At 37.2% G+C, this 576,716-nt stretch overlaps 2 protein-coding genes across 9 annotated transcripts; one reads left to right on the top strand and one right to left on the bottom strand.

Annotated features, from left to right (window-relative positions):
• The first annotated feature begins 174,433 nt into the window (after positions 1-174,433).
• On the top strand, positions 174,434-345,914 carry FAM13C (family with sequence similarity 13 member C). 3 transcript variants are annotated; one of them, XM_007095805.3, is made up of 15 exons: positions 174,434-174,513; positions 174,652-174,690; positions 181,316-181,372; positions 184,703-184,904; positions 238,623-238,741; positions 257,094-257,157; positions 287,958-288,042; positions 310,091-310,301; positions 311,390-311,528; positions 330,753-330,834; positions 332,478-332,689; positions 338,646-338,741; positions 340,250-340,449; positions 342,052-342,153; positions 345,360-345,914. In XM_007095805.3, exons 4-15 carry the CDS (start codon positions 184,830-184,832, stop codon positions 345,481-345,483), a joined length of 1,509 nt encoding a protein of 502 aa, XP_007095867.1. In that variant the 5' UTR covers positions 174,434-174,513; positions 174,652-174,690; positions 181,316-181,372; positions 184,703-184,829; the 3' UTR covers positions 345,484-345,914. The 3 variants fall into 3 exon arrangements, with proteins under 3 accessions (XP_007095867.1, XP_007095866.1, XP_007095865.1); XM_007095804.3 differs by lacking the exon at positions 174,434-174,513 and having other exon boundaries at positions 174,523-174,690; positions 340,253-340,449; XM_007095803.3 differs by lacking the exon at positions 174,434-174,513 and having other exon boundaries at positions 174,523-174,690.
• Positions 345,915-347,566: 1,652 nt separating this feature from the next.
• PHYHIPL (phytanoyl-CoA 2-hydroxylase interacting protein like) lies at positions 347,567-434,655 on the bottom strand. 6 transcript variants are annotated; one of them, XM_042961028.1, is made up of 6 exons: positions 434,304-434,388; positions 427,460-427,557; positions 369,365-369,561; positions 367,295-367,469; positions 363,591-363,708; positions 347,567-348,235 (listed from the first exon to the last, which is right to left on the bottom strand). In XM_042961028.1, exons 3-6 carry the CDS (start codon positions 369,527-369,529, stop codon positions 347,701-347,703), a joined length of 993 nt encoding a protein of 330 aa, XP_042816962.1. In that variant the 5' UTR covers positions 369,530-369,561; positions 427,460-427,557; positions 434,304-434,388; the 3' UTR covers positions 347,567-347,700. The 6 variants fall into 6 exon arrangements, with proteins under 6 accessions (XP_042816962.1, XP_042816961.1, XP_042816960.1 ...); XM_042961027.1 differs by lacking the exon at positions 434,304-434,388 and adding an exon at positions 427,963-428,177; XM_042961026.1 differs by lacking the exon at positions 434,304-434,388 and adding an exon at positions 428,018-428,177.
• Positions 434,656-576,716: the final 142,061 nt, after the last annotated feature.

Here is a 576,716-nt window from a genome sequence, read left to right as displayed (position 1 = left end):
GTGAATCTCTTTTAGGCAACATATAGATGGGTCCTGTTTTTTCCTTTTTTTTTTTTTTTTAAATCAATTCAGTCAATGTCTTTTGATTGGAGCATTTAGTCCATTTGCATTTAAAGTAATTATTGATAGGTATGAACTTATTGACATTTTGTTAACTGTTTTATGGTTGTTTCTGTAGTTTTTCTTTGTTCCTTTTTCTCTTGATTTCTTCCTTGTGGCTTAATGTTAGCTTACGTTCCTTTTCCTTTATTTTTTTGCGTTATAAGTTTTTGATTTGTGTTTACCATTGGGTTCATATATAACATCTTACGTGTATAACAGTCTATATTAAGTTGATGGTCACTTAAGTTCAAACACACTCTGAAGGCACTAAATATTTATATCCCTCCACATTGTATGTATATGATATTATATTTTATATCATTTTATTTTGTGTATCCCTTAACTAATTTTTGAAGAAATAATTGATATTTTATAGAAATACCAAAATAAATTTTGTAGAAATAATATTACTGCTTGTGATTTTTGGCCTCCATACTGGCTTTATAAGTGTTTATATCTTTACTGTATGTTTCCTTTTACCTGTGAAATTTTTCCCTTTTATATTTTTCTTCTAGTTTTGACTTTTTCTTTCCACTTAATGAATTCCCTTTAACATTTCCTGTAAGACTGGTTTAGTGGTGATACACTCCTTTAACTTCCCTTTCTTTGGAAGATTCTTTCTCTTTCTTATTCTGAATAATAACTTTGCTGAGTAGAGTATTTTTGGTTCCAGTTTTTTTTTTCCTTTCATCAAAGCTACATTTTAAGTAATAGTTTGTTTTTAGAATTGTTCTAGAATTAGGTCTATAGTTGAGTTTTCAATTAAGTAGGTTTTTTAAAAAAATAAGAATTTGGCTTTTATCAGAAAAAATCTGGACAGAAGCAGAGAGGTATCTATCAAGTGCTCTGGGAGAACCAAAAAAGGAGCGTTTGTGTAAACAGATGGAACAAATGGAGCATTCTGCACAAAGACACAGAGGACTAGTATGTCAGTGAGAACCGCTAAGGTGTCTTTCTGGCTGAAAAAAAAATAGGTAGTGGGGATTCATGGGTGATGTGGCTGGTAAGGTTAGAAATTCAGTTAAAGTAAATATAAACAAACAAACTTTCTTTTGGTGCAAAGTACAAAAGTGATAACTTTGCCTCTTGTGGGTGGGGAATTTTCTGTTAAAAACACATCTTAAAACATTACTGAAATTTACTTCCAAATTCACATTTATCCACCCACATTTGATTTTTGATGGGTACAAATTGACTAAGAAATAGGTTTGGCAGGAGTGAAAGAGCTATGATTATAGAAATCCATCACTATAATAAAGCAAAGGAGAGGTCAGAGGGAAGATGGCGGCGTAGGAGGACCTGGGCTCACCGCGCGTCCTGCTGATCACTTAGATTCCACCTACACCTGCCTAAATAACCCAGAAAACCACCAGAGGATTAGCAGAACGGAGTCTCCGGAGCCAAGCGCAGACGAGAGGCCCACGGAAGAGGGTAGGAAGGGCGGCGAGGTGGTGCGTGCTCCACGGACTGGCGGGAGGGAGCCGGGGCGGAGGGGCGGCTCGCCGGCCAAGCAGAGCCCCTGAGTCTGGCTGGCAAAAGCCGAGGGGCCTGACGGACTGTGTTCCGACAGCAAGCACGACTTAGCGTCTGGGAGGTCATAAGTTAACAGCTCTACTCGGAAAGCGGGAAGGCTGGAGGACAAAGGGAGGGAGAGCTGCTGAGCCCCCGGACGACAGAGCTCAGCTTGGCGGGGAACAAAGGCGCTCGCCAGCGCCATCTTCCCCGCCCATCCCCCAGCCAAAATCCCAAAGGGAACCAGTTCCTGCCAGGGAACTTGCTCACTCAGCGCAAACACCCAACTCTGTGCTTCTGCGGAGCCAAACCTCCGGCAACGGATCTGACTCCCTCCCGCTGCCACAGGGCCCCTCCTGAAGTGGATCATCTAAGGAGAAGCGAGCTAAGCCTGCCCCTCCTGCCCCCGTGCACCTTGCCTACCCACCCCAGCTAATACGACAGATCCCCAGCACCACAAACATGGCAGTGTGCAAGTAGCCCAGAGGGCCACGCCACCCCATGGTGAATCCCGCCCCTAGGAGAGGGGAAGAGAAGGCACACACCAGTCTGACTGTGGCCCCAGCGGTGGGCTGGGGGCAGACATCAGGTCGGACTGCGGCCCCGCCCACCAATTCCAGTTATACACCACAGCACAGGGGAAGTGCCCTGCAGGTCCTCACCACTCCAGGGACTATCCAAAATGACCAAACGGAAGAATTCCCCTCAGAAGAATCTCCAGGAAAGAACAACAGCTAATGAACTGATCAAAAAGGATTTAAATAATATAACAGAAAGTGAATTTAGAATAATAGTCATAAAATTAATCACTGGGCTTGAAAACAGTATACAGGACAGCAGAGAATCTCTTGCCACAGAGATCAAGGGACTAAAGAACAGTCACGAGGAGCTGAAAAGCGCTTTAAACGAAATGCAAAACAAAGTGGAAACGACGACAGCTCGGATTGAAGAGGCAGAGGAGAGAATAGGTGAACTAAAAGATAAAGTTATGGAAAAAGAGGAAGCTGAGAGAAAGAGAGATAAAAAAAATCCAGGAGTATGAGGGGAAAATTAGAGAACCAAGTGATACACTAAAAAGAAATAATATACGCATAATTGGTATCCCAGAGGAGGAAGAGACAGGGAAAGGTGCTGAAGGGGTACTTGAAGAAATAATAGCTGAGAACTTCCCTGAACTGGGGAAGGAAAAAGGCATTGAAATCCAAGAGGCACAGAGAACTCCCTTCAGACGTAACTTGAATCGATCTTCTGCACGACATATCATAGTGAAACTGGCAAAATACAAGGATAAAGAGAAAATTCTGAAAGCAGCAAGGGATAAACGTGCCCTCACATATAAAGGGAGACCTATAAGACTCGTGACTGATCTCTCTTTTGAAACTTGGCAGGCCAGAAAGGATTGGCACGATATCTTCAGTGTGCTAAACAGAAAAAATATGCAGCCGAGAATCCTTTATCCAGCAAGTCTGTCATTTAGAATAGAAGGAGAGATAAAGGTCTTCCCAAACAAACAAAAACGGAAGGAATTTGTCACCACTAAACCAGCCCTACAAGAGATCCTAAGGGGGATCCTGTGAGACAAAGTACCAGAGACATCGCTACAAGCATAAAACATACAGACATCGCAATAACTCTAAACCTGTATCTTTCTATAATAACACTGAACGTAAATGGATTAAATGTGCCAACCAAAAGACATAGGGTATCAGAATGGATAAAAAAACAAGACCCATCTATTTGCTGTCTACAAGAGACTCATTTTAGACCTGAGGACACCTTCAGATTGAGAGTGAGGGGATGGAGAACTATTTATCATGCTACTGGAAGCCAAAAGAAAGCTGGAGTAGCCATACTTATATCAGAAAAACTAGACTTTCAATTAAGGGCTGTAACAAGAGATGAAGAAGGGCATTATATAATAATTACAGGGTCTATCCATCAGGAAGAGCTAACAATTATAAATGTCTATGCGCCGAATACCGGAGCCCCCAAATATATAAAACAATCACTCATAAACATAAGCAACCTTATTGATAAGAATGTGGTCATTGCAGGGGACTTTAACACCCCACTTACAGAAATGGATAGATCATCTAGACACACAGTCAATAAAGAAACAAGGGCCATGAATGATACATTGGATCAGATGGACTTGACAGATATATTTAGAACTCTGCATCCCAAAGCAACAGAATATACTTTCTTCTCGAGTGCACATGGAACATTCTCCAAGATAGATCATATACTGGGTCACAAAACAGCCCTTCATAAGTTTACAAGAATTGAAATTATACCATGCATACTTTCAGACCACAATGCTATGAAGCTTGAAATCAACCACAGGAAAAAGTCTGGAAAACCTCCAAAAGCATGGAGGTTGAAGAACACCCTACTAAAGAATGAGTGGGTCAACCAGGCAATTAGAGAAGAAATTAACAAATATATGGAAACAAACGAAAATGAAAATACAACAATCCAAACGCTTTGGGACCAGCGAAGACAGTCCTGAGAGGAAAATACATTGCAATCCAGGCCTATCTCAAGAAACAAGAAAAATCCCAAATACAAAATCTAACAGCACACCTAAAGGAAATAGAAGCAGAACAGCAAAGGCAGCCTAAACCCAGCAGAAGAAGAGAAATCATAAAGATCAGAGCAGAAATAAACAATATAGAATCTAAAAAAACTGTAGAGCAGATCAACGAAACCAAGAGTTGGTTTTTTGAAAAAATAAACAAAATTGACAAACCTCTAGCCAGGCTTCTCAAAAAGAAAAGGGAGATGACCCAAATAGGTAATATCATGAATGAAAATGGAATTATTACAACCAATCCCTCAGAGATACAAACAATTATCAGGGAATACTATGAAAAATTATATGCCAACAAATTAGACAACCTGGAAGAAATGGACAAATTCCTAAACACCCACACTCTTCCAAAACTCAATCAGGAGGAAATAGAAAGCTTGAACAGACCCATAACCAGCGAAGAAATTGAATCAGTTATCAAAAATCTCCCAACAAATAAGAGTCCAGGACCAGATGGCTTCCCAGGGGAGTTCTACCAGACGTTTAAAGCAGAGATAATACCTATCCTTCTCAAGCTATTCCAAGAAATAGAAAGGGAAGGAAAACTTCCAGACTCATTCTATGAAGCCAGTATTTGATTCCTAAACCAGACAGAGACCCAGTAAAAAAAGAGAACTACAGGCCAATATCCCTGATGAATATGGATGCAAAAATTCTCAATAAGATACTAGCAAATCGAATTCAACGGCATATAAAAAGAATTATTCACCATGATCAAGTGGGATTCATTCGTGGGATGCAGGGCTGGTTCAACATTCGCAAATCAATCAACGTGATACATCACATTAATAAAAGAAAAGAGAAGAACCATATGATCCTGTCAATCGATGCAGAAAAGGCCTTTGACAAAATTCAGCACCCTTTCTTAATAAAAACCCTTGAGAAAGTCGGGATAGAAGGAACATACTTAAACATCATCAAAGCCATTTATGAAAAGCCCACAGCTAACATCATCCTCAATGGGGAAAAACTGAGAGCTTTTTCCCTGAGATCAGGAACACGACAGGGATGCCCACTCTCACCGCTGTTATTTAACATAGTGTTGGAGGTTCTAGCATCAGCAATCAGACAACAAAAGGAAATCAAAGGCATCCAAATTGGCAAAGATGAAGTCAAGCTTTCGCTTTTTGCAGATGACATGATATTATACATGGAAAATCCGATAGACTCCACCCAAAGTCTGCTAGAACTGATACATGAATTCAGCAAAGTTGCAGGATACAAAATCAATGTACAGAAATCAGTTACATTCTTATACACTAACAATGAAGCAACAGAAAGACAAATAAAGAAACTGATCCCATTCACAATTGCTCCAAGAAGCATAAAATACCTAGGAATAAATCTAACCAAAGATGTAAAAGATCTGTATGCTGAAAACTATAGAAAGCTTATGAAGGTAATTGAAGAAGATATAAAGAAATGGAAAGGCATTCCCTGCTCATGGATTGGAAGAATAAATATTGTCAAAATGTCCATACTACCCAAAGCTATCTACACATTCAATGCAATCCCAATCAAAATTGCACCAGCATTCTCCTCGAAACTAGAACAAGCCATCCTAAAATTCATATGGAACCACAAAAGGCCCCGAATAGCCAAAGTAATTTTGAAGAAGACCAAAGCAGGAGGCATCACAATCCCAGACTTTAGCCTCTACTACAAAGCTGTCATCATCAAGACAGCATGGTATTGGCACAAAAACAGACACATAGACCAATGGAATAGAATAGAAACCCCAGAACTAGACCTACAAACGTATGGGCAAGTCATCTTTGACAAAGCAGGAAAGAACATCCAATGGAAAAAAGACAGTCTCTTTAACAAATGGTGCTGGGAGAACTGGACAGCAACATGCAGAAGGTTGAAACTAGACCACTTTCTCACACCATTCACAAAAATAAACTCAAAATGGATAAAGGATCTGAATGTGAGACAGGAAACCATCAAAACCCTAGAGGAGAAAGCAGGAAAAGACCTCTCTGACCTCAGCCGTAGCAATCTCTTACTTGACACATCCCCAAAGGCAAGGGAATTAAAAGCAAAAGTGAATTACTGGGACCTTATGAAGATAAAAAGCTTCTGCACAGCAAAGGAAACAACGAACAAAACTAAAAGGCAACCAACGGAATGGGAAAAGATATTTGCAAATGACATATCGGACAAAGGGCTAGTATCCAAAATCTATAAAGAGCTCACCAAACTCCACACCCAAAAAACAAATAACCCAGTGAAGAAATGGGCAGAAAACATGATTAGACACTTCTCTAAAGAAGACATCCGGATGGCCAACAGGCACATGAAAAGATGTTCAACGTCGCTCCTTATCAGGGAAATACAAATCAAAACCACACTCAGATATCACCTCACGCCAGTCAGAGTGGCTAAAATGAACAAATCAGGAGACTATAGATGCTGGAGAGGATGTGGAGAAACGGGAACCCTCTTGCACTGTTGGTGGGAATGCAAATTGGTGCAGCCGCTCTGGAAAGCAGTGTGGAGGTTCCTCAGAAAATTAAAAATAGACCTACCCTATGACCCAGCAATAACACTGCTAGGAATTTACCCAAGGGATACAGGAGTACTGATGCATAGGGGTATTTGTACCCCAATGTTTATAGCAGCACTCTCAACAATAGCCAAATTATGGAAAGAGCCTAAATGTCCATCAACTGATGAATGGATAAAGAAATTGTGGTTTATATACACAATAGAATACTACGTGGCAATGAGAAAAAATGAAATATGGCCTTTTGTAGCAACGTGGATGGAACTGAAGAGTGTGATGCTAAGTGAAATAAGCCATACAGAGAAAGACAGATACCATATGGTTTCACTCTTATGTGGATCCTGAGAAACTTAACAGAAACCCATGGGGGAGGGGAAGGGAAAAAAAAAAGTGGTTAGAGTGGGCGAGAGCCAAAGCATAAGAGACTGTTAAAAACTGAGAACAAACTGAGGGTTGATGGGGGGTGGGAGGGAGGGGAGGGTGGGTGATGGGTATTGAGGAGGGCACCTTTTCGGATGAGCACTGGGTGTTGTATGGAAACCAATTTAACAGTAAATTTCATATATTAAAAAATAAATAAATAAATAAATAAATAAATAAAAAATAAAGCAAAGGAATATATATATATATTTTTTTTTTTCAGTACATGTAGCTTTTATATTACAGTCTTCTACTTAAACAAAGAAGCCTTCAGCCTTCAGTGGAACTCAGGATAAGTACATATTGCAAAGAAAATAAACATGAAGGACATGCTGAGGGTGTCTAGAGGTCTCATCTTTTAACATCTGTTGGTTATGGAAGGATCTACTGATATTCTCCCATATCTCATTCTGAGTGTCAGAGAGCTGCTAGCTATCCTTTTGGACTTGTATGATTTACTTACTGGCTTTTCTTCTGCTTTTGTTTACCTCTGCATCTTGAGAAGGCTTGAGACTGATCTTTTGCATCCTAATCAGAACTTTGTTAAATTGGTCTCCTGGATTCATTTCTGTCTGTTGTATTGTGAGTATGAATCTCAGTCCACAAACTCAGCTTTGAAGGAAATTTTAAACCAACATTGGTTAATTCTGAACCTATTGGCCTGCAGTCAGCGGGGAATTAAACTTCAGTCCCTGCTGGGGTGCTCCCCGCAAGGAATTGTCCACTGACCCTGGGCCCTCTCCTGCGACTTGCTGCTTACATTTGGGGAAATGGTAACTATTCTCTGCTGAGAGGCCCAGGGCGCTGCTAAGAAAGAACTCCAATGCTTCCCCAAACGAGAGCTTCTTTCTCTACTTTGACTTCCTCATCTGTAGAATCAAGAATTACCTTCCTCTTTCATAGACTTGAGGCTCTTGCTTACTTCTCTCCCTCTTAGTTACATAACATATGCTGATAAATGAGTTTAGGCTTTTGAAAACAATGAGTGGGAAAGGAAAGGATGTTAGAGAACATTTTTGCATTTCTCTATGCCGTAAACCTCTTCTGGGCAGACAGCACAGACATCTTACTAGTTTATGGTGGCTCCCCTTTCCCTAATCTGATCTCTCAAGGCAGCAGTGAAACAACTGGGGAGGGGACAACATGAAGCCACAAACTCTTGCTTCATTTTCTTTCTTTTTTTTTAAATTTTTTAAATGTTTATTTTTATTTTTGAGATAGAGACAGAGTGTGAACAGGGAAGGGGCAGAGAGAGAGGGAGACACAGAGTCTGAAGCAGGCTCCAGGCTCCGAGCTGTCAGCACAGAGCCTGATGAGGGGCTTGAACTCACGGACTGTGAGATCATGACCTGAGCTGAAGTTGGATGCTTAACCAACTGAGCCACCCAGACGTGTCCCCTTTTGCTTCACTTTCAAAAGGTGGAAACAACTCAAATGTCCATCAACTAATGAATGGATGAAGACCATATTGTACATCAATATAATGTGAATAGTATAGTCATCCATGAAAAGAAATGAAGTACAGACACATGCCACAGCATGAATGACCCCTGAAAATCTTATGCTAAGTGCAAGGAGCCATTCACAAAAGATCTTCTGTTGTATGATTACATTTAAGTGAAATGTCCACATTAAGCTTATTATTTATTTATTTACTTGTTATTTATTTATTTTTAATATAATTTATTGTCAAATTGGCTAACATAAAGTGTGTAAAGTGTGCTCTTGGCTTTTGGGGTAGATTCTTGTGGTTCGTCCCTTACATACAACACCCAGTGCTCATCCCAACAAGTGCCCTCCTCAATACCCATCATCCATTTTCCCCTCTCCCCCGCCCCCATCAACCCTCAGATTCTTCACTGTATTTGAGTTTCTTGTGGTTTAGGCTGATTTACTTAGATGGAAAGTAGGTTAATGGTTGCCTAGAACTGAGGGGATTGACCTGACTGATGGGAAAGTAAGGGGTTTCTTTTGGGGATGACAAAATATTCTAAAAAAGATTGTGGTAATTGTTTTATAACTCTTTAAATATGCTAAAAATTATTAAACTGTATACTTTAAATAGGTAAACTGTATGATGTGTGAATTATATCTCAATAAAACTGTTACAAAAAAAAGGAATCAGACTGTAATTTGCTGACTCTTGCTTTGTGCAATATCTTCAAAGTAGTGAATATCTTTTGGTCACATGTTTCATTAATATTAATGTCTCTTTGTCAGGAATTCCTGATAACTGGCTATTCTTCCAAGTAAATGACTTTTCTAGGATGCAAAGCAATCTTCCTTCCAAATATTTCTCAGAACAAATTAAGCTGATAACTTTCTCCCTGGGCTCTTGAAAGAAAGGAGGGAGAAACCTTTCCAACCTACATCCATAGAGCTTACTTTGAATGCTGAAGAGCCAGCTTTAATCTGCTGAAGTGACTTTGATAATATCTAGGTCATGGATCTATGAATCTTCCAGTTGGAAAATATTTTAGAAACATTCCAGCACATGGTTTTCAAATGTGTTCAGTAGAATGTAGAGCTGCTGAACAGAGGCCTCAGGGGCAACCATGCGAGGGAATTGGGGGTTCTAATTTGGGCAGAGTGGGCTTCCACCTGTGTTTTAATCAGAGCAGCTCTGATTTCATCTAATGTATACATTGGGCTTCACCTCTGTGAAGTTTCATACCCTAGTCTGTCTTGACTGAAAATCAAAATTGGTTTCACATGGCCTGTTGTTTCACATGGCCTGTCTCTCCTATTCTGTACTTCCATTTGAACTAACTGTAAGATTTTTCATTTGTTTCAGTTTGATTTCACCTATCATTTTGGATCACTTACCTCAGACTGTTGTTATTTTCCAATCCCAAATGGAAATACCATGACCAAATCCTTCTGACAGCTTGGTCTCATTAGGAATCCACACCCAGTCCTGGAGTTTCTGTTGGGGATGGCACTACATAACTTCTTTGTTTTGTTCATACATCAAACTGTGGCTTGCTGCTTATCTTTTTTTTTTTTTTTCATTTCTCTCGTGCTTTGCTCCTCAAAACAAAAAAAAAAATTGAGACCCAATTTCAAGTACTTTCCTTCTCTTTCTGCTTTATTTTCTAGATAAGTTCTCCCTTCCCCCACCAACATGTGGCCATCTTGCTATAGACCCCTTCTAAGCTTGACTCCCTTTAAGCTCAACACCTATGAACTTCCCCAGTAAAGCATAAGCAACACCACCTGACCTTATCTGCTGGTCACAGATTCTGTTCAGTAACTCTAAATACAAGTTTACTTAACTCTCTGTGCAGGACTTTGTTTGTAATGTTGAAAGTAAGCCATTGATCTACTAAAGTGTGTCTACCATTTCTCATCGTTGAGAACTCTTTAGTGCTAATATCCAAAAATATTTTGACTTATAAGATAGCACATCTACCTTTGTGAAAATAAAAAAAAATAATCTATTTCAACAAGACAAACGTATGGCCAGAGTTGTAATGCAAATTCCATGCACTCATTGGATTTGCATTGTATTTTATTCACACACACAGGATTCAATTGAGCTTTTTAAAATAAAAATGCAGTTGAATTAATCTTTACCCACTCTGCTAACAATTTCTTTTTAATTCTGTGTGCCAAAGAAAATGTGTTCATTAAGTGACTTTAATGAATTGTTATTTTAAAGGGCATTCATTGATTTCCTTAGCATCCTGATTATTGAATTCATTAGCTTTACAGAAAGTTAGCTTTGGAATAATCATAAAGGGAAGGTCATTTACTTCCCTTATTTTACAGATGGGAAAAGCAACATTCAGATAATGTAAAACTGAGCCAAGAGCACACAGCATTAAGCCCCCAGGCTGGGACCAAGACTTCTGTGTCTCAATCAAGTCCCCTATCTGGCCTATGGACTGGCTATATCGTAGTCACCTAGGAAGATGTTTAAAGACAACAACAACCAGCCACCCAAACAAACAAATGGTCTGGCAAACTTGACAGTTTGAGTTACAGTAGGTCTGGGTTAGGGAATCTGTACTTTAGAATATCTCCCTAGACAACTTGGATGCATTCTCAGGTTTAGGAACAATCATTCAGGAATGCTATCTAGAGCAGTCCAAGCTCTAGAGATAGAGCTTTCTAGAACTCAGTCTAAGTATTGGACACAAACTTAAGAAAGACATGGAATATACTGAAGTTCTCCACTACAATTTTCATGAAAAGAGAAAAGGTATGGCTCTAAATCACTTTACCCAAATTCCGCCCATCTCCCTAAATTGGATGGCCAAGAAAAATACTTGATTTATATGAATATTAAAAAAAGATAGAAAAGAATAGACCATAAGAATTTTGGCCAGACCTGTCCAAGAACTCAGTGTAGAAAACTGCACAGTAGGCTTGCAAAAGCATTGGTTTTACTTGCAGTGAGTACTGCACACATTAGTGTCTGTGGTCCAGTAACAAACACAGTAAAGGTATTTGAAGTTTGCCCTGCTTCCCCTGCCATGAGTTGAAGGTGCTGATTTATTTACCTCTGCCCTTTTCCTTCACTTTGTCTTTCTATTATCAATTCTTTCAAGTGAAGTGAGCCCCAAAAGAGAATGAGTGTTCTGTTACTGCTCAATCTTCGAGCTCAATAACAAGCTCTTTTCAAAACACATTAACCCAGAATATACCTTAGAAATTATACATCATGTTACAAATGCTGGGTAGCATTATGTTTCACTGTCATCCATCTCATTTCTGACCAGGGTCAAATATTGTCAGTTACTGCAATTGCAAATTATTGCCATCAATCCTGCAGAGCATAGTATCTAAATATATAGAGGAAATTGAAAGGTACCTGTTGAAATGAGTGATCCCTGAAACACTGAAAAGATATTGAGGTTGTTCCACCATCTTTATGAGAGTCACTTAAAAGAAACAGAAGAGCATGTGAGAGGAATTTGGGAGTTGTCTTAGTTTGTTCAGGCTGCTATAACAAATTGGCATAGACTAGGTGACTTATAAACAACAGAAATTTATTTCTCATACTTCTAGAGGCTGAAAGACCATGGTCAAGGTGTAGTAGATTTGATGTCCAATGAGCCATCTTCCTGGTTCATAGACAGCCATCTTTTGCTATGTCTTCATATGGAAAAATAAGGGAACTCTCTAGGATCTCTTTTATAAGGACACTAAACTCACTCATGAGGGCTCTAACCTCATGACTTAATCACATCCCCAAAGGCCCACCTCCAAATGCCATCACATTGGAGATTTGGTTTCAACATATGAAACTTAGAGGGGACACAAACATTCAGTCTACAGTAGGAATATTCAGTGTTTTTAAAAAAAAAGTAGTCACTAGATTAAATCCCCAAATAAGAAGTGGATTTTTCCTTTATATTTCTGCCTCTTAAATGTAATTACATTAACATGTGACTATCCTTGCAACAGAAAAGTGAAGGCATGTCACAATTAAACTCTGCATTTACTGATATTAAAGCATTTTTTTCAATGGTTGAAAAACTTTATTTTGTCCCTTTATTATTAAAACTGGAAGTAACTTGGAAAAATTTAACCAGTCCCTAATTTTATAATTCAAGAAAGAAAACTGAGCCCCTGAGAAGTTAAGTGTCTCATGAAAGGAGAACGAATTTCTGGCTTACTAACTCCTGATTCAGCATTTGCTCTCCTCTATTGTCTCTGTAGGAAAAAGAAAAGGACTTCAAGTTTTTGAAATTCAATCAAAGTTTGCTTGTTTGTCTGCTTTTCAAATGTTTATTTTGAGAGAGAGAGTAAGCATGAGAGACAGGGGGCAGAGAGAGAGGGAGAGAGAGAATCCCAAGCAGTCTCTATGCTGAGCATGGAGCCTAACTCTGGGCTCAATTTTATGACCTTGAGATCACAACCCCGAGATCATGACCACAAGATCACAACATGAGTCCATATCAAGAGTCAGATGCTTAACCTACTGAGCCATCCAGGCACCCCTCAAATGTTTGTTTACAAGACAGTGAGGAATTTTTTTAACAGCACCTGCAAGTTATTTTTTCTAATTTTATTTTTTAAGTAACATATTACATTTCTTTATTTTGCAACTGGGTCAGCTAATGCTTAGAATGAACAGATATTTTTTTAGTCTTTAGCATATTTTAATATAGTTTCTAGCTTTGAAGGTGAGACTTGGTTTCATTATTTTTCTTCATGGAGATATTCAAATGACAGATTATGAATAATTAGAATTGGTGTAGAACGATCACCTTTAATAGAGACTTAGAGTATAAAATTCACAGTGACTACCTATTATTCCTTCTGAAGAAAATGGCATATGCCTCAAGTTAAAAGTGATGTCATTTGAGTTTGATATGCATTGACACACAAAAGAATGAGGTTGCTGAGAGAAAACTGATCCATCCAGGACTCAAGGTATCAATTTCTATCCATTTCAAGTAAATCACTATAGGGAGAAAGCATAGGTATTTGGGACCATATTTAATCTGAATGTTCTATAGAGGTCAACTTACATATTGTGCATCTTTGGCTGGGTATGAAATCAGATGCATCCTGGTTTTTGGGTCATGCTATCAAAGGCTTTTAGTCACTTCCCCTTCCTCACTTTTGCCTTATACAATAATGACTGTTTATTGGATTCTTAAGTTCCCTGGAGAAGAAAACAGACATTATTTTCTCTCCTATAAACAACTCTGTGGTCTTAAGTCTAGCTATAGGTTTGTCAATTTTGTTTATTTTTCCAAAAAAACAGCTCTTAGTTTCACTGATCTTTTCTATTCTATTCTTTTTCATCTTTATTTAATTTTGTCTGCTGTGATCTTTGTTTTTTCCCTTTTTCTACTAACTTTGGCCTTTGTGTTTTTCTAATTGCTCGAGGTATAAACTTAGGTGGTGTTTTTTGAGAACTTCACTTTTTCCCCCCAAGGAAGCTGGTTGACTTAGTTTGTTTAATTCTTGCTGCAGTGGCTTTACACCCACAACAGTAACCTTCTGGATCATACTTGTACACCTAAGGGCTTTATAAGTCATTATACCAATTGAAATTACACAAAAACCAAGATGTCTTATTTCAGCATTCTGTATATAGACCTAAGAAATATCAGCAATTCTTTTTACACAGCATTTCCACAGAAAATCTCATGGCCAGCCATACTTTTGTTTCCAATTAGCTGCCTTATAGCATGCCCTCTGTACCTGGGTTCTGTAATCAGCTGTCCTTCCTGTCATTACAAAGCCAATATTTTCAGTTATCTTGAATAAGGGAGTCATTGTGCTGGAATCAAAAAATTTGTCAGATATTTTCTTCGGTGTGACAATTACTGGGGGAATATCTACATTGAGTGCTTGCATGTCCACTAAGAACTGCCTCTTTTTTTGCTACAATCTCATGATTCTTGTGAATGCAAGCCTTGCTGGCTTTCAGAGATCATTGTTTTGGGGGCCTGTCTCTTGGATGGGAGTCTTAAAAAATGGGGCATACGTGTGGTCAAAACTCTTTGCTCCTCAGCAGGAAGCTGGAAGCTGGGGATCCCCCCTGCCCCTCCCCCATTGTATGGCATTGTGCCGGGGCTGGGGTTTAAGGCAAGCATATATCTCAGCCTTTCTTACCCCTTTCTTTTTTTTTTTTAAATGTTTATTTATTTTTGAGACAGAGAGAGACAGAGCATGAATGGAGGAGGGGCAGAGAGAGAGGGAGACACAGAATCCGAAGCAGGCTCCAGGCTCTGAGCTGTCAGCACAGAGCCTGACGGGGGGGCTGGAACCCACAAACTGTGAGATCATGACCTGAGCTGAAGTCAGACGCTCAACCTACTGAGCCATCCAGGCTCCCCTTACCCCTTTTCAATGTAAGTATTCAATGTAAGTATTGCCGAGTAAATAATAGGTAATTTCTAGTTTTCTTTCGGAGGTTATTTCTCCATGTGTAGCAGTAAATTCAGTGTATCCATTGGGGGATAGAAGTTCAGGAGCCTTCTGTATTGCCTTCTTGGTTAATTCACAAAAATTAACCAAGAATTGGTTAATTCTTTGGTATGTCTTATCTAAACCTTCCTTTATATGCTACAAGTCCTTTTTTTCTGATTTCTGGGTAGATATGATGAAGGCTACTCTAAAACTTATAAATAACATATGGCAAGCTTATTTCATTATCCATTTTTTAGGGGAAAGGGGAATTATTATAGCAAAGCTCATGTTACATGATTTATTGTATAATGATTTTTAACTGAATTTTTCAAGTGATGGGTTAAATTGTGGTTAAGACACGGTTAACCTCCTTCCACCCCTGTGGGTCGTGAGAGCCACTGTAAGACTTGGCATATGACACCCAAGACACTCCCAGCTGGGAGGAATCATGTGCAGTGAGGGTACCTGCCCTGCACCAGAAGAAAAGTGAGCCTTCCACATTTAAAGGGTTGTCTATGATTGCCTGTAAGCAAGTCACACAACAGTCACAAGTTAAATGTGGTGATATAACCCAGGCATTTGGTTATGTGTTAAGCTCCTTGGTAACATTCGTAGAATTTGGGGCACTTTAGGCATGGAAGCAAGCCTCATGGCCCACTTATGCAATGGTTTCACAGTTTCTAGTGGAAAAGGAAGTTGATGATAATAAAAAGGCCAAAAGATACATACATGAATTGCTTATAAGAGAGAAACTTTACCTTTAACAAAGAATTTTATTTTTAAAAACACTGCCTTTCAATTTTGTAGAATCTACAATAACTTAAAATGTGTATAATTTAAGACTCAGGCATTCTGCTTCTTATTCATACTCAAACACCAGGAGGCAGTTGCAAAGATGCTCACTGCAACATTGTTCATAGCAGTTACAAATGACAAATAAATGTCTGTCAATAGAAGGATGATTATATAAATTGTGGCATAGAAATACAATGCATCAAAAAATGAAATAGATCTGCATATAATCACACAAAAATATCCTCAAGGTATACTGTTGAGTGAAAATAGCACACTGTAAAACTGTATAATAACTATAAAACAGTATCATAATCTTCTTAAAATATGACACCACATGTTTTACACATACATATATATGTATGTTAAATCCATAGTAAAAGATTTGGAAGGGTAAATGTCAAGTTGATAAAGTAGATACCTCTGGTAGTTGTGACTAGTGGTCAGTTATAACTGTAGTCCTTTCCGGAATACAAACATTGTGATAGGCAGAATTCTAAGATGGCTCCTGAGATCCCTGCTCCCTTGTGTATACATCTTGCACTCTTCTTGTCAGGTTCGCTTTGGGCCTCAGCTCCACCCTCAGGACAACCTGAGTGCTCTTATTATATTAGATGGTCCTTGAAACACTCTAAGACCTCACTCATATCTCCTATGAACACTTTCATATGGTCTCCTTATCCCTTCATGTAAAAGAACAAAATGAAACACCCCAAATCTTACATCTGTAGAGTTCTTACTCTCTTTGGACAAGTGGCCCTAATTTATAAGTCGAATATTAACTTCTCAGGGTCATCCCTCATTGGAGAGCCACAATTCCCAAGTGTTTAGGAAAGCTGAACGTCAAAGTCATTGTGTGGCTGAAAGATTTATGAGTCATTGATGATGATGATGCACTTTTGGTGCTATCAGAATAGAAGAAAGCAAAGTTTTCGAAAATAGATAAGAATAAGATGTTTTTGCTGTACTTAACAAACGTTTTACATTTTGACTGCTTACACAGTGATTTTGTGGCCACAGCCACAGCATAGAAAAGAATCAAAGTATCTTGGAAACAAAAGAAACTAGAAACTTCCATAATCCAATTATTTCCCAATACTTTAATTTTTTTTAAAACCTCAGCTTTTACTTGGATACATCTAGTGACAGGGAACTCACTACTAGATGAGGCATCAAGGTCTAATTTTAAATTCTTTTCTCACAGTTAGAAATATTTTTATATTGATTTGGAATCTGTGTTCTTTTAGCTTTTTAAAATTTATGATGCCAATTCTGGCCTCTGAATCTAAACATAGATCTGTCTAATCCATCTTCCTTTCAGATACTTAAAGCCAACTGTCACATCTCCTTAAGTCTCCTGCTCTCTAGCTAAATATCTCTGATTCCTTTACATTTAATTAAAGGAGCCTAGGTGATAGGAGGTCTTGTGTGTATGTGTGAATGTGTGTGTATGTGTGGCCATTTTCACATTGTCTCTTACAAACTTGTAATGAGTAAAGGACCCTGGTCCTTTACATTTTATCAGATAATAGGACATGGCTGAGTACTCTAGGCCATGTGGCTTGCTGCAGGAGGCAGTGAGAGCTATATGGTGCATGGTGTTAACAGTGTATCAACCAATCCAAAGGCATTTAAATGATAATCATTTCATTTTCTTCCCATTGTGTGTGGACCTCAGGGTCTACCTCAGTTAATCTTCAGAACCTAGAGTTCTAGTATCTAGAAATTCTAGAAGTTTCTAGTCCATGCTGCAAAACTTGCTTTCAATACTATGTATCTAAATATTAATTTCTAAATATAATTTAATATTTAATTATATTAATATATTCAATATATAAATAAATATTTAAGCATAAATGGTAGGACTTTATACACATTGTTCTACAAATTTGCTTTTATTTCATTTAACTGTTTATTCTAAAGATCTTAATGTCAGAACATATAAAGCTGCTTTGTTCTTTTTAATGTCTGTGTAGTATTCTATTACATAGGTATCTCCTGATCATTAACTGCATTCTATTTGAGGGACCTTTAGGCTATTCCCTTTTTTTCTTTTACTTTGCAATTATAAACAATATTTGTATTCATGTCTTCTCAGATGGGAACAGGCTATGTCTAGAACAGTAGGTCTCTAACTTTACATGTATAGAGTCACCCGGAAGGCTTGTGAAAACAGATTGCTGAGCCCCATTCCCTGACTTTCTGATTTGGTGGGTCTGGTGCATGACCTAAGAAATTACTTTCCTCCCAAGAGTCCAGGTGATGCTAGAACTACTGGTCCTCGGAACATGCTTTGAGAACCACTGCTCTAGGATCCTCAAGTGAAAGTGCTCCATCAAAGCTATATGGTGTTATATCTCTTCATCTCTGTCTCCTAGTACTTAGGTTAAATGTAAACTATGTGCATCAGGTAGTTCCAGGAAAGTTAGGACTTGCCTCTGCCCTGCCCCTTGGTGGGGAAGGAGGGTGGAGTAGAATAACAGAAGCACAGGACTTGCATCCTGGTTACCAAATCTAGAGGCTTAATTATCTTTCAAAGTTTTCAACCTGGCATCTGTGATGGTATATATGGTACCATTGCATGAAAGGTGTTGAAAACTTTCATTAGGTCTTTTATTATCTCTGTGTCTACAAATATGGGTTAGGAAAACAACACTGGGCATCTCTGTGTATTCTGGCTTGGTGGCTTCCTGCACAGCCAATAGACCAAGACACCTGTAAATACTTTTATAGTGCAGATCTGCATTAGGGTAGAAAGGATGGTTTCATTGCTGTAAAGACAGGGTGTTTATCTGCATGCTGTCCTTACTTTTACCATGACTTCATGTGTTACCACGTTCCAGAACACATTTATTGCTGTCTTTTTTCCTAACCTAGTCTTGGGTGTAGGGGTAATACTTTGCTGAATAACTACTGAGTGCTGGGCATACAATAATATAACAGAATAGCTGTGTGCTAATACTTCCATTTTATAGATGAGGAATCCAAGGCTGGGAGTGAGAAGTTAGGAAGTGGCAGAGACAAGATTCAAATCCAGATCCATTCCACTCTAGAGCCTACAATGTGCCATCTTTTCTCCACCTCCTTTAACATTGCAGTGGTAAATGTCAAAGAGAATGGTTTGATTTTGGTATCCTAAGTATAACATTTGTGATTAGTGAGTTTGCAATATCAATTGGGCTTGGCATAGTCCAGGCTGTCTCACTGAGTACTTGCCATAGTGACTAGTATCCCACACACTGGAAAAGAATTTCAGATCAAGAAGGACCCTCTATTTCAGTGCTTATGCTTCTGTGTCCTAAAGAAAAGGAATCAAGGGTGTTGGAAAGGGCAGAGTAGACTCAAGTTGCCTTCCAACACAGACAGTTTGTCCTTGGATCAAATACCAGCCCTGCTGTGTATTAGTTCTGAGACCTTGGCCCTTAGCAGCCATATTACATCTCTTGAAACTATAAAATGGTTGCCAAAGTATGAGGCAGTGTCCCCTAATGCAGAGTTTCAAAAATTGCCTGATAAGATTGGTTAACATGTGGATTTTTAGGTCCTTTCCCTGGAGATTTTTGATCAGGAGATTGAAGGTTGGACCCAGAAATGAAACTGACGAAGATATATCTTAGAGACCATCTCAATGAGCCAGGAGCACCCCATTCACCTTGGAGTAATGCAGTCTGATTGAAGACTAGGTCTTACTCATTGTGACTCACTCAGATAGAGAGACAGTCATTACTGAAGGTGCTCAACACCCTCCTATCCTCAGTTCCCAGGTAGGTTAACAGTTGTTCAAGGCCAAGTATTTTCCTGATCATCCTGCAGAGTCCAACCATCTTTGGGAAATATGTGAACAGACTTATAGATCAGGAATTGTTCCTGTCCAGCTGGCATATAATGAGAAGTTTGAGACATGGATCACAATGGAGAAGGGAGCCTGGGTGGTGGCCCTGAATAGGACAAAGTGCTACCAAGCACTAAAGATAAACTTTTATTTCATGACATTATCTAGCCCCTAAATATTTAAAGCAAGAAAAGCAGAGTTTCCTACTGTTGGCAAGAAATTATAATAATAAAAATAATTTCTAACATTAATTGAGCTTAATCATTGCTGATGTTGATTTCCACAAGAGATAGAAATTTTTCTACAGTCAGAATTAACTGCTTATCTCTCATTTTTACCCGTGATGCTTCCAATAGCAAATGTCCTTCTGCGCCAGTAGAAAGAACTGACCTTGGTCTTACTCTTCCAGCATCAGCCTGGCCTTTAATTTTCTGTACATGGTTTGATGTACTCTCTGGCTTGTTAGCAAAGGCTTCAAGAAGGAATCTCTCCAGGGCATGACCTATGCATCATCTGTTCATTCTCAGAAAACAAAATACCACTAGCACAACAAAAAGATCCAAACGTAATCATTCTATTTCATAGGAGATGCAAAGTGAACAGCACTTGACAGTAGATCATGGTTTAGGGGAAAGAATTACCGAATTAGAAAATAACTTGTCTGACCCATGGTTCTCATTATAACCTAAGGAATGGAAATGGAAATAAATCACAAAAATACTAACACCCTTGGGGTAATAAGTTTTGTCCTGAGTCTGCCTCACATTGGCGCTGCATTGTATTTGCCTCATGGAGGTGGGAGGTGGCTCCACTTGGATATAGATGGCAGCTTCAAGCTGAGTATGTATTTGAAAATCTGTACTTGGGTGTTAAGCATAAGAAATTTACTTTAAAATGAAATGTGAGTTATAAATAAATTATAAAGTGGAATAGAATTTTAAATAATAAAAAATAAAAGAAAAATCATTTCTAAAATACTATGGAAATGGATGGCTCCTATCCCAAGGAGGGCAGACAGAATGTTCCCGGGAAGATGATTATTTCTCAAACTATTTTCCTGTGGTTGGTTGCAGCTGAATAAAAAAGAATCGTAGTGATAGTCAAGTTTCTTTTTTTTTAATTTTTTTTCAACGTTTATTTATTTTTAAGAGACAGAGAGATGAGCAGGGGAGGGGCAGAGAGAGAGGGAGACACAGAACCTGAAGCAGGCTCCAGGCTCTGAGCTGTCAGCACAGAGCCCGACGTGGCTTGAACCCATGAACTGTGAGATCATGACCTGAGCCGAAGTCAGACGTTTAATGGACTGAGCCACCAAGGCACGCCTCAAGTTTCTTAATGAAATGTAAAAGCAGTTAAGAGAATAAAAATGAAAAGAATTCCAAATAGTGGTAAGTGTGATGTCAGAGGTCTGAAGATGAAGCAAAAAGTACACGAATTCTACTTGAGTTACATTCTGAAGAATGATAAAAAGGCCAAGACCAGGTCAGTGCAACATGACTGAAAGTCCAGTTAGAGATGATTTCTATTGAATATTCTTCTGCTGTATGGTTAAATTGAAGTCTCCTGATCTCAAGAGATGACCCATTAAAGCACAAAGATAACTTGGTGGCAAGAAGCATTTTCTGTGCTCTATAAGGAAACCTATAGACCAGATGACATATGAGAAGGCTGTGTCTCAGTTCATTTGGGCTGCTACAACAAAATATCATAGACTAAGTGACTTATACATAGAAGAAATTTATTACTCATAGTTCTAGGGATGGAAAGTCTGATATCAAAGTGCCAGCATGATCAGGTCGTTCATTGGAGGCTTCTTTTCTCCGTATCTTTACATGATGGAAGGGGCTAGGGATCTTTCTGGAACTTCTTTTATAAGGCACTATTCCTATTGATGAGGTTTCCACCCTCATGACTTGAGCACCTCCCAAAGATCCCACCTATGAATATCATCATCTGTAGGGGTTATAATTTCAACATAATGAATTGTAGGGGAACACAAACATTCAGAACATAGCAGACTGGAAAGAAAAAATAGATTATTATTATTTTTAGAAGAAAGAAGATATTTCTGTTTAGTGAGCTTGAAATCACTCTTGTGAAATAATAAGAAAAAATATGTATTGGTCTCTGCCCTTGGCTCTAGACACAGAGCTACTAAAACCCTTGTGATTTTCTAAGTGATAAGAGCACTAAAAGCATCTTTTCTTCTAATATTTGGTCTTTGACCCTAGGTTTCTGACACAGGGCTCCTGAACTCTTGTATTTTCTGGGTGATAAGAGTATCTTTTGTTCTTTTTTTTTTTTAAGTTTTAGAGACAGAGCTAGCAGGGGAGAGGGGCAGTGAGAGAGAGAGAGAGAGAGAGAGAGGGAGAGAGAGAGAGAGAGAAAATTCCAAGCAGGCTCCATGCTAAGTGTGGAGTCTGATGTGGGGCTCAATACCATGACCCTGGGATCATGAACTGAACAGAAATCAAGAGTCAGACACTCAGCTGACTGAGCCACCCAGGTGCCCCTTTTGTTCTAATGAGGTGTCTCTGATGGGCTCCTGGGTGGCTTCTGAATGGGGACTGGTAACCAGAAAGACCAAGCCATGATTATTATTAGAAGCTTGGAATTTTCATCCCTGTATTCCATTTTCTTGAGAAGGGAGAAGGGCTGAAAATGAATTGATCATGCCTACACAATAAAGCCTCCACTAATATCCCAAAGTATGGGGTTCAGAAAGATTCCATGCTGGGGAACACATCCAAGAATCTGGAGGTACTGTACCTCTAATCCTCTTGGACCTCGCTCTATGTATGTCTTCATCTGGCTATTCATCTGTATCCTTTATCAGACCCTTTAGTAAACCGGTAAATGCACATAAATGTTTCCCTGAGTTCTATGAGGTGCCCTAGCAAATTAATGGAATCAAGGGAGAGGATGTATTGGGAGCCTCTGGTTTGTATCCAAGTCAGACAGAACTCATGGGCAAACTGGAGATCTCCTACTCGTGATTGGCTTCTCAAATGAGTAGTAGTCTCGTGAGATTAAGTGGTTAACCTGTGAGATCTGATGCTATCTCCAGGTAGACAGTGTCAGAACTGAGTTGAATTCTGGGACACCTAACTGGTGTCACAGAGATATGCTTAGTGTGGGAAACACCCACACTGGTGGTATCAGAAGTGTTGTGAGTACTTTAGAAGTATGAGAGAAAAGGAGAAACATAGTAGGGAACACAGGGCATTTTCCTATTCCCCTCCAAAACAAAACTATGGAATGAAATATCAAACAAATGAATGAAGAAATAAGGTGATCACTTAGAATGGATTCAGCAAAAATGAAGTGTGCTCCACTAAACCAATAGGTTCTTTAGAGCAATAGATTCAGAGATACTTCTAGTATGTCTGTCAGAGGAGTATGTCTGGAAGTTAATGAGGTTACTGATGATGGCTTTCTTGCTCTCCTTGTAGGGGCTACATTATAGTTATGTGAAATTTGTTGTTGGGTAACCAAGATGAATTAACTTGCAAATAAATTTCTGGTAATCTGCCATAGGATTGTGCTCTCATTCTTGCCTGAATCCTCATGTTATTAATCATTCAGCAAAATATATTAATGGAAGGCCAGTCAAGTTTCACTGGGATAAGAAACTGGAAGGATATTTATTTATTTATTTTTAACATTTATTTATTTTTGAGACAGAGAGAGACACAGCATGAATGGGGGAGGGGCAGAGAGAGAGGGGAACACAGAATCGGAAGCAGGCTCCAGGCTCTGAGTCATCAGCCCAGAGCCTGACGCGGGGCTCGAACTCACAGACCGCGAGATCGTGACCTGGCTGAAGTCGGACGCTTAACCGACTGCGCCACCCAGGCACCCCAAGGAAGGATATTTAATAGAGACTGAGGTAAACGAATATCTGAAAGTTCTTGATGGATTTAAATGATAAACTGAAATCTAACAAGATAAAACTGAAGAGAAATAAATAGAAAATTCCAGCTTGGTTTTAAAGGTCAGTGGAAATGCAGCTAGAGACATAAATAGAGCACAGACTCTGGAGCTCTGCCTAACACAGATCCCTGCTCTGCCACTTACAGCTGTGTGACCTTGGAAAAGTTACTTAACTTCTCCACGCCTTACTTTCCTCAGATGTAAATTGGAGATCATAAAAGTAATTGTCTCTTAGGTGTGTTGTGAGGATTAAACAAATTAATGTCTATATAGTATCTATTATAACCTAGCACAAAACAAACACTGTGTGCCAGTGCTAATCATTATTGTTGTTGTTATAGCAAAGAAACAGATTTCAGAGTTTTAGATGAGTTAATTTTCAATGTGAATTAGTAGTGTGATAAGGTTGACAAGAAAGCACATGTGTCTTAGATTGCATTTATATACATATTGTTTTAGTTTAGGTTCCCCGGAAAGCAGAGGCTAACACAAAAGCTTTTATACTACTGTTTTATCAGGGAAGTGGGGACGGCAAGAATGAGGAGTGACTCTGTGAAGGGCAGAAAGTTAGTATGAGGGTGCTCTACAAATCTGGCCACTGCTTGATAACAAGAAGGACTGAAAACTCCATCTTGTGGTATTTAGTGGGATGTCTTCCTATAGGCCATTTGGACAACAGATAGCGTCACAGGCTGGTCTGTCTTGGGGGAAGAAGTGGGAGAATTTAAGTGCTAGCTCTGATCTCATGTTCGTGAAATGCTGGTCCTGTGTTTGTTATGCAGGTGGGTATCAAGCAGGTCTGCATTATCTTCAAACCTCAGTATCGCAAACCATGGTGAGGGAAGCAAGAGATGAATTGTGGGCACAGAGCAAGGTGCTGAACTTGGCCATGAGCCCACAGAACACTGGAATAAGTGGCTGGAAACTGACAAGACAGAAGATAGGTAAAGCCAAGATTAACTTAAAATGCTCATCAGAGGTGTCAGATGCAATTTTAAAGTCCAGAATGAGGGGGAATTGCTATTCCACTAAGAGCTGGTTAATCCATCTGAAGAACCATATCAGAGTGTGGGAACTCATAACAGAGAAAAATAAGAAACTGGAATATGTCCACTACAATAATGACAGGGGCCAAAATCATATACCTATATAATTGGAGTTAGCCTGGAAAAACAGACTGTGTGGTCCAGGAAATATTTTCATTCATCTTAAAATTCTGTTGAATATTTTGTCTGAAATCAATGGGTAGAGGTTACAGAGAGGTAGATATTAATTCAATGTAAATAAAAAATATGAATAGCCCAGAAATATAAATGTACCCTGATGGACTGTTTTGGCAGATAGTGAAGTCTCTTACCTGGTTGGGGAAGTTGTGAAGAGTATCTAAGCCTTGGGGGATATCAATCAGATGAGCTCTGGACTCCATTGCAACACTGTATAAACAAGCCATCAAGAACACTAGGAAATCAAGCGTTTTTGAAAAAGTTTTTAGCAAGACAGGTGTTCTACTTTTTTGCTTAACAGGAATCTACCTATGGGAATCACAAAGACACTTAGAAAATAAGACAAAGTCCTGAGAGATAACATCTGGCAGGCAGGACTAGAAAAGCCCAAGGGTTTTGATAAAGTCTATTTTAACTGGATATTTCTTAATTAAATATTCATTTGGTAATGAAAGTCCAAAGTGAATAAAATGTATAAATCAACATTTTTCAAAGTATTTACTTTGACTATACTTCCATATAGCTCTGGAGCAAGCTTTTTTTCTCAAGGAATGATATGTTTAATTTTTTGTTCCCTTCAAACCTGTATCATAGCTTAGAACATGAAGAAATTGGAAATGTACAGCTACTTAATTTAAAATTCAGAGATAGTGGGGACCCTATATATAGAATGTCATGGACCACTGGCCCTACACATATCATGAAATGACAGCTCACACAATAGGCATCTTTTATTTCTTTATTCCTTTTGTCTAAGGTCAGAAATGTGGTAAATAACTGTTTTGTCAAAGAGTGGTGGTATTCAGTTGCAGAATCTCTGAGTCAGAAGGAACTTTATATAATCCTAAAATTTATCTGGTACATGATTCCCCCTTAACAAAACCCCTGGGTTATTGTTCTGCTTCTGCTTGAATACTTCCAGCAACAGGGACTCACCATTCAATATATCAGTAATTCTATTACAAGACTGCTCCTCTCAGAAAGTGACGATGGTGAAATGTAACCAGAGATGTAAAGTATAATGAGAAGGAAAATAGGTAAAGAATAAGGGGTTAAACACTTAATTAAAGAAAAGAGGACTAATCAGAAGTCCCTCACGGAAAGAATGATTAGCCATGGGATGTATTGGTGAATGAGTAGGGATTATGGTTTTCTGAACTAGAGGCTATTTTGTGGAATAAAATAGAGCAGTGTTTCTCACAATGTTTGTGGTGAAGCACCAATTTTTAAAAGCCCCTATCCAAGGGCGCCTGGGTGGCTCAGTTAGTTGTCTCTGACTCTTGATTTTGGCTCAGGTCATGATCCCAAGATTGTGGGATGGAACCCTGTGTGGGGCTCTGCTCTGAGCATGGAGCCTGTTTAAGCTTCTCTCTCTCTCTCTCTCTCTCCCCCCGCCCCCTCTGCTCCTTCCCTGCCTCGTGCTGTCTCTGTCTCAAAAAAAAAAAGTCCAATCCATCATAGAACAACCATTGTCCTCCTACCAAACATACACAGTACACAGCTTGTTGGCTTACAAGTTCAACACCCTTCCAAATAAGTCTATATCTCACTCAATGAGTTGACTTCACTGAACATACACTTGAATGTTTCAACAATGCAAAATTGATACAGAAGTTACTTGCTTTACATACTTTAAATATTTGTTTTTATCTTTTCTCAGACTAGAAACAAATAATTTTTAGGTTAAGTCATTCTCAAATCTTACTTTAAGTGGCACTGAATGGGAATATACATTGCTGGTCTTAGTGCTTATTTTCTGAGATTCTGACATTACTTAGCTCTATGGGAAAACAAGAGCCATAAATCAAAGAATTCCCATATTAAATTGTTCCTTTCTACTTATCACTGTCGATTGTGCTGGTCCAACAGGTCAGTGTGGTTTTTTAAAAAATAACATCTGTAATTAATTAATTAATTAATTAATTTTATGTAAGCTCTACTCCCAACATGGGGCTTGAACTTACAACCCCAAAATCAAGAGTTGCATGCTCTGCTGACTGAGCCAGCTAGGGGTCCCAGGTCATTGTGGTTTTTGATAAAAAATTATTGCTATTTAATATCTTATAATACAATATACATACACAAAATAATTATAAATTAAAATTCTAATTTTATAAAAAATGAAAGATGTCAAAATGGTAATAAATTGATGTTAGAGAACCGGGCAGATGACCCCTGTCAGGTGACTGACAAAGAGGACCTGGCCGTGTTCGAGCAGACAGTAATGGTGATGAGAGCTACCTTGGACCAATGGTAATCCCTGGATAAGCATTGCCCTCTTTTCTCCCTTAAGGAAAAATTATGTGATGACAGGAGAGGAACTTCAAAAGGAAAGTCTTTGGCTATCAAAGTATTAAGGGAAACCCTTTGGAAAACTGATGAACCCCTCAAGTATTTTTACAGAAATGATTTTCTTTAGAATCATGTTTCTTTTTTTTTTTTTTTTAACATTTATTTATTTTTGAGACAGAGAGAGACAGAGCATGAACAGGGGAGGGACAGAGAGAGAGGGAGACACAGAATCGGAAGCAGGCTCCAGGCCCTGAGCCATCAGCCCAGAGCCCAACACAGGGCTCGAACTCACAGACTGTGAGATTGTGACCTGAGCTGAAGTCGGACGCTTAACCGACTGAGCCACACAGGCGCCCCTAGAATCATGTTTCAACAGTCAAATGTATGGTGAAGATGTGCTGAATATTTGTATTCCCCTCCAAATTCAGTTCTTGAAATTCAGATGCCCAATGTGATGGTGTTAGGAGGTGGGCCTCTGGGAGGTGATGGTATAGCTTTCATGAATGGAATTAGTGCCCTTAGAAAAGAGGTGCATGGAGCTTCCTGCTCCTTTCACCATGTGAGATGCAACAAGTCTGTGACCCAGAAGAGGGCCCTCACCTGGCCATGCTGCCACCCTAATCTCAGACTTCCAGCCTCCAGAACTGAGAGGGATATAGATTTATGTTGTTTATAAGCCACCCAGTCTGTGGAATTTTATTATAGCAGCACAAATGGACTAAGGCAATAGACTATGCAATCAGTTTAGTCAGAAAATTAAGCTGTCAATGCTTAATTTATTCTGTGTCTCTTCTAACAACTAGAGTCTATTTTGTCCAATGTGGCCAAATAAGAAATAAAAAAAAATTACTTTCACAAATTTAAAAATAAAGTTTTGCCTTTTTTTTTTTTAATTGTGAAAATGTGGCCCCTGTTGTAAATTTACTCTAAGTAGGTTTTCTGGTACCAGATAGTTTCAAGGAATGCGGATCTTCAAACAGCATTTAGAAACAACATAACACAGCGGTGCCTGTGTGGCTCACTTGGTTAAGTGTCCAACTTCAACCGAGGTCATGATCTCATGGTTCGTAGGTTCGAACCCCATGTCAGGCTCTGTGCTGACAGCTCATAGCCTGGACCCTGCTTCAGATTCTGTGTCTCCCTTTCTATCTGCCCCTATCCTGTTTGCACTCTGTCTCTCTCTCTCTCTCCCAAAAATAAATAGTGGAATAACTCTCATGTGATATCGCCTCAACTTGTGGCTCCACTTGGTTCATCAGGTAGTGTATCCATCTTTGTCAGACCAGCAGTCGTCTCTCTTTCCAGAAGGAATGCTAGTGCAGAATAGATACCTTCTTTGATTATCAGAAATCGTTTCCTGTGTCTTAAAAGTGGAAGCTGAAAATGTTTCTTTAAAGCACTGGATCTACTAGCATCTGAATTCCACAAACATGTTTAGACAAAGAGGAATTTCTCATATAGAACATATAAATCTTTTCTTTAGACTCATGCTAAAGAAATGCTATCTCGTTGAAGGTAGAGATGCGAAGATTCTCTGTATTAAGTTTCTTTTCTGGTGTCGGGTCTATTAGGTTCGTATTTGTCTAGAGTGTGCAATGTGTATGAAAAGAGAAAGCTATATGCATGAAATAATTCATAGAGCAAGGTCAGGAGTGATTAAGAGGGGACATGAATGGTACAAACATTTTATTTGCTTCATTCACCATCCCCCCACCCCAAATTGTTTTAGAAAAAGAATGATTCAGACTGAGCTTAGCCAGGTTTCAGAAAAGGCATGGATCAGTTAAGGCTGAAGTGGTTAAGGAAGGCTTCTGGGAGGAGATGGAATGGGAGGGGCATCCTCTTGGTTGGATAGGATTTCCATGGAGATGTGTGTGAAGAATGAGAAGAGTAACCCAGAGAGAAGCAACAGTGTGGCCCAGGGTAAGGTGGTACAAATGACTCTCTGGGATTTGTAGGAAGGAAACATGTGTGGGACTAGAGCTTCACAGTGGGGAGTAAAGGCATATCCAATTGCATTTGGAAGAATGGAGACATATTATGAAACATCTTCAGTGTCTGCTACTTTAGTGTTTGTCCCTGGAGTCATAAGCCACGTGGAACACCTGAAGTTTTCTCTGCTTTGTTAAAAATGGATTGAACCACCCTGGTTTAGTAACATACCATGGTGACATTTGTCCTGTGTGGGAGCAAATTCTCACCATATATTCTCTTCCAGTCTTATAGGCAGCTACTTGAATGCTTTTGTGATTTTAAGTTTGTCCCACTCCCACTAAATATATACTCTCTTTCCTCCAGCCTGTTCCTTCCTCTCCTGTCTCCCTTCATTCCCCTACACCTGTTTTCTCCCTCTTCTTCTCATCTTGTCCCTTCACTCCACTCCCACTCCACCATTTCCCTCCTCTGTCTTAATTCCTATTCTTCAGAGCCGATGGTGATCTTGTTCCAGCAAGGGCTGCATATCCTGCTCTAGCTGACAGTTTATTTCACACTCTTTATATCACAGCAGGAATCTTTGTTGCTTTCTTTATTTCTTTACAGAGTGTGCAGTGCCTGCAAATACATTCCGTATTTAAGGGGAAAAAAGCAATAAAAGTGTAAGTAAGGTAATAGGGAGAGCTAGCTTCAGGACTCCTAAGGGTATTTCTCTTCTGACCCCGTCTTGCTACCTTCTGAAGATACATAAATTTCATTTGCTGCTCTATTTTTATCCATAAAGCTTAGGACATAAATTCTTAAGATTACAGAATTTTTCTTCCAGGTTCGGTACTATAAATTGCCAGTAGTAGGAAATCCAGGAGAGAAGACATGAGTTTAAAGAAATTGTTTGATATCACAAAGCATTGGCTTGGTAAAAGTCAACTAGGTAAATTCCAAGTTCTTTATTCAATTGTCTTCAGTCAGTGTTCTGATTTAGACTCAGGGTGGCAGAGGAAAAATGTTGCACACTAAGTTGTAGTCCCACCAGCAGGGGGAATGGGTGGCACTGATATTTGGGGGCTGGCAAAAATAGCAACAATAATGAGAAGACCTTTATGCAAATATGTATGATTTTTAAAAATAAGGTTTTCATAATGCTTGAGAATTCATGAACCTTCTTGAAACACTTGGTGGTTAATGATTATCTATCATTAAAAAAAACAACTTCTGATGTCCTCATGTCTTATCCAGTAAAACTTCATTTAAGTTTCTTGGTAATCCTGGTAATGGTAATCTTGAAATAAAATATACAAGTAAAATTCTTTTCCTGATAACTAAAATTGCCTTATTTTTTATTATAACCATGTTTGGTAAAAAAGACTTTTAAAACTTGCTAAGTGACTTAAATTTTAAGTGAAATACATTAGTGAGAATGTATATGTATGAAAGACATGGAAAACCCATATTGGCTCAAAAAGTAATAGGAATTTGTTGATTATTATTACTGAAAAGTCTAGAGTATGGGTGTATCAGACAGGCACTGACCCAATGGCTCAATGATATCACTGAGCACCCAGTGCTCTCCTGGGTCCCTACTTTGTTCTCTATAGTGTTGACTTGAGGCCAGCTTGCCTCATGAACATGGGATGGCTGCTGGTAACTTGCAGGGATGAATGCTGTCTTGTTTATTCCAACAGGAAAAAGAAAGTTGCTTTCCACAACTATCTGGCAAAATGCTGAGCTCTACCCTGAATGGACTAATAGATCAAGTTTTCTCATCCCCCCAACCAAATGCTGTGGCCTGAGGCCTGGGGCTATGGATTGAGGAGGATGGGAGTTGGGAGAGAAAACCATGCCCTGACTGAGGCCTCCACTGTACAATAGTCCTTAATCCAATCTGTGTGACAAGGGGATAGCAGCAGTTACAATTCTAGAAGGTTAGAATTTTTCTGATTGCTATGACACACACGTACTTTTATGCTAATGGTTTATAGGTAGTCATAATAATCAGAGCATCTCAATATTTATCAGTAAACAAGGTACTCTTATTTTTTTCAAATATAATTTATTGTCAATTTGGCTAACATACAGTGTATACAGTGTGCTCTTGGCTTTGGGGGTAGATTCCCATGATTCATTGCTTACATACAATATCCCATGCTCATCCCAGCAAGTGCCCTCCTTAATGCCCATCACCCATTTTCCCCTCTCCTCAGCCCTCTACATCAACCCTCAGTTTGTTCTCTGTATTTAAGAGTCTCTTATTGTTTCCTTCCCTCTCTGTTTGAAACTATTTTTTCCCTTCTCCTCCCCCATGGTCTTCTGTTAAGTTTCTCAAGATTCATATATGATTGGAAACATATGATATCTTTCTTTCTCTGAATGACTTACTTCACTTCACACAATACCTTCCGGTTCCATCCACGTTATTGCAAAGGGCAGGATTTCATTCTTTCTCATTGCCAAGTAGTATTCCATTGTATATATAAACTACATCTGGGGCCCCTGGGTGGCTCAGTCATGATCTCACTTCAGCTCAGGTCATGATCTCACAGTCCGTGAGTTCAAGCCCCGCGTCGGGCTCTGTGCTGACAGCTTGGAGTCTGGAGCCTGCTTCAGATTCTGTGTCTCCCTCTCTCTTTCTCCTGCTCATACTCTCTCTCTGTCTCAAAAATAAATAAAAACATTAAAAAATAAAAAAAAATATTTATCCATTCATCAGTTGATGGACATTGGGCTCTTTCTATAATTTGGCTATTGTTTAAAGCACTGCTATAAACATTGAGGTACAAGTGTCCCTATGCATCAGCACTCCTGTATCCTTAGGATACATTCCTAGTAGTGCTATTGCTCAGTTGTAGGGTAGTTTTATTTTTAGAACCTCCACACTGTTTCCAGAGCACTTCACCAGTTTGCATTCCCACCAACAGTGCAAGAGGGTTGCCATTTCTCCACATCCTCACCAGCATCTGTTGTATCCTGAGTTGCTAATTTTAGCCACTCTGACCAGCGTGAGGTGGTATCTCAGTGTGTCATTGATTTGTATTTCCCGGATGATGAGTGATGTTGAGCATTGTTTCATGTGTCTGTTGACCATCTGGATGTCTTCTTTGGAAAAGTGTCCATTCATGTCTTCTGCCCATTTCTTCATTGGATTATTTGTTTTTCGGGTGTGGAGTTTGGTGAGTTCTTTATAGATTTTGTATACTAACCCTTCATCCGACATGTCATTTGCAAATATCTTTTCCCATTCTGTCAGTTGCCTTTTTGTTTTGTTGATTGCTTCCCTTGCAGTGCAGAAGCTTTTTATATTGATGAGGTCCCAATAGTTCATTTTTGCTTTAAATTCCCTTGCGTTTGGAGATGTGTCGAGTAAGAAATTGCTGCAGCTGAGGTCAAAGAGGTTGTTGCCTGTTTTCTCCTCTAGGGTTCTCCTCCTCCTTCTCCACCTCCTTCTCCTCCTCCTCCTCCTCCTCCTCCTCTTCCTTCTTCTTCTTCTGGAACTCCTGTGATATGGATATTATTGCATTTCATTGAATCAGCTAGTTTTCCAATTATCCACTCATGGTCTAGTATTTTTTATTTCTCTTTTTTCTAGACTTCATCATTTTCCATAATTTTATCTTCTATATCACTTATTCTTTCCTCTGCCTCTTCCATCCTCACTGTCACTGCACTAGTTTATTTTGCACCTCTTTTACAACATTTCTTAATTTGTCATGACTATTTTTTAGTTCCTTGATCTCTGCAGCAATAGATTCTTTGCTGTCTTCTATGCTTTTTTCAAGCTCAGCAATTAATCTTCTGACTAGGTATTCTAAATTGATCAAATATGTTGTTTATATCTGTTTTCAGAAATTCTTTAGCTGTCATTTCCTCCTGGAATTTCTTTTGAGGAGAATTCTTCCATTTCATCATTTTGGCTAATTTTCTGTCCCTTATATGTTTTAAAAGCTTCTTACATGTCCTGCACTTGTAGGAACTACTATATTAAAAAGGGGGAAAACACTGTCCAGGGTCTGGCCCTTTAGGAGGTGTTTTTGGAATGTGTTATGTGTTCTCTGTTGTGACTATGGTTGCTCTATCTTTATGGTGCTTTTACTGGTGGTTTGGATCCTCCACCAGGTGTGCTTTGATGTGTTCAATGAAGTAACTCTGGGGAAAAAAGAATTAAAAAAAAAAGGGGGGGGGTGTGGTGGTGGTGGAAGAAGCTTTATCCCATACAAAGAGAGAAATGACAGGGACAGGGAAAAAGAACAGAAAATAAAATTGACCAGGCAGAGAAACTATATGGCTTAATCTAGAGAGAGAGAGGAAAATAAAGAAGGAGATACAGAAGAGGTGTAAAGAGACTAGATTAAATATGTGTGCCTAATCAAACTAACAACCAGAATAACCAGACTAGAGAGGGAAGGAATAAGAGGAAGAAAAGGAAGAAAAAATATATATATAAATATAAGAATTGTCCAAGAATTGTCCAAGAATTGGGGTGCCTGGGTGGCTCACTTGGTTAAGCGTCCAACTTCGGCTCAGGTCATGATCTCACCCTTCCTGAGTTCCAGCCCCAAGTCAGGCTCTGTCCTGACAGCTGGGAGCTTAGAGCCTGCTTCAGATTCTGTGTCTCCCTCTCTCTGCTCCTCCTCCACTCATACTCGCTCTCTTTCTCTCCCAAAAATAAATAAAGCTTAAAAAAATAAAAAAAAGAATTGTCCAAGAATTAAATCAGAAAATGCAACACTGCTGGGTGCCTTGGAACCAGTGGCAGCGCTGGTCTGGGGGAGGGGTTGTCTGGTTGTTCAGCATCAATCTTGCTTCAGTAGATACACAGTTATCAAACATGGAGGGGCATGGTTTGGTGTAGGTGGGTCCTGTCTCCACTGTGGGCCCCTGTCCAGTCCCTGAAGTCCCATCTTGTTGGTGATGGGGAGAAAAATGGTGACACCCCAGTCTCTCCTCCCCGTACTGGGTGTCACAAACCCAGTCCTCAGAGTGCTGCCGGGTGTGAGTGGGCTCGTTTTTTTTTGTTTGTTTGTTTTTGTTTGTTTTTTGTTTTTTGTTTTTTTTCTCCGCTCCACAGTCTCCCAGGCTTCCTAGGGCACTGGCTGGGATTCAAATCTTGATGTCCTAAAGGATCCCGTTCTGCGCTGCCGGGTTCTGGGATGTGCCGCTCCACCCCTCCTGATAAAGGGCCTTTGGCTCCTCCCAGTGCCACCTATCGTGAGCGAGGTGGTTTGTCCCACTCCACAGTCTCCTGTATCTTCTAGGCGCTCTTGAAGGATCCCACTTCATGCACTCTGGTTTCTGGGGTAGAGCCACTCTGCCCAGCCGATAAAGGGCCTCTGGCTGGCAGGCAGGCACAAGCAAGGTCCTTTGTCCTTGGAATGGCTATATACTTTTTTTCCCACAGCACTCAACGGTGGGGATTGCTTTCTCTGACCGTGGACTCCATCTCTGAGCTAGTTATGGAGCCGGGAGCTGGCTCCCCTCCTCCCCAGGCTCGCAAACAGGGCAGCTGGCCCCAGTCCAGAGAAATCCCCGCAGTTAGAAATTGGATCTTTCTCCGTTTTTTTTCTGATCCTTGATCCATGTTTCTTCTCTTTTCCAAATACAATCCTATACTTCCACAGCCTTCCTTTTCCTTTTGTCTGTCCACAGAAGGGGATCCCTCCACTCCATGCCTGTTCTGCCTATTTTATCTCTCCCAGTTCACAATCATACACCTATGGCCTTCCAAGTTGTCCCTATGGGCCCCTGGAGAAGTCTCTGTCACTTTGCAGCCTGTACTCTTGGAATTCCAAGTCCTGTGGCCTCAACACTGCTGTGTTGAAGGACAGGGAACTTTGGACCCCCCTACTTCTCAGCCATGTTGACCAATCCTGCTTGATCTTGACCACTCCTGCTTGATCAATTATTTCTCAGTAAACCCAATGGAAGAATCTCAAGTTCAAGCCGATCTCCTGATCGGCAGAGTGCAGGCAATATCTGGATATTGGTCAACACTTTACAGACTGTTCTCAATGGATTTTCCTTCTTGGCTGAGCTTGCAAGATCAAAGCAGAGGGAGGGAGTGCAGGGCAAGAGCAGTGCCTGGGCATGTGCCCACTGGGGTGGGCCACCTAAGGGACCCAGTAACAGCAACATGGTACTCTTTAAAAGTACTCTTTAAAAGTCTGCTGGTAAGAGGGCAGTGTTTATCCAAGGACTTCTATTGGTTCACCGTAGCTCATACTTCCAGGTGTGTACCTACATAATACCTGAGAAAGTTCCATTGCAACTGAGCAAGGTGCCATCAAGTTGCATCTATGCATAGCTCCTTGCCACAGCAAAAGCTGGAATAAAAGGGGCAGGCAACAAGGCACATGAGATGTCTGGTACAACTGGTGTGGTCTGAAACACTTGGCTTTATGTTTACAGGTGTTCTGCTTCTGAATCTCCCCTAAGAATAGAGAAGTGAAATCAGTCATCTCTTCCCTGATACTCAGTTAAGGGATTTTTATCCATAATGAAATTTTTCTCAGAACATAGAAAAATTGGATGTAGGGTTTTTTTTGTTGTTGTTTTGTTTTTACCCAAGAACTTTTACAAATTACTTTATTAATTCCTTATAGAGTCACGTTGGGAGGCCATGCGGCATAATGGTTACACATATAAGCTCCAGGAATATATATGTAGTATTTATTAGACTACTATCTTCCTTCTCCTCCCACTATCTTGGCCAAGTTCACCTTTTAAGTTTTGCGTAAAGACACATGGTGATGTGCAAAATGGTGCAGCCATGATGCTTTGCCTTCAAGGGAGACAGACGGATGAGTTGCTGCTACTTAAGACAAATGTCACATCCTAACTGGATGTTTACCAAACATTAGAACTGACACCTAGAAACCACAGGCAATAGGTCTCACAATTATTCTATTGTTTTCCTGCTTCTTCTATTGTTTTCCTCTGAAGTATATGAATGACAAATGAAATGGTTTTAATTATTTGGTAAGAGAAAAGGATAGAAAAAAAGTATCTTGAGGTGGTACTGTTTCTGCACACTGATTATATTTTGGGATGTGGGGGTGTATGCTAGTATGTAACTGGATTATTTTGGACCTTTTATTTAACTCCTCTGCCTGTGTCGGTGGGTTGGGATTCCAACCTCATATCAGTTCTTCTATCAGGCTCTAACTATTAGGGAACAGACCCAAAGAGTCACTGGGTCACCCAAAGAAACACATTAGTTCCATGAATGGTGGCCCAATGGTCCCGCAAATACAGGGCTTCTTGGAAAAGCAGAACTGGAGAAAGTGGGGTCCAAGTAGGAGCATCCTATTAACATGTGCTCTTGCTTAGACTTTGTAAGTCACTGGTGAGAAGATTGGAACAAAAATACACCCTGAGTTTACTCACCTAAAAGTGGAGGATCATAGCCTCTTCACATATGGGGTTTCTAGCAGATTCAGATACTGTAAGGAACAGAAGCCTTCAGCATTTTGTCTAGACACAGACCACACCCAGGGGGGCCTTCTGTTTGGGAACAGGAAAGAGAGGAAGGCCACTGCAACACAGAGCAGGTGGAAGAAGGTCCCCCATTGCCTCTTCAACATGTTGACTCTGGTAAAAACAACAAAAGCAACAGCAAAAATCAACAAATAAACAGAAAATAAGGTGCCAGAAAAACGCCTCCATAGATACCAAGCTTTCATTAGTCAAGTGAATGTTCTCTGTTCCCTTGGCAAGGAATAAGTGAAAACAAGAAGAGAGATGGGAAATGCTGACTTGTCTGTCTGTCTCCCTAGGGAATGGAGTTAAGTTTCTGACAAAGCAACTGGAAGGTGCAGAAACATAGGAAGGGAGAACAACACAATTCCCCTTTGATGTGTGATTCTGGGGCCTACAGGTACCTCCTAATAAGTCAAATTTCATTTTCTAGTTCACAGTGGGATTATATAATAACAGTTGATGGTTCTTGTACCAGATCATAGATTTGTTGTCCTTCCCAGCATTGCCATTATGGCTCTGTCTCACCCCAAAATCCTTAACAAGCAGATCAGAATCCACAGTTAGACCTGAAGTGAGCAGCGTGAGGTTCATCTCGAAGGCAATCACTGCACTGACACTCCTCTCCTGACTCTTTGCTGAACCTCCCAGGTCAAGATGACACAGCTGACAGAGATGACCCCCCAGCGCCTTCCGCTGTTCATTCATTCCAGCACATTTTGTCAGCCCTCAGCTTCCTGGAAATCTCAAGCATGTGAAGCATATAAATAGCACATCATTTTTAATAAAAAAAAGTTGGGGACCGGACCTTATATAGTCACGGAGAAGTGGGTTATGGCCTCATAATTCATGGTAATGGGGCTTTAGGTGATTGGGTGCCCAATCCCTGAAGCCTTTGAATTTACTATCAGAAATGGGCTCCTTTCCTACATAACAGGGTCTGCATACTTTTTTGTAGTCTGTGGCAGAAAGGAATTGTTGGCTATCGCCTTCTGTTCCAATCAGTGCCCATGTTTATGGATTCCAGCAAACAGCTTTTACACTTGCTCTTTGGGTTTTCTTTTGCTATTTTAATTAATCCACAGGTGTGAACTAGCAGAGATGGAAGGAATTTGGTTACATATTTATTCTTTCTATCTTCTCTGGCTGGGGATTTTCATGTATATGAGAACAAGTCAGATTGTTCGGCAGAGATGGTTACTCATCCACCAAGGATGCATGTTCTGTTTCCAGTGGTGTGGACTAATGGCTGGAACGGGCTGCCCTGCCAGAGATGACATTTTCCATCCTGCCCATGTATCACCACCAATCTACTTGTGACCATGTGACTAGTTCTCACTAGTACAATGTGAGCAGAAGTGACATATCAGTTGTAAACTGACATGATGATGAAGCTGATCTGTCCTCTCTTTCCCATCTGCCATGAGGAAGGGAAGAGATTTGAGGCCCTAAAGGAAGGCAGAGGCACAAGCTCAAGGTTGCCTGGCTCCTGTATATCTTCCCGTGCAGCATGAGCATTTGAGTAAGTTAAATGAGTGAGAACAAAGCTAGGCCATGAAGATTTTGCAGTTTATTTTCTCTAGCATAGAACATTACTTTATTATTGTTTTATTTATATTTTAATTTTTAATTTTTCTTATTTAAGTTTTTATTTCAACTCAAGTTAGTTAATTATAATGTAATATTAGTTTCAGTAGTAGTATTTTGTGATACATCACTTACATAAAACACCCAGTCCTCATCACAAGTGCCCTCCTTAATACCCATCATCCATTTAGCCCACTCTGCCCACCTCTCCTCCAGCAGTCCTAAGTTTGTTCTCTATAGTTAAGAGTCTGTTTCCTTGTTTGCCTCTCTTTTTTCTTCTATGTTCATCTGTTTTGTTTCTTAAATTCCACATATGAGTGAAATCATGTTGTCTTTCTCTGACTGACTTATTTTGCTTAGCATAATATATGCTAGCTCCATCTATGTTGTTGCAAATGGCAAGATTTCATTGTATCATTTGCAAAATGAGTAATATTCCATTGTATATATGTATACTACATCTTCCTCATCCCTTTATCAAGTGATGGGCACTTGGACTCTTTCCCTAGTTTGGCTATTGTTGATACTGCTGCTATAAACACTGAGGTGCATGTACCCCTTCAAATCAGCATTTTTGTATCCTTTGGGTAAATACCTAGTAGTGCAATTTCTGGTTTGCAGGGAAGTTCTACTTTTAACTTTTTGAGGAACCTCCATAGTTCTGACCATAGCCATCTAAGTTTGTTCCTGGAACAATATAGTAGGTGTTCAATCAATGTTTTTGAACAAATGAGTGAACAAACTTTCTTCCTTTTGGAAATTTGTTTAATGAAACTGCACATAAGGGAGAAGAAAATGGTTGACTAAAACCACAGATGTTGCAGAGAAAGATTTTGTTGGAAAAGCGACCCAGGAATTAAGCACAGGAAATAACTTCTGAATATTAAGAGACAATGTTTCCAGATGGCACCCAGATCAGAAGTTGTCATTTATTTGACAATAATAATGGAACTCAGAGTTTCTCTCCTCCCACAGAAAAGAGAGAATGCAAGGCAGCTGCAGCACAGCCATTTTATAATAGTGGGGAGGGAGTTGCATTTGTTGCACGTGTATAACTCTAGGAAGCAAAAAAAGTCCTAAAAAAGGCAAAAATAGAGCTTTAGGGAAGGTATTCACCTGCACTGCAAAAGACAGATTGAGAAGTCTCTGCAGTTGGTTGCCTTAGTAAGAGAGGGAAACCAGGCTGATCAGGTTGGTGCAAGCCACTCCATGAGATGGTCACGTCCTTATGCCATCACAATACAGGTTTCCCAGAAAGTTGCTCCCACAGGCAGCAGGGTCTTTGCACACATTGTTTTCTGTGCCCAAACAACTGATAGGTAGAGAGCATTCCAGTCCTAGTGAGGTCTATGTATTGTCACTCAGGTTTGCAGGCTCAGGTGAAGTGTCACCTCCTCCGTGAAGACTCTTCTGTCCTTTGTCTCTTCCTCTTCTGTGTGTCCATAGCACAATAATCCTGCTGTTACAAATCTGCCAATTTAGTTGCAGTTTTATGTTTATACTTGATTTCCCCCATGAGACTGAGCCCCTTGAGTTTGTATGCTGAATTTGATTTATTGTTATAGCCCAAGAAATGGTACAGTGTTAAATTTATAGGAGTTAAATTATCTCCCCAAATGAAGTGATGAATAAATAAGAGTTTGGAGGACATATCTGAGAATATCTCAGTTTATCTTAGTGTCCACTAGAAGGTGTTTTCTTAAGCTAAAGTTGAATTTTTTGCAAAGTTTCAGTAAAGTTTAGTTTGTCTTGTAAAACCATACAGTGTTTCTTCAAACTGGAACACTTTCTCTTCTTGTTAACTCCTAACTCAGGAATTTCCAAATAGTAATAATAATAACAACAATAATTACATGAGTAATTTATCTTTCCTATTGTTCTCAATATGTCAATATTTGTTTTTAAAAAATAATACTTTTAGAAGTTTTAGATTTACAGAATAATTGAGAAGAGAGTAGTACGGTGAGTTAGTTGCCTTATACCCCCACCCCCAGTTCCCCTATTATCAACATCTTGCATTACTATTATACATTTGTTACAGCTAATGAACCAACACTGATGTGATTAACTAAAGACTATAGTTTATTCAGATTTCATTAGTTTTCACTTAATATCCCTATTCTGTTTCAGAATCCCATCCAGGATATAACATTACATATAGCTGTCGTGTCTCCTTGCTCTTCTTGGCTGTAAGTTTTCCTGAGTTTCCTTGTTTTTCATTACCTTGATAATTCTGAGGAATATTGGTAAGGTATTTTGTAGGATGCCCCTCTGCTTTAATTTGTCTGATGTTTGTCTCATGAATAGACTTGTATCATGGATTTTAGGGAGAAAGACCACAGAGGTAAAATACCATTTTGTCATGTGTTATCAAGAGTATTTACCATCAACCCAATATATCATGTTGATATTGACCTTGATCACCTGGCTGAGGTAGTGTTTGTCAGGTTTATCCACTGTAAACTTAATCTTTTTCTTCCTTTCCATACTTTCCTTTTTGGAAGGAGCTCACTATGTGCAATTCACATATAAAGAATAAGGATTTGTGGTCTGCTTCCTTGAGGGTGGAGTATCTATCCCTATGGGATAAATTATTTGAAGTTCTTTCACATGGGAGACATGTATATGTCCTTACCTATTTATTTACAAAATCATTCTATTTATATCAATATGTACTCATGTATATTCATGTATACTTTGGGTTATATCACAATACTACATTATTTATTTTATTGCTCTATTATTTAAGCTTTGGCCACTGGGATCTCTTGTAGTTAGTTGGCTCCTGTGTCCCTTTGATATAATCTATCAGTGTATAGTTCTGTTTTGGTATTTGTTTTTGAGCACTTCTTTACTTTCTGGTACTACAAAATACTTGTGTCCTCTTTTATATTTCCTGTCCCAGTTTTAGAATCAGACATTTCTTCAAGTAGCCCTGGTTCTTTTAATTGGAGAATGGTATTTATTAAAAACAAGGATTTGGGTACTGGGAGTGCTAATTTCTAATGGCGTGTAATTGACTGTAGGCCCTCTCAGCTGACCTAGCAAGGTAATATATGTGTGAATGTTATGTAATATCTATATGTATATGTATATCTATATCATCTATCTATATCTAATCATCTATATCTATCTGTATCTATATCTATGTCCATCTATATCTTTTTTTTTAAGTTTATTTATTTTTGACAGAGACAGAGACAGAATGTGAGGGGGTTAGGGGCAGAGAGAGAGGGAGACACAGAAGCAGAAGCAGGCTCCAGGCTCTGAGCTGTCAGCACAGAGCCTGACGCGGGGCTCGAACTCACGAGCTGTGAGATCATGACCTGAGCCGAAGTCGGATGCTCAACCGACTGAGCCACTCAGGCACCCCTATATCCATCTATATCTAATCTATATCAGTATCTACATCTGTATCTGTAATCTATATCATCTGTCTATATTAATTAAACTTGAGTTATTGCTGATATCTCTAGAGTTAGCTCATTACCACATAGATCATTCTACCTCCTTTCCTTGCTTATTTTTTAGTTTCTGCTCCATCAGTGAGAAACCTGTTACCATCCATAAGATATTTACTTAATTGTTCCAGTATACTTGTATAGCAGTGTCAAAACCCATACTCTTTTTAAAATTTTTTTCTTTTTTTAATTTTTTAATGTTTGTTTATTTTTAAGAGAGAGAGAGTGAGCAGGGAGGTGCAGAGAGAGAAGGAGACACAGAATCTGAAGCAGGCTCCAAGCTCTGATCTGTCAGCAGAGAGCCTGAAGCGGGGCTGGAACCCACGAACCATGAGATCATGACTTGAGCTGGAGTTGGATGCTTAACCTGCTGAGCTGCCCAGGCGCCCCAGAACCCATACTCTTGTGGGAAGTAACTTTATTAACTAGAGCACAGTACTTATGTGTAATTCCTTTTGTCTGTAGACTCACAGACTCCACTCATTTCCAAAAATATCTAGGTCAGCACATTTCCCCCATCTCTTTTAGTGAAATTGTTTCATACTTTTTAATGTAATTAGATTTTTTTGGTCATAGTCTGCATTCTATCCTGGATTCTCCTACCTCCTATATGATTTTTTAATTTGTAAACGCTAATCTTCATTCTTTGTGTTATAAAGTTCCATTAGTTTTGACAAACTCATAATGCCATGAATCCACTATTTTCAGTATCATGCAGAAAGTTTTACTGCCCAAAAGTATCCCCTATGTTGAACCTATTTAAACTTCCCTTGTATTCCCAAACCCCTGACAATCACCAATCTTTTTACTATCTTTATAGTTTTCCCTTTTAAAAAATGTCATATAATTGGAATAATACATTATGTAGACTATACAGACTGCCTTCTTCCACTTATCAATTTTCATTTTAGATTTCTCCATGTCTTTTTGTGGCTTGATAGCTCATTTCATTTTTTCCCACCCTTGACAAATGTTTATTGCACATTTACTATGTCATACATGTTGTGGTAAAACACACATAACATAAAATTTACTATTTTAATCATTTTAAGTATACAACTCAGTGACATTAGGCACATTCATATTGTTCCATGACTATCATCACTATCTATTTCCAGAACTTTTTCACCATCCCCAACTGAAACTCTGTACACATTGCCCAATAGCTCCGCATTCTTCTTTCCCTCAGCCCATGGTTACCTCTATTCTACTTTCTGTCTCTATGCATTTGTCTGTTCTAGGAGACTCATAAGTGAAATCATTCAATATTTGTCATTTTATATCTACCTTTTTTCACTTAGCATAACGTTTTCAAGGATTGCTTATGTTGTAGCATGTTATCAGAATTTCATTCCTTTTTTTAAAAAAAATTCTTTTGACAGAAACAGAGAGAGCACACATGCATGTGGTCAGGGGAGGAGCAGAGAGAAAGGGAAAGAGAATCTTAAGCAGGCTCCACGCCCAGTGCATAGCCTGACATGGGGCTAATCTCACAACCATGAGATCACGACCTGAGCTGAAATCAAGAGTCAGATGCTTAACTGATTGAGCCACGTAGGTGCCCCTCATTCCTTTTTAAGGCTGAATAATATTCTATTGTATGTATATTCCACATTTTGTTTATTCACTCCTCTGTTGATGGACTTTGGGTTGCTTTTACCTTTTTGGCTTTTGTGAGTAATGCTATTGTGAATATTAGTGCTCAATTACTGAATAATATCTCATTGTGTGATTGTACCACATTTCATCCATTAACTTATTGAAGGGCATTTGGTTGTTTCCAGGGCTTGGCAATTATGAATAAAGCTGCAATAGACATTTGTATGTGTTTTTTTTGTGTGTGTGTGTAAACATAAGTTTTCAAATCCATTAGTTGAATACCTAGGACCTTCAGTTGTTGTGTTATATAGTAAGAATATGTTTAACTTTGTAAAAATTGCCAGTCTTCCAAAGTGGCTGTACCATATGCATTTCCACGAGCAATAAAGATTTCTGTTGCTTCATGTTCTCATCAGTATTGAATGTTGTGAATATTTTGGATTTTAGCTTTTCAAATAAATATATAGTGGTATCTTATTGTTTTAATTTGCAATTCCTTAAGAATATGTGATTTCAACATCTTTCATATGCTTATTTGTCATCTGTATATTTTCTTTAATGAGGTGTCCGTTCAGATCTTTTGCCCATTTAAAAGTTAGGTTGTTTGTTTTCTTATTGTTAAGTTTTAAGAGTTCTTTGTATCTTTTGTATATAATTTCTGTATCAGATAAGTTTGTAAATATTTCCCCCACTCTGTGCCTTGTGTTTTCATTCTCTTTCACAGAGTAGATTTTTTCTAATTTTAATAAGGTCTGATATCAATTTTTTCTTTCATGATCAGGTTTTGATGTATTTAAAAACTGATTGTCAAATCTAAGGTCAACTGATTTTCTCCTATGTTTTTTTTTTCTAGAAGTTTTATAGTTTTGCAATTTACTTTTAGATCTATGATACATTTTGAGTTAATTTTTGTGAAGGGTGTAAAATGTATGTCTAAATTAGTTTTTCTTTTGTATATGGATGTCCAGCTGTTCCAGCATCATTTGTTGAAAAAGTATTCTTTCTCCACTGAATTGCCTTTTCTTCTTTGTCAAAATTCAGTTTACTTTATTTGTGTGAGTCTATTTCTGGGCTGTCTTTCAGTCCCACTGATTTATGTGTCTATTATTTTAACAATATTATGCTACCTGGATTGCTATGGCTTTACAGTAAGTCTTGATGTTGAGTATTCAGTCCTCTAATCTCCTCCTCCCCCTCTCCTCACCTTCTCTTACCTTTACCCTTTCTTCTTCTTCCATACTGTTTGCTATCCTCAGTCTTCCACCTTTCATATAAACCTTAGAATCAGTTTGTCCATAGCTATAGAACAGTTTGCTGTGAGTTTGATTGGAATTTCATTGAATCTGTATATCAAATTGGGAAAAACTGATGTTTTAACAGTATTGAGACTTCCAATCCATAAACATGGTATAACTCTCCATTTAGTTAGGTCTTCTTTGATTTATTTGTCCCTTATATGTTTCTTTGTTCTGAAGTCTCCTTGTCTGAAATTAATATAGCTTTTCCAATTTTCTTTTGATTAGTATTAGCATTAGTGTTAGTATATCTTTATCCACCCCTTAACTTTTAACCTATCCACGTCTTTATATTTAAAGTAGATTTCTTGTAGACCACTTTATAGTTGAGTCTGGTTGTATCTACTCTGAAAACCTCTGACTTTTAATTGTAGTATTTAGAGCATTAATTTTTCCCATTTCACCCATTTCCCTATCCAGCTCCCTTCTAGCAACCATCAGTTTGCTCTCTGCATATGAATCTGTTTTGTTTGTTCATTTACCTTCTTTTTTTAGATTGCACATATATGTGAAATCATATGGTATTTATCTTTCTCTGTCTGACTTATTTCATTTAGCTTAATACCCTCTAGATCCATCTATGTTGTCAATGGCAATATTTCTTTTTTTTATAATCACATTAAAAATGGTTATTGACAGTTTGAATAATGTGTACTGTGTTGAAACTGTTTTCTGTTTTTTTCACTTGTTCTCTCCCCCACCCCTTTCTTTTTATGCCTTCTATGGATTTAATGAGCATTTTATATAATTTCATTTTGTCTCCTCTCTTAGCATATTGATTATACTTTTTAAAAATGTTTTAGTGGCTGCCTTAGAGTTTGCAGCACACCTTTATAATTAATCTACTTTAAAACAACACTGTAATGCCTCTCAGGGCAGGTACCTTATGACAGACCATTCTCAATTCCTTCCTCCTGTCCTTTACAGATTGTTATAGTTTATTTCACTTATTCACGTGTTTAATCACAGAGTATGTTCTTGCTATTATTACTTTGAATAAATATCCATTTTTTCAATTAATAATAGAAATGATAAATAATTTTAATTCATATAAATTTATTTTTGGTACTTTATTTTTTAAAATGTAGATCTGAATTTCTGACTGTATCATATTATTTTCTCTGAAGAACTTCTGATGATAAATTCTGTCAGTTTTTTAATGGAAGAATTTTTTTTAGCTTTATTGAAGTATAATTAACAAATTAAATTGCAAGGTATTTAAAGTGTACAATGTTATGACTTTATATATGTATACACTGTGTAAGGATTCCTCTATTGAGTTAACTAACACATCCATCCCCTCACATATTTACCCTCCACTTTTTAAAATCTCAATCTCTCTCTCTCTCTTTCTTTCTTTCTCTCTCTCTTTTTTTATGAGAACATTTAAGTTCTACTCTCTTAGCAAATTCTACTTGTATAATGCAGAGTTATCAACTCTGGTCACCATGTTATACATTACATCCTCAGACCTTATTCATATTGTAACTCAAAGTTTGTATCCTTTTACTGATATCTCCCTATTCTCCCACTCCCTAGCTCCTGGTAACCACCATTCTAATTTCATTTTTGAGGTCATTTTCTTAAGAATCCACATGTAAGTGATATCATACAGTATTTGCCTCTGTCGGATTTATTTCATTTACCATATTATCTTCAAGGTTTATCCATGTTGTCACAAATAGCAAGATTTCCATCCTTTTTATGGCTAAACAATTCTTTTTTTATGGCTAAACAATCCTTTTTGTGGCTAAATAATGACATTTTCTTTATCCATTCAACTGTTGACCGATATTAAGATTGTCTCCATATCTTGGCTCTTGTGAATAATGCTGCCATGAACATGGATGTGCAGATATCTCTTTGAGATCTATTCCCATTTCTTCTAGATATAGACCCAGATGTGAGATTGCTGTATCATATAGTAGTTCTATTTTTAATTTTCAAAGGAGCCTTCATACTGTTTCCATTACTTAATTTACATTACTATCAATAGTACACAAGGATACCTTTTTTCCCCACATCCTTACTGACATTTGTTATTCCTTGTCTTTTTGATGATAGCCATTCTAACGTGTGTAAGGTTATATCTCATTGGGGTTTTGATTTGCATTTAGCTTATGGTTAATGATGTTGAGCACTTTTCATATACCTGTTAGCCATCTATATGTCTTTGGAAAAATGGGTTTATTTTTGGGCTCTATTCTGTTCTATTCTGTTTTTGGTGGGGAAGATTTTATTTGTTTTCATTTTTGTTTTTTCCTAATACCATACTGCTTTGAACACTAGAGCTTTGTAATATAATTTGAAATCAGGAACTGTGATGCCTCCAGCTTTGTTCTATCTCAACTGTGCTTTGGCTATTTGGGGTCTTTTGTGATTCCATACAAATTTTAGGATTAATTTTTGTGAAAAATGTCATTAGAATTTTGATAGGAATTGTATTGAATCTGTAGACTGTATTAGGTAGTTTGTACATTTTAACAATATTAAAATTTCCAATCCATGAAAATAGGATATCTTTTCATTTATTTGTGTATTCTTTAATTTCATTTATCAACATCATATAATTTTTGGTGTGTAGGTCTTTTATCCCCTTGGTTAAATTTATATCTAAGTATTTTATTTATTTATTTTTTTGGTGATATTGTAAATAAGATAATTTCCTTAATTTCTCTTTCTGATCATTCATTGTTATATGAAAATGCAACTGATTATTGTATATTGGTTTTCCATCTTAAAACTTTACTGAATTTGTTTATTAGTTCGAACAGTTCTTTTGTGTGAAGTATTTAGGGTTACCTATATAGTATTATATCATATGCAAATAGAGACACTTTTATCTACACATTTCTGTTTTGGATGCTTTGTATTTCCTCCTTGCTTAATGGCTCTGCTAGGACTTCAGTACTATGATGAATAAAAAAGGTTAAAGTGGAGAGCCTTATTTTGTTCCTGATCTTAGAGGGAATATTTTCAGCTTTTCACCATTGAGTATGATGTTAGCTGTAGGCTTATCATATATGGGCTTTATTATGTTGAGGTATGTTCCTTCTCTACTCAGTTTGTAGAGACTTTTTATCATGCAAGGATGTTGAATTTTGTTAATTAATTTTTTGCATCTATTGAGATGATCATACAATTTTTATTCTTCATTTTTTAATGTGGTTCATCATATTGACTGATTTGAAGATATTAAATCATCCCTGCATCTCTTGAATAAATCCCACTTGATCATGGAGTATGATACTTTAAAGTACCATTGAATTTGGTTTGCTAATATTCTGTTGAGAATTTTTGCATCTATGTCCATCAGAAATATTGACCTATAATTTTCTTTTCTTGTAGTGTTCTTGTCTGGCTTTGGTATCAGGGTAATGCTAGCCTAATGAAATTAGTGTAAAGAGTTTCCTCTTCTTTTATTTTTTGGAAAACTTTGAGAATTCTTGATATCAATTCTTCATTAAATGTTTGGTTGAATTCACCAATGAAGCCATCTTGTCTTGGATTTTTCTTTGTTGGGAGGTTTTTGATTAGTGATGTAATCTTACTAGTAATAGGTCGGTTCAAATTTTCTATATTATCATGATTCATTCTCAGTCGGTTGTATGATTTGAGAAATTTATTTCTTCTCATTTGTTCAATTTGTTGCATTATAATTGTTCAATAGTAGTCTATTGTGATCTTTGTTATTTGTGTCGTATCACTTGTAATGCCTCCTCTTTCATTTCTAATTTTATTTATTAGAGTCCTCTTTTTTTCTATAGGTTTAGCTAAAGATTTGTCTATTTTGTTTGTATTTTCAAAGCCCAGCTCTTAGTTTCACTGATCTTTTTATATTGTCTTTGTATCTATCTCATTTATTTTTACTGATATTTGTTATTTCTTTCTTCTACTAACTTCAAACTTAGTTTATTTTTTATAGTTTCTTGAAGTATATAGTTATGTTATTTATTCAAGATTTCTTTTTTCTCAATGTAGGTGTTCATCTCTATAAATTTCCCTCTTAACATTGCTTTTGCTGCACTTTATAAGTTTTGGTGTGTTGTATTTCCATTTTAATTTGTCTCAAGATATTTTTTTATTTCTCTTTTATTTTTTGATCTAGTAGTTGTTCAGGAGGATGCTGTTTGGTTTCCACTTATTTCTGAATTTCTCATTTTTCTTTTTGTGATTGATTCTTAGTTTCACACCATTGTAGTAGCAAAAGATACTTGAAATGATTTAAATTTCTTAAATTTATTAAAACTTTTTATTTTACCCTAATATATGAGCTATCCTGTAGAATGTTCCATGTTTGCTTGAGAAGAATGCTTATTCTATTGCTATTGGATCAAGTGTTCTACATATGTCTGTTACGTCAATCTGGTCTAACATATAGTTGAAGTCCTATGTTTCCTTATTGATTTTTTGTCTGCATGATCTATCCATTGTTGAAAGTGGGTATTATAGTTTCTTACTATTATTGTATTGTTGTCCATTTGTCCCTTCAGATCTGTTAATATTTGCATTATACATTTAGATGCTCCTATGTTGGGTGGCTATTTACTAATGTTATACCTTTTGATAAATTGACCTCTGTACCATTATATAACAACCAGTCTCTAGATGTATGCTACATTAGAAATCTGACCCTAAGACAGCAGCTTTTGAAGTATGCAGATAGATCCCTTTCAGAGAACAATTGTGAGACAAGCATTTTTGCCCACTCCTTCTGCATGGAGTCCTGAGCAGTAGCCAGTTATGAACTCTTTATTTTGCAGCAATTTTTGGAACTTGTGAATGGAATACCATTAGCTATCAGAGCCAGAAAATCTAAGGATCCATACCTTGGTGGGCAGTGCAAAAGCTGGGGCATAGATGCATGTACAAGCTTCTTCCAGGGAGATACTGACAACCTTGTGTAGACTACAGGGTGATGACAGTGGAGGTGTCCATCGAGTTTCCCAGTCTCTGGGAAGAATTGCAGCCAGCCTTTAGATGTCAGTTACATTAGAATCCTTCAAGCAGCAACTTTTAAAGATTGAACCACCTCAAGGAAAGTTTGGAACATGAGCAATTTTGCCTGCTCCTTCTGAATCCTGGGAGGATAACCATAGCAAGTACTTGTGTTCCAATTAACAATTGTTCCTTTGCTATAATCTTGTGGGTCTCATGTATGTAAGCCTCACTGGCTTTCAGAGCTAGTCTTGGGGGCTAGTCCCTCAAGTAGGAGTCTTAATAGATGAAGCCTTAAATGTGGAGTCAAAACGCTTTGCTCCTCAAGGCGAAGCTGGGACTTAGTGGTTCCCTTCTGAACATGTGGGGCCATGCTGGGAATGGTATTTATGGTGAGAGTGGGTCTCAGCATTTACTTCCCATTTCCATGTGGATATTTTCTCATTTATCCAATGTGCAGGAGTCAGTTGTTTTCTGGACTTCTCTCAGAGGGGATTTTTCCTTGTGTAGCTATATATTCAGTGTGTCCGTGGGAGGAGAGTTTAGAGGCCTCCCATATCACCATGTTGGTTGACCTTTCTTCTAACTTTTTATTTGAGAAAAATCTTTATTTATTCCTCACTTTTGAAGGCTAATTTTGCTGTGTATATCATTCTAGGTTTTTTTTAAATTTTATTTTCATCACTTTAAATATTTCAATTCACTTTCCTCTTGCTCACATAGTTTCTGAAGAAAATTACGCTATAATTCTCATCTTCTTCACTTTAAAGGTAAACTTTTTATTCTCCCCCAAGCTTCCTTCAAGAGTTTTGCTTTGTATTGTTTTTCTGGAGTTTGAATATGATACTCTTTGATGCAGAGTTTTTGATATTTATTCTGTTGATGGTCCCTGAATTTCTGGAACTGTGGTTTGGTATTTTTCATTAAATTTTGAAATCTCTTGGCCATTATTACTTCACGTATTTTTGTTGTTGTTTCTTCTTTTGGTATTCCAATTGTACTATGTCATATCTTTCAAAATCACCTCATAATTCTTGAATAATCTGTTCTCTTTCTCTCTTTTAAAATTTCATTTTGGAAAGTTTATACTAACATATATTTGTATTCACTGATGTTTTTCCTCAGCTGTGTCTAGTCTACTGAAGAATCTATTTTTCATTTTTTACATTATTATTTTTTTTACTTCCAGCATTTCTTTTTGATTCTTTCTGCTTACACTATTCATCTATCTTTCCATGTTGCCTACTTTTTCCACCTTAACATATTAATCAAACTTATTTTAAATTCCCGGTCTGATAATCACAATCTGTGTCATATCTGAGTCTAGTTCTGGTACTTGCTTTGTTTCTTTAGACTTCCTTTTAGCATTCCTTGTGATTATTTTGCTGAAAGCCAGACAAAGCTTATAATAAGAAGTGATATAAACAGACCATTAGTGTGAGATTTTATGTTAATCTGGTTATGAGTTGAGCTGTATTTAATGTTTGTTGTAGCTGTAGGTGCTTGGAATACAAATTCCTCTAGTGCTCTTGATTTTATCCCCATGCTTGTCTTTAGGTTTCCCTAAGGACTTCTTCTCAAACAGTCTGGGCCTTGTAGCTTTTTTAGCTGTAATCCATACTGGAGCTTCTTTAATGTGGTGATAAGGAGTGGGTTAGAAGTAGTGTTCTATAATCTTAAAATTAGATCTCAGTTTTTAGTGGGCCTAAATTCCTGGGATGTAAGTTTTGCAAACATTACTTACCTTTAATTTATTATATTTTAAAATATATATTTATATTATGTTTAATATATTTATATTATATTTAATATATTTATATTATATTTATTTGTTATATCTTACCTCTCCCTGCCCTCCTTGAGTGAGACAGGAGGCTAGAGAGGGCTGGGTTGGGTAGTTGCTCATCTGCCTATGTAAGATAAAGCCTAGCTAAATGTTTTTTTCAGTGGAGAGTAGTCTTTTATTATGGAGAACACACTAAGTATAGTTTAAAATGATTATTTCCCCCCTACCTTTGCCAAAGATACTTGGTAACTTTTCTGGGTTCTTTATCTTGAGAACCTGGTGAGGTTCCTGGAAGAAAAATCCATGAAATTGTGGGGAATCTCCCTAAAACTGCAGGCTGCAGGAGTTTCTCATTATTATGCTAATCTACTCTCAACCTCCAGAAATTCCTCAAGGTAAGTATTTAAGTGTTCCTATCAATTGATACCTCCAGTGGCTTTTGCTCTGTATAAGGTAAACTTGACTGTGTTTCTTTGTATTCTCCTGTGTCTAGATTTCAGACTGGCTGTCTGCCTTGTGACTTCAGTTCTCTGATGGTCCAAAAAACTCATTGATTTTAAGTTTTTTCAATTTTTTTTTATTGTAAGGATGGAAATGACACCTTCTAAATTTTATATGTCAGAGCTAATACCAGAGGTCTGTTAACATTCAACTTTTAGATTTTAAAAACTTTTAAAAAGAGGTTTTGACAAATAGCCCTCTATAAATATAAGGTAAATTATTGTTAAAATTTTGTAAATTCGATATACTGCTGTCATGTTGGAAGAGGAAGAAAGGAATTGCTCTTTGAAAGATACAAACTTTTTCTGCCATCTGGGTCGGCTTGATAAAGATGTGCACTTAGCATAGATCACATTTCAACCTTCCGAATCTGAGGTGAGGCTAAATGGAAAGATGCGATGTTTTATCATAATTAGATTATAAGTTTTACTTCATGGCTCATTTATTCCTCTCTGGAAGCTTGCAAAGAGGGACCATTAAAAATCCTCCGCCTTTGGAAAAATGTACAGCAAATAAGGTAGCATTTCCTCTGGCCCTTCCCTGATCTGTAGGCATCACACAAAAGAAGTGAAAATGGAAAATCATGGCATAACTGGACTGTTAGAAAATATACTCAAGCTTACTGGCTGGAAAATTACCACAAGTGTGCACATGCAGAGACTTTAATGAAAAGCAGGATCACCCTAATTTGTTTCAAAATGTGTCTGCAGTCCTGTCTGTGAGAAATAAAATATATCAACCTGATGAGATGGAGTGATATTCAATGAGTCTGTGAGACAGCCGTGAAATTCCAAACTGAGAAAGACCTGAGGGTAGAGATTTCTTCCGTTAAATTTTATCAGAAGCAGCCAGAGGGCAGCACAGCAGTTTGGTTTTAAATGCCAAGAAAACTCTCTAAATGGACTCTTATGCCAAAGAAATGAACGACAGATGGTGTTTCTTATTCAAGGTTCACAGATGCCTCCCACAAACACCAAAGATATAGTCAAGCATTCAAATGAGAATAAGAATACACATGTAGAATTCAAAGAAGCTGTTTGAAAAAATGACAGTAAAACTGATCAACTGATCACAGCAGGTAGCAAAAGACCAGATATGTAGAAGGCAGGCAGATTTATTCAGCAGCACCTGACTAAATAGAACCTCCAATCGTAAATAGAGCTGAAATCCTTTTAGACCAGTTTAAAAGCAAAATATTTATTGCATGCATATAATTTTTTAAAAGCTCAATGCCCCCAATATCATTTAGAATCTGTTTCGAAGTCAGTCTAGCTGTAGTCCAATGGCCTGTACTATTTGCCAGTCTATTTTCAAAAATAACCCCTGAAAAATTAAAGCATAGAATAATGATCCTGAACCCACAAAAACAGATTTAATTCCATTCACTATTTTTGTACTTATAAGAATGACTCATACATCTCAGAAACTTTATTTTTGCAATATTTTTTTGCTAATCCTCAGATAATCAGCAAATCTGATTAATATAAACATTTCATTATTGTTTAGTATTTTCATAATGTTTTCCTTTATCTATTGTCCTTTAGCCTGGACCATAGTCAAATAGAGGTCAGCTATATTCAAGGGCATTTGGGGATGTAGCATTCAGTCTATAAAACAAAGTGGGTTAATATCCAGATAAATTTTCTTAGTTTATAGCAACATAATAAATTTAAACCCAGCTAACAATGCTATTGCATCACCTTGTAATCATGAGCTGTTTTCCAGGGAAGGATTTTTTTAAGGTTTATTTATTTTTGAGTGAGAGAGAGAGAGAGACAGAGCATGAATGGGGGACAGGCAGAGATAGAGGGAGACACAGAATCTGAAGCAGGCTCCAGGCTCTGAACTGTCAGCACAGAGCCCAACTCTGGGCTTGAAATCACAAACTGCACCTGAGCTGAAGTTGGACGCTTCACTGACTGAACCACCACGTGCTCCTCCAGGAAAGGATTTGATCCATAAATACATAGCCCATATTTTTGGACTCTAAATCAGGGTACATGATAGGTGTGATAGTACCTTTGTGGAGAATGATAGATTATCCAAAGTGTTGGGGTCTCCTATAAAATCCAGGGTGGGAGAATTACTATATCCACCATTACTCTTTTTTTATTGGCTTAGAAAAGCTTGGAACCTCATGAAAAGACTGATAAATTCATTCATTTGTCCATTTAAGGGTCAGCCTTTCCAGAAGTCCAGGCATTCCAATGTAGGTCATCTGGTTTGAATTGCTTGGTTTTTGCTTGACACAGGTGCAAAGCACTTTTCCTAAGTGGAGGATAGGCCTCTTCTTAAATGTCACTGTGATGAAGATGCATGTTTTACTTTTTCTGACAGATACCTCACTCAAGTCTGCGTCGTAGACTTTCTACCAACTGGCCTTGCCCCAAGTGAAATTTTTAACCAGTCCAGAATCTGTAATTAACAAAAGTGAAAAAAAAACCCAAAAAACATTGGTTGCCTCTGATTCATGTTAAGGTCAACCAGTGGAAATAATAGCTCCAGGTCAATTAATGAATGCTTCAGAAGGTCAGTAGTTATCCATTTTCAAAAAGAGCACAGATAAAACAACAAAGATAGAGAAAAATGGTCAATGCTTGGTATTTTGATTTGTTTGTTAGACTTTTTTTTTCCCTTGAGGAAAAGCTGGCATGTCTTGCACTCTTTCAAAACATGAATGTGAAGACAAGAGTGTGCTTAATGTGATGACATATGAAAAACTACATATGAGTATTTAACCATTTGCATTTTAAAGTGGTTATTACTGTTATTATTAATAATATTGCCATTATCATGTCTGGATTCATTTTTCTTTTTACATATTTAATTCTTTCACTCATTAAATATTTTGTAAGCATCTATAAATGCAAAGCATGACTATTCTCTGCTGCCCCTGCTCACCCACATTTCTTTTCAGGTGAACCTTAATAACCACTTGTTATTTTTGGTATTCATTATTGCTTATTAAATAGCAAGTGTTTATTACTGAAGTATAGGTAAGCAAATTTCCATGGCTCACACCAGTCTTGGGCACAAAGCTGGGGTAAAAAAATAATGTGTGTGTGTGTGTGTGTGTGTGTGTGTGTGCGTGCATCAGTATGCCTCTGCTTTCAGCATCTCCAAATATACCCTCTCCTGGTACCCCATTTCTTCTTCCTTCCTCTGCCAAATACCTGCATCCCAGACTTAACTAACCTTTCTAATGTGAGTTAATAGTGGTTTAGCTGCTGTTACCCAAAGGATAGTTTTTCTATTCATGGGAAATATTTGAAGCCTAAAAAATCTTCAAAATCCAAAGAAGTAAGTCTCTACCTTATTTCAAGTTACTTGATGTCTTGGTGAAGATAGATTTCTTCTTAGCCAGTGGACCTCTTGGCACATGTCATTTTACACCAACCAATCCATCATCCATTTTGTCTGTACTTAGGTCACAATTGATCCTCATTGTTTAGAAATTTGACAGTTGAAAATATTTATTTTCAAGGTGGCATGCACACCTTCTGGATGCAGTGTATTCAACTGAGGTGAAATAAGGGAAGAATTAATTAAAACTAGACCTAGGAATCCAACTGTCAATCCTTATGGGGAGCAGACTCTTTGAGGCTTGGATTCTGCATCACTCCACTTGACATCCAGAAGTTACAGACTATATTACCTTAGGAGAAGAGGATGTGTGTTATGAACCTAAGTATTATTCAATACACCATATACAAAATGTGTTCACTAATTTTGTTTTTATTTATTTATTTTTTTTATTTTTTTTTTCAACGTTTATTTTTGAGACAGAGACAGAGCATGAACGGGGGAGGGGCAGAGAGAGAGGGAGACACAGAATCGGAAGCAGGCTCCAGGCTCTGAGCCATCAGCCCAGAGCCCTACGGGGGCTCGAACCCACAGACCGTGAGATCGTGACCTGAGCTGAAGTCGGACGCTTAACTGACTGAGCCACCCAGGCGCCCCAATGTGTTCACTAATTTTTTAACGATTGAGAGTTATGAAGACACTCAGTGGTTTCTCTGTTCATCAAAGAGAAATGTATATGTCCTAATGTTTGTGTCTGTTTGAAACCAAACATCAAGTATCATTAAACCAAAAATGATTACTTCCTTTCAATTTATCATAAACAATGAATAAAATTTTGGGTTTTAACTTAAATACTCAAGATAGAGTATAATAACTCAGAGTTAAAAATCAGTGCATATGAATTACAGTTTGTATGTTTAACCTTTTGATAAAACATAAAAGCAAAAACCTATATAATGAATAGCATTGATGTAATAGGACCTTTTATCCTTCTAATGAGAATCAATTTATTATTTTTCTGATTACACAAATAACACATTTATTGGAGAAAAAATTTAAAATGCAGGAAAATGTTTTTTTAAAAAATGTACCATCTAGAAGTAACCACCATTAGTATTTTGCTATATAGCTTTCCATTTTTTTTAATGCATATCATGGATATCCTTTAAAAATTTTTTACGTAGAAGAAATCATGTTAAACCATACAGTTTCATAACTGAACTTTTTGCCCTACATGTACTTGTCTTTGCATGGTGATAGGTAGCAATCTAATTGACCACATGAAAATTCCATGACACAAATTTACAAACATTGATGGACATTTGTACTGTTATCATAGTTTTACTACTAACACACATTTGTTGAAACTTCTTGCTCTTGACCTGCTCCCAGAATGTGCTTTCAGATGTTTGAAATGAAGATGTCAGTTGAACTTTGTAAATTACTGAGTGATCACCATATAGTCTGGGCCTGGACTACTGATTCTGTTTGAGATATTTGAATTCTCAGGATCCTGCTTTCCTGGGGAAGGAATATGGTGTCCCTTGTAAATGGGGCAGTACTCCTTGAGAAACTGAAATTGGTTTTTCAGTGAGCTTGGCAAAGTATATATCTTGTTTCCCACCTCTGCTTCATATCTGCTTACTCTGAAGGATTTGGAAATCCTATTACATTTATCTACATAGCTCTTACTTTTCATACAGAAACATTTCACTTTTCAGAAATACCAAATAAATATTTGTTTAAATCCATGTCACGATGAATTTTTTGCCTGCTAATAATAATATTATCTTATGTGCAGTAGGAGTGGGACATTTCAAATTTAGGAACAAGGATTTTTCTGCAGGAGGATTTGCCATGTGGGTTCAGCTTGTGGGTTGTTCTTCAATTATCTTTTTTTGGAAATAAATTCATTTGCTGATTTAACTCCAGCTTGCATTACTCCAATTTTGCTGCTGGAGCAGGAGGGAAAACAAGTTTCTCTAAATATTTTTATAAATATTTTATTGGGTTGCATTTTGACCTCACATAATTCTAGCTTCTGAAGCCAGAAGGGATTTAGAATAGAGAGTGCATAGATCTTTAACCTGGGATACTTGAATGAACTTAAAGAGTCAATAACATCCCAAAATAGTTTGCAAAAATGTGTGTGTGTGTGTGTGTGTGTGTATGTATCCATTTTTCTTACAATGTCCAAAGCTTTCATTAGATTCCCAAAGTAATCCACGATTAAAAAAAAAAGTTAAAAATAATTCAATGTACTCATATTAAAAAAGAACAACTTAAATCCAGAAATCCTACCTAAGTTGAGAGAGCTAGTCAGTAGCAAAGAAAAAAGTTATTCCCCCTACTAAATTCTCCTTTTAGGCAAGTGGAGCCCAGGGTTTTGTGTAGTAGGTTGCTGGTCAATGTTTAACAATTAGCACTCAAAAAATGAATAAATGTAGGGGCGCCTGGGTGGCTCAGTCAGTTGAGTGTCCAAATTCGGCTCAGGTCATGATCTCGCGGTTCATGAGTTCGGGCCCCACGTCGGGCTCTGTGCTGAGAGCTTGGAGCCTGGAGTGTGCTTTGGGTTCTGTGTCCCCCTCTCTCTTTTCCCACCCCTACTTGTGCTCTCTGTCTCTCTCTGTCTTTCAAAAATGAATAAACATAAAAAATTTTTAAATGCGTAAATGTACAAATATAACCTTATTATAAATTTTATTGGTATGAAGGATGTATGTAATACTATGTACAAGTAATACAATAATACAACAACTTTATTACAAATTCCATATACCTTTAACTCCAGTATGACTTACCCTTTCTTACAAAATCTGTTATCAGTTTTTACAATTCTATTGCCAACAATAGTGTCACAAAATCAAACTGTGATGATAAAACCTTAAAAAGCATGGTAAAAATGATAATCAAGTATAGTTCCAACATAAATGTTGAATATGCAAAAAGGAAACAACTCATTTGACAGTGAGGTGAGTGACTTTTTGACTGCAACAGATGATAATTTTCAAATACTATGCTATTGACAATGTAATGAATATAGACATCCACACTTTTCAGCTAAATCGATATTTTAACATTTCTTTACCACTTTTAAAATTTAAATTTTTTTTTAAAATTTACATCCAAATTAGTCAGTATATAGTGAAGCAATGATTTCAGGAGCATATTCCCTAATGACCCCTACCCATTTAGTCCATCCCCCCTCTCACAACCCCTCCAGTAACCCTCTGTTTGCTCTCCATATTTAAATGTCTCTTATGTTTTGTCCCCCTCCCTGTTTTTATATCATTTTTGCTTCCCTTCCCTTATGTTCATCTGTTCTGTGTCTTAAAGCCCCCATATGAGTGAAGTCATATGATATTTGTCTTTCTCTGACTTACTAATTTCACTTGGCATAATACCCTCTAGTTCCATCCACATAGTTGCAAATGGCAAGATTTCATTCTTTTTGATTGCCGAGTAATACTCCATTGTGTATATATATATATATACCACATTTTCTTTATCCATTCATCCATCGATGGAAATTTGGGCTCTTTCCATACTTTGGCTATTGTTGATAGTGCTGCTATAAACATAGGGGTGCATGTGACCCTTCGAAATAACATACCTGTATCCCTTCAATAAATACCCAGAAGTGCAATTGCTGGGTCGTAGGGTAATTCTATTTTTAATTTTTTGAGCAACCTCCATACTGTTTTCCAGAGTGGCTGCACCAGCTTGCATTCCCACCAACAATGCAAAAAAGATCCTCTTTCTCCACATCCTTGCCAACATCTGTTGTTGCCTGAGTTGTTAATGCTAGCCATTCTGACAGGTGTAAGGTGGTATCTCAATGCGGTTTTGATTTGTATTTCCCTGATGATGAGTGATGCTGAGCATTTTTTCATGTGTCGGTTGGCCATCTGGATGTCTTCCTTGGAGAAGTGTCTATTCATGTCTTTCGCCCATTTCTTCACTGGGTTATTTGTCTTTTGGGTGTTGAGTTTGATAAGTTCTTTGTAGATTTTGGATACTAACCCTTTATCTGATATGTCATTTGCAACTATCTTCTCCCATTCTGTCGGTTGCCTTTTAGTTTTGCTGATTGTTTCCTTTGCTGTGCAGAAGCTTTTTATTTTGATGAGGCCCCAGTAGTTCATTTTTGCTTTTATTTCCCTTGCCTCCAGAGACGTGTTGAGTAAGAAGTTGCTGTGGCCAAGATCAAAGAGGTTTTTGCCTGCTTTCTCCTCGAGGATTTTGATGGCTTCCTGTCTTACATTTAGGTCTTTCATCCGTCTTGAGTTTATTTTTGTGTATGGTGTAAGAAAGTGGCCCAGGTTCATTCTTCTGCATGTTGCTGTCCAGTTTTCCCAGCACCACTTGCTGAAGAGACTCTCTTTATTCCATTGGATATTCTTTCCTGCTTTGTCAAAGATTAGTTGGCCATACGTTTGTGGGTCCATTTCTGGGTTCTCTATTCTATTCCATTGATCTGAGCGTCTGTTCTTGTGCCAGTACCATACTGTCTTGATGATTACAACTTTCTGGTATAGCTTGAAGTCCGGGATTGTGATGTCTCCTGCTTTGGTTTTCTTTTCCAAGATTGCTTTGGCTATTCGGGGTCTTTTCTGGTTCCATACAAATTTTAGGATTATTTGTTCTAGCTCTGTGAAGAATGCTGGTGTTATTTTGATAGGAATTACATTGAATATGTAGATTGCTTTGGGTGGTATCGACCTTTTTAACAATATTTGTTCTTCCTATCCAGGAGCATGGAATCTTTTTCCATTTCTTTGTGACTTCTTCAATTTCTTTCATAAGCTTTCTATAGTTTTCAGTGTATAGATCTTTCACCTCTTTGGTTAGATTTATTCCTAGGTATTTTATGGTTTTATGGTTACTAATTCGATTTCCTTACTAGTTATGAGTCTGTTCAAGTTTTCTATTTCTTCCTGTTTCAGTTTTGGTAGTGTATATGTTTCTAGGAATTTGTCCATTTCTTCCAGATTGCCCATTTTATTGGCATATAATTACTCATAATATTCTCTTATTATTGTTTTTATTTCTGTTGTGTTGGTTGTGATTTCTCCTCTTTCATTCTTGATTTTATTTATTTAGGTCCTTTCCTTTTTCTTTTTGATCAAACTGGCTAGTGGTTTATCAATTTTGTTAATTCTTTCAAAGAACCAGCTTCTGGTTTCATTTATCTGTTCTACTATTTTTTTTTTTTGTTTCGATAGCATTAATTTCTGCTCTAATCTTTATTATTTCCTGTCTTCTGCCGGTTTTGGGTTTTATTTGTTTTTCTTTTTCCAGCTCCTTAAGGCTGTAAGGTTAGGTTGTGTACCTGAGATCTTCCTTCTTTAGGAAGGCCTGGATTGCTATATACTTTCCTCTTATGACCACCTTTGCTGCATCCCAGAGATTTGGGGTTATGGTGCTATCATTTTCATTGACTTCCATATACCCTTTAATTTCTTCTTTAACTGCTTGGTTAGCCCATTCACTCTTTAGTAGGATGTTCTTCAGTCTCCAAGTATTTGTTGTCTTTCCAAATTTTTTCTTGTGGTTAATTTTGAGTTTCATAGCATTGTGGTCTGAAAATATGCATGGTATGATCTCGATCTTTTTGTACTTACTTAGGGCTGATCTGTGTCCCAGTATATGGTCTATTCTGGAGAATGTTCCATGTGCACTGGAGAAGAATGTATATTCTGCTGCTTTAGGATGAAATGTTCTGAATATATCTGTTAAGTCCATCTGGTCCAATGTGTCATTCAAAGCCATTGTTTCCTTGTTGATTTTTTTATTAGATGATCTGTCCATTGCTGTGAGTGGGGTGCAGAAGTCTCCTGCTATTATGGTATTACTATTGATGAGTTACTTTGTGTTTGTGATTAATTGATTTATATATTTGGGTGCTCTCACATTTGGTGCATAAATGTTTACAATTGTTAGGTCTTCTTGGTCTATAGGCCCCTTGATTATGATATAATGCCCTTCTGCATCTCTTGATACAACCTTTATTTTAAAGTCTAGATTGTCTGATATAAGTATGGTTACTCCAGCTTTCTTTTGTTGACCATTAGCATGATAGATGGTTCTCCATCTCCTTATTTTCAATCTGAAGGTGTCTTTAGGTCTAAAGTGGGTCTCTTGTAAACAGCATATAGATGAGTCTTGTTTTCTTATCCATTATGTTACCCTATGTCTTTTGATTGGACCATTGCGTCCATTGACATTTAGAGTGAGTACTGAAAGATATGAATTAATTGCCATTATGATGCTTGTAGAGTTGGAGTTTCTGGTGGTGTTCTCTGGTCCTTTCTAATTTTTTATTGTTTTTGGTATATATATATATATATATATATATTCATCTTTTCTCCCCTCAGAGAGTCCCCCTTAAAATTTCTTGCATGGCTGGTTTAGTGGTCACAAACTCCTTTAATTTTTGTTTGGGAAACTTTTTATCTCTCCTTCTATTTTGAATGACAGCCTTGCTGGATTAAGAATTCTTGGCTGCATATTTTTCTGATTCAGCACACTGACTATATCCCTCCACTCCTTTCTGGCCTGCCAAGTTTCTGTGGATAGGTCTGCTGCAAACCTGATACATCTTCCCTTGTAGGTTAGGGTCTATGTTTCCCTTGCTGCTTTTATGATTCTCTCCTTGCCTGAGTATTTTGTGAATTTGACTATGATTTGCCTTGTTGATGGTTGGTTTTTGTTGAATCTAATGGGAGTCCTCTGTGTTTCCTGGATTTTGATGTCTGTGTCTTTCCCCAAGTTAGGAAAGTTTTCCGCTATGATTTGCTCACATAACACTTCTACCTCTATTTCTCTCTGTTCCTCCTCTGGAAACCCTATGATTCTGATGTTGTTCCTTTTTAATGAATCACTGATTTCTCTAATTCTTAAATCGTGCTCTTTTACCTTAATCTCCCTCTTTTTTCTGCTTCATTATTCTCTATAAGTTTGTCCTCTATATCGCTGATTCTCTGTTCTGCCTCATCCATCCGTGCCGCTGCTGCATCCATCTGTGATTGCAGCTCAGTTATAGCAATTTTAATTTCATTCTGGCTATTTTTTACTTCTTTTATCTCTGCAGAAAGGGATTCTAATCTATTTTTGACTCCAGCTAGTATTCTTATTATTGTGATTCCAAATTCTGGTTCAGACATCTTGCTTCTGTTTGTGTTGATTAAATCTTTGGCTGTCGTTTCTTTGTGCTCTTTCTTGTGGTGTGAATTCCTTCATCTTGTCATTTTGAAGGGAGAAAAGGAATTAATGATATAGAAAAATTGAAATTAAAAAATTAAAATTAAAAAAATATTAAAATTAAAAATTAAACACACACACAAACAAATTGAATAGATGATGCTAGATCCTACGTGTGTTTTGGTCTGAGTGTAGAAAGTGGTTTGACAGATTAGAGAAACAAAACAAAAACAAAAACAAAAAAGGGGGGGAGAGGAAAAAAAAGGAAATCGTTTGAGAATTTGAAAAAATGAATATACTAAAGTAGACTAAAATACACAAAAAGTAGACAATATAGTAGAAAAAATTATAAAAAAAATATTTTTAATAAAAATTAAAAATACGCTGCAGTAGACTGGAATAAAATGATGGGAGTAAGATAGAATTTGAAAAAGTTTACATAAAAGCAAAAAAATATAGTAATAAAAATTAAATAAAAATATTTTTAAAAGAAATTGAAAGTAAAATGAAGTTTTCTCTTTCTGCATTGAAGAAAAAGAAAAGAAATGAAAAAGAGAAAAAATAAAAAGAAAGAAAAAAAGAAATTGTTTGAAAATTTGAAAAGGTGAGTACACTGAAGTAGACTAAAATAAAATGATGGAAGTAAAGTAGAATTTGAAAAAAACTTACACAAAAGTAAAAAATATAGTAATAAAAATTAAATACAGATATTTTTAATAAAAATTGAAAATAAAAATGAGTTTTTTCTCTTTCTGTATTCAAGTAAAAGAAAAGAATTGTAAAAGAGAAAAAGAAAAAAGAAAGAGAAAAAAATTGAATAGATGAACCTGCTATTCAAGTAGGTTGAACTAGGACTGAAATTGCTTTGTTTTCCCCTAGAGGTCCATCCATGTAGCTCTTTATAGTCCATAAAGCTGGCAGTGAGGTTTGTGTTCTTGAAGAGAGAAGTTGGCCCAGTTGGGCCAGGCTTGGTGTAACAGCTTCACTCTCCACTAGATGGCACTGCTAGCCTACTGGGGTGGATTGTTGTGCTCTTGGTGCGCATGTGCATGCACAGGAGCGGTGAAAAATGGTGCCACCTAGCCACCCAGTCTGTTCTTCCGGATCAGCAATCACTCACCGGTTCTTGGTCTTCAGCTCTCGTCCATTCCCCACTTTTCCACTCTCTGTGACCAGGCACCAGGCAGTAACTGTCTCCCAAGTTTTGTCTCAGATGTGGCTGTTTTCCCTGGCCCCTTAATTCCGAAGGACTGTGGCTTTGACCTGCACCGCCCCTCTGCGGGAGGATCTCACTGAGCAATGGCTGAATGAGCAATGGCCGAATGTCGGCTCCACCCAGGAACACCCACTGGACCCTGATGTTGCTGGTGCCCCAGACTGCGGCCAGGTGCCGGCCCGCCCCAAAAAAAGATTGCGAAACAGTGTAGCCACAGCATTTCAGGGACCATGGAAAATTGCAACACACATTTGGCACCAGGCTTCACCCTCAACAACCTTGCCCCAGCACGAGCAAATGTGGCTGCCTTCCAGAGTCTGCTGGGACCAAGTGGCTTCAACAGTCTCTACCAAATGTCCTTCCAGCCGTGGAACCACATGGCTTTTCCCCATGTGGCCTGAGAACCTCCTGGACCCCACTCTTTTCCTGGGGATTCACCTTTCCCACCAGAGCACCGCCAGGTATCAAGCTGCGGAGTTGCAGCCTTTGCGTTCCCCTTGTTTACAGTCTTAATGGAATTTAAACCCTGTCTTTTCTCCTTTCTCCCTTTTTACTTTAGTCCCTGAGGCTGTTTCCAATTTTCCACTTTCTCTCCAGCTGCCTTTGGGGAAGGGTGCTTTTCCCATATGCTCCCCCCTCTCCTCAGTCTCCATCCTCTCCCCACCTGCAAAAGGGGTTCCCTACCTTTAAGGGCTTCTTGCTCCCCAAGTTCAGCTCTTTGTGTCATGTACCTGCTGAATTCTGTGGTTCAGGTTGTGCAGATTGTTGTGTTAATCTTCCAATCAGTTTTGTAGGTGTGTAGGATGGTTTAGTGTTGGTCTGGCTGTATTTCATGGACGCGAGACACACAAAAAGCTTCCATGTTGTTCCGCCATCTTGGCTTCTCCCTGTTTTCTATAAACTATGCTGACAACCTGGTGCAGGTTGCCCTGATGTATCTTAGTGCCCAGGAATGTGGTCCATTTCATGTAGGTTTAGCTAAGGATAATTATCATAGTTTCAGGCATCCCCAGAGATTAGCACAGTTGAGATTAACCCAGTACTGACCCAGTCTACTCCTTGAGCCGTGGTCAAGCTTCGTAATTATAAATTAGTCATCATCATTTTTCTTTCTGCACTTTTACACCACTTATAAAACAAAAAATATTTCATTCTCTTTGATTGTTGAGTGATACTCCATTGTATAAATATACCACATCTTCTTTACAGGATGAAATGTTCTGCATATATCTGTTAAGTCCATTTGGTCCAGTGTGTCATTCAAAGCCATTGTTTCCTTGTTGGTTTTCTGCTTAGATGATCTGTCCAACTTATTTCTAATCATACACAAGCTGGTCAACTCTTTTACCTCCCTCAACTACTGAATTTGAACTTCATGAAAGGTGTCAACAGTTTAGTTCAGAGCAATAATTGATTACTAGCAAAATCTAATTCTTTCGCTGGTCAGTCTATTTTATCAGAAGAATATCGTGAAGATTTAATTTATCCCCTCAGTTTGCTTGACCATCATATCATATTAGCATTGGACTTTTTCTGATATTAATAAAGTTGACTGAGTTTTGCTTTGGTTAACAGTCACCACATATGAGAACTGCACCATTTTACACTCCCACCAAAGATCCTGTTTTTGTCATACATCCTGTTTTTATTCCCTCATGCTCCACATTCCTGGGACTCGGTTCACTCAGCTATGCTCCTTTTTGATACTCAGCCCAGGGCCTTGGAACCACTGTCCAGGCAAAGCCAATGGTGGTCTAGACTTGACCTTAACTGTCTCATGGGAGACAATTGTTAATATTGTAGGGATTTTGAAAGCTGTTGTTAAACTTAACCATTATTAAAAATTAAATTATACACTTAAAACTAAATAAATTACGTTAAAAATAAAGGTAATACATACTAACAAGTCATCACTGCCTAGCCATTTTATTGCATTTTACTATGTATTGATCTACACTATTGAAGTCATTTATGTCTATTGTTTCTGAATAGTGAAGATATTGCATAATAGTGTGTTACCAGGCATATATTCTCAACATCTGGTCCAGTGAGGTTTCATAGGCAGCTTGAAATCAGCCATTATGAGAATATTTACACTATGGAAATTGATAAACACTACAACTTTGGGCTTGACTTATATGTATTGATTGACTTAAGAAAGTGGTAAAGAATCGGCCAGGAGGAGGTCAAACTTTCACTCTTCGCAGATGACATGATACTTTATATGGAAAACCCAAAAGATTCCACCAAAACACTGCTAGAACTGATTCATGAATTCAGCAAAGTTGCAGGATATAAAATCAATGTCCAGAAATCGGTTGCATTTCTATACACCAACAATGAAACAACAGAAAGGGAAATCAAGGAATCGATCCCATTTACAGTTGCACCAAAAATCATAAAATACCTAGGAATAAATCTAACCAAAGAGGTGAAAGATCTATACACTGAAAACTATAGAAAGCTTATGAAAGAAATTGAAGAAGTCACAAAGAAATGGAAAAAGATTCCATGCTCCTGGATAGGAAGAACAAATATTGTTAAAAAGGTCGATACCACCCAAAGCAATCTACATATTCAATGTAATTCCTATCAAAATAACACCAGCATTCTTCACAGAGCTAGAACAAATAATCCTAAAATTTGTATGGAACCAGAAAAGACCCCGAATAGCCAAAGCAATCTTGGAAAAGAAAACCAAAGCAGGAGACATCACAATCCCGGACTTCAAGCTATACCAGAAAGTTGTAATCATCAAGACAGTATGGTACTGGCACAAGAACAGACGCTCAGATCAATGGAATAGAATAGAGAACCCAGAAATGGACCCACAAACGTATGGCCAACTAATCTTTGACAAAGCAGGAAAGAATATCCAATGGAATAAAGAGAGTCTCTTCAGCAAGTGGTGCTGGGAAAACTGGACAGCAACATGCAGAAGAATGAACCTGGGCCACTTTCTTATACCATACACAAAAATAAACTCAAGACGGATGAAAGACCTAAATGTAAGACAGGAAGCCATCAAAATCCTCGAGGAGAAAGCAGGCAAAAACCTCTTTGATCTTGGCCACAGCAACTTCTTACTCAACACGTCTCTGGAGGCAAGGGAAATAAAAGCAAAAATGAACTACTGGGGCCTCATCAAAATAAAAAGCTTCTGCACAGCAAAGGAAACAATCAGCAAAACTAAAAGGCAACCGACAGAATGGGAGAAGATAGTTGCAAATGACATATCAGATAAAGGGTTAGTATCCAAAATCTACAAAGAACTTATCAAACTCAACACCCAAAAGACAAATAACCCAGTGAAGAAATGGGCGAAAGACATGAATAGACACTTCTCCAAGGAAGACATCCAGATGGCCAACCGACACATGAAAAAATGCTCAGCATCACTCATCATCAGGGAAATACAAATCAAAACCGCATTGAGATACCACCTTACACCTGTCAGAATGGCTAGCATTAACAACTCAGGCAACAACAGATGTTGGCAAGGATGTGGAGAAAGAGGATCTTTTTTGCATTGTTGGTGGGAATGCAAGCTGGTGCAGCCACTCTGGAAAACAGTATGGAGGTTGCTCAAAAAATTAAAAATAGAATTACCCTACGACCCAGCAATTGCACTTCTGGGTATTTATTGAAGGGATACAGGTATGTTATTTCGAAGGGTCACATGCACCCCTATGTTTATAGCAGCACTATCAACAATAGCCAAAGTATGGAAAGAGCCCAAATTTCCATCGATGGATGAATGGATAAAGAAAATGTGGTATATATATATATATACACAATGGAGTATTACTCGGCAATCAAAAAGAATGAAATCTTGCCATTTGCAACTATGTGGATGGAACTAGAGGGTATTATGCCAAGTGAAATTAGTAAGTCAGAGAAAGACAAATATCATATGACTTCACTCATATGGGGGCTTTAAGACACAGAACAGATGAACATAAGGGAAGGGAAGCAAAAATGATATAAAAACAGGGAGGGGGACAAAACATAAGAGTCATTTAAATATGGAGAGCAGAGGGTTACTGGAGGGGTTGTGAGAGGGGGGATGGACTAAATGGGTAGGGGTCATTAGGGAATATGCTCCTGAAATCATTGCTTCACTATATACTGACTAATTTGGATGTAAATTTTAAAAAATAACAAATAAAGTTAAATTATAAAAAAAATAAGCTAAAAAGGAAAGAAAACATAGGTAAGGGATGCCTAGGTGGTTTAGTCAGTTAAGCATCTGACTCTTGAGTTTGGCTCAGGTCATGATGTCGGTTTGTGAGATCTGCTGTCAGCACAAAGCCTGCTTGGGATTCTCTCCCTCTCTCTCTCTCTCTCTCTCTCTCTCTTTCTCTCTCTTTCCCTTCCCAGCTTGCACACATGCTCTCTCTTTCTTCTCTCTCAAAATATATAAATGAACTTAAAGGAAATAGGTAGATTTTTACACTTGGTTATATTTTCTTGATTTTTGCTACTGAATCTGCTCAATGGTCTGTTTTTGGCTTTTTGTGACCGGGGGGGGGGGGGGAACAAAAACCAAAAACCTCTTTATGAAATAGGTGAGTTTTTGTTTTTTTTTTTTGAGACCAAGTTTCTTGCATATATCTTGATGGTTTGGAGTTGAAGACCAAATACATCCATGAAACTGAAAAAGGACATGGGACCCTGTGTTTAGGAATCTCCTTCCTTTACTGGGCTTTATTTCTGCTGCTGTACTGTAATCCCTTACCTTTATTAAAGTCTTTAGGTAGTACCACCTGAAGAATTCATGCATCCTTTCATTTTTTCTGATCATGTGAAATTCCCATACCAGTGTATTAGTTTTTCTGTTATACAGCCAAACAAAGTGACAGAGAAAGATTGGCTGTTAAAGAATTAATAAAGAGGGGCACTGGGGTGGCTCAGTCAGTTCGGCCTCTGATGCTTGACTTCAGCTCAGGTCATGATCATAGGATTTGTGAGCTCATGCCCCACACTGGGCTCTGTACTGACAGTGTGGAGCCTCCTTGGGATTCTGTCTCTCTCTGCGTATCCTTCACTGGTGTACTCGCTTGCACTCTCTCTCTCAAAATAAATAAAACTAAAAATAAAAGAATAGGCATCTGGCAACTGCAAAAACAAGGAAAACAAATATCATACGACTAATATCAGGCAGCCCTCAGTTCATGGGTGAAGGCATTAATGGGACATAAAAATGAGTTTATTAATGAAAAGTAGTACCATTCCAATGACAATATGTGAATCTTTTGGAACAAATAACATCATTATGAGAGCATTAATCAAATCTGACAATTAGAAAGGAGATGGCATATGATACTGGACAAGTAACTCTGTGTCCCTCCTAGCCCTCACACAACTGTGGCACAGTGATTATGTGCTAAGGCTCTGGAACCAGAAAGCCAATGTTCATTCACATACTACCTCTTCCATACTTAGTTATATGATGCTGTTTTAAATCATCTAATCTCTCCAATTTTGTTTTCATGTGGCCAAAATGTGGATGATAACAGTTGTTGAATTACTATGTTGTACACCTAAAATTAATGTAATTATACTTAAATAATAATAAATAAATAAATAAATAAAATAAACAACAAAAACAAAGTGGGCATAATGACAATATTACCTAGCTTATTGGTTCCTCTTTGGGTTTTATGAGATAATACCTATAAAGTGCTAAACATTTAGTAAGAGACAAATAAGTTAGATGTTATTGTTTTAAAAATTGGGGTGTTTGGATGGCTCAGTTGATTCAGCATCCAACTCTTATTTTAGGCTCGGGTCATGATTTCAGTGTCCTTGGGATTGAGATCCATGTCAGGATCTGCACTAACAGTGCAATGCCTGTTTGGGATTCTCTCTCTGCCTCTTTCTCTGCCTCTTCCCCAACTCATGCTCTTTTTGTCTCTCTCAAAATAAATAAATAAACATTAAAAAAATCATTATAACAACCTTGTTTGTATCCTTTTCCCCAAATCTTTCTGGCTATCTTGGCCATTAGGGTGGAAGAAATGAAGATTTACTTATTTATTTAGTTATTTATTTACTTCTTATACTACATGATTTTTTAAAAATTCTAATTCATAAAAGAGGGTTTCCACAAAAAAGCAAATTTTTTTTGATGCATGATTTTAAAAAACAAAGCAAAAAAAAAACTATGTATCTGAGAACTCTAGTTCCCCAAAATAATCTAGTCTATCCTATTTCCATTGAGACAGATTAACAGTAATGTTTTAGTCAAGATGTCTAAATCCATAGTAACTGGATTCCTTTGTCCTTGTTCACTTTATGCAACCTACTTAACAGATAAAACAGATAAAAATCAATTAAGGGTATGTAAAAATTTGACCATTGGTGTTGGAGTCAAGACTGAATGCCAGAAGCCATAATTTAATAGCTAAATTACTGTGTAATCTTATTTGTACCTATTTTATTGAACAAAATTATTTGAACAAAAACATTCTGCTATGAAATTGATATACCATCTTTAAGTGCTTCATTGGGAATAGCATTTAAAAGACTAATGGCAACCATCCTCTTTTACTTTGCACTAATATTTTGAAGTTCCATCTATAAATCATTAATAAATGAATTCATTATCTTTGGAGTACCATATATGTGAATTAAAATACCATAACTCCATTGTGCTACATATAACCTTGTTGACTCTTTCATTTTTATTTTGAGATGTAGTAAGCAAAGTCTTTGGAGGAAAATTTAATTTGAGATAAAGCTTATATTTCCATTGGCAAAAATCCCACACTGGCAATGTCCTAAAGGAAATGGAATCAACTTAAAAGCATAATAATTATTAAGAAAAAAAGGGTCTTAGATTTTTATGAAATTGATTTTCATACTAAAAAATAGTAAGAACTCTTGGGAACTGATACTGGGTAATATTTAGAAATCATCTTACAAACTAGGGTACCATAGTCACATAAATTTAAATATTTGTAAGTTAAAATTTATCCATTGTTCCCTCTTTTCACTCTTAGAAACATATTAGTGAAATAAGAAAACTTAATTTTGCAGTATTGCCATTTGCTTAGAATGATTATTTCAAGAGCATGAAAGGGGCCAATTGTCTTCAATAAAGTGAATAGTTTTTGATCAAAATACAATTCAGTAGAAAGAACATTGCAATCAATGTATGCTGGAAATGAAGGAGAAGGAAGCAGATAGTGGGAGGAAGAAAAATAGTAGATTTAAGGAAGCTTCTAGTATACATAGGGAGATTGGGCAGTTAGAATTATCAAGGTCTTGTAACTGTCAAATGAGTGGTAAAAATAAATAAGGTCACATTACATGTGAATTTGAAATTAAACAAAACAAACTATTAATAACACTCATATTTTTCCAAATTTAAAAAACTGTGTCCAAATTTCACAGCTGGCTGTTTGGGTGAACTATAAACTGTGATTTGACTGTGGCAAAATGTTGGTACCACTTTAGTTTGTAAGTAGAAATGCCCAACATCTTTTGTCAGAGTTGCTTATTATTGTGTATATACACATGTGTGTTTATGTGTATACACATGATTTTGATAACTACTTTGCTATTATTTTAAAATTTCTTCTTTTAATAATTAATTTTTTTTTCTGTAACAAAGTCATCTAAGTATTCATTATGAGATTATGGTCGTAAAAGTGCTGATGCTAATGTTTAAAAAAAAATACCTGGAAACCAAGACTCTGGAAGAAAAATAGATAATGACTAAAACATTTGAAGGAAGGTAAAACAGTCCCCATCCCCCAAGAATTTCTTCTAAAGATTAGAAATAATGTTGAAAACATAAAAAGCAGGATCAAAGCAAATTTAATGGTTATATGTGTACACATTAGAAGCAAGAATTACTAGCGCAGCCATTCTGGAGAACAGTATGGAGATTCTTCAAAAAAACTAAAAATAGAACTACTATATGATCCAGCAATTGGAAACCTAAATACTAGGTATTTACCCAAAGGATAAAAAAATACATATTTGAAGGGGTACATACACCCCAATGTTTATAGCAGCATTGTCAATAATAGCCAAGCTATGGAGAGAGCCCAAATATCCATTCATCAATTGATGAATGGATAAAGAAGATGTGGTATGTGTATACAATGTAATATAACTCAGCCATCAAAAAGAATGAAATCTTGCAACTACATGGATGGAGCTAAAGTGTGTTATGCTAAGTGAAATAAGTTGTAGAAAGACAAACACCACAAAATTTCACTCATGTGTGGAATTTAATAAACAAAACAGATGAACATATGGGAGGGGGAGAAAAGAGAGGGAAACAAACCATGGAAGACTTTACAAAGTTTTTTTTAATGTTTATTCATTTTTGAGAGACAGAGAGAGACAGAGTGCAAGTGGAGGAAGGCCGAGGAAGGCTCCAGGCTCTGAGCTGTCAGGACAGAGCCCGATACAGGGCTCAAACCCATGAACCATGAGATCATGACCTGGGCCAAAGTCAGATGCTCACCTGACTGAGCCACCCAGGCACTCCATGAGAAACTCTTAAAAATAGAGAACAAATAGGGTTGATGGAGCGAGGTGGGTGTGGGATGGGCTAGAAGGATGATGGGCATTAAGGAGGGCACTTGTTGTGGTGAGAACAGCGTGTTGTATGTAAGTGATGAATCACTGAATTCTACTCCTGAAACCAATGTTGCAGTGTATGTTAACTATCTAGGATTTAAACAAAATTTGAAGAAACAAAAAGGAAAAAATGAAAAATAAAAAATAGTAAGCATCTCCTTTCATATTCTTTTATGAGAATATTCACATGAAAATGTATCAGTTTTGAATTATGTAAGGTCATTGATATGTCTTCCTCACATAAAACATGATTGATGGTACTCAAGATTCATAGGAAGGATGATATGTCTAGAAAGGCAAATCTGTGGAGATGGAAAGTAGATTAGTAGTTCCTAGAACTGGGGTTGCAATAGGGATTAACTATAAAAGAGCATGAGGGATTTTAGTGGATTGATGAAATGTCTAAAATGAATCTTATGGGATAAAATGAAGAGCTGTTTCTGCAAGCTCCAGGAATATGTCTGTTCCTTGCTTTTTCAAGTGTCTATAATTTTCTGGCATTCCTTGGCTCCTGGCTACATCACTCCATTCTCTGATTCCACTGCCACATCACCAACTCTCTCACTAACTCTTCTGCATCCCTCTTATAAAGGTCCTTGTCGTTACAGATAGTGCCTACCAGGTAATCCAGGATAATCTCCCTAAATCAAGAACTTTAACTTAATCACATCTGCCAAGACCCTTTTTCCTTATATGGTAACACATTTGTGGGTTCTGTGGATTAAGACATGGGTATATTTGGGAGCCCTTCTTGAGCCTACAACAGTTGGGTAGAGAGGAAGGCAGGGACTTTGATTCACCATCTTTGTTGTCTCCACATTTAGCACTATAATTTAGCACTATAATTGCCCCTGGCAAATACACATGTGCCAAGTTGAGGAGTGGACATGAGGGAAGGCACAAAGGTTGGAAAGAGCAATATGTGTCCTGGGAACTCTGAGTAGACTGTTCAATGTGGACTTAAGGATTATAGTAGTAAGGATGGCAGGAAATGGAGTGGACAATCTGGTTGGGGCCACAGTAGTGAGGGCCCTGAATATCAGGATGTGTTTTTTAGATTTAAACTAATGAGCAACTAATAAACTCTTTTGATTATGGGCAAGAAATTATTATAGGAAACATTGATAAAAGGTTAATTTGGTGAATACTGACAAAATTAGAGAGGAAACACTGGAGGTGTATGCATGTTTGGAGGCTACTTCAGCATTCTGGCCATGGAATAATGAGACCTGGACTTTAGCTGTGACGGTCATAAGAATGACAAGGCATGGGGTGCCTGGGTGGCTCAGTCAGTTGAGCATCCATCTCTTGATTTCAGCTCACATCATGGTCCCTTGGTGGTGGAATCAAGCCCCCATGTGGGGCTCTGCAGTGAGCATGGACCCTGCTTGGGATTTTCTCTCTGTTCCTCTGCACCTCTCTCCCACTCTGTCTCTCTAAAATAAATAAATAAACAAACAAACAAATAAATAAAGTAAATAAATAAAAACAAGTCAGAAGCTGAAGCAATATGAATAATGAATGGTCTGCACTCAATAGCTGAATCACTACAAGGGAATATGTCTGTTAAGATTGATCATATTTGTGCTACAAGGAATAGAAATTCAGTGTAATTAAATAAAAGCTATGTGTTTTCTCCTATAATGTGGAGACTGAAGGTAGGTAGCTATGAATTTACACAAAGTAATTTTTCCTATGATCTTATGCAAAATCCAGATGGGAGTATTGGACTACAGAGTGTCAGACCAACCTTTTAAAATACAGAAGTAGGACTCATAAATACAAAACAAACTATGTTTCCTTTCTGAAAAGGAAGAGGTTGGCAGAATGTCTTCTTTAGGAACTTTCAAGCGTTTCTCAACAATAAGTAATACTTCACTAGGCACTCACCAAGCCAATGACCTTGAAAGAGGGCAAACCGTAAAGTCAGAACTTACATAAACCTCACAGCCTTGGACAACTTCAAATCCTTTGTTGTCTATGGGTTGTATTAGAGTTGGAAGGTGTGAGGAATAGGAAATGCATTTTGTAGTGCCCTGTTAGCATAATGATTTTTGAAAATGACTGTATCTCCTTTCTCTGTAATATCTTAAGAAGAAAGAAAGAAGAGAGCCTATTACGTCATCTTTGGTGGTCACAAATGGGCAGGAAGCAGAGTGAAAAGCCTTTCTATACAATTGTTCTTCCTTTATAATTATACACAGTTGTCTGCAAACCTTTTTTTTTAAGTTCTTTTATAGTAGGAATGACATTGTAATATGGTGAACTCATAAATTCATAGATAAGAAAAGCTTGATGATAAGCATCAAAAAATACAGGGACAAAAACTAATAATCCTGAAATTAACCAAGTCACTTACAGTTTGAAAAAATAAACTAAATTACATTCATGGTATTCTAGGATTATCAATAAGGTTATACTAAACATTAATTTCACTCTTCACTATAGCTTTAAAAAGGAAATTTTCCAAAGCACAAACTTTGTGTGTGGCATTCACCCGTGTCTGAATTTTTCAATCAATCCCTCCCATCACTGGGAGTGTTTTATAATTTTATGAAGGAAGAAGACATGAAAATTTCAGCCACTGTCATATTTTAAGAAAATTTTTAAAAATGTTGGTGGCTTGGGGTGCCTGGTTGGCTCAGTCAGTTAAGTGTCTGACTACTGACTTCTGCTCAGGTCACGATCTCACGGTTCATGAGGTTGAGCCCTATGTTGGGCTCCAAGCTGACAGCGCGGAGCTTGCTTGGGATTCTCTCTCCCTTTCCTGCCCCTCCCCTGCTCATGCTGTCTCTCACAAAATAAATAAATACACTTTAAAAAAAAAAGTTGGTGACGTAACTAACAATGTGATAACAAATTAAAATATCCACAGTCACATGGGGACTCTACCTCACCAGTTTTCCAATATTCTCCCCAACACCCCTAGTGCTCATTCTCCTTGCATGGAGAAGCAAGGTTTTGTTTTGTGTGTTTTTTGTTTTGTTTTGTTTTATCTAACAACCATCAGACCACATTTTCAAAAGATACCATCTTATAGGTTCTCTCTTACTCTTTCTTCTGCTTCATGCAGGTGGGGGTTAGGTGAGTTGAGTTTTTCTCTGCAGTCTTCAACCTCTCTTCCCAGGTCTTGTGGGCTCAGGTAATATCCTACAAACTAGCTCTCTCTACACATGTATCTGAGAGAATTCTGGGTTTAGATTCAGATCTCTCCATCAGTAGTCTTCAGATGCTGTTTTGGAGAGTACTTTAAAAATTTCAATCTCACTTTTGCCCCTTGAGTAGGAACCTTGCAGGCATAGGACAGAGGTGGTGGTTAGCAAAGTACTGTTGCCTCCTTAGCTGTAATATCACTGAATACCTTCACATTTAATTATCCTCCATGTAAATTATAACCAGTTGGAGAGCCATGTGGCTATATTGAGTACAGATAAACATACACATAACTTCTGGCCAGCAATTTCACTCTATATATAGAAGCTTTCACACATAAGGAAAAACCATACAATAAAGTTTGCTGCAGCTTTGTAATAGCACATACAAAAAAGGAAATAACCTAAATGTCTATCAATAAGAGAATGGATACACTGTGCCATATTCATAGAATAAAATATTATTCAGCAGTAAAAAGTGAATGAGCTAGTGGTCCAACAACTCTAATTTATAGAAATGCTATGTATTTCATGAAAATAATACTATATATTCCAATGGAATCATACATATAAATTGAAATTGAACTTGAAAATTGAATAAATTTAAATTTAAATTGAATAAATTGAATTGAAAATGGGAAACACCAAATTCAGGAGGATGATTGATTCTGAGTACCAAGAAATAAAATTGTGGAGAGGTACAAAAGGCTTTAATTGTAATATTTTAATTTTTTAGTCCATGTGTGAGATACATATATGCTCATCACATTGTTCTATATACATTTTCATATGCTTAAAATATTTTGTTCCTAAGAGGTTCCCATATCACATATCAACCATTTACAAAAAGAGAGATATGTTTTAATCAAGGTACAAGGAATAAGTGCTTTCTCCTGAGAAAGAAACTCTTTTGTTTTCTTTTCATTAACCAGGTAAATCACTCAGGAATACTTTCCTTTTCCTTGCCTAGAAACTGAGAACCAAATTTGAGCTTCAACGTTAGTAACCAAGTAAGACCCTGTATATCATTTTTTTTTCCTCTCTGAACTTGATTTTCTTTCAAAATGTGCATTTTCCCTGGTCCTGCATTTGTTTATTCTATTTTATGGTGTTATAAGCCTCTTCCCATTTTTTTGAGGAAGAATAAGAGTTATAAATAAAAGTATAAAAATTATTTTTTATATTATGGTTTTCTTCTTGCTCACATAAACATATATATTTGCACAGAGAAGGGCTGTGTGTCTGCCTTGTCTACCTTTGTACACCTTTGGGTCTAGCATGGGCATAGCATGTCTGGTAGGTAGTGGGCATTTTATCACTAGCTGATTAAATGAGTTAATAAATCCACAAATTCATCCTTAAACAGATCTTGATTTTTTATATTTCAGAAGTGTCTGATTTGTCTTATTATAAGTTTAACTTTAGTAAACATCTTGGTGAATTTAGTTTTGGATTATTTCCTAAGGTTATTTTTCCAGGAGTAAAATTATATGGGTCAAAAGATATGAACACTTAATGGCTATTGCAGTGTTTTTCCAAATTGCTCTCCAAAAAAGCTTTTACCAGTTTCTACAGCAACAGGCAATGTATGAGGGTATCGCTTCCCCATAACATTATCTGTGCTTATGCAGAGTTACGTTTTATTTCATTTTGCAATTTAATAGATGCAAAATTACAGCTTGATGTAGAACCAATAATTTTTTTAATGTTAATTTATCTACCATTTGTATCATCTATTTTACATCACTACTATTTTTATGGTGAATATTTACCCAGACCTCATCATATATTTCGATGTTTAATATAACCCAGAAAAGAAAAATAACCCATGAAAATTATTGAGGCCTCTTAATTCCCAATAACTGCCTTTATGACCATGAATAATAAATCTCTGGGCTTTGAATTCCTCATCTATCAATTGGAGATAAGAATATGTGCCTTGGATGCCTATTATATTACAAGTTTTATATATATATATATATATATATATATATATATATATATATATATAATACTTACCACCACATGGCAAGTGTTCAGTAAATAACTATTGCTATTTTAATTATAACCTGTAAAATTAGGTTAATAACCTAGATGATCAGATGATCATTGAGTTTATTTCCTGGTCTGTGTGCATAAGGAACTTATATATATTAATTATAGATTCCTTTTATGACCCATCTTGAACTACCTAAGCAGAAAGTAAAATTTACCAATAGAAAGATAAAGTAATCAGGAATAGGAGAGAGCAGGGATTCATCAGGGCCTCTAAATACAGGAGTCCCCAACCCTAATGTTGTTAGAACATTTTCTCATCAACTCCTATCTGTGGTTCTCTTTGCACTTGAATGCTATTCTCTTCACAGGTGGACTTTCTCTAGCAAATGCTGAACACCCTCAAGTTTTATATTTTACAACTTCAGTTTCTGAGGAGAGATTGTCTGGACAGTCTCTCAGGTTCCAAGTCCAACTCTTTCGGGGAAGGGGCTTTTTGGCCCAGCTCAGCTCAGATACCCTGAAGTGTGGTCCGGTGCTCTTAACCAGCGTTCTAATCAGTGCTGACTGAGGTAGGGATATGTTTGGGTCATGTGAAAATATGGCAACTTCTGCTGAAACTGTCAGAGAAAAGGGGGAGTGGTATTTCCTGATGAAATGAGGGATGAACAAAACATCCAGTGTTCACCATAAATTTGTCAAGGTCATGTCAAGGTCATGAATCCCTTGATAGGGAGTAATTGATCCTTAGGGGATGGGCATAATCCCTTTGTAGCAGATCTGGAATAAACACAATTCAAACAAAGTATAAGTTTCTAAGTGAAAGACAAGTAGTAGCAAGGTGAAGACGCACTGGTAAAGAGGGTGTCTTGTTATGTATGTATATGTGTCTGAAAGCCTTGCAAGCTACTCTCCCTCGAGATGCTCAGTGAAAAACTATTGATTGTGGAAAAACATTTAATAAATTGCCAAACACAATACTTCGCTCATAATAAGTTCTGTTTGTTGAATTAATGAGGAACTACAAACCTGGGTTTCATTGTGGGTGTAATTCTAAAAATGTGAAATAGTAGCCTGATGGTAACTAGAGAAGAGAATCCAAGAAATTAACACCACAGTAACCAGTAGGATCCATGCAAACAGTCATTGGCCATAAAAAATAACTCTGCTTGGGGCACCTGGGTGGCTCAGTTGGTTAAATGTCTGGCTCTTGATTTTGGCTCAGGTCACCATCTCATGGTTGGTGGGATCGAGCCCCATTTTGGGCTCTTCTCTCCCTCTATCTCTCTCTCTGTTCCTCCCCTACTGGTGCTTGTGCACTCACTCTCTTACAAAATAGATACTAAAAATACTAATAATAACTCTGGTTAAGAGCACTAGACCACATTGAGGTAGTGTATCCAGAGTGGCAGTGGAATCTGGTACAAAACAAGCCAGGAAGGACAGAAAGACAAATTCTCTGAAGTCATATCATTATGTTGTCTTCAGGGACCTGAGGTTCCTGGACCCTGTAACCAGGAGAAACTAACTAGTAATAAGGATTCAGGCAACTATTTGCTTTCATAACTATTAGATATTTCTTTTATCCCAGTGAAGAAATATCAATAACTCTCCCCAAATATATATTTGAGCATTTAATTAATTCCAACTTCCCTAGACTCTTTTCCCAATCTAGACTACATAGACTACAATTTGAACTACCATAGTGCACCACTCAATGACTGTTTTAGTTCCTTTGGTCCTTCTGCCTCTTTGTCCTTATACATGGCTATCCCTGCATAATCCAAGGTATATCTCTTTTATGCTCCTGGAAAACATCAGACAATAAAATTGGGTGCACCAAATGTTAAGAGTTTTCAAATCCATCTGGGCCAGTTTGTCTATTGTACAGCTCCCTTGTCCTCAGTTTTCTTTCCCATTTTCCTTTTTGGTGCTCTTCTAAACTTTAGCCATTCTCCTCAAGCATTTTTCCCATAGCCCAGCCCCCCTGTCTCAACATGTGTCTTACGAAAGTAGTTTCTCCAAGAAAATGGAAGCCTTCTACTGTGAAATATATAAATATCCTGCTTTCCCCATCTTAAACTTATTTCCAGCAGTTTTCAACACTGAGTTCACATTAAAATTACCTGGAGAATTTTTTTTTTTTCAAGTCTGTATCTTTCCCTACAAGATTCTGATTTTATGGCCTGGGACAGACTTTGGGATTTTTAAAAAGCTCCCCAGATGATTCTGTGCTTTACCAAAGTTGAGAACCACTGACCTAAATTCATTCTTCTATCATCTTCTCCAGTCTCTGCAATATGTGTCTTACAAGGTCAAAGCTAATTCTTTAAACAGGGTTTTTCGGTACAGAGGAAAAGGGAAGAGGGCGGCATAGGAGGACGCTGGGCTCACCGCATGTCCTGCTGATCACTTAGATTCCACCTACACCTGCCTAAATAACCCAGAAAACCGCCAGAGGATTAGCAGAACGGAGTCTCCGGAGTCAAGCGCAGACGAGAGGCCCACGGAAGAGGGTAGGAAGGGCGGTGAGGCGGTGCGCCCTCCACGGACTGGAGGGAGGGAGTTGGGGTGGAGGGACAGCTTGCCGGCCAAGCAGAGCCCCCGAGTCTGGCTGGCAAAAGCTGAGGGGCCGGCCGGAGTGTGTTCTGACAGCAAGCGCGACTTAGCGTCTGGGAGGTCAGAAGTTAACAGCTCTGCTCAGAAAGTGGGAAGGCTGCAGGACAAAGGGAGGGAGAGCTGCTGAGCCCCCGGACAACAGAGCTCAGTTTGGCGGGGAACAAAGGGGCTCACCAGCACCATCTCCCTCGCCCATCCTCCAGCCAAAATCACAAAGGGAACCAGTTCCTGCCAGGAAACTTGCTCCCTCCTCCATGCAAACACCCAACTCTGCTTCTGCGGAGCCAAACCTCGGGCAGCGGATCTGAATCCCTCCCGCTGCCACAGGGCCTCTCCTGAAGTGGATCACCTAAGGAGAAGCGAGCTAAGCCTGCCCTTCCTGCCCCCGTGCACCTTGCCTACCCACCCCAGCTAATACGCCAGATCCCCAGCACCACAAGCCTGGCAGTGTGCAAGTAGTCCAGACAGGCCACGCCACCCCACAGTGAATCCTGCCCCTAGGAGAGGGGAAGAGAAGACACACACCAGTCTGATTGTGGCCCCAGCGGTGGGCTGGGGGCAGACATCAAGTCTGACTGCGGTCCGCCCACCAACTCCAGTTATACACCACAGCACAGGGGAAGTGCCCTGCAGGTCCTCAGCACTCCAGGGACTATCCAAAATGACCAAACGGAAGAATTCCCCTCAGAAGAATCTCCAGGAAAGAACAACAGCTAATGAACTGATCAAAAAGGATTTAAATGATGTAACAGAAAGTGAATTTAGAATAATAGTCATAAAATTAATCGCTGGGCTTGAAAACAGTATAGAGGACAGCAGAGAATCTCTTGCTACAGAGATCAAGGGACTCAGGCACAGCCAGGAGGAGCTGAAAAACGCTTTAAACGAAATGCAAAACAAAATGGAAACCACGACGGCTTGGATTGAAGAGGCAGAGGAGAGAATAGGTGAACTAGAAGACAAAGTTATGGAAAGAGAGGAAGCTGAGAAAAAGAGAGATAAAAAAATCCAGGAGTATGAGGGGAAAATTAGAGAACTAAGTGATACACTAAAAAGAAATAATATACGCATAATTGGTATCCCAGAGGAGGAAGAGAGAGGGAAAGGTGCTGAAGGGGTACTTGAAGAAATAATAGTTGAGAACTTCCCTGAACTGGGGAAGGAAAAAGGCATTGAAATCCAAGAGGCACAGAGAACTCCCTTCAGACGTAACTTGAATCGATCTTCTGCATGACATATCATAGTGAAACTGGCAAAATACAAGGACAAAGAGAAAATTCTGAAAGCAGCAAGGAATAAACGTGCCCTCACATATAAAGGGAGACCTATAAGACTCGTGACTGATCTCTCTTCTGAAACTTGGCAGGCCAGAAAGGATTGGCAAGAGATCTTCAATGTGATGAACAGAAAAAATATGCAGCCGAGAATCCTTTATCCAGCAGGTCTGTCATTCAGAATAGAAGGAGAGATAAAGGTCTTCCCAAACAAACAAAAACTAAGGAATTTGTCACCACTAAACCAGCCCTACAAGAGATCCTAAGGGGGATCCTGTGAGACAAAGTACCAGAGACATCTCTACAAACATAAACATACAGACATTACAATGACTCTAAACCCATATCTTTCTATAATAACACTGAATGTAAATGGACTAAATGCACCAACCAAAAGACATAGGGTATCAGAATGGATAAAAAAACAAGACCCATCTATTTGCTGTCTACAAGAGACTCATTTTAGATCTGAGGACACCTTTAGATTGAGAGTAAGGGGATGGAGAACTATTTATCATGCTACTGGAAGCCAAAAGAAAGCTGGAGTAGCCATACTTATATCAGGCAAACTAGCCTTTCAATTAAGGGCTGTAACAAGAGATGAAGAAGGGCATTGTATAATAATTACAGGGTCTATCCATCAGGAAGAGCTAACTATTATAAATGTCTATGCGCCGAATACCGGAGCCCCCAAATATATAAAACAACTACTCATAAGCAACCTTATTGATAAGAATGTGGTAACTGCAGGAGGCTTTAACACTCCACTTACAGAAATGGATAGATCATCTAGACACACGGTCAATAAAGAAACAAGGGCCCTGAATGATACATTGGATCAGATGGACTTGACAGATATATTTAGAACTCTGCATCCCAAAGCAACAGAATATACTTTCTTCTCGAGTGCACATGGAACATTCTCCAAGATAGATCATATACTGGGTCACAAAACAGCCCTTCATAAGTTTACAAGAATTGAAATTATACCATGCATACTTTCAGACCACAATGCTATGAAGCTTGAAATCAACCACAGGAAAAAGTCTGGAAAACCTCCAAAAGCATGGAGGTTAAAGAACACCCTACTAAAGAATGAATGGGTCAACCAGGCAATTAAAGAAGAAATTAAAAAATATATGGAACAAACGAAAATGAAAATACAACAATCCAGACGCTTTGGGATGCAGCGAAGGCAGTCCTGAGAGGAAAATACATCGCAATCCAGGCCTATCTCAAGAAACAAGAAAAATCCCAAATACAAAATCTAACAGCACACCTAAAGGAAATAGAAGCAGAACAGCAAAGGCAGCCTAAACCCAGCAGAAGAAGAGAAATAAAGATCAGAGCAGAAATAAACAATGTCGAATCTAAAAAAAACGGTAGAGCAGATCAACGAAACCAAGAGTTGGTTTTTTAAAAAAATAAACAAAATTGACAAACCTCTAGCCAGGCTTCTCAAAAAGAAAAGGGAGATGACCCAAATAGATAATATCATGAATGAAAATGGAATTATTACAACCAATCCCTCAGAGATACAAACAACTATCAGGGAATACTATGAAAAATTATATGCCAACAAATTGGACAACCTGGAAGAAATGGACAAATTCCTAAACACCCACACTCTTCCAAAACTCAATCAGGAGGAAATAGAAAGCTTGAACAGACCCATAACCAGCGAAGAAATTGAATCGGTTATCAAAAATCTCCCAACAAATAAGAGTCCAGGACCAGATGGCTTCCCAGGGGAGTTCTACCAGACGTTTAAAGCAGAGATAATACCTATCCTTCTCAAGCTATTCCAAGAAATAGAAAGGGAAGGAAAACTTCCAGACTCATTCTATGAAGCCAGTATTACTTTGATTCCCAAACCAGACAGAGACCCAGTAAAAAAAAGAGAACTACAGGCCAATATCCCTGATGAATATGGATGCAAAAATTCTCAATAAGATACTAGCAAATCAAATTCAACAGCATATAAAAAGAATTATTCACCATGATCAAGTGGGATTCATTCGTGGGATGCAGGGCTGGTTCAACATTCGCAAATCGATCAACGTGATACATCACATTAATAAAAGAAAAGAGAAGAACCATATGATCCTGTCAATCGATGCAGAAAAGGCCTTTGACAAAATCCAGCACCCTTTCTTAATAAACACCCTTGAGAAAGTCGGGATAGAAGGAACATACTTCAACATCATCAAAGCCATTTATGAAAAGCCCACAGCTAACATCATCCTCAATGGGGAAAAACTGAGAGCTTTTTCCCTGAGATCAGGAACACGACAGGGATGCCCACTCTCACCGCTGTTGTTTAACATAGTGTTGGAAGTGCTAGCATCAGCAATCAGACAACAAAAGGAAATCAAAGGCATCCAAATTGGCAAAGATGAAGTCAAGCTTTCGCTTTTTGCAGATGACATGATATTATACATGGAAAATCCGATAGACTCCACCCAAAGTCTGCTAGAACTGATACATGAATTCAGCAAAGTTGCAGGATACAAAATCAATGTACAGAAATCAGTTGCATTCTTATACACTAACAATGAAGCAACAGAAGGACAAATAAAGAAACTGATCCCATTCACGATTGCATCAAGAAGCCTAAAATACTGAGGAATAAATCTAACCAAAGATGTAAAAGATCTGTATGCTGAAAACTATAGAAAGCTTATGAAGGAAATTGAAGAAAATATAAAGAAATGGAAAGATATTCCGTGCTCATGGATTGGAAGAATTAATATTGTCAAAATGTCAATACTACCCAGAGCTATCTACACATTCAATGCAATCCCAATCAAAATTGCACCAGCATTCTTCTCGAAACTAGAACAAGCAATCCTAAAATTCATATGGAACCACAAAAGGCCCCGAATAGCCAAAGTAATTTTGAAGAAGAAGACCAAAGCAGGAGGCATCACAATCCCAGACTTTAGCCTCTACTACAAAGCTGTCATCATCAAGACAGCATGGTATTGGCACAAAAACAGACACATAGACCAATGGAATAGAATAGAAACCCCAGAACTAGACCCACAAACGTATGGCCAACTCATCTGTGACAAAACAGGAAAGAACATCCAATGGAAAAAAGACAGTCTCTTTAACAACTGGTGGTGGAAGAACTGGACAGCAACACGCAGAAGGTTGAAACTAGACAACTTTCTCACGCCATTCACAAAAATAAAGTCAAAATGGATAAAGGACCTGAATGTGAGACAGGAAACCATCAAAACCCTAGAGGAGAAAGCAGGAAAAGACCTCTCTGACCTCAGCCGTAGCAATCTCTTACTCGACACATCCCCAAAGGCAAGGGAATTAAAAGCAAAAATGGATTACTGGGACCTTATGAAGATAAAAAGCTTCTGCACAGCAAAGGAAACAACCAACAAAACTAAAAGGCAACCAACGGAATGGGAAAAGATATTTGCAAATGACATATCGGACAAAGGGCTAGTATCCAAAATCTATAAAGAGCTCACCAAACTCCACACCCAAAAAACAAATAACCCAGTGAAGAAATGGGCAGAAAACATGAATAGACACTTCTCTAAAGAAGGCATCCGGATGGCCAACAGGCACATGAAAAGATGTTCAACGTCGCTCCTTATCAGGGAAATACAAATCAAAACCACACTCAGATATCACCTCACGCCAGTCAGAGTGGCCAAAATGAACAAATCAGGAGACTATAGATGCTGGCTAGGATGTGGAGAAACGGGAACCCTCTTGCACTGTTGGTGGGAATGCAAATTGGTGCAGCCACTCTGGAAAGCAGTGTGGAGGTTCCTCAGAAAATTAAAAATAGACCTACCCTATGACCCAGCAATAACACTGCTAGGAATTTACCTAAGGGATACAGGAGGATATCCTGTATGCATAGGGGCACTTGTACCCCAATGTTTATAGCAGCACTCTCAACAATAACCAAATGATGGAAAGAGCCTAAATGTCCATCAACTAATGAATGGATAAAGAAATTGTGGTTTATATACACAATGGAATACTACGTGGCAGTGAGAAAGAATGAAATATGGCCTTTTGTAGCAACGTGGATGGAACTGGAGAGTGTGATGCTAAGTGAAATAAGCCATACAGAGAAAGACAAATACCATATGGTTTCACTCTTATGTGGATCCTGAGAAACTTAACAGAAACCCATGGGGGAGGGGAAGGAAAAAAAAAAAGAGGTTAGAGTGGGAGAGAGCCAACGCATAAGAGACTGTTAAAAACTGAGAACAAACTGAGGGTTGATGGGGGGTGCAAGGGAGGGTGGGTGATGGGTATTGAGGAGGGCACCTTTTGGGATGAGCACTGGGTGTTGTATGGAAACCAATTTGACAATAAACTTCATATATTGAAAAAAAAACAGGGTTTTTCTTCTATCCCATCAAACTTACTGGTTCCTTTTTTTTTTTTTTTTTGTTCCTTGGTGGATAAGGAATTCTGGCAGGGATACTAGACCTACCGGCTTGCACCTAAGTTTTGTCCTGGGAACCACTGAGATGAATTGTTCCTCCCAATTAACTGGAAGAAAATATACCCTGACTGGTAAGGGCACACTGCCTGAACAGCAGTTGAAGCACCCAAACAGTATCTGAGACTCTAGATATCTCATAGAGTTACGAGCACTGGTCTGGAGTCCATTGGATCAGTTCAGTTCCTACTCTGCTACCCATCAGTTATGTGACTTTGGAAAATTCTTAGACATTTGACCTATGTTTTCTCTTACGTAAAATGTACCTACTTTATTGGTGCTGTGCGTATAATTGAGATAATGAATATAATGTTCTTTACCCAGAGCTTGTAGGATTTGGTCAATAAATGGTGACTCTAGACAGATTTGTTTAAGCTAAGTCTCTTTTTTATTTCTTTACTCTATGGGTGATTTCATTTGTTTCTGTGGTTTCTCAAATATAAATCTCCATTCCTCAACTAAATCATGAGCTTTAAATCCATCTCTGCCTAGGTAATTCAATCTAGATTTCTAATCTCTTATCTAGGGCATGTTACCAATCAAAAAGTCACTCATTCACTAATTCATCCAACAATTTCCATTGATAGCCTACTATATACCAGAAATGTTCTAAGTACTGGGGATGCAGAAATGAACAAAACAAAGTCTTTGTCTTCAAGTGTGTATATTTTACTGTTTCCAATTTGATAGCCATTGCATTATACAAGCCCATGGTACTAGTTTCCAAGCCCTGACTCCTAATAGCTTCCTTGCCCCTCTTACTGTTTTCCTTCAACTTGTTCTTCCCAGAGGACTGGAGTAATTATTCTAAACTCTAAATTTTTACAAGCCAATATTCTGATTAAATTCCTTCAAAAATCCCCAATAACTTGCTGGATTAAGTTTAAATCTAGAAAACTCTTGATTCCTTTTCTGTTTCTTTAGCCTCATTTCTTCCTAGGTTCCACCACAAACTTGACACACCAACAGCAGCACTAAAGTTTTGGAGTTCCATAAATATTTCATGTTTCTTTGAATGTCTACACAGACTTCCCTCCCTTTGTACCTGACAAAATCCCATTAGTTCATTGAATATCCTGCTTTCTCTGATTCCTCACCTTTCTCTGATAGAATTAATCATGAATTCCTTTGTATATTGTTGGGTCTTATAAAACTCTCCTATTTTTTATTTCCTATGACACTATATTTATTTATTTACTTGTCTGTCTGGTACTAAGCCAGAAAGTCTTTAAGGCATGAAAAGTGTTTTACTCTTCACCTTGCACAATGCCTATGCATAATAAGTGCACCAATACTGATTGAAATTTATAAATATTTAATTATAATATATAAATAACAGAAGGTTCAAATAAGGTTAATTCTGTCTCCATTTTGGCTGAGGCTCTAAGACAATAGTTAATAAGGACTCCCATATGCATATTCCTGGACCACCAGTGCTGGAATTTGAAGAGAGGTAGCTGAAAGTTAGTTTTGTAACCCCAAGGAACTTATCCCCTTGAGGGTATATGCAAGTTTAACATAAAGGGACCAAGAAATGGGAAATTAAAGATATCTTCAGAGGGAGATGTAGTGTGTTCCCATGAAGGAGAGGAAGATAAACTTCTCTTATCACAAAAGTTTAGAGGATTTCAAGGAGAAGTCCTGAAAAGCTTGACTTGTGATCCATGGAGACTGTAGACTAATACAAAACCTTTGTCAGGAAAAGACTCAAGACTACAAAGTGAAGTTGGCTAGCAAGGAGAGAATATTGTCTTGATAATGGCCTAAAATCCTAAAGTTTGTCAGAGTGAAAGATGCATGGGAAATGAGTCTCTTGATATAGAGAGCAGGCCTGGAGCCATCTAAAAAAAGAATTTGGACATAAAAAGCACTTCAAGGAAAAAGGAAAAATGAAACTCTAACTTCTGCATGTTCTGGTCCAAAAAAAAAAAAACAAAAAAACAAGACTTTGATGGTTAATTTTATGTGTTGCTTGAGTTAGTAAACTTGAGTGAGTTCAGATATTTGTTTAAACATTATTTCTTATGTATCTGTGAGGGTGTTTGTGGAAGAGATTAATATCTGTATTGGTAGACTGAGAAAAACAGATTGCCCTTTCCAATGTGGTGGTGGGGGGTGGGGCAGGGGGCATGATCTAACCTGTTGAATATCTGAGTAGTACCAAAAGGTGGAGGAAGAAAAAAATTTCTGTCTCTGCTTAAAAGCTTCTGCTTTGGGACTGGGATTTATACTATCAGCATTCCCAGTTCTCATCTTTGGACTCAGGTTAGAAGTACCCCACTAACTTTCCTTGGGCCTCCAGGTTCCAAATGGCAGATTGTGAGACTCAAAAATTTCATGAGCCAATTGTTTATGGTAAATATCTTTATTATATATGGTATAATATATATAATAGCAGATATAGTATATAACTATAACTATAAAACTATAGCTGTAACTATGTATATCCTACCCTATATCCAGGGTTTCTCTGGAAAACCCTGACTAATATAGAGTTGTAAGTAGCCAGTTAAAGGGCAGTGTTGCCTCTTATGAAGTATGAGATAACTCCAGAAATGGAGGATTTTATGAAGAATGTGTATATTATCTCTAATTTCTTAGATTTCTAATTTCTAAAATTAGATTTCTAATTTCTAATCATTTAAAATTTTATTTAATTTAATTATTTAAAATTATTAAAAATTTCTAATTTCTAAAATTTCTAAATTTTAAATTTCTAATTTCTAATGTCTTGAAGCATTCAGAAAGCTCAGAGAAAGTTATTTAAGCTGTATGCTACAGCCAGAAGAAACCAGTACTTTGTTACATGCCCTTATCATCTTTTCATTTGGGTTCCCACCAAAGCAGACTCTCAGACATGGATTTGAGTGCAAGTAGTTTATTGGGCAGGTGATCCTAAAAAGGCAAGGTAGTGGGCAGTGAGATAAGGAAAGAAAGCCAGTAACATAAGAAATTGAGTAGGTTACTGCTATGGTAACCAAAGCTCAATCTTCCTACTCTAGTATACAGTAAACGATGTGCCTCAGAGTAATCCAACCAAGGTAGACAAACGTCCATCAATTCTTGTCAGTCATTTATTGAGGGCTGCTCCTAGGAGCATTAATTCCCCCCAGAAGTTCTGGCCTGCCCTGGAAGCACAAAGAGTGGGCTCTAGTGGCCAAAGAAAGTCCTCCAGTGTAGTGTTATGGCACTTGTAGGTGAAAGCCATGGGTAACCTAGACTGAATGTGAGGGGTTATGAGCATAGTAGTGATAGCAGTTGCTAGACTTTTATCTGAGTCCTGGAGGTGTCAGAAGCACTTGACCTGGGTAGTGGAGGGAGAAGTAGAAACACCTTCTTGGGAAATAGAAGAATCCCATCATATGAAGGCTTCCTACCTGTAACAACCCCATGCTAAGGGAGAGGAGAGGCTCTACATTTGAATGGAGTTTTTAGTGTTTACTTTTGCCAGAACTGTCCCTTTTAATGTCTTAACGGAGTACTTTTGGGACTAAAAGTGACCAGATGATGATTAGTTCTCTGTTAGTCACCAAGAAAGTCATAAGACCTGCCCTAGATTTCATGGAGTAGATGGGGGAAAACTCCTCCAAGAGAAGGGCTGAATGGACAGTGGAAAGTGTAAAATATATTGATTTTCTCATTGCATGAGTCCTATTCAGGTGTTTTAGTTGAAGAATCAAAAATTCAGTTAACCAGATTTTTTATCTGTGGAATAACAAATGACTCATACTAATAAAAAAAGCATTTACTGAGAAATTTCATGTGACTAGCCTTGCACTAAGAACTATGAAGGATATTGTACAAGACCAATCCTAGTCCCTAAGTGGTATTCACTACATTTTCATTGGGAGTCTAGAATTCCGTTGGAAAATTTTTTCAACAATGAACAATTATATGAATTTTTCCATCCAATACTTATATATTATTTTTTTATAACCATTATAACTATTAGTATTCTGCAAATAAGGCATTTTCTCCCTGATGATTCCCCTAAATGTTTATTATATGTATTGACTATTGTTGAATTAAAATCTGAGTGAGAAAGAGGTGTAAGTTGAAATAAAATCACAAATTTATGTATAAGCTTATGCCAAATACTAGGCACATAATTTAACTGATTTGAGTTTATGGGTCACCTATATAATTCTACAACTGAGGATTTAAAAAACAATTGAGATGTTTGTTAGCACCAGAAGTATCAGGAAGTCAACACAAACAAAAATAATAGAACATTTTAAATATTTTTTCTAAAATTAATATCAATACAACTTTAATCAAAAACTAAAATAAAGTCATTGAAGTTAATATAATGAGGAATGCAGAATGAGACAATATACTATTTTTCCAACTTATTAGACCAACTGGTATAAAAGTGTTTAGTAGAAAAACAATCCTAGTCACATGTATGAGAGGTCCTTGAGAGAAATATGCTAAATAGTATATCTCTTTTCCTTTGCCTGCTTCAGAGTTTGCTTTGATGGATTTAACACTCTCATGGTAATCTATGGTAGGTGAGGAGGGAGGATTAGGGAGGGGGATAAAATCCCCTGTTGATCTGGGCACAGTTAGTATGGACTTGTCAACCATGTGGGAGTGATAAGATACCTTGGTTTGGGGAAGAGGATCCTATAGTGAAAAAGCAGGGATTTGGCACTATGAGTTTCAGTTCCACCTTTGCCCTTGCTCTTTAACTGCTCTTAGACAATCTATTTAACATTTCTGAGTTTCCATTTCCATACTTGAAAATATAGGCATAGTAATAAAATTGAAAGCAATGCCCAAGATTCTGGTTCATGGACTTTGTATATCTGTCAGACGGGGTTGATAATCAGAGAGTAAATGGATTCCCTGAAAGGAAGAAAAGTAAATCCGCAAGTTGAGAAATGAACGAAAGATCCTGATTATGCATGGTATCTACAGTCTTAGAGATTCTAATTCAGTAGGTTGAAGAGCAAATCCAGGGAATCAGTTACTTTATTGAATGGGGGTTGTATAAAAATCAATCAGATCAACTTTCAAATTAGACCCTTGGTGTTATGTAGACTGTCTATAGGGTTAGTAGATCTATGTTACTAACCTGTCTAACTAGATACTTGAGAAGTAATATTTAAATATCACTATCTTAACTAGAAAAATCAGGCCAACCATATCTATTAGCCATATCTGATTTTGTCATGGATACAATCAAATGTACAATTTGGTTCTACGTCACTTTCAAAGAGAAAATAGGTCCAAAGACGTTCAGCAATTTACTCAGAACTAAGAACTGAAACTATTCCCAGATTTTTTTTAATTTGCCTTGCATTCCTCCAAGACAATTAAATAAATGCTTAAGAATAATAGGTTACGGTTAATGTTTTGGGTGGTTCTAAGAAAATCTTTTTAATATAAATAATAAATGCAACCAAAGACAATCTTATTATAAATGTGCTCTGTGTTGGGGATAGTGATTCATGAGCTTGTTTGCTTCATGACTCATAGGTCTTGGAAAAGAACAAGATTCCAAGGAAATGTTTTTTATTCAGAACTGGTCAGTTGTTTTATTCACTTTCATTTCCTATTTTTTTTTTTTGAAAAACACAACAACAACAACAAAACTACAGCCAGATAGAGTGTTTTAAAAAGCATCAATATGTAAGTCTTTATCATCTAAACCAAATACTAACAGAACTTCTTTGCCATGTGAATACATATGAGAATATTGATAATAGCTATTTCTAGAAAGAATAGCTATAGATGAGAGGCCTTTAGAAAAAAAGAATTAGGGGTATATTATGAACACATCATGATTACTCATTATAAGTTTTTCCATTGCTATGAGTCAGTCATGACCCAGGTGTCAGTCAGCACCTACAATGAATTTTGAAGATTAGATTGTCATAACACAAATTTGGAGAAGATAACTTAAAGTATCAGAATTCATTCAAACTGAGAATGCACTAGATGATGGGATGAGTAATAAAATGTACAGGAGAAAATTCTCTTGAGATAATAATACTCCCCAACAGCTTAAAGGGAAAGAAAAACAACTTGCTGTAAAAAATACATTTTCTGTTGGCTTCCCAAGTAGGAAAGAATTTGAAAGGTACCCATTATTTTATACCAATGCAGAATCTCTTATCCTTTTCACATTTCTTTTTCCCTTTTGTCTGCTCCCTATTGTAATCCAGGGTGAAAATGAAAATAGATAACTTATGTAAATCAGGCTGATTACAAGTAACAAAAAAAATCAACAAAAACTTAGCTCAGACTAGGTAAAAAAGGAATTGATTTATTTGTAACTAACTGAGAAGTTCAAGGGAAATGAGGTATGGTTTGGTTCAAGAACTCAGAGGATGCTAGTATCTTTGTATGTCTATGGCTGTCTGTCATTCAGGTCTACTGTCTCCCATACTGGTCTCATTCTGAGGCAGACTTTCCTAAAAATGAGAAAGATTACTGCACCCAATTTCCAATCTTCCAGTTTAGCAATCTAAAGGAAAATGGGGGGAAATTCTCTTGGATCTTTCACAGTGTATGCAAAGAAGTGCTTGCACTCCCACAGACCAGCGTGGGTTGAATGCTCAACTCTGAGTCAATCACTGAAGCTAAGGGAAGAGATAATGTTAATGTTCAGGTTGGAGGGTCATGTGACTGCCATGATTTGTGAAGAGTTGGGCAAAGAGGTGAGGCCAGCCTCTGTGATCCACATCAACTGAAAGCAGTGGAAGGAGAGGCAAGTTTTCTGTTACTGGAAAAAGACATAGGCAAAAGCAATTGATGTTTACTGCATAGACTGATAGTTACCATTTTTGAATGCAAAATGTTTCCCTTGGGCCCAGAGCAAGTTCTTCTTTTCTCTGACATTGCTCCTGAGGGGCAAAATGGATCCTGGAAGCTCTTTCTCATTCTCTCAGCAGCTTCTGTTCTGCCTCCATTCCAATCAAGTCTTGGGCCTAAATTCCCTCTGATTAGCCTGCCCCTTGCTGGTTTCATCACAGCCCACTCAGTCTACAAAAGATGCATTTTCTCTAACCTGCCTGGGGTGCACTGCTATAAAGCTGGAGAGGAATGAATCTAAGCAGAGAGTAAAGAGAAGAAAATGATTTCTTTCATCCCACATATTGCAGGAATTCATGTTGATTATATTTCCTTTTCTGAGAAAGTCTAATTCCTTCATCAGTTTGGAGCTATTAACACAAGTACTAGAGACAGTAGTAACTAGAGAATTATGTATGGGATGGTAGCGTAATTCATCTTTGTTTATAATCCTGATGCATCAGACTTACCTTTGTCTATTAGATATTGAAATAGTTTTCTTAGATTTAAAAAATAACATTCTTTTTAAGAAATGTCAGAGTCCAAAATCAAATAAGACAGTAAGTAGAAGAACTGATAAAAGTTCTATTTGTGGTTATACTTTTATAGAATATAGGGAGAGAGAATCTATGAGGAATTGAGATTCTCAGACCTGGAAATGGAAAGCAGCTTGATGAATGTCGACATTTATTTAACATCTAGTTCATGTTTTCTGTTCAAACCAGAATTCAGCTCACTGTTCAGCTAAATGTCTGCTTTGTTTCATCCCTGCTGTTTTAAATGTTTGGGAATTGGATTGAATTCACAATGAAGGTGCTAAGGCATTTTGCTCATCTGGAAACTGAATACAAAACTGCAGAGATGACAATTTTTTATTTCTTTTGGCTGTAGCTCCCAAGATTGTCATGTTCTATGCATACAGATGCCAAGTACCTTTTCCTAAACTAAAGGATGAACTGGGCAGATGGCCAGTGGGTTGAGCTGGAAGATTCTTCCTGATTTGGGCTGAGATGAGGCCCCAATCACTGCTATAATGCTGGAACTTGATTTGAGTGATGACTTATAAAGAAACAGCATTAAACAACTGACTCACCAAGTGAGTCACCCTTGCTGAGCTCTGCACTTTTATTATCCTCAGAAAGCTATCAAGAAATTGTCTCATTGCTTGCCTGATGCAAATGGAAAAGTCTAGCATATTGATTCCATTCCCAGTTTACACTCTGGATGGAAACCAATTTACACCTGGGGAATGTGCCAGGATCCTGCTGGGGTGAAATTGTGAAATAGGCAGGAACTGTCTTCCAGCAGCTCTTCCTAAGCCCCCTACTAGTGTATATTTATCCCTAGCTCTCAGAAAACAAATGGTTTCCCTCTACTCTCTTTTTTCTCTCCTCTTCCCCCTTCCCCTTCTCCTCCCCTTCTATTCCTTTTCTCTTCCCTCTCCCCTGCCTGCCTTTCTCCTCCCATCTCCTCTCCTCCTCGTCCCCCTTCTTCTCTTGTTTTCTCTCTCTCCTTACCCCTTACACACACATACTCTCTCTCCTAATCACTTCCTGGATTCTTATGTCAGAACACTGTCTTTCTCTCATCAGATGCCATCTTCTCCTCTGAAAATTTTCCCTTGCCCTTATTCTCTTCCTCTGCACTAAGCTAATCCTCTAAATTTATTTCTCTTGGCCCTTGCTAAGTGGTTGAAATTAATGTGATGAAGATGAACTTGCATATTGGACTAGGTAGTTGATAAGAAGTTCTTACATAATATCAGAAAAAACATAATCTGTGGAAGATGCAAAACTTTTCATTAGGCCAATATATGCACACTTGGCACCTGAATAACTATTTGGAAAGGCATCAGGGTTTGGTAAAGAGTATAGACCAGGAATTAGGCAGATTGTGTTCTCCACCTGGGTAATTTGAGTAACTGTTTTAACTTTTTTAAGATTAGATATCCTTACCTATAAAAGAAGAAGAAGAAGAAGAAGAAGAAGAAGAAGAAGAAGAAGAGGCAGCAGCAGCAGCAATGGCTTCTTTTTTTACTACAGTGGCCATCTGCTGGTTTTGCCTGCTTGGCAGATATTTCCCCTCCTTCCTAATATTCTTTTGTACAAACATCCTTCCCACACTTAGTCTATGTGCTTTGCTTTATGGTATTCAGGACCCCACTGGATCCAGAACAGTTAGGGTTAGCCTTGAGATTCTTGCTACAACTACTAGAAAAGTGGTGAATTCCTTCCTCTGATAACTTAAAATGCCCAGTAGCCATTTTTGCTACCACTTAGGGAGAGCTACAGGCCTAATACACACAGGTTAGCAACACCAGCAAACAAGAGTAGTCATCATCTTTCTTACAGGATCTGCCTATCAGTCACAGGAAAGATCACTAGTTGGACCTGATTAGGTCAGAAACCCACCCTTGAATCTGGTCATTCCTGTTATCAGATCTACTCCTAATCTATATGATTCAGTAAATCCTCCTGTTTGTCATAAACATATTTGAGTTGGGTTTCTATCACCTATAGACAGGAGAGTTCCAACTTATCCAGCTTGAAAGCAGTAAAAAGAATTCCATGAACAATTTGGCCTGTGTTTTATAGTGGGGTTTGGCAAAATTTTTCTGTCAAGGGTCAGAAAATATCTCAGGATTAATGGACGACAGAATCTGTGACAACTCTCCAACTCTGCCATTGTAGTAAAGAAAGCAGTCATAGCCATGCATAGATGAATGAATATGGCTGTGTCACACTCATTCATTTTGATATAGATGAAATAAATATTTCATCCATAAATATTATTTATGGACATTGAAATATAATTTTCACATATCTTGAAATAGTTTTGGATTTTTTAACCATATGAAAAATGTAAAAAACACTCAGTACAAAAACGGGCATGCAGTGATTTTGTCTGTAGGAATAATTGACTGAAAGAATTGTAGCAACTGGCTTTCTGTAGTTTAAAAAAATAAAAAGTTCAACTGACAACACCTATGGCCCTGTGTACAATCACAAAATCAATCATTTTCAGTGACTCTGGGTTTTTTGTTTTTATTTTTGACTATCCTCATAGCTAATGTCTGCCCAATTAGTAGGATTAACCACATACTGAATTTGATTTGAACATTAAATGGCCTAATAATTAGGTTTCCTATGCATTTGTCAAGTCATATTTCCCCCTAAGATTCTATTTAAATTATATAGTCTACTCAGACAGTGAATTGAAGAAATCTACAAGTTAAGGAATTGACTAATAGAGTCAATAAAAAAATATTCACCTATTCAAAAATACATTAAAGAATAGTTATCCATAGGGAGAGATGATGGTCAAGACATGACTAGTAAAGATAGTAGCTAAAAGAGGAAGGTGAAATGTGGTAGAAGAAACTCCAAATACTCAGATGCACTAATGTAAAGTGTTCATTATCTTTAACATTCTCCTATTGTTTGCATGACTAGATGCTAAGAGCTATTTACTTATTTTATATTTATATATATACAAATTAGATGTATTGGATTATTAATTTGATATATATTATATTATATATACACAGAAATTATATATAAATATATATATATATAAATTATATGGACATCTTTGTAAGTTAGTAAATTAAGTAATGTCAATTTATGATGTTCAAGATAGGAAAAAACAAAAATATTAAGATTTTCAAATGATGTGCAAACATGTAGGAGTTTAAATTTTCTCATACATTAAGTAACCTAGCATGCTGTTAGCTCTTTTTTCAAATAGTTCTGAATATAGTGATTATTTTTTAATACTTTTGAATATTGCTCAAAACATTTTATTGCCTGTGCATTACCAAATCAGTCTGAATGGATATAATTGAAAGACATTCCAAATACTGAAGATAACTTAGAAGTAATATCCAAGAGCTAACCCAAGGCCCTCCTTTCATATAGAAGAGTTTCTTAGCTGAAATACACCTTTAGAATGACTTTCTGTGGGGAGAGGCCAAAATGCTTGAATGTTCAATCACCCTGACACCAAAATGAAAGCCAATTCCTTTTAAAAGTGAATTGGGGCTCCTGGCTGGCTCAGTTGGTTAAGTGTCCCATGATCTCATGGTTTGTGGGTTGTTAGAGCACCAAGTCAGGCTCTGTGGTGACAGCTCAGAGTCTGGAGCTTGCTTCAGTTTTTGTGTCTCCCTCTCTCTCTGTCCCTCCCCTGCTTGCTCTGTCTCTCTCTCAAAAATAAACATTAAAAATTTTTTAAAAGAAGCAATTGCACTTTATCTTCTGTGCATCACTTGGATTTTATTGAGATAAATACATTCTGTACACCATTACAGACTCTCTTCCCCAATGTGTGATCTTGGGCACCTTGATTCAGAACATTTGACCATATATGAGAGGGCTTATTTCTGGGTTCTCTATTGTGTTCCATTGGCCAATATATCAGTCTTTATACTCGTACCACACTCTTTTGATTTCTTTAGCTTTATAATATGTTTTGAAATCAGGAAGTATGAGGTCTCCAATTTTGTTCTTCTTGCTCAATATTGTTTTGGCTATTTGGGAACTCTTGAGATTCCATATGAATTTTAGAATTTTTTTCTATTTCTTCAACAAATACCACTGGGGTTTTGATAAGGATTACATTAAATCTATAGATTTCTATGAGAAATATGAATATTTTAACAATATTAAATCTTCCAATCCATGAACACAAGATGTCTTACCATTTACTTGCATTTTCTTTAATTTCTTTCAGTAAAATTTTGTAGTTTTTAATGTATGCCTTTTGATTCTTTAGCTAAATTTATTCCTAATTATTTTATTCTTTTTGATGCTATTTTAAATGGGATTGTTTTAATTTTTTACAGATTGTTTATTGTTAGTGTATAGAAATACAATGGAATTTTGTGTGTGGATTTTATATCCTGCAACTTTATGGAATTTATTTATTAGTTTTAATAGTTTGCTGTGGAATTTTTAAGGCTCTTCACATATAAGATCATGTCATAAGTGAACAGAGATAATTTTATATATTTTTTTCATTTTGGATGTCTTTCTTTTTCCTTGTACCTAATTCTCTAGATAGGACTTCCAGTATTATGTTGAATAGAAGTGTCCAGAGTGAACTTTTTGTATAGAATGAATGTGTCTTCTCCAAAATGCATGGATTGAAACCTAATCCTCAATGTGAGAGTATTTAGAATGGGGCTTTTAGGAGGTAGTTAGGCCAGGAGCCTTCCTGAATGAAATTAGTGCCTTTATAAAAGAGGTCCCAGAGAGATACCTCACCTCTCCTGTCACATGAGGACACCCGTGAAAAGATTGCCATCTATGAACCAGAAGGTGGGATCTTTCCAGACACCAAATTTTCTGGTGCTTTGATCTTGAACTTCTCAGCACACAAAAATATGAGAAATAAATTTCTGTTGTTTACAAATCACCACAGCTATGGTATTTTGTTATAGCAGCCTGAAGAGACTACAACAGCATATTTGCCTGTTCCTGGCCTTACAGGAAAAGCTTTCAGTCTTTCACCACTGAGTATAATATCAGCTGTAGGTTTTCCATATATAGACTTCATTATGTTAAGGTAGTTTCTTTACATATCTAGTCTGTTGGTTTTTCTCTCTCTGTTTTTCACTATGATAAGTGTACTCTTTAATTCTTATCTTATGTTCCCCCCATCCCCTCACCCTCCTTCCTCTGGTAACCATTAGTTTGTTCTCTACAGTTAAGAGTCTGTTTCTTGGTTTCTCTCTTTTTTCCTCTGCTCTTTTGTTTTGTTTCTTTTTTTTTTTTTAATTTTTTTAATGTTTATTTTTGAAACAGAGAGAGAGCATGAACGGGGAGGGTCAGAGAGAGAGGGAGACACAGAATCTGAAACAGTATCCAGCACAGGGCCTGACGTGGGGCTCAAAGTCACAAACTGTGAGATCATGACCTGGGCCGAAGTCAGATGCTTAACTGACTGAGCCACCCAGGCGCCCCTGTTTTGTTTCTTAAATTCTACCTATGAATGAGATCATATGGTCTTTGTCTTTGACTGACTTATTTTGCTTTGCATTATACTCTCTAGGCCCATTCATGTCATTCACTGCAAATGATGAAGTTTCATTCGTTTTTGTGGCTGAATATTATTTCATTGTATATGTATATATCACATCTTTTTATTATCCATTCATCAGTCGATGGACACTTGGACTGCTCTCATGTCTTGACTATTGTAAATAGTGTTGCAATAAACATAGGGGTGCATGTATCCCTTTGAATTAGTGTTTTTGTATTCTTTGGGTAAATACCCAGTAGTATGATTACTGGATCATAGGGTTGTTATATTTTTAATTTTTTGAGGACCCTCCATACTGTTTTCCACAGTGGCTGCAACATTTTACATTCCCACTAACAGTGCGAAAGGGTTTCTTTTTCTCCACATTCTCACCAATACTTATTGTTTCTTGGTTCTTCTTCCTCTTTTCCTTCTCTTTCTTCTTCTTCTTCTTCTTCTTCTTCTTCTTCTTCCTCTTCTGTTTAATCTTTTTAAATTTATTGATACTTCTATGGTCCAACATGTGATCTATTCTGGAGAATGTTTCCTGTGTATTTGTAAAAAATATGTATTCCACTGTTTTGGAATGGAATGTTCTGAACATATCTTAGGTCCATCCAGGCAATTGTGTCATTCAAAGTCACTGTTTCCTGTTGATTTTCTGTCTGGATGATCTATTCATTGATATTAAGTGTGGTGTTAAAATCCCCTACAATTATTACATTACCATCAATTTCTTCCTTTATATCTGTTAATAGTTGATTTATATATTTAGATGCTCCCATGTAAGTACATAGATATTTACAATTGTTACATCCTCTTGTTGGATTTTTTCCTTTATCATCATGTAGTGCCTGCTTTGTCTCTTGTTACTGTTTTTGTTTTAAAGTTTATTTTGTCTGATATAAGTATTGCTTTCCTAGCTTTCTTTTCAATTCCTTATGTGTGGTAAATGTTTTTCCATCCCTTCTCTTTTGATTAGCATGTGTCTTTAGGTCCAAAGTGAGTTTCCTGTAGGCAGCATATAGATAGGTCTTGCTTTCTTATCCATTCAGTCATCCTATGTCTTTTGATAGAGAATTTAGTCCATTTACATTTAAAATAATTATGGATGGGGGGTGCCTGGGTGGCGCAGTCGGTTGAGCGTCCAACTTCAGCCAGGTCATGATCTCGCGGTCCGTGAGTTCGAGCCCCGCGTCAGGCTCTGGGCTGATGGCTAGGAGCCTGGAGCCTGTTTCCGATTCTGTGTCTCCCTCTCTCTCTGCCCCTCCCCCGTTCATGCTCTGTCTCTCTCTGTCCCAAAAATAAATAAAAAACAAAAAAAAAAATAAAAAAATAAAAAATAAAATAATTATGGATGGGATGTATTTAGTGCCATTTTGTTTTGTTTTACAATTGTTTTTGTAGTTCTTTTCTGTTCCTTTCTGTCAGTTCTTTTTATCATGAAAGTTGTTGTGTGTTGTCAAATTTATTTCTGCATTTATTCAGATGAGCATGTGGTTTTTGTCCTTCATTCTGTTAATAAGGTATATTATATAGATAGATATTTTTGCATGTTGAGCTGTCTTTGCATCCCTGGGGTAAATCCTACTTGGTCTTGGTATATAATCCTTTTAATGTCCTGGTCATTTTAGTTCATTAATACGTTGTTGGGGTTTTTGCATCAATATTCATCAGGGATGTTTGTACTTTCTTGTAGTATCTTTGCCTGACTTTAGAATCAGAGTAATGTTGGGGCGCCTGGGTGGCGCAGTCGGTTAAGCGTCTGACTTCAGCCAGGTCACGATCTCGCGGTCTGTGAGTTCGAGCCCCGCGTCAGGCTCTGGGCTGATGGCTCGGAGCCTGGAGCCTGTTTCCGATTCTGTGTCTCCCTCTCTCTCTGCCCCTCCCCCGTTCATGCTCTGTCTCTCTCTGTCCCAAAAATAAAATAAAAACGTTGAAAAAAAAAATTAAAAAAAAAAAAAAGAATCAGAGTAATGTTGGTCTCATAAAATTATTTTGGAAGTTTTCCCCTCCTCAACAATTTTTGGGAAGAATTTGAAAAGAAATCATGTTAACTCTTTTGGTAGAATTTTCCAGTGAAGCCATATGATCCTGAACTTTTCTCTGTTGGGAATTTTTCAAATCACTGATTTAATCTCTTTGCTAGTTATTATTATTTTTTCTTATTTATTTATAATGGTGTCTTGGTAGATTGTATGTTTCATGAATTTGTCCCTTTCTTCCAGGTTATATAATTTGTTGACATATGATTTTTTGTAGCAGTCTCTTATAATCCTTTTTATTTCTGTGGTATCAGTTATAATGTCTCCTTTTTCATTCTAATTTTAGTTATTTGAGTCCTTGCTCTCTTTTTCTTGGTTAATCTAGATAAAAAATTGTTGGGGCACCTGGGTGGCTCAGTCGGTTGAGTGTCCGACTTCAGCTCAGGTCATGATCTCACAGTCTGTGAGTTCGAGCCCCACATCAGGCTCTGTGCTGACAGCTCAGAGCTTGGGGCCTGTTTCAGATTCTGTGTCTCCCTCTCTCTCTGACCCTCCCCTGTTCATGCTGTGTCTCTGTCTCAAAAAAAAATAAACGTTGAAAAAAATTTAAAAAAAGATTTGTCAATTTTGTTGGTGTTTTTATTTATTTTTTTAATTTCTAAAAATTTTTATTTATTTTTGAGGGGGTGGGGAGAAGGGCTGAAGAGAGGGAGACACAGAATCCAAAGCAGGTTCCAGGCACTGAGATGTCACCACAGAGCCCCATGTGGAGCCCAAATTCACAAATGATGAGATCATGACCTGAGCCAAAGTTGGCTGCTCAACCAACTGAGCCATCCAGGTGCCCCTTTGTTGATCTTAAAAAAAAAAAAAAACTAACTCTTTTAATTTTCATTTGTCTGAGAACTAAAGGACTTTGTGACCACTAATCCACTAAAGAAATATTAAAAGGGACATTTTGAGTGCAAGGGAGAAACCAAAAATAACAAACACAAGAAAGGACCAGAAAAAATCTCCAGAAACAATGATGACACAAGTCATAAACTGGTGAGGAAGGAGGGAAGATGGCAGTGTAGGAGGACGCTGGGCTCACCTGCTGATCACTTAGATTCCACCCACATCTGCCTAAATAACCCAGAAAACTTCAAGAAGACTAGAAGAACGGACTCTCCAGAGCTAAGCATAGACAAGAGGCCCATGGAAGAGGGTAGGAAGGGAGGAGAGGCAATGCATGCTACATGGCCTGGTGGGAGGGAGCCAGGGCAGTGGAGGGGCAGCCCACCCGGCAAGGCAGAGCCCCCCGAGTCTGACTTGCAAAAGCGGAGGGGCCAGACTGCGTGAGTTCTGACAGCCAGTGGGACTTAACATCTGGAATGTTATAACTCAATAGCTCTGCTCAGAGAGGGGGAGGGCTAGAGGACAACAGGAGGGAGAGGTGTTGAGCCCTGGAGGACAGAACTCAGCTCCGTGGGGATCAAAGGTGCTGAAGCGCCATCTCCCTTGCCCATACCCCAGCCAAAATCCCAAAGGGAACCAGTTCCTGTCACGGAACTTGCTGGCACTGCACAAACACCCAACGCTGTGCTTCTGTGGATCCATCCCTCCGACGGGTCTGACTCCCTCCAGAGCCACAGGGCTACTCCTGCAATGGACCACCGAAGGCAAAGTGAGCTGAGTCTGCCCCTCCCACCCCTGTGCACCTTGCCTATCCACCCCTGCTAATACACCAGATCCCATAGAAGCAGCACCACAAGGCTGGCAGTGTGCAAGTAGCCCAGACAGGGGCCACACCACTCCACAGTTAGTCCTGCCCCTGGGAGAGGGGAAGATAAGGTACACAGCAGTCTGACTGTGGCCCCAGTGGTGGGCTGGGGACAGACATCAGGTCTGACTGTGGCCCCGCCGACCAACACAAGTTACTCCAGACAGCACAGGGGAAGAGCCCTGCAATTCCGCACCACTCTAGGGACTATCCAAAATGATGAAACGGAAGAATTCTCCTTAAAAGAAACTCCAGGAAGTAGCGACAGCTAACGAACTGATCCAAAATGATTTAAGCAATATAACAGAAAATGAATTTAAAATAATAGTCATAAAAGTAATCACTGGGCTTGAAAAAAGTATAGAGGACAGCAGAGAATCTATTGCTACAGAGATCAGGGGACTAAGAAACAGTCATGAGGAGCTAAAAATGCTCTAAATGAGGTGCAAAATAAAATGGAGAGGACCACAGCTTGGATTGAAGAGGCAGAGGAGAGAATAGGTGAATTAGAAGATAAAATTATGGAAAAAGAGGAAGCTGAGAAAAAGAGAGATAAAAAAATCCAGAAATATGAGGGGAGAATTAGAGAACTAAGTGATGTGATGAAACGCAATAATATACGTATAATTGGGATTCCAGAGGAGGAAGAGAGAGAGAAAGGTGCTGAAGGTGTACTTGAAGAATGCCAGAGTCCAGCTCCAGCAGGTCCAGGGATTCCCGAAGGAAGAACAGCATCGGCGAAAATAAAACAAAACTAAAATAAAAAACTAAAAAACAAAAAACTAAAATAAAAAACTAAAACTAAAATAAAAATGCACACAGAAAACAGTAGTGTGTTGAACTGGCCGATTTATTGTAGTAAACGTGGCATTATATATGATAGTGGTTTTCTTGTAACATATGTCATCTATATTTTTCTAACATTACCTAATTTTGAAAATGTTCCTATGTATAAACAACCTTTAAGAAATAACATGGCAATTTCCCCCTAATATTCCTGCATACTCTTTGATTAGTAATTAATTTCTTACATTATTCCACTATGCATCTGCATTTATCTATAATCTACAAAGCATTTGCTTTGCTGTTCTCATGAAAGGCCCTCCATTTCTCAACACCTCAAGTGGAACAGTTACAGGGACATGACCTCCTAACCTCATGAGGCCAGAAGAACAATGTGTTTGCCTTGGTCCGAGGTGCCAGAAAGGGGCTGAAAAAGTGTTAGAAACCCATGCCTCATAAGTTCTCAGAGAGACAATGCGCCTAGGAACCAATGAACCATTCTGTACCTTAACCGAGTTGGTTCAGTCATCATCTGGAATGCCTCTGGGGGGCCAGGTGGGCCTAGGGGTTGAAGTCACCTGTGCCCGGAGATACACACCTTAGTTGCTGGAGTGAAGCTTTCAAATCCATATGTCTCTCCTTTACAGGCCCTCTTTGCTGGCAAATGTATGAAGCTATCCTTCCTGTAAGTAGAGGAGTCTCCATAGGGGATGTCAAGGGCTAAATATAAGGCCCCACAATTTCTTGTGAAACCTTATTTCCTTCCTAATGGTTCTTTTCCCAGGGGGCCTGCATAGGGAAATTCCCCAACAGACAATACCCCAGGTAGTTTTAAGGCAAAATTACCTAAAAGTGGGAGGACAAGAAACTTCACTTTCGGTGGGGCTGCCTTGCAGTCACCAATCCGTCCACAGCTCATACCTTGCCACTCAGGCAGGGATAGCTTGGCTTCCAGCAGAAGAAATCATAGCTGAGAACTTCCCTGATCTGGGGAAGGAAAAAAGCATTGAAATCCAAGAGGCACAGAGAACTCCCTTCAGACGTAACTTGAATCGATCTTCTGCATGACATACCATAGTGAAACTGGCAAAATACAAGGACAAAGAGAAAATTCTGAAAGCAGCTAGGGATAAACATACTCTAACATATAAAGGGAGACTGATAAGACTATTGATGGATCTATCTACTGAAACTTGGCAGGCCAGAAAGGAATGGCAGGAAATCTTCAAAGTGATGAAGAGAAAAAATATGCAGCCGAGAATCCTTTATCCAGCAAGTCTGTCATTTAAAATAGAAGGAGGGATAAAGGTCTTCCCAAACAAACAAAAACTGAAGGAATTCATCACCACCAAACCAGCCCTACAAGAGATCCTAAGGGGGATTCTGTGAATGAAATGTTGGAAGGCCCACAAAGTACCAGAGACATCACTACAAGCATGAAACCTACAGACATCACAATGACTCTAAACCCATATCTTTCAAAAATAACACTGAATGTAAATGGACTAAATGTTCTAACCAATAGACATAGGGTATCAGAATGCGAAAAAAATAAGACCCATCTATTTGCTGTCTACAAGACTCATTTTAGACCTGAGGACAACTTCAGAATGAAAGTGAGGGGATGGAGAACTATCTATCATGCTACTGGAACTCAAAAGAAATCTGGAGTAGCCATACTTATATCAGGCAAACTAGACGTTAAATTAAAGGCTGTAAAAAGAGATGAAGAAGGACATTATATAATAATTACAGGGTCTATCCAACGGGAAGAGCTAACAATTATAAATGCCCAAGAATGTGGTAATTGCAGGGGACTTTAATACTTCACTTACAACAATGGATAGATCATCTAGACACAGCATCAATAAAGAAACAAGGGCCCTGAATGATACATTGGATCAGATGGACTTGACAGATATATTTAGAACTCTGCATCCCAAAGCAACAGAATATACTTTCTTCTCGAGTGCACATGGAACATTCTCCAAGATAGATCACATACTGGGTCACAAAACAGCCCTACATAAGTATACAAGAATTGAAATCATACCATGCACACTTTCAGACCACAATGCTATGAAACTTGAAATCAACCACAGGAAAAAGTCTGGAAAACCTCCCAAAGCATGGAGGTTAAAGAACACCCTACTAAAGAATGAATGGGTCAACCAGGCAATTAACGAAGAAATTAAAAAATATATGGAAACAAATGAAGATGAAAATACAACAATCCAAATGCTTTGGGACGCAGCGAAGGCAGTCCTGAGAGGAAAATACATTGCAGTCCAGGCCTATCTCCAGAAACAAGAAAAATCCCAAATACAAAATCTAACAGCACACCTAAAGGAAATAGAAGCAGAACAGCAAAGACACCTCAAACCCAGCAGAAGAAGAGAAATAATAACGATCAGAGCAGAAATAAACAATACAGATTCTAAAAAAACTGTAGAGCAGATCAACGAAACCAAGAGTTGGTTTTTTGAAAAAATAAACAAAATTGATAAACCTCTAGCCAGGCTTCTCAAAAAGAAAAGGGAGATGACCCAAATAGATAAAATCATGAATGAAAATGGAATTATTACAACCAATCCCTCAGATACAAGCAATTATCAGGGAATACTACGAAAAATTCTATGCCAACAAACTGGACAACTTGGAAGAAATGGACAAATTCCTAAGTACCCACACACTTCCAAAACTCAAACAGGAAAAAAATAGAAAACCTGAACAGACCCATAACCAGCAAAGAAATTGAATCAGTTATCAAAAATCTCCCAACAAATAAGAGTCCAGGACCAGCTGGCTTCCCTGGGGAATTCTACCAGACGTTTAAAGCAGAGATAATACCTATCCTTCTCAGGCTATTCCAAAAAATAGAAAGGGAAGGAAAACTTCCAGACTCACTCTATGAAGCCAGCATAACTTTGATTCCTAAACCAGACAGAGACCCAGGAAAAAAGAGAACTACAGGCCAATATCCCTGATGAATATGGATGCAAAAATTCTCAATAAGATACTAGCAAATCTAATTCAATAGCATATAAAAGAATTATTCACCATGATCAAGTGGGATTCATTTCTGGGCTGCAGGGCTGGTTCAACATTCGCAAATCAATCAATGTGATACATCAGATTAATAAAAGAAAAGATAAGAACGATATGATCCTGTCAATCAAAGCAGAAAAAGCATTTGACAAAATTCAGCATCCTTTCTTAGTAAAAACCCTCGAGAAAGTTGGGATTGAAGGAACATGCTTAAACATCATAAAGCCATTTATGAAAAGCCCACAGGTAATATCATCCTCAATGGGGAAAAACTGAGAGCTTTCCCCCTGAGATCAGCAACACGACAGGGATGTCCACTCTCACCGCTGTTGTTTAACATAGTGTTGGAAGTGCTAGCATCAGCAATCAGACAACAAAAGGAAGTCAAAGGCATCAAAATTGACAAAGATGAAGTTAAGCTTTCACTTTTTGCAGATGATATGATATTATACATGGAAAACCCGATAGACTCCACCAAAAGTCTGCTGGAACTGATACCTGAATTCAGCAAAGTTGTAGGATACAAAATCAATGTACAGAAACCAGTTGCATTCTTATACACTAACAATGAAGCAACAGAAAGACAAATAAAGAAACTGATCCCATTCACAATTGCACCAAGAAGCATAAAATACTTAGGAATAAATCTAACCAAAGATGTAAAAGATCTGTATGCTGAAAACTATAGAAAGCTTATGAAGGAAATTGAAGAAGATATAAAGAAATGGAAAAACATTCCATGCTCATGGATTGGTCAGTACTACCCAATTACTCAATACTACCCAAAGCTATCTACCCATTCAATGCAATCTCAATCAATATTGCGCCAGCATTCTTCTCGAAGCTAGAAGAAGCAATCCTAAAATTTGTATGGAACCACAAAAGACCCCAAATAGCCAAAGTAATTTTAAAGAAGAAGACCAAAGAAGGAGGCATCACAATCCCAGACTTTAGCCTCTACTACAAAGCTGTCATCATCAAGACAGCATGGTATTGGCACAAAAACAGACACATAGACCAATGGAATAGAATAGAAACCCCAGAACTAGACCCACAAACGTATGGCCAACTCATCTTTGACAAAGCAGGAAAGAACATCCAATGGAAAAAAAGACAGTCTCTTTAACAAATGGTGCTGGGAGAACTGGACAGCAACATGCAGAAGGTTGAAACTAGACCACTTTCCGACACCATTCACAAAAATAAACTCAAAATGGATAAAGGACCTGAATGTGAGACAGGAAACCATCAAAACCCTAGAGGAGAAAGCAGGAAAAGACCTCTCTGACCTCAGCCGTAGCAATCTCTTACTCGACACATCCCCAAAGGCAAGGGAATTAAAAGCAAAAATGAACTATTGGGACCTCATCAAGATAAAAAGCTTCTGCACTGCAAAGGAAACAATCAACAAAACTAAAAGGCAACCAACGGGATGGGAAAAGATATTTGCAAATGACATGTCAGACAAAGGGCTAGTATCCAAAATTTATAAAGAGCTCACCAAACTCCACACCCGAAAAACAAATAACCCAGTGAAGAAATGGGCAGAAAACATGCATAGACACTTCTCTAAAGAAGACATCCGGATGGCCAACAGGCACATGAAAAGATGCTCAACGTCGCTCCTCATCAGGGAAATACAAATCAAAACCATACTCAGATATCACCTCACGCCAGTCAGAGTGGCTAAAATGAACAAATCAGGAGACTATAGATGCTGGCGAGGATGTGGAGAAATGGGAACCTGCTTGCACTCTTGGTGGGAATGCAAACTGGTGCCGCTGCTCTAAAAACAGTGTGGAGGTTCCTCAAATGGGTCACAGGTAGATTGGAAATAGATCTACCTTGTGACCCAGCAATAGCACTGCTAGGAATTTACCCAAGAGATACAGGAGTGCTGATGCATAGGGGCACTTGTACCCCAATGTTTATAGCAGCACTCTCAACAATAGCCAAATTATGGAAAGAGCCTAAATGTCCATCAACTGTTGAATGGATAAAGAAATTGTGGTTTATATACACAATGGAGTACTACGTGGCAATGAGAAAGAATGAAATATGGCCTTTTGTAGCGATGTGGATGGAACTGGAGAGTGTTATGCTAAGTGAAATAAGTCATACAGAGAAAGACAGATACCATATGTTTTCATTCTTATGTGGATCCTGAGAAACTTAACAGAAGACCATGGGGGAGGGGAAAAAATAAGAGGTTAGAGAGGGAGGGAGCCAAAGCATAAGAGACTCTTAAAACTGAGAACAAACTGAGGGTTGATGGGGAGTGGAGGGAGGGGAGGGTGGGTAAGGGGTTTTGAGGAGGGCACCTTTTGGGATGAGCACTGGGTGTTGACAATAAATTTCATATAAAAAAATACATGATTGATTGATCATAAAAAAAAAAAAAGAAACAACACTAAGAATAATATTTTTTTTGGTCAGGAGCAATGCAATCCTCCAAACAATATAGTTATATTTTTAAGGTCCTAAAAGAAAACAAACTTAAAAAAAATTAAGCCACAATTCTATATCCAACCAAACTATCCTTAAAAAATGAAGTCTAGATAAAAATGTTTTCAGGTAAACCAGAAGTGAAAGAACTTAACACCAGTGTACCTGGATTATAAGAAGTGTTCATGGTGGTTCTTCATGAAATGATTACCAGATGGTAATCTGGCTCACATGAAGAAATGAAGAATAAATGCGTGGGTAAATATGAAAGCTATTTTTCTTATTTCTTAATTTCTTTCAAAGACAATTGACTGATCAAAGCAAAACTCATAGTTATGTATTGTGGGATTAATAACATATGTAGAAGTAAGGTGTATAACAAATATGGAAGGATGATAGATTTATTTTGTTATAAGTTTCTTACATTATAGGTGTTACAATGTTAATTCAAGATGCACTGTTAGAAGTCAAAGATTTGTCCTAAAATCCCTACAGCAAGCAGTAAAATCAATACATTGATATACACAGACACCAATTAGAGTAGCTAAAATGAAATACTAAGAAATAATCAGTTCAAAATATGGAAGAAGAGGGAGAGGAAGAACAAATAAATGAGACAAACAGAAATGAAATAGAAACCATTTCAAAAATTACTTAAATACAAATATACTAGACACCCCAATTAAATATTAAAAATTGTGTGCCTGCATAAAAATAACAAGGCCCAGTTATATACTGTATGAAGAAGAAAGAGATAGGGAAAAGGTAAGTTTGGAAAAAGATATAACATGGAAACACTAATTATAGGAAAACTGAATTTACTGTAATAAGACATACATTATTTCAAGACAAGTACTACTACCTAGAGAAAAAACATTTCCTAATGATAATAAGATTAATTCACCAAAAAGGCAGTATAGTTAGAGCTTTTTTAAACAGCAAACTATAAAACACCTGATGTAACAATTGAAAGATATAAAGGGATATATGTAACAACATTCATATGTCAGAAGATAATTATGCTTACTAAAAGAAGTCAGACAAAAATGTGAATATATTCATTGATTCCATTATATAAAATTCTAGAAAATGCAAAATATTCTTTATTAAAAGAAAGCACATCAGTTATTCCCTGGGCATGTCAGAGAGGAAGGGAGGGTTGACAGAGAAAGATTTTATAGGGGACCATGTAACCTCTTGGGAGTGGTAAATATTTTTGTTATTTTGATTCTAGTAATGATTTAATGGACATATACATACAGCAAAATTTAATAAAATGTAGACTTTAGACATGTACAGAGTATTTAATGTCAATTATGCCTCTATAAATCTATTAAATATAACAAAAATAATTCATTTTGAAAAAGTCTTTATTTTTTCTTTATCCTTAAATTGGCCAGAGAATTCTAGGTTTATAGTTATGTTCATTCAGTTTCTTGGAAGCTTTATTTTATCATCTTCTATCTTCCATTGTTTCAGTTTAAATTGTTATAATTGGTCATTCAGAATTAACCTTTCTCTTTTCTTTGGCCTTTGTTTTTGGCAGCTTTATTATGGTGTGCTTTCCATTTGAATGTACTTGGATATATTTGCCTTAGTTGGAGTTAACAATGAACTTTTAAATGGTATTGATGTTCTTTGCATATTTTTGGAAAATTCTCATCATTGTATCTTCAAATACTGTTTTTGTATCATTGCTTTATCTTCTCTTCTGGGATTATGATATATGTATGTTAGACCCTTTCAATTAATCTCCTTTGTCTTCTCATTCTTTTCTGTATTTTTCATCTTTTGGTCTATCTGCAATACCTTAATTCTAAATACCTATTTTCTACTGTTCTATACTTTCACCCAATAGTTCTTTCATCCAAGTCCACCATATTTTCATAGAAATTTTAGGAGCTTCTTCCCAATTCTTATATCCAAAAAGCCTGTTGAGATTTTGTTTGTAATTGTGATTGGAAATCTATCAATCAGTTTGATATATTGAGTATTTCAATCCATGAGTATGATAAATTTTCACTTATTTAGGTCTTTAATTTCAATGATGTTTTACAATTTTCACCAAGATGTCCTAGCCAACTTTTATTAGACTTATTCCTGGAGTTGTTTTGTTTAATGCTGATTTCAGCATAATTTTCACGATTTTCCTTTCCAGTTGTTTGTTAATATATATGTAAGAAAACAATTTTTTTGTATATAATCTTGTGACCTATGTATGAACTTGCTAAATTCATGTTAGTTCTATTAGTTGTTTTGTAAATTCCCTGAGATTTTTCTCTGTAAACAGTCATAATCAACTGCAAATGGGGACAATTTTACTTCTTCCCAGCCAACCTAATACTTTTTTTCTTGCCTTATTACAATGACTAGCACCTCCAATCAATATTGAATACAAGCACTGAAATAGGCATCTTTGTCTTATTTTAGATTTAAGGTAGAAACAACTCAATCTTTCACCAGTAATATTCATATTTTTGAAGTATTATCAATTTGAGGAAGTTTCCTACTATTTCTAGCTTGGTGTGAGTTTTCATTATAAATGAATGTAAACTTTTTCAAATACCTTTTTCTGAATAATAATGATCATTATTGTGTTAATATGATGAATTCCAATTATTGATTTTTAGATAATAAACCAACAATGAATTCCTAGAATAACTCTTGCTTGATTGGGATATATTATGCTTTCTCTGCTTTGTTAGATTTGATTTGTTAATGCTTTGTTAATTCCTTTCTATGTAGTGTCTTTATGAAGATATATTTGTATTTGCCATGTTTTTCTGATGATATATCCCTTTTATCATTATAAAATTTTCTCATTTTATATTTTTATTGTGAATTACATTTTATGTGATTACAGAAATAGCTAACACAACTTTCAGATTAAAACTTTTTTGTATAATTTTTCACCCATTTACTTTTAACCTATCTATGTCTTTATAGTTATTTACTTCTTTGTAGATTTATTGTAATATAATTGACATGTAACACTGTGTAATTTTAAGGTGTATAATGTATTGATTTGGTATACTTATATATTGCAAAATGATTATCAATATAGCATTAGCTATCATCTGTATCACATCACATTATATCATTTCTTTTTTGTGGTGAGAACATTTAAGGTATACTCTCATTAACTTTCAAGTATATAATACAGTAATAATTAATCATAATCACTATGATGTACATTAACTTTTTCTAATGTTTATTTATTTTTGAGAGAGAGATAGAGCACAAGCAGGGGAGGGGCAGAGAGAGAGGGAGACACAGAGTCCGAACCAGGCTCCAGGCTCTGAACTATCAGCACAGAGCCTGATGCAGGGCTTGAACCCACAAACTGTGAGATCATGACCTGAGCTGAAGTTGGATGCTCAAACAACTGAGCCACTCAGGCATCCCTCTACAATGTGCATTAGACCTCTAGAAATTATTAATCTTATAGAAATTTGTAGTCTTTTGACATCTCCTTTGCCCCTATTTTCCAGCACCTGATATCTACCATTCTAGTCTGTTTCTGTGAGTTCATTTTTTTTAATATTTCCCATACAGGTGAGATCTTACAGTATTTGTCTTCTTTGTCTGAGTTATTTCACTTAGTATAATATCCTCAAGGTCATTCATGTTATCCCAAATGGCAGAATGTCCTTCTTTCTCCTGGCTGAACAATACTCTATATGCATTTATATACTACCTTTTCTTTATCATTTCATCCATTCATGGGAACTTAGGTTGCTTCAATATCTTGGCTATTGTGGATAACGCTACAATAAACATGGATGTACAGATATCTCCTCAAGATCCCGTTTTCATTTCCTTTGGATATGTATTACCAGAACTGAGATTACTAAATTATATGGTAGTTCTATTTTAAGTTTTTTGTGGGTCTTCCATACTGTTTTCCACGGTAGCAATTTATATTCTAATCAACAGTGCAGAAGAGTTCCTTTTCCTCTTCATCTTTGCCAACACGTGTGATTTCCTGTCTTTTTGATGATACTCATCTTAAGAAGTGTGAGGTGATACCTCATTGCAGTTTTGACTTTCATTTCCTTCATGATTACTGATGCTGAGCACCATTTAATGAGCACTTGTTAGTCCTTTTATGTCTTCTTTGGAAAAAATGTCTATTCAACTTCTCTGTCCATTTTAAAATAGATTGTTTTTTGTTTTGTATGTTTTTTACTATTGTTTTATTAATTCCTTATATATTTTGAATATTAACCACTTATCAGATATACGATTTGCAAATATTCTCTTCCATTTGATAGATTGCCTTTTAACTTTGTTGATGGTTTTGTTTGCTGTGCAGAAGCTTTTAAATTTTATGCAGTTCCATTTATTTATTTTTTCTCTTGCTGCCATTGTTTTTTATGTCAAATTCAAAAAACTACATGGACAAGGCTGATGTCAAGGAGCTTATCCCCTATGTTTTCTTCTAGGAGTTTCAGGTATTAGGCTCAAGTCTTTTTATTTTATTTTTTTAGTGTTTATTTAATTTTGAGAGACAGAGAGACACAGTGTGAGCAGGGGAAAAGCAGAAACAGTGGGAGATACAGAATCCAAAGCAGGCTCCAGGCTTTGAGCTGTCAGTACAGAGCCTGACATGGGGCTCAAACTCACAAACTGTGAGATCATGACCTGAGCCATAGTCAGATGCTTAACCCATTGAGCCACCCAGGCACCCCTAGGTTCAAGTCTTTAGTTCACTTAGAGTTGAATCTTGCATATATGTAAGAAAAGGATCCAATTTCATTCTTTTGCACATGGCTGCCCAGTTTTCCCAGAACCATTAATTGGAAAGACTATCCTTTCCCCATTGTATATTCTTGGATCCTTTGTCAAAAATTAATTAACCATACATGCATGGATTTATTTCTGAATTTGATATTCTATTCCATTGATCTGTGTGTCTGTCTGTTTTTTATGATGATACCATCCTGTTTTGATGACTATAATTTTATAATATAGTTTGAAGTCAGGAAGTGTGAGTATTCCTCTTTCTAATGGTTGCTTTGTCTACTCAGAGTCTCTTAGTAAGGGTTTTATATAAATTTTAGAATGGCTTCTTCTATTTCTGTAAAAAATGCCATCAAAAATTAATAAGGATTGCATTGAATTTTTAGAACACTTTGGGTAATACAGATATTTTCATAATATTAATTCTTCCAATTCATGACCATGGGATATCTGTCCATTTATTTGGGTCTTTTTAACTTTTCTCATAAACTCCTTGCCCTTTTCAGCATACAGAACTTTCATTTCTTCAGTTAAATTTATTCCTAACTATTCTTTTTGATGCTATTGTAAATGGAATGGTTTCTTAATTTCTCTTCCTGACATTCCTTGTGAGTATTGATTTTTGCATATTGATTTTGTTTCCTTCAAATTTACTGAAATTTTTTGTTATAACAATTTTTTTAGATCATGTCATTTGCAAATAAAGACAGTTTACTTTTTTTTTTTTTCTAGTTAGGACGACTTTTATTTATTTTACTTGACCAATTGTCACTACTGTGTTAAATAGGAGTGGTGGGAATGTGCATATTTGACTTGTTTCTGATCTTAGAGGAAACATTTTCAGCTTTTCACCATTGAATATGGTTAGCTGTGGTATTGTCATTTATGGGCTTTATTACGTTCAAGTATGTTGTTCTATATGAAGTTTGTTGAAGTTTTCATTATGAAAGGATGTTGAATTTTGTCAAATGCTTTTCCTGCATTTGGAAATGGTCACGTGATTTTTATTTTTTGTTTTATTTTATTTTTATTTTAGAGAGAGAGAGAGAGCATGTGAGTGAGGGAGAGGGGTAGAAAGAGAGAGAGAGTATCTTAAGCAGGCTCCACGATAAGCATAGAGCCTGAGACAGGGCTTGATCCCACAACCCTGGGATCATGACCTGAGCTGAAATCATGAGTTGGGTGCTCAACTGACTAAGCCACCCAGGCACCCATATTTTTCATTTTGTTAATGTGGTTTGCTGATGTTGAAACAGCCTTGCCTCCTTGGATATTCAATCATATTTTATGATTCTATTAATGTATTGTTGAATTTGATTTGGTAATACTTTGTTGACGATTTTTGCATCTATGTTCATCAGGGATATTGGCCTGCAATTTTCTTATAGTGTCCTTGTCTGGTATTGCTATCAGGACAATGCTGGCCTTATAAAATGAACTTCCAAAGGTTTCTTCCTCTTCTATTTTTGGAAGACTTTGAGAAGGATTGATATTAGTGCTTCTATAATTTTTTTTGGTAGAACTCACCAGTGAAATCATCTAGTCCTGAACTTTTGTTTGTTTGGAGATTTTTGATTATTGGTACAAATTCCTTAGTAAAAAAATTAGTCTCTTTAAGTTATCTGTTTTTTCATGATTCAGTCTTGGTAAGTTGTATTTTTCTAGAAATTTATGCATTTCTTCTAGATTTTTCAAATTTTGGCCATATAATTTTTTTATAATAGTCTTATTATCTTTTGTATTTTGGTATTTTGGTATCTGTTGTAATGTCTCCTCTTTGATTTCTAATTTTACTTGTTTTAGTTCTTTCCCCTTTTTCTTGGTAAGTCATGCTAAAGATTTGTCTATTTTGTGTATATTTTCAGAAAACCACCTGCTATTTTAATTGATATTTTTAATTTTCTTTTCAGTATCTATTTTATTGATTTCTGCTGTGTTCATTGTTATTTCCTACTTTCTGCTAACTTTGGACTTAGTTTGTTCTTTTCCTAGTTCTTTGAGGATAAAATTAGATTATTTATTTGAGATTTTTAAAAAGTTTTTATTTAAATTCCAGTAGTTAAGGGGCGTCTGGGTGGCTCAGTCAGTTAAGCAACTGACTTCAGCTCAGGTCATGATCTCGCAGTTTGTGGGTTCAAGCCCTGCGTCGGGCTCTGTGCTGACAACTAAGAGCCTGGAGCCTGCTTCAGATGCTGTGTCTCCCTTTCTCTCTGCCTCTCTCCTGCTCGTTCTCTGTCTCTCTTTGTCTCTCAAAAATAAATAAAAGTTAAAAAAATTAAAAATATAAATTCCAGTAGTTAATATACATTATTAAATTAGTTTCAGGTGTACAATATAGTGATTCAGCACTTCCACACATCACATGGTGTTCATCCCAAGTTCACTCCTTAAGCCCCATTACCTATTTCATCTATCCCCCCACCCACTGCCACTCTGGTAATCATCAGTTTGCTCTCTCTAAGGATCTGTTTCATTGTTTGCCTCTCTCTTTCTCTTCCTTCCCCCCACCCCATGACCATTTGTTTCATTTCTTAAATTCCATATATGAATGAAATCATATGGTATTTGTCTTTCTCAGGCTGACTTATTTTGCTTAGTATAATACTATCTAGCTCCATCCACATCATTGCAAATGAGAAGATTTCATTATTTTTCAGGACTGAGTAATATTCCATTATATATGATATTAGTTATATTAGTTATATTATATTATATTATGCTATGTTATATTAATAATGTTATGTATTATATATAATGGAATAAATATAATGGACATGTATACATATATATTATGGAATATACATATTAATGGAATAAATATTTATTCCATTATATAGGTATACTCCATTATATATGTATATTCTGTTTTATTTATACATATATATTCCTCATCCATTTATCATTTGATGGACACTTGGGCTGTTTCCATAATTTGGCTATTATAGATAATGCTGCTATAAACATTTAGGTATGTATATCCCTTTGAATTGGTATTTTGTACCCTTTGGGTAAATACCTAGTAATGTAATGGCTAAATTGTAGGATAGTTTTGTTTTTAACTTTTTGAGGACCTTCATACTGTTTTCCAGAGTGGCTGCACCAGTTTGCATTTCCATATCCTTACCAACACCTGTTGTTTCTTGTGTTGTTGATTTTAGCCATTCTGACAGGTGTCAGGTGATATTGCATTGTAGCTTTTATTTGTAATTCCCTGATGATGAGAGATGTTGAGCATCTTGTGTCTGTTGCAACAGCAACATGAGTCTGTTGGCCATCTGGATGCCTTCTTTCAAAAAATGTTTATTCAAGTCCTCCACTCATTTTAATCAGATTATTTTGGGGAGTTTTTTGGTGTTGAATTGTATGACTTCTTTATATAATTTTAATATTAGCCTCTTATTGGATATATCTTTTGCAAATATCTCCTCCCATTCAACAGGATGCCTTTTTGAAGATTGTTTCCTTCACTGTGCAAAGCTTTTTTTAAATTTGATGTAGTTCCCCTAACATTAGGAACAAGACAAGAATATCCACTGTTGCCAATTTTATTCAACATATGTTTCCAGTACTAGAACATATTATCCTTCCAGCAATAAGGGTCATATCCACAATAATAAAAAAATAATTAATTAATTATTAAATAAGCAAAAAAAATTTAAATTGGGAAGGAGAAAGTAAAACTGCCACTATTTGTAGATGATGTGATACTGTATATAGAAAACCCTAAAGACTCCATTAAAAAACTATTAGAAATAATAAATGAATTCAGTAAAGTTGTAGGATAAAAATTAATATATAGAAATTTGTTGAATTTTCATACATGAATAATGAAGTAGCAGAAAGAGAAATTAAGAAAACAATCCCATCTATAATTACACTAAAAAGAATAAAATACCTAGGAACAGATTTGACTAAGAAAGACCTATACACTGAAAACTATAAGATATTGATGAAAAAGCTTTGAAAATAACACAAATAAAGGGAAAGATATATCATACTCCTGGATTGTAAAAATCAGTATTGTTAAAATGTCAATACTACCCAAAGCAATCTATAGATTCTACAATGTAATCTTTATCAAAATACTAACAAGGGAATAGATTCTTATTGAACTAATACAAGTAATTATAAAATTTTCAATTCTTTTTACAGAAACATACTTTATAAAATTACTCTGAGACATAAGAGAAAAAGGTTTCCTTAACTCCTTGAGAAATAAAACATTAAGGATCAAGCAATGTTTCAAAGAGAAGTTAAAAAAAATATAATCATCCTCATCAATTCATGCAATCCCATATTATTAATTCTTATTTTACTTGAATAGTGTTTCTATTAGTCCTAGAAATTCTTACCAAGATCAGTTTTATGATCTTAAAGTTATCAGAAACCTATATTCTAGAGTACCTTTCAGAATCTTTTCCATGAATTTCTCTAAAGATGAAGAACCTTTGCAAAAGCATCAGTGCACTTGCTGGGTTATAGTGTAGTTCTACTTTTAATTTTTTGAGGAACCTCCATACAGTTTTCCAGAGTTTGCACCAGTTTGCATTCCCATCAGCAGTGCAAATGGTTCCTCATTCTCTATAACCTCACCCAAATCTATTGTTGCCTGAATTGTCAATTTTAGCCATTTTGACATGTGTGAGGTGATGTCTCATTGTGGTTTGTTCCCTGATGATGAGTGATGCTGAGCATTTTTTTCATGTGTCTGTTAACCATCTGAATGTATTCTTTGGAAAATTGTCTATTCATGTATTTTGCCCATTTCTTCACTGGATTATTTATTTTTTGGTTGTTGAGTTTGATAAGTTCTTTATAGATTTTGGATACTAACCCTTTATCTCATATGTCATTTGCAAATATCTTCTCTGATTATCAGCTATTTTTTTAGTTTTGCTGATTGTTTCCTGTGCTGTGTAGAAGATTTTTATCTTGATGAGGTCCCAATAATTCATTTTTGCTTTTGTTTCCCTTGCATCTGGAGACGTGTTGAGTAAGAAGTTACTGTGGCTGAGGTCAAAGAGGTTTTTGCCTGCTTTCTCCTCTAAGATTTTGATGGCTTTCTGTCTTATTTTTAGGTCTTTCATCCATCTTGAGTTTATTTTTGTGCGTGGTGTGAGAAAGTGTCCAAGTTGATTCCTCTGCATGTTGCTGTTCAGCTTTCCCAACACCATTTGCTGAAGAGACTGCCTTGTTTCCATTAAATATTCTTTCTTCCTTTGTCAAAGATTAGTTGGCGATACGTTTGTGGGTCCACTTCTGGGTTCTCTATTGTGTCCCATTGATCTATGTGTCTGTTTTTGTTCCAATACCATACTGTCTTGGTGATTACAGCTTTGTAATGCAACTTGAAGTCTGGAATTGTGATCATCCAGCTTTGGTTTTCTTTTTCAGGATTGCTTTGGCTATTCAAGGCCTTTCTGGTTCCATACAAATTTTAGGATTGTTTTTTCTAGCTCTGTGAAGAATGCTGGTGTTATTTTGATAGGGATTGAATTGAATATGTAGATTGCTTTGGGTAGTATGAACATTTAATAGTATTTGTTCTTCTAATCCATGAGCATGGATGTTTTTCCATTTTTTGGTGTCTTTTTTGATTTCTTTCATAAGATTTCTATAGTTTTCAGGGTATAGAGTTTTCTTCTCTTTGGTTAGGTTTATTCCTAAGTATTTCACGGTTTTTGGTGCAATTGTAAATGGGATAGATTCCTTGATTTCTCTTTCTGCTGCTTCATTATTGGTGTATAGAAATGCAACCGATTTCTGTGCATTGGTTTTATATCCTGTGACTGCTGAATTCATGGATCGGTTCTAGCTTTTTTTTGATGGAATCTTTTGGGTTTTCCACATAGAGTATCATGTCGTCTGCAAAGAGGGAAAGTTTGACGTCCTCGAATTTGGATGCCTTATATTTCTTTGTGTTGTCCGATTGCTGAGGCTAGGACTTGTAATACTATGTTGAATAACACTGGTGAGAGTGGACTTCCCTGTTCTGTTCCTGACCTTAGGGAGAAAGCTCTCAGTTTTTCCCCAATTGAGGATTATATTAGCAGTGGGTCTTTGTATATGTCCTTTATGATCTTGAGATATGATCCTTCTATCCCTACTTTCTTGAGGGTTTTTATTAAGAAAGGAAGCTGTATTTTGTCAAATGCCTTTTCTCCATCGATTTACAGGATCATATGGTTCTTCTCTTTTCTTTTATTAATGTGATGTACCATGTTGATTGATTTGCGAATGTTGAACCAGCCCGGCATCCCACGAATGAATCCCACCTGATCAGGGTGAATGGTTCTTTTTATATGCTGTTGAATTTGATTTACTAGTATCTTATTGAGAATTTTTGCATCCATATTCATCAGGGATATTGGCCTGTAGTTCTCTTTTTTTGCTGGGTCTCTGTCTGGTTTAGGAATCAAAGTAATACTGGCTTCATAGAATGAGTCTGGAAGTTTTTCTTCCCTTTCTATTTCTTGGGATAGCCTGAGAAGGATAGGTATTATCTCTGCTTTCAACGTCTGGTAGAACTCCCCTGGGAAGCCATCTGGTCCTGGACTCTTATTTGTTGGGAGATTTTTGATAACCGATTCAATTTCTTCGCTGGTTATGGGTCTGTTCAATCTTTCTATTTCCTCCTGATTGAGTTTTGGAAGCATGTGGGTGTTTAGGAATTTGTCCATTTCTTCCAGGTTGTCCAGTTTGTTGGCATAGAATTTTTCATAGTATTCCCTGATAACTGTTTGTATCTCTGAGGGATTGGTTGTAATAATTCCATTTTCATTCATGATTTTATCTATTTGGGTCATCTCCCTTTTCTTTTTGAGAAGCCTGGCTAGAGATTTGTCAATTTTGTTTATTTTTTCAAAAAACCAAGTCTTGGTTTCATTGATCTGCTCTACAGTTTTTTTTAGATTCTATATTGTTTATTTCTGCTCTGATCTTTATTAATTATCTTCTTCTGCTGGGTTTAGGCTGTCTTTACTGTTCTGCTTCTATTTCCTTTAGGTGTGCTGTTAGATTTTGTATTTGGGATTTTTCTTGTTTCTGGAGATAGGCCTGGATTGCGATGTATTTTCCTCTCAGGACTGCCTTCGCTGCGTCCCAAAGCGTTTGGATTGTTGTATTTTCATTTTCGTTTGTTTCCATATATTTGTTAATTTCTTCTCGAATTGCCTGGTTGACCCACTCATTCTTTAGTAGGGTGTTCTTCAACCTCCATGCTTTTGGAGGTTTTCCAGACTTTTTCCTGTGGTTGATTTCAAGCTTCATAGCATTGTGGTCTGAAAGTGTACATGGTATGATTTCAATTCTTGTATACTTATGAAGGGCTGTTTTGTGACCCAGTATGTGATCTATCTTGGAGAATGTTCCATGTGCACTCGAGAATAAAGTATATTCTGTTGCTTTGGGATGAGGAGTTCTAAATACATCTGTCAAGTCCATCTGATCCAATGTATCATTCAGGGCCCTTGTTTCTTTATTGACCGTGTGTCTAGATGATCTATCCATTTCTGTAAGTGGAGTGTTAAAGTCCCCTGCAATGACCACATTCTTATCAATAACGTTGCTTAAGTTTGTGAGTAATTGTTTTATATATTTGGGGCCTCCCATATTCGGCGCATAGACATTTATAATTGTTATCTCTTCCTGATGGATAGACCCTGTAATTATTATATAATGCCCTTCTTCATCTCTTATTACAGCCTTTAATTTAAAGTCTAGTTTGTCTGATATAAGTATGGCTACTCCAGCTTTCTTTTGGCTTCCAGTAGCATGATAAATAGTTCTCCATCCCCTCACTCTCAATCTGAAGGAGTCCTCAGGTCTAAAATGAGTCTCTTGTAGACAGCAAATAGATGGGTCTTGTTTTTTTATCCATTCTGATACCCTATGTCTTTTGGTTGGTGCATTTAGTCCATTTACATTCAGTGTTATTATAGAAAGATATGGGTTTAGAGTCATTGTGATGTCTGTATGTTTTATGTTTGTAGAGATGTCTCTGGTACTTTGTCTCACAGGATCCCCCTTAGGATTTCTTGTAGGGCTGGTTTAGTGGTGACAAATTCCTTCAGTTTTTGTTTGTTTGGGAAGACCTTTATCTCTCCTTCTATTCTAAATGACAGACCTGCTGGATAAAGGATTCTCGGCTGCATATTTTTTCTGTTCATCACATTGAAGATCTCTTGCCAATCCTTTCTGGCCTGCCAAGTTTCAGAAGAGAGATCAGTCACAAGTCTTATAGGTCTCCCTTTATATGTTAGGGCATGTTTATCCCTCGCTGCTTTCAGAATTTTCTCTTTATCCTTGTATTTTGCCAGTTTGACTCTGATATGTTGTGCAGAAGATCAATTCAAGTTACGTCTGAAGGGAGTTCTCTGTGTCTCTTGGATTTCAATGCCTTTTTCCTTCCCCAGTTCAGGGAAGTTCTCAGCTATAATTTCTTCAAGTACCCCTTCAGCACCTTTCCCTCTCTCTTCCTCCTCGGGAATACCAATTATGTGTATATTATTTCTTTTTAGTGCATCACTTAGTTCTCTAATTCTCCCCTCCCTCATACTCCTGGATTTTTTTTTATCTCTTTTTCTCAGCTTCCTCTTTTTCCATAATTTTATCTTCTAGTTCACCTATTCTCTCCTCCGCCTCTTCAATCTGAGCTGTGGTTGTTTCCATTTTATTTTGCATCTCGTTGATAGCGTTTTTCAGCTCCTCCTGACTATTACTTTGTCCCTTGATCTCTGTAGCAATAGATTCTCTGCTGTCTTCTATACTGTTTTCAAGTCCAGAGATTAATTTTATCACTATTATTCTAAATTCACTTCCTGTTATATTATTTAAATCTTTTTTTGATCAGTTCATTGGCTGTTGTTATTTCCTGGAGTTTCTTCTGAGGGGAATTCTTCCGTTTGGTCATTTTGGATAGTCCCTGGAGTGGTGAGGACCTGCAGGGCACTTCCCCTGTGCTGTGGTGTATAACTGGAGTTGGTGGGTGGGGCCGCAGTCAGACCTGATGTCTGCCCCCAGCCCACCGCTGGGGCCACAGTCAGACTGGTGTGTGCCTTCTCTTTCCCTCTCCTAGGGGCGGGATTCATTGTGGGGTGGTGTGGCCCGTCTGGGCTACTTGCACACTGCCAAACTTATGGTGCTGGGGATCTGGTGTATTAGCTGGGGTAGATGCACAAGGTGCATGGGGTGGGAAGGGCAGGCTCAGCTCGCTTCTCCTTTTGGTGATCTGCTTCAGGAGGGGCCCTACAGCAGCGGGAGTGAGTCAGACCTGCTACTGGAGGTGTGGATCCGCAGAAGCACAGTGTTGGGTGTTTGGGCAGTGCAAGCAAGTTCCCTGGCAGGAACTGGTTCCCTTTGGGATTTTGGCTGGGGGATGGGCGGGGGAGATGGCGCTGGCGAGTGCCTTTGTTATCCGCCAAACTGAGCTCTGTCGTCCCGGGGCTCAGCAACTCTCCCTCCCGTTGTCTTCCAGCCTTCCCGCTTTCTGAGCAGAGCTGTTAACTTATGACCTTCCAGATGTTAAGTCCGGCTTGCTGTAGGAACACACTCCGTCCGGCCCCTCCGCTTTTGCAAGCCAGACTTGGGGGCTCTGCTCGCCTGGCGGGCCACCCCTCTGCCCTGGCTCCATCCCGCCAGTCCGTCTAGCGTGCACCGCCTCTCTGCCCTTTCTACCCTCTTCCGTGGGCCTCTCGTCTGCGCTTGGCTCTGGAGACTCTGTTCTGCTAGTCTTCTGGTGGTTTTCTGGGTTATTTAGGTAGGTGTAGGTGGAATCTAAGTGATCAGCAGGACGTGCGGTGAGCCCAGTTTCCTCCTATGCCGCCATCTTCTCTCTTGGGAGATTTTTGATTACTAATTCAATTTCTTTACTGGTCTGTTCAAATTTTGTATTTCTTCCTGTTTCAGTTTTGGTAGTTTATATATTTCTAGAAATTTGTCCATTTCTTACAGATTGCCCAATTTGTTGCCATATAATTGCTCATAATATTCTCTTGTTATTATTATTATTTTTTTATTTCTGCAGTGTTGGTTGTGACTTCTCCTCTTTAATTATTGATTTTATTTATTTGGGTCCTTTCCTTGGGTCTGTTCTTTTTGATAAATCTGGCTAGGCAGTTTATCAATTTTGTTAATTCTTTCAAAGAACCAGATCCTGGTTTCATTGATCTGTTATACTTTTTTTTTTAAAAACTTCATTAGCATTGATTTCTGCTCTAATATTTATTATTTTCCATATTCTGCTGTTTTTGTGTTTTATTTGCTCTTCCTTTTCCAGCTCTTTAAGGTGTAAGATTAGGTTGTGTACCTGAGACCCTTCTTCCTTCTTTAGGAAGGCCTGGATTGCTATATACTTCCCTCTTATGACTGCCTTTGCTGCATCCCAGAGTTTTGCACTGTCATGTTATCATTTTCATTGCCTTTTATGTACTTTTTAATGTGCTCTTTAACTTCTTGGTTAAGCCATTCTTTCTTTAGTATGATTTTCTTTAATCTCCAAGTATTCGTGGTGTTTCCAAATTTTCCCTTGTGGTTAATTTCATTTTTCATAGTGTTGTGGTCTGAAAATATGCACAGTATAATCTCCATCTTTTTATACTTGTTGAGGGCGATTTGTGTCCCAATATGTGATCTATTCTGGAGAATGTTCCATGTGCATTCAAGAAGAGTGTGTATTCTGCTGGTTTAGGATGAAATGTTCTGAATATATCTGTTAAGTCCATCCAGTCCAGTGTGTCATTCAAAGCCATTGTTTCCTTGTTGACTTTCTGCTTAGATGATCTGTCCATTGTTTTAAGTAGGGTGTTGAAGTCTCCTACTATTATAGCATTATTATCAATCAGTTACTTTATATTTGTGATTGATTTATTTGGCTGCTCCACGTTGGGGACATAAATGTTTATAATTGTTAGATCTTCTTGGGGGGATAGACCCCTTAATTATGATATAATGCCCTTCTTCATCTTTTATTACAGTTTTTATTTTAAAATCTAGATTGTCTAATATGAGTATGGCTACTCCAGCTTTCTTTTGGCAACCATTAGCATGATAGATGCTTCTCCATCCCCTGAGTTTCTCTCTGAATGTGTCTTTAGGTCTAAAGTGGGTTTCTTGTAAACAGCATATAGATGGATCTTGTTTTCTTACCCATTCTGTTACCCAATGTCTTTTGATTGGAGTGTTTTGGTCCATTGACATAGAGTGAGTATTGAAAGATATTATTTTATTGCCATTGTGTTGCCTGTAGACTTAAGGTTTCTGGTGGTGTTCTCTGGTGCTTTATAGTCTTTGTTGCTTTTGGTCTTTTTTTTTCTTCTTTTTTCCACTCAAAGAGTGCCCCCTTCAAATTTCTTGGAGGAATGTTTTCGTGGTCATGAACTCCTTTAGTTTTTGTTTGTCTGGGAAACTCTATCTCTCCTTCTGTTTTGAACGACAGCCTTGCTGTATAAAGAATTCTTAGCTGCATATTTTTCCAATTCAGCACGTTGAATATATCCTGCCACTTCTTTCTGGCCTGCCAGATTTCTGTGGATAAGTCTGCTGCAACCCTGATCTGTCATCCCTTTAGGTTAAGGACTTTTTCCCCCCTTGCTGCTTTCATAATTCTTTCCTTTTCTGTGTATTTTGTGAATTTAACTATGATATGTCTTGCTGATGGTCGTTTTTGTTGAATCTAATGGGATTTCTCTGTGCTTCTTGGATTTTGATATCTGTATCTTTCCTCAGATTAGGAAAGTTTTCCAGTATAATTTACTCACATAAACCTTCTACCCCTTTTCTCTCTCTTCATCTTGGGACTCTATGATTTGGATATTATTCCTTTTTAATAAGTCACTGAGTTCTGTAATTCTTTTTAATTAAAAAAAATTTAACATTTTTATTTATTTTTGAAAGAGATAGAGACAGAGTGTGAGTGGGTGAGGGACAGAGGGAGAGGGAAACACAAAATCCAAAGCAGGCTCCAGGTTCTGAGCTGTCAGCACAGAGCCCAACATGGGACTCAAACCCATGAACCATGAGATCATGACCTGAGTCTAAGTTAGACGCTTAGATTACTGAACCACCCTGGCGCCCCTCTAATTCTTGTATCATGTTCTTTTGTCTTAGTTTCCCTCCTTTTTCTTCATTATTCGTAATTTGTCTTCTATATCACTGATTCACTGCTCTGCTTCATTCATTCTTGCTGCCATGGCATCCATTCAGGACTGCATCTCAGTTATAACATTTTAAATGTCATCCTGAGTAGATTTTAAATCTTGTATCTCTGCAGAAAGAGATTTTATGCTTTTTCCAACCCCAGTTAATATTCATATTATCGTGATTCTAAATTCTAGTTCAGACATGTTGCTTATATCTGTGTTGATTAAGCGTCTGGCTGTCATTCCTTCCTATTTTTTCTGTTAGGGCAAATTCCTTTGTTTTGTCATTTTGGAGGAAGAAAAAGAATTAGTAAAATAAAAAATTCAAATTAAAAAATTCAAAAGAGCACAAAAAATTGAATAAGGGAGCTAGATCCTAGGTGTGTTTTGGTCTGGTTGTTTAAAAAAGCTTGATAGAATAGGTAAGAAATGGAAAGAGTAGAAAAGAAAAGTAATAAAACCTTTACAAATTAAAAAAAATGTATACAGTAAAATAGAATAAAGTTAAATGATGTAAAATAGCATAAAAATTTACAAAAATATAGTAAAAAATAAAAATTAAAGAATGGAAAATATAAACATTTTTTTCTTTTTCTGTATGCAAGAATAAGAAAAGATAAATGAACAAACAAAAAAAGGAAATGAACAGAATGAAATCTGAATGAAATTACGTACAGTTTCCCCTAGAGTTCTAACCATGAAGCGCTTTATAGTCCATCCACTAAGTAGGCAGAGAGACTTGTGGTGGTCCTGTAGGGCCTGAGCTTGGCTGGCACAGTTTGATGGGGCTTAGTGTAATGACTCCACTAGTTGGCTCTGCTTAGCTTATTGGGGTGGATTGATGTAGTGCCCGTGTATGGCATGCATGGGTGAGGTAAAAATGGCATCACCCAGCTTCCTGGTCTCTAGCATAGAACTCTGCATTCTCACTGACCATCAATCAAGCACCCCTCCTTTGTCTCTGGCTTCTGTCCACTCCCTGCTTCTACACTGTCCACATCCAAGCCTGTGAGGCAGAACCTCCCTCCTGAATTATCTCCAAACCCCTCAATTCTGACAGCCCTATGGCTTGGACCTGCTTGGACCCTCTGGGGGAGTGTCTTGCCAGCTTGCTACCAGAACATTTGTGAGGCTGCGCTGTTGCAGAAATTCAGAGATTGTGGCCTGCACTGTTAAAGAGATTCAGAGATTGTGGCAAAACACAACAGATAGATGGCACCAGGTTTCACTGTACCCTGGTGTCTTTGTTCTAATACCAGCAAATGTAGCTGTCCTCTGGGGTCCTCTGGGGCCTTTGCCTGTGGGGAAGCCATATGGCCTCTACCAAATGCCCCCTAGCAGGGGAACTGCATCTCTCCATGTGGCCTGTGACCCCACAGCCCTCACTGCCTGCTCCTGGGGATTCACCATTCCTCCCCACCAGAGCAATGCCAGGTATTGAGCTCTGGAATGTCTGACTCTGCATTCTCCTATTTATAGAGTCCTAATGGTTTCAAAACCCTCTCTTTTCTCCTTTCTCCCTTTCTTGTTCAGTTCCTTGTGGGTGCTTCCATTCTTTCTCTCTCTCCAGCTACTTTCAGGGGGAGTGCTTTTCCTGCATTCTCCCCCATTTCTCTGTCTTCTCTCTGCAAAACAGGTCCCTATCCTCTGCGGCTTCTCTCTCTCCCAGTTCACCTCTCCACGCCATGTACCTGCCAAGTTCTGTGGTTCAAGTTATGCAGATTGCTGTTAATTAATCCTCAGACTAATTTTCTAGGTGTGCAAAATGATTTGGTGCAAATATAGCTGCATTTCAGGGAGGAGAGAGGCTGAAAACTTACATGCTGTTCTGCCATCTTGGCCACTCCCCAGTGTAAATATCCATTCAAACTAATTCTTGATAGATAAGTATTTATTGTCATTTTATTACTTGTTTTGTGGTTGTTTCTGAAGATTTTCTCTTATCTTTTCTTGCCTTTCTCTCTTTCATGTTTTGTTGGTTTTCTTTAGTGATATGTCTTTAGGGATATTCATTACTGGTTTTTGATTTGTGGCTACCATTATGGTTGTATATAACCTCTTCTGCTTATACCAATCTATATTAAGTTGATGGTCATTTAACGTTGAAGCCATTCCTTACTCCTCCACATATTTTAGGTCTATGATGTCATATTTTATATTCTTTAATTTTGTGAGTTCCTTGACTTATCTTTTACAAAAATAATCATTTTTTACTGCTTTTGTGTTTCCGACCTTCATATTGTCACTTTTGGACTGTGCTTTCTACTCAAAGAGTTCCCTTTAATATTTCTTTCATGGCTGGTGTAGTGGTCATGAACTCCTTAATTTTTTGTTTGTCTGGATAATTCTTTATTTCTCCTTCTATCCTGAATGATAGGCTTGTTAGATAGAATATTTTTGGCTTTAGATTTTTCCTATTCAGCACTTTGAATGTATCATGCCACTCTCTTCTGGCTTGTAGAGATTCTGTTGAAAAGTCCCCTGATAGCTTTATGGGTTTTCCCTTATATGTAACTGTCTTCTTTTTTCTTGCTGCTTTTATTTTTTTATAACTGTATTTTCCCATTTTAATTACAATATGTCTTGGTGTGGATCTGCTTTTGTTGATATAGTTGTGGGCTTTCTGTGCCTCATGGATGTGGAGAATTGTTTTCTTCCTTGGATTAAGGAACTTTTCAGCTATTATCTCTTCAAATAAATTTTCTGTGCCTTTTTTTCTCTTTTTTTTCTGAGACTCCTGTTATGTGAATTTTATCATGTCTGATGTAGTCACTAAATATCCTAAGTCTATTCTTATTGCATAATTCTTTTTTTTTCTCTTTTCTTCTTGATTACTTTCCATCGCTTTGTCGTCTAGATCATTAATGTGTTCCTTGGCTTCTTCCTTGCTGTTCATTACATCAGGTGTATTTCTAATCTCATTTATTGTACTCCTCATCTCTGAGTTGTTCTCTTTTTATCTCACTGTTAAGGGACTCACTGATGTCTTCCACTTTTCTCAAGTCCAGGGAATACCCTTATAATCATTGTTTTAAATACTCTATCAGGCATATTACTTATATATCTCGTTTGGTTAGATCTCTGGCCATGGTCTTTTCCTATTCTTTAATTTGGGACAAATTTCTCTGTCTTCTCATTTTGTTTAAACCTCTGTGCTTATTTCTCTGTGTTAGGAAAGTCAGCTATATCTCCTGTTCTTGAGGGTAATGGTATTATGAATAAGAGGTCCTAGAGTGCCCTGCTATGTAGTGTTTCCTGTTTCCCAGGGCCTCATGCTTGTGGGATTGTCTCCAAACTGTGCAATGTGCTGCTCTGCTGTTTTTCCCTGGCCACTTAATCCTTCAGGCTTGTTGTCTGCAGAGGCTCTCTTTGCCTGTTGTAGGCAGTGTTTGGTCTCTAGCCTGAATGTGTTGCATTTTAACTAGGTGTCATCTGGTCTGCTTGTGAGATGAGACTTGTCAGCATTGCCACTGGAACTAAGCCTCTGCAAAACTCCCAGGTTGGGAGATGTGGTGTTGTCAGCGGTTTGGGCCTGTTTTCTAGGGAAGGGAGCCAACTATGTTGGGACTGAGACTAATGTGACTGGGAAATGTTCCATTGGAGTGCAGGGGGGTGGGCTTGGTGTAACCAAGTTAGGTAGGGAGTGTGGGCACTATGCTGCTTCCTGTGCTTATGCTGATGGGTTGGGAAGGGAATTAGCACTGGCCAGTTCCTTTATTCCTGGAGGGTTCTGTCTGTGAATGGTACCTCTCTGAGACATGCTCTGAGATTAGCAAGTAACCCAACTGCTCCTCAGATCTCTGTTCCTGTGCTGTATGCCTGAGGGTTGTTTGCCCTACCTTCTCTCCAAGAACAGCCCCAATGCTTCTAGGCTGTTCTTGAGCCAAGCCCACTGACCTTTAGAACTATAGGCTTTAGTCCCCACTGCTTGCAAGAACTCATGAAATTTGGGTTCTCTTGCTTTCCAAGCCAATTGCTATGGGGATTCATTTTCCCTGGGCACTCCCCCTGTATGTTAATCTGTCTCTCACCCTTCTCCATGACTCCAGCTCCCTCCCCACCACATTGGCCATGATCTATTTCTCTCTCAAGCTGCATCTACACACTTTCTACCTTCTTTGATGTGGACTCTTCTCTACCTTTAGTTGTGGAATTAGTTCTGCCAGTCTTCAGGTTGATTTCTGGGGCATTTAGGATGACTTGATAGTTATCTAGCTGTCTTCATGGGACAAGAAAATCCTACAGTCCTCTTACTTTGCCACCATCTATCCCACTATCTTGTGATTTATCTTATTTGTCCATTGGTTGTCCAGGAGAATGTTGTTTAATCTCCACATATTTGTGAAGTTTTGAGTTTTCTTCTTGTAATTGATTTTCTGGACAAATAACAAATCCACTTTTTGCTCTCAAAGGAAGCTATCTCAGTCTTCCAATGCTAATGGCTCTACAAAACTCCTTAAAAATATAATCTGTAACAAAGGTAATTTTTCTTAAAATATATGCAAGAATGTGACAGCTATAGAGAATTGCTTCCCAGCAGATAGCTATATGGAAAAAAAATGATCCATATCTTATACCATATACAGATACTAGTTCAGAATGGATCAGGGGTTTAAATGTTAAACCAAAAAGTATAATGTGTCTAGTAGAAAACATAAAACAAATTTTCCGTAGCTATAACACTAATGCAACCCATTAAAATTTTGATTAATTGGACTTCATCAAAATTACAAATGTCTGATCTTGCTAATTCTTGAAAAGCACCAGTAGGATAATTAAATGACATGACACAAACTAGAAGGAAATATTTACATATTATATATCTAGGAATTTATTGACAACTTTTTAAAATGGGCAAAAGATTTGAACTTGCTCTTCACTTTTGAAGATATAAAGACAACAAATGAGCACATGAAAGAGTATTCAACATTAGTAAAATGAAAATTAAATCCACAATAAGATACTACTATATATTCACTAGAATGGCTAAAATTCAAAGGACTGACTATAACAAGTGTTGAGGATGTGGAGAAAACTCTCATACTCTATTGGTAGAAATAAAAAAATGGTATAATTATTTAACAAACGGAAAACAGTTTGTCTACTTCCTCAAAAGTTAAACATACATGCACCATTCCACTTGTATGCATTTTCACAAACATAATACTGAAAAAAAAATTTTAAGTTTATTTAGCTTGAGAGAGAGAGAGGGGGGGAGAGAGAGAGAGAGAGAGAACACATGGGACGGGCAGAGAGAGAGGGAGAGAGAGAGAGAGACTTTCAAGCAGGCTCCCTGCTGTCAGCATAGAGCCTGACATGGTGCTTAAATCCACTAACCATGAGCCAAAATCAAGAGTTGGATGTTTAACCAACTGAGCCACACAGGCACCTTCAAAAATTTTTTTATCTAAACTTTCTTCTACCCAAGGCTTACATGTACCCTTATGGAAATATGACCTCTTCCCTTACTCCCCTGATTTGAGAATTCCTTTGAAGGATTATTATACTAAATATTTTATTATTGAAAATAGAAAATATACAAATGATAGAAATGGATAGACAAAATAGAATATGAGATCAAAACTGTTACTAGGGACAAAGAAGAACATTTTATAAAGCTAAATTTGTCAATACATCAAGAAGATATAACAATTATAAACATATATGTACCTCACAAAAGAGGCTTAAAATGCATGAAATGAAAAGTGACAGAAAGGAAGGGAGAAAAAGGTGAACAGTAGTTGGAGACTTCAGTACCTCACTTTCAATAAGAAATAAGACAAGTAAGCAAAAACTCAACAAAGAATTAGAAGACTTAAAAACACCATGAACCAATTAGACTTACCATATCTATAGAATTCAGCAATAACAAAACATACATTATTTCAAGTACACATAAGTTTTTTTCAGGATAGACCATATGTTATGCTATAAAACAAATTTCAATGAATTTAAAAGAGTTGAAATCATAAAAAATATGTTTTCTGACCACAATGGAATGATATGAGTAATCCATAACAGAAGGAAATTTGGGGATTCACAATGGGTCACAGAAGAAATCACAAGAGAAATTAGAAAATATTTTGAAATGAATGAAAGTGAAAACATAGCATACAAAACTTATGGAATGCAGGTAAAGCAGTTCTTAGAGAGAAATTGATAGCTGTAAACACCTATATCAAAAAAGAAGAAAGATCTTATATCATCTAATGTTATCTTTAGAAAAAATTAGGAAAAGAAGAGAAAAATAAACCCAAATAAAGCAGTGGGGAAAAAAATAACAGAGTATAGCAGAAATAAATAAAATAAAAAATAGAAAACAATAGAAAAAAATAAAAGAAGTAAAAAGTTGGTTCTTTGAAAATATCAATACAATTGACAAACCTTAGACTGACTAAGAAAAAAAGAAGTGATTCAAATTACTAAAATCAGATATGACCGAGGGGACATTTATAGGAATAAATTTATTAATTGGAGAAATGAAACCCATGAATTCATTCCTGCCTTCCATCACCCAAACTTAGCCGAGTCTTGCAATGAACCTTTGAGGCAAATGTAATGACTGAGGTATTACAGGTTAGTGGAGTTAACAGTGATTCACAGGCCAAGCTGAGATAACAGATGTTTTCCAGCTAGCTCATCCAGTTATTTAAAAAAAATTTTTAAATAAGTTGATGATATGTAAAAATCAGGAGTTTTCACAATTAAAAATGTTTTTGACTTCTCCAGAAAGATCCGAAGATCTGGCTGACTACATTTCAATGTGACAAGCACTAGGTATAGCTGAGATGTAGCCTGCACTTTAGAAGAGACACGTATTTCCAGCTGTTCACAGCCCCTATGGTCTTCTGCCTGGTCTTTTCTTTCATTTACTCAACCCTCCAGCTCTCCTAAACATTGTTTTCAAACCCTGTTTATAGACCTAGATTCATAACCCATTACACATTCAGTGTATGACAAAAGCTTATTTTCTTAATTAGCAACCTCAAAATTTAGTTTTAGAAAATAAAAATCATCCTTTTTTTATTGCTCATACAGATGTGTAAGGAAAATAAGGTGCAAGGACATAAAATGCTTTACCCAAGGTCACACAGCTAGCCAGAGGCAGAGCTGGAACTAGATCCTAGGCATATCAACCAATTTTTTGCCACCACACTTTTCTAACTTTTCATATCTTCCAAATCTTTTTGACAAGTATATAAATATTATTTATATCAATTCTCTGAGCTATGAGTCCACATTTGTTAACTTCTGCGTAAAAATCCTTGTAAATGTTCTTAATTTTGTCTCTTTTCAAGGATGGAATGAGGAGATTTGGTTTTTAAAAAATCCATTTTCACCTCTTCTTTATGATTTCCTATTTTATAGGCTTTGGTCATTTTTCCCCTGGCCTTTGTCTTTTGGAACAAAGAACCTTAATTTCTCTGTAGGGCGCTTGCCTTAGAAGTGTCTAGAGGTCAGTCTGCTACAGGTTTCTGTTTTATAGGGAAACTCAAGGAATATGTTTGTAAGATTGCTCTCAAATACTGAGAGGTTGAGAGCAATCCTCTCAGTATCCTACCTGCTTATGAGGGGATGGAGGCTCAGCCCAAGAGTAGATGACGGTTTCTGTATCACCTTCCACTGGGGTCCATTTTCATGCTCTACCACTTGTTTTCAATGATTTCTCTAAAGTTCAACTTTTCTTTTTCAGGTCTTCACACGGTTTGCCCTAATTCTCTTTATAATGATGATTTTTTTCATATACTTTTTCTTTTTGCCCTTTTATCTCCCAATTTCTAATCTTAGTCCTTAATCTTTTATGTTTATATGGGTTTCATCTAATATTTATTTCATGGATTTTTATGCTTTATCTCCTTTGCTTTTAGATTTTTTAATCTTTAAACTCATTGACCCATAGCTTTTTATACTTTATTTTAAAATTCATCTATTTTCTTTTATTATTTTTAACCATTATTATTTTGTCTTTGTTGGGCTTTTTATTCTCTTTTAATCTGTATTTTATTCCTTTTTCTTTTTTTATTCTCAGTGTTTTAATGTTGTTGTTTTCTCATCTTCCATTCTTCCTTTATTATTAAAAATTAGTCATATATTTTTCCTTAAATTTTTTTCATGGCTGACAAGGAGTGTGATCAGAGAGGACCTGTACTAGAAATGGGAATTGGAAGTTTTCCTTTCTGCCTTCCTATCTCACAGGCTCCTCTTAGTAATCTTATTTGCTCATCTTTCTCCTGGACTGTTTATCTTTTTTCTTATGTTTTCAAAAGAGCATTTAACATTTATTCATTTTACATTTCCTAGCAGACTAATATGCCTCTGGGGACCTGAATTTTAGGCTTAGGATGGTCTTATGTGGTCCCACCTTGAATATAGGGATATAAGATTAGTTCCCTATGGAACATTTTTTTTTTAAGAATAAGATGCATTACATGAAATGAAAAATTTCTCACAAATTATACACATGAACTGAGATGATGGTGGTGTATATGAAGGCTTAGGAAAAATTTCAGAGGATTTCGGTCCAGAGCCTCACAATGCAGAACTTCCAGGGTGTGTCATTCACACAAGCTATAATAATGCCTCCTGAGTGTGTGAAACCCAGGAATCTGCATGTCTAATTTTGATGTCAGCACCATGTAGTGTATCAAGTTACCCTCTCTACTAATCATCATCATCAGTATGATTTATTTTTTTCTCAGAAAAAATAAACACAACATTTTAATGTGTAGCCTACATGTCCCAGAGTCCATTAATTCTTTCTCAGACCAGGAGCTAAGAGAGCTGAGAGAAGTAGGATGAACTTTAAAACTTTATTTTGCCCATTGCTATCAAAAGCCTGTTTAAAATTCTGTCCTGATGCTTCAATGGAAATTTTAGCCCTGTCCCTTCTATCATTGTTGTTATTTGAGCTTAAAATAGATCCATCTTCATTGTGTCACAACGAATGTGGTACTCATCCAAGTGCCTGTCTTAAAATAAACCTTGACCTGTTAGTGACCTAAAAAATATTCTTTTTCAAAATTTAGGTATTTCTTTAAATGAAATTCAAGTATTATCAAAAATTTCTTATCACCTTAAAAATCCTCATGTTTAATAAATCTGTGTAGGAAAAATTTGAGTTTGGGTTGCACAGGTGGTTAAGGGGACAGGTACTGAAGCTAAGATCTTGATGGCTACTTGGCAGGAGGGGTTCATCTTCAGTTTCAAACTTAGCAGTAAAAACTTTGAGGATCTGATGCTGCTTGCTAATCAGCTCTTTTATTGCATAGTTAAGCAAACAAACAAGCAGACAAACAGAGAATCCTATAATCCAAACAAAGCCTTTGGAAAGATGTCTTGCCACTGATTTCCCTTTATCAATATAATGGCAGAGTCTCATTTGACTAGACCCAGAATATAGTCCATTTCAGCATTTCTCAAACTATGTCCAGAAACATAATCCAGAAATTTTGTACATTTTCTGTGATAATTTAAAAAAAATGTCTCTTATTTATTTCAATGAAATTTAAAGAAAATACAATTAAATAAGCCCTCAATTTAAGTACAGTATGGATTACCTGGATGACATCCTGATAACCAAGGATATTCATAGGAATTCCATGCACATTGACAATTGTGTTAATTCCCTTGTGGCAAGATGCTGACTTAGAAATTTACACTGAGATATCAAGAGGTGGTAGAATTAGATAAAAAAGAGATAGGGAGACCAACCACCAAGATGCACATTTTCAAATAAAATATTTAAGAATTGGGTATGAATTTTGAATTCTTTTTGTTGTTGTTGTTGTTGTACAATTTTTATTTTATTTTTTTTCAATATATGAAGTTTATTGTCAAATTGGTTTCCATACAACACCCAGTGCTCACCCCAAAAGGTGCCCTCCTCAATACCCATCACCCACCCTACCCTCCCTCCCACCCCCCATCAACCCTCAGTTTGTTCTCAGTTTTTAACAGTCTCTTATGCTTTGGCTGTCTTCCACTCAAACCTCTTTTTTTTTCCCTTCCCCTCCCCCATGGGTTTCTGTTAAGTTTCTCAGGATCCACATAAGAGTGAAACCATATGGTATCTGTCTTTCTCTGTATGGCTTATTTCACTTAGCATCACACTCTCCAGTTCCATCCATGTTGCTACAAAGGGCCATATTTCATTCTTTCTCATTGCCACGTAGTACTCCATTGTGTATATAAACCACAATTTCTTTATCCATTCATCAGTTGATGGACATTTAGGCTCTTTCCATAACTTGGCTATTGTTGAGAGTGTTTCTATAAACATTGGGGTACAAGTGCCCCTATGCATCAGTACTCCTGTATCCCTTAGGTAAATTCCTAGCAGTGCTATTGCTGGGTCATAGGGTAGGTGTATTTTTAATTTTTTGAGGAACCTCCACACTGTTTTCCAGAGTGGCTGCACCAATTTGCATTCCCACCAACAGTGCAAGAGGGTTCCCATTTGAATTCTTTATCCAGATGGAGAATAGCAAAGGCTAGGAAGGATGGAGAATCAATTAGAATATCTTAAAAACTTATTTGAAGCAAGCTGTGAATATCACACACACACACACACATACACACACACGATGGAGGGGTTTCTTTCATTACCACAAACATTGAGAGGGATTGAGGGGGGAGGCTATAATAGCATATATAGTTTAATATGAAAATACGGGTGCAGAGTGGGGCTGGTAAATGACTCACACCCAGAAGTCAACACGAGGGTCTCACTACAGATTTCTTTTCTTTATAAAGAATACATATATTACTAAAGCTGTAGAGTAATAATGCATTTCATTTTTTGAAAAAAAACATCCTTTATCCTGAAAAAAAATGAAAGATTTATTACCTTATTACACAATTCATTTAAAATATATGTTTCTCTATGGGGCGCCTGGGTGGTTCAGTCGGATAAGCATCTGACTTGGGCTCAGGTCATGATCTCACAGTTTATGAGTTCCAGCCCCGTGTCAGGCTCTGTGCTGTTGGCTCAGAGCCTGGAGTCTGCTGGGATTCTGTGTCTCCCTCTCTGTTCCTCCCCTGCTTGCTCTCTTTCTGTCTCTGTCTCTGTCTCTGTCTCTCAAAAATAAAGATATAAAAATCATAAAAAATAAAAAAGTAAAATATATGTTTTTCTCTTGAGTGCAAGTTTGGGGGCTGGGATTCTAATCAAAGAGCAAATAAATGCTGCTTCATTCATCACCACCTGCATAATAATTTTTTTAAAACTAATTGAAACAGGTTCAGTGCTTTTATTCACTTTCCCCCAGCCTTTGATTCTATGCATAAAGATATCGGTTATGGGCTCAGTTGACGAGCTTAACTAAATCCTTTGGGTTTTTTTCTTAATTTTTTAAAACATTTATTCATTTTGGGAGACAGAGAGAAACAGAGCATGAGCAGGGGAGGAGCAGAAAGAGAGGGAGACATAGAATCTGAAGCAGGTTCCAGGCTCTGAGCTGTCAGCACAGAGCATGACGCGGGGCTCAAACTCACTGACTGAGTGATCATGACCTGAGCCAAAGTCGAACACTCAACCAACAGAGCCACCCAGGAGCCCCCTAAATCCTTTGTTTTTGATTCATGTATAAACTTAATATGGCTATATGAGTCAGGGTTGATTGATATGTTCTATTAATTAATCACATAGCAATTTTCACAGAAGTGTGTTCTGTCCACTGTTCCTTTTACTTCAAAGTTTATGTCCTGAAACTACTTTTGTGTTAGAGACCCACTTCTCTTGCATAGAGTATAGAAAAATTAACATTATTTAATATGTAGATATCATGGTTTTATTTTCATGAACAAGCAGTGCCCCTAATAGGTAACCAAACCAGCTGTGATTACTGACACAAAAGAAGGGATACAGATCTAATATTTTGATACCAAAGATATTTTATAATGAAGAGATTTGCCATAACAATTTTCTAGACAATCTTCAATGTGGCAAGTCTTAATTAACTCTTCCATTATGTTTTATAGGAAGACATATTTCTTTTGTTTCTTTTGGAAGATATATCAGAGTGCACAATTTAAATATTCTCTGGCTTTCCTAACAATTATATTTTTAATGGCATAGGTGGGTGTCTGATGCTCCAAATGTTTTCCAAGCTAAAACTATTTTGGCTATAATCTGTGGAGTAGAATTTGGGGGTTCAACTACCTTTTCATGTGTGTACTAAAGAAGAACCAAAGCAATCTCTTGAGGGATTGCTTGGCCAATGTGAAGATCCTTTCTCAGCTAAGAGGTAGAGTGATATATACTTGGCAGTATCCACATTTTTTTTTCAAAATAATATTAGTCCCACTCCATCTTGGTTAGTTGTTAAAATATACATCTCCAAGTTTAACTAGAAGCTTACAGTACTGCAGTCCAGGTCTTGAGACTAAGCATCAGGCCATCTATTGCTTTGTCTGTCAAGCATTGTTCTATTTTGCAAGTATCTTCTTCATTAGAAAATTACTGACCCACCTTGTTATGGACTGAATGTTTGTGTCCCCAGAAAATTTATATGATGATAACCAAACTCCCAGTGTGGCTGTATTTGGATATGCAGCCACTAAGGAAATAATTAAGATTGAGTGAGGCCATGGGATGGGATCTTTATGATCTAATAGTTGTCAAATGTCAGGATTTAGGCCATGCAAAAGAAGCCAGTCTGGGGAATGAAGCTAATATTCTAAGAGAAGCAGAGATGAGAGGGGGAGAGCATTGATTGTGGTCAAACCCTGGGTTCCAATTGTTTCTGAGACCTAATTCCACCTCTTTCCTCTGGCAATTCTTTTTAGCCTGAGCTAGTTTAAATGTGTCTGTGTTGCTTGCAACTTTAAGTCCTCCCTAAATCAGGGACATGATTTAACAAGCCTAATCTAGTTCAAAATTCACAAACATTTGTTGGAACAATTTATTGCCTAATGGATAACCCAGTCCATTCATCCTCCCATAAAACTACTTTCACAAAATTGTACTACAACATCGTTATCAACCTTCTGCATTAATGCAAGGTATTAGAAGCCACCCTATAACACTGTTATAATTATCTTAAGAATCTTAAGGAAATTGTACATGACACAGTGTCCTTTTTCTAAAGATGAGCAAGATAAACATATTTTTAGTTGGAGGCACTAAGACTATTTTTTGAGGAGTAACATCATGCTTTAGTAGAAGTAACACAGGATTGAATTCAAAATAGTAGAGTTTGAATCAGGCTCTACTACATGGAAAAGCTGTGAGTACTTACAAAAAGTAAGTACATTTGTAAAGTAATGATAAATAATGTGTGTCCTACATACCTCACATGTGGCTGTAAGTAAATATATGTACAAAGTGCTTTGTGCATTAGGGACCATAAATCTTAGATGTCATTAATCATTTCCAATTTCACTTTTACCATGGATTTTAAGATGACTTTAATTTTTTTCTTCTTGCTTCACTAAAGCTCTGAATATTGATGCTTAGAAAAATCTTCACCTTGACAAGGGCAGTAGGTTGTGAGAATAAACAAAAACAAAAACAAAAAAATTATCTGCAAGGTAGGTGAGCCTGAGATGATGGAGATTTTTATCTGCCATCTAGCTCCAAGCCCTGGGCTCTGGGTCCTTTGTACAGATAAAAACCAAGATTAGCCAAAGGTTTGAGTGTTTACAGCAGAATCACTTAATTTGGTTCACCCAAGGGTTTACTTGACTATCGGCATGGTGTCTGCTTCTATTTTAAATCTATTTTGATTCAAACTTTGGATTTCTCCCTTCAGCGTTCTGTGTTTGTATGTGTGCATGCATGTGTGTGTGTGTGTGTGTGTGTGTGTGTACGTGTGTGACAGAGAGAGAGAGAGAGTAGAAAAAATAAGGATTTTAATTTAAAAATTTTTTTAAACATTTATTTATTTACTTTTGAAAGAGAGAGAGAACACAAGCGAGGGAGGGACATGGAGAGAGAGGGAGACAGAATCTGAAGCAGGCTTCAGGCTCTGAGCTGTCAGCACAGAGCCTGTCTTGGGGCTCAAACTCACAAACTTTGAGATCATGACCTAAGTCGAAGTTAGATGCTTAACCTACTAAGCTTCCCAGGTGCCCCAAGAAGGGTTTTGATTTTTTTTCCTTCTGATAAATATTCTTTGAAGAAATTATAAAGTATAGAGAAAATATTCATACAAAATAAAATTTGTCCCAGAACTTTCTTACATAGAAATGCTCACTGTTAGCTCTGAATTTTTTTTCTGTGCATAATATATTTATATAGTTAAGCTTATGCATATATGCAATTCTATGGCCTGGCTTTTAAAAATAATATCACATTCTAATAATTTCCCAAAGTCACTAAAGTTCTTAGTAAACATAACTATTGCTATGTTTCATATTCATAATTATACATAGCTTTTATATTTTATCATTACCCCATTTTTAGATATTCAGGAGAATTCTGAAATTTTGCTTTTATAAATAGTTCAGTCATTAATATTTTTATTTATAAAAGCCAGTACTCTTATTTTCCTGGTAAATAATTTTTTTTATTTTTTTAATTTATATTTTAATTAGTTAACATACAATGCAATATTCATTTCAGAAGTAGAATTCAGTGATTCATCACTTACATACAATACCCAGTGCTCATCACAAAGCCAGGACTCTTTAAAAAAGACTTCCTATTTGCAGTCTTTAAAAAGGACTTCCAATTTATTTGCGGCATTTTGTTTACCATATTTGGATACTCTTCTACTTAAAAACAATTTAATACTAAAAATTATGTGTAAGTCCATTTTGTTTTTAGTGTAAAGAGATCAGCGAGATCTAGAGCCATCTGTTGGCAGTAAGCAAAGACCAGGGACCTTTCTCCGAATTGTGGTTTTGTTTATCACTATCGAAGACCTTAGGTTGAACATTCATAAACAGGTGATCTTTGCTAAATTCTCAGATGCTGAGTTTGTTTTTAATCGATTCAATCAGTCTATTCAATTATCCAATTTTATATCTTACTTTTTATTCAAATAACATGTTGTGATTATGTAGATAACATATTTATTGCAAATGGAAAACAAGAAATTCTGAAGTTAAAATGATCTGTAACTGTATCATGCTTAACCTTTTATTATATTTTTATCTCACTGTATGTATTTGTGTATACTTGTATTTTCTTTCACATAGTCAAACTTATGCTATATATGCATTTTGTTTATGGAAGCCACACTATAGCAACCAGTCCTGGTGGTATCCATTCCACATCTGGATGAATGAGTTACTTTGTAGTTTCCTGTGGATCACTTTTTGCACTGTGTCCTTTCACCTTGTCCAGTCTTATTATCGAGGAGTAATAACAATGAAGTAGCTGGTACATGAAGTATATTTTGTGGCCCATGGAAAAGGCATGTGTAAGACTAAGTTTCATATTGTATTTTTTAACTCTGTGACCTTGGGCAAAGTCTAACACCTCAGAGCCTTTGTTTCTAGATCTAGAAAACAGAATCAATAAAAATACCTGCTTTATAGAGTTGGCATGAGGATCAAATGGAATAGTAGATATGAAGAGCAAAATGTGACCTGCTTTATCATTTTTGACTAAGAGGTAACAGTTGATAAATGGAGGAAGGAGCATCTGAAAAAGATGCATCTTGGCTACAAAAGCTTCAAATCCAATACTCAATTACATTTAAGAAAAGAGGTTTGAGTGCTGCAAATGCTTTGCTCATCTTTTAGATCTTGCCACTTTCAGCACTAGGCTAGACTCCTTTGGAAAATTTATCTTTGTAAGCAATAGCAGTGGATTTATATAGATAAATATTTATTCATTCATTAGCTCATTTGTTCACTAGATAAAATATTATGAATATACTACTATGTATCAGGTATTGTGAAGAGCCCTAGGAATGAAATGTAAGTAAGGCATAGAAATTGATCTTAATTACTGCACAGTCTGGTGTGGAAAATAAGTATATAAGCACAATCTCATGTCCACAGTACAAACAAGTTTCCTAAGCAAACAAAGAAAAAGAAGCAGTTAATTCTGAGGGGGGTGGAGGAGAGCTTGAAAGATTATAAAAATGTGACACTTAAATCTAGTAGATGCAAAAAATGAGGAATGGTCCTTCTTGGCTAGGAGGACATCATATACAAAGTACGGAAGTACAGAAGGTATGGTTGGAAAACAAAGAGTCAATAATGGGTAAAGTGAGAACAGTAAAATGGGATTTTGTTGGAAATTGAGGGAATTAATTGGATTATGCTGGATATGTTTTTGTCTGCCTGGCAATTCACTGGAGAACTCTCTCCCATTCTTAGTTCAAGTCATAGAAATAGAGCTGATCCCATCTCCTGCCTTGAGTGGCAGTTCTTGCATCTTTGATTATACAAGTGGGAAATTTTATTATTTAATAAAAATATCTTGTTGAATTAACAAAAACTCCCAAAACACAGGATTTATGGAGAATAAATAATAGAAGGAACTCCTAACCTTGAAGAACTCTGAGAAACACTAACTCACATAATGAGGAACATGCCTCCAACTAGAATATTCAGTTCAGCATCAAAGAGGGAGCAGAAGGTCATATTGACTAGGTGATTAGAACTTTTACTCTCGTATGAAAGAATCTTCAAAACTAATAGGAAAACCAATGGAAACTGCATTCTCAAAGGTTACACATTTGTCAACAGTTTAAATAATTTGAGTTAGACTAATTCTTTTTCTGGGAATATTCATGTTCTGGGACCAACATATATTCCTTTGGTCTTTGTTTAATTTGCAGTGATAGTCAATGGTGAATAATTTATTGATAGTGTAATAAGGAAGGGAGAAACATATTTGCAATGAATATTTCTGTATTCCCTCAGAATGGGGTGGGCTATTCCTATAAACCCTGATTGTAACAACTCTGAAATAGGGAAATTGCAAAATTGAGGTAACTCTTTAGTGTTTTGATGCTATTTTAGAAGCAAATAATACTGAGTGATACTTACTTTATTGATAAGTTCCTAGCTTTTTCACCTACATTAAAATGTAAGGTGAGCCTCCTATTTCACAAGAAAGAACAACAGTGAGAACAATGGCCAAAATAGCATCCGCAGCTCCAGTTAATAGAAGAAAGGGTTTTGAGACACAAAGTGCACCTGGGTGGGAACTCCCAATGAGTTAGAATTAGGAGAAAGGAACATCCAGAATGCTTACTTTTCCCTTAATAATGAAAAGTCTTAATGTCATCATCACCACTGCTCTTACTATGGCTATTAAGGTTTCTCAACCATCTGCTGTTGAAGAAAATAAAAGTGGTTCTTTTTATGTGGAATTGAATATAGGATTTAGTTATAGAAACCATTCCTAATGCCATCCAATTTGAAGTCAGGATGAAAGATTTTCCAAGCATCTCACCCAGCAGCTACATGGCAATAGAAGTGTTTTAGCTGGGAGATGTGTGAAGCTAGAAAAAAGGTATAAGTACAAAAAATACTTTGTTAGAGATTTGGGTGAGGGAAAGAGATTCTCTGTGTTTCTGAGCCACATTATTTTGTTGATTTCTTTTAAAAAGGAAAAAAAAATATGGGACATTCTAGCTTAACACAACTGGGATGAAATCAGCTTGATCCAGCTGTCTGAAGCATCAGAAATGATTACAGCTGGCTAATCTCTAATTATAGAATCTCTATTATTGGTGATGTAAGTGGCTGAATCTGTGGTTTGACTTCTATGATCCTGGCTGTGTGAAAAGCTGGGATTTTTGGATAATGTTTTTTCCCTCTGGATAATCAACTAAACAAATTTAAATTAACTCGGGGCAAATATAATTAAGGAGTTGCAGAGGATATTTTTGTTTCTTTCACTGACCAACTGTGACTTTGGATGAAGCTATTAAATCCTGTTTCTGTGGGATTTAGTCCGGAGCATTCAGCTCTGATGTCCTAAGGTATTTGGGGAGGCCAAGGTCAACATCAACAATTCTGAGTTTCAGAGAAAGTTTATTTCTTTAATGGTTTGTGTTTAGAGAAGATTTCAGACAGAATTATTATATTTCAACAATTATTACATTTCAACCTTATTCTGAACCCTCCATTGATCTTTTCTTTTCTTGCTTTCATCTGTCCACTAAACCTGTCTGTTTTCACAGACTGGTTTAGAGAGAAACAAGTGGCAAGGTTGAATCTAGGTAAGTTACCAGTGTCAATGTATTAGTCCACTTGGGCCGTTATAACAAAATACTGTAGACTGGGCAGCTTAAAGAACAGACTTTAATTTCTCATAGTTGTGGAGGCTTGGAAGTCCAACATCAAAGTGTCAGCTGATTCCTTTCCTGGTGAGAGCCCTCTTCTTGCCTTGCAGATGGCTGTCTTCACACTATGGTGGAAAGAGAGAGAGGGAAAGAGCTCTACTCTTTTAGGTGAATTAATCCCATCATGAGGATCTCCCCTCATGACCTCATCTAATCCCATTTACCTCCAAAGGCCTCACCTCCAAATGCCATCACATTGGAGGTTAGGACTTCAACAGATGAAAAGGGCCTAGGGAGGTGACACAAACATTCATCTCATAATATGAAAACCTTGTTAGCTGGGTCTTATCAGACTTTAATTCTCAACTTTTCACTTTAAGAGATGGGAACAGGTCACAGTTTTATTTGGTAAAGGAATCTCAAGCAGTACCAAGATGGTCATCCACCCAGTTTCAGATATCATCTTTGTGTTTGATACCACACCACTGTGACTGATGGTGGGAATGTTGCTGAAAACATTGAAAAATTTTTAGACACCAGAAAGTCAATGTGTAGTATGTTCTTTATATAAATTTATAAATCTGGACTTCTAAATTACAAAGGTTTTCATTTGTTTTGAAGTGAAAACGTTTTAATTGCAAGCAAGCCAAGAATTTTATATAAATGGCATCCCTCAACTCCTAAACATTTTAGCCAGATATTACCTGGATATTATAAAAATATATAATACAACATCTATTTTGATTTTTCTAATAGACAATTGTTGGACAAATGTAACTATTATTTACTTCTCACACAAATCTGTTACTGAGCAATCATCAATCCTAACTCAGAAAATGTGTTTTTTCCTTGATTCATTGAAAAGCAGAGCCTAAGGCAGGAATTAAAGTGATGACACTTTATTTGAGAGGTATCTGGGGAGGAAAAAGGGAAGTCAGTTAAAGAGATGTAATACTATATAAGGTGATACATTTTCATGTGGCTACCATGTCCCAATGAGCCATGAAGAGAAACTGTAGGTCCTTCAGGAGACATGCTTACTTAGCATGAAGAATCTTCCAGAAGGGCTATGAAGAGGACATGCACCTTGATCTAGAAGTGTACTGTCTAGTTTCTTCCTGTCCCCCATTTCCCACCGGTCAAATTTAACTCTCAGGGCATTAACTCTCCCACACTTTTGGATTGTATTATCAGTCCCTTTGGAAGCTTAGGAAGCTCTGTCATTCATGTCCTGAAAGGCAGGGATAACTTGGCATGAGGGTCATGGAGTCATGACCTGAGAATTTAGCTCATACCTTCCTTCCTGGGGAATTTAGTAAGCTAGTAGCAGCAATGGTATGGTCCATGAGGCGGGCGTTGCCTCAGAAAGCAGGCAGCAGCCAGCCAATTGGAATTGACATACAAGGATCAGTCTGATACAAAATCTTACTGTTCAATTTGAAACTTTATAATGTGAGAAATTTATAAAACGTAAAAAGATAAAAGAGGAAGCATTAAAATGATTATTTTTTTAGGAAACTAGACCCATTCAGAAACATTTAGTCAGTGTCCTCCATAGAAATAGAATAAATAGGAGATATCTATATTTGTCGATATAAATATCTGTATCTGTATACATATATATGTGTAGAGATTTATTAAGACGAATTGGCTTATACAGTCATGGAGGCTGGTAAATTCAAAATCTGCAGGGTGTGCCAGTGATGCAGAAGACCCACAGAAAGTTTGAAGATAGGCAGAAAGAGCCAGTATTGCAAATGAAGTCTGAATGCAATCAGCTAGAAAATTCTCTTACCTGAGGAAGTGTCTGTCTTCTTGTTCTTAGGTTTTCAACTGATTGGGTGAAGCCTACCCACATTATGGAGGGCAATCTGTTTACTCTACTGATAAAATGTTAATTTAATCTAATTTTAAGTCTAGTAATTTGAATGTGAATCTTATCCAAAAATTGTCCTGGAAACACTCAGAATAATGTTTGGCCAAATATCCGTATATCCTGTGGCATAGTAAAGATGACACATATAATTAACCATCACAATGGTCTATTAAATTTACTAAAAAATTTTCTGTGAAACCATAGAAAATTATTAAAGCTAAGGAGTTCTGTATTCAAGCCCAGGCTCTGCCAGTTGTTAACTTTTTGATCCTGGGTAGGTCAACTTATATCTTTGGGTCTTGGGTTACTCATCTATAAAACCTGGGGGGTAGATGTCTAAGGACTTCACAGCTCTAAAATTCACTGATTATGTAATTCTTAGAACTCATCTACCAATGGTGTATTATAAAGTGATGAGAGGCCATACTCTTGAGTTAAAGCCAAGTACAAGAAATCTATATAAATTTATAGCAAGACAGATTTGTATATGGGAGAATCTCTTGATTTACTGAAGAGGATGAGCGAGACTGAAAAATAATTACCTGCAGAAGATGGAGGGGATAATGATACCCCTGCTTTGATTCCATATACTTTTTATTTAAAGTAAAGTCAGTTATTTTGGGCCTCCACTTCAAGATACCACTTTAATTCCTGATAAGTAATTCTGCAAATTATATATTTTGTGTTTAAATGTTTGCTGTCTTAAATATTATTTTACATTTTAAATGCTTTATCTCTTGTAAATACCTGCTTAGAGCAAAGAAATGTAGCTACTACAAGCAATAAAAATGAAGATTTCAGAAAAGAAATTGGGTAAATAGATTTGGAAAGGTCAGCTGTTAGAACACTAAGCAAAATGCAATTTTCCTACCCTGTTCAGTCTTTTGTTATGCTGTAAGACCAATGGCATTTAGTTTGCCAATTCTCTTGCTGGGTTGTTTGTGATGATTCTCGTAGCACCTTTGTCTTCTAGTCCCAGTTACTTTCTATCCCATTGCCTTTGTATAGGAATAAATGTGTTTTCATGCAGAATCTAGCTCCAAATGTACTCAACTCAGCCAGGTACATCTCAGATAATGAATATCAGATTTGAGTACTTGCAACAATTATAATCAGATTAAATATATATGAATTACAATTATTATTAATATTCTAAATTGGCTTTCAGTATTCCACTGTGAGATTGTATGAGGTGATAGGTTTGCTAACTTTGGTATGAAATAGTAACCTTGAAAAATGGGCAACATTTGGTGATTTGGGTGTAAGAGTCCTTTTTTCAAAAAATCCAAATATGCCTTCTCAAAGCAGTTTAATCTTGGATCAGTCAATTTGCCATCATCCTGTGGGGAATAACTTTGGTGCTCAAGTCACATTTTCTAGAAACTCCTCTTCCTGATGATACATAGATATTACTGACAGACTTTTCTCTAGGTAGTTAGTTTTCAGTTGTAACTAAAGCAACAATGGGTGTGACAGCTATATTTCACAACAGGAACAGAAAAATAGAGAAAACAAAGTTGTAGAGAAGCAGAATAGAGAAAAGGGGAGGGAAGGATGGGGAGGGAAGGAAAAGAATAAGAAAAAAAAGAGGAGGAAAAAGAGAAGGAGGAGGAAAGAGAGAAAGAGGAGAAAAGAAACAGCAGTAATGACGACAAATAAGAAATGGCCAAAGCACACAAGGCAAGTGTTGGTTCCTGTCCCTGTTACGTCAGTCTAAAATGATAGTTGTAGGCCGGAGGGAAGATGGCGGCATAGGAGGACAATGGGCTCACCGTGCGTCCTGCTGATCACTTAGATTCCACCTACACCTGCCTAAAGAACCCAGAAAACCGCCAGAGGATTAGCAGAACGGAGTCTCCAGAGCCAAGTGCAGACGAGAGGCCCAGAGAAGAGGGTAGGAAGGGAGGCGAGGCGGGGCGTGATCCACGGACTGGCGGGAGGGAGCCGGGGAGGAGGGGCGGCTCGCCGACCAAGCAGAGCCCCCGAGTCTGGCTGGCAAAAGTGGAGGGGCCGGACGGAGTGTGTTCACACAGCAAGCGGGACTTAGCGACTGGGAGGTCATAAGTTAACAGCTCTGCTCAGAAAGCGGGAAGGCTGGAGGACAAAGGGAAGGAGAGCTGCTGAGCCCCCGGACGGCAGAGCTCAGCTTGGCGAGGAACAAAGGTGCTCACCAGCGCCATCTCCCTCGCCCATCCCCCAGCCAAAATCCCAAAGAGAACCAGTTCCTTCAGGGAACTTGCTCGCTCAGCGCAAACACCCAACTCTGTGCTTCTGCGGAGCCAAACCTCCGGCAGCGGATCTGACTCCCTCCCGCTGCCACAGGGCCCCTCCTGAAGTGGATCACCTAAGGAGAAGTGAGCTAAGCCTGCCCCTCCTGCCCCCGTGCACCTTGCCTACCCACCCCAGCTAATAAGCCAGATCCCCAGCACCACAAGCCTGGCAGTGTGCAAGTAGCCCAGACGGGCCACGCCACCCCACAGTGAATCCCGCCCCTAGGAGAGGGGAAGAGAAGGCACACACCAGTCTGACTGTGGCCCCAGCGGTGGGCTGGGGGCAGACATCAAGTCTGACTGCGGCCCCGCCCACCAACTCCAGTTATACACCACAGCACAGGGGAAGTGCCCTGCAGGTCCTCACCACTCCAGGGACTATCCAAAATGACCAAACGGAAGAATTCCCCTCAGAAGAATCTCCAGGAAAGAACAACAGCTAATGAACTGATCAAAAAGGATTTAAATAATATAACAGAAAGTGAATTTAGAATAATAATCATAAAATTAATCGATGGGCTTGAAAACAGTATACAGGACAGCAGAGAATCTCTTGCCACAGAGATCAAGGGACTAAGGAACAGTCACAAGGAGCTGAAAAGTGCTTTAAACGAAATGCAAAACAAAATGGAAACCACGACGGCTCGGATTGAAGAGGCAGAGGAGAGAATAGGTGAACTAGAAGATAAAGTTATGGAAAAAGAGGAAGCTGAGAGAAAGAGAGATAAAAAAATCCAGGAGTATGAGGGAAAAATTAGAGAACTAAGTGATACACTAAAAAGAAATAATATATGCATAATTGGTATCCCAGAGGAGGAAGAGAGAGGGAAAGGTGCTGAAGGGGTACTTGAAGAAATTATAGCTGAGAACTTCCCTGAACTGGGGAAGGAAAAAGGCATTGAAATCCAAGAGGCACAGAGAACTCCCTTCAGACATAACTTGAATCGATCTTCTGCACGACATATCATAGTGAAACTGGCAAAATACAAGGATAAAGAAAAAATTCTAAAAGCAGCAAGGGATAAACGTGCCCTCACATATAAAGGGAGACCTATAAGACTCGTGACTGATCTCTCCTTTGAAACTTGGCAGACCAAAAAGGCTTGGCACGATATCTTCAGTGTGCTAAACAGAAAAAATATGCAGCCAGGAATCCATTATCCAGCAAGTCTGTCATTTAGAATAGAAGGAGAGATAAAGGTCTTCCCAAACAAACAAAAACTGAAGGAATTTGTCACCACTAAACCAGCCCTACAAGAGATCCTAAGGGGGATCCTGTGAGACAAAGTACCAGAGACATCACTACAAGCATAAAACACACAGACATCACAATGACTCTGAACCCGTATCTTTCTATAATAACACTGAATGTAAATGGATTAAATGCGCCAACCAAAAGACATAGGGTATCACAATGGATAAAAAAACAAGACCCATCTATTTGCTGTCTACAAGAGACTCATTTTAGATCTGAGGACACCTTTAGATTGAGAGTGAGGGGATGGAGAACTATTTATCATGCTACTGGAAACCAAAAGAAAGCTGGAGTAGCCATACTTATATCAGACAAACTAGACTTTAAATTAAAGGCTGTAACAAGAGATGAAGAAGGGCATTATATAATAATTACAGGGTCTATCCATCAGGAAGAGCTAACAATTATAAATGTCTATGCGCCGAATACCGGAGCCCCCAAATATATAAAACGACTACTCATAAACATAAGCAACCTTATTGATAAGAATGTGGTCATTGCAGGGGACTTTAACACCCCACTTACAGAAATGGATAGATCATCTAGACACATGGTCAATAAAGAAACAAGGGCCCTGAATGATACATTGGATCAGATGGACTTGACAGATATATTTAAAACTCTGCATCCCAAAGCAACAGAATATACTTTCTTCTCGAGTGCACATGGAACATTCTCCAAGATAGATCATATACTGGGTCACAAAACAGCCCTTCATAAGTTTACAAGAATTGAAATTATACCATGCATACTTTCAGACCACAATGCTATGAAGCTTGAAATCAACCACAGGAAAAAGTCTGGAAAACCTCCAAAAGCATGGAGGTTAAAGAACACCCTACTAACGAATGAGTGGGTCAACCAGGCAATTCGAGAAGAAATTAAAAAATATATGGAAAGAAAGGAAAATGAAAATACAACAATCCAAACGCTTTGGGACGCAGCGAAGGCAGTCCTGAGAGGAAAATACATTGCAATCCAGGCCTATCTCAAGAAACAAGAAAAATCCCAAATACAAAATCTAACAGCACACCTAAAGGAAATAGAAGCAGAACAGCAAAGGCAGCCTAAACCCAGCAGAAGAAGAGAAATCATAAAGATCAGAGCAGAAATAAACAATATAGAATCTAAAAAAACTGTAGAGCAGATCAATGAAACCAAGAGTTGGTTTTTTAAAAAAATAAACAAAATTGACAAACCTCTAGCCAGGCTTCTCAAAAAGAAAAGGGAGAGGACCCAAATAGATAAAATCATGAATGAAAATGGAATTATTACAACCAATCCCTCAGAGATACAAACAACTATCAGGGAATACTATGAAAAATTATATGCCAACAAATTGGACAACCTGGAAGAAATGGACAAATTCCTAAACACCCACACTCTTCCAAAACTCAATCAGGAGGAAATAGAAAGCTTGAACAGACCCATAACCAGCGAAGAAATTGAATCGGTTATCAAAAATCTCCCAACAAGTAAGAGTCCAGGACCAGATGGCTTCCCAGGGGAGTTCTACCAGATGTTTAAAGCGGAGATAATACCTATCCTTCTCAAGCTATTCCAAGAAATAGAAAGGGAAGGAAAACTTCCAGACTCATTCTATGAAGCCAGTATTACTTTGATTCCTAAACCAGACAGAGACCCAGTAAAAAAAGAGAACTACAGGCCAATATCCCTGATGAATATGGATGCAAAAATTCTCAATAAGATACTAGCAAATCGAATTCAACAGCATATAAAAAGAATTATTCACCATGATCAAGTGGGCTTCCTTCCTGGGATGCAGGGCTGGTTCAACATTCATAAATCGATCAACGTGATACATCACATTAATAAAAAAAAAAAGAGAAGAACCATATGATCCTGTCAATCGATGCAGAAAAGGCCTTTGACAAAATCCAGCACCCTTTCTTAATAAAAACCCTTGAGAAACTCGGGATAGAAGGAACATACTTAAACATCATCAAAGCCATTTATGAAAAGCCCACAGCTAACATCATCCTCAACGGGGAAAAACTGAGAGCTTTTTCCCTGAGATCAGGAACACGACAGGGATGCCCACTCTCACCGCTGTTGTTTAACATAGTGCTGGAAGTTCTAGCATCAGCAATCAGAAAACAAAAGGAAATCAAAGGCATCCAAATTGGCAAAGATGAAGTCAAGCTTTCACTTTTTGCAGATGACATGATATTATACATGGAAAATCCGATAGACTCCACCCAAAGTCTGCTAGAACTGATACATGAATTCAGCAAAGTTGCAGGATACAAAATCAATGTACAGAAATCAGTTGCATTCTTATACACTAACAATGAAGCAACAGAAAGACAAATAAAGAAACTGATCCCATTCACAATTGCACCAAGAAGCATAAAATACCTAGGAATAAATCTAACCAAAGATGTAAAAGATCTGTATGCTGAAAACTATAGAAAGCTTATGCAGGTAATTGAAGAAGATATAAAGAAATGGAAAGACATTCCGTGCTCATGGATTGGAAGAATAAATATTGTCAAAATGTCAATACTACCCAAAGCTATCTACACATTCAATGCAATCCCAATCAAAATTGCACCAGCATTCTTCTCGAAACTAGAACAAGCAATCCTAAAATTCATATGGAACCACAAAAGGCCCCGGATAGCCAAAGTAATTTTGAAGAAGAAGACCAAAGCAGGAGGCATCACAATCCCAGACTTTAGCCTCTACTACAAAGCTGTCATCATCAAGACAGCATGGTATTGGCATAAAAACAGACACATAGACCAATGGAATAGGATAGAAACTCCAGAACTAGACCCACAAACGTATGGCCAACTCATCTTTGACAAAGCAGGAAAGAACATCCAATGGAAAAAAGACAGTCTCTTTAACAAATGGTGCTGGGAGAACTGGACAGCAACATGCAGAAGGTTGCAACTAGACCACTTTCTCACACCATTCACAAAAATAAACTCAAAATGGATAAAGGACCTGAATGTGAGACAGGAAACCATCAAAACCTTAGAGGAGAAAGCAGGAAAAGATCTCTCTGACCTCAGCCGTAGCAATCTCTTACTCGGCACATCCCCAAAGGCAAGGGAATTAAAAGCAAAAGTGAATTACTGGGACCTTATGAAGATAAAAAGCTTCTGCACAGCAAAGGAAACAACCAACAAAACTAAAAGGCAACCAACAGAATGGGAAAAGATATTTGCAAATGACATATCGGACAAAGGGCTAGTATCCAAAATCTATAAAGAGCTCATCAAACTCCACACCCAAAAAACAAGTAACCCAGTGAAGAAATGGGCAGAAAACATGAATAGACACTTCTCTAAAGAAGACATCCGGATGGCCAACAGGCACATGAAAAGATGCTCAATGTCGCTCCTTATCAGGGAAATACAAATCAAAACCACACTCAGATATCACCTCACGCCAGTCAGAGTGACCAAAATGAACAAATCAGGAGACTATAGATGCTGGAGAGGATGTGGAGAAACGGGAACCCTCTTGCACTGTTGGTGGGAATGCAAATTGGTGCAGCCTGTCTGGAAAGCAGTATGGAGGTTCCTCAGAAAATTAAAAATAGACCTACCCTATGACCCAGCAATAGCACTGCTAGGAATTTACCCAAGGGATACAGGAGTGCTGATGCATAGGGGCACTTGTACTCCAATGTTTATAGCAGCACTCTCAACAATAGCCAAATGATGGAAAGAGCCTAAATGTCCATCAACTGATGAATGGATAAAGAAATTGTGGTTTATATACACAGTGGAATACTATGTGGCAATGAGAAAGAATGAAATATGGCCTTTTGTAGCAACGTGGATGGAACTGGAGAGTGTGATGCTAAGTGAAATAAGCCATACAGAGAAAGACAGATACCATATGGTTTCACTCTTATGTGGATCCTGAGAAACGTAACAGAAACCCATGGGGGAGGGGAAGGGGAAAAAAAAAAAAAGAGGTTAGAGTGGGAGAGAGCCAAAGCATAAGAGACTGTTAAAAACTGAGAACAAACTGAGGGTTGATGGGGGGTGGGAGGGAGGGCAGGGTGGGGGATGGGTATTGAGGATGGCACCTTTAGGGATGAGCACTGGGTGTAGTATGGAAACCAATTTGACAGTAAATTTCATATATTAAAAAATAAAAAATAAATAAAAAAAATAAAAAAATAAAATGATAGTTGTAAAGTAGTAATGTATTGTTTAAATAGAGCCCATAGAAACATTTTTCTTGATCTACATAGTTTTTAAAAATTAACTTCTAATTGAGAGATTTTATGTAAAAAATTCCATATTCCTAATTTTTAAAGAAAAGCATAAGATTCGATATTTGACCCTTTGACCCCTTGACATTTCCTAATGGCAGCAATGGCTGTAGCCTGAACAGAGGTGTCTCCTTTAGACAGAACATGAACTCTGTCCACTTAATCACAGTCACCACCACATCCTATTATTTCCTTCCCTCTGCTTCACTGGCTTATGACGCCTGCTGCTGTCTTTGGGTTTTGAGTTAAAGACTTTTGCAGGAACCTCTTCTGTGGTCTAATCACCTTTAAATATTTATTCTCTTTAGTTTGCTTGTCACATATAGGTGCCAATGACTAATTGTTATTAACGAATAAAGATATTGTTGGAAACAGGCCTACTCCTAATATCTGAGGGAACTGGAGCAAGAATACAGATATTTAAAAATAATAAAACAAGTTAACAAACTGTTAAGTAAAATCCATTCTATCCTTCTACTGTGGCAAATATATCTTCAGAATAACAAATCAAGAATATCTTTAAAGCTATAGATTTAATAGAATTAAATCTAGCAAAATGCCAAAGATGACTGAATTCAATGGGCTATTGATGTTTGAAGGACTAGTAAAATAAAGATCTACATAATTTGAAAATGATTTTATATTTATCCAATGTATGTTTCTTGACCAAAACAAATGCTTATGTTGCTATAATCAAGATTTGCAAATAACTTGTGGGCTATTCTCAGAAATGTCATATTTTTGAGTTATTATAGTTCTCAGGTAGTTTTTTATTAATTTCATTTCAGGGAAACTTCATTCACCTAAAACAATAGCAACTGGAATTATTAAAAAGATTCTTACAGCAATATTTCAATTTGAAAATAATCATCAATTTTACACATGATATCAAAGTCATAAGTTTACATATCATGTTCAAACATTGTAACAGGACTGCATATGGAAAAAATGACCATGGAAAATATTATGAAATACTTTAATTTTATTATTCCTTAATTTTCTCCCTATCCAAAAGTAATTGTAGGTCCACACAGTAATATATGGAATTGCTATCATACTTCATCCGTGTATGTATGTCTTTAGATACAAGGGTGTGTATGTGCGCGCACGCGCGCGCGTGCGTGCGTGTGTGTGTATTTGAACCATGCAGGTTAATCTATTCAAAAAGGGACAATTTTATATGCCAGTTTTGTATGATTTAGCCTGATATGTATTTGTTATATGAATGTATCATATTGTAAAATATTCCTTAGCTGCCAATACCTCACTAATCTGCAATTGTCTCTAGAACTACACATAGGAAAGAAGAGAGACAAAGTGGGTGCTCAGCACTATGGGAGACTGTTATGCAGGAGTCATGCATTCAAGCTATCTGACATGAAGGATTGACACGTTAGCTAATTTGTCTTTTCTTCTACGCAAGCTCTTCTGTCATTCAAATCCTGTACTCTGGAGTAGGATCTGTGGAAAAACACACAAACTACCAGGGCTTTGGGGCACACTTTTCTTTTCGAGAATGGAAGGCAAGACATGTGTTGCCCTGAGGCTGAAGCAGTGTTGGAGGCAGAAGTGAATATTTAACTGTTGGTCACACTCAGTCAGTGCTGAGCATTGGGTCCCAAAAGATCCATGTGTCACCAAGTGCTGGCTAACAGTCCTTTAAAGTATGGCCTAGCACACAGCCCCCTCTTAGGCTGAGTTGAAAGGTGACACTGGCTGTCAAATTCATACTCCTGAAGTGTGCTTCCACTCATACCATGATCCCACTCATAAGTGTTCACCAGTGCATAGAATACAGTCAAGCATGACGTCACAGGCCCTACATGATCAGACCACAACTCAACCTGCAGGCCTTGACCCCTATATTTGGCCTTTAACAGTCTCCTCAAGGGCAAAATTGCAATTAAAACACTAAATTCTAGCTGCCATCCACTATATGGAATTATTTCTTACCATCCTTAAAAGTTTGAAAAATTGTTTACAGTAGAATTTGAAACTTAGAAATACTAAGAAATTAGATGTTAAGCAATTTTTTTCAACATTCCCACCCAGATCTGGCTCCAAATATTATCATTTTCCACCAAAGCAGTCTTTCCTCAAAAACCCAGAGGTGGCTTTTCCTTTCTGCACAGTCCCTTCTTGCCTTCCATTTAAAATGTGCTCAATTAGTGTTTGTAGCCTGAATACACTTAAATTTTTACAGAATCTCAATGGAGTAGATGTCCAACACCATGATATGTTTCCTTTAGGCAGTATTTTTCCTTTAGAAGAATGGCTTAATTTACCAAAGAGGAGTTGCCTTTACCCGGCACATTCCCCACAAAGCCCACATTGAATTTATACTTGGGGTTTTCTGCTCTTGTTATCACGGGTTAGACTGGCTATTGGCCCAATGAGGCAATGATTTCTATTTAGAGCTCTTTGAGATTCTGAATAGTCTTTGACATTATTTATTCCAGAGTGTGACAGTGAGTTCTTAGCATCAGAGTTATTTCCTTGACTATCTTGATAAAGCTAAGAATAGAACAATTGAAAAAAATTTTTAAATTGCATCTATATGAGAGATTTTGTTATTCAATATTTTACCTAATTATAGACTGTGTATATGAGTGGGATACCATTTGGCAACTTTAAACAATAAACAATAATTTAAAGTACTATAACCAATAACAACAATACAAGTGAATAGGGGTTGGATGACAGGGAATGCAGAAGACATACACCCACAGAACTTATTGTACATTTACATAACTTTACTATTTGGCTGCTTTACCAATATAACTTTATTATTCCACTGCCTCATCAACTTGATTTCACTATTCCAGGGTACTTTTGCCCATGAAGATAAGAGTTGCAAATACATTTATTATTTGTTTTAGAAACTTCCCCTAAGTCCATTTAAATGAACATCAAATGACTAACTCTTGAGTAGATGGCATCAAACCACTGTTTATAGCCCAAGACTCTTTGAACCCTTTACCTCAAATTTTTACCTTATTGTATCCATGGATCATAAATTATCACATCATGATCCTTAATACTAATCACGTTCCCCTCTTTTTGAGTGATCCACCTTAAACCAGACTCCACAATCTCATAAATATCCCAACTTTGCCATCCTCACCCTAAGAAGATATTGGGACTTTGGTAGTAGTCTCCCCTATCAGGGAGGAATAAACTCAACTTTGTTTCACCAATTGGCTGTTTTGATGATATGGTGGGGGTGACAGCATTTGACAAAAGAATGGCCCAATACTGATAATTGGTAAAGCTTGGTGATAGGCATATGGAGTTTACTAGTCTTTCTACTTTTGTGTATTTTGGAAAAGTAAAAATAAAATAAAATATAAAATAAAATAAAATAAACAAGCTAAAATCCTTGAATTAAATTGTAGCTTGGCTGTAGGCCAAGGAAGGGAGCTGCTGAGTGACTGATGACAGCGGAAGACAAGGTGATAAGCAGACTGGAAAGTGTAGCACTAGTATTAGAACCCTGCAGCCCTGCGACATGGTCTCCCTCAATTTGAAGAGTGTGAATATAAAATTCCCAACCCAGTCCTTGATAATACACAGCACAACAAGGTAACCCTACCCACTCGTGAATGGTACAAGGCAGATCCCAGCTGTAATACTATTCTTATGAGCACATCGATCAGTGGTGTGTTTGCTCCAGAGCTTGGATAGTGTGAAGTGAACCGTCCTTCACTATGTCATTTCTCAAGATGGTAGGAAGAAGGTGGATAACAAGTGGGTAAGGGGATCGTTAGGGTATTAAATAGCACAGGAGCCAGACAGTTGGGAGAATCTCAGGCCTTGATTGGAAATCAGATACCCCTGTTGCTTCTCAGTAGCTACACATAATTTGATAATTTGCCTGTCATTTCTTTCCTCACTTCCTTTGGTACCTCTTATTTATTTTTATCCATCTGATCCTTCTCTGTGACTCCGGTAGCCTCCAAACACTTCCCTTCCACAACATCTACTTCCAGACTTCAGTGATTATAATGGTGGCGGCGGTGCAGGAGGGTGGGGGTGGGGGCTGTGAGACATCATCTTAGTCCCTTCAGCTTTCTCCCATAAGCATAACTTCATGGTGGAGTCATAACCAGACTAGCCCACAGAAGCCAATTTACCCATATAGTAGTATTAAAATACCATATATTCAAATTCTGAACTCCAGCCAGTCCTTTACCACTTCCATTAAGTCATTTATATGTTGATGTGGTCATTGTCTAAGTAGGGTTTTCATTTCAAAGGTTTTGTCCCTCTCTATACACATTTTTTCTTTTCCTTCTCTTCCCTCTTTTCTCTTTCTTCCCTTCCTTCCTCTGCTGCTCCCTCCTTCCTCCCTCCCTTCCTTTCTCTCTTTCCCTTCCTTCTTTCCTTCTTACCTTCTTTCCCTTTCCTTCCTTCTCTTCCCATCCCATCCCTTCCCTTCCATTCCTATAAAAATGCATCATGCAACTTTATTTTTACATTTTCCAAGAATCACCAAATTTTAAAGCCTGCAAAGCCAGTAAAACCCATCAAATTTATCTGCCTTATAATTTAGGACACTGAGGTCCTGAAAAGTTTAGCTATTTACTGTGCAGTAAATGATAGAATTGAAGCAGCTTCTAGGCCCCAGAACTCCCTGTCTGTATTTTTTGCCATGTTATGTTACTATCTGGGCATTTAAGCTTTTAGCATTTTAGTTATTAGATGAAAAGTATCTCTAGTGGGTGATACATTTTTTAAAATTTATCTTTCTTTGTAAGCTGATTCTGGATATTCTATGTTTGTTCACTAGGTTGACCATATCTAATCATTTTTGTGGCATAATCCATTCCTATTAGTTCTAGGACTCAATATTTACTATTTTAGTTGAAAGTCACAACATTACCCATGAATTTTTAATGAGTTTTTGAGGACCATTAAGAAGTTAGTTGAGTTTTTTTGCGAAGTCAAGCCCAATGACAACAGACCCAGCAGTGATCTGAGTTGAATCCTGTGCTGAGGGATTGATACCAAATATAGAAACACAGCAGCCCTGCCTGCTCTAGGGCCCAGGGGAATGTGGCTCTCTCTAGATATGCATAAACCACCTATATATGACAGGCAGCTCATGGAAGACAGAGCTTAGGTCACTGTCTCAAGGAAATGATAAAGGCAAATTTTATTTTATAATAATATGCATTTAGTATTTAGAAATAGTTGTGGAGTGAGACATTATGTTTTTAGAACTATAAATACATCTACTGTTTTCAGTACCAGTAAACAGTATTCCTGCCCAACCGTAGCAAAGTAGGACTTTGAGTTATTTTTCCAGTATGACTGGTAGCTGATACATTTTACTAAATTTCATGAGCCCACATTTATGAGCCCACTAGGGAGAGAGCTGGGAAGAGGAGAGAGGAAAGGAGAAAGGAACAGGGCAAAGAGAAAAGGGAAGATTTTTCTGATAAGATTTTTCTGTATTACTACTGAGAAAAATAAAGGTAAATTGCTTCATATTTGGATTTTATCCAGCTTTTATCTAGCTCGCCAATACTGGCTTCATTAGCAACATGCTTTGAACTACGAGTTCTTAATCTTTTTTTTTTTTTTTTCTCCTCCAAGCCATACAAGATGGATGATGGCTGGGTTGTGGAATTTTCCCATGAGTGTGCCAGAGTTATGATCAGTTCCCAGTGGCAAAGCTGCAAGAAGCCTCACTTCATTTCCAATGAAGAATGAAGTTAGAAATGCATGTAAGAGAGTGATGTTGTAGCAAAAAACTTGGATCAGCTCTAACTTATTATTTAGAAATTGAATTATTCACAAATGTCAATATTAGAAAAATGACTTGCAAGTTGCAACATACCTCACAGTTAATCACATCATTCCAGGGTGTTGAAACAACACTGTCGAGGACTGTGGCTTGAATTAGTTAAATTAAGCAATTACACTTTTTGTTCCTTGAAGATGCCAGAAATCTCACCTCTCTTCTTAATAGCTGTATCTTCCTTTTCTCTCTCTTTATATATAACCATAAATTACAGATTATCCATAAAGTATAGATTCATTGAGATGAAAATTATAACTATCTGATGTCATGACTCTAAGGATAATTATTCCTAGATTCCTAGATGCATTTAGTATGAATGTCTGTGGCAGATTAAAAATGGCTAAAAATTCTTTGACACTCCACCTATTAAGAGGTGTGTATTATTCTGCCCTTGTATCTGCATTAACTTGTATCTGCCTTTGACCAATAGAGTATGGCAAAAGTGATATTATGCCATTTAGGCCAAAACTTTAAGTGGACCAGCAGCTTCTGCCATTGTTTTTTTTTTTTTTTGTTTTTGTTTTTGTTTTGTTTTTTTTAAGTTTATGTATTTATTCTGAGAGAGAGAGAGAGCACGCAGGGAAAGGGCAGCGAGAATCCCAAGGAGGCTCCATGCTGATAGCCCAACGTGGGGCTCAACCCATGAACTACGAGATCATGACCTGAGCTGAAATGAAGAGTCTGATGCTTACATGCCTGAGTCATGTAATGTCATGGTCTTTTGGATGTCACCTGCCATGTAAGGAGATGGATTGCCCTGAGACTGCTGTGCTGTGAGAAGTTCAAGCCACATGAGACCCTGAAGGATAAGATGCCTTGTGGAGAAAGAGGTCAAGAAGCATTGGGTTATTGGCTATGTGAACGAAGAAGCCATTTTGGAAGGCGGTCCTCCAGCCCCACTTGCTTCAGCCTGACAACATATGGATCACAGATGAACTGCCCATAACAACTCTTGTGATATTCCTGACTCTCAAAATCAAGAGCAAAATGAAATGGCTGCTTTAAGTCATTAAAGTAATAGATAACCCAAAAAATGCCCATGGATTGAAAATTTTAGAGATCCAGAATATCATTGTGAATAAAGGTATTTATGAAAGATGATTACTGGCTGAAATGTGGGCAGGTTTACATGGGCCAAAGCTCATAGACCATGTATAAAGAAAGTATACTGTCAAGACTTAAAAACAAGAAAGTAGTCAAATGGAACCACAGGAGGAGAAAGAAAAACTTGAAACCTTTTTGAAGGTGTAGAGGGAATAAAGGAGAGAAAAATACCCTTTCTGCTTCATAGAGCAAAGAAGATATTCATTGCTGAGTAAGGTCCAGATATGTTGGATATGTTTTGCTTATGTGTACCCAAATAAGAATGAGGTTGTCCTTCCCAACTGGATGACTCCTTAAATTGTTCTCTTTGTCTGACCAGATCTTCAGTTATACCAGTTTTCTGGAAGGAGAGTGCTAAAGAGGATAAAAATGTCATTCCCACTTTGAAGTGATTGGTACCTTCAAGCTGTTACCTGGTAATTCTGGGGCCCTCACTGTACTGTCTCTCATCCTAGCAGCCTCCCAAATTTGGCCCAAGTACTTTTTCTCATTTCTTCTTTTCCTACCCTCCTTTCCTAAAGTAAAACAATTTCAAATATTCTAAGTTTTAATATATTAAATAATTATTTAACACACCTTCCCTGATTTATATAATTTTTAAAAATCATGCGTTGAATAAAAGTAAGTCGAGGGAGGAAGGGAAGATGGCAGCGTAGGAGGATGCTGGGCTCACCGCGGGTCCTGCTGATCACTTAGATTCCACCGACACCTGCCTAAATAACCCAGAAAACCACCAGAAGACTAGCAGAATGGAGTCTCCGGAGACAACCACAGACGAGAGGCCCACGGAAGAGGGTAGGAAGGGAGGCGAGGTGGTGTGCGCTCCACGGACTGGCGGGAGGGAGCCGGGGTGGAGGGGCAGCCTGCCGGCCAAGCAGAGACCCCGAGTCTGGCTTGCAAAAGCGGAGGGGCCGGACGGAGTGTGTTCCGACAGCAAGCGCAACTTAGCGTCTGGGAGGTCATAAGTTAACAGCTCTGCTCGGAAAGCGGGAAGGCTGGAGGACAAAGGGAGGGAGAGTTGCTGAGCCCCCAGATGACAGAGCTCAGTTTGGTGGGGAACAAAGGCGCTCATCAGCGTCATCTCCCTCGCCCATCCCCCAGCCAAAATCCCAAAGAGAACCAGTTTCTGCCAGGGAACTTGCTTGCACCGCACAAACACCCAACGCTGTGCTTCTGCGGAGCCACCGGTCTGGCAGCAGGTCTGACTCCCTCCCGCTGTCCCAGGGCCCCTCCTGAAGTGGATCACCTAAAGAGAAGCGAGCTAAGCCTGCCCCTCCTGCCCCGTGCACCTTGCCTACCCACCCCAGCTAATACGCCAGATCCCTAGCACCACAAGCCTGGCAGTGTGCAAGTAGCCCAGATGGGCCACGACACCCCACAGTGAATCCCGCCCCTAGGAGAGGGGAAGAGAAGGCACACACCAGTCTGACTGTGGCCCCAGCGGTGGGCTGGGGGCAGACATCAAGTCTGACTGCGGCCCCGCCCACCAACTCCAGTTATACACCACAGCACAGGGGAAGTGCCCTGCAGGTCCTCACCACTCCAGGGACTATCCAAAATGACCAAACGGAAGAATTCCCCTCAGAAGAATCTCCAGGAAAGAACAACAGCCAATGAACTGATCAAAAAGGATTTAAATAATATAACAAAAAGTGAATTTAGAATAATAGTCATAAAATTAATCGCTGGGCTTGAAAACAGTATAGAGGACAGCAGAGGATCTCTTGCCACAGAGATCAAGGGACTAAGGAACAGTCACGAGGAGCTGAAAAACGCTTTAAACGAAATGCAAAACAAAATGGAAACCACGACGGCTTGGATTGAAGAAGCAGAGGAGAGAATAGGTGAACTAGAAGATAAAGTTATGGAAAGAGAGGAAGCTGAGAAAAAGAGAGATAAAAAAATCCAGGAGTATGAGGGAAAAATTAGAGAACTAAGTGATACACTAAAAAGAAATAATGTATGCATAATTGGTATCCCAGAGGAGGAAGAGAGAGGGAAAGGTGCTGAAGGGGTACTTGAAGAAATTATAGCTGAGAACTTCCCTGAACTGGGGAAGGAAAAAGGCATTGAAATCCAAGAGGCACAGAGAACTCCCTTCAGACATAACTTGAATCGATCTTCTGCACGACATATCATAGTGAAACTGGCAAAATACAAGGATAAAGAGAAAATTCTGAAAACACCGAGGGATAAACGTGCCCTCACATATAAAGGGAGACCTATAAGACTCGAACTGATCTCTCTTTTGAAACTTGGCAGGCCAGAAAGGATTGGCACGATATCTTCAGTGTGCTAAACAGAAAAAATATGCAGCCGAGAATCCTTTATCCAGCAAGTGTGTCATTTAGAATAGAAGGAGAGATAAAGGTCTTCCCAAACAAACAAAAACTGAAGGAATTTGTCACCACTAAACCAGCTCTACAAGAGATCCTAAGGGGGATCCTGTGAGACAAATTACCAGAGACACCGCTACAAACATAAAACATACAACATCACAATGACTCTAAACCCATATCTTTCTATAATAACACTGAATGTAAATGGATTAAATGCACCAACCAAAAGACATAGGGTATCAGAATGGATAAAAAAACAAGACTCATCTATTTGCTGTCTACAAGAGACCCATTTTAGACCTGAGGACACCTTTAGATTGAGAGTGAGGGGATGGAGAACTATTTATCATGCTACTGGAAGCCAAAAGAAAGCTGGAGTAGCCATACTTATATCAGACAAACTAGACTTTAAATTAAAGGCTGTAACAAGAGATGAAGAAGGGCATTATATAATAATTACAGGGTCTATCCATCAGGAAGAGCTAACAATTATAAATGTCTATGCGCCGAATACCGGAGCCCCCAAATATATAAAACGACTACTCATAAACATAAGCAACCTTATTGATAAGAATGTGGTCATTGCAGGGGACTTTAACACCCCACTTACAGAAATGGATAGATCATCTAGACACATGGTCAATAAAGAAACAAGGGCCCTGAATGATACATTGGATCAGATGGACTTGACAGATATATTTAGAACTCTGCATCCCAAAGCAACAGAATATACTTTCTTCTCGAGTGCACATGGAACATTCTCCAAGATAGATCATATACTGGGTCACAAAACAGCCCTTCATAAGTTTACAAGAATTGAAATTATACCATGCATACTTTCAGACCACAATGCTATGAAGCTTGAAATCAACCACAGGAAAAAGTCTGGAAAACCTCCAAAAGCATGGAGGTTGAAGAACACCCTACTAAAGAATGAGTGGGTCAACCAGGCAATTCGAGAAGAAATTAACAAATATATGGAAACAAACGAAAATGAAAATACAACAATCCAGATGCTTTGGGACGCAGCGAAGGCAGTCCTGAGAGGAAAATACATTGCAATCCAAGCCTATCTCAAGAAACAAGAAAAATCCCAAATACAAAATCTAACAGCACACCTAAAGGAAATAGAAGCAGAACAGCAAAGGCAGCCTAAACCCAGCAGAAGAAGAGAAATCATAAAGATCAGAGCAGAAATAAACAATATAGAATCTAAAAAAACCGTAGAGCAGATCAACGAAACCAAGAGTTGGTTTTTTAAAAAAATAAACAAAATTGACAAACCTCTAGCCAGGCTTCTCAAAAACAAAAGGGAGAGGACCCAAATAGATAAAATCATGAATGAAAATGGAATTATTACAACCAATCCCTCAGAGATACAAACAGTTATCAGGGAATACTATGAAAAATTCTATGCCAACAAACTGGACAACCTGGAAGAAATGGACAAATTCCTAAACACCCACATGCTTCCAAAACTCAATCAGGAGGAAATAGAAAGATTGAACAGACCCATAACCAGCGAAGAAATTGAATCGGTTATCAAAAATCTCCCAACAAATAAGAGTCCAGGACCAGATGGCTTCCCAGGGGAGTTCTACCAGACGTTGAAAGCAGAGATAATACCTATCCTTCTCAGGCTATTCCAAGAAATAGAAAGGGAAGGAAAACTTCCAGACTCATTCTATGAAGCCAGTATTACTTTGATTCCTAAACCAGACAGAGACCCAGTAAAAAAAGAGATCTACAGGCCAATATCCCTGATGAATATGGATGCAAAAATTCTCAATAAGATACTAGGAAATCAAATTCAACAGCATATAAAAAGAATTATTCCCTATGATCAAGTGGGCTTCCTTCCTGGGATGCAGGGCTGGTTCAACATTCGCAAATCAATCAACGTGATACATCACATTAATAAAAGAAAAGAGAAGAACCATATGATCCTGTCAATTGATGCAGAAAAGGCCTTTGACAAAATCCAGCACCCTTTCTTAATAAAAACCCTTGAGAAACTCGGGATAGAAGGAACATACTTAAACATCATCAAAGCCATTTATGAAAAGCCCACAGCTAACATCATCCTCAACGGGGAAAAACTGAGAGCTTTTTCCCTGAGATCAGGAACACGACAGGGATGCCCACTCTCACCGCTGTTGTTTAACATAGGGTTGGAAGTTCTAGCATCAGCAATCAGACAACAAAAGGAAATCAAAGGCATCCAAATTGGCAAAGATGAAGTCAAGCTTTCGCTTTTTGCAGATGACATGATATTATACATGGAAAATCCAATAGACTCCACCAAAAGTCTGCTAGAACTGATACATGAATCCAACAAAGTTGTAGGATACAAAATCAATGTACAGAAATCAGTTGCATTCTTATACAGTAACATTGAAGCAACGGAAAGACAAATAAAGAAACTGATCCCATTCACAATTGCACCAAGAAGCATAAAATACCTAGGAATAAATCTAACCAAAGATGTAAAAGATCTGTATGCTGAAAACTATAGAAAGCTTATGAAGGTAATTGAAGAAGATATAAATAATTGGAAAGACATTCCCTGCTCATGGATTGGAAGAATAAATATTGTCAAAATGTCAATACTACCCAAAGCTATCTACACATTCAATGCAATCCCAATCAAAATTTCACCAGCATTCTTCTCGAAACTAGAACAAGCCATCCTAAAATTCATATGGAACCACAAAAGGCCCCGAATAGCCAAAGTAATTTTGAAGAAGAAGACCAAAGCAGGAGGCATCACAATCCCAGACTTTAGCCTCTACTACAAAGCTGTCATCATCAAGACAGCATGGTATTGGCACAAAAACAGACACATAGACCAATGGAATAGGATAGAAACCCCAGAACTAGACCCACAAACGTATGGCCAACTCATCTTTGACAAAGCAGGAAAGAACATCCAATGGAAAAAAGACAGTCTCTTTAACAAATGGTGCTGGGAGAACTGGACAGCAACATGCAGAAGGTTGCAACTAGACCACTTTCTCACACCATTCACAAAAATAAACTCAAAATGGATAAAGGACCTGAATGTGAGACAGGAAACCAACAAAACACTAGAGGAGAAAGCAGGAAAAGACCTCTCTGACCTCAGCCGTAGCAATCTCTTACTCGACACATCCCCAAAGGCAAGGGAATTAAAAGCAAAAATGAACTATTGGGACCTTATGAAGATAAAAAGCTTCTGCACAGCAAAGGAAACAACCAACAAAACTAAAAGGCAACCAGCGGAATGGGAAAAGATATTTGCAAATGACATATCGGACAAAGGGCTAGTATCCAAAATCTATAAAGGGCTCACCAAAGTCCACACCCGAAAAACAAATAACCCAGTGAAGAAATGGGTACAAAACATGAATAGACACTTCTCTAAAGAAGACATCCGGATGGCCAACAGGCACATGAAAAGATGCTCAGCGTCGCTCCTCATCAGGGAAATACAAATCAAAACCACACTCAGGTATCACCTCACGCCAGTCAGAGTGGCCAAAATGAACAAATCAGGAGACTATAGATGCTGGAGAGGATGTGGAGAAACGGGAACCCTCTTGCACTGTTGGTGGGAATGTAAATTGGTGCAGCCGCTCTGGAAAGCAGTGTGGAGGTTCCTCAGAAAATTAGAAATAGACCTACCTTATGACCCAGCAATAGCACTGCTAGGAATTTACCCAAGGGATACAGGAGTACTGATGCATAGGGGCACTTGTATCCCAATGTTTATAGCAGAACTTTCAACAATAGCCAAATTGTGGAAAGAGCCTAAATGTCCATCAACTGATGAATGGATAAAGAAATTGTGGTTTATATACACAATGGAGTACTACATGGCAATGAGAAAGAACGAAATATGGCCTTTTGTAGCAGCGTGGATGGAACTGGAGAGTGTGATGCTAAGTGAAATAAGCCATACAGAGAAAGACAGATACCATATGTTTTCACTCTTATGTGGATCCTGAGAAACGTAACAGAAACCCATGGGGGAGGGGAAGGAAAAAAAAAAGAGGTTAGAGTGGGAGAGAGCCAAAGCATAAGAGACTCTTAAAAGTTGAGGACAAACTGAGGGTTGATGGGGGGTGGGAGGGAGGGGAGGGTGGGTGATGGGTATTGAGGAGGGCACCTTTTGGGATGAGCACTGGGTGTTGTATGGAAACCAATTTGACAATAAATTTCATATATTGAAAGAAAAAAAAAGTAAGTCTGTTGTTTCCTTTAAGTTTTAGAAGGACTGTATCCACAGAGTACTGTTTATATGAAACTGGAAGGGATAACCAACATAATTTTTGCTAAAATGTATATTCTAGAAGACTTGAAAAGTTGTATTTAATAGCATGAAATGTCAGATCAAACAATACAGAATTTCATGGTAATATATGCAAAGCTGGAACATGGTTCAACAAACTAATTGCTCTCCTGGATAGCACAGATGTGAGTCAGGAATAGCAGGTGACTCCAAGAATCTGAGGCTCTGGTGTGATTCCACCACTCAGACCACTCAAAATGATATTGGGCCACATGTGAAGAGTATAATGGTAGGAAGAAGGAGATGCAGACTCAATTTCACCACTCACTTGGAAAACTATACCTGGATTAAGATGGTCAGTGTAGTCACTGCACTTTCAGAGGACATTATCACAGTTTATGTTGAGCTACACAATGAAGAGTGATGGTGAAGGGATTCTAAATCATGCCAAGTGAGAATCTACTGAAGAAAGAGATTCCCTGGTCCCTGACCAGGGGACCAGAAGATAGAGCAGATTAACTTTGAAGCATTCAGCCACTGATGAAAGTAATAACAAGCAAGGGAGAATATAAGTGGCATTTTCCCCCCAAGAATTAGAGGAGTCCAATAAAGGACTTTGTGAGGCGTGAATTTCTCATCCCGGAGGGTTTCAAACAAGAATTGGGGATTGTCCTTGCAGAAGTTTGGTAATTAAAAAACAATTAGACCAGGTAACTTCTGAGACTCCTAAGAATCACATCAACAGGAAGGATGTATTTGGTTATCCGAAAATCAATTCAAGGTAAGGTATTAATAATGAAACGTGTTTTTTTTTCCTCCAAAGTTATGTTATAATAGGGTGTTCTAGGTCAATAATTTGACTACCATGCCCTTTTCCATAGAAAATAGTCAATCCCAGTGCTCTTTCTGGCTGGAATGGGACCACAGCTTAGAAACAATGTTCTGGGCAGCCAGTACCATCAGCCTTGTTGGCATAATGGCACGAAATCTCTTTGTTAACCTGTAAGGCAAAGGAAGGAATGTCCAGTACAGGAAAGCCTCATTACCTGAAGATAACTTGCCTTGGAAAAAGTCTACTTACAATGAATCACTTAAAACAGAAACTAGTACTTCAAAGTAGATAGAAAAAGTAAGGGAGTGAATAGAGATTTATCTTTAAAAATGAAGCTAAATATTCACTAATTCATTTCATTCCACAAATATTTACTGTGTAGCTACCATGGTAGACACCCCTTTTGGCCCTGAGGATAGAGTAGTGAATTAGACCCCCAAATCTTTGTCCTCAAAGAGTCACTATTTTAGTAGGGGAGATAGATAATTATAACACAAATAAACAATTATAACACAAATAAACAATAAAAAAATAAACAAATTATAACACAAATAAACAATATCATGTGGTGATAGGTCCTATGAAGAAAATACAGCAGAATAAAGTGATGGAAGCTACTAATTTAGGGAAGGTGATCAGGGAAGCTTCCCAGAAGGAGCACATTTTAGCAGGTCTGGGGTGTTCCTAGCATAGGAAATAGCAACTGCAAACGTTCTAGGGTAGGATCAAGTTCACTTGTTGTAATAACAGCAGGGAGGCCAAAGTGGTTGGAGATAATTTCAGAGCTGTCTCCAGGGCCAGAATGCATAGGGTAAGTCATGGTAAGCAATAAAGAAATTATGAAAATATTCTTAAATTATATTATGTATATAATTGTAATGCTGAGCTAATTCCTAGAAACAATAAAGAATAAATCATGCCTATTGAAGGAGTTATATATACTTTTTTTCTTAAAAATGTTAACAGTTCAAAAGGATAACCTTTACCTCACATTTGATTCTCATTGTATAATTATAAAAGGTAACATTTACAAAATTAAAAACTTCATAAATTTTTCCAAGGGCCACTCTCAGCCCTTTGATATTAAACTCATTCCCTTTGGAATTGACATGTCACCATCTCTGTCAATTTTATATTTTTTGGTCATTACTGCCAAAATGTCACTTAAATGCAGTTCAAGACATTCTCTGACATCACTTCCACTGACTTCATGAGATCTTGGAATTTCACTTGGAATCAGTTTACAGTGTATCTGTGTTGTGTTGTCAGATGAATCAGAGGGAGATTGTTAGACAACAGTGGACTTGCTATACACTAGCATTAATTAGGGAGAGATGTTTGAATGAAGACCAAGATCATAACCAGTTGGCCAACAGTTTATATTTCTTCTGTCATGGCTTTGCTTGTCTGGGCATCTTTGAATCTTCAGAAGATCAGATGTTGATCACTCAGATAATGAGGGCTGTCTAATCATGGCCTCAGATATTGGAGTTGATAAAAAAAAGGATTAGTGGACACTGAGTCAAGAGAGTTTTCTTTATGGAAAATTATCTCTTCAGGCAAGAGTTTTCTCTTTCCACAGGGAAGCTTGATCATTCCCAAGGGTCCTGACAGGAAACTACAAGTCACAGAGTCCAGGCCAGTAGAGTAGGCAACTTTGTTGACTTCCTGGCATTGTAAAGATTCTGGCTCCCTGCCACAGTGTCTTGCAGAAAGTGATTTCACAGGATTTCATGTTTCTCCAGGGATGTGCAAGTATTTTAAATCAAAAGCCATTATGGATGGAGCTCGTTTCATTTTAAGAGCAGCCCATCTACATTTAGTAAAGTTTTCATTTTTATTGTTCTTAAAAAAAAACCTATTAAAGGGGCGCCTGGGTGGCTCAGTTGGTTGAGTGTCTGACTTCAACTCAGGTCATGATCTCACAGCTCGTGAGCTTGAGCCCTGCATCAGGCTTTGTGCTGACAGCTAGGAGCCTGGAGTCTCCTTCGGATTCTGTGCCTCCCTCTCTCTCTGCCCCAACCCACTTACATTCTGTCTCTGTCTCTTTCAAAAATAAATAAACATTAAAAAAAAATTTTAAAAACCCTATTAAACACTGTGCCACTATGGAAAATAGAAAGAAAATATCATCTGTAAATCTAACTACCCAGGCACAGCAGTTTGTCTATGTTCCAAGATTTAAGTTTATGTATTCTTATTTATAATAACAATAATAATAATAATAATAATGAAACAGTATTTATTAGCCTTTTTCTGTTTTCAGTAATATCTGACTACTACATCATTGCTTTTATATTTTGCATGTAGTCAAGCCAGTACGCTGGAATTAAGTACTTTTTCAATTATAAGGAAAAGACTATTATTATTAAAATCTGAAATTTAGATATCGGTTTTAAGAGCACTGATAAAAAAATAAAACGTTGAACTTCTAATATGTAAATAAATTAGCCATATTTAAGTCTAGCGTCTTCAGTTCCCCATGTACGCCTTAAAAAATAAGGTTGTACATGTAATATATACACTGGATGTTACATATATGTATGCATATATACATACACATTTACTGTAAAACGACTTTGATGACAGGTGTTGTGTCTGTCTTGTTCACAGCTATGGAATAGTGACTGGTAGTATCATTTGTTCATTCATTTATTTGTTCACTGAATAATTATACCAGTTAATCTGTTTTGCAGTTTTTCCCTGATATACTCAGGAGTCTTTTTCTCAAAATTCTTAGTTAAACATTATGTTAATAGATAATATATTTAATAAAAAACTGTTGATTCCTCAGTGAATTTGAAGAACATTGGTTAATGGGGCACCTGGGTGGCTCAGTTGGTTGAACGTCCAACTTCAGCTCAGGTCATGATCTCATTGTTCATGAGTTCAAGCCTCACGTTGGGCTCCGTGCTGACAGTGCAGAGCCTGCTTGGGATTCTCTTGCTCTTTCTCTCTCTCTGTCCCTCCCCTACTTGCTCTCTCTCGCTCTGTCTCTCTCTCGCTCTCTCAAAATAAAAACTTTAAAAAAACTTAAAAAAAAGAAAAACATTGGTTAAAAAATGATGAAATACTTTTTTTTTTTTTTTTTGCAAACTGGTGGAGTCACTCGAAAACAGTATGGAGCTTCCTCAAAAAGTTAAAAATAGAACTACCCTATGATCCAGCAATTGCACTACTAGGTATTTACCTACAGAACACACAAATACTAATTCAAAGGGATATATTCACCCCAATGTTTATAGCACCATTACCTACAATAGCCAAATTATGGACATACCACAAGTGCCCATCAACTGACAAATGAATAAAGAAGATGTGGTAATAGATATACAATGCAATATTATTCAGCCATAAAAAAGAATGAAATCTTGACATTTGCAATGATGTGGATAGAGGTAGAGAGTATTATGCTAAGTGAAATAAGTGAATCAGATTTATTATACCATACGGTTTCACTCATATGTGGAATTTAAGAAACAAAACAAATGAGTAAAGAGAAAAAAAGACAAAGGCTAATCAAGAAACATGCTCTTAACTATAGAGAACGAACTGATGGTTACCACAGGGCAGGTTGGGAGGATGGGTTAAATAGGTGATGTGGATTAAGGACTGCACTTGTGATGAACACTGGGTGATGTGTGGAAGTGTTGAATCACTATATCGTACACCTGAAATTAATATAACACCATATGTTAACTAACTGGAATTTAAATAAAAACTTAAAAAAAACCCACAGGATAAAAAGTAATGAAAAAAAAAAAAAGAAATACTTTTTTTGCTGCCTAACGTGCATTGTGAATTTATAATACACAGTTGACCCTTGAACAATGTGTGGGTTAGGAGCACTGACCTCCACACAGCTGATAATCCACATACAACTTTTGACTTTCCAAAACTTTACTAATAGCCTACTGTTGATTGGAGGCCTTACTGATAAAATAGTCAATTAACATGTATTTTGTATGTTATATGTATTACATACTACATTTCTATAACAAAGCAAGCTAGAAAAAGAGTATGTTATTAAGAAAATCATAAGGAAGAGAAAATACATTTACAATACCGTATTGTATTTATTTAAAAAAAACCTGTACAGGGCACCTGGGTGGCTCAGTTGGTTGAGTGTCCGATGTCAGCTCAGGTCATGATCTCTCAGTTTGTGGGTTCGAGCCCCACATCGGGCTCTGTGCTGACAGCTCAGAGCCTGGAGCCTGCTTCAGATTCTGTATCTCCCTCTCTCTCTGCCCCTCCCCCGCTCATGCTTGCTCGCTCTCTCTCTCTCTCTCTCAAAAATGAATAAACTTTAAAAATTTTTTTAAAAATCTGTACATAAGTGGACCCACACAGTTCAAACCCTTGTTGCTCAAGGGTCAGCTTGTACACCTTTTCAAAAACTTAATTTTGACGATGTAGCTCTCTTTTCCTTTTCTTGGATCATCTGGGAAACTGGAATTCCACTGAGGTCGCTTTGGGAAACACAGGTCTAGAAGTTACCTTTTTCCAGAATGCCAGCATTAGTTTTCTGCTTCTCTTTTTGAACTCATCTTAAACTGCTGTCTTGTCACACAGGGTCTTCAGAATAACCAGATGGTATATGATTATTCATCAGTATTGCTCTATTCCAAGTTGGATAATACAGAATATTAAAACAAAACAAAGCCCCAGGTATTATAAAAATAACTTCTACACCTGACTTAAGGTAAAAACTAGTAAGTTAGAAGAACTGATTCAGAAGTAAAAAATGAGTGATTGATTTTCTTATATAGTCCACATAAGAGGATTTTATTTTTCCTGGGACATTTTTGTTTTTTTAACCATAATCAACTATATCAACAAATTGTTTTCATTGTGTAAGTGTACCACCTAAAATATAATTTTGGTACATTTTATTCATGACCTGATGAGATTTCTGATTTCTTTTCTGTGGACATTATTGAATACTTGAACTTATTTTACACAATTGTTATTTTATGTTATTTGCAAAAGGCTCACATTATTTCATATTGTCCAAGTCCTGTTTCAAAGTTGAAAAGCATAGCGTTTTCTCATTTCAAATGTATCACTGGGAATGCTAAAATGAGAAAAGTATGATCTTTCTCTGCATTAGAACGTTAAGAATCAGCACCATAGACAATGAGTAAAAGGGGTTTCTGAACACTGGCAACCTTTAAATCTTTAGGGCCAAGAATGTGGAATATAGAATTGCCTTTATTGGTCTCAATAGAATGGAAAGAATAGATCTCAGTTTGTGGCAACTAAATAATGAGTATACATGTATATGTATATGTATATGTATATGTATATGTATATGTATATGTATATGTGTGTGTATATATATATAATAGTTCATGTCTAACACTCCTGAACATAGCTCATATGAGGCAGTAGGTGATTAAGGAACATATATATATTGTTTGAGATGAATATTTATAAACTTCTTATAGTCTGTAGAGTTCAGGTCTAAGACCATATTGGGTTTTTATTCAGCTACTTTTTCAAATATTTGAAGTGAGGAAAAGAAAATTGCAAAGGACCTTAATGAAACCTATTTTTCTTGGAAAACTGAATTTTGATTTTTCAAAGTATAATAAAAGTTAAAAACATGACACTTATACAAGTATAGGCACACATCAGAAATCTATTAATTTATTAATAAAGGAACCTGTAAGAGTGTGGTGCCTTTGAAACCAAGAGTATTTGAATATTTACAGGCATGTAGAAGAATATTCTATATGATTGTTAGGTGAGATACAAAAGTGGTTAAAGTTGCACAATGCAATAATACCATAAACATTTAGGTTATCTTTTCCTCTGGACAGATTGGACAAAATGCACAACTTAACAGGAAACTCCAGCATCTGAAATCTAACCAATAGTGAGCAGCAACGTCACACACAAGTACATTTTCCTAGAGAATTAAGTAGTCCTTGGGTGGACCTGTAAAACAAAGTCTCAGTGTGATACTGAAAGGTAAATGCTCTTCCCCCTTATTACCAAATTTTGGGTAATTTTTCTAATTAACCAAAAGTAAAAATTTGAGATGGTTGTTGTGTTATAAATTAACTCATCGCCTGATATCGTTTGAACATACCATAAATACTGTATTTAAAACATACCATCTCAGCTGCTTCTGCGAGTGGAGAGGTTAAAGGGGGGGGGGTGGCTGGGGAATTTACTTAATTCAAAAATCAAAATAAGAATCTTTCACGGATGACTGTTCATTTCATATCAAGGTCAAGTTGGCAGGAGAAAAGAACAATGGAAAGAGGGCAGGACAAATATTCCCAGGGGAATGAAGCAAATGGAGGCCTGACAGCCTTCCCTTCCCCCAACAGGGCTGCCTTTATTTAAAAATGGATGGCATTTGTGGATTCCATCTCTCGCGCTTTGTAAGGGTGCTTGGGAGTGGCACTCAGACCGGCTACTCTGGGCACAGCACACCCCACCCCTTGCACGGCCCTCCAGTCCCCAGTACGGCCTGGAATAAATTCTCCACTGGCCCTGCGTGGGTTCATTCATAGCCCTGTCCTCAAGAAGCTGGGCGCTTCCTCTCTGAGACTGAAATGACAGTGCAGACCAAGCGGGTGTGATGCAGTGAGCCCTCCTTCAAATGCAGGGCAATAAAAAGCAACACACACACACACACACACACACACACACACACAGCAAAAACAACAGCTATGTCCTCTTCTCCATCGTCGTTCCCTCCTGACGGATGAATTTCTGCGAGCCTCCATCCCTAGAGGGGGTAGCTCTGTAAAATTGGCAGGAGACGTCTGGAAGAAAGCAAGTCCCCCAGCGATTTCAGCACCTAGGCAGAAACGGCTGGGCTTTCCCACTGCCAGCCCCGGGGTGGCTGGCACCAAGAGGCCTGGACTAAACGAGTTGCGGGGCCGGCGAGGTTGAGGTCCGGTAACTCTCCAGGCACTCTTTGCGCGGATCCTGGGGGGCCCGGGGCCCAGGGCCAGCTCCGCCACTGCGCCCCGCCCAGCTCTGTCCCCGCAGCCTCGCGGGCTGCTGGGCTTTGTGGTTCGCCCGTGCGGCTGGGCCCCAGCTGGGGGTGTCGTTACGAGCATGTGCAGACAGCAGCCCAAGGTAGAGCAAGCGTGCCGGGCGAGCCCTGAGACTTGCCTTGCAATGCCATGTTTGTGTGTGTGCTCTAACTCCCGGAGAGCAATCAGGGAGACGGCTCCCCCGCCGGACTTGGCTGATGTTTTCTTGTTTCTGTTTCAGCCTTCAGGATAATTCCTTCAGCAGCACCGCTGTAACAGAGTAAGTGATTCTTGCTGTTAAAATAACACTTGCATGCCTTTCTCTGGAAGCAACTATCGTGAAGGTATCTTCCACCGTCCCCCGCCGCTTTTCGTATTAGATGCATTGTCTCTTGTAATCTGGGCTCTGAAGACCGGGAGAGGTGCTGACTGATGATGGGGCCCAGAAATCTTTACAGGTTGAAATCAGCCTTTTAGCAGCTATGGGGGGAGAGATCATAACAAGCTAATTGCTTGCAGGAGCTCAGTGCTCTAAGATATGTATTCTTGGAGCTCAAATTAAAAAAAAAAAATGTATTTGACATGTCAGAAAGGAAGCTTTGTTTTATTTTGCCAACATTGGTGTCAGTTTTCACGGAGCATGCTGTATACATTTACAACAAATGGAAGATAGATGTGAAATGACTTGAGTTGAATTCTAGCATGTGGTAAACAGGTTAAACTTGTTCTTACCCTCTCTTGTCTACAGATTTTTAAGACACAGTGAACTTTTCTTCGTGCCCTTTGTCGTTTTTGTCTTCTGACCTCAAAGATGTGGCTATAGGAGGAATAAACCATCTTGTCCTATGGCTAAAGCTGCTGATCGGGGCAACTAACATAATTTAAACATGGAATGAAGGAGTATAGTATTTTACTCAAGGCCAGCAGTCATAGTATTTTTTATTAGATATAGTTCATGGTTTTAATTCTTGTCATCCCTTCCTAATGGGATGTTTTCCTAATATTATACTATACATATATGTTACAAATTAGTAGGTAGTATGTTATACTAATATATGTAATTTGCATAAAATTTACATATATACATGTATATGAAGTATCTGCACTGCATTTAGCAGTCTTTCTAGGCTAACTCATGATGTTTACTTCTGGGACCTTTTGGTAAAGTCACTCAGCAGCTGTTCAGGAAAAAGGGATGTATACATACATCCCTTTTTTAAACATACTCACCTATGTTTAAAAAATGCTGCAGGTTTGATATAGAAAAGCCCAGTAACTCAGGAACTGTTTGCTAAAATTTCCTAAAAGGCAAATAAATGTGGGAATAGATACATGAGTGTCAAGTTTTACCACAGTCATAATGACTTGGTGATGGAAGGGTAAGATTCTACAGGACTTCCTAGGTCCCATGGTTTCCCACATCTTTTGTTTCTGCGTTTGGATATGCTGCTCTCTTATTGTCAAGCTTTGGGCTCACTTAACTGGAGTTACTTAAAAAAACAACAATCCAGGATTGACTTTACAAGATGCCATATAAAATACTCACTGGGGCCAGCATCTGTTAATGAGATTGCTGCAACTTTGGTTTTCTAAAAGCCGGAGAGAGGAGGAGGGAACGTGTGCTGAGGTATGCACGCCAAAGATAGGCCGTGACTTCCTGGTTCAGGTTCACAGGTGGTGCTCTCCTCCCTTTGCTGTGCTTATAGGCACCAAGTGCTTTCTGTGCCTGATTCTTGGGAGCCCTGTGTGGCTGAATCCCCAGAGTCAGCCTCAGACATAGGGGCTTCAAAATGAGATACTCAGTTCCAGATTTCACATGGACATTTTTTTAAAAAAGGTTTTACACTTAACTGTGGGAAAAGTCTGGTACTTTTTCTTTGGATACTCCTCAAGGAGTTCTGATTGCATAAGATCCTGTTGTTGTTTTCAGAGAGGTGACAGTGATTTATTTTATAAGGCCCTGAGTGACAATTGGAATGCCATCTGGCTAATCTAAAAATGAAAGGAGTATATTTAAAAATACCAAAAGCTTCATAGGTGTCACACAGCACAAAGTAGGGTCACTGAAAACTAGTTATTGTCTAGTGTAACATTTTCTCCTCTCATCAGGAATACAAAACATTTTCCTTGGTTTTTTGGCATTACCCCAAAGCCAACAGGACCAGGATCGCTATCCTGAGAATTAGATGTAGCAGGTGCTCAGTAAATATTTGGGAGTGGTCTTAACATACACAGAGGAGGCACTTGCCTCCTTGTCTGTTCTGGATACATACAAACTTCCTTCCCTCCTGCCCCTATCCCTCCTACTTCCTCCTACCCACACTCACATTTTTTTTTGTATCTAAAATTGCACCCAGAGATGATTTCTTTTGCATGAAGGCCTCTGGTGGTGACCCTTATTAAAATGGAAATTAAAAAGTCTGTGCCCCTGGGAGGTAGATTCAAGTTGTCATTAACACTTTAATATAATTTATGTTATCAGGTAGTCTAGCCTGGTAGGGGTGAGCTTGGCCTCCTGGGGGGTCTCTTAAGAGTCAAAGGGAAGGGAAATTGGGAGGGACTTAAGGACAGATTTTATTCTCTTCTCGGTTTTTTCCCAGGCCTGGCACTGTTTGTGCAGTTCTGAACCAATTCAGTTTCTTTTTATACCCAAATTCTTCCAAGATCAGAATGGCCTTGGACTTCCCTTCTGTATCTGCAGGGTCCTTTTATCTATTTTTCCATGGTCATTTCCTATGTTGCTCTGGCTACGTTGCTATATGAAATGAAGCCTGGCCAGCAAATGCATTCTGCAATGAATTAGTTATCATCTGAAGTAGTGGTTCTCAAAACTGATCATCAGTATGAACTGGGGAAGGACATTGAAACATGTACAAGAGGGGCGCCTGGGTGGCTCAGCCGGTTAAGCAGCCGACTTCAGCTCAGGTCATGATCTCGTGGTCCATGAGTTCGAGCCCCGTGTCGGGCTCTGTGCTGACAGCTCAGAGCCTGGAGCCTGTTTCAATTCTGTGTCTCCCTCTCTCTGACCCTCCCCCATTCATGCTCTGTCTCTTTCTGTCTCAAAAATAAATAAACGTTAAAAAAAATTTTTTAAAAAGAAACATGTACAAGATTCAGTTTCCCAGACTTTATCCCAAAATGGGAACCTACGATTGGCGATTATATTGGAGTCAGCCCAGTGATGGGCTTTGTAAACTTTTAAGTCAGTGTTAGTTATGTTTGTGTGTGTTTGAGAAGGCAGTCTGGTTTGAAAATTCACATTCCTGGGCCTCACCCTCAGGGAGCTAGCCTATCTAGTGACACTGAGGTGCTAGTAGGGCCCAAGCCTGCCCTTTTAATCAGGATCCCAAAGAATGCTAATGCAAATGGTTCTGGAGACACACTGAGAAATCCCATAGGATTTCAGGCTGCACCTCTGCACCTTTGATCTCAGGGAACACAGGACTACTGCGTGAATGGGAGTCTCCTTCTTGGCACAACCACATTTTATCTAATAACCAATGTGAGGCCTCTCTTCTCATTTACCCCAAGTCAATAAAAAGAACCTCTCATGGGCACTTCTTTCCCCACCATTATTCTAAGAAACAAGTCATTCTCCTTCTTTTGCGAGCCTCTGGAATATAAACTAAAGAGACTATTTGGAAGGCTCAGTATGGTGGAGCAGAAATACCACAGGGACCATTGCCTTCCACGTTGGACTTGGGCAATTCCTTCACCTCTTGTGTGAAGGTGGCCCTTACCTGATTGCATTGGCAGGCTTAACCGAGATGCTATGAAAAAGAAGGTAAGCGGTGAAGGTTAAGTCCCACATAAGATTTTCTTGTTTGTGATTGATAGAGGGAATAAAACTCCGAGAGGGAAAAAGGTAACAACCCTGAGCATTTCACAAAGAAGTGATTGCAAGGACAAATTATCCATATATTGTCTGGGTAACAACAAATCAAGAACTCGGGGACTTAGACCCTAGTTGATGAGACTTCAAAGGAAGTCATTTAATAGAGGTGCTGTTCACATTTTTTTTAACTACAAACAGTAGTAAGAAAAACATTTTATTTTATTTTATTTTAAAGAGAAAGACAGAGACAGAGAGAGAGAATGAGCAGTGGAGGGGCAGAGAGAGAGAGAGAGAGAGAGAGAATCTTATGATTCTCATAAGAGAGATCTCATGACCTTGAGATCATGACCTTAGCCAAAATCAAGAATCTGGATGCTCAACTGACTGAGCCATCCAGGCGCCCCAAGAAAAACATTTTATAACGCAATCCAGCACACACATATATACATGACTTATTTAAATAAGTTCTGTGAAATAACACTTAAACCTTATGATACTGCTATGTTGTATTCTATTTCTCTAACAACAATAACAGCATGCTGGTAGCTGCTATCCAATTTCAAGACCTACTAATAGGTCACAGTTTACGTTTTGAAAAGCATTGCATGTAGAAGATGCCAAGTTTTGAATATTTAAGGAGATCATTAAAGAGACTGGTCTTTAAATTCCTGTAGTGGGGCTATAATATAGTAAGAAAATGCCATGCCCAAGACCATTGGGGTACTTAGTCTGAGCTGGTTTTCTTATAGGAATGGGGATATCTGGATATGGGTTCCACTGTGGAATCCAGTTTTACAGTTGGTTCAACATTGTACAGGGGGCTCCTGCTCAAGGAATCATCAGAAGAATCACAAAGGAGATGTTAATTCAATACAACTTAATGGTCTTCATCAAAGCAAATGTAAAATCCAACTGGACTAAAAAGCTTGTATATGTGTTCGTGTAAGCCAGTACACAGATCTATTTCATTGCTGTATCTGTGACCTAGGAATTGTGTTTCCTTGAGGGGCTACTGAAATCATTCAATAGGCCTTAAAATTGGATCAGCTAATCAGGATCTGACCTCATACTTAAAAAAGCATGTGCAACTTTGTATGTTCTGGTGCTGAGTTTCCATTTTTACCTAATTGTACTTTGAAAAGTTAATAAATCAAGTGAGGGGGAGAAAAATATGTTCTTGCCAAATTCCCAAACAATAGGTATTGTTGAGCTCTAGGGTTGAAACTCCGATTGAACCTTAGTTCTTTGGAAGCAAAAATTCTAGGTTTCTGTTTGTCACTGGTTTTTCTACTTTGCAATATTACTTTCATTGGGAAACATTTTTCATTCAAATTACAAAGCTTAGATGATCTATTAAAGTGAATGTCTCTGATGGAGGAGAATAAGGCAATACTTATGAATTCAATTGTTGTTTACATGAGATGGATAGAGTGGCTTACTGACAGTCAAAAACATGAGAAAGCAAGAAAATTTAATTATTTTGTTAAGAAGAGCACTGTATTAAGTCGACCGATTTTTCTTTTTAACTGCCAATAGGAATAAAATATTTCAACAGGCAGAGAGAGTTAGAATCTATGTAGACTTTGTTTTAATTCATTTAAAAAAAACCCCATAATTTAAAAGGGATTGTGAGGGAAGAGGACTGGAGCTTTCATCAATTTGTTCTGTGGACAAGTTATATACCATTGCAAGCAAGGAATATTTAAAAATTATAAATGATTTCATAAAGTATGAATATTATTATTATATTATGGTGATATTACATATGTATGTATTTATTTTTGTCTACTCATTACATTGTGAATCTCTCAGGGCAGGGTGGAGGACTTTTTCAACTTTGTGTCCTTTAGAAGTAGTGCTACTAAAAGTATGGGCCCCAAAATTGTTTGTAACTTGCCTGAGACAAGGAAAGTACAGAAATAGGGAGTAAGAATTTAATAAATTTTATGGGAATTTGGCATCCCTGTGGCATTTTTACCAAACTACCATAGTGGATTGGAAATAGAAAACAAACTGGTCAGTCCTAAATCCCAAAGAGTTTGAGAAGCACACCTCCAATGCCTAATAAGTACCTGAAAGATAGCAAATGTTCCATAAATGCTTGTTAAATTATTTCCAGTCTTGCTGAGGAGCCAGAGCTAATGATTGTATTCAAACATTTATTGGATGCCTACTTTGGGGTACCACTGTGGGCACTGTGGCGGTTTATCTAGAAAAAAATATCATTTCTTCTCAAGGAATTAATAACTAATTAAAAGAGCTCAGAGGTATGAAGGAATTACAGAGCAGTGTGAGGCAAGATACAGTTGGTTACCCAAACCTTAGAATGAAGAGTAAACATTTATGTATCAAGGTTAAAGTAGGAATGTGGCCTGTGGGTGAACTTGGTTCATGGAGCTCATAAGACTTCATTTGGGCAAGTGAAGGATAAGTAGGAGTTGGAGATGGAAAAGCATTCCAGGCTGGAGCAGGATAGGAAGGGGTGAGAACAGGAACAAAGGCTCCCTCCTACACTAGAGTGAGAGAGTGGTCTTGCTCTAGATTCCCTCAGGCAGTGTTGAACACAGAAGACTTTTCATTTAGAGGAGCCACGAATTTTTCACCAGGTTATTCCAGAAGTTTTGTGATAAGGAAGGGGACTGAGAAAGTCTGGAGGCCAATGAAGGAAGCCAAATGGAAGCTGATGTGGTTTATGATTGCCTGAGGCAGAGGAAATTTCAAGAGGCAGACAGTGCATTCGAGCCAAGAATAATCCACCAATCTTGGTGTTAGATGTCCCTCAAGTGCTTTGAACACTTCAGTCCTTGCCAAAATCTTGTTAGTTTAGGTGATTCAGAGCAGTGGATCATAAAGGAGTGTTACCTCTAGTTCTGAGGTATGATCACATATGACAACATTGGTGTCATTACCTGGTACACATGTTGGGAATTGGAGCTAGTTTGAGAGAGAGAGAGTGGTCAGGGTTGTTCTATTTTTTAGTTTACTGAACTAATCGAAGATAATTCAGACTCTTGCTGCTTCTGCTGCTACAGACTGTTGGATCTGATGTGGTTTTGTTCCTTCTCTCCAGGTGTGACGAAGACACAGTCTCCCTACATGAAGATCAGACTGATTGCTCCAGTCTCAGGTATGACCCACAATTGCCTGGTTCTTAATTATGAAGGACAGAAATCATTTGGGTCTAGGCTCCTTTGTTTCCTCTTTGAATTACAGTCACTTGTTCTTGTGTGTAAGTTCTTCTAATAAACTATCAGTTCTTAAAGGAAGTTTTGTCTTGTCCAGTTTTGGGATGCTCCCCTTAGTACCCAGGCAGTGCCTTCATATGGGGAATGCTAATTAAATGTTTACTGAATTAAATATTGATTATACCATCTCAATGTTCCCATCATAGAGCCTGTGGAAGAGATTATAGATTTATTCACCAAACATGTCATCAAATGTTTGGAGTATGGTCCTGGTCATCGAGGGGTTCATGGTATGGCAAAACCTTCACAGTTAACTTTCTTCCATATTTGCTTGTTCAGAGCACTTTCATGTACATTTTATTATTTAATCCAAACAACTGAAAGGAGGCTGATGTTTCTCTCTTTATCTGGTAGTAGGGAAACTGAGGCTCAGAGGGATTATAGCTCATCCAAGCTAACATAGCTACCATGAAGCAGAATTTGGACTCAGGTCTCTCTGACTCTCAAGTCCGTTTGTTAGATAACAAACAATTGTTGAAGGCCTATTTTTTTGTGCCAGAAACCAGTCAATATAGATGATGATGCTACAGTGCATTAAGTACATTTTACTAGCGTGGACAGAGGATTCATTTAGAAGGACCAAATAGCCCAGAGAGGTTTCTGGGATGGATTCCTAAAGAAAATTACAATAGCACATGACGTGTGTGTGTGTGTGTGTGTGTGTGTGTGTGTGTGTATGTGTGTGTGATATAAGGCCAAGAAAAAGAGGATGCCACCAAGCAGAGGGAGCAACTTACTGGAAAACCAACAGAGGGTCGTAGGAATAGCAGGCAGTTCAGGATGGCAGGAGTCTTGAGAGCCTGTGGGAGTGAGGAGGCCAGGAGTGGTAAGAACTGAAGCTCCAGAGATAAACAAACATGGATTTCAAAGGGTTTATGTACCTTGCTAAGGAGTTTGGAATTTATCCTGGAGGTATTGGAGAGACTAAAAAGGGCACTCAGTTTTTTCTTTACAAAAAACCATTTGGCTAAAGCCCTGTGATCATAACAATAGCTCCCATTTATTGGGTTGTGGCCTTGAGCCAGCTTCCTATGGCAGGTATTTCATAGGGACTGTCTTGTCTTTGCAAGGTGGAGAGACATCCATCTTAGGATGAGGACCAGAGAGGTGACATGCTGTGGACCAGGTGACACAACTAATATGTGGGAGGATCTTTCAGACTCTTATTCTTTTCAGAACACCACTTAGTTGTTCATTCTCAGTTATAAATGATTCCAATAAGTAGTGGCATAAATTACATAACTTGTACTTTCCTGTTTTGGAGATTCTGAGGAACCATTAACAGGTTAGAAAGACATTTCTAAAGATGACTTTTGTATTTAGGTTCTAAGTTTGTGTAATGAGAGAAAGATACTTTTAGCTCCCCTTGATCATGTTCCTTGTTTTTCAAGTCAAGGAGGTGAACAAGATGATTTTATAAATTGGGGGCACCTTGAAAATATGTAAAAATGAAGTCCAGGTATTATTTTAGGAATAAGTGTATCAAAAGAGTAATTTTAGATTTGAAAACTGACATTTTCCCACTTATTCTTGAATATTCTAGAATTTTCCTTGAATGAGGACCCATTTTGGTTTACTGTAAAGACAGCCATTCCTTTTGTTTCTCACCGGGGAACACAGAGTGCATGAATGAACATTCTTTGTTTCCAGTGATAGAAATTTCAAATGAACCAGTACAATTCCAACTCATGGTTTCACATCACTTTCCAAATCCATTAGTGAGTTAGAATTTTTTAAATTGTAGCTGATCTTAAGGGAAAATATTAACCAGTGTCACTGGCACTGACTTGTGATTTTTTTTTTCAGTTACTAATACTGAAGAATTGTTTCACTTGTTGGGTTCTCCTTTATCAGGCATTATGAAGTTTGTTCTGAGGCTTAAGATGAACTGTTTCACATAGTTTTATTTCCACGCCTTGCCTGACTACACCCTGATCATGCGCCAGACTTCCTATCCTGATGTTTGCTTTGATCTTTTCCCAGAGGCTAACTGGAGTTCATCCTTTCAATATCAGTTCTGTGAATTTAATCTCTCTTTTACTTGTGAAAAGGCATCTTGAACAGGGGCACAGAAATCCTTTGTTTGCTGGTCTTGTTTTTTGGCTTTAGGTATCCTTGAACCATGAGGAATTGCTTCCTAACTGACCTTGTCAAAATCTCTTTTATGGGTTCTCCAATCAGGGAGCAGGAGAGAAAAACAGCACCTGCGGGAAGTGGTCACTCCTAGAGAATTGCATGATCTAGTACCAAATGATTGCCAGTGGATTGAGGTTGAGGATATTGATTGTATAAAGTGAATGCCCCATTTGGTTATATCCCTGGATTCTTAGCAAAATAAGAATATAAAATGCACCTAGATTTAAGAAGGATTAGTGACTTCAAATAAAAGTGTTATGTCACTCCTTTGGAGGAAATTGAAACAGTGGGGTGATACTGTATGAATTTGCTTGCTTAGTGAAAATTAAAATGCCACCCCGGCACTAAATGTATGGAGGTAACGCCAGCCCATTCAGTCACCTCCAGCAATTCCTCACTGATGAAAGCCTGACAACAGGATCTTCGAGTGTGCACTGAGGGTGTTGTCAGATGGTTTGCTTGGGTAAAATTTGGCCCTTGTTTTATATTTTTTTCAAGTAGCATGTTTCTTATCAAAGTAGACCCTGTTAAACTTCTAGAGGCCTTTGAAAACTGTAGGGAGATGATTACAAACATGCCAGGGAAGAGGAAATAGCATGCCTTAAATCAAAGACATATATGCAGGAGAGTCTGAAGACCTAGCTACCACTCTGGGTCTGGGTGAATTAGCCCTTCTGTTAAGCACTTCATTTAATCTCTGAGGTTTACAGTCTTACTCTATAAAACTGGGATGATGATCTCTAACCTGAATCTCACATTATTATTGTGAGAGAAAAAAATATATACATGAAAGCATCTTGAAGTGAAAAATTAAAAACAGATGTGATCGTATGCACAAAGTCACAACTACAAAAAAAAAGTATGTATTCACCAGCAAAGATTAGAAAGGACTATGGAGTGATCTAAAGAGTGAAATTCACATTTCTTCGGTTCTTGTTCCTGTGAAACTAAGTCTACTCTAAACATTTTGCTAGATACCATATAAATAGAGCAGCTATGAGTATGCCAGCCTCGCTTTCCCGAAGCAGTTTAATACTTTTTTGGGTGCTTTCTAAATTGGGCCTTTCCTGTTTTAGAGATGAAGACAATAAAGAAAATTACCCCGAAGCCGGGGCTCTCCTAGAGGAGCCCGCACCACCCTCTCGGGAGCCACAGCAGCATGTAGAGCAGACCTTGCTGGTGGACGGCGTGCTGCGACCCAACATGGGCAACTTCAAGTCCCGGAAGCCCAAGATCCTGCTCAAGGCAGAGAGCGGGAGGAGCCACGGAGAAAGTCAGGTAGTGGGTTGTACCTCCAGGCCTTTGCCACACTCTGGCAGGCTGTGTGAGCACCTTATTTTTCAGGAGGTGATGAGGCATCTTGAGGTGTCAGTGCGCAAACCACCCAGCACAGTTCTCTGAGCAGGCTGATAATTTAGCGCCCTTTCAAACTGATACTCTTGAATACTGGGCTTTGACATAGGTTCAAAGGAGATGATGCAATCTTTGCAGGGGAGAGTAGAGGAGGATCTCCTACCATCTTCACTTATCCAGGTCATGTAGCTCTTGCCCCGCATTTGGAGATTCTTCTTAGCAAAAGTCCCAAGTTTACTCTGAGCCATTCACTTTAGGCTGCAATTTAGTAGCCTTGGATAAATATTCAAGTGTGCATGCATGTGCCAGTTTGTATGTGTGTATAGCATCTGGTTCTTTGAGGTCAATGTGTTTAAATGAATGAACGAAGCATTTTTTTCACTTGATTTGGGTAATAAATTTACAGTTTCTATTTTTTTTCAAACTTTCTCTAAGTGTAGAGGTATGTAGCAAAGAATGTGATGTTTTTAAATCTTAAAAACTCCACAAATAATTTGTGATGCTTTTAAAAAAAGATGAAATGAATATAATCTACTTTAATCTTACTAGGAAATTAATGAAATTATACTTGTAATGCACTTAATGTAGTTTTGGGGACACAGGTGCTTCATTAATATTAACTTTGCTTTTTTGTTAACATTTAAGTCTTAAAGATAATGTGGGAGGTTCTATGCATATAGATTAATTATATAATAATTTTAAGTCCAGTCCTATATAGCAAATGGGCACTAGGTGATCTTCCTATTAGAACAACTTTAGCTGAACACTTTATTTGACCTTGTTATTTTCTTATTTGTCTTGTGATTTTTATCTAATTTCTTCCTTAGCATTAAGACCTATTAATGCGTCAGTTAAGTTTGCAATAAAATGAAAACACCCTCTGCATTCATAAAGCTGTGTTGTAATTATTTTAAACTGAGTTGACTTTCAGAGAGAAGTGAGTGTGAAATACTATTTGAGTTATCATAAACTTGAGACCCTGTCTATTACTGAATACACCTAATCTTATTAGAAGTGTGGTGTTGGGGAGGATACAGGTACCCAAAGGGCTGCCTGCAGAGTCTGATGGGTTTCAGGGAGGCTCTGATCTTGAATCTCCTACCAAGGGTCACTTGTGACACTTTGGGCTTTGGGTGACCAGCCATTTCTGCTAGAGTGCTCTCTTTCTTGTCATCCTATAATCTGGCTCGCAGAAATTACATAGCTGTCACTTGTAATAAGGTGCTAATGGAGCATGCAATTCCAATCCATTGCTCATACACAGGAAGATATCTGGAGATATACTTGTATTGTCTTTGCTGCTAGTACAGCAGTGGAATCCTGGAGTGCAGGTAGAATTTCCAGTTCATTCCTAACATCTCTACCCACACAAGGAGATTCCCCCCCTCCAGTGACTAAGAGAACTTTTATAATATTAGATTATTCATCTTTGGGAGAAATTTGAAACACATTTCATTCTTCCTATTTTCTTTGGGTACAGAGAATTTACACTGGTTGAGTATTGAGCAAAAACTGAATCTATAAGTAATACTATTAATAAAATCAGCTAACATGTATTTCAGTATTTACTGTGTTCTGGGCATGTACCATGTTTTACCACAATCCCACGGAATGGGTATTATTATCTTTTTCTGTAAAGGAAAAAGTAAGGAGTAGAGGGATTACATAATGTCTCTAAACAGAATTGGAAGAACTCGGGTGGAAGGTCTTTTCCATAAAAGCACAGTGTTGCTAACAAGCGGTACACAGATATTCCCAGATCTAGTGATTTACCTAATCCCTTATCCTACTCACACCTTAATTTTTATATAAAACCTGCGATTTCACTCTGGAATTTTTTTCCTATGCGGATATGTTGTGCTGCGAATCAGTAATTACTTACTTAGAAAAGACTACTTTGGGGAGAATTTTATAAATGTAATTTTTCTTTTCTGCCTTAAAGCTTTGTAATATTGGTCACTGAAGCTAGATAAATGTTGAGTGAATGTTAGCTTGTAGGATGCAAGTTTCTTAAGGTCAGTGATTCAGTCCTTGTCTATCTTTGGATCTATAGCATTCAGTAGTCACTCAGTATTATTTGTTGAATGATTCAAAACTGGTAAGAGAGGTGTATACATGATTGTATCATCTTTTTTTTCGTGAAATGTGTGTTCTCAATCAGTTGTGAAAGTTACATTTTAAAAGAATATAATCATGACTCTCTTACAACTATAAAATAAAGATTATCAAAGATTTTATTTAAATTATTAATTAATAAGGGAATCAGTAAGATATTACAACCAGTTCAAAAGAGAATGCAAAGTATCACACATTTGTAGTCTGACAAGAATACAGAAATAAATTTACAAATGGACACAAAATTAGCAAAACTTATAATATCCATTGGGTAGTAATCAATTACTTTCTCTTGGACATGAGAAATTATTTGCATTATGGTCAATATCTATAAGTTCACTTCTGTGGCTATAGCCTTGTAAAATACCCTATTCATAGACAAAAGCAAAAATTATCCAGATGGATGAGCTAGCCAGGGTATCTACTAAATTTCAAAGTCATTTATAATTTTTATAATCTCAAAGAAAGATTATTCTTAATCACAAAATAAGGCTAGTCTCATTAGGTTTGGCCTGAGTAATTACATAGGCATAGCAAGAGTGTTAATTTACCATATAGGTCTTCTTAAGTATGCTTTGCAAAATCTAAAGCCATTCACTATTGAATAACTACAAAATTAACTTTTCTCTGGGAATTTCATTAATGCCTCTATTATTTGCAATCCCAAGGCAAGGAAGACAAGTTCAAGAAACTCCATCCATTATATTTCAACCGCAATACCTATGCACTTGGATAAATTTCTCTCTTCTTGACTTCCCCAAAATAACATTAGGTTCCTAGCTTTCCAAGAAGTGACCATCATTACCACATGTAAGATTGGACCCTGTAAGCCAGATAACAGGCCAGTTATCCAAGGAAGACTCTGTAGGCACAGGCTTCATAAGTAAAATCACATTTGTTCCTTAAAGTGGCCTTTTTTTTTTTCCTGATTCAATGAAAATTATTCTCAAGACAGCATTCCAGGCAAGATGTTAGTTGAATAACAGATTTTTTTCAATTATATTCAGGTAAAAAGGAAGACAGATTATTACTGAATATATGAAATAACCCTATTGCAATTGAAAGTGAGGATACAGAGTGAGTTTCTGAACTCTCAGGTTCAGTGAAGCTCAGATACCATTTTTAAATATTTTATTCTGGTTTACATAATAGAATGATTTTAAAACATAGTTTGTATTTATTATTATTCAGGTATGGTGAGGCCAATAGATGAGGAGATGACTGCCATTTGAAAAGGTTCCTACTCCTAGTTCTTAAGAGGAGAGGGGGCATGCTATGCTGTGCAGGGCCACAGAGGGAAGGCACCAGTGTTAGTTGGGAAGTAGAAGGGGCAGGTGGAAAGCACGGCAGAGGCCTTTATGTGGTTTCCATGGGAAAAACAAGGCGAGGTAGGGAAAAGCAGTCTTAGAATTGACTAGTTTGAATCATTTCAGTAGAGTGTGAGGTATAGGGGCTCTCTAGTACCTGGTTCATATGATTAGGGCAGAGGAATATTGCCTTCTGGAGTGTGCGAGCCAGATAGAAGAGTTGTTTCCAAGTATGGACTCAGGATTGGCTAGTTTGCATGTGAAAGGCTTGTTCCTGGGCAAGTCATTTCATATGTTCTAAGAAATGGCTAGCCCTAGAAGAGGCATTTACTTCCCATGAGTGAGGGTCTAGATGCCAGTACATCAAAAATACAGAAAATAATAAAATATGGTTAATAAAACAATCTACTAAATTGTAAGGTGAAGTAGAGAAAGGACTTTTTTTTAGATCCAGTAAATAGAACATTAAGATAAAAATATTGTGGGACCCCTGGGTAGCTCAGTCAGTTGAGTGTCTGACTTTAGGTCAGGTTATGATCTCTAGTTCATGACCCCCATCTGTCTCACTGCTGTCAGCCCAGAGCCTGCTGGGCTTCACATGCTCTGTTGCCCTCTCTCTCTGTCCCTCCTCCTGCTCATGCTCTCTTTCAAAAATGAATAAACATTAAAAAAGATAACAATATTCCAAAAATAACTACAATAAAATTTACCTTTTCAATCCATTCAGTTTTATGTAATTAATTTTTGTTCCTATTGATCTTGCGTTAGCAGTAGCATAAAGCTGTCAGCTTCTTGACAAGTTCTGTATATCTTGACTCAGCCCATTGGTGTCATCGGATTCCTGTACCCAAGACCCTGTTCTTGAAAATGTCAGCTGTTTGAAGCGTCTGGTCCTTTACCATGGTAGTATTGAGTATTCTTTGTTGAAGACACAAACTGTGGCTTGGTGCTGATAGTAGAAGCTATAGGCAAGCATCTGAACAAAACAAGCATGTATGGATGACAGAAACTGAAAATAGTTGTGATTATTTTTCTCTGAATCATTTTCAAATGTGAAAAGTCTGATGAGAGCTCATAATAAGAATAATGAATAGATGTGACATGCAAAACAAGATAATAAAATCATTGCCCCCAAATTAGGATGTTTCAAAGGATAATGAGTAAGTCTATTTTTAAAGAAGTCAGGGAGTGTTTACTTATGATTTTACAGAATAGATGAACATAATTTTTACAGAGGGAAAAACCTGGAGATATAATAATCCTGAATGAACATGCCAAGAATGTGAAGTAAAATATTCATTAATCTGGTGTAAATTGTGGATATCTGCACTTTTATTAAACTCTATAGGAGAGTCTAATGTGCACCTCTGAAAACCACTAGCCTGGGGGCACCTGGGTAGTTCAGCTGGTTGAGCTTCTGACTCTTGATTTTGGCTCAGGTCATGACCTCAGAGTCGTGGGATTGAGCCCCACGTTGGGCTCCATGCTAAGCGTGGAGCCTGCTTAAGATTCTCATTCTCTCTTCCCCTTGGCTCCTCCCTCACTTGTTTTCTCTCTCTGTCTCTCTCTGTCTCTCTCTGATTCTCTCTCTCTCTCCCTCCCTCTACAATAAAACAAAACAAAAACCACTAACCTGGATGATGCTAGATTCAAATGAAAGAAGTAAAGCTGTGAACAAGTCAGCATTTTAAATAATAACTACAGTTATCCCTGAGAATACTATAGTGTTCTTGGCTAATATCATCAGGCAAAATGCCGTGCAGACTTGAACAAAGATATAAGGAGTTGATAGAACTATTTCATAAGAGTTTCAATCACAGGATAAATGTAACATTAAGCAGATTTACCATGCACTGAGGTAAAGACAGCTGTTCTGTTTGTAAAGCTGGACTTGTTTGGGGGGAACTGAGGCTTATGCTTCAAATTCTGCCCAATGCTTGTTGCCACCATCAATACACAGTTCTAACTGGTTATGATCACCATTTCCCAAAAACACCTGTGTAGATTCTGTGAGCTCACCCTTCTTGAACTTAAAAACAATGCTCTTTGAAGCTGAAGGGCACCATTTTAAGAGTTTACCTATTGCCATTTTGGGCTCTCTTGTCACAAAGTTTGTATTCAGCACCCCAGAGTGGATCTTCAATCTAATCCTAACCAGGTTGGGAATGGGGGTATGTGGAAGGGAGAAGGGGCCAGAGGGTTGCCATTGGAAATTTTAATCTTTTGTACCTTTCTTATCAATCCCAAAGTCAGATTCAGAAATTTTACTTCTGGAGGATTAGATTCAAATCTCACTATGAGCAACCTTTCTTTAATCCTGGACTTGCCATTTCTCTGAGGAACCCTGGGTAAAATAACAGAATCTGAGGTTTTTTGTGCAGGTATGAATGATTGATTATAGTTTTACACCCACTATATATGAATGATTTAAAAGAAGAATGCTTTAAGTATATTTGCTAGTCCAATAAAAGTCCAGGAATCAGGAAGACAATGCGAGAATGTCCTCAAAGAAGTTAAGATATTTGAAATAAGGAGACTATTTATTTGAACCAGGATCAATTGCAATTTTCCTTCCTGCTTGTTTACCCCTGTCTTCATTAAACAGGGAGCTGTGAAAAAGAATAGGTTGGAAAGGAACCATTTAATGACTTGTCTCCTGGAAGGTCAACTTTTATTGATGCTAATACCAGAGTTCATTGATATGATTCACTTGAGGCTAAAATAGGACTTGTGAGTTTGTGTTAAAGCAGAAACTCCTTATCAAAGTACTTTATTACTCTTTCTAGGGAGGAGAACTGATTGAAGGCAATAGATTACATATACTGTAATATTTTGTGATATATTACATAAAATATGAGGGGGGGGTAGATGAAATGGGTGAAGGTGATCAAAAAGTATAGACTTACAGATAGAAAATACATAAGTCCTAGGGGTATAGTGTATAGCATGGTGACTATGAAAGTTGTGAAGAGAGTAGATCTCAAAAGTTTTCATCACAAGAAAAAAAATTGGTCACCATGTGTGTTGATGGATGTTAACATGACATTGTGGTGATCATTTCACAATATATACATATATTGAATTATTATGTTGTACACTTAAAGCTAATATAATGTTATAGGTCATTTTTATCTCAATAAAAAATGTAGTTGTTCCTTATATCTCATTATGAATAACAGTGATCTCTGAAGGTTTCATCTCTCCCCTTTAGTATATCTGGGTAATTCATCATCTTGGAAAACTTTGGGGTTGATTTATTATCAGCCTCCCTCCACACATACTTTCTGTTTATTGTGTGTGACCACCAGTCTTGATCAGTCTTTCCTGTTCTTGATATAATCTCTACTTTTTTCTGGAACTGTTTGTCTTACATTAATTCCTAGTATTCACATTTCCCTTATTATTCAATAAAAATGTGTAAACCCACTATTTAATAAAAATCCATATTTATTGACATTCTCCTACTGATTAAAATAAACATAGTAATAGATTATTATAATATTTTGTGAAAAATTAAAAAGAATTCCATATTACTATAATATTAATCCCTAACAACCTGATTTGGGGATGATTGGACTTGACTAACAGAACCAACTTCCTGTATTGGACCTCATAACTGTCCAGAGGGCATGTAGATTTAGCATTGGTAGAATAAGTCTTATCATCTTCACTCCCTACCAGCTGGCATCAGGCGATGCACCAACTTTCTGCCCTCCCCGCTGGTGGCTATTTTAGCAGAAGACAAAAACTAGCAGGCTATACAGCAAGCTTTTCTGCAGTGAGCTGTGTACTGCAATCATACTGCTAATCCACTTCCTGGGGAGACCAGCTGTTCCGTCTGGTGTACATCAGCATTAGGTTTCCTCCACTTGGCTCCAGTAGATGTGTTAAGAGGCTGGAAAGGGATCCAGGTCTGATTGTGAAATTTGCATTTTAATGTTTCTGCAGAAATGAAAAACCCCTAAACACTTTTCAGGCAAAATAACTTAACTACGAAGTATTTACTATATTTCTGCTTTTGGAGAGTATAGTTCTAATTCTTTCTGTGTTAGACTCTAAATTAAGAGACAATAGTTAATTCTGAGTCATTTTCCCCCAAAGGAACTAAGATTCTGTTCAAATTATAGCTCTCCTTTATGTACATTTTTCTTAATATATTACTGAAACACTAAGTAAGTGCAAACTGTAAAGCAAGAAAACCAGTACAGCTGATTGACTTTGAAATTGAGAGCACCAGAAAGCTAAAATGAACTTCAACTAGAATTTCACTTGCTTTTTAGTGAAAGGAAGACTTAAGTTCTGAATATGCCTCTGAAGGCTTACTTTTTAGAGTGTGTCAAAAGGATGAATTCATTGTGATCCTAACAATGGGCCTCAGATAGTTGTTTTGACTCATGAGTTTGTGTTGCATTATCTTTCTTGCATGGTATTGCAGCTGCAGCATGGAGGTTTTACTTCAATTCCTGTTATGGATTTTTTGGAATGTCCTTTACTGGTCATAAAGAAAGATAGTCCTCTGGGTTTGTTTTCCAAGTTCTCCTTTACTCCTCTAAGTAAAATTGCTGAGATTCAGGGGAACAGAAATCTGAGAAATTCAGTCCTTCAAAGTGAGACCATCTGAGCTGATGCTTGGATTTTTGGTTTCTCGTAGTGTATTAGAGTCTGATACTCCTCTTTGAATTAACAGATCTGTTGTTAAATGATTGAGTTGATGAAGAAAGATATTTTTAGGAAGGAACCTGGAATGTCTGTAAAATAACTTTTACTTTTTTTTTTTAAATATACAAATATGCTGCTTAAATACTGACATGAAGGAATCTTAGAACTAAGTGATATGACTTGTTTGCCTGGGCATTAAATCTCAAAAGTTTAAAAAAAAAATGTCACTCAGGTGGAGTTTGTGTTCCAAACAATGTAACTAACTGGTTTGAGACAAGTTTACAAGCAATGGAAAATTTGAAACTTTGACATTGTAGAACTCAGGTCTCCTTTAGCTAAATGATATTTCACCTATAATGGACGTTACAAAATTCTCCTTAAAAAATGAAGAAGGTATTGGTGATATTGGTTCTTCTGAGTGTAGCAGCAGAGAATGGCAAGAACTGATCTCTACTTATATGCTGCCTGGAATATTTATGGGTATGCAGATGGCTCCCACATAGAATGGCTCTTAAAATTGTCTCGTTATGCCTCTTCCTCTGTATCTTTTGCATAGATAAATAAATTCTGAATTAAAGAACTTCCAATTTTCATGACATTGTTCCCAAGATGGCTTTTAGCATTATATAGCCTTATAAATTCAGCCCATAGTCAAGACCTACCAATGCATGGAAAGAAGAGTAACATCCATAGGACATCTTTGTCTTTATTGGCATCTGCTGGCCCTCTGTGGAGTTCCAAGTCTTGCTCCCTCTACTATGTAGAAATTTTCTTTAATAAATCCCAGAGCAAAAGAGTTGAGTGGTGGTATAGGGAGGTAGTGAAAAGTATGGTCTATAGGTCCAGATGGATATGGGTTCAAATTCTTTCTCAGCCACTTACTTTCTCTACGACTTTAAGCGTTTACTGATCAGCTCTTTAAGTGTCTGTTTTCCATCTGTAAAGAAGAGATGATATTTTGAACCTACCTTAAGAGTTTGTTGAGTATAAAGAGTGATAATGATTTAAACTTAAACACTCAACAAGTTTTAGGGGGATAAAAAATTGTTTATAAAATGTTTTATATGCACTAAAGCCTCAAAAATTGCATTTCCCCTGAGTTAGACCAGCTATGCTGCAATAACAGCTCAAAACCTTAGCAGTTTAAGCAAAACTAGGTAGTAGTTAAAAAAAAAACATTTTTTGCACATTACATATCCTCATTGGTCACCAGGAAGTGTCTGATCATGGCAGTCAATTAAAGACCCAGACTAATGGAGCAATCACAGTCTTGACCATTGCTGGTTTCAAAGTCAGAGAGAAAAGAGAGTCCTGGAGGGTTCTGCACCAATAATTAGAAGCTTCAGGCCTAAGTCAGCATATAGTATTTACATTCTTTACTAATTGGCCAGAGCTGGTCATGTGCTTCTCCCATAACTACAAACGTATGAGAGAAAGGATTAGGAAGTACAATCCTATAATGTATTCTAATGGGGGGTGAGGAATGAATTATTGGCCAGCAGCACTAATGACTTCCACATCTTCTACTCAAACTAGCATATAACCTCAAGCAAGAAGTTAATTGGTCTTTTTCTCTTCTAGTCCTTCACAGTACTGAGGTATTGTTATTAATGTCAAGTACTAGAAGAAGAAGAAGAACATTAATTAGGTTAATGAAGTATCACCAAAGGACTTACATACTGTTATTGCTTTGAGCAGAAATTGGAATTTTAGACAAGCACCCCTTCAATTAAGCACCTGCTTCATTATTATCAGGAAAAAGATAGGTTTAGTAATTGATTTTTTTTTCTGTATAGCCAAATGAAACTTCAGAGTTTACAATTTTATTATTTTATTTAGGAATAATTATGGTTTTACTCTTGCCATAAGAATGTAGTGACTTTGGCTTATGCCAGCTAAACTTGTGGTTCTGTGATTAAGAGGCATTTTAAAATCTCATCCAAAAATAATACTTCCTATAGAAAGTAGATTTGACGATTTGGATATTGTCAGATGTGGAAGCTGAGTTTCTGCATACACACAGATATGCAAATTCACATCCTTATGTACTTGGTGATATTTATCCAAGAGCAGAGTGTTCTTTAGGCAAAGAACACAGCTTAGCAGGGACTTCGACAGCCTGTTTTGGAGCTTGGAAGCAAAGCTGGGAAGTCTGGATAGCAGAAACATAATGAAGTGACATTTCGGGTAACTAAGAATTGCCAATCCAAACTTTATCAAACATGGTTAAATATCACTTTGGGACTGAGACATAACATATCAACCTCAAGCCTACAATTTTAGGCTCCATATTTTGTAAGACATGTAGCTGCCAGAAAAAATATTGGATGCCCAGCTAAATTTGAATTTCAGATAAACAAGGAATAATTTTGTAGTTTAAGTATGTCCCATGTAGATATTGTTTGGAATAGGAATGGGAGTTTTGTGTAAACAAATATCTACATGGGACATACTTATGCTGCAAAATTATTTATTGTTTGTATGACATTCAAATTTCACTGGACATGCTGTGTTTTTATTTACTAAATTTGGCGACTGTATCAAGAATGAATTACATGCACATCTGACCTCATTTACCTTCACCTGGTAGAATATCTGACCTTGCTTACCTTCAACTTGGTAGAAGTAACCAGTTGTGCCTATGTAGCCTGATGCATTAGGATCTTTCTTTTACTTCAGTCCTTCTAGAGTAGTAAAAGAAGGAATAGGAAGTCAGTGTAGGTGACAAATTGTAGTAATTATTTTATATCTTTTTAGCATCTGAACAGCATGAAACACCCTGGAAAAAGCAGCCTACTCTTTAGGCTTAAAGCCTTAAAGCCTTAAAAATTGGATACAATGGCAAAAATGTTTGAAAATCTGCCCTTTGAAGTCTGCAGACAATTTATCCCACTGACCCCTATTTTCCATGAACAGTTGCTGTTATTAAGTCCACAGAAAGCCTGACATTGATTAGCCAGTTTTGGTGTTAAAATGATCAAAAACAGTGTAACTGATGGAAGACACAGACAACAGTAGTGTTGTATTTTGGGCATTAATTCTACTGGAAATAAGTGGCCTGACAAGGGATTGCTGCCTTGGAAACTGCTGCTCTAGACTGAGGCTAGTGTCACACACAAGGATGGCTTGACTATTTTGAGTATTATTTTATTATGTGATTGCATCCAGACACAGGTAACTGGTGGTCTTTGAGTCATGATGGAACTTTGCTTTCCCACCCAACATCGCCCAGCTTGGTTTTGTTATGAATCTTTTTTTTGTTTTTGTTTTTGTTTTTGTTTTTGTTTTTGTTTTTGTTTTTTATAACTGAGCCCTCTGCGACTTTTACTGCTTAATCAGTTGTAGCCACAATTAGGGGATTTTTTGCAGGAACAAAAATGCTCAGCTCTGCTTCTTTTGTTCATTAACACCCCGAACTATAATATTATGATTGCTTGGCTTAGTAATGTTGCATGCGTCAGGGAAATTTCCAATAGGAAACGCCATTCCAATGTTATATTTTTAGGCTTTTCAGCTGTAACTAAAATTAAATAACCAAAAGAATACCGTCAAACTTTAAAGCTCTTTCAATCAGTACCTCAGTGTGGTGGGGGTGTGGTTGTACTTTAGTGTGTTTTACTCTAGAAAACACTAACTATACTGGAAGTATAAAAACTTCCAGACTTAAAAACACCAGGGAAAATCATTAAATGTTGTGCTTGTGGATCCACAGAAGGATGTGGTTCCCGTCAACCTCTTGCCTCTGTCTGTTTCTCCCTGGGCATTGCCACAGACTGAAACTGACTCTTGATTAGGAACCAGACAGCCTGGTCCCCTGAAGATCTGAATATTGCTCTCTCTGAGGGACAAAAGCACTGAACAAAAGGCTGAGTTAGTTTAGCTCTAAATAAAACACAGGCATATACTAATGATTTAGGTCTCCTTTAAAAATTTTGTTTATTATTTTACTGATTAATAATAAAGACTTTGACAGCTGGAACCTTTTCTGCCTGATGTGAAATGTCAAGGTGGAACTGGACAAGAAAACAAGATACCCTATTAAATCTCTAACTATCCCACTTCTACCTCATGCTAAACAGCAAGATGGGAGCTCAGTGATTGGTTCTTAATGTGATGAAGTGTCAGGAGGAATCAGCATCTGAACGTTAAAGCCTCTCCTGGGCCATGTACAGGGTAGGAATCTGGTGAGCTCTGTTGTAGCCTATGTAACCTGGGGTCTCCTGGATTAGAGACAAGTAAGAAGCCCAGATAGAGTCCCCCACAAGTAATCAACTCTATGCAAAGACTGGGGCAGGCTCGAGGTAGGCATCAGATGAGGGGGCAGCAGGGAGCTCATGCTGGAAAAGAGACAGGGATCTAATCCCTGAGCATAGAAGATAAAACTCTAGTTCATAAAATAATGAAAGTTTTTGCAGATGCTATTTTTAAAGAATTTTTTTAAGTCAGAAAATGCAGTAGATGCAAACATACTTGAGCATTATTTTATTTTCCTGTCAGAGAAAGTTTTATTATTTGGTTAAAATTTCCAAAATGACACATCTAGAATTTGTTAGAGTCTGATTGCAGTGCTGTAACTCTGAGCACATTTTGGCGCTAACTAGGGTACTTTTGAAGTTCGTTTGTTTTGGCTTCCTCTTATTTACTTGTGAGCTAATTGCTAAATGTGATTTATCTCAGAGCCTTTTAATGTTGTATTCTTTAAAGGTGGTTTTTCCATTGCAAATAAAACCAAAGAGTATGTCTTTAACACACATACAAATTATCTTTTGTCTTCCTTATTTCAAAATTGATGATTTGAATGTCAACTTTTCAGCTTTAGCGATTTGGAGACCTATGTTCTATTTCAGAGATGGCCTGTCTTATGCACACTGACCTGGTCTTTTCATTTGCTTCCTAAACTGCTAATATCCATTCCTAGGCAAAACCATTCATCAATTTTGCTTGATTTGCCAAACCAGGCTCAGTCATGTGGTGTCTCATCAGTGTTGCTGGACTGTGTGTCCCCAAGGGGGCCTATATTTCCCCTCTTGCTAATTTGAGGAGCGTACTATGTTGAATAGTGTCTTCTCAAAATTCACGTTCACTTGGAACCTCAGAAAGTGACCTTATTTGGAAATATGGTCTTTGCAGATGTAAGTGAGGTAAAAATTTGGATGAGATCATTGTGGATTTTGGGTGGGCCGTGAATCCAATGATTGGTGTCCTTATGAGAAAAAGAATGGACACAGAGGGACACAGGGAGGAAAGCAATGTGGAGATGGAGGCATAGACTGGAGTCATGCTGCCACAATCCAGTGACTGCCAGGAGCCACTTGGACCTGGAAAAGGCAAGGAAGGATTCCTCCCTAGAACCTTAGAGAGAGTGTGGCCCTGCTTACACCTTGGTTTTGAACCTCTGGCCTCTACAACTATGAGATAATATGTTTCTTTTGTTTTCAGCCACCAAATTATAGTAATTTGTTTTAATAGTTCTAGAAGCTAATACAAGGGGCTTCCAATAGTTAGACTGTGTATTGGCTGACTGCCCAATGCTCCAAGCGTCCCAGTGAGAGTCTGGGAGAACATGGGGCACTAAGCAGACTGGCAGGTCAGAGAGCCATGCGGATACAGAGTGACTGAGATCCCATTACTACAGAGGGGTACAGAGTAGGGGTTGGGGACAGGAATAAGGCAGACATAATAAAATCAGAACATCTGTTTTTGTGTTACCTGGGCTGCATTTCCTTTCCTTTGACAGAGGACAGAACCAGCCCAGACCCTGGGACACCTGAAGCTTAACACAGGCCAAGCATCAGACGGACTCTTCTAGAGGTGGAGCAAGGCAGGGGGCCAAGCAGTTCATTACACAAAATGGTTGGATAATTGGAAGTTTCTGGATATACATTAAAATGTTCTCTAGTCCTGTGCTTGGTTGGCACCATGCCAATCCTATTTGTATTTTTGGACGTGGCTAGTGAAGGCTAGACGTTGAAGGCTTTATCCTCAAGCTCCGGATATCTTTCTCATGAGTCCTCTCCTTGTCAGTATTACTGCTGTAGCCCTGGCTCAGACCTTCTGAGTCACACCTGGAGAGCTGTAATGATTACTTCTATAGTAATGACTATGCACATAAATAGCTTTGCCTTTTTTTTTTAACTTTAGTGAGGAATAACAGGCAAATTAATTGTATAAATTTAAAGTGTACAATGTGATGATTTGATATACATACATGGTATAGAATGATTACCAAGATCAAGATAATTAACATATCCAGCACCTCACATAGTTAACTCTGTGTGTGTGTGTGTGTGTGTGTGTGGTGAGAAGGCATACGATCTACTCTCAGCAGCGTCCAAGTATACAACACCATATTAAGAGTATTCATCATGTGCAAAGCCTTGTCTTGAGTGCTGTGTATAATAATTCATTTGATTGTCACTACCACCCTATGAGGTTCTGGTACTCTTATTCTTTTACACAGATGAGGAAACTGAGGCACAGAGAAGTTCAGTAACTTACTCAAGGCCACATAAATTGAATGACTGAACAATATTCCTAGGTATAACTTCTTACAGTTGTATTAAAATTGATTTATGCTTTCTATTGATTTGGGTATGGATTAAACATTTGTGTGTACCTCAAAACACACATTGAATAGGTTACCACAGATTGTGAATGTGTCTGGGGCCTTGGAGGATAAGATCTAACTGGGCTCAGGAGAAAAAGTGATCAAACATTCTTCTCATTGGTTGGGATAAGATAAATACATATTTTTTTTTATTTTTTATTTTTTTTAAATTAATTTACTTATTTTGAGAGAGACAGAGAGAGCGTGAGCAAAGGAGGGGCAGAGAGAGGGAGACAGAGAAAGATGGAGAGAAGACAGAGAGAGAGAGAGAATCCCCAGCAGGCCCCACACTGTCAGTGCAGAGCCCGATACAGGGCTTAAACTCAAAACTGTGAGATCATGACCTGAATGGAAATCAAGAGAAGTATGCTTAACTGGCTGAGACACCCAGGCACCATAAGAAGAATACATAATTTTAAACAAAGGAATAAATTGCAGAGGGATTTCTTACTGCACTTGTTGAGGAGTGGTGGAAGGAAACAGATATTTTAACAATATATCTTTGTCATTAATGACAGGGCTTTTGTCAGCTGAGTGCTGTGGTTTGGATGTTGTTTGGTATGTTTCATATGACTTCATGTTTTTCAGATGGTATGGAAGCGCTGTTCCTAGGAGTGGTGATTGGGGCAGTCCTGCACATGAGCAGCAAGTGGCAAAATAATCAGCTGCTAGTTTTCTGCAGCTGGTGTTTAGGCTTCTGGAACGTTGTCACCTGAGGGAGCTGGGCAAGTTGATAACCAACTTTTAGACTTAGCCATTGCATCAAGGATAGAGAATTGTCTACGAAGTAGGAGAAACCAGGTGGAATGTATTCTCTTAAGCCTTGCTTTCTTACCATCATGGATGCCAAGTGTCTTTGACAGTTTGTACAGGGTGATGGTTTTGTTCTTGACTTTGGCCATGGCTAGATGGCAAGATACAGAGCTTATTGACCTTCAGATCAGATTTTGAATTAATAGATGATACAGGACCCTCTCTCTCTTTCTGTGACAACAGATGTTGAGGATGCCTCTGTATGAGAGGCCCTGAACCAGTGTAGCTGTGGGCACAAGGAGGGGAGAGCTGGTGCTTGTTCTTGAGGTGAGTGTACTGTCATTAGGGTGACAGCAGCAACAGTCAGCGGAGTCCTTACTGAGCGCTGGATAAGAGCACAGCCTGGACTGCCATCCTCTTTGTACCTGGATCCCAGTGAGGCTCATAAGGTTCCCCATCTGTGAAATGAGGGATAATATCACCCACCTATCAGGTTCCAATAATTAAATAAGATAATCCTTATAAAATACTTACTGGAATGCTTGGTCTATAGTAAGAGCTCAGTAAATGTTAAAATGCTAGCTATTAGTGTCCTAATGTATTGTCCCAGTTGTAAGAGTAAGAAGTTCTTATCCTTTTAGGGAGAGACCGGTTGTTCTGTGGTTACCAGTAAATATCAGAACCTGTTTCATAACTGTGACAGCAGTCTTTCATGCTTCTGTCAACTCGCCCATCAGTGACAGCAGCCCCCACACCCACCAACACACACAGTAGTACAGCCAGACAGTCACGAACAGCTTAACTCCAGTGATGTGCTTTTGCAGGTCAGCCAGTCAGCAACATCCTCACTCCACCTCTGCTTCTGCAGCTGAAGGTCCCCTGCTGTCTAAACATGCCACCTCCTGGATGTCTCCCAGCCCCTGAGCTGGAAACATCTCCCACCCCTGTAGAAGATCAGCGTTCTCTGCTTTGCTCAAGGGCCCTGTATGCTGACGTGCAGTTCTCCCTTGCTTTAGCAAGCAATAAATTCAGTTTTTTGCTCACTTGTTGAGTGGAGCCCTCTTCTTTTAACAGTGGAGACATGTAAAATATGCTAAGAGATAACAAAGATGGGGCTGTCTGAAAGAGCTCACAGAAAGAGCTAAGTTTGAGTCCAGGGTGTGAAATGGGAGTTATTCAAGTCCAGAAAAATTGCAAGGGGGAGGTTTTCTAATTTGAGGGAACACACCACGAGTGGAGACCTGAGTAATAATGGCAATGGTTGTGGAGCTGCCTCCTAATCTGTCATCCCTGGACACGGGGTAGGTGTAGGGTGGGGTACTGGATACCAGACTGGAACAGAACTAGGCTGGATTGTAAAGGCCTCGGATCCCATCCAAAAGAGTTTTCCTGTTCTGGTGCTTCTCAAACATTTTTCTCGGCTTCTGAGTTCTAACCACAGAGGAAACTGAACTTTTACCATAAGAGGGAGTTTCTTTGAAATCTCCCTATTGGTGATATTTGTCATTCTTTTTTGGCTGCCCAGCATCTGAACTCTGTTTTTGTGCTTGAAAATTTTCCCATAGGAGGGAAAAAAGCAAGATCTGTTCCCTCCTGCCCCACTCTACAAGCTGAAATGCCAGTACTTGCCTTTCTAGCCTCCTTTTCAGCTAGGACATGGGCAGAACCTGAGGTGGGAGTGCACACAGCAAAAGATGAGATCTGGGCTGTGTGCAGTGGTCATGGTCACAGCCTGTCGCTAGTATGTGATGTGAGTGATGTGAGTATTGCATGCTGTAGGAGTGACCACTTTTAATCAATCCTATGATTCACATATTACCCAAATTTTAATATTGCTGAAATCAGGACACTCCTTAAAATCACCATTGTGAGTTTGATAAGCATTATTATTTATTTTTTTTCTTAAAATATAAAATAATAACCCAATGGTCTTAGAGTCAGCAACATCAGAAATACAGATTCCTGGGGCGCCTGAGTGGCTCAGTCAGTTAAGCGTCCGACTTCGGCTCAGGTCATGATCTCATGGTTTGTGAGTTCAAGCTCCGCGTCAGGCTCTGGGCTGACAGCTCAGAGCCTGGAGCCCGCTTCAGATTCTGTGTCTCCCTCTGTCTGCCCCTCTGGCTGCTTGCACTCTGTCTCTTGCACTGTTTCAAAAATAAATAAACACTTAAAAAATTAATTAAAAAAAAAGAAATACAGATTTCTCAGTGGTAGCATAAATGTCCATGTCAGACCAGTTCTGAGCACTGGTTTAGCCTCAGAGCCTCATGTCTGGTTGTCTATCCCTTTACGTTACTCTGTAAGCCTTCTAATAAATTTATTATTTGCTTAAATTAGTTAGACTTTGTTTCTATTGTTTGAAACTACACATCTTGAAACTACACATCTTGGTATATACAAGTTATCTTAAAAAGTTTTACAAATCCTGCAGTTTGTTAATATATCTGTTTTAATGGAAAAAGGACTTTTTCTCTAAATCTTCACTTAAATTTGATGTCTCAAGAAACTATGTCAGGTTGATAACTCACAATTCAACAAGTATTTATTGAAAACTTCTAGGTGATATTATGGAGTGGGGCCTTCTGGAACTTTCACTCCGATGTGTCCCTTGTGGGCTTGCATCCCCCCTCCCCCTGCCCCCCTTCCCCCCTCCCCCTGCCCCCCTTCTCCCCTTCCCCCGAACATCACCTGCCATTCCTATACCGGGGACTTGACTCTACGTAAGAAGCTCAGTGTAGGTAATGGAGAGCTGGGAGATGCTTTAACTTAAGAGTGATGTGACCACATTCACACAATCACTTCTATGGGCTTTCTTCACTTATTCCCATCCTCATTCACCTGGGGCAATCCTGTCTCCCTTCACAATCTCCTTTATCTTGAACCTCTATGGAAACTGTTTGGAGCCCAGAGCTGTGGGCATTTGGCTTTGAAATGCCAGATATCTTTTATATTCCAAATGTTTTTGAATTCACATGTTCTGAGTGTTAGTTCTTTCTTCATTCCAGATAATTGCTGGGTTTCCAACTTAAAAAACAGAAAAACAGCAATGTCTTTCAAAATAAAAACTTCCTCAGCATAAACAATGTTACAATTGATATTTGGATCTAATAGATCCTTCTTAGACTTTTCTCAGGTCCGCATACAAACTTTTCTTGAGTTACCTTTACTTATACTATTCACTTCAGCCTACATGAGTCATTTGCTCTTACTGAGTAGAGGGAAGCATGCTTTCAAAATAGAGAACTTTTCTGAAGGAAAAACTTTACATATTCTACTTGTGGTTGAAGAACCTGATGAAAGATTTAGAGATAAACAGTCCTAATCACTGTTGATTGGGAAATTAGGCACAGAGACTGTTTGGGGAGCATTTAATAAGACAAGACTCCATCTCTGGAGAGCTGGTCCTGCTTTGTGATAACACTGTAGATGATCTTTGAAGAGGGAGCTAATAGTTTGCACCTTTGTGGAATCCCCCCAAAGTCTTGGCATTACAGTGGGGAGCTAACCTCAAAGACTTGTCATCCTTAACTGTTGTTTTAATGTATGAAAAGCCATAATGCAAGTGAATGTTAGGCCACTATTTGCAATATGTCTATTCTCTTTAGATACAGTAGAATAATTTCTTGTCAGGATTTAATTTTCTTACTGTTGTTAATTTATTTTTATTTTGAGATAGTGTAGTACATAGTATTACATTTTCACTTCAGTTTGTTTTAAGTCCAGTTATAAAATGCCTTTTTAAAATAGGTTTCTGTGAAATTAAAATCCATCTAGCCATTTCTGGTTTCTGAGATACTATTACTTCCTGTCTTCTTTCTGCTTGTCTTCTACAATCTCCCACCAAAGACAAACCCAAAACAAAACCACAACTAAAAACAGAACTATATGTTTTAAAGACAGAGGGAGATCTGATACTTCCATGAAGTCTTTATTATTTTTTTAAAAGATTTCATTTATGTAATCTGTATACCCAACATGGGGCTCTAACTCCCAACCCTGAGGTTAAGAGTTACATGCTCTTCCAACTGACCCAGCCAGGTGCCCCTTCCTCCAAATCTTTAAAAGGAAAATGTTGGAATGACATGATTCTTCTTTGTGTTAGATGTTCCACATTTTGTGAGAAGAGTTAGGCTTTCCTAATAGTCCTCAATGACTGGCTCAACAGAGTGAAAGATACATGTCCATTGTTAATACAGGAACATGTTTGGAGGCCAGTGTGGAAAGCTATGGAACACCCTTGTCTAACGCTGTGTTTTGTTCAGCACTTGGATGGAATTCAGTGTTCTACAGGAAGATTTAAGCTTTCGCTCGTTCAGAATTTGTAAGAAAAAGTCTGGGTTAAATTTTACATGACCATCTTCTATAAAAGATGGTTAGACATAATCATGTAGACAGAGAAACACTTAAAACTCTGATTCTTTCCAAGTACTTAGATGCCCTCGCTTAAGAAACATACTCGATAAGTTATGCTAATGGATGGGAAAGCAGTCTGAAAAGTTTACATACTGCAAATGCAAGCTGCTGTTAGTATTTGGCAGTCTCTTATTTATTCAGTAAAACAGCTGTTCAAGGCCCTTCCCTGGGCCAAACTATTTTAGCCTCATTCCACTTATAGAAATGAACATGCAAGCAATGAGAAATGGGCATTTCAGTAAAAATATTTTCTTGTTCCTATTTTCCAGAAATTCAACTGGCATTCCCCTTAAGTTAATCCCAATCTTTAGGTTTCCCAAATCCATCAACGACTATTCCTCAGCATCAGGCACTGGTGCTCAATGGACGTGTTATGACTGACTGAATGAATCAACAGATATTTTGTACAGTGCTGAAGCACCTCAAGAAAGGGAAAGAAATGCAAAATGCAGACACTCTCATTTGGGCTACTTACACTTTAACTTGGGAACATAAACCAAGCACACGGATTCTGCATATGCTCCAAAGCAAGGCTATACAGGATTAAACACCAAGGGGATCAAGAGGAGAGTCCAGAAGGAGAGAGACAGGGCTGTTGATGTGGCCTAAAGTCATCAGAAGAGATGGGATTTGAAAGGGACCACCAGGCCCCATGGGATGTGGTTTGTACTACATGTTTGTATATCCCCAAAATCCATATGTTGAAATCCTGATTCCCCAATGTGATGGCATTTGGAGATGGAGCCTTTGGGAGATGGATTTGTGCCCTTATAAGAAGAGACAATGAGAGAGTTTTCTTCTTCTCTCTCTTTCTGGCATGTGAAGACACAGTAAGAAGACATCCATCTATAAACCAAGAAGACAGCTATCACTAGGAACCTAACTGGCTGGCTCCTTGAACTTGGACTCCTAGCCTCCAGAACTGTGAGGAATAAATTTCTGTTGTTTAAGCCACCCAGTCTATGATATTTGTATTATTGCAGCCTGAACTAAGACAGGATAGAAATAAGGCATTCCTGGAATGAAGAGAGCAAAGGGTCTGAATTGAGGAACGCTCCAGTTGCAGAGGAGCTCCTCACAAGCTATTTTGCATCTCAGGGTGCTCTTAGGCTTATTGATTTCAACATCCATCATTATAGAAGGTAGGATATAGGATCAAATCTACACTGACTTAGCAAAAAACCTAGAAATTACAGTCTCTTTTCCTTCCTCCCGTCCTTATTCTCTCCTTCTTTCCTTTCCCTTTCCCTTTCTCTTTCCCTTTCCCTTTCCTTCTCCCTTTCCCTTTCTCTTTCCCTCTCCCTTTCCTTCTCCCTTTCTTTCTCTTTCTCTTTCTCTTTCTCTTTCTCTTTCTCTTTCTCTTTCCCCTTTCCTTTCCTTTCCTTTCCCTCTTCTCTTAAAATTTTTTTAAGTTTATTTATTTCTTTTGAGAGAGAGGAAGAGAGAAAATCCCAAGCAGGCTCCACACTGTCAGCACAGAGCCTCAAACTCATGAACCATGAGATCATGATCTGAGCTCAATGGACTGGTCACCCAGGCACCTCTATTCTCTTTTCTTTTTTCTTTTTCATGTTGTTTTCATGAGTGTTTTTCTTTTCTTTTCTTTTCTTTTTTTTTTTTGCCACTGCAGTCCCACAGCTAGAACTATCCCTGTCACTGCAGAAAGTATTTGAATAAGTAGCCACCAAGGAACCACAGAGTTTATTAATAACTAGAATCAGAAACCTTTCCCGCCTACTCACTGAGTTTAGAGCTTTCTCTGAGTTTAAGGATCCACAATTTTCTTTGTGCTTGACATTAGTGGAGAAGATTGAGGCGCTTGGGTAATTTTTATGACAGTAATTTTGGATTTTGTCTCATGACTGCTTTGGGAGTAGAAGAATAATTTTATTCTTGCTAAACTAAATAAAATAAACAAGAAGCTTATGAAATGAAACATTGAAGAACATTAATTAATTAAAAAAATTTTAATGTTTATTTTTGAGGGAGAGAGAGAGTGGAGGAGGGGCAGAGAGAGAGGGACACAGAATCCGAAGGAGGCTCCAAGCTCTGAGCTTTCAACACAGAGCCTGATGTGGGGCTCAAATTCATGAACTGCGAGATCATGACCTGAGCAGAAGTTGGACGCTTAACTGACTGAGCCACCAAGGCACCCAACATTGAGGAACATTTAAAAGCAAACAGTAGACATAGCTTAATAATTTCAAAAAATAACATGGTAGATATTCTATATCAGCAGACTGTTCACTTTCTCAGTGAAAAGGAGAGTAAAAGGTGTTTTTTCCTAGGAAGGTAATGTTCTATAGTAAGCAGAGGTATTTAAAGGAGTTCAAATCTTAACTCAAAGGGAAATGACTTAAAATATATGTAAACATTTAATTTACATTAAAATCACTGAAATCAGCCCTTCTGACTCTTCAAATTACTGTAATCTTTTTAAAAATAAATAATTTTTCTTTTGGAAAAAAGTGACTAGTTTCTGTAATAGGTTAGAGATGCCATGTGGCCCAGAAGGGAATATAGACTTGATGAAAGTGCCGTTTGCCTTTCTTTCTTGCCTGTGCACTGTGAATATGACCAAGTCCCAGTAGGAAGGCTTCAGCTTATGTTTCCGTATCTACAGGTGCTGACTTACTCACTGCTCAAATTGACCCATTTGTTCATAATTTTTTATTCCTTGTTGATGAAAATTATGTCTTTATTAAAATTTAACATAAATAGACTATAAGAAATAGTGGCACCTATTTTAAAGATCATTATGTATAACATTTTCAGACAGAAGTCATATGGTTGAGTGCATGTTTACCAATATTTAATATTTCTTTTATTGCTTTACCTTGATTTTCTACATGGAGTTAAAATCCTTTATCATACCATTAAAGTAAGACATAGGTAGGGTCAGACAATAATCTTCCTTTTCTCTGCATTTTCTTCCCATCTCTCTTTCTTGGACTTTGCAGTGTTCTATTGTCCGTCTCTTAAATGTTTTTAAAATTAAGTATTCTTATTTTAAATTGTAAAAGCATTACTTACTCATTAAACAATTCAAGCAATGGAATAGTTTATAAATTAACATGTCCCACAGAAAAAAACACAAGTACACAATTACACACACACACACACACACACACATGCACAATCTTCCCCTCTACCTCTCCTTATGAGACCTTACTGCATACACTATTTTGTAGGTTGATTTTTCATTTAACAATATATCATCAATCCCATAAATATTGGTGTCTTCTTGTCCATGTTTTCTTTTCTCTCACTGAAAGTACTGTAGTTTTAGCCACCTTCATGCTCATTCCCAAATATATCCTCCCAGCCCTGATGTGGGTCTGTCACTCCAGCCCAACTATTGTCATTGCCTCATAGACACTAATGTGCATCTCTCCCTGAACACTGTTTCCCTTTCTGTCTCCATCTCAAGGAGCATGGTATTTTTCATCTCATTTTCCAAGTCCAGATGTGGCATCATCTTCAGTCCTTCCTATTTCTTCTTTAGCCATATTGTGTCAATCCCCAGGCTTATTGTTTCTACCTCTTCAATATCTCTTAGATCAGTTTTTCACCTTTCTGACTATCACTTCTGTGATGCCAGGTGAGCATCATGTCTTGCTTGGGTGCTCTACTTGTCTAACTGTCCTCCCTTCTTCCACTCTCCCTTCTCATCTTCTAATCCATCTGTCTCACAGGACTCAGATGATCTTTCTTCAGTGTAAATCTTAACATGTCTTATAATAATGACTTGCCATTGCCTTCAGAATAAAGCCAAAACTCTTTAAGACTTCTAAGGGTTCATCTGATCTGGCCTCTGCCTTTGCCTTGCCTGCCTCACTGGTCACCATCCCCACCTATGTTTGACTCTAACCCCATAGTCAACCATTCTGAGATCCTAGAACATGCCATGCTTTCACTTACGTGTTTGCCTTGGTACATTGTGTCTCTCCATCTCTTTGTTTCCTCTTTTAGGCTACTTCATGGACACCTTCTTTTACAAACTGGGTTTGGTGTCATTCCTATGTGTTTCCAGAGCATATCACACTTACCTTTATCCTATTTTACTGTAGATCATACTGCAATTACCTGTGTATGGTTTGTGTGACCCTTCACCCTTAGCACCACCACCACTGGTGACTACACTATGCACTCCCTGACTGCAAAAACTAGGGAGAGCACAAAATGTAGCACCTGTCAGAAACTGCATATTTGAATGATGAACGAACATAGAAGCCCAAGAAGCCCAAAAACTGAAGGGGTGGCTTGTTCCTCAATCCTAGGAGTTATAATGGTCAAGTTAGAAACTTCACATACCTGAGGCTGACTCTGGTTGGGATAAGCACTTTTCAGGGCCTGGATATGGCAGTTTGAAATATAAGTGCTATTAAGGAGTAAAGCAAAGTTATCATGACCAGAGTCTGTTTGCCTTCTGTTTTTCTTTGAACTTCATCCTATATGGGGACTTCTATAGACTCAGAGTGAGCAGGAGAGGTGATCTAACTCCTCAGTGGGGCAGGAGCAGAAATATGAGGGTTCTCAGAGTGAGGTACTTAGATTTGGGGTAGGCACAACACTTATGTTGGCTAATCTCGCCTCCCACACAGCTGGTTAATCTGGCTACTTCTCTCTCACCTCCAACCTTCAATGTGGGCAAGTTCATTAAAGGAAGACCTTCATTTCTTTATGAATCTTTCTTACTTCAGAGTCCCTGTGCCCTTTATCCACATGCTACAAAGAAAATAAATAAATACCACTGATAACCCTAATGCCTTATGACTCTCTTTTATACTTTCTTGCATGCTTTATTGATTTTACATTTGAATACCACACACTGCAGCTGTTACAGTTTGTTTTTTTTTTTATGTGACTGTGTTTTGCTGATTTGCATAGAATACTTCTCAGCTTTACAGTGATAAAGTTAATTTGTATATTGGGACTCACAAAATGGAGGCCTCCCTGGTAGCCCTGCCCTATCACAAACCTACACCTAAGTGAGCCTGCACTTATAAGAAACACCTGTCAAGGAAACCCAACATACATCAATCACACTCCTCCAACTCAGGTTTAGCTAGTTTATTCTAGAAACTAGAAACTCTGCTAGCCTTATAAGGAAATCCCCAATCTCCTAGTCAAGCATGCCCTGCTTCCACATTGCTTCTTGTAATGCTCTATAAAACTTACTGTTGCCCAAATTCCCTCAGGAAGCGTGTTCCACTGTTCGGTAGGCATTATATTCCCCCAATCCATGTATTGTTTTTCCTTGAGTAAAGTACATCAAACTCATTACTAAATTGTTTTAGTTTTGTCAGTTGACAGTTTTGGTGACAAGATGGGACCCAAAGACAACTTGCTGAAGATTCTGAGAATGACCCCTAGATGTATAGGTGAAGGTATCTAGAGAGCCCTTTTGGTTCTCTGCTTATTCAGCCACTCTCCAGCATCTCTGGAAAGCTGCTCTCAGATGGAGCTCTGCATATTTTGCATTCTGAACTCTTTGAATTTGTCCTAATCCTTCCAACTGGAAAATTGGGGTGTGCGAAACTCTAGATTTTCACCCGGTGGAAATTGGGATGTAATAGACTCCAGATTTTCACAGTGAGACTCACAGGTTTCAGGAACTGTGCACAGGCCACAAGAAATGGTAAGACTGGTTGAATTAGGGAGGATTACTTCAAGGGAGAATAATGAGTATCCCTCAATCTAAAGAAAGCAAGATGGCAGCTTTTAGGGGACTCACAAAGCCTCAAGGAAAGCCCACAGTGTGAACTACTGGGTGATTTGGGGAAATAAATTAAGAGAAAAAATTCAGAATTTTTTGATCAATAGTATATTGAAAAGTAAGTAGGCACAGGTCAGACTATTAAAAGCCATCAGGGTTTTCTCCATTATAAAGGGATATTATTAAAGGAATGATAGATCTATTGCTAATGGGAATCTCAGAAGGTAAAACTGCAAAGTTGGTGTGTGCAGGTTGAACACTTGAGTACTTGCCACCCAACTCTAAGAACTCTGTGCCAGGATAGGTTGGTCATGGAATGGGTTAGAAAGATACCAGGTCACCCACCAACCTCAAAATTTTTTTCATGCAGCAAGGTACCCTGTAAAATATTAAAATCCTCAACCCAGGTGCACATCCCTCCTAAGTATTTGGCTCCACGAGACCCAAGGCTTAGCTAAAGAAATGGGATTGTCAAGTTTCAAAGAATTAAGCACATCACCTTTTGGCACATCTGCTTAGTTTATCTCTGAGAAATGTGGTCCCAGAAACTACAGATACATACAAAAGGTGAAAATCTTACTAAGACAACTTAGAATTACAATGGTCATTGTAGGGAACATTTCAATTAGACAAGATTGTTAAGAAGTGCACTTAACAGTAAAGTGTTAAAAGTTCAGAAATAGCTGAAATAAAATTGATGAATTACCAAAGTAGTAATTAGTAAGAGATTATTGTGCACACAACAAAAAGATAGTTCTCAAACTGGGAGCACTCAAACCAAAACATGGAATGAGGCTCAGGGGTATATTGTTATAAAGCCATATATATAGTAGGAAGTCACTCACTGCTTATTTTTCACAGTGATAATAATCACTTAGAATTTTCTTAAATTACAGAGAACTGGTTAGTGGTTACTCCATAACAATTTTGGAAAACAATTTAAATTTCACTTGTGATTTCCAGAGGCATAAGCAAGAAATGACCTGGGTCAAGTAAGTCTTGCAAAATATGCTAAATTAAGCTTTGCTTTTATGGCTAAACTGGTTTTGTCTGCTTAGGGAATTTTTGAGGCTGGTCTACATTTGGGTTTTAACAATTCCTTCCTTTTGGTCATTCTTTCAGCGGGCTAAGTGTATGACCAACCAGTATGGCATTCTTCTCAGTTACCATCATTGACGTAGTTCGGCCAAAGAACCACATATTTTGTTTCCACTCATTGAATCATCAAATAGGAAGGTCATGTAGTCACCATCTTCATCATTTATGTAATTATTGTTGCTTTTATCCAGTTGTGTAATTCTAATGGATACCAATTCTAATGGATCCATCAAAAGTATACTAACCTGGAGAGGTTATTATGACTATAAGGAGAACAATAGCCAACGATAGAAAAATTCCCCAGAACAGAGATTCCCAGGAGCCAAGATTTGACCAATTAAATAACTCAAGTGCGTTATAATCAGATTCAGTTTTAGCTAAATCAATCTATATATATATTTTTTGGATAATTGGGTGTATAGTGTATACACCCAGTGTATAATTGGGTTTCAATTTTTTTCTGAGTCATTTATATAGGCACAAATGTGCCTGTATAAAGGCCTGCTATGTATTAGCAGGCTCATATCCTCATGATTACTTGAGAAAGGATGAATATCAGGATGTTTCTTTTCAGGAGGTGGTATTGCAGTTGAGCTTCCCCCTAAATTAGACCTCTATATATTGTGAGCAATCAGAAAATTTAATGAGAGGTATTTCTATGGAAACAAAATAAAAACAAAGTTAATCATTGGAGCAAATTATAAATTCAGTTTCTGAATTTAGACAGCAGCTGGCTGAGAAGATTTCTATATGTCAGTTTGAAGCACCTTCAGATAGAGTGAGGGAAAGTACTGGCATTCTGACAGATTTTTCTGCCTTGCAGTTTGAATGTCTGTGGTGAGATTTGTGAGTAGCTCCATAGGAACAGGCATGAAGACTATGCACACATGAGCTATTGTGGTGATTTCTCTGAAAGTTATATCAAGTTTTCCAGTTTTAACTTTCATGGCTTTGGAAAGGAGGAAATTTTAGTTGTATAGTGATTATAAGTCAAAAGAGTGAAAAATTTTAGAAATGTGAATTTGGAAATTTCTAAACCATATTGAAGAATTCAGGACCCAATCCAGTTTATAGGTAGAAAACAATATCTGAAAACCAATTAACAGCACTAGAATCTGATATCCACAAAGATATATTACTGAAACATTATTTTTCTTTCTATAATCCACCTCATTTCTATCAAGGATAACCACAGTAAGACGAATTTGTTTGCAAATTAAATCTAATTTCAATAAACTTGGCCTGATTATTGACATAAATGCATCAATAAAGTGATTGACCATAAAAACTCTTTTATTTTTTTATTTTTTTTAATATATGAAATTTATTGTCAAATTAGTTTCCATACAACACCCAGTGCTCATCCGAAAATGTGCCCTCCTCAATACCCACCACCCACCCTCCCCTCCCTCCCACCCCCCATCAACCCTCAGTTTGTTCTCAGTTTTTAACAGTCTCTTATGCTTTCGCTCTCTGCCACTCTAACCTCTTTATTTTTTTCCTTCCCCTCCCCCATGGGTTTCTGTTAAGTTTCTCAGGATCCACATAAGAGTGAAACCATATGGTATCTGTCTTTCTCTGTATGGCTTATTTCACTTAGCATCACACTCTCCAGTTCCATCCACGTTGCTACAAAAGGCCATATTTCATTCTTTCTCATTGCCACGTAGTATTCCATTGTGTATATAAACCACAATTTCTTTATCCATTCATCAGTTGATGGACATTTAGGCTCTTTCCATAATTTGGCTATTGTTGAGAGTGCTGCTATAAACATTGGGGTACAAGTGCCCCTATGCATCAGTACTCCTGTATCCCTTGGGTAAATTCCTAGCAGTGCTATTGCTGGGTCATAGGGTGGGTCTATTTTTAATTTTCTGAGGAACCTCCACACTGCTTTCCAGAGCAGCTGCACCAATTTGCATTCCCACCAACAGTGCAAGAGGGTTCCCGTTTCTCCACATCCTCTCCAGCATCTATAGTCTCCTGATTTGTTCATTTTGGCCACTCTGACTGGCGTGAGGTGATATCTGAGTGTGGTTTTGATTTGTATTTCCCTGATAAGGAGCGACGTTGAACATCTTTTCATGTGCCTGTTGGCCATCCGGATGTCTTCTTTAGACAAGTGTATATTCATGTTTTCTGCCCATTTCTTCACTGGGTTATTTGTTTTTCGGGTGTGGAGTTTGGTGAGCTCTTTATAGATTTTGGATGCTAGCCCTTTGCCCAATATGTCATTTGCAAATATCTTTTCCCATTCCGTTGGTTGCCTTTTAGTTTTGTTCCTTGTTTCCTTTGCTGTGCAGAAGCTTTTTATCTTCATAAGGTCCCAGTAATTCACTTTTGCTTTTAATTCCCTTGCCTTTGGGGATGTGTCGAGTAAGAGATTGCTATGGCTGAGGTCAGAGAGGTCTTTTCCTGCTTTCTCCTCTAAGGTTTTGATGGTTTCCTGTCTCACATTCAGGTCCTTTATCCATTTTGAGTTTATTTTTGTGAATGGTGTGAGAAAGTGGTCTAGTTACAACCTTCTGCATGTTGCTGTCCAGTTCTCCCAGCACCATTTGTTAAAGAGACTTTTTTCCATTGGATGTTCTTTCCTGCTTTGTCAAAGATGAGTTGGCCATACGTTTGTGGGTCTAGTTCTGGGGTTTCTATTCTATTCCATTGGTCTATGTGTCTGTTTTTATGCCAATACCATGGTGTCTTGATGATGACAGCTTTGTAGTAGAGGCTAAAGTCTGGGATTGTGATGCCTCCTGCTTTGGTCTTCTTCTTCAAAATTACTTTGGCCATTCGGGGCCTTTTGTGGTTCCATATGAATTTTAGGATTGCTTCTAGTTTCGAGAAGAATCCTGGTGCAATTTTGATTGGGATTGCATTGAATGTGTAGATAGCTTTGGGTAGTATTGACATTTTGACAACATTTATTCTTCCAATCCATGAGCAGGGAATGTCTTTCCATTTATTTATATCTTCTTCAATTACCTTCATAAGCTTTCTATAGTTTTCAGCATACAGATCTTTTACATCTTTGGTAGATTTATTCCTAGGTGTTTTATGCTTCTTGGTGCAATTGTGAATGGGATCAGTTTCTTTATTTGTCTTTCTGTTGCTTCATTGTTAGTGTATAAGAATGCAACTGATTTCTGTACATTGATTTTGTATCCTGCAACTTTGCTGAATTCATGTATCAGTTCTAGCAGACTTTGGGTGGAGTCTATCGGATTTTCCATATGTAATATCATGTCATCTGCAAAAAGTGAAAGCTTGACTTCATCTTTGCCAATTTGGATGCCTTTGATTTCCTTTTGTTTTCTGATTGCTGATGCTAGAACTTCCAGCACTATGTTAAACAACAGCGGTGAGAGTGGGCATCCCTGTCGTGTTCCTGATCTCAGGGAAAAAGCTCTCAGTTTTTCCCCGTTGAGGATGATGTTAGCTGTGGGCTTTTCATAAATGGCTTTTATGATCTTTAAGTATGTTCCTTCTATCCCGACTTTCTCAAGGGTTTTTATTAAGAAAGGGTGCTGAATTTGGTCAAAGGCCTTTTCTGCATCGATTGACAGGATCATATGGTTCTTCTCTTTTTTTTTTGTTAATGTGATGTATCACGTTGATTGATTTGCGAATGTTGAACCAGCCCTGCATCCCAGGAAGGAAGCCCACTTGATCATGGTGAATAATTCTTTTTATATGCTGTTGAATTCGATTTGCTAGTATCTTATTGAGAATTTTTGCAACCATATTCATCAGGGATATTGGCCTGTAGATCTCTTTTTTTACTGGGTCTCTGTCTGGTTTAGGAATCAAAGTAATACTGGCTTCATAGAATGAGTCTGGAAGTTTTCCTTCCCTTTCTATTTCTTGGAATAGCTTGAGAAGGATAGGTATTATCTCTGCTTTCAACGTCTGGTAGAACTCCCCTGGGAAGCCATCTGGTCCTGGACTCTTATTTGTTGGGAGATTTTTGATAACCGATTCAATTTCTTCACTGGTTATGGGTCTGTTCAAGCTTTCTATTTCCTCTTGATTGAGTTTTGGAAGTGTGTGGGAGCTTAGGAATTTGTCCATTTCTTCCAGGTTGTCCAGTTTGTTGGCATATAATTTTTCATAGTATTCCCTGATAATTGTTTGTATCTCTGAGGTATTGGTTGTAATAATTCCATTTTCATTCATGATTTTATCTATTTGGGTCCTCTCCCTTTTCTTTTTGAGAAGCCTGGCTAGAGGTTTGTCAATTTTGTTTATTTTTTCAAAAAACCAACTCTTGGTTTCGTTGATCTGCTCTACAGTTTTTTTAGATTCTATATTGTTTATTTCTGCTCTGATCTTTATGATTTCTCTTCTTCTGTTGGGTTTAGGCTGCCTTTGCTGTTCTGCTTCTATTTCCTTGAGGTGTGCTGTTAGATTTTTTATTTGGGATTTTTCTTGTTTCTGGAGATAGGCCTGGATTGCAATGTATTTTCCTCTCAGGACTGCCTTCGCTGCGTCCCAAAGCATTTGGATTGTTGTATTTTCATTTTCGTTTGTTTCCATATATTTGTTAATTTCTTCTCGAATTGCCTGGTTGACCCACTCATTCTTTAGTAGGGTGTTCTTTAACCTCCATGCTTTTGGAGGTTTTCCAGACTTTTTCCTGTGGTTGATTTCAAGCTTCATAGCATTGTGGTCTGAAAGTATGCATGGTATAATTTCAATTCTTGTAAACTTATGAAGGGCTGTTTTGTGACCCAGTATATGATCTATCTTGGAGAATGTTCCATGTGCACTCGAGAAGAAAGTATATTCTGTTGCTTTGGGATGCAGAGTTCTAAATATATCTGTCAAGTCTATCTGATCCAATGTATCATTCAGGGCCCTTGTTTCTTTATTGACCGTGTGTCTAGATGATCTATCCATTTCTGTAAGTGGAGTGTTAAAGTCCCCTGCAATGACCACATTCTTATCAATAAGGTTGCTTATGTTTATGAGTAATTGTTTTATATATTTGGGGGCTCTGGTATTCGGCGCATAGACATTTATAATTGTTAGCTCTTCCTGGTGGATAGACCCTGTAATTATTATATAATGCCCTTCTTCATCTCTTGTTACAGCCTTTAAAGTCTAGTTTGTCTGATATAAGTATGGCTACTCCAGCTTTCTTTTGGCTTCCAGTAGCATGATAAATAGTTCTCCATCCCCTCACTCTCAATCTAAAGGTGTCCTCAGGTCTAAAATGAGTCTCTTGTAGACAGCAAATAGATGGGTCTTGTTTTTTTATCCATTCTGATACCCTATGTCTTTTAGTTGGCGCATTTAATCCATTTACATTCAGTGTTATTATAGAAAGACACAGGTTTAGAGTCGTTGTGATGTCTGTATGTTTTATGCTTGTAGTGGTCTCTGGTACTTTGTCTCACAGGATCCCCCTTAGGATCTCTTGTAGGGCTGGTTTAGTGGTGACAAATTCCTTCAGTTTTTGTTTGTTTGGGAAGACCTTTATCTCTCCTTCTATTCTAAATGACAGACTTGCTGGATAAAGGATTCTCGGCTGCATATTTTTTCTGTTTAGCACACTGAAGATATCGTGCCAATCCTTTCTGGCCTGCCAAGTTTCAAAAGAGAGATCAGTCATGAGTCTTATAGGTGAGGGCACGTTTATCCCTTGCTGCTTTCAGAATTTTCTCTTTATCCTTGTATTTTGCCAGTTTCACTATGATATGTCATGCAGAAGATCGATTCAAGTTACGTCTGAAGGGAGTTCTCTGTGCCTCTTGGATTTCAATGCCTTTTTCCTTCCCCAGTTCAGGGAAGTTCTCAGCTATAATTTCTTCAAGTGCCCCTTCAGCACCTTTCCCTCTCTCTTCCTCCTCTGGGATACCAATTATGCGTATATTATTTCTTTTTAGTGTATCACTTGGTTCTCTAATTTTCCCCTCATACTCCTGGATTTTTTTATCTCTCTTTCTCTCAGCTTCCTCTTTTTCCATAACTTTATCTTCTAGTTCACCTATTCTCTCCTCTGCCTCTTCAATCCGGGCCGTCGTCGTTTCCATTTTGTTTTGCATTTCGTTTAAAGCGCTTTTCAGCTCCTCGTGACTGTTCCTTAGTCCCTTGATCTCTGTGGCAAGAGATTCTCTGCTGTCCTCAATACTGTTTTCAAGCCCAGAGATTAATTTTATGACTATTATTCTAAATTCACTTTCTGTTATATTATTTAAATCCTTTTTGATCAGTTCATTAGCTGTTGTTATTTCCTGGAGATTCTTCTGAGGGGAATTCTTCCGTTTGGTCATTTTGGATAGTCCCTGGAGTGGTGAGGACCTGCAGGGCACTTCCCCTGTGCTGTGGTGTATAACTGGAGCGGTGGGCGAGGCCGCAGTCCGACCTGATGTCTGCCCCCAGCCCACTGCTGGGGCCACAGTCAGACTGGTGTGTGCCTTCTCTTCCCCTCTCCTAGGGGCGGGATTCACTGTGGGGTGGCGTGGCCGTCTGGGCTACTTGCACACTGCCAGGCTTGTGGTGCTGGGGATCTGTCGTATTAGCTGGGGTGGGTAGGCAAGGTGCACGGGGGCAGAGGGGCAGGCTTAGCTCGCTTCTCTTTAGGTGATCCACTTCAAGAGGGGCCCTGTGGCAACGGGAGGGAGTCAGATCCACTGCCGGAGGTTTGGCTCCGCAGAAGCACAGAGTTGGGTGTTTGGGCGGAGCGAGCAAGTTCCCTGGCAGGAACTGGTTCCCTTTGGGATTTTGGCTGGGGGATGGGTGAGGGAGATGGCACTGGCGAGCGCCTTTGTTCCCCGCCAAACTGAGCTCTGTCGTCCGGGGATTCAGCAGCTCTCCCTCCCTTTGTCCTCCAACCTTCCCGGTTTCTGAGCAGAGATGTTAACTTATGACCTCCCAGATGCTAAGTCGTGCTTGCTGTCGGAACACAGTCCGTCAGGCCCCTCGGCTTTTGCCAGCCAGACTTGGGGGCTCTGCTTGGCCTGCGAGCCGCCCCTCTGACCAGGCTCCCTCCCGCCAGACCGTGGAGCGCGCACCGCCTCGCCGCCCTTCCTACCCTCTTCCGTGGGCCTCTCGTCTGCGCTTGGCTCTGTTCTGCTAATCCTCTGGTGGTTTTCTGGGTTATTTGGGCAGGTGTAGGTGGAATCTAAGTGATCAGCAGGACGCGCGGTGAGCCCAGAGTCCTCCTACGCCGCCATCTTCCCTCTCCCTATAAACTCTTTTAAATCTGCTTTGCAAGAGCTTGTCTAATTGTGTCCTGTTACCTAGAGAACATATTCTTATTGAACTTATGATAATACATACATTGTCAAGAATATTTAATAAGAGTTTCTAAATTCTGGAGGGATCAGGTAGGGCGAAAATCATAAATGTTTCAATATTTCTTGCAAAATATCTATAACTTACAAAAATTTGGTAAAGTGCAGCTTTAAAGAAAGTAGGAAAGGGGGTCTTTTAAATCTGGAAAGCAAAATATTAAACAACCAGCAATGTTTTAAATCAAATCATAAAAATTATGATTGTCTTCAACAGTTTATTCAGTCCTATGTCATTCGTGTATTGGTTCATCTTGGGTGAGCAGCTTTATAAATCAATCAGTTTTCCATTAGTGTTTTAGAAGTTCTTACTCAGTTTAGTGTTATGGTCTTAAACTTGTCAGAAACCTGCATTTTAGAGTAATTCTCAGGGCTGTTTCCATGAATCCCTCTGAAGATGAAGCATTTTTTGCAGGAACAATTACAAAAGCAACAAAGCAAAATAACTGTAAAATTGATGTAAACAACAAAAGACTTAAAAATAGCCATGGTCAGAGATCTGGTGAGTGGTCACACACACACACACGCACAAAATGACACAAATGACAAGAAAATTTGGTCATTTTTGTAATACACAATATTATAAGATAATAGATGAAATTATGAACTGATAAGATTATAGCAGGACATATCAGATTATTACAATTTTATCTAATTTCTGAACTAGTTATTTTAATGGTTGTTATCTCATATAAATTTGATTGAAAAAGGTTGAACATTACTTTTTATTTGATAGTGTATCCCATGTGATGTAATATACCAAATAAACCTAAGTAACATTTTTTCTTTATACTTCATTCAAAATTTGAGAAAGTTTGTTTAAATGTCAAAATATTTAAAACATTTAATTAAATAGGATAATAGGTCACTGTGAAATAATACTTAGTTATCCATTTAACCAAAGTGACAAAAACTTTCAAGGCAAATATGAAAAGTTACATAGTTGTTATACAAACAAACAAGCAAATAACCTTAGCTTTTTATTTTTAATAGAGAAGGCTTAGTCTTTATTTTTCTGAGTAACCAGAGATCTGATAAAAACAACAGGGAACACAGGATATTATTTTCATAAGACACATAATCTTTGTTACAGAAATTGGTTCCATTTCTATACACCAATAATGAAGCAGCAGAAAGAGAAATCAAGGAATTGATCCCATTTACAATTGCACCAAAAACCATAAAATATCTAGGAATAAACCTAACCAAAAAAGGGAAAAACCTATATACTGAGGATGATAGAAAGTTTATGAAAGAAATTGAAGAAGACACCAAAAAAATGGAAAAAACATTCCATTGTCATGGATTGGAAGAACAAATGTTAAAATGTTGATACTACTCAAAGCAATCTACATATTCAATGTAATACCTGTCAAAATAACATCAGCATTCTTCACAGAGCTAGAATAAACAACGCTAAAATTTGTGTGGAACAAGAAAAGACCCTGAATAGCCAAAGCAATCCTGAAAAAGAAAAACAAGGCTGGAGACATCTCAATTCCAGACTTCGAGCTGCATTACAAAGCTGTAATCATCAAGACATGTACTGGCACAAAAACAGACACATAGATCAATGGGACAGAATAGAGAAACCAGAAGTGGACCCACAAACATATGGCCAACTAATCTTTGACAAAGCAGGAAAGGATATCCAATGGAAACCAGGCAGTCTCTTCAGCAAATGGTGCTGGGAAAACTGGACAGCAACATGCAGAAGAATGAAGCTGGACCACTTTCTCACACCATACACAAAAATAAACCCAAAATGGATGAAAGACCTAAGCATAAGATAGGAAGCCATCAAAATGCTAGAAGAGAAAGCAGGCAAAAACCTCTTTGACCTCAGCTGCAACATCTTCTTACTTGACATGTCTCTGAAGGCAAGGAAAACAAAAACCAAATGAATGATTGAGACCTCATCAAGATAAAAAGCTTCTGCACAGCAGAGGAAACAATCACCAAAACTAAAAGGCCACCAACGGAATGGGAGAAGACATTTGCAAATGATATATCAGATAAAGGGTTAGTATCCAAAATCTATAAAGAACTTATCAAACTCAACAGTTTGATAAAAACAAATAAACAAACATATAATCCAGTGAAGAAATGGGCAAAAGACATGAATAGACAATTTTCCAAAGAAGATATTCAGATTGTTAACAGACACATGAAAAAAAAAATGCTCAACATCACTCATCATCAGGGAAATACAAATCAAAACCACAATGAGATACCACCTCATACCTGTCACAATGGCTAAAATTAACAACTCAGGCAGCATGTTGGTGAGGATCCAGATGCAGAGAAAGAGGAACCCATTCACACTGCTGGTGGGAATACAAACTGGTGCAGCCACCCTGGAAAACAGTATGGAGGTTCCTCAAAAAATTAAAAATAGAACTACCATATGACTCAGCAATTGCACTATGAGGTATTTATCCAAGGGATACAGGTGTGCTGTTTTGAGGGTACACATGGACCCCAATGTTTATTTATAGCAGCACTATCAACAATAGCCAAAGTATGGAAACAGCCCAAATGTCCATTGACTGATGAATGGATAAAGAAGATGTGGGATATATATGCAATGGAATTTTACTTGGTGATCAAAAAGAATGAAGTCTTGCCATTTGCAACAAGGTGGATGGAACTAGAATGTATTATGCTAAGTGAAATAAGACAGTCAGCAAAAGACAAATATCACATGATATCACTTATATGTGGAATTTAAGATACAAACAGATGAACATAAGGGAAAGGAAGCAAAAATAATACGAAAACAGTGATGAAGACAAACCAATAGAGACTCTTAAATACGAAGAACAAACTGAGGATTGCTGGAGGGGTGTTGAGGGGGAATGGGCTAAATGGGCAAGGGGCATTAAGGAGGACACTTATTGGGATGAGCACTGGATATTATATGTAAGTAATGAATCACTAAATTCTATTCCTGAAATCATTATTACACTGTATGTTAACTAACTTGGATTTAGATTTTAAAAAAAAGACACATAATTGTTTCCTAGTTAGATTACATTAAAGGTAAAGGAAAACCTTTGTTTATAATTTATTAACAGGACACAAAGATAACCTAATTCTGGTGTATATTTTTAAATGCTTATTCATTATGAGAGAGAGGGAGAGAGAGAGAGAGGGAGAGCAGGTGCACGTGGGGGAGGGGCAGAGAGAGAGTGAGAGATAGAGAATCCCAAACAGGCTCTGCACTGTTAGCCCTGAGCTGGATGTGGGGCTTGATCTCAGGAACCATGAGATCATGACCTGAGCAGACATCAAGAGTGGGTCGTTTAACCGACTGAGCCACCCAGATGCCCCTACCAGTATACTTTTGATACTAAAACACTTTCTTTTTTTTTAACTTAAATAAAATCATTCCAATTTTAGCCAGCCTGATCACACATAAATTTCCTTTCTCAATTTATTTTCCACAAGCCTTCCATAACTTTTCTACATCCACTTAGGTTTTGCCCTTTATCCTTATTCTGAAACAATTATTTTACTTTAGGACAAAATGTGGGCTTTTTTTCTTACCAAAAAGCAAAACAAAACAAAACAAAACAACATGTCCTTCATAACTTTCTTTATCCCCCAAAACACATTCTATTCACCTTACCTACTTTTTATATAAAGTTGTTTTCTTTAGCCCTTATTATTTCTAGTAGTTTTGTTTATATATAGTTAATTTGTAATTGAAGTATAGTTGATAACATACACCTGTATATTAGCTTCAGGTGTAAATTGTACTGATTTGACTATTATATATGTTATGAAATACCATGATAAATGTAGTTGCCCAATGTCACCATACAAAATTATTACAATATTATTGACTATATTCCCTATGCTGTAATTTTCATCCTCGTGACTGACTTACTTTATAATTGGAGGTTTGCACCACTTAATCCTTTTCACCTATTTTGCCTATCTTTCACCCCCTCCCTTCTGGCAACCACCAATTTGTTCTTTGTATTTATGAATTTGTTCTTTATTTATTTTTCACTTTTTGTTAGTTACTTTGATTTAGATTCCACATATAAACAAAATCGTGTAGTATTTGTCTTTCTCTCTTTGACTTATTTCACTTAGCATAATATCCTTTATGTTAATCCATGTTGTTGCCAATGGCAAGATTTTATTCTTTTTTATGGCAGAATTATATTTCATTCATTCATTTACTGATGGACACTTGTGTTACTTCCATATCTTTGCTATTGTAAATAATGCTGCAATAAATATAGGAGTGCATGTATCTTTTTGAATTAGTGTTTCCATTTTTCTTTGGATAAATACCCACAAGTAGAATTACTGGGTAGCATGATATTTCTATTTTTATTATTGAGGAATCTCCATACTGTTTTTCATAGTAGCTGTACAAATTAAAATGCCACCAAAGTGCACAAAAGTTCTTTTTTCTCCATAGCCTCGCCAAACACTTGTTATTTCTTATCTTTTTGATACTAGCCATTCTGACTGGTGTGAGGTGATATCTCATTATGGTTTTGATTTGTATTTCCCTGAAGATTAATGGCATTGAGCATGTTTTCATGTGTCTGGGACTATCTGAATGTCTTCTTTGGCAAAATGTCTATTCAGGTTCTCTGCCCATTTTTTAATTGTATTTTTTGTTTTTTGGATGTTGAGTTAAGTTCTTTATATAGTTTGGATATTAACCCCTTATGAGATGTATTATTTGCAAATATCTTCTTTCATTCAGTAGGTTGCCTTTTTGTTTTGTTAATGGTTTCTTTCACTGTGCAAAATCTTTTTTATTTTGATTTTTATTAGTCCTAATAGTTTTTTTTTTTTTGCTTTTGTTTCTCTTTGCCTGATGATACGTATCTAGAAAAATGTTGCTAAGGCTGATCTCAAAACGATTATTGCCTAAGAGTTTCATGGCTTTAGAGCTCACATTTAGGTCTTCAATCCTTTTTTACTTTTGTGTTTGGTGTAATAAAGTGGTATAGTTTCATTTTTCTGCATGAAGCAGTCCAGTTTTCCTAGCACCATTTATTGAAAGGACTTTTTCTCATTGTATATACTTGCCTCCTTTATCATAGATTAATTGACCATATAGGTGTGGGTTTATTTTTGGGCTTTCTATTCTATTCCATTGACCAATGGGTCTATATATGTTCCAGCACCATATATATGGCATATATATATATATATATATATATTCCAGCATATATATGGCGCATATATATATATATATATATATATATATATATTCCAGCATCATATATTACAGCTTTGAAGTGTATCTTAAAATCTGGGATTGTCATACCTCGAGCTTTGTTTTTCTTTCTTAAGATCACTTATCCTGCTTAAGGCCTTTTGTGGTCCCATACAAATTTTAGCATTATTAGTTCTAGTCCTTTTAAAAATATTATTGGTGCTTTGATGGGGATTGCACTGAATCTGTAGACTGCTTTGGGTAGTATAGATATTTTAACAAAATTAATCTTCCAATCCATGAACACTGTATATCTTTCCATTTGTTTCTGTCATCCTCAATTTCTGTATCAATGTTTTGTGGTTACAGAGTATAGGTCTTCAATTACTTGGTTAAATTTATTCCTAAGTATTTTGCTTTTTTTTTTTTTGCAACTGTAAATAGAATTTTTTTCTGAATTTTTTTCCTGCTACTTTGTTCTTAGTGTATAGAAATACAACAGATTTCTGTATATTAATTTCATATCTTGCAACTTTATTGAATTTATATATTACTTCTGGTAGCGTTTTGGTGGAGTGCTGGAGTCTTCAGAGTTTTCTATGTATAGTATCATGTCATCTGCAAATAATGACAGTTTTACTTCTTCTTCACCAATTTGGATACTTTTTATTTCTTTTTCTTGTCTGATTGCTGTGGCTAGAACTTCCAGTACTATGTTGAATAAAAGTGGTCAGAGTAGACATCCTTGTCTTGTTTCTGATCTTAAAGAAAAAGCTCAGTTTTTCACCATTGAGTATGACTTTCACTATGAGTTTGTTTTATATTGTCTTCATTATGTTAAGGTGTATTCCCTCTAAACTTGCCATGTTGGGACTTCCTATTATGAATCGATGTTGAATTTTCAAATGCTTTCTCTGCATCTACTAAGATGATCATATAACTTTTATCCTTCATTTTTAATGTTGTGTATCACCTTGACTTGTGGGTATTGAATCATTCTTGCATCCCTGGAATAAATCTCATTTGATTGTGGTGAACGATCCTTTTAATGTATTGCTGAATTTGGTTTGCTAATATTTTGTTGAGGATTTTTGCCTCTTATTTTGATCAGGGATATTGACTTGTAGTTTTGTTTGTTTGTTTTTTGTGGTGTTTTGTTTGTTTTTGGTATCAGGGTAATGCTGCAGTAGGATGTATTTAAAAGCTTTCATTCCTTTTCTACTTTTTGGAATAATTTGAGGAGAGTAGGTATTAACCCTTCTTAAATGTTTGGTAGAATTCACCCATGAATCCGTCTGGCCCTGGATTTTTTTTTAATTTTTTTTAAACGTTTTTATTTATTTTTGAGACAGAGACAGAGCATGAACGGGGGGGGGGGTCACAGAGAGAGGGAGGCACAGAATCTGAAACAGGCTCCAGGCTCTGAGCTGTCAGCACAGAGCCCGACGCAGGGCTCGAACTCAGGGACTGCGAGATCATGACCTGAGCCGAAGTCGGACGCTTAACCGACCAAGCCACCCAGACGCCCCTGGCCCTGGATTTTTTTTAATTGGAATTTTTAATTACTGATTCAATTTTGGTACTAGTAATTGGTCTGTTTAAAGCAGGAAAGTTTTTGAGGGAAATGGAGAAAAAAATTTAGACCCAGTAGATTTCATCTTTCCCTTTAGACTCCCTAAGATTTCTTAAAATGAGGGGCCTTCTGATTTCAGTAGCTGGACTTACATGCCCCTCCCACCTCCTTTTGAGCAGAATAGTGTGACTTACCAAGGAGTTTCAATAAACAAAATTCAGGTATGCACAATAAAGTTAGAGAGAGCTCAAAATACAAAGAGAACAAAGCTTACATTGAAGAGATACTTACTCTCAAATTTCAGAATCAGCAAGAAAGCATAGAGCTCAGTGGATTTTGGGAATCAGCGTTTGTTTGCTCACTGCCCTTGGAGTCACTGGGTCTTTGGATTTCCCTTCCGAAGCTATGAAATGTTAAAAGTTCATAAATAACAGAAGTATAAACAATTTATCACTGAGGTAGTAGTCAGTAAAAGTTTATTGTGCACACATCAAAAAGACAGTTCACAAACCAGGAGCACTCAAACCAAAACATGGAATGAGGCTCAAGGGTATATTATTATAAAGCAGCTTGTATAGTGGGAAGGCAGTAGCTGTTTATTCTTCACAGTGATTGGTTATAATATCAACATTTTCTTCAATTATAGGGAATTGGTTTTGTCTGCTCAGGGAATGTTCAAGGCTGGTCTCAGTCTATTTTTGATTTTAACAGAAGCTTCCCAAATCAGACAAACAGAATGAGATAACTATTTTAATTGCCATGCAGAAGTCACCAGAAGGCTTCAACATTCCAAAATAGCTTCATTGAAAGATTCATTGCAAAAGGCTGATGAAAAATTAAAGACCTAAGTGGTACCTAAAAACAAAAGGCTTTTGAGACTGGCATATCTCCTTCTACTCACCACTATCTTCCTTTTTTTCAATAGTGTATTTTTGTTTTTACTAATCCCCTATTGAAATTGTCTTTCCATTTGAAATTGACCATAAGACTATAAACATAAGTCCAAGTTAGTAGCCTTACAACTGAAACAGCTCCAATTCAAGAAACCTAAAAATTCTGATGTCACTCCCCTAGAGGCCCATCACCAACACGCTTGCCCAGAAATCAGTGTCTCGTTTGTAATCAATGGGGACACTGGAAAAAAGACTTTCCTCAAAGATTTTTTTGTCAAATTCTTCCACACCAACTCAAACGCCCCCATATCTACACTTGAAAGAGGGCCCCCATATGGACATCTCTCAGAATACCAGGACTTCAAGGAATTCTCCAGTCAATAGCTACCAGTTGTTCCCTTAAACAACCAAGGGGAAACTAAATTAAAATTAATGGAAAATCTTGTTAAATGTTGTCGATACCAGAACTACTTTCTAAACACCACTCTTTGGAGCCTATGAATGGGATCTTGGGAAAACTGGCAGAAGCTGATGAAAGGTGAGAATTCTTATTGGAGTCAGCTCTCCAAGATCTCTATAGTGCCTGGTTGGTAGAGAAAAGTAAGATTTCATGTTATCCCTTCCCTTCTAAATTCAGACTTTTATGAATTTGGTTTTGAGGTCCCCATTGGTTGTCAATCGTTTGTCTCCCAGGGACAGTTATTGTCTTCTTGTTTGTCTTATTTTGTGTCCTAAGAACTTCCTGAGAACTTGGCTTAGTTTTCTGCTTGGCAGGGGCAGGCAGGTTGTTGGGTTCTTGCATATGTGGGCAACTTAAGAGTAGGGAACCCAAAACATGGCCAGGAAGAAATGTAGGTTGCAATCCATTTGTGGTTGGGGTCCTACTTACTGTTGCCCACTCTCAGAGGAATTGTCTTAAGTCTTTCCTACTCTTGGCAATTTTTGGAAATGGCTCTGGATATTGGGAAGCTAGTGTCTTTGAGTTGTTTAATACTAACAGGAATGTTTACTGTTTGCCCCAGTTGAAACTTGACAAGATATTTGCAAGGATTTCTGAGTAGCTTTATGGTCAGAAGTTAGCCAAATTGTTAGCTGACATTCAGAACCTGATAGGAACTTTTTTTCTTTTTTACAAGGCTTTCTCCCCTAAGCTAAATGTATCCAGAAAGAAAGAAAAACAAAGACAAACTTTATCCAAGGGTGAAGCTCTAAATCTAGAACATAGGAATCTTTTGACTTCCATCTTAGTTGAAGATCTTCTCCCTTATCTAAAGAAGCAAATAGATAAAGTGGTTGGATTGGGAGGGTCAGCATCCTTGATGCCATTCAGATTGTAACCTAATTTTTGAGGAAGTAAAAACAATTGTACTTGTCTTATAAATTGAGTCATTATAAGAATATAAGTACAGCTCTGGACTTTTTTAAAACCACCACTTTTCCTTTTTTAAAACCATCCTCCAAACATCCCCTTTTCCTCTCATAAGATTGTAGGTATTATAAAATTCTAGATTTAGTAAACAAAAGTCTTTGTAGAAACTTGAATTCTTTTTCTGTGTCTTTGAGATGTAAAAGTTGAATTTGGTCATCTCTAGGAACTCTTATCTATAGAAGCCATCTCTTTGAAATACAAATTTTGGGGAGGTTATTTCTATCACAAGGGGGGAAGAAAGGAAAAGCAATTTGGAGCCTAGGCATATGAAGAAATCTTAAAAGTCTTCTCCAAAAATATTATAAAAATGTGTAAGCCATCTGAGCAGGTAGCCTAACATATTCTATCTGTCAGAAACCAATTTGTATCCAACTCTTCTTTTAGAGGCTACAAAATTTTGCATTATTGTACCTGTCTTGTGGCTAAAATTTGAAATTAAAAAACTAGAAGATCTCTCTTTACATCTGTCTGTATGTCTATGTATGTGTATAAGTATTTTATAAAAGTGTGGTAATTTCTATATCTAGATGGTATTGCCAAAATTAATTTGTGCAGAGTTCTATTTATATATAAACATATATATAAATCAAATATACTCATAGAACTATAGAAAGTAACCCAAATGTTTCTCAAATTTGTTTTAATCTAAGATAATATTTGGTAAATAAACATTAATTTAAGTTCATTGGTTTAATTAAAATTGGCATGTCTTTAGAGCTATCAGTATTAAATATAATGCAGCCCTACAACTTTTATTATACCTAGGTTTACTAAAAGTTAAAGGAGCTCATATTATCTCTGTTACAGAATTTGTGAGCCTAACAGATAACTTAATTTCATGAATCATTAAACAGCAAATCATCTTTTCATGAGTAATCTAAACATAATTGTTAGAAATAAGTAAATTAAATAGAAGCAAGTAAGATAAAAATTTATAAATGAACTTTTCAACAATAATTATCCTTTTTTGTACATCTACTTAAAAGTAGCTTACAAAATCTTTTTGGTAACTTGAAACCTTAATATTATACTGAGATAAGTTAAATGATGGATATACATTGAATATCTAGATCATTTATAAGGAATATAAAATATTGAAACATTAACTACTGAGCATAGATTATCTACTTATTTCCTTTTACAGAAGAACTAAAGATATTTGGTCTATTAGTAAACATGTTCTGTCCACATTGAAAAATTCACTGAGGAAGAAGATATTTCTAGAAATTATGAAATATATATGTAAATTTGCCAGTCCACACTTGCTTACTTCTTAGTTTTCACTAGGAATTTAGGATTCTAATGGTAATAATTATAATCATATATGTAAATAAAACTACCAAAAAAAATAAGGGTAAAAGTAAATAACTGTGAATGAAAAGTAAATGAGGAAAGGGGTGCCTGGGTGGCTCAGTTGCTTAAGTGTCTGACTCTTGGTTTCAGCTCAGGTCATGATCTCAGAGCTTTGTGGGTTCGAGGCCTGCATCAGGCTCTGTGCTATCAGCACAGAGGGATTGGGATTCTCTCTCTCTCTGTCTGTCTCTCTCTCTCTCTCTTTGCCCCTCCCCCACTTGTTCTGTCTCTGTTTCTCTCAAAATAAATAAACTTTAAAAAATTCAAAAAAGTAAAATAAAAATAAGTAAGGAAAGGAAAGTGACTGTTTCAGAGTGAAAAAGAAGGAAAAAATACAGTAAAAAATCTGAATGGTTATAAAAAGTTGTAAAACTTTTGTGGAAAAGGAATCTTAGGAAAAGAATTTTAGCTGTTGTCAAGCTGGCTAAGATTAGAATGGATTTAGGGTTTTTTTTCCCTAAAAAAAATGAGTTTTGTTATTAAGAGTGCCCTGAAGCAAAATTAAAATTTGGTTTTCTCTCTGTGAAAAAGATATTCCTGTACTATTCGGTCCGCTCTGGATAAATGATTGTGAAAGGTTTGTTGTTTGTTCCCTTTACTTTTAGGGCAATCTACCTGCAAAGCAAAGATTTTTTTTTTCTCTTAGCAAAATAATTTCCTTTGTTTCATGTTGTTTTTATATCAGGTCTTAGATTACTTAAGAGAACCCAGTCTTCTTAATATTAGGAACTAAGTCTCATTCATAACAATGTAACCTGTGTTTGCCTTTCACAATCTTCTATTGTCAATTTAGTTAATTAATATTTGATAATGATCTGTGGTCTCACCTAGTCAAATGTTCAAACCTTTTGCCATTTTGACAACTTCACCAAATCAAACTCTAAAGGAATCTTTTTGACCTTAAAGTAACTTTGATATATCCCAGAGGGTCCCTGGAAATCTCAAAAGATTTGAATCTCACCTTGGAAAAGAGAGATGTTAAAGAAATTAGGTTTATTTGATATGTTAAATTATGTGGGAAACATTGTCAAATAAGTAATGATAAACCTTGTTAGGTTATGTGTGTATGGATATATGTTACTAACATAGGTATTCCAGAAATTGTTTATAGAGTTTCTAGAAATTTATCAATACTTTAATGTCCAATTATTATTCTAAATTACTGTATGCCACAGAAATAACTACATTTAACCATCAAAGAAACTCTCATCAGGTCTTTAACCATGTGCATTTTTAAATATTTTGTTATTTTAAGACAATCACTTTTTATTCTAATGATTTTGCAAAACTAAGATTAATGGAAAGGACTCTATCTACCAAGTACTCTCATACACAGACACCATTGCCAAATAACAAGATGTTTAAACTTGGGTGCTTATTTCACAACTGGAGAAGCCTCCACTTGACATCTGGTCTTGTGCAAATGCTAGAGACATGAAAATCAAACTGACTAGGAAAAAAACTAGCTGATGTTGAAGCAGACTGCTTCCTCACAAAATATTGAGAATGATTCTTTCCATTTCTTCTTCCCTTTCCAACAATCCTTTTCGTAATTTTTACACCATGAAGGTTTTTGTCGTTCTTTTGTCAACCTATTGTCTTGCCCTGGCCTGGAAAGACAACACCATTGTTCATATATCTCAGACCATTACAAAAGTGGGCTATCCAGCCTCCAGTGGACTGTTGGATTTAGTATGATGCTGGTGATTCTGTCATTATTACCATCATAAACCTCTTCCCCCATTTTCAATGCCTCGGTTTCTCTGAAACACACTGGTGGATAAATAGTTCTGTAGAAGTGTAGACTGTTTTACAAAATATATAAACAAACCATTTGGATTGAGAAAGTAACCGCTTCAATGAAGTCTTTCTTTGATCTATTTACTCTAAGTCGGTTTGGTCCCTGGGGATTGCGGCATTGGAGTGTCCTCCAAATATTGGGTATTATTCACTTTATAGCCATTCTAATAGTCACCTGGATGCACTGTGTTCTCTCAAAAGCTTTAAAGGCATGCATGCAGCCACTGGTAATGAGACAAATGGTCTTCCTGTGCCTAGAATGACAAAAAATGGGATGAACAACTGCCAACTAAGGGACTTTGATATCCTAATCTATGAATTGTGGTCAGAGAGTCATCCTGACTCCAACATTGACAAGGAGTAGTAGCTCACAGTGGCACAAATACTTTAAATTTTGATCAATACTTGCAGTACAACTGAGAGTATATCAAAAAGAGGAAGTTGATAAAGTTAATTTGTATATTGGGATCCACAAAATGGAGGCCATCCCAGTGGCCTAGCCCATGTCACAAATCTAAACTAAGGCAGCCTGCACTTACTGAAAACACCTGTCAAGAAAACATAACATTAGTCACAATTGTGCAAGTTAGCCTTATCTAGCTTATCTAACCTAGAAAATAGGACCCGCTAGCCTTATAAGGAAACCCCTGTCTTCTTAGCCAATCATTCCCTGTTTCCATGTTGTCTCTTCTCACTCTATAAAACTCTTTCTTGCCCAAAATCTCTCAGGAAGAGTGCTCCACTATTTGATAGGCTCTATACTCCCCAAATAATAGTTTTAGTTTTGTCACTTGAGAATAATAAATTTGGGATGTTGAAAAAATGGAAAGAATTCTGAATTTGAGTTCAGGAGATTAGAGCTAGGATCTGACTTCTATAACTCAAAAGATTCAGTGTGGTCCTACTTTATGCAATTTTGAATTAAATATTGAATATAACATATTAAGTCTCTGAATGGAAACAATTTGAAATAATGCAACTACCCCCAAATTTATCAAGATTTGCATAATTTCAAAGCACTTCAAGACTATTGAATAAAAGTTGTGTTTATTAAAATATTTCAACTTTAGCTGGTTAAACAAAATATTCACTGTCTTCTGTCATGATAATAGAGATATCCCTTGGGTTTTGAAAGTTCATGTTATGCCAATTGAGTTTTATGAAAGACCTATATTGGTACATATTTTCACTAACCAGAAGAAATCTGAAGAGGATTTTTACTTTCATGAAAAAAGGCAAAAGGTGAAAATAGCATTGGGTGTTTGTTTTACAGTGAATCATTATAGAGGGAGCATGCACCCTGAACAGCTAGTGTGGTGCTACCAAGCTGCTTTCCTGGGAATTCTACTCAGAATCTCAGCATTAAGCTGTCATAGCTTTGAACTGGGTCTGTGAACATCCGTGCTTTATCTAGATTTATTTTGTGTGTCCTAAGGTATCAGAAAGGTGTAAGAGAGGTTACTTTTTGGGTTCTGGGAATAAAAAAAATTTTGCCATATAGACTAATGGTAATTACTGCTTTGCTTTATACCACCATGACTTCTGGAAGATTTCATAGGAACACTGTACTTTTGATAGTGGGGAAATGTGTAGCCTTAAAATGCATAAATATCAGTTAAACTGAAATTTTCAGGGTTTTCTGGAGGGCATCACTTGCATAAAAGACAATATTTCTGGCCTTAATATCACCTGTCTTGTTTTCACTTGATTATTCTCAATGGGTGAAAGTGGCACAGTGAGATCCACCTCCTGGTTTTAAAAGAGGAAATACAAGTTAAAAGTGTGTAGTTTAGTGCTGGGTATAGATCAGGCACTCAAAGAATGTTATTTGATTTGGAAAGTGGACAAGATAGCATAATTTGAATATCTGTTTTCTACTAGAAATTCTTACAAATGTAAACAGTAAACTTAATGATATCTCTGTATTTCAGATAAGAAAATAGGATCAGAGGAGATCCTACTTTGAGGATATGTGTGGATTTTGAACCTATGCCTATCTTCCTCCATAATTTATTTTATTTCTGTGTTGAAATAGTGAAGAAGGTAGGCAGAAATTTTATTTATTTATTTATTTATTTATTTATTTATTTATTTTTGAGAGAGAGAGAGAGAGAGAGAGAGGACAACCTGGGAAGGGGCAGAGACAGAGAGTGGGGGAGACAGAATATGAAGCAGGCTTCAGGCTCCAAGCTGTCAGCACTGATGTGGGGCTCGAACTCATGAACTGAGAGATCATGACTTGAGCTAAAGTTGGACACTTAACTGACTGAGCCACCCAGGTGCCCCCAGAAATTATTTTTAAAATAGGTCTGAAACAACAGTTCCCTAAGTACTGTTTCTTAAATATCCAGAATACTTAAAATAATAATGACACACATTTTTAGAAGATATTCTAATCAGCTCTTCCAGAGCCTCTTTTCCCCCAATTATAAAATGAATGTGATAATTCTTTTAATCAAGGGAAAGGTCTTTAAAACCCCCAATTATTCAAAAGGACTTTAAGTCATTTTCATAGATGTGTGCAGATTTAAGGTAAAACTTACTCTGGGGTGACATAGGATAGGGTCACTTATAACACATTGCCTGTTTGTTGTAAGAGATGAATATTTTTGTTTTTCAAAACTATGGAGATATCAGAAGTATTAATCATGTAGTATTTAGAGCACTTGGGAAGAACATGCTCTGAAAAATGCAAAGCATTAGCAATGGAGTGATTAGTTACAAATCTGTTTAATTTACAATTTAAGCCAGTAGTTGAGGAAAGTAAATTGTTTTATCAGTTTTGGAATAGAATGGACATAATAAAACCTCAACTGTGAGAAGCTGAAAAGAGTTAATGTTTTGACTGACCACATCTTGAAAGGAAGATTTAAAGGATGCATGTATCTTTGAGGTCTAAAGGTAGTGTTCTGATTTGGCAAGCTAGCGTAGATGAGCAAAAACTAAGACTAGGATGGAAATTGTTTTCTTTCTTCTGAGTTATGGATTTGTACAAATTGGGGGACTTGGAAGGTCCTGAAGTTGTGGCCATGCCATTGGATCAAAACTAGATTCTCTCAAGTTCGGTAAGAGTCAGCTGAATTCACTAAAATCCCAACAAGGGCAAAATATTATATTTCACTATTCCCACTTTAGGGGCAGCTAATTTTTCCTTGACTCAGCTGAGGTTCCAAGCCTCTCAATCCAACAGACAGTCTCTCTGTTGTCATTGTGCATACAGTCCTGGCCTCTTCTCCTGGGTCAGAAAATGAGTGAAATAATGCTTGTGTGACACTTACCTTACTCATATCAGAGCTAAGTCGATGTGATTGGCCCTGCATATAGCAGAGAACCAAGAAATCACTCCACTGAGGCTAGAATTAGGATGTACAGGAGGTGAGATCAAAAGATAGAGAATGGCTGGGAGGAAGAGAAGAGGTAGGATGACTCATCATATAGGTACCCACCCAGACTCTGCCTGGCCAGGTACCAGGGAGACAAGCCTGGTGGGGAGGGTCTTGGCTTCTTCCTTCACTTCCATTGGTCAGCTTGGACTTGCCCATCTGGCAAGTACATTAACACAGAAGTAAGCAAGTTAGTGTCTGCTCTCTCACACTTTAGTGTTTGTCAAACAGTAGATTTTAAAGTTCTTTGGGGGCAAGATTGTCTTAATCACTTTTATATAACTTCCTCAACTGTCAACATCCTTGGTTTATAGTAGGTGATTCCCTTTGGAGTAAAAATATATCTCAGTCATTTTAAGATAAACATCCTGCTTTAATGTTCTAGAATTTTTGAGGTGGCAGGGGGTGGGGTGTCATAGCAGATTCCAAACAAAGATATAATGAAGCTTAAATGAGCAAAACTAATTAAATATATTAATCTTGTTCAGATATTGTCACCTTTGGGGGGTTGGCAGGGAGAATATGTTCACTCTCAGTCATACACAAGTACACTATCTATTCTAAGAACTTTCTTTGGCAGTCCTAGTTAACCTTGTCACTTGTCAGGTGGTGGAACCCAACTGGAATAAGGATGTGAACCCACCAAGGGGGATAAGTTGTGGTCTCTCATGTGTCTAGCTAAATCTCTGTTATAAAGGCCAATAACTATGACTATTACTGTTCTTGTTATATATTCTTTCCCTTATGTCCTTATGAATAAATGATACCTGGCAGCACAATACTTTTGGAAGCTATTGTTTTATTAATTTATTTAGAATGATATCCCTTTTCTTTCTGCCTTATCCCTTTAAGGAAAATCATGAAATTATTTTTAAAAGTGGAGCAAGTAAGAATTGGGATTTACTCCCCTATTTCCTATGAGGTTCTTGAGTAACTTCTAGATTAGACTCTTGAAGTTGCTTTTTCTGGTGTGTCCTACTGGCAAGACTGCTTTTGTGTCACACATAGTACTGTGTTTTGCTGGGCATGATCTGAATTTCCTTGATGCCAAAACATACATTTTTCACATTTTGACCTTTCTTATAGCTGATTATACTTTAAAATTAATGGATGCATTTAATATGGCATTATTTTTTTTCCTAACATGTTATTTAATTAAACTGATGTTGGCTTTTATACTTGGTAGTATCTTAGATCAAGAAAAAAAAGGTAGTGGTATTTTAGTTATCTATAGTTGTATAACACTTAAAACAAGTATTTATTATGTCTCATGGTTTCTGTGGGTTAGGAATTCACTTAGGGCATAATAGGGAGGTGTTGTTTCACTTCATGATGCCTGGGGCCTCAGCCAGAAGACATGTAGCCTACAAGTGAGAATAACCTGAAGGTTTTGATTCCCATGTGGGGTTTGCTGGGGTTATTGGTCCACCTGGAGCCATTCCATGAAGAGATAATAGAGTGGAAGGGACTAAACTAAAAATACTTATTCCTTTTCTTACAAATGAGATTTTCCAAACTCATAGGAACTTTGGAAGGAAGAACCCATTCAGCATTTTCAGAGAGAGGCTGGACTTGTTTCTGATCTGAGGAGGTTTTGGAGATCAACACTTTGGAGCATGATCTAACATTTTGTCATTGGAAAGTGCAGCATCCATCATTACAATTATGCTTATATTTCGCATCAGAGTCTGCTCTGTTGGTTGGTATTCAGGATGCTTTATACCAAAGTCCTTACTCTTTCCAAGTTCTCCATACCATCTTGAAGTTTCAAATTCTTAGTGGGCAGAAGCATGGCTGACAATGCCATTTTTTTCTCCTCTTGAATCAGGGACTTGATTGTCAGATGTCCCCAAATACTCTATCCACCCATGCCAGAGAAAAATTCTCCTCTTGCAACGCTTTGAGATCTGTGACTTGAGAGGATTATGGCACTTTCTCCAGAGCCCCATTTATTCATCTTTTTAAAAAGATTTTTAATTTTTTAAGTAATCTCCACACCCAACATGGGGCTCCAACTTGCAACTCTGAGATCAAGAGTTACATCTTCTTCTAACTGAGCCAGCCAGATACCCCCTCTTATTCATCTTTAAGATAAATCATAAAATCCATGGCAGTCCAGCATGTGTGGCCTATAACCCTTCTCAAACTTTTGTGGATTCAAAGGATTAGATAAGACATCGTCTTTAAAAAGAAAAAAAAAACTACTTTTTCCTAAAAGGAAAAATTTTAATAAGATGGAAATTTCAGATTTAAACTTTTTGGAGATTAGAAGAGTCTTTCCTTTAGGCCTACAAGTATTGGGCTTCTAAATATGATGTTTAAAATGATATTAATAGTATAGAAATATGAAACAAGCATTCTGCCACAAAAATAGGTGTGTTTTTGATAAACTTATTTGGGTTAAATCTCTGGAGGTTTCCTTAACATTACTTTCAGAATATTGAGCTTTAAAGGAATTTTTATAAAAGCAATATTAGCATTCATAGCTCCCATCTGCTGTGTGCCTCCAGTTGACAGGAAGTAAGAGATGTTCTAGTGACATCTTGTTCAACAACTTTGTGACCTTAGAATATTATTCCCATTTTACAGATGAGGAAACTGAGATCCAGATAGTTAATGTAACTTGTCTAAGGTCACATACCTTGCAAGTGAGCTATCTCACTTGAAAGCCACTGTTTGGAGAAACTTGCCAGTTTTGGGGTAGTTGTAGAATTTTTCATAAGCAGTTACTACTTCCAGAGTGTCTTCTGCCTGAAGCTGGAGGCTTAGAAAAATGGAATTAAAAGATTTTGGTGGCATAATTAATCCCTTTCCTTATCTCTGTCCCCACTCCCCACTTTAACTCTCTTATAGAAAAGTATCCATGTAATTTTGTTTTACAAGCTTGTGATGACTACTTGGCAAAAAGCCCCACCACATTAGTCTAGTGTTTTGGAAAAGTGACTTGACATATTGTCACTTGTACTGACTTTAGCCCACACTCAGAATAGAAAATCTTGGTCTCTATTGCCACCACACTATACTGCTAAGACCCAACTGTATTGCAGCACATGAATTTTTTTCACTGCATGATGGCAGCGATCTGGATTTACTGATTATAGTTTTAGTATTTTTTTTAATCAGGTAAAGAGGGGCTATTTTGCTGTTAGGAAAACTTGTTATTAGGGGTTTGGCACAGCTCAAAGACTATAGCGGTTCAGCTGTTGAATGTATATAAATCTTTCATTTTTAGTGTGTGTGTGTTTTTATAGTGAATCCAGATTCATTTTTGCTTCGATTTGTTTATGATATTCTCTGGAGAGTTTGGCATTCTGGACTTCTTCTAAACTCATGAGTAGACTGCAACATGGGATAACCAATGTAGTGATTTCTTTGGATGCAGTGTAGCTAATGGCAAGTGTGTGTGTGTGTGTGTGTGTGTGTGTGTGTGTGTATTCTGTGTGTGTGCATGTCAGAGAGAGGGAGTGGGAGAAGGAATATCAAGCATGTTTGGTATTTATAAAAATGATATGTTCCTTAAATTTCAGACTAACTTAAATTTATTTCTTATTATAGGAATAATGTATGCTTATTGTAAAAAATATAGATGAGTCCCCAAAAGAAAAAAAAAAAAAAGAAATGACATCTCAGAGTTAGTCATTGTTAAGATTATGGTATCTCAATATGTGTGTGTACATTCATACATATGTTTGTTTTTACAAAAACGAGCCAATGCTATAAATATTCCAGAAATTATATTTTCAGATATATCTATTTATTCAATATGCTTTTATAATATTTTAATGTGAAAATTTTAATGTATGGTGATATCATCACTTGAACATTAGATTTTTAATTATTTTTCTCTTTATTCTGTAATCTTGTAGCAACCAACAGAAAGAGGTTTCTTGAATTTCAAATCACTTATTGGCCTCCTTCCCCAACTATAGTCGGCAGAATGTGTTTTGTATTGTGCTCCCTGCCCTGAGACCCACTCCCAGCTGAAGAGCACTGTGGAACACTAGAGACCGGATGGCTTCTGACAGCTCCTCTACTTTTGCTGTTTCTTCTTGCAGGAGACAGAGCACGTGGTACCCAGCCAACCAGAGTGTCGGGGGAGAACAGGAACGCAAGACCACGAGAGTCCCCAAAATCACCCTTTCAGGTGCCAAGAAACAGTGCGAGTTCAACAAAGGTGGGTCTTTTGCTGTCAGAAGTTGTGCTGTGCCTGGTGTTGCTTTCCCAGAAATGCTGATGCTGGTGCTTGTCACCCCCATACAAGAGGCAAGGCTTTCCGACTTTGGCTGGCATTCCTTACAAGTCACAGAAGCAGCTTTAAGGGGCTGTAAGAGAGTATCATTGAGTCTGAATTGAAGAGAAGTGTAAATAACCTACTGTCACTGTCTTCATTTTGGAGATAATCAGCCTTACAGCTCAGAGATGACAGGAGATAGTCTGGGAGAAAGAAATGTTGATTTCATTTTGTACTCTTTCATTCCATGCTAGAAATGTTTTCCTCCATGATAATGATAATTAGTGATGACAGTGTAGACATCAAGTCAGTTTCTTTTTATATATTATCTCATTTAGCCTTCATCACTTCCTCATAAAGTATTTATAGCCCCATTTTATGGAGGAGCCTGAGGCCCAAGATTCATTGTGTCCCTGGCCTGATATTGCACAAGTGAAAAAGCTGAGCCAGAATTTGAACCCACAAATGTCTGGTTACAGCATACCAGGAGTGCTTCAATGCTGATCCAAGTAGTATCCTTGGGACACTTGAAGCAGTCCAGGGGCTGGCCTCTCTGGTCTGCTAGACCTGCTGGAGACAGCCCTGGGTCCAGGGCAGGGATGTGGGTGGAAAGCTGTCTGCAGCAAGTTGGCATGGCATTCTGATGGGAGCCTGGCATTGCAGCTGTCTGTGGAAAATCTCTTCTGGAAATAAACAGAAGAAAGAATTCAGCTGCTAGTTGTGTCAGCTGTCTTGGTAGGATCTTGTATACAGCGTAATCTTAGCCCTCACTCAGTGGGAAGAGAGTGCTTCTGAGCACGACCTTTAGATTTTTTTTTATGGCAGCACAGCCTAAATGAATCAACAACTACAGAGAAGTTGGCTGTAGTATATAATTTTGCTTTAAAATATTCAAGTACTAAATTTAGAATCATAGATTCCTAAAAGTTTGGAGGGACCCCAAAAGCAAGGTGACTCTTTTTTCAACTGTATTCATAGGTGTCTTGAATCACCCTTCTCACAAGTTGCCACCTCTTTTTTGTTTATTCTTACGTGACCTCAGGTCAGGTAAGACTCAACCTTGTCATTTCTCTGCTGATTGGAGCATTCTCCTTCCTATTTGAAGCCTTATTATAAATTAAGCTGTTTTGTGGGGCGCCTGGGTGGCTCAGTCAGTTAAGCGTCCAACTTCAGCTCAGGTCATGATCTCACAGTTTGTGAGTTCGAGCCCTGCATCGGGCTCTGTGCTGACAGCTTGGAGCCTGAATCCTGCTTCGGATTCTGTGTCTCCCTTTCTCTGTTCCTCCCTCACTTGCACTCTCTCTCTCTCTCTCTCAAAAATGAATAAAGATTAAAAAAATAAAAAAAATAAATTAAGCTGTTTTAGACTGACTAGAACAAATTTTGTGTAGTGACACTGTCTCCCCTCTACCAGACTTGTAACTGCCTTTCTCAGCAAGAATATAGCCAACTATATACCCATGCATATTTTAAAATAATAGAACAAAACAAAACAAACGAAAAAAACCCTAAATTATTTGTGTGTGTGTGTGTGTGTGTGTGGAATATATACTTGATGTTTGGCAACTTTAAACCATTTTATCTCTTATCTACAGCGGGGAAAGTAAGTGGTAATATTCCTGTTATCAGAGGACAAGTCAGAAATTTAATAGGATTCTGTGTTGGGAATCATTCACATATGATTAGTAAGAGCTGAGAGTATGGAATGAGAATAGTCTAGATGAGAAAATGTACCAGGCAGCAATTCTTACATTTGAGGATAGATGGGTAGTTACAGCTGAATTCGGATTTTCAGGTCTATGACACCTTTTCTCAGAAAAACAGAGATGCACATATACACAAGTTTGTAACATCTTAGGAGGTTCTTAGACCTCCTCTGCATGTCAGAAAAAGGAACTGAATACAGTCAGGGTCACTGGGCAGCCTTCCTCATTAAATCAGCCTTGTCTCTCTCCAACACATTGGCCACTTCTGCATCTTAGCAAACCTCCATAGGACCCCAAATATCCTGTTTTCCTTTTCTTCTCTTCCCTTCTAGCCCCCAGGTTCCACTTCGATAGGATCTAGCTTTCTGAGCTAGCACCATTCCAGAATATTCTGCACCCCAGTTTTAGGAATCACAGGATCTGGTATTAAGTCTCAGATCAGAAGTGGTGTTAGGCCACTTATATCTGGTACTGTTAAGTTTAGTATTTAGGTTGGGTTGGTAACCTTTAAACTACAGAGTTATTTGTCACAAACATGGTGACGTCACCTAGGGACATTCTAATGAAACTTAAAAAAAACCTCAAAATATTACAGGGATTGTGAAATTTGATGAACTGGTGAAATGAGATCTGAGGCTAAAAACAACTTTGAGTCAGGTATCTCACATTCCTGATAACATTCCTCTTCCCTTTTAAGTCAGCATATGACCAGGTTGAGGCATATGGTGCCCAGTAAGATCTTGATAGATACATGATACTGTAACAGGACACTCCAGACCTAGGTCTGACTCAAAGTGAGGGAAGGAACCAGTCTGTATCTCAGCAGGTGTAAAATGCCACCTTCTTGGGGATGGGGGGAATATTTTATTTGCATAATGAACACTTTGAAAAGGGGAAGAAAGATCTTTATGCTGTCAAGGGGTCACATGTCACTTTAGCAAGACTCAAAGGAACAGTTAGTCTTCAGAGAATTAATCCATGCTTGTAGAAGTGAGATTTTTGAGCTAATTGTGTTGAGATGGGATCTGATCTTTGCATGCATGTCTAGGAGAAATAGTTTCATACCTTTAGCTCTCAGAGCATTGTGTTGTCTGTCAGCTCTTTCTAACACAGGGAGCCTATATTTGTGTCTGTGGATGAGCTTCAGAAAGGTTTATGAATTTTTTTCTAAAGTTTGAGTGTATATATATCATATTGGTTTTCTGTTGATACTGTAACAAGTGACCACAAATTTGTGGCTTAAAACAACACACATTGACAAAATCTTACAGTTCAGTAGATGTCCAACATGAATCTCCTTGGGCTAAAATAAAGGTGTTGGTAGGCCTGCATTCCTCTCTGGAGTCTCTAGGGGAGAATCCATCTATTTCCTTGCCTTTTCCCATTTCCAGAGGATGCCTACATTGCTTGGCTTGTGCGCCTTCTTCCACTGCAAAGCTAGCAACATTGCATCTCTGAGCATTCTTCCATACATCTCTCTTTGACCATGCCCAGGGAAGATTTTCTGATTTAAAAGATTCATGGAATTAGATTGGACTGATTTAGATAACCCACAATAATCTCCCTATCTCAAGGTCCTTAACTTAATCATATCTACTGAATCCCTTTTATCACGTAAGAGTGACATGTGGAGTGGGACAAAAAATGAGGACGTGGGCACCTTGGTGTGTGTGTGCACTCCATTATTCTGCCTACTACATAAAAGTTGTTTTCCAGGGAAGATCTCTAAAGCAATTATCAGAATCTTATGTCACTCATGACCCCAAAAAGTTTAGAAACACTATCCAACCACTTCCAACCTTCCATTTTGCATATTCTTCCACAGAGCCAACCTCAGATACTGATTTAGCCCCCTCTGTCCTCTTTCACTGCATCCATCCTCATTTTTGCCATGTCTTTGCTATCCCTATATTATATTCCTTGTACAGTGCCCCACAGCAGAGATCTGTGGTATATCTAAAGTGTGGAGATACATTTGGCTTACAGAATGTTTTAAAATATTTTGATTCAGTATTTAAAAATCCGAAGGTTTTGGGGTGCCTCACTGGGTCAAGTGTCTGATTCTTGATTTCAGCTCAAGTCATGATCTCATGGTTAGAGAAATTAACCCCTGTGTCAAGTGCAGAGCCTGCTTGGGATTCTCTCTCTCTCTCTCTCTCTGACCCTTTCCCGCTTCAGTCTCTCTCTCTCTCTCTGTCTCTCAAAATAAATAAACTTAAAATCACCATGTTTATAGATTTTGGAGATTCTTTTTGAAAATCTGGAGATGGGATACCCAGGGCCCTACAAGGCAACAGTTAGCAGGAGCTGAGGAGCAGCCATCCATTTTTCCACAACTCCTACCCAGATCTGCCAACTTATTTATGCTCTTTGCCTGACTCATACGGGCTTTTGATTTATAATGCTTACTTCAATCATTTTCTTCCCAGCAACTACTCATCCTGGGTACTCTAGGTGCTCAGAGCTAAGCCTTGATAAGGTGATGTCTGATAATGTCTTTTGCCTCCTTTCCAAGATGATGTATTTATATTTTAACTTGGATTTCCATTGCATCTGAGTGGAGGGGTTGCATATTACCCTACTCTGACACACTCTTCAGTACCTAGAGCTTTTCAAAACATATAAAGTTATAGAACTGCACTTAGTTAGAGCAAGAATGAAGCCTTAATAATCATTTAATACAATCCTCTCATTTTCTAGTGTGACACCCAGTGAGGCTGTTATTTGCTTAAGCCCTTGCTCCCCTTATAACAGAATGAGGACAAATGCCATCAATCTGTTCAGAGCAGTAACTTGATGAATATTCATTAGTTTGATTGATTTTTTTATATAGCTACAGCCAGTGCCAATCCTGTGAACCCTCGGATATGACAAAGGAGGATTTATCAATGTAACAGAATACTAATGAAGCTGGGGATTTCTTACCCAGCTAAGTAAATTTACTTTTGAGAGTGATTAATTCACTTGTGTTTAAAATATTGTATTAAAATTTATGACAGCATTAAACCTTTAATGTTGTTAAGACCTTGTCTGTATAAACAGGAACTATTCTGTAGCATTGTGTTACTACTAATTAAGTTGGTGGTTGCATTCGTAAATTGGAGTTCATTAGCCTTTTCGTCTGGAAGTCCCCAGTTAGAGGGGATTGAAGATTGGAGTATTAGCAAAAATAATGGCCTTTGATGGCTTTGACTATTTTTGTGACATTCCAGAAAAAAGAAAAAGGGTTGTTGCTTTATGGAAAGAGGAAGTTTTGTTGGCAGCAACTTTTCCATGAGGGATAAATCCTTTCAGGTTTTGTTTTTGAGATAGACAACTTGTGTGTGTTTTAATAGCTAATTGTTTCTTATTTAAGTGTTTTTCATAGAAGTAAGCAGAGTCTTAAGGAGCTCTTCTAAAAAGAGAAAGAATGAGTAAGAGAATGAGCACCCAGAGATTTTTAATAACATAGTATACAAGAACTGCCTTCTTGGACTGTACCAGAGCAGGAGCATTACATGTTGCCAGCATGTTCTTATTAGTATGCTCTTAAGATTTCTTTTTTCTTTCTTTCTTTCTTTCTTTCTTTCTTTCTTTCTTTCTTAACAGGGCAGGGGGAGAACAAATGAGGTATAGAACAAAAAAAATTAGTTGGTCTTGATAGTGTTTTGAGACTACCTGCTATATGGTTGAGTGACAAGTGGGTTCTGGAATAGCTTATTTTGCCTATATTGCATAGGAAGGGGGCCATATAGTTAGGGCTGTTTTTCATCCCCCGATCCTGCCTCCATCCTGATGGGCTCAGAAACAATTTGGTAGAATGGAAAGAACATTCAAATTAAGAAATGCAGTCTTGTATTATGTCTCTCAGGTGACCTTGGTCACTTCATGCAAATCCCTCAGTCCCCTTGTCTAACACGAGTCTGGGTCAGATGACTTCTTAGTTCCCTTCTGGCTCTAACACTAAAAATGCTCAACATTCTAGATATTTAAAGGATTAGAGTGGAAAGATTGTAGCTTAATAAAACAATCTCTTTCAGTCACAGATAAAAATAATTCCTCCTCCCTGCTGTAGAGCACAAAAAGTATCCTACACTAAATCACCAAATCCTTGAACTGATTGACAACATAGAGCCCACACTTGATTATTCTGGGAATGAAACACTCCTTTTTTAAAATTATTATTATTATTTTTTGTGACTGCCCTTGGTTACTTTATAAATTGTTAGCACTTTCACTGGACAATGATTAGGAATAAAGATAAAAGGGAAACTCAGAGACATTCTCTCATTAAAAATAATAATAAATGAAATATGGTTATATTGGAAAATATAAAAAATTCCAAAGAAATAAAAATTTCTCATAATCTTACCACCCCAATATAACCATGGTTACCAGTGTGGTGTATGTTTTTATATTGTTGCTATTTTTTTTTTTTTAGTTTTTATTTTAATTCCAGTTAGTAAACATACAGTGTTATATTAGTTTCAGGTGTACAATATAGTAATTCAATACTTCCATGCATCACCAGTGCTCACCACAAGTGCACTCCTCGTATTGTTATTGTTTTAATATGGTATAAAAAATTGTGTATAAAAGGGACTTCCTAATACATTCGAGTTGACTTAATTTTAAACAGACTCCAGAGTATAAAGCTAGGCCAGAATGCATTCTGACTATATAATCTTAAAGATTATAAATATAAAGATATAGATATATGAATATAAATATAGATATATAAGTATAAATAAAAATATAAGATTATAAATATGAAATGGGGTAATTATCACCAAGCTCAGCTTCATTTATGGCTAAGGTGATCAAATTTAATTTTTCATCAAAATACTCTAATACAAATTTCTATAAGAAACATGTTTTATAAATTTTGGTATCATTATAGCCTATAGTGTTAGAAATAATATTTCTAGGAGATGGAACAAAAAATTTGTCCTTAATATCTCAACATCTTGTAAATCTTCTTGGCCTAACCTGGACTAGACTTAAGAGACAAATTTCAATAGTGATTATAGAAGACAGAGTGTGCATATAAACTTAAATTTAATTTAAAACTGACCAGCTGGTTAGGCGTTCAGTGTCCCTGAGACCATGGGAATGAGGTTATTCCTTTGTTGTTGTTGTTTTAATTCAAGTTAATATTCAGTGTAGTCTTGGCTTCAGGAGTAGAACCCAGTGATTTATCTCTTACATATGACACCCAGTGCTCATCCCAACAAGTGCTGTCCTTAATGCCCATCACCACCACCACCCCACCTCCCCTCCAGCCACCCTGTTTGTTCTCTGTATTTAAGGGTCTCCTATTCTTTAACTTACTCTTTATCTTCCCAATGAGGCAAAGGTTGCTCTGGTGCTTAAGGGTTATTTCTTTTTTTTTTTTTTCAATATATGAAGTTTATTGTCAAATTGGTTACCATACAACACCCAGTGCTCATCCCAAAAGGTGCCCTCCTCAATACCCATCACACCCCCCCCACCCTCCATCAACCCTCAGTTTGTTCTCAGTTTTTAACAGTCTCCTATGCTTTGGCTCTCTCCCACTCTAACCTCTTTTTTTTTTCCTTCCCCTCCCCCATGGGTGCACTTGTACCCCAATGTTTATAGCAGCACTCTCAACAATAGCCAAATTATGGAAAGAGCCTAAATGTCCATCAACTGATGAATGGATAAAGAAATTGTGGTTTATATACACAATGCAATACTACGTGGCAATGAGAAAGAATGAAATATGGCCTTTTGTAGCAACATGGATGGAACTGGAGAGTGTGATGCTAAGTGAAATAAGCCATACAGAGAAAGACAGATACCATATGGTTTCACTCTTATGTGGATCCTGAGAAACTTACAGAAATCCATGGGGGTTATTCCTTTTTAAGACTAAAGTTAAAAAAAAAGACTAATGTTCAATGTTAAACACACACACAAACACATCCACATCCACATCCACTCACATCATATATAGTGACATATACAGTTTCCACCCACCCTTCCTATTTTTCTTTTATTCTTAACCAATTTAATTTGTATATATAAATTTTTTTCATATGTATGAAATCTTAAGCATTTCTGTGTAGCTTGTTTGTCCTACTTAATATTGTTTTTTTCCATATCATAGTGACTATGAAATATACCATAATTTTTGTAACTCCAAATCGGTATGTATTTTGGTTACTTCTGGAATTCATATTTGTAGATATTGCTGTAGTAAGAATTTCTTAAAATATTTTTATGTACTTCCATTTCAGTTTCTTTGGTTTGTGCTTAAGGGTAAAGCTGTCCAGACATGGGATTTAAAATGATAAACCAAAAAGATGTGGCATATAAATTTTTCAGTTATCTGATCATGAAAGAAGATAGGAATAAAATGGATAATTGATAATTTTGAGAGAATTAGAAAGTCATGTGGCTGGATTTCTGTATATGGCAGCATCTTAGGATACTGGGTCTAAGTGGAACATTTGAGACAGTTCAGTCCAATCCCCTTCTCCATACTTGTGTATTCTAGATATTTCTATTTAACCCACTAGCCCTTACAGTTTTTTTGCTCAGATTGTTCTTAGGGCAAAATGCCTCTGACTCTAACATTCCCAAAAGACGTTTGGAAGGCATGCCAGGTGTGGAACAACTCTTTGATGTGTGAAACTACCCTGCTCATCTCAGGGCTCTAGTATCTTTGGTTGTAGCCTACAGAACGTCAGCAGGGACCCCCGGCCTTTGTACCAATCACAAATAGCCTCTAAATTTCCTAAATGCTTTCTAGAGTGCATACCACCACCTCCAAGAGAAATGCCAAAATTCATGATGGATATTTAAAACTATGTTTTATGAGAGTCTTTTATACATGGAGAAAAAAGCAACTACATAACAGAATTATAAGTTTATCTTATTTTTGCTTAACATATAATTATATACAGAAATATACACTGGAAAGACATAAATCATTTTATTGGTGGTTATTTTCAGATGGAATGGCTGTGGGTGATTTTTAAAATATTCATTTCACTTTCCAAATTTTCCCCCATTGGGTTCCTCTTAAGTTTGTAACAGGGAAAATTATTTATACATGAAAAAAAGCAGTATCAACTGTTCAAGATATAGAACCAAAAATAAATTTACTACAATTGCTGCAATCATCAATTTGCACAAATGCAAATCATCATTTATGTTCTGTTTCTTTGAACTGTTGCATATCAGTTCAAGGTAGAGAAGAATATTAGGAAAGTATAGAAGAGAATGGATTTTTAAAAATTATTTTTGACTAGAAGAAACCTAAAAGGCATTTTCAGTGGTATCTGTGGCTTTTATGGTTTGAGTCAGTTGGGATCAGAAAGCAAATATTAAAGGTGATTTTTATAGGGTCAGATGACACTTAAAATCAGAATTTGTATCCTAGACACCTCTTCATTTGAGTGTTTTATTCTGTATGTAAAAGTTGAAGAAAGTCTGTTTTTATATCCCTTAAGCAGAGCAAGCCTTTCAGAGGTCCACTAGCATAGAGTTCTAATCAAGAGAACTCCTATGACTGTAGATGCCAGGGGCAAAGGAAATACCAGGGCCCATTTAAATGGCAATGGGGTCCAAGAGGTGAAACTTGAGAAGGTGGAAGCAGGAGTAAGGCCAAATTTCAGGAGATTTTTTAACAATGCCTTGAATTTAATACCCATACAAGAAAACAACTTTGGCCATACTGAGCCTATTGAATAAATCTAGACACACAAAATAGAATCCTTGGGACTTGCATGTGAAGGGCTAGTTCCCTGGGAAGGTTGTTTGTCAGAAGTGGATTTGAGGTAAAAAGTGCTGAGAAGATAAAATCACCACACTGTTGGAATGACTTGTGGGGAGGGGCATGAGAAGAACTTGGAACTGAAAGAAGAAGACAGTTAAGAACCAAGGTAACTGCCAAAAAATTTTATGTGCCTTGTCAAACTTGAATGAGGTTAAAGCATGCAAGATCCAGGCTCCTCTGACTTGTCTTTCTGATCATTAACTCACCCTTGCCTCTCAGAGTAGCACTGATCCAGGTCCTGGATTCCAGATTATTTGCCAATCCAAACCTGCCAAATCCAGGTTCTTTGCCAAGACCACATTAGTAAGGAAAGGTTAGTGTTGCATGTGTGTATGGAATGTGTTGTTTGCTTTAAAATGGAATGATATCGAGAATCCTAACTAGTGTAAGTACTCAGAATAGCGGTGTGGAGGTGCTGGCTTATTCAAGTCATAGACAAAGGGCCAAAAGGCTGGAGAAGTTGAATTGTAGAGGGAATATATCAGATGGCATCGGAAACGCTGGCAGTGCCCAGACTGCACAGGGCCTTGAAGCCAGGGTATGAATCTCAGATTTTGTTGAAGTGCAAAAGGAAGCCATTTGAGGTTATAACCAGGAGAATGACATGCTCAGATTTCCATCTTTAAAAGACCACTCTAGGTAGTGTGTGATATGGGGAAGCAAGGAGACATATTGGAGGCAATGCATCATCTACGTGGGAGGTGATGGTGGCAGTGAAGATGGAAGAGGGAGGAGTAGAGGTGAATATTAGAGACTCATAACTTCTTGTTTTTGGAAGAGAAGGAAAATCTTTAATAGGGAACAGTTAGGATTTAGGCTTGTTTAATATTAATGCTTATGTAAGTCCTCTGTGTCATTTCTTAAGTTCTTTTGTTCCTAGCACTATCTTGATTCATAATTTAAAAAATAGAATGTTGGAAAGCCAAGTATCAGATGTAATATCACCATGCCTAGAGCAATGAAAATTTAATATTCATCAAATATTTACCTGTCATTCAAATTAGCCACCCTCCCCCACCATTATTTGTGATCTCCTGTCCCCTTCACTGTATCTGTCCCTGGACTAAATCTTCATTTGGATGATTTTTTTTTCTGTCTCTGACTCGGAAATACAGGTATCGTGTTTACTTTGTAATGTTGCTCACTTGCTTACATTAGATTCCTTCAGAAAGCAGAGTCTTATAGGAAGGCTTGGGTAGAGGGAGGTGATAGGAAGTGGGGGAGGAGGGAGAGCTGACAGCATGTGTGTAACTAAGGTTACTACTCTTGGCAACTGGAGATTAGCTCCCTGAGGACTCTCTGAGGAACTTGTAAATACATCTGAGGATGTATCCCTTTGAAATTTTGGGGCTGAAGTGTATATTCACATGCTCCCCTCTTTGCTGGCAGAGGGTTGTCCCCAGAGGAGTAACTCCCCCACACTTCTAGGCTGCGGAAGTAAGCTCTGCCTCACAAAATCTTGAGGCAGAAAAGTAAAGAGATTTGGCAGGTGCTTAAAGGGAGATAATTTGAGTGAGCAGAACTGTCCATGGAGCTAACGCATCTGCTATGACCACTGTGCCTCTTGGGCAGACCACTGCCTGGCACAGGAAGCAGATGTCTCATAAATACTTACTAAGTGAATGGAATAAATGAGATGATGGAAGGAAGTGCTTTGTATACAGCTCAGCAGACCAGGTGCTGCTATCAATAATAATGTATTAGGATCTGTGCTCCCAATGGATCCCTTGTCCTCAATCCCTTCCCAAACTCTTCTTTTTGATTCATAGGGGTCTTTGACCACACCCATGCTACTCTACTTCCTTTCTTCTCTCAGTACTGATGCTGGCCTATGGGCTTGACTCACACCTCACACATTCTTTGGACATTGGTATGGTTCTGTTTCTGGGCTCTGTTCCAGCCCACCAAGGTGAGGAGCGGTATCTATTCCAGTGCAGCTGGGCTGCCTTGTGTTCAGTGTTTTTCTTAGAGTCTCTTCAGGGACATGATTCTTCCTTTTTTGGAATGTGTCCCCTGGGAGCCCAGGCCAGAAATACCCAGAGCACTCCTGTACTCACAGAAGTCCTTCACCTGTGCTCTTCAGCCACTGGTATCCTCCCATTACCTGGACCTTTAGGATAATGTTTCCCAACTAGGAATGCCCTGGAGTGCTTGTTAAATACATATTACCAGTGCATTCCTTTGGGAATTCAGCTTCAGTAAATGTGGGGCCTAGGAATCTGTTTTTAATAATACTGATTGATAGTAATCCTCAGAGAAGTATGAAAGGGAGTGGAGATTGGGTTCTAATAATTAGTGCCAAGGCATATTATTAAAATCAGCATTCTGCCTTTAACCATGACCTCCTTCTCCCCTTTACGGGAATTTATTTACATGGACAAGTACACACATGGTTTGAAAAGTCAGTTCATAAAGATCTACTGACTACCAGTTCTGTTTTCTGTCAGTGGTCTCTTGGGGGTCATTTAAGATTCAGTGCCTTGGTTTCTTTACCTTTGAAGATAGCTGCCCAGTACGTAACCTCAGTCCTTTGGCACAGAAATTTGGTTAAAATAAAACACCAATAAGAGAATGTCTTTAATATAGCTTAGACTCCCTAGAGAAAGGAATTTTACATTTACTGGTATTGAAGATTGTTATTGTTGCTAATAATACTACTGGAATTTATTGGCATCTTGTCTGTGTCTGCATATAGAGCTATTGTTTATACATAAAGAATGTTTTGCTCAGATGGTTGTCCTCTTGGGATATACCTTTTGTTTTTACAAGAGTTTCAGGAAACAACAGTCATACAGCTAGCCAGTAGTCATCCGGGTATACATTAGTGTATCCCATGTTGCTTTCTGAACAGAGGCTCAATTTAATGCAGTGGAATATCTTGAACTCTTAAAAGTGATCCAAAGTTCAGCTTGGTTCAGACTTAAGGTTCTGATTCTATATGAAGCATTCTGAAAAGTGTACTGGCTGCTCTCCTTTTACTCTTTCTGCCCGGGTTTTCTAAATGTGGATTAGAACACCACTTGCTAATCTTCAGCAGGTCTCCACAGGGAAGAAATGTAACTGTTTGTAGGAATGAGAGTCATCCTATCCTGCCAGTCCTGCTAGAAAATTACAGGTGGGGAAAAAACATGTGTTTTATCATAATTATTGTACATACTTGGGAATATACCAGAATTGGCAGCTGTCCATAACCCTAGGATGAATACTTTATTAACAAACATCGAGTGCCTACTATGTGCCAAATGTCAGGATTAGCCCTAGAGATAAAAATAACAAGCAAGACTCACAAGGTCCCTGCTCTATAGAGTGTTCCATCATGGAAGAGACAATCAGATAATTATAGAAATACACAATTAGGGACTATGCTATGGAGCAGATGTAGATCAGAATACAGGAAGAACATATAAAAGGGAGACCTGATTATGAGCTACCTTGTGTCTATAGGATGAATGTGTTAATTAGGAAAGAGAATGGAGAGGGAACAGCATTATGGGCACAGGAACAGCACATACGAAGGCCTGAGGTGAAAAGGAACATGGTGCATCCAAAGAACTGAAAAAGTGTCAGTGTAGTAGTAGCAGAGAGTGAGAACGGTATGAATTGAAGTTGAAGAGACTAACAAGTGATGAATCCTTCAGAATGTCCTAGGATACTTTAAGAATTTTGGTCTTTATTTTAAGTGTCATGCGGAGAAGGGAAATGATAAGGTGGTTGTGTAGAAAATGGTTTGTGGGAGTAGAGGGGAAATAGGGAGACCATGGTGGTAGTCCAAAAGACAGATTATAGTCGTTTGACCTGAAGTAGTAGTGATGGAGGTGGAGGGGAAGAGGACAGATGCAGAAGTTATTTGTGATAAGAAATTGAAGGACTTCATAATACAGTGGCTATGGGGCTTGAAGGAGAGGAAAGTGCCAGAATAACTCTCAGATGTCTTCCATGAGGAAGACATTGGATAGAGGGAGAAGATTTTCACTGAGATAGGGAATACTTTCATCTGCTAATTTAATTATAGATAATTGAAAGGTTGATATAAAAATTCTATGCTAAGATATTGCTTCTTCACAAATTATCACATCTGGGGCTTGACACTACCCTTAGGCCAAGAAAAATACTTAATGCTTTGTTTATTTTGCTATTTTGAATTCCAGTGCACATTCTGAGGGAAAACCACTGCAGGATGACCATATAGATTGACTCAGCACATGCTTTAATTTCCCAGCAATGTGGAAACACCAAAATTTTAAAAATTTTCACTTCAGTAGGTTATCCATAATTTTGCAGTGACCAAAACTGGATGCAGTTCCATCCAGGAAGAAGCACTTCTAATATCAGCACATAATTAGGTTTTATATTTCTCTGTTAGAAGTGCTTTTAATTCAAAATATATAATGGTGGCAATGATGATAGTGGCAGTGTTGGTGGTCATGGTGATGACAATAGTGGTGATGGTTGTAGTGGCAGTGACAACAATGGTGGTGATGACACTGGTGATGGAGGTGGTAATGACAGTGGCAGTGGCAGTGATGGTGGTGGTGGCGGCAGATACAATAGTGGTCATGGGCGATGGTGGTGGTGGTGATGATGGCAGCAGTGGTGGTTACAATGATGATGGCAGCAGTGGTGGTGACCTTGGTGGTGGTGATGATGGATGTGGCAGTGATGACAGGGACTATGGCAATGATGCCAATGGTGGTAACAGTACAGTAGTGATTGTGGTGATGGTGGTGGTGGTGACAATGACACACTGGTGTGACACATTGTTGTCACAATGGTGGTGATGGTGACAGTGATCATGGTGGTGGTGACAATGACAGTGATGGTAGTGGTAGTAATGCTCAGAAGCAGGACACTCCCATCAGTGCTGAGGGCCATAATCATACTTTGAGGAGTCCAATCTGCATTTCCTGTTGCTTCGACCACAGAGCAGGGCAGAGTGCTCTGACTGGCCTTCTCATCACTGACCTCTCCAAACGCATGCACTGGGTAGAGATTTGCTTGATTCCTTTCCTGTTATTATTTTGGGTGAAGAGAAGCAAGAGAATTGGAGGGAATGTTTCAGTGTGACCCAGTGTTCGTATTTAGGTTAGCTTCCAGGAAGATTTACAAATGGTTCAAGCAATATCTTCAAATGCCTTTAAAAAAAGGGGAACTTGAAACACCTAGCTACTGTTCCAGTTCTCTTTTCATTGCTAAACTTCTCTAGTGAGAAACTTTCATTTCTGTTTCCTCTTCTGCCATGAAGTTTATCTTGTTCAATTCCACTGGCCTTTTGTTTCTCTGCTTTCATTCTCATTATCTCCAGATGACTGAGATTTTCTAGCAGTGTGAGCTTAGGCAATCCATATGCATGCCCTGTTCTCCTTGCCTTGCTTTCTTTTTCTCCATAATACTTAGCATCTGGTGCACCATAGCTCACTGGTTTATATCTGTAGGTTCTTTCTCCTTGTATGAAAATTACAAGTTCCATGAGGGCAGAGACTTTGCTTTACTGTTTTATTCCAAAAATCTGCAGTCGTACCTGGCACATAGTTGGAGGTTCATAAATAGTAGTTTAATGAATGTATAAAGTTGTTTAACTTCCCTGTTTCCTGTTAAGCCAAGTGATATAGTAATGCTAATCTCATATAATCACTATGAAGATTAAATGAAATAATGTAAGTAAAGTACCTGGCGTTCCCAGCCTGGCATAGTAATGGCTGGCAATTTGTTAGATGGTCCTTGACACCTTTTTTTTCTTATAGCTTCTTTTTCTTTAATATTTATAATGATATACTAAGCTTCTTAACTCCTAGTGATGGATCTATACTTTCTTTCATTTGTCTACCAACTGACCAGTTTCAGAGACCTACCCAGTGGACCTAAGTAAGGAAGTCCCAGGTTTTGTCCCTTTCAGTTTGCTTATTCACAAGACTTGGATCATTGTTAATAAAATATACCATTAATTATCATCATTTATAATTTGATTATGGTATTTTTCGTATATGATTCTAGAATCCATGTGTTATTTTTAATATGCCTAGCAGTAGTATCATGAATTATCCTATGAGGTAGCTGTCATTATCCTCACTTTACAGTTGAGGAAACTGAGGCTTAGAGAGATTGATATCTTACCTATGGGTACACACACCTAGTAAGTGGCGGATGAAGAACTCATTCTTAGATCAGCTTCCTTCTGTTTCTTCCCTTACCCACCCATCTGAAGGACAGGTACTGAGTGTATGCCATGCTAGGCATAATGCTAGGCTCTGGCCACACTGATGCTAGACTCTGGCCACACAACAGGGAAAATATCAAGGCAGGACTTGTGACCACAACACATCACTGTTACCATCACCACCACACCTCTGCTGAACACACTGTAGAGTTCCAATTCTAGGTTGAGCCCTACTCAGGGATTACTTCTCTATTTCAGACTTGCTTCAAGCTGAAAATATCTAAATCTAAACTCATGAATTGCCTCCCTTTCTGCCAACTGCTTAATCTTCCCACCAAAATTAAATATTTCTTTACCTCCATTATAAAAACCACTTGTCATCTTTCTAGTCACATGTCTCAAAACTTGGGAGTAATTTTGATTATCCTATCTCTTTTATTCCGTACTTTAAATACATACCCAAGACTTCTTGATTGTTTTTATCCTTGAAAATATCTCTCTAGTTTCTACCTCCCCAGTTCCTTTCTACCATTCTAATATCAGCCTCTATGGCCTGATCCCTGACTTACTGAAATTAGCTTCAAGACTTGGTGTTAGCTTTATCCTCTGCTTCAGATTCCACTAAATCATAAGCCTCCTAAAGGCCTAGAGTCTTATTAACTCTTACCTCCCCAATACTATACCAGGCACATAGGAAACATTCAGATGGCTATTGAATTAAAGGACGCTTGATGCTTAGACCACAGTTTTCAAAATTGATCTTGAGGTTTATTTGGAGATTTTAAGTAGTTTTCCTGGAAGATCATGTGAGTGTAGTACAAATAGTCTGTACTCTGTATCTTAGTAATACATATTTTTAACAAAGTCTATTTCTGCTTTTTCCATTAATATATGCTATCTTTGTATTTGTTTTAAATTCCTAGACAAATTTATGTTTAAAATATAAAGTAGTAAATATTTTTTTTCATTAAAGGATATCACTCTTCCATTTTTCTGGTGCTATTATAACTCTATAGAAATGCAATTTGAGAACCACAAAGAATTACAAAGAAATTATGAACCACTAAAAATTTTAGATGTTACTGGATTGGACAGGTTAATTTCTATCCTCAAGAGGGTTTCCCCCATTTGGAGTAGAGCAATTGAGTATTTTTTGAATCCCTAAAATTACTGTGTTTTCAGATCAGGAAATTGATAAGGATAGGATGGGTGTGCCAGCAGTGTTCTTCCTCACTTTGTTTTCTCACTGAGTGAACTTTCCCTGAGCTCATTGTTGGACCATTAACCTTCTTTCACACTCAGGAGATACATGCTCATTTGTGGTGTAGTAGACATCAGTGCATCTTATATGATTTTGTTTTTTCATATCCTTACTTTTCTTATTTTAAGTAAATTGTTTGCACAGTTAGCAATGCCTTTGGACTGAATAAATTTTGTAATCTTAATATTTTGAAGAAATTATGCTTGTGGCATTTTTAAATGTGCATCATGACTTAAAGAAATCATTAATCTTATTGACCATTCAAAGGTCATGTATGCTTTCTTCAGGACTCAAATTGAAGTAGAATAATAACCATAAATAATTATGTCCCCAAATAAAGCTTTTTATAAATGACTTAATGGTGACTAAATATTTTATTAAGAGAGTAGGACTTTTTATAAGGATATTAACTATAATTTAATATGCTTATTATATAATATCATGCAAATTGTTGTAGAAAAACTTGAATGTTATGTAACAAATACTATTGGATTATAACATTTGACAAATCATGATTTGGAATTTAGCATCGGTCGGTAGTGAAGTTTTGCTTTTTTGTATTTAAACTAAACAAAATGATTCAGAGTAGATTTGCCTTATTTTATTAGAAACTATCTAGTGGCAAAACCTAGCTTCACAATGTTACCCAGAAATTGCTATGTTTTTTGTGTTAGTAAAAAGACAGCATGAAATTTTCAAATACTGTCTTCAGTGAACAAATGGTATCTTTCTGTAGTGACTGTATCAGATCTATCTGATCACATAAGACTTTTTTTGAATGAATGAAAAATATTGAATTTGTATTAGGTACTCAAGATTCAGCAGTGTAGAGAATGGACAAAATCACTAACTTCTTGGAGCTTACATTTTAATGTGGAAATGCAAACAAACAGGTTACTTTCAGATAGTGATAAGTGCTAAGCAGAAAATTAAGGACAGTGTGATAGTGATTGCTTCTAGTCAGGGACATCAGGAAGTCTTACTGGGAGGTGACATCACAACTGAACTGATGTTTACATGCTGAAAAGAGTCTGTTTATGAAGATCTTGGGGAGAACAGTTTGGGACAAGTGTGAAGGTTTGAATGGGAACCAGCACTATGTGTTCAAGAAACCAAGGGAAGGCCAAAAGAGCCTGGAGTGTAGGGAACAGGATATGAGTGTTGGGAAGTGGGATCAGGCAGGCTGGCAGAATTTAAGCACTGATATAATATATAATAATAATAATGTGTTGTACACTATTATAAGGAGTTTGGATTTTATTCCATGGTCAGTGGGACACCACTGAGGGTTTTGAACAAGGGTACAGCCAGATCTGTAGCTGCCAGCTTCAAATTGTACATTGTTGAAAAGTTTCTTTTCAATGGAAATACGTTTTCTTTGTATTTTATAGAATCGACCAGAGGGCTACCATTTGGTCAAAGGACACTTTTGAGACTCGGCAAGAGTTAAATGAGGTAGGTGTCATCATTATTAGTTGTATGAACATGAATTAGCTAATCATGAAATGTGTTATTCTTTTTCCTAGTATGAGGAATTCTTTCTGATTAAAACTTTAAGTGTTTTTACTCTTAAGTGAATTTGTTTTTCCTGTAGCTCTTTGGATAATGCTTTTCCTCATTCTGGAGCAAATGTATTTAAAATATTATCTGCAAGATTGCTCACTGTATCTTGGACATAAACCAAGTCCAGTAATTAAAAAAAATTTTTTTAACGTTTATTCATTTTTGAGAGACACAGAGAGATGGAGCGTAAGCGGGGGAGGAGCAAAGAGAGAGAGAGAGAGGGAGAGAGAGACAGAATGTGAAGCAGGCTCCAGGCTCTGAGCCATCAGCACATTGCACAATGTGGGGCTCGAACTCACTGACTGGGAGATCATGACCTGAGTTGAAGTCAGATGTCCAACCGACTGAGCCACCCAAGCTCCAGTGGTCATTTTACTACACTCTTTTCAACTTTGCATTAGGATTGTATAATCATGGCTATGGCAGTTCCATTTGTAGAATTTTCTCTTAATTTTATTCTCCCTCTCTCTATTTCTAATGGCAAATATAATCATGCTTACTATTTATCCATGGAGTATAATATAGTTTGGTGTTTGCAGTATGGTCTTCTTAGTATGCTTTGAAACATTGAAGTCCTGTTTTCCACTCCAAATGGTTTCTCACCAAACCAGACATCACTATGTTAATGTTTGTTCTAAATTTTCTTTGAAATAGATAATTTAATCCTCCTGCTGGAAATCAATATAACATAATTAGGATCCGTTATTCTGAATGCCTTGGCTTAAGGCCTTGGTTTGAAATACCGTCTAGTTTCCCTGCCCTCATTTTATAATTAAGGAGCAGTGGGTGGTATATCTGATTAGGACTACAGCAAAAGGAATGAAAAGACTGGATGCTCAGATGCCAGGAAGAGATGATGGACTTGAGGCATACTGTTTATAAGTCATTTGAAGATTGATCTCTTCTCCCCCTCCAAGAAAAAGGTAATTAGCTAAATTTAGGGGATTTTCTTTTTCTTTTTTTTACTTTAGAATTTGGCAGAAATGAATAGACAAAGGTAAACTAGATGATTGATTAAATTAAGTTAGATAAATAACTAAAGTTGTGGAAAATGACCTAAAGTTAACAACATAGAACACTGCTTGTTATTTATTTGTGCATAGAGACAGCCTTCACATTCCACAATCTCACTCATGGTAACAAGAGTGACAAAGAGTTTAAGAAAAAAGAGGCAAGAGCCTGAATCAATGAATACATTGTGAACAAGTAAAATGCTAGCTATAAAGAAGCATTGATTTGTTTTGACATAAGTGAGTAGAAAAATGAAGTGATTGTAAGAATCAACTTGTGATAGGTTTCAAGTATTTGCGAGAAACTCAGATTTATGAGCTGGAAATCCATGAGAATGCTGAGATTACTTGGGCATTCCAAAATCACAGCTGTAAAAAGCTCTATTTGAAATTTGTTTTCCTGTATTTGTTTGCTGTATTGTATTGGCAAATTTCATGAAATATGCCAATTCACTGCTCTGGGATTAGATGGGTGCAAGAGCATTGAATGGAGTCATGATTTCAAAAGAGGAGGCAACACCCTATTTTAAATGTGTGCTCTTCCATGATAAGGTGGTGCTGCTGATCTGCTCTGGTTCATAAGATTCAGTGTGTGTTCAAAGTGGTTTTGTTCCAGTCAGGGGGAAAACTATGTGGGGTATGTACAGATCCACATCCTTTCATGCAGTTTCTGTTGTGACTGAAATTTGGGGGCCAGAGGAAACCTTAGAAAAACTTGAATAGAGACAGTATGAGTGGATCCAAGCCCATGCAGGGAGAGTTAATATCATTGAAGGAGACATCCTACAGAGTGGAAATATATTTAACTGGGTTTTCCCCAGTATTTCCCAAATGTATGGAAAACCAAATTATTTTATGGAAGAAGTCCATAACATAACATTTCTTTAGGCAACAGAGTCCTGTGGAACACAGGTGGGAAATGCTGCTTTAGTATTTTTTAAAAATTTTTTAATGTTTATTTTTGAGAGAGAGTGAGAGAGCACAGGTGGGGGAGGGGAAGATTGAGAGGGAGACACAGAATCTGAAGCAGGCTCCAGGCTCTGAGCTGTCGCACAGAGCCCGACGCAAGGCTCAAACCCACGAGCCATGACGTCATGACCTGAGCCGAAGTCAGACGCTTAACTGACTGAGCCACCCAGGCACCTCTAGTATTTTTAATGGAAATGGAAAATATATATAGAATAGTGTGTATATCCCAAATGTACAGCTGGATAAATTCTCATAAAGTGTGTAACTAGCACCTAGATTAAGAAACACTATTATTAGCATCCCAGACACCCCTTAGTAATTCCTTCCAGTCACTACTCTCCAATTAGGATAACGATTCTTCAGACTGAAATAAATTTGTTTTGTCTATTATTGAGCTTTTCACAAATGCACTGTGTGTACTTTTTTGTGTCTGGTTTCATTTACTCAGTATTGTGCTTCTGAGATTCATACATATTTAGGTATGTAGTTTAAGTTTTCATTCTCCTTGCTGTAACCCATTGTATGTTTTTTTCCTCTAGTTTTTGACTATTATGATAAGTTGTTACTGAGAATAATTTTTTTTTTAATGAGTTGTGGTTTGGTCTCTGAACAAGTGACTTTTTATACAAGTATTCCTTCCATCTGTAAATAGAAATACAAGGTGGAATTTTTGTTATGTGAGCTCTCTTCATTGCTCTTTGTTTCTTTCTTGTATTTATTTACCACTGCCCCCTTCTGTACCACACACATACAGCTATCTAGTTTTGTAAAAAGAACCCACCAGTTCCGTATCTGTTTTCCTTCTTCATCCCAATTGCAAATCTAAAGTCAAAAGAGTTTCTTGAGTTTCATGAGAAGATGGTCCACAAATATTTTCCAGACATTTCCATAGACCCTAAAGTTTTATATATAATATATAATGAAGGAGACATCCTATAGAGTGGAAATACATTTAACTGGTTATTATGTGTGTATATATATATATATATATATATATATATAATAAAAATTTTAAGATGCTACGTATGTGCTTTATTTATATTTTCCCCAAATTTCATCTGGCAATTTACTTCTACTTTTTGAACTTTTTAATTATACTTTCTCTGTCACAGATAGATGGGGCTCAGCTATATTTTGGTTCCAGAACTGGTACTTGACCCAAGGTGTCCTTTACTCAGTGATACATGGTGTAATAAATCCACATATAAGCATCTGTCTCTGGGTGTATTCCCCTACTTTCCCAGTGAACTGGAAAACTCACTCACTTATTATTTCCAGTTGGCATGAATATAGATTTGATTGTAGCTAGTCTCATTTTTGTTAAGTGAGTCTCAAGCTACTAGTCTTTGACCTTGGGTCTCTTGATAAGACTTGTATCTTCATCCTATGAGTTTTAGTGTCTCTGAGACTATGTGATAGGAGTTTATAGCTGAAAAACTGAGTAAGTCTCCCTGTTGCCATTGACCTGGACTGTCAGATTCTTCATCTGTAAGACATCAAGAGATTTTATTTTTTGGAGTCTTCTGGATCCTGCTTGGAAAGTATTCTAGACTTAAGATCTATCCACTACCCATGTCTCATCCATCTTAATCCTTGGTTTTAATTATTCTTCCATGTCCATATAATTGATAAGCACTCAGTAGATCAAAAAATTGAAGGATAAAATGAGAACAAATATTGTTTTCCTTCTCTACATATTACTAAATCCTCTTCCTGGCTGGCTTTAGTTCCAATTAGAAAAATAGCAGATGCATAAAGAAAACTAATGGATCTCCCCTTCCCTGAGAAAGCATGCCATATTGTGTCTTCAAACGACTTTTTCTATTATAGACCACAGATAATAAAGCATCACATCAACTTATTTTAGTTTTTCATTTGGAAAATTGAGGCAGGAAGTAGTTTTTTTTTAATTTTTAAAAAATGTTTATTTATTTATTGAAGGAGAGAGAGGTAGAGTGTGAGTAGGGGAGGGGTAGAGAGAGAGGGAGACACAGAATCCAAAGCCGGCTCCAGGCTCTGAGCTGTCAGCACAGAGCCTGACGTTGGGCTCAAACTCATGAACTGTGAGATCATGACCTGAGCCAAAGTCAGACACTTAATCGACTGAGCCACCCAGGCACTCTAGCAATACGTTTTGAATTGGGTTAACTTAAGAGCCCTTTCAGTTTTAACATTTATTGATTCTCTCCCCCTCCAACCCCCATTTTTATTCATTTTCCCAATGCTTGAAGGCCTAGTTTGGGGAGCATATATTAGATCTTCTCTGTTCCTTTCTTTCCTTTCATTCTTCTTTCACCATAAATTGGCTTTCTTCAGTGATATGCTTGGATTCCTTTCCCTTGTTTTTTGCATATCTATTACTATATTTGATTTGTGGTTACCGTTAGGTTTGTATGTGACATCTGCATACAGCAGTCTATATTAAGTTGATGGTCACTTAAGTTTGAACCCATTCTTTACTTCTCTCCTCCCATGTTTTAGGTATATGGTGTCATACTTTACATCCTTTTATTTTGTGAGTCCCTTGACTAATATTTATTGATATACTTATTTTTATTGCTTTTGTACCTTCTACTTTTCTTACACTTATTTATGCTCTTTCCATACACAGAGTCCCCTTTCACATTTCTTGTAGGGCTGGTTTAGTGATCATAAACTCCTTTAGCTTTTGTTTTTCTGAGAAACTCTTTATCTCTCCTTCTATTCAGAATGATAGCCTTGCTGGATAGAATATTCTTGACTGAAGATTTTTACCATTCAGCACTTTGAATATACCATGCCACTCTCTTCTGGCCTGTGAAGTTTTTGCTGAAAAATCTGCTGATAGCCTTTTGGGGTTTCCCTTGTATGTAACTGTATTCTTTTGTCTTGCTCTTTTAAAATTCTCTGTTTATCACTACTCTTTACCATCTTAATTACTATGTGTCTTGATGTGGACCTCCTTGGGTTGATTTTGTTGGGGTCTCTCTGTGCATATCTGGATCTGGATATCTGTTTCTTTCTCCAGATTAGGGAGATTTTCAGCTATTATTTCTTCAAACAAATTTTCCACTCCCTTTTCTGTCTCTTTTTCTTCTGAGATCCCCATGATGTGAATGTTATTGCACTTGATGGAATTGCTGAATTCCCTAAATCTATTCTCATTTTGCATAGTTCTTTTTCTCTCATCTGCTCAGCTTGATTACTTTCCATTTCTCTGTCCTCCAGATCACTAATTCATTCTTCTGCTTCTTCTAGCCTGCTATTTATTCCACCTATTGTATTTTTAATTTATTGAGTTCATCTCTGATCAGTTCTTTTTTATTTTCTATCTCTTTGTTAAGGATCTCACTGAGGTACTCCACTCTTCATAAGTCCAGTGAGTATCTTTATGACCATTACTTTAAATTCTCTAGCAGGCATATTACTTACCTCCATTTAGCTTCAGTCTCTTACTGTGGTTTGGTCCTGTTCTTTCATTTGGGACATATTCCTCTGTCTCCTTATTTTGTCTAACTTCCTGTGGCTTTTTCTCTGTGTTAGGAAAGTTATCTGTCTCCTGCTCTTGAAAATAGTGGGTGGGGTGTGCATTTTTAACAAGAGAGTACTTGCCCTTTTCCAGAAGTGATGCAGCCATTGTTGAGACTGGGCCAGCTGGGGCAACTGCAAAATGTGCAAGGGTTGGGTCGGTGCAGTGCCCATAAATTTTACATGATGGCCCTCTTCCACAGGGGACATACCATTGCTGCCAGGACCAGTGCCAGCTAGAGCCTGATCCACAAAGTGCACATGGACAGGGCACTCAGTTTTAACAAAGTGTGTGTATCCTTATAGGAGGTGACCTGCCAACACTGCAGCTCAATCAAAGCCTTGCAAAGCATGCTGTCTGGAGACATGTTGTTGGTAAGGTTTGCACCAGTCTTCTAGGAAAGAGGACTCACAGTCCCAGGACTGAGGCAGGCCAGGCTGGAGGGGGAAGGGCATAGTGTAAACAAGTTAGGTAGCAAATGCTGGCAGCACTGCCCTGGTTCCCACAGATGGCCATGTGTTTATCCTGGGACCAGGGGAGGGAAATGGCACCTGCTAGCTCCTTTGTTCCTAGAGGAGTCTTCTAGCAAATTCTGTACTCTGGAACCTGCAGTTAGTAAATAACTCCCTCCCGTATGCCCTGGGCATTTTTCAAACTGCTGCTTCTATCCTATATATTTCCATGGGCTATTTGTCGTGCTATCTCTTTAAGGGTAGGACTCAGTTTTCTGTTGCCCTCTTGGCTCTCTCAAAGCTGAGCCTGCTGATTTTTAAAGTTCCAGGCTTTAAGTCCTGCTAGTTGTAAGAACTCACAAAATTTGGCCCCTCTGTTTTTCAAAGTTAAATGTTATAGGTATTTGTTTTCCCCATGCAGGCTCCCTGGTGTGAGCATCTGTTTCTCTTCTCCCTCCATATCTGTGGCTCCCTTCCATAGGCAGCCACAGCTTGTTTAACACCCCACTATGTTTGTGCCCTTCTTACCCCCTTCCATGTGACCTTTTTACTACATTTAGTTGTGGAGTTTGTTTGCCAGTTTTTGGATCATTTTCTGGGCTATTTACACTGATAATGTAAGTGTCTAGTATCTGTAGGGTGAGGTGAACTTAGGGTCCTTCTACTCTCCAATCGTCCCTGGAAGTCCTCTAGGGAGAAAACAATAAAAAGTGTTATAAAAATGCCATAATCACTTAATTTAATTATTTATAAATTTTGTACAAGAATAAGAGATGCTACATGATCAAAGGTGAAGAATTGAGGTCAATTTACCTGAAATAGTACAGCCTAAGGAACATACTGAAATTCTAGTCAATTTGGACTTTCTGCCATTATACTTGCCTAACCCAGCTCTTCTGTTATCATCTTACAGAAGGAAATGGTCACTTCAAAAAATGTCCATGACTTCTGGGCTCAGGAAAAAGTGTTTTATTTTATTATCTGATAAATACTTTGAAGGTATTCTGCACTTAACTTGTGGATAAAGCAAGTTTCTGCTGAGTGAATAAGAGTTTGTTTCTATTTCACTTTTTGCCTGGAATTCCAAGGTCCTAGAGGTAAGGTCAGCTACAAGCCAATGGGCACTGAAAGAAAAATTTGACTTTAATTGCTCTTACGTGGATTCCTTATTTCCTTTCCCTCTGAGGCTTGTTGGCTATAAAACTATCTTACACTGTCATGGGCCAATGTAGAGTTAACCTCTCTAGGCCTAAGGAACCAGTTTATAAATCTGAAAAAAAAAATCTTGCCATTGGTTAATGTTTACCAAAAAGATATATGTTAAGCACAAAGAAGAAGCAGCTATTCAACATTGGAATTAGAAAACAAATACATGCCACATTAGTCTTTTGCCCACAATAAGCCCTACAAGTTTATTCTGAGAATTTCAAGGTAAGTAAGTCTTAAAGGGTAATTGAGGGAAATATTTCTAGCCTTCTCTGTGTCCCCAGAATCAAACTTTGGAGACATATAATTCCTACCAAGTAAGGAGTCCAAGTGAAATGACTGACTGTTAAAGCACAGAAGAACCTATAACCTTAATATAATTAAAAGACTAGAATAAGTTCATGTATAGGGTAAAGTAGAAAAGATGGAAGATATGGAGAATGTTCTTAGACAGTTTGAGATCCTGGAGGTTTAAGGCAACCTGCTGAGATGCCACCCATGGCTAAATGGAGTTGACATTATGCTTGAAGGGGCTGAGGAATTATGGGGACAGATATTAGCATGGCTATCATTCTGACATTGAAGTAACTGAATATAAAAGGGGCCTCTTATGGAGAGGAAGAAACTAACCCAAATGAAAATCAATGAAGCATGTATATCCAGATCATGGGATGTATTTATAGGAGAAAAGAAATTGATAACTAATAGTAAATGTCAAAATGGTAATGTTAATATAACCTTTGTACCCTATTTAGCTCTTTCTAACTCTGTGAAGTGGAGAGTAGGAAAAGGAAATACCCTCTGAAAGTAGAGAAAATTCTAGTCACATTATGTCAACTTTTCTAATTGAAAGAATAGTCACACTGGCTATGCCATTTTATCTGGTAATGAGTAAAACCTAGTATATCTGAAAGAAACCAACAATCACAAGTTCTTTGATACCATATTGGACTCCTTTTATGAGTCCTTACAAAAAGAGTGTAATAGAATCTTTTTAATGAAATAAATATTCTGAAGTGCAGTACTATTCTGAAGATTCCATCAGGAGTCCACTGAGTTTACAGAATAGAGTTGGAATATTTTAGGTGTTAATTGACTGTACAGGGCATCCCAGAGATGTGTTCTATACCTATGGCTGCTTTGAAGTTTAGTTTTGACCTTATCAAAAATAGCTGGGACATTTCTAGATTTGTTTGTGGTATCATCACTCTCAGTGACTGGCAAAAAACTAGAGGAAGAAAAAAATGCCCAAAGTGCAATTGGATTCAGTCTTTTCTTGTGCTACAGCCTGACTGAGGTTCTACCATAAAGAAACTTTAGGAGTGCCATTGGAATTTTCAAGAAGGGTCTGTGTTATAAGAAACAAGTGTAATAAATTGTTCACATGCAGCAAATGTTCCATAATGACCTAACATCAATAATAAGTTCTTATTTCACAAAGTGGACATCTATTTTACATAGCTTGTCGTGAAAGAGATCATTTATCTACCAGAAACCAGTATGAAAAATTCACAATTCTTTTACATCAGTACTGTTGTTACTCTTTGTTTGTTGAGTTATGCTAGTCAAAATAACTCAACATTAGCCTCAACATTAAAGATACCTGCCTCTTTACAGTCTATGAAGAATCCTTTAATACTTTAATTTTTTTTAAAGTAGACCAATTTTCACATTTGTAGTGCTCCTTTCTGAGCCTATATGCATGTGTCTATACATGTGTCTCCATGCAAAGAATTTAATTGTCTTTTTATTACCATCTAAAGGTTAGTATATAGATATTTTGGCCTCAAGTTGTATCAGACCTCAAGGTGGTACTTACTGTTTCATTTGAAATGTTTCTCCCTCAAAATTGTTTTAATTTTGAGAAAATAATATAATAAGAGGCTGCTTTAGGCCTTTGATACTCTTCAGTTAGCTGAATGGTATTATTTCTGAAGGAATAATAATCAGCTGTATTTTTCTAGTAAAATGCAAATCTAGACTATAGGGGTTGGCCATAGTTCAGAATTAATTGAATATTTTCCTCTTTTTTATCTTTTTTTCAAGTATCTGGGATTTTTTTTCCTTGTGGCTTAAAGTCAATTCAACATGGCTTTAATAATAACAGAATTTTATTGACTTACACAGTGGGAACTTTTAGGATCAGGATAGGCTCCATGCATGGCTAGATCCAGGGATTAAAAACTTGTCATGTAGATGGCATCTCTTTCCATCTCTTATCTCTGCTTTCCTATACTGGCTCTATTTTTAGATTGACCTTTCTCTAGGGACATTATTCTTACAGCTAGCAATTCCAGTGTATATTAGTTTTTTATTACTGTGTATCAAATTAACAAAAGCTTACTGGTTTTGAAGGCCTATTTATTAGCTCACAGTTATGTAGGTCATAAATCTGGGTGGATTCAGTTGGATTCTCTGCTCAAGTTCTAATAAAACTGAAATGAAGCATTGGCTACAATAGGTTCTTATCTGGAGATTCTGAAGAAGTTTCCATGTCCAAGTTCATTCAGGTTGTTGCTTGAATTTACTTTTTCAGGGTTGTAGGATTATGGTCCCTGCTTCCATGCTAATCATCAGCTGAGGGCAGCTTTCAGATTTTAGAGGTTACCTGCATTCCTTCTCACATGACTGCCTTCATCACTGAGCCACCAACAGCAACAGCACACCAAATCCTTCTGTGCTTCAAATTTCTCTGATGTTGTCTTTTGCCGCCAGCTGGAAGAAACTACCTGCCTTAAAGGGCTCACCTGATTGGGTGATAATCTCTATATCTTTGGTCAACTGAGTTAAGATTTAATTAAATCTGCAAAATCCCTCATAGCAGCACCCAGATTAGTATTTGAATAATGAGGGTACATGAATCTTGGGCCATTCACAGAGTAAAAGGGTAGAAAGTCCTAACTTCAGTTTCATTTATGTAGGTTGGGGCATGGAGCTTCTGGCTGAACCAGTCACTATGACCTTGAGGTTTGGAATTAACTGATTGGCTAGATGTAGACTATATTTCCCACTTTAGATCTGGGAGTGCTGTCATCAGAAGGTGTATAAATGGATGCTGGAATGCATAATACTCGTCTCTGAAACATGGTATCCAATGTAATTTTCCTGTGTGCTGGACTACTTAAGGATGTCATTTGGAAATTTTTTGGTATGGTTTTCTGAGTTGAGATAAAGTGACCTTCCTTCCTTACCAAGGTTTCTTCCTCAGCTGGCACAGTGTCCTATTATCATTTAATTTCAGACAATTTCTTGTCAGTTGTCAATGAGGACATCCTGTAGCCAACATGTTCTTAGTTGCAGTTACATGAACGACACAGCAAAGAAACTCAGAACAGTTTCCAGGCTGGTTTAATCTGTCCTGCCATTCAGAGGCAACTATCCAGCCTGGCTTTTTGTTTCTGGGAGAATCAGATCTAAGGTCCTCATTCTCAGGAGAATCCTTAGATGCTGGCAGAAAAGGCAGAAGCTATGCCAACAATTGCCTATATTCTTCCTCATCTGAGAATTAGAAAAACTACAGAGGTGTTAAGCTGAGCAGAGGAGGTGTGGTAACCCCTACCATAGCTGATCGACCTGTGTTTGCCATTTGTCTACTGGCCTTCCCCATCTGCCACACTCCACTAGAGTTTTGTCCCATTGGCTCCTGCTCTTTCTTCTGCTATACTCTCATGATTCTTCTCCTTGTTGCTCATTCTTTTGTTTAATTCTCTTCATACTACTAGTTTTTTGCTCTCTCATGGAAAACTAGAGCAGGCTGTGTCTACTGCAGTGACTCTCAGGTGTGCTGTAGTTTTTACTGCTTCATAGAAAAAAAGAAAGAAAGAAAAAAAAAAAAAACCAAGAACAATGCAGTGAGTTTTTCCATAAAGCTGGATGCTTTTATTTAGAGAGTGGTCTAAAATTTCCATTTTCTGATGAAATGATGGGAAGGGTTTATTTGTTTATTTGTTTTCCCACATGCTCTTACTTGGCAGGATATAAAGCTGACAGCTATATATATATATATATATATATATATATATATATATATATATTCCCTTGACCCCTAATAGCTTTAAAAAATATTTCTGCTTGTTCTAAGACTGAAATTTTGCCTTAAAGCTAAGACTTTTTGAATATTTTCTCTAAGGAGTAATTCTTTCTTTTAACAGTGTTTATTTAGAAGCAACTATGTACCCAGCTCTGGATCTGGTACTAGGATGGTGTGTGGGGCTGCAGTAGAAGAATGAAATTTGTAATCTCCACTTTCCAGGGAGATAGAAATACACATCAACTTAATATCCTATAGTCTGGCCTTGCTAGTATTGGTATATTTTGATTTTTTAAGATATTATTGGCTTTCTTAGGGCTATAAAAATCAGATTTTAAAACAGGTAGATGATTTTTTTTGGTTTTCTAAAAAAAATTCATATTTGAGGAAATAACTAATACTTTCCAGTGTGATCTGACACCTTTAAGGCATAGATAGGTAGTGTATTTCATCTGACATGTGATTTTATGATTTTTGGTGGAATAGTTATTGATCTCTAATATTCATTGAATTTTAGAAATTGAAGTGGTTAAGGTAGTGGCATCAGGAAAAACAAGGGGCCTAAAGCCCAGCATAGTTGTATGGTTTGCCCAGGGACACAGAATAAGCCAGTGGTAGATTTATGATTAAAAGCTCCTATGGGGCCAGTACTGTGCCATGTTTTACTGAGTTTAGTTTTTCTTCTTTTTTTAAATTGAACTATAATAGACATACAGCATTATAGTAGTTTCAGATGTACAATGTAATTATTTGGCACTTGTACACCCTAAAAAATGTTCATCAGAAGCGATGTAGTCTGTTACCATAAAAAGTTACAAAAAATTTTTTCTTGTGATGACAATTTTCAGGATACATCTCCCAGCAACCTTCAAATATGCACTACAGTACAGTTGGCTACAGTCACTATGCTGCACACTGCATCTCCATAACCCATTAATTTCACAACTGGGAGTCTGTACCTTCTGATCCCCTTCAGCCATTTTGCTCACCCCTAAATCCCTCAACAGAGTGGCCACCACCACTCTGTTCTCCCTATAAATGAGTTTTGTTTTCTTTGTAGATTTCACATGTAAGTGAGATCATATGGTATTTATCTGACTTATTTCACTTAGAATAATACTTTCAAGGGCCATCTATGTTGTTGCAATTTCATTTTCATTCATTCATTCATTTTTGTTTTAATTCCAGTGTAGTCAACAGACAGTGTAGTATTAGTTTCAGTTGTATAAAACAGTGATTCAACAATTTCATGTATTACCCAGAACTCATCAAGATAAGTGTATTCTTGATGGATATGTAGGCTCTTTCGATAATTTTACTATTGTTGAGAGTGCTGCTGTAAACATTAGGGTACATGTGCCCCTATGTATCATCACTCCTATATCCCTTGGGTAAATTCCTAGCAGTGAATGGGTAAAGAAGTGGTTTATATATACAATGGAATACTACTTGGCAATGAGAAAGAATGAAATCCTGCCATTTGCAGCAACGTGGATGGGACTGGAGGGTTCACTTATGCTAAGTGAAATAAATCACTGAGAGAAAGACAGATATATCATATGTTTTCATTCATATGTGGATCTTGAGAAACTTAACAGAAAACCATGGGGGAATGGAAGGGAGAATAAAAAGTTACAGAGAGGGAGGGAGGCAAATACAGAGAACAAACTGAGGGTTGATGCGGGGTGGGGGAAAGGGGAAAGTGGGTGATGAGCATTGAGGACGGCACTTGTTGGGATGAGCACTGGGTGTTGTATGGAAGCCAATTTGACAATTAAATAGATTAATATTAAATAGATGATAGATAGATAGATGTGTTCTTAATTCTCAAGATTTTATTCTTTTTTATGTCTGAGTAGTATTCCATATTTGGTCTATACACATAACCATATCTCCTTTATCCTTTCATTTGTTGATAGAAACTTAGATTGTTTTCACACTTCAGCTATAAATTAATCCTGCAATGAATATAGGAGGTGCACATATCTTTTTGAATTGTGTTTTCATTATCTTTGAGTGAATACCTGGAAGTGGAATTTCTGGATCATATGGTATTTCTGTCTTTAATTTTTTGAGGAACCTGCTTATCATTTCCATAGTGAATTCACATTCTCACCAACAGTGCATGATGGTTCCCTTTTCTCCACATCCTCACCAAATGTTAGCTCTTGTCTTTTTGATAACAGGTATTCTAATGGGGTGAGGTGATATCTTATTGTGGTTTTGATTTGCATTTCCCTGATGTTCACCATGTTTTCATATGTCTGTTAGCCATCAGTATGTCTTATCTGGAAAAAAAAAGTCTATTCAGATCTTCTGCTCATTTTTCAATTAGATTTTTTTTGTAATTGAGTTTTATAAGTTCTTTATATATTTTAGATATTAACCCCTTATCAGATTTTATTTGCAAAGATTTTCTCCCATTCAGTAAGTTGCCTTTTTATGTTCACCAGAGATACTGGCATATAGTTTTCTCTTTTTGTAGTGTCTTTTTCTGGCTTTGATATCAAGGTAATGCTGGCTTTGTTGGTTTCCTCTGCTCTGCAGAAGTGTTTCAGTTAGATATAATCTACTTGTTTATTTTTGCTTTCATTGCAGTGCAGGAGGGCTCCTCTTTCTCTGTATCATTGTCAACACTTATTTCTTGTGACACTAGCCATACTAATTGTGGTTTTGATTTGCATTTCTCTGATGATTAGTGATGTCAATCATCTTTTCATGTGTCTGTTGGTCATCTGTATGTCTTCAGAAAAATGTCTATTAAGATCCTTTACTTATTTTTAATTGGATTATTTGGTTTTTTTGGTGTTGAGTTGTGTAAGTTTGTTATATATTTTGGATATATATATTAGATATATCATTTGCAAATATCTTCTCCCCATTCACTAGGTTGCCTTTTTGTTCTGTTGATTGTTTTATTTGCTGTGCAAAATCTTTTTATTTTGGTATAGTCACAATACTTTGTTTTTGTGTTTTTCCCTATCATGAGAAGACATATCCATAATATGTTGCTAAGGCTGATGTCTAATAAATTACTGTTGCTTTTTGGAAGTTTTTTGATTACTGATTTAATTTCATTACTAGTAATCTATTCAGATTTTCTGTAGGTATTGTATGGTTTCAGGTCTCACAAAGAACTTTTAATCCATTTTCAGTTTATTTTTGTGTATGGTATATGAAAGCGTCAATTTTCATTCTTTTGCATGTAGCTGCCCAATTTTTTCCAATACCATTTATTGAAAAGACTGTCTTTCCCCCATTATATATTTAATCCTTTGTTTTAAAATAATCGACAATATAGGTGTGGGGTTTTTTTTTTGGTTTTTTGTTTTATTTTGTTTTGTTTTGCTCTCTATCCTGTTCCTTTCATCTATGTGTCTATTTTTGTGCTAGTACCATACCATTTTGATTACTATAGCATTGAGTATACCTTGATATTTTGTATTGTGATACCTCCAGCCATGTTCTTTCTCAAGATTGCATTCATTATTTGATGTCTTTTATGGTTACATACAAATTTTAGGATAATTTTTTTTCCAGTTCTGTGAAAAATGCCATTGGAATTTTGATAGGGATTTGCAATGAACCTGTAGATTGCTTTGGGTAGTATGGGCATTTTAATGATATTATTTCTTCCAATTCATGAGCTTGGTATATCTTTTCATTTGTTTGTGCCATCTTCAGATTCTCTCATCAGTGTCTTATAAGTTTTCTGGGTATAGATTTTTCACTTCCTTGGTTCAATTTATTTCTAGGTACTTTATTCTTTATTGTGCAGTTGTGATGGAATTGTTTTCTTTATTTTCCTTTTTGCTACTTTGTTATCAGTGTATGGAAATGCAACAGATATCTGTATATTAATCTTGTATCCTACAATTTTGCTGAATTAATTTATCAGTTCTGAAAGTTTTTTGGTGGAGTATTCTGTATATATGCAGTATTATGTCATCTGTAAATAGTGATAATTTTCCTTACTGATTTAGATGCTTTTTATTTCTTTTCCTTGTCTAATTGCTGTGGCTAGAAATTTAAGTATGTTGTTGAATAAAACTGATAGGTAACTATGGACATTCTTGTCTTTTTCCTAATCTTAGAGGCAAAGCTTTCAGTTTTTCACCACTGAGTATGATGTTAGCTGTGATTTCTAAAAATAGGGCCTTTATTGTATTGAGGTATTTTCTTCTAAATTCACTTTGTGGAGTTTTTATCATGAATGGATATTGTATTTTGTCAAATGCTTTTTCTGTATCTATTAAGGTGATCATATGGTTTTTATTCTTTATCTTGTTAATGTGATTTATCACACTGATAGATTTCCAAATACCAAAGTACGTTTATAATCCTTTGTATTGCTGCAGCATCAGTTGTTATTTTTGCTTCATTTCTGATTTTATGTATTTGAGTCCTATTGCTCCTTCTCTCAATGGGTCTGGCTAATAGTTTATGAATTTTGCTTATCTTTTCAAAAACCAGTTCTTGGTATAATTGATCTTTTCTATTTTTTTGCCACTATTTCATTTATTTTGGCAGTAATCTTTATTATTTCCTTCTACCTGCTTTTAGCTTTGTTTTCATTTTTCTAGTTCTTTTAGGTATAAGGTTAGTTCATTTTTTTGAGATTTTTTTTTTTGTTTTTTTGAGGTAGGTTATATTCCTATAGTCTTCCTCTTAGAACTGCTTTTGCTGTGTTCCAAAGATTTTGAACTATTGTTTTCATTTTTATTTTTCTTCATATAGATTTTGATTTCCTATTTGATTTCTTGGTTGATCCATTAGTTGTTTAGTAGCATGTTGTTTAGCCTCCATGTATTGTGGTTTTTCCACATTTTTTCTTGAAATGGATTTCCAATTGTATACCATTATGAATGGAATGATGCATGACATGATTTCAGTCTTCTTAAATTTACTGAGACTTTTTGGTTTGTGGCCTAACATGTTATCTATCATGGAGAATATTCCATGTGCACTTGAAAGCAATGTGTATTCTCCGACTTTTTGGTGGAATGTTTTGCATATATCTGTTAGGTTCATCTGGTGTAATATGTTGTTCAAAGTCACTGTTTACTTGTTTTATCCGCTGATGTAAGTGGAATGTTAAAGTTCCCTATTATCATTGTATTCCTGTCTATTTCTTCCTTTCTGTCTGTTAATATTTGCTTTATGTATTTAGGTGCTTCTATATTGGGTGCATATATATTTATATCCTCTTGTTTGATTAATCATTTTATCATTATGCAGTGCCCTTCTTTGTCTCTTGCTATAGTCTTTGTTTTAACACTTATTTTGTCTATAGAAGTATTGCTACTTGACATTTGTTTTTGCTTCATTTGCATGATATATTTTTTCCAACCTTTCACTTTCAGTCTTCATGTGTCTTCAGGTCTAAAGTGAGTCTCTTGTAGGAAGCATATAGATGGATATTTATTTATTTATTTATTTATTTATTTATTTTATTATTTTTATCTATACAGTCACCCTATGTCTTTTGATTGGAGCATTTAGTCCATTCACATTTAAAGTAATTATTGGTAGGTATATACTTATTGCCATCTTGTTCATTATTTTCCAGTTCTTTTTTGCTCTCTCCCCTTGTGGTTTGTTGGCTTCTTTTACTGTTATGTTTGGATTCCTTATTTCTTTTGTGTATCTGTTATAGGTTTTTGATTTGTGGTTACCACTGGGTTTTTATACATCTTATGTGTACAGCATATATATTAATTTGATGGTTGCATAAGTTCGAATGCTTTTTAAAAGCACTAAATTTTTACTCTTCCCTCTGCCTTTTTATGTATATGATATAATATTTTACATATCTTTATTTTTTGTATTCTTGAACTATTTTTTGTAGATATTATTGTTTTACTACTTTTATGTTTTAACCTCCATACTGGCTTTGTAAATGACTAATCTACTACCTTTACTATATGCTTGCTTCTACTCGTAAATTTTTTTTCCTTTTATAGTTTTCCTCTAGTGATGGCCTTTTTCTTTCCCCTTAAAGAATTTCCTTTAATATTTCTTGTAATGATAATTTAGTGGTAATGCACTTCAATCTTTGTCTGGGAAACTCTTTATATCTCCTTCTATTGGGAATGATAATCTTGCTGGGTACAGCATTCTTAGTTTTAGGTACTTTCCTTTCAGCACTTTGAATATATCATGCTGCTCCCTTCTGGCTTACAGTTTCTCCTCAAAAATCAGTTGATAGCCTTATGGGGTTTCCCTTGTATATAAATGTCTCCTTTGTCTTTCTGCTCTTAAAATTCTCTACTAATGCTTTTAGCCATTTTAATTATCATGTGTCATGGTGGGACCTCTTTGGGCTCATCTTGATATGGGCTGTCTGTACTTCCTGGACCTGTTGTCTGTTTCATTTTCCAGATTAGGGAAAATTTTACCTACTATTTCTTCAAATAAGTCTTCTGTCTGCCTTTTCTGGGATTCCCATTATGCTAAATGCTCAATGATATCACTGATGTTATTTCTTTTTGCTACTCAGTTTGATTGCTTTCCATTATCCTGTATTCTAGATCACTGGTTCATTCTTCTGCAACCTCTAATCTGCTGTTGATTCCCTTTGGTATATATTTTATTTTAGTTACTGAATTCTTCAGTTCTGACTGGTTCTTTTTTATGTTCTCTCTCTTTGTTGAAGGTCTCACTGAGTTCACCCACTCTTACTCAAGTGTAGTGAGTATCTTTATGACCATTACTTGGAATTCTTTACCAGGCATATTGCTTATCTCCATTTCATTTACCTCATTTACTGTGATTTTGTCTTGTTCGTTGACTTGGGACATATTCCTCTGTCTCTTCATTTTGTCTAACTCTCTGTGTTTCTATGCTTTGGGTAGGTCAGCTATGTCTCCTGGTCTTGAAAGTTGTGGCTTTATACAGAAGAGGTCTTTTGACCTGTCGTGAAATCCCCCCGGTAGCCAGAACTAGGCCCTACATGAGCTGTATGTCCCCTCCTGTTGTGTCTGAGCCCTGATTACCTTCAGCCCATCTGGCTGCAATTACCCACTTTACTTGCTGTGGATACACTGGGCAGGATTTGGTTTTCACACTGTTGAGAAGCCTGTATGAGGCTACTGCAGTCTTGTTGGTGGATAGGGCCAGCAGTCATCTCAGCTGTCTACAATTAGCTTCTCTGCCACAGTTGTGGGTACAAGGAAGGGCAGCACTTGTTCCCTGCTGGGCCAAGTGAGAGGTTCTCATTAAGAGATTGGGCTGCTGCAAATGTGGGCATACTAGTGTGTGAGGTTATCTCCTTCATTCCCTAGGGCAGGAGGAAGTTTGGAGTGATGGTGGTCCCCTCTGCCAGGGCTACCTGCAGGGTTCAGTGGAGCAGAAGCTGCTTAGGAGGGATGCCTGCTGAGGCAGGAAGGTTGTGTTGGGTGTGTCCACAGGGGAATTCTGGAGTTGGGTATGCTTTGCTAGAAAGGTAGCTAGAGAATGTTAGAACTGGCTCCTGCAAGCATCTGGCTATCTAGGCTGGGGAACTGTAAAATAAGTAGTGCCCACCAACACTTATATTCCCTAACAAACTTTCTGAAGTTCCCTGCCCCTCCATCACATGTGCTAAGATTTGTCAATAAATCTCCTTCACATATACCCCAGGTGCTCTTCAAACTGATACTTCTGTACTGTATCTTGGGCTTGAATTATTCATTGCTCTGGCTCTTATGCCGTTTCTTCCCACTCCTGACTCTCCTAGAGGTAAGCCTACTAATTTTTAAAACTATAAAAGTTAAGGCCCACTGTTTTTCAAAGCCAGATGTTATGGGGACTTGTCTTCCCAGTGTGGGTCCCCTGTGCCAGGGCACTTGGTGTGGAGTCTGCTCCTCACACTTCTCCATACTTGTTATGTCTCTCTTATTTGTGGTTAGTCTCACCAGGGGTTTCCAACCATGTCTCTGCCCTCCTACCCTTTTCAATGTGAATTTCTCTCTATACTTAACTGTGGAATGTCTGTTCTGCCAGTCTTAGGGTCATTTTAAGAGTTAGTTTCATAGGTGCAGCTTTTATCTCAGTGGGTCTGTGGGATGAGGTAACTTTAGAATCTTCCTACTTCACCATCTTCATCACAGCTCTTAATTTTATTAATATTTTCTATTGATTTTTTCATCCCTGTTTATTTATGATCTGATTTTTATTATTTCTTTCCTCCTACTAATGTAAGGCTTTGTTCTTTTTTTTTCTAGTTGCTCTAGGTGTAAGATTAGATAGTTTATTTGAGTCCCCAAATTTGTTGTTATTTCTTGAGATGGGCCTGTATCACTATAAACGTCCCTCTTAGACCTACTTTTGATGCGTCCCATATTTTTGAGCATTGTGTTTTCATTTTCATATGTCTCAAGATGTTTTTGCTTTCCTCTTTGATTTTTTTCATTGACCCCATTGGCTGTCTTGTAACATATTGTTTAGTCTTTACAAGTTTGTGCTTTTCCAGTTTTCTTCTTGTAGTTGATTTCTAGTTTCATAGTGCTGTGGTCAGAAAAGTTGGTTAATGTGATTTCAGCCTTCTTAAACTTATTGAGACTTATTTTGGGGCTAACGTTATCTGTCTTTGAGAATGTTCCATGTACATCCAAGAAGACAACATATTCTCTTGTTTTTGGAGAAATGCTTTGTATATATCTGTTATGCCCATTCAGTCTAATGTGTTGTTCAGTGTCAATGTTTCCTTATTGATTTCCTGTCTGGATGATTTATCCATTAATGTAAGTGGGTTGTTAAAGTTCCCTACTATTATTGTATTACTGTCAATTTTTCCCATTGCATTTGTTAATATTTGTCATATATATTTAGGTACTCCTATGTTGGGTGTATAAATATGTACAATATTGTATCTTTTATTATTAATCTCTTTATCATTATGTAATCTTCTTCTCTGTCTCTTGTTGCAAACTTTGTTTTAAAGTCTATTTTGTCTAACATAAATATTGTCACCCTAGCTTTTTGTTTGTTTGTTTACATTCGCATGGAACATATTTCTATCCGTTCACGTTCAGTCTATTTGGATCTTTAGATCTAAAGTGAGTGGCTTGTAGGCAGCATATAGATGGGTATTGTTTTTGTTTTTTTTTCCCCCTTCCATCTTCCATTCAGCTATCCTATGTCTTTTGATTGGAACATTTAGCCAATTTACATATAAATGAGTTATTGTTAAGAATATATTTATTGCCATTTTGCTAATTGTTTTCTGCTTGTTTTTGTAGCTCTTCTTTGTTCTTTTCTCTTTATTTGCTAGTGATTTGATGACTTTCTTTAGTGTTATGTTTGGATTCCTTTCTGTTTATTTTTTATGTATGTAGTATAGGTTTTTGGTTTGTGGTTACCATGAGTTTCATATATAACCACTTACGTATATAGCAGTCTATTTTAGTTGGTGGTTGTTTAGGTTCAAATGCATTCTGATAGGGCTACATTTTTATTTCTCCCCCAACACATTGTATGTTTTTGATGTCATATTTTACATATTTTTATTTAGTGTATCCTTTATATAATTATTGTAGATTTAATTGATTTTACTGCTTTTGTCTTGTAACCCTCATACTAGTTTATAAGTGGTTGATCCACTTGCCTTTACCATTTCTGTATGTTTTCCTTTACCATTCAGATTTTCTCCTTCAAATATTTTCTTATTTCTAGTTATGACCTTTTCTTTTCTGCTTAAGGAAGTCCCTTTAATATTTCTTATAAAGACAGTTCAGTGGTGATGAACTCCTTTTTGCTCTTTATTTTCCCTTCAATTCTGAATGATAACCATGTCACATAGAGTGTCCTTGGTTGTAAGTTTTTGGGTTTTTTTTTTTTTCAGCACTTTGAATATATTGTGCCATTCCCTTTTGGCCTGAAAACCTTCTGATGAAAAATCAGCTGAAAACCTTTTTGGGGAATGGATTCCCTTATATTTAACAACTTGCTTTGTCTTGCTGCTTTTAAGATTCTCATTATTTTTAAATTTTGGCATTTTAATTTTAATGCGTTTTGGTGTGGATTTCTTTGGGTTCACATTTTTTGGAACTCTCTGTGCTTCTTGTACCTTGATGTCTGTTACTTTCCCCAGGCTAGGGAAATTTTCAGCGGTTATTTTTTCAGGTAAGTTTTCTGCCTCTCTCTCTCTCTGTCTCTCTCTGTCTCTCTTTTCATTCTGTAATCCCCGTAATGATAACTTTAGTACCCTTGGTGTTGTCCCAGAGGTCCCTTAAGCTATCCTCATTTCTTTAAAATCTTTTTTCTTTCTGTGCTCTTCAGTTTGAGTGATTGCTACTACCCTGTCTATCACATCACTAATCAGTTTTCTTTATCCTCTAATCTGCTGTTTATTCCCTTCAGTGTGTTTTTCATTCCTCTTATATTCTTCAGGTCTGTGACTTCTGTTTGGTACTTGCTTATATTCTTTATCTCTTTAGAGGTTGAAGTTCTCACTGGGTTCATCCATTCTTCTCCCAAGTTTGGTGAGCATCTTTGTGATCATTACTTTGAATCTTTATAATGTAGCTTACTTATCTACATTTTATTGGTTTTTTTCCTGAGGTTTTAGTTAGTTCTTTTATTTGGAACATGGTTCTCTGTTTTTCTATTTTGACTGACTCTCTGTGTCTGTTTCTATGTATTAGGGGAAACAGCTATCTCTCCGAATCTTGAAGGAGTGGCCTCATGTAGGAGATGAACCTTATCTTTCAAACTTGCCCTAGTCCTTGGTTGTCTCTAGAACTTTTGTGATTGTCTAAGCAGCCTCATTTATTCTTGGTAGGTCCCACTTTTTGAGAGTGTGCCAAGGCATGTAAGTGTCCCAAAGGGAGAAATCTCAGTCAACACCTAGTTTCAGGTGATTGGAAGCCAGATCCTCAGGCAGCAACTTTTAAAGTTTGCAAATATATATACTCATGAAGGACTGCAATTATAGTTTCCAGACAGGTCATCTGGAGGTGTCCCCTGAATGATGGTTGCAAAAATCAGAGCTTCAGATGAGTGCATTCTTTTCTGGGAGGTACCAGCTTGTGTGGTAGTGAGGTCAAAGGAGAACACAATGATGGTGTTCCCACTTAGGTTCCTTGAGAACACTTCCATAGCCCCTAGATGTTTGGCAAACCTGAAGTCTATCCCTCATGCTGAAGGTCCAGAATAAGTAAATATGCCTTTTTAGCAGAAAGACTGGGGGTGTCTTTCAGTCTGGGGTGGTAGTAGTCTGCCAAGAAACATTTCCAATTGTCATAGTCCTATGGAACTCAGGAATATAATCCTACTTATCCAGAAGAGTGAAATTATCAAGGAGTGTTCCCTATATGGACTGTGCATGCCCACTGGCCTTAGTAAGGCAATGGGAGAACATGGGGCTGGAGTGTGCTGGCAGGCCACACCAGGACAGTGGGAGACTGCAGGGCAAGGGTTCATCTGCCAACTTTGGCAAAGCAGTGGGAAAATTCAGGGCTGGGGCACACATGCTTGCACTATCAAGTTAGAGGAAGAGTACAAAAGTGGCACCTGCCAGTGCCTCTTTCCCCACAGAGTCCTAATAGACTCCTGCACCTTCAGCAGATGGTTTAAGATTAGCCTTAAATACAGAGAACAATCTGAGGGTTGGTGGGGGTGTGGGGGAGAGGGGAAAATGGGTGATGAGCATTGAGGAGGGCATTTACTGGGATGAGCACTGAATGATGTATGTAAGCGATGAATCACGGGAATCTACCCCCAAAACCAAAAGCACACTTTACACACTGTATGTTAGCCAATTTGACAATAGGTTATATTTTAAAAAAAGATTAGCAAATGAATCTTCTTTACATGTAGTTTAGGCACTTTTCAAACTGCTGCTTCTGCTCTAGTCCTCAGGGTTAGTTAGTCTGCATATAAGGCCTCAAGTATCTCAGTTCTGTGCAGTCCCCTGGGTTTTATGGACATGAGTCCCACTGTTTTTCAACGTCAGATGTTTTGGGGGTTTGTATATCCACTGTAGGCTCCAGGGATGGGATGCCTGATGTAGGGCATGAAACCCTCCTCTCACTTCTCAGGGGGCTTTGTATTTGTGAGATTCCTCCTGATTGTGGATCACCATGCTGGGGGTGGGGGTTTTTGGCAAGATTGTGTGTCTGCTTCTCCTATCCTTCTCAATGTAGCCCTTTTATTCTTTGTTGCAGAATAGCTGTTCAGCTAGTTTTCAAGGTTTTTTTTCAGAGAAGATCATTACATATGTAGCCATATAAATTTGGTACATCCACAGATGTAGGGGAGTTCCAGATTTTCTTGCATTTTCATTGTAGATCATCCTATCTTACTGAGTTTATTTTTTAAACAGAATATTTTTCAGAGCTAAAAGAAATTAGAACAGAAATACCAGTAAGAATTAATGTATGGGTTACAACACAGACTACACTTGTGGACTTCAGCCCTTGGATTATAACTGATGTTTTGGAAAGTATGAATTTTTTGTGGGGGGGGAGGTAGCTATTCACTTTCATACTTGTCCTTTTAATAGGACCTTAATAGCTCCAAAGACAAAGTATTGAAATCCACACTATAAATTGAAAATGAGACACATTGTAGTTTTAGAAAATCAATGTCTTATCATCTAGAAAAGTTCAGAGTCCTGAATTAAAATATGAGTTCATAAAACTGTATTATTCTCTTCCAAACATCTCATTTTCATATTTATTCACTAAGGTGAACATAACAAGGACACCACAACAGAGATGAAATGAAGTACAGGACTCCCCCTTCCCAGGTTGAAATCATCCATCTAAAAGGAAATTTGGTTTGGGTTATTGTGTGTTGTGGTGATGTTGTCCTTGTTTAAAAAGAAATCCTGGTAACATCAGACTATGACCTAGATCCTCCTGTCAACAAAGGGCCCCTAGAAGTGAATAGTTTGTTCCCTTGCATTGAATTTCTCCATAGGGGATTGTGGGGGTGATAGCTGATCATCTGGAGCAGAGGGAGGCTGAGCTGAGTTGTGTCATCCTTCATTTAGACCTGGCTGAAAAACGTGCTGGGATATAAGCAACACAGGCCCCAAAGAAATTAGCCAAAAGCCCAGTCTTTCTTGGGGCAGGGTCAATTTGGCATTTTCTTATAGACATTACTATTGGGGGAAGTCCCACTTCTTTGGCAGGAACATTCAGAGATCCGCAACAACAATTCAGGAGGCAACATTGCCTTGCTTCTGAGCACTTCATACTTTATGTGTCTTGGTATGTGTGTGGAGGTGGGGGCGGGGGGGCGGCAGAGCGGCAGCCATCAAGGGGAGTCCAGGGCAGGAGAATAATGAGGGTATCAGAGGGCAAGGAGTCATGGAAAAGCTATTGTCCCAGGGACAGGGACTCAGGCAAGTAAGACAGCATTTAGAGTGAGCCAAATCCTGAGGGAATAGGAACTATATCTTTAAAGTATAGATCTTGGACCTCCTGTATCTAAATGACCCTGTCCTGGACCACAGAATCTGAATCTCTGGGGTAGTCCCTGAGTGAATGCACATCTTCAGTAAATTCCCTAGTGATTTGTAATGATTTTAAATTTTCTGGACCAGGGCAACAGGGCAGCTTGAAATTGGTACTCAGAAGGGCCTAAAGAGTCCAGGAAATCAAAATTAATATGCAATGGCAGTGTTTTTATTGGTTGTCTCCTGTGATACTCATTGTGCTAGGTATGGTAGTGAAAAATGGAAGCATATTGCCAGCCCATTTGGAGCTAGAAAGAGCCAATAAACAAGTAAGGAAATGAATGAATTTACATATTATATCAAGTATTAGAAAGAAAATAAATGAGATGCTAACAGAGAAATTGAGGGGCTCTACTTAGGTAAGGTAATCAAAACTGGCTCAAGAAATTTATAGAAATTTGACTGTGAAGCAACTATAGCTAAATCAGGCCTAGGGAGGTGGGGTCAGGAAGCAAATGCAAAGAGGGGATATTATGTGTGTGCCTATGTGTGTATGTGTGTGTGTTAGGGAGGTGGGTAATTGAGGAAATATGCATAGAAAACATTAAAATCATGGAAGAATAGTGGTAAGTAGAACTGAGGATGTTCAGAGACCCAGTTGTATCCCCAACTTTTAGCAAATTTCCAGTTCGATCTTCACATCACTATAGAGAATCTGTATACAGTTCTTGAATAAAGGGATGTGAGAGGACAACTAAATCTCTTCACAGAAATTAAAAGTAAGCTGTCCCTACTCTGCCACTGGTGAATTGCAGACAAAGGCACCTTAAAATAGTATTTAACTATCCAGCCTGTGTGGGTGTTCTCCATTCCAACCAAACTAAAGAGAGATTTGGTAATTGCATAGGAGAGAAAAGTGAGTATAGTATTTTCTAAAACAAGTAGCATGTTTTCCATTATGTAAAAGAGAGAAATTAGCTTTTAGAAAGCCACACCTAGGTTTCACTGACTTGTCTTTGTTTTTTTTCATACCCAGATGCAAGAGGTGGAAAAGAGAGGTAGTCATTTTTCTTTAGAGGATCCATCAGCCTTTGTTCAATTTTCCTGCAGATCCTAGAGACCCATTCATGCAGACTTGGAATATAAACATGGAAAAGTGCTAGCAGCCCACCCCTGAGGGATGGGCTGGGGGCAGCTTCACAGAGGGTGGGGGTCCTAGTTAGAGAAGGGTTCCATTGAGGTAGCACAAAGACACCGGGGATTTACTGCCCTTAATTTTTCTGTAGAGCAAAAGCATGTTCCTACATTAAAGATCACAAAGTCAAGGATAATCAGAGTGAAATAGGTGTTTACTCTTTCCTTGGGCTTATGGTTTCTTTCCTCCATCACCCTATGACAGTAGAAACTGACATTATTGTTTGATTTGTTTCCTTGTTTTATGGCTGTCTCCCCAGTAGAGAGGAAGCCTCATTAGGAAGGGTCTGATATCAGTCTCACCAGAGCCTAGTGCATCTCTCTGTGCATTTAAAGCTGCTAGAGCTTAGGAGCTGCATGTGTGCTGTGACATTTATGTAGAAGTATGACCCTTGTTTGTGCAGTTTGAGTTGTCCATGGGCCTTCTCAAGGGTGGCTCTGTGGGACTCAGCCCTGATGGCTGGCCAGATGTCTTCTGTTGCCCACTGGAAGGACATGTGACAGTGGCATAGATTGTTCACAGGTAAAGTCCCCACTCTCATCCCTGTCCTGGGTTTCCTAGTCATCAGGACAGGTATTCCTTTATGGACCTGTTCCACACATGGTGTCCAAGTTCCCACTTTCTGTTCTTATATTGGGGAGCAGCAGGTCATCTTCAGGTAAAGGGTCAGTTTGGGGGTGGGGAAGGGATATAGTTGATGACAGCTGGTCTGCATAGTTTCTTCCATTCTGCTTTCTTATTCTCAGTTATAGCAGCTTATTTTTTCCCCTTCTACTTGTCCATTGAGACCCTCATCTTCTCTCTCCTGTCTCATTTGTCACTTGTTTTCTTCTCCATTCCTTTAATCTTACACTTATCTGGTTTCTCAGAAAGGAATAAATCAGCCAAGCAGATGGATCTCCTTTGGCAAACTTAATCAAGCAAGTTTTGATTTTGCTTCAGTATGAGTACAAGGGAGGAAGTGGGAGAGGAAGATGGATGACAACCCAGTTACCACTTCTAGCCACAATTGGGTCTCAGCATCATATCTCACTCCCTGTGGGAGTTCAGTAGCCTTTGAATGTGAATGTGAGCTGATAGTCCTTTGCATTGAAATTCTTTGCTATTTACACTTTATTCAGTTCCAGAAACATTGTCTAAGCACCTACTTTGTGACATTCTGTGCACCATCCTCAGTATATGCATGTTTGCTTTCCTTTCATTTAAAGTTGGAAAGGAGGGCACCTGGGTGGCTCAGTCTTGGTTAAGTATCCGACTTGGGCTCAGGTCATGATTTCACAGTTCATGGGTTCGAGCCCCATGTTGGGCTCTGTGCTGACAGCTCACAGCCTGAAGCCTGCTTCAGATTCTGTGTTTCCCTCTCTCTCTGTCTCTCCCCATTCACATGCACTCTCTCCAAAATAAATAAACATTAAAAAAAAATAAAAAATAAAGCTGGAAAGGAACTTAGAAGTCATCCAGTCTCAGGACCTTTATAGGCAGATGCAGACAGTCGGGCCCTGGGAGATGAAGTTATGAGTCAAGGCCTTAGAATTGGTATAGAGTTTGGCCTTGCACATGACAAGAGCTCTACCCAGCAGCCTCTGGGGTGTAGAGATAATTCATAATAAACCCAGTGTTCAGTCCTTGAGTGTTTACTATATGCTGGTGCTGTGCAAAGTGCATTTCATGTGTTCTTCCATTTAATTCTTACAACAGCTGTCATTGTTAGTGTTATTATTGCCTTTTTTTTACAGATGAAGAAACCAAGGTTTAGAATAGCCCAGATGCTTGCCCAAAGTCAGATGAATAGGATGTAGCAGAGCTGACATGTCCTCCTCTGCTTTGTAGAATATACAAGAAAACATGGAATCTGCAAGAAGCTGCTGGTTCTACATCCTCCCTCTAAATGGAGGGGAGGAATTTCTTTCTTTCTTTCTTTCTTTCTTTCTTTCTTTCTTTCTTTCTTTCTCTTACCTTTATTTCTTTCTTCTTTCTTTCTCTTCACTTTTACTTTTTAAATTATAGTAATATATATATATAACATTTACTACTTTAACCATTTTCAAACATACAGTTCATTGGTATTAAGTACACTCACATTGTTGTGAAACTATCACCACCATCCATCTCCAGAACTTTATTCATCTTTCCTATCTGAGATTTTGTACCCATTAAACCTAACCTCCTTTCCCTCACCACCAACCCCTGGCAACCACCATTTTCTATTTCTATTAATTTTATTACCCTAGATATTGTCCTTTTATGAATGTCTTATTTCACTTAGCAAAATGTCATCAGGCTTCATGTTTGTTGTAACATGTGTCAGAATTTTCTTCCTTTTCAAGGCTAAATAATACTCCATTGTATGTATATCACATTTTATCAATTCATCTGTCAATGGACGCTTGGGTTGGTTCTACCTTGTATTAGTCTGCCAATACTCTGTTAAAGTTGCCATTAAAAAAAAAGACTGGGTGGCTGAAACAACAAACGTTTATTTTCTCACAGTTCTGGAGGCTGAATGTCAAGGTGCTGGCAGAGTTGGGTTTCTCCTGAAGACTTTCTCCTTGGCTGGCAAATAGCCACCTTCTCACGTGGCCTTTCCTCTGTGTGTGCATCCCTGGTGTCTCTTTCTCTCTGTAATTATAATTATACCAATCATATTGAATTTGGACTACACCCTTATACCTCATTTTACCCTTAAAATCTCCAAATACAGTTACATTGGGGTTAGGTCTTCAACATATAAATTTGGGGGAGACACAATTCATCCCATAATATACCTCTTGTCTATTGTAAATATTGCTATGAATATAGGTATACAAATATCTGTTTGAGTCCCTGCTCTCAATCCTTTTAGGGTATATACACAGTCGCAGAATTGCTGGATCATATGGTAGTCCTTTTTTAATTTTTTGAGGAAATGTTATTCTGTTTTTCTATAGCAGCTGTACCACTTTACCTTCTCATGGTGTCATTTCTTAATCTTCAGAATAGTTTTGCTCTTTTTTAAAGGTTGTGCTCATTTCCAAGGTCCTTCAGTAGGAAGCTTGCCTGGAATTATTCTTTTTGCTTCCCAGATGGTTGGAATTCTTTTCAGAAACTTGGTGTCCTTATTCCTCTATACCTCCTGTCAGTAACCTCAGGCTCTGACTTCCACACTCAGCTTCTGGGAGAGCATCCCAGAAAGGAGGAGAGAGCAGTAAAAAAGTGATCTGGTCTCAGGTAGATGTCTCATCTGAACTGTGTGGTCTCAATCAGCAACCCCTGAGCACAAAGGAGGTTTGTACCTTCATCTCTGAGCACAGCACAGGAGGTATCTGGAGCCCACTTAGCAGTGAACAACTTTGAAAACACTGCTTTGGGCTCATATTTGCTCACATAAACAGCATGGATGAGGGTATGGGTGTGGGAGTGGGTATTGTATAAGGGGAGGAGTTCAGTGTGAGGAGATGTTGGGGGTAGGTGCTTATGTGAGGTAAGGTATAAGGGTGTATATGGGGGTAGGTGTGTGTGTGTACTGAATAGATGTGAGAGTGGGAGTTGAGTATGAGGGTGTATGTAGGGTGTAAGGTAGGGTGCTTCCGTGTGCATGTGTGTGTGTGTGTGTGTGTGTGTGTGTGTGTGTAGTAGGGGATATAAGGGATGAGTGTGAAGGTAGGAACGAGAGTTTATATGTGGTTATTTGTGGGTTACATTGTATGTGCAAAGTAGTGCGAAGGTAGGGGGTTGGACATGAGGGTGTGGAGAACAGGAGGTGAAGGTATATATGAGGTAGGGTGTGAGAGTATGTGTGGGATAGGAATGGGGGTATGTGTATGGAGTAGGGTGTGATGGTTGGGTATGAAGGTGTATGGGGAGTAGACTGTCAATAGAGTGTGTGTGTGTGTGTATGGGAGAGTCATAGTAGGCACAGGATCACTGGCTCCACTGCAGGTAGCCACCCCTGCCAGGAGCTCTGTGGGTGGAGGAGCTGCTGAGGCCTGCAGAGCTTTCCTGTTGCAGGGGAGTGGCTCCTGGCCAAGGCCTCAGGCGTGACTCACTTTCACCTGGTCAGGGGAATTAATTTGCTGGGTATCTGCATCATGGCAGGATACATGCATCAGTCTGTATGACTCTATTCTTATTAAGAACCATGAGAGAAATTTAAAATGGGAAATGAAGGGGGTGGGGTAGGGTTGTTCTGGGAGCTCAGAAATTGCTTCTCCCTCAGTGGCTGGGTCACACTCAGTGACCAGGGCCCTCTGCCTTGCTTCTTCCACTCTGCTCCTGATAAAGGCAGTGATAGCCATTCCATGTGAGAGGAACAACTTCAGAAGACACACACACACACACACACACACACGCATGCATACACCCCCCCCCACACACACACACACATACAGATGTAGATCAGGGAGCCCAGAAGCAGCTCCCAGATGCTAGGCAGTCTCTGCAGCAGTAACTCTTTATGCACTGCAGTCTGCTGCAGTGTTCGGAGGTTAAGGGATGCTGGCTTTTATGAATGGTAGCCTGGGAGGGGCCTAATATCACTTGCTCCTGATGTCAGCACAATGAATGAAACACTTGCAAAGCGTAAAGCCTCAAGCACCCGGGAAGCAGATACCGTCTCAGATTGGTTCTCTTGGTGCAGCGTCTCTTGCTGACGAAATCACCAGTCCCGTGTGTGACATATAAAGCCAAATACGTTAGGATTGAAATGAGGCAGAAACTGAGGTTGCATGTGGAATAATGTGTACCTGATTCTGGTAAAATCAGCTCTGCCTGAAGCAGCTGTGGTTGAGATCCTCCTCCTGCCAGGCGCTGGAGGAAGGTGTTCTGCAGGAACTGCGGACTTACTGTTGTGTATTAGGCAGTTACTTAGCTAGCCTGATGTTCTGCTTTTGCTGGCAGAATTCCTTGCTCAAGCTCCAAGCCCTAGAAACTGATCTGTGCTCTGCATTTTTGACAAACCAGGAAGAAGCTGCTCAGGTGCATGGACTCAAGGACCCAGACCCAGTGTCGACCCAGAGTGTGCTTGCAGAAGGCGCAGATGTTGCAGGTAAGAGGCTGAGGTGGGGGAATGTCCTCACATGTACCATCAGGATAGTTCAGGCTCTTGCTGCTTTCTCCTAAACCTGGCCTCTTGTGGGAAACCATGCCTGGTGCAACAGAAAAGCTGAAGAGGTGCAGTGGGGGAGCTGAGACGGTGCAGGAAGAATTAAGGTGTGTTCTGATACAGAGATTCTCTCCAGCTGGGGGCCAAGCATCAGACTATGCATAAATAGGTGTCAGGTGAAAAACATCCACCACTACTCCTGGTCCTAATGAATGCCCGATTGGCCTCCTGTGACAAACAAGTAGTGTGCTCATTTTCTATCACTGCATGTAGATAATCTGTACTGTCGATTGTCATGGTATTTTTGAGGTATTCAGTGATGGGATAGTTTTAACATTACTACTTCCTTTCTTCTATTACCTGCTTGTAAGATGATTCATCAACATAGGAAAGTGGAGGTGAGTGGTGTAGCTCATTCTGATCCTATATTGTCTTTTTTTGTCTCAATTTTTTTTTAGCATTAACGTCTGTGTTGAAAAGTCTCAAAATTGGTTCTCATTTGTCTGATAATTTCTCTGGTTTTAATCCCAGGAATGGTAGATTGACTAGTAAGCAGAAGGCAAACTAATGCTCCCTGAAAGATTTAGATAGAAAAGAAACACTAATTTATATGAGTAGAAATGAGAGCACAGCTTATCTTTTGTAACACAAATAGATCAGGGGTTTGTAAACTGGTTTCTAGATAGGTGGTAAAATTGGCTTAAGTGAGCTTGCTTCATGAGATGCCCTTTAGTTTCAAGAATTGAAGGAAGAGATTTAAGAAGGTAGAGTGTTTCAGTATGATTATTAATAGTTCATTTAAAACATTACTGTTTAAAACAGATCCATATGGTCTAAGTAGGCAAAACTTCCAGTGTTTATTAATTAAGAATATTAACAACTAAGCATATTAATAATAGTGGCCAATAATAAAGCTATTAATGGTAGCTACTGTTATTGAAGACTTTTGTGATCCAGACACTGTCCTAAGTACTTTGTATATTTTATATTAAATTTTTAAACAAACCTGTGAAATAATACACTTCACAGTAAGGACACTGAGGCCAGGTGCAAACCTGCTGTTAAGTGATAAATTATTTCCTCATGGATGCAGGTGGCTAGTTGGGTGTCATTATTGTCTGGTGAGCTACCCTTGTTCTGTTGGCCATTGTGTTTGGATGGGAGGCAAGTAAAATGGGCAGAGCCCAATGTCGATCTAATTAGAGGTTTAAGTCAGATTATTAGACACACTCTTTTTCTTCTACCAACCCCAACAAACCACATACAAAACACATAAAGAAATCTTAAGCCAGATATAAATTAACTTTTGAGTTATTTGATGTTTTGTGTAGCTACACAAGTATCTGGCAGAATTGTACAATATTTGCGTGTTGGATATGGATATATATTTTTTTTAATTTTACATGATGACTTTTAAGTGCATGTATTGTCTTATATTCTCCAAAGATCAGGAGTAGTTTTGCATTTTCTCATCCTGGATGGACAGGATTTGGACAACTTTATTAACACTCCTTGTGTAATGGAAATACATACTGAGTTCATGTAGGAATTGCCCATACAAAGGAACCATCAATACATTTCATGTTAAGTGTTAAATGGCAGAAATGGACAGAAGGTTCCTTACAAAGGAGACTTGTGGGTTGGGTACTGAATTTTCCAAAATGTAGGTGAATCTGAGATGTTCCAGAGCCCTTCCAAGAGAGTCTATGAAAAAGAGACGTTTCACTATGTGTGTACTAGTCAAGATTTCTCACAAGTTTTCAAAAACCCATCTTGATGTTTTTCACCTTTGTAGTCTTTGTGAATAAGGAGTCTCATTTAGCTAAAATGACTGCATGAAACTTGATATGGGGAAAGTGAAGAAGCTCCAGCCCTTATATTGAAACTTGTAATATTTATTTGACACCTTTCTTCTCTAATTTTCCAATAACCCTTTGACACAATCTGGAAACCACCTGCTAGATGTTTTTAGGGACCTAAGAAGTCTCTTCATTTGGCAGGAATATTGCCAAATTGGCAAGCATTTAGACTAGGTTTTCACAGATTAATTTATGGGATCGTTTAGTCTCATTGGCTTCCAAGATAAGTGTTTATAGGAAGGTCCTATATTTCTATTCCATGTGTCACTCAGAAGGAAGAAATGTTTGCTCATTTAGAGTCTTAGGCCCTGTGAAGGGATTTCTAGAGTGATCTTTGAACATCTCGAAGCTAGTTTTTATGTGTGTATAAATCTCTTTTGAGAGTGTGATCACATAATAGTACAAATGGCCATAAGTCTATAAAGGAATATAGTAATTTAAAATTTTGTCCTTTCCCAAAGTATAACATCTAGCCCTGAGCCTTACATGTATGTAAATATTCAATTACTTATTTTTGATATCAATAATTGCTATAACAAAGACAAAGCCCAAGGGTGATTTTTACAGGAATTTCTGGACATAATATGCTACCAGTTCACTATTAAAAGCAAACATTTATAACTATAAATTGGTATGACATAAATAGGTTTCAAGCTTTCTTTAGACTCAATTAGGACCTGACCAGTAAAGTAAAACTTTTTCAGTAGGCATTTGAAATGATGATCTTAGCAAAGCATTATACTCTCTACATCTTGAGATCAAAGTATTGGGTTTTAACTTGGGTTTATGTATTGCAAAGATCAGTCCTACCTAGTAAAATACCTGAAATGTGTCTCCACTCTGGCAATGCAATTATGAACTGCACTTGCAGCAAAAACACATTTCATGGTACCCCTGGAGGAGCACTGTGTTCTAAATAGTGTTTGTGAGACTTCCTGCACATCACAATTACCAGGAAGCTTTGCAAGCTTCTGCAAGGATTCTTAGTCCTTATCTTTAGACAGTCTGGGGTAGAAGTCTTGTAATATTTATATTTCATAAACACTCCCAAATGGTGGGAACCATTATTTAAGTGTCTTGAATTATGAGAGAGAAGACCAGGTTCTCTCAGGTTCTCTTTGACTCTGCTTCACCTCAGTTTCATGGACAACATGGACTTACAACTCAGGGTCAGTGACCAGTTGGCTCAGTCATTTACTTCAGAAGGAGGAAGGTTCTTGAGCACCCAAGTCCTCAGGCTAGAAAAGGGTGGGATGGGACATGGACAAGGGACAGGGACAGATTTGAGGGGTGTAGATGTAGAGGCCCTTAGAAAAAAATGACACCTGGTAGATAACTTCAAGACTGTACATAGGGTAACCAATTGTCATGGAATGTCCAATTTGCCCAGGAATGTCCCAGTTTTATCATTAAAAGTCACACATGCTTGGAATTCTTAGTCCTAGGCAATCTGTGACAACTAGTCACCCTACTTGTAGGTTGCAAATTGCCTAATTTGATATGGAAACCCCGAAAGCACTTAGGCTCAAAAATCCGAACTACATCAATAGCCTCTTACAGTTGAAGCAAATGCTTCCTCTGTTGCATTAGTAAGGATCTATTCTGGTGTTGTTGAACAGAAAATGGAATGAAAATTTCTTTTCAACTGCTTGTCATTTTCTAAGTTTGCAGAAGGACTGTTTGTTCCACATGACTAAGCATAGTAACCCCTGTTCTGTGTGACCACAGGTGATTGAATAGTTTGGAGTTTGTGGCAAAAGCTGTCACCAGTGATAACTAAAGACTTATTACTAGAAATAATAATGCCACAGCAGTTTCTAATTAATTCTTTTACTGTAAAATCTTGATTTTCAAATCTAACTATTTGGGTAAGAGCCTTGTTCCTAATGTTGATTATTACAAAAAACTAATACAGGCTATAATTATTCCCATAAAGAATTCTTCATGGTTTGTAGGTCTTTTCCTGATGTTGAAGTTAGGATGGGGCAGAGTTAAAGAGGACCTGGCCTTCTCTCTCACATTTCAAGACACTGTCCACTTGACCAGAAGTTCCCAATTACTTGGGAGTGATTATTACACTTCCAGATGTCTGAGCTCTCTATCTTAAAAGGAAAAATTTAAATGTAGGTTGAAGCCTGAAAAATCTCCATGTTTGAAAATCTCCCCCTCATAATTCTGAGGGGCAGGTAGATTTAGGAACACTTTCTAGAGCACAGTACTCCAGAGCTTCTCTAGAGAGTACCATGCAATGCGTTCTTGCTGCAGGTGGAGTTTATAATTGGCCTTCTGGAAAAGGGGACATCTCAAGTATCCCACTAGGTGGGGCATCTACATAACTTGGTGTTTCATCCTATCTGGCAGTAGTCCAGACACTGTTTGAAAGTTGGTAAGAGGGGGTCCATTACTTCAACCTTGTAAGTGCACAGAATTCCAAATATTCTTTAGAAACTTTGTTTATTATGGGTCAATGTGTATGTATATGTATTATTTCTAAGTCCTTCCTGAACCTTTTTATATTTTCAGTATGTACCACCTGTTGCTTTAACATTAAGAAATGGCTACCACTGTAGAAAGTAGTACTTCATCTTTTCAGTTTCTTTAAAGTAGTGGTTTTCAGTCAGGGTTGATTTTTTTTTTTTTTTTCATCTCTCTACCTTCCTCTCTCCCTACCTTGGGGATATTTGGCATTATCTAGGGACATTTTCAGTATCGCAGCTTGAAGGTGAGTGCCACATTTAATGAGTAGAGGCCAAGGATGCTTCTGAACATCCTGCAATGTAAGGAACCCCCAATGTCCACCCCACCACCCCAATAAAGAATTATCTGGTCCAAGATGTCAATAGTGCCAAGATTTAGAAACACCCTTTTAAAAGCTTTTAAATGCATGCCATCAGTATTATTAACAGCACTAACAATGACATTTTCATTTGTGTCAGACATTGTTACATGGGTTTCCCTGTTTTATGTTCACAGTCCTGAATGAGGTAGGTGCCATTATTATCCCCAGATGGAAGATGAGGAAATAAGCTTGGAGAGTTAGTGTAACTTGCTGAAGGTCCCACAGCTACTGAGTGGTAGAGGTTGGGAGGAAATGGGAGGAAGGGAGGGTTTCCCAGTCAGACTCCATAGTTTAGTGCTTCACACTATACTATTAGCTATCCAGTCTAAATATTAAGTCCCCATGGTTCTAATATTCTAGAATTTGAAATTAAGCCCATAGCCAACCTATATACTCTATTAATGTGTTATGAAAGTCATATTTTCTTTATCCACTCCTGAGTTTGTTTTGTCAACCTGAAGGGACCTAGATTTATAGTTGAATAACCTGTTATAACCCCTCTTCACATATTTATTTCAGGTCCTATGATCTAAACCATCTCTAGAACCCTGTACCTTTCTTAATATGCATTTACCTGACCTGCATAATGTATTCCAGATGGAGTCAAATAGAATTTTATTTGTAGATATGATACCATTAGGGGAAATTGGCAACATGGACAAGGGATCCTTCTATTATTTCTTGTAACTACATGTGAAGCTACAATGATCTCAACAAAAAATGAATTAATATCTAAAAAATATGGGCATGGGGGTGTTTTATTAATTACAAAATATTATGCTTGTTATATTGTTTTCGAAACTCTTCCTAGAGATGCATGTTCTTTTCTTGGCCTTTTTGTCATAGAACTGTATTCCATTAGAGCTCCCAAAATTCCATTCCCTACCAAACTAATAGTTTAGTGCTTATTATTAAGAGTACATGGATTAGTTTTCTCCAGCTGCATTGCCTACTGGCCCACATTGAAGGTCGTCTGTCACTGTTGAGCTTCCTCATGCTTTGCGAGCTGCTTTTGTAGTAGCTTAGCATTTTATTCTTTGAAAAATATCAATATCATCTGCAAATTCAGACTCGCAATGCTACTATCTCTTCTATGTCATTTTTGAAATGTAAAATAAGGTTAACCCAGGATCCATTTGCAAGGATTAGTACTGATATTTCCATCATAAAGATACTAATTCATCTCTGTTCTTTGGTGCATATTGTTAAGTGGATTTTGTAATCCACTGCAAAACATTTAGCTCAATCACCATTTGGTTTTGTTTTTAAACAATTTCTCATTTAAAAACCATGCCATGCACTTCTTGAAAGCCCAAATAAATTATATTCATTGGCTCTACCTTGTTCGGAAACATAATTCTTTGCAGAACTTGATGAGCAGGTTGGGTGATCTTGGACAAGTGATTTGTTCTCTCTATGCATCAGCTTCCTTTTCTTTAATATGGGAAAAAAGAATAGTATTTACTTCTTAGATTATTGTGAAACTATTGTAGCATAATACATATGAGGCACTTAGCACATCCCTCTTAGTAAATGGTCAATAAATGTCAGCTATAATTTTTTAAAAACCTGGGAATTCTTGCTGTCATCAGAGCTTATGTTGCCTTTTTTCCAATTGATAATGTTTACCCTTGTCTTTATCTACTCTCATAATTCTAGCTACTTTCAAGGTGTTGAAATGCCATTAGTACTGTTCATTTCCTAGGTTCCCTCTAGAACATTGCATATGATTGACATTACGCTAATTCTCTTCAGCAAAAAGTATTTATAACAGCAATAATCTACAGAGCTGATGGTTGAATAATTACCTCCTATTAAAGTTGAAACTACATTTGTTACCATAAACCTATCCTGTGCTAAACCTATGACATAACTTGGCTGGAAATTATCTTTACTGTTAATGATTTTTCCCTGGTACTTTTATTACCATCTTCATAGTGTCTGAAATAGGGGGCTTCACATTAGCCCCTTGTTTTCCAAACAAAGTTTTTTTTTAATGATTTCAAAATTCATAGATGACAGTATATTCTCTGAGTCTGTTTCTGTAACTGCTTTATAGGGAAAGGGAAAAAAAAAACAGTCCTACAGCCTAAACTGCTAGGTGATTATTTTTAACAAGATTTTTAAATTCAGTTTTTAAGGCAGGTCAAGGACTGTGGTAACATTTGTCCTTGCTATAACTCTTTATAAATGAGGACTCTGACTTAGAAGAGCCTTACCTGGCCAAGGACATAATAATTGTGTGCAAGTGGCATCTCAGACTTTTGGCTAAGATCAAGTATAGTGTCAGACCAAGTTTGGGGCTCTGACTCAAGAGTCCAGGCTTTTAACTTGTAGATTTATAGTCGTGTTTTTTTAAATTAATTTTTTAAGAAGTGTTAGGTTTATAGAAAATTGAGCAGACAGTACAGAGAGTTTTCATATACCCCCTTTCTCTTTCACATAGTTACCCATATATCATGCCCAGATACTTGGTGTCTAACACTGTTCTGGATGCCCCAACCCTACCATCCCCAAGCTCAGCGTGAACAACCTTTACTGTCTCTTCCAGTTCCATGAGGATCATACTTTTTTATGGCTCTATGTGGAGCTTTGGGACTAACTTCTCTGACCAAATTTTCCTAACTAACATTGGATGAGGCTCATAAAGATACAGACCCCAGTTGAAGATTAGAATTTCCTTTGATAGCCTTCCTGTTTGCTTTGTATATTCAATTTTCCTTCTGCTTTGCAAAGTACATCTGCTTATGAATGTGAATGCTTACAAAGATTGCTTGTTATCTTAATAGAATTTTTTTCCACTGTACCACTGAGGCGGTCAATTGTGCAGGAGTTGACTAGAGGACCTGGAGAGTCTTTTAGCCTGAAAAATAACCAGAACACAGTATCCAGCTTTCTCTATATATCAAGAGGGTGCTTCCAAATCTTGGACATTATTGTGGATAGTGATAGATGCTTGCTCTTTCCCTGGTTCCACAGTTTAAGCAGAGCTCTGTAATCTGAGCATTTGGCTCCACTTTTGTGACACGGGGAGGGAAAAAGTTGTTCATTGGCCTTGGCCATTTCCCTTGTTAATTTCTCAACTGTTCTTTGGTAGTATGCATATCGGCAAAAGAATAAGTCTTGGATAATCAGAGAATAAGGTACAAAGCTTCATTTAGCCACCTGGTAGATTTGTCTAGAAGATTTGCTTCTTTCCTTACCAAGTTGGACATTTGGTTTGGTCCTGTGTAGAAACTGCCTCCAAAAATATTAATTATTCCCACTTCAAATGTTCTACTCTAAAACAATGCAAAAAATGGATTTCTTCCCTTTCTCATTGTGACAGGATCTGGAGATCTCACATCTGTCCTCAGCATAGGTCATGTTACTATAGCCCATGGGTAGAATTTACTTTGATTTAGGTTAGAAGTCATTAATGTCTGAAGACCTCAGTCTTTCATGGACTAGAAGCTTATGTTCACTCCATGTTTCCTGGGTATAAACTCAACCTTTGTCACTTGCCTCTCCTTCCTTCTCACCCATCCCCACCACCATGCTATCACTTTGTTTCTATTCTTCTTTTTTTTTCCCACAGCTTTCTGGCTGCTTCTCTTTCTCAGCCATGACCTTGCCACTTTGTCTTCCTCTGTCTCTATTCATTCTAGTTGTCTTTACTGCCTCTTTTCTTTTACTTTGTGACCTTATTTTGCTAAGCTAGTTATGGTATGGAATTAAAATGTATTTAAGATACTTAATTTTGTCTGGACACTTAAATTTATTGAACATTATTATTCTGAAAATTTGGGTGATTTCAAACTGTTTTCTTTTCCCCAAATGATACTAAAAGGTTAGCATAATAGTATATAGGATAAACAACATGTTAGCCAAATGGCAATGTGATTCCTTTGGTTGAGCCTTTGTGGATACTGTTTTGTTTTGTTTTGTTTTTTTTCTAACTAGAAGTCATTTATTCCTTATTCTTACCATTGAGACCATAAAAATACTAGAAAAGAACTATTTTATTTTATTTTATTTTATTTTATTTTATGTCATTCCAAGGCTTTTTAAAAATTTAAATCCAAGTTAGTTAATATATAGTGTAGTAATGATTTCGGGAGTAGAATTTAGTGATTTATCACTTATATATAACACCGAGTGCTCATCCCAACAAGTGCCCTCCTCAATACCCATCACTCACTTAGCTCATGCCCACACCCAATATCCCTCCAGCAACCCTCAGTTTGTTCTTGGTATTTAAGAGTCTCTTAAGGATTGTCTCCCTCTCTGTTTCTATCTTATTTTTCCTTCCCTTCCCCTATATTCATCTGTTTTGTTTCTTAAATTGCACATATAAATGAATTCATATGATATTTGTCTTTTTCTGACTTATTTCACTTAGCATAGTACATACACTGTAGTTCCATCCATGTCATTGAAAATGGCAAGATTTCATTCTTTTTGATTGCTGAGTAATATTCCATTGTATATATCACATCTTCCTTATTGTCTATTATGAAACTGCATATAAGTTATGATTGGACTTGTAAAATAATCAGTGACAATATACCCTGAAGATTTATGTATTTGGGTATTTCTATGATTTATATATGTTATGTTTCCTTGGTAAAAGTATTGCTTATGTTAGATATAATCACAACTCAAGAAAAAAATATTCTGAAATTGTCCTCTTATAATTTTCTAGGAAACAAGAGGTATGAAGTTAAATTTAACTTAAGAACTATTCACAAGGGTGCCTGGCTGGCTCAGTCAGTAGAGCATGCAACTCTTGATTTCAAGGTCATGAGTTCAAGCCCCACATTGGGTGTAGAGCTTACTTAAAAAATGTACTTGACCTTACAATAATCATGCAGTAAAAAAAAAATACCAAAAAGAAAAACAAAACTACTCAAAAACCTAAAACGTGGTTCTGTATTTACTGATGGAAGTTTAATTAGAAGATAGTATTTAAAAATGCAGATGAAAGGAAAATGTTTAGATCTGAGCTGAGGCTTCTTGATCCATGTAGTTTTCTGGGTTTTAGGGAGAAATTTGGGATTTTTCATTATTCAGCTAACCCAATGCCCTCACCTATTAGCCATTCATTTTAATTGTAATCAGTACATTGACTCCTTCAAAATGAAAATGAGGCAGACGGCTCTGCCTCCTCCTGCAGATGACAGATTTGGGGAAGTACATGCTGAGATCAAACCCAGCTGGACTCTGTCTCCTGAGCTCCATACCTACACATATCCAGGGCCTCCTGGGCACCGGCACTGGATGGCCAAAACTGCCTGTTAACTCAGGGTATCTAGAACTGAATTTATCTTCCTTTCCCCCAGCCAACTCTTCTACCAAGTTTCTTAACTACGTAAAAGATACCACCATAAATACAAAACAACAGCAAGTAACATTTATTGATGGGTTATATCCCCTCCCCTGGGGCACTGTCTTAAGCACTTGAGATTCCTTGTCTTCTTTTCAATTCTCCAACAATTTATGAGGTAGATACTGTTTTGTCATCCTTCCCTGAAACAGGGCTCTGGCATGCAGTAGATGGCTAATAAACATTTGCTGAATGAATGAATTCCCATTATATAGATGGGAAAACTGGGAATGTAAAGAGTGAATAATGTGTCCCAGGTCACATACATGACAAAACTGGGGCAACAATCTAGGTGTTTCTGAGCTTATGAAAAATCCTCTGTGAGGGGCGCCCAGGTGGCTCAGTCGGTTAAGCGTCCAACTTCAGCTCCAGTCATGAACCGACTTCAGCTCAGGTTATGATCTCGCGGTTTGTGAGTTCTGCCCCATATTGGGCTCTGTGCTGAGAGCTCAGAGCCTGGAGCTGCTTCAGTTCTGTGTTTCCCTCTCTCTTTGCCCCTCCCCTACTCATGCTCTGCCTCTCTCAAAAATAAATAATAAAATATTAACAAACATTTTTAACCTCTGTGCTTTTTTTAAAATCCTGTGCTTTTAACCATGATGGCAAAGTGGCTCTTAGAACTGCAGAGTGCCTTCCATAAGGCCCAGCCCTGCTTTCACAGTGACAAATTTCACACCCTTCTACCTCACTGATGTTTCTGGTGGTTGTCCACAGACTGGCACTCTGTGCCACCCACACCCCATTTGGTGACTCAGCCAGCATTACCAATGAGGAATCTCTCTTCCATCTCTCCTTATGCTTACCCCCACCCAATCTAGCCTTGGAGATACTGCTGCTCACCTCTTGGTAGGTAGTCTCTGAGCAAGCAATCTCACCTGTGTCCCCAGATTTAGTTACTGGGATGACTTCAAGATTACCCATGTACTTTCTGTTGTAACCCCATAGCTAACCTGCTAAGTGCCTTCAGGTGCTAAAATTCAACATACCTAAAACTGAACCCACTGTGTATCCTTCAGTTGTTTTGGAGAGGCTGGCTGAGAACTCTAATGCTTGTACCTTGTTAGAATTATGGACATACTTTTGGCTTATCTAGCTTTTAAAACCAATAAAGGCTGACATTTGGCATTTTGGAATATACCTCAATGCTACCTATAAAAGCCCACCATGAAGGCTAAACCCAAGAGTGCAAATTAACAAATCCACAAGACTATGGCTAATTTATTACTCAATTATATTTCTTTTTTTTTAATATATGAAATTTATTGTCAAATTGGTTTCCATACAACACCCAGTGCTCATCCCAAAAGGTGCCCTCCTCAATACCCATCACCCACCCTCCCCTCCCTCCCACCCCCCATCAACCTCAGTTTGTTCTCAGTTTTTAACAGTCTCTTATGCTTTGGCTCTCTCCCACTCTAACCTCTTTTTTTTTCCTTCCCCTCCCCCATGGGTTTCTGTTAAGTTTCTCAGGATCCACATAAGAGTGAAACCATATGGTATCTGTCTTTCTCTGTATGGCTTATTTCACTTAGCATCACACTCTCCAGTTCCATCCACGTTGCTACAAAAGGCCATATTTCATTCTTTCTCATTGCCACATAGTATTCCATTGTGTATATAAACCACAATTTCTTTATCCATTCATCAGTTGATGGACATTTAGGCTCTTTCCATAATTTGGCTATTGTTGAGAGTGCTGCTATAAACATTGGGGTACAAGTGCCCCTATGCGTCAGTACTCCTGTATCCCTTGGATAAATTCCTAGCAGTGCTATTGCTGGGTCATAGGGTGGGTCTATTTTTAATTTCCTGAGGAACCTCCACACTGCTTTCCAGAGCGGCTGCACCAATTTGCATTCATTCCCACCAACAGTGCAAGAGGGTTCCCGTTTCTCCACATCCTCGCCAGCATCTATAGTCTCCTGACTTGCTCATTTTGGACACTCTGACTGGCGTGAGGTGATATCTGAGTGTGGTTTTGATTTGTATTTCCCTGATAAGGACCGACGTTGAACATCTTTTCATGTGACTGTTGGCCATCTGGATGTCTTCTTTAGACAAGTGTCTATTCATGTTTTGTACCCATTTCTTCACTGGGTTATTTGTTTTTCAGGTGTGGAGTTTGGTGAGCTCTTTATAGATTTTGGATACTAGCCCTTTGTCCGATATGTCATTTGAAATTATCTTTTCCCATTCCGTTGGTTGCCTTTTAGTTTTTTGGTTGTTTCCTTTGCTGTGCAGAAGCTTTTTACAAGGTCCCAGTAATTCACTTTTGCTTTTAATTCCCTTGCCTTTGGGGATGTGTCGAGTAAGAGATAGCTACGGCTCAGGTCAGAGAGGTCTTTTCCTGCTTTCTCCTCTAGTGTTTTGATGGTTTCCTGTCTCACATTCAGGTCCTTTATCCATTTTGAGTTTATTTTTGTGAATGGCGTGAGAAAGTGGTCTAGTTGCAACCTTCTGCATGTTGCTGTCCAGTTCTCCCAGCACCATTTGTTAAAGAGACTGTCTTTTTTCCATTGGATGTTCTTTCCTGCTTTGTCAAAGATGAGTTGGCCATACGTTTGTGGGTCTAGTTCTGGGGTTTCTATTCTATTCCATTGGTCTATGTGTCCGTTTTTGTGCCAATACCATGCTGTCTTGATGATGACAGCTTTGTAGTAGAGGCTAAAGTCTGGGATTGTGATGCCTACTGCTTTGGTCTTCTTCTTCAAAATTACTTTGGCTATTTGGGGCCTTTTGTGGTTCCATATGAATTTTAGGATTGCTTGTTCTAGTTTTGAGAAGAATGCTGGTGCAATTTTGATTGGGATTGCATTGAATGTGTAGATAGCTTTGGGTAGTATTGACTTTTTGACAATATTTATTCTTCCAATCCATGAGCAGGGAATGTCTTTCCATTTATTTATATCTTCTTCAATTACCTTCATAAGCTTTCTATAGTTTTCAGCATACAGATCTTTTACATCTTTGGTTAGATTTATTCCTAGGTATTTTATGCTTCTTGGTGCAATTGTGAATGGGATCAGTTTCTTTATTTGTCTTTCTGTTCCTTCATTGTTAGTGTATAAGAATGTAACTGATTTCTGTACATTGGTTTTGTATCCTGCAACTTTGCTGAATTCATGTATCAGTTCTAGCAGACTTTTGGTGGAGTCTATTGGATTTTCCATGTATAATATCATGTCATCTGCAAAAAGCGAAAGCTTGACTTCATCTTTGCCAATTTTGATGCCTTTGATTTCCTTTTGTTGTCTGATTGCTGATGCTAGAACTTCCAGCACTATGTTAAACAACAGCGGTGAGAGTGGGCATCCTTGTCGTGTTCCTGATCTCAGGGAAAAAGCTCTCAGTTTTTCCCTGTTGAGGATGATGTTAGCTGTGGGCTTTTCATAAATGGCTTTTATGATCTTTAAGTATGTTCTTTCTATCCCGAGTTTCTCAAGCGTTTTTATTAAAAAAGGGTGCTGAATTTTGTCAAAGGCCTTTTCTGCATCGATTGACAGGATCATATGGTTCTTCTCTTTTTTTTTTTTTGTTAATGTGATGTATCACGTTGATTGATTTGCGAATGTTGAACCAGCCCTGCATCCCACGAATGAATCCCACTTGATCATGGTGAATAATTCTTTTTATATGCTGTTGAATTCGATTTGCTAGTATCTTATTGAGAATTTTTGCATCCATATTCATCAGGGATATTGGCCTGTAGTTCTCTTTTTTTACTGGGTCTCTGCCTGGTTTAGGAATCAAAGTAATACTGGCTTCATAGAATGAGTCTGGAAGTTTTCCTTCCCTTTCTATTTCTTGGAATAGCTTGAGAAGGATAGGTATTATCTCTGCTTTCAACATCTGGTAGAACTCCCCTGGGAAGCCATCTGGTCCTGGACTCTTATTTGTTGGGAGATTTTTGATAACCGATTCAATTTCTTCGCTGGTTATGGGTCTGTTCAAGCTTTCTATTTCCTCCTGATTGAGTTTTGGAAGAGTGTGGGAGCTTAGGAATTTGTCCTTTTCTTCCAGGTTGTCCAGTTTGTTGGCATATAATTTTTCATAGTATTCCCTGATAATTGCTTGTATCTCTGAGGGATTGGTTGTAATAATTCCATTTCATTCATGATTTTATCTATTTGGGTCATCTCCCTTTTCTTTTTGAGAAGCCTGGCTAGAGGTTTGTCAATTTTGTTTATTTTTTCAAAAAACCAACTCTTGGTTTCGTTGATCTGCTCTACAGTTTTTTTAGATTCTATATTGTTTATTTCTGCTCTGATCTTTATTATTTCTCTTCTTCTGCTGGGTTTAGGCTGCCTTTGCTGTTCTGCTTCTATTTCCTTGAGGTGTGCTGTTAGATTTTGTATTTGGGATTTTTCTTGTTTCTTGAGATAGGCCTGGATTGCAATGTATTTTCCTCTCAGGACTGCCTTCGCTGTGTCCCAAAGCGTTTGGATTGTTGTATTTTCATTTTCGTTTGTTTCCATATATTTGTTAATTTCTTCTCTAATTGCCTGGTTGACCCACTCATTTGTTAGCAGGGTGTTCTTTAAGCTCCATGCTTTTGGAGGTTTTCCAGACTTTTTCCTGTGGTTGATTTCAAGCTTCATAGCATTGTGTTCTGAAAGTATGCATGGTATAATTTCAATTCTTGTGAACTTATGAAGGGCTGTTTTGTGACCCAGTATATGATCTATCTTGGAGAATGTTCCATGTGCACTCGAGAAGAAAGTATATTGTGTTGCTTTGGGATGCAGAGTTCTAAATATATCTGTCAAGTCCATCTGATCCAATGTGTCATTCAGGGCCCTTGTTTCTTTATTGACCGTGTGTCTAGATGATCTATCCATTTCTGTAAGTGGGGTGTTAAAGTCCCCTGCAATTACCACATTCTTATCAATAAGGTTGCTTATGTTTATGAGTAATTGTTTTATATATTTGGGGGCTCCAGTATTCGGCGCATAGACATTTATAATTGTTAGCCTTTCCTGATAGATAGACCCTGTAATTATTATATAATGCCCTTCTTCATCTCTTGTTACAGCCCTTAATTGAAAGGCTAGTTTGTCTGATATAAGTATGGCTACTCCAGCTTTCTTTTGGCTTCCAGTAGCATGATAAATAGTTCTCCATCCCCTCACTTTCAATCTAAAGGTGTCCTCAGATCTAAAATGAGTCTCTTGTAGACAGCAAATAGATGGGTCTTGTTTTTTTATCCATTCTGATGCCCTATGCCTTTTGGTTGGCGCATTTAATCCATTTACATTCAGTGTTATTATAGAAAGATATGGGTTTAGAGTCATTGTGATGTCTGTATGTTTTATGCTTGTAGTGATGTCTCTGGTACTTTGTCTCACAGGATCCCCCTTAGGATCTCTTGTAGGGCTGGTTTAGTGGTGACAATTCCTTCAGTTTTTGTTTGTTTGGGAAGACCTTTATCTCTCCTTCTATTCTAAATGACAGACTTGCTGGATAAAGGATTCTCGGCTGCATATTTTTTCTGTTTAGCACACTGAAGATATCGTGCCAATCCTTTCTGGCCTGCCAAGTTTCAAAGAGAGATCAGTCACGAGTCTTATAGGTCTCCCTTTGTATGTGAGGGCATGTTTATCCTTCGCTGCTTTCAGAATTTTCTCTTTATCCTTGTATTTTGCCAGTTTCACTATGATATGTCGTGCAGAAAATCGATTCAAGTTACGTCTGAAGGGAGTTCTCTGTGCCTCTTGGATTTCAATGCCTTTTTCCTTCCCCAGTTCAGGGAAGTTCTCAGCTATAATTTGTTCAAGTACCCCTTCAGCACCTTTCCCTCTCTCTTCCTCCTCTGGGATACCAATTATGCGTATATTATTTCTTTTTAGTGTATCACTTAGTTCTCTAATTTTCCCCTCATACTCCTAGATTTTTTTTATCTTTCTCTCAGCTTCCTCTTTTTCCATAACTTTATCTTCTAGTTCACCTATTCTCTCCTCTGCCTCTTCAATCCGAGCTGTCGTCATTTCCATTTTATTTTGCATTTCTTTTAAAGCGCTTTTCAGCTCCTTGTGGCTGTTCCTTAGTCCCTTGATCTCTGTAGCAAGAGATTCTCTGCTGTCCTGTATACTGTTTTCAAGCCCAGCGATTAATTTTATGACTATTATTCTAAATTCACTTTCTGTTATATTATTTAAATCCTTTTTGATCAGTTCATTAGCTGTTGTTATTTCCTGGAGATTCTTCTGAGGGGAATTCTTCCGTTTGGTCATTTTGGATAGTCCCTGGAGTGGTGAGGACCTGCAGGGCACTTCCCCTGTGCTGTGGTGTATAACTGGAGTTGGTGGGCGGGGCCGCAGTCCGACCCGATGTCTGCCCGCAGCCCACCGCTGGGGCCACAGTCAGACTGGTGTGTGCCTTCTCTTCCCCTCTCCTAGGGGCGGGATTCACTGTGGGGTGGCGTGGCCCGTCTGGGCTACTTGCACACTGCCAGGCTTGTGGTGCTGGGGATCTGGCTTATTAGCTGGGGTGGGTAGGCAAGGTGCACGGGGGCAGGAGGGGCAGGCTTAGCTCACTTCTCCTTAGGTGATCCACTTCAGGAGGGGCCCTGTGGCAGCGGGAGGGAGTCAGATCCGCTGCCGGAGGTTTGGCTCCGCAGAAGCACAGAGTTGGGTGTTTGCGCAGAGGGAGCAAGTTCCCTGGCAGGAACTCGTTCCCTTTGGGATTTTGGCCGGGGGATGGGCGGGGGAGATGGCGCTGGCAAGCACCGTTGTTCCCCACCAAACTGAGCTCTGCCGTCCGGGGGCTCAGCAGCTCTCCCTCCCTTTGTCCTCCAGACTTCCCGCTTTCTGAGCAGAGCTGTTAACTTATGACCTCCCAGACACTAAGTTGTGCTTGCTGTCCGAACACAGTCCGTCAGGCCCCTCCGCTTATGCCAGCCAGACTCGGGGGCTCTGCTTGGCCGGCGAGCCGCCCCTCCACCCCAGCTCTCTCCCGCCAGTTGTGGAGCGCGCACCACCTCGCCGCCCTTCCTACCCTCTTCTGTGGGCCTCTGGTCTGCGCTTGGCTCCAGAGACTCCGTTCTGCTAATCCTCTGGTGGTTTTCTGGGTTATTTAGGCAGGTGTCGGTGGAATCTAAGTGATCAGCAGGATGCGTGGTGAGCCCAGCGTCCACCTACGCCGCCATCTTCCCTCTCTCTACTCAATTATATTTCAACAGTACATCTCAAATGGTTCCAGATAGAGATTTATTTGAATTTTTAATTGCTTAAAAATTCATAGTAGATATATTTTTAAATCTGACTGATTTATTAAACAGCTATAATACAACATCTGTTTCTCTCTGGGGTTTCAGCAAGATCAGAAGTGGTCTCTTGGCCTTCACACACTGATGATAATTATTTCTCTTCTTTGTTCCTTACTGCTCAATACGTGGGCCACCGGAAACATCCGTTGGCTCCCAGGGTCAGAGATGTGGAGTCTTCTACCATGGACACTGGTCAAACCCTCCCTGGAACTAACATAGTTTATAACACCCCGCATACTGAATTTAAAATGGAGATCATAATAGTATCAGCCTCATGTGGTTGTTTGAAGATTAAATACATGTAAAAACTCTTACAGGTTTGAAGAAATAAGTGAGTTACTCCAGAAATATTACATATGATTATTCTTATTTATAACTAAGAACTGATAGGAGGGACTATATGTTGAGGGGTATATTGGTTCTCATTTCCCTTATTAACCCCACAGGGATTCTGATTATAATTCATGTTCAATAAGAGAAGATAATATTCAGTTCCTTATTCTGATGATGATAATTACTATAAAATGATGGTTCTCATGGTTACTATGTTTAGCAGCTTCTATGCCTTATCTCAGTGTTTCACTAAATATGCTAGACAAAGGTCCATGGGCAAATATTGTTAGTTTTACTAGAAATTTATTTTAATGTGTATTAGTAAGAAAAATAGTAACTAGCACATCAAATTCATTATTTCTTGACCACCATAACTTAAGATGAAGCCAAAATTAAAAAATAAAAACAATTATAGGTTGAAATTTTATCTATCCATTTAAAATACATAGTAAATATATTAATTTATATAAAATATGTACCCTTTTGTACATATTCTACTCTATATCTATATACAGATCTTCAGATTTTCTTTGATTTATAATAGGGTTGCATCCAGGTAACACACCGTAAGCTGAAAATATTGTAAATCAAAAATTCACAGAGGGGCACCTGGGTGTCTCAGTAGGTTAAATGTCTGCCTCTGGATTTTGTCTCGGGTCATAATCTCAGGGTTCGTGAGTTTGAGCCCCATGTTGGGCTCTGCACTGACAACGCAGAGCCTGTTTGGGATTCTTTCTCTCCCTCTGTCTCCGCCACCATACTCTGTTCTTTCTGTCTCTCTCTCGAAATAAATAAAAAAAAACATTAAAAAAAATCCATGAAATACACCTAGACTACTAAGCAATCTAACTTAGCCTAGCCTACATGAATAGGTTCTCAGAACACTTACATTAGCCTACAGTTGAGCAAAATTATCTAACATAAAGCCTATTTTATGAAGTTGAATATCTCATGTAATTTATTGAACACTGTACCAAAAGTGGAAACAAAAATGGCTGTATAGAGAATGGTTTTAAGTGTATTGGTGGTTTACCCTTGTGACTGCATGGCTGACTGTGAGCTGTGGCTCACTGCCACTGCCCAGCATCACAAGAGAGTATCGTACCACACAAAGCTATCCCAGGAGAAGATCCAATTTCAAAATTCAAAGTATGGTTTCTACTGAATGTTATCACTTTCACACCATCGTAACATCAAAAAATCATAAATTGAACCATCATAAGTTTGGTGTGTGTGTGTGTGTGTGTGTGTGTGTGCGCGCACGCGTGCAGAGAGAGAGAGAGGGACAGGGAGTAAACATATGTTTATGTGGATATGGCAACAATTTTGTAGAATATATAGTTTTATTTCATTTCATCTTCATCCTCACTTAGTCTTGTGAGGCAGGTACCATCATTCTCTCCATTTTACAAGTGAAAAAAAAATCTATGTTTAAAAAGGCCCAACATTTCTGAAGTCTTTCTAAACAAATGGGAGACCTGAGGCTCCAACTCATAATCTTTGCTCTCTGTTGTGGCATCCCTGGGGTTGTTTCTCACATTCTCAGGAATGCTCATTTTCTTTCAAACTTTTTTTAAATATTAACTTTTATTGTTTTTTCCTCCTATAAAATTAAGATTTATTCATTATAGAAATTTTAGAAAATAAGATTTCTTTTAGAAAAGAAAAGAAGAAATAGTTTTGTTTTTTAAATTGTGGTAAGAACACGAGATCTACACTTTTTTTTTACCTGAAGATCTGTTTTTTTGACATAGATATATACTCTTAACAACTTTTTAAGTGTACGGCACAATACTGTTAACTCCAGGCACAATGTGCAGCAACCTCTTTCTACTTTCCTGTCACAGCTCTGTAAGATGGGCCAAACAAAGACACTGAGAGAGATCAGAAAGTCCCTGGAACTTCACAAGAAAGTATAAGCACACCAAAATTCCTGGTTCCTAGGCCCCTTCCTTTAAATCACACTGCATCACATGAGGGGCCCTATAGCAAGCAGCCCTGTCCTTCGGAAGACAAAGTAACATACTCAACTGAGAAGCATCAGAAACCGCAGTAAGCTTTTCCCTGTTGGGGAGCAGGGTCTGTAAGAGCTGACCTGGGCTCTATTCCCAGGATGATAGCAGCAATGGCTGCCTCAGAATCTGTGCTGGCCTCTTCTGAGCAAGGAGCTCAATAATTCTGTGTGTGCAAGTGCCCACACACATGCACCATCTGATTTAATTAAGCCACTTCTCAATTCAAATAATGAGTTTGAACATATAACTGAAGCACTACCAAATTACCAATTTTTGACTTTTTGTTGGTTTTCAGCTTGGTGCTTCTAGGTCTTTGTGGCTCTCTGCTTCCTCTAGTGGTAAATCTAGGGCAGGGTGTTTGGTATGTTAAGTAGGCAGCAAATGACATGAGTGCCCACAGAAGCACACACCATATAAATGGAGGTTTATGGATTTAATTGTAATGCAATTCAAAAGGAGCCATTCAGAGTGATCTGTGATCTTATGAAGTTCCATCATAGGACCCTGTGGGTTTCAGAAGCTAAGCTCTCTTCTTGCCTCCACTTCAGTAAAATGGCTAGGAGCCCAAGTGCCTCCATTTGGCATTACAAAGCAGCACCAAGAGACTCATGTTCATTTTGACCCTAGGGCCACAGCTGAGCTGAAGGGCTGAATGCCTCAGACCTTTCCCATTTCAACAAAAATACACTGGTCCCAGGTGCTTGCTAAAAATTCTCTTCTTCCCCGTCATTATTACCAAAATATTCTGTCCAGAAACAGGTAATATGAATAAAATGCATTTCTTTTTGGGTCCTAATGGTTTATTGAAAGGATTTGGTAAGCACCTGTATACCTCCTGGTGGGCTTTGAAGGTGATTGTTAGCATATGTTGTTGATTAATAACATTTATTGATTAGTAACTCTTACTCCTGTTACTCTTTAAGGCTCCTGCCAAACTGTGTTTTCTGGGTAAATTATTCTTAGCAAGGGTGTTGCCTGTGGTGAGTTGTCAGACACACCTTGTCTTTCAGACCTGGGCACTGGTGTTCATCTGGCCCCACCTCTTCACCAGCCCTCATCTCATGCACTTCTGGCCAGCTCAGCCACTGATAGAATGCTGTTAGTGAGCTTCACAGGCACATTGGAGGCATTATCCAGGCTCCCAGTCTGAAACCCAACAGGGAAGAAGCCAATTGAAAGCACACAAGGGATCAGACCTTTGATGTTGCACAAAGCAAATTGCATTTCAAGCTCTGGAGAACATGAGCCATTCTAAACCTGATTAAGAGTCATCCGGTACCAAATTGTGATAAATGTTTATTTTGGAAAAGTGGATTATCAGTGTTTTCAGATTCTGCTTATTCACCCAGAAAGCATTTGTTTTTCTCTTTATTTGGGGTAAGAATAAAAGAAAGCCTTGAATTGTCCTGAGTTGTTTGCTGGGCAAAATTGAGAAGGAGTTTGTTTTGGCTGTTGCTCAAATAACTGTCTAGAGCCCCTGATGTAGAGAGTCTCACCTGGCCACTCTGACTCAGTGTCTTCATATTCCTCACTTATCTGCCCTTCCTCTAGAGCACAGGTGTGCCCACTCTCTGGACTGGCCCTGAGGTGGGAAGTTAATGAGTTCATTTAAAGGGAGAGTGATCTGGGCCCCTGGGTGGCTCAGTAGGTTAAGCATCGGACTTTGGCTCAGGTCATGATCTCACAGTTCAACAGTTTGAGCCCTGTGTTGGTCTCTGTTCTGACAGCTCAGAGCCTGGAGCCTGCTTTGGATTCTGGGTCTCCTTCTCTCTTTGCCCCTCCTGCTTGCTCTCTCTCTCTCTCTCTCTCTCTCTCAAAAATAAACATTAAAAAAAATAAAAGGGGAGTGATCATAGAATTCAGACACAGACGTAGCTGGAGACAGGATTTGGAATCTGTTTTGTCCTTGTTTTTTTAATTTTTGTCAAAAATAAAATGCTACAAAAATTTTTGGAGGAGAAAAAGAATCATTCCTAATTCTTCCATGCTTTGTAGTTGCTAAGTAGCTTCTTTGGTATTTTAGTGCACTTACTTGTACACATAAATGTATGCTTTTTACATAAAATGGAATCATTACTGAATCATTACTTTAAATTTATACCAAAATAATTTGTATTTCCATTTTTTTTGTTAGTGGCTTTGTAATATTTTCTATCCAGTTTCTCTGAGAATAAACATACCTTTCATATCCCCAGAAAGAAGAAATGACAAAGAAGCCAGACATTATAACGAATGTTTATGATCTTTACTTAGGAACATGACAGTCTCAAGGCCTCTGTCATTTCTGAATCTTGATGATTTATCTTGTTTCCTCAGACCCTCCACCAGCCCACAAAGATGGGCAGAATGAAGCAGACAGTGCACCAGAAGACCTCCAGTCTGTTGGGACTAGCAGGCTTCTCTATCACATCACTGACGGTGATAACCCACTGCTGTCACCACGATGCTCCATCTTCAGCCAAAGCCAGAGATTCAACTTAGACCCTGAATCAGCCCCTTCTCCACCCAGCACTCAGCCATTTATGATGTAAGAAAACCTTATCTTCATTTCATCCACTTTTTCAAATACATTTATAACCTATAATGAAGTGTGTGTCTGAAATAGTGCAGACATGCCTATCAAATACAACTTCAAGACCTGAGCAATGAATGGCAAGAATCAGTGTACTTTCTATTTGGGAATACTGTGTCAGGTCTTGCCATCTCAGGAGGAAATGGTCATGAGATGCAGGAATACCCCAGGGCTTACATGTTTGAACATTTTTGGTCAAATGACCAGAGTTCTAAGTAAGAATATGTCTATGCAAATATCAGGAGTATCCTTGGTAAGCTCAATATTCTTTGCATGCCCAACAGTGGCTTCAAGGGATAGCTTGTGGCAGTGCTTGGGAGTTGTCTACCTCAATTTCTTCTTAGATTCCACAAGAGTAGCAGCTTACAATAGCTGCCCTCCACTCCCCCAAAAAAGTGTGAAACTATGCATTCTTTTTTTAAAAAAATCTACAAATAATTTGGATTCAAAACTAAAATGAGTGTCCCTTGACTGAAAATATGTACAGAGAATCCTAGTTTCTCCTTAGTAACTTCTTCTGTCATTAATGAATTTTCCAAATCTGACCTTGCAGGCTGTCTATTGATGGATTTGAGGGAGTTAGTGGATTATTGCTATTGTAAACTGTGGGCTATGTGAGAGGGTCAATGCATTTTCTGGAGGTGGGGGTCCATTCTTATTAGATTCACAAGGCTCTGTTGTGTCAAGAAAATTAACTATTTATCTATATCTTCTTTAAAAATGTTATTAGGTGCAACCTGTTTGGATAATTCCACAGCAGGCTATTTCTTTTTGTCTTAAATTGGCCTCTTCCAAACTTTAGGAAATGCACTTCCTAGAATAATATTCTGACATTTCTGCACTAAATTCCCTGATAGCATTGTCCCATAATGGAATTCCTTGATCAGTGATCTCTATTAATAAGTAAATGCCACAATGGTAGACTCATTAAAAATGGCCTATCCTCTCTGATAATCCAGGAAGCTTCGTTTGTAGACCAGCAGCAATGTTTATGGGAAGACCATGGTTTTTGATGATTCTCTCCCTCCCTGCAATCATTACAGGCCACGAAGTTCTTCACGGTGTGGCTGTGGTGATGGCAAGGAGCCACAGACCATTACCCAGCTCACCAAGCACATCCAGAGCCTCAAGCGAAAAATTAGGAAATTTGAAGAAAAATTTGAACAAGAAAAGAAATACCGGGTAAGGACCCTGTGGCTTGAAATAAGGGTTGATTGTGTCTGAGGTGTGTGGGCTTTTCTGTCCTTCCTTTTTGGGTACACCTCTGTGCCAGGGGACAGCTGTTTTCATTTGCCAACACAGGATCTATCATAAATAGAGTTCCTATCCTGGATCTGTCCTATTCTCACAGGCTGTCAGTTGCTCTCTAAAAAGATATTTTCTGGTAATGGATTATAACTCTTTTTTAAATCTTTTTTATTATTTATTCTTTAATATAATTTATTGTCAAATTGGTTTCTATAAAACACCCAGTGCTCATTCCAACAGGTGCCCTCCTCAATGCCCATCACCCACTTTCCCCTCTCCGCCAACCCCCATCAACCCTCAGTCTGTTCTCAGTATTTAAGGGTCTGTTATGGTTTGCCTCCTTCACTCTCTGTAACTTTTTTTCCCCTTCCCCTCCCCCATGGCCTTCTGTTAATATTCTCAAGAGACACATATGAGTGAAAATATATGGTATCTTTCTCTGCCTGAATTATTTCACTTAGCAAAATACCCTCCAGTTCCATCCACATTGCTACAAATGGCCAGATTTCATTCTTTCTCATTGCCAAGTGGTATTCCATTGTATATATAAACCACTTCTTCTTTATCCATTCGTCATTTGATGGACATTTAGGCTCTTTCCATAATTTGCCTATTGAAAGTGCTGCTATAAACATTGGAGTACAAGTGCCCCTATGCATCAGCACTCCTGTATTCCTTGGGTAAATTCCTAGCAGTGCTATTCCTGGGTCATAGGGTAGATCTGTTTTTAATTTTTTGAGGAACCTGCACACTGTTTTCCAGAGCGGCTGCCCCAGTTTGCATTCCCACCAGCAGTACAAGAGGGTTCCCATTTCTCCACATCCTCACCAGCATCTGTAGTCTCCCGATTTGTTCATTTTAGCCACTCTGGCGTGAGGTGGTATCTCAGTGTGGTTTTGATTTTTATTTCCCTGATGATGAGTGACATTGAGGCATCTTTTCATGTACCTGTTGGCCATCTGAATGTCTTCTTTAGAAAAGTGTCTGTTCATGTTTTCTGCCCATTTCTTCACTGGATTTTTTTGGGGGGGTGTGGAGTTTGGTTAGTTCTTTGTAGATTTTGGATACTATCCCTTTGTCTGATATGTCATTTGCAAATATCTTTTCCCATTTCATTGGTTGCCTTTTAGTTTTGTTGATTGTTTCCTTTGCTGTGCAGAAGCTTTTTATCTTCATGAGGTCCCAATAGTTCATTTTTGCTTTTAATTCCTTTGCCTTTGGAGATGTGTTGAGTAAGAAATTGCTGCGGCTGAGGTCAGAGAGGTTTTTTCCTGCTTTCTCCTCTAGGGCTTTGATAGTTTCCTATCTCACATTCAGTTCCTTCATCCATTTTGGGTTTATTTTTGTGAATGATGTAAGAAAGTGGTTTAGTTTCATTCTTCTGCAGGTTGCTGTCCAGTTCTCCCAGCACCATTTGTTAAAGAGACTGCCTTTTTTCCGTTGGATATTCTTTCCTGCTTTGTCAAAGATTAGTTGGCCATACAATGGAAGAATAAATATTGTTAAAATGTCAATACTACCCAAAGCAATCTACACATTCCATGGAATCCCAATCAAAATTGTAACCAGCATTCTTCTCGAAGCTAGAACAAGCAATCCTAAAATTTTATGGAACCACAAAAGACCCCAAATAGCCAAGGTAATATTGAAGAAGAAAACCAAAGAGGGAGGCATCACAGTCCCAGACTTTAGCCTCTACTAAAAAGCTGTGATCATCAAGACAGTACGGTATTGGCACAAAAACAGACACAGACCAATGGAATAGAGACTCCAGATTTGGATTCTAATTCTTATTTCCAAACTGATTTGATTATCTATTCTCCTCTTTCCCCCCTAAGGAGCATTACTATCACTAATAGTCTAGGACTGAAATTTAGAAAACTTTTGAATTATGATCTTATTTTTTTCTTTAACTCTTTACCATTTACGTGTTTGTAAGAACCTATTAAGGACACAAAGGACAGAATCTCTACTTGTATAACAGAATGAGGGAGAGTTTTCTTTGACATAAAAATATCTCCTGGTTGATAGATAGGGACCTATCAAGTAACATCTGTTCAGGCCACTCATAATAACAACCCCCAATCTATCTTTTCCAGTCCAAGAGACACCAGTCTTCATGCTGGTGTTGCAGTGTTGTAATGATGAACTTTTTCTTTCATTATATAAGAAACAATAGAAAGGTAAGTGTCCTCATTGCCAATGTTAGTTTTATTTATCTTCCCTAATGGTGACCATGGCATAGAGAAAAATCATATTCATGTAGAACTGCACAAAGATATTGGGTCTTTGGCAGAGGGCCCAGACAGCTTGTTATCAGAATAAAAGAGAACAGGGGATAATGTCTCATACATCTTGAAATATTTAAAGGCTCACTAAACCTTGGTACAAAGGCAATTGGCACATCACCGTGAGTAAAATAAGATTGGGGGAGGGAGGTGAAAATGGATGATATCCCACTCTCCCATTCTTTCTGACCTGTTTCCCACAGTGGCTTCAAATTCACTAAAAGAGGGGTGTAAAGAGTGATTTTTAGCTTTGCACAATAGAAAAAAAAATCAGACAGCTTTTCAAGACAAACTTTTCTTTCTCAAAGCTACTTACTGTCTTTTACCTTTTTAGCACAGGAGGGCACCCTACAAATAATGAATACAAGCCTTTATTTTACAGATAAGGAAATTGAGGCCCAGAAAAGACCTGTAACTTGCCTTAGGTGGTTGCGTTCTATCAGCTCAGACTTAGGATGGTAGAATAAATATGAGTAGGTTTTGCAATGGAGGAATAGAAGTAAGATTTGTAAGTGTCCACATTTTGAAAGTTCTAGATATCTTGAGAGAAACTGATTTTTTCTGTTTGCAGCTGGAGTGTTATTGGATCTGTGATGCCCTCACTTTGGGGACTGTAGAATAACAGCTATAAGCTCCATAACCGGAGCCTGTTAATACTTATTACCTGCCAATTTTTTTATTTCAAGTTTTTATTTAAATTCTAATTAGTTAACACATATAGTAAAATTGGGTGCAGGTGTAGGCTTTAGTGATTCATCACTTAAATACAACACTCAGTGGTCATCACAAGTACTCTCCTTAATCCCCATCATCAATTTAGCCCAACAGCTTCCATTAACAGTTTGTTCTCTATTGTTAAGAGTCTCTTGTGGTTTGCTTCCCTCTTTTCCCCCCTTCCCCTATGTTCATTTGTCTTGTTTCTTAAACTCCACATATGAGTGAAATCATATGGTATTTGTCTTTCTCTAATTTTGTGTAGCATAACGTATTCTAACTCCATCCATGTTATTGCAAATGGCAAGATTTCATTCTTTTTAATGGCTGAGTAATATTCCACTGTATATATACACCTGGCAATTCTTTTTTTGGGGGGGAGGGGGCATATCTTTTTTTAAATTTATATCCAAGTTAATTAGCATATAGTGCAATAATGATTTCAGGAATAGAATCCAGTGATTCATATAACCACCAATGTTTATCCCAAGTGTCGTCCTTAATGCCCCTTGCCCATTTAACCCATCGCCCTACCCACAACCCCTCCAGCAACCCTCAGTTTGTTCTCAGTTTGTATTTAAGAGTCTCTTATGTCTTGTCCCCCTCCCTGTTTTTATACTATTTTTGCTACGCTTACCTTATATTCATCTGTTTTATATCTTAAATTCCACATGAGTGAAGTCATGTATTTGTCTTTCTCTGACTAATTTTGCTTAGCATAATACACTCTAGTTCCATCCACATTGTTGCAAATGGCAAGATTTCATTTGTTTTGATTGCCCATTAATATTACATTGCATATATATACCACATCTTCTTTATGCATTCATCAGTCAATGGACTTTTGGGCTCTTTCCATACTTTGGCTATTGTTGATAGTGTTGTTATAAATATAGGGGTGGGTGGATGTGCCCCTTCAAAACAGCACTCCTGTATCCTTTGGATAAATACCTAGTAGTCCAATGCTGGGTCGTAGGGTAGTTCTATTTTTAATTTTTTGAGAAACTTCCATACTGTTTCCCAGAGTGGCTGCACCAGTTTGCATTCCCACCAATGGTGCAAAAGAGTTCCTCTTTCCTCACATCCTTGCCAACTCTGTTGTTGCTTCAGTTGTTAATTTTAGCCATCTGACAGGTGTGAGGTGGTATCTCATTGTGGTTTTGATTTGCATTTCTCTGATGATGAGGGATGTTGAGCATTTTTTCATGTGTCTGTTAGCCATCTGGATGTTTTCTTTGGAAAATTGTCTACTCATGTCGTTTGCCCATTTCTTCACTGGATTATTTGTTTTTTGGGTGTTGAGTTTGGTAAGTTCTTTATAGATTTTGGAAACTAACCCTTTATCTGATATGTCCTTTGCAAATATCTTCCCACATTCCATCACTTGCCTTTTAGTTATGTTGATTCCTTCACTGTGCAGAAGCTTTTTATCTTGATGAGGTCCCAATAGTTCATTTTTGCTTTTGTTTCCCTTGCTTCCGGAGATATGTTGAGTAAGAAGTTGCCATGACTGAGGTCAAAGAGGTTTTTGCCTGCTTTTTCCTCTAGGATTTTGATGGCTTCCTGTCTTATGTTTAGGTATTTCACTCATTTCAAGTTTATTTTTGTGTATGTATAAGATAGTGGTCCAGGTTCATTCTTCTGTATGTTAGTTTCCTGTTTTACCAACACCATTTGCTGAAGAAACTGCCTTTTTCCATTGGATATCCTTTCCTGCTTTGTCAAAGATTAGTTGGCCATACGTTTGTTGGTCAATTTCTGGGTTCTCTATTCTGTTCCATTGATCTATGTGTCTGGTTTTGTGCCAGGGCCACACTGTCTTGATGATTAGAGCTTTGTAATACATCTTAAAGCCTGGAATTGTGATGCCTCCAGCTTTGGTTTTCTTTTTCAGGATTACTTTAGCTATTCGGAGTCTTTCTGGTTCCATACAAATTTTAGAATTGTTTATTCTAGCTCTGTGAAGAATGCTGGTGCTATTTTGATAGGGATTGCATTGAAGATATAGATTACTTTGGGTAGTATTGACATTTTAACAATATTTTTTCTTCCAATCCATGAGCATGGAATACTTTTCTGTGTGTGTGTGTGTGTGTGTGTGTGTGTGTGTGTGTGTGTTCTTTGATTTCTTTTATAAGCTTTCTATAGTTTTCAGTGTATAGATTTTTCACCTCTTTGGTTAGGTTTATTCCTAGGTGTTTTACGGTTTTTGGTGCAATTGTAAATGGGATAAATTCCTTGATTTCTCTTTCTGCTGCTTCATTATTGGTATATAGAAATGAAATTGATATCTGTACATTGATTTTATATCCAGCAACTTTGCTGAATTCATGGATCAGTTCTAGCAGTTTTTTGGTAGAATCTTTTGGGTTTTCCATATAGAGTATCATGTCATCTGCGAAGACTCAGAGTTTGGCTTCCTCCTTGCTGATCTGGATGCTTTTTATTTCTTTGTGTTGTCTGACTGCTGAGGCTAGGGCTTCTAACACTATGTTGAGTAATAGTGGTGAGAGTGGATATCTTTGTCGTGTTCCTGACCTTAGGGAGAAAACTCTCAGTTTTCCCTATTGAGGATGATTTTCGTGGTGGGTCTTTCATATATGGTTTTTATGATCTTAAGGTATGATCTTTCTATCCCTACTTTCTTGATGTTTTTTTTTTATCAAGAAAGGATGATGTATTTTGTTAAATGCTTTCTCTCCATGTATTGAGAGGATCGTATAGTTCTTATTCTTTAATGTGTTACTATTATTATTAATGTGATGTATCAAATTGATATAATTGCACATATTAAACAAGGCTTGCATCCCAGAAATAAATCCACTTGATCATGGTGAATATTTTTTTAATGTATTCTTGGATCCTGTTGGTTAGTAACTTGTTGAGGATTTTTGTGTCAATATTCATCAGGGAAATTGGTCTGTAGATCTCCTTTTTAGTGGGGTCTTTGTCTGGTTTTGGAATCAAGGTAATGCTAACCTCATAGAATGAGTTTGGAAGATTTCCTTCCATTTCTATTTTTGCAACAGCTTCAAAAGAATAGATATTAACTCTTCTTTATTTTTTTTTTGTTTTTATTTTATTTTATTTATTTATTTTTTAATATATGAAATTTATTGTTAAATTGGTTTCCATACAACACCCAGTGCTCAAACCAAAAGGTGCCCTCTTCAATGCCCATCACCTACACCCCCTCCCTCCCACCCACCATCAACCCTCAGTTTGTTCTCAGTTTTTAAGACTCTCTTATGCTTTGGCTGTCTCCCACTCTAACCGCTTTTATTTTTCCTTCCCCTCCCCCATGGTTTCTGTTAAGTTTCTCAGGATCCACATAACAGTGAAAACATATGCTATCTGTCTTTCTCTGTATGGCTTATTTCACGTAGCATAACACTCTCCAGTTCCATCCACGTTGCTACAAAGGGCCATATTTCATTCTTTTTCATTGCCACGTAGTACTCCATTGTGTGTATAAACCACAATTTCTTTATCCATTCATCAGTTGATGGACATTTAGGCTCTTTCCACAATTTGGCTCTTGTTGAGAGTGCTGCTATAAACATTGGGGCACAAGTGCCCCTATGCATCAGTACTCCTGTATCCTTTGAGTAAATTCCTAGCAGTGCTATTGCTGGGTCATAGGGTAGGTCTATTATTAATTTTTTAAGGAAACTCCACACTGTTTTCCAGAGTGGCTGCACCAGTTTGCATTCCCACCAACAGTGCAAGAGGATTCCCATTTCTCCACATCCTCGCCAGCATCTATAGTCTCCTGATTTGTTCATTTTGGCCACTCTGACTGGCGTGAGGTGATATCTGAGTGTAGTTTTGATTGGTAATTCCCTGATGAGGAGCGACGTTGAGCATCTTTTCATGTGCCTGTTGGCCATCCGGATGTTTTCTTTAGAGAAGTGTCTATTCATGTTTTCTGCCCATTTCTTCACTGGGTTATTTGTTTTTTGGGTGTGGAGTTTGGTGAGCTCTTTATAGATTTTGGATACTAGCCCTTTGTCCAATATGTCATTTACAAATGTCTTTTCCCATTCCATTGGTTGCCTTTTAGTTTTGTTGATTGTTTCCTTTGCTGTGCAGAAGCTTTTTATCTTCATGAGGTCCCAATAGTTGATTTTTGCTTTTAATTCCCTTGCCATTGGGGATGTGTCAAGTAAGAAATTGCTGCGGCTGAGGTCAGAGAGGTCTTTCCTTGCTTTCTCCTCTAGTGTTTTGATGGTTTCCTGTCTCACATTCGGGTCCTTTATCCATTTTGAGTTTATTTTTGTGAATGGTGTGAGAAAGTGGTCTAGTTGCAACCTTCTGCATGTTGCTGTCCTGTTCTCCCAGCACCATTTGTTAAAGAGACTGTCTTTTTTCCATTGGATGTTCTTTCCTGCTTTGTCAAAGATGAGTTGGCCATACGTTTGTGGGTCTAGTTCTGGGGTTTCTATTCTATTCCATTGGTCTATGTGTCTGTTTTTGTGCCAATACCATGCTGTCTTGATGATGACAGCTTTGTAGTAGAGGCTAAAGTCTGGGATTGTGATGCCTCCTGCTTTGGTCTTCTTCTTCAAAATTACTTTGGTATTCGGGGCCTTTTGTGGTTCCATATGAATTTTAGAATTGCTTGTTCTAGTTTCGAGAAGAATGCTGGTGCAATTTTGATTGGGATTGCATTGAATGTGTAGATAGCTCTGGGTAGTATTGACATTTTGACAATATTAATTCTTCCAATCCATGAGCACGGAATGTCTTTCCATTTCTTTATATCTTCTTCAATTACCTGCATAAGCTTTCTATAGTTTTCAGCATACAGATCTTTTACATCTTTGGTTAGATTTATTCCTAGGTATTTTATGCTTCTTGGTGCAATTGTGAATGGGATCAGTTTCTTTATTTGTCTTTCTGTTGCTTCATTGTTAGTGTATAAGAATGTAACTGATTTCTGTACATTGATTTTGTATCCTGCAACTTTGCTGAATTCATGTATCAGTTCTAGCAGACTTTTGGTGGAGTCTATCGGATTTTCCATGTATTATATCATGTCATCTGCAAAAAGCGAAAGCTTGACTTCATCTTTGCCAATTTTGATGCCTTTGATTTCCTTTTGTTGTCGGATTGCTGATGCTAGCATTTCCAACACTATGTTAAAGAACAGCAGTGAGAGTGGACATTCCTGTCGTGTTCCTGATCTCAGGGGGAAAGCTCTCAGTTTTTCCCCACTGAGGATGATATTAGCTGTGGGCTTTTCAAAAATGGCTTTTATGATGTTTAAGTATGTTCCTTCTATCCCGAGTTTCTCAAGGGTTTTTATTAAGAAAGGGTGCTGGATTTTGTCAAATGCCTTTTCTGCATCGATTGACAGGATCATATGGTTCTTATCTTTTCTTTTATTAATGTGATGTATCACGTTGATTGATTTGCAAATGTTGAACTAGCCCTGCATCCCAGGAATGAATCCCACTTGGTCATGGTGAATCATTCTTTTTATATGCTGTTGAATTCAATTTGCTACTATCTTATTGAGAATTTTTACATCCATATTCATCAGGGATATTGGCCTGTAGATCTCTTTTTTTACTGGGTCTCTGTCTGGTTTAGGAATCAAAGTAATACTGGCTTCATAGAATAAGTCTGGAAGTTTTCCTTCCCTTTCTATTTCTTGGAATAGCTTGAGAAGGATAGGTATTATCTCTGCTTTCAACATCTGGTAGAACTCCCCTGGGAAGCCATCTGGTCCTGGACTCTTATTTGTTGGGAGATTTTTGATAACCGATTCAATTTCTTCGCTGGTTATGGGTCTGTTCAAGCTTTCTATTTCCTCCTGATTGAGTTTTGGAAGTGTGTGGGAGCTTAGGAATTTGTCCATTTCTTCCAGGTTGTCCAGTTTGTTGGCATACAATTTTTCATAGTATTCCCTGATAATTGCTTGTATCTCTGAGGGGTTGGTTATAATAATTCCATTTTCATTCATGATTTTATCTATTTGGGTCATCTCCCTTTTCTTTTTGAGAAGCCTGGCTAGAGGTTTGTCAATTTTGTTTATTTTTTCAAAAAACCAACTCTTGGTTTCATTGATCTGCTCTACAGTGTTTTTAGATTCTATATTGTTTATTTCTGCTCTGATCTTTATTATTTCTCTTCTTCTGCTGGGTTTGCGGTGTCTTTGCTGCTTTGCTTCTATTTCCTTTAGGTGTGCTGTTAGATTTTGTATTTGGGATTTTTCTTGTGTTTGAGATAGCCCTGGATTGCAATGTATTTTCCTCTCAGGACTGCCTTCGCTGCATTCCAAAGCATTTGGATTGTTGTATTTTCATTTTTGTTTGTTTCCATATATTTTTAAATTTCTTCTCTAATTGTCTGGTTGACCCACTCATTCTTTAGTAGGGTGTTCTTTAACTTCCATGCTTTTGGAGGTTTTCCAGACTTTTTCCTGTGGTTGATTTCAAGCTTCATGGCATTGTGGACTGAAAGTATGCATGGTATGATCTCAATTCTTGTATACTTATAAAGGGCTGTTTTGTGACCCAGTATGTGATCTATCTTGGAGAATGTTCCATGTGCACTCAAGAAGAAAGTATATTGTGTTGCTTTGGGATGCAGAGTTCTAAATATATCTGTCAAGTCCATCTGATCCAATATATCATCCAGGGCCCTTGTTTCTTTATTGACAATGTGTCTAGATGATCTATCCATTGTTGTAAGTGGGGTGTTAAAGTCCCCTGCAATACCACATTCTTGTCAATAAGGTTGTTTATGTTTGAGAGTAATTGTTTCATATATTTGGGGGCTCCTGTATTCGGCACATACACATTTATAATTTTTAGTTCTTCTTGATGGATAGACCCTGTAATTATTATATAATGTCCTTCTTTATCTCTTGTTACAGCCTTTAATTTAAGGTCTAGTTTGTCTGATATAAGTATGGCTACTCCAGCTTTCTTTTGACCTCTAGTAGCATGATAAATAGTTCTCCATCCCCTCACTTTCAATCTGAAGGTGTCCTCAGATCTAAAATGAGTCTCTTGTAGACAGCAAATAGATGGGTCCTGTTTTTTTTATCCATTCTGATACCCTATGTCTTTTGGTTGGTGCATTTAGTCCATTTACATTCAGTGTTATTATAGAAAGATATGGGTTTAGACTCATTGTGATGTCTATAGGTTTCATGGTTGTAGTGATGTCTCTGGTACTTTGTCTCACAGGATCCTCCTTAGGATCTCTTGTAGGGCTGGTTTAGTGGTGATGAATTCCTTCAGTTTTTGTTTGTTTGGGAAGACCTTTATCTCTCCTTCTAGTCTAAATGACAGACTTGCTGGATAAAGGATTCTCGGCTGCATATTTTTTTCTGTTCATCACATTGAAGATTTCCTGCCATTCCTTTCTGCCCTGCCGAGTTTCAGTAGAGAGATCTGTCACAATTCTTATAGGTCTCCCTTTATATCTTAGAGCACATTTATCCCTCGCTGTTTTCAGAATTTTCTCTTTATCCTTGTATTTTGCCAGTTTGACTATGATATATCATGCAGAAGATTGATTCAAGTTACGTCTGAAGGGAGTTCTCTGTGCCTCTTGGATTTCAATGCCTTTTTCCTTCCCCAGTTCAGGGAAGTTCTCAGCTATGATTTCTTCAAGTACACCTTCAGCACCTTTCCCTCTCTCTTCCTCCCTGGAATACCAATTATGGGTAGATTATTTCTCTTAGTGCATCACTTAGTTTTCTAATTTTCCCCTCATACTCTTGGATTATTTTATCTCTCTTTTTCTCAGCTTCTTCTTTTTCCATAATTTTATCTTCTAGTTCACCTATTCTCTCCTCTGCCTCTTCAATCCGAGCTGTCGTCGTTTCCATTTTATTTTGCATTTCTTTTAAAGCGCTTTTCAGCTCCTTGTGGCTGTTCCTTAGTCCCTTGATCTCTGTAGCAATAGATTCTCCGCTGTCCTTTATACTGTTTTCAAGCCCAGCAATTAATTTTATGACTATTATTCTAAATTCACTTTCTGTTTATATTGTTTAAATCGTTTTTGATCAGTTCGTTAGCTGTCGTTATTTGCTGGAGGTTTTTTTAAGGGGAATTCTTCTGTTTGGTCATTTTGGATAGTCCCTGGAGTGGTGTGGAACTGCAGGGCACTTCCCCTGTGCTGTCTTGAATAACTCGTGTTGGTGGGCGGGGCTGCAGTCAGACCTGATGTCTGCTCCCAGCTCACCGCTGGGGCCACAGTCAGACTGGTGCGTACCTTCTCTTTCCCTCTTGTAGGGGCGGGATTCACTGTGGGGTGGCGTGGCCCATCTGGGCTACTTGCACGCTGCCAGGCTTGTGGTGCTGGGAATCTGGCGTATTAGCTGGGGTGGATCGGCAAGGTGCACAGGGGCAGGAGGGGCAGGCTCAGTTTGCTTTTCCTTGGTGATCTGGTCGGGAGGGGCCCTGTGGCACCGGGAGGGAGTCAGACCCGCCAGAGGGATGGATCCACAGAACCACAGCATTGGGTGTTTTCGAGGTGCAAGCAAGTTCCCTGACAGGAACTGGTTCCCTTTGGGATTTTGGCTGGGGGATGGATGAGGGAGATAGCGCTGGTGAGCACCTTTGTTCCCCACCAAGCTGCGCTCTGTTGTCTGTGGCTCAACAACTCTCCCTCCCGTTGTCCTTCAGCCCTCCCGTTCATGAGCAGATCTGTTAACTTATAACATTCCAGATGTTAAGTCCCACTTGCTGTCAGAACACACTCTGTCCGCCCCCTCCATTTTTGCAAGCCAGACTCAGGGCCTCTGCTTTGCCAGCGGACTGCCCCTCCATCCCGACTCCCTCCCTCCAGTCCATGTAGCGCGCACCGCCTCTCCACCCTTCCTACCCTCTTCCGTGGACCGTATATGCTTGGCTCTGGAGAATCCATTCTGCTAGTCTTCTGGTGATTTTCTGGGTTATTTGGGCAGGTGTGGGCGGAATCTAAGTGATCCGCAGGACGTGGTGAGCCCAGCGTCCTCCTACACTGTCATTTTCCCCTATTAACTCTTCTTTAAAAGTTTGGTACAATTCCTCTGGAAAGCCATCTGGCCCTGGACCCTTGTTTGTTGTTTGTTGGGAGATTTTGATGACTAATTAAATTTCTTTACTGGTTATGGGTCTGTTCACATTTTCTGTTTCTTCATGTTTCAGTTTTGGTAATATATGTTTCTAGGAATTTGTCCATTTCTTCCAGATTGCCCTATTTGTTGACATAATTTCTCATAATATTCTCTTATTATTTGTTTTTATGAAGTGGTGGTTATGATCTCTCCTCTTTCATTCTTGATTTTATTTATTTTGGGTCCTTTTTTTTTTTTTTTTCTTTTTGATCAATCTGACTAGGGGTTTTCAATTTTGTTAATTCTTTGAAAGAACCAGCTCCTGGTTTCATTGATCTGTTCTACTCCTTTATTATTATTATTATTATTATTATTATTATTATTATTATTTTAATTTTGATAGCACTGATTTATGCTCTAATCTTTATTATTTCCTGTCTTCTGCTGGATTTGGGCTTTATTTGCTGTTATTTTTCAAGCTCTTTAAGGTGTATGGTTAGGTTGTGTACCTGAGACTTTTCTTTCTTCATTAGGAAGGCCTGGATTGCTATATACTTCCCTCTTATGACTGTCTTTCCTGCATCCCAGAGGTTTTGGGCTGTCATGTTATCATTTTCATTGGTTTCCATTTACTTCTTAATTTCCTCTTTAACTTCTTAGTTAACTTATTAATTCTTTAGTAGAATGTTCTTTCATCTCCAAGTATTCATTGTCTTTCCAAATTTTTTCTTGTGGTTGATTTTGAGTTTCATAGAAGTGTGGTATGAAAATATTCAGTGTCATCTCAATCTGTTTGTACTTGTTGAAGGCTGATATGTGTCCCAGTATGTGATCTATTCTGGAGAATGTTCTATGTGGAGTTGAGAAAAATGTGCATTCTGCTGCTTTAGAATGAAATGTTCTGAATATATCTGTTAACCATCCAGTCCAATGTGTCAGTTAAAGCCATTGTTTCCTTGTTGATTTTATGCTTAGATGATCTGTCCATTGCTGTAAGTGGGGTGGTGAAATCCTCTAATATTATGGTATTATTATCAATGAGTTTCTTTATGTTTGTGATTAATTGATATATATTTGAGAACCTCCACGTTGGGGCATAAAAGTTTACAATTGTTAGATCTTCTTTATGGATAGACCCCTTAATTATGATATAATGCCCTATTCATCTCTTGTTACATCCTTTATTCTAAAATTTAGATTGTCTGATATAATTATGGCTGCTCCAGCTTTCTTTTGGTGACCATTAGCATGGTAGATGTTTCTCCATCCCCTGACTTTCAATCTGAAGGTGTCTTTAGGTCTAAAGTGGGTCTCTTGTAAACAGCATATAGATCAATCTTGTTTTCTTATCCATTCTGTTACCCTACGTCTTTTGATTGGAGCATTTAGTCCATTAACATTTAGAGTAAGTACTGAAAGATATGAATATAGTGCCAATGTGTTGTCTATAGAGTTGGAGTTTCTGGTGGTGTTCTCTGGTCCCTTCTAGTCTTTGTTGCCTTTGGTCTTTTTTGTTTTGTTTCTTCTTTTCTCCACTCAGAGAGTCCCCCTTCAAATTTCTTGCAGGAATGGTTTCGTGGTCATGAACTCCTTTAGTTTTTGTTTGTCAGGAATCTCTTTATCTCTCCTTCAGTTTTGAACGACAGCCTTGCTGGATAAAGAGTTCTTAGCTGCATATTTTTCCAATCCCGCACGTTGAATATATCCTGCTACTTCTTTTTGGCCTGCCAGGTTCCTGTGGATAGGTCTGCTGCAACCCTGTTCTGTCTTCCCTTATAGGGTAAGGACTTTTTTTTCCCCATTGCTGCTTTCATAATTCTTTCCTTGTTTGTGTATTTTGTGAATTTGACTATGATATGCCTTGTTGATGGTCAGTTTTTGTTGAATCTATTGGGAGTTCTCTGTGCTTCCTGGATTTTGATATCTATGTCTTTCCCCAGAGTAGGAAAATTTTCCAGAATAATTTGCTGACATAAACCTTCTACCCCTTTTTCTCTCTCTTCATCTTCTTGGACTCCTATGATTCAGATGTTATTCCTTCTTAATAAGTCACTGAGTTATCTAATTCTTGTACCATGCTCTTTTACCTTACTCTCTTTTTTTCTGATTCATTATTCTCCATAATTTGTCTTCTCTTATCACTGATTTGCTGCTCTCTTCATCCATCCTTGCCACTGTTGCATCCATTCAATATTTCCTCTTGGTTATAGCATTTTAAGTTTCATACTGACTAGATTTTACTTCTTTTATCTATTCAGAAAGAGATTCTATGCTTTTTTCAACTCCAGCTAATATTCTTATTATTGTGACTCTAAATTCCAGTTCAGACATCTTGCTTATATCTGTGTTGATTAAGCCCCTGGCTGTCATTTCTTTGTGTTCTTTCTTTTGGGGTGAATTCCTTCATTTTGCCATTTTGGAGGAAGAAAAAGGATAACTTAAATAAAATAAAAAGTAAAAAAAATTAAAAACAACACAGAAAATCAAATAAAAGAAGCTAGATCCTCTGTCTAGGTGAGTTTTGGTCTGGTTGTTGAAACTTGATAGAATAGAGAAAAAAGGGAAAGAAAAGAAAAAGAAAAAGAAAAAAAGTAAGAAAGTTTAAAAATTAAAAATATGTATAGAATAAAATAGAATAAAATGTAATGAAGAAAGTGAAATAGAATAAAATACTTAGAAAAAAATAAAAAACATAGTAAAAAGAATTAAAAAAAATTTTTAAAGGAAACTATGGGCGCCTGGGTGGCTCAGTGGGTTAAGCATCCAACTTCAGCTCAGGTCATGATCTTGCAGTCTGTGAATCTGAGCCCCAAGTTGGGCTCTGTGCTGACAGCTCAGAGCCTGGAGTCTGCTTCAGATTATGTGTCTCCTTTTCTCTCTGCCCCTCCCCAACTCACACTCTGTCTCTCTCTGTCTCTCAAAAATAAATAAATGTTAAAAATTTTTAAAAAATAAAATAAAAAGACAAAAATAAAATTTTCTTTTTCTGTATCCAAGAAAAATAAATGAAAGGAGAAAAAGAAAATAAAAGAAATAAAAAAAAAATAGATGAACCAGCAAACAGAGTGAAACTCGAATGAAGTTACATCCAGTTTCCCCTAGAACTCAAACAATGAAGCACTCTATAGTCTGTACACTAAGAAAATGGAGAAACTTGTGGTTCTCTAGGGCATGTGCTTGGAGGGCGGAGTTGGGCGTGGCTTGGTGTAATGGCTCTGTTCTCCACTAGGTGGCAGTGCTTAGCTTACTAGGATGGATTGTTGTGGTATATGTGTGCATGTGCATGTAGGTGCACGTGCAGGAGAGGTGAAAATGGCATCACCCAGCTTCCTAGTTTCAGGCACAGGAACTTTGTGTTCTCACCTACCCAACAAGCAATCAAGGATCCCTCCTTTGTCTCAGTCTTCTGTCCATTCCCCACTTCTACACTGTGTCTGTGTCCAGGCTGTCAGCCTGCCATACACCTGGAAATTCTTAAATCAGACTGATCTGGATTTGAATCTGGCACAGCCAGTTAGGAACTCTGTGACTTTGGACTTGTTATTTTATCTTTCTGAGTCTCCGTTTATCCATCTGTGCAGTAGAGTTAATATTAGTAGTGACTTAAGTTTGTATTAGATGAGTGAATATTATACTGTAATATAATGCTTATCACAGTGTTTCACACAAGGGAAGTAAGTGGTCCTAGATATTATTACATTTTTAATCTATTTTAGTGATATTCGACCAGGCTATCCCCTGACAGTCCCTGCCTTGTCCAAAGAGGGAGAAGCATTTGACACATTAATTCTTCACTAAATTTTTCAGCCTGCAGCCACAGGACTCTGGATTACTTCTTTCTATTGTAAGAGCCACCCAGCAGGCTGCCTATTTTAATAGAATTTCTCCTGGCACCTCCTGTTTTTGTCTAGAGAAGTTTTAGAGCTGGTGCAGGCACATGCTCACACAACACACTTCAACATCACAAATGCGGATGAATGCATTTGGGAATAGTAGAGGAGGGCGTCATGGTCACCACTGCTTCAGTGTGTACAAAAGTCTCTGATGTAATCAGAACCTTTGATGTCTCAGGGAACAGAGCTTCCCCTCACCCTTCCTGTCAAGGTGCCAGGCTGTGGTTAGAGGTTTGACATGTCATTGGGCTTTATTTGGTTGCTGTGTGTAAGGCTTTCCTTCCTGTCATGCGTACTGTGGAATTAATAGCACCCACAGCTAATATTTTAGTCTGAGCTCTTGCTCGGCCTCCATGTTAGTCTGATGCCCTGGTACAACATGCATCTTTCCTTCTATGTTGAATGTGACCATTTTATATTCCTATCCAAACCCTGTTTATTTCTACAATTAATTTCACATTTAACTATCATTAGACTCATGGACTTAGAAAAGGCTATTTCAGCCAGATGTTCACTATTTGTGAAATTAGAGAATGTTAGAATTAGAAGGGATCAGCCAGTCTTATTTCTCATTTGACCTTTGAAGGAACAGGCTCAGAGAAGGGAAGTAACTTCCCCAGGATCACACAGCAAAGAACTGACCTAGCCAGGAAACTCAGGTCTTTTTATTCCTAATCAGATCTCTTTCCAAAGTGTCTTTTGAACTGTGTTTGATAGAGCACAGATTTGGTCCAGTGATACCCTCAGTCATGTGCCTTGGAGATCCCATTTTAGTTGCATTGAACAAAATATACACTGTAATTTCTGGGCTTATAGCCTCTTGGGGTCTATTAAACTGAAGTATTTCAATTTATAAGTTAGAAGGCTTGAAGATCCACAGCTTGTTAATGAAAACTTTCCATGCGATTTTAAAGCTGCCATCCTTGTGAGCTTGATTTAACCTCTTTCGAAAGCTCCCCCAGGAGTAAAGAAATAAAAAAAATCATTTCAGAAAATGATTCCAGGCTTTAAAATATTTTGTCAGAAGAAAAAATCAGCCTTAAATTTTTCCTACGTCCTATTTGCAGTAGTGAGAGCTCATTTCTTTAGTAGTCCTTGTTTCTAGGGTTTTAGGCTTTTGTTCTTAACATTACTTCAAAAGATGATTGGGGCCAGGGAGTGTGTTAAATGGGTGATGGGCATTAAGGAGGGCACTTTTTGGGGTGAGCACTGGGTGTCATATGTAAGAGATGAGTCACTGGGTTCTATTCCTGAAGTCAAGTCTACACTATATGTTAACTAACTCGAATTAACTAACTTGAAAGGTGGTAACTGTGTAGAGCATATCCAGTGACAAAGATGTTTTCCAGGTGAATAAGATGTGTTTACAGATCAGAGGGTAGAACTCTGTGAGGATTTTGTGAAACTAAATGTAAAACATTGGCTGTCCATATAACCAGGCTGTTACCCAAAGCCAGCATACTAATCTGTGTATCAGGGAAGAGGTACAGTGCATCATCCTAGCACATCATGGGTAGCACCAGGCTAAGCTGTTTGGGAGGTGTGTCCTTGTGTCACTGTCCAAGGTACTGAAACCAGGCCTTCACTCATAGAAAGCATCTATGCTATCCCATCTGAGCTCCCGTAGGAAAAAAACACTGTTGTTTTCCTTCAATCGTTTCCATCTTGATTCAGACATATGTGGTTTTTACATCACTCTAGAAGTGACAGAACTGTGCCTTGTGTTTCACTATTAATATATTTATTTTCCCATGTACATTTGATGACTATGTCAAAACAAGCACTGTTTTTTCCTTTGAACCTAGGAGAGACACATTTCTCTCCCGATGCCTTTCTCTCACCAGAAACTTGCTAACGTTATACAGACTTAGTGGATGCTTTAAAAAAAAATATGGCACAGCCCCTAGACTTAGCCAATGTACATATTTACTTATCAATGTACATATTTCTAGCAATATTATAATTATGATCAAGTCATTGTAAACATTCCTATATAGTCTTGTATATATTCAATTTAAAGTAACCATTAATTTTCTTGAGTCTGCATTGAAGTTATCAGGTGGCTCTGATTTGTTTAAGAATGATCTCACTGATCTATGGGGATGGAGACTAAGTATGTCTATCTTTCTTTCCTAGTTTCTCTCCTGTAGAAAATCCACTTTCATGCTCTGAGAAGAAACCCAGAAATCAAAGTGAATGATTTGTATTAACAGAGTCATTTCCTTCCAAAATCAAAAATAATTTTTATTGCCACATCCAACTTTGATTAGCTACTTGGCAAGAGATACATACCCCTACATGTATGTTTGTTGGTGAAAACATATCCAGAATTCCCATGAAAGTCTGATAGTGACACTATTACTATTGTCACCACCAGTAATAATAATAATAATAACATTTGTAATTATAGCTAACACACCTGTAGGGTATAGCATATTCCAGTAACTACTTTCACTGTTTTACATACATCAACTAATTTATCCCTCACAGCAACCTTATGAGGCAGATGTTGGTGTAATCCTCATTTGGCAGATGAAACTGAGGCTAAGTAATTTGACCAAGGTCAGACACATATAATTAAGTTTGACTTTAGTGCTAGCCTAGTAGTATATTGAGTGTATAAACAGTGAGATGATTAGAAATCTGGGTATCCCCCTGAAGTACTGATTTCCCAGACTATTGTCAGGTGTTAGACATCCTGGGGTCTCCTTTCTTGAGCTTGGTGGAAATGACTGATAGGAAATCTTTGAGTTTGTTAGTATAAACCAGACAAGTTGTGGTCATAAACCTTGTTTGTAAGTACAGGCAAGGGAGTAAGCACTGGTTTGTATCAGTGCAGTCATTTGCGCTGATATGAAGAATGGCCTAGCAACCACATGTGGGGTGTGAGTGGACCACAGGGTGATTGATGGTCAGACTGTAGGGGACACTGGCATGGACAGGCTATATGAAAAGTGATGAGTGACCAGGCATGTTTAGGAACAATGCCCATGGAAAGGACAAAAGTGTGGAGGAGTTCAAGAATGTTTGCTTTGTTTTTCAGAACTAACTCTATCTGGAAGTTGTCATACATGAATTTCTCTCCCAGATTTATGTTTCTGAACCATCTCTGTGTGTCTTGGCTGTCTAAAAATTTTGATTTTCCTTTCTTACCTTTCTTTCCCTCCCTCCCTCCCTTCCACCCACACTTTCCCCTCCTTTGTAGCCTTCACATGGTGACAAGACTTCTAATCCTGAAGTCCTGAAATGGATGAATGATTTGGCTAAAGGTCGTAAACAACTTAAAGGTAAGTTCCAGCCAAGAGTCTCTTTTTCCATAAAGGAAGCAGTTAAAATAGATAATTTGCTCCAAGGTATTTTTTATTCTTTTCCACCTGTGCCCTCTTTAACCTCATCTCTCACGTAGATTGGAGGCTCCATTTTGAAATAAATGGTCCTGGGTCCCTTTCATTATTTGGCCCCATCTAATAATTCTCCTTACAAAGAGATTGAAGAACTCCAGACTCCAAAGAGAAATGATTCACTTCAGTGCCAGGAACATTTCAACACGTGGAGTATTAACTTCCCCCTAGGTTACTGGATTCTTGGATGTTAGAAAAAGGCCTGAACAATCATTTACTCCGCATAACGCATTGTACCTATGAAGACATTTATGTCCAGAGATAGAGACAATTTATGTAGCTGGGAGGTAGTGCGCTAGATATAAAACTCAGTGCTCTTACCTCCTAATCCAGTGTTCTTCTTTCTTCTTTCTCTGGAGATTATGATGATGATATGAGTGTTAATTAACTCTAAAATCCATTTAAAAGGACTATGGTATTTACCAATAAAAATTTATTTGCCTCCTCTGGGGTGCCTGGGTGGCTGGCTCAGTCGGTTAAGCATCTGACTTTGGCTCAGGTCATGATATCACATTTCATGAGTCTGAACCCCACATCCAGTTCTGTGCTGACAATGCAGAGCCTGCTTGGGATTCTCTCTCTCTCTCTCTCTCTCTCTCTCTCTCTCTCTCTCTCTCTCTCAAAATAAACTTTAAAAAATTATAAAAAAATTAATTTTCCTTCTCTTTCCACATTCTTATTTCAATACTTAGATGTGGAAATTTTTCCAAATTTGTAAATTTTCCAAAGGTGATAAGGAACTGGAAGGGAATCTGAATTCAGTGGTATTAAACTGTAATGATGTTGCAGGTTTATAAAATATGCAATGTTTAAACATCACACCAGAGTATAACTAAAAAACAAACACCAAACAAAGAAAATGAGCTCTGTAATTGAGAAATCAATATAAGTGGCCACCTTTAGCATATTCTGAAATTTAATTCCATGATAATTCCCAAGTTGCTTTTTTACTTTGTTATTTAGGTTTATATAAAAACACATTGCAATAATGGTGAATCCTGGATTTTAAAAGATGACATTAGACAAAATTGTCAAGTTGGGACTGCACTCCCATCTCTCATATCCTATCCCTCCTGTATTTCCTCAGATGTCTGCATGTGTAAAGCCTTACAGAAGTGCTTGCATTTACACAGGGGCTCTTAATGACACAAAACTTTCAAAACTCAAGTAAATGAACCAGTGAGTATAGAATTCCAGGTGTTGTGGTAGGTATTGGGTGAAATATTTGAGGGCCTGGTACCATCTTCCTCTAGATCTCATCCTCTGAAATTTAAACCACTGACTTACTTCTACACATAACCCTCAACTTCCATAAGATCCCAGTCTCTAGAGCCCTTTGTTTTCACACCTGAGTAGGAGATATGCTGTTTGTTCTAGTTATTAAGGCTGCCCTTGCCCTGTGGAAAGCTATCAGCAATAGTGTCCATTTCCACTGACTTCACATCAGTGGTGGGAATTTCTGAAAGGCTCTCTGCTCTTAAGCCCAGTGAGTCCTCCTTGCTCATGGTAACTCATGGCATTTCTCTTAGAACTAAAGCTGAAATTGTCAGAAGAACAAGGGAGTGCTCCCAAAGACCTACCTAGAAACCTGTCCTGTGAGCAACCTGCAGTCCCCAGAGAGAATGGGAAGCCAGAAGCTGTGGGCCCTGAGCCAAGCTCCTCTGGAGAGGACACTCCTGATACTGTGCTGACATGCCTAAAGGAGAAGACAGAGCAACTTCCTGCTCAGGAGGATTCTAAGGTACCTCACCATATCCTCACAGGTCCCAACATTCAATAGGATTCCAGAGAGATTATGGTTTTGACCAATTTGTACGAGCACTTGGCACTACATAAACATCTTTAGGAGACTGGTTCTGAATTTCAGTCAGGTGACCTAGCAAGTTATTGACCATGACCTATAGGTGTTGCCACTTAATTCCAGAATGTTATTCTGGAAGTTATACTATTGCATGCTGGTAGGAAGCAAATAGCAAAGATATTAGGGTGTATCATATCTACTTTCTCCATTATTCCCCCAATAAATTAGCAAATTAACCCAAGACTAGTGTTACAATCCCATTTTACCATATATTTTATTTAAAAAATAATGCAGCTGGGATGAGGTATACATAGTAAGGAAAATGGTTTAGTATCTTATAAGATAGATAGGTAGGCTTTTTAAGAGAGTGTTAGGTAAAAAGATGTCTAAAGACCTCAGTTTTAGTCTTTAGACTGAAGTCTTTAGACATCTTAGTTTTGAAATCTTTGTGAAAGATTTCACATCCTGCATATCTTCTCATCCTGCACATCTATGCTTACATTTCATTTATGACCAGGAACCTTCCTTGTAGTCCTTTCTGTATCAACTCTAAAAGTGGTATGATTGCCTTTAATTTCTTGAGTAAGAGTTGTAGCTTGCATATCATAGCCCTAACTATGCTGTATGACATTTTCTATCTCTCATTTTATACTTTAGACCTCTTGAGTAGAATAGCTATTTGTAGCTCATGATCCTACAGTGTCTGTACATAGTAGGTATTGAATAAATGTTTGCTGAATGAATGGACAGATGAATGAACGAACTAACATATTTAACTTTGGAATCAAGTATTATTGATAAGAATGGTGACTTTACCTGTTCTATTGCACATTATATGGTCTTAATCATAGGTGACAACATATGCCAAATCCCAAAAGGCTCACCATATGCCCCTGGACTTGTTCTTTACATGGAGACTTGTGATGTACAAGCAGAAATGGGCCCTTGGCCACCTCTATTTTTATGAAATACTTTTAGATTAAAAAAAAACAATTCTATGTTGTAAGAAGTGAATAGGTTTTTATCCACTTGGCCAACTCATTCCACCCCACCAAAGATTCTGGATTTTTATGATAGCCAGCGGATAAGTGGGTAACACACACACACACACACACACACCCCTAATTCTATGTTCTACTTGATTAGGGCAGTGAGGGATGAGTTAGGATTGGTAGAGTAGACTTAGATCAGGACTCAATGCTTCAATAAGCCACTTTCTAGCTATGTATACTTAGTAAGTGAATTAGTTCTCTGAGATTCAATTTATTCATCTATAAAATACAGATAATACCTACTTACGTAATTATTGTGACAATAAGGAAAGATGCCTGGTGACTGGTGGGCAATCATTAATTTGAAAAAATATTTGAGTGCCATAATAGGCACAACAATGTGTTGTGAGGTATGATACATATTGGATATAATAAGATAGAGAAGCTATGAGGGTTACTGCCCTCATGAAACTCATGTAATTCTGAAAATTGGGATAAAACAACAAATAAACAGCTCAATAAGTAAAATTATTAAAGATTTTGATAAGTAGTGTGCAAAGAATTAGATAGTATAGAAAATAATGGGTATGCTTTCTACTTTATATAATGTGACTAGGAAGGCCAATAGGTGACATTTAATGAAGAATCAGCAGGCCAAGAGAGCAGCAAAAATCATTTTAGGCAGATGGAACTGCCAATATGAAGGCCTTGAGGGAAGAGATTGTGTGTACTTAGAATTCTTGGGTCTGAGGGCTAGAGCACAGGATGGCATGAGATGTCAGAAAGTCAGGCTGGGGCCCCTGACATAGTACCTTTTAAGTTACTACCTAAAGTATTGGAAAACTGTTGAGTCGTTGAAAGCAGGAAAGTGACATGGTGTGATTTACATTTAAAAGATACTTCTGAAATTTTTAAAAATATTTATTCTTGAGAGAGAGAGAGAGAGAGAGAGAGCAGGGGAAGGGCAGAGAGAGGGGTGTGTGTGTGTGTGTGTGTGTGTGTGTGTGTGTGTGTGTGACAGAATCTGAAGCAGGCTCCAGTCTCAGCTATCAGCACAGAACCCGACGGGGGGCTTGAACTCATGAACTGCGAGATCATGACCTGAGCTGAAGTTGAACACTTAACGGACTGAGCCACCCAGGTGCCCCTAAAAGATCTTTGTGATTGCTGCATGGAGAACAAATCACAGGGGAAAATTCTGGATAGAGAACGATGAAATGGGTGGTTTGGACTAGCATGAAAGCCTTGGGGACGGAAAGAAATAGACATACTCAAAGTATATTTTGGATGTATAATCAAAAGGATGTGCTGAATCATTGGATGGTAGGAGGGAAGGAAAGGAAGAATCCAAGATGGTGACAGGTCCATTTACTGAGATAGGGAAAACTACAGAAGGAACAGATTCAGGATGAGAGTGAAAAATTAAGAGGTTCTGTTTTTAACACGTTCACTTTAATATTTTTGAGGAATACAGTGACCAACCATCCCTGGTTTCCTTGGATTTTCCTGGATGCTAAAAATTTCACGTCTTTCAAAATGCCCCATCCTGGAAAAATGGGGATGGTTGGTCACCCTACTGAGACATCTAAGTCTAATAGGCACATGCACAGAGAGTCTAAAGATCAGAGAAACATATTTGTTGTTTGGAAGTTATCTTTGCTTAAATGGCAATTTATTTCTATTATTTTAAATGAAGTATCTGTTAAACTGTATAATAAGTGTCAGAAGCCCCTTCAGATAAAGCTAGCATCTCTGCAGTAGGCTAAAGTGAGGCCCTTTAAATAGAAAGCATCTGTAGTGGAATATGTAGCTCTCAATATCTAAAGCTGTAGTATTGTTCCTGGGGGAGGGGGGGGAGTTAAAATAGCAAACCTGATAGTGGCTAGTCAGCTATCAGGTGGTTCCTACAGGAGAGTCCAAAAACCACAGAAGCAGCCAAGGGAGGATTGCAAATTTCCACAGTAGCTATATTATTCCTGGATCCTCAGTGAACTCATTAGCACTTGAGATTATCTGATTAGGTTCTATTTCTTTACACTCAAATTGACAGATTATTTTCATCTGGGGTCCTTGCTTTACTGTTGAAAATACTGTAAATATTAAAATTTCCAAGATGAAGAATTATTTCTTTTCTAGAGAGAACTTTATGAAATTTTTACATTTGGTGTTTAGTCAGAGTCCATACTAAAGCTGATAAATCCCACAGCATTGCCTTGTCAGTTCAGATACTGCTATAGGGTAATTTTCTTCCTCTTTTATTTATAGATGATTTTTGGAGGTAATAACTTCTGGGTCACAGGGTATCTATTCATTGAGCACTGTAAGTGATGAATCATCCCTTAGGTATGACTGTGGTCCCTATTTATGTCCATTTCTTGTGAGAATCTTGAATTGGTGCTGGCACATCATACCCATTTTATTGCCCTTTCTCAGAACTGTAGGGTGGTATCAGGTGCATGGCACAAATTGAGCACTGTAAGTGAATGAGTCATCCCTGAGATCTGACTGTGGTGCCTATTTATGTCCATTTCTTGTAAAAATCCTGAATTGGTGCTGGCATGTTATACCCATTTTATTGCCCTTTCCCAGAACTGTAGGTGGTATCAGGTGCATGGCACAACTTACTAACTGGATGAGTAATGGCAGTTACTTCTGGCCCTTCACTAACTGCAGCATCTTTGAGGAGGAAAGCAGGTTTTTAAAAATATATATAACTCATTTTATTTTAAAAAATAAAATGAAAATATAGTGAGTAGTAGGTTGTTATACCCACTGGTTGTTATACCTTGCAGAGAGGGCAACTTAAAAGTAAAGGGCACAAAAAAGTAAGATCCCATCAAGTTATTTTGCCTACTTGTCATTTTAAATAATAAAACAATTTTTAAAATTGGTAATACTATCTCACATAGTTCAAAAGAAAATACAAATGGCCACACATTAAATAGATTCTTTGCCACTCCATCTGCTAGCTCTAGAGGTCTCCCATCCCCAAGCAGGTAATGTTTGCGGCTAATGTTTTATGTGTACTTTTGGAGTTTCTATATAAAGCATATACAAGGGATTGCTTTGGTAATTATTCTAAGAGTAAAATCAACTAATCAGAGTGAAAGATGAGTGCATACATTGTACATGGACCCTGATTTTCATCTGGCATCTTTGGATGATATTCTTCTATAATGGCATTTATCATCCTAAGCTGCTCTTTGGTCACTATTTTCCTCTTTTAGGACAAAATTTAGCTTTTCTAGAATCCAAAGAATTTAGTAAAAATAAATAAAATTACAAAAATCAAACTGCTGTACAGAGATGCTAATAATAGTTAAATGCATCATTTTTCTGAAGTTGCTTTCTATGAAATATAAGTCCCAATGAGATACTGAATAAAAAACATTGTTCATGTTTTCTGAACTTGGATTGAGATTTTTTTCTTTATTACCTATTAAAACCCCATAAGATAGATAAAAGGTTTGTTTTTTTCATGGCAAGATGTATCATGACTAAGAAAATATTTAAGAAATTATTAGGCTGGAAAACGAAAGGGTCTTGTGGTTACTTAACCAATACTTAAATGGCTTCTACAGAGAGAGGTGATCTATCTTTCTACTGAAAATGAAAGTTCTTAGGTTATAGCCTATGGAATTTATATGAAGATTGTTAAAAATTAGGGTACTTTTGTTTTTAAACCTGAGTTGATATATTTATAGCAGGGAATGGGGATGTGTTGAGTACTGTGAGAATTTTTTAAAATATCTGATATAATTTTTGTCCTCAAGAAACTTCTAACTCATTTGGGCAGACAAATCTGAAACACAGTACATAGTTAAGGCCCAGATAATCAGATAGAAAAGTTCAGAGAAAAGGGAGCTAAATGTGGGCCAGAACGGTTCTCAACTGGGACAGGGGTAGGGTAACATGTGAATAACTAGGAAGTTTGAAAAATACACATACTTAAGTCATGTTCTTTTCCTTCAGGATCCCTTTGTGGGATCTGGAAGGCAGAGATCCAGAGAGCACCTTGGGTATGTGTACTTTGACAAAAGATACCTGGGTAATTTGCTCTGTGCTATTTCTCCTGTTTCCTTCCTGCTAGTCGCTTAGTGAGAACCATCTGACCAGAGTGAAAAAATTGTGTGTAGTAAACATATAGCAAATTAGAAGGGAGGAAAACCAAGGCAAGCAGAGGTTTGGTCATTTTGGATGGTCACTTTGGATGGAGAGAAGGATTATAGTGGTGGTGGGTAGGTAAATAGAGGATTGATAGATAAATAGGAAGCTATTTAAATTTTTATGTGCAGTGTGACCTGTTAAAAATAGTGCTTAGGAGAATACATATTTGGACCAAGAGTTTATGAAATCTTTCAGTTGGAAGGAACTTTGTAATTCCAACCTCCTTATTGTACAGGTAAGATAAGGATTCAAATAAGTTAATTGTCATATCAAAAATAGTTTGTGGCAGAGCTAGCCAGTAACCTAGTATATACTCCAAGCTTGTGATGAAGACCCGTACAAAGTTTGTGTTTGTGAATATAATCATGAAGATCCATATAAAATACATGTTTCAGAGGAAAAATCAATAGGTCTACATATTGTTTTTTAAGAATGAAGAAGTAAAATGACAGGCTTCTTACCATTACCTATTTAGGATTCCTTCAGAAGCTTTAAAAACATCTTTCTAAACTTGGACCTACCCTTTAAGAAACTTTTGCTGGAAGAAAATTGGCATGTGCTTTAAACAGTATCTTATAATTGTCTTCCCTTTTTCTAATTACTGTTGCATTATAGTATTATTAATCCCTTACTTTGAGGCTTCAAAACTGTTTTTTTTTTTTTTTGCCTGCTAAAAATACTGACATGCTTTCATTCTTGCCTGAGAAAGGAACAATAATTAATTTCATGTTTTTCAGGTAGCTAAGCAAGACAAGAACCTCATAAAGCCTCTTTATGACCGATACAGAATTATCAAGCAAATCTTGTCAACACCTTCCCTTATTCCAACAATTGTAAGTCAGGATGCTTGCATTAACTAGAAACCTGTACTTGTGCTTGGTATTGTTTAAGTAGGGAGGCAGCACTATGACAGTTATAAAGAAGCCTTTTTGGCAGTATATGCTGCTAAAAATGTCAGTTGTTATTTCACACAGTAGAAATGTGGTCTCCTTTGAGCCAAATATCATACTTAACAGGTGGATGATAATTAAAACTAGTATGAAACAGGAATATATAGCAACTGCATTTTTTAGTTTATTTTGTGAGAGAGCACACATGGGAGGGGTGGTAAGAGAGGGGAAGAGAGAGAATCCCAAGTAGGCTCTGCACTGTAAGCATAGAGTCCAATGTGGGGCTCAAACTCACAAAACATGAGAACATGAACTGAGTTGAAATCAAGAGTTAGACACTTAATCAACTGAGCCACCCAGGTGCCCAGCAATTGCATTTTTGAAGCCAGTTTTAATATTTGCTTTAATTTCTTGGATGAGGAGAACAACTGATGAATTTCAATTTCATCATCTAATTTACAACACAGCTAAACCACACAGAGTCTTTCTATTCCGTGTGTTAATTTTTCTTCTTTAATAAGAAAATTGACTACATGTTCCTTGATACAAATGCAACATTTGTTTTTGGTACCATTTGACCATCACTGAATAAGACATAAGATTTATTTCAATAGAAAACATGGCTACTAAAATTGAGCTAGACTGTTTTTAATAAAGAATGATTTATGGGAATACAGAACTAGAAAGGCACCACAAATCCTACTCCATTAATATTAAAACAGTCACTTGCTCAAGATATCAGTATAAAAAGGAATAAACATTAACAAATATACATTTAAGTATACTGGACTACATTTATAATTTCACAATTTTCAAGACAAACACAACAGTGATTCATAATCTCTAAAATGTTCCTATTAAAGAAGCATGGTTTAAAATGGGGTATGATTTTCAGATTTCCTTGCAAAAAATTCTTTTGGTTGTGGTAAGTATTAGCAGAACTCCATTTTGCTTTGGCCTTCATAGAGCTCTTCCCTGAATTTGTCAATTTTCTGACTATCCTCTATATCTGAATGTGGCCCACACCAGGATCTGATTTGGGGTATTTCTGAATAACAAAAGGTGTCTGAAGTCCATTTCATCCTAACCCATGTAACTGTTGTGAAGCTGGGGTCCAGGTCTGAGTGAAAGGGAGGAACTAGTAGGCAGTGCAGCCAAGAATGGGACCATATCCTAGATTCTGTGCCTTCTTTGGTCCAGCAAAAAGACGAACTTGCTGAGCATTTTAGCCCAGCAGTGGGTGGGGATGGGGTGCTTCTTTGATCATTAACTTCTGTAAGTTTTTTGATACAACTGAGGAAGAGTCACTCTTGTTTGTTTCCTTCTGGGTTTTCAGTGGTACAGGGATCACCTACTCTTTTCATGGTGTCTATTTATGGTTCCTCTTCCTGTTTTTGCTTCAAGAGTCACTTAGCATTTTTGTGACTTTATTTAACTCTGCTTGTGATAAGCAGGAGGAAGAAGACTCTGATGAAGACTGTCCACAGGGAAGCCAGCAACCTTCTCTGCCAGATCCAGCATCTCACCTGCCTATTGGCGACCACCTCACCTTCTCTAATGAGACGGAACCTATTAGGGTCCTGCTGTCAGATGAAAAAAAAGAAACCAAACAACCAGCCCTATCCATGTCCAATTTACATGAGGCCACTATGTGAGTGTGAATCTTAAATATGGAGTTTCTTTTTAACTCTTTATAGTCTGAGATACCTTACATGTGCCTACAAAATTCACAAGAGCTGTTAGATTCTCTAAAAAATGCAACCTACCAGAGCAGCCTAAAAGCATAATCTGGTTGTTCTCTTTATTGGAGAATTGAGAAGACAAAGCCATGAGGAACCAACACTCTCAATAAGGTCCTAAAGATGCCAAAAATGTTAATGTTCAATTTCCTCTAGTTGCATACCTTTTCAGAGGTTCTGGCACCAGTCTAATTCTCAGCAGTGTGTGAAGCAGAGCTGGCTTTTGAAAATGCTAGACCAAAAGGAATTGGGGTCCCATGTGGTTCAACATTTGTCAGGGCCTTTAGATAAGATGGTTTCTCTAGCCTGGGAATCACCTTGGGTTTCAGTAAATGAGCTGCCCTTTTTCTCCTAATGGCCCTTCAGGAGCTATTTGTATTTTCATTAGTATTATCATTATTGTTATCATTACCATTATTTAGTAGTTGGCATTTCTCTTCATCATTTCACCTTCTTTGGTTTGTATGTTATAGGCCAGATTATGAGATTTCCTTTAACATGTATTACAGTGTGGTGAGTGTATACCTCAAGATAGGTATAGAACCCACCCACATATATGAGGTGAGACTAAGGACTAAGTTGTAAATTGGGATTTTAGTGTGTTTGTAGAATCAGTTGGTACCACAACTTTGGCTCAGAGAAGTAACCCATTTGGAAGCAGAAAATCCATCTTCCTTCCGCTCTTGTTTTCTTTCTTTTTTCTCTCCTCTCTTTCCTTTCCTTCATTTATTTGTTGGTTGTTTGGTTCTTAAGCAGCTTTTGAGGGGTGTTAGAATATTTTTTTAATGTCAATATATAATTTCAGGGCGTTCAGTCTCTGAAACCATGCACAAGTTCCCTAGATAAAAATTCCTGCTCTAAAAGTATATGCTTTGTCTTAGTAGAATGAAGTGAGTAGAATTTTCAGTGTAACTCTATCTTCACTTTGGGTCTAATTTCATTCCCAAGGTTTTTGCCATTTTCCCCATACTCTACATTAAGGATGGAACTTGTTTTAAACTCTCTTCCTCTTGTGCCTCTTAAGTCTAGTCTATCACCAAATACCAGTGAGTATTCTTTTAAAATGTCTCCTTTTCCCTCATCCATTCATATAGTCATTACCCTCATCACACTTCATTTTTTTTTTAAGATTTTATTTTTAAGTAATCTCTACACCCAATGCGGGGCTTGAATTTACAACCCTGAGATCAAGAGTCACATGCTCTACTGACTGAGCTAGACAGGTGCCTCACCCTAACCACATTTTGTAATGGACTTAGTCACTCAGTCGGCTTGCCTTTTTTCTCCTCTCCTTTCTCCTTTTGTTCTTTCTCTTCTCCTATGACATTGTTTTCATTCTCTGCTTATGTGCTTCCCTATGATTAGGTTCTACATGTACTATATTTATTCAAAAGATACTTTTAGGCAGAACCCTTCTGTATCATAGTATGATTTGCTGAATAGATAAATCATTTAATGATGTCTCAATTATGCCAGAGTTTAGTAATGGCAAATCCATATTTTACTTGGTATAGGCCTGTACTTCTTGACCATCTCCGAGAAACTAGGGCTGACAAGAAGAGACTTCGGAAAGCCTTAAGAGAATTTGAAGAACAATTTTTTAAACAAACGGGAAGGTAAGTTGGGCAAAGATTTTTTTAAGCAAGTATTTCCTAGGGAACTATCATTAAGAATGAGCTGGAGTTTTTAGCAGGAACGTGAATTTATAAAAGATATAAATAATTTCAATAGTGACTGAGATCTAATGCAACATTCTAATAGTGCCATTATTAGGTATGTTTTATGGGAGGCTGTAGCCATCAAGTATGACATAAGCCTTTAAAAAAATAAAGATGAATTCCAAAAATTCCTAACTTTGCCTTATAAATCTCTTTATAATTATTGAATTTATCTAAAACTTTAAGAAATCTATTTGATTTTTTAACCCATATAATTTATTTGTTCTTGATTAGTTTCACAAATTATTCCCTACTTCATTAATTCTTCCTTTGCTTTAAATACATCTTTTAAACTTTAGGATCTATCCTTAATTATTTATTTTCAGGATTTGGTCAAAAGTTCATAGCTATTCTCTCCATCCTTTAAATAAATGTTTAGCTGTATCCTCTAGTTGTCTATTTTTGTCAACCCAAGTCTCCATATGCACTCCATCAGTTTCCTCTAAATTTGGCTATATTGTCAATGTATATATAACTTTTATATGTACTATATATATATATGTATTATATATGTGCATGCATATATATATATATATAATTATGAGATTAAGGATTATGTGTGTGTATGTATGTACATATATCATGAGATTAAGGATTATTGATCTATGTAAGAGAAAGAAGAAAAATCATTTGCCTATCCTCAGCCTGTTTCCATGGTTGTATGATGAAATGACTGGACTTCCTGGAATACTTTGGGAAGGTATAGTTGTCATGTGGGATGTCAGTATTAAAAATAATAAGGTGTAACTTTCCCAAAGTCACAAAGTTATTAAGGTGGCAGAGGTGGGAGTCAGTGATACACTGGCCCCTTGATATTCCCCTCCATGTACATATCTGCCTCTCGTGATTTCTTCCATTTCAGCAGACTGAGGGTTGACCTAATGGACAAGGGACTATTTTCTAAAACACCCTGAAAGAGGTCTACTCACCTCTTAGCAGTTTCTCCATTTCAGTCCTCCAGAGCTGTGTACTAGGACTTGACCTATTAAGTCAGAAACTTATTGTACTTAGCAAATACAGATGTAATTCACTTTGTTTTCTGCCTGGACTCCAAATTTACCTTTCTGCTGTTGTTAACTAATCTACTGAAAAATGTTATGTGGCTGTTAAATTTAGAATATAAAACATAATTTTTCATTTTCTTTTTTCATTTCCATTATTTTTCCTTTACAGAATTTCCATACAGCTTTTACATTTACATTTTTTTTTTACCTATATGAACCCAGGAGTCTAAAAAGTTTGAGAATCCCCCTCACCCACCAGTATGCTAATAGTCCTGCCTAATGGAGGACTACCACTAGAGAGTGGTACTTGTCATGCCTTCTGATATACAGAGAAGTTAGTGATGTTCTATGTATAGTACTCTACTGCACCTTTGAGTCCTAATCCCACTTCAGATATGCCTATATTTGACTGAAATTTTAGGCCCTCTTGTGGTAATATACTTAAACTAAATGCCAAAGTGGTAGTAGATTACAACTAAAATCAAAGGGTTAAATGGGTAGGAGATATGGATCTTAATCTTTTCTCCTAAAACATTTTATTAGGAAGTTCTAATCCTATCCATATGGTAAAATAACCATGCAAATGGAGTACTAAAAAGTTTAAGTTACTATAAATGTTCTTGGTAATATTTGCCAAGCAAGAAGATTAATCATATAGATATGACATTAATATTTTTGAGCCAGGAACTGTATTAAGCACATTAGCATGTTTTACATAACGGGAAAACTGCTTCAGGAAATACTTAGCAAAATTTTTCATTCTGGCCAATGCACTCTTCTTTATTAGCCAAAATGGAGTATGCAGGACCAGGGAAAAGTTACATGATGGATTACTAGTGTTTCCCTATAAATTAGACCATTTCTTCACTTATATATGTTTATACAAGTTAAGGTGGTATTAAATTCCTAGATAAAAGGTTGGTCCATAACACAGAATGGAGGCAAAGGAATTGTTAAATAACTTAGGCAATATTTAATAGAAACCCTGTCTTTAGGTTTGTGTACTCTTCTGAGTTCTGTACTAGAAATTCCAGGGCAATGTATAGTGATGTGTCACAAGTAGATAACTACATTCTTAGGAAATCTTTATACTTTCACTATTTTTTTTTTATTTGTGAGAGATATTTCTTTTATCAGTACTAGGAAAATAGAAGGGACTATAGGTAAAACATCAAGTGCTTGCGATTTACCTATATTCAGCCATACTAATATTAGTGTTTATTTTCAGTAGCAACTGTGGTACTGCATCTGTTTTCCACACCTTATATTTCAAAGTCATGAGTGAAAATGTTCTAAAAGCAATTGGTCATCTTATCAACCAAGGAGACAAGGGCCATCTAAGATCCTGAATCAATTACTGCCCTTTAGAAAACATATCCTGGCAACATGTTTTTGTGGGAAGGAATGGTTTTAACTCCAGATGTTACCCAAACATTCTTCAAAGTAAATGGCAAGAACACATAGTAGTTAGAACGCAGATGTATAAACTGTGCTTAGATGTGTAGCCTTAGAATTAGTGTGCAAAGAGAACCACTGCAATTCAGACTCCCATAAATAAATTCAATCCATAAACATCTCCTTGATTCTACTACACATTGGCAGAGTTAGGTATTATAATTTTAAAAACTTGGAAATATTTCATATTTACAAGATAGCCAATGAGCTTTTTTCCCCCTATAACAATAAATTTATACATTCTTTTAATTTATGTAGTTTTTTAGGTTGAATTTTGAACAATTCTGACTGTCAGGGCTGGACATTCTGCACAGGTATGGGGCTTTGGCATGAGTAACAGTAGAATAACTAAAGAATGCCTTCAGTTGTGGTTTTTGTTTTATTCCTCAGACCTTTTTACTTGCTCCATTGATATATGTCTGAGCATTGGATCATAAATCTGCAAAACACCTATGACATTCTCTATTATATAAAAATCCAATAACACATGAAAGAGGGAGAGTGTGAAGGTGGAAGGGAAGGTAAAAAAGACATGATGCGAAAGCCAAGTGGAAACATCCACCCTGTACTTTCTCATGTAAAAATTATAAAAGGATTTTTAATGACTTGATTTATTATGAGCTAATAGTCTTTCCTGTTTTGCAGAAGTCCACAAAAGGAAGATAGGATACCGATGGCAGATGAGTACTATGAATACAAGCACATAAAAGCCAAACTGAGACTATTAGAGGTCCTCATCAGCAAGCAAGATGTGGCCAAAACCATCTGAGGTTCAGGAAATATTTGTTTGTGCTCACTTTCAACCAGGATAAGGCCAAGTTTCTTTACCTCTGACATTCTTGCTAAGTAGTTTTAACATACTGAGAATCAAAGCACTTTAGTGGTAGTATTAGCTGTTTTTAAGAAGGGATGGCAAATGTAATTATAAATGAGGATGGAAGAGTTAAATGGGGGAAATATACTAACAATATAATTGGAAAAATTGCTCCATGCCAAGGAGAAAACACATGGTCAGTATAATTATTTCAAAAAACATCTTAATATTTTATCAAATCTAAATAATACTTGTTCAGTGGGCCACTTTTTAGGAAAAGTCTATTTTGTGTCCAAAACCTGCTTATGTTAAAGTGTGGAAAAGAGCATGATTTTTAAAAAATCAATAAGGAGGAAAAGAAACTTTTCTTTTTATGTAGGAAGCAATATGGCTAGTAAGAATTTAATATATTTAAAACTTCTAATAGATTTTTTTTTTTTTTTTTTTAATTTTTTTTTCAATGTTTATTTATTTTTGGGACAGAGAGAGACAGAGCATGAACGGGGGAGGCGCAGAGAGAGAGGGAGACACAGAATCGGAAACAGGCTCCAGGCTCCGAGCCATCAGTCCAGAGCCTGACGCGGGGCTCGAACTCACGGACCGTGAGATCGTGACCTGGCTGAAGTCGGACGCTTAACCGACTGCGCCACCCAGGCGCCCCTCTAATAGATTTTTAAGTGATAAAAAAATCTACCTTGTCCCTTAAGTCTGCTAGGCTATCAGTAAAGCATACTAGAATGTGTCACTGCTAATTTTTTATTTCTATATAAAAATAGCAGATTTTACCTGTTATTTGAGATTTTACATTTCTGGTTACCAAAGTTCATTCTGATAGCATGTACTTTGTGAATTAACTTTGTCTATAATGACAGATGTTTATATTAAAGTAAACTATTGTATTAAAATTTAAAAATAGGTTATTTTGGGATAGATTCGTGGTCTGCAGTATATAATTCTAATGTGATCATAGTTATGATTGCTAATCTTTTTGTTTACTATAAGAGTATATAACTATTTTTCCATTGGGAATATGCATTTTTCTTAATGTTCCAAAGTCTGTACTTTGTATAGTCACAAAGCTTTCTCATGAGTTGTAGGTATTCTTCATCTTGCACAAAATTTGCAAATTTCTGACACCTTGGAAAAGAAAGCTAAATATTTTATTTGCTTCATCAACTTTAGTGCATATAGTTTTGTGTTATTTTGTACTAAAACATGCGTTTATTATTTTGCCTTTGTAAAAATAAGAGGTCAACATTTTCTCTCTTGTAACAACCATGTTTGTATTTCTGTTTTCTGTAATGTTTAAGCATGATGTTGAACAAATTCACATTTTCATATAGTTTGGGTGGGAAGAATATTGACTTTCAGAAGTAGAGTATTTCAGAGGCTTATTGTTTTCTCTGTATTTACCTGGTATTTTATAACTTTTATGAATCAGAATGATGTCCTTCACAAATTTGTTTAATTGAAGTCATCTACTTGTAACAGGACAGATACACAACTATTTGAAGTTTACAAACTACATCTTTGATAAGGGAAATGGTTTCATGACATGTATACAATTGCTATTAAAATGTAACTCTATATATTCTATATGATTGTAAATATTTTATACAACAATACAAATAAAATATTTTTCTATTATATTTATTATGTTGAAACACAATAGTTGTTTCCTGTTAGCTAATATAAATAACATAAATAACACTGTCAAACAACAAGTTGGAAGTGTTGACAATTCTAGGCTTCAAGATTTAACTCATGCTGCAATTACACCCTTTCATGCGGTTTGGAGTTATCCCAATATTTGTTCAGTAGATTAAAATGAATGCATATTTAAACACCATTTATAAGCTGTTATTTTGTATTTTGCTAAAGCATTTATATAATTGTCTTGTTATGTTTGGCATAAAGGAAAAATAAAAACATTGCAGCATCTAGGCAATAAAGTGTCAGAGGAGAACTTTCATCACTGAAAGTAATGGGAAGGGCAGGGAATAGGAAACACTAGAACGGCTCTGAATGAAATTTGAAAAATGGCACTTTGCTTTTGGTGATAGCGGCATGTGCATGCTTCAGTGGAAAACATCTGGTGATGAGAATGGACAACAGAGGATCAATGCTCCTAAGGGAAGAAAAGGGACTGAGTAAGAATAAGAAAAGTGGGCATTAACGTCCAACACTGATATTACAGGTTTTGCAGCTGGGATCTTTCTTTGCATTTGCAGTAGACAAACTCATGAGCTGATGACCAGTGATTTCTGCTACAGTGCCCAGAGAAAGATCCACAGGATCAGTGTAAATGACTTCTAAAATGACATCCTGGGCATGGTGGTAAACCAGCACCCCATCTTCTTCTGTGCAGGTCAAAAATTTATTATCCTTGGAATTTAGCTGAGGAAGGCGCTGCTTACAAAATTCATCTCCTGGTGATCCCACAGGGGCAATAACAAGAATCACATAATGATAAGCAGTGTACATACAGTAGAAGTCCCCAAAGTATAAGTTAGTATTGGGGTTAAAAAGTTTTTCTGCTGCAATCTCAAACCTGTATCTTCCGTAAGGTGAATCCTGGGGTGGCTTCCCAGTATTGAATTCAGTGCTGCAGCTGAAGAAGATGCCTTCTAATTTTCCACTGATAGGAGAGCCATGGCTACCACTGTTATCCTTGACAGATGGCTGCATAGCATTCCCATGATGTTCTCTGCAAGGGAAAAGAAATGATCATTTCTTGGTATAATAGTAGTAAAGCTATTAATTTATATGCAGATCTTATTGGTGGTTGGCCTAAAAGTCTGATCATCCTACTGTCAGAGCAAGGAGAATCCATCTTTTGACCTACTTAACTTTTATGTACTTTAATGCTAGGATGTTCTTCAAACCTTGGAGGTCTTTCTATAATAAATTTCCTGGCCAGAAAAACTGAACTGGAATTAGAAATCTTACAACTGAAATCACATCCATTATATACCTACTGGGTTTTAGAAGTGGCTTTTTGAAGAGAAAACTAGACTAACAGTATTGGTTAGTTAAATATACTGAATGTTTCTTTAAAGTATGCCAGAAATTTAGTCCTGAGTACTGTCCATGTATATTGGCACAAAAGCGTTTTATTTTGTTTTTTAGGTTTTTTTCCCCCAGGGTACTGTTTGCTAATTAGGTCCTCTCTCTTGTGTTTTTCTTACAACAGAGCTGGTTATTCCTCCTTTACCATTCCCCCAGTTCTATTCTCCATCCTTCTTGCCTTCCACTGTGAGCTGGGACTCTATCATCCAGTTCCTCCTTGTTCCTTGGTCCCTTCCATTTCAGTTCTGCCAGTGGGGGCACCAGCATATCTGGGAGAGGAGGGAGTAAAACCTTGAGTGTGTCGTCTTCTACTTTCTCCATTCTTCAGAACCTTGTGGTTCTGGTGTGGCTGGATTCACCTGTACCACATGTCTCTATTTCTCCTATCAGGTGTACTCTATTCCCCTTCTCAAGAATAGTAAAACTTTTCAATTCTTGATAGTTCTTGTTTGCTTTAGCATTCCTTATTGTTGCCTTCACCCTGCCTATACCTTTGTGAATGGCGCTTTTGTCAAATTTTCTCCAGAACTCTTACTAAATGTCCCTTCTCTTTCTTGTTGGGCCCTTAACCAGCAGGACTTGGGATGAAAATTACAACCTACTATGCAGGCATGAGAAGGTTCCCAGTCAGCATTCTTCTTCTTTTTTTTTTTTGGTTCTTTTTGCTTTCTATTTTTTTTTTAAATGTAATTTGTTGTCCAGTTGGCTAACATACAGTGTATACAGTGTGCTCTTGGTTTTGGGGGCAGATTCCTATGATTCATTGCTTGCATACAACACCCAGTGCTCATCCCAACAAGGGCCCTCCTCAATGCCCATCGCCCATTTTCCCCTCTCCTCCATCCCCCTCCCCATGAACCCTTAGTTTGTTCTCTGTATTTAAGAGTCTCTTATGGTTTGCCTCCCTCCCTCTCTGTTTGTAACTATTTTTCCCCTTCCCTTCCCCCATGGTCTTAAGTTTCTCAAGTTCCACATATGAGTGAAAACATATGATATCTGTCTTTGACTGACTTCACTTTGAATAATAGCCTCCAATTCCATCCATGTTGCTGCAAATGGCAAGATTTCATTCTTTCTCATTGCCAAGTAGTATTCCATTGTATATATAAACCACATCTTCTTTATCTATTCATCAGTTGATGGACATTTAGGTTCTGTCCATAATTTGGCTATTGTTGAAAGCACTGCTGTAAACATTGGGGTTACATGTGTCCCTATGAATCATCACTCCTGTATCCTTTGGATAAATTCCTAGTAGTGCTATTGCTGAGTTGTAGGGTAGCCTTTGGGTCAGTGAGGTGTGCTCAAGATCTCCCCTAACTATAGTACAGCAATGAGTCTCAAAGGCTGCTACCAAGGAAGCTTATTAAAAATGAGATTCAAAGTAAGACCAAGAAACTGTCTGTCACATATTAGAAGACACTAGAAAAATAAATGATGTACGATATTCCAATTGAACCCCATATTTTTATTCTTACTGTTCTTCCTTTCCTCCTGATGTTCCAAAAATTCCTTCTATTATCATTTTCTTCCTTTTTCAAAAACTTAAAAAAACTACAATGGTCCAAAATCTTTGGAGTGCAACAAGAAGTTCTAAGGAAAGTTTATAGCAATACAGGCTTATCTCAAGAATCAAGAAAAAAATCTGACACAATCTTACTTTACAACCAAAATGAGCTAGAAAAAGGAGAACAAACAAAAATCAAACCCAGCAAATAGGATTACAGTAGAAATAAATGATATAGAAACTAAAAAAACAGGAGGACCTGGGGAAGATGGCAGCGTAGGAGGACTCTGGGCTCACCGCGTCCTGCTGATCACTTAGATTCCACCTATACCTGCCTAAATAACCCAGAAAACCGCCAGAAGACTAGCAGAACAGAGTCTCTGGAGCCAAGTGCAGACGAGAGGCCCACGGAAGAGGGTAGGAAGGGCAGAGAGGCGGTGTGCTACATGGACTGGCGAAGGGAGCCGGGGCGGAGCGGCAGCCTGCCGGCCAAGCAGAGACCCCGCGTCTGGCTTGCAAAAGCAGAGGGGCCGGAGGGAGTGTGTTCAGACAGCAAGCGGGACTTAACATCTGGAAGGTTATTAAGTTAACAGCTCTGCTCGGAGAGCGGGAAGGCTGGAGGACAACAGGAGGGAGAGTTGCTGAGCCCCAGGATGACAGAGCTCAGTTTGGCGGGGAACAAAGGCGCTGGCCAGTGCCATGCCCCTCGCCCATACCCCAGCCAAAATCCCAAAGGGAACCAGTTCCTGCCAGGGAACTTGCTTGTACCGTGCAAACACCCAACACTGTGCTTCTGCAGAGCCACACCTCCTGCAGCGGGTCTGACTCCCTCCCACTGCCACAGGGCCCCTCCTGAAGCGGATCACCTAAGAAGTGAGCTGAGACTGCCCCTCCCACCCCCGTGCACCTTGCCTATCCACCTCAGCTAATATGCCAGATCCCCAGCACCACAAGCCTGGCAGTGTGCAAGTACCCCAGACGGGCCACGCCACACCACAGTGAATGGAGAGGGGAACAGAAGGTACACACCAGTCTGACTGTGGCCCCAACGGTTGGCTGGGGGCAGACATCAGGCCTGACTGCGGCCCCACCCACCAACGCGAGTTATTCAAGACAGAACAGGCGAAGTGCCCTGCAGTTCCACAGCACTCCAGGGACTATCCAAAATGACCAAAGAGAAGAATACCCCTCAAAAGAATCTCCAGGAAATAACAACAGCTAACGAACTGATCAAAAAGGATTTAAACAAAATAAACAGAAAGTGAATTTAGAATAATAGTCATAAAATTAATCGCTGGGCTTGAAAATAGTATAGAGGACAGCAGAGAATCTCTTGCTACAGAGATCAAGGGACTAAGGAATAGTCAGGAGGAGCTAAAAAATGCGATAAACGAGTTGCAAAATAAAATGGAAATGACCACGGCTCGGATTGAAGAGGCAGAGGAGAGAATAGGTGAACTAGAAGATACAATTATGGAAAAAGAGGAAGCTGAGAAAAAGAGATAAAAAAATCCAGGAGTATGAGGAGAAAATTAGAGAACTAAGTGATGCACTAAAGAGAAATAATATACACATAATTGGTATTCCAGAGGAGGAAGAGAGAGGGAAAGGTGCTGAAGGTGTACTTGAAGAAATCATAGCTGAGAACTTCCCTGATCTGGGGAAGGAAAAAGGCATTGAAATCCAAGAGGCACAGAGAACTCCCTTCAGACGTAACTTGAATCCATCTTCTGCATGACATATCATAGTGAAACTGGCAAAATACAAGGATAAAGACAAAATTCTGAAAGCAGCAAGGGATAAACATGCTCTAACATATAAAGGGAGACCTATAAGACTCGTGACTCATCTCTCTTCTGAAACTTGGCAGGCCAGAAAGGAATGGCAGGAGATCTTCAATGTGATGAACAGGAAAAATATGCAGCCGAGAATCCTTTATCCAGCAAGTCTGTCATTTAGAATAGAAGGAGAGATAAAGGTCTTCCCAAACAAACAAAAACTGAAGGAATCCGTCACCACTAAACCAGCCCTACAAGAGATCCTAAGGGGGATCCTGTGAGACAAAGTACCAGGGACATCGCTACAAACATAAAACATACAGACATCACAATGACTCTAAACCCATATCTTTCTATAATAACACTGAATGTGAATGGACTAAATGCGCCAACCAAAAGACATAGGGTATCAGAATGGATAAAAAAACAAGACTCATCTATTTGCTGTCTACAAGAGACTCATTTTAGATCTGAGGACACCTTCAGATTGAGAGTGAGGGGATGGAGAACTATTTATCATGCCACTGGAAGTCAAAAGAAAGCTGGAGTAGCCATACTTATATCAGACAAACTAGACTTTAATTAAAGGCTGTAACAAGAGATGAAGAAGGGCATTATATAATAATTACAGGGTCTATCCATCTAACAATTATAAATGTCTATGCGCCGATTATGGGAGCCCCCAAATATATAAAACAATTACTCACAAACATAAGCAACCTTATTGATAAGAATGTGGTAATTGCAGGGACTTTAACACCCCACTTACAGAAATGGATAGATCATATAGACACACGGTCAATAAAGAAACAAGGGCCCTGAATGATACATTGGATCACATGGACTGGACAGATATATTTAGAACTCTGCATCCCAAAGCAACACAATATACTTTCTTCTCGAGTGCACATGGAACATTCTCCAAGATAGATCACATACTGGGTCACAAAACAGCCCTTCATAAGTATACAAGAATTGAAATCATACCATGCACACTTTCAGACCACAATGCTATGAAGCTTGAAATCAACCACAGGAAAAAGTCTGGAAAACCTCCAAAAGCATGGAGGTTAAAGACACCCTACTAACAAATGAGTGGGTCAACCAGGCAATTCGAGAAGAAATTAACAAATATATGGAAACAAACGAAAATGAAAATACAACAATCCAAATGCTTTGGGATACAGCAAAGGCAGTCCTGAGAGGAAAATACATTGCAATCCAGGCCTATCTCAAACACAAGAAAAATCCCAAATACAAAATCTAACAGCACACCTAAAGGAAATAGAAGCAGAACAGCAAACACAGCTTAAACCCAGCAGAAGAAGAGAAATAATAAAGATCAGAGCAGAAATAAACAATATAGAACATAAAAAAACTGTAGAGCAGATCAACGAAACCAAGAGTTGGTTTTTTGAAAAAATAAACAAAATTGACAAACCTCTAGCCAGGCTTCTCAAAAAGAAAAGGGAGATGACCCAAATAGATAAAATCATGAATGAAAATGGAATTATTACAACCAATCCCTCAGAGATACAAGCAATTATCAGGGAATACTATGAAAAGTTGTAGGCCAACAAACTGGACAACCTGGAAGAAATGGACAACTTCCTAAGCACCCACACACTTCCTAAATCAGGAAGAAGTAGAAAGCTTGAACAGAACCATAACCAGCGAAGAAATTGAATCGGTTATCAAAAATCTCCCAACAAATAAGAGTCCAGGACCAGATGGCTTCCCAGGGGAGTTCTACCAGACATTTAAAGCAGAGATAATACCTATCCTTCTCAAGCTATTCCAAAAAATAGAAAGGGAAGGAAAACTTCCAGACTCATTCTATGAAGCCAGTATTACTTTGATTCCTAAACCAGACAGAGACCCAGTAGAAAAAGAGAACTACAGGCCAATATCCCCGATGAATATGGATGTAAAAACTCTCAATAAGATACTAGCAAATCGAATTTAACAGCATATAAAAAGAATTATTCACCATGATCAAATGGGCTTCCTTCCTGGGATGCAGGGCTGGTTCAACATTCGCAAATCGATCAACGTGATACATCACATTAACAAAAAAAAAAGAGAAGAACCATATGATCCTGTCAATCGATGCAGAAAAGGCATTTGACAAAATCCAGCACCCTTTCTTAATAAAAACCCTTGAGAAAGTCTGGATAGAAGGAACATACTTAAACATCATAAAAGCCATTTTTGAAAAGCCCACAGCTAATAAATATCATCCTCAATGGGGAAAAACTGAGAGCTTTTTCCCTGAGATCGGGAACACGACAGGGATGTCCACTCTCACTGCTATTGTTTAACATAATGTTGGAAGTGCTAGCATCAGCAATCAGACAACAAAAGGAAATCAAAGGCATCAAAATTGGCAAAGATGAAGTCAAGCTTTCGCTTTTTGCAGATGACATGATATTATACATGGAAAATCCGATAGACTCCACCAAAAGTCTGCTAGAACTGATACATGAATTCAGCAAAGTTGCAGGATACAAAACCAATGTACAGAAATCAGTTGCATTCTTATACACTAACAATGAAGGAACAGAAAGACAAATAAAGAAACTGATCCCATTCACAATTGCACCAAGAAGCATAAAATACCTAGGAATAAATCTAACCAAAGATGTAAAAGATCTGTATGCTGAAAACTATAGAAAGCTCATGAAGGTAATTGAAGAAGATATGAAGAAATGGAAAAACATTCCATGCTCATGGATTGGAAGAATAAATATTGTCAAAATGTCCATACTACCCAAAGCTATCTACACACTCAATGCAATCCCAATCAAAATTGCACCAGCATTCTTCTTGAAACTAGAACAAGCAATTCTAAAATTCATGTGGAACCACAAAAGGCCCCGAATAGCCAAGGTAATTTTGAAGAAGACCAAAGCAGGAGGCATCACAATCCCAGACTTTAGCCTCTACTACAAAGCTGTCATCATCAAGACAGCATGGTATTGGCACAAAAACAGACACATAGACCAATGGAATAGAATAGAAACCCCAGAACTAGACCCACAAACGTATGGCCAACTCATCTTTGACAAAGCAGGAAAGAACATCCAATAGAAAAAAGACAGTCTCTTTAACAAATGGTACTGAGAGAACTGGACAGCAACATGCAGAAGGTTGCAACTAGACCACTTTCTCACACCATTCACAAAAATAAACTCAAAATGGATAAAGGACCTGAATGTGAGACAGGAAACCAACAAAACACTAGAGGAGAAAGCAGGAAAAGACCTCTCTGACCTCAGTCATAGCAATTTCTTACTTGACACATCCCCAAAGGCAAGGAATTAAAAGCAAAAATGAACTAATGAGACCTTATGAAGATAAAAAGCTTCTGCACAGCAAACAACCAACAAAACTAAAAGGCAACCAACGGAATGGGAAATGACATTTGCAAATGACATATCGGACAAAGGGCTAGTATCCAAAATCTATAAAGAGCTCACCAAACTTCACACCCGAAAAACAAATAACTCAGTGAAGAAATGGGCAGAAAACATGAATAGACACTTGTCTAAAGAAGACATCCGGATGGCCAACAGGCACATGAAAAGATGCTCAATGTCGTTCCTCATCAGGGAATTACAAATCAAAACCACACTCAGATATCACCTCATGCCAGTCAGAGTGGCCAAAATGAACAAATCAGGAGACTATAGATGCTGGCGAGGATGTGGAGAAATGGGAATCCTCTTGCACTGTTGGTGGGAATGCAAACTGGTGCAGCCACTCTGGAAAACAGTGTGGAGGTTCCTCAAAAAATTAAAAATAGACCTACCCTATGACCCAGCAATAGCACTGCTAGGAATTTACCCAAGGCACACAGGAGTGCTGATGCATAGGGGCACTTGTACCCCAATGTTTATAGCAGCACTCTCAACAATAGCCAAATTATGGAAAGAGCCTAAATGTCCATCAACTGATGAATGGATAAAGAAACTGTGGTTTATATACACAATGGAGTACTACGTGGCAATGAGAAAAAATGAAATATGGCCTTTTGTAGCAACGTGGATGGAACTGGAGAGTGTGATGCTAAGTGAAATAAGCCATACAGAGAAAGACAGATACCACATGTTTTCACTGTTATATGGATCCTGAGACACTTAACAGAAACCCATGGGTGACGGGAAGGAAAAAAAAAAAAAAGAGGTTAGAGTGGGAGAGAGCCAAAGCATAAAAAACTCTTAAAAAGTGAGAACAAACTGAGGGTTGATGGGGGGTGGGAGGGTGGGGAGGGAGCGTGATGGGTATTGATGAGGACACCTTTTGAGATGAGCACTGGGTGTTGTATGGAAACCAATTTGACAATAAATTTCATATATTGAAAAAAAAAAGAAACTAAAAAAACACAATAGAACATATCAACAAAACCAGAAGGTGGTTCTTTGAGAAGATTAACAAAATTGATAAACCTCTAGCAATACTCATTAAAAAAAGAGAGGATCCAAACACACAAAATTATTAATGAAAGAGGAGAAATAACAACCAACACCACAGAAATACAAACAACTGTAAAAGATCTTATATGCCAACAAACTGGACAACTTACAAGAAATGGATAAATTCCTAGAAACATATAACCTACAAAAGCTAAAGCAAGAAGAAATAGAAAATTTGAACAGACCTATTACCAACAATGAAGTCAAAATGATAATCAAAAAAACTTTCAAAAAACAAATGTCCAGGACCAGACAACTTCAGAGACAAGTTCTACCAAACATTTGAAGAAGAGTTAATACCCATTCTTCTCAAACTACTCCAAAAAATACAAGAGGAAGGAAAACTTGCAAATTCATTCTACAAGGCTAGTATCACCCTGATACCAAAATCAGATAAAGACATCACAAAAAAAGAAAACTACAGGGCAACATCTCTATGGAATATAGAGACAAAAATCCTCAACAAAATATCAGCAAATCAAATCCAACAATAGATTTAAAAAGTTCATGCCACAGTCAGGTTGGATTTATTCCCAGGATACAAGGGTTTAATATTCATGCAAAAATCAACATGATATGTCACATCAATAAGAGAAAAGATAAGAACCATCTGATCATTTCAATAGATGCAGAAAAAGCATTTGACAATAACAACATCCTTTAATGATAAAAACCCTCAACAAAGTGGGTTTAGAGAGAACACACTGCCACATAATAAATGAAAAGCCCACATTTATATAAAAAACCCACAGAGAATATCAAACCCAAGTTTTCCCCCTAAGGTCCGGAATAAGACAAGGATGTCCATTCTCACCACTTTTATTCAACATAGAACTGGAAGTCAGTCTTAGCTACAGCAATCAAACAACATAATATCCAAATTGGTAAGGAAGAAGTAAACTCTTACTATATGCAGATTACATGATACTATATATGGAAACCCTAAATGAGGCACCTGGATGGATCAGTCGGTTAAGTGTCCAACTCCTGGTTTCGGCTCAGGTCATGATCTCACGGTTCATGGGTTTGAGCCCCACATCAGGCTCTGCACTGTCAGTGTCTGCACTGGCAGTGCACTGACAGTGTAGAGCCTACTTGGGATTTTCTCTCTCTCGCCCTCTCTCTCTGCTCTTCCTGTGTGCTCTCTCTCTCTCTCAAAAAATAAATACACAAAAAAAATCCTAAAAACTCCACCAAAAACCTACTAGAACTGATACATGAATTCAGTAAAGTCACAGGATACAAAATCAATGTACAGAAATCCATTGCATTTCTACACACTAATAATGAAACAGAAGAAGGAGAAATTAAGAAAACAATCCCATATACAATTTCACCAAAAGCAATAAAATATCTAGGAATAAACTTAGCCAAAGATGTGAAAGACTTGTACTTTAAAAACTATAAAACAATGATGAAAAAAATTCAAGATGACACAAAGAAATGGAAAGACATTCCATGCTTATGGGTTAGAAGAACAATTGTTGAAATGTCTATACTACCCAAAGCAATCTACAAATTTAATGCAATCCCTATCAAAATACCAACAGCACTTTTTGTAAAACTAGAACAAACAATTCTAAAATTTGTATAGAACTACAAAAGACCTCAAATAGCCAAAGGAGTCTTGGAAAACAAAGCTGGAGCTATCATAATTCCAGATTTAAAGTTGTATTAGAAAGTAGTAATAATGAAAACATTTTGGTACTGGAACAAAAAGAGATGCATAGATCAATGGAACAGAATAGAAACCCCAGAAGTAAACCCACAAGTACATAGATTAATCTTATCTTTGACAAAAGAGGGAACACTATCCAATGGGGAAAAGTCTCTACAACAAATGGTGCTGGGAAACTACATGCAAAACAATAAAACTGGACCACTTTATTACACTATACACAAAAATAAACTCAAAATAAAGACCTAACTGTGAGACCACAAATCATGAAAATTCTAAAAGAGAGCACAGGCAGTAATTTCTCTGACATTGGCCATAGAAACATTTTTCTAGATATGTCTCCTGAGGCAGAGGAAATAAAAGCAAAAATAAACTATTGGGACTAAATAAAAATAAAAAGCTTCTGAACAGTGAAGGAAACAATCAACAAAATCAAAAGACAACCTATGGAATTGGAGAAGATATTTGCAAGTGACATATCCAATAAAGGGTTAGTATCCAAATATATAAAGAACTTATACAACTCAACACCAAAAACCCAAACAATCCAGTTAAAAATAGGCAAAAGAACAGACATTTCTCTAAAGAAGGCATCCAGTTGGTCAACAGACACATGAAAACACGTTCAACATCACTCATCATCAGGAAAATGCAACTCAAAACTACAATAAGATATTACTTCACACCTGTCAGAATGGCTAAAATCAATAACATAAGAAACAAATGTCGGCAAGGATATGGAGAAAAAGGAACCCTCTTACACTATTGGTGGGAATGCAAATTAGTATAGCCAATGTAGAAAACAGTATGGAGATTCCTCAAAAAGTTAAAAATAGAACTACCTTATGATTCCAGAATTTCACTACTGGGTATTTACCCAAATACAAAAATCCTAATTCAAAGGGATACAAGCACCCCTATGTTTACTGCAGCATTATTTATAATAGCCAAGTATGGAAGCAGCTTCAAGTGTCTGTTGACTGATGAATGGATCAAAAAGATGGTGTATGCAATGAAATATTACTTAGCAAAAAAAGGATGAAATCTTTCTATGTGCAACATGAGTAAAACTAGAGAGTATAAATATAAAGCTAAATGATATAAGTCAATCAGAGAAAGACAAATAACATATGATTTCATACATGTGATAGTTAAGAAACAAAACAAACGAGCAAAGTACAAAAGAGAGAGACAAACCAAGAAACAGACTCGTAACTATAGAGAACAACTGATGGTTACCAGAGGCCAGGTCGGTGGGAGGATGGGAGATACAGGGGATGGGATTAAAGAGTATACTTATCTTGATGAATAAAAAAATAAAATAAAAAATAAAATAAAATAAATATATAAATTAATAAAATAAAATAAAACTAAAAACAAAATAAAATACTAAACTTCTTTTAGTCATTCTTTTAAGGGTAGATATGCTGGTGAGAAATTCCCCTTAATTTTCCTTCATCTGAGAATGTCTTGATTCCCCTTTATTCTTGAATGGTATTTTCACTAAATATAGGGTTCTGGGTTGACAGTCCTCTTTCAGAACTTAGAGATATTGTGTCACTTCTTTCTGGTCTACATGGTTTCCAATGATGATGTTATTCAAATTGTTTTTCCTCTATAGATGAGGTATCTTTTTTGTCTCTGGTCAACTTAGAGGATTTGTTTTATCTTCAATTTTCAAGAGTTTATAAAGTGTCTTGGAACAGATTTATTCTGGTTTATCCTATTTGGGATTTACTTAGCTTTTTTAATCTTTAGGTTTCTGTCCTTTGCCAAATTTGGAAACATATCGACTGTTTTTTTCTCTGCGTATTTTCTTAGCTCCACCCTCTTCCTTCTTTCTTTTCGACTCTAATGACATCAGTATTAGATATTAGATACTATAGTCCTACATGTCTGTGAATCTATGCTCTTTTTTTTTTTTTTCAATCAATTTTCTCTTAATTCAGTTTGGATAATTTCTATTGTTCTATCTTCAAGCTTATGGATTCTTTCCTTTGTCCTCTTCATTTTGTTATGGAGTCTATCCACTAAGTTTTTACTTACAGGTTTTTTTTTTCAGTTCTACAATATCCATTTAGTTCTTTATATCTTCTAGTTCTTTGTTGTTTCTATTTGTTTTAAGTACATTTGCCATTCCTTATTGAAAATTTTTTATGTTGGCTTTTTGAAAATCCTTGTCAGATAATGCTAAAATCTGTGTTATCTTGTCATTGATGTCTGTTGATCAGCTTTTCTCATTCAAGTTAAGATTTTCCTGATTCTTGGGACCATCAGTGGATTTCAATTTTATCTTGGACTTCGGGAGGATTAGGTTATAACGCTGGGTCTTATTTAAATCTAGTTATTTCAGCAGGCCTCTTTTGGCTATGTATCAGAAGAAGAAGTGGACGAGTGTCACTTCATTGCTGTTAGGAGAGAAACGTCTAGGATTCCCAGTCAACCTCAATGATACACAGAAGGAGATGACTACTGGGCAGACTAAGAGTAGAGGCTTTCACGAGGCTTCTGCTAATACAATCTACCTGGGAGAGGGAGAAGTTGTCTCAGTACTGCTCTGTACATGGCCTTCACTGATATGTAGAGGCAAACCTTATTCCTGGGCTGCAGTGAAAAGTCCTGGTTTCTGGTAGGACTTCTGTGATACCACCCTAGTAGGGAGGGTGAGAGGTACCACATTGCCACTGGTCCTGGGGGTGGGTATAAGTCCCAGTTTCCCATTCAACTTTCTCTGACATCACTCCAGTAGGGGACGGAAGAGGAGGGAGGGTGTTTCCTTACAGGTGGGAGAAGGTGGAAGTATCACTACTTGGCTTTGGCTGGTGAGAATGGAAAAACAGTTATCCCCCATGGTGTTTGACTGAAGTAGGGCAATTACTGTCTAAAAGCTTTGTGTATTCAAGTCTATTTCTTTCCTAGTCATTTGGGTTAATAAAGGAGACTTTCTGAATTTTGTTTGATAGTTTTTGTTTTTGTTTTTGTTTTTTGTTTTGTTTTTTGGTTTATGCCCATCAGCATTTTGGGGTTTCTGGCTTCTTTAGCACTCGGTCTGGAATATAAGAGCTAAAAAGAAAACTAAGGGAACTCATCACTGTGTTGTCCCTTGAGTCCCTTGGTCCCTAACTGGTTTATCTTCTCTCCACTTTTCAGTCTTCTTCCACCTTTCAGATTCTTATGTTTCTTTTACATACAAAGTCCAGAGTTTTTAGTCATACTTAGCAGGAAAAATAGGGAGAAGGGTGTCCACTCCATCTTGTCCTGGCTCAAAATTCTTACCCTTGTTACATTCTCACTAACAGAAACTAAATATCAATATGATATGTGTCCAACATGAATCTATAAACTCAATTAATGAAAAAAATAGCATCAGAAATATAGAGTTAAGAACTTGGACTAGGAGAAATGTATTAGTGACAGGCATCAATTTTGGGCATATAAAATCTAGCACCTAAAAGCACTGGGAATCCCTACATCTATCTACATATGAGGCTACCTAATGAACTTGAAAGAGTAAGAGAGAAAGTGGTATTTTGATCTGAGGTAAGGGAAAGCAAGATTCACTTAGGAATTTACTTCTAGAGAAAGAGATCAAAATGAGCTCAATCCATATGAGTCAGAATTTACTTAATGCTTTTTCATCATTTATAATGACTTGGAAATCATTTAGTCAGATAAGTAAATGGTTCATTTCTATTCAAGCACTGTGATTAACAAGATGACATTTTAAATGATTTGTGATAAAGGAAATGGGTCCTGATTAGAGTTCATTACCTAAAAAGAAAATCAAGGTTCATTGAAGCTAATGTCTACTATTTTTTCAATAAAGTGTTTTAAGAAAGCAATGTTGAACAACTGTACCCAATGCCTTGGGAAGTATATTTATTTATATATACTGCATCAGGATATAATTTACATGGATTTTAAAACTGTCATGGAAACTCCAAAAAGGGAAAATTCCTTGTTAGTAAATAAATCTTTTGTACCAGTAGGTTGGAATCAATTATACAACATATACAATGACTTTTTCCAGGTTGTCTTTATCATTTTTTTTTCCTTTTTGGAAGAATTTTTGCAAACAGGTGGTGTAAATTTTAGTATCTAAGGACCTGAAAACAGGCTAGTTTTCACCCAAAGGGCAGAGAAAATCAAGGAAATACTGACCTCCAGTGGCCACCTACAATAGACATTGGCAATATTCTAAGAATTTAAACAGTACCAAAGATATATTATATTGATGTATTTCTTATTAGAGAAAATAGCAATAGTAGATCATTTTTGTTTTCAGATTTTATGCTTAAAGAAAACCTTTCTTGTTGAATACATATGGTCATTCCCATTCACAATTGACAGGTACAATAATTTGTGTTATATTTGTGTTTGTACTCTCTAAATTAGGTAAATGGCATCCACCATGAATTATATACACTCAAGGGTAAATAATTTACCAGCTAAAAGAATTATGAACTAAACTCTGTGTTTATAAGATATTCAAGTATTAGGCAGGAATGGTTTTCAGCATCAAAAAAACCATGTTACTCCAAAGTATTTCATTTGATGAAATCAGATGCCTAAATTTACCTCTCTCTCTGATTCCCTTTGAATTTTTCCACAGCTTGGAGCAGATTTAAATCTAAAATCATGATTTTGATTTAAGAAAACTATAAAAGTATGAGCTAATAAATAACAACAAAACTTCCTTTTTTTCATATACAATCCCTAACAACTTAAAGTTTAAAGTGAGACCAAGGCTTTTAAAATGATACATTATAGAGATTATTATGTAAAAGGTTTAGAACCTACATAGCATTTATCATTTTAAAAGTCTTAGTCTTATTTTAAAACCTACATCTCTCTATTTAGTGTCCTGAAAATTTCTTCTACAAATACAAAAGGATTGTTAAGTATTAAAACTCCCTCTAGTATGGATTTCTTTTGAATTTCCAGAAACTGCTTCCCAAGGTAAATATAGGCTATCTTCAAAATACTACTTGAACACCAGACTTCAAAAGTAAACACAGCAGACTGTCCTCATGAATAATTAATTCAAGATAATGGCTGAGAGATCTCCACTTAGAAGCCTGAAAATCCCACGAGATTCACCATATTTAATGAATGTTACCTTTCAGCCCTTCATTTCCAATATCCTAAAGCTATCTACAAGAAGAGAATATTTAGGTGAGTTGATATATATTTAGAGGAGTTTGTACATGAAAGGTCAACAGTCTAAGCCCTTGAGCTTTAAGACCTTCTACTTAAATTGACAAGAATTGATATTACAAATGATTACAGAAATGAATGTAAGTACAGTGAAAAAAATCCCACAATCTGAACTTTTCTACTCAATTATTCTGGAAAATAAAAGAGTATAATTAATCATTTTGAAAGGAAACTAAAATTAGTATTTCACAGAACTAGACTCAAGGGAAACCTGAGCCTAGAACTTGGAATGGCACTTAGTCAAGAAAATCACTATATATGTATATATATATGTGTGTGTGTGTGTGTGTGTATATATATATATATATATATATATATATATATATTTCTATTCTTACCGAATATAGTCAAAATATTCTTTGTGTTGGTTACGATAAAAAACAGAAAATTTAAGCATCCGTCCTGCAATCACTTCAGCCTTCTCCAACAGCTGTGTTAGATGAACTTTTGAATAGTCTGAAAATAACAACAAAAAATTCTCTTACTAAAAATATATTACCAAAGGTGTCAACTACATGTTTAATAAATTGGAGATTATTAAAATCAACTTTAGGAAATTTATCTTAAATAGGAAATTGCACTGAAAAAAAAACATTCATTGTCTTTCTGTGGGACATTTTTCTTTCTACAAAAATGTATTTGTTTTATTTTGTTTTCTGGATACCCATGCATTTGTTTAACTCTCTGAAATTAAAGATCCTGAAGCAAAAACATTAAGTAAGGAATGCAGACTCTGCACAACCCAAGTAATGTCAATTGGCACCATACTAGGTACTAAATTTTCTTTAATCAACTGAAAAGTCAAATATAAGAAGTTTCTCACCTGCAATAAGTAGCAAATAAATTTAAAGGAGTAGCAATAATAATGTTCATTTAATTTACTCTTTAAATCTATGAGGTTAGCAAGGTAGATTATATATGACCATTTATTGACTGCAGAAATTGAGGCTTATCACAGTTTGATTCACCAAATGTTCATATATCTAGTAATTTAGACTAGTCTTCTGGCTTCTAGTTGGTGGTTTGCAGGTACACAGGACTCTTGAAAATCTAAAGCTTCTCTCCAAGTAATTTGATCTTTTCATCAACTTTTTGTTTTGAAAATTGGGGACTGTTATCAAACTCCTCTACCAGAATCTAAGCAAAAATTTTGTCTATAACGATTATAAGACTTTCCAAATGAAAGCAACCTAGTTGAACTGTTCATGGCAGCACAGTTTGTTTACTGACTGCTTTACTGGCTGACAAACATTTTAGATTAGAACATATGACGTAGAAGGCACCATGCAAATTAAATGATCAGGTTACAAGATCAAAAGGAATATTCTTCCTCTCAAAGAACTCCGTCTAAATTTATACATAAATATATAAACAAGTGTGACTTATTATGAGGTAAGCACAAGGTTTTATCTCTGACATAGACTAGACTAGAAGTAGATTAGTTGGTAGCATTCTATTTTGTTTTACTTCAATATTTTGCACTGTGCTTAGCACACAGTATGTACTCAATAAATGCTGAATGGATTAGCTATCCAGATTAAAAGACAATTTATACAAAAAGCTTCCTCAAAATTTACAGAGTCAAGGTTATTGATAAAGTTTAGGTAAAAGTCTCTGAATTATTTTGATAAAACTGAAACAATGAGCTTTAAACAGCTTAAGTTCCCTTTAAATTTTACTCATAGAAATTAAAAATGCAAAATAATTTGTAGAAAACTATTGTGGCACATTTAAAAGCTGGCATTTTATTATTCACCCATAACCTCCTTAGAAGAGTTATGAGATGTAGTTAAGTAAAAGAGCAACAGGGAGACCACTCTAAATGAAAGTAAGAAGACATAGGTTTTCCTTAATACACATAGAAATAAAACATGTACTCATAATGTTAAGTAGATTATAAAAGGGTGAATTATGATAGAGTGAATGTGTATGCATCTATAGACAGGTATTTCTGAACTGGAAATGCCAAAAGTCTTCCTTAAGCTAAAGAAGAAACATTTCACACTTTTCCCTAATGTCAAATGGGGATTTTAGCAGGTACATTATAGCTCTTTTTATTGGACAAATACTATAATTTTGTTTACTGCAGTCCTATGGAAAATAACATGTATTAAAACAATGTCAAAAAAGACTGTGTCTCTTACTTATGGGTCTCACTTAGATTAAATTTCCCTGGTAGGAGACAATGAAAGTAAGGGGAAAGAAATGCAGTAAAAAGAGTAAACATGAGGTAGACTCCAAAGAGAAATTTTAATTCAGGAATAAAACTGAGGGGATATATTAATTCCAATATAACACATCAAATATATATAAAAGTTATGTCAATGAGAATTCTTTACTATTAATGTTACTCACTATTAATACAATATAAAAATCAACTGTTCCATTACTGATAACTTAACTATAATTAATAGCATATTTCATCTATTCCAGAATGTATTTCTTAAGTTTTTGAGAGCCATTTGTATTAAGTTTTATTTGTTTATTTATTTTTATATTTTGAGAGAGAGTGCACATGCATGCATGCAAGCAGGGAAGGGCAGTGGGAAAGAGGGAGAGAATCTTAAGCAGGCTGAATATCATGGCCATAAGATCATGACCTGAGCTGAAATCAAGAGTTGGATGCTTAACCAACTGAACCAGCCAGGTGCCTCTGAAAATGTATTTTCTTCACATTTAGCTTCTCTGACATGAGTCTTACAATAGCTGTGACATGAAAACACTGTCTCATAGTTTAATTGATAGTATTTTTCCTTAGTGATATATAAAATGGTGGATCTTATAATTAGTATCTTTGATAAGAAATACGGTACCAGAGAGATATTATTTTCCTTGCTCTCAAAGACTGAAATCCTTAGCAATCAAGGATGTTATAATCCTTAGCAACTTCCTAATAAAAAGGTTGAAGATAAAATCAAAATCACACAGAATTAAAATTTTATCCATTTAACATACCCATAGGAAACGTTTTACACTGAGTTTAAGAAAAACACAAGATAGTGAGAGTATGTACTGAGTATGTATGCACGTACTGTAGCTAAGTATGTACTGAGTGAGGCTACAGGGGGAAAATAATGCATGTGTGAGGCTATGGTGGGGGGAAGCTGATTTATCTGAAGGATGCCTCAACTGTGGAAAATTTCTAAGCAACCTACAATAGTTGAGGCAAATTTTTAAGACTTCTTTCTTCAAGCTCCTTTATGTTGATAAAACATTTAGCCTCTCTCTACAAATTTTCAGAGGAAACAATCACCTGTACAAAGAGGAAACAAAGCCCCATTCTAAGAAACAAGGAGAGGATGACAGATGTATTCAGGTAGAGATATTTTTGTACCACTTCAACACCTATTTAAGTGTCCACTAAATATTTGTTTCTTAAATGAATGAATAAACAAGTAAATGAATGAGATGAATGGTAACATTTCCATCTAATGGAATATTAAATTATAGTTCAAGATCAAAGAGGATGGGCTCTCCACATCAGATATCTGAAGGCCAAATGGCTATGAGGTACTTTCTAATGAAGCACACACACACACACACACACACACACACACACACACACAGAGGACACTAGTTTAGATACAAATTTTCAGCATTCAAGTGAAAAATCGAGTAACATTTCTGCTAGGTACAGTCATTAAGATCTGCATCCATTTCCCTAATTACAGAAAGATGTTCCTGGCTTCCTTGTTTCAGTATCTGTGAAAATAAAATTAAAAAAAATAACTCTCTCTCAAAACAAAGCTTAAAATATGCTGAGTATATTTTCAAACTACACCAGTTTTATTTGCAAAGTTTTTATTTTGAAAAATCAAACTATGCAGAAAAGAACTGATTTAATGCCATCTCAGATCACTCCAACCAATACAGCATAGTTTGTTCTGTTACACAGTGCTACTGGCAATGCAAACATAATCAATGCAGTTCATATCACCTTATAATTAAAAATATTTTAAATATGTAATTAGCTTTTTAGGAACTATTAAATATTTTTCTGTATATTTATTAAATATTTTTCTGTATTTTTCTGTTCTCTTACCTGCTGTGCAGAATTCTATAATTTCACTCCATTCAGACACAACATAATCACCATCAACCTGTTTTGAGGCAGTCTGTACTGCGACTGTATACTCAGTTCTTGGGCTCAAAAACCAGTGTCCACGGACAGTCATTGGCAAGGGAACAGCTTTTGCCACCAATTTTGTTGGAACATCCTAAGACAAAAAGACAGAAAAATAGGAAAGGGGAATGAAGGAAGGTAGGAAAGAAGGGAGGGAAGAAATCAGTTAATTTAGCAGTATAACTTGAATCAATTATAAACAATTTGGAAGAATTTATTAAATTCCTGGCTGATGACAGAATTTTCATTTTTAAATATATTTAACAACTATATTCAAATCTCTTATTCTCCAGATGTAAAAAATAAGGCCCAACTTGATCAAGAGACATACCCAAGGTCATACAGCTAATTAATGACATAAATGTACTTAGGTTCCTGTTTTCCTGAGTCTTGTTCTTCTCTGTATACTCCTTATATGTGCACCTTAAAACACAATATTCTAATACTAAATGATAAAACAAAACAAAAACCTCTAAAATTCCAAACATGACAGAAATAAAATTCAATGATTTTGTATTTTAAAATATATTTGTTTAATTTATACTACCAATCAGTTTTACCAGAGTAGCCCATTACTAAATATTTTATATGTGAAGGGAGAGCACATTTTAAAAACAGCTATTTTAAGATAAATTAATCCATTTTATATACAAAAGAGGTGATATCTGTTTCAGCTATATTCAAGTATGGAGCTTATGTGTCATAAAAATGTTTAGATATTTCCAAACAATGATTAATAAGGTAATTAAACTTGCTAGTTGAATATTCACTACATTTCCAAAGACATGTTTTTCTAAGTATGGAATAAAGAAAAGTGGGTCAAATCTTGACCTAATCATCATTTCACATTAAGTATTTCAAAGATACTTCAAGGAAATATTTCAAAACTACTTCAAGAAGGCAAATGTCAGAAAAGAGAGTATCCATAACCATAAAGCATAATCAAACTCGGAACATGGTTAGAACAATGACTTATCGATCTTGTTCTCTCACACTTATCTGTACATATAATTCTCATTTATCATCAGTGTATATAACTGCATTTGGTAAAAGGCATAATTTCCAGACAAGATAAGACAGCTCTTCCAAAAGATTTGCTGAGTTAAAACTTAGTATCAATATTTAAAAAAAGACCAGTTTTCATCAGTAAAAATACTGAAACATAAGAATACTTAAACCAGATAAATATTTTTCTCTCTATACTACCTCTGATGTCTATGTAGGGAGACATGTATCAGAATAGATATGTGGTAAGTAGACTGTTATAAGAATAAATATCAGAAAGGTGTTACATGTCTAAGACATTTAATGGTTGATTTGTATTTTCAAACCATAAAATAGAATAAATAAAGCAATTTTCAGCCCTAAAGTATTTTACAAATACCCTAAAGTTTATAAGCTACATAAAATTCCTCTTTTGGAAGTTTTTATAGGGAAAAATGTGTGCTTCAATGAAGACTATGCATTGCTTATAGTGTACTCTTCTGGCTATCTTCTTCTGATTCTGTGGAAGCTATTTTATAACACTGTAATTTGTAGATATTCTTGTCTAAATACATGCAAACGAATTTTGTCCAATTCTCTCTTCTGGCCCTTACTTCGTCCTGACCCCAAACCAGTTTTGCTTCTACTTATACATTTATTTCAGTATTCTGATCCATAACTGTGTCCATTCTTTGGATTATCCATTGAAACACCTCAGCAGTTAATTAGTGAGTTAAATCTTTAACACGTGTTCATTTTTATGTCTATATGAGAGTCATGATTTTACCTTTTCTGGGAAAAACTGTATTTTAATAGTATATTTGACATTTCATTTTCCTAAAAAAATCTCTTAGAATAGAATTTTAAACTGACATGTAATTTTTATTCTCCCAATGTCAAACACATCATATAAGTAATTAATAGAACATTATTCCTTTTAAAATGTCCTCATATTTATAACGTTTTTAAGATGCAAATGAATATAAGTGTGTGTTAAGATTTTACCTTGTGTTTAAATTTATTGGAGTTCTTGTTCTCTTTCTTATTGAGGTCAATGAAATAGTGTGTAATACGGTCCTTTGACTTTGAATCCATTTCCCATGAAATCTTGAATGAGTCACATGTAATGTTGCTTATTTTGATATTATGTGGTACTGGAAGTTCTTCCATTTCTGCTATGCCACTGTCTTGTGATTTGTTCCCTGCAAGAAAACAAGGCACAGGTAGTTTCCAACTAATGTATTTTTCCAGAAAAAGCCATCAGTTGTATATACAGTTCTGAACTCAACTAACTGCTAAATCTGAGATTTCATTTTGTTCATGAAATAATTTGAGTGCTAATGATAGCTAATGTCATTTACAAAATCATTTTACCAATGAAAAAAGCAGAACTGAATTAGAAAAACTGAATGTGGAACCTCTACATTTTCAATTTACTTTTCCAATTTCTGTTTTCATAGAATGTAAACAAAACATTGATAATCCATCTGTCTAATCTATGAAAGATGAGTCTTACATTGTAGATTCCATCTGAAAAGCCCCAAGAGACCAATTAATTCTGCTCTAAAGTAATGTCAGGTGTTTTAAACTAGATGATGCCAAAAATGTTGCTAATGAAAGAATCCAGTCAAATAAAAAAATATTCTTTAAAAAATATATGAGGTGTCAGTGATAGTCTATAAAAATTTTTCTTCCTTTTTCCTTTAGTTTTGGAAATTTATGTATAGAAACAGGATGTGATGTGATGGTTATAGTACATATACAGATAATATTGAAGACCATCCTCTTACAAGTTATTATGTCAAGGATATTCTAGGAATCTTTTTACCAGCTGTGCCTTGATAAATTTAATTTTGAGTATTAAGACAATAAATAAGGCTAAAAGAGAAAAAAACAACTGCCAAGTTGATTGATATCATTAAAATCTTGAAGAACTTGATCCAACATGTGGTTACTTTAAAGACAGTTTCCTGCATTTCCAGTAAGAGGAACTGACAAACTAAAAAAGAAACTTTAGCTAACAGTATAAAGTAAAATATGATGGAGGACAGGTCAAAAAGAGAAAAACTATGAATTTGCCAAGTTTGTTTCATAGTGAAAGACATACTGGATCAAATTTTACTCCACCTCTCCTTCCTGTGTTCCTTTCCCCCAAGCCAACATAAAATTCTATGCCCCAGAGGAGAAAAAATAAGTGTAATTGTTATTCATATGATAAAAAGTGGTAGATCACAAATCAGCTACATAACTTGCTCTTTAATGGAATAAAATAGCATCTCTTGATGAACAAAAATTAAAAATAACAAAAATGAATGTGGAAAAAAAGTGGAAGGCAGTAACTTCCACTTGCAGATTAGATTGTACTCTTCTGCCCTCATATTCCCATCTCAATTGTGAATATACAACTGTTGACACTTCCCAGTTTTATTAAATCTTTCACCCATGTTGTCTCATATCAAGCTGTGTTGTGATCAGGGGAACCTGATGGCAACTGAAAACTAATCCCAAAATAACTTAAATTCTTGGGGCGCCTCGTGGCTCAGCTGGTTGGGCATCCAACTCGTGATTTCAGTTTAGGTCATGATCCCAGGATTGTGGGATCAAACCTTGTGTTGGGCTCCACACTGAGCATGGAGTCAGCTTAAGATTCTCTCTCTCCTTCTCTCTCTGTCCCTCTCCTCTGCTTGCATGTTCTCTCTCTAATAAAAAAAAATAATGACTTATGTTCTTTATTGTCATTTCTTGAACAATACTTTTAAAAATCCTTCTTTCTGGGGCACCTGAGTAGCTTATTTGGTTAAGCATCCAACTCTTGGGTTCGGCTCAGAATATGATCTTGCGGTTCATGGGATCAAGCCCTGCATTGGGCTCCAGAGTGACAGCACGGAGCCTGCCTGGGATTCTCTCTCTCCCTCTCTCTCTGCCCCTCCCCCACTTATGTGTATGCACTCTCTCTCAAAATAAAGAACTAAGCTTTACACACACACACACACACACACACACACACACACACACATATCCTTCTTTCTTCTATGTACCTTCCCCTCACACCCCAGTTTCCCCAGATTCCCTCTCTATAAAACTGCCACAGAAATTACTCTCTCACCCTTTTCTTTCCTTCCCATCTGGACTAACAGAATCCCCAAATTGCTTGGGACTTAAATGAAGCCTTTTAGAAGTCAAGGGAAGGAAAGAAACTAAGTAGAATCCTTTTAATGGACTTGGGAAAAGGAAGGCAATAAATACTCAAACATTAGTAATTTTTGTTCTATTTAGAAAAGCTCAAAGTTTTTACCTATTATTCTGATTGCAAATTATCTTTAAAATATAAGTAACACTACTGAAAAACTTTCTGGACACTAATGGTAGAAGTTTCTGTAGAACTCACTTACATTATGATTCTGTATAATTTCATAACAACTGAGTGGAAAAAGTGTTATTTAAGATCATACAGAGGAAAAGAAAGCTATTTTACATTTGATCCAATTTAATTAAAATGCAATTTCAACATATAAACACTAAGATACAAAATTTTTCCATTTAAAATTCCACTATTGTTGCAGAATTTCAACAAGTGAAGACAGTAGTGAAAAGTTGAGGACATAGCATTCTAAATGGAGGCAGTGGAAAAAGCATTAAGAAAAATTCGTCTTCATTTTAGTTAATTCAGCACATGGTATATGAAAAAAATAGTGAGAATGCTAAAAAAGGAGACTAGAGATGTGTCAAGAAAGTTGAGAAATTATCTAAGAGAAAAAAAACTTATGATTCATTTAGATGGAGTTCAATATGTTTAATACTGAAGACATTTACTATAATTTATTGCCAGGCTCACATAATTAGTTCAAATGTGCCCTTCAAACATACCAAGAAGGCAATTTTTAAATATCCATGAGTGTCCAGCATAATTCTACATTTTTAAGAAGATGGCTGAGAAGTACACACAGGCTCTGTATTAAATGGACCTTGAAAAGATCTTGACTCACTAAAACATTTTAAGTGTACAAAAGAATAATAAGCCTACTTCACATCTACCTGTAGTAGCACATACTTCAAACTATGAATAAACTGCATTGTTACAGCATTATGAACTTCTATATATCAGTAAAATACTGTCAATATATTCTATCTATTATCCAATCTATAAGAAATGGAAATCCTTGAAATTTGCTTTTTTCCTCCTTTCCTCTCAAGAATTAGAAAAGCTGTTCTAAACAAACATTATTCATTACAATTCTTATTCCTTAATTTTAGGGCCATGTTACAAAACAGAAATCATGAAACATAATCTATTTGTCTCATTTATAACATATGTGTATGCATTCATCTGTGTGAATATACAATACACACATACAATGATATATTTTTTCTTTTAATAGCCTTATACAGAGATTTAAATTACTTAGCTATCAAAGTCCTTCATTAACCACCTTAGAATCTGAGATGTTTTCTTTGTATTTATCTTTTTGAAAGATACAGTAGAGAAAAAACTTATTTGGTAATCAGGATTACCTTATGAAGTGTATGACTCAATTTGATAAAGTAGCTTTATCTTGAATAAGGATGAAAAGTATACCTGCTTAATAACTTAGATGTACTCTTGTAACAACTGGAATAGACCATCTTTCTCTTTATTGAGGGCATCTATATTTTTAGCATATTTCTTGTACCATTGCCCCTTTGCCCCACCAGTTTTGCTATGAAAATAACGAGTGACTTTTCTTCTTCATAATAGAGTGGTACAATAGAAGCTAATCTAAAATCTTAGTTACAGTAGTTAAAAGGGAATAAATGACTCAGCTTGAATAAAGTAAGAAAATGTTTTTTTTTAAGTAATAAAGTAGTTGGTTGCCTGGGTGGCTCAGTTGGTTGAGCTGAGGTCTCAGGTTATGATCTTGCAGTCCATGAGTTCAAGCCCTTCGTCAGGCTCTGTGCTGACAGCTCTAAGCCTGGAGCCTATTTCAGATTCTGTGTGTCTCCCTCTCTCTCTGCCCCTCCCCCTGCTTGTACTCTGTCTCTGTCTCAAAAATAAACAAACGTTAAAAAAAAATTTTAAGTAATAAAGTAGTTAGTTTTAATAATAAGCCCTGAGCTATCTTTCTAAGAAAGAAATTGCAGGTATTAGCTTACTTCCCTTAAAAATAGCAACCATGAGGCAATTTTCTCGTATCTTTTTTCTTTCCTAAAATTTAGTGATAAAAAAATCTTTTACTATAGTACATATCAGCATATTTATTTTATAAAGTTTTATGTGTATATGTTTAAATTAATATATATTTTAATAACTTTCATTACAAACTCAGAGATATAGTCTGTTATATGCTTTTCCTCTTCATAAAAACAACTTTAAAATTCTGCAATACTTTTAAAGTCATGAAAGAAAAACTAATTAAGACAGTAATAAATAGTAACCACAACAAAACATTAAACTGTTCTATGCTTTACTTAATATTTAGGAAAAAACACAAAGAAGAAAATAAAAATCACTTGCAATCTCTATACTATTAACATGTTGTGCTTAATGTTTTGTAACCTGTTTTTCATCTAATAGATTGTGAACATTTTCACATGACTACACATAATTCTAAACTTGGTGTATTTTATTCTACTAATCAGTCATCTTGATACTAGACATGTAGACTGTTTCCAGTGTTTTCCTGAAATATCACTTCAGTCAACTCTATTCTATATGTATTTTTGTATATATCTATGATTATTTATCTCTGGATAAATCCCAAGATACGCAAATATTGAATCACATTTGTTTTCATCAATGTATATTCCCAACTACTCTATGTGTCCTTTTTTACACCCTTATCAATTCCATTTATTGCTATTTAAAATATCCATGTGTTTCTATGGGCAAAAGTTAAAACTTTATTTTATCTTAAAAAAGTAAAAAAATGGGGCGCCTGGGTGGCTCAGTTGGTTAAGCGGCCAACTTCGGCTCAGGTCATGATCTCACGGTCCGTGAGTTCGAGCCCCGCGTCGGGCTCTGTGCTGACAGCTCAGAGCCTGGAGCCTGTTTCAGATTCTTGTCTCCCTCTCTCTGACCCTCCCCCATTCATGCTCTGTCTCTCTCTGTCTCAAAAATAAATAAACGTTAAAAAAAATTTAAAAAAAAAAGTAAAAAAAAAAAAAGAGCCTTGACCTAAATCTCACACCATATACAAAAATTAGCTCAAATTTGATTTAAAAAAATAATGTAGAACATAAAAACCATAAAACTCTTAGGAAAAAAAAAAAGAAAGTCTTTGGGATCTAGCTTAAGTGAAGAGATCTTGGACTTCAGCCAAAAGCACAATCCATAAAAGGAAAAATATTCAGATCGTCTCATTCTTACTTTTTGGTCTACTTCAAGTGTTTCAGCTTATTTCCCTTTCAGTGTCTAAAACATTTTGCTTTCTATATCTTGATGCTACAGCATATATGTGTATTACATTGTATAAAAATATAAATATACTTATTTTAAATATCAAAACTTACACATACACTTGCAGACTGTATATGGCACTATTTGCAGTCAAGAGAAATGTAAACAAACAAAGATGCAGTATTAAATCATAACTCCATAAAATTAACTGTAGTACATACTGAACTACTGTAATTTCATAGCCACCTCCTATTGCTATTGTGGTGAGCTTAAGTGTTGCAAGTATATGCTTAAAACACGGTATGATGCTAATCATCTCCACATGAGCAGTTTGTCCCTCCACTAAACTGCATATTGCAATAAAAAGTGATCTCTTGCAGTTCTCATGTAGTTTTTGTGTTTACTGCAGTACTGTAAACCTTGAATAACACCATGAGACCCATATGAAGTGCCATTAGTGATGTTGGCAGTGCTCCCAAGAAGCAGACAAATTTCATGACATACAAGAAAAAGTTGAATTGCTTGATATGTACTGAAGATTGTGATCTTCAGCTGTGGTTGCCCACCATTCTAAGATAAATGAATCCCATGTAAGAACCACTGTAAAAAAAAAGAAAAAGAAAAAGAAAAAAAGAAAAACAAAATGAAAATCGTGAGGGTTTCACTGCAGCTGTACTAGCAGGCATGAAAACCTTATACATTTTGTGAAATATATTTTTATCTCATTGAAAATGAAGCTTTTATGTGGGTGCAGGATGGCTATAAGAAAGGCATATCTATAGAATCTAATATGATTCCATAAAAAGCTATATGACAACTTAAAGCAAAAGGAAGGTGACAGATCTAAAGCTAGAGCACTTAATGCCAGCCAAGGATGGTTTGATAATTTTAGAAAGAGGTTTAGCTTAAAAAATGTCAAGGTTAACAGGAGAGGCAGCTTCTGCTAACCATGTGTCAGTAGATGAGTTCCCAGATACCATTACAAAAATCATTGAGGTGAAAAGATATATGCCTGAACAAGTATTTAATGCAGATGAAAGTGCCCTATTCTGCAGAGGTGGGGGGAGAAATGCCACATAGGACATTATTAGCAAGGGAGAGAAGTGAGCAGGAGGAAATTAGTTAACAAATGCAGTTGGGCTTACGATCAGGACTGCCTGATCTATAAAGCTGCTAACTGCCAAGCCTTAAAGGAAAAGATAAATACCAGCTGTCAGTCTTTTGGTTGCACAAGATGGCCTAAACAATGAGAGCCCTTTCTTTGGATTGGTTCTATTGATGCCTTGTCCCTAAATTCAGGAAGTACCATGCCAGTAAGGGACTACTTTTCAAAGTTCTTTTGATATTGGACAATGCTGCTGGCCACCCTGAACCCTATGAATTCAATACCAAAGGCATCAAAGTAGTCTACTCACATCCAAACACAATGCCTCTAATTTAGCCTCTAGATAAGGGTGTCATGAGGACATTTAAAAGGCTAATTACACACAGTACTGTATGGAAAAGATTATCAACACTATGGAAGAGAGCACTGATAGAAAGAAAATCATGCAAGTCTGGAAGGATTACACAATTGAAATTACTATCATTGTTAGTAGAAAAAGCTGTGAAAGCCATCAAACCCCAAACAATAAATATCTGCTGCAGAAAACTGTGTTTCACCAATCATTAAATCATGAAAGAGATTTTGGATATGGCAAAAAAGTTGGGGAGTGAAGACACAGATCTTGGAGAAATTCAACAGCTAATAAACACCATACCAGAGGAAATTACAGAAGACAACTTGATAGAGATGAGAACTTATGGACCAGTGCCAGCGATGAGGAAAAGATGTAGAAAAATCAGTACCAGAAAACAAACTGAAATCAGACAATCTGACAGAAGGGCTCTGAGTATTCAGGACTTCTTTTCCTTCTTTTATGACAATGGACCTTTCTATGATATGGGCACTGAAACTAAAGCAATTGGTGAAAGAAGGATTGGCAACATATAGAAACATTTTTAGAAACATGGAAAAGCAAAAAGTCAGATAGAAATTACGATATATCTCCATGAAATTACACCAGATGTGCCTCCCTCTCCTGCTTCCCTTTCCACCTCCTAAACCTCTGCCACTCCTAAGACAGCAAGACCAATCCCTTCTCTTCCTCCTCTTCCTCAGCCTACTCAGCATGAAGACAAAAATGAAGACCTTTATGGTGATTCCCTTCTACTTAATGAATAGTGAATAATCATCCCACTGGACAGTTGATAAATTCATCTGTTGTGTTTATAAGCGTTCTTATGCTAAAATCTAATAACTTTATTGCAAGAATTGTATGAGATGTTCTGTATCATCTTCATCACTAAGTATTCATCATGTAGAAGATTGTGTGCAAGACTTGTCTGGAAGTGGATAGCCTATCCTTACATGGGCATAAGGTGAGTGATATTTAATATGAAATTAGTAATGTGTTGTCTTTCTTACTATTTTATATCTTTGCTTTTAAAGAATTACATTACCATACAACATGCCCCTGTCTCTTATGATAGGAGAAAATGAGCATTAGCCTACAGTCACAGATAAGTTTTTTTAATGTAACAGTGTTCCCAATATTGTATTATGAATATAACTATAATACTGTATGCCATAAAAATTTTATAACAATTCATTCATCATTGTATAGGCTAAGCTGCCATGAGGCAATTGTATTGATCATACTAGGCAAACATAAAAGTAATCATATTACTGCAAGTTCATTACCAATGCATGAATTGTTATACCTGTAAATAAATATGAATTTCTTTTTCACATTGTCCTTTCATGTTTGATGTCTAGTGTTAGTAATACGTATAACATCTACAGTGTTTTGTATCATATAAGACAATATTGATGTAGGTACTGACAGACAATTCGTCTTATAAATAGAAAACATAAACATACAGTACAATAATTTAAATGTATTTTCCCTAACTTATGAATTTCTTAACATTTTCTGCTAGCATACTTTACTGTAAGAATATATTATTTAATACATATAAAATAGAAAATATGTGTTAATCAACTGTTTATGTTATTGGTAACGCTTCCGGTCAATAGTAGGTATTTATTTGTTAACTTTTGGGGGACTCAGAAGTTACAATGTGGATTTTTGACTGCAGAGGAGGTCTATGCCCCTAACCCCTGCATTGGTCAAGAGTCAACTGTATATAATAGTTATATCTTCATTGGTGATTATATCCTTTTTCAATTAAAAATGACTACCTTGAGAGAGTGTCGAAGATGGCGGCGTAGGAGGACGCTGGGCTCACCGCGTCCTGCTGATCACTTAAATTCCACCTACACCTGTCTAAATAACCCAGAAAACCCCCGGAAGACTAGCAGAACAGAGTCTTCGGAGCCAAGCGCAGACGAGAGGCCCACAGAAGAGGGTAGGAAGGGCAGCAAGGCAGTGCGCCCTACAAAGACTGGTGGGAAGGAGTCCGGGGCGGAGGGGCAGCCTGCTGGCCAAGAAGAGACCCCGAGTCTGGCTTGCAAAAGCAGAGGTGCCAGACGGACTGTGTTCGGACAGCCAGCAAACGGGACTTAACATCTGGAAGGTTGTACGTTAACAGCTCTGCTCAGAGAGCAGGAAAGCTGGAGGACAACGGGAGGGAGAGTTGCTGAGCCCTGGGATGACAGAGCTCAGTTTGGCAGGGAACAAAGGCGCTCGCCAGCGCCATCTCCCTCGCCCATTCCCCATCCAAAATCCCAAAGGGAACCAGTTCCTGCCAGGGAACTTGCTTGCACCACGCAAACACCCAATGCTGTGCTTCTGCAGAGCCACAGCTCCGGTGGCGGGTCTGACTCCCTCCCACTGCCTCAGGTCCCCTCCCGAATCGGATCACCTAAGGAGAAGCCAGCTGAGCCTGCCCCTCAGGCCCCCTTGCACCTTGCCTATCCACCCCAGCTAATACGCCAGATCCCCAGCACCACAAGCCTGGCAGTGTGCAAGTACCCCAGACGGGCCACGCCACCCCACAATGAATCCCACCCCTAGGAGAGGGAAAGAGAAGGCACACACCAGTCTGACTGTGGCCCCAGCGGAGGGCTGGGATCAGACATCAGGTCTGACTGTGGCCGCACCCACCAATGCGAGTTATTCAAGACAGAATAGGGGAAGTGCCCTGCAGTTCCACAGCACTCCAGGGACTATCCAAAATGACCAAAGAGAAGAATACCCCTCAAAAGAATCTCCAGGAAATAACAACAGCTAACGAACTGATCAAAAAGGATTTAAACAATATAAACAAAGTGAACTTAGAATAATAGTCATAAAAGTAATCGCTGGGCTTGAAAATAGTATAGAGGACCGCAGAGAATCTCTTGCTACAGAGATCAAGGGACTAAGGAATAGTCAGGAGGAGCTAAAAAATGCGATAAACGAGTTGCAAAATAAAATGGAAACGACCACGGCTCGGATTGAAGAGGCAGAGGAGAGAATAGGTGAACTAGAAGATAAAATTATGGAAAAAGAGGAAGCTGAGGAAAAGAGATAAAAAAATCCAGGATTATGAGGGGAAAATTAGAGAACTAAGTGATGCACTAAAGAGAAATAATCTACACATAATTAGTATTCCAGAGGAGGAAGAGAGAGAGAGAAAGGTGCTGAAGGTGTACTTGAAGAAATCATAGCTGAGAACTTCCCTGATCTGGGGAAGGAAAAAGGCATTGACATCCAACAGGCACAGAGAACTCCCTTCAGACGTAACTTGAATCGATCTTCTACACGACATATCATAGTGAAACTGGCAAAATACAAGGATAAAGAGAAAATTCTGAAAGCAGCAAGGGATAAACAAGCTCTAACATATAAAGGGAGACCTATTAAAACTCGTGACCGATCTCTCTTCTGAAATTTGGCAGGCCAGAAAGGAAGGGCAGGAGATCTTCAATGTGATGAACAGGAAAAATATGCAGCCGAGAATCCTTTATCCAGCAAGTCTGTCGTTTAGAATAGAAGGAGAGATAAAGGTCTTCCCAAACAAACAAAAACGGAAGGAATTCATCACCACTAAACCAGCCCTATAAGAGATCCTAAGGGGGATCCTTGAGACAAAGTACCAGAGACACCGCTACAAACATAAAACATACAGACATCACAATGACTCTAAACCCATATCTTTCTATAATAACACTGAATGTAAATGGACTAAATGGGCCACCAAAAGACATAGGGCATCAGAATGGATAAAAAAACAAGACTCATCTATTTGCTGTCTACAAGAGACTCATTTTAGACCTGAGGACACCTTCAGATTGAGAATGAGGGGATGGAGAACTATTTATCATGCCACTGGAAGTCAAAAGAAGCTGGAGTAGCCACACTTATATCAGACAAACTAGACTTTAAATTAAAGGCTGTAACACGAGATGAAGAAGGGCATTATATAATAATTACAGGGTCTATCCATCAGGAAGAGCTAATAATTATAAATGTCTATGCACCGAATATGGGAGCCCCCAAATATATAAAACAATTACTCACAAACATAAGCAACCTTATCGATAAGAATGTGGTAATTGCAGGGACTTTAACACCCCACTTACAGAAATGGATAGATCATATAGACACACGGTCAATAAAGAAACAAGGGCCCTGAATGATACATTGGATCACATGGACTGGACAGATATATTTAGAACTCTGCATCCCAAAGCAACACAATATACTTTCTTCTCGAGTGCACATGGAACATTCTCCAAGATAGATCACATACTGGGTCACAAAACAGCCCTTCATAAGTATACAAGAATTGAAATCATACCATGCACACTTTCAGACCACAATGCTATGAAGCTTGATATCAAGCATAAGAAAGAGTCTGGAAAACCTCCCAAAGCATGGAGGTTAAAGAACACCCTACTAAAGAATGAGTGGGTCAACCAGGCAATTAGAGAAGAAATTAACAAATATATGGAAACAAATGAAAATGAAAATACAACAATCCAAATGCTTTGGGATGCAGCAAAGGCAGTCCTTAGAGGAAAATACATTGCAATCCAGGCCTATCTCCAGAAACAAGAAAAATCCCAAATAAAAAAACTAACAGCACACCTAAAGGAAATAGAAGCAGAACATCAAAGACAGCTTAAACCCAGCAGAAGAAGAGAAATAATAAAGATCAGAGCAGAAATAAACAATATAGAATCTAAAAAAAAACTGTAGAGCAGATCAACCTAACCCAGAATTGGTTTTTTGAAAAAATAAACAAAATTGATAAACCTCTAGACAAGCTTCTCAAAAAGAAAAGGGAGATGACCCAAATAGATAAAATCATGAATGAAAATGGAATTATTACAACCAATCCCTCAGAGATACAAGCAATTATCAGGGAATACTATGAAAAGTTGTAGGCCAACAAACTGGACAACCTGGAAGAAATGGACAACTTCCTAAGCACCCACACACTTCCAAAACTCAAACAGGAAGAAATAGAAAGCTTGAACAGACCCATAACCAGCAAAGAAATTGAATCAGTTATCAAAAATCTCCCAACAAATAAGAGTCCAGGACCAGATGGCTTCCCAGGGGAGTTCTACCAGACGTATAAAGCAGAAATAATACCTATCCTTCTCAAGCTATTCCAAGAAATAGAAAGGGAAGGAAAACTTCCAGACTCATTCTATGAAGCCAGTATTACTTTGATTCCTAAACCAGACAGAGACCCAGTAAAAAAAGAGAACTACAGGCAAATATCCCTGATGAATATGGATGCAAAAATTCTCAATAAGATAGTAGCAAATTGAATTCAACAGCATATAAAAAGAATTATTCACCATGACCAAGTGGGATTCATTCCTGGGATGCAGGGCTGGTTCAACATTCGCAAATCAATCAATGTGATAGATCACATTAATAAAAGAAAAGATAAGAACCATATGATCCTGTCAATCGATGCAGAAAAGGCCTTTGACAAAATTCAGCACCCTTTCTTAATAAAAACCCTTGAGAAAGTCTGGATAGAAGGAACATACTTAAACATCATAAAAGCCAGTTTTGAAAAGCCCACAGCTAATATCATCCTCAGTGGGGAAAAACTGAGAGCTTTTTCCCTGAGATCAGGAACACGACAGGGATGCCCACTCTCACTGCTGTTGTTTAACATAGTGTTGGAAGTGCTAGCATCAGCAATCAGACAACAAAAGGAAATCAAAGGCATCCAAATTGGCAAAGATGAAGTCAAGCTTTCACTTTTTGCAGATGAAATGATATTATACATGGAAAATCCAATAGACTCCACCAAAAGTCTGCTAGAACTGATACATGAATTCAGCAAAGTTGCAGGATACAAAATCAATGTACAGAAATCAGTTGCATTCTTATACACTAACAATGAAGGAACAGAAAGACAAATAAAGAAACTGATCCCATTCACAATTGCACCAAGAAGCATAAAATACCTAGGAATAAATCTAACCAAAGATGTAAAAGATCTGTATGCTGAAAACTATAGAAAGCTTATGAAGGTAATTGAAGAAGATATGAAGAAATGGAAAGACATTCCGTGCTCATGGATTGGAAGAATAAATATTGTCAAAATGTCCATACTACCCAAAGCTATCTACACACTCAATGCAATCCCAATCAAAATTGCACCAGCATTCTTCTCGAAACTAGAACAAGCAATCCTAAAATTCATATGGAACCACAAAAGGCCCCGAATAGCCAAAGTAATTTTGAAGAAGAAGACCAAAGCAGGAGGCATCACAATCCCAGACTTTAGCCTCTACTACAAAGCTGTCATCATCAAGACAGCATGGTATTGGCACAAAAACAGACACATAGACCAATGGAATAGAATAGAAACCCCAGAACTAGACCCACAAACGTATGGCCAACTCATCTTGACAAAGCAGGAAAGAACATCCAATAGAAAAAAGACAGTCTCTTTAACAAATGGTGCTGGGAGAACTGGACAGCAACATGCAGAAGGTTGCAACTAGACCACTTTCTCACACCATTCACAAAAATAAACTCAAAATGGATAAAGGACCTGAATGTGAGACAGGAAACCAACAAAACACTAGAGGAGAAAGCAGGAAAAGACCTCTCTGACCTCAGTCGTAGCAATCTCTTACTCGACACATCCCCAAAGGCAAGGGCATTAAAAGTAAAAGTGAATTACTGGGACCTTATGAAGATAAAAAGCTTCTGCACAGCAAAGGAAACAACCAACAAAACTAAAAGGCAACCAACGGAATGGAAAAAGATATTTGCAAATGACATATCGGACAAAGGGCTAGTATCCAAAATCTATAAAGAGCTCACCAAACTCCACACCCAAAAAACAAATAACCCAGTGAAGAAATGGGCAGAAAACATGAATAGACACTTGTCTAAAGAAGACATCCGGATGGCCAACAGGCACATGAAAAGATGCTCAATGTCGCTCCTCATCAGGGAATTACAAATCAAAATCACACTCAGATATCACCTCATGCCAGTCAGAGTGTCCAAAATGAGCAAATCAGGAGACTATAGATGCTGGAGAGGAGGTGGAGAAACGGAACCCTCTTGCACTGTTGGTGGGAATGCAAATTGGTGCAGCCACTCTGGAAAACAGTGTGGAGGTTCCTCAAAAAATTAAAAATAGATCTACCCTATGACCCAGCAATGGCACTGCTAAGAATTTACCCAAGGGATACAGGAGTACTGATGCATAGGGGCACTTGTACCCCAATGTTTATAGCAGCACTCTCAACAATAGCCAAATTTTGGAAAGAGCCTAAATGTCCATCAACTGATGAATGGATAAAGAAACTGTGGTTTATACACACAATGGAGTACTACATGGCAATGAGAAAGAATGAAATATGGCCCTTTGTAACAACGTGGATGGAACTGCAGAGTGTGATGCTAAGTGAAATAAGCCATACAGAGAAAGGCAGATACCATATGTTTTCACTGTTATATGGATCCTGAGACACTTAACAGAAACCATGGGGGAGGGGAAGGAAAAAAAAAAGAAAAAAAAGAGGTTAGAGTGGGAGCAAGAGCCAAAGCATAAGAGACTCTTAGAAACTGAGAACAAACTGAGGTTGATGGGGGGTGGGAGGGAGGGGAGGGTGGGTGATGGGTATTGAGGAGGGCACCTTTTGGGATGAGCCCTGGGTGTTGTATGGAAACCAATTTGACAATAAATTTCATATATTGAAAAAAAATAAAAAATAAAAAAAAATAAAAATGACTACCTTAATGTAATATATACTTTGAAATAATTTGTAACCTGCTTATTTCAATTTCCCTGTATGGGAATTCCCTGTAAGGAATATCTTTGTTTTTTCCTGCACTTTAAAATTATTTGTATATTTATATATACAATTTATATATTTTAAATATATGTGTATTATAAATTTATATATTTTATATAAATTTATATATTGTATATATATTCATATATTTATTTAATTTATTTTTAAGGTTTATTTTTGAGAGCAAGAATGCAAGCGGGGGACAGGCAGAGAGAGAGTAGACACAGAATCTGAAGCAGGCTCCAGGCTCTGAGCTGTCAGCACAGAGCCTGACACAGGGCTCAAAGTCTGGACTGCGAGATCATAACCTGAGCCCAAGTCAGATGCTTAACCAGCTGAGCCACCCAGCTGCCCCATTTATTTATTTTTAAAGTAGGCTCTATGCCCCCCTCAAAAAAAATTAAGTAGGCTCTATGCCCAACATGGGGCTTGAACTCACAACCCTAATATCAAGAGTCACATGTTCTACTGACTGAGCCAGCCAGGCGCCCCTTATTTTTTGCTTTAAATCATTTTCAGTAATTTTGTTTTAGGTATTCTTCAGTATTTTCACTCAATTTGAGAAATTTTGCCTTTTATTAGAAATATTTAACTTACACTTATGTTTCTTCTTGCCTATGAGATCTTATTTTATGTTTTATATATTTTATTCTTCCTTGATTCTATCTTTCACTATATGGACTCTATTTTCCTTGGAATCTCTTTTCTCTAGTAATTTGGAAGTTCTAAAGCCCATTTTTTATTCTACTAGAAGTTATGTTTCTTCTGTATCAAGGGTGAAACAAGTATCAGTTAAAACCTTCCATATGTTAAATGAAGAAATAGAGGTATTTTTACTTTTGAATTTTTGATGGTGTACTCTAGATCTCAGAGCCAACATGTTTAAAATATTTGCAGGAATGAAATATTTCCTTCAAAATAATGATATGTGCATTCTATGCCATAATCTATTTACAATAATTCTTTCGGTTTTATTATTTCAAATGGTTTTTCTATTCAGTGTCAATCCTTTAAACATGACCTCTCTAATCTTGAGTTATTTAGCTTGACTTTTTTTAGTTGCTTGAAACAGATTTTCTGTGATCCATTTCCAAATCAGGAAAGGATTTTATGAATATTTGTTTTTCTGAAATTGTTTTTGCTATTGTCTTTTCATACGAATAACTGAATTAAATATAGAATTTTTGCCTAAAAATTTTGCAGCTGTTGCTCTACTATCCTGTTCTCTGGCATTAAAAGTTGCTGAGAAGTTTGGGGTTGGTCTGATTTTTCTTCACTTTATCTAACTTGTTTTATTCCTGTGTTTTATGGGATTATTAAAATTATAATTCAATGTGGAGTTGGATCCAGACCAAAATCCTATCTTTCAGATCCAATAATAGGCAATTACAAGGCTTTGCTTGGCAGACCTCATGGGGGATGCTGCTCTCCATATATTACACTTGGTGCATATAGTCAGTGCATTAGTTTTCGGGAAGGAGCTACAGTCAAGGACTCAGGTTTCCTTCCCCCCTCCCCCGACAGCTATGATCATATATACATCTGCATTCCTAGTTCAGGTGCCTCCTCCTTTGTTAAATACTTCCCCAAGACCTCCTTAATGGGGGGCAATGGGTGAGGCACTTTTCTCCACTCTAACTTGGTTCTTTTCCAGTCCTAGCCTTTTGCCCTGTCCTCACCCCCCTTTATGTAATAGCAGGAATCTTTCACTTGGAGTTCCTCAGCAGTGTGACATTTCCACCATCACCCCACTCACTCCCAATCTGCGTTGCATCTACCTGACTCTTGCCTGGTGCTATTCAGTAGGGAATAATAGAACACTGGAGATTCACCTTCTTTTTGCTTCTGGCTTGTACCGTCTCAGTAAATAAAGGCTTGGTTATAACTTTCGGTTTGGTGCTTTGTCCTAATTAATCACCTAGGCATCTGACTGCATGACAATTCTTCTGTTCCATTTCTTCTTAATCTTCCTTGGAAATTGTTAGTACTGGAATATCAGATCTGTTTTTGACCTCCATATATATTATCTTCTATTTTCATCTGTCATTCCCCATACATCCTGAGCAAAAGATTCTAAGTGTTTCCTCCATATCTTTTTTTTTTTCCAGTATGGCTTCCATTCTTTGAATTTGAAAACTGATACAGCATTTTAAATTTTCTTATATTTTTTCCTATTCAGAATTAGGTCTCTTTATATATTAGTTTATTATCTCATCTAATCTTCATTTTTGTTTCATTAAATCCAATCTTGAATTTTATTGAGAACATAATTCAAAATCTATAAAATTTACATGCTTTTACCACAGAAAATCTGTCTCAGAAATGTTATTCTGCCTCTTATTGCTAAATTTTTCTCTATTTGTAGAATCTTTGTATAGATAGGTCTCATTTTAGTTTTTCTGTGTATTCATCCTTGATCAAGAAGACATCTGTAGGTCTGGTAAAGGACAGATCTCCTTAATTCCTACAAGAGGGTGCTATCAGAATATTCCTCTTGGATCTTAATCTGAAGGGGCAGTTATATAAGTTAATGTCATGATTAAGGGATTCTGCAGTCTGTGAAGAGAAAACAAAAATATAACAACAACAAAATAGAGACATGGATGATTCCAGCACAGAAACTTCATCTCAGTTTATATTCCTGGTTTGGTTAATCTACTGATCTGGGGCAAGCTTGCCACCTCTAGCATTCTGTCTGGTCTGACTTCCTCCTCCAGTTACAACATATAGCAAGTTTGGACATTTTTATTAAACAGCTGATCCTCACATTAGAAAAGTCTTGCTACTTTAGATGGTACTAGTGGGTAACTTTATTTTCTGTGGCCCCAAGTGCATGGACTATTTCATTACATTATGTTCTCTCGTCCCAGTTTAATTTCCTACTGGGTGTCTATTAAGTGTGGGAAAATATATCAGTGGTTAAGAGTAACTAAATTAACAATCTGGGTATTTTCAAAGCTGTTTTATATAAAGCCTAACAGATGCTCACAGCCCTTAATATCCTAAAACTTAACTGAATAGGTTAATGGTAATTCATATTGAAATTGTATATTTTCACATGGTATTGTTTCTCTGACTCTAATTCATTAATTCCTAAAGTCTGGAATTAAATTGAATGAATTTCTAATAAAAATGAATGTTAATCTATACTTGTACTGATTTTGACCCCTCAAGGCCTACCCAGGGGATATTTGGCAATGTCTGGAGATATTTTATTTTTGATCAAAACAATTTGAGAAGGGTTCTACCAACATCTAGTGAGTCTACATTATGAAGTTTTATTTGTGGATAAAATATCTAATCAGTTCAATCTGTTAAGCACTACATTGCTTAATGTCAGTGCATCTATACTTTGGAAAATACACTAAACAGTTACTTGAACTGATGTTTTTAATATTACTGAACTCAGTTACTACTTATTATTTTTTCTATACATTATTTAGTGGTATCCCATCCACCTGAATATGTATTTTACAGACTTAAGATCATTACAATTTTGGATACCCAACTTTCAAAATTAAAGGTAGGAAGAAAGGGAGGATAAATATTCCTTAGGTACTGAAATAGACAGGAAGTACTATGTGGGACTGGAGCATGTTGAAAGGTAAGAATTACAGTACCCTAAACAAGAAGTAGAAATAGGCCTGCATATTGAGGCAGCATTCAAAAGAGGACAAAGAGGAAGAGCCAAGAGTAAATTGGAGGACTGATCCGGAAGGGAAATATGAAACAGAATAAAGTTAACAAGAAAAGTAATAGAAAAAAATGTTGGAAACCATGAGCAGATCTCAGAGGTAAGTCAAAGTCAATCCAAATTTTAAAGTTTCATTATCAAAAAGGTAAACTGTGTTTGTATATCTCTGAATATTCATCACAAATGACAATCCTCTATTATGTTAATACTCAAATTGATTTCCTGTCTTGATAGTTATAGCTACACATAATCTGTTAATTACAAATTGGATAACATTGTATATACTAGTAAGATGGACAAGTGTTTGAATTCTATCTATGCCACAAGGAATTGTTTGATCTTGAGTAAATCTTATAACCTAAACATCCATTTCCTCATACGGTCAGTGACTATTTAATAAAGTAATAAGGACATATAAAACATTTAATATAATATCTATCATGTTGTAGACAATAAATGTTAGCTATTTAACATTATATTCATAGAAAAAATAATACTAATTAATGTATGACTTTTTAATTAATGTATGACTTTTCTAATATCTATCATGTTGTAGACAATAAATGTTAGCTATTTAACATTATATTCATAGAAAAAATAATACTAATTAATGTATGACTTTTTAATTAATGTATGACTTTTCTAATTCAATCCTGAATGCCTGGGTCTCCAAATATCTTGGAATAATTTTTTTCTTTTAAAATCCTTCAAGTATGCTAACAATCATTAGTGTCCAGATATGTGCAAGAATTTTTATTTTTAAGTTTTTATTTTAATTCCAGTTGGTAAACAGTGTTATACCAGTTACAGGTATAAAATGCACTCATTCAAAATTTCATATATCACCCAGTACTGATCACAAGTGCGCTCCTTAATCTCCATCACCTATTTCAACCATCTCCCCTTGTACCTCCCATCTGGTAAATATCAGTTTGTTCTCAGAGTCTGTTTCTTGGTTTGCTGCTCTTTTTTTCCCTTTACTCATTTTGTTTCTTAAATTCCACATATGAGTGAAGTCATTTGGTATTTGTCTTTCTCTCACTGACTTACTCCACTTATAATTATACTAACTTCATCCATGTCTTTGCAAATGGCAAGATTTCACTTTTTTATGGCTTAATAATATTCCTGTGTGTGTGTGTGTGTGTGTGTGTGTGTGTGTGTGTGTGTATCACATCTTCCTTACCCATTTATCAATCAATGGACACTGGCGCTGCCTCCAACTCTTGGCTATTGTAAATAAGGATGCTATACACATAGGGGTGCATATATATTTTGAATTAGTGTTTCTGCATTCTTCCAGTAAGTACCTAGTAGTTCAATTGCTGAATCATAGAGATATATTTTTAACTTTCTGAGGAAACTCCCTACTGTTTTCTACAGTGGCTGCACTAGTTTGCATTGCCACCAACAGTGCAAAAGTGCCCCTTTTTCTCTGCGTCCTTGCCAACACTTATTTCCTGTGTTGTTTATTTTAGTAATTCTGACAGATGTGAGGTGATATCCCATTGTAGTTTTGATTTGCATTTTCCTGATGATGAGTGATGTTGAGCATGTTTTCATGTGTCTGTTGGCCAAACTGATGGAGGTCTTCTTTGGAGAAATGTCTGTTCATGTCTTCTACCATTTTTAATTGGATTATTTATTTTTTACATATTGAGTTGTGTAAGTTCTTTATATATTTTGGATACTAACCCTTCATCAGATAATGTCATTTGCAAACATCTTCTCCCATTCTGAAGGTTGCTGTTTAGTTTTTCTGATTGTTTCCTTCACTGTGCAGAAACTTTTAATTTTGATATAGTCCCAATACTTTATTTTGCTTTTGTTTCCCTGGCCTTAGAAAACATATCTAGAAAGATATGGCTAATGTCAAAGAGGTTACTGCCTGTGTTCTCTTCTAGGATTCTTAAGGTTTTAGGAAATCTTACTTTAATACACTTTGAATTTATTTTTATGTATGGTTTAATAAAGTCCAGGATGTTGCTGTCCATATTTCCCAAAACCATTTCTTGAAGAGGTTGTCCTTTTCCCATTGGATATTCTTTCCTGCTTTGCTGAAGAATAATTGATCATATAGTTGTGGGTTTATTTCTGGGTTTTCTATTCTGTTCTATAGATCCATGTGTCTGTTTTTGTGTATCATACTGTTTTGATTACTACAGCTTGGTAATATAACTTGAAGTCTGGAATTGTGATGCCTCCAGTTTTCCTTTTCTTTTTCAACATTGCTTTGGCTATCTGAGGTCTTATAGTTCCATACAAATCTTAAGATTGTTTGTTCTAGTTCTGTTAAAAATGTTGATATTTTTATGGGATTGCATTAAATATGTAGATTGTTTTGGGTAGTATAGACATTTTAACAATATTTGTTTTTCCAATCCATGAGTATAGAATGTCCAATTCTTTGTGTCATCTTGATTTTCTTTCATCAGTGTTTCCCAGTTTTCAGAGTACAGGTCTTTCATTTCTTTGGTTAGGTTCATTCCTAGGTATCTAATTATTTTTAGTGCAATTATAAATGGGATTGTTTTCTTAATTTCTCTTTCTGCTACTTCATTATTGGTACATAGAAATGCAACAGATTTCTGTACACTAATTTTGTATTGTGACTTTACTAAATTCTTTTATCAGACCTAACAGGTTTTTGGTGGAGTCTTTCAGGTTTTCTACATATAGTATCATGTCATCTCCAAATAGTGAAAGTTTGACTTCTTCCTTTCTGATTTGGATGCCTTTTCTTTTTGTTGTCTCATTGCTGTGGCTAGGACTTCCAACTATGTTGAATAAAAGTGGTGAGAGTGGACATCCTTGTCGTGTTCCTGACCTTAGGGGGAAGCTCTCAGATTTTCCCCATTAAGAATAATGATAACTGTGGGTTTTTCATATATGGCCTTTAGTATATTGAGGTATGTTCCCTCTGAACCTAAACTTTCTTGGGGGCTTTTATCATGAATAGATGTTGTATTTTGTCAAATGCTTTTTCTCCATCTATTGAAATGATCTCTTATTTCTCTGATTGATGTGATGTGATATCACCTTGATTGATTTGTGAATATTGACCCATCCTTGCAATCCAGGAATAAATTCCACTTGATTGTGGTGAATGATATTTGTAATGTATTATTGGATTTGGTTTGCTAGTATTTTTTGAGGATTTTTGCATCTATGTATATCAATGATATTAGCCTATAGTATTCTTTTTTAGTGGTGTCTTTACCTGGTTTTGGTATCAGGGTAATGCTGGCCTCATAGAATGAATTGGGAAGTTTTCCTTCCCTTTATATTTTTTGGAATAGAGAATAGGCATTAATTCTTCTTTTAATGTTTAGTAGAATTTGCCTGTGAAGCTATCTGGTCCTGGACTTTTCTTGGTTTGGAGTTTTTTTGATTACAGATTCCATTTGTTTGCTGGTTATTTTTCTGTTAAAATTTTCTATTTCTTCTGTTTTAGTTTTGTTAGTTGATATGTTTCCGGGTATTTATCCATGTTTTCTAGGTTGTCTAATTTGTTATCCCATAGTTTTTCATAATATTCTATTATAATTATTTGCCTTTCTGTGGCATTGGTTGTTATTTCTCCTCTCTTATTTGTGATTTTGAGTTCTTTTTTTTAAATTTTTTTAACGTTTATTTATTTTTGAGACAGAGAGAGACAGAGCATGAACGGGGGAGGGTCAGAGAGAGGGAGACACAGAATCTGAAACAGGCTCCAGGCTCTGAGCTGTCAGCACAGAGCCCGACGCGGGGCTCAAACTCACGGACCGCGAGATCATGACCTGAGCTGAAGTTGGCTGCTTAACTGACTGAGCCACCCAGGCGCCCCAATTCTTTCTCTTTTTTTATTGATAGGTCTGCCTAGAGGTTTATTAATTTTATTGATTTTTTAAAGAACTAGTTCTTGGTTTCACTGATCTGTTTCATTGTTGTTTTGCTTTGTTTTTCCCTTTTTTTAGTTTCTATATCATTTACTTCTGCTCTAAATTTATTATTTCCTTCCATCTGCTGGCTTTAGATTTTGTTTGTTTTCTTTTTCTAACTCCATTAGGTGTAAGGTTAGATTGTTTATTTAAGATTCTCCTTGCTTCTTGAGGTAAGCCTGTAATGCTATAAACTTTCTTCTTGGAACCACTCTTTCTGTATCCCAAAGGTTTTGGACCATTGTGTTTTCATTTTCATTTGTTTCCACATACTTTTTAATTTCTTCTTTAATTTCCACATTGACCCATTCATTGTTCATTGTAGAATGACCCATTCATTGTAGAATGTTATTTAACCTCCATATAGTTGTGGTTTTTCCAGATTTTTCTTGAGGTTGACTTCTAGTTTCATAGTGTTGTGGTCAAAAAAGATGGATGGTATGACTTTGATCTTCTTCAATTTGTTGAGGCTTGTTTTGTGGCCTAAGATGTGATCTATTCTAAAGACTGTTCCATGTGCACTTGAAAAGAAGGTGTATTCTGCTGTTTTAGGATGGAGTGTTCTGAATATATATGTTAAATCCATCTGATCCAAGTGTCATTCAAACCTATTATTACCTTGTTTATATTCTGTTCAGATAATCTCTCCATTGATGTAAGTGGAGTAGTAAAGTTCCCTACTATAATTATATTATTGATTAGTTCCTTTAAGTTTGTTATTAACTGTTTTATGTATTTAAGTGTCCCAATGTTGACTGCATAAATATTATAACTGCTATATCTTCTTGTTGGATTGTCTCTTTTATGATTATGTAGTATCCTTCTTTGTCTCATTATAATCTTTACTATCTACTTTGTTCAATGTAAACATTCCTGCTCTGGCTTTCTTTTGACATCCATCTGCATGATAGATGTTTCTGCATCTCCACGCTTTCAATCTGCTGGTGTCATTAGGTCTGAAATGAGTCTTTTGTAGGCAGCATATAGAAGCATCTCTTTTTTATCCATTCTGTTAGCCTTTGTCTTTTGATTGGAGCATTTCATCCATTTACATTCAAAGTAAATACTGATAGATAAGTATTATCACTTTATTTGTTCTGTAGTTGTTTCTGAAGATTTTCTCTGATCCTTGCTTGTGTTTCTCTCTTTCATGTTTTGTTCATTTTCTTTATTGATATCTTTGGATGTCTTTCTTTTCATACTTCGTATATTTATTAGTGGGTTTTGATATATGGTTACCATTAGGTTTACATACAACCTCTTCTGCATATAGCAGTGTTTATTAAGTTAATGGTGGTTTAAGTTTGAACCCATTCTTTTCTCCTCTTCTTCCCATGTTTTAGGGATATGTTATTTATTTTATATCGTTTAATTTTGTGAGTCCCTTGACTGATATTTTATCAGAATATTCATTGTTACTTCTTTTTTGTTTCCTACCTTTATACTCTCACTTTTGGTCTCTTCTCTCCATTCAGAGTCCACTTTAATATTTCTTGCAGGGCTGATTTAGTGCTCATGAACTCCTTTAGTGTTTGTTTGCCCGGGAAACTCCTTATCTCTCCTTCTGTTCTGAATGACAGTCTGGCTGGATAGAGTATTTTTGGATACAGATTTTTCCCATTCAGCACTTTGAATATATCATGCCAGTCCCTTACAGTTTGGAAAGTTTCTGTTGAAAACTCTCTGGCTAGCCTTATGTGTTTTCCCTTTTAGGTTATGGTCTTCTTTGGTCTTGCTGCCTTAATTTTTTTTTTTCTTTATCACTGTATTTTGCCAATTTAATTACAATGTCTTGGTTGTACGTCTGCTTTTGTTGATTTTGATTGTTGTTCTCTGTGCCTCCTGGATCTGGATATGTTACCTTCCCCAGATTAGATTAGTTTTTAGCTATTATCTCTTCAAATAAATTATCTGCCCTCTTTTCTTTCTCTTCTTCTGGACTCCCATAATACAAATGTTATTATGTTTGATGGAGTCACTGAGTCCTAAGTCTATTCTTGTTTTGCATAATTCTTTTTGGTCTCTTTTTGTTCAGCTTGATTGGTTTCCAGTACTCTATATTCTAGGTCACTAATTAGTTCCCCTGATGCTTCCATTCTGCTGCTCATTCCATCAGGCATGTTTCTCATTTCATTTATTGAGTCCTTTATCTCTGCTCTTATCCCTACCTTTGTGTTAGGGTCTCACTCTTGTCTACCACTCTTAAGTCCAGTGAATATCTTTATGATCATTACTTTAAGTGCTCTATCAGGCATGTTACTCATATCTGTTTTGCTTAGATCTCTGGCAATGGCCTTGTCCTGTTCTTCCATTTGGGATAAATTTCTGTCTTCTCATTTTTCTAAGTCTCTGTGCCTCTTTCTGTGTGTTAGGAAAGTCAGCTACATCTCCCGTTCTTCAGGGTAATGGCTTATGAAGAAGAGGTCCTGGAGCACCCTCTGGTGTGGTGTCTCCTGTTCCCCAGGGCCTGGCACTTACAAGAGTGTCTCCAATGCATGTTGTTTGTGCTCTGCTGTTTTGTCCTGGCTGCTTTATCCTTTAGGCAAGTTGTCCGCAGAGGCTCTCTTTGTCTGTTGTGGGCACTATTTGGTCCCTGGTTTGAAGGAGGTGCATTTGAATTAGGTGTGCCCTGTTCTGTTTGTGAAATGAGACCTGCCATCACTGCCACCAGAGCTGAGGCACCACATACTCTTTTGTCAGCAGATGCAGTGTGAGTAGGGGTTTGGGCTGGTCCTCTGGAGGAGGGAGCCTGCCATGCTGTGACTGAGGTAAGTCTGACTGAGAATGGTGGTTCCTCTGGATTGTGGAGGGTCAAAGTTTGGTGTAAGCAAGTTAGATAGCTAGTGTGGGCACTGCACTGTTTACTGAAGGTGACCCTGTGCTTATGCTGAGGGATAAGAGAGGGATAAAGAACTGGTCAGTTCCTTTATACCCAGTGGGGTGTCTCCATGAATGTTGCCTCTCTGGGATATACTCCAAGTTAAGCAAATATCCTCCCCAATGTGTGACCCCGATGCTCTTTATATCACTGTTTCCGTGCTGTGTGTCTGCAGGTTGTTTGCCTGCACTCTCTCCTAGAGCAGCCCCAGTGTCCTCTGGGCTCTATCTCAACCAAGCACTCTGAGTTTTAAAACTCCAGGCTTTAACCCTGCTGGTTGCAATAACTGACAAAATTCAGTCCCTCTTGCTTCCCAAGCCTATTCCAACTGTGTTCTTTTTCCATATGTGTTCCCCTGTATGCTCCCCTGTCTCTTACTCTTCTCCATGACTGTAGCTCCCTCCCCACTGCAGTGGCCACCATCCATTTCTCTCCCAAACTTCATCTCCACACTTTCTAATTTCTTTGATGTAGTCTCTTCTCTGCCTGTAGTTTTAGAGTTTGTTCTGCCTGTCTTCAGGTCAATATCTGGGGTATTTAGGATGATCTGATATTATCTAGTTGTATTCATGAGACAAGGTGAGCCTAGCGTTCTCCTACTTCGCCACCATCTTCCAATGTCTATGCATATAGTAAATCCATATATTCTGAAAGAGGATATAATTTCCAATTTTGATGTGACATTTCAGTATACATAATCTGTACATTACCTCATGCTTCTGTCTTGAATATACTCTCACCTTTTTCTCTTAAGCCAAATCACTTTGCAGACCCTATCTTATTTATTGTCTTTAAGGTGTTATCTAACCTTTTAGGTTGCCAGTCTGCTTGGTGTATTATTTCTCTCCACAGGCCTGCAGTTGTATTTTTGCATAATATATCACTTTTTTTTTTTTACTTCTTGTCTGTGCACCTAATCCTTAAGCTTCTCTGAGTTGTTTCTCTTACATTTATGCAGAAAGCACATCATGACTACCTGCACATTTTCATAGTTACTTCACATCCAAATCATTAATAAAAATGTTTAAAAGAATATTGTCCCAATAACCACAGTACCCAAATGGCATTTCAACCCAATTTTGAATCTTAAAATTTCTATTCTGTGATTACTGTTCCTGGGTTTGCTTTAAATCCATGTAACAGTACTTCTTTATTAAAGGAATTCCAATTAATTTTTCAAGAAAGTTTTATGAGGTACTATTTTATTCTTCAGCAACAATGAAACTACATTCATTTAATCAACAGCAGGGCTACTGAAACCTCCTGATACCAATGATTTTTCACAACCTCTCACTACTCTAGAGGTTAGGAGTTACAAATAGAGGACATAAAAGTTCAACTGTCACAATATTAAAACAGTTTCACAGAGAACACTGGTACTTGATTACTAATGAAAACTTTTCCTCTCTGTAAAGGCAAAATCCATGTGGTTAAAAGCAGAGACATAATCATTCTGGAACCTCAGACTCTGAAGTCCAAGACACGAATACTCAAAAGAATCTAAATGCATTTAGTTTACAATGCTCATGGATTTTAGAATTTTGAGTTTTTGTATGAAACCAAAACTCTTCCATTTATCTCTGTGGTGCTGACCCTTCACAAATAACCCTGGATTCTCCAGCTAACAGACAAAACACAAAATTCTGGCTTCTCTGACATAAAAAAAAAAAAAAAAGAAAACAAGACTAATGCTTCACATTATTTATAATCTTATCTCTCTCAACCATATCCACTGTTAAATTCCAAGTTAAATTGTCTAATCAATTTTAAAGTGGATGTAATTTATTCAGTATCTACTGTGTAATTACTCAAAATATACATACATGGGGAGCACCTAGGTGGTTCAGTCAGTTGAGCATCTGACTCTTGATTTCAGCTCAGGTCACAATCTCATGGTTCACGGGATCAAGCCCTGTCAGGGTCCATGTTGACATCAAGGTGCCTGCTTAGGATTCTCTCTCTCTGCCCCTCCCCAACTTGTGTTCTCTCTCTCTCAAAATAAACAAATAAATTTAAAAATCTCTCTCACACACACACACACGCACACACAGGTTAAAAAAAGTAAATAGCAATTTTTTTTCTTTTCGTCATTTCTCTTTATAAAAGCAAATGGCAATGCCAGTTATAAAATTAGTTCATTTTGTTAAACATACTTTAAAGATGAAGTAAATTTGTTTTGCACTTGCCTTGATACTCAAATATTAAAACTATTTGGAGAATAAAACTGAAAAAGCCTTTGGCAAATGATAAGAATAAATCTGAAGGAAAAAAAGGAACAATTTGGTATGACTGAAAAAAACACAGGTGACAATTGTAGACAGACATGAAGAGTCTAACAGAGGTTTTCTCACTAACTGAGCAAGTCAAGGTTAAAAAAAAGAGTTTTTGTTAACTACAACATATGCTATTTAAATACAGCATTAGATCAAAGTCTTTTAGTAATAAAACATTTACTGAACACTTACACCTGCCAGGCCGTGTTCTGTTTTACATATATTATTAATCCTCATAAAATTTATGAATTATGGGACGCCTGGGTGGCTCAGTTGGTTAACCATCTGACTTTGGCTCAGGTTGTGATCTCGTGGTTGGTGAGTTCGAACCCCGTGTCAGGCTTTGTACTGACAGCTCAGAGTCTGGAACCTGCTTCAGATTCTGTGTCTCCCTCTCTCTCTGCCCCGCTCATGCACACTGTCTTTCTCTCTCTTCCAAAAATAAATATTTAAAAATTTATGAAATAAATATTACTATCATTCCATTTTGACAGATGAGGAAACTCAAGTACAAATAAGTTATATAAATTTCCCAAGGTCAAATAATTGGTGTGAAAGCTAAAATTTCAACCCAGAAAGCCTGGCATTAAAATTTAGATTCTTAACCACTGTACTACAGTTGCCTTATCATAGCTGCTCTAAAACTGTTTGTAATGTTTTGGGAAAATCAGTTGATCTTCACTGTTTCCTCATTTGTAAAATAAAAGAACTGATCTGTATTAGATTATCTTTAAAGTCATCCCAACTCCACACCTAGTCATCACACTTTTTCTCCAGAGCAATTTTCTTATGCTTCTTACATTTATTAGTTAACAGCATTTCCCATCATCTCATAATCAAATTAAATATATTCTTATGCCCAGGAACTCAATTATTTTCTGAAAATATTTCCTTGCAATAGAACAATTCATTGGAACACCATGGTAGTGGAGTAGGAATAGAAAAGCTTAATATCTGGTTGAAGTTCTCTTATTGACATGTTGTACAACATTAGCTATATCTTCTACTGAACCCAAGTTCCTCTTCTTTAAATTGAGGGCACTTGATAAAGCGTTCCATTATTTTTAGTGATATTCTGTTACTGTGCTTGACTTAAAAATCTTAAATGATAAAAAGCACACAATGATCAACTTTAATTTACTTAAGAGTTAATTATTTATTTCTATCTTTTTTGCCATTTTATATTAGTAAATCCTCAACAAGGACACTTAGTGGCAGGAAATAGTGGAAGTGAGCACAAGGCAGATCTGCTTGTTGGTTATTGGCAACTCAGCACAAAATGGTATGAAAAGAGTCTGGAGGTACCTGGCTGGCTCAGTCAGTTAAGTGACCAACTCTTGATTTTGGCTCAGGTCATGATCTCACAGTTCAAGAGATTGAGCCCCATGTTGGGCTCTGTGCTGACAGTGCACAGAGCCTGCTTGGAATTCTCAGTCTCCCTCTCTCTCTGCCCCTCCCCCACTTGAAGTCTCAGTCTCTCTCTCTCAAAATAAACTTTATAATACATACATACATAATTCATACATAAATGGAAAGAGAACCTATATTCCACTTAGGGTCTGAACTGCTTTTGCTGCTCCTTTTATCTACTACTACAGAACAAATACAAGTTGTTTGCATAATCCTATTCTCTACTGTTTCAATTTACCTGGCATTACCTGGCCCTTTGTTATTTTTATATGGCTTCAGTAAGACCTATGTTTTGTGTTTAACACCTTGTAGTCAACTAGAAACTCTGAGGAAGATACACATTTTAAGTGGACTTGCGATATGAGTCTAAACTTTTTTAGGGAAAAAGATATCTGTCCATTATGGATGTCAGCTCAGTTCCTCCTTCTTCCCTTTTCTTTAATAATGCCCTTGTTTACCCAGTGTATTTGATAATCTTGAAAAATGATCAATCTATAAATGAATTAATTTAATTAACAGATAAGAAGGTATTTTCGTGTAGTAAAATAATGAGTATCAATTACCAAGTCTAAAGTTTCCTGCAAAATAGTGGTCACTACCTATATAAAAATGAAAATAAATTAATTTATTTCTTAATAATTAGTAATAAAGTAATAAAGTAATAAATAATTAATAACTTTACATATAAATGGATCTAATTAGCATAATGTTGTGACTTACAAAAGCAATTATGGATAGAACAGTATGGAATATAAAATAAAGTAGCTTCATAGAACTCTATATAGAAACTAGCTAGTGAGCCACATTTTAATTTATTCCCAGTTGGTTAACTAAAGGCACTTTTATTGTAGGAAACTTATTGATAAATACTTCTTGTTTCACATATCACCCTTCAGAACATAAATATCAAACTATATAAAAAATACCTACATATACATTAAACTTTGACACTGTAACAATCTTCCTGATGACTGTAGTATCTACAGGTAGCTTCTCTCAGAACTGTTACAGCACTTTCTGTCAGTACTGCATAGCCCACAGATTCTTCACTTTTTGTCATTTTTTAAAATAGCATTTTCTTATTTCTTTATGAATACACACAGGGAACAGACAGAACATGACTAAGGGACAGAACATGACTAAGAGAAAGCCCTTTTTCTTCTCACTATAAGTGATATTTTCATCTTTCATCATCTTTTTGCTGATAATTTCCTATTTATTTATTTAACATAATTTCTTGTCAAATTGGTTTCCATACAACACCCAGTGCTCATCCCCACAAGTGCCTTCCTCCATGCCCATCACCCACTTTCCCCTCTCCTCAACCCCCCTTCAGCCCTCAGTCTCTTCTCAGTCCTTAAGAGTCTCTTATGGCTTGCTTCCCTACCTCTCTGTAACTTTTTTTTCCACTTCCTCTCACCCATGGTCTTCTGATAATATTCTCAAGACCAACATATGAGTGAAAATATATGGTATCTGTCTTTCTTTGCCTGACTTATTTCACTTAGCATAATACCCTCCACTTCCGTCCACATTGCTGCAAATGGTCAGATTTCATTCTTTCTCATTGCCAAGTAGTATTCCATTGTATATATAAACCACATCTTCTTTATCCATTCGTCAGTTGATGGACATTTAGGTTCTTTCCATAATTTGGCTATTGTTGAAAGTGCTGCTATAAACATTGAAGTACAAGTGACCCTATGCATCAGTGACCCTGTACAAGTGACCCTGTATCCCTTGGGTAGATTCCTAGCAGTGCTATTGCTGGGTCATAAAGTAGTTCTATTTTTAATTTTTTGAGGAATATCCACACTGTTTTCCAGAGTGGCTGCACCAGTTTGCATTCCCACCAGCAGTGCAAAAGGGCTGCCATTTCTCCAACATCCTTGCCAGCATCTATAGTCTCCTGATTTGTTCATTTTAGCCACTCTGACTGGCATGAGGTGCCATCTCAGTGTGGTTTTGATTTGTATTTCCCTGATGATGAGTGACGTTGAGCATCTTTTCATGTGCCTGTTGGCCATCTGGATATCTTCTTTGGAAAAGTGTCTATTCATGTCTTCTGCCATTTCTTCACTGAATTATTTGTTTTTCAGTTGTGGAGTATGGTGAGTTCTTTACAGATTTTGGACACTAGCCCTTTATCTGATGTGTCATTTGCAAATATCTTTTTTCGTTCTGTCAGTTGCCTTTTAGTTTTGTTGACTGTTTCCTTTGCAGTGCAGGGGCTTTTTATCGTGATGAGGTCCCAGTAGTTCATTTTTGCTTTTAATTCCGTTGCCTTTGGAAATGTGTCAAGTAAGAAATTGCTGCGGCTGAGGTCAAAGAGGTTTTTTCCTGCTTTCTCCTCTAGGGTTTTGATGTAGTTTCCTGTCTCATATTCAGGTCCTTTATCCATTTTGAGTTTATTTTTTGTGAATGGTGTAAGAAAGTGGTTTAGTTTCATTCTTCTGCATGTTGCTGTCCAGTTCTCCAGGCACCATTTGTTAAAGAGACTGTCTTTTTTCCATTAGACACTATTTCCTGCTTTGTCAAAGATTAGTTGGCCATACATCTGTGGGTCCAATTCTGGAGTCTCTATTCTATCCATTAGTCTATGTGTCTGTTTTTGTGCCAATACCATACTGTCTTGATGATTACAGCTTTGTAGTAGAGGCTAAAGTCTGGGATTGTGATGCCTCCCGCTTTGCTTTTCTTCTTCAACATTACATAGGCTATTCAGAGTCTTTTGTGCTTCCATACAAATTTTAGGATTGTTTGTTCTAGCTTTGAGAAGAATGCTGGTGTAATTTTGATTGGAATTGCATTGAATGTGTAGATTGCTTTGGGTACTATTGACATTTTAACAATATTTATTCTTCCAATCCATGAGCATGGAATGATTTTCCATTTATTTGTATCTTCAATTTCCTTCATAAGCTTTCTATAGTTTTCAGCATACAGATCTTTTACATCTTTAGTTAGGTTTATTCTTAGATATTTTATGGTTCTAGGTGCAATTGTGAATGTGATCAGTTTCTTTTTTTCTCTTTCTGTTGCTTCATTATTGGTATATAAAAATGCAACCGATTTCTGTACATTAATTTTGTACCCTGCGACTTTGCTGAATTCACGCATCATTTCTAGCAGACTTTTGGTGGAGTCTGTCGGGTTTTCCATGTAGAGTATCATGTCGTCTGCAAAAAGTGAAAGTTTGACCTCATCTTTGCCAATTTTGATGCCTTTGATTTCCTTTTGTTGTCTGAGTGCTGAGCTTAGGACTTCCAACACTATGTTAAACAACAGTAGTGAGAGTGGACATCCCTGTCATGTTCCTGATCTCAGGGGGAAAGCTCTCAGTTTTTCTCCATTGAGGATGATATTAGCTGTGGGCTTTTCATAAATGGCTGCTATGATGTTTAAGTATGTTCCTTCCATCCCGACTTTCTTGAGGGTATTCATCAAGAAAGGATGTTGTATTTTGTCAAATGCTTTCTCTACATCTATTGACTGGACCATATGGTTCATTCTTCCAGAATGAACCTTTTCTATTTTTTGGAACAGTTTGAGAAGGATAGGTATTAGCTCTTCTTTAAGTGTCTGGAAGAATTACCCAGGGAAGCCATTTGGTCCAGGACTCTTATTTGTTGGGAAATTTTTGATAACTGATTCAATTTCTTCACTAGTTATGGGCCTATTCAAAGTTTCTATTTCTTCCTGTTTGAGTTTTGGTAGTGTGTGTTTAGGAATTTGTCTGTCTTCCAGGTTGTCCAGTTTGTTGGCAAACAGTTTTTCATAGTATTCCCTGATAATTGCTTGTATTTCTGAGGGACTGGTTGCAATAAATCCCTTTTCATTTATGATTTTATCTATTTGGATCCTCTCTCTTCTCTTTTTGAGAAGCTGGGCTAGAGGCTTATCAATTTTGTTTATTTTTTCAAAACACCAACTCTTGGGTTTCATCGATCTGTTCTACTTTTTGTTTTGGATTCTATATTGTTTATTTTTGCTCTGATCTTTATTATTTCTCTTCTGCTGCTGGGTTTGGGATGTCTTTGCTTCTAGTTCCTTTAGGTGTGCTGTTAGATTTTGTATTTGGGATTTTTCTTGTTTCTTGAAATAGGCCTGGATTGCAATGCATTTTCCTCTTATGACTGCCTTTGCTGCATACCAAAGGTTTTGAATTGTTGTGGTTTCCTTTTCATTTGTTTCCATATATCTTTTAATTTCTTCTCTAACTGCCTGGTTGACCCATTCGTACTTTAGTAGGATGTTCTTTAACCTCCATGCTTTTGGAGGCTTTCCAGACTTTTTCCTGTGGTTAATTTCAAGTTTCAGAGCATTGTGACCTGAAAGTGTGCATGGTATGATCTCAATTTATATTTATTGAGGGCTGTTTTGTGACCCAGTATGTGATCTATCTTGGAGAATGTTCCATGTGCATTTGAGAAGACAGTATATTCTGCTGCTTTGGGATAAAAAACTCTGAATATATTGTCAAGTCCATCTGGTCCAATGTATCATTCAGGGCCACTGTTTCCTTATTGATTTGATGTGTGGATGATCTCTCCATTTCTGTAAGTGGAGTTAAATCCCCCTGCAGTTACCGCATTCTTACTGATAAGATTGCTTATGTTTGTGATTGCTTTATATATTTGGGTGTTACTGAATTTGGTGCATAGACATTTATAATTGTTACTTCTTCCTGATGGATACACCCTGTAATTATTATATAATGCCCTTCTTCATCTCTTGTTACGGCCTTTAATTTAAAGTCTAGTTTGTCTGATATAAGTATGGTGGCTACTCCAGCTTTCTTTTGACTTCCAGTAGCATGATATGATAGTTCTCCATCCCCTCACTTTCAATATGAACATGTCCTCAGGTCTGAAATGAGTCTCTTGTAGACAGCAAATAGATGGGTCTTGTTTTTTATCCGTTCTGATACCCTATGTCTTTTGATTGGAGCATTTAATCCATTTACATTCAGTGTTATTATTGAAAGTTATGGGTTTAGAGTCATTGTGATATCTGTAGGTTTCATGGTTGTAGTGATGTCTCTTGTACTTTGTGGTCCTTGCAACATTTTACTCACAGGGTCCCCTCTAGGATCTCTTGTAGGGCTGGTTTATTGGTGATGAATTCCTTCAGTATTTGTTTGTTTGGGGAAACCTGCTATCTCTCCTTCTATTCTGAATAACAAGCCTGCTGGATAAAGGATTCTTGGCTGCATATTTTCCTGTTCATCACATTGAAGAGTACCTGTCATTTCTTTCTAGCCTGCCAAGTTTCAGTAGATAGGTCTGCTACTACCCTCATGCTTCTACCTTTGTATGTTAAGGCCTGTTTGTCCCTAGCTGCTTTCAGAATTATCTCTTAATGCTTGTATTTTGCTAGTTTCACTGTGATATGTTATGCAGAAGATTGATTCAAGGTATGTCTGAAGGGAGTTCTCTGTGCCTCTTGGATTTCAATGTCTGTTTCCTTCCCCAGATTGGGAAAGTTCTCAGCTATGATTTGCTCAAGTACACCTTCAGCCCCTCTCTTCTTCTTCTTCTGGAATTCCTATGATATAGATATTGTTCCATTTGATTGCATCACTTAGTTCTCTAATTCTCCCCTCTCAATCCTGGATTTTTTTAAATCTTTTTCTCAGCTTCCTCTTTTTCCATAATTTTATCTTCTAATTCACCTATTCTCCCCTCTGCCTCTTTAATCCGTGCTGTGGCCATCTCCATTTTCCACCTCATTTATAGCATTTTTTAATTCATCATGACTATTTTTTAGTTCCTTGATCTCTGCAGTAATAGATTCTCTGCTGTCTTCTATGCCTTTTTCAAGCCCGGTGATTAATCTTACGACTATTATTCCAAACTTTTGTTCAGTTATACTGCTTATATCTGTTTTGATCAATTCTTTAGCTGTCATTTCTTCCTGGAATTTCTTTTGAGGGGAATTCTTCCGTTTCATCATTTTGGGTAGTTTTCTGTCCCTTACAAGTTTTGAAATCTTGTTATGTGCTCTGCACCTGCGAGCACTGCTATATTAAAGGTGGACAGGGGTCATACACTGTCCAGGGCCTGGCCCTTCAGGAGGTGTTTTTTGGTGTGTTACTTCCTCTCTGTTGTGACTTTGGTTATTTTATTTCTCTGCTCGTAGTGATGTTTTGGACCCTCCATGAGGTGTGCTTTGATTTGTTCCTTGAAGTGGTCCTATAGCACATCAAGAATGTCCCGGTGTCTCCCTCTTAGATTCAGTCTCTTTTCCTCCCAGACTCTTGGCATTCAGTCCTTTGGCTTCAGCACTTCTTTGAAAGATGTGGGAAGTACAGATCCCCCTACTTCTCCGCCATGTTGGCCTGCCTCCCAGAGCAACACTCAAAGTATCTCAGTTTATACGCGAAACCCTGGGCAGCAAGGCACGCACTGGGATGGCCTCCCCAACTGCCTCACTGGTTGCACAGTGTTGATGGGGGAGGGGAGAAGAGGAAAAAACGGTTGTTTCCCACCAAAGGCCCAGATCCAAAGCAGTGCTCCACATAGAGGCTCTGTCAGCTTTGGTGAAGAAGACCTTATCTGATCACTCCCTCCAGCTTGTACAAGACGAAGCGGTGCAAGGTAGGAGTTCTTCACTGACCGTTGCCACCAACTCTCACCCTAATGGCAGTGGCCTAATTTCCAAATTTCTCTCTCAAGATCTGAAGTATATGTAACACCACACTTTGATGTCTCACAGGCATCTCAAATTTAAAATATGTGAAATGAAATTCTTGATTGTCTTTCCCATACTTATGCATTTAGTAAATGGTATCAATATCCACCCAGATGATCTATCTAGAAGTTTTAAACGTTAACAACAAATACAAGTTAACAGATCTTTTTTCAATTCTTCAAAAATCCAATATCCTTTCTCTGTGAAGTCTTCTTCCCCTGTTTCATAATGCTTTACCTCCAGTTATTTGAAAGATACTTCTCCTCATCCTACAGGTCTCAGGTTAAATATTATCCCTAAAGAAGGCTTCTGTGACTATTCTACCTACAGTAAGTTTGTCTCACTACTACTGATATTTTCCATAAGGTCTTTATTTACTTTCTGTGCAGCATTTCCATAATTTCTATTTGTGTGATTATATCTTCAATCTGTTTTTCCCACTAGACCAAAAGATCTATGAATACAGGGGTCATGTCCATTTTGTCACCATTAGTTCCACAATGTCCAAAAAAACTAAATATTTATTCAATACACATGAATGGTTAAAGTCAAGAAACAAGTCTATTCCTCAAATTCACAAATAGGACATTATTTTTATGTTTCTGAAATACCACTTGGTGAATTAGCAAAGCAAATTTTAATTATTAATCATCTGATTTCTAAAGCTTCATGATAAATTATGGTTTTTTTTGTACTACTCAGATAGTAAGCTATTAGAAGGCAATGTAGAGTCAATAAAGTTTACAACTACACTTTAAAATGAACATAGGGCCGTACCATGTTTTGCTATAATGCACCTCTCAAGTAATGTGCTCTTTTCAGGACAGACAATAACAATGAGCAAGAATTTATCTCTTCAAATAATTTTTAATGATTTTATCATTCTGAAAACACAGAATATCCAATTTTCAAAAAAGGAAAAAAGTTATGTATACTGTAAAAAGTTATGTATACTGTAAAAAGTATACTACCTGTTACCCAAACACTTAATTTCCCTCCCCCAAAATAGTCATTATTATCAGTCTTTTTGTGTATCCTTCCAGGATATCCCATGCACACGGCCTTGTTATCTGCCCTTTCCAGATTTGAAATCAAATATTTTTTCAAGGATCCCTGGTTACTTTTCATGGAAAATAGTTTTTCAAGACCATAATTTGGGCACCAAGGATGATCATTCCTATTGGACTGATCTTTGTTTCTAGGCCTTTTCATCTGACAGAGCTAGGAAATATTTGTTTTATTTTAAAAGACAGAAATCATCACATGTTCTTGTGATACTTTTAATTCACATTCAGTACTATAGGGTTTTAATTTAACCTCTTTTATCTTATATTCATATTTCCTTTCTCCTATGCCTGGTTCTCAAAGGGATCCAAAGATGATAAAATTAGAATACTACATATTTACTCATGTTTTTTTTTAAATCCCACAGTCCACACGTAACAGTCTCAGAATAACAAAACTAATATTATTGCCAACAATATAATTTCTATAAATGGTTTTAAGGTTTCTTTTTTTTTTCAGTTCTTTTTTTCTATACATCACTGGAGGAGTAAGGCCTAATTGCTGTGCTTTCAAGTCACTTAGAATACTTCCTCTCTGATTGTGCCACCAATTAAATACACTTTGAGGTTCAATTTGATTCTAATTCTTTTTTTTTTTACGGTAGTAAAATTTATCAGTCTTTCTTGTCATGATTTCTTGGTTTTGTGTCATCCCCTGAGGACCTTCTGCATTCCAAGAGTGTTTTATATTTTTAAATATTCATTCATGTTTTCTTCTTGTACTTTTGTGGTTTCATATAAACATTGAAACTTTGATCTTTATGGAATTTATCGTAGAGAGCAGGAATCCATTTTAATTCCAGTGGCTACCTGGTTTTCTCAACACCATTTATTGAATGATCTTTTTGTTTGTTTGTTTTTCCTCAGAGAGTATAAATACCACCATTTATTAAGAGTCTGGACTCATAACAGTGGTGTTCACTGGCAGAAGAGTCCATGACAATGGCTGAGAGCATCTGCTGGCACTGGCACTAGTGCTAGTACCTAAAGTAGGACTATTCCTATGGCAGAATCTTAGCCATACGGATCCTTGTTTTCTGCCCAACCTAGATCCTCTAGCTTTAACACTGATTTAATCACTTCAATTTTTTTCAATTTTGTTTTATTTTGTTTTTAATCAAAGTACCATTGACTATTTGCAGTCAAGAATCATAACTTATACAACATGATTTTTCTCCAGTGAGCATTCCCCAAATTGCAGCCTTTGTCTCTCTGCTCTACATTTTGTAGCTAATTTTTTTAATGTTTATTTATTTGAGAGTGGGGGAGGGTCAGAGAGAGAGAGAGAGAGAGAGAGAGGAAGAGAGAGAATCTCAAGCAGGCTCCGCACTCTTAGCACAGAGTTCAGTATGGGGCTTGATATCACAAATCCTGGGATCATGACCTGAGCTGAAATCAAGAGTCAAATGCTTAACTGATTGAACCACCCAGGTGCCCCACCTGTCAATGACTGTAATTATCAGAATTTCACTACCGTCTCTAGTAACTGAATCCTAATATACCATGAGCTCATATCACCTCATTATTTTTACATTTTTCAGAGAGTAAACATACCTACAGTTGGTTATCTTAACATTTTAAAACTATATTTCTCATTATTTTTCTAGAAATATCCCAAAGCTTTAAAGGATAGCATGGGGTGCTAACGGAAAAGCAAGCAGAATGGTTAGAAAAAGACAGGAGAAATGGCAGGAAATAAGGATGGATTAGGAGACAAAGGTCAAATCGCAGTTTGATTTTTTTATATTAGAGAGTTAATATTTAACAGTGTAGAAACTAAACAACCACTGAATAATTTCAAGCTTGAATGACACAATCAGATTTTTGTGTTACAAGAATCACTTTGGCAGCACTGAAAAAAGTATGCAGGATGACATGAGATTATTTTTTTTGTTTTTAAACACAGTTTTTCATTCAAATAGATTTAGAGCCTTACTATATATTCTGAATAGTTTTCTACAAATTATTAACCCAATGCTATACTTTGGAGCCATATACAAAGGTATAGCTGCCAATTAATTTGTAAAATTTATGAGTGTGATTTTACAGAACTCATAATATGAATATAAGATTGTTTACCAACTGTTACCTTAAAGATGACATAGACAATATGGTTTCTAATACAATACAATAATTAACTGAATTATAACTTATCATTTATTTACTATCTATCATGTACAATTTGACAAGCAGATAAAATATGCATTTAGAAAATCACTGCACCATTTGGAATATATACAGGTTACCTATCATATAATCTTAAGTTACACTGAGCATATAAGAGCTCATAAACTACAGGGCTCATAGCTACTTAGGGGCTACACTTCAATCACAGTTTGGTTTTACTTGTATGAAAACAATAATATAAACCCCTTTTTTGAAAAAAGGAAATATAAAAATCAGAAATACGAGTTTCACTTTAAAAAAGGAATAAGATTTTATTAGAGACAAACTGTAAACAAAATCAGTTGACCTAAAAAGTATTTTGGTTTATTTGAATGCTAAAAGATCTATTTGTGATATTCATAAAGAAAGGTATGTTTACCCATGCCCTAATCTTTTTAATGTTTATTTATTTATTTTTGAAAGAGAGACTGAGAGAGAGAGCAGAGGGGCAGAGAGAGAGAGGGAGAGAGAGAATTCCAACCAGGCTCTATGCTCTCAATGCAGAGCCCATCACAGGGCTTGATCTCATGAACTGTGACATCATGACCTGAGCCAAAATCAAGAGTCAAGAGTCAGAAACTTGACCAACTGAGTCACGCAGGTGTCCCTGCCCTATTCTTTAAGAGATCTCTGTTGTGTTAGCTTATGGTTCACTGAGAAAAAAGACTCTCTTGCTGTGCTGTTTCACTAAAGAAGTCCATCTTTACCACTGTGAAATGTTAATATGTTAATAAATCATGTCATCCTCTGCATGATTTTGAGAAGTCATAAAATATGGCTAGTATAGGAGATAAATGGCACTTATGGTTAATCACTTAAAATGTAATAAATTGTCACAAACAGGTGCTTTTATCCTTTTCTGTCTCTTTAGATTTAGTTCTTCAAAAACTACTGAAAAACTAAATACAACAAAAAACAAACCCAGAGCAGGTTTTAGTTACTTAGTAGGTTTTATAATTTTTTGTCCCCTTTATGTAGAATACAAATTTATATAAGTATAAATGTACTTTTGAATGTTTTTAAACCTAAACACAACATGGAGTTGTATTTCACCAGGACTGGCTAGTCCCCTGCATTCCCAGAACTAGCCAGTCTTTACACAGAATTTTCAAATAACTGCTGTGAAAACAGAAACTCCATTAGGTTAAGGACAGGCTATACTACTGATACTCAGTATGCAGAGACACAGAGATTAGACAGGCCATAGAAGTAGAAATGCCAATTAGGGACATACTAAAAACCAGGGAGAGATAATCCAGACAAACTATCAAAGAAATTTGTCAGTCTATAAACAGCTGAAATCCCCCATTCCATGAAAGGCAAAGTATGACACAGAGTAAAGAGGAAGTTAATTTAATAGTAGGCAACAGGAAGACATACAGGTGATCAGGCTGGGCAGAGGCCTACGAGGCCTAATAGAAAGCTGTAGAATTCCACCTTTAAGAAATCATGAAAAGCAAAATCCTAGTATTCAAAATAGCAACTTAGGCTAGAAGGAACTAGTATACTATGCAAGAAAACAAGTCATCTATTAATTAATTTATAGATGAAAACACAGGGATTCAACTGTTAGAAACAGATATAAGGGGCCTGATTAAAGAGATCAAAGCAAAAGCTTAGTTACTAAAATCAACGTACTAAGACAAAGTAATGCCAAGAATATGTTGATGCTAAGGTCATAAAACCCTGACCCTGAGTTCCTTATAGTAGCTGTTCTTAAATACAGAACTGTTACCAGTGACTAGAGAAGGGCTAAACATAAATGTGGTATTAAGGAACTTAAGTAATGAAATATAAAAGAATCATCAGTCTAAGGCTTACACTTAATACTAATTCAAGCCCTATTCTTGTTGTCACTCCAGAATTCAAGCTTTAAGTATGACTGCTCCCTCTGCCTGAAAAAAATTAGTTGACGTAAAATTATGGACACAGGTTACCATAAAACTCTGCAAATCTCTACCATATGGGAAACTGAGATGTTGTACCATTTTTTTTTTGCAGGCGATATGGCAATAAATGCATGACAAGAACATTCAGAAATATGCTCTCTGTGGTAAGCTGACAAAGGAGGTGACTATAAGGACTTACAAAATAAAATGAAAAATACTAATAATGTGAACAATTGAGAAATTTCATGGTTGGTGAGAGGAGAGTAATATTATAATTAGAAAAAAATCAGGGAAAATTCTTCTGTAGAAAATAGATGGATCAACTACTTCCCTTTTGGTCCCATGGCCAATACTCCATAATCTCATATTCATGAAGATATCAACCTAGAATGTCACAAGTCCACAACAGAACTGCTCTATCAGGATGATGTGAACCAAATGTCCACAAAGAACTGGGACTTTTTCTTGTATTCTAACTTTAAGTATATTGACTTTAATGTTCTTTTTATAACCTTATAAGATTCCTTTCTACTGACCCTGAGTTTCTGGCCCTAAAAAATATCTGTTGAATAAATAATAATGTATTAATGAAGAATATAAAAGCATGAAAACATAAATACGTAACTAAAGCATACTGGAGATGGTACTCCCTACCAAGGTTGGTGACATTTAATAATGTTAAGAAAAAAATTCTTGGATTAAAAGACAATTAAAAAGTTATGCAGAAAATACACACTCAAAGAGAAAAAAAAAATCTACCTAAAGTGAGAATCTGAGTTCTCCTAGCTGACACAGGAATGGAACCAAATTAAATTTGCACTAATGCAAGGAGTTTGAAATTAATAACGCTCCTCCTTCTTCTCTCTCTTTTTTAAATAAATGAATTCTCATTTGACTGACAGAAAAATTCAAAGCATCCATAAAAAAAAGGGATCTGGTAAAAACCATCACACCTAAACACACAATATAATAAAATATGACTTTTAACATTGTAACCACTTAGATTATTTAGAATGGTTATGAATTTCCCATGTATCCTAAAAGTAACATGCAATTTAAATGGCAGCATAGTCATCAATTTTCATAATATTTTAATGTTAATTTAAGGTCCAGTCTCCTAGCAAGCTAGAATATTTTAAATTTTGTATTTGTATATCCTGAGAGCATATTTTATGACTTGTTTTACTTCCTGATAGCTCTTATTATAGTTTTTCAGAAACTTGGTTTATGGCATAAACCCTTTATACATTCTATAAACCCTGTATGTTCCATAGCCAAATGAAGACTTTTCATGGGATTTGACCTTGATATAGATTTCTATAACAACAATGAAACCATTAGGCCTCTTTTGTTCTCTTTCTAGTCAATAGAAAGGAATTGTTGTACATGTAGCTAAGTAATTGACCATGATCTATGATCTATATAGTAATCTCTACATTCTATAAAAGTTGAAATATATGTATTGCAGTTTATGTTAACGTGATCTTGACTTTGTAAATTACCTGTCCTTATTATACATGTCTGAATTATACATATTACTGATTTTATGTTGTAGGATGATATATCCATTAAGAACACTGGCATTACACAAAGCTGGTTCAATTCCTGACTCTGATTTATTAGCTATATAGCATTAGAGAGGTTATTCAACTTCTGTGATCCTTGATCTTCTCATCTGAAAAATGGAAAGTTTGAAATAGAGAACTATTAAGGCATTCTGCTTCCTTAATTCTGCTTCCTAACTCTAAAATTCTGCTTCCTTAATTCTGGTGATAAAATGTAACACTACTTAAGCAGTAAGAACAAGAAAATGGTATATAAGTAAGGTAGTATTGAGAACAAGGAAACACACACACACCTCTAAATTACCCAAGGCATTAATCAAAAATACCAAAGTGGTATAAAAGTAAGGTAGTATTCAGAACAAGGAAACACACAACACACTCACACGTGTGCGCACGCATGGACGGACAAACACACACACACACACTGAACTACCCAAGTCATTAAGCAAAAGTTATTTTGATTTAATTATGTGAACAACAGTTGCTTAAATTCTCATTAACCACTCATGTGAAGATGATATTATTTGCATTCCTTAAATCCTTCTGTGGCTAACCATGTGATAAGGTTAACATGGGATTACTTTTTAAATTGGCCCTTCAAGATCTGGCATATTTTTCTCTCTGACCTAATCTCTACTAACTCCCATTCTTACTCTCAGTGGCCACTACTAACCCTACTAAGCCTCTGTTGATTCCTCATACTTGGACTACTACTGCCTATCTCATCTCTTTTTCCCTCCCTACCACTATCTCCAGAGATTTTTGCCTTTTTGTTTTGCTTTCCTAATTTCTACTCATCCTTCAAATTATTGCACTTTACTCCCCTGACTCTCCTCATCGCCCCTCAAGTCAGGAGATGTTCATACATATTTCTGTTAGATGAATAAAAAATAAATGACAAACCTTTAATATTCAAATAAGGTTTCAAATATATTTATAACTTTAAAAATATCAAGGCCCAGATTTATTTTCAATATTTTCAATTTATAACTTTGATAAATCATTAATATGTTTTTCAATTTAGTTTCACATTTCATTATTGAAAGGCTGAAACTAGAATGAGGAAAGGTTTGTGACATTCTGATTCCTTAAAATCATCATATTATAGCCAAATAGGGCCAGGCACCTATCAAAATGAGAAGGCAGATATATAGATCCTATTCTTCAAATGCAACTCTATTTGACTTTGGATAAAAGTAATAAATATTAAAAATGTGCCAGAGGAGCACAAAAGAATTCTGGAAATAGGATAAAAAATTAAAGGAAGGGGTAACTGTGCTTTAAGCACAATGTAATTTTTTTAATGTTTATTTATTTCCGAAGGAGAGAGACAGAGCATGAGCGGGGGAGGGGCAGAGAGAGAAGGAGGCAGAATCTGAAGCAGGCTGCAGGCTCTGAGCTGTCAGCACAGAGCTGGATGTGGGGCTTGAACTTGTGAACCATGAGATCATGACTTGAGCCAAAGTCAGACACTTAACCGACTGAGCCACTCAGGAGCCCCAAGCATAATTTAAAGGAAAGCAGGACCTTCAATTCTTGGAGGATTCAGTATATATACTCTTACAGAAGTAGTATTAGCAAAAGGCAAATCAACCTGATAGCATAGCCATAATTGAAAAAGACATGGGAAAAATGAAAGAGAAGAATGAAGGTAAGGAAATGATGGCCCTGGCAGCGTGGTACAACAACTTGCACATGGTAAAGCAGTTCACTTCATACTTAGTGAGATTTTGAAAGGAAAACATATGGACTGTAGAAGAAAAAAGTACAGTTGACTAGTCAGCCAGGTAAGCCTGGTGAACAATAGGGTGACAGATGTCAAAACCAAATGACTCAAAAAGAGGAAAGGTTACAATAAGCTTCATGAAAGTCTGCAAATATACTGCACTTGAATTAGGGTTCCTCAGCAGAGTAAACAGATACTGAAAACCTATTGTCAAAAAGATTATTTTTGGATCAAGAATAAGATATCACTGCAAGAAAGATAGAGGCTAGTGATGTAGATTCTCAAACTATTCTGTTATAAAGTTATGAGATAAAATCAGATTAGACCAACGAAGAGAAAGGACTCATGGGATACTTTCTTAAGATTTTATATATGGAATGCCTCTAAAGGTCAATGCCTGGGAGTTATGATGATAATGATAATATCTTTTGGAAAACAGGAGGATTATTATTGGGAGAAGTGGAGAGCAAGATGTTTCTAAATTTGAAGCATTGTTTTAATTCTGTGACAAGCACCTAACCTGAGATTTCAAACACATGAGATTTTTTTTTTTTTTTTACCAGGAGAATTCATCTAAATTGCTTCACACAGAATCATGTTTAGAAAATACATTTAAAGTTCCAGTTCAAGATGGCAACATAGAATGATCCAAAGCTTACTTCCTCCTATAGAGACACCAAATCTGCAGTTAAATACGGAACAAATTGCTCTGGGAAAAAAAAACTGTCTGAGCAACTTCTATGCATTAGGCAAAGGAGAGAAGGCCACATTAAAGCAAGTAGGAGAGGCTGGAAAGCAATCTCACCATAAACCCCATTCCCCAGAGCTGCGACCCACAATTGAGAGAAAACTCAAAACTTAGAGCTTTGAAAACCAATGGGGCTCACATCCACGATATCCACAACGCTATAACAATTTGAGAAATGACTCTTATAGGGCTCACACACCCCGACTCACCCACCCAAGGGCTCAGCACAAAGGTAGCCAATAGGCAGGCACCCAGACTTTAGGTGAATGAGGCTTACCTGCTAATCTTAAAGTGTTGGCCTGAGGCAAAAATCTAATTTAGCACACATCAAGGGTCCTCCTGGCTCACAGTCACCATCTTCACACTCTCCCTCTGCCTTACTCTAGCCAGTGGGTGCCATCTTTTTTCTTTTTTCAGTGGTAGGCTTTTTTTTTTTTTGGCTTTTTTTTCCCTCTTTTCTTACAGGTACCATCGTTATGCTCTCCCTTATGTCTCACTCCAGTCAGCAGCTACCTTCTTCATGTACTAGCTGGTGAGCACCATCTTTTTTCTTTTCCTTTTTCCTGGAAGGTGTGATCTATACTCTCCCTGTGTCTCATTCCAGTTGGTGTGTGCCATCTTTGTACTCTCCCTCTGCTGTGCTCCAGAGTGTCAGTATCTCTTACGGGGGAACCGTTACATGCACCTGTTTTTGCAGCTGCTGCCCTGATACCACTTGATTGCTTGGCTCTGGAGGCCAAAAGCGGGGTAACAGTCCCATGGGACTGTTAACAAATAGAGAGATAGTTCTTGGCAGACTACAACCCCATAGCACCACACAGATAGCAAACTAAAACACACCCCCAGTCTTTCTGTGAAAGAAGCCTACTTGCTTGTCCAGGAGCTTTGGCCTGAGAGACAGGCTTCTTCTGATTTGGCATACAACTAGGAGCCTGTGGAGCTGTTTTCAAGGAATAGAGGCTGATAGATATATTTGTGCCTTCCTGCTGCCTTGCTCCAGCTCACCAGTATCTCCCTCCAAGTAAGCTTAATATACCCTGTCTGGCATGCCAATGTTTGTGGCTGCCACCAGGGGAAACCTATACATTGCCTGGCTCTGGTGGCCTTCAAGTCCCACAGGACTGTAACCAAAAGACAAAGAGTTTATAAGTGGCTATCACCCACAGCAAGAGTCAACAGAGACAGCAGCTCAGTCTTTCAGTGAGAGTGGCCTATTAGCTTATCATCATAAATATGCCTGAGGGGTGGATTTCTAATTAAACACACATCTAAGAGCTGACAGTAATCCTTCCAGTGACCTCAGAGGGCAGGAGTTATCTCTGCACTCTCCCCTGGCTGCACTCCAACAGACTGCCACTATCTCCCAGAGGCAAACTTTTCTCCCAGAGACAAACTTCTACATACATTTGGTACCATGGTTTCTACATCTGGGACCTGGTTTGTGCAGTTGCCACCAGAGGATGCCCCTTACTTGCCTGCGCTTACCAGAAGCTTGTGTTCTTGAGTTCCATAGGATTATAACAATCAGAAACAGTTCTCGTCAGGCTACCACCCTCAGGGCACTGCAAAGACAGCAGCCTAAAACACCCCAGCCTTTCTATTAAAGAGACCAATTAGCTTGTCCTAGAGCTTTGGTGTGAGGGGCAAGGCTTCAAAAACTAGACTTCAAAAACTAGACTGTAATAGTAGACAAACAAAGGCATTACATAAAGAGGTCAGTCCAACAAGGGTATATAACATTTGTATTTAAAAATGCACCTAACATAGAGGTCTATATACATGTCAAATATCAATAGACAGCAATACAATTATAGTAGGGGAATTTAATACCCCACTTACATCAATAGATAGATACTCAAGACAGAAAATCAATAAGGAAAACATTGGGCTGAAAAGACATATTAGACCAGGTGGACTTAACAGATGTAAACAAAACATTCCATCCCAAAACAACAGAATACGCATTCTTCTGAAGTACACATTCTCCAGTATAGATCATATGTTAAGCCACAAAAAAAAAAGTCTTAATAAATTTAAGAGGACTGAAATCATATCAAGTATCTTTTCTGGCCACAAGGATATGAAACTAGAAATCAATTACCAAAAAAAAAGAAAACAGAGAATTTACAAATATATGGAAATTAAACAACATGCTACTGAACTTCCAATGAAACAAGGAAGAAATAAAAATAAAAAAATACTTTGAGACAAATGAAAATAGAAATACAATATAGCCAAAACTTATGGGATACAGCAAAAGCAGTTCTAAGAGAGAAGTTCATAGTGATAACGTCTATATCAAAAAACAAGAACAATTTCAGATAAATAACCTAACTTTACATTTCAAGAAACTAAAAAAAAAAAAGAACAAATGAAGACCAAAGTTAGTAGCAGGAAGTATAGAATAAAGCAGGAATAAATAAAATACATGCTAAAAGACAATAGAAAGGATCAATGAAACTTGTTCATTGATAAGAAAAACAAAACTGATAAACCTTTAACTAGACTCACCAAGGGAAAAAAAGAGGACACAAATAAGTTAAACCAGAACTTAACAAGGAGATGTTATAACTGATACTATAGAAAAATAAAGGATCCTAAGGGACTATTATGAAAAATTACATGCCAACAAGTTGGACATTCTAGAAGAAATGGATAAATTCCTAGCAATATGTAACTTACCAAGACTGTATCATGAGAAATAGAAAATCTGAACAGAGTGATTATTAGTAAAGAGATTGAATCAGTAATCAAAAACTGCCCAAAAAACAACAGTCCAGGACCAGAACCTTCACTGGTAAATTCTACAAAACAGTCAAAGAAGATTAATACCAATCCTTCTTAAACTCTTCCCAAAAAATGGGAGAGAAGACGTCTAAGTTCATTTCACAAGGTCTGTATTACCCTAATACTAGAACCAAGCAACTATGCCACAAGCAAAGAAAATTACAGACCAATATCCCTAATGAACATAGATACAAAATCCTGAAGAGAATGTTACCACACCAGATTCAACAATACATTACATTACAATACATTAAAATACATACAATACATAAAAAATACATATGCTGTGATTAAGTGGGATTTATTCCAAGGACACAAGGATGGTTCAACACCTACAAATTAATACGGTATACCATATTTACCAAACAAATGATAAAAATCATACGATCATCTCAAAGATGCATAAAAAGTGTTTCACAAAATTTGACATTCATTCATGACAAAATGAACAACTAAGTTGGAACACAGGGAATTTTTCTCAACATAATAAAGGCCATCTATGACAAACCCAAAGCTAACATCATATTCAACAGGGAAAAGATAAAAGCTTTTCCTCTAAGATTGGGAACAAAAGAAGATGCCTACTCTCACCATACTTACTCAAAATAACATTGGACAGCCTATCAAGAGCAATTAGTCAAGAAAAATAAATAAAAGTCACCTAAATTGGAAAGGAGGAAGTGAAACTATCACTATTTTCAGATGGAGTGACATAGAAAATGCTAGACTCTATTAAAAAAAAAGTTAGAACTAAATTCAGTAAACTTGCAGGATGCAAAATCAGTATACATTACATTTCTATACACTAATAACAAGATAGCAGAAAGAGGAAATAAGAAAACAATTAAGCTACAATTGTATCAAAGAAGAATAAAATACCTAAAATGAACTTAATTAAGGTGAAATATCTTATGCTGAATTTTATAAAACATTGATGAAAGAAATTGAAGACACAAATAAATGGAAAGATTTTCTATGTTCATAGATTGAAAGGCTTAATTAAAATTGTTAAAATGTTCATATTCCCCACAGTAATCTGTAGGTTCAATGCAATCCTTATCAAAATTCCAATGGCATTTTTAAAGAAATAGCAGAAATGATCCTCAAATTTGTATGGAACCAAAAAGATCCCAAATAACCAAAGTAATCGTGATAAAGAACATAGCTAGAGACACCACACTCCTGATTTCAAACTACATTTCAAAGCTATAATCATCAAAACAGTATGGTATTGGCACTAATACTGACACAAAGATCAATAGAACAGAATAGAGAGGTCAGAAATAAAACTGCACATATATGTTCAATTAATTTGTGAAAAAGGTTTCAAGAACATACAACAGGAAAATGACAGTTTCACTATCCTATGTCACACAAAAAGTAACTCAAAATGGATTAAATACTTGAATGGAAGATCTGAAACCATAAAACTCTAAATACAACATAGTCAGTAAGCTTCCTGATACTGGTCTTGGTGATGATCTTTCAGATTTGACACTAAAAGCAAAAGTAACAAAAGCAAAAATAAACAAATGGGACTACATCAAACTAAAAAGCTTCTGAACAGCAAAGAAAATCATCATCAACGATATGAAAAAACAAAACCTACTGAATGAAAGGAAAGGTCTGCAAATCATATATCTGATAAGGGGTTAATATTCAAAATATATAAAGAACCCACACAACTTACTAGAAAAAAAATAATCTGATTAAAACTGAGCAGAGGGGCACCTGGATGGCACTGTTGGTGGCAATGTAAATTGGTGCAATCACTATGGAAAACAATATGGAGGTTCCCCCGAAAATTAAAAATAGAAGTACCATATATGATCCAGCAGTTTCACTTCTGGTAGTTTATCTGAAGAAAAAGGTTAATTCAAAAGGATATTGCACCTCCATGTTCATTTCAGCATTATTTATGACAGCTAAGACATGGAAATAATCCAATAAATAAACAAAATGTGATATATATATATATATATACATATATATATGTATATATATATGAATAATTACTCAGACAAAAAAAAAATAATGAAATCTTGCCATTGGTGAGAACATGGATGGACCTTAAGGGCATTACACTAAGTGAAATAAGTCAGACACAGAAAGACAAATGACATATGTATAATCAAAAAAAAAAAAAATGAGCTGGTGGTTTCCTGAGGCAGTGGGGTGGAATGGAGTGGGGTGGAAAAATGGGTGAAGGGGGTGAAAAAGTATACATTTCCAGTTACAAAATGAGTAAGTCATGGAATAGAATGTTCATCATGGTGACCATACTTAATACTACTATACTGCATATTTGAAAGTAGCATGAGTGTGGATCTTGAAGTTTCTCATCAGGAGAAAAACATGTATAACTATGTAGGTGATGAATGTTAACTGGACTTACTGTGGCCATCATTTTGCAATATATACAAATATCAAATCATTACCTTGAATAACTGAAACTAATATAGTGTTATGCCAATTATATCTTAATAAAAAATATGTTTCAGAAATGTTTTTGATGCTAAAGAAAGAGTATATAGGGACGCCTGGGTGGCTCAGTCAGTTGTGTCTGATTTCAACTCAGGTCATGTTCTCATGGTCCACAGTTTGAGCCCCACGTTGGGCTCTGTGCTGACAGCTCAGAGCCTGGAGCCTGCTTTGAATTCTGTGTCTCCCTCATTCTCTGCCCCGCCCCCATTCATGCTCTATCTCTGTCACTCAAAAATGAATAAACATTAAATAAAGAGTATATAATTATGTGATATAATAATATCCACCCCTGAATGTTGGGTGGATTCATTTATTACAGATATGGCTTGTTGTACAAAGCAAGATGTGTAAAAATAGAATAAAAATTTGTTGTTAAAAGTTTTTTGATCTTGTGCCCCTATATAAAAAAATGTTGAGAATGTATATAATATAATTGCAGTCAACTCTTTAGAAATTATATATACATACAACCTTACTGATATGTTATGAGCATTATATACTGGAAAAATAAAAACATAAAATATATATTTTAAAATAATTTATTTTTACTTATTAGTAAAAGATATATATGAATATGTGATTTTATTTTTGATAATCTTGGCTTAATATTTTGTGATATAGCAGTTCAAACAACCAGCTCTGAATTTGATCTAGATATCTTGTTTTAAGGGTGTCACATAGGAAAAGATATCACAATAGAATACGTATATCAGAATGGAAAAAGTACACCAATACGTGTCTTACGAAACACTAATATTTTTCATTTCTTTTAATTACTATTTTTTAATATGAAATTTATTGTCAAATTGGTTTCTATACAATACCCAGTGCTCATCCCAACTCATTTTTTTAAGTTAATTCATTTATTTTGAGAAAGAGAGAGAGAGAGAGAGAGCAGGAGTGGGATAGGGGCAGAGAGAGAGGGGGAGAGAATTCCAAGCAGGCTCAATGCCAACATAGCACAGAGCCCAAGGCAGAGTTTGAACCCACAAACAGTGAGATCATGACCTGAGCCAAAATTAAGAGTCAGACACTTAACTGACTGAGTCACCCAGGCACCCAATACTAATATTTTTCATTTCTCAATTCCATATACCAATTATATAAAGGTATCTCCAGCACATTCAGTATACATGATAGTTTGATATACCTGAAATTAATCCGTCTATATATATAAGATTAAGCATTTTTTTCTTATATTAGCTGAGATAAAAATAAACATTAATAGAAGTTCTATTACTCTGGGGTTCATACACAATATACCCATGGTATTTACATAAAACTTTTGAAAGTTCTTACATTATAAAAGTAAAGTGCATAATTTCCCCCCAAAAAAGTAGTACAGTACAACAGAAAAATGAAAATCAGCCATGTGCAGACCCTCAGTGATAATACAAGACAATAAAAATTTTAAAAGCAATTAAAATGAATTCTGGTACCAAAATAAATTATGATACCTTATACTGTTAGTATAATAACATTACCTCGTGCAAACATTTTACAAAACTACATTGTAATCTGACAAAAACAATTCTGGGTAAAATTTTTTTTTCCTTTCTCTTTTCTTACACTATCACACCTAGCTTTCTTAAGAGTCACGTTTTACTTAAAAACAGTGCTTTTGGGGCGCCTGGGTGGCTCAGTCGGTTGAGCCTCCGACTTCAGCTCAGGTCATGATCTCGCAGTCTGTGAGTGTGAGTTCGAGCCCCGCGTCGGGCTCTGTGCTGACAGCTCAGGAGCCTGGAGCCTGTTTCAGATTCTGTGTCTCCCTCTCTCTCTGCCCCTCCCCTGCTCATGCTCTGTCTCTCTGGCAAAAATAAATAAACATTTAAAAAAATTTAAAAAAATTAAAATTAAAAAAATTAAAAACAGTGCTTTTAACATTTCATAAGAGATTTGTGTGCTCAAAGAAAAGAAATACAGAAATGTTGACTACAGAAAAGCTGGACAAGCTTTGCAAACTCCTAGGTAAATGATACAAGTACAGCATTTTGAGTGCTTTTGAAATTTGTCAGCACAATTACAATTTAGCTACCTTTGAAATTACCTACAAATAGATGAAGCTAAAAATATCTGAATTTCCAGTGTCTAATATATACTTTCATAGATAAAATTTTCATAGACAATTTAAGAAACCATGATTCAAGACAATTTAGTTTATATTACATTTCAGTGCCATTTTGCCTTTCTGTCAAATTCTTCTGAAGGAAACAATTATAAGAAACTAGAGAAACGACAGAGAAACCCTATTGTAGAGAAAATAATTATTCTTTGATTAATGTGTTTTGTGAGTTTAGATTTCATGTCAGGCTTAAAGGATAGCATTTCTGTGTTTTAAAGTGCAATGAAAATAAGTAAATAAAACACACACACATACATTATTTGTGCTAAATAGCATCATGCATGTATCCAGGGAAATATATTTAAGATTTTCATTAAAATATTAATACATTATAATGAAACCAAGAGGATTTTGTATGTTAGATAGCTAAAGTTGTAAAGTATTAATAATACAGGCAAAAAGCTGGAAAAAATATTCTAATTATTAGAAGTACAGTGAAGAAAAAGTTCATTGTTGACCATACGAAGCTTTTGAAATATTTGTGAAGCTCTCAGAAATATTCATACAGATGAAGATACACTTTTAAAATACATGGTGCAGAATAAAAATTCTGGTAGAGGTGGTTAGATTGTTTTTGGAATATTTATCACTATTTCGACCTTGAATTTTATCACTGTAAACTGTGTAACTAGAATTTAAATGAGGAAAGCTTTTAGCAAAACAAGTAGCATAAACAGCAAATCCCAGAGCCATCATTCTTTAGTGATTATGTTTTCTTTTTTTTTTTAATCACTAAAAAAACAACCAAAAAAGGTATATCTAGCTTCATGGAAATTAATATTGGATACAGTGAATTGTAACAGAAAAGAACAATATATAAATATTCTCAACCCTCAGCCTATCACAGTTTGAAAAAGTTATACAAAAATTATATTTATTAAAATGTCAGGCTTATCTAAGTTTAAACACAAAGAATCAGCCAAAAAAAATTAAGTGTAAGAAAGACCATGTTCTATTTAGGCTAGCCATTCAATAAAAACCCTAGAGAACATTAAAATTAGTGGATTCAAAGTCAAAAGAAAATCTTAGAAATATACATTCAGTATGAAAGCCTTAGAAATACCTTTGGTGAAAATTTTAGTTTATATTTGGGCTCCAGTGTCATTATTTTTCTGCTAATTTGAATTCCCAACAGTTAATTTATTTTATGCACTATAGCCTATGTTGCCAAAGAGGGAAAAATTAATCCAGTACATTTCCACAGTAAACACAGAAAATCATACACTTATTCCCTTTCCAGTCAAAATAAGGGGAAATCTATCAAGTACAGAGTTTAGGCCAATTGTGTTTCTTCCATGTCAACTGCCTGAAATAACCACACCCAAGCCAAATTCAATTATGTCAAAAGTAATTAATTTTCAAATGCTCCTTTTAGACCTCACATAAAAGACACCAGCATTCAAATTTACTTATTCTACTGAGCAGTTGAACAATTTGACATGGACCCAAAGATTGACTACAGGGTGAAGTAAAGAAAACCTAATAAAGGACAAATAAGAGGAACAGAAAACCATCTTGAAAAGGACTACCAAACTTTCATCTTTGTCCTCAAACTCCCTGCCTATGAGACACAGATGGACATTTCTAACAGCCTTCTGGTCATCTCCATCTAGGTATTACACAGGCAACCTAAGTTGTCCAGAAAAAGCTTTATTTAATAGCTTGTTATTAAGGCTACTACTTCACATTTCTTCCAACTAACAAACTACTTTATTTACTGGTATCAAAATACATCAAATCTCCCAATTTAGCAAATTTAGTCATCACCAACAGCTCCTTTTTTATATCTCTCACTTCCAGTTTAATCACAGCCAACAGATTTTTACTTAGGCGTATTAAATCTTGCATTTTTGACATTGTAACAAATATGTTAAATTAGTAAACTGTTATCAAAAAACTGGAATAAAACATTGGTACATGTCTGAAAATGCAGAGATAAATCCTTCCAATTTAACTGAATGAGAATATGAATGTGGCAGATCTTTCCACTTACTTTTGTAGAAGTTTCTCAAACAGATAAATTTAAGAATGCTAAAACAACACACAATGAGGAAGAAAATGTTAATGTCTAAATCAGGTTTTTAACACATCATCAACTAAATTGTCAGAAATATTGAGACACCTCTATTAAGGAGTAGAGATAAAATTTTTTAAATCTCAGGAATGGTAGCTCCCGTAAAAGCTATTGCCAACTTTATTAAGTAGTAATTGTTTATTAATAAGAACTGGATATTAAGATATTTCAAAATAGTTTTAAGTAATCTCATATAGGCCATGGTTTAAATTGAAGGAGTTTCTTTCTGAGCTAATTATAATGCTATGAATAAAAAATTTCAAAATTTATCTTTCATACCAAACTTAGGTGACTATCCTGAAAAAAGATATGTTTCAAAAAAAACAAGAAATACTCTGAGGAGAATGCTGGTGCTATTTTGATTGTGATTGCTTTGAATGTGTATATTACGCACACATACACACACACACACACAATGGAATACTACTTGGCAATGAGAAAAATGAAATCTTCCCATTTAAAACAACATGGATGGAGCTGAAGGGTATTATGCTAAGTAAAGTAAGTCAGTCAAAGAAAGACAAATATCATATGTTCTCACTCATATGTGGAATTTGAGAAACTTAACAGAAGACCATGGGGGAAGGGAAGGAAAAAAAATTAGTTACAAACTGAGAGGGAGTCAAACCATAAGACTTTAAAAAAATTTTTTTAATGTTTATTTATTTATATTGAGAGAGAGAGAGAGACACAGAGAGCATTAGTGGGGGAGGGGCAGAGAGTGAGGAGAGAGAATCCTAGGCAGGCTCCACGACGTCAGCACAGAGCCCGAGGTGGGGCTTGAAGTCACAAAACTGTGAGATCATGACCTAAGCCAATATTAAAAGTCAGATGCTTAACTGACTGAGCCACCAAGGCGCCCCAAACCATAAGAGACACTTAAATAAGAGAACAAACTGACGAATGGGAGAGGCATAGGTGATGGGGCATGGAAGAGGGCACTTGTTGGGATGAGCACTGGGTGTTGTATGTTAAGTGATGAATCATGGGAATCTACTCCCAAAGCCAAGAGCACACTGTATACTCCATATGTTAGCTAACTTGACAATACATTATATCTAAAAAAACAAAATAAAACAAAAATGAATTTTAAAAATAAAAAAGAAACAATACTTTATTAATTTAAAAACACTTTAATAAAAATTAAAAATAGAAACACCACACAATCTAGAAATTCCACTATTAGCTATTTACCCAAGGAAATCAAAAGCAGTAACAAAGATATACATATGCACACCTATGTTTATTTTACCATTATTTACAATAGCCAAGATATGGAAGCCTATACAATGGAGTATTACTCAGCCATAAAAAAGAATGAGATCTTGCCATTTGCTACAACATGGATATAATTAATGCTCAGTGAAATAAATCAAAGAAAGGCAAATACAATATGACTTCACTTATATGCGGAATTAAAAAATAAATGAATAAACAAAAAGCAGAAACAAAATACAGAGAACTGATAGTTGCCATAGGAGAGGAGGGTATAGGGATGTGTAAAATGGGTAAAGGGAAGTGGGAGGTACAGGCTTCCAGTTATGGAATGAATAAGTCATGGGGATGAAACCTACAGCAAAGAGCATAGATATAGTCAGTGGTATTATAATAGCGTTGAATAGTGACAGATGGTACCTACACTTGTGGTGAGCATAGCATAAAGTACACAGTTTTGGAATCACTATGCTGTATACCTGAAACTAATGTAACATTATATATCAACTATACTTCAATAAATATAGGAAAAAAAAGTTTGATAAACATCTTTCAAATATAATGAGAAAACTAATTTGATTATTGAGGTCTTTAATAAGCTGAAGAAGCTCAATTTGATAATAGTCACAATGTTACCGAGCTTATAAATGCAGATGAATTGTCAGTAATGAAACTGATCCTTACAGTTAAGATTAATCATGCAAGTAAAATAAATTTAACTCTTCTGAAATTTTAAGAGATCAGCACAAAGGTATAAGCTTTTAAAAAAAATGTTACCAAAAATATTTCAGAATATTATAAGATACATTATTTTCTCACTGAACAATGAAAAAATGAACTGACGAACAGATTCCATCACCTCCCTCCAAAAGGACTATTTACTCTTTGATTCAACTCTGAAAAAAAAACAAATTACTATTTCTATTTAGTCTGGATCAATTTATTTGAAGACTATCTTGAGAAAGCAAAATGAGTTTATAAACATTAGCATTTGTCACTACTTATTTCTATGAGGTAGAATTTCCTACGCATAATACAATAAAAATAAAATACTTAAGTGGATATTGAGGCCAATATAAAATAGCAACTTCCATGTATAACTGCTAATTTTCATTTCTTACTGTATCCACTTATTGACTTTATTGGGAAAATGCTGTTAAGTTTGAAATTACAGGATAAATATATACTAATTAAAAGCTACTTTTACTTGTTGGAGTTCTGCAAAATGTTAAAAAAAAAGGTTCTCTAAAAATTACAAGCTTTGAAATTTATTAACAAGATTTCAGACAAGATAAATTCAAACTCCTAACCATGGCATAATCTAGGTAGCCTTAACTAGTTTTCAGCTTATTTTCTCATAACAAACACTTCTTTTTTCCATCAATACCAAATGTTATATATTGCTAGAACATACATGATTTTACACCTTTATATATGCTCTTATCTCTATCAGAAATGCCCTTATTCCACTTCTCCTGGAAAATTTTTATTTTTATTTTAATATCCAGAAAAAATTTTTTGCTTCCTCTGTGAAGCCATCTGAGACACTCAAGACAGAATTACCTACTTTCTCCTCTACACTCTATTATAGTATCATCACGTTATTATATTTATCTATTTAAACTTATTGTCTCCCTAAATGCCAGTGAATCCTTTAAATGCAGGATCCAAGTTATATTCATTTTTGGATCCTTTTTTTTTTCTGTTCTTAACACAGATACTAAAGTTGGAGTACATGTACAAATAAACAGTAAAAATTACATGTAAATAAAAGAACAAAAGGAAGCAAACTGGTTAAGTTTAGTGCCTAAAAATTAATCGAACAAGAATAGAATGGCACTGTCCTCAAGCTATTATACTCAAAGTACGGCCTGTAAACTACTTACCAGGCTCTGATGAGATAAAAAAAAATTAGGATTAAATATTTGGAAACTTTAATAGGAATTTGACAGAGATTTTCATATCTGTTGAATCTTTTTTTTGGACTTTAAATTTTACTTTTCTAATAATTACTTTTATTATATTTTTATAAAGTATCATTCAGTGATAGATTGAATATTGAAAATAAAAACCAAAATACAGATTTAGAAGCACTACATTAGACTATGAAAGACATAAAGAGGAGTAACACCTTGACATTTTTCAATGAGAATTTGGTTTACAAGGAAGAATATGATGTACACACAACTGTTGTAGTAGTACACATCATAACTATCCATACTTCTCAAAGTCCACATCATTATCTTTGACACTCTAAAACCTATCTATTGATAGAATTGTTAAGTGTACCTGGAAATATTAATGCATAACTAGTATTTCTTTCTAAAGTTATTTATACGAGGACTAGATTTTAACTTAAAATTAGGGCTTGCTTCTTTCACTGCCTATCAGACCCAATGGCATAGATCACTACCCATTTTGATTGACTCCATACAGAGCTAGCCAGCTTTCTACTGCTCTCTGCCTGACCCCAGTAACATATAAAATCAAAATGATTATACAATTTTTTTCAGAAATTCTTCTTTCAATATTTTCATTCCTGCCAAGAAAGATTAATTTATTTTCTCAATACTCTACATTAGGAGTTGGCAAACGTTTCCTCTAAAGGACCAGATAATAAGTATTTTAAGGCTTGTAAGTTATATGGTCTATTGTCATAGCTACCTCGCCTTTCTAGCAAGAAAGCAGCCACAGACAACATCTAAACAAATGGGCATGGCTATGTTCCAATTAAATTTTACTTACAAAACCTGGCAGCAGGTGTTCAATTTGGACCAAGAACTGTAACTTGCTGATGCCTCTTCTATATCATAGGTATAACTTCAAAATCAATCATTAAGAACCTATCATATAATAATATTAAAAAATTGTCATTCTTGTTGCATTATCAGCTTTTAAAATTTTAAATACTGACAGATTCACCATCATTCAAGCTAGAAAAGAAAAGACACTGTTTTTCAAGAAAATCACATTAAAGATATTGAAAAAAAATGTTTGTGCTTTATCTTTAATGGCACATGTCTAGGGAAGCTACAAGCCTTTTATACTATTATCAGATAGCAACACTCTCACAGGCTACAGAAAACAAAAGGATTTATTTATAATATTTGCTACAACCGCTAAATAAACAGCATATAAGCAAAATTCTTCACAAAGAAGCCCTTTTAAAATGAACCACAATCTTGGTGCGAATAGTTGTAAACACACAAAACTATGATTCAGAGTATGATGCTTTTTGTTCAACTCACATAGATGTGTAGGAACTTCAAAAATGCAGAGCTCTTGACTACATTTTTAACAAACCTGGAATGTAGATTTATTTCATCTTTAGGTTTCAAAGCTGACCTTCTCCAACATGTAATCACTCCTTTCCTTTAAGGGGTGAGACACAAAGCTGATTAGAGGTCACTCTAAAACTGAAGTCAAATCCTAATCTTGCCTTGTCCACGTAAATTCTAGTCTCCCCTGGTGGAATATATAGTTCTATGAACAATTCTCTTTCTCCTTCTAGAACTGTTTTCCTCAGAACATAAGAGGAATTACTAAATGTTTAAGTTTCCAAGGAAATCGCTTACTGTTAGATTCTAAATGTCTTAACATAAATGTTCTTTTCCCTTTTATGTTCAATATCTCTGAAAAGTCTTCTATGACTTCAAAACTACCTTTAGATGACTCAAAAATCTCTATTTCACAATCCTCTATAAAGTATCAAGTGGCTAATTTTTATCTAGTAATAGGTATCAAAATACTATCAATGGATTATGGGTGGCCCTTTGAAGAGTGAGAATCAAGCAAAATAAGAGACTAAAAAGAAAGTAGGTGGGTTCTCTTGTGGGCATCCATGTTGAAACATGCAGTATATAATACTGCTCTGAGAATATGATTTCTGTGAGAGGAAAGTGCCCCTGAAAAAGGGATTAGGATATATTTGGATGTCCACGGAGATCTAAAATTTGAGGTCTAAAAAACTGTCATCATGATGTCTAAATATTATTTCCTTTCTCCTTTGTTCCCTGTCAATGATTCTTCTGATTTCCCAGACTTAAAATCCTTAAATTACTCCTTATCACTTTTCATTTTGCTTGAAAATTCAATCACAAAGCTTATAATTATTTTTGCATTTATTTTACACCCTTGCCATTCACTATCCTTCCATAAGGATGCTGCCTATTTTTCCTGTTGAGAATTCTTCAATATTTCTATACATTTCTATTAGAAATCTTCCACAAATACTGATTGTACTTCTCAAATGTATGTATATAAAATACAGCTTGCTTAATAATAATACAGTTTATCTACTGTGTAATAATAAAATTATGTTTAAAAATGTTAATGAGGCAAATGCTTTCAACCAGTAAAAACAGATTTTAACAGTAAATAGATTCTTATAGAAAAATTTAACAGAAATAGAAAACAAACCCAAAAAAGAGGAAAATGCTGTAAGGAAAAACTAAAATTATGCATTTACTAAGGGCAGAGAAGAAAAACCAGAAACCTGAAGGATTATCCTTACTGTAGTAATTGATGCAACTGCTGTTTTTCTGAAGCCCCGGATAATATATACAAATAATCAATAAACTCTACTTACATAAGTTAAGGAAAAAATCAAGATTGGGCCTAAATGAGGGGGAAACAGCAGTGAAAAACTAAGTGACTTAGAAGTTGTCTAGGTAGCGTTCTATAGAGTGAAATTCTGACTGCCTTACCTAGGCAACAAAGCAAGTTGCCAGTATTACTACTTATAACATATCAGTTATTCTACCACTGGAGGGAGTCTGGTCACATATCCTTTGATGTGACTTTTTTTACTCTCATAACTTCCTTGTTTTCTCTGGGAATGAATTAGAACCCCTACCAAGAATATGAATTGGTTTAACAATCTGATGACTTTCAAGCTTTCTGTTTTAGTTTTTATTTTATTTTTGTTATGTTCCATGTTCACTAATTAAAAATTTACAGCATCTCTATAGTCATATCTGGGTCAAAGAAATGAATCCAGAGATCTCATGTGCTGGTACATATGCATCCTTAGAAAAATAATCATAAAGAAAAAAATGTTAAATCAAGAACAGAGAAGGGCTCTGATACAAATACCTACTCAAAGCAGATATCAAGGTCACAAAGCACGTGAAATGCAGCAAACAGCAGGTTTGAAGTAGAAGCTAAAAGAGCTTTTAGGATTAAGGCTGACAAGGATATTACTGATAGGATAGAAAAATATAAGCAAATGAGAGTACTGTAACTGTGGTTTTAAAATTAACTATCCTTTTAAAATTCAGAGTTTGCAGTTTCCACTGTCTACTCCTAAAGTTGAAGTGGCATAAGAAGGATTTACTAAGTAAATAAAACACTAATAAAATGAAAAACAACAAAGATCTAAACACTGGACCTAAATAAATAAATAGATAGATAGATAGATAACAGTAGTTCAACTCAAGAAGTTATGTGAAGAATAGTCCATTTACAATAATAATTACTCTCTATTTTGTGTCAAGAATTTTGAGAAATGATATGAAATATTTCATTTAATTATTTTAACAATCCTACAGGATTGACATTATTATACTCATTTTACATGAGAGAGCTTAAAGCTAAAAACAAGTAATTTGCCTAAGGTAATATATCTGTCAAGAGCCAATACTCTGTCAGAGGTCCATCTGATTCTAAAATGGTATTGTCACTATGGTATATGAAGGTCAATGAGACTGAACAATGACTACCTTATGTTCTTGTACTATTAAAGGTAACAGTTATAAGTACTCTTCCTAGATGTCTGCTTCAGAAAATGTCATTACAGATTATCTAATACAGCACTGTATTAACTATTAAGCATTTCTGTGTTATTTTGTTTCCAAAGTTAAAATTTGTTTAATTCACATGTCAATTGCATAAATAAGTCATAGCTTATTTTTAATTTAAATAGATATAAGTAAAAATTAAAAGGAATTTACCTTTTTAAATATGTAAAAAAGAGAAAACCTTTTTTTTCCTTTCCTTCACAAAACTATTGTCAGACACAAAGACATAGAAATCTGTCAGGTTCTCTCTGTGCAATTTCCTTAAAATGTACTCCTTTGCTGAGTAGCATCATAAACTCCATAAATCATATCTAGGCAGTCAGAAAATAATCATGGAAATAACACTTGTTAAACCTAGGAAAGCTTGGGGGTGGATTTAAGTGCTATAGAACAAATTAATTTTGTGTTTTCTTCCTTACTATTATAACAAGAGTGCAGGAAGCTTGAATGCATAAAACAACATATATATAATAAATCTTTCCCTTTCAGCAAGGAAAGAAAGTTTATATATGTGTGTGTGTGTGTGTGTGTGTGTGTACGCACACATATATATGCATAATTTTTAAAAAATGAAGAGTAGAAGTAATGTAGAATTCTATGCATGAAGCTGGGGGCTGTTCTGTCTTATCACAAGTCAACTAAGGTCTCAAGTATCCATGTGAAGAAACAAACTGGAAATGGGTTCCCATATTATCGATGCTTCCCGTTGAGTAAATGTTTTTGTTTTTTTTTTCCCTTCAATTTCTTTGGAAAATCCACAATTAATGTATATCAACTGGAGGATACTTCAGCACAGCAGAGATGGAGGAACAGAAACACTCTCCTACTTGCAACAGAGATTCTAGAAAGTACTAGATCTACAGCACATCTTCAGAGGTTTCCTAATAGAAGTCTATTCAGAATCATCATTTTGAACTACAGGTAACATCTAGACAGGGACCATGTACTAGCACACATGCCTAGGATAAAAGTACACATGAAATAACGTGTGTGTAGAAGAACCTCCCTATTGCTTAATTTAAAAACCCAATTATATGACTGCTTGGATTCTATTCCATATTCTTCCAACTGTTAGATAGTTGGAGAAACTATGGAAAAAAAGAAAACATTGTAAATTATTGCAAATTATATAAACAGATTAATTTATAAGAAATAGCAAGTGAAAGAAAAAACATACAAGAGCCAAGGAAACAGAAGAAAGACATACAGTTCACCAGCAGTTATAACTCTTAGTTGGCCAAATATGCAAAACACTATAAAATTAAAAAATCTATAAGTGGAGAGAGTAAAAGGAAATATATATTTAACAATACTATATTTTCTCCTATTCTATTTCATTCCACTTCCAAGAAATTAATGTTATGCTCATTTTTTCCCATCTGTGAATAGAATAGAAAAAAGTAAAGAGCAAATAAGACAAATGTATATCTGTGATTGTAAAATTATGAAAATTTATCACTTATTATATACTTAAGCATTTAACAGATCTTCTGCCACATCCTAATCTTTCTGTTATATATTTACAAAAGTAAAATAATGACACCTGAGAGAAAGTGAAAGGAAGTAAAGGGAGTAAATAGTACCTAGCTGAAATTTTCTCAATATAAAATTTGACAAATAAGGTCTGTTTGACAAACTTAATGCAACGTTTTTTAATTTTTCTGCCATAAAAAACTATATATTTTGGAACTGACATGTAGTGTCACAAAATAAAGTTAGGCATTTAGTAACATCTCTACATAAGCTATTCCCAGTTTTTTACACATCTTTTAATAGAAGAGTTAGCTCTTTGTATTTGTTGATATAACATATTTAATAAAAATGAAACCCTATTCATTTAATCTATGTTGAATTATTAGAAGCCTGTAAATAAGTAATTTTCATAGATACTGCTTAGTGCTAGCACTCCCCAATTAAATGTTACATAATTTGTTCATTTTGCAGGATTCATAAATATGAACTGAAACAACTAAAAAACTATTACCAAAATAAAATAGAAGAGACCACAGTAAATGTAGCACTAGTTTCTGTACTCTACATTACTAACTTTGTAAACTTCATAAAAAAGAAAAACAACTTTATTTTCTCCATTATCTCTGAAACATGTGGCAAATCCAATTTTAAGTATTAAGATTACTGTGTTCTTGAGGGACAATTATGAATTGCTTATTTCCAATAACTACAGTAATAAGCTTTTGATAAATCATTGAAATAAATGAAAATGAAATCTATTTTGGTTTTCTACCAAACCAATCTAGGAAAAACATTTACAATGGTTAACACCAGAAAAAGTCACTTCACAAAAGCATAAACTAAAACCAATACAATTTCTTATGTGGTATACTAAAAATAATCTCTATAGTCTAATAATGCAAGTTTATATGTGGAATGCCAAAATGATTACTTCTGTTTAGATGTCATAAATATGTGCAGCTATTACGACGGTGACCTAAGAATAAAGAAATTATGAACGGCTTTTGCAAGAGTATTTATTTATCCATACTACACCTTTTTCAGAAATTATTTCAAAGTGGCTTTGGCTTCAAAGGGCAATTATTGTGTCCCAAATTTATTAATAAAAAGAAATTCCGTGTTCAGTTGACCTAGACTGTATACCAATGCCAAACCAAGTTATCATTTAAATGACTTTGAAACAAGACCTCTGCTCTCTATTTGGATTACATACTGATAAATTTTATGACTTTGTTGTCACCACATGAGTATCTCTACATAATCTTGACCAAAAAAAAATATTTTTAAATCATCGTCTGCATACATTGTTAACGGATTCCATTTATAGCCAAAAAGTGTTTAGGGTCATCTTGACAACATGTAAATTGTTTTTCCTTTGTCAGATGTCCAATTTTACAATTATTTGGTCAATGACTAATCAGATGAGTTTTTTTACAAATGAAGTTTTGTTCCCCAGACGGACTCTTCAACTACTCAAAATAACACAGAAGCTACCCATATTGAACACAGTACTAGCTTATCTCTTTAACGCTTAAACCTGTGTTCAATCACTTCCTTCGGAGACTGCAACTTTAACAATAGAATAAGCTACATAATATCAAGACACAATGGTGAGTACTCGCCACATATTCTGTACCACAGCAGATATATTATGCCACTTCACAGATTTTTGAGTTTCTGAATCACAGCCCCAAACCACGAAGCTTGTGGCTGTCCTTGGTGCTGAAACGCACTTTTTCCCCGCGCCCCTTCACTGAAAAAACCGTCATCCCAATCCCTATTTGAGAGCATAAAAAGACTCCTGAATTTGGGAGGTGGGGGTCTGAAGATGAGAGGTTTAAAAAGAAAATGATAAGTTTCTGGGCTGAAAATGCTAACTAGCATGTGCAGGTGGAGAGGGGAAGGAAGGGGTGCTAGAAACATCCAGAGGGCATTTTTCCTACGGTTCCGGTAGACCCTGGAAACCCGGACTGCGGCACGATCGGAAACGCCTCGTCCCGGGCAGGAACGGCGGGCGGGAACGGCGCCCTCGCCCGGGCAGCTCCTCGGCGCTGGGCCAGGCGGGCGAAGACGGCGAGGGGCGCCGCGGCTGGAGACTACGGCGACTTTCCGCGCTAACGCAAGAGCCCTGGGGTCCTTTTGTTTCTACTGTCTGAGGAGAGGGCGGATGAGCGGAGGGGAGCCCCACCTGTATTTATTTGTACGGGGGAACAACAAAAGACCGTGAAGCCCGGGCGAGCAGGGTCAGCAGAGCCGGGGCGGCCGCGGCGCCTAGGCGCGGGCTCGGCCCCTTTCCTCACAGCCCCCGTCGCTCTTACCGTCCCGGTCGCACAGCTGAATGGCCTCCAGGCTGAGGTTTTTGATCACCTCCTCACAGGGGCTGGTGGGGCTGTTGAGGGTATGATCCAGGCGCGGCACCTCCATTTTCCCAACTCCCTTCTCAAGCCCGCCTGCTTCGTATCCAGGCTCTCTCGACGGACCGGGTGGGAGAGAAGGGCGGGAAAGGGAAGGGGAGTGTCGGAAAGAGGGGAGGAGGCCTGGGACGCGGCTCCGGAGGGGCGAGGCTGAGCTTCCGGGCTAGAGAGCCGCGGCCGAGGCGACGGCCGTGGCAGGAGCTCCGGAGAGTGCGCGGCTCGAAGAGACTGAGAGGGACCCGGCGCGAGGGCGAGAGGAGCGCGCTCCCGGCGGGGAGGAGACGCGTCGCGCGGGGAACGTGAAGGCGCGGCGCGCGCACGCGCGTGAGAGGACGCGCCCACCTGCTGGCGCGCGGCGCTCCTCCTTCCTGCGCCCCCCCTTCCCCCGCCCTTCCACGCGCACGCGCCCCCTGCTGCCCTAGCTCCTCAGCCCCGGCAATCCCCTGAGCTAGGTGAACTCGCGGGAACTGCGGGATGCTGGGGGTGCGTCATGCTGGACTCGCCCTCTCTCCTGGTGAGGTTGATTTAGCTTCTTTTCCCTCGTCAGTGTCAGTCGTATCCAGGTTGGCACTGGGGCGTCTGGCACTGGGGAGGTGAGAGGGAGCAGACTGGTTGTTTTGAAGGACTGGAAAAATATGCGTCCAGACCCTTTGTATACGGGTTCGCGGAGCCAGAAGGCTGCCTTCTCCGTTCAAAGTCCTGGGCTACTCCCCACCCAGCCCCCACCTGCTCAGCCGAGCATTCCTCAGGAACAGCTGCTTCCGTGTGAGAGATGTGTGGATTAACTGAGGACTGGCAGGGTTTATGGACAGAATTTTGGTCATCTTGAAGGAGGGGCAAACAGGAATTCAAAACTGCCAGAAAGGTGAGGGAATGAGATGTCAGCCAGCCGGCTGGAAAGGCAGCACGTGTGCTTCAGGACTGACAGCCACTAATCTTTCAGCCTTCGCAGTCTAGCTTGCTCCATTCATTCATTAATTCATTCAACAACTAGGTATTAAATGTTTACTCTGTGCTGGGCATTGTTCTGGACGCTAGTGAAGGGGGTAAAAAACAGTACCTGTCCTGATGGATATGGAAGCACAATGGGAAATGTGCTTCCTCAAGTTACCCTAAATTTATCTGCCCATTCTTTTTAGAGGCATTTAGGATTCTGCAGTGCGCTTCGTGGAGGTGAAAAAGTTTTTAAAATAAAATGGGTATAGGTCACAGCCTATTGACCTCTGTTGCCATTTGCTTCTTTGGAACAGCTTTTAGTTGTGTTGCTGTCTTAGGATCAAAACAGTGCTTGCCCCTCTCTCTTCTTTTTTTTAGTGTGTATGCTTGTTGGAAATTAAAGTTCCTTTTTATTGATTTTCCAATTTCAAACATAAATGTTATCCAATAAAGTAACAATTTACATACAGATTGCTATATGCTACCCTTTCTAGTCACATCCTTCTAGCCATAACATGACTAAATCTAGTTAATTGAAACCTCATAAAACAGAAGGACCAGCTTAAGGTAAAATAAGCCTGTGAGAAAACTTGGCACAACTGCAAGTTGATACAAATCTGTGGAAGATAATTGGGTATCTTAAAGTGAAATGTCCTCATTATCAGCTTAGGTATTAATGAAGATGGATCTCCTTCTTGCAGTTTGAGAAATGTCAAGATAGGGGTGTCCCTAAGGAGAGGATAAATTATTACTTGTCAAGAAATGTGACAAGATGGCACTTATTGGTGAATATCCTGTGTTCTAAAACCTGCGTCTGGAGGAATAGAAATTGATATTGTCAGCTAAGCCACAGTGGGTTCATCTTTCAGAGTAGTATCACATTTACAAATTTCAAAAGAAACTGTGTGAGCTAGATTACCAATTTATTGATTTACAGATGAGAAATCGAATTCATATCTATAATTAAAATTATAATCCATACAAATATTTATTAAACACTAGCTATGCCCATGGACAATATGCTAGATGTTGGAATTTTTGAGTTCAAATCAATTAGGAAAGATAGACTTTGAAAAAGGAAGATTATAATGAGTGTTATGAAAAAAGGAATCATGAGAACTTGTGAAGGACACACAGGTGTCCTAACCTAGTCTGATTATTCAAGAAAGCCTCTAAAAGGATTTTATTTAAAGGGAATAGGAGTCTCTTATGGGGGGTGGGAGGGAGGGGAAAGTGGGTGATGGGCATTGAGGAGGGCACCTGTTGGGATGAGCATACAACTGGGTGTTGTATGGAAACCAATTTGACAATAAATTTCATATTTAATAAATAAATAAATAAACAAATAAAAATAAAGAGAACAGGAAATTACTGAAAGGCTTTATATGGGAAATTAGCATGATCAGGTTTGTGAGCCAGAATATTTATGTGGGAAAGGAGGTAATGTTTTGAGAAATATTAATTTGACTTTCCGGGTATAAGATCTATTCAATCCAAGGCATTGGATTCATATTCAATCTGCTAAGGCCTTAGATTATTACATAAGAAATACAAGAGAGTTACTATTTTACTTTTGAAATTCAGCATAGGATTTTTTTTAGCAAGTTGTGAGGCTTCAAATCAAGGCATTGTCAAAAGATAAAATATAGATTTGCTTATGTTTTAACATATCAAGGCTAAGACTAGTGTTCAAAATGATAAGAGTTTATCCCATAGTGAAGACAAGATATCCCGGTTCACAACTTAGGCCAGAGATTGGTATAAAGAAGATGGTGGCTTGAGATAGGTAAAGGAGAGAAAAGTATATTCTCTTTGGCTCAGAAAATTATGGAAAAGAGGTTGAAGTGTTTGAGGTTGGCAACCAACAACATTTTTACTTACTCTCACATTGAAGATGTGAGATGAAGGTTTGTAGCTTTAGGTATAGGTATAGCCTACAGATAGGTATGGGAACACTCAAGGACAGAGAAATGTCTGCCCTACTTCTTAGGTCTTTGGGATGATATCACCTGCCCAGACTGAGGGTGACTGCATTCAGGTAACCTTGAACAAGGCATCATTGTTAGATGGAGGACAGGGATTTACTTTCTGGAACTGCTGAAAGTTTCTGTATATTTAGAAGGTAGAGTGAAAGCTAGCCAACCTGCTCTGAAGCCTGATTTTAAAATGCTAGCAAAAGCTGCATAGTGGACCTTCTAGACCAGGGAGGTCTAAAGCACCAAAAAGATGAGACTTGTCAGTCTCAGAGATGGCAAACAAGCCCTGAACAAACTGAAAAAACACAGATCATAAGTTTCTCTAGCCACCAACTTCAAGAGAAAGACCAGAAGCAATTAGGCATACAAGAAATGTCACCACAGAGACCAGAGGAGGCAAAATACATTCAAATCCAATGAGCCTTTGTCCCAGTGCTTCAAGGTAATGGAAACTCTCCTGTCTTGATATTCCCAAATACCATCTAAAATAAGATGTAGAAGAAAAGGTAAAAATCTTAAAGACTGAGGATTTTACCTAAAAATCTGGACTATACCTAAAGGAACTGATTAAAATACTGACTGGATCTAAGATCCAGGATTAGACTAAAAACATCATTTACCTTCCCTTTATATCAGTGAACAATATTTCATGAAAATAACCAAATAAGTTTTATACAAAATAAAAATTCTACCTTTTCTTTTCATATACAAGTTGCAGTGTGAGTAATTGCAATCCTTGTACACTTACATTATTTAATTGTTAGCTTGAGGTGGTCATTATTATAGCCAAAATCCTACCATTCAAGATCCCCCTCAAATGGTGCATTACCTATAAATATTATTCCCTATGTCAAAAATTTCTTTATATTATCTAAAAACATAATCGCACTATGATTTTTACGTTATTAGTGTACATTAAGGATGAGACTTAAATTTGAAAAGGACCTAAATGTATCTTAATGCAATACTGTATCCAGTGTTGAAGCCACTGAAAAGTTGTTTATCTTTTAATAAATCCTCATGAAGTAATCTTACTCATTCTCAACCCAAATATGCTTCCTATAAGGTCAATACAGTGGCCTTCATTTTCTCCTCTGTTAGTCATACACAATAATGACAATCCTCTTCCTTCTGTTGCCCATATATATTCAATTCTCTGGCTAAATATTCCTAGTTCTTTCAAACATTTCTGATATTACATTACTTTGAGTCCCTTTACCACTTTTGACACTCTCTTCTAGATAGCTCTAGTGTTTTCTAAGTGTCCATTGGTGAACACACCTGTGGTGTAGAAAGATATTAAGAATATAAAGGGAAACAAGCCATCTTTGCTCTATATGCCACACATCTTGTAACACAGCCCAGGATAACGTTAGCTTTTCTGACAGTGATATTAATATGCTCACACATCTTGAGCTTGCTATCATGTAAAACCTATACTTCTTCCCTGAACATTTCTTATTTCCCCTGTGCTGTAAATTTTAAGCACATATTATAGTATTTTCATAGAGAAGATACTCAGTACAATTTGTTGAATTATTTGATTGAACTTCAGTACTTTGTGTTTAATTATATTGCTACAACTGCCTAGAATATTATCAAACCTAAAGAAAAGTAGATTACAAACTCCTTTCAATAAGCTTGTAAGTGCAGAGTCATTCTTATTATATAACCTACACCCTTAGGCACAATCCAGACTTTTATGGCTAAGCAGAAGGCAATGACTGAACCAAAACCATGGGTAGAAGCAAACTCAAAATGCGTAGTAAATGAAGGAGTGTTTTTATTTATTTTTTTTCTCTCCTCTCAATCATTACCAGGACTTTTCCTAAGCCCTTATAATGGTGGGACAAAATAAAACTCATGAGAGCCACTCAAATGATCTAAATTCTTTATCCTGACTCAAGTTGACTTGTGTCTAAACGTGTGAAAATCAAATGACATAATATATATGCAAGTGTTGCATGAACTGTAAGGCATCTCGCAGTTAGTGAGGATGTTCTAAGAACACCATTAAGAAAGTACATCTGGTCAATTTTACAGTACAAATTGCTGGAAATATTTTAATAGCTATTTAAAAACATCAAGAACTTCCATATTTAGAATAGTTTATGGTTTAGTGTGTTGGGGCCCTTTTAAATTACATCATATTATGTTTGCTTTTGGTTTTAACTCATGGTAGATTTTTGCCAAGCCCATAAGCAAATACTCAATATTGAATCTCTCCCCAGTATTTGATTTCTACACTTCTACTTCTGTATCTCCAAACACTGGACAGAGATGGTGGAGAACCATGATGACTTGACAATTTAACTGTCACAGACTCTTTGAACTCTGAAACCCCCAGTTCTGCTCTCACTTTCAAAAGTGATCTCACTTTCAAAAAATGACCACTCTGTCTCTCTTTCTTTCCTGGAAAAACAATAAAAGCATGAATGAAATTTCTCATTGGTTCTTATCTTTAGCTCAGTAGGTCCCGGTAAAATTTGTTACTTTTCCTTCTTTTATCTGTATTTTTCACTCAGTGCCTGTGTAATGCAGAATAAAGTTGTTGGTTTCCTATTTTTACCCCCTCCAGCTGCTTCAGTCTTTTTCTTTCCTCTCTTTTTTATCTTTAAACATTACCAAATCTTCTTGATTTTAAAAATTATCTTACTTGAACCAGTTACTATCCAACTTCTTAATATTCTGTGGTATATAAGAAGCCCAATATAAATTGCAGTGCTATAAAACTTATTCATTGCCTCCATTTCCTTTTATTTTTTTTATTTATTTTTTTAACATTTATTTATATTTGAGACAGAGAGAGACAGAGCATGAACGGGGGAGGGTCAGAGAGAGAGGGAGACACAGAATCCAAAACAGGCTCCAGGCGGTCAGCACAGAGCCCGACGCGGGGCTCGAACTCACGGACCACGAGATCATGACCTGAGCTGAAGTCGGACGCTCAACCGACTGAGCCACCCAGGCGCCCCACCATTTCCTTTTAATCTTCACACAATTTATCATCTGTCTCCAACACTATGATTCTTACTCTTCAAATGTCATCTTTGGATTTGATGAGATTTTCCACATCGCCAATATACAGGCCTTTTATCATCTGCATCCTCTTTGATATTTTAGTAGTTTATTTCTGCTGAACTTCTGTGGCACTGCACTCTACTGGATCTCTTCCTACATGTGTGCTTAATGTTTATCAACTCTAGCTTCTAAGTTGCCCCCTTGAGTGTAGGTGTTCTTTAAAGTTCAACCTCTGACATTATGTTCTTCCCTGTTTAAAGCGATTTCCTCTGAGAATACATGCATTTTCATGAATTTTAATGTCTTTTTCATGTTTAAATTCTCACCTTCATCTTCAAATCCCTATTTCAAGTTCCCAACTATAAACAAAAGTCATTATTCTATTTCCAACTAATGGACATTTTTATTTACATTCACATAACCGTATCTAAGTAATCAATTCATCCCCAAACTGTTTTCCTTTTTAATTTTCCCCCATTATTGTGAATGGAACAGTATCTTCTTAGTCACCCAATATCACCCAACTTTCTGATTTTCTCTTTTCCACTTTAAATCAAAATGGACTTAAAACAATGAAAATTTTGCAATATTTCATGGACATGTTTTTTCCCCTGAATTATAGGTACTACATAACATTTAGATTCCCATCATTTTGACCAGATTATTGAAATTACCATGTACATAGTTTTCCTACCTCCTTTATTTAATCTATGCTGCTACTAACATCAACCCACTAAAAGATTTTGTTCATTAGAACTTGTTCAATGAATTATAATGGCTACCTGTTTTTGTTCTATATTAATGGTGAGCTACTGAAGCTTTTTAGGCAGGTATATGACAATTGGAAAGCACGATTATGTGACTAATCTTCCCATTTTTATAGGATGAATGGAATGGAGGAAGATAGGTGTTTAAGAAATTATGATAGTGCAAGCAAGAAATTATAATAGACTAGAACAATAGAACTGGGAGTGAGAAAGAAACAATGGATTTGATAGAATGATGTTACACTATTTTGTTTCTGAGACTATTTAAAATCACAAAAATAACTAATATTTTGAAATTTTAAAAGATTGACTTGTTTACTTAAAATACTGATGGTTATATACTAAAAATATCAGTATATATGCAGCACAGCATCACATGGCATTATGAAGCATGAAAAATTTATTGTACACAACTTTTCCATGTTTAAAACATAATAGTTATCTTCCAATGATATACAAGTAGATTAACCTTAAGGACTAAAGCAAAGTCTAGTGTTTATACTTGTGGGTAAACACAGATCAACTAAAAATGGCTCTCTGGATAGCATGTTTTGGAATATCTTCTGCTGTCACTAGTCAAAATTTAAAAGGAGTTGGTGTTAGGGAAAATAAATATTGGGAGGGATGGAGAGGAAAGAATTTCTCTACAGGTTGAACGACTTTTTAAATGAATTAATTAATGACTTAATTTTAATTTTTATTTTTATTTTGGAGAGAGAGCATGCGCAAGCAGGGGAGAGGGGCAGAGGGAGAAGGAGGGAGAATCTTAGGTAAACTCCATGCTCAGTTCATAGCCCTACATGGGTTTTGATCCCATAGCTCTGGGATCATAACCTGAGCCAAAATCAAGAGTGGAACGCTTAATCAACTGAACTACCCAAGGGCCACTGAACCACTCTTATTGAGAGCCTTTCTTCTCTTCTCTGGTCCTTCCCCTTCTATTAAGTATGCATTGGAGTATTTTCAGAATGTGTTCAAGTACATAGTCATTACTAACTCCATGTCAGGGAATCTTGAAAGTAAATTATATATGGTGAGCAGTTGTAAGTATATAACCACAGTCATTTTTCCGTAAGTTCCAGGTTGTTCTCACCTTCATAGATGTATCTTTCTAGTTTTTAGTTTTTCACTAGGCTCAAAACAAATTCACTTACATCTTTATATTATTGGCAAACAAAATCTCTAGTCTACTCCCCTGGAACACAGCTCAAATTGCTCTCTTGAAACCCTGATCTAGTTAGTGTCCCCTTAAATCTATCCACAGAAATTTCCTAATGAATAATTTTTCCAGGATTTTTATCTCAGCAGATTAGAGCTGTGACTTTTATAATGATTAACACAGTTTGATTTCCCAAAGTTCTTTCTAAGCTAAAAGAAAGACCTATAGGATCTCTGAAAGCCCTCTAATTTTTCTAACATCTAACTTTCTCTCAAGTTTACTGTAACATCAGTGTTGTTATATAGCTCACATGTGCAATACACTCATTAGCATGATAAGAAGCTTTAATTTAACAACCACATCTTACCTTGAGACTTTCTCTGTAATACTTGTGTAAACAAACCTACCACATTGCATTCAATTGAAGTTTAGCTTTCCTGACTCTAGCTAAAGTAAGCCTGCCCCAAGATCCATAATGAGAAAAACTTCAGAGTATGTAGAGGCTTATTAGAGAGATTACTCGGTCAATAACATCCACTGAATGATGATTCAATGCTATGTATATACGTATGTATGTATGTATGTATGTATGTATGAATGTATGTATGAAATCAGTTTACATTATTGAGTGGCCATTAGGTTTTGTGTGATGATACAAAGAAAGACACTGTCCATGCCAACATTTCTCCCTAACCCAAGTTATTGCTGTTATCCTAGAATGCAGATAAATGGAGTTGTTTCTGGTTAACTAATTTTAGCAAGAGGAGTAGCACAGTAGCTAGCACAGTAGCTATTCATAGGAAGGGCTTCAACTAGAAAGTGGCAAGAGTGAGGATCATGCAGACAGATAACTATAGGTTTACCTCAGAGATATTTCAGGTTTGGTTCCAGACCACCGCAATAAAGGATATTCCAATCAGGCAAAAATTCCAATTTTTTTGCTTTCCTACTACATGTGAAAGTTATGTTTCCACTATACTGAAGTATATGAAGTGTGCAATATCATTGTGTCTAAAAAAATCTATATGCATCACTTAAAAAGTGCTTATTGCTTAAAAATCCTAACCATCATCTGAGCTTTCAATGAGTCATAATCTTTTTCTTGGTGGAGAGTCTTGCCTCAATGTTGATGGCTGCTGACTAATTAAGATGGTAGTTGTTTAAGGTTGGGATGGCTGTGACAGTTTCCTAAAATAAGACACAGTGAAGTTTGCCATATTGATTCTTCCTTTCACAAACTATTTTTCTATAGCATGCATTATTGTTTGGTCGTATTTTACCAACAGTAGAACTTATTTTTTTTAATTTTTTATGTTTATTTATTTATTTATTTTTATTTTTGAGAGAGAGACAGAAACAAGTGTGAGTCAGGGAGGGACAGAGAGAGAGGGAGGCACAGAATCTGAAGCAGGCTCCAGGCTCTGAGCTGTCAGCATAAAGCCCAATGCAGGGCTCAAACTCACAAGCGGTGATATCATGACCTGAGCCAGTGTCGGACGCTTAACTGACTGAGCCTCTCAGGCACCCCACAACATTAGAACTTCTTTCAAAATTGGAGTTAATCCTCTCAGACCCTGCTGCTGCTTTCTCAACTAAATGTATGCAATATTCTAAATCTTTTGTTGTCATTTCAACAACTTTCATAGCATCTTCACCAGTTGATTCCATCTCAAGAAAACATTTTCTTTGCTCATTCATAAAACCAACACCTTATCTGTCCCAGAATTTGAGTCTGGAGTCTCTTTCCAGCAAGAGAGCGGATACAAAATTGAATATGAGAGAGGCTAATGTCCAGGAAGAGACAAGAGCCCCAAACAGAGGTTTGTCTCTGTATTTATTGAGCTCTCAAGGTTTTACATACATAGTGAATGTGCAGAAGGAAACAATAAGATATTGACCATTAATTTGTGTGTGTAATAAGCAAAGGGTTTGGGGAACAAGTGCGTTAGAAGTTGAGATTAAAGCGCAATGATATATTGGCACCAGACACTGACACCAGATGGACAGTGTTTCTCTTTGGGAGATACAGCCAAGTAGCTCTTATCTCCAAAGTTTAAGATTGCTAGAAGATGCTGCCTCAAGGCTAATAAGGCACCTTTTTTACTAGCTAGCCTTGGGCACTTTTGCCCCATAGCAGCTTTCCACCTCTAACTGTTCTCAGAGGCTTTAGTCCTGTGGAGGCGGCTTTCCTCCCTAAGCCTTGTTTTACTTAATGACTTGGGCACTTTTGCCCTGTGGCAGCTTTTCACTGGAAGCCTTGTTAACCCATTAGTGCAAGCATACAGAATTCTTAAACTTATTTCCCACACTTATCCATTAAAGTTTTGTCATGTTATTGAAGTAATTTAGGCCCATCTTCAGGGTCTCCTTCTAGTTCTGGTTCTCTTGCTATTTCCACCACATCTATAGATATTTCCTCCACCTTGGAGGTGTCTTGGACACCTCAAAGTCATCCATGAGAGGTGGAATCAATTTCTTTCAACTCCTGTTAATATTGATATTTTGACCTCTTCCCATGAATCACAAGTGTTCTTAATGAACACTTCAAGAATGGTAAATCCTTTCCACAAGGTTTTCCATGGACATTGTCCGGATCCATCTGAGGAATCACTATGTATGGTAGTCATAGCCTTACAAAATGGATTTCTTAAATAATAAGACTTGAAAGTCAACTTTACTCCCTGATCCAGGGGCTTTCAGATTGGATGTTATATTAGCAATCATGAAAAAAACCTTAATCTCATTTTCCATCTCCATTAAAGCTCTTGGATGACCAGGTACATTGCCAATGAACAGTAATATTTTTAAAGGAATCTTCTTTCCCGGCAGTAGGTCTCAACAGTGGGCTTAAAATATTCAGTAAACCATACTATAATTTTTTTTAATGTTTATTCATTTTTGAAAGAGAGAGAGAGTACAAGCGGGGGGGAGGGGGGCAGAGGGGGAGGGTGCAGAATCTGAAGCAGGCTCCAGGCTCTGATCTGTCAGCACAGAGCCTGACATGGGGTTCGAACTCACGAACCATGAGATCATGACCTGAGCCTAAGTCAGATGCTCAACCAACTGAGCCACCCAGGCGCCCCAGTAAACTGTACTATAAACAGATATGTTGTCATCCAGGCTTTGTTGTACCATTTCTAGAGCACTAGCAGAGGAAATTTAACATAATTCTTAAGGGCCCTAGGATTTTCAGAATGGCAAATGAAGATTGACATCATCTTCAAGTCACCAGCTGTGTTAGCCCCTAAAAAGAAAGTCAGCCTGTCCTTTGAAACCAGGCATTGACTTGCATATCTATGAAAGTCTAGATGACTTCTTCTTCCAATAGAAAGTAGTTTTATCTTTCAATCTTTGTTACATTTAAAATCTGTTGTTTAGTGTAGCCACCTTCATTAATTATCTTAGCTAGATCTTCTAGATAACTTGCTATAACTTCTATATCAGCACTTGCTTTTTCACCGTAAACTTTTATGTTATGGAGACAGCTTAATTTCTTACACCTCATGAACCAACTTCTGCTTGCTCCAGACTTTTCTTCTGCAGCTTCCTCACATCTCTCAGTCTTCATAGAATTGAAGAGAGTTAGGGCTTTGTTCTTGATTAGGCTTTGATTTAAAGGAATGTTGTAGCTGGTTTGATCTTCTATGCAGATCACTGAAACTTTCTCCATATCAACAATAAGGCTGTTTCACTTTCTTATTCATGTGTTCACTGGAGTAGCATGTTTAATTTCCTTTAAGAACTTTTTCTTTGCATTCACACCTTGGCTATCTCTGGCACAAAAGGCCTAGCTTTTTGCCTATCTCAACTTTTGACATGCCTTATTTACTAAGCTTAATCATTTCTAGCTTTTGATTTAAAATGAGAGACATACAACACTTCCTTTCACTTGAACACTTACAGGTCATTGTAGTGTTATTAAATGACCCAATTTTAATATTTATGAGTCTGAGAGATTAGGTAGTCTTTTTTAAAAAAAATTTTTAAAGTGTATTTGTTTTTAACAGAGAGAGAGCATGAGTGGGGGAGGGGCGGAGAGAGAGGGAGACACAGAATCTGAAGCTGGCTTCAGGCTCTGAGCTGTCAGCACAGAGCCTGACGCGGGCTCCAACTCACAGACTGTGAGATCATGACCTGAGCCGAAGTCAGACGCTCCACTGACTGAGCCACCCAGACGCCTGGAGAATAGGTAGTCTTAAGGAGAGGGAGAGATATGGGGGGAATGGCCAGCCAGTGGAGCAGTCATAACACACAACATTTATTCACTAAATTTGCCTTCTTATATAAGCATGGTTTGTGGCACCCCGAAATAAATACAAGAGTAATATCAAAGATCACTGATCTTGGTCACCATAAAAATACAATAATTATTAAAAAGTTTGAAATACTCTGAGAATTACCAAAATGGTACAGAGACATGAAGTGAGCAAAAATGCTGTGGGAATTATGATGTTGATAAACATGCTTGAAGCAGGGTTGCCACAAACCTTAAATTTATCAAAACTATAATATCAGCAAAGCACTTTAAAATGAGCTGGCCTGTATCACTTTCTGTTCTTTTTAATAAAAGTGTCATCATTAGGACACATAAATGAGACTCTTCGTTGTTCCAATATGTGTTCATGTTGATTATATAATATTCATAAAGGTATTAAATACTTCAAAAATTGGAAGATTTATTTTTACTACTGCTTTTCTCATGTTTGAAACTTCTCCACAGCACTTAAGCCAAGTTTTTTGTGAATGTCTAGCAACTACAAATCTATTTCCTCTTGAGGTAGCCTGTTCTATCCACAGAGAGCTCCAGAGTCAGCATTATGTGGAATCAAAACTTTTCTCCCACTGTTATCTTGGACACACAGAGAACAGTTAATTCTTCTTCACATGACAGCCATATATAAATGATTTAAAACATTCTATCTCTTCTATTCATCTATTCTCCAGCCTACCTTTTCCCAAATACCACAGCTTGCCTCAAAGGATAAGACCTTGTTTTCCTCTGAATACAGCTCTAAAATTATATATTTCCCTCTTGAAATTTAATGCTCAGAACTAATTTGGGTGGCCTGAAAACAATAGAGCAACTCATCTGAACTGTTTAATTACAAATAAGCACTTTTACATAAATTGTCAGCTCATTCACATTAAAAATTATCTTTGATTATTTAACACTGTATGGCTATTTCTATTTGAAAAGTCCTTCACAGTAACTTTCATTTATTATTCCTCATGACAACCTTCTTGAAGTTTTATATTTCTAAGCTGAAAGAAATGCCTACAGGTCTCATTTTTACAAATCACAGATGATTTTAAAGCTAATTATGCAAAACATCAAAAATGGAATAACTACTGGAATGTAGCTACATTTTATGTAGTCTCTTGATTACTCTATGGTCCTTCCAACCTTTAAGTCATGTTATGTCGTGAAGCTTGATAATAAGATTTTCTATTTATGATAAGTGTCATATAACCGCAAAGTATCTGTGGATTCACACATTTTATGGGACAGATCATGGGCTAATCTTCCATGATGTGGGAGGTGTTGACAGTCCATGAGATGCAATAAAGAAGCCTTATTTCAGATATTCACAGAGCAAACCTGACAGCCTTATAAGGATTTAGTTGATGATGCTATAATGATAAGGGAGATTATCTCTTTGATCTCTCATGTGACACTTCTTTTATTATAGCACGTCCTACATTGCATTTATTTTTCTCCACAAAAATTTTGCTCAGCTTAAAATAGTTGTTTGACTGTTTAGGACATCATAATACTGAGGAATACAGGATGCTTAATCAAACATAGCCAAAGGCAGACTATGTCTATGGAAATACTACACATACAGTAAGTCTACAGAAAATTTCCTGATAATCCAAGGAACCAGACTGATACAAATACAAAATCAAATTTGAAACTATCATCTGGCAAAATTCAACTTTTTTTTAAATTTTATTTTTCAAAGTTTATTTGTTTTTGAGACAGAGAGAGACAGAGCATGAACGGGGGAGGGTCAGAGACAGAGGGAGACACAGAATCTGAAACAGGCTGCAGGCTCTGAGCGGTCAGCACAGAGCCCGACGCGGGGCTCAAACTCACAGGCCGTGAGATCATGACCTGAGCCGAAGTCGGACGCTTAACCGACCAAGCCACCCAGGCGCCCCAAAATTCAACTTTTAACACATGTATTAGGTACAATTAGTTTCATTCTTGCCACACACTACAATCTGTTGCACTGGTTTCTATTCCATACAATTTCACTGTCTTCATCTATGAGTTCTTTAGATATTTTTAGACATTTTTTTCCTTTTAAAAATATCATAATAGCCAAATGTCCTTATCAGATGGGAGAGGAGGAAAAGAAGACAAAAAAAAAAAAAAACAGATATGATACTCAGTATAATCATTACAGACTTGCATTATTCAGCTCCCCTATTTCTCTCTCTTAAGCATGTCTTTATATGTGACCCCCAAACAACTGCCTAAGAAATATATCAGTATTCATTTAAACTAATTTGTCTGGTGTCACATCAACAAATCAAATATCTAATTTGTCTTATGCTTTTTCCCCAAGTTTTTACTATTTATTTTGAGAAAGAGAGAGTGTGCACATGAGCAGGGGAGAAAGGGGAGAGAGAGAGAATCCCAACCAGGCTCTGCACTCAGTGGGGCTGAGAATGCTCAAACCCACAAACACAAGATCATGACCTGAGCCAAAATCAAGAGTCAGATGGTTAACCAACTGAGCCACCCAGGTACCCCTGTTTTGTACTTTTAAAATACTTTTTAAAAATACTTATTGAAACCATGGTAGAGTTTCTTAAAACCAGCTTATAATAACTTTGTCCCATGTCTTCACAAGAGGCTGTGAATCTACAGTAGTAGATGGTACAAATGACACTTACTGGTCTCACGTTCTTACAGATGAGCAGCAAAATACTTAGAGGTCAACACCTGTGATGGATTTTTTTTTTTTTTGTTCTGCCACCTCAGTTGCAAACTTAATTTGGATATATTAAGTTTCAATTTCAAGGTTCTTGTCTTTTCTGTATCACTTCTAAGGCCTCAGTGGCTTTATCCAGATAATGGCCTATAAATGATTTGAAAGGGTAAACTTGTAGAATTGTTTATACAGCTGGTTATAAGATAATTTAAATTTCAGTTTTGTCCTTTTCCTTTTGACCAGATGTATCTGCTCTCTGTTCCTCAACTCCCCAGGCTATAAAGAAGACAGCTAATGCTAAGTCAGTTAAAAACATTTTATTTTGAAAGGTAATAGCCTATGGATACTGAGCAGAAAAAGGAGGTTTGCCACATTATTGGCTTAAAGACTAGAATCAGCAGATGTAAACTCCATTAATTTTGATTAATGTAATGTAATTTAACAAGATTTTTAGTACTTTTGATGTGTATATCATTAAGTACTAGGAATAGAGAAGTGTAAGATTTATTCAGAGATTAAATTTACCCAAGAGAAGATAATAGTCCACTGCCATTTAGGAGAACAATTATTCATACAAATTATTCATTCAACAATTATTCATACAAATAATTTGCTTTTCATAACATGGCATATGCTATAAACATTTTTTGGTCATAGGGGAAGAGATTAATAGTTTTCTAGCATGTCAGTGTATCGACTAAATAAATATATAACACATAGCATTGTGCTTTCATCCTAATTCACTCTTTCATTTTCCATGTTGCTGGTTTGTTTTCTAGTAGTATCAATTGACCTATAGTTGGCATTCTGTGTACCAAGCATGTACTCTAGAATATTGATTTACAAGAGAAGAATATATGGAGAAGGAGGGGAGAAAAAGAAAAACCTTAAAATGTTTCTCAAGATATTTATAAGTATTGATGTTTCAAGGCTTTACATGAAAAAAAAGTAGAGCTTAGAATAAGGTAAAACGTAGTAAATGCTGTAGAAGAGGAAGAAATAATGTGCTGTGCAAGCATAAAGAAGGGAGAAATTAATTTCAGCTAGGGGAAATCTATGTGAATAAAACACTTGTCCTGAGTGCTGTTAAGTACAATAAACTAAAGTGCCATCAGGTTGCTTCTCTAGGCTCTACATTATACTCAAAGTACTGCTGAGTCAACCCTTTTAACCTGTAGAGGGATCCACGAAAGCATTCATCTTATCCCTAAAAACATTTTTTTTCTTTTTCTGTACTTGTATCAGAAAAAAAACCCTGTTTGATTAAACCGTCCAGTGTCAACACACCTGCTATACATTCTTTCAGACTGGGTTCTTTTAATGAGCAGGAGGATGAGTGCTACATATGCAGAGGCCATTAAAAATGATGAATAATAAAACCAGTTATATAGACAATCTTAATTTCATTTAAAGTAATAAAAGTACTTGTGTATACTAAAAATAGCTCCATATTATTATAAAGGCTAATATTTAAAGTCTTCTTTATTATTTTGTCTTGTCTCTGAGGATCCTTCAGGTTGTTCTGGCAGTGCTGTTCTTTGAATCTGAACTTCTGAATATTGATTCAACTTTTGAGCAATTACCTATCATACCATAAGTTTCATTTATTTTTTTTTTTATAGTTAATATAGTGTTTTATTAGTTTCAGGTGCACAATATAGTGGTGGCACAATTCTATACATTACTCAGTGCTTATCATGATAAGTGTACTCTTTAATCTTCATCACCTATTTCATCCATTATCCCACCCACCTCCCCTCCAGTACTTGAAATATGGTTGGCACACAGTGTTACACCAATTCAAGTGTACAACATAGTGACTAGATAAGTCTATATGTTATGCTATGCTCATCACAAGGGGTAGCTACCATCTGTCACCAAACAACACTATTACAATACCACTGACTTTATTCCCTATGCTGTGCCTTTCATCTCTGTGATTTATTCATTTCATAACTAGAAGCTTGTACCCTCCACTCCCCTTCACTCATTTTGCCCATCCCCCACCCCTCTTCTCTCTGGCAACCATCACATTGTTCTCTGTATTTATGGGGTTGTTTCTGCTTTTTGTTTGTTTGTTTGTTTTTATTTTTTGAGTTCCACATATAAGTGAAACATGGTATTTGTATTACTATGTCTGACTTATTTCACTTAATAAAATGCCCTTTAGATCCATCCATATTGTCATTAATGGCAAGATGCCATTCTTTTTTATAGTTGACTAATATTCCATGGTATATATGTACATTTCACATCTTATTTATTCATCTATTGATGGATACCTGGGTTGCTTCCACATCTTAGCTATTATAAATAATGCTTCAATATACATAGGGTGCATATATCTTTTTGAATGAATTGTCTTATTTTCTTTGGTCAACAGACACACGAAAAGATGCTTAATGTCATTAATCATCAGGGAAATACAAGTCAAAACCACAGTGAGATATTACTTCACACCTATCAGAATGATTCAAATAAAAAACACAAGAAATAACAAGTGTTGGTGAGGATGTGGAGGAAAAAGAACTCTCATGTACTGTTGGTGGAATGTAAATTGGTTCGTCTACTGTGGAAAACAGCATGGAGGTTTCTCAAAGAAATTAAAAATAGAATTACCATATGATCCAGTGATTCCACTACAGTGTATTTTACCCACAGAAAATGAAAACTCTATTCTTACCACAAGAACATATTTTGAGGAATCTCCATACTGTTTTCCAGTTTCTATTTCCAGTGATGCACTAATTTACATTCCCACCATCAGTGCACAAGGGTTCCTTTTTCTCCATTTCCTCACCAATACTTATTTCTTTTCAATTCTAGCCATTCTGTCAGGTGTAAAGGAATTCCTCATTGTGGTTTTGATTTTCATTTTTCTCAAAATTTGTGACACTGAATGTCTTTTCATGTGTCTGCCATCTGCATGTCTTCTTTGGAAAAATGTCTATTTAGGTTCTCTGCCCATTTTTAATTTGATTATGTGGGGGTTTTTTTTTGGGTGTTGAGTTGTAGAATGTCTTCATATTTCATTTATTAACCCATTATCAGATATATCATTTGCAAATATGTTCTCCCATTCAATAGGCTGCCTTTTAATTTTGTTGATGGTTTCCTAATCTGTGTAAAACTTTCTATTTCGGTGTAGTCCCAATGGTTTACTTTTTATTTTCTTTTCCTTGCCTGAGGAGGCTTATCTACAAAAATGTTGCTAAGGCCAGTGTCAGAGAAATTACTGCCAATGTTTTCTTCTAGGAGTTTTATGGTTTCAGGTCTCATATTTATTTCTTTACATCATTTTGAGTTTATTTTTGTGTTATCATATAAGAAAAGTCCAGGTTTATTCTTTTGCATGTAGCTGTTGTGTTTTCCCAGCACCATTTATTAAATATTCAGTCTTTTCAGGGTACCTGGGTGACTCAGTCAGTTACAGGTCCAACTGTTGATTTTGGCTCAGGTCATGGTCTCACAGTCAGTTTGAGCCCCACATCAAACTGTCAGCACAGAATCTGCTTGGGATTCTCTCTCTCTCTCCCTCTCCCTCTCTCCCTCTGTCTCTGCCCCTCCCTCTCTCGCTCACTCTCTCTCTCTCTTTCTCTCAAAATAAATAAATAAATATTTCCACACACATTTTAGTATTATTTATCCTAGTTCTGTGGGTAATGTTGGTATTTTGATAGGGATTGTATTGAGTCTGTAGATTGCTTTGGATAGTATGGATATTTTAGCAATATTGGTTTTCCCAATCTGTGAGCATGGAGTATACCTCTATTTGTTTCCATCATATTCAACTTCTTTCATCAATGTTTTTTTTTTGTGTGAAATGATTTAAATTTTGTTAAAAGTTTTCTTCTGTTTGTATTTTTAAATTTTTTTTCAATATATGAAGTTTATTGTCAAATTGGTTTCCATACAACACCCAGTGCTCATCCCAAAAGGTGCCCTCCTCAATACCCATCACCCACCCTCCCCTCCCTCCCACCCCCCATCAACCTCAGTTTGTTCTCAGTTTTTAAGAGTCTCTTATGCTTTGGCTCTCTCCCACTCTAACCTCTTTTTTTTTTCCTTCCCCTCCCCCATGGGTTTCTGTTAAGTTTCTCAGCATCAATGTTTTATAGTACAGTTCTTATACCTCCTTGGTTAAGTTTATTCCTGGTATTTTATTCTTTTGGGTGCAGTTATAAATGGAATTATTTTCCTGATTTCTCTTTCTGCTACTCTGTTATTAGTGTATGAAAATGCAACTGATTTCTGTGTATTAATTATCCTACACCTTTACTGAATTCATTTATTTTAATAGTTTTTTGGTGGAGTCTTTAAGGTTTTCTATGTATAGTATCATGTCATCTGCAAATAGTGACAGTTTAGCTTTTTCTTTACTAAATTTGATGGCTTTTATTTATTTTTCTTGTCTGATTTCTGTGGCTAGGACCTCCAGTATTATGTTGAATAAAACTGGTATGATTAGAAATCCTTGTTTTATTTCCAATCCTAAAGAAAAAGCTTCTAGTTTTCAGCGACTGAGCCACCCAGGCGCCCGTAAAAGATAAAAATATTTCTAATACATCTAAGTTTTTTCCTAATGTTTGCCGTGGGTTTTTCATATACGTCCTTTATAATGTTGAAGTATGTTCCCTGTAAGCCCACTTTGTTGAAAGTTTTTAATCATGAGTGGATATTGAATTTTGTCAGATGCTTTTCCTGCATCTGTTGAGATGATCCTATGATTTTTGTGCTTTGATCTGTTGATGTGATATATCACTTTGATGTGCAAGTATGTGCATCCCCAGAATAAACCCCTCTTTATCATAGTGAATGATGTCTTTACTGTAATATTGTATTTGATTTGCTAATATTTTATTGAGGATTTTTGCATCTATTTTTGTTAGGGATATTGGCCTATAGTTTTTTTGTAGTATCTTTGTCTGATTTTGGTATCACTGTAATGCTAGCCTCATGAAATGTATTTGGAAACTTTCCTTTTTTTTTGGATTAGTTTGAGGAGAATAGGTATTAACTCCTCTTTAAGTGTTTGGTAGACCTGGACTTTTGTTTGTTGGGAGTTTTTTGATTACCAATTCAATTTCATTACTAGTAATTGGTTTGTTCATATTTTCTATTTCTTTCTGATTCAGTTTGGAAGATTGTGCATTTCTAGGAATTTATTTCATCTAGGTTGTCTAATTTGTCGGCATATAATTTTTTTGTAGTGGTCTCATGATTCTTTGATTGTCTGTGTTATTGGTTGTTACTTTTATGTCCGATTTTATTTATTTGGGTTTTCTCTCTTCTTATTTTTGTTTTTATTTTTGATGAGTCTGGCAAAAGGTTTATCAGTTTTGTAGATCTTTTCAAAGAACCAGATATTGATTACATTGACCTTTTCTATTGTTTTTTTTTAAGCTTGTACTTTATTTATCTCTGCTCTGATCTTTGTTACTTCCTTTCTTCTGCTGACCTTGGACTTTGTTCTTCTTTTTCTAGTTCCTTTAGGTGTAAGGTTAGATTATTTACTTTAGTTTTTCTTATTTCTTGAGATAGACCTGTATTGCTTTAAATTTCTCTCTTAGAATTGCTTTCACTGTGTCCCAAGGATTGTGAACAATTGTGTTTTTATTTTTGTTTGTCTCCATGTACTTTTTATTTCCTTTTTCATTTATTCATTGCCCCTTTGGTTGTTTAGTAGTATGTTGTTCAGCCTCCACCTTTGTGTCATAAGTTTTCATTTTTAAATGAAAATTGAAGCTATATAAGATTGTTTCCTAACAATATATTCCGTGACTATTATATTAAAAGTGTCAGAGACTTTTTAATCTTATATAATGTAAATATTGGTCATATTTATCTTAATTAAAACATAAATATAAAAATAAATTTATATTCTATAACAAGATATTAAAATATGTCACATAAGAATATCTATTTATATTAAAACTATAGCAATTTCCATGTTTATAACCTCAATAATTTTATCCTCTACCCATGTCTTCAAATTACTGCCTAGAGAAATAAATTGGACCTGTTTTACAGATGCTGCATAATATTGGCACCGCACATGATTTCCTAAAGAGATTTATAAATAGCATCACTAGTTGTATACAGATTTTGCTCTATCTATAAGCACTGTATGATAAAATCATTTTATAGAATATAACTTTTCAATTGCCAATTTTTAGCTCAGTGGATTTTTAATTAAGATGTATATGTTTTTGTACATGTGAGATTTCTAGTTATCTATTCTATATAACTAAGCTCCATGCTTACAAAATATAAAGTCTTTGTATCTCTGCTTAACACATTATAAAATTGTATAGTCATCTTTTATAGTAAGTTATATTCCACTACTAGGACCATTCACTCTTCTCTTTTCTCATATGCCTTCTGGGCCTTTTTCAGGTATACGCCATCAAGAGATAACAATTGACACTTTCTCTTTGATCTCAGTGTGAAGTTATAGTTATTAAAAGATAAAAATATTTCTTTTTTTTAATTTTTCTTAATGTTTATTTATTTTTGACAGACAATGAGAGACAGAGCATGAGCGGGGGAGGGACAGAGAGAGAGGGAGACACAGAATCCGAAGCAGGCTCCAGGCTCTGAGCTGTCAGCACAGAGCCTGATGCGGGGCTCAAACTCACAGACCACGAGATCATGACCTGAGCCGAAGTCGGACACTCAACCGACTGAGCCACCCAGGCGCCCGTAAAAGATAAAAATATTTCTAATACATCTAAGTTTTTTCCTAATAAAAATATATCTAAAGTAAGGACAATTATTAAGCACATTTTAGGCCTATTCTATATCCCATAATTTCAGAGATATAGAATTATAAGTGATAAAGACATCAAATGTTTTCTTTCATAAGGTCTTTATTATACACACTTCTGTATAGATTAATATACATGGCTTTCAAAGCTGAAATACGAGGTGCTTTTCTTTACCCTGAATCTGAGCTGCTGATGCCCTCCTTAGACTTTATCTTCACACTCTTAAACTGTCCTGATGTAACACACAACTTCTTGAGAAATAAGGCAATGTCTTAAATAATGACAACTCATATGATTAAAATTTTTGAGTTAAATTATTAGTTTTTAAAAACTGACTTGAATGGAAATGGTTTGGGTATCATATTATAATGGCACACAACATTTTTTTGAGAATTTATAGGCACTGTTCTAAGTACTACACATGTATTAATTCTTTTTTGTTTTTAGTGTATGTTTATTTTTGAGAGAGAGAGAGAGCAGAGCATGAGCGGGGAAGGGGCAGAGGGAGAGGGAGACACAGAATCCAAAGCAGACTCCAGGCTCTGAACTGTCAGCACAGAGCCCAATGCGGGGCTCAAACTCAAGAACCATGAGATCATGCCCTGAGCTGAAGTCAGACGCTTAACTGACTGAGCCACCCAGGTGTCCCTGTATTAATTAGTTTAATACTTATAATGACCCTATGAGGTCAATACTATTTTTATCCACATTTTACAGATGAAGAAAAGAACATAAAGAAGTTAAATACTTGCTCAAATTCACAGAGCTTGAATTTGAAATGAAACAGTTTGGATTTAGGTATAGTTTTTACCTTTCCATTCGACATAAAAGGAAAGAGAGAGAACATATATGCATGTACTCAAATTCAGTGTTTTAATTTTTTTCATTTTTTTTCTTAATGTTTACTTATTTTTGAGAGACAGAGAGAGACAGATCATGAGCAGGGCAGGGGCGGAGAGAGAGGGAGATGCAGAATCTGAAGCAGGTTCCAGGTTCTGAGCTGTCAGCACAGAGCCCGGCATGGGGCTTGAACCTATGAACCATGAGATCATGACCTGAGCAGAAGTCAGATGCTCAACCGACTGAGCCACCCAGGTGCTCCCAGTGTTTTCATTTTTTAATAAGAAATAAATATTGGGTACAGTTTCACAATTTATTAATTAGAATTTTCACAGAGAAAGAAGAATCATTTCACATTTTCCTTACCTACTGAGGAAAGAAAAACATCAATACATAATCATTTTTAACTCCTTCAAGTATTGTATAATATCTTAAATCATAGCCTGTTGGCAACTGTTTATTTTCTGTTTGATGGTGACAGTGGTGGGAACTAGAGACTTGAGGACTGGCTAAAACGTTATAAATATTTGCATTTTCTGCATTCCCAGCTTCATTGGTTTCAATTTGTGAAACATTTTTACTTGTCTGTGTGATAGAATGAATTTTTATTTTATTTTTTGTGAAAGAGATATACCTATGCTCAAATCATTTGAGTGATAGGAGGAACTCCATGTCTGATTCTAGGTGAGCCTAAATTATAGCTTCAATTTTCTACAAAGATTCATAGATTCTATAACCTGATGCTGCCCCTGGGATTACCTATAGTAAATTTGCTGAATACATAGAATGAATGAGAATTAAAATACCCTTAAAATTATCAAATGGGAATCTTTAGACTCATAAGTAATTTCCTTGATGATGTTTACTTAATTACTATTCTTACTGTGCCTGCTCAAGAAATGATGAGTGATCTATCTTTAGAACCATTAATTTTAGGCTATTTGCATACATAAAAGGTAACTAAGGAAAGAAAACAAAATAGCAACCTGATCATAATGCCTATATTATTTCCTTGATGTAAAATAGAAATGAAACTTGATCACATAATCACTTGAAGTGATACATACATAGGAGAAGCATTAGACTGAAAGTTTTGAGATACATATAATGGTATGCTGATAAACTGACTCTACAAAACCCTAATTTGTAGTGTTTGATTAGGTTTTGTGGTATACTCTCACTATGGGCTTATTTCAAGCTATTGGTTTAAAAATCAGCTCACAAAATTCCTGACAATTTAGTAATCAGCTCTTACAACTAAATGTATAATTTTATGACTTATTTAGTCCCAATGACAACGACTATAGTAGGTTAATTGTATTATGGTCCCAATGCTTCACCACTCATGAATCCACACCCTTTACCCTGTAATCTTGCAGTCCTCCCACTGATATTCAGGACCCAGTCAAGTGACTTGCTTTGAGCAATAGCATATTAGCAGATGTGACACAAGAGGAAGTTTGAAAAAGAAACTCATATTTCCACTCTTTTTCTTGAACTTCTGTCATAGCCATTAGAGCATAGAAGACAGACTAGAAGAGCTAAATTGCTTCTGTCATTGCAATTAATACTATCCTGAGCCAGTTGACAGCCAACCAATTCCAATACATGTAAGTCAGCTTAGCCAGGATCAGAAGACTTACCACTGAGTACAGATGCATAAGCAAGTCCAGCCTAAGCAAGTGGAGCCATATGGACATTTGAGATACATACATTTTTAAAATGTATTCATTGAGATTTTGTGGTCATTTGTTATATGGGATTATTTTGTCAATAGACAACTAATACAATAATTATTTGCTATTATTTGGCAAGCTTTAATTAGGATAAGGGACATTTATACAAGAGACAGTGTGTTTTGTGAAAGAGATCAGTGAAACTTAAGTTGGAATCTGAGATCTACTACATATAGGGAGATGGCCCTCATAAATTTGTTCAACCTCTCTCTGCCTAAGTCTCCTCAATTTTAAATTATGGATAACTAGCCTCACAGGGTTATTATAAAAATTAAGTGTGTGTGTGTGTGTGTGTGTGTGTGTGTGTGTGTGTGTGTGTGCATGAATGATTAAAAGCATGGATCTAGAATCTGATTGTCTGGGGTTGGTTCTTAGCTTCACCATTTTGGTATTTGAAAGCCCTTAGAATTTTATAGTTTTTACTTATAACACACACTATAACAGCTATCTATACTAGGATTTAATACATGAAATAAAGCACGTGGAACACAATAAGTATTCATTATATGGAAAATATCATGTACCATAACTATTTGTTTACTAAGGAAAAATGAGTTTGATATTCTGGTAAAAGCAGTTGTAATAATTAGTTATTTTTTAAATTTTAGCAGAAATTATCTGGGAGGGGAGTAAAGTGGTCACGCAAGATGAAGTTAATGTTTGTATGAGTTCCTTTGATTTATAGAAAACAGTTCCATCATATCATTACTCTAATAGCTTTGAAGGAGAAAATTTCAAATTGGGATCCATAAGCATAAATTTAGTGGATCTGTTTAGATTGCTGGAAGAGATAGGATGTGTTTGCTTTCTTATATAGCATATTCATACAAGCTAGCTTTCCTGTAAGAAAGAAATAGGAAAACAAGGAATGCCTGTCAACACTGGCTTATGTATCAGCCTTCTTAAATAATATGAAAAAAATAATCATAATGCAAGTCAGAAAGAAAAGAGATTCAAGGAGATAAAAGGAAATCAAAACTAATGGCAAGAGGTTAATATTGTGTAGAACCTGCCACAGAGTAGAAAACTCAGAAATTCAGTGTAGTTAATTGTGAATTTGTATATTCTTAAGATTACTTGACATTCCTTGCTTCACAGACCAAGAAGAGGAGGGCCATGTTTGGAATCATGTTACCACTCCTTGAAGGAAGAAAAAAATAGGGTAGTTTGTAACTCCTTAATGAGAAGGAGTGTGGTAGACATATACAGGCTGAAATTGAATCGTCATTTGGAATGTGTGCTCCCTTTCTGGAGTAAGCATCTAAGATGCATCAGCAAGCCTGCCAAAATGCATAAAACCTATCAACTGTTCTCTGTAGGTACAGATTTACATAGGAGGATTGAGGGAGCCAGAAGAAACCTAGAACATAGTTTTGGTGACTTGCAAGTTGGGAGAGAGAAAATGGAAGACTAAGGAGAACACAGAAGAATATAGATTTCAAGTTGAAGGTTGTAACCATGACACAAAAAGCAGAATGCAAAAGTTAAAATTGCTTATTCAGATGCTATTGGAAAATAGTTTTATTTTATTTATGATGCTTTGTTATGCTACAAGGATGGATTCCCAATAAAGCATGGAATAGTATGCAGTGAAAGGCTAGCAACACATGAATGAAAAAGATTTAATCTGATTAAAAAAGATCAAATTTGAGGAAGAAAATATACGAAGAATAAAACTAAAAAATAAGATATTTTGGAAACATAAGAAAAACAATGATATTGTATGTCTACTAATTCTTTTTTTAATGCTTATTAATTTATTTTAAGAGAAAGAGAGAGACAGAGAGAGAGAAAGAAAAAGAGACAGTCCCAAGCAGGCTTTGCTCTGTCAGTGCAGAGCCTGAAATGGGGCTTCATCCCACAAACTGTGAGATTATGGCCCGAGTCGAAATCAAGAGTCAGATGCTTAACCAACTGAACCACCTAGGTGCCCATATATTTATTTTTTTAATTAGTTTATTTATTTTAAGATAGAGATTGGGTGGGAGAGGGAGACAGAGAATCTGAAGCATGCTGTGTGCTGACAGCAGAGAGCCCAATGCAGAGCTCAAATTCACAAATCATGAGATCATGACTTGAGCCAAAGTCAGATGCCCAACCCACTGAGCTATGCAGGTGCCCCTGTATGTCTACTAATTCTTGAGAGAAAGAAGCAGAAATGAGAATCAGGAACAATATTAGTTTAACCTATAACACACTTCCTGACATAATAGGTGCTCATTAGTTATTTAAAGACTATCTAGATCTAGATAGATAATTGATAGATAGATGGCTACAGAAGACTTTAGAAACAATGTCTCTTTTTTAAAGGCCTATAGAGAAGTAAACCTAAAATTTAAACTAAGGAGCAGAAAACACTCTCATAAATACCAAGATTTGGTGACGTAAGGTTTATGACTGGAAAATAAAAATTGTTGGGAGAGCAATCTATCATGGGCCATGAGGTTTCCTGTACTTCCTGGTTTGATATGCCAAGAATGTGAGACCCTGATGCATTTTCCCCAGGCCATTCCTCAGTTTTGCATTTTAGCGGGTAACCTTGAGAGACGAGGTGGTCTTTCCCCAAAGAGCAGGTTTACTTTTGCCTACTACAAAAGTAGTAAATTCTTTGAGCTTAGTGTTCCTCTCTTCAAGTGCAGACCACTGCTTATGATGGTATCCACTTAGTCTCACTTGCATTTTCTTTGTGGGACTTAGAAGGGCAGGGGAAGCCAAAGCAAATCTACAAGAAGCCTGCCACTGCTTTGTGATGAGTAATGAAGTCCTGTGTCTCTGACCCAGGAATCTTGTATCTTCTGCCAGCATCCATGAAGCAGTATCTTCCATTAAAAAGATTACCTTATTAGTCCATAAACAAGGTAAAATCTGAGACCTTTTATTCTTTTTGACAGTAATATAGCTGGGGTCTTGTCCATAAGAATAATTCTAATAGAAGAATGAAACTGCAAAATCAAAAAGAAGTTACTGAAGATATATGCCTAGGTAACTTTGCTCAATGTATGTCCTCAAAGCTGTCAATGAACTAAATGGAGTGAAGTTCGTTCAAGTATTATTGGTGCCCATTTGCTAAGATTCTACTGAAACTCTGTATTTGATAATTTGCATTTTTCAATGGAGTCTTGCTAAATTATATCTAGTTCTGCCTTTGACGTGTGGATAAAAGTGAATTTTAACATCTAAGAGTGCCTGGGTGGCTCAGTCAGTTAAGCATCCGACTTCAGCTCAGGTCATGAGCTCATGGTTCATGGGTTCAAGCCCCACATTGGGGTCTGTGATGACAGCTCAGAGCCTGGAGTCTGCTTCAGATTTTGTGTCTCCTTTTCTTTCTCCCTGCCCCTCCCCTGCTTGTGTGCTTTCTCTCTCTCTCTCTCTCTCTCTCTCTCTCTCTGAAATAATAAATTAATAAACTTTTTTAAAAAGTGAATTTTAACATCTAATTCTTGATTTTACAGTGTTTAGTCAAACTCCTTTTAAAAATTACAATGCCTTTGCCACTCATTTATAATAAAATTTAAATCACATTGGTTAAATAAATTATACTACTAATAAACTATACGGTGATGCTCACAATATTTTTAAATAAAAAAGATAGACTATAAAATTACATATACTATTAACTTCTAAATTTCAAATAACTGTTTATTTATGGATATAATATATCTTGGGATGATACATAGCAAAATGTTCATAGTGGTTGGATTAAACATAGGTTTTTGTATTTTTCAAAATTCTACAAAAAACATATTATTTTAAAATTGTGAAAGTGCTGTAAAATATTAAATAATTGTAATTCATAATTGTACTTCACCTCTACTTATTGTGCAGGATATATGGCATATAAAACAAAAAGTAATTTGGGGCACCTGGGTGGCTCAGTAGGTTAAATATCTGGCTCTTGATCTTGGCTCAGGTCCCTTTCTCACCATTCATGAGTTCAAGCCTGTGCTGACAGTGTGGAGCCTGCTTGGGATTCTCTCTCTCCCTCTCTCTACCCCTCCCCTGCTCCTTTTCTCTTCTCCCCAAAAAATAGATAAGCCTAAAAATTAAAAAGAAATTTTAGATTTATATTTCCTTACTTATTTTATCTTCACATTTATTATTTTATTTATTGAGTTTGTCTTTTTTGTTGCACATATTTTGTAAATAACTGCAAATTTCATTTGGAAAATGCCAGATGTAAGTAAATGATTAAAAATTTCACTTTTGTTTTTTGCAAATCTATACATTTTAAAATGAAAGCTCAGAAAAAGCATAGATAGATTTTAAAAAACCCAGAAATTTGTCATTATGAGAAAATAAGTATAGGAGTAAGCACTGTTATGGGTTGAATTGTGCTCCCCCCAATTCATATGTTTTAAGTACTAACCCCTAGTACTTCAGAATGTGACCTAGTCTTTACAGATAAAATCAAGTTGAGTTCATTAGAATGCACCCTCATCTGACATGACTGGCATCCTTTAAATGTTTTCTCTACCACTTACTAGCTGTGTCAGCTGTGAAAGTCATGATACCTCACCAAACCTCATTTTTTTCTTACCTATATATAAAGGGTAATATGCGTCTTTCTTAAGTTTGATTGTAAATTATGAGCAACTGCACACAAATACACTCATGCACACACACATATGTCCACATGCACACACAATATAAAAAAGGCTTAGCAAAAACAGGTGCTCAATAAATGGTAGTTGTTAATGCTGCTATAAGAAAATAAATGAACGAAAGGATTATATTATTTAGGGGAAAAAAGAAATAGAAAAAATACTAAAAGGACATACTGCCTATCCTTAACAATACTCAGTCACTAAATGAGCACTTACTCTGTGCCAGGTATTGTTCTCAGAACTAACATGTATCAACTTATTTAATCCTGACAACACTACTTTGAAGTAGATATTATTCTGATTCTCATTTTACAAATGATAGAACAGTCACAAAGCAGATATTTGCTCAAGTCCACAGATGATAAATACAAGAGCCAGGATTCAAAGCCAGGCTGTCTAACTCTAGTATTCAAGTTTTTCAGTACTATGGTCACATTTTATCTCTTTTAGAATCAGTGGTGTGTTATCAGCTAGTTAACTGTGACAGTGAATCTATATTCCTTTTCTAGCGATTATAAATTTTTAAACACTGAGTTGTTTCAGTTAAAGCAATTCTGGAAAATAGTTTTCTGCTACGTGTTGTATGTTCTTGCCAGAAGAACATTCTTAATAAATATTTTTGCCTTCTTAGTGACTGATTAGAATATAGAACTTGCTTTTGGACTCCAGAATAAGACATCTTGGAGATATGTCCTTCTTGTAATCAGATACTTAATATCAGGCTCAAGAAACTTAGCTGACTTTGATTTTTTGACATTATGGCCTATAAAGTCATCTAAACATTTTTTTTTTGATGGTAGTAGAGTGCTATCAGCTCAGAAGAGCTGTTTATTAAATTTTCAGGAATTTTGCAACCTGGTTATTATTAAAAATTAAGTTATATAAACAGACAAATAAATTATAAACAAAGGTTATAAATACTCAAAACAACTACTTTACTACATTTTACTATTATTTATGTTGTTGAGGTTATTGACATCAATTTTATCTGTGTGGAAGAAACACCATAAAATAGTGTGCTGTTGCAGATCTATTTAAACTCTGTATTCAGTGATGTCAAGTTGGTAGTTTGAAGTTGGTAATGGTGGGAGCATTTATTCCACACAAATCAGTAAATCGTGCTACAAATCAGGGATCCCCTGCTCCCTCCCAGCTGGCTGTTAAATCTTTATCAGCACACCACTGCAAAGCTAACAGACTATGTAGTTCTTGCTCACCGTGAATCCTACACCCTGATACTACTTGAACTGCCATTTTTGGGATTTCAGAAATACATTTAGAACATGATTTGCCAGTAGTTGGTGTTTTTAGAGATTTGCTTAATGAAGGCTTCTGTGCTATCTCAGAGATTTAGATAGATCATTAAATTGCTCATTTTATTTTCTTTCAAATCCAGAGAGATAGTTTCCTCTTATTTGGAGAAACTAATCACCAACTTCCATTTCTGACTTTCCTAAACTTTTGCTATTCCTACTCTTTGAAATTTTACTTTTTAATTATCTCTTTATATTCATAAAAATCATTTTTAATCACTAAGCCTATTTCTTCTCACCTCAATTATATTCTGACCCATCCCTACCCCAACCTATATGCAAGAGGGCACACTGGTAAGGGGACAGCAGTAGTTAAATGTCTCTCTGGAAACAAGAGTGAAGCTTAAACTTAGCAAGAGGGCAAGTATAAGAAGGAGGTAAAAGGAAAAGACAGTATTGGCTAATGGCTAAGGGTACAAGCTGTACAGTCAAACTGTTAGGATCCAAAATCCAGATCTGCCAATTACAATTATGAGACTTTGAGCAAGTTACCTAACCTCTCTAGGTGTTAATTTCCACCTCTATAAAATGAGGATAATAATTGGATCCATTTCATGTAGTTGTGCAAAAATGAATGTAATGAATATAATAAGTGTGAAGAACATTACCTGGTAAATTATAGGCATTCTGTGAGTATTTGTGGCTATTTCTTCTTTGTGTACAAAGATAAGGGTTTTCTCTCCCAAAACAGCAGAGAGGTAGGTCTGTCATTTTTTACATTCTTTTAGTCAAGACATTATTTAGTTAATAATATATAAGGTAGCTCATATATTAATCCATAGAAAAACTGAAGTTTGGGGTGTGTCCCAAACTACTATTACTCAATTTTTAATTATGCACACATACATGAGCTGTTATAGTTGGAAAATGGACAAACATAATGGAACTGGAAAATTTATTCAATTTATCTGAATGTGCTGCATACGAATCAATTGTGCAGTGACCTACTTGGATCATTAAGGGAGCCAGCTAAATGAAGTCTTGTGCAAGCAGGTGGCTGTTTGGCCATATGCAGACAAAGCCCTTGGGATGACCTACTTGGGATCAAAACGTAAAAGGGCACAGTTGACTTGTCCTAAAGTGTATAGTGCTAATATTTTAAAATATGATTAAAGACCTGTGAATTTTTATTTAATAGTTGTTGTATAATTAAATATAAAGGATCCCAATAGAGTTGTCCCTATTTTTTAAATATTTCTCTATTATCTAGTGACTCAGATGTAATTATGGGTAAGAATAAATTGATTTGAGTTTTTGATGTAACCAAAGTTTAAAAACACACAAAAAAACTGTATAAAGCCAAGGACAATTTAGTGGTATTTTATGAAATACTAATGACAATGGAAATATACTGTTTACTTTTGTTCTAGTCTATCAGGAAACCCTTTGGCTGCAACTATAATCTGTTTTTATGCTCTTCTTATTTACGTGTTTTCCTTAGCAGGAAAATTATGGACATTTGCTCACCAAATTTTACCAAACACAAATCTCATATATTATTATCCCAATCATCTATCACCTGACCAAAACTTAAGAATAGTAGGCCAATTCATTATAATTATTGCTTTTTAATGATAATGCAAGTGTTATTATTCTGACACCAACTCTCAACATTTTGTGCTAAAGAGCAAAAATACCTTGGGTAATGAAAACAACAGACAAGAAAAATGACAATCAGTTACTTGGGGCTGATTTATAAGTACAGCCAATATGACTCAGGCAGATGACCTAGGGAAGGATTATTTGTATTATTTATATGAAGTCTCCTCTTCCACCAGGCATTTAGCAGACTTAATCAGAATTAAAGAAATTATTTAATTTGTTTCACCTGTTAGGTTTTCTATTTCTTTATCACTCATCAAGTAGGCATTCAAATGTAGGGAGAAAAATATTTTTAAATTATGAGTTAGTTATAGGAGTATGACAAACACCCTGAAAAACCAGAGTTAGTTGCCAATTCAGTGCCATTATTAAAATTTTATTTTAGATGACTCAACAGGTTTCTGGTAAGTTAAAGCTAAGTGTTTCAGAAACTCAGTCTGGTGTGTTTGTGTGTATGAACATGAGTATTTTTTTTTTTTTTACTTTTTTTTTTTTTAATTTATTTTTGAGAAACAGGGTGAGACAAAGCGTGAGCGGGGGAGGGGCAGAGAAAGAAGGAGACAGAATCTGAAGCAGGCTCCAGGCTCTGAGCAAGCAGTCAGCACAGAGCCTGATGCGGGGCTTGAACCCACAAACTGTGAGATCATGACCTGAGCAGAAGTCGGATGCTCAACCGACTGAGCCACCCAGGCACCCCATGAACATGAGTATTCTGAGTGGTGTTTTACAGGAGCGCCATGATTTTGTCCTTGTCTTGTAAAAAAGGTTGAATATATACATACATTATCGGGGATTGCTGATTCTGTAGGAATAGAAACTATAGGAGCACATCCTCTAGGAATAGGCACATCCTACTCTTGCCCCCTTTTTATTGCCTTTTTCTTTCTCTTTTGCACCTTCCTTCCTAGTTCTCTGTCTACAGACTTTCAATTCTATGCATGTTTTGATATTGTCCTAATAAGGGAGGAATGAAATGTAAAAAGGCTTGTGAAATGTGTGCCCTCCTGACATATCAGCCTTATTTTTCTGAAGTAATGCCACCCATGCACAAGAGGGCTTTTGATGCCTCAGTTTGTGTCTTGCTGACACTGAATAGCAGACTCAGTGTCTCAGTTATAATCATATAAATAAATAAATATAATATATATTATTTAAATAAATTATATATATAATACATATATAATATATATAATATATCATTTATATATATAATTTATATTATATATTATATATTATTATGTATAATAAATTATAATAAATTTTATATATATATATATATATATATATATATATATATATAGTGGCAACATTCACCAAACTGTTACATGTATAAAGACAAATAATAAAATAAAACAACAAACTATACTAAAAGGGAATGGAATTCAAGGCCACAATAAATAGATTGATGCTTCTTCTCACTCTCAACCAGGAAGAATATCTATCATTGTATCATGACTAGGGATAGAATAGAAATAACTTGTATTTACTTAGGGAAAAGAGGAAGAAATGGGAAAAACTTTATGAGCTAAAAGATTGGCTGGGAAGCAACATTTCACTTTCTGACAGAAGTTTATCCGCATATATTGGGGGAACTCATTTTAGCTAATGGTTCAAAAGTAATTCAGTAGAGAAAAGATAGTTTTTTAACAAATGGTACGGGAAAAATTAGAAGTTTATATCTACCCTGCCCAACAAGGGAACTTCAATCTATACTTTTCATTATATACAAAATTTAAATCAGAATGGATTATCAATTTAAATGTAAAACCTGAAAATATAATACTTCTGGAATACGGTATTAGAGAAAATCTTTGTGATCTCATGTAAGGCAAACATTTCTTCAAAAGGACAACAAAAGGACAATCTGTAAAAATGGAGTTTCATCAAAATGTAAACTTCAAAATTTCAAAGGCACTTTTGGCAAATGAAAAGAAAGCCACATACTGGGGACAAGCATTTTAAATGCATATGCCTGATAAAAGACTTATATCCTATCCAGAATATATAAATAATTCTCAAAACTCAATAGTAAGAAAACCAACAAGGAAAAAAAGACACACAGATGTGAAATAAGCACTGAAAAAGATGCTCAACATCATGAATTGCTAGGGAAATGCAAATTCAAACCACAGAGAGTTACCACTACACCCCTGTGACAATGGCTAAAATTAAAAAAAAGACTGATTGTACTAAGTGTTACAAGTATGTGGATGCCCTGGAACTCCGATACACTGTTGATGGGAATGTGAAATGATACAATTTTGAAAAATAGTGGGGCAGGGCACTTTCTTAAAAAGTTAACCATGCATGTAACATATGATTTGGACACTCTACTCCTCCTATTTACCAAAGAGGAACAAAGGTATTTGACCATATAAAGATTTGTGACAAATGTTCAGAGCAGCATTTTTTGTAATAGCCCAAACTGAAAATAACCCAAATATTCATGAACAGGTGAAGAGATAGAAACTGTGATATATCACAATGGGGGTGAATCTCAAATTAATTTTCTGAATGAAAGGAAACAGACAAAAAGAGTACCTACTGATTTATTTATATAACATACTTATATTATAAACAAATTTATAATAACAGAAAGCATTTAGTGGTGGCCAAGGGATGGGGCAGTGGGAAAGTGGGGAAAGGACTGGAAGGGAGGGATTTCAAAGGAGCATGAGGAAATTATTGGAAATTATTATTATTTTTATTGTTTTGATAGTTTCATGGTATATATACATACCTATGTCAAACTGTATGAAATTATATTCAAGTATGCACATTTATTGTATGCTGCTTATATCTCAAAAATTATGCATTTTGATCTTGCCAAATGTTACTTTTTACATCAGAAATTTTATTTGTAGGAGATAAAAAAATGATTCTTTCAGTGGACCCCAATTAAGGGCATTATAAATTTATTTACACTTGTAATTATAAAAACAATACTGATGATAAGATCTCAGAAAAGTTTTTTGCTATGGAGTAATTTTTATTTCAGAAAACTTTGCTGTTTTCCATTAGCAAACAAGGAAATGTCAACTAGAGAGCAATTAGGGAAAAGAATGATTTTGTCAGATTTATGAAATATGTTTTGGCTTATTGCCAGCTCTATAGTACATGATGTCAAATGGAAAATGAAAATATAATCTAAAATTATTCTAAGCTTAAATTTGCATTCCAATTCTTAATGAATTTGTGAGCATAATGTAGACCTTTGGACATTTGGGAAGATTTATGATTAAACTTAACTTGGCAAACATAATTATAATTTGAAACAAATGGGGCTGGGTCATGACCAACTGATTTAGAGTCAATGATTGAACACTGGGACCTATTATGATGATATTAATAGGGACTCAACCTGGAGAAATTAATTTTATTTCTCCTAAAGGTAACAGGCATAGGAGATACTATTACTAGAAGAGATTGAAGTCTCAATGGAAGAAGCTAAATGAGGGTATTTACATTTTAACTAATGAGGAAACTCTGTGTCCAGTCTTATCTGCAATCACTTTCAAGGATACCTTCTTCTCATTTGTCTCCTTGAGTGTTTCAAGATTTTTATTTTGGTAAATAAAAGAAAGAAAGAAAAACAAATTGCTGAAAGTAGAACATTTTCAACTTTCTCTCAATTTGTTAAGGAAACCAAGTGCACAACCCATTATCGTGCCAGTTCTAAACCTCTGTTGAGTTAGTGGTAATAAATTATGTAGCCTAGAGAATAAGAATTCAGTGCTAAATTCTTTTCAGTAAATCTTAATATTGTTTACTCTTAAACTGAAATCACGCAATAAAAAAAATTATTATGACCAGTATGTGTCAGGTACATAGAACATGCAAGGCATTCTGCTATGTACTTTATGACATTTAAATTCAATTCTCACAAGATTTACAAGGTCTTTGTTGTTTATTTTCTTCTTTTTTATAGAAAAGGAATCTGGGAACAGAAAAACCAAGTCATTTGCTCTGGGTCACCCTGTTACTGAGTTGGAGAACTGCGATTTGAACCCAGATCTCTGGCTTATAACCAAATGCCTTTTCCACTGCATGATTTTCCATCTCCCCTACTTATTGCAGTAAGTACTCTTTGATAGTTTGGGTCAAACAAGACATAGACAAATGAAATCTAGAAAGATATTTCTGAGTTTGGAGTAGAAAGATAAAATCACATTAAAACCCGAGGTGAGGGGCACCTGGGTGGCTCAGTCAGTTAAGTGTCCGACTTCGGCTCAAGTCATGAACTCACAGTTCGTGTGTTCAAGCCCCACATAGAGCTCTGTGCTGACAGCTCAGAGCCTGTAGCGTGCTTTGGATTCTCCCTCTCTCTCTGTTCCTCCCCCATTTGCATTCTGTCTCTTTCTCTTCTCTCAAAAATAAATAAATATTAAAAAATATTTTTAAAAAACCTGAGTGGAGGTAGTTATGAAATGCCAGCAGGAAACTGTGGAGGCATGATGATATAACTGAAACTTGTGTTTTCTTTCCTCTGTTCTTCTGTGAGGTAAATCCTTTCCTTTGGGCATCTACTAAAAAAGAGAAAAAGGGAACAACTTCTCTAAGATTTTTTTTCTGAACTATTATGAGGTAGTATATACAACTCTTTAGTATTATTAGGTCTGGTATAATATGACAAATGATAGCATCACTACTCTTTAATAAGAAAGATATGTGCCTTTAAAATATACACATATTCCACTCCTAGGTGTATACCCAAGATAAATGAAAACATATGTCCATGCAAAAAAATTGTACTACGCAAATGTTCATAGTAGCCAAAAAGTAGAAACAAGTAAAATATCCCCATCAACTGATGAATGGATAAATAGAATTCATTTAATGGAATATCCACATAATAGAATATTATACATCAATAAGGAATGAGTACTGATAGACACTACAACATGGATGGATAAATCTTGAAAACATTATGCTAAATGAAAGAAATGAGTCATAAAAGACCACATATTGTATGATTCTATTTATATGAAATGTCCTGAATAGGCAAATCTATAGAAATGGTCAGTAGACTAGTGATTGTCTAGGGTTTGAGGGCCTGGAGGAGGTAGGGAATGGGGAGTGGCTCTAATGAGTACAGGCTTTCTTTTTGGGTAAACAAAAATGATCTCAACTTAGATTGTGGTGATGGTTGGACAACACTATGAATACACTAAGAAGCATTTTATTATATACTTTAAATGGGTGAAATGTATGTTATGTGAATTATATTTCAAGTTGTTTGATAAAGATAGTCATATAAACAAGGTATATGTAATTCACCCAGGTAAAAGTGATCTGAAAAACAAAGAAAATCCTCCAAAAATTAATAAATAAATAAATAAAAATGAAATGAATAAAACTACCTGTATGTTGAATTGTAGCCTAGTCATACAGAGAAGAAATCTTTCAAGTATTTATAAAATTTAGTAATTTGATTGTATATTCCTAGGGCATATATCCTTAAAGACAAAAGAAAAAAATATAAAAAGAAAAAAAGAAAGATGAAAACCAAGAAGTATATTCTGAACTATAATAAACAAATTGATAGTTACCAGAGGGAAGAAGGGTGTGGGGATGGGTTAAATAGGCAATGGGGATTAAGGAGTGCACTTGTGATGAGCACCAGGTATTGTATGGAAGTGTTGAATCACTATAATTGTATACCTGAAACTAATATCACACTGTATGTTAACTAACTGGAATTTAAATAAAAACTGAAAAAAATGAAACTTGAATAAAGAACTGGGTGAGAGCCTGAGGGAAGATGGCGGCGTAGGAAGACGCTGGGCTCACTGCGCGTCCTGCTGATCACTTAGATTCCACCTACACCTGCCTAAATAACCCAGAAAACCACCAGAGGATTAGCAGAACGGAGTCTCCGGAGCCAAGCACAGACGAGAGGCCCACGGAAGAGGGTAGGAAGGGCGGCGAGGCGGTGCGCGCTCCACGGACTGGCGGAGGGAGCCGGGGCGGAGGGGTGGCTCGCCAGCCAAGCAGAGCCCCCGAGTCTGGCTGGCAAAAGCGGAGGGGCCTGACGGACTGTGTTCTGACAGCAAGCGCGACTTAGCGTCTGGGAGGTCATAAGTTAACAGCTCTGCTCGGAAAGCGGGAAGGCTGGAGGACAAAGGGAGGGAGAGTTGCTGAGCCCCCAGACGACAGAGCTCAGCTTGGCGGGGAACAAAGGCGCTTGCCAGCACCATCTCCCCCACCCATCCCCCAGCCAAAATCCCAAAGGGGACCGGTTCCTACCAGGGAACTTGCTTGCAAACACCGAACTCTGTGCTTCTGTGGAGCCAAACCTCCGGCAGCAGATCTGACTCCCTCGCGGCCACAGGGCCCCTCCTGAAGTGGATCACCTAAAGAGAAGCGAGCTAAGCCTGCCCCTCTGCCCCCGTGCACCTTGCCTACCCACCCCAGCTAATACGCCAGATCCCCAGCACCACAAGCCTGGCAGTGTGCAAGTAGCCCAGACAGGCCACGCCACCCCACAGTGAATCCCGCCCCTAGGAGAGGGGAAGAGAAGGCACACACCAGTCTGACTGTGGCCCCAGCGGTGGGCTGGGGGCAGACATCAGGTCGGACTGCGGCCCCACCCACCAACTCCAGTTATACACCACAGCACAGGGGAAGTGCCCTGCAGGTCCTCACCACTCCAGGGACTGTCCAAAACGACCAAACGGAAGAATTCCCCTCAGAAGAATCTCCAGGAAATAACAACAGCCAATGAGCTGATCAAAAAGGATTTAAATAATATAACAGAAAGTGAATTTAGAATAATAGTCATAAAATTAATCGATGGGCTTGAAAACAGTATAGAGGACAGCAGAGAATCTCTTGCTACAGAGATCAAGGGACTAAGGAACAGTCACGAGGAGCTGAAAAGCGCTTTAAATGAACTGCAAAACAAAATGGAAACGACGACAGCTCAGATTGAAGAGGCAGAGGAGAGAATAGGTGAACTAGAAGATAAAGTTATGGAAAAAGAGGAAGCTGAGAGAGAGATAAAAAAATCCAGGAGTATGAGGGAAAAATTAGAGAACTAAGTGATACACTAAAAAGAAATAATATACGCATAATTGGTATCCCAGAGGAGGAAGAGAGAGGGAAAGGGGCTGAAGGGGTACTTGAAGAAATTATAGCTGAGAACTTCCCTGAACTGGGGAAGGAAAAAGGCATTGAAATCCAAGAGGCACAGAGAACTCCCTTCAGACGTAACTTGAATCGATCTTCTGCATGACATATCATAGTGAAACTAGCAAAATACAAGGATAAAGAGAAAATTCTGAAAGCAGCAAGGGATAAACGTGCCCTCACATATAAAGGGAGACCTATAAGACTCGTGACTGATCTCTCTTTTGAAACTTGGCAGGCCAGAAAGCACTGGCACGAGATCTTCAGTGTGCTAAACAGAAAAAATATGCAGCCGAGAATCCTTTATCCAGCAAGTCTGTCATTTAGAATAGAAGGAGAGATAAAGGTCTTCCCAAACAAACAAAAACGGAAGGAATTTGTCACCACTAAACCAGCCCTACAAGAGATCCTAAGGGGGATCCTGTGAGACAAAGTACCAGAGACATCACTACAAGCATAAAACATACAGACATCACAATGACTCTAAACCCGTATCTTTCTATAATAACACTGAATGTAAATGGATTAAATGCACCAACCAAAAGACATAGGGTATCAGAATGGATAAAAAAACAAGACCCATCTATTTGCTGTCTACAAGAGACTCATTTTAGATCTGAGGACACCTTTAGATTGAGAGTGAGGGGATGGAGAACTATTTATCATGCTACTGGAAGCCAAAAGAAAGCTGGAGTAGCCATACTTATATCAGACAAACTAGACTTTCAATTAAAGGCTGTAACAAGAGATGAAGAAGGGCATTATATAATAATTACAGGGTCTATCCATCAGAAAGAGCTAACAATTATAAATATCTACGCGCCGAATACCAGAGCCCCCAAATATATAAAACAATTACTCATAAACATAAGCAACCTTATTGATAAGAATGTGGTAATTGCAGGGAAATTTAACACCCCACTTACAGAAATGGATAGATCATATAGACACACGGTCAATAAAGAAACAAGGGCCCTGAATGATACATTGGATCAGATGGACTTGACAGATATATTTAGAACTCTGCATCCCAAAGCAACACAATATACTTTCTTCTCGAGTGCACATGGAACATTCTCCAAGATAGATCATATACTGGGTCACAAAACAGCCCTTCATAAGTTCACAAGAATTGAAATTATACCATGCATACTTTCAGAACACAATGCTATGAAGCTTGAAATCAACCACAGGAAAAAGTCTGGAAAACCTCCAAAAGCATGGAGGTTAAAGAACACCCTACTAAAGAATGAGTGGGTCAACCAGGCAATTAGAGAAGAAATTAAAAAATATATGGAAACAAACGAAAATGAAAATACAACAATCCAAATGCTTTGGGACGCAGAGAAGGCAGTCCTGAGAGGAAAATACATTGCAATCCAGGCCTATCTCAAGAAACAAGAAAAATCCCAAATACAAAATATAACAGCACACCTAAAGGAAATAGAAGCAGAACAGCAAAGGCAGCCTAAACCCAGCAGAAGAAGAGAAATCATAAAGATCAGAGCAGAAATAAACAATATAGAATCTAAAAAAACCGTAGAGCAGATCAACGAAACCAAGAGTTGGTTTTTTGAAAAAATAAACAAAATTGACAAACCTCTAGCCAGACTTCTCAAAAAGAAAAGGGAGAGGACCCAAATAGATAAAATCATGAATGAAATGGAATTATTACAACCAACCCCTCAGAGATACAAGCAATTATCAGGGAATAATTATGAAAAATTATATGCCAACAAACTGGACAACCTGGAAGAAATGGACAAATTCCTAAGCACCCACACTCTTCCAAAACTCAATCAGGAGGAAATAGAAAGCTTGAACAGACCCATAACCAGCGAAGAAATTGAATCGGTTATCAAAAATCTCCCAACAAATAAGAGTCCAGGACCAGATGGATTCCCAGGGGAGTTCTACCAGACGTTGAAAGCAGAGATAATACCTATCCTTCTCAAGCTATTCCAAGAAATAGAAAGGGAAGGAAAACTTCCAGACTCATTCTATGAAGCCAGTATTACTTTGATTCCTAAACCAGGCAGAGACCCAGTAAAAAAAGAGAACTACAGGCCAATATCCCTGATGAATATGGATGCAAAAATTCTCAATAAGATACTAGCAAATCGAATTCAACAGCATATAAAAAGAATTATTCACCATGACCAAGTGGGCTTCCTTCCTGGGATGCAGGGCTGGTTCAACATTTGCAAATCAATCAACGTGATACATCACATTAATAAAAGAAAAGATAAGAACCATATGATCCTGTCAATCGATGCAGAAAAGGCCTTTGACAAAATTCAGCACCCTTTCTTAATAAAAACCCTTGAGAAAGTCAGGATAGAAAGAACATACTTAAAGATCATAAAAGCCATTTATGAAAAGCCCACAGCTAACATCATCCTCAATGGGGAAAAACTGAGAGCTTTTTCCCTGAGATCAGGAACACGACAAGGATGCCCACTCTCACCACTGTTGTTTAACATAGTGCTGGAAGTTCTAGCGTCAGCAATCAGACAACAAAAGGAAATCAAAGGCATCAAAATTGGCAAAGATGAAGTCAAGCTTTCGCTTTTTGCAGATGACATGATATTATACATGGAAAATCCGATAGACTCCACCAAAAGTCTGCTAGAACTGATACATGAATTCAGCAAAGTTGCAGGATACAAAATCAACGTACAGAAATCAGTTGCATTCTTATACACTAACAATGAAGCAACAGAAAGACAAATAAAGAAACTGATCCCATTCACAATTGCACCAAGAAGCATAAAATACCTAGGAATAAATCTAACCAAAGATGTAAAAGATCTGTATGCTGAAAACTATAGAAAGCTTATGAAGGTCATTGAAGAAGATATAAATAAATGGAAAGACATTCCGTGCTCATGGATTGGAAGAATAAATATTGTCAAAATGTCAATACTACCCAGAGCTATCTACACATTCAATGCAATCCCAATCAAAATTGCACCAGCATTCTTCTCAAAACTAGAACAAGCAATCCTAAAATTCATATGGAACCACAAAAGGCCCCGAATAGCCAAAGTAATTTTGAAGAAGAAGACCAAAGCAGGAGGCGTCACAATCCCAGACTTTAGCCTCTACTACAAAGCTGTCATCATCAAGACAGCATGGTATTGGCACAAAAACAGACACATAGACCAATGGAATAGAATAGAAACCCCAGAACTAGACCCACAAACGTATGGCCAACTCATCTTTGACAAAGCAGGAAAGAACATCCAATGGAAAAAAGACAGTCTCTTTAACAAATGGTGCTGGGAGAACTGGACAGCAACATGCAGAAGGTTGAAACTAGACCACTTTCTCACACCATTCACAAAAATAAACTCAAAATGGATAAAGGATCTGAATGTGAGACAGGAAACCATCAAAACCTTAGAGGAAAAAGCAGGAAAAGACCTCTCTGACCTCAGTCGTAGCAATCTCTTACTCGACACATCCCCAAAGGCAAGGGCATTAAAAGTAAAAGTGAATTACTGGGACCTTATGAAGATAAAAAGCTTCTGCACAGCAAAGGAAACAACCAACAAAACTAAAAGGCAATCAATGGAATGGGAAAAGATATTTGCAAATGACATATCGGACAAAGGGTTAGTATCCAAAATCTATAAAGAGCTCACCAAACTCCACACCCGAAAAACAAATAACCCAGTGAAGAAATGGGCAGAAAATATGAATAGACACTTCTCTAAAGAAGACATCCAGATGGCCAACAGGCACATGAAAAGATGTTGAACGTCGCTCCTTATCAGGGAAATACAAATCAAAACCACACTCAGATATCACCTCACGCCAGTCAGAGTGGCCAGAATGAACAAATCAGGAGACTATAGATGCTGGAGAGGATGTGGAGAAACGGGAACCCTCTTGCACTGTTGGTGGGAATGCAAATTGGTGCAGCCGCTCTGGAAAGCAGTGTGGAGGTTCCTCAGAAAATTAAAAATAGACCTACCCTATGACCCAGCAATAGCACTGCTAGGAATTTACCCAAGGGATACAGGAGTACTGATGCATAGGGCCACTTGTACCCCAATGTTTATAGCAGCACTCTCAACAATAGCCAAATTATGGAAAGAACCTAAATGTCCATCAACTGATGAATGGATAAAGAAATTGTGCTTTATATACACAATGGAATACTATGTGGCAATGAGAAAAAATGAAATATGGCCTTTTGTAGCAACGTGGATGGAACTGGAGAGTGTGATGCTAAGTGAAATAAGCCATACAGAGAAAGACAGATACCATATGGTTTCACTCTTATGTGGATCCTGAGAAACATAACAGAAACCCATGGGGGAGGGGAAGGAAAAAAAAAAAAAAGAGGTTAGAGTGGGAGAGAGCCAAAGCATAAGAGACTCTTAAAAACTGAGAACAAACTGAGGGTTGATGGGGGTGGGAGGGAGGGGAGGGTGGGTGATGGGTATTGAGGAGGGCACCTTTTGGGATGAGCCCTGGGTGTTGTATGGAAACCAATTTGACAATAAATTTCATGAAAAAAATATAAAGAAGAAAAAAAAAAGAACTGGGTGAATGGGTAAAGAAGACGTGGTATATATATATATATATATATATATATATATATATATATACACACACACACAATGGAGTATTACTCAGCAATCAAAAAGAATGAAATCTTGCCATTTGCAACTACATGAATGGAACTGGGGGGTATTATGCTAAGTGAAATTAGTCACGCAGACAAAGACAAAAATCATATGACTTCACTCATATGAGGACTTTAAGAGACAAAACAGATGAACATAAGGGAAGGGAAACAGAAATAATATAAAAACAGGGAAGGGGACAAAACAGAAGAGACTCATAAATATGGAGAACAAACTGAGGGTTACTGGAGGGATTGTGGGAGGAGGGAAGGGCTAAATGGGTAAGGGGCACTAAGAAATCTACTCCTGAAATCATTGTTACACTATATTCTAACTAATTTGGATGTAAGTTTAAAAAAGAAAAAAGAAAATTTTAAAAAAAAGAAAAAAAAGAATTGGGTCAGACACTAAAATAATAATAGTAATAATAATAATAACTCCAATGGATTAAAGCAAGAATATTAAAATTCATGAGTTCAAAATGAAACAAAAGTCATTGTTCACTTTTAAAGGTTGGTAAAGCACCAAACCATTATTCTAAAAACTGGAAAATAGAAGGAAATAAAACAAGCATTTATTTTTCACTTGCTATACAAACTGTGTAACCAAATAGTCAATGAACAAAAGTTCTTAATAGAAGAATTTCAGGTAATAAATGCAGAATGACAGAATCAGGAAATGATCAGATTGCAACACGTAATGAAATAAGTCATTTTGACTGCTAAAACAATTAAGAGAAAAATTCATGGGAAACTTTATCCTGGGAAGATTAGGCTGACAGCATCTGAACCCACTGATAAATTTTAAATCACAAGAAAAAAGACAACCAGGCACTATGTGTCTCCTGACATGATTTGATTGAAAATATACAGCATGACCTATGGATGTATTTGTACAAGAAAATTAAATTCACTTAGCTATCCATTACCCTTCTACAGGAAATATAGAGGATAGAGGAACATTCTAAACAACATCCCAAGGAAGCGATAAGCCAAGTCCAGAATAGGAGAAATTCTGTGAGATAAATGAACCAGTTTCTTTAACAAATAAATGGCGAGTAATAAAGAGGGTTAAAAAAATCCTGTTACTGATTAAAATATATTTTAAAGACTTAGCAACTTAATACAATTTGTAGATCTTGTTTAAATCCTTATTAAGAAAACTTATTGAAAGTCTATATGCCCTGTCACAGTAAGTACTTGTGAATTACAGAGGTTAACAATTTAAGGATTATTGATTGGTTGACATGTTAGGCTAGAATTCTTTTCTTCTTGAAGATTTTGATCATAAAGTTATTCAAAGAAAATGGACTAATAGGAAATGTCCCCTGGTATAGGGAGATTTTGTTTCCAAAGACAGTAATAACTGTATCTCCCCTTCCACATGGTCTTTTCTAAGAAGGCCTTACCACTCACCCATCAAGAAGTGAAGTCTCTGTCTCTGCTGCTTGATTCTGGGCTGACGCTGTAACTGGTTTTTTGCAAATAGAATTTGGTAGAAGCAAAGCTGTATAACTTCCAATGCTGGACCTTAAAAGAGTGCCTGCTTCCTCCTTAGAACCCTGAACTACCATGTAAAGATATCCAGCTACCCTACTGGGGACATCATCGAAAGAGAGAGAGATGTCCATCCACCTCTAACTGTTCCAGTTATCCCAACTGAGGGCCAGATATGTCAAAGAAGGCATCTTGGACATTAAAGCCCCAACTATTTTAGTACTACAATTGAACACAGCTTCCAACTGATCCATCAGCTGAATGTAGCCGAGGGAATGATCCTGGATGATTCCACATGATAAAGAAGAACTGCTCATCTGAATGCTCTCTGAATTCTTGAACAAATATGGTGGTTGTTGCTTTAAGTCACTAATTTGCAAGCCATTTGTTATGCAGGATAAAGCAACCTGGTGTATGCAGGATAAAACAACCACCTCTGTAAGAGTTTTGTCTTGATCTAAACCCCACAAAAATGGCACTAAGCCAATGGACATAACTTATATATTGGACCAATAAGTGTTTTCTTCACCATCCAGCTGGCTAAAGATATGTGAAGACTGAGAAAAGAACCATAATGTTGAACCCAAAGACACTCTGCAAGGACTTACTGTTGTTTGGATTTGAGTGAATAAGATGGTCTCTAACTGTCTCAAACTTAGGTCTTACACAATTGAAAGGAAGAAAGGAATGGCTATAAAATACCCTTTTCTTTTTGATGTGCAAAAATGATGGAACATCAGCCTTATTACAATTTTTTTTTCAAAGAGGAAGGATGGGGGTATTAAATAATATAGCATAGAGAAAGACTTGTAAGGACAAAAATAAATACAGTTGTACATATTTTGGGAACCATGATCATGTGTACTTTCATCTCTAGTATTCCCACTATTATCCTGATAAAATACTACACAATCCTATATTCTTAGCTGTGGTGGTGGTTGTTATCATCAACACCATTATCATCATCCATTTCAGGAAGAAGGACCTAAATGGGAGGTAATGAACTCAAAGGGAAAAGATAAGGATATAGTGAGGAGGACAGCAAAGGAAAAAGAGAGAGGGTGGAGAAAGAAATGAAATAATAAAAACTCTTTGTCAAGATTGAGAGAAATAAGGGAAGTAAGGATCACAAAAATAATACAATGGCATATTATTTGCAAAGCAATTTACTATTTATACATTTTTTTTAATTTTTTAAATGTTTTATTTATTCTTGAGAGAAAGAGAGACAGAGCATGAATGAGGGAGGGGCACAGCGAGAGAAGGAGACACAGAAGCCGAAGCAGACTCCAGGCTCTGAGCTGTCAGCACAGAGCCCGATGTGGGGCTCGAACTCAAGAGCCATGAGATCATGACCTGAGCCAAAGTCAGACGCTCAACCGACTGAGCCACCCAGGCGCCCCGCAATTTACTATTTATAAAGAACATTAATTTATGTTATCTAATTTAATCTTTTTAACACTCACTAATGGTGTATTGTTATCTGCATTACACGGATGAGGAAATATGGATAGGACTGAAAGAATACAACCTCATCATTCTTTTCTATTAAAAATATTTACTGAATGCACACTTTGTGCCAGTCACTATGCTAAGTTCTGGCAATATAATTGTTAGTAAAACAAACATGCTATCTAGCCTTTTAACTTAAAGCCTAGTAGAGGAGGAAAACATTATTCAAATAATCACACAAACAGCTATAAAATTACAACAAATGAAAGGAACATGGTATTATGAAAATAGAGAATAAAAAGTTTTGATCTAGTCAGATAGTTCTGATTACAGGTTTTTACACAAATTCAACAGTTACCTTGCTTGAATCTTATTAATATATTTCATCCACATATGGTTGTACATTAAGCAATCATAATCATTTCAAACCACTCTTATGTATTTTTAAGTTAGTTTTCCAAGAAAGAATAAGGTGAAAACTTGGCTTTATTTTTATACATAGCACTGTGTACCACAACAATGCAACTGTTTATTGGATCAGGATTCTGTACTCTGTAACCTTTGGTCAAAAACTGGCTAACATGGTCACTTGAGCAGGGAGGAGGGACCCCATTCTAGACATGAGAATTTAACCATCACCTACTTGCCCAGTTTGGAAAGTATCACTCACAGCCTGTCAGCCAGAAGATGATTAAAGTCTGTGCCTCTAATCCCTAGGGTTTGTCCCTTTTTTTAGACTTCTCAGAGAAAATGTTAGCTTTATGCACTACCCACCAGATAGAAGAGAATGTGATCAGATAAGAATTGTACTCACAAACTTCGGCTCTAGAAGAAAAGTACACAATGCAACCACTGAACATCCAGGAGTACTTCTATTTTAAGGACATAAAACCATCTTCTCAAATAACTCCAAATGGTTTCAGATTGTTAAATCATTCATCCTTCTAAGAGCCCACAGCCAAGGTTGATAACAATAATCAGGAAACTACAGAGTTGAATTGATGTACTCTGTGTCTCCCAAACTGAATAGGAACCAGACTTGTGAAGCTCCTTTTTCTCAGTATAGACACTCTACAACAGCTTCTAAATGAAATGGACCCTGTTGACCTTTTCTAGAAATATACATTTTACCCTAAGTGCTAATTAATCTATTTAATCATTGGTTTCTCTTCCCTCCACATTTAATTTGGGAATCTTAGATATCTTTTGTTGGCTTTGATCATTACCCATACTTGGAGTTTGGGCATTTTTTATTAATTCATCTTATATTATATTCATAAACACGTGACAATATTCACACATGTCAATTTCACATGTGACAATATTTGGACATAAATTTTAACATTTTGGTCCATTTGTAATAGCTTGTCTTATATTCTTCTGGTCTCTCTCTAGTAAATTTTAGATGTCTTACATTTACTGATTTCTTCTTTAATTATTTTGTGGTCAGAAAGTATACTTTGTATGATTTGTTTCCTTTATTGGTGAACATACCATGTACATTTGAAAATAGTGTGTATTCTGTAGTTCTCAGGGACATCATTTAAGTCCAGGTGGTTGATAGTATCATTCATGTCATTTATGTCTTTATTGAATTTTGCCTAGATCTTCTATGAAATGCTGGGGGAAAGGGTGGTGATGTCTCTAACTAGGACAATGAAATTGGCTAGGTGTCCCTTTAATTCTGTCAATTTTTGCTTCATATATTTATGATTGTTATTTCTTATGCATTAAACTTTTACCATTATGAAATGTTCCTTTTTATCTCTGGTTGTGTTTTGTCTTGAAGTCTTATTTTATCTGATATTAATATAAGATATCCCCACCCCCAACTTTCTTAAGCTCACTGTACAGTATACCTTGCCAATCCATTTACTTTCAACATATTTGTGTCCATATATTTAAAGTTCATTCTTGTACACAGCGAATATTTGGGCCTTTTCTGTTAGTCCTTTATGATTATCTCTAATTTGTAATTGGGGCACTTAATAAATTAACATTTATTATAACTATCAGTATGGTTAGAATATTTTTTTAAATTTTTATTTCAATTCCAGTTAGTTAAAATACAGTGTTATATTAGTTTCAGGTGTACAATAGAGTGATTCAACACTTCCATACATCACCCAGAGCTCATCACAAGTGCACTCCTTAATCCCCATCACCTATTTTACCCATCCCCTCCATTCCCTCCCCTCTGGTAACCGTCAGTTTGTTCTCTATAGAGAACAAAAGTTAAGAGTCTATTCTTGGTTTGTCTCTCACTCTCCCTCCCTCTTTTCCCCTCTTTGCTTATTGTTTTGTTTTTAAACACCACTTATGAGTGAAATCATATGGTATTTGTCTTTCTCTGACACTTCACTTAACATTATACTCTCTAGCTCCATCCATGTCTTTGCAAATGGCAAGATTTCATTCATTTTTATGGCTGAAAAATATTCCAGTGTGTGTGTGTGTGTGTGTGTGTGTGTGTGTGTGTGTGTGTGTGTATCTCTTCTTTATACATTCATCAATTGAGGGGCACTTTGCTTCCATATCTTGGCTATTGTAAATAGTGCTGCAATAAACATAGGGGTCCATGTATCCTGTTGAATTAGTGTTTTTGTATTCTTTGAGTAAATACCCTGTAGAGTCATTGCTAGATTGTAAGGTAGTTCTATTTTTAGCTTTTTGAGTAATCTCCATAATGTTTTCCACAGTGCCTGCACCAGTTTTCATTCCCACCAACAGTGCAAGAAGGTTCTTATTTCTCCACATCCTTGCCACATCTGCTGTTTCTTGTATTGTTGATTTTAGCCACTCTGACAAGTGTGAGGTGATATTTCATTACAGTTTTAACTTGCATTTCCCTGATGATAGATGCTGATGAGAATCTTTTCCTGGGCCTGTTGGCCAACTGGATGTCTTCTTTATAGAAATGTCAGTTTGTGTCTTCTGTCCATTTTTTAATTGAATTATTTGAGATTTTTGGGTGTTGAGTTTTGTATGTTCTTTATATATTTTGGATAATGACTCTATTAGATAGGTCATTTGCAAATAATATTCTCCCATTCTGTAGTTGCCTTTTAGTTTTGTTGTTCCTTTGCTGTGCAGAAGCTTTTAATTTTGATGTAGTCCCAATAGTTTATTTTTACTTTTGTTTTCCTCGCCTCAGAAGAAATGTCTAGAAAAAAATTGCTATGGTCAATGCCACAGAAATTCCTATCTGTGCTTTCTTGAAAGATGTTTATGATTTCAGGTCTCACATTTAGGTCTTTAATCCATTTTGAATTTATTTTTGTGTATGGTGTAAGAAAATGGTCCACTTTCTTTCTTTGTGTGTTGCTGTCCAGTTTTCTCAACAACATTTGTTAAAGAGACTGTATTTTTCACATTGGATATTCTTTCCTGCTTTGTAAAAGATTAATTGATTATATAACTATGGATTTATTTCTGGATTTTCTATTTTGTTCCATTGATCTACGTATCTATTTTTGTGCTAGTACCATACTGCTTTGATTACTACAGCTTTGTAGTATAACTTGAAGTCTGGAATTGTGATGCCTGCAGCTTTGCTTTTATTTTTCAAGATTGCTTTGGCTATTCTGGGCCTTTTGTGGTTCCATACAAATTTTAGGATTGTTTCAGTTCTGTGAAAAATATTTTTTAATACTTTGATAGGGATTGCACTAAATGTGTGGATTGCTTTCGGTAGTATAGGCATCTCAACAATATTTATTCTTCCAATCCATGAGCATGGAATGTCTTTCCATTTTTTTGTGTCATCTTCAATTTCTTTCATCAGTGTTTTATAGTTTTCAGAGTACAGGTTTTTTTTTATCTCTTTTGTTAGGTTTACTCCTAGGTATCTTATTATTTTGGTGCAACTATAAATGGGATTATTTTAGTAATTTCTATTTCTGCTGTTTCATTATTGGTGTATAGAAATGCAACAGAATTTTGTACAATTGATTTTGTATCCTGTGACTTAACTGAATTAGGTTTTCAGTTCTGGAAGATTTTTGGTGGATTCTTTCAGGTTTTCTAGATATAATATCATATCATCTGCAAATAGTAAAAGTTTTACTTCTTCTTTACTGGTTTAGAGGTCTTTTATTTCTTTTTGTTGTCTGATTGCTGTGGCTCTGACTTCCAGTACTATGTTGAATAAAAGTGGTGAGAATGTACAGACCTGTTCTTGACCTTAGGGGAAAAGCTCTCAGATTTTCCCCATTAAGGTTAATGTTAGCTGTGAGTTTTTCATTAATGGCTTTTATTATGTTGAGGTATGTTCCTTCTAAACATACTTTGTTGAGGGTTTTTATCATGAATAGATGTTGTACTTTGTCAAATGCTTTTTCTGCATCTATTGACATGACAATATGGTTCATATCCATAAGATAAGATTGATTTGTGAATATTGAAGCACTCTTGCAACCCAGGAATAAATCCCACTTGATTGTGGTGAATGATTTCTAATGTATTGTTGATTTGGGTTAACTAGTATTTTGTTGAGGATTTTTGCATTTATGTTCATCAGAGATACTGGCCTGTAGTTGTCCTTTTTTGTGGTGTCTTTATGTTATTTTGCTATCAGGATGATAATGGCCTCATAGAATGAATTTGGAAAATTTTTTTCATTTTGTATTTTTTGGAATAAGTTGAGAAGAATAGGTATTAACTCTTCCTTAAATGTTTGGTAGAATTTACCTGTGAAGTCATCTGGTCCTGGACTTTTCTGTTGGGGAGATTTTTTTTGTTTTGTTGTTGATTCAATTTCTTTGCTGGTAAATGGTCTGTTCAAATTTTCTATTTTTTCCTATTTCAGTTTTGGTAGGTTATATATTTCTAGGGATTTGTTCCTTTCTTCTAGGTTGTCTAATTTGTTGGCATGTAGTTTTTCATAATGTTCTCATATGTTTTTTTTTATTTCTGTGGTATTTATTGCTATTTCTTCTCTCTCATTTTTAATTTTATTTATTTGAGTCTCCTTTTTTCTTGATAAGTTTGGCTAGAGGTTTATCAATTTTATTGATTTTTTTCAAAGAACTAGCTCCTGGTGTCATTGATCTGTTCTATTTTTTTTTTTAAGTTTCCATATCATTTATTTCTGATCTAATCTTTATTATTTCCTTCCTTCTGCTGGTTTCAGATTTTGTTTATTGTTCTTTTTCTAGCTTCTTATATGTAAGGTTAAGTTGTTGTTTTGATATTTTTCTTGCTTCTCAAGTAGGCCTATATTGTTATAAACTTCCTTCTTAGAATTGCTTTTGCTGCATCTCAAAGGTTTTAAACCATTGTGTGTTCATGTTTATTTATTTCCATGTACATTTTTATTTCTTCTTTTATTTCCTGGTTGACTCATTCATTGATTAGTAGCATATTATTTAATCTCCATGTGTTTGTGCTCCTTCTAGATGTGTGTGTGTGTGTGTGTGTGTGTGTGTGTCTGTGTGTGGTGCCTTCTAATTTCACAGCATTGTGCAGAAAATGCATGACTTCAACCTTTTTGAATTCATCAGGCATTGTTTTGTGGCCTAGTATGAGATCTATTCTGAAGAATGTTCCATGTGCACTTGAAAGGAATGTGTATTTGGCTGTTTTAAAATGGAGGGTTCTGAATGTATCTGTTAAATCCATCTGATCCATTGTGTTATTCAAAACCATTATTTCTTTGTATATTTTCTGTTTAGATGATTTTTCCATTGATGTACATTAAAGTCTCCCACTATTACTGTATTATTATCGATTAGTTCCTTTATGTTTGTTATTAATTATTGTATGTATTTGGGTGCTTCAATTTTGGGTATGTAAATATTTACTATTGTTATATCTCCTTGTTGGATTGGCCCCTTTTTTATTACATAGGGTCCTTTATTGTCTTTTGTTTTAGTTTTTGTTTTAAAGTCTATTTTGTCTTATATAATTATTGCTACCCTTTCTTTTGACATCTATTTGCATAATAAATATTTCTCCATCCCCTTTCTTCCAATCTGTATATATCTTTAGGTCTGAAATGTCTCCTGTAGCAGAATATGTGCCTTGTTTTTTGTGTTTCTTTTTTTCTTTAAATCCATTCAGTCACCTTATGTCTTCTGATTGGAGCATTTAGTACATTTACATTCCAACTAATTCTTGATAGATATGTATTTATTGCCATTTTGTTACTTGTTTTGTGGTTGTTCCTGAAGATTTTCCTGATCTTTTCTTGTCTTTTTCTTTTTCGTGGTTTGCTTATTTTCTTTAGTGATATGTTTAGATTTCTTTCTTTTTGTTCTTCATATACTTATTAGTGGTTTTTGATTTGTGGCTACCATTGGGTTTGTATATAACTTCTTCTTCATATAGTAGTTTATATTAAGTTGATGGTCATTTAAGTTTGAACTCATTCTTTACTCCTTTTGTCCACACATTTTAGGTATATGGTACCATATTTTATATTCTTTTATTTTCTAAATTCTTTGACTGATTTTTTTTACAGAAATATTCATTTTTACTGCTTTTGTGTTTCCTAACTTCATACTGTCACTTTTGGCCTTTCCTTTTCACTCATAGAGTGCCCTTTAGTTTTTCTTGTAGGCTGGCTTAGTGGTCTGGGAAACTCTTCATCCTTCTATTCTGAATGATAGCCTTGCTGGATAGAGTATTTATGGCTGCAGATTTTTCCCAGTCAGCACCATGAATATATCATGTCATTCCCTTCTGGTTTGGAAAGTTTCTGTTGAAAAAGCCTTGGTAGCCTTAGGGGTTTCCCTTGTATGTAACTCTCTTCTTTTGTATTGCTGTTTTTAAGATTTTTTTCTGTATCATTATATTTTGCCATTTTAGTTACAATAGGTCTTGGTGTGGATCTGCTTTTGTTGATTTTGTTGGGGTTTCTCTAAGCCTCCTGGATTTGGATATCTGTATCCTTCCCCAGATTAGGGAAGTTTTCAGCTATTATTTCTCCAAATAAATTTTCTGCCCCTTTTCTCCCTTCTTCTTTTTCTTCCTCCTCCTCTTCCTCCTCCTCTTCCTCCCCCGCCTTCTTCTTCCCCTTCTTCTTTTACTTTTTTTTCTTCTTCTTCATTCTTATAATGCGAATGTTATTATATTTGATAGAGTCACTGAGTTCTTTAAGCCTATTCTCATTTCTCATTTCTATTGTAATTCTCTATTCTTTTTTTCTCTCTTTTGTTCAGCTTGATTACTTCCCATTACTCTGTTTTCTAGGTCATTAATTTGTTCCTCCGTTTCTTTCAGCCTGCTGTTTAAATCCATCAAGATTATTTCTTCTTTTGTTTATTGAAGACTTTATCTCTTCTATGTTATTCTTTTTCTCTGTTTTAAGGCTATCTATCAGTCATGTATTCCACTCTTTTCTCAAGTCCAGGGAGTACCTTTATTATCATTACTTTAAATTCTTTATCAGGCATATTACTTATAGCTTTTTCATTTAGATCTCTGTCTGTGGCCTTATCATGTTCTTTCATTTGGGACACATTCTTCCGTCTTCTCATTTTGTCTAAGTCTTTGTGCCTGCTTCTGTGTGTTCAGAAAGTCAGCTACATCTTCTGTTCTTGAGGGTAATGGCCTTAAGAAGAAGAACTCTTGGGTTGGGAGTCTTGGTGTTTGCAGGGTTTTGGAATGGTTTTCTAGGGAAGGGGGCCCATCATACTGAGACTGAGTCAAGAGTGACTGGAAGGAACAGTTTTACTGGAATCTGGGGGGATGGGACTTGGTGTAAGCAAGTTAGGTAGCAAGTGTCTGCACTGTCCTGGTTCCCACAGGTAGCCCTGTGCTTATGCTGAAGGGTGAGGGAGGGAAATGATGCCAGCCAGTTCATTTGTTCCCAGAGGGGTCTCTCCATGAATGCTGCCTCTCCAAAAGATGATCCAAGAAGAGCAAATAACCTCCTCCTGGTGTGCCCCAGGTGCTCTTCAGATAGCTGTCTCCAAGCTGTAAATCCATGAGCTGTTTGCCTGCCTTCTTTCCAAGAACAGCCTCAATCCTTCAGACTCTCCTTGAGCCAAGCCTTCTGACCTTTAAAACTCCAGGCTTTAAGCCCCACTGGTTTCAAGAACTCATGAAATTCAGCCCTTCTTGCTTCCAGGCCAATTGCCATGAGGATTCATCTTCGCTGTGTGCTAGTCTGTCTCTCATCCTTCTCTGCAACTATGGTTCCCTCTCCACTGCAGTGGCCATGATCCATTTCTCTCCCAAACTGTGCCTCCGCACCTCCTACCTTCTCAGATATGGCCTCTTTTCTACCTTTACTTGTGGTGTTTGTTCTGCCAGGATTCAGGTCAATTTTTGTGGTATTTAGGATGATTTGATAGGTACCTACTTGGATTCATGGGGCAAAATGAGCCAAGGGTTCTCCTACTCTGCTGCAATCTTCCTTGGTTGCATGTGGCTAGATTTAGATCTTATATTTTATTATTTGATTTTATCGTTTTGATTTCCCCATCTGTTTTGTTTCTTTTTGTTCCTGCTTTGTTACTTTATTTGGGATTTGTTGAATTTTTTTAATTTCATTTCTATTCCGTATTTATTGACTTTTTAGTTACAACTTTAAATATACACAGTAAATTTTTACGGTATGCTCAGAGTTAACATTATTTAATATAAAATGTAGAAACCTTGTACCTATATAGGTCTGTTTATTGCAACTTTCCATCCTTCATACCATAGTCATCATTATTACACATACAAACTCAAACCTTCCAACACAAGAGTATTATTTTTTAAAATTTTATTTATTAAAGTAATCTCTACACCCAATGTAGGACTCAAGCCCATAACCCCAACTAGCCAGACATCCTTCAAGAGTATTATTTTTATTTTATTTTTTATTTTTTAAATGTTTTATTTATTTTTTAGAGAAGGAGAGTGCAAGTGGGCGAGGGGCAATGAGAGAGGGAGACAGAGGATATGAAGTGGGCTCCACACTGATAGCAGCAAGCCTGACCTGGGGCTCAAACTTATGAACTATAAGATTTTGACCTGAGCCAAAGTTGGATGCTCAACTGACTGAGCCACCCAGGCACCCCAAGAGTATTATTTTTAAAGCAGACATTCATTTTAATAGATAGAAGGAGATATAACTTTTTATATTTACTAATATATTTATTATTTCAGATTCTTTTTATTTCTTCCTCAAGCTCTGATGTCATTTCTCATCACCCTAAGAAGTTCCTTGAGCATTTCTTGTAATGTAGATCACCAAGTAATAAATTATCTTCCCTTATCTGAAAATATATTTATTATACCTTTAGTTTTGAAGGGTATTTTCAGTTTATGTAGATTTATGAGTTAACAGATTTCAGCACTTTAACAATTTTGTTCCACTATCTTCTGGTCTCTATTGTTTGTGAAGAGTGAGCAGTCATTTGAATAACTGTTTCCTTGTATTTCTACGTCATTTTCTCCTGGCTGACTTCAACATTTTCTGGCTTTTTTTCTTTTGGAATTATATACCATACCTTCCTTCACATACATTATTTTCTGATGGCTGTAATTGTCCTGCACTTTGTCCTCTGCTTCTTCACGCCAAGGAGACTATGAGTTTCCTACTGGAGTTTTAGTCCCTTTATTCAGTGCCTACTCTGGCTTGACCACAAGCTAAAAGCTTTTTTTAGCCTCATTACTTTTTGCTCATTGATGAAGAATCAGAGTAATCATCCTCTTTTTCAAAAAGTTTCTCTGAATCTCCAGATTCAACTGGATGTAACCATGAGTTGAGAACACATTTGGCTGCATTTGACAGGAAATACTACTACAGTGACTTGAACAAAACCAGGTTGGTTTTTCTCATCTAATTCAGAAGTAGGAAATTCAAAGCAAATATAGCTGCTCAGATAGGGTATTAGGGACCCAGGTTTTTCCTTTATCTATTTGCACTTCTATCTGCATAAAGCATTTGTTGTTATAGTCTCAAAATGAAAGTTACATGCCTGAGCATTGCATTCATTTTTCAGGTAAGCAAAAGAGGCAAGGACAATTGGTGAAGTGACTAACTCAACCCAGTTTTCAGGGACTTTCTCACTTTTAACACTGAAAGTCCCAAATTCTATTAATAGAACTAAAATCAAAATCACATAAGATTTACCCATGGTTTTTGTTTTTCATGCCTAGAGAATATCCTAAAGGAATGTAAAATAAAAACCAGAACTTATTACTCATCCTCTGCAGGGGTAGAATCCAACCAAGATGTGGTCGAAACTCTATTCACAATTTTGGATTATTTTTAGACATTTCTTGGGTCATGGCATTAACAGTCTGGTTGCTTATCTCCAGAAAATGCTATTCCAAAATTTACTTAGATCACTTATTCTTAGGATCTTTCCCCAAGAATGGCATACTTAAATGTTTCTATCACTCTTGGTTATTTCATCAAGCTTTTAAAGTAATAGTTTAATACATATATTACAAAACAAAGTACATATAGTAAAAAGCAAAATCAAAATACATATTACTATAATATCTTCAGTTGTAAGTCAAAACAGTAAAATAAAACCAAATAATATCAAATAAATATTGAAGTTCTGATAACTTTAGTAAATAAAGCAATAAGTTGAAGTACTGATTAAATACTAAAGTTAAATACCAAATCATTTATACCTGTGTTAAGCACACTAGAACAAAATTTAAGTGTTGTTTTTTAGAGAGAAATATATGTTTTGTATGTGGGTAGAGTTCTCTTAATCAGACTGTTTCTGTTATCAAAGGAGTTTGAGGACATCCAAAAAATCATCAATATTAGTTATGAATTCTAAGGAAATTAAAATTTATTTGTAGCCTGATTATTACTTGTGTTTTTTCAAAGCATAAAATAATATTTTATAGCCTTAGGAGCAGACTATATATCTTACTATGGTAGACATAAGGCTATATAATATGGCTAATAATTACATAAGATGTTTCTTATAAAAACTGATATTATGTAAGCATAACTAGTGATGTGTAGCACATGTTCAGTATTGTAAAAACACAAAACAAACATAACAGCCACCAACAGTTGTTTTTTTCCTTGCCTCATTTTTGCTTCCCAGTTTTGCCATGAATTAATGTAAAGACTGAATACTAATATAATAATCTTGCTTTTTAATGAAGTCAGTTTCATACATTTTCTCTCATGCCTAAGAATTATTTGACACAAATTACTCTCAGCTCTGTTCCAGAAAAGTAAATGTGGTTTTTTTTCTTCCTATAAATGAAATCAAATAATTCATTTTAATGGTAAGGGTCCCCAGGTCAAGAAATGGAATATATTTTTAGGAATATTCCCTGACCCTAAGACTCCCAAGGAGGCACCCCTTTGACTTAAGTTGCCATATTAACATAGATAAGAATGTAATTGTCTTGACTAAAGGACTTGGAAATAAAACCCACTAGAAATCTTGCTTTAGATCTCTGAAGATATTTGAACAGAATGTGGTCATCTTCAAAAAACTTTAATAAGTGATTAATTGAGGAGGTATGAGAATTCCTAATTATGTAGCTTCATGGTGATCCCTATCTCAAGTTCAGGCCATTCTTTCCTGTCAACCCTACAGCCACTGCCTAGTCTAGGCTCTACAAAACTTTTGTTCTCCTCACCTTATTAACTTGGAGTCTAGAACTCAGTTCTCCTTTGCTAAATCCAACTCCATTCTGAGCCCATAATTTTGAACATCATTGTCTCTCCCTAGTCAGTGCTCTTAGCCATCAAGTTATACCCTTTTCTCCAAGCTCCTGTATTTTCAGTTCTCTATTAATAATAAAGAGAAATAGTGTTTAGGATCTGTCTTTCTAAACCTCTCCCAGCTACTGGTAGCTCAAACAGTAGAAATACTGTACAGTAATTATACTGGTACACTGCATGTTTCAACTCCTAGTGGTCTAACATGCAAAGGTTAAGTGATCCTTCTGTCACATCAAGACAGTACCATGTTATGGAATCTCCTTAGTTAATTATTCGTATCTGTGAAGTCGCTCAATTTCATTAGAACTTCCATCACGTCCACCATCATTCTTTGGAACTCTTATTTTAATAGCTTCCAATGCAACCAAGACTTTATCTTTACCCTCTGGCATTTTACATTAGCCTCATAGCACAAAGTAGCCAGTCCCATGTGTCAGAGCCAAGAAGCCACACACAGAAAATAAATGTGTAACGGTACACCTTCCCCTTTTATATTTGCTTCTTGCCACAGCTTTAAATCAATGCATGCTTGTAGATAAACTCTAAGTAATGTCAAAGAAGGCATCTTTTATCTCACAACATATGGAAAGGGTAGAAATTAGAGGTAAGTGAGTGAAATTTCAGTTTTTCTAACATGTCTGTAGATTCATATTTGCTTTATAGAGAGGGATGCTTCAGAGACTCTGACTTAATTAATATAACTGCAAAATCCAAGACAGGTGTATAATAAATATCCAATGCCTATGGGAAAACAAATTTTTTTGCAATTATGAATGGGGATAGATGTTAACTGGATTTATTGTTGTAGTCATTTTTCAATGTATGCCAATGTGTACCATTACAATGTATAACCATTATGTGGTACACCTGAAACTAATATAATGTCATATATCAATTAACCTCAAAAAATTAATAAATGTTTATGGACTAACACAATTGACTGAGGAATAACTTTTTATTTCCCACATGAAAATGGCATTTATATGGACTGAAGAATAGAATTTACTTGGATTTAGTGGATTGAGTCTCTACCATAGTTGAGAAAACCTCCAGCAAGCCATTTAAACTCACTGGACTCAAACAAGTTACTTCGTTTGGAAAGTGAGGCCTGAAATTCTCACAGGGTGTAGTGAGAAAAAATATAAAATGAGAAAAGTTGCTTTACAAAGTCTAAAATGTGCACAAGGGATGCCTGGGTGGCTTAGTCAGTTGTGTTCCACTTCGCTCGGGTCATGGTCTCACAGTTCATGAGTTGGAGCCCTGCATCAGGTGTAGAGCCTGCTTCTAGATCCTCTGTCTCCCTCTCTTTCTGCTCCTCCCCCATTTGCATACTCTCTCTCTCTCTCTCTCAAAAATAAACATTAAAAAATAAATAAATGTACACAAAAGTAAAATAGCATTTTAAAGTTAGAATAATAAGAAAATATGTACAGTTTTATCTAAGAATAAAGATTCCCTGGAGTCTTTTTATGCTTATCAGTTTGATCACGTGAAAAACATAGAGACTTAAGTGAAACGAAATTTCAGAGATCAGATTTTAGTTTAACATCCTTGTTTTACAGTTAAGGAATCTGATGACTAGTGATGTTTAGTGCTTTGTCCAAATGTATGAGTTATATCGTGTTTACGTTAGATGTCCTTCTCTAATTTTTTTTAAAATTTGGAATTCCTTATTATTTATTTATTTATTTATTTATTTATTTATTTTTAGTTTATTTATTTATTATAAGAGAAAGAGAGTGCATGAGGGGCAGAGAGAGAGTGAGAGAAAGAGAATGCCAAGTAGGCTCTGCACTGGCAGCACCACAGAGCCTGATGCAGGGTTCGAACTCACAAACCCTGAGATATGAACTGAACCCAAACCAAGAGTCAGGTGCTCAACCAACTGAACCACCCAGGTGGCCCTAGAACTCCACATTAAAAAAAATAATGTTTACTAATATCTTATATGTCTCAATGTGGTAAGTTATGGAAAATATTTATCACTATCATTATACATATGAATATGGAGGTCTAGGCACAGAGAGGTTAAAATGTTTACCTTAGGGAACTCTACATATTCAGGATAAAACTAGAGAATACATACACACACACACACACACACACACACACACACACACGCCATAATCCTATAGTTCCTCTTAAAATGCCTTGAAATGGAGGTGCCTGGGTGGCTCAGTCAGTTAACCCTCTGACTTCAGTTCAGGTCATGATTTCAGTTTGTGGATTTGAGCCCCATGCAGCTCAGAGCCTGGAGCCTGCTTTGGATTCTGTGTCTCCCTCTCCCTCTGCCCCTTTCCTCCTCGTGTACCCTCTCTCTCTCTCAAAATAAATAAATGTAAAAAAAAAAATTTTAATGCCTTGAAATGTGCTTCCAAAGCTACTTCCAGAAAGTCATCAAAAGTTTTAATTCAAATATAAATTTAGAAAGTAATTATTTCTCAAATTTTTAAATACTTTCTCCTAGGAAATATTATCCACCTACTAGCACCTTCTTTGCATCCACTACCTTTTTTCTAGCCCTAATCCAACCACTACATTACCTCCTATCATGTATGATATGCTGGTTTCCCAAGACACTCTATTTGTTTTGACAATCAGGAAGGTATGCCTAAGGCACTGACATCTGTAGAAATGCTGCTGTAGTTGACACTACTTTTAGATGTGTATTCAGCAACTAACTTTTTAACCTGTAGTTTTATATATTTTTCAACTTAATTTTTGCATTCTTCTCCCTCCAACCCCCAAATTCCCCTTTCTTTTGTGAGTTGTTATGAACTGAATATTTGAGTCCTTCCATATTCATATGCTGAGGCCTTAACCTCCAGTGTGGCTGTATTTGGAGATGTGCCTCAAAGGAAGAAACTAAGGTTAAATGAGATTATAAGGGTAGGACTTTGATTCAATAGAATAAGTCTTCTTATAAAAAGACACACTCTTGTGTTTGCCTCTTGCCCCCACTTCACAAAGAAGAGACCCTGCGAGCACACAATAGGAAGGTAGCCACCTACAAGCCAAGAGAAGAGGTCTTAGAATGAAGCTTCACTTGCCAGCACATTCTTAGCCTCCAGAACCATGAGAAGTAAATTTCTGTTTAAGTCACCCAGGCTATGGTGGCTTATTCTGTTATGCTAGTTCAGGTTGTCATATTTAGAGTAATTCTAGATATTAAAATATTACCTTTGGTTGAATTCTTGATAATGGTAGGAGAAATTACTGTGTGTGGACACCTTTGAAATCATTACAGCTGCTTCGTTGGCTTCTTGATTGACAGTATAATGTTGTAGCACCTGAATACAGCTGAATAATGTTTTCGTATTAAAATCTGGCTGACTATTTTTTCCTCAGTGGTTCCAACTAGTTTACACAGTTAATGCTCTTGACTTGTTGAGAAACACGGACACTTTTTCCTGGGTATTCAGAAGCAACTAACTCACTATGTTCTCTTTATTTGCTCCTTTTCTGCCCCTGCTCAATCAATGATGCATGGTTGCCTTTTCATTGTTTTGCAGAGGTTTATTTATTTTGTTGCCTTGCACTTTTTGTTCATTAGACAAACATAGGGCAGATGATAATCATTGGGAAAATAATGTGTTGGACCAAAATGCAACAATATGTTTCACAGAAAATGGCATGTCATAGATGTATTGTATTTAGAGTAAAACAACTTAAAGAGATCCTTTGTGTGCAGGGAGAAAGCATCTGTCTGCCAAAAAAAAAAAACCAAAAAACAAAAAACAAACTGTGAGAAAGATACCACTTTAGTTTGTTTTATAGGTGTTTAACATTAGGCAAAATAATGATTAAACATACATTTGGCCAGAGTCCCATTGCCTTTCTTGTACAATCCAATGAGACCCTATACATATTCTCTGATAGAATTTAATATACTGAAATAACTTCTTTCCCTGTTTATATCTTTCCTAAAATGGAATCTCCTTGAAGTCAAGGTTTTCATCATGCTCAGCCTTGTTTTCCCATCATTTAGCATAGCACATGGCTCATCAAAAGGCTTTTATAAACATTTGTTGTATTGGATTACATAAAAATGTTCAGTAGATCTGTTTTTATTAAGCCAGCCAATATAATTGCTTAAACACTGGAAAAACAGAATTTTCTTTCCTACTGCTCACACACATTTAGTAGTACACATTAGATATTTTTCCACCCAATTAAACTATGCATAGATAGGATCTTAGGAGAAATTGTTACTTTGAAGTAAGTTTGAACAGAATGGAAATGATAAATTGCTGGATTAATTTTGTCTATGAGAAGGTTAAAGAGGAATCTTTTTGCTTGAAGAAATAGAAGAGCTAATTCAAGAATATGAAAGGCTAAATCACGGTCAACCAGGAATTTTCCTCTCCTCCTGAATGAAAAGGAGTCTTGTCAGAAGGACCACATTAAATATAAAGTAGGGCTATGAAAGTAAGGAAGATGAAACATGAGGGTAGATTTACTGAGCAACCAAGTGGAATATTTCTTTCAAAGTGGGATGTATCAGCACTTGGTTTTCTGAAATCATATTAGAGGATCTGATGATTTTTTTCAAGATTCATTTTAGTCCCTCTAGTCAAGATTCTTTTTAAAAACTTTTAGCTTTTTATTTTGAAATACTTTTATATTTACATAAGTGTTGCAAAGATAGTACTCAACTTCCCCTAATGTCATCATCTTACATAACTATGATATTTATGAAAATTAAAAAATTAACATTGGCACAATACTATTCATTAAATCATAGACTTTATTCAGATTTCCCCAGCTTTTCCACTGATGGACTATTTCTGTTCTGGGATTCAACACAGGTTACCACATTGCATTTAACAGTTAATGTTCTTTAAATTTCACTTTTGAGTCTTAAGATTTATGTGTTTACATCAAGTCAGTTGTGTGTATTGGCCATTTCCTGATGTTAATTCTCTCAACTTCTTGTGCTTATCATTTATTCACCATACTAAAGTAGATGTGTAAATCTCTTTCCAATTTACAGTTTCTCCCTGGTCCACTTTCTTTCTGCCCTGCCTCCTCTCTCTGAAGACCCCTTGTGTCTGATCAGACAAGCAATCTACCTAAAGTGGATCAGTTGAAATGTACAATTTTCTCTTTCCTTTACATAACTCAGGCCCCTAGAGAAAGCGCATAAGCAGAAGTTGTAAATTAATCTGACAGTCTTGTTAATGTTACATTTAATTTGTATTATAACATAAACAGGATGAAGATTTTAATTTTTTCCCAGAGTTTGGAACTAAGTAATAATTTTATATCCTTCCCAACGTTTACCATTCGAGAATGTAATTTTTTTAATGAAAATAATGACTTCTTTTGGATAAGTCATCAGTCAAATGAAGGTGAAATATTTTATTCCAGCCTCTTTATCAGAGAATTTTGGAATGTAGGAAGAGCTATTAGTATGTCCATGTCCATAAATGAATAAAATTATGTGCATAATATTTTATTTACAAGTGTATTTTTTTCTAGAATGGAGGGTCCATAACTCTCATCAGATTCTTAAAAGTATCTCATGGTTCCAAAAAGCTGAAGGACATGTTATCTCAAGCTGGAGATGTTGGAGAATCTAAATTAACAGATAGGTTTGACTTCCACATTTTAATGCAAAGAATATTTGGAGATGTAAAATAACTCCAAATGTCTTAAATTCACAATGTCCAAATGTCTTAAATTCTTCTCCACATAATAATTCAAGAACTTAAAACAATTTAATTGTTATTTAACTTTGTATCAATAAGTATTATATTTTTCCCTATGTTATTTTTGTGGTAAATTCTTTCTTTTTTCCCTTTATTTCCAGAGTCCTTTTCAGCTGGGTTGTTATTCCTCCAGCCTTTGCTTGTCTCTGTTTTACAAGGATTCTTTCATCTATCATTCCTACCCCATTACTTTCCCCTGACCAGACTGCTTTCTGGGCATTCCCTGCCACCTTCTCCATTCTGGTCTCTACTCCTCTGTTGGTTGCAGGAAGTTCTCTGGCTAACAGAGTGTGTAACCATAGGGACTGTCAATGCCAACAGCATACCAAAAACACAATTATGGGAAAAAAATTAGCTTGACCCTTTCATGGGATCTTCTTAACAGAAAGCAGCCCATGAAAGTCCTAGGCAGAGTTAGAAATTTATAGCATGGAACTAAGTTTGAACATAAAGAAAGCAGACTCTCCTTTTTTATTTGAGAGAGCATACTTTGCCTAGTCATTGAAAGGGGAAGGGAAGGAGATTAGGGAGATAAAGGGTGAGATATTGCTTCTCACCCATCCATTTTCAGGCAAAATACCCTTATGCTGGTTCCCACAGGGTGTGATAACTTCCCTACACACTTCTACTTCTACCAGATACATAAACAACTTTCATTTACTTGTGAATTAATTTTAACAACAATAAAGGGTTAATTTCAAATCTGATTTTTAAGTATAAAATGTAGAATGTGACTCAATAATACTAGACCTAATATGATGATTGTGTTACCATAGTTCTTTCTATTGAGTAGTACCTTTGAACCAGGTACATTGTTTACCTACATTATCTGTAAATCTAACAATAGTCCTAAGAAATAAATACTATTATTATGCTCATTTTTCCAAAATTATTCTGCTGGCTGGTTGTAGATCTGACCTTACACTAAAGCCTGCTTGTAGTTGAACCCGAAGTCTTCACCCAAAGCTATAGTGCACTTTAATGACCCGTGGAAAATGAACTGCTGTTGTTGGAAATTGGAGGCAAGAATAAGGGTGGCAAGGTGAGGGAAAAGAGAAAATGGAAACGGTGAGAATAGAGAGCCATATTCCAGATACTTACTGAAAGATTGCACTAAGATGTATATGTTCCATTTACTTAATTAGACTTTCTTTCCTTGAGGGCAGTAATTCTATTCCCTTTAAGCACTTGTACATAATAGGTGCTTAATAAACACTTAAAAACTAGGGAGGGAAAAGGGGAAGGAGAAAGGACAGGTGGACTAAACAGGAAGTGAAGAGAGAATGACAGATAGCCATGAAGAAAGAAAATGATGGAGGAATGTGTGTTTATGTGAGGAAGGAGTAGACAGGTGGCAAAAGTAGACAGACAAAAGGTGAGAGAGAGGAAGATGAAGGGAGAAAAGCCCAGTTCATTCTTACTTCCTGGCCTGGGACAACTTACTGCTTGCTTAGAGTCTGGGCTTCAGGGAATTCTCATTTTGGAATATAATCCTTTGAAATACTAGCTAGATAATTAACCTCCAAGCACAGCTTTTCAGTGATTATTTCATCTTTCAAATAATTTACAGTCAACAAGTATCCCTAGGGCCTCTATAACCGGCACAGCATTGGAAGAGATAACCAAGAGTTTACAACATAGACATAGGCAGAAATAGCTCAGAAGGAAAAGTATCATTACTGCCATGAGAGGGCTGAGGAGGGGAGATGACCTCTGGTTTGGATGTAAAAGGACAATAAAAGAATTTTTGAGTGCAGAAGTAATTCATTGCTTTCCAAATGGGTAAAACTACAAGGTTAGATTTGGCAGCAGTGGAATTGAGTGGGGGGAGATACTTTAAGATCAGGGCACCTGGATGGCTCAGACAGTTGAGCTTCCAACTCTTGATTTCGGCTCAGGTTATGATCCTAGAGTAATGCTATCCAGCCCCACATTGGGCTCCATGCTAAGCATGGAGCCTGCTTACGATTCTCTCTCCCTCTCCCTCTCCCTCTCCCTCTCTCTCTTCCTCTCCCTTTCCCTCTCCCTCTCCCTATCTCAAATTTTAAAAGAAGAAGAAGAAGAAGAAGAAGAAGAAGAAGAAGAAGAAGAAGAAAAGGGGCACCTTTGTGTCTCAGTTGGTTAAGCATCCGACTTCAGCTCAAGTCATAATCTTGTGGTTCATGAGTTCGAGCCCCATGTCAGGCTCTGTGCTGACAGCTCGGAGCCTGGAGCCTGCTTCAGATTCTATGTCTCCCTCTCTCTCTGCCCCTCCCCACTCACCCTCTGTCTCTCTCTCTCTCTCAAAAGTAATAAACATTAGAAGAAGGAGGAGGAGGAGGAGAGGGAACATCGTTAGCAATGATATAGCAGTGCCAACACTTGTGGAATCATTCATTTCATTGGAATGTAGCAACCTATCACTTTGCTTGCCACTCCCCACTTTCAACCCTTTCCCAATCTCCATCTTTCTAGCAGTTCATCTTAGCCTTTTTGGTTTCCCTTACTACTTTTCCTTTTCCCATCCCCTATGTAGTAGTGTTTGCTACATTCTGTCCTAGCTTATAGACACTTTTTATGAATGGGCTTACCTCTTATTGACTTCACCTGTCTCTGAAGTCCTTGGATACATTTTTTAGCTCTGATGCTGCTATAGTGACCAATGCTTGGTGAGCTTGGCCAGCTGCATCCCTACTGACTTCATATGGGTACAACCTGCAGTGGCTTGCCTCATGCCCACGTGTGCCTCTTTCTTCCCAAAATGGGGCTTCCCTATGGTCAATGACTCATAAGATATCACCTTTTCACTTGTTCAAGGACAACTCAGAAGTGGAGATGTATATATTGGAGAGTTGGTAAAGTGGAAAGTCAACATCCCTGGGGCAAACCTTTGGCCAATGGGAGATGGGAGCCATGATTTCGGGTTGATATATCCTTCTTCCCTTTTGACTTCTCCTTCATACAATGTTGTGCTCAGGTTTCTTAAAAAGTAGTCCCATATGATATTAAGCAGCAACCAACTGGGTACAACAAGTGCCTTTTAGTCCTTTTTTCTTGCTTGGCTTATTTCCCTTGTACATCTCTTGCTTCCATTAGATTCTACACCCTAACAAATTAGTAGCACAGAAGCTTCTGCATGAGGCTCTACTTTCTGGGAACTAAGGCCAAGACATAAACATTCTTCTTCTTTCTCTCTGTATACTGTTGGCTGTATTAGCAATCTCATCTACTCCCCTGGTTTTCAATTACCATCTATGTACAGATGAATCCCCAACCTACATTTCTAACTGAAACCTTTATTCTATAATAGCCAGACAGATACTTAAATGCTTTTGGATATGTCTACTTGGATTTCTGACAGTTGCCTCAAACCTGTCTAAAATCAAATCAATCACCTTCCTGTATATCTAAAAGTAAATCTTAACAAGTTTCTTTCTTTCACCCTTTGATTCTATTTATCAACAAACGTTGCTGATTGTCTCTCCTGAATCCTCTCCAGTTCATCAGTTTCTCCTTATTCCTACCATCATACTCAAGTTCAGGCCAACATCATGTCTTTCCCAGATTTCTACAACATCTTCCTATAGGCCTATAGGCCACATGTCTTATCCCCCTCAAATCCCTACTCTATACATAAGCCAGACTAATTTTTCCAAAACCACACATTTTATCTTGTTACAACCCTGGTGGAAAACCTTCGATAGCTTTGAGATAAAGTCCAAACTCCTTGGTGTGGCTTCCAAGACTTCCCTGCACTGCCTACCTTATTAAACATTCTACCCCCATTATTATGTTGCCATATCGAATGTATTTCATCTCCTTAAAAGAGCTGGGCTCTCTTTCATTCATTGCTGTTCCTTTAGACATATGGACTCCACTCCCTCCATCATTCTTCCTTTTGCCTCTCCGATTTTACTCATTCTTTCCATCTCAACATGAATGACACTTCCTCAGGTAACTAGAGTTTGAGGTTCAGGATATGAAGAATGTTTTAGTAGTTTTGATCTTTAAATTGAGGATTACAGTTTAGATGGTTCAGAACAGAGAGCTGGAATTTATCAAAACTGATTGTGAAGATGGCCATCAGAGAGAAAAACCAAGCCACCTACGGAAGGCATTTGAGGAAGGTGAAAGAGTGCTTGAGAGAGTTTTGGAATTGCCATTACAGATTACCACCAAAGAGGTTATTTCGTGAGTTGCCAAGTCAGTGATTATTATAGCAATGAGATTAAAACAAGTCTAGCTTTGATCCTTGGGCTTAATAATTCACTCCTACCACAGCCTCAGCTATGTCTAGAGAAAGCTCAATCACTATAGTTAGAATCTTGTGTCATTCCAGTGGCACAAAACAACAAAGGTCTGGAAGTAGGCAGACTTTTTTATTATATACACTCAAGTACACATTGGAAAAATTAGGTGCTTCCACATACAGGACTGATCAGAAGCCAAGTTGATGGCAATAGGTATTTCTTATTGAGGACTAAACTGTGGGTCTCCAATCTAGTTTACCTACATAAGAAGAATTTTATGAAAATATCTCAGGTTCAACATTTGTAGGCCAGTGAATAAGTTTCACTTAGAAGACTTACCCCCCCCACACACACCCCTACTGGCAAAACAAACAAAAAAAGAAATCTTCCTTATTACTAAAAATTAGACCAACCTCGTCTAAAAATCTGTGGCTGCCTGTACACACCAAATGGTAGTTGTCAGCTATAGCAATAACACATGACAAGTAGAATTGAATGTTCAACTCCTCAATATCTTGGAATCCTGACACTACAAAATCCTGATGTCAGTTTCACTTTTAAACCATATTTTGGCTGTTTAATTAAAAAGTAACTTTTTGGGCACTTTTTAATCTATTTAACAGATATATAATGAACACAACAGAACACCAACTCTTCTCTGACAGAGCTTATAGTCTATTAGCAAGATAGGTGTTAACTCATTCGTTCATTAATTACAGTGTTACTCAGTGTTATAAGGAGACACAAAGTTATTTTGGCTTGTGGGCTCTAGGCTGATTAATTGACCTCTGCAACATCATAAATTATGCTAACCTGAAGTTAAGGCTGATATGTTTTAGATAAAACTTTAAAAAAAAGAGCTTTTATGTGTAAGTTCCATTGCCTGAAAGATTTGACTCATTTGTGAATCAAGTAAAAAAATTTTTGTAGGTTCCATGTATGAGTTCTATTGCCTAAAAGAAGTGACTTACCTATGAGGAATACATAATGATACCCAGAAAACCATTTCCCTACCTCTTGGCTCAGTTTTCTGACAATGGATGAGCTGCAGAACACAATGTGTTAAGAAAGTGATTTAGCAATTTATTCTTCATCTGAAACCTAAAGGCAGTTTATACTCACTTAACAGATAAGCATCCATGTAAATGGCTTTTTTGAGGTCCTATCATGAGCCAACAATAGAATAAGGACTCAAATCATTCTGTGCCTGAAATACCAAGCTTTTGTCATAAATTCCCTGAGGCCATCCTTCCTCTCAAAGTATATTATCTCTTATTTTCAGAATGAATAGACCAAAATAATTGACTCCAAAGTACCCTCCTGATACAATGTGCCATAGAAATGGCCCTGTAAAGAACCAAATGGAAAACATAAGCATTCTTATTATGCTAATCAATCACAGAACAGTGGGGCCCTCAATATAGGATTGGACTTAAATGACTTTAAAGAAATAATCTGTAGTATATGTCAGCATAGAAGTGGACAAGAAAAGCTGAGAAGGTGTGAAAAAAGTTAGAAGTAAACAAATTGAAAACTTATACAATCTGGAGGAAAAGAAAAATAACTCAAGCAAGACTAGCATGTGAGTTGTAGAGTTTAGCTAATAGTAATGCCAAAACTCAAAGTAGAAAACCGTGTCCTTAGGGCTGACAAAAAGTGAAAAAATCATCAGAGTAGGATGGCAAAATTGGAGGAGCTCTATGGGAGGCTTCAGAGGCCACACAGAGGAAAATGTCTCCTTCAACCATAGGAAGCCTTCTTGGCTGAAAGAGTGGGAAATATCCTTGGCTAGAAGCTGGGGCTGAGGTCTGGAGAGAGTTGGAGGCAGGATGAGACACAAAAGAAGACAGGCATCAGGAGGCCTGGACTTAGGAGTTCTTCAAGTCTCAGGAAGAAGTAGGAGGAAAAGTTTCACAGTTAAGTGCTGAAGGAAACTGGAGAAAGCCAAGGGAACAGAGGTTCTTGGAACTTGTTGGAGAGGATAACTTGCAGGAGGCAAGATCTTCTGGCAGGATTTTAAGTATAGGGCTATAATTTCACTTCAAGCTTCTGGAACTTACACAAACCACTGAAACTCTCTCTCAATTTAATGGAACCCTTTGGAAGGACAGATGCCCAGCGATTCAGTTTCCCTCTATTTATCTGCATGTAACACATTGTTTCCTGTAGTGAAAGGACCATTGAATTTTCAGACAGCACAGAAAAATTACACTTTTCAACTGCAAATGTAATACCTTTCTTCTTTTTTCAACAACTGTCAAAAATCCATTATTGGAAAATCAATTCCACACTTGATTTCCAACAACAGATTAGAGATACTCAGCAAGTGACTTTCAGGACATATGGAGTGTATTTTCTTATTTTTGGACCAAGCATTTTTCCGGAATCTTTATTTATTCTTTTTTTTTTTCTTCTTACATCCACAGACCATATCTAGTTGAGACTTGTACTTCCAGCATTGCTGCACTATTTACCTCCCAGAAAGAAGTATTTCTTATCTCGTTAGTGTAAAATATAATACTCTTTTCATAAGAGTTTTGAAAAAGCTTGATTTGCATTTTCTTTATGACAACAATGCTTAGCATCTTTTTGTGTGCTGATTCACTATCCATACTACTAAACATCTATTATACAATGTCTAAGTTAAAAAAATAGTAACAACCCACCCCCCTAACCCCCGCCCCAAAATTGGCATATCAAGTTCTGGCAAAGATGTAGAACCACAGGGACTTTGATATATTGCTTACGGCATAGCCATTCCAGAAGTGATTTGGCAATTTGTTATGAAGTGAAATATATACATTCCATATGGCCGCTCCTACATATTTACCCTAGAGAAGTGAATACTTACATTTACATAGAAACCTGTACAAAAATACTTAAGCAGAATTATTTATAATATCCCCAAACTGGAAACAAACCAAATTTCTTTCAACAGGCTAAACAAACTATAGTAAATTCATACAATGGAATATTACTCAGCATTAAACAGGATCAAACCATTGATTCTAACAACAGACATGAATTTCAGATGCATTCTGCTAAGTGAAGCAAGCTATCTCAAAAAATTGCATACTGAATGATTGCTTTTCTGGAAAAGATAAAACAATAGTGACAGAAAACAAACCAGTGTCTGCTAGGGGTTAGAGGTTGGAAAAGAGTTTGACAGGTGAGGCAACACAAGGAATTTTGGGAGTGATAGAATTGTCTGCTCTTATCGTGATCATGGTTACATGAACCTAGACATGAGTTAAAACTCATAATACTGTATACTCCTCAAAATTAGATGAAATTTAATGTATGAAAATTACAAAAAAATAAATGCTGAAAAAGTGTGTCTTTACCAAGCAGGTAGAAGTGGCCGCCACCCATATTAGCTCCTTAATTACAGATATTCACACCTTATCTAGACTTAACATTCTATCTTGAAATGCTTATATAATGCCTTGAAAAGGTGGGGCCCAGATTCAGGTCTTCTGTGGTCATCCTACTTCTTTTTTATGAATAGAGAACTGGTAGGAAATTTCATGACTATAAAAATGAAAACGAAACTGTTCCATTGGAAACAAAAATTCAAATTTATTCTTTTAAAACAAAATTTATACCATATGTTTGATTTGTTTTCTTTTTAGTACATAGCAATGGGGCTTGGTGGGCCAGACCTGAAACTAGGTAAATCCATAATGCAACGTTACTGACATCCCTCTCCACCTGACCCCTTGTCCCTATTCAAATACCTGCTTGTGTCTAGTGAATCTTCTGAAGTTCAGAACGGGTGCTGACTGGAGGAAAGGATGGGTACCAGAACAAATGTGGCTGGAGAGATGACAGAACCACTGAAATCCCATTCATCATTAGATTAGAAAAATATGGTTTCATGAGATTCACCAGAAGAGTGGGTCAGAGTACAGAATAGTGACTGAAACCTACATCAATGGGGAGGACACAGAAAGAGCCATCTTTAGGCCCATGTAACTGTTTAATTCCTCTACCAGCACCTGTCACACAGAGGAGAGAGCCTTGACCCTCTAGCTTCAAAATAGCTATAAAGCTGTGCATCATTAAGAAATTTAGAGTGATCAGGGCACCTGGATGGCTCAGTTGGTTAAGCATCAGAATTGGGCTTGGGTCATGATCTTGCAGTTCATGAGTTCGAGCCCCTCATCTGGCTCTGGCTGACAGCTCAGAGCCTGGAGCCTGCTTCAGATTCTCTCTCTGCTCCTCCCCCACTCACTCTCTGTCTCTGTATCTCTGAAAAAATAAATAAACATTAAAAAAAATAAATTTAGAGTGATTGAGCTAGTCTAACAAAGTGCCTGGAGAGAGACAAGGAAATACTAGGAAGAGCTTAGAAAGGACTTCACAAGAAGTGGAAATTCTACCAACACTAGAACTAAGATGACACTGAAGAACCTTACTTTCCTTCCCATGTCCATGGCTCCAAACACAGAAATGCTGGATAAAAATATAACCAAAAATTATAATGAAATGCGATCAAAAAGAAAAATATCATATGTTAAAAATAAAGAAGAAACATGAAAACAGGATAGTAAGTAAATGAACTAATGTCAGGATGACTTATCAATGGGGTATTATTCCTAAATATAATCCTAATGGCCAAGAAGTTGGATTTTAGTGCCCAGGCAAGCACCAGAAATGTAGATAAATAAAAATGTAAATGTAAATAAAATTAAAATAAGGTAGAAATAAAATACTAGGAAATAATGTCAAGGAAGTTGGATGAGCTTTCTAGAAAGCTTGAGAGACAAGCAGCAAGTATCACAATTAAGAACATGTACTCTGAAGACAGACTTCCTGTGTTCAAATCCCAGCCCTACCATTTATTAGCTGGGTGATCTTGGATAAGTTACTTCCCTCAACTTTCTCACCTGTAAAATGTAGATAATAATAGTGCCTACTTCATCAATATCAACTATTAATATCTCATCTCCAAAATGCTTAGTATATTGATTTAAAAAGTCCTTTTGGAAAAAAATATTAGGATTTGGAGAGAATTTTCTTAATCTGATTAAGGTTGCTTAGCATTCTCTTTAAAGCCAAGAACAGAACAAGAATGCCAATTATTACTGCATATTTTCATTATTGTACTTTATTGTCATAGCTAGCTAAGAAAAAAGAAATAGCATTAAAATTCCAAGTGAATTTACAGAAATAATAAGAGTCCTTCAAGGTTGAAAGAATTATTAATTTATATATACCACTTAAGGTAATTATTAAAATGTAATAATAATAGAAATAATTATAATTGAAACCTCAACAAAAGCTTGATGTACCTAGGAATATATTTAACTTATGATGTATAAGACCATAATGGAAAATATTATAAAATACTATTGCAGGACATAAAAAAATGCTTTGATAAATAAAAAGATCATGATGAATGAATGAGGAAATCAGCATCATAAATGTCATCTCCCCACAAATAATTTATGCATTCTAAATTCCAATCATCCCCCAACAGATGTTGTTTTCTTTCTGCAGAATTTTATGTGATGATTGTAAAATTCATAACAATCAAAAGCCAGGAATAATTGAAGTGATTTTGAATAAGAAAAACAGGGAAGATGTGATATGCCACACAAATCCCTTTTTAGGAATGAAGGAATTAATACCCCAAATATTGAGAGTGCTTCCAACAGATACTCCTTAGTTGGCCTGACTTTGGGTATTGCTTCATTTGGAAAGAGCCCAAGACCATGGCATGCCTCTTGTTCAAGGAAGTTTACTGATCAAACCTGGGATATAAAGGGCCAAATCCCCTGGTCCCATTTTGGGATAATATTGAAAGGTTAGCCCAGCTTCAGAGTTCCCTGTGTAGTTTTCTGAGGCCTTCATTGGTACTGCATTACAGCTCAACTTCTCTTTCTGTCCAATTCACCATCTTTCTTTCCTTTCCACATGTTTTAATCCTAAGAGAAATCCACAATAAACCTCCCACATGCTAATGTCTTTCTCAGTGTTTTCCTCCCCTGGGAATCCAAACTGTGACTGAAGACTTTCTCTTTCAGATATAAAAACCCATTTATTACAAAGCTATGATACTTAAGACAGTATGCTACTAGTTTTAGGATAAATATATAAATAAATACATAAAAAGAAAAAGTGTAGAAACAGAATGTGGTATATGTGAAAAGTGACATTATATTAAGTGGGTAAAAACACACTCTTTGGTAACTGTTGTTCTGACAATTGTTTATTTAGATAGAAAAAAAAATATTAGGTCTATCGCCAAAAAAATCCCATGAAGAACACATACCTAAATGTAAGAAGCAAAAAAGTAAAATTATTAATAAAATGTAGAATAATGTCTTTGTGACAAGATGCAAAAGTTGAAACCATAAAGAAGAGATTGATAAATTTGATAATATTTAAATTTAAAAGTTTTAATTGTCCATCTCAAACTTGGAGATGTATAATAAACAGAGGAGTGGTACTCAGAATATACAAAACAACCCCACAAATTAGTAAGAGAGATAACAGGTAGAAAACTGGCAAAAGATACGAACTGGAAATTTGCAGAGAAAGAAACACAAATAGCCAAAATCTTAACAAGAGATGGCCAATCTCACTAATCATTAATAAAATATAAATAAGGGAAGCAAAAAATAAGGAATACAGATGTAACAGGTGTAGGGGAAGATGTGGGAAAATACAATAACCTCTTTGGTGAGGAATTTGGTAATATATTATAAATCTTATTTCTTATACATATGCCTCAGAAACTCATAGGAGTGTGTACATGGTGACATGCAGAAGAATGATCTTCATGATCTGGTTTGTAATAGTAAATATTTGGAAACAACCTACCTGCCTATCAATAGGGAATGGATAAATAATTATACTGTATGTGTGTGTGTGTGTATATATATATATATATATATATATATATATATAATGGACTAGTACACAAAACTTAAAATGAATTAAACATATTTACATGTTTCAACAAAAAACTTGAAAACATAATATGGAATAAAAATTTGCATGTGGTTAGATACAATTTATTTATCAAATTTAAATTTATGAAACAATATTGTATACAATTTATGAAAAATATATTAGTGGTGAATATTTTAAAATATGTTATAGAAAGGAAACATAAGAACTTCAGAAAAGTGGCTGTCTTTGGGGAAAGAAGAGAATGAGATGGAAAAAGTTTTCAAGTATGTGTTACATTTCATCTTTTATAAAAATATTCTGAAGTGAAAATAATCTTAATATAACAAAATGTTAATATTTATTGATTCTAGTTGGTGATATGCTTTTGGGTGGTGGATTTTCTGTGTATTTTGGTATGTTTGAAATATTTTATTATATAAATTTTTAAAAATTTAAAGCATAGTGGCATGCAGTAGAAGCCAGAAGTGAGCAGGAGATTTGGACTGTTTTTCTAAGCATTTGTAACATATCCTTTGAGGAGTTGCAAAAAATATACTGAGGAACTCTTTTTTTTCCTGGAGATAAAGTTCACAATAGTATAAAATTCACCATTTTAATAATTTTAAGGTGTACACTTGTGGCTTTTATTATATTCATAAGTTTGTGCAATCACCATCACTATCTAATTCCACACATTTCCATCACCTTTTGGAGGAATCTTGTAGGGAACCAGAGGTCTTACATTGTCGTAGCAGCTTGAGGAAAATGAGATCATAATATTAATCGATTTTATATGAATTCACAGAAAGAGACCTAGGATCATTCAAACTTACAGGTTTAAATTGCTGTGTTGGTAGAGATTTAGGATCTTAGTATTTCCCACATTTCATTTTTTATAAAAATATTCTGATAGATAGAAATAGCCCTTATCAACTTCCAGAATAACTCCTTTTTCCAGGTGGTAACTTTACCCACTATTCCACATGGTTTCCTTTTCCTCAGAGTGCTGCTTAGAACAGAGAAGAGATATGTCCTCTGCCTAAACCTATGGACATTCTCTTTTGCCTTCCCCCACTATGCTAGAAGACTTCAAAACTGCTAAGGACTGAATGCTGTGCTCCACCCCTCCCCTGCTCCCCCAACCAAATTCATATGTTGAAATCCTAATCCCTAATGTGATGGTATTTGGAGGTGGGGCCTTTGGGAGGTGATTAGGTAAGGAGGACAGAGTCCTTATGAATGAGATTAATGCCCTATGAAAGAGCCTCTGGAGAGCTCCATGCTCTCTTCTGCCATGTCAGGACACAGCAAGAAGATGGCTGCCTATGAACCCAGAAGAAGGCTATCTCCAGACCCTTAATCTGCTGGTGCCTTGATTTTGGATTTCCCAGCCTCTAGAACTGTGAAAAATAAATTTATATTGTGTATAAGGCATCCAGTCTATGGTATTCTGTTACAGCAGCCCTGAAAGACTAAGATGAACCCTCTTCTACCTCTTGCATTGCAGTGTGTAATTATTTTCACTATAACAATTACCTTAAGATTGTAATTACTTATGACCCAATTGGTCTATTGCTTCAGAAAGCTCTGAACTGCTGGAATTCAGAGATCACATCTTTTACCTCTGAAGGTAAGGTTTGAGGATTCCCTCAAAACTTAGCATAATTTCCACAACTCAGTAGATCTTCAAATAAATGTTTTTTGAATGAATGACTTTATTAAATTAAATTTCTGCAACTCATTCTGGGTCCTTGCAAGTCTAACAACAGATACTGATTAATCAAACATCTCATTTTCAGTCAACTGTTGAAGGTAGCAGTTTACTTAAGATTTAGCATTAAGTAAGCAAAGCCCCTGAGAATAACAAAATGTTAAAGTGCCCTACCCCTCCTGAAAAGGTCAGCATAATTCTTTCTGTTTTGTGAATCTTTCCCTGAAAGCCTGTTATGATGGCAAATGTCTTAGACCCAGGAGATTTGGATTCAGTGAAGAATTACTACAGCTATTTAAACCTTAGGGGAAAAAAAACAACTTCCGAGTCTTACTTCTTCTTGGCTAGAACTATGGGTTAAGTTTCTTGATCCATTCCTCTTTTAGTCTCTGATCCTTTCTCAGAACTTTCAATGGCCATTATTAGTTGGCTTAGACATTTGGCACTTAGCATATACCACCTTTTATTATTTTTATCCTTTTATATTTGTACTCAGTACATATATATTTTATACTTTTGCAGGGTAGGCATCTTATATTACACCTATTTGTACTATATAGGTACATAGCAGAAGGTTTTTGTTTTGTTGTTTTGTTTGCTTTTGTAGCACCAAATTAAAATAATTACCTTAAATCTTTATAATAGTATGCAGGAGTGTTATTGGGACTCATGTTCTCTGAGATAAATGAATCTGCTTGTGTGGATTCAACAGAGATAATTTTAATGTTTATTAGTAAGTTTCTAATTTTTCTTCCAAAAAAGGATTTTCTGGGTAAAGACCTGGACATATTTTTCAAAAGCTTTCCTTTATGGATATTTTTTCAGTTGTCAAAATTGTTCACCTTTCTGTCAGACAAATGAAAATACCACTAATTGTTATAACAGTAGAGCCGCTTTGTTTCCAAATACTGCTCTTCATTGCAACTAGATTTTCTTGGCTTCCTCTGGCTTCTAACAACTGACCTATCAAGAACTTCCAATTAGAAAAAATCATCACCAGTATTCAGAGACTTTAGCCTCAACAAAACACGCATGTTGCCTTCAGCCTTTAAAAAGTTCCCAGGCAACCGTCCAGAAACAGGCTCCCACATAATTCTGTGAGGAGGGCTTTGAGCTGTGAAGATTTTGTTGTATATTTTTGGCATCATACTTGTGTGTAAAAATATATGTGTGTGCAAACAGATATAAGGATGAAGTTTGTAACAAATATTTAACATTAAACTGTATCATTAATCAGGGCTTTTAAAAAAAATTTTTTTAAGTTTATTTATTTATTTTGAGAGAGAGAGAGAGAGTACGCAAGCAGGGGAGGGGCAGAAAGAGAGGGGGAGAGAGAGAATTCTGAGAGGCTAAGAGAAAAATTACCAGGTGTACTCACAACTGCAAAGAAAAGATCTTTCCCCTCCCCCGCCGTTCCCAAAACCAGCCAGGGTGCGCCCGGTCGTAGTCTGACATAAAGGCGGGAACCAATCAAGTTCTGCTGAGCATTCGAATTTAAATGTCAACCTATAACAGCTCTGTAACCTCAAAAAAATCCCTAACTTGTTTGTGCCTGTCTATAAAAGAAGCTGTAAGATCCTTGCTCGGGGCCTCTTAGGGTCACCGGCAACGAGTGCGCGGAGGACTGCGTTCGAACCTGCAATAAACGACCCTTGCCGCTTGGCTTTGACTCTGGACTCTGGTGGTTTGTTTTCGGGGGGGGTCTCTCGAATCGGGGCATATAATTTGGGGGCTCGTCCCGGGATACCCCCAAACCCACCAGACCCCAAGTCAAGGGGTCGTTCCTGAGACCGATCAGTTAAGTGAGCCGGCTCTGTCCGTTTCTGTTTGTTCATTTCTGGCTCTCCCGCTCGGGATCTGTATCAGTGACTGACACGGCCCTGGCGGACGCACTACAGGGCAGTGGGTCGGGTCCAGTAGGAGACGTCCACTGGCACCCGTCTGGGGCACCTTTTTGGGCCCATCGGAATTTTTCTGGTCGGGTGGCAGACACCCGAAACGTGCTAGCGATCTGAGTGTTGTTAAGTGTTGTGTTCTCTATTCTATAACCTTTAAGTGTTAAACTCCTTCTCTTTCACAGGTGAGCTGGCCTGGCCCAGCCAGAAATCCTCATAACTTTACTGTTTCTCCTTTTAATCCTTTCCTCCACCTCCAGGATACAGATGGGCCAATCTCAAAGCACTCCTCTTTCTCTCCTCGTTGCTAACTTCAGGGATGTTAGAACCAGAGGACAGAATTTGAGTTTAGACATCTGGTGGGGAAAATTAATAACCCTCTGCCGCTCCGAATGGCCAACCTTCGGCGTTGGATGGCCAACCGAAGGAACTTTCTGCCTCCCTATAATTGCTAAGGTGAAATCAAAGATTTTTCTACCAGGTTGCGAGGGACACCCAGATCAGATTCCCTACATTCTTGTATGGCGGAGTTTAGTGGAAAATCCACCCCCTTGGTTGGCCCCCTTCCTATCCTCGGGAACGTGTAAGGTCCTTGCCATGCGGCCTGCAGGTCCCCCAAAATCAAGGACGCCAGCCGCGCCCTTGTATCCCATATTGCCCGATAGTCAGGACCAACTATCCCTAGACCCTCCACCCTATCATCTCCCTCCCCTCGCACCCCAGGCCCTGCCCGCGGCAGCTGCCCCACCAGTCGCCCCGCTAGTTGCCCCCCTAGGGGAACCGGGAGGACAGGAAGTGGCAGCTGCGCCGGAACTAGGAGGACAGGAGGCAGCAGCCGCGCCGAGCCCCATTGAAAATGTAACCAACCACGAGGGGCCAGCCGGTTGAACCCGCGGGCGCACCCAGCGTGAGCCAAACTCTCGCCTCCCCGACTCCACTGTGGCCCTACCCCTGCGGGAAATAGGACCCCCCGATGAAACAGGCAACCCCCGACTCCAGTATTCGCCCTTTTCCACCAGTGACCTTTACAACTGGAAAACGCAGAACGCTCGATTCTCTGATAACCCTAAAGATCTAGTAGCTAGCTCTTTTAGACAGTGTCATGTTCACCCACCAGCCCACCTGGGACGACTGTCAGCAGCTCCTCCGCATCCTGTTCACTACAGAGGAGCTAGAGAGGATCCAATTAGAAGCAAGAAAGCTGGTTCCCGGAGACGACGGTCGGCCGACATCTAACCCTGACCTCATTAATGCGGCTTTCCTCCTAACCAGGCCTCCACAGGACGAATGGGACTACAACACGGCAGAAGGTAGGGGAAGGCTACTCATTTATCACCAGACTCTAATGGCGAGTCTCTGGGCTGCAGCTCGCAAGCCCACCAATTTGGCTAAGGTATATTCGGTCATACAGGGAAAGGCAGAGAGTCCAGCTGCTTACTTAGAGAGATTAATGGAAGCCTTTAGGCAGTTTACCCCCATGGATCCAGAAGTTCCTGAGAACCAGGCTGCAGTCGTTATGTCCTTTGTGAATCAAGCAGCTCCTGACATTAAAAAAGGAAACTCCAAAGGTTAGAGGATTTAGAAGGTAAACAGATCCAGGATCTACTCCGTATAGCACAACGGGTCTACAACAACAGGGAGCCCCAGAAGAGAGACAGATCAAAGCCACAGAGAAAATGACTAAAGTCCTGGCCACTATAGTCCAGAAAGAATAGTCACCCCCAGAAGGCATTCAAACAATGCACCCTCCCAGGCGGCACTTAGATAAAGATCAATGCGCCTATTGTAAAGAGAAAGGCCATTAGATACGAGAATGCCCCAAGAAGAAACAACCCCACCCCAGCCAAGGGCAATGGCAGCCTAAAATAGCCCCCATACTGTTCACCCAAGATACAGAATAGGGAGGACGGGGTCCGGATCCCCTCCCCGAACCTAGCGTAATGTTGCAAGTGGAGGGGACCCAGGTCCAGTTCCTAGTTGATACCGGGGCACAGCACTCAGTTCTGGTCAAGCCCCATGGAAAAGTATCTGAAAAATCATCCTGGGTACAAGGGGCCACCGGAATAAAGAAGTACCCCTGGACAACTCAGAGGACTGTGGACTTAGGAACTGGGAAGGTAACCCACTCCTTCCTGGTCATTCCCGACAGCCCCTGCCCCATGTTGGGGAGGGATTTGCTTACCAAAATGGGGGCCCAAATTCATTTCCAACCGGGAGGATCGCCAGCGGGGAGCGAAGGCGAGGCCACAGCTCGCGCAGGGGTGGGCGACGCCGCGGCGTCCCGTGGGCCGCCGCCGGGGCACACATTCCCAGGGCGCAGCCCTGCGCGCAACTCGGCCTCGGCGTGAGCCGCCCCGACAGGGCAAAGGGGGCCAGGAGGACTTGCAGGATCAGCCATTATTGGACGCAGACGCCATCTGGTTTACCGACGGAAGCAGCTTCGTTCACCAAGGACAAAGGTATGCGGGGGCGGCCGACTTCAGAGACCGAGGTGGTGTGGGCAGAAGCTTTACCCCCCAGAACCTCGCCCAGAAGGCTGAGCTAATAGCCTTAACCCAGGCCCTAAAGTTAGGAAGAGACCGCAAGCTAACCGTGTACACTGATAGCCGATATGCCTTCGCCACCGCTCATGTACATGGGGCGATATACAGAGAACGGGGGCTCCTCACAGCTGAAGGGAAAGACATCAGAAATAAAGAAGAGATTCTAGCCCTGCTAGCAGCCTTATGGGAACCCAAAAAGCTAGCGATTGTGCATTGCCCAAGACACCAGAAGACAACCGACCCAATTTCCCGGGGCAACAATTTGGCCGATCAGACTGAAAAAAAAAAAAAACATAGCTTGGCCCCCAGCGCAATTGCTGACCCTACAGCTGCCAGACCCCGGACCCCGGGAATTGCCCCCCAGCCCTGAGTATTCAGAAAGCGACATTCAATGGATGAGTAAACTTCCTATGACCCGAATCAAAGATGGCTGGTGGAGAGACTCTAAAAGCAGCATTATACTCCCAGATAAACTAGGATGGCAAGTTCTAGAGCGGATCCATCGCAGCACCCACTTAGGTTCCCGGCGAATGTTGGACTTACTGAGACAGACTGGACTAAAAATCAGAAATGTCTCTGATAAGGTCGATCAAATAGTCACTAAATGTACAGTGTGCCAACTCAACAATGCGAGTAGCAATCCTCAGACAACAGGGGTAAGACAAAGAGGGAGCAGACCGGGGACCTATTGGGAAGTAGATTTCACTGAGGTAAAACCAGGAAAATATGGATATAAGTATTTGCTAGTTTTTGTAGATACCTTTTCAGGATGGACTGAAGCCTTTCCAACCAAGAATGAAACGGCGCAGATTGTAGCCAAAAAGATCCTAGAAGAAATCCTGCCCAGGTATGGTTTTTCCAGTAATGATAGGGTCAGGCAATGGACCTGCATTCGTCTCTAAGGTAAGTCAGGGACCGGCTTCCATACTTGGGGCTGATTGGAAATTACATTGTGCATACAGACCCCAAAGCTCAGGACAGGTAGAGAGAATGAACAGAACCTTAAAGGAGACCCTAACCAAATTGACCATGGAGACTGGCGCTAATTGGGTGGTCCTTCTCCCCTACGCTCTGTTCAGGGTGTGTAATTCCCCATACAAACTGGGACTCACACCCTATGAAATAATACATGGTAGACACGCCCCATCATCCCTAACCTAAAAGATAACCTTGTCAAAGCTGAGAAAGATAATAGTCTTGAATTCTTGTTCTCCCTACAAGCCTTGCAGAGGGTCCATGAAGATGTATGGCCCAAATTAAAAGAACTCTATGAGACTGGACCCCCACCTATTCCACATCAATTCCGGCCAGGGGATTGGGTCCTCGTCAAACGTCATCGACAGGGAACTCTGGAGCCCAGGTGGAAAGGACCCTTCCAGGTCATCCTGACAATGCCTACTGCCATCAAAGTAGACAGAATCGCCACCTGGATCCATTTCGCCCACGTCAAACCAGTGGACCCATTCTCAGACCTCATAGGACCTTCAAAGACAACCTGGACTGTTGATCGGACTAAGGACAATCCTTTAAAATTGACCCTACGCCGCCAACGGACTGAGCTGTAACTATGGTACTTACCCTTCTCTTGATTGTTCTGCAAATTCTGTCTGTAAATTCAAACTCCCCTGACCCCTATAATTTGACATGGGAAATTACTAATTTAGAGACTCATGAAGTCTACAACAAAACCCTAGGAACTGCCCCATTAAATACCTGGTGGCCAGATTTATATTTTAATTTAGAAAAAATTAGTCCATTAAAAGAAATGGAAGGAGGTAAATGGAGGCAACTAAAAGGAGGGTATCAATAAGTAGAAATGGATTTTATGCATGTCCGGGATTTAGGACAGGGGCAATGAGCCACACATGTGGGGGGTTTGAAAACCTCTATTGCGCAGCCTGGAGTTGTGTCACCTCCAATGATGGGGAATGGAGGTGGGAAGTAAAACCCCAATTTATTGAAATGTCCTATGTCCAACCATGTACCCACACCAGGTATGATGAAAACTGTAACCTTATTTGTGTGAGATTTACAGAGGAGGGAAAAAAGGACAGGCGGTGGGTCTTAGGACTCACTTGGGGACTCTACTTATATCAATATCCCCTTTTTGGGACTGCCATTCAAATAAAATTAAAAGTCTCCCCTCGTGTACAACCGGTAGGGCCAAATCAGGTATTAAAAAAATTAAGGGAAAAAAAAGAGACGAGTCTATCCCAGAAGGTATAGACTCCCTATGGAAATTGCTAACAGCAGCGTATGAGGCATTAAACCAATCAGACCCTGAGGCAACAAGGGCCTGCTGGCTATGTTATGATATAAAACCCCCCTTCTATGAAGCCGTAGGACTAGCTGCCCCTTTTTCACAGTCAGACGAAGATTCGCCAGCATCTTGCAAGTGGAATCGAAAGGGCCCCAGCCTTACACTGCAAGCGGTCACTGGCAATGGGACTTGTATAGGAAAGGTCCCCTCTAGCCATATCCAGCTCTGTGCCCAGACTAGTCGCCCTATAGGTGAATCTAAATGGATGATTCCAGCTCCTGACAGCTGGTGGATTTGTTCTAAGACAGGGCTCACCCCATGTGTTAGCAGGGATGTTTTTAATTTGTCACCCAAATATTGTATCATGATATTAATATTTCCAAGGGTTATTTGCCACTGAGAAAATGTTATATATGATCTGTGGACAGAAGGGACGGAAGCAAGAGAGTCAATAAGAACAAAACAGGAACCCTTTACGGCCATAACCTTGGCCACCTTATTTGGCCTCAGTGCCATAGGGGCAGGAACAGGGATCTCATCACTGGCCATTCAGCACCGAGTGTTCAATAGCCTAAGGACAGCCATTGATGAGGATATAGGCAGACTTGAGGACTGAATCTCGCACCTCGAAAAATCTCTGACCTCCCTTTCTGAAGTGGTCCTACAGAACCGAAGGGGGCTAGATCTAGTCTTCCTCCAACAGGGAGGTTTATGTGCAGCCTTAAGAGAAGAATGTTGTTTTTATGCTGACCACACCGGAGTAGCCCGAGAGTCCATGGCTAAAGTTAGAGAAGGCCTGGCCAAACGGAAGCGTGAACGAGAACAACAACAAGGCTGGTTTGAGTCTTGGTTCAATCAGTCCCCATGGCTAGCCACCCTGCTTTCTGCTCTAGCGGGGCCCCTTATACTCCTCCTTCTCCTCCTCACCCTCGGGCCTTATATTATTAATAAACTAGTTGCCTTTATCAAAGACCGAGTTAACACGATCCAACTGATGGTCCTTAGGACCCAATACCAAACTATCATTACCGAAACATTTGAGTCAGACACATAAGATCCAAGATTGGCTCTTAAGGCACCAAAGAGAGGGGGGGATGAGAGGCTAAGAGAAAAATTACCAGGTGTACTCACAACTGCAAAGAAAAGATCTTTCCCTCCCCCGCCGTTCCCAAAACCAGCCAGGGTGCGCCCGGTCGTAGTCTGACATAAAGGCGGGAACCAATCAAGTTCTGCTGAGCATTCGAATTTAAATGTCAACCTATAACAGCTCTGTAACCTCAAAAAAATCCCTAACTTGTTTGTGCCTGTCTATAAAAGAAGCTGTAAGATCCTTGCTCGGGGCCTCTTAGCGTCACCAGCAACGAGTGCGCGGAGGACCGGGTTTGAACCTGCAATAAACGACCCTTGCCGCTTGGCTTTGACTCTGGACTCTGGTGGTTTGTTTTCAGGGGGTCTCTCGAATCGGGGCATATCAAATTCCAAGCAGACTCTGCACTGTCAGCACAGAACTTGACACGGGGCTTGAACCCACGAACAAAGAGACCATGACCTGAGCTGAAACCAAGAGTTAGATACTTAACCAACTGAGCCACCCAGGCACCACAAGCAGGGACTTTTTTAAATCAAAAAAGTCCAACTGTATCAAGGGATTTGATTTGTTGGTTGATTTCTGCAATTAGCTCTCTCTCACAATCTTACATTAGATAACCTTTTACATTTTTTGTTGATATTTAACAAAAGTGGATAAAGTATGAATTCCTTAGAATTCTTTTATTGTCTCATAATTTCATCTTAATTCCAAGGAACATACAAAACAAGGCCAAGATTCTTTTATCTGGTTCCTATAAGACTGAAAGCAGATTAGTGTAGTGATTAGAAGTCTGGCTTGCAATCAGATGGATTGCACTTCAAATCTTGGCTATTTCACTTTCTAGACAGAAGTCCCTAGACAAATTACCTAACTTCTCTTAAGGCTCAATTTTCTTATCTGTGAAGTAGAGATAAGAATGTATTATGTAAGTTTTCTGTGAGTACAAAGTAAGGTAACACATATGGGAAGCAGTAAGCATATAGCCTAGCACATTATAAGTGTTCACTTATTAAGCAATTATCTGAAAGTTTGCATGGTAGACATGTTTTGCTCATGGAGACGGTCTGAGGAATGAGCAAGGCTGAGTGCCCTGCAGTAGAGTATAATGTGAATCAGATCAAGGTATTTACAATTCGAAATTCAACTTCACCTGAAAGAGCTTGGGCAACTCACTCAATCCTCACTTATCCTCAATATTGTTTTAAAAACACCCTGTTTTGTATTATCCCAGCCTTTTTTTCCCCACATTCTCTCTCTCACTATGTACTTTTGTCCCCTCTTTATCACAAACCTTCCTTGGAAAATAATCTGTTAATACTTGTTGACACCCTAGTCAATAAGATACTTCTCTCCACAGGAATTTATTTTTCACCATAATAATTCATTAAGTACTCATAAGCTATATATCTACTAAAGGAACTTTAAGTATCAGGAACTGAAATTGGGAAAGGGTTTGGAAGTTGGTGGAGATTTCCAATGGATCTGCAACACTTTTCTGTGGATAATCTTATTCTCTGGCTCTGTGTAAAGCTGGGTAGGCAAAGGCAGAACAAAACAAAAACAGAAATGAGCAATCAGAAATCTCACACTAACCTTTTCTTCTAGCTTCCTTGACAAACAGGGTGAGTTTCTAAATCATCTGAAAATATTTCTGTTCTTTTGGTAAAATGTTCCATTTCATAACTAGGTTCAATCTGGCAATAAGCAGAAAAGGATGAAAATCTTTTAATTTTTCTTTCCACATGAGCTCTGTCATCCTGTCTCTATACATCTGCTTTGTCACTGTATATTTATACATACAAAGGGAGCATTTGGCCTTCTAACTCTATGGAGAGATTCTGGAATGACTGTGCTCAGAGTTGGGGACCCGGTCCCAACCTGAGTTCTACAGCTGATTGGAAGCCTCAGTTCCCATATCTATAGAATTAAAAGAATGGACTAGATCCTGAATTGCAAAAAGGATTTATTTAACAGCCCTACTTTGAGTGATTGGTAGTGGCTGCCTGGGGTACTGACTTGAGACAGCTGAGATGAATCTTGATGCATTGGGAGAGTGTTTTGTGATAAATTAGCCATAAGCCTGGGATGGAGAAGTGGAGGCCCTCATGACAGAATCATGCCATCTCTGGGCCACAAAAACACTAAGGTCTTTTCAGTTCTTTCATTATATCAGGATATGATTAATTCTTTACTTGTTGAATATGTGAAGTATCTGCCCTTCAAGTAGGTTACTCACATGCTGTCACCTATTAGAAGGCTGTTTGCATGTACTGAATGTATTATTGCTCATCCCTTTCTTAAACAATTTGAAATATCATAAATAATTTTTAAAAGCTAAAAAGAGAATTCACAAAAGGGAGGAAAAAATGAGAGTAAAATATAAAAGAGAGAGTGAACATAAGAGCCAACTATGAAATTTGAGGTTTGATTTTTATCTCCCTAACTTTATTCTCTAATACTCTATTTTCTCATTCTATTCCATGTTCATAGACTATGGCAAAATAAAAAGGAGTCACACTGGCTTGATAGTAATATGTGAAGCCTGGACATTTTTCAAATTTTCTCATGAAAATATCTGGGAAAATCTTGAGATTTGTTGAGGATTCTATATTATGGAAGAAATGCTTTTGCTGGCTTACTCAGTCACACTTAAGCAGAGCAATCAGATTGATTGTTCTATTTAAAATTCATCAACAGTAATGATCACTTGCATCATCCTGCAATGATGAGACTTGGGACTCATATGAAGGCATTCAAAACCTCATTACCATCTACAGTGCCCTTTGATGGAAGCTACTCAATGCATAGTAAATGGATCAGCACAGCCAAGTGGGGGCAAATAGTCACATGCTCTAAAACTATACAGAGTTTTATGACTGGAATGACATTTTACTTCCTATATTTTGCATTGAGAATACTATATGAAAATAATGATATTGGCATGCTTAAATGGTATAGTTGGTTCTCCTCAAGTATTCAGTTAAATAATAATCAGGGCATGCATGCGCAAAAACTATCTGTGACTGGGGAAAGAAATACTCAAAAAGATAAGAGGTAACAGCACTGAGATCCCTCATGGGGCCAGGTCTAGTGGGTTCAATTAGGATATGGGACTAGACCAATACCCTGCCAAGCAAGAAAACATCATAATTCATGAATCATTGGATAGAGTACTCAGAAGAGTCTTGCCTCAATGGTGGAGAAGAATTAGACCTAGATAAAACACTGTTCAGTTCGTGTCTAATAAATCTTAAAAGAAATGGCAGAAAGAATCAAAATGTTTCCAAATAAATTAACTGTGTCCCAGAACAAAACCTAAGAATAGTTATAGAAATACAAAAATATCCAGCACTCAACAAGGTAAAATATACAATATCTTGCATCTAATCAAAAATTTCCAGGCAGGCAAACAATCTGGAAAATGCCACCTATAATGAAGAGAAAAGTCAATCAGCCAAAACTGATCAGAACTGACAGAGATGTTAAAATTAGCTGACCAAAACATTGGAAAATTATTATACTGTATTTTTATGTTCAAAATGCTAACGGTAAAAGTTGAACATGCTAAATACAAAGATAAAGATACAAAACAAAGAGACCCATATAAACTTCCAGAGACCCAGAAAATAAACCCTGGAAATTAAACTTACATGAAAAAGATATTAATGGGATTAACGGCAGATGAAACATTGTCAAAGTTAGTGAACTCGAAGACAGCAATTGATACTATCCAAAATGAAACACAGAGACTTCTGGGAAGATGGTAGTGGAGGAGGACCCTAAACCCACCTCATCCCATGGATACAACTAGATAACGCACAGAGCAGTGTAAATAGCCCACAAAATGACCTAAGGACAAGCAGAACAAACTCTACAATAAATGTAGAGAAGAGGCCACATTGAAGAGGGTAAGAAGGGAAGAGATGTGGTGGGTAGGTAAACCCAATGGGTCTGGCCACTGAAGGGAGGGAGCTGTGGATGTGGAGGGGTGAAGAGAAAGAGATTTCACACAGGGGACCCTGCAGAGGGAAAATTAATCCCTGTAACATTTGGCTTTGAAAAACAGAGGGGGTGAATTTCATGTGTTCTTATAACCAGCCAGCCTGTAACTTTAAAAATCAAGAGGCTTGGTTTTGGGAGAGCCAGGAGGGCTATAAGAAACTGAATTCCCACCCTTAAAGAGACAGTACAACAAATAGCCTGAGGAGATACAGCATAGAAGCAATAGTTTGGAAAATTCCTGGGGCGTACAGGAGGCAAGTTACTAATCTCAGAGTTTGCTGGAAGATTTCTCCAGAAACAAAGGAGAATTATCACAGAGCAATTTGTGGGAACCAGCACAGGTGCCACCATTCACTACCTAACTTGTTTACACTATGCCCTGCCCCCTCCAATTGGGCATGCCTCAGTCCCAGTGCTAAAGCTCCCCTCCCCCAGAAGACTAGCAGAATTCATTGAAACTAAGTGACTATCAACTTACTATAGACTGCTATATGCAGAAGATGTCATATACAAACCTTATGGTAACCAAAAATCAAAAACCAGCAATAGATATGCAAAAAATAAAGAGAAAGGAATCTATGACTAAAAAAAAAGCCAAATTATGGAGAGATAAGAGAAAACAAACACAAAACAAATAACAAAATGATAATATATACATACCTATCAATATTACTTTGAATGTAAATGATCTAAATGTTCCAATCAAAAGATATAAGTGATAGAATATATTTTAAAAAAATAGGACCCATCTATATGCCACCTACAGGAGATTCACTTCAGACCTTAAGACACTTGCAGATTGGAAGTGAGAAGAGGGGAGACACATGTATTATGCAAATAGATGTCAAAAAAAGTTGGGGTAGCAATAATTATAACAGAAAACAAAGACTGTAACAAAACACAAAGAAGGACACTATATAATCATTAAGGGGACAATCCAACAAGGAGATATAACAACTGTAAGTATTTATGCACCTAACATGGCTGCACCCAAATACATAAAAACACTTAATAACAAACATAAAGAAACTATTCGGCAGTAATAAAATAATAGTAGGACACTTTAACACCACACTTACATCAATGAACAGATTATCTAAACAGAAAATCAACAAGGAAACAGTGGCTTGAATGACACACTGGACCACTTGGACTTAATAGATATATTCAGAATACTCCATCAAAACAGAGAATACACAACTTTTCAAGTGTGTTTGGAACATTCTCCAGAATAGATCAAATATTAGGTCACAAAACATGTCTTAACAATTTCAAAAAATTGAAGTTATACCATGTATTTTTCCTGACCAGCTGCACAATGAAACTAGAAGTCAACCACAAGAAAAAACATAGAAAGAACATAAATATGTGGAGGTTAAATAAGATTCCACTAAACAATTAATGGGTCAACCAAGGAATCAATGGGGAAGTCAAAAACTCATGGAGACAAACAAAAATGAAAACATAATGGTCTGAAATCTCTAAGATGCAACAAAAACAGTTTTTAGAGGGAAGTTTATAGCAGTAGAGGCCTACATCAAGAAGCAAGAAAAATCTCATATAAACAAACTAACCTTACATCTACAGGAGCTAGAAAAAGAAGAAAAAGCAAAACTCAAATACAGCAGAAGTAGGAAATAATAAAGATTAGAGCAGAAATAAATGGTAAAGAAATTTAAACAAACAATAGAAAGGATCAATAAAACCAGGAGCTGATTTTTGTAAATGATCAACAAAACCTCTAGGCAGACTCATGACACACACACACACACACACACACACACACACACACACAGAGAGAGAGAGAGAGAGAGAAAGAGAGAGAGAGAGAGAAAGCACACTCCAATAAACAAAATCAGAAATGAAAGAAGAGAAATAACAACTGACACAAAGGATTGTAATATAACATGAAAATTTAAATGCTAACAAATTGGACAATGTAGAAGAAATTAATTCCTACAAACATATAAACTACAAAAACTGAAACAGGAGGAAATAGGAAATTTGAATAGACCAATTACCAGCAACGAAATTGAATCAATAATCAAAAAAATTCCCAAAAAACAAAAGCCCAGGGCCCAATGGCTTCACAGGGGAATTCTACCAAACATTTAAACAAGACTTAACACCTGTTCTTCTCAAACTATTACAAAAAAATAGAAAAGGAAGGAAAACATACAAATTCATTCTATAAGGCCAATATCACCTTGATACCAAAACCACATAAAGACACCACAAAAAAAGAGAACTACAGGCTGTTATATCTGATGAACGTCAATGCAAAAATACTCAACAAAATACTCTCAAACCAAATCCAACAGTACAGTAAAAATATCATTTACCACAATCAAATGGGATTTATTTCCAGGATGCAAGAGTGGTTCAATATTCCCAATTCAATCAATGTAATAAATCACATCAATAATAAAAAGGATGAAAACGATATAATTATTTCAATAGATACAGAAAAAACACTTGGCCAAGTACAACACTCATTTGTGATAAAAGTCCTCAAGTCCTTCTATGAAAAACCCACAGTGAACATCATACTCAATGAGAAACAGTTGAGATTTTTTCCTGTAAGGTCAGGAATAAGAAAAGGATTTTTATTCTCACCACTTTTATTCAACATAGTACTGGAAGTTCTAGCCACAGCATTCAGACAAGAGGAAGGAATAAAAGGCATCCAAATTGGTAAGGAAAAAAGTAAAATTTTCACTATTTGCAGATGGCATGATATTATATATAGAAACACAAACACTCCACCAAAAAACTACTAGAAGTAATTTAGTAAGATCACAGGGTACAAAATCAAAATGTACAGAAAAATGTTTCATTTCTATACATTAATAATGAAGCAGCAGAAAGAGAAATTAAGAAAACAATTCCATTTACAATCGCACAAAAAAGAATAAAATACCTAGGAATAAACTTAACCAAACAGGTGAAAGACCAGTACTCTGGAAACTATAAAATACTGATGAAAGAAATTGAAGACAACACAAAGAAAGGAAAGACATTCCATGCTCATGGATTGGAAGACAAATATTGTTAAAATGTCTATGCTACCCAAAGCAATCTACACATACGATGCAATCCCTATCAAAATACCAACAACATTTTTCAGAGAACTAAAACAATCCTAAAATCTGTATGGAACCACAAAAGACCCTGAATAGCCAAAGCAATCTTGAAAAAGAAAAACAAAACTGGACGTATCACAATTCCAGACTTCAAGTTATATTACAAAGATGTAGTAATCAAAACAGTACAGTAATGGCAGAAATATAGACACATGGCTCAATAGAAGAGAATAGAAATTCCAACAATAAACCCACAATTCCATGGTCAATTAACCTTCTGTAAAGGAGGAAAGAATATCCAATGGAAAAAGACAGTTTGTTCAATAAATCGTGCTGGGAAAACCGGTCAGCTATGTGTAAGAGAAGGCGTATGGACAACTTTGTTACACCATACACAAAAATAAATTCAAAATGGATTAAGGACCTAAATGTGAGACCTGAAACCAGAAAAATACTTGAAGCGAGCACAGGCAATAATTTCTCTGACATTGGCCATAACATCTTTCTAGATATGTCTTCTGAGGTAAGAGAAACAAAAGCAAAAATAAACTATTAGGACTACATCAAAATAAAAAAGCTTCTGCATAGCAAAGAAACAAATACCAAAATGAAAAGGCAACCTATGGAATGGGAGAAGACATCTGCAAATGACATATCCAATAAAGGGTTAGTATCCAAAATATATAAAGAACTCAACACCCAAAAAGCAAATAATCCAATTAAAAGTGGGCAGAAGACATAAACATTTCTCCAAAGAGGATATCCAGATGGCCAAAGACACATAAAAACATGCTCAAAATCACTCATCATCAGAGAAATGCAAATCAAAACCACAATGAGCTATCAATTCATACCCGTAAAATCAAAAACTCAAGAACTGTTGATGAGGATATGGAGAAAAAAGAACCTCTTGTATTAATGGTGGTAATGCAAACTGGTGCAGCCACTCTGGAAAGCAGTATGGAGGTTCCTCAAAAAATTAAAAGTAGAACTACCCTATGATCCACTACTAGGTATTCATCCAAAGAATACAAAAACACTAATTCAGAGGGATACATGCACCCTCATGCTTATTGCAGCATTATTTACAATAACCAAATTACAGAGGCAACCCAAGTCTCTCTCTCTCTCTCTCTCTCTCTCTGTGTATATATATATATATATATATATATATATATACTATATATATATGTAATATGTAATATGATGGAATATTATTCAGCCATATAAAAGAATGCAATCTTACCATTTGCAACAACATGGATGGATCTGGAAATATAATTCTAAGTGAAATAAGCCAGGCAGAGAAAGACAAATACTATATGATTTCATTCATATGTGGAAGTTAAGAAACAAAACAAACAAAGGGGAAAAAATAGACAAACCAAAAAACAGACTCTTAACTATAAAGAACAAATAAATGGTTAATAGAAGAGAGGGGTTGGGGGATGGTGAAATAGGTGAAGGAGATTAAGAGTACATTTATCTTGATGTGCATCAAATAATATACAGAATTGTTGAAACACTATATTGTACCCCTGAAACGAATATAACATTGTGTGGTAAATACAATGGAATTGAAAAAAGAGAAAGAAACAAAAAGAAAATGAAACAGAGAAAAAATGTTAAAAAATAAAAAGGACATAAAAGTTGGTAAACTGTGGTACAACTTCAAGTGACTTAATGTATGTATAATTGGAGTTCCTTAAGAAAGGTGGGAACCAGGGGCACCTGGGTGGCTCAGTCGGTTGAGCGTCTGACTTCAGCTCAGGTCATGATCTCACAGTCCATGAGTTCAAGCCCCGCGTTGGGCCCTGCGCTGACAGCTCAGAGCCTGGAGACTGCTTCGGATTCTGTGTCTCCTTCTCTCTCTGCCCCTCCCCGGCTCATGCTCTGTCTCTCTCACTCTCAAAAATGAATAAATGTTAAAAAAAAATTTAAAAAAAAGAAGAAAGGTGGGAACCAGAAAAAGATAGTTGAAGAAATGGGGCTAAAAATTTTTCAAATTTATGAAAACTAAAGTTTCATGAAGCTCAAAAACTCAAGAATAAAAAACATAGAGAATACTACACCATAACCACTTGCCCCAAATGAGGGATGATAAAAAAAAAATTATAAGAAGCCAGAGTAAAATGTTGAATTACACACAGAGGAACAAAGATAAGGACAATAATAGATTTCTTGTCAAAAACAATGCAAATGGAAACAGTTTCAACATTTTTTAAGTTATTAAACCAAAAATCTCTGTCCATCTAGAATTCTACACACAGTAAAAATATCTTTCCAAAAAAAAAAAAAAGTGACATAAAGGCTTTTCTGACATTCAAAAGCTGAAAGAATTTATTAGCAGTAGTCTTGTCCTACAAGAAATGTTTTAAGATTTTTTTTCAGGTAGGGGTGCCTGGGTGGCTCAGTCAGTTAAGCATCAGATTTCAGCTCAGGTCATGATCTCATGGTTCCTGGGTTCAAGCCCCGTGTCGGGCTCTGTGATAACAGCTCAGAGCCTGGAGTCTGCTTCAGATTCTGTGTCTCCCTCTCTCTCTGCCTCTCCCCACCTCTCTCTCTCTCTCTCTCTCTCTCTGTCTCAAAAAAAAAAAAAAGTCCATTAAAAACTTCAAAAAAAGATTTTTTTGAGGTAAAAAGAAAATGATACTGGTTGGAAATTTGAACCTACCCAAAGGCAATAAAGATTTGCTTTTATTATTTAAATATCTTTATTTTTTAATGTTTATTTATTTTTGAGAGAGAGTGAGGGAGGGATGTGCAGAGAGAGGGGGACAGAGGATCCGAAGTTGACTAGCGCTGACAGCAGACAGCCCCATGCAGGGCTCGAACTCAGGAAACCATAAAGTCATGACCTGAGCCTCAACCGACTGAGCCACTCAGGTGTTCCTTTATTATTTAAATATCTTTAAAAGATAATTATGTAAGTAAAAATAATAACAATCAGCTGTGGGGTTTATAGGTAGAAGTAAATTGTATGACAGTAATAGCACAAAGATCAAGAGGGTAAAAATGGAAGTAAGCTGTTATAACGACCTTACAATATCACTTGAAATGATATGTTACACTTTAAGGTAGACTGTGATAAGTTAAAGATGTATACTTTAAATCCTAAAATAACATAATAGAAAGCAGGAAAGGGGGGAACAAAGGTCATATAGGACAAAGAGAAATCAAATAGGAGGTTGATTTAAATCTTTCCATATTAGTAATCATATAATGTGTAAATAATCTAAAGAACCAAATCAAAAGGCAAAGACTATCATATTAAATAAAAAGTTAAGGACCAAGTATAAGATCCCTACAAAAAAACGTACTTCAAACATAAAGGCACAAATAATTTAAAAATAAAACTATTCAAAAACATATGCCATGCTAACATTATAATACACCATGCTAGCATCATCTTTTCATAATGATAAAGGGATCACACACTGCTGGTGGAAACGTTAAATGGAATAACCCCTTTGCAAAGCAGTTTGGAAGTTCTTTAAAAAGTTAAATATACACTTGCCATATTGCCCAGCCATTTTACTCCTTGGTATTTATTTACCCAAGAGAAATAAAAGCATATATGTCCATGTAAAGAATTGTATATGGATGTCCATAACAGCTGTATTTGTAGTATCTTCAAAATGAAATCAACTCAAATGACCATCAATGGGTGAATGGGTGAATGGGTAAACAAAATATATCCATACAATGGAATATTCTTTTAACAACAAAAGGAATGAACTAGAGTGCCTGGCTGGCTCAGTCAGTAGAGCACGCAACTCTTGATTTCAGAGTTGTAAGTTTAAGCCCCACATGATCATAGAGATTGCTTAAAAATAAAATCTTAAAAAAAATAAAAGGAAAAATTCTTAAAAAAATTTTTTAGTGTTTCTTTACTTCTTGAGAGAGAGAGAGAGAGACAGAGAGATAGAGGGACAGAGAGACAGAGCATGAAAAAGGGAGGGCAAGAGAGGGAGACACAGAATCCAAAGCAGGCTCCAGGCTCAGCACTGTTAGCACAGAGTCTGACACGGGGCTTGAACCCATGAACTGTGAGATCATGACCTGAGCCAAAGTTGGACGTCCAACCAATTGAGCCACCCAGGTGCCCCAGGAATGAATTATTGATGCATGCAACAACGTGGATGAATCTCAATAGGATGGCTCAGCTTGAAAGAAACTAGACTAAACAGAATGCATACTATATATGTATGTATAGAATTTTATATATTCTAGGAAATTCTAGGAATTGCAAACTAATGTATAATGACAGAAAGAAGATCACTGGTTGCCAGGAGAAAGAGCAGAAAGGAGTGTTGTGGGCAGAGGTAGAAAGAAGAGATGACAAAGGGGCACAGGATGTCTTTTATTAGTGCTATGCACGTACAGTATCTTTATTGTGGTGATGAATTCATACATCATATTGAACATGTGGACATATGTCAAAATTTATAAGATGACATACTTTAAAAATGTTCAGTTTACTGTACCTCAATTATACCTCAATAAAGCTGTTCAAAAATAAGTGGAATTCGAAGTATACACAGAAGATATCACCTGAGGGTGATCAGAATGCAAATGTTTACCACTTTCTCCTCTCCACTTTACACCTTAAACACTAGCATTTTATTTTATCAGCAGAATAACTAACTTGATAACTGTCTCAGAAACAGGCAAATGCTGACTAGGGACCTTAATTATATTAACTGAATATATTATCCAAAGTTAATGGCTGTCATGTTGGCATTAAGTATCTTTCTGTACAATTGTAATTTTCATCAGTTTAAACAAACTTGTAATAACCTCACTTAAAATCTTTTAATTCACCAAAGAAAAATTTCAGACTCTCCTGTGGCACAATTGTAAATGCAGACACGGACTCATTCTTTCACAGAAAAAGAGATTGAGGGTCAGAGAAAATGAGTGACCAGCTTGAAGTCACATGGCTAACTGAGACTGGAACTTGTGCCTCCTTGACTCTCTGGGTAGGAGTTCAGTATTTCAAAACTCAGGGGAGTTTAACATAAAGCCCATCCAATATATATTTGTTGAACTCACAGTGGATAATCCAGATTGAGCTGATAACTTTATATATTCTGATTTTAAAATACACTGAATTATTATAAAATAAAAACACACTCCTGGTGCCAATATGTATATCTCTCACCTTCCTACATTCACAAGTTTCCATCTTGGAAAGGGACACAGTAGGAAGAAACAGCCTTCATCTCTCACCCTGTCATAACTGCTCTGTTATATTTAGGACCTGACCCATTTATTAGGGTTTATGAATAAATGGGCCAACACAAACTCTCCCATTTTCCCCTTTCCTATGTTTTCTTGATTTTGTACTGCACTTAATTTCTGTCTACATTTTTATCTTTTTATTAAATTTCTGGTAACAATCTTTCCAAGGATTTGGGGAACATTCATTCAGTTTTCTAAACTTCTGGCCTATTCAAGACACAATCTATGCATAAAGAATGCCAAAAGAAAGAAAGAGAAAGGGAAAAAAGGACTAGCACACAGTCATTCATCCATTAGAGTGGGTGGAGGGGCAGAAATCTATGCATGCATCAGTGAAAACTAGGATCAGTCATTAAGCAACAGATGTACCATGGTCATGGTTCTTGCCATGAACGCACACATAGAAAATTTATCAGCTCTTGTTTTTTCTACTGCACCATCTTTTTGTATGACTACTTCACAAACTTAGTCTATGGAGAAAAAGCTTATTCTTTGTGGCCCAATTTTAGTCTAAAATTTAACTTCTGGGAAGCATGGGTGGCTCAGTCAGTTAAACCTCTGACTTCAGCTCATGATCTCACAGCTCATGAGTTTGAGCCCCACTTTGGACTCTGGGCTGACAGCTCAGAGCCTGGAGCCTGCTTCAGATTCTGTGTCTCTGTCTCTCTTTGTCCCTCCCCTGCTTATTCCCTCTCTCTCTCTCTCTCTCTCTCTCTCTCTCTTTCTCTCTCTCAAAAATAAACATTACAAATTTTAATAAAATTAATAAATAAATAAAATTTAATCTTCTGACATTTTCTACATGTAGAGTTTTCAGAAATTCTGACCATATCCACAGGGATTGAGAAATAGTAGGCAATAAAATAAGGCTAATCTTCGAAGGAATTTAATTATAGGATAACACATTGTATCCTAGAAAATAATTGGAGCATAATTATAATTATGACATAGCAATGGTTCTCAAATTTGAGGGTACATAAAAAGTCATAAAGCATTCTCTGGCACTTCTCAAACTTCTGATTTAGTAGGTCAGGAGTGAAGAGCCACAATTTCCACTTCTTAAAAAGTTTTACAAGTGATTTTGCTGCAAGCAGATTTGTATTGATAAAAATTGCTCAACTTCTCTCCTTTTCTGTTGCCAGTAAAACTTTGTTTAAATTTTCAGTTCTGCAATTCACTAGCCAGAAGTCCTTGGAGAAGTCATATCGCCACTGTGTATCTCAACTGTGAAATAAGAATAATGCCGGTTTTTGTGGGGCTTAATGAAATAATGTATGGACAGTGCCTGGTACACAGTAGATACTTAAATAATGTTAGTTTCTTTCCCCAAACACATAACATTTTTTTCTTAATCTGAGTCTAAACTGCAGTGTGTCTCTCCCTTAATTCTTAAGCTGTGTGTAAACAACTCCACATATTTAAGATCATAAAAACTCACATACCTCAACTCAAATGACCAGTTGCCAATCTCAGAAACATTTTTTGCTATGTTTGAATGACTAAGGCATGACAGAATATTGATGCATCCATATAATTAGTCATGCTATAAAAGCCAGCTGGTGCAAGATTTTGAAACTTATTAAAGTAAAAAAAATGTGATCATTAATCCAAACTTACCAGCCTGCCTTGTGTGCTATTTTTCAAACTCAGAAAAACTACTTTTAAAATAAATAGGAAGGGATAAAACATTTCTCCTTATAGTCAAGAATTCAAGGTAAATCCTTATCCATTTTTTCAACATGTGCTCTGGTTCCTCAACCTCTTGTATTTGCATTCATCTAAACACTTTAGATCCAACAGGATGCTCTGAAACATCCAGGATTTAAGCACAGGCCCTATGTACACCCAGGCAACCCAGAGGAAAGTGAGAATTGCGTTTGGCCCAATAGCCAATAATGGTTAAACAGAAGCTAAGAATCCCAATGCTTCCTCTGAAGTTCATAAAAGTCTCTTTCCTTATTTATCAAAGCTGGATCAAGGGCAACAGAAGTTATTAACAACATTTGACCAAAGCCCTTCTAGACAGAACTTCAGTCCTAAGGCTCTTCCTTCAGCCTACCACACCCACTTAAATCTTCCTAATCCATAATATGCTTACAAAGCTAACCCCTCTTATCAATGCTCCACAGAACATTGGGGAAAAGATGCCACGCTTGCACTTTTGCTAGAGAGGGTTAGAAATACAAATTACATTTTTAAATGTTTAATTTTTCATGAAAACCATATAGTACAAAGTTTTAAAAGTCAAATAGTGCTAAGTAGCTTATACTAAAAAAGATAACTGCTCCAATATGACCAACAACATTAACCCTGCTCTCTAAAGGCAACTACTTACAAATACCTGTTTATTCTAGTATTTACCTCCAGTTTTTAAAGATTAACTTGATTTCACTATGTAAATATAATTCACTACTGGGCCAAGTCATGTACATAATTTGACTTCCTTCCCTGAACATGATTTTTATTTTTCCTAGAGTTATTCATCACATCTTTTTAAATAATTCACTTGGTTTTCTCTGTATTTACACTTAAGTCTTTCTACAACCTCTGGCAGCCAACATTTCAGAATTGCTCACAAATATAACCTGTCATATAATTTCTCATTTCCATTGTTTTTTTTCTAGAGACTTTTCTCCTAGCATCAGTTTGGGCCTCCTATTTTGGTTTGAACTGGTTCCCTAGAAGGGAAACTGCACAGCTCTTATCCTTTGCCATTCCCCTGTGTTGGATATTATAACAAATGGTTTCTTTTTTTTTTTTTTTCTTTTTCTTTTTTTCCTTTTTTCTTTTTTGTTTTTTTGCCATACTTTTTTCCTTTGGTGGAAGCTAACTCATTTTTAATGGCCATATTTTAAAATCAACCCTATTTGTCAACTGGGTTATTTGTTTTTTGGGTGTTGAGTTTGATAAGTTCTTTATAGATTTTGGATACTTACCCTTTATCAGATATGTCATTTTCAAATATCTTTTCTAATTTCATAGGCTGACTTTTAGTTTTGTTTGTTGTTTCCTTTGCTGTGCAGAAGCTTTTTATCTTGATGAAGTCCCAATAGTTCATTTTTGCTTTTGTTTCCCTTGCTTCAACTCATGGGTGGATAATGATGTGGTATACATATGCAATGGAATATTATACAGCCATCAAAAAGAATGAAATCTTGTCAATTGCAATGGCATGGATGGAGCTAGAGTGTATCATGCAAAGCAAAATAAGTCAGTCAGAGAAAGACAAATACCATATTATTTCATTCATATGTGGAATTTAAGAAACAAAACAGATGAACATGTAGGAAGGAAAAAAAGAGGGGGGGGGGAAGCAAACCTTAAGAAACTCCTAACAGTAGAGACCAAACTGAGGGTTGGTGGAGGGGGATATGGGTGGAGGGTGGGCTAAATGAATGATGGGTATTAAGGAAGGCACTTACTATGATGGGTACTGGGTGTTATGTAAGTGATGAATCATAAATTCTATTCCTGAAACATATATTATACTATATGTTAACTAACTAGAATTTAAATAAAAATTCGAATCAACAACAAAAAATAAGATCAACTCCAAAGAGTCCCTGAAAAACAATTACTACATTTATTTTAGAGATAACCCCCATTTTCGATTTCTATTTAGAAAATTTAGAAAATTAAACCAATTTACACATTACTGTTAATAGTAGTAACTTGTATGTTCTCACAAAAGGTAAAATCAAAACTACCTGATAGAGGAACCTAAAAACACTGACAGTCTCTACATGTGAGAAAGTCAAAGGCTGGGATATATCAATGGGGAAGGCTTAAATTTTTTTTATTTTTCCCTCAAGTTCTATACTTTCTCGAAGTTCACTATAACTGAGCACCATGTGGAAGCAACAAGGAAAAATGAATTCAATGACCATGAGAAAAGGAGAAATGAGTTACAGAATCACTTGGAAGCCTATACAGCTTCTTTGTAGGGTTGGGTTATTAGTTTTTGTTCTGAAGCAGCAGCACAGAAGCACAAAAAAATTGCCAGTAATTGGGGTCAGTGTTCAGTCAGATCCCCCCCCAAAAGAGGATCTTAAACCAACTAGTATGCAGTGTGCAGTGTCCTCTGCTAGAATAAAACTTCAGCTTCAAATAAGCATGTGATGCCACTAGCTTTTCTATTAGGAAAAGTTAATGAGTTTCTTTTGACTAAAGTGTCACAAAGGTGTGATTCTCAGAAATGAAAATCTAGGTACTGCAAACTCCGTGTGCAAAGAAGATACTCTTTAAAGGAGACAAAGTGTGCATTAATTTCATTGCTTTATTTCCCCCTGTATAAAACTCAGGTCCAATAGCAAAGAAACTATGTTGAAATGAGCGAAAATGACATTACTATTTCTCACAGAGAGGAGCACAGAAGTAGTCAAGGACTAATTTGAATGCCACATGCAAAGAAGGAGGCTATAGGCCACTAGACAAGGATCAGGCCATTAGAGCTTTGCCCAACTATTTATGAGGAAGTTTGTCCTTCCTGTGTGACCTAAAAAAGAGACACAAAAGGCAAAAGGAGCACTGAATTTTCTGAAAAACATTGACAAGTGGCTTGAATATGAACTCCTCAGAGCTTACCTACTTGTTCCCTCAAGTCTAATATGTGCCTGCAGTTGTACTACACTTCCTTAAAGCCATCACTTACCTCTGTGAGGTGTCAGTTTTGTAGCTGAAAATAACAATAGAATTCTCTTCAAGAACTGTTCTGAGATTTGGAACTTTACAGAAATAATAAATTGTGTCTACAAAGGTTTTGTGGTGTCTTGAAAATTTAGGCTGCAAACATAGGAATGTTTCAAGTAGCCCCTTATACTCCTGAAAACATGTCCCAAAGTTGATGTGAAAAAATAAAGGATGGCCTTTATTAATTTCATATCCTTCTAAATCTTTAGTTACCTCCCTCCTTTGCCATGAAAACTTTGGCCATTCCTACTTTCATTTACTTCTCACCTCTAAATTTTCCTTCCCCTTTTAGTCTTTCTTTCTTTCTTTTTTTAACTTTAGACAGTGAGAGAGAGAGCACACAAGTGGAGGAGAGAAGCAGATGGAGACAGCGAGAATCTTAAGCAGGTTCCATGCTCAGTGTGGAACCTGACATGGGCCTTCTTCCCATGACCCTGTGATTATGACCTGAGATGAAATGGAGAGTCGAGGCTCAACTGACTGAGCCACTCAGGCACTTCTTTTTTCTTTTCCACCATTTAGTTTCTGACTCCCTCATACACCCACCACTTGTAGGCTTTGGCTCTTTATCATTTTCTGGGTGGAAATTTTCTCCCATGAATAGCTAAAAGTTCCTTTAGGACAGAGACACGTTTTGGTTGGTTTTTTGCATCCTCTGTGGTACTTAGCACAATATTGTGCTCTGACAATTTATTCACTCCCTGTTGATCCTATTCAGAGGAGCATCTCTTAGTGGTTGCCAAACCTACCTGCACATAACATTCACCTGGGAATATTTTGTAAAATAATAATGTCTAAACCCAATTCTAAAAATTCAAATTTAATTGGTCTTGGTTAAAATCTGGGCTTTTTTCCCCCCTAAATGTCCCTCATGTGATTCTGGTCTGCCACTGCTGCATGCCTTTTTTAAGAGAAGTTCTTCTGTAAAATTGAGTGGAGAAAGAAACATGGTGAATGGTGAGAGGAGAGAATCTGGGTGTTTTCATATTGACTTAGAAGATACAGAAGTTGAATCTCTTCTCACAATTGTTGATTGTCTGATAATCTTAAAGTTCTCTAACACCTCAGGGCACCTGGGTGGCTCAGTCAGTTAAGCGTCCGAGTCTTGATCTTGGCTCAGGTCATGATCTCATGGTTTGTGGGTTCAAGCCCTGTGTCAGTCTCTGTGCTCACAGCATGGAGCTTGCTTGGGATTTTCTCTCTGTCTCTCTCTCTGCCCCTCCTCCACTCATTCCCCCATGCTCTCTCTCTCTCTCAAAATAAATAATAAAATAAATAGATAACCTGTAAAAAATAAGTTCTCTGACACCTCATTGACCTCTCAAGACACTGATATACCTCAACTATCTCAGGTGTTTCAGGTAGTGCATGTCTTAGGGGATGACACCTATCTTACACACTTAAACCCTAAGTTTTGGTTACAGTTATTTTTTGGTGGGAGACATTCCTCTTGGAATAGGACTGTAGAGGCAAACAGAGAGTCTCTGCCTTGAGTCCAGTTATAAAGATGTAGGTAGCTCTTCTTGACATACTAGAAGTTCCATCCACTTAGTGATATGAGAGTTAGAATACTAGATAAATATGTTCCCTGCCAAGGATCCATCTGTAATAACCAATAATTATATTTTGAAAACCAACTATATGCAACATAAAATATAAAGACATTGCTTTCAATGAGTTTATAATGCAAGAAGGCACATTAAGATATAAACTTATCGAACCTAGTAGACAAGATAAAAAAATCACAACTGGGAAAAGAGAGAAACAGTAATGGTTACTAATGATTGCATTCTGACAATGTGCCAAGAATAGTGCCAAATGCTTTAAATTTATAATCTCATTTAAACCTCACAACTGTATGAAGCTGGAGCATTTTTTTAAATATGAAATTTACTGTCAAATTGGTTTCCATACAACACCCAGTGCTCATCCCAAAAGGTGCCCTCCTCAATACCCATCACCCACCCTCCCCTCCCTCCCACCCCCCATCAACCCTCAGTTTGTTCTCAGTTTTTAACAGTATCTTATGCTTTGGCTCTCTTCCACTCTAACCTCTTTTTTTTTCCTTCCCCTCCCCCATGGGTTTCTGTTAAGTTTCTCAGGATCCATATAACAGTGAAAACATATGGTATCTGTCTTTCTCTGTATGACTTATTTCACTTAACATAACGCTCTCCAGTTCCATCCACATTGCTACAACGGGCCATATTTCATTCTTTCTTATTGCCATGCAGTATCCCATTGTGTTTATAAACCACAATTTCTTTATCCATTCATCAGTTGATGGACATTTAGGCTCTTTCCACAATTTGGCTATTGTTGAGAGTGCTGCTATAAACATTGGGGTACAAGTGCCCCTATCCATCAGCACTCCTATGTGCCTTGGGTAAATTCCTAGCAGTGCTATTGCTAGGTCATAGGGTAGGTCTATTTTTAATTTTTTGAGGAAACTCCACACTGTTTTCCAGAACAGCTGCACCAATTTGCATTCCCACCAACAGTGCAAGAGGGTTCCCGTTTCTCCACATCCTCTCCAGCATCTATAGTCTCCTGATTTGTTCATTTTGGCCACTCTGACTGGCGTGAGGTGACATCTGAGTGTGGTTTTGATTTGTATTTCCCTGATGAGGAGCGACATTGAGCATCTTTTCATGTGCCTGTTGGCCATCTGGATGTCTTCTTTAGAGAAGTGTCTATTTTTAATTTTTTGAGGAAACTCCACACTGTTTTCCAGAGCGGCTGCACCAATTTGCATTCCCACCAACAGTGCAAGAGAGTTCCCGTTTCTCCACATCCTCGCCAGCATCTATAGTCTCCTGATTTGTTCATTTTGGCCACTCTGACTGGCGTGAGGTGACATCTGAGTGTGGTTTTGATTTGTATTTCCCTGATGAGGAGCGACATTGAGCATCTTTTCATGTGCCTGTTGGCCATCTGGATGTCTTCTTTAGAGAAGTGTCTATTCATGTTTTCTGCCCATTTCTTCACTGGATTATTTTTTTTGGGGGGGGGTGTGGAGTTTGGTGAGCTCTTTACAGATTTTGGATACTAGCCCTTTGTCCGATATAACATTTGCAAATACCTTTTCCCACTCCGTTGGTTGCCTTTTAGTTTTGTTGATTGTTTCCTTTGTTGTGCAGAAGCTTTTTATCTTCATGAGGTCCCAATAGTTCATTTTTGCTTTTAATTCCCTTGCCCTTGGGGATGTGTCAAGTAAAAAATTGCTGTGGCTGAGGTCAGAGAGGTTTTTTCCTGCTTTCTCCTCTAGGGTTTTGATGGTTTCCTATCTCACATACAGGTCCTTTATCCATTTTGAGTTTATTTTTGTGAATGGTGTAAGAAAGTGGTCTAGTTTCATCCTTCTGGTGGAGCATTTTCAATTATCCTCATTTTACAGATATAGAAACCAAGATGTGAAAAGGCTGAGTAACTTGCACAGGGTTAAACAACTAGAACATGGTAAAAGAAGGATTGCAAACCAATCTGACTCCAAAGTCTACACCACAGAGCCACTGCTTTGTAATGATGGACAAATAAAGGCAATGGTTGTTCAGAGCACCTAGTGAGCCAGGTGAGATATAATGAGCAAAGAAAGCAGTCACAGTGGTAGTGTGATTTCAGCTGGCCTAGGAAGAATTTTGAATGAAAATAAGAAGTCTGGGCATGGGGTGTTCATCACATGAATCTCTATGTGGTTCAGAAGTCCCTGAAGAAATGAGCTCATCAGTGGCTGTAGAAAGCACCTGAGTTTTTCTCTGAGTGTAAATCTCAGTCCCAGAGTGTGACCAGGATCGTGATCTGCCCTAGACTTTGAGCTGAAATCTGAGTAGTTTAATTAAAACTACTCATCAGGAAGAAGCCCTAAAAGCGTTGAGCTCTTCATGATGTGCCAAAATTCAACCACCTTTCCCCACCTAAAAATGTGTATCAAACAAAATGGTTGCTCAGCAAATGTTTCTCTAAGGCAGTGTTTTCCAAGGGGCACTTTTTGCTTTTCTTATTTATTTATCCCTTTGACAAATGCATTCATTCACTCATTCCTTACTTGACAAATATGTTAACTCATTTATTTACCCATTTATTTGACAGATTTTTCCTTTATTATTTACTATGTAAACAGTAATGGTGAACAAATGGCAGACTCTGCTTCCATGGAGCTTAGAGCCCTGGACAGTGGTTCTAAATGCTGGCTGAACATGAACCACATGAGGTACTTTAACAAAATACTGATCCTTGATGCACTTTTGACTGGTGACTGGAAATCTATTGTGAATTAGAGTTGAGATCCAGTGTGGTTGTACGAGGAAAAAGCATTTATATAGACTCTGTGGTAGCACATATATGGGAATGAAGGAAGGGAGGCAAATATAGATGGAGGAAGATAGCAAAGAGGAGCATAGTGTGAAATGAGGTCTTGGATTTGGGAAACACTGGATTTAACAAAGTTAAAAATGTTTCTTCACTATAGACTATCTCAAAATCTTCAGTAATCTAATATTTCATTTATCTCCAAGAGCAATATTGTATACAGTTACTTTTAGACAGAGGTTATTGAGACTCTCATGTCTCTCATTTAGAAAATACTGTTTATATGTATGTAAGTGTAGAATGGACCAGATAAGTGGAGAATGTTGAGGTGGGACAGGTGAAATTATTTTGTTCCAGAAGTTAAGAAGATTGGTAATAAATCTTCTAAAATCCAGAGAACTTCATAATGTCTGAAGGATTTTGAAAGGGATATCAAATTGGAATTTATAGCTGTTTACATAAATGGACTATAATACCATATAGTGATATGTTCTATTTCATCAACTGGCTGTTTATCACTTAACAAGTTTTTAATAATCTATTACAGTTTTAAAAATAAGGGGGCTTGTTTTATTATATTATATTATATTATATTATATTATATTATATTATATTATTAATTATATCATAGTAGGAGGAATTAATTATATTTGTGACTTGAGTTAGAGTCAAGGCTAAGGATCTCCAATCTTTTGAGGAAAACCTGTGTTCTTAATCCACCAAAAAAGAACTCATAGTTAATGTGCACTAGATGAAAATTGCATCTTAGAGGAAGAACTTAAGGAAAACTTATTTGGAGAGAAAATACATGGAATTGACTATCGTGGGTGTCTTCCTGTGAAACATGATTGCAAAGATTACTCACTGATTAACCTTTGCATATTAAATATGACTTAACTGGAATTTAAAGGCGTGATCCTGTTTCATTTACATGGCTTTAGAAAACATTTTGATTTATTTAGGTAGTTGAGTCAAAAGCCTTAAGGCAGAAACTTTAGAGGCATGAAAAAAGAGTCATATTCATTATACTTCTTGTATGTTGACTGAATAGGTCTACTTTATAGCTGTCACAGAGTAGTCATTTCATACACTGGTTCTGCTAATCCTATAAAAAAATGAGTGCATCTACATTTTGTAATAGAAGTAACATATCACATAACACCACAACAATTCATCGAGGCAGGTATTTTTAACAGAGGTTAAGCTTTTGCCTAATGTTACATAGCTGGTAGATAGCCAAAATAGGATTGGTATCTATGACTCACACTAGAGCCTAAGCTCACGTTAAAGGTTAGTTTTTTAACAAATACAAAGTGAACGTATGTCAAAGATTTTATTTAATTCACTAAATAAATGAGAGAACTGGTAAAATGTTATAACCAGTTCAAAAGAGTGTCCAAAGTACAGATAGGATTATAGATCAGCAGTGTTGAAATGAATTTGCAAATGGACACAAAAACTGGCTGCTTCTACTATGGAGGAGAGAAGTTTTTGAACTTCCACTAGACAGAATTTATTTGCATATCTATAGACAAGAATTCTTTTGAACTGCTATCAGTAACGTACAATTTACAGTGTTGTAAAATAGTCCACAAGCAACAAAAGACTCATAGTCCCCAAAGAACGGAATAACCCGGAAGAATGGTGCTTTAAACATGTATACTAACATATATACTAACAAGGAGCCCTGTTCCTGAAGAGAGTAAACTTTCCTAATATTTACTTTATGGTTCTGGAAGCAGTGTTTAATAAACTCATTTTGACTTTAACTAATTTCTGGCCTTTAGAATTTTGTTTTTGTTTTGTTTTCTCTTCAAGAATAACTGGTATTTACATTTCAAAAATATGTTTACACCACACAATCCTTAACTTCCAAACCAGCATCTCAAACTTAGCATTTTCAGAGTTTTACTTAGGATCAAGGCATAAAGCAGTATTTTAACTGAGTCTTGAACTATCACAATACAGCCAGCTGTGCTTACCAAAGACAACATTATCAAAATCTATCTGAGGGTATAGCCTTATCTAATTAGATATATACAAAGAGTTTAATCAACTAATATTCTGTTCTCCTCTAATGTAGAACACTTTCTTCTTACAAATCCATTGAGTGATAGTTTTCTGGAAACAGTTCGAATATTAAGTAAGTTTAACAAATTCTCTACTTGTAGCCATTATCATCTCTTCCCTTTCCCTCAAAAAAAAGTAAAAAGAAAGAAAGAAAGAAAGAAAGAAAGAAAGAAAGAAAGAAAGAAAGAAGAAAGAAAGAAAGAAATGGAAAAGCATGGATATACCTACCAATAATCAACAAGATTATCCCTGGATTTTAAAATTATGATTGACGTTGGGTATTTGGGTGGCTCAGTCAGTTGAGCCTCCCAACTCTTAATTTGGGCTTAGGTCATAATCTCATGGTTTGTGAGACTGAGCCCCATGTCAGACTCTGTGCTGACAGTGCAGAGCCTGCTTGGGATTCTCTCTCTCCTTCTCTCTCTGTCCCTCCCCTGCTCATTCTCTCTCTCTCTCTCTCTCTCTCTCTCAAATAAATAAATAAACATTAAAAAATAAAATAAGATAAAATAATGACTGACATCTGTGTGTAAATAAGTTTATTTACAAAAACAAATGGCAGGGCCACATTTGGCATTCAGGCTATAATTTGCTTACTCCTGGTTTAGAGTGTGAGCTCTGGAGTCAGTCTGTTGTATTTCAATTTAGCTTCTGCTTCTTACTAGTTGTGTGACCCTGGGTGAGTTACTAAACATCTCTGTGGTTTACATTTGCTATCTCTATAATGGGAACAATAATACCTATCTGGGTTTGTAGGGAGGACACCCGCTCACACAGTGGTCAGAAGAGTGTTTGAAATATAGTAAGCTCTCAGTGAGGGGTAGCTCTTACCCTTCTGTATTCAACTGGACCCTTTTGAACAACTATCACGTCACTTATCGGATTGAATCTTCACTGATCCAGTGAGGTAAATTCAGCAAGAATGATGATTAATCCCATGGATTGTACAAGTTGATTCCTTCTTTTCATTTTTGTTTATCAATAGATATAAGATTTTTCTACAGAGACCACATAATATCTTTGTAATCATACTTTAAATTAGAAAGTTCAAAATTAAAGTTTGAAACAAGAGGAGACAACTAATGAAAATCTGTTTTCCAGCTATTAAACCAGTCTACGTCTGCTGGAACAGTGGGTTTGGGGAAAAAATTCCCTAATACTTCTAGGTTCAGTGCTCATGTGCTGGTTTTTTGATGGCTTGTTTTTCATTTCTTGTCTATTTATCTTCCTTTGACTTCCCAAAGGAGCAAGACTAGTGCTGAGAGTCCAACATCAGTGGAAATAACAGAATCTTTTTACTTCTCCTACTGTTAGTTGCCTAACGAACAGTTGACATATTTTCAAGAACACACTCCATGACCCAAGTTTCCAAATATTTGGCCATGAAATGTGGATGGCCACGAATACCTTTATAAGAGCAAGCTCTGTGCAGAGTCACTACTTTTCCAAACTAGGGCCAAAATCAGGGAATTGCACACTGCTATTATTTAATCCAGCTGAAGTTTCCCCTAATAGAAGCTGGTTCCCCCAGCCACAGCTGGCTAATTACAAGCTCAATGAAGATTATTTTTCTCTTACTCAAACAGTTTTGGAATCTTTAGCCCAATATGGAATTAATAACTCTTTGACTTCTGGCAAACACGCCTGAATATTTCAATTTCTGCAACCTGAGGGAAATAGAAAGGGGAAGGGAAATTTACAAATAAAGGGCAAACTAACTATATGATAGAGGGCTTCTATGGCTGAGGGAGGTCATACAAAGATACTAAACTCCAAAATTGGAGCTTTAAAACACCATGCTCCCCATCATTGATCCCATCTAAGCCATCATAAATGAGAGAGTTAATAATCATATAATCAAAAAGTTGTAAAAAAAACATGGTTTAAATTCTGCAGTACTATATAAAAAATGAGAACAAACTGAGGGCTGATGGGGGGTGGGAGGGCGGGGAGGGTGGGTGATGGGTATTGAGGAGGGCACCTGTTGGGATGAGCACTGGGTGTTGTATGGAAACCAATTTCACAATAAATTTCATATATATATACAAAAAAATCTGCGGTACTATATAATAATAACAAAAGATTCTTTTGCATTCTGCTGTGGTTGTGCTTTTTGAGATATTTCCAAACAATTTATTATCTGATCTCTAAAGTAATGGTAAAACCCAGTGAGGTAACAGAAACATATTTTTTTCCTTTGCTAAAAGAGAAACAGAGTGACAGGTTAGTGAGAAGAGAGAAACCAGAATACCTGACTCCAAATCTAAGATACTCTCCATTAAAACTCATTCTCCTCAGTAGTACTACCACCAACATATCCACACAGTACACTATCTAATTAAATCCAGATGACTTGTGAATCTCCTTCAGTTCCATCTGGGATAATGTAGAGAATGGAGGATCAGCAGTTCCTCTCTTTGGGTGTTTTAAGGGGAAGTGGTAAGTTTTGATTATCAAAGAAAATCAGAATTATCTCTTTCTTTACCATAAAGTCTATCTTCTCACATAAGTACATTAGTGCTCCTAACACATTAGTAGCATGGCACAGCTGCCCAAATCAAATCATTAAACAGGAAAAAAGGAAGCACAAAACTCCAGACTACAAATAAGCCTACTAAACCCCCATTGAGAAATGAGATTACTTCATTGTGGATCTTCATGGATGGAAGATGAGATTTCCTCACTTATGTTTATGAAACAGGCATTCCAAGCAACTTAAGCAGTTGGAAGGCAAACTGTAGAACTCAGGAGGCAAATGTCATCAAAGATGTCCATGAAGCTTCCAGGATGCACTGAGCCAACTTTAAACTCTGGTTTAAACCCCAGCTCTGCTGCCTAGTAGCCAGGTGATGTTAGGCAAATTCTTGGCCTTCCCTAAGCCTCAGGACTTTAGTGTTTTTCCAAGCACTGTTTGTGGAGATAAAACATAACCTTCTTCTTAGGGCTGTGATATGATCAAATGAGATAAACCTCATACTTCCATGTTGTTCATAAATGCATTTAATGTTTACTATTCAGGGAATATTAATTTGAGCCTCTCCTTAAACTAGATGGCAGAGATAAAGATATGAAGCTTAGAATTTCATATAGGTCAAAGGCTTTTTGTTCATTGAAGGGGAGTTTGGGTGTCATTTAATCCATAAATGTCAGATGAGAACTCAATATGTGTTAAGAAATAAGCAATAAATCTTCATTGAGAATTCTCCTTGTTCCATAAAAGCTTGAAAAGTTCTTAGCCCTAATGTATATGACACAATACAAGGGGTACTACCAGACTTTATAGGGTTTATTGGCAAATGAATGGTATTTACCAGCATTTCTCAAAACTGGGATCCATAAACCTCTGTGTAATCCACGGATATATTATTATGGAAGGTCCTTATGTGATTTTTGGTCCATTTTTATGAAAATTTAAAAAAAATTAGTTATTATAATATAATCATATTCTGGATCATTTAGCATACAATGGAGTACATTTGTAGATGTGATTATGATTGTGTGGAGTACAAGTTGTATCACTTTTATCTGTGCTTACTCATCAAGAGTTAATAAATAAACAAAACATTCAAGCCAATTAAAATGCAAATTGATTTCAGATGGCTATGTAAATAGTATAAATAGAAAGAGTAGAAGAAGAATTTGAGTTATCACATAGAACAAGGTAATAATAGGCGTGCTTACCCAAAAAATGTAGGATGTTATAATGGGTCTTTATTCATGTTAAAACAAAGGAAAAAGAAACTGTCACATTATAATGATGGTGTTACTTTGTTATTTTATTATATTTTGCTCATATTTAATTTATAAATATATTTTGATCCCAATGCTATATAGGTGTCATTAGCTGAGAGACTGTATATATATATCATGGCCTTTCTAAACTACATTTTGTTTCTCATAAGAGTTTTGTAAATTCTTTAGGATTTTCTACATAGATAAGCATGTCATCTGCAAATAGTTTTATTTCTTCAATCCTAATTTGAATGCTTACACCCCAACAATACAAAGGATTATAAAACAATACTATAAAAAATTCTATGCCAATAAATTGGACAACCTGGAAAAAATGCATAAATTCCTAGAAATATACAATTTTACAAAACTGAATCAGGAAGAAATAGAAAATCTGAACAGACCAGTTACTAGTAACAAAATTGAATTGTAATCAAAAGACTCCCAACAAAAATCTAAAACCAGATGGATTCACAAATGAATTCTACTGAATGTTTAAAAAAGTAATACCTATTCTCCTCATTCTACTCCAAGAAAATTGAAGAGAAAGAAGTTTCCAAATGTATTTTACAAGATCAGCTTTACCCTGATACCAAAACCAAAGACACTACAAAAAAAGGAAACTACGTGAAAATATCCCTGATGAACACAGATGCAAAAATTCTCAACAAAATATTAACAAATTGCATTCAACAACTCACTAAAAGTATCATTCAACACATTCAAGTGGGATTTATTCCAAGATGCAAGGATGGTTCAATATTCACAAATTAATCAACATGATACATCACATCAACAAAACAAAGGATAAAAATCACATGATCATCTCAATAGATGGTAGTAAAAGTATTTGACAAAGTTCAACATCCATTCACGATAAAAACTTTCAACAAAATGGGTTTAGAGGGATCATAGCCCAACATAATGAGGGCCATATGTGATGAAACCATAGCTAACATCATACTCAATGCCTTTATTTCTTTTTCTTGCCATATTGCATTGGCTAGGACCTCCAGTACACTGTTGAATAGTCAAAATGAGTTCCATTTTGATGAGAATTCACTTCTATTTTTGGTATGAGTCTGTCTTTTCTTGCTTATCTTTATTTTTTTAAGTTTATTTATTTGAGAGAGACAGAGACAGTGTGAGTGGGGGAGGATCAGAAAGTCCCAAGTGTGAGTGGGGGAGAGAGAGAATCCAAGCAAGCTTCATCCTGCCAGTTCAGAGCCTGATGCAAGGCTCAAACTCACGAAACCATGAGATCATGACCTGAGCCAAAACCAAGAGTCAGAAGTTTAACTGACTGAGCCACCCAGGAACCTTTCTTGCCCATCTTTAGATCTTCAGCCAGCACCACTATCTGTAGACTTAGAGACTGATCCATTGGCTATATGACATTACACAGACCAAGGGACTTATTTTAAAGCAAAAGAGGTACAGCAATGGGCACGAGACAATGGGATCACCAGTCCTGTTTCATACTATACCACTCTGGAGCTGCTGTCCTGAAAGAGTGACAGAACTATCTGTTAAGGTGCCAGCTTGGAAACGATACACAACAAAGATAGGATACCATCTCAAAGAATCTAATATACACTCTAAATCAATGACTATTATACAGGGCTGTGTTTTCAATTGGTAAAAAAAACATGGGTCCAAAAAGTAGAAATTCAAATGTCTCTGATTACCTGTTTCCCATCACTCCTAGCAACACAGTCAAGGAAGTTTTCCTTACCACTCCCACAACTGTGAGTTCTGTGGGTTTATAGAGGGAGTAGCAAAAGTTCCATTGAACTCCTTCTTCCAAGACTCCTGTCAAAGGACCAGCTTGCAAGAAGAGTAATTACCATCCTGACAGGCATAGTGATAACTAATCAGGAGATAGGTCTGCTGTCATACTTAGAAGAAACTACATAAAACAAGAAGACTATAGTTTAGAGTACTATATTGATTTAAGTTCAACTACTTTTTTAAAATCATAATTTCTACCTATTGAGTGTTTCCATTAGAGTCAGAGTGTCAATGCATATATTCAGACCTCCTAAGAATACAGCTACAAGATATCAAATATTTGTCTGCACATCTTGGGGAATTGGGAGAGAGAAAGAGTTATGGAAATGATACCAAATCAGGAGTATGGATGACTGAGGAATGTTTGTTTATATAAAAATCTAAATCCTTCAATCATTTATTAAGCAATATAATGATAAATAAATGGAGGGAAGCATAGATCAGTAGGACAACAGCTTGTCTTTGGCACTGGCTACTCTTCACTGAAAAGTAGAAGATCATCTATCTTGATCCACCCCTCACACCTGACTGCCAATGTCTCTTCCTAAAGGGTGTTAGGCCATTACCTGTTCTGTCTTTATTTATTTGCTTTGTTAGCCTCTCCGACTTTATGAGCGCAGTTTCTTGCCCATCTACCTTCTTCACAGCTTTATCTCTGGAACTAGCACAGTGCTTGACACATAGAGATTCACTCTATTTACTAAATGAATGAATGACTCACCAATGGTAAAGACATATAGTGGAATGCTATTCTGTTTAAAATTATGCTGCAGGTAGATAATTATTTGTCATATATTGTTAACTTAAATATAATCAAGTTACTAAGCAATACTTACAGTATAATCTCATTTTGAAGATTTTGATCGAGATTAATAGATAATAATGCTAGGTATCTCTGGAAAATGGGAATAAGAGTGTTTAAGAGGCACCTGGGTGGCTCAGTGGGTTAAGTGTCTGACTTCAACTCAGGTTATGTTCTTGCAGTTCTTGAGTTCAAGCCCCGCATTGGGCTCTGTGCTGACAGCTCAGAGCCTGAAGCCTGCTTTGGATTCTGTGTCTCCCTCTCTCTCTTCCCCTTACCCACTCACACTCTCTCTTTCTCTCTCAAAAATAAATACACATTAAAATTTTTTTTAAGTGTTTAAATATTATTTTCTGAGAGTTTGACCTAATTTATTTCTGTTTTTACCTGCAATAAACATATATTGCTTTTTAACAAAGATACATTTATTTCTAAAAATAATGATAATCACAAACTTGTCTATTGAGGTTTTTTCATACAGATTTTTGTCCATATGGAAAAACAAGTAACATCACATTGTCTGTGACTAAAAATAGAATAACATAGTTTTGTCTCTGGTTCTAGTTGGAGGCGATTTTGTTTCCTCAGGGGTCACTTGGCACTATGTAGACATTTGATAATCGTAAGTTGGAAAGATGGGGTAGTTGCCACTTCTCTGTAGTAAGTAGAGGCCAGAGACGCTGCTAACCATTCCTACAATGTACAGGGCAATTCCCCACAACAAATTATCTGGTCCAAAATGTCAATTGGACTGTCAAGTCTGAGAAACCCTGCTCTAAAGTAATTAGCATTTTGGTGCTGGAAGCCTCTCTGAGGGTGAAATTCAAGACTTTAGCATCACATTAGTGGAGGAAATGTTTTTGGTTGCTAACATGTAACTGGCTCACTCTGGTTACAGATGAGTTGTGCATTTATTCAAAATGAAGTTCATAAGAATATTTTTAAAGATATTTCTTTACAGCTGTGTGTAGTATATATGGTTCATTATAGGGAAAGGGGAGGCAGTATAAAAGAAACAACTAAATAAAACAAGATTGTATTGGCTATTTTCATTTGATAGTTACATGATAGAGGTAAATTATTGAAATAATAGCAATCCCTTCAGGGTCAACATAATGCTTACTAATCAAAGGCTCAGTTTTATTGGTCAGCTATCCAAAAGTAGGGCCTGGAAGTGAGGATTACTGAACACTTCACAAGGAAGATTCCTCAATCTTACTATCTAAAGGCCTTTAAAATAAAGACACAGAAGTTTGATACTATCTCTGAATTCAAGTGTATTTGATATATTTATAAATCACTTTTATTAAAGAAGAAGTACAAGATATGATCCAGAAGAGTCATATTTTTCATATTTAGTTGCTATTTAACTGAATTAATTGATTTTTATAATATGCCATTCGGGACAAGAATAAAAAACATTGCAGAATCTTTCCAAGAGATTTACTTGTCTCCATTCCCACAGACCAAAAATTCCTCTCAACTAGATTTTTGGAAAAGAGTACTAACTAGACTCCTTACCTCCACTTTACAATGTAGACATTGTTCATGATTCCAGGTTAACTTCTCTATCTGGTTATCTCAAGTGCAAAATGAGGATAGTATCTTTTCCATAGGACAATGGTGAGAGTTAAACAAAGAATGGCATATATAAAGCACCTGAAACAGTGCTGAACACAATAGCGGATGCTTAGTAATAAGAATTTAAAACAAAATAATGTCTGTGCTCATTGAGTGACAGCTTTCAGCTCCTCCCCACCACACACATGGGCATTTATGTTTGCATTGTAACATATTTATATACACCCGTGTCTGAAATTATGAGAATTTGCCAGACTCCAGGCACAAGGTCCTACCTCACAGAAGCCTGAAAATTACTCGCTCCAACCTTTTCCTGACCTCTTCAATTTTCTAGGAAGTAATATACCTTGGACCAAGGCAAACCAAGATACCTTTTTTTCCCTAAGTTGTTTGGTCCCTGGGAAGCAAGAATAACTAAATGAATAAGAAAATAGCTTCTCTTTCAGTCACTTCCAGAGACAACGGAGATATCCTGACATTGCTGAGTCTCAGACAACAATCTGTTCATCAGAAATTAAAAACTACTATTTATTGACATTTATCTTTTTGCACTTACTCCTTGTATCAACCCTAAAAATATTCAACCCCGTGCTATTTATTGGATGTAGAAGTTGAGGTATAGAAACATTGAGATTTGCTCAAGATCACAGGGCTGTAAAGTACTTGATTTGGTTTAATTCCAGGTTTCTCTGACTTGCATGCAGACTGCTTCTCAGCATCAATATACTAGAAGGAAACTAGATAAGCTAAAATCTATTTTATCTCCCCAGAGGTAATTGACAGTTGAGAAGAAGTTAAAGTATTTCTCTTGACCAGAGTTTTTTTGCTTTTTTAAAAAACTCAAAATAGTTGACTGACAGGAGCTCTCCCTCCTTGTGCTAAATTTTCTATCCTATCCCTTTTAACCAAAAGTGTTTTTTTGCCTAAACTTTCTCTCCCCAATGCTAATTATTTCCTCTTTAATGCTAATGATTGTCTCCTCAGTGCTAATGTAGATTTGTGTTATCCCAAAGGAAGGGGAAAAAAATCACATGGAGGGACTCTGACTCTATTTGTTCAAATTTACATTTCCCTGGCCCACCTATAAGTCTGTCTCTTCCTTTTTCTCAGCGAGAGACCATTTCCTTGAAGTCATTTGTAATAAAAACACACATTACTACTGAAATAAACTGCATTCTAAGGAATGTAATAAACTAAGGAAGAATCAATATCATAGTTAACACAAACCCTTAAAATACCTAACTAGAGTGTGTAAACATTCTAGAAAGAAATTATTGCTTTCTTATTTTCCCCTCCAATCATGGGAGTCATTTCTCACATCTTTGCTTACCTTGGCAGCTGGTCAAGACTGTCTTTCATTTCTATTCATCCTTTGTTATATCTGCCACATGTTTGAACAGTCATAGTTCTGTGCTCAGCTTTGTAATTAGACAAAGTGATGAAAATAACTTTTACATGAGTCCAATTTTCTCTGCATAAAAATAACCCTTTGAGTCTTCAGATGTAATAAATTATAGAAAATTTTAGGTAGGACTAGATCTAAACTTGGAATCTGATTTGGGCCAGATCCTTCTAAGTGGTATCAGAACCATCCTTTACATTGCATTATTATATGGGAAGCTCAGATGCCATACCATAATTAATTTAATGGATTTGCAAATGTGGAGATTTCTAGTCAATTACAAGTAGGACACTGTTATCATCGTACACACTAACTCATGTCCAATAATCACTCTAGGTCCCAAATAGCTTATTTATAAAGTTGAGATTTGGGGATCAAATTTTAAAACTCCTTTCAGGCCTGCTGTTTACAATTCTATTTACTTCAATTTCCATATCAAGAGGTATATCACAACAGATCGCAATTTGTAATTTGAGTCCTGGGCTTTTAAAAATCTCACATTTTCTAAAATTGTGTCAGGAGCAGACTTTCTTCACTCAGCTTACTGGAGGCATTAGATGGTACTAAAATGAATATCTGAATCTTTACTATTAATTGTTTTAACTTGATCCAACAATAACAACAAAAATAAATAATTTACATCTTCATAGCACTGTAACTTACAAATTAAATTCAGGATGGCACACTGAAATCTCTAAAAGGGTCTTCAGGTGGCTTTCACTCATGTGAAGCTAGGTGGGAACTAATGTAAATGAAACAAAACACACCTAAGAGTCCAGACATTGGAATACTTGATGCAATTCAGCAATATACAAGATAGCTCTCCCTCTCTTTTTTTCCCTCACCCAGATCCAAAGCTATGAAATCTGAATGAGTAGCAAACCCCTCAATGACTGGAAGGCCATCCATAAAAGTCCCTGGGAAGAGAAGAATGACCTCAGAGAGTGAAGTTGCCTTTATTTCCTACAACCCCCTTCTGTGCACCAGGGACGCTAGGGCTTCAGGGCCAGCCTTCATTAGTCAAGTGCAAAAGAACTGGAACATTTCCTTGCTGAAGTACAAAGGCCCTTTGCCTCTTTTGTTGGCTCAGACGCTTCAATCAGCTTTAGAATTTCAAAGGTTCAACCAGCGGAGTTCCAACTGGGCAGGGATTGAGTAGTGCCCTGGGTACTGAGTAGGGAAGCAAGTGTCTCTGCCCACTCAGTAACCCCAAGCTTATGGGATCTCTCTACGAAGGTTGAAACGCAATGTTTTATGATTTGAGCCATCACAAGAACAGCAGAGAACAGGGTGATGAAATACCACTTTACCCTTCACTTTCAAACAACTATTTATTACTTGGCAACCTTTGAAAGAACATAAACAACTGTTCTTAAGGACTTACCAAAACCTATTCTCTAGCATCACACATTCAAAACAAGCAGCTTCTTTTGAAAGTTAAAAAAGAGTCAAGCCATCCTAGCTAGTAGTTAGAGTCAGTGATGGACAGATATATAAAAGCCAAGTTAAGTGAAAGAGAAAGAGAAATGAACCATTAGAAAGGGGCATGGCAGCTCAGAAGAAAAGTCATAGAGGAAGGACTGGGAAAAGCAAGATTCATTGTTTGTTACCCCCAGCTCTTAGCCAAGTCAGGGGGAAGATGGAAGGTGATCAGCATACAGAGAACCCACTTATTGTCAGTTTTTGTAATACTCTATTGTAGTTAAAAGACCAGATAAACTTTCTCTTTCCCTATGATGCTAAAAGGAGGACAATTATTTATAAAGGACAATTACAAAGAGTTGCCTTTAGTGCCAGATATATTTCACTAACATTTGCCTGACATGTTCTCATTACCCACTCCCCATTCACATAAGTTAACCACTAAATCATTCTGTTAATTTTGCTAATCAATTTCACAAATATCTATTACTTACTATGCTTACTATGGGCAAGCCACTGCACAAGGCACTGGTGACATAAAGGTAAATGAAATTAACCTTGTACTCAAGTAGACCATAGTCTAGTGGATGAGACCATATTAAAACAATAATGATAATATGAGAAAGTGGAAAGAGATCAGCGTTCAGACCAAGACAGATCTGAGTTTTAATTCTTGTCCTGCCTCCTGTTTGCCAGTAGAGCCAGCTGAGCCTGTTTTCTCACTTGTAAAATGGAGATAACTGTGTATATTAATGTGCAGTAATTTTATAAACTGGGGATACTATTTGTCAAGTAAAGTTAAGTGTTCAATAAGCTAGCATTGGCTGTGCTGGTAACTTGTGTTTGTATTTCTGGATCCACACTCTACTCTCAACCCTCTACTATGATAGAAGAGTCTGACTTGTATGGATTACATATACAAATTTCATCTTTCACAATTTGTTATTTGGCTTCTTGTTGGATTTTGCCATTTGGAATTATTAGCAGTATATTCAAAGGCATGAGGTATGTGAAGTTGGTATGTATTTCCTGGGCTCCTTGTGGAGTTGCTGTGGCTATTTCTACCAAAGGCCACAGATATCGTAAAACAAAGTACCTCTATACAGTACTGTCTCTGAGTTGTGATAAGTGTTTTTCCCCTTCCTTCATCAGGCTTATGGTGGCGAATTTCTGATGCTACTAGCACCAGGGTGCTATACTATGGCTGGTTGCTTCCTCCAAACTCTGCCTATACCTTTGTTGCATTAACTCCCCTCAAATTGCCCAGTTGAAGTATGCCATCTGTTTCCTACTGAGAACCTGATAAATATGTGCTATTATTAGTGTGGATAGCAAGGTGCTATTAAAGCAGAGTAACAACAACAAAACCAAAGGTATCCTGGAGAATGTCAGAGAGACTTTGGAGGAGGGACTATCTAAATGAACATTTGAAAATTGATGAGTGTGAATTCTATGGAAAAACAAAACAGGAAGAGGACATTCCAGATAGAGGAGTACCATATCCAAAGACTCAACAAACAAGAAAGTACACATTGCTGGGGGACTTCAAATGACTCAGCTTAACTGGAGCATAGAATAAGAGATGAGAGGGCAACTACTGGAAGCTGTGAGGCTGTGAAGTTTGACCAGTTCACAAAAAAACAGTTATGTCTTTTTGCTTTAGGCAATGACATAAATTGAAGGTTAATGATATGATCCCATTGTATTTAGAAGGTAATATAGAGAAAGGATTAGAAGGGGACAAGACTGGAGACAGAAGTATCAAGTAAGAAATCTAGGTGAAAAAATAAGGTAACCAAAAAGTGGCAGTCTCTTGAGAAATGGAGAAGCTGGTGTGAATGTGTCAGCCATTAAGGAAATAAGCTCCATATGATTTAGTGAGCAATTAATATAAGAATGAGGAGACAAATCAATCACAGCTCCCACCATCAAGTTTAATTCCTTTAGATAGTCCTGACTTTCTCTTGTATAAAACGATTTGTTCATCCTCAAGGGAACTTTGGAAGACAGGAGGGTTTTGACTTGGTCAACAGGGTGACTTGTGGTTCCATTGCTCTTCAGAAAGAGGCAAATTAAACTTTTTTTTTTTAATTTTTTTTAACATTTATTTATTTTTGAGACAGAGAGAGACAGAGCATGAACAGGGGAGGGGCAGAGAGAGAGGGAGACACAGAATCTGAAACAGGCTCCAGGCTCTGAGCTGTCAGCACAGAGCCCAACGCGGGGCTCGAACTCACGGAGCACGAGATCATGACCTGAGCCGAAGTCGGCCGCTTAACCGACTGAGCCACCCAGGCGCCCCTAGGCAAATTAAACTTTAAGCCAGTGGTGTACTGAAGCTGCCTCACACAGCAGTTGTCAAGTCAATTGCATACCTCTCTTCCTAGTTCTGAGTTCAGTGACATCACTTTGATAGCTTGAAATTGGTCATGGTGGGAGTATTTACACCACAGAAGTTGTCAAATACTACTAATCAGGCTTTTATATTCCTTCCCTGCAAATATCTGGCTAACATCGACCAGTCACCACTGATTAAGACCATTTTAAAAATGGAGGCATACCGCTGGTGGTGATAGCAGCGTTGAGTTGTGACTTGAGTCAAAAAACCTGCACCAACAACTGATAGTCAAACTAGAACTGGAAGGCAAATTCCAGAACCTGAATGACAGGCAGGTTAGAAGATTTAATGGGACATCTATGAGGGGCTAGCTAAAGATGAATAGGTATATTGGTACATAGAGGAAAATCTGAAACATCTGAAGTGGCAGATAATAGAGGTTGCTAATGAGTAATGAGAATTCAGCATGGTCTCTAGGCCAGGAACCAGAAACCAGGAGCATCACAAGAATAGGAGATAATTCAAGAATTAAGTATGGGGAAAAAGTTATATCAAGTCAAAGTTAGAAACAAAAAGCTTCTAAAACAGTGCCCTAACTTCTTGCCAGTTTTTATAAATGAACGGTGGGTAATTGCATTGGAATATATCATCACCTCTACCATGCAGACACCTTCCAAAGAGTAAAACAGATCAGAGTTTAGAGAGTTGTTCATGTTGTGTACATGGGAAACTACTGGCCAAGTCTAGTTTTTGAGCCCATACTTCTTTACCCCATATTTATGTAGTTGGGGCCAGTCATCCAGGAGGTAGAAGTCCAAAATGGGCTAAAGAGCAATTTCTCATTTCCCTTAAGTATGATAAGCAGGGATTGATAAACAATTTGCAGGCCCCAACGTAAGAATGAAATGGTAAGACCTTTTGTTTAAAAAGTATAAAAAATTTCAAGGTGGAAAAAGTCAAATATTAAATAAAGCATATTCCCATGACGTTGGCTCTGATGATGGATCACTTTGGTAATAGTGAAACTTGATGTAAGGTATTACCTTTCTCTGTTTAGTCCAGATCCTTTCTCCTGCATTATTTGCCCACAACTGAACTTTGGAAGACAGGAAGATATTGGCTCCTTGGCTGATGACCATAGATCTGTTAAGTGCAGACTCCCTGGAAACAGGAGACTTAACACTCAGATAAACAGATGATTTAAATGATTCCTAGCTAATGAAACATCATAAGAAGTTGCAAAAACTGTGAGAATAAGATGATTGTTTTCAAGCACGTTTATTGGCTAAATTAGGTAACAAAATTTCAGCCAGAAATTTCTTTCTTGCCTACATCACAGTCCAGTAAAAGCCAGTGGCATTTTGTTCCATGTAGTAAGAGACCAAAGGGCCTTCAGTCTTACTGACCCACCTTCTTCTAGAGCCTTATAGTTGACTCTATTTAGTTGGTGGATAGGGAAATAGTAAGAAACGTGTGTGGGAGATCTTCATGAGTCAACACCGGAAGTGGTACCTATCACTTCAACTCACAGTCCTTTGACCAGAACTCAGTTATATGAGCACATCTATCCACAAAGAAGACTAATAGGTGTGGTTCTGCGCTCATGAAGAAAAGAACACAAATATTGATGAACACCAGCAATCTTAACCACAGCAAGACTGTTGGTGGTAGCTCAGGTCCACATGATCAAAACCAGCTCTAAATTTTGTCTTAGAGAAAAATTCCTCCTTTCCTTCCTCTCTCTTCTTTGCATCATTAAACAGATAGTTGTCAGGAGCCTATGATGTGCATGCCTGTGTTAAGTACACAGGAATACGATGCTGATAATACATAAAACCTACACTCAGGGAGAAGTAGTCACAAATGGAAGAACAGTGAAAAAAACACACAATACACACATATGACTCGCTTCAGATGGCAACATCTTTTTTTATTAGTTTTTAAAATGTATTCTCAAGTTAGTTAACATACAGTGTAGTCTTGGCTTCAGGAGTAGAATCCTGTGATCATCATTTACATATAATACTCAGTGCTCATCCCTACAAACGCCCTCCTTACCCATTCTCCCCACCCCCATCAACCCTCAGTTTGTTCTCTGTATTTAGGAGTCTTTTATGATTTGCCCCCCCCCTCTGTTTTTATCTTATTTTTCCTTCCCTTCCCCTATGATCATCAGTTAAGTTTCTCAAATTCCACGTATGAGTGAAATCATGTGATATCTGTCTTTCTCTGACTAACTTATTTCACTTAGCATAATACCCTCCAATTCCATCCATATTGTTTCAAATGGAAAGATTTCATTTTTTTCATTGCTGAGTAGTATTCCATTGTGTGTGTGTGTGTGTGTGTGTGTGTGTGTGTGTATGCCACATCTTCTTTATCCATTCATCAGTTGATGGACATTTGGGCTCTTTCCAAAACTTGGCTATTGTTGATAGTGCTGCTATAAACATTGGGGTGCATGTCCTCCTTCAAATAAGCACTCCTGTATCCTTTGGATAAATTCCTAGTAGTGCAATTATTGGGTTGTATGGAATTCTATTTTTAATTTTTTGAGAAGCCTCCACACTGTTTTCCAGAGTGACTGTACCATTTTGCATTCCCACCAACAGTGGAAGAGGGTTCCCTTTTCTCCACATCCTTGCCAACATCTACTGTCTCCTGAGTTGTTGATTTTAGCCACTCTGACTGGTGTGAGGTGGTATCTCCTTGTGGTTTTGACTTGTATTTCCTTGATAATGAGTGATGTTGAGCATCATTTAATGTGTCTGTTTGCCATCAGGATATCTTCTTTGGAAAAGTATCTATTCATGTCTTCTGCCCATTTCTTCACTGGAGTATTTGTTTTTCAGGTTTTGAATTGAGTAAGTTCTTTATAGATTGTTGATACTAACCCTTTATCCAATATGTCATTTGCAAATATCTTTTTCCCATTCCATCAATTGCCTTTTAGCTTTGTTGATTGTTTCCTTTGCTGTGCAGAAGGTTTTTATCTTGATGAGATCCCAATAGTTCATTTTTGCTTTTATTTCCCTTGCCTTTGGACAAAGCAGGAAAGAGTATTCCATGGAAAAAGACAGTCTCTTTAGCAAATAGTGCTGGGAGAACTGGACAGTAACATGCAGAAGAATGAAACTGGACCACTTTCTTACACCATACACAGAAATAAATCAAAATGGATGAAAGACCTAAATGTGAGACAGGAAATCATCAAAATCCTACAAGAGAAAACAGGTAACAACCTCTTGACATTAGCTGCAGCAACTTCTTACTTGACATGTCTCTGAAGGTAATGCTTTAAACTGATAGGGCTCTGGCTTCCCACAGCTGTGCCCTTTGAAACAACACTGAACTCTACTATCTATTTGACAAATTAAAGAAATGTAGGTTTGATTGAGGATATACAGATTTTTCCCAAAATAGGATCTTCTCTCAAGAGAAAATTTAGTGAGAGCCCCCCAAGGCCAAACCTTCATGGAATGTGGGTGTCAGAAAAGATAATCTTTTAAGTGTCTTCTAGCCCTAACATTCTAAGATTTTATGTTCCTAAAACTAAGCAGAGCCAGGAAACCAGGAAGGAGGCTGTAAGTGCTAACCCAAACATATAAGTGAGGGCTGGGAATATCAAAGTGGAATTTAGGAGTAAGAGCCCACAAAATGAAGAGCCTATGTTCCTTAGGACAGTTAGGACAGTGACTTGAGAGCTATCTAATTTTTATTTTTAATTTATTTTATATTTTTATTTAATATTTAAAATTTATTTTTTTAATATGAAATTTATTGTCAAATTGATTTCCATACAACACCCAGTGCTCATCCCAAAAGGTGCCCTCCTCAATACCCATCACCCACCCTCCCCTCCCTCCCACCCCCTATCAACCCTCAGATTTCTCTCAGTTTTTAAGAGTCTCTTATGGTTTGGCTCCCTCCCTCTCTAACTTTGTTTTTTCCTTCCCCTCCCCTATGGTATTTTCAGTTAGGGCAGTGACTTGAGGGCTATTTTCTGACTTAAAAAATATTTATCTCTTTATTGAGTGTATCTTCACAGTGCTTGAAACGTAATATTCTTATATATTTAGAACTCTTTGAACTTTGGAGTACATAAGAATCATACCAGGAATTTGTTTAAAATGCAGCTTCCTTGCCCAGAATTTCTGATTCCATATATTAAGGACAGGAACTGGGAATATGTGTTTTTAACAAGAACTCAGAAAACTTGAGGTGGAGATTATGTGTCTGAAACAGCTACTGACTATGGTGAGGAAGCTCAGTGGAGTCAGTCATTCCAGGCTTTTCTCTCCTGCAAGGCAGCATGTGGCAGAACAGAGGTGATCAGTGTCCCATCTGTTTTTAAAGCATATTAGTGCCATGGCTTGCCATTCCCATCACTTTACTATGCTGTCAGCATCTGCAGTGTAGTTATTAGAAGAAGAGGGATTGCAATAAGAATTTCCAGCTGGATTTTGATGTTGGCACACATCTGGATAAAAATTAGGGAAGACAAATCCAAGAGACAGCTGTTTACCAACATTTCACTATTTCACACAGTGGGCAACACATCTGTATTCAGGGATGTTTATTCCTGTTTGAGTTAGGAAGTTTAATATCACAGAGGCAATGTTTTTCTTACTTTAGACAGTTTGCCAAAGTGCTCTCTCAGGTTATCTTGTACTCAGAACTGCCCTGAGAGATGGAAAATTAGGTCCCTTCTCATAGACCACAGACTCAGGCATCATGGAACTTCAGATGCTGCTAAGAAGGCCCTGCTGTCCATGACCATCAAAACATGCTATGCAACTGACTTTCTTCCTTCCACACTTTTCAGACTACACTTGAAAAAAATTTTTTTTGCCTTTCCCTTACTGTAGCCTGATTGATTTTATCTGGAAAAAGATGCTAACAGTGGGGCTAGGATGTTCCTAAGGAGTCAACAGATCCACAACATGATCAAGATCAACATCTTCGAGCCTCAGAACCCATCAAGCAATTCCTATTTACTATACCTTTTTATTTATGAAATTCCTTTTTGGCTTCAATTTCATAATATAAACCAATGCTATGGTAGAACCTTAAGTGAATGAGTCTACATATGCAAGAAAATTATGCTTTATAAACCAAGGATTCTGAAAATACAACTTGAGTATCCTTTTGTGTTGCACCTGTAATTCTAAACAAGAACATTGTTAAGTGAAGTTTTAGCTTTCATCATAGATTGCCAATTTTCCTTTTGACTGTGGCAGACTCCACAGTTAATTGGGGGCACTGATGACTAATGAGGATATCCTATCAAGTTGTGGTATCACTGGGTTTTGAAAAAATAAGGATCCAGCTGCAATCCAATTACAAGAAAAAGGAAATTAGCCAGAAAGAGTACCTTAAACGAGGATAAACCTTGATATGCTTTTTTTCCCTTCACTGAGAAATTCATTGTATGCAGCTTATAACTCACATTGATCTATCTGGCATTTCTGCCAAGTAGGATGGGTGCAGCACACAGGACCACTCCAGAAACAAAACAAGCAGAATCCTCAAGTTTTCATGTTGTCCTATCCATCATGGGGCAGACAAAAGGACAGTTTGAAACATGTGGAAGGCTCATACATGTGAGTCTCTATGACTGTCATCCATGGCTCAGAAAGTAATATTGCATAGATTATTATAATTCAGAAAGCAGAAGAGCCAGGAGCATTGTACCTACAATGACAACCAGTGTCCAGCCATGGTTAGAATAACATTTTTACAAGCGTTTGGCTTATATCTTACAGAGGGTTTTGCTGAGTTAGGAGGAATAGAAGAACAAAGGTGCAATAGAAGACAGTTTGAAACATGTGGAAGGCTCATACATGTGAGTCTCTATGACTGTCATCCATGGCTCAGAAAGTAATATTGCATAGATTATTATAATTCAGAAAGCAGAAGAGCCAGGAGCATTGTACCTACAATGACAACCAGTGTCCAGCCATGGTTAGAATAACATTTTTACAAGCGTTTGGCTTATGTCTTACAGAGGGTTTTGCTGAGTTAGGAGGAATAGAAGAACAAAGGGAAGATGGGCAAAAGAATGGTGAATGAGACACATTGATGCCTAATTACCTTTTTTTTAATAAGGAGAGCTGAGTTTATTAGTTTTTTCATACATTCAATAAATACTTATTAAGCACATACTGTGAACCAAGTACTATGCCAGGCATTGAGAATAGGATGGTAAGCAAGACTCCTTCACAGAGCATTATGGGTGTCATAATCTAGTGTATTAACTGTGATTATTTGTGCTATGGGAGTCCATAGGATGGGCCGCTAATGGATATTTGAGAGATCAGATCAAGAAAGTCTTTCAGGAAGAAATAACTGGATAAATCACTTTTGGGGCCCGTTTTTCTTCATTTTTAAATGGGAATAATAAAACTACCTCATAAGTTTGAGGTGAAGATTGAATAATATAATGTATGTAAAGTTTTTGGCATAGTTTCTGGTTATAGTAAGCTCTGCAAAGATATAGTTGATACTATTATTTTTCTTATTATTATTACTCGTAAACTATTACTACTAGTCCACTATTACTACTGTTATTATTGCTTTTATAATTATTTTGAACTTTAAGGATGGGTGAATGAGAGCCAGGGGAAGGATAGATATCATGTCAAAGGAACAGCATGTATAAAAAGCTACAAGTAAGAGACATCACCGCTTGGGGTAACTGGACATTTAGTATGTATATATAAAATAAACATAGTATACATATACATACATACATAAGTATGTATATAAAATTATAAATATATATATAGTATGCATATACATATATAGTACATACATAAAAATGTGTATATAATTATAAATAGTATGCATATATGACATATATATAGTATGTATGTAAAAGGTAAGTGGCAAGAGATGAGATGGAAACATAAACCACATTCTAATTATGAAGAGTTTTTATAAACTGAGCCTAAAGACTTTGGATCTTATCCCAATAGGCATTGAAGGATATTTTTATATGAAATTTATTGTCAAATTGGTGTCCAAACAACACCCAGTGTACATCCCAACAGATCCTTAATGCCCATCACGCACTTTCCCCTACCACCCCCCATCAACCCTCAGTTTATTCTGTCTTTAAGAATCTCTTATGGTTTGCCTCCCTCCTTCTCTGTAACTTTTTTTACCACTTCCCCTCACCCATGGTCTTCTGTAAAGATTCTCAAGACCAACATATGAGTGAAAACATATGGTATCTGTCTTTCTCTGCCTGACTTATTTCACTTAGCATAATATCCTCCATTTCCATCCACGTTGCTGCAAATGGCCAGATTTCATTCTTTCTCATTGCCAAGTAGTGTTCCGTTGTATATATAAACCACATCTTCTTTATCCATTCGTCAGTTGATGGACATTTAGGCTCTTTCCATAATTTGCCTATTGTTGAAAGTGCTGCTATAAACATTGGAGTACAAGTGACCCTATGCATCAGCACTCCTGTATCCCTTGGGTAAATTCCTAGCAGTGCTATTACTGGGTCATAGGGTACATCCATTTTTAATTTTTTGAGGAATATCCACACTGTTTTCCAGAGCAGCTGCACCAGTTTGCATTCCCACCAACAGTGCAAGAGGGTTCCCATTTCTCCACATCCTTGCCAGCATCTATAGTCTCCTGATTTGTTCATTTTGGCCACTCTGACTGGTGTGAGGTGTGGTATCTCAGTGTGGTTTTGATTTGTATTTCCCTGATGAGGAGCTATGTTGAGAATCTTTTCATGTGCCTGTTGGCCATCTGGATGTCTTCTTTAGAGAAGTGTCTATTCATGTTTCCTGTCCATTTCTTCACTGGATTATTTTTTTTCGGGTGTGGAGTTTGGTGAGTTCTTTGTAGATTTTGGATACTAGCCCTTTGTCTGATATGTCATTTGCGAATATCTTTTCCCATTCTGTTGGTTGCCTTTTAGTTTTGTTGATTGTTTCCTTTGCAGTGCAAAAGCTTTTCATCTTGATGAGGTCCCAATAGTTCATTTTTGCTTTTAATTCTGTTGCCTTTGGAGATGTGTCAAGTAAGAAATTGCTGTGGCTGAGGTCAGAGAAGTTTTTCCTGCTTCCCCACTAGGGTTTTGATGGTTTCCTGTCTCACATTCGGGTCCTTTATCCATTTTGAGTTCATTTTTGTGAATGGTATTAAGAAAGTGGTCTAGTTTCATTCCTCTGCAGGTTGCTGTTCAGTCCTCCCAACACCATTTGTTAAAGAGACTGTCTTTTTTCCATTGTCTTTTCTCCTGCTTTGTCAAAGATTAGTTGGCCATAGTTTTGTGGGTCCAAATCTGGAGTCTCTATTCTATTCCATTGGTCTATGTGTCTGTTATTGTGTCAATACCATGCTGTCTTGATGATGACAGCTTTGTAGTAGAGGCTAAAGTGTGGGATTATGATGCTTCCTGCTTTGGTCTTCTTCAAAATTAGTTTGGCTATTTTGGGGTCTTTTGTGGTTCCATACAAATTTTAGGATTGCTTGTTCTAGCTTCAAGAAGAATCCTGGTGCAATTTTGATTGGGATTGCATTGAATGTGTACATTGCTTTGTGTAGTATTGACATTTTAACAATATTTATTCTTCCAATACATGAGCATGGAATGTTTTTCCATTTCTTTGTACCTTCTTAAGTTTCCTTGGAAGCTTTCTATAGTTTTCAGCATACAGATCTTTTACATCTTTTGTTAGGTTTATTCCTAGGTATTTAATGCTTCTTGGTGCAATTGTGAATGGGATCAGTTTCTTTATTTGCCTTTCGTTGCTTCATTATTAGTGTACAAGAATGCAACTGATTTCTGTACATTGATTTTGTATCCTGCGAGTTTGCTAAATTCATATATCAGTTCTAGCAGACTTTTGGTGGAGTCTATCAGGTTTTCCATGTATAATATCATGTCATCTGCAAAAAGTGAAAGCTTGACTTCATCTTTGCCAATTTTGATGCCTTTGATTTCCTTTTGCTGTCTGATTGCTGATGCTAGAACTTCCAGCACTATGTTAAACAACAGCGGTGAGAGTGGGCATCCCTGTCGTGTTCCTGATCTCAGAGAAAAAGCTCTCAGTTTTTCTCCATTGAGGATGATATTACCTGTGGGCTTTTCATAAATGGCTTTTATGATGTTTAAGTATGTTCCGTCTATCCCGACTTTCTCAAGGGTTTTTATTCAGAAAGGTTCTTTTATTAATGCGATGTATCAAATTGATTGATTTGCTAATGTTGAACCATCCCTGCAGCCCAGGAATGAATCCCACTTGATCATGGTGAATAATTATTTTTATATGCTGTTGAAGTCAATTTGTTCATATCTTGTTGACAATTTTTGCACCCATATTCATCAGGGATATTGGCCTGTAGTTCTCTTTTTTTGCTGGGTCTCTTGCTGGTTTGGGAATCAAAGTAATGCTGGCTTCCCTTTCTATTTTTTTGGAACAGCTTGAGAAGGATAGGTATTATCTCTGCTTTCAATGTCTGGTAGAATTCCCCTGGGAAGCCATCTGGTCCTGGACTCTTATTTGTTGGGAGATTTTTGATAACTGATTCGATTTCTTTGCTGGTTATGGGTCTGTTCAAGCTTTCTACTTCTTCCTGTTTGAGTTTTGGAAGTGTGTGGGTGCTAAGGAATTTGTCCATTTCTTCCAGGTTGTCCAGTTTTTTGGCACATAATTTTTCATAGTATTCCCTGATAATTGCTTGTATTTCTGAGGGATTGGTTGTAATAATTCCATTTTCATTCATGATTTTATCTATTTGGGTCATCTCCCTTTTCTTTTTGAGAAGCTTGTCTAGAGGTTTATCAATTTTGTTTATTTTTTCAAAAAACCAATTCTGGGTTAGGTTGATCTGCTCTACAGTTTTTTTTTAGATTCTATATTGTTTATTTCTGCTCTGATCTTTATTATTTCTCTTCTTCTGCTGGGTTTAAGCTGTCTTTGATGTTCTGCTTCTATTTCCTTTAGGTGTGCTGTTAGTTTTTTTATTTGGGATTTTTCTTGTTTCTGGAGATAGGCCTGGATTGCAATGTATTTTCCTCTAAGGACTGCCTTTGCTGCATCCCAAAGCATTTGGATTGTTGTATTTTCATTTTCATTTGTTTCCATATATTTGTTAATTTCTTCTCTAATTGCCTGGTTGACCCACTCATTCTTTAGTAGGGTGTTCTTTAACCTCCATGCTTTGGGAGGTTTTCCAGACTCTTTCTTATGCTTGATATCAAGCTTCATAGCATTGTGGTCTGAAAGTGTGCATGGTATGATTTCAATTCTTGTATACTTATGAAGGGCTGTTTTGTGACCCAGTATGTGATCTATCTTGGAGAATGTTCCATGTGCACTCGAGAAGAAAGTATATTGTGTTGCTTTGGGATGCAGAGTTCTAAATATATCTGTCAAGTCCATCTGATCCAATGTATCATTCAGGGCCCTTGTTTCTTTTTTGATCCTGTGTCTAGATATTCTATCCATTGCTATAAGTGGGGTATTAAAGTCCCCTGCAATTACACATTCTTATCAATAAGGTTGCTTATGTTTGTGATTAAATTGTTTTATATATTTGGGGGCTCTCGTATTCAGTGCATAGACATTTATAATTATTAGCTCTTCCTGATGGATAGACCCTGTAATTATTACATAATGCCCTTCTTCATCCCTTGTTACAGCCTTCAATTTAAAGTCTAGTTTGTCTGAGATAAGTATGGCTGCTCCAGCTCCTTTGATTTCCAGTAGCATGATAGATAGTTTTCCATCCCCTCACTTTCAATCTGAAAGTGTCCTCAGGTCTAAGATGAGTCTCTTGTAGACAGCAAGTAGATGGGTCTTTTTTTTTTTTATCCATTCTGATACCCTTTGTCTTTTGGTTGCAGCATTTAGTCCATTTACATTCAGTGTTATTATTGAAAGATATGGGTTTAGAGTCATTGTGATGGCTGTAGGTTTCATGCTTGTAGTGATGTCTCTGGTACTTTGTGGGCCTTGCAACATTTCACTCACAGAATTCCCCTTAGGATCTCTTGTAGGGCTGATTTCATGGCAATGAGTTCCTTCAGTTTTTGTTTGTTTGGGAAGACCTTTATCTCTCCTTCTATTCTAAATGACAGACTTGCTGAATAAAGGATACTTGGCTGCATATTTTTTTCTGTTCACCACATTGAAGATTTCCTGCCATTCCTTTCTGGCCTGCCAGGTTTCAGCAGATAGGTCTGCCACTAGTCTTATGGGTCTCCCTCTATATGTTAGAGCATGTTTATCCCCAACTGCTTTCAGAATTTTCTCTTTATCCTTGTATTTTGCCAGTTTCACTATAATATGCCATGCAGAAGATTGATTCAGGTTACGTCTGAAGGGAGTTCTCTGTGTCTCTTCGATTTCAATGCCTTTTTCCTTCCCCAGATCAGGGAAGTTCTCAGCTATGATTTTTCAAGTACACCTTCAGCCCCTTTCTCTCTCTCTTCCTCTTCTGGAATTCCCATTATACCGTTTGATTGCATCACTTAGTTCTCTAATTCTCCCCTCATACTCCTGGATATTTTTATCTATCTTTTTCTCAGCGTCTTCTTTTTCCTAATTTTATCTTATAATTCACCTATTCTCTCCTCTACCTCTTCAATCTGAGCTGTGGTCGCCTCCATTTTATTTTGCACCTCATTTATAGCATTTCTTAGCTCCTCATGAATATTTCTTAGTCCCTTGATCTCTGTAGCAATAGATTCTCTGCTGTCCTCTATGCTTTATTCAAGCCCACCGATTAATTTTATGACTACTATTCTAAATTCTTGTTCTGTTATATTGCCTAAATCGGTTTTGATCAATTTGTTAGCTGTCACTACTTCCTGGAGTTTCTTTTGAGGAGAATTCTTCCATTTCATCATTTTGGGTAGTCCCTGTGGTAGCTCCAAACTGCACAGGACTTCCCCTGTGCTTTCCAGAGTAACTTCTGTTGGTGGGCAGGGCCGCAGTCAGACCTGATATCTGGCCCCAGCCCACCACTGGGGCTACAGTCAGACTGGTGTGTACCTTATCTTCCCTTCTCACAGGGGCAGGACTCACTGTGGAGTGGTGTGGCCCCTGTCTGGGCTGCTTGCACACTGCCAGGCTTGTGGTGCGGCTTCGATGGGATCTGGCCAAGTGTGTATTAGCCGGGGTGGATCTGCAAGATGCACAGGGGCGGGAGGGGTAGGCTTAGCTCTCTTTGCTCTCAGTGGTCTCCTGTGGGAGGGGCCCTGCAGCACCAAGAGGGAGGCAGGCCCGTCAGAGGGATGGATACGCAGAAGCACGGCATTGGGCATTTGTGCAGTGCATGCAAGTTCAGTGAGGGGAACTAGTTCCCTTTGGAATTTTGCCTGGGGGATGTGAGAGGGAAATGGCACTTACCAGCACCTTTGTTCCCCCTCTGAGCTGAGCTCTGTCCTTCTGGGGCTCAACAACTCTCCTTCCTGGCATCTTCTCACCCTCTCTGCTCTCCAAGAGCAGAGCTGTTGACTTTTAACATTCCAGATGTTAACTCCCGCTGGCTGTCAGAACTCATGGAGTCTGACCCCTCTGCTTTTGCAAGCCACACTTTGGGGTTCTGCCTTGCTGGCCAGGCTACCTCTCCACCGCTCTGGCTCCCTCTCACCAGTCTGTGTAGCATGCACTGCCTTTCCGTCCTTCCTACCCCCTTCTGTGGGCCTCTCATCTATGCTTGGCTCCAGAGAGTCCATTCTGCTACTCTTCTGGTGGTTTTCTGGGTTTTGTAGGCAGTTGTGGGTGGAATCTAAGCAATCAGCAGGAGAGCAGGACGAGGTGAGCCCATCATCCTTCTATGTCACCATTTTCCCCACTAAATCTGGCATTGAAGGATATTAAGTAACAGAGTAACATGATTATACACTAACATAACTCAGCACACCTTACACACAGCACATTCATATCCATAATTTATAAACAATCATGTCGTAGTACAGCTAGGGCCTTCAAATGACATAATTCAAGTCTTTTATATTAATGTCAAAGAAATTGAGTCCAAAAGGGTAACATTACTTAGCTAGGATAATGGAAGTAGTTGCTGCATGTCTTTGACTTCAAAAACTCCTCCCTCCCCACCCCATAATACAACACTGCTTTCCTTAATGCTCTATTATTAGTACTCTGCTGTTAACTGAGCTGGAAAACTCTCAGTGTAAGAGTATCCCATTTAAACGGTTTACCCTCTAAAAGTTGGTAGGAACCTGCAAAAAAGTTCTGGCACTGGTGAATTACCTTTAAAACCTAAACTCTAAGTTCACAAATGTGTTACAATGGGTCCTTGGGAATCCAATGGGTTAAACTTTTAAAAGCTCAGAATCATCTCCAGAAGGGTGTGGATCTGGAGAAAATTTCACTACATGATACCCTTCAACCCCCATCTCCATTCTTATATAGATAAAATTAAGTACCAAGTGAACATAAAGACCAGAGGGAAAATTGGCCCAAACAAGCACCCTGAATATTTCAGGAGGAAATTCTATTGGGAAAAAGATTTGCCTTAGTGTCGACCCTGGATAATTTCAGAGTTTGGTTGTATGTAATTGCTTTTTGCTAGCCCATGAAGACAAATTTCTTGCCACCCTTACATGCTTTCCTCCATCACTGATCATCAGTATGTCATGCATCCTGTTCCTGCTAACCTGTTCTTCCTTCACAAACTATTCAAGACCTATTGTCCCGATGTTCTATATGCTAAGAACAATTAGAATATACCACCAAAATGTACCTGTACTAGCCATCTCTTTATAGAAATGCCTTTACTTACCTACAATTTAATATCACATTTTAGAAAATTGCGCAGTCATATAAAAAATGGCCATCAAAATGCATCCTCTGTAGAACTGCTATTGAAGACATTTCCCATGATTTGGCTTCATGACATTTGTTCTTACAACTAATTTCTCTAAAACTTAACATCAGAAAAGAGTTAATCTCTTCTGAAGATCAGGTAATTTTTTTTTCCTTTTTGTTTTTTTTTTTCTGAATAAGTTATATCTAACTTTATTCTTTCTTTTTTTTTTCTTGGTTTAGCTATCAAAAGCTTGGAGTTAATAAGTTAATCACTATCAATAGCTCATTCTTGGTTTAATTCTCTACTTCTTTATCTTCTTTATCTACACTAGTTTCTCAGATGACCTGTGTGAAAAGGGGATTATCTATAGAGAGATCATCTGGTTGAGGCTAGAAGTTCACCAAGATCCCAAAAGTTACAATAAGTTTTAGGATGATCACCCAGACTGCCAAATGAGAGAATATTTTATTCTCTCACAGAAGTCCTTGGAGACTTGGGACCTTCTTCTATGTGATGTTTGCTATCCTTTTCTTATTTATTTTAAACTCCATGTGGAAGTATAGATTCATTTTTATTTCAAGATACTTGAAATTACTTTTAAAAGAAGGAAAGTTGTAAATTATAAATAAATGGTCATGAATTATAAATATTTGGCATTAAGATTTTAGCAATCATAAGTTATTTCCCTGAAACATACACTCAACTCATCACCAAAACAAAGTGTCTGTGAAGGAGCTCCAAGAAACACTAAGCTTCTATAGCTTTTACCCTGTGAACAAATCATTTGTACTTTGGGTGGCACTCAGACCCAATGGCCTAGTGTGAGCATGGAGAGTAAGCTGTAAAACTGTGCAACTTAACTTTTGTCCCTCTGCAAAAGGAAGCAGGAAACTATGGCTTTAGTTTCTCCTCAAATTGCACAAATACAGACATTTGCAGTTTTTAGAACTGCTTCGGAGACAAGCAGGAATGAAATGAGAGAAATAGCTGGAGTGCTCTTCAGCCTGGGTAGCTTTCCTTAAGATGTTTTTGTTTGGTGACAAATCACTTCTTATTTTAAATCCTGCTGTTAGACTGAATGGGGGTTGCTGGAGGGGAGGTGGGCAGGGGGATGGGTGACGGGCATTTAAGGAGGGTACTTGCTGGGATGAGCACTGGGTGTTATATCTAAGTGATGAATCACTGAGTTTTACTCCTGAAACCAATATCACTCTGTATGTTAACAAACTTAAAATTAAATAAATAAATTTTAAAAAAAGAAAAGAAATGACCGTGAAGATAAGTTACTCTAATTTCCCCACATTTAGGTGACCACTCATCATTGTTTCTTGGTGTTATACCAATGTACATTGAGCCCCGAAAAAAACAAGTGTGAAGTATAGACTTTAGGGACCCAATTATATGTCACTGAATACAAATGCAGAAGGAGCCAGAGGAAGAAGAGCCCAGAACAGTAGATGGAGATGGTGGCAACTGGGAAATGAAAACACTGTAATTTGAGACAGAAATGAAAGAACATTCTAAATGAGGGAGGTTGAAAAAAGAATGGTCAGAAATGAAAGTGCCTGGCAGGGATATGAAGCTGGGTGGGGAGGAGGGGGCATACAAAATGTGAATATCTAGTGTGATAGAAAATGGAGACTGTATGATAAATAGAATTTGAAGTAGTAAAAATAAGATTGCATAGGTAGGTTGGGACTAGATTATCAAAGTCTGTAAAGTGCAATAATGTTTCTAGAAGTGTCTATAAAAGTATACAATATGTATTAAAGGCTGTAAAGATTACATAAGAAGACAAAAAGCTTGTTGTGAAAGTCTAGAAAGAGATGAGGTGAGGAGGCGATTAGGTCTTAGAGAAGAGTGATGACAATAAAAATGGAAACAGGGACGCCTAGGTGGCTCAGTGGGGTAAGTGTCAAACTTCGGCTTAGGTCATGATCTCACAGTTCGTGGGTTCTAGCCTCATGTCAGGCTCTGTGCAGACAGTTCAGAGCTTGGGGCCTGCATCAGATTCTGTGTCTCCCTCTCTCTCTGCCCTACCCCACTCAAGCTCTGTCTTTCTCCCTCTCTCAAAAATAAATAAACATTAGTTTTTTTTTTAATAAATAAAAATGGAAACAAAAAGAGGCCTATTTAATGGAGGAAGGAACTGGCATTTATTGAGCACCTATCATGTACCTAACCCTTTGCGTGCACTATCTAACTGACTCATGAAAACCTTGAAAGGTAGGTAAGATTATCCCAGGTCTACAAATAGAAGCAGAAGGTAACACTTTCAGAAATTCATTCAGCTGATATGAACAGCCAAGAATTGAATTCAATGTTTTCCAATGCCAACAGCTACAATCTTCCCATTTCAACCTTAGCTATCTTGAAAGACAGGATAATGGAATTTGCCCTCAAAGCTGATATTTGTCCCAAAATTTAAGAAAAAAAAAAGGTTTCTAGAGACTTTAGGCTTTCTATCTATAAGATATTAAAATGGTGTCACAGGGATGCCTGGGTGGCTCAATTAAGCCTCCGATGTCGGCTCAGATCATGATCTCACAGTTTGTGAGTTCAAGCCCTGCATCAGGCTCTCTGTTGTCAGCACACAGCCCACTCCGTATCCTCCCCCCATTTCTTTGTCTCTCCCCAACTCGCTCTCTCTCTCTCCAAAATAAAAATAGTGTCATAGATGGAGACAAAATAATTATGAAAAAACTGAAGGAAGAAGGGAATCATAGTAACCCTAACTTTTGATGATATTTACTTTGTTCCAGGTGCTGTTCTAAGCCCTTTACCTGTGTTACCTAACATTTCAAACTCTATAAAAGCTTATATGGTAAACACAATTATGCTCATTCTTGTTAGGAAGCTGAAGTTTGGAGAAGTGAAGAAACTTGCCTGATGTCATGGCTAGGGGTCCCCCAAGCATAGAGCGTAAAACAAGGGCTTGCTTGTCATGTAGTTTATTTTGGGAATTCCTGTCCAAGGGACAGGAATGGGCGACTGGGAAAAGTGGACGAGGGAAGCAAGGAAAGCCAGTCAAAGCTGTGTAACTGACATGGTCACTGAGTGGTCAATTGGGCCTCAATCAATCTGGAACTCTCTGAAGAGCTGAGGAAAAGAAGCCACAAAATTATCCTCAAGGGACAGAAGGAGAAGCTAGTTAATAATAGCTCCCATCCTCCCGTTGGTCAAAGGTTGCCCCACAAGTGGTCAACTCCCTTGCACTTTCAAGTTTGCACATGCAACAGAATGTTGAGCAGGTCTCATATGGCAATGACAGAGCAGAAGGAAAGAGATGAGTGCAGCCTAGTGCAGCCTAGGGAAAGTGTGATCAAGATAGTTATCACATCAATAGCAGGAGTTACAATGCAGGTGAAGAGGATGTGAGATGAGACACAAGAGATGTAAAGAAACACACAAATTCCAGAGGCAGAATAAGGATTTGAATCCAGGTAGTCTGATTTGAAAGCCCAAGCTCTTAGAGCAGAGGTTTTCAAACACTGTTGTTCATCAGACTCATCTGGAGGCTTGTTTGAACATAGCTTACAGAGCCCCACTTCTAGTGTTTTTGATTCTGTAGGTCAAAGATGGGGCCACAGTATTTGCATTTATCTCAGTTTTGAAGTGATGTTGCCAATACTGTCCCAGGGGCCACACTCTGAGAACCACTGGTCTTACACATGCAACATGCTATCATGATGAGTATCTCTGAGATAAGCAAAGGAGAAATGCATCACTATGCCCAATTCACTGACTTTCATGTTCTTGGGAAACAGCCTGGATGCTTCTCAAAAGAAAAATATCCTCTACATGAAAAACAGGTTTAGATCAAAAACACTTATGTAAGAAATGATAAGCCTGGTTCAGGAGGCTCTGGATGATCAAAGAAATGGTATGATGGACTCTCACACTGCAGGCAGGAGTCCTAAAGAAGTAATTGTGAAACTTGAAAAGAAAATAAATACATAAACGTAAGAGATTTAGAGTATGATGAGCGTAACCTCAAAATAAGAGAACATGAGAGAGAAAACAGAGCAGCTGCTGTAGCTAAATCTTTAAACTTTTATATCTGTTCTGTAACAAGCTCTCAATTTTTGCTACATTTAATTAACATCTATTAAAAATAAGATTGAAAAAATACATAGAAGTTCTTACTTTCAAGAAGTTTACAGCCTAGTGAGGATGAGAAACAAAAAAGCAATTAAATTTAAAAGCTTTTAATTAAATTTACCTGGTAAACCTATAGAGAAAGGGACAAAAAACCTGTAAAAGCATAAAAAAGAAAATAGCAAACTTTGCCTCAGAATGCTGAAAAGGGTGTTAAAAATTCTGTGGTTATTAAACTGGGTGTGAAGGAGGAATGGGTTTTACCATACAAAGAAGGGAAAAAAAGAACATTCTGGGTACAGGAATCATGAAGAACCTGGAATGTGTTAGGAACAGTGTTGAACTCACCTTGATTGGAGAGTATCAGGATATATACTGGAATCAGGGTGTAAAGTTCATGTGCCAATTAAAAGGTTTGAACTTTATCTAGCAAGCAGCAGAGAGATAATAGAGGTGTTAAAATGAAATGACACAATTTTTGTTTTTTAAGATTAATTTTCTAGAAAGATTTCTAGATGAAGTATGGAAAATGAAGTTGATTGGAAAAACGAAGTGTGGAAGATGAAATATGGAAACAAAGTTTCTGAAACAAAGCAATGACAACAGAGGTACTCTACCCTCATTGAAGAGGTTAGATTTGAGGGTCATGGAAAGATCTGAATACACAGTCCAAATGGAATCAGGAAGTGGGAAAAAAGGAGTGTAGGAATTAGTTATTAGCTTGAATATCCTTCACAAATATGAGTTCTTTATCTGGCTGTAAGAGTGATGCTCCATGGTTTTTCCACAATGCTTACGATTTTTTGTTTGTTTTATTTTGTTATTAAGCACCTAGACATAGATAACTCAAAGGAGTTAAGACAACACTTCTTATAGTATTCTTTACAATGTCACACATAGGTAGGACAATGTTTCAAGATCAAATAGTTTACAAGGTCTTGTTAAATGTGCATTGAGATCCACTAAGTGTTCTGTGTTTCCTAACTCACCTGTCTGTAGAACGCTTTTTCACAGAGAATCTCTCAGTTCTGGTGTGCCATTGAGAACAGTCTGGAAAATGCTGGTTTAGGAGGTAGAGGAGCTCTTCCTCTTCACAATGGGATAATTTTCAGTAGATATAAAAATGGAAGATGACCCTTCCTCAAAAGAGGTATCATGGTAGAGTGAACAGGTAATGGGTTTCAGAGACAGTAAAACCTGGAGCAGTATCCTGATTCTTTCCTTGATATATGCATAATTTGGGGAAAGTTAGGTAAACTTTGGGATTTAGTGTGCTCATCCTTGAAGAGCACATCTTTGAAGAGCAAGTAATGATGCTCACCTTGTAAGATACTAGAGAACCAGGGATATATAAAGTGTCTGGTCCTGAAGCAACAAATTATAGCCACAAATTTTGCATTGGAGAAGCTTAGAATTTTAGCCTATAATGTGAACAACTACTCCTATTCAATTTTTTTACTATGTTGGGAATTTCTTTACCAATTTTGTCTTCTGGTACTTTAAATATTCACCTTTCATTTCTTATTCTTCATATTGCTCATAGGTGTTATTTCTGCCTACCATCTATTGATGTCTGCTGTTAGTTGATTTGGCTTTTGTGTGCTGAACCAACTGGCCAGTTCGTTGAAAGAAGGTCCAATGGTGTGGATCTAGACTTGGTAGTTTCTAAGTCAAAAAGCACAAAGTTAAGAGAGTTTTCTTTTCAAAAAAAAGTCAAAGCAGAATGAGAGATGTGGGGAGCTGAACCATGAGCTATTTCTGTATAAGTCCATGGCTCCAGATCCAATTTCTGTTTTACTAAGAAGAATGATCCATAAGACTAAATGACAAGCATATGAGAAAAAACAACCATTATGACTTTTTCAGGTTGTGGTTGAAAATGATTAACATGCTATTGTGAGGATACTTCCTCAGGCAGGAGGGTTGATAACACCTTAAATGGAATGTATAACTTCACGTAGCTGTATTCTGTTCCCAGTTATAAGATTCTAAACCAGTTAATTTTTTAAGTGGTGCATGATATTTGCTATAATATATAGTTCTCATCTTCTACTCAAATTCTCATAAGCCAAGATAATTAGAAACCTTAGTGTAATAAGACTACCATTAGTCACCAAGATGAACAAATTTCAAGGATGTGTTCTTTTACTCTGTTGTTAAAATTTTTTTCCATGTCTCCTGTTGCTTACTGAATTAACCACAAACCTCTTAATGTACAATTGAAAGCTCCCCATGGACATAATGAAACAAAGAGGAGCTAAATTATGTGTCTTAGACCAGTGCTTCTCAAACTTTAATACACAGATGAATGACCTGCAGATCTTGATAATACGTGGTTATGATTCAGTAGGTTTGCTTAGAGCAAGGCATGACAAGATTTTAGGTGATGAGAATTAAGGAAGAAAAATAAGGTCTTAGCATCAAATTCAGGGTTGGAGGAGGGGGAGAATAGAAAAAAAAAGGCTGTGAAGGGCACCAATGGAAAATAAGAGTGAGAGAGGAGGACGCCTGGAGAGATTCCCAAGAGATTTTCCCATTCTTTCAGACAAATCCAGAGAAGTGTAGGTATTTGATTTACTTTTCTTGGTTTACATTTCTCTCTGTCCAGGTACTGAGTAACCAGTTTCTTAGGAGTTTGGAACTAACAGTCTGAAACGCCTTGAGGTTTTTCACCAACACTAGAGTTGTGTTCTAAGATTGGGAATTGGTACCTTGACTTTATCTTACTTTAGAAAAGATCACCATATTTCTGAGGTGGATACTAGGGTAGTCTTCATCTCTCTGGCTGGAGAGTTTTAATTGTTATATTTAGAAGCCTGTCCATCAGTCAGAAATTCTAGTCCCAAGTCACCTGGGAACTTTCACGCACATCAGACTTGCCACAAGATTCCAGAATCCTTAGGTATTAAGATGATAACTTATTCAATGACACTTACTAGACAATGGATGTCATGATTAGACTCTATATACATTATTTCATCTGAATCAAAGTAAAGAAGTACTGAATTAGCATCTCTTCAATTAAACTGAATGCCTTATAAAGTAATACTACAACCTTCTTCAGAGTTTTACTTTTAGCCTAACCTTTGTATAAATATTTCATAGTGTTTGTGGGTTTTCTTTGCTATTGGATATAGACTGTTTAGCTTCTCTTCCTAATTTTGAGAGTATTAGATACCAAAGCAATTACTGAAGATTCTTTGTCTATAACTGGAGGTGATGTTGAGCATTAATGATACATTTGAATAGTTCTTATTTGGTGTTTGGAGAACATACTGTTTTTAAAAGTTTGAGTCCCTGGTACCATTATTCCTTCTGGGATTTCACTCTGGTCCAGAATTGAGTCATTTTCATTTTAATCGAACTGTTTCTTGGAGCAGTGGTAATACCACAGGAAGTCCTAGTATAGCTCTCACTTTGGCTTTTACATGGCTAATACTTCATTTTGAAATTCAATCCATGGTCTATGTTTCCCTTCACTGACCTCTGTGAAACTAAAACATTAAAAAAGGTTAATCTGTTACTTGGCTTACTTGCCTTTTTAAGAGGAGTCCAAAGGTTAATAAGATGGAAATGTTTTTTCAA

This window comes from Panthera tigris, chromosome D2 (genome assembly GCF_018350195.1).
Source record: "Panthera tigris isolate Pti1 chromosome D2, P.tigris_Pti1_mat1.1, whole genome shotgun sequence".
Taxonomy (NCBI): Eukaryota; Metazoa; Chordata; class Mammalia; order Carnivora; family Felidae; genus Panthera; species Panthera tigris.
This window is presented reverse-complemented; position numbering and strand designations above follow the sequence as displayed.

Excerpts from the sequence above, each read along its gene's own strand:
- PHYHIPL (XM_042961025.1), bottom strand. The coding sequence starts at position 434,409 with ATGGAGGTGCCGCGCCTGGATCATACCCTCAACAGCCCCACCAGCCCC. Across the intron at positions 367,470-369,364 it reads CCAATAAATTTAAACACAAG|GATGTTCCAACAAAATTGGT; the intron begins GTAAAATCTTAA and ends TTTTTGTCTTAG. Across the intron at positions 363,709-367,294 it reads TATAGAATTCTGCACAGCAG|ACTATTCAAAAGTTCATCTA; the intron begins GTAAGAGAACAG and ends TGTTATTTTCAG.
- FAM13C (XM_007095803.3), top strand. The coding sequence starts at position 174,629 with ATGTTTTCTTGTTTCTGTTTCAGCCTTCAGGATAATTCCTTCAGCAGC. Across the intron at positions 288,043-310,090 it reads AGAAGGCGCAGATGTTGCAG|ACCCTCCACCAGCCCACAAA; the intron begins GTAAGAGGCTGA and ends TTGTTTCCTCAG. Across the intron at positions 340,450-342,051 it reads AATTTACATGAGGCCACTAT|GCCTGTACTTCTTGACCATC; the intron begins GTGAGTGTGAAT and ends TACTTGGTATAG.